The sequence below is a fragment of the Dendrobates tinctorius genome, unplaced genomic scaffold (assembly GCF_039654945.1).
Source record: "Dendrobates tinctorius isolate UK_male_01 unplaced genomic scaffold, ASM3965494v1 ptg000243l, whole genome shotgun sequence".
Lineage (NCBI taxonomy): Eukaryota > Metazoa > Chordata > Amphibia > Anura > Dendrobatidae > Dendrobates > Dendrobates tinctorius.
In genome coordinates this window covers 858702-1435417 of record NW_027361910.1, presented here as the reverse complement: position 1 = coordinate 1435417, position 576716 = coordinate 858702, and the positions used below count along the sequence as shown (strand labels likewise).

General features: G+C 44.0%; 1 protein-coding gene across 3 annotated transcripts; it reads left to right on the top strand.

Moving 5' to 3' along the window:
- The first annotated feature begins 209243 nt into the window (after window positions 1-209243).
- MMP17 (matrix metallopeptidase 17) lies at window positions 209244-462862 on the top strand. Of its 3 annotated transcripts, none has more exons than XM_073557034.1 (10): window positions 209244-209780; window positions 353844-353976; window positions 377783-377912; window positions 386671-386954; window positions 388778-388954; window positions 414911-415052; window positions 428941-429023; window positions 452448-452600; window positions 458727-459019; window positions 461622-461720. In XM_073557034.1, exons 1-9 carry the CDS (start codon window positions 209655-209657, stop codon window positions 459017-459019), a joined length of 1521 nt encoding a protein of 506 aa, XP_073413135.1. In that variant the 5' UTR covers window positions 209244-209654; the 3' UTR covers window positions 461622-461720. The 3 variants fall into 3 exon arrangements, with proteins under 3 accessions (XP_073413135.1, XP_073413133.1, XP_073413134.1); XM_073557032.1 differs by having other exon boundaries at window positions 209248-209780; window positions 458727-458984; window positions 461622-462862; XM_073557033.1 differs by having other exon boundaries at window positions 209251-209780; window positions 414953-415052; window positions 458727-458984; window positions 461622-462862.
- Window positions 462863-576716: the final 113854 nt, after the last annotated feature.

Sequence of the window (576716 nt, the reverse complement as noted above, 5' to 3'; positions counted from 1 at the left end):
GCGTGTGGCTATGAAGTCACTTCAGCAGACTAGCAAGTTCCACATGAATATGGACACGGCATATTTATTGTGCACACTTGTTATTCAATGTTACACATGCCAAACATGAAATAAAACATTTAAGGCCGTCTGGCCACTAGCTAACAGTAGCAGGCTAACTACAAAATAAACCTATATAACAGCAAACAAGTCCATGTAATCTTACTGTGTCCGCTCCCAGCACAGCAGACCAGAGATAGACTGAGAGATCCCAGCTCCTCCTGATTATATCAGCTGGACCAGTCAGGAAACCAAAACCTGGATTGAATAAGTGGAGGGGGAACTACCAGTCCTTTCCATGCTGATTACTAAGGAAACCAGGACTGGATTACAGTGAAATAAACTGGCTTCATCATCAGTACAGGGAGACATATGAAAGGAAACGGGGAGAAATATACCTGTTTTCTAGTACCTCTCCCCTTGGCACCTCACAATGGGTTCTCTAATTTTTATGTTCCTTCTCGGTTTTTCCTTCCCTTCTTCCCTATCCTAAAATTCTTTAAAATTAATAAAAACTATTTGAAACAAAAAGTGAAACTAAACTAAACATTGTGCCCTAAAGACACTGCTAGACTCCTCAATCTGGAAGACCAGTGTGTGTGGGATATGGGCAGAAAATGCAGGAAGCCCTTCCACATCATTAACCCCAGCTTCTTCGAGATCAGGCAGCATCCAAAGATACTTAACAGACAAGCCAGGCTCTGCCAAAGATGAAAAGATTCTAAAATGGCATTTGATGCTCCCTCTCGTACTGCTACCCCTTCCTCACAAGAGGATATCTCCAGAGAAAATATGCAAGAAGACGCAGGAAGGAGAGACACCTACTCCAACACCTCTTCTATACTTTCACCAAGATCTGCTAATGTCCCTGAGGTGACACAGTCTCAGAATCTGGCATTGATGGAAGAAATCTCTGTTCTCAAATGGGGACTATTCTGACCAAAACAGATATGGAAGATTATATTACCTGCTTAGAAAATCTATGTAAGTCTGAGATACAAGGCTTGAATGCCTCAATCTCATAAGTTGCTGATAGAGTGACCCAGTTGGAATCTTCCTCAGCCATAGCTGCCAAAGAACAAAAGGTGCAAAGTCAAAAAATAGAACGCTATTCTACACAGCTTGACTGACTCATTATTTGATATGAGAGAGGATCTCGAGAATCGAAACCGCTGCAATAATATTCACATACGGGGACTACCTGAAGCAACTGGTACAGCAACAATGACTGTACCAGTTGCTTCAGGTAACAATGACCCCGCAACAATGACTCAGACATCCCCAGAGATGTAATTTGCCGAGTTCATTATTTCAAAACCAAAGATGGATTTTGATGAAGCCCATTTACATTTTAAAGCAGACTTATCTAGGTCAACCTTAGCAAAATGTAGGGCTCTGCGCCCACTGTTGGAAGTTTTCAGAGAAAGAAATGTCCCCTACTTGTGGGGTTTTCCCTTCCAATTACAAGAGCGCAACCAGCATGGAACTTTCCTTCTGAGGAACCCACATAGATTGCGGTCATTCCTAGAGGACCTGGATCTGCCAGAAATGAATATCTCTGATTGGCTCACAAACCCATTGACTTCAGACTCCTACGTGAATTGCCGACAAGTACAACAATCCCAAAGACCCAGAAGACGAACATCCTCTCATTCTGGTCCAGTTGAACATTGATATCTCTGTTTTTTTCTGTTTCATTCTAGGAGATTCAATGGAAGCATGTCTATTGAATTTTATATATTACTCACTAAGTTCCTTTTTTAATGTTTATATTGTGGACTTAGGTGTAATTGGACCTGTTAGATTCATAAGACACTTTATTTTATTTTATATAATGTGATCTATATTGTGGATATCCGAGGGTGATGTCATTCGATATACCTTGCCTTTGAAGGATATTCTAATGAGTCCTTAGAGTAGTAACTTAGACACAATTATGCGATCTACATCGTGTGAATGTGAGAAGATTTATGAATAGAGTTGAGCGACTTTTGGTTTTTTAGGGTCGCGTTTCGTTTCGTGAAACCCGACTTTTCCAAAAGTCGGGTCGAGCAAGATCGTCCGATTATAGGGAAAAGTCGGGGTCGTCCCGAAACACGAAACCCAATGTAAGTCAATGGGGAATAAAAGTCGGCAGTGAGAGGAGGACAGGAAACACACCTACAGTGCCCATTTGAATGCCAAAAGCATCAATTCTTCTTTCTTAAGCTTGTCAACCTTAATTAACTTCATAATACAAGTTTCGCACTAAAAAATGGGGGTTATTTGGCTAAAGTTGTGGGGGGGGAGGGCTGGCTGCAGGTTTTCATGTGCCCTGGGCGAAAGAGCGCCCCTTTAACACATACCACAACTCATCATGCTCCGATACGGCAGAGAAATAGCGGTATAGTACAATGAAAAATACCTCACTTTTTACATCTCATGACGAGGCCCATCTATTTCTCCATACAGAATCATTGGTCCCATATAATGTTTGAAACAGTATATGATGAGCTCCACATAATGCTACAGTATATGTTGGTCCCCATGGATGAAGCTCCACTGTCTTATGGGCCCAAATAATGCTCCAAACATAATGGGCCCCATTTCTAATGCTCTAGTGTATAATGGGCCCTGTAAATGCTGCTCCAGTGTCTGATGTCCACCTTTGGAATGTTCCAGTGTATGGTGGGCCCCATCTATCATTCTCCAGAGTATAGTGCTCCCCAAAAATTGCTGTCCCAACATTGAAAACAATCAAATAAGTCTCCTCGCTAAGGAATCCCTGTACTTGTCTGGACAGGTGCTGTAGCTTGCTTAACAGCTCGCCAGCCGTTCTCACGCCCAGTATGGATTACACGTGATTGCACAAAGGTGAGAAAGGGTACCGTATCCCCAGATAACATGTATGGATAGCGTACACATTCAAAATATATGTCTCAGGAGGCAGGCTCAGACGGTGTTAGGCCCAGTATGGATTGCACGTGATTGCACAAAGGTTAGAAAGGGTACCGTATCCCTGGATAACATGTATGGATAGCGTACACATTCAAAATATATGTCTATACAGCATGAGGCAGGCTCAGACGGTGTTAGGCCCAGTATGGATTGCACGTGATTGCACAAAGGTTAGAAAGGGTACCGTATCCCTGGATAACATGTATGGATAGCGTACACATTCAAAATATATGTCTATACAGCAGGAGGCAGGCTCAGACGGTGTCAGGCACAGTATGGATTTGACGGCCCAGATTACACAGCGGAGGAGCAGGGAGAGGTAAAGATTGCAAATGCTGGGGCCCTGCCCAAGCAAGGGGGCCCACTCGTGGGCGTCGGTACTGGCACTGGGCCCCTCATAGTACAGCGGTGTGTCTGACGGCGGGTGTGCACCACCACCGTCAGAGACACTTGATTGCACTATGAGGGACCCTGTGCCAGTGCCCGCGCCCAAGAGTCGGCCTACCCACCTGTCCAGGGCAACGGCACTCGCACGGTGTCGTGCGGTAGGTGGTGACCCCGGCCATGGGGGGGGAGGCAGCACAGTTAGGGAGTTTTAGAAAGTGGCATATGTTGATGTTTGACATTCAGCTGATGCAAAAGGCAAAATAGGTGAAGTACCAGGAAGAGGTGGACCAAAGCAAGCCATTTTTCTGTCACCCTATGTGTCATCAGGGGAAGGTGGGACAAAATCCTTGGAAACCCATGCGTGGTTCATTTTAATGAAGGTTAGATCATCCACATTTTGGGTTGACAGACGGGTCCTTTTTTCTGTCAGGATTGATCCAGCTGCACTGAAGACTCTTTCCGATAGCACACTTGCAGCTGGGCAAGCGAGCTCCTGTAAGGCATATTGGGCCAATTCAGGCCAGGTGTCCAGTTTAGCGGCCCAATAGTCAAAGGGGAATGACCTGTGTGGGAGAACATCGATATGGGAGGAAAAGTAGTTTGTAACCATAGTTGACAACTGCTGTCTCCTGTCACTTTTCATCGATGCAGTATTACCAGTTGTGTGAGCGGTATTTGAAAAATCAGTCCACAACATTGTCATGAAACCCCTGTCTCCAACGCCACTTCTGCTGTGTGCACCACGAACACCTCTGCCAAGCTGCCCCCGGCCCGTACGGCTCGTGTGAGAACCATCACCGCTGCTGTGTGCTGGGAATGCCTCAAGCAACCGATTTACCAGAGTTGCTTGTTTATTAGCCAATATTAGGTCAAGGTTCTCCTGTGGCATGATGTTTTGTAATTTGCCTTTATAGCGTGGATCCAGGATGCTGGCCAACCAGTAGTCGTCATCGTTCATCATTTTGGAAATGCGGGGGTCCCTTTTTAGGATCGGCAAGGCATAATCTGACATGTGGGCCAATGTTCCCGGTGTCAATGATGCACTGCGAGTGCTGGGTCGAGGAGCACTTTCTGGCAAATCCACATCCCTCCAGTCACGCACAAACCCTGTACCAGACCTTGCCACGCCAACATTTTCACTTGCCCCACGAGATGCATCCTCCTCCCCTAAGTAATCATCCCCATCATCATCCTCCTCCTCCTCTTCTTCCTCCACCTCATCCAGGAGAGGTCCCTGAGCAGACAATGGCTGAATGTCATCAAGGATTCCTTCCTCCTCTTCCTCCTCATCAACATTGGCTGCAGACGCCTGCTCCTTAAGGTGCGTCAAAGTTTGCATGAGCAGACGCATAAGTGGGATGCTCATGCTTAGGATGGCGTCGTCTGCGCTTACCAGCCGTGTGCATTCCTCAAAACACTGAAGGACTTTACAAAGGTCTTTCAGCTTCGACCACTGCACACCTGTCAACTCCATGTCTGCTCTCAAAGTGCCTGGCCGTGTATCCTCCCACAAATGCATTATGGCCTGCCTCTGCTCGCACAACCGCTCCACCATGTGCAGGGTGGAGTTCCACCTTGTTGCAATGTCGATAATGAGGCGGTGGTTGGGAAGGTGGAGCAATCGCTGCAGCTTCTGCATACGAACGGAGTGTACAGGCGACCGGCGGATGTGCGCGCACAGTCTTCGCACCTTCTGGAGCAGGGCTGTTAACTCCGGATAATTTTTGAGGAAGCACTGCACCACCAGGTTCAAGGTGTGAGCCAAGCAAGGTATGTGGCTGAGTTTTGAAAGGGCTATGGCTGCCACAAAATTACGGCCGTTATCACTAACTACCTTGCCTGCCTCAAGATGTACACTGCCCAGCCATGACTCAGTTTGTCGCTTCAAGTACTCGGCCAGCACCTCGGCGGTGTGTCTGTCGCCCAAACACATCATCTGCAACACAGCCTGCTGACGCTTTCCACTAGCTGCTCGATAGGGGGACACATCGTGTGCAACAGTGGCAGCTGCAGATGGAGTGCTCGTATGACTGCGCTCTGTGGACGAGCTTTCGCTTCTGGAGGAGGAGGAGGAGGGTCGAACGCCTACAGCCAACTGTTTCCTATACCGTGGGCAAGGCAGCACTGTCCCACCACCGCTGTCCCCTGTGGACCCTGCATCCACCACATTAACCCAGTGCGCAGTGATGGACACGTAACGGCCCTGGCCATGCCGACTGGACCATGCATCAGTTGTGAGGTGCACCTTTCCGCTCACTGACTGCTTGAGTGCATGGACAATGCGGTCTTTCACATGATGGTGGAGGGCTGGGATGGCTTTGCGAGAGAAGAAGTGGCGACTGGGTAGGTCATAGCGTGGTACTGCATAGGCCATGAGTTCGCGGAAAGCTGTGCTTTCCACCAACCGAAAGGGCATCATCTCAAACGAGATTAGTTTGGCAATGTGGGCGTTCAAACCCAGTGTACGCGGATGAGAGACTGAGTACTTTCTTGACCTACTCATAGTGTCTGGGAGGGTGAGCTGGACTTGAGAGCTGCATATGGTGGAAGTAGCGGTGGACAGGGCGGACTGAGAGAGGGTTGATGATGGTGATGGAGTTGGTGTTCTTTCTGATGGCCTAGAATCAGTCTTTCGTTGATATAACAGTGGGATTCCCTGACTGCTGTGGTCTTGCAACGACACCTCAACATTTGCTGCTGTGCTAACCGGTGGGCTTACAGTGGGGGAAACAATGTAGCGTTGCTGACTACCTTCGTTGTGATCAGTTGCACATGTGGCACTTGAGGTTTGGTGTTGTGTCCACGCTTGCAAGTGCATGCTGGTTAAATGTCTAAGCATGCAACTGGTATTCAAATTTTTCAGATTTTTCCCTCGGCTAAAGGTCTTTGCGCACTTCTTACAGATAACCTTGGCCTGATCATGAGGATTTTGGTCAAAAAAGTGCCACACTGCACTCTTCCTACTTTGGCAGACATTTTGCGGCCTAGCACGCTGTGATCTTTTGACCCTCTGGACAAGCTGTCCAGCAACTCTTTTGATGTTTGGAACCTGTCTTTGGAGTGCTCCGGGCCTGCCAGATAACAGCTGTTGCGATGTCGATGTCTGCTGTGGATGCTCCTCATCTGAGCTATTGGAAGCAGCACCCTCTTCCCCCAATGGATGCCAATCTGGGTCAACAACTGGGTCATCCATCACCTCCTCTTCTATGTCATGTGCACCTTCCTCTGTGTCACCGTGTATGGTGGTATAGTGTGCGGGAAGGGGCACCTGAGTCTCATCAGGGTCAGAATCTGGCTTTGTACACTGCGAGGACAATGTAGTGCTCTGAGTGAATGTACCAGCAGAATCATCCATCAGCGGCTGTGCATCAGTGCACTCCATGTCAGATTCATCTTGGCCTGGGTAATTCACCATTTGACTTGATAATCCAGGCATGGTATGTGAAAACAGCTCCATGGAGTAATCAGTAGTATGGCCTGCGTCATCCTTCAATCTTGGTTGGGGTGAAGGACACAAGGAAAGGTGTGGTTCATGAACATGAGCCTCCAATGACGACTCAGTGCTTTTACTTTTTACAACTGAAGAAGAGGAGGCGATAGAGCTGGAGGCTGAGTCAGCAATGTAAGACAAAACTTTTTCCTGATGCTCTGGCTTTAAAAGCGGTTTGCCAACTCCTAGAAAACTAAGCGTTCGAGGCCTTATGTAGCCAGACGATGACGCAGGGTCAGCACCTCCTGCATTCGGTCCTATTTTGCTCTTGCCACTACCATCAGATCCACCACCAACACCATCATTACCAGCTGCCAACCCCCGCCCAATTCCACGGCCTCTTCCACCAGCCTTCCTCATTTTTGGTAGAAATGTAGACAAAATCCAACAAACTATATAGTAATGTAAAACAAGGTACAAGGTGTCTATAGGACAGGGGAGATTTTGAATTTCTGCAGACACTTGTGGACACTGGACACTTTTGGATTGTGTGAGGCCCACTGATATCTGAGCGCTATGTGACAGGCTCGATGGCACAGCTGTGACAAAAGTGACTAGAGGATAAGGGAGATTTTGAATTTCTGCACACACTTGTGGACAGTGGACACTTTTGGATTGTGTGAGGCCCACTGATATCTGAGCGCTATGTGACAGGCTCGATGGCACAGCTGTGACCAAAGTGACTAGAGGATAAGGGAGATTTTGAATCTCTGCACACACTTTTGGACACTGGACACTTTTGGATTGTGTGAGGCCCACTGATATCTGAGCGCTATGTGACAGGCTCGATGGCACAGCTGTGACAAAAGTGACTAGAGGATAAGGGAGATTTTGAATCTATGCACCCACTTTGGACACTGGACACTTTTGGATTGTGTGAGGCCCACTGATATCTGAGCGCTATGTGACAGGCTCGATGGCACAGCTGTGACAAAAGTGACTAGAGGATAAGGGAGATTTTGAATTTCTGCACACACTTGTGGACAGTGGACACTTTTGGATTGTGTGAGGCCCACTGATATCTGAGCGCTATGTGACAGGCTCGATGGCACAGCTGTGACAAAAGTGACTAGAGGATAAGGGAGATTTTGAATCTCTGCACACACTTTTGGACACTGGACACTTTTGGATTGTGTGAGGCCCAATGAATATCTGAGCGCTATGTGACAGGCTCGATGGCACAGCTGTGACAAAAGTGACTAGAGGATAAGGGAGATTTTGAATCTCTGCACACACTTTTGGACACTGGACACTTTTGGATTGTGTGAGGCCCACTGATATCTGAGCGCTATGTGACAGGCTCGATGGCACAGCTGTGACAAAAGTGACTAGAGGATAAGGGAGATTTTGAATCTCTGCACACACTTTTGGACACTGGACACTTTTGGATTGTGTGAGGCCCACTGATATCTGAGCACTATGTGACAGGCTCGATGGCACAGCTGTGGCAAAAGTGACTAGAGGATAAGGGAGATTGGATTGCTTTTAAAAAAGCAGTTTACGGAGCAGTGGGTAAACAGCAATGCAGGAATGTCAGGAAGCCTTAGAAGGCAGCCCAACAACCAACACCACTGATACACCACTATATAGCCTCCCCTTGCACTGCACACACAGTGACTGGTGTGTTGTGCAGGCCAAATTGCTAGCAGCAGAAGCAGTTTTTTTTTCTTCTCAGCAGGACAAAAAAAAAAATTGGGATTGTTTTTAAAAAAGCAGTTTGCGGAGCAGTGGGTAAACAGCAATGTAGAAATGTCAGGAAGCCTTAGAAGGCAGCCCAACAACCAACACCACTGATACACCACTATATAGCCTCCCCTTGCACTGCACACACAGTGACTGGTGTGTTGTGCAGGCCAAATCGCTAGCAGCAGAAGCAGTTTTTTTGTCTTCTTCCCTGCCTAACGCTCTCCCTACAGAATCAGCAGCAACCTCTCCCTATACTAAGATCGGCAGAAGTAAAATGGCGGTCGGCGTGCACGCCCTTTTATACCCCCTGTGACGCCCACCAAAGCAAGCCAATCACTTGCATGCCCTTCTGAAATATGGTGGTGACCCGTGCCTATGTCATCACGTTGCCCACAGTGTCCGTGGATCCTGATTGGCTGAAAAAGAGCACAAAACAAACTTTTGAAACGCGACTTTGGCGCCTAAGTCGCCGACCTCGTGGCCGACCTCATCCTAGGGTCGGGTTTCATTTCATGAAACCCGACTTTGCCAAAAGTCGGCGACTTTTGAATTTTTTCGACCCGTTTCGCTCAACTCTATTTATGAACATACAAGTAGATACCTGTAGTTAGTATTATAGATTAACAAAACTTTTAGAAACACCTAACTGTCTAGAATGAACACTGTGATTTGCTCTAATAGGGTTAATCACTGCATTTTCCTTTCCTTATAGGTTGCCTATTCTTATGTATCTTTAAATGGGCATGATCCTTGTGATAGTTGGAACATAGGGTTCTTGTTTTTGTTAGCGTTTTTATATGCTTCTTACAGTCTTTATTTTGTCTGGGCCAAGATCCCTGGGAGTTATTCAATGTTGCCTTGAAAGACACTTCCCAATTAGGATGTCTTGTTTGATACAAGTTTATTTGGGGAGGACTTCGCTATTGCAGGGTTTCCTTCTCCCTTCTTTACATCCTCGGCCTAGGATCAAGGATTTGGCCGCCTATTCTATAGGCTTATTTCAACCTCTTCTATCTTTATTCTTTACCTATATCTTCTCTATATCTGTCCTTTCTTCTTTGCCCATCCATCAAGACTAAATTGAAATATGTAATATCAGACATGGCATCAATTAAGGTAGCTTCTCTAAATGTTAGAGGGTTTAATGTCCCGCAAAAACGTTCTCAAATTCTATATGGGATGCATAAAATGGGAGTGCAAATTCTTTTCTTACAAGGGACCCATATTAAAAGTAATCACTTCTCAGAAATGAAGAACCGTTACTACACAACCTTGTATCATAGTTCGAATCCGATGGCCAAATCTAAAGGAGTCAGCATTGCTATTCACAAAAATTTCCCCTTCACCCTACTAGGGCTTGAAACTGATGATAACGGACATTTTCTCTTATTGAAGATCTCTTTTTTGAATCAGATCTACACACTAGCTAACTCTTATCTTTCAAACAAAAAGCAGGTGAGAGACCTTCGGCGATTGGAGGGTTTTATGGAGGGCCTTTTGATTTTGGGGGGGAGACCTAAACCTGATGATGGATAAGATGTGGGACTCTGCAGTGGGTAACTCTACGATTCCCCCTACGCAATTCTCCTCCTGGCAAAACAATCTCTTCAAATTGCAGGCAATGGATGTGTGGCATGTCTTACATCCTAAAGATAGAGATTACACCCACTACTGATCAGTTCACAACTCATATAGTGGAATCGACTACTTTCTGGTTAGTCATCATTTGCTTAGCATTGGTCCCTCTGCTTCTGTGGGCACTATAACCTGGTCAGACCATGCTCCCATCTTGTTTTACTTTCCAGCCACCCACCTCTGTACCACTCCCATGGCATCGGTGTTTAAACCCAAACCTTCTTGAAGACATTAACATCAAACATGCTGTGGAACAAGCAATCTGAGTTTTTGCTTCATCACGGAACAGATGATACCTCCTCCCCATCCAATAGGAAGCTCTAAAATGCGTAATTAGGGGTGTCCTAATCAAAGAAGGCACTAGACTTAAGAAAGGAAAAGCCCATATGTAGAAAACCTTTTGAAGCAAATACATTCCCTGTAACAATCCCATAAAAAATCCATCTGCTGATATCTTGTTTAATTTGAACAAGCAAAAAAATGTGGTGGCTCCCTAGCTAAAAGTATGCATCCTAAAGCCCCAAGGACACTTATCCAATTGATACAGGATGCTACAGGATCCTTAAGCAATGAATTCAAACAAATTGCTGAGGCATTCAAAGTATATTATGTTCAATATTGAGGGCCAATATGTCTACGTCACCAACCCAACTTCATTTGAAAATTGATCAATACATGAAAGACATTGCCCTGACCTCAATATCGAATGACACAAAGGCATCCCTAGAGCAATCATTTGAAGAAGAGGAGGTACTTCAGGTCATCAAAAACTCCCCATCTAATAAATGTCCAGGTCCAGATGGTTACTCTGCCAAATTTTATAAAACATTTGCTACGCAATTAACACTATTCTTAGCCAAAGTATTTAAATCAGTTTCGACTTCAAACCCTTTTCCTAGACAAACTCTGGAAGCCCATATTTCAGTGATACCAAAACCTGGGAAAGACCAAACATTATGGTCAAGTTACAGGCCAATATCTTAATAACCATTAATGTTTAACTTTTCTCTAAAATCATTGCAACCAGATTAGCCCCGCTGATGCCTCATGTCATGCACAGCGATCAAGTAGAAGGGGAGGCAAGAGACAACACGATTAAAACGATACTGCTTATGTCCAATATAAAACTAAAAAAGATCCCAGCATGCATTCTATCGGTTGATGTTGAAAAAGCATTTGACTTGGTTAGCTGGCCATTTCTATATAGTGCTCTTAAACAAATCAATTTAGGTCCTAACATTCTCAACAAAATAATGGCTTTATATCAAGACCCCTCTGCCAAGGTCCGTTGCAATGGCACCTACTCAGAATCTTTTGGAGTGTCGAATGGAACAAGACAGGGGTGTCTCCCTGTTATTGTACATTATTGTGATGGAACATCTGACAATGGCCCTCAGGAAAAACTCCAATATTCAAGGAATCCCATTCAGGCACGAATCTCATAAATTGGCACTATACGTAGATGACCTTCTATTGTACATCACTAATCCTAAAACATCACTGCCCTCTATTCTGAAAGAATTTGAGACATATAGTCAGCAGAGTAATTTTTGTCATGATTCAAGGTGGATCTGACAGTTTAAATGCACAAAGTGAACTTTTTTTCCTTTGGCTTGGTGCCAAAGTGGTGTGATTGCCCCCGGTGGCCATTAGAATTATTACACGTGGTGTCATTCATTCTAAGTTGCCCCGGTGGTGGTGAGTGGTAGTGCACTTTAGTTTCTTTGGTTTAGTGCACGTAATTATAAACCAGGTGTGAGGCTCTATAAAAGAGTTCAGGTGTGTCTGATGACTGTTGGTGATATTGTGTGTTAGTCATCCACAAGGAAGCCTGGGTGAAAGAAGGAGCTGAACATGAGTCCTGCGCAGACCAGCCAGAGGGGACGAGTGGCAGCTATGTCGTCTGCAGGAAGGGCTGGCATGGCGTGGTGGAGTCGCAGTTTATGGTGTCAGCAGGAGGTGCTTGCATGGCTTGGTGGAATGGCGACTATGGTGAGAGTTGCACTCAGTATGCTGGACTTGGTTGCTGAAAACTGGACTCAAGCATGCTGGACTTTTTGGCAGAAGCTGGACTCATCTTTGGGACTTTGTTTACTGGGCAGCTGCAACTGGTGGTGGACTCTGCTCCAAGGCTGCTCTATGGTGAAGGATCCAGTTATGGTGATGGATCCGGGAGGAGGACAAGATGCACACAGGTGGTGGGCTCTGTTGCTAGGAGGGTACGCAACAGAGCAAAGCTAAGTGGTGTTTCCCCTGTATTATCATTTTCCCTCATGTGTGTTTAGTGCAGTGGTGGGATTAGTTTCCGCACCGACCAATTCCCTAGTGAGGGTTTAGGGTCAGGGCGAGCTAGGGTTTTTAGGTTTCTGTGCGTCGCCTGGTGCGGAACCGGCATAGGAAACGTTAGGAGTGCAGGGACACTGACTCAGGGGAGTACAGGAGGTCTCCAATTCCCTATTGCAGGGCCCACCATTGTTAATGTTACCCAGGTTCCCCCTTTATTATTTAAATTCGCCTTACTGGAAGCGGGGTTTCCAGACTATTGTATGTATAACGTGTAATACCTAAATTCGCCAGTTGGAGGCGGCGTATCCAGCTGCACGTTTTATTATTTAAATTCACCCCACTGGAGGCGCTGTATCCAGGGTCACGGGTGTCTTATGGGTTCGCCCTGCGGTACTCGCTGCGTCCAGACACACGTGACCGTGACAATTTTAAGGTAAATCTTCCTAAGTCAGAGATTTTCAACTTTATCATGATGTGGCTGTGCTGGGGCAGATGGTGGACTGGTTTCATGGTGTGAATTAGAAGCGTTGGGTCACACCAGAGTCATTGCTATCGTGCCTAGACTTAACTTCTCTACCCTGGATTTCTAAGCACTTTCTTTCATCAAAAGGATCACTCCCCCATTAACAGTTCATCTTCTCAGAGTTTGGGACCAATTGGTAAAGAAACTTAAGATTTCTAAGATTCCAGGACCTATCACACCGATCATTGACAATCCAAAGTTTTCCTTTGGAGTTGGAGTGAGTAAATTCCTGGTTTTCAACTATAAAACTAGACGTCATCAGGTCCTTGCAAATTTCATTAATATACCATCGCTAAATGAGCTTAAAGCTCTCTACTCCAATCAAACCATACCTTGGTTTTCATACCTCCAGTTCCGTTCATTCATTGATTTCTTTCAGCCATTCTCGGTGCTCAAGTCTGACCCTTCTCAGTTTGATAGTGTAATGTCATGAGTGACTGGATACACCGCCTCCAGCAGGGTGAATTTCTATAACACACGTGAACCTGGATACACCGCCTCCAGCAGGGCAAATTTAAACAGAGTTAAGGGAAACACCGGGGAAACCGTTACAATGGAGGGCCCTGCAATAGGGAATGGGGATGTGGAGAACTCCTGCACTCCCCTGAGTCAGTGTCCCTACACTCCTGATGATCCTTAGGCAGGTTCCACACCTGGCGATGAGCTGGACATCTCAAATCCTTAGCTCGCCCTGCACCTATCCCTTTCTAGTGAATTGGACGGTGCAGAAACTAATCCCACCACTGCACTAATACACACACAAGGAAAGTAACAAACAGGGAAAAACACCACTTAGCTTAGCTCTGTTACTATTGCTCCCAGCAACAGAGTACGACACCAAAGTTCAGCTTCACCCCTGAAGCTCGACACCTGAATTCAGCTTCCGCTTGAAGCTATTACACCAGAGCTCCCCTGAGATGCAAGGAACTCCTCTCTGTCGTTCCTTCCTTCACCAGACTTGGTTGGAAATGAGCAATATCACCAACAGTGAGTGAGACCACCTGCTACTCCTTTATAGGTAGCAGCCAGGGAATCACACCTGCTTCATTATCACATGCAATAACACTAGCGGCCACCAGGGGCAACTAAACTAAAGTATCAGAGTGCAATGACCCTAACGGCCCCCGGGGGCAAAACTAACTTTAAGCAAGTAGCTTAAAGGAAAAAAAAGATTACTTGTGCAAAATCTGTCATAATCCAACCTGGATCATGACAGTACCCTCCCTCAATGAGGGGCCTCTGGACCCTCAAGACCGCTCTTCACAAAAAAAAACCACCTAAAGTGGGGATGCCCAGATCCAGAGTTCACCACAGCTACTACCTGCGCTTCAGGTGTATGACAAACGAGCACTGCTGGTATTGGCAATGTATGTTCTGGAGGCACCACACATCTCCAAAGCGCCGACCTGGGGAACGAGTTGTGTATGTGCATGTTTGGGGGTAACTCCAGCTGGTAAGTCTCCGGACCGAGGATGGCTGACACCAGATATGGCCCAATCACCTGAGAATTCCAGACCCCCGCAACACACTTCCACTGGATGCTTTTGGTGGCCACCCATACAAGCTCGTTCACACACAGGTCTGGACCTGAACGTTTATTGCCATACATTTGTTTGTCACAAGGCGGTGAACTCTTTCTGGAACTGACAACAGAGGCATCCCCCTGTGTCACCACACTCACACCCCCGCAATCCACCAAGGGAAACACCACCCTCCAACCCTTCCCACTACGAGGTCTGCGCCTCTCAGGGTTGGCTAATGGCGAGGGTTGAACCTTGCCCCTACTCTCCTGCAGCACCTCCGCTGCTCTCACTGGAGAGGAAGGGGATGTTTGTAGAGAGACGGCAGAGACAGTAGCCCCTAGGCAGCAGCCCTCAAACGACTGCTCCCAACTGACTACTTCCCTAGTCCGCCAATCTAAGACTGGGTTGTGTTTTTTAGACCAAGGGGGGCCCACAATGATAGGTGCTGAATTTCCCTCCAAGACGTAGTATGACTGGGACTCATCATGATGTCCACTATGCAGCACAATGTCTTCTATGACAGGGCGAATTTCTATAACACCCATGAACCTGGATACACCACCCACAGCAGGGCGAACTTAAACAGTTAAGGGAAACACCGGGGAATCCGTTACAATGGAGGGCCCTTTGTAGTTATATTCCGCGCTGCCGCAAGAAAGTATTCCAGGAGATCAATGTCAAAGATTCACAGTGGTTTATTCTACGCGTTTCGGGGGTCTCATGCCCCCTTCATCAGGAAATACCACATTGTGGTATTTCCTGATGAAGGGGGCATGAGACCCCCGAAATGCGTAGAATAAACCACTGTGAATCTTTGACATTGATCTCCTGGAATACTTTCTTGCAGCAGCGCGGAATATAACTACAAATTCCCCTGAATACGTTATTTCTTCTGGTCGCTGAGGACCTGTGGATCTGCAGCAGCCGCCAGACTATATGCTTTCTCTTACCCTAATCAGGTGAGCAAATTTCTTAAGTGGAATCTCTCTTTGTAACACGGATAAGACCCTATTGTGCTTTTGTGTCTCCCTTTCTCTGCAATAATGGAGGGCCCTGCAATCCCACCACTGCACTAATACACACAAGGAAAGTAACAAACAGGGAAAAACACCACTTAGCTTAGCTCTGTTACTATTGCTCCCAGCAACAGAGTACGACACCAAAGTTCAGCTTCACCCCTGAAGCTCGACACCTGAATTCAGCTTCCGCCTGAAGCTATTACACCAGAGCTCCCCTGAGCAGCAAGGAACTCCTCTCTGTCGCTCCTTCCTTCACCAGACTTGGTTGGAAATGAGCAATATCACCAACAGTGAGTGAGACCACCTGCTACTCCTTTATAGGTAGCATCCAGGGAATCACACCTGCTTCATTATCACGTGCAATAACACTAGCGGCCACCGGAGGCAACTAAACTAAAGTAACCAGAGTGCAATGACCGTAATGGCCACCGGGGGCAAAACTAACTTTAAGCAAACAGCTTAAAGGAAAAAAAAAGGTTACTTGTGCAAAATCTGTCATAATCCAACCTGGATCATGACAGATTCATTGCTGATCGGAGAAGTTGCACCCAAGCATACAATCTCCCAAATATACAGTATTATATTTTGGCTCCTATGGTTCAATATATATAAAAATGAATGTATGTATGTGTGTATCACCAACCAATCACGAAGCAGCAGAGTGGGACACCAACCAATCACGAAGCATCAGAGTGGGATGCGGATGGAGAGCAGGGCTGAGGATGGATACAGCTACAGCAGGACAGTGCATGGAGAGCAGGGCTGTGGCGGAAGACAGTCTTCAGGACAGGGGCCTCCCAGCCCTGTCCTGGCTCAGTCGGCATTCCCCGTCGCCAACTGCGCTATCCCCCTTTCCCCTGCAGCTTCCTAAATTTAGTCCCCAGCTTCTAATGTGGCCTACTACAGGACCAGGTCACGCCCCCCGCAGGCCGTCCAATCACATGCGCTGCAGTTTTGATCTAGCTCCGCCCACTACCCTGTGGGGTACCACAGGGCTCTGTCCTGGGCCCTGTATTGTTCAACATCTTTATCAACGATTTAGAGGAAGGAATTGAGGGTAAACTGATTAAATTTGCTGATGACACAAAGCTAGGAGGGATAGCTAATACTAGAGAAGAGAGAGAGAGGATTCAAAAAGATATAAATAAACTGGAGAAGTGGGCAGCAACTAACAGAATGGTTTTTAACAGGGAAAAATGCAAAGTACTACATCTGGGCAATAAAAATGAAAAAAGCATATACAGAATGGGAGGAATAGGGCTAAGCAACAGCACGTGAAAAGACTTGGGTATACTAATAGATCACAGACTGAATATGAGTCAACAGTGTGATGCAGCAGCAAAAAAGGCAAATGCAATTCTAGGATGTATTAACAGAAGCATACAGTCTAGATCACGTGAAGTCATTATTTCCCTCTACTCCTCTTTGGTCAGACCTCATCTGGAATATTGTGTCCAGTTTTGGGCACCACATTTTAAAAAAGACATTAACAAACTGGAGCAAGTTCAGAAAAGAGCGACCAGAACGGTGACCGGTCTGCAAAACTTGGCTTATGAGGAAAGGTTGCAGGATTTGGGAATGTTTAGTTTGCAAAAGAGAAGACTGAGAGGAGACTTAATAGCTGTCTACAAATATCTAAAGGGCTGTCACATTGTAGAAGGATCAACTTTATTCTCATTTGCACAAGGAAAGACTAGAAGCAATGGGATGAAACTGAATGGGAGGAGACACAGATTAGATATTAGAAAAAACTTTTTGACAGTTAGAGTGATCAATGAGTGGAACAAGCTGCCACGAGAAGTAGTGAGTTCTCCTTCAATGGAAGTCTTCAAACAGAGGCTGGACAAACATCTGGCTGGGATGATTTAGCAAATCCTGCTTTGAGCAGGGGGTTGGACCAGATGGCCCAGGAAGTCCCTTCCAACTCTACGATTCTATGATTCTATGACTCCGGCCGAACAATCTGCGCAACTCTCTCTCCTGGTCCCGGAGTCACCACACGTGGTGCATGGAGAGCCGGGCTGACACTGTGGATGGAGAGAGCGGGAGAGCAGGGCTGTGGAGGAAGACAGCGGGGCAGTGGAGGGAGAGAGTGGGAGAGCAGGGCTGTGGAGGGAGAAATCGGGAGAGCAGGGCTGTGGAGGAAGACAGTGAGGCTGTGGAGGGAGAGAGCGGGAGAGCAGGGCTGTGGAGAAAGACAGCGGGGCTATGGAGGGAGAGAGCAGGAGAGCGGGGCTGTGAAGGAAGAGAGCGGAGCTGTGGAGGGAGAGAGTGGGAGAGTGGGGCTGTGAAGGAAGAGAGCAGGGCTGTGGAGGGAGAGAGCGGGAGAGCAGGGCTGTGGAGGAAGACAGCAGGGCTGTGGATGGGGAGAACAGGGCTGTGGAGGAAGACAGCGGGGCTGTGGAGGGAGAGAGCAGGGCTGTGGAGGGAGAGAGCGGGGCTGTGATGGAAGAGAGCGGGGCTGTGATGGAAGAGAGCAGGAGAGCAGGGATATGAAGGAAGAGAGCGGAGCTGTGGAGAGAGGCAGCGGGATAGCAGGGCTGTGAAGGAAGAGAGCTGGGCTGTGGAGGGCTGCAGAGGGATAGAACGGGATGGCGGGTGGAGAGCGGGGCTGTGGAAGGAGAGAGTGTGATGGCGGGTGCAGAGCGGGGCTGTTAAGGAAGAGAGCGGGACCCACAGTTAGGTACTTTGCCCGAGCAGCGCCGGGCTCTTCAGCTAGTGGTTCAATAAAGAGTGGGAGAGAGAGATTGGGATGACCTTCACAGTGGAGCAATGGAACAAAACTTTTCTTTTACACACACAGACTTCCATTGGCTTGCAGAGCTCAAGAAAAAAATAACAAAATCATGACTAGATGTATTGTTGCCCAGCAGATCTTCATAATGCCCTCAAATATGTGGCCCCTGGAGCAAAGTCTTTGATGTTTACAAACACTTTACAGGGGAATCATCATCTAGATCTCCCCAGATCGGACTTTCTATGATACAAGGGTCTTTTAAATTTGTCAAAAGAGGATTGCTGAGACACTATTTATCCACCACTAGAACAGTCATTCCCAGACACTGGCGTTCTAGAATCACTCCATCTATCCAAGAATAGTCTCTTGAAATGGATATTTGTGTAGAATGGAAAGACTCTCTGCTCATAATAAAATTAGCTGAGATAACTTTTTCCGTACTTGGCAAGGATGGATTTTATTCAAAGATTCCCCGGTGTACTCCTCAATTCTTTTGACGTGATGAAGACACTATATATTTTACTACTTGTACATACCTGAATCTGGGTGGATCCATTAACCTTGCTCATCTTTTCCTCTCCCCTTAGGATCTCTTTTTGACTTTTCTATTTTGTTATAATTTTCTACTAAAAGTTCTTTTCTTTCCTTTGTCAGGCTTGACAAAGTCCAACTTGATTGCAAGAAGTTAATGAACAATTTGTTAATATGTCATACTTTTCTTAAAAAAGGGGTATTCTGATATGTGATTTGATATCAACATATTATCTTGATATTTTTGAAACTATTTGACAGTATCACTATGGTATGTACCACTGTAATGAAAACTACCTTTTGGTTGTATTTAGAAATGTTGTAACTATATGCTGTTCTCAATTAATAAATAAACTAGTTTATGAAAAAACTAGACATGTACAGTATATCCTATTTTTCTTTAAGAGGACTATAAAAAGGACCTGTGAATTAAGCACTATGTATTGAGAAAGAAAGAGGCAAAAATTATTTGAATATCTGAACCAGAAATTATACAGTCATTAAAAGTGCCTGTAGAGTTAAACAAAAATGTGTCTGGTCAGGAAGGAGGGTAAATGGCTGCTCATAAACTGGCTATGGACACACAGCACCAATTCCCTCAAGTTTGGAGTATGGAATTTTAAATCTTTATGTAATTATGGGCTTTTATTAGAAGCTATCAAAACATGGAGTAAACGGGCACCATCCTAAATATCATAAGATATGGGATCACCTAATGCATACGAAGATAGATAGGAACACACAAGAAAAAGTATATGCACCAACCATAGGGATCACCACAAATCAATATAGTACAAAAAAGTAAGTTTAATTTATTTTAGCAAACACCACAAACAAGCACTTAGTTAAAATCAATTAAAAGTCTGAACTAAGGCAGACATAAGACAAAAATGGGTCATGGTCATGTAAAGTATAATACTTAAAGTCCTATATACCCAGACAATAAGTGTGCTTGAACAAATACAAATGCTTTCTGACTAATAAAGTCCCTATTTATAGGAGTGTGAATAACTACACATCAATTACCAACTGTATGCATGCTGTTTACATATATGCCCAAGCCATGGAATAATACATACAATATAAGCATAGTGGAGAGATTGTTATTTTATAGATGGTGCTAGAAAGCTGTACTCCCACTGGAAGAGGGACACTCAGATAAATTAGACCAAAATTGGTTCAGGTCAGAATAATGAAGCATACTACCAACAAGGAAGCCATGGAGGCATTGACAGAATCTCTGCTACCCCCACCGGTAACACCAAGTGGCCCCCAGGTAGACACACACAACTGGGTTACATGGGCACTAGGACCCACGCGTATCGACACAATAGTGTGTCTTCCTCAATGTCAGTGAATTGCTGTAGAGCAGCGACGTTTAATATATATGTTAAAAAATAATCATCAAGTCTTACCAACTGAAAGGTGGCAGGGAGGAAGTCTAAGACATAATAAGACAGCGTCCTATCAACGCCACTGCGCAGGTGCAAGGCAGCATCAACAAGAGTGCTTGGGCACTAATCTTAGAGAAGCACTGCTCAAAGCGCGCATGTGTGGGAGCTCTGATGATGTTTTCAAGCATACCATGCACACGCAGAGCACATGTTTCTATGGAGATTTTAGAACACACCTCTTAGTTTGCCAGAAAGGCATTTGAGCGCTATGGCAGGTAATATGCAGGCACGGGCCCCACAAATGACATGTTACCTTCACCAAACTAGTGCAGAGCTAACTAAAGAGGGGACTCATATATATAGTCAATTACAGACCGGCGCTAACATTATAGATATTTAGTTATTCAACCTTAGTCAAAGGTTCCACAGTAACTCACAAAAGGCGCATAGTCAGTGGAAAAAAGGCATACATACAGAGCACCAGAAAATACCTATGTGAATGTAAATATATACGATCTCTTTACTCAAAAAGTGTCATATAAGTGCTCAATAATATAGATATTCAAAATTGGAAGTAATAAATGCCTCAAGCATAAGCCCCTTATGGTTTACAAACAAGGACAACAGTCCAAGATCTATTGGTGATGAAAGCCCTAAGAAAAGAAAAAAATCACTTGTAGGAAAAGGTCGCAAATAATTTTACCAAAGGGACAACATGAATTTAACCCTATACCAAAAAAGGGGGGGAAGGGGGGAGAAGGAGAGAGGTGATCCTTACGATGTCAAGTGGTCTATCAGCCATATATTTACCCCTAGTTACATAGGCTCAGCTTGTAATATATAACCTTGCCTGAGTATAGCATCCAATGTAAACGGCATGCATACATGCATGACAATATATATAAAATCACTAGAATGATTATCAACAAGGTTGTCCAAACAGATACCAATAATAAAGGCACAGATAAAAATTGTTATAACAAACATATGTAAATTCTAATATACATGATGGCAGATGATAAACAAAGGTCAGTAGAAAACCAGGCATCTCAGGTGCTCTACGGGTACAGTAGACATATACAAGGGTTAAAGCCAACTCCTTCAACATTGATGTCTCCAGGGTTAATACACAATGGATGTCTGTAAGGTTAGTATACAGGAGGGAACTTAAGAATCCATAAATTGAGCCTGAATAGACCTTCAGAATCCATAAACTGAGCCTAAGATGGAGAAAAAAGGAGGCAAATGAGACAATGCACACACCAAACATCTGCACACAGGTCACCAAAAGGGAAAAAACAATGTTAAACCACTTTGTAGAACCCCGTGTACAGCAGATCCACCTGGCCTCACGTCTCAAGAGCTTCTCCGTAACTCTGCCTCCCCTAATACTGGTTTGCACACCCTCGAGTCCATGACCCGAAGGCCCCTAGAGCTACCATTGTGACAATCCAAGAAATGGGCTGCAAAAGATGTGATTTGTTTGTCCTTGGATATGTCACACCTGGCTGTGGAAGGAGGTGGAATAAGATTCTGCACGTGAACAACTGGCTACGTCGATGGTGCCGTCAGCAAGGATTTGGATTTTTGGATCATGGAGCGAATTACCTACATGATGGACTACTTGGTAGAGATGGGGTGAACCTTGCGAAGACTGGAAAACATGTATTTGGAAGTCGCCTTGCTACACTCATCAGGAGAGCTTTAAACTAGAACAATGTGGGAAGGGCAGCAAAATACCAGAAAAAGCCATACACCTGACAAATACCATTGAGAACTCTGCTATTAGAAGTGAAAAGGATGAACAAAGACAAAGAAAATCTAAATAATAAAAATATTGGAGAAAGAGAAACCAATCACAAACTAAAATGTTTCTATACAAATGCACAAACCATGGGCAACAAACAGGGAGAACTGGAACTACTAATGCAGGAAAAGAAATATGATGTCATTGGAATCACTGAAACTTTGTGGGACGATACACATGACTGGAATACAAGGCTAGAAGGATACAACTTATTTGTGAGAAACAGACTTGATAAATGAGGAGGCGGTGTTGCACTGTATGTTAGAAAAGCGTATATCTGCACAGAGATCCAAGCTTCAGAGACTGGGAGTTCTGTGGAAACTGTTTGGGTAGGAATACAAGGAGAGAACAAAGGAAAGGACACCATTGTATGCATATACTACAGGCTGCCTGTGCAAGCTGAAGATATGGATGAACTCTTCATGCATCAAATGGCCAAGTTCTCCAAAAAATATGATATAGTGGTCATGGGAGATTTCAACTATCAGGACATTTGTTAGGATTCTCTCTCAGGCAAAATTAATAGGTCAAGCAAATTCTTATCCTCTCTTGCTGCCAACTTTATCTTCCAAAAGGTAAAGGAGAAAACAAGGGAATCTGCTACCTTGGATGTAATCCTTATAAACAGGGAGGAATTGGTTGAGGAGGTAAGAGTGGCTGGGACCCTAGAAGGTAGTGACCATGCTATTTTAGATTTTTGGATAACTAAAGGAAGAAGACCTGTGAAGACTCAAACTTCAAGGTTAGATTTCAGAAAGGCAGATTTTAAGGGACTCAGAAAGAGAATCGGAGGGATCCAATGGCTCGATATTCTTTGGGAGAAAACTGTCCAGGAAGGATGGGAAATTTAGAAAAAATGAGATCAAAGCACAATCGTTAACAATTCCAAAAAGAGGGAAGAATAGGAAGCATTTAAGGAAACAAGGATGGATGAACAAAGAACATAAACACTTGCTAAAAAGGAAAAACAGGTTGATCAAATGGAAAGAGGGAGGCATATCTAAAGAAGAATATAATGCTGTCTGCAGAACCTGCAGGGGATGCATCAGATTAACTAAAGCTGACAATGAATTAAGGTTTGAAAGAGATTTCAAAAGCAATAAAAAAAGGATTTTAGGGATATATCAAAAGTAAAAGAAAAGTCAATGATGCTAAAGGATTTTTACAAGATGAAAATGATAAAATGGTAAGAAACGATGTTGAGAAGGCCGAACTTTTAAATTCCTATTTTGCATCTGTTTTCTGTCAGAAAGGAAATGTAACATCAACTGATCTTCACTGTCCTACTAAAGGAATAGAAGAATCCAGGCTATCTATAAACAAAAAGATAGTGAGGGAACACTTAGCTAGCATAAATGAATTCAAGTCTCTAGGTCCAGATGAATTACACCCCAAAGTACTGATGGAGATAGCAGAAAAAATTTTTTAACCACTCTCCATAATCTTTGAAAATTCTTGGAGATCAGGAGAAGTCCCAGAAGACTGGAGAAGAGCAAATGTTGTTCCTATCTTCAAAAGGGGAAGAAGGTGGACCCAGAGAACTATAGGCCGGTGAGCCTGACTTCTATACCAGGAAAGATCTTTGAACACATTATTAAACAACATGTATGTACATACCTGGATAAGAATGAAGTGCTTAACCAGAGTCAGAATGGGTTTGTAACTGATAAGTCATGTTGGACTAACTTAATTTCCATCTATGACAGAATCACTGACTGGGTGGATCATGGAAATGCTGTAGATATAGTATATCTTGACTTCAGCAAAGCATTTGATAAAGTATCTCACACCATCCTTATTGAAAAAATGACTAAGTATGAAATGGACAAGGCAGCTGTTAGGTGGATTCATAACTGGCTTAGTGATTGGACCCAAAGAGTGGTCATAATGGCTGCACATCCAGTTGGAAGAATGTCTCAAGTGGGGTATCACAGGGCTCTGTTTTGGGCCCTGTATTGTTCAACATCTTTATCAATGATTTTGATGAAGGAATTGAGGGTACACTGATTAAATTTGCTGATGACACAAAGTTAGGAGGGATAGCTAATACTAGAGGAGAGAGAGGATTCAAAAAGCTATAAATAAACTGGAGAGGTGGGCAGCAACTAACAGAATCATTTTTCCCTGTTAAAAACCAAAGTACTACATCTAGGCAATAAAAATGAAAAAAAGCATATACAGAATGGGAGGAATAGTGCTAAGCAACAGCACAGGTGAAAAAGACTCGAGTATACTAAAAGATCACAAACTAAACATGAGTCAACAGTGTAATGCAGCAGCAAAAATGGCAAATACAATTCTGGGATGTATTAACAGAAGCATACAGTCTAGATCACGTGAAGTCATTATCCCCCTCTTCTCCTCTTTGGTCAGACCTCATCTGGACTACTGTGTCCAGTTTTGGGCACCACATTTTAAAAAAGACATCATCAAACTGGAGCAAGTCAGAGAAGAGCGACCAGAATGGTGACCAGTGTGCAAACCATGTACCATGAGGAATGGTTAAAAGATTTGGGAATGTTTAGCTTGCAAAAAAAGGAGACTGAGAGGAGACTTAATAACTGTCTACAAATATCTCAAGGGCTGCCACATTATAGAAGGATCATCTTTATTCTCATTTGCACAAGGAAAGACTGGAAGCAATGGGATGAAATTGAATGGGAGTAGACACAGATTAGATATTAGAAAAAACTTTTTGACAGTGAGGGTAATCAATGAGTGGAGCAGGCTGCCATGAGAGGTGGTGATTTCTTCTTCAATGGAAGCCTTCAAACAGAGGCTGGACAGACATCTGTCTGCTATGATTTAGTGAATCCTGCTTTGAGCAAGGGGTTGGACCAGATGACCCAGGAGGTCCCTTCCAACTCTACCTTTCTGTGATTCTATGATAATGAACATACAAAGAATACACTCATAACACAGTGATCGCAAAAATGGACACATTAACGGTACACTGATGACACACTGGTGGTAAAAAACAGACTTAGGGGCACACTGACTGTATACTGATGACACACTGATGGTAACAATTAACACACGGCAGTAAACAGATGACACCCTGATGGTAAAAATGGACTTATGGACCAAATACACTGGTGGCACGCTAATAGTAACAGTGGACCCATGGCCAGAAACAGATGACATGCTGATGGTAAAAATGGTCACACAGACCATACACACTGATCCAAAACACTGATGACACTATTTTTTCATGTACATGTTTAATCATTGACATGTGAATGAGGCCTTACTTAAATTCATGAATTTTTGGGTAAAAATCATTTTTGCTATTGGGTTTAATTAAAAATGCTGCTCTGTTTTACTTTTACATCCTCTGTGTTGTACTTTATTTTGCTCATTACCAAAGACAAGCACTATATCCGTAACATAGCATGTATTTGCATTCCATTTCATCCAATACAAATCCACAGACCAAGGGGACTTTTTCTTATTTTAGCATAGTGGCAAAGCCATTTCCATAATTCTTCCTAATCCGTTTGTCTATCCATTTGAATTTAGTCACAGCTGTTTGGCGCACAAATACAGCCTAACATTATACAGCCCTTTTTTCCAATATACATATTCTTGCATACATAGAAATAGAGTAAAGTCATCCCTCCACCAGTAAACTGGCATCGATCCTTACACAAATATAATGCAGGACCAATATAGTCCACAATGTAGAAAATATAGAAGATCCAGCAATGTAGGGATTACCAATAAAACTTCACTTTTATCCCATGTTGCAGTAAAACCATAAAACCAGATCAGGAGCCTTTGATCATGCCAACAAATTTTCATTATGAATCCCTTAATAACGTACATTGTCATCATAGAATTCTACTAGGAAGATGCCAGCTGTGTTACGTAGTTACATCTGCTTCAAATTGCAGCATCTTCTAGAGCATAATTCAATTTATGCAATTTAAACATTCAAATGCTGCTTTCAATCGCTGACAATTTCTTTTATATGATGTCATTGCTGGTGAACTCAATTTAAGTCATCCTTTACCACCTTCAAAACAAAGAAATTAAACAATGTTAAAAAGAAACATACCGTATATACTTGTGTATAAGCCGACCTGAGTATAAGCCTAGGCACCTAATTTTGCCACAAAAAACTGGGAAAATGTATTGACACGCATATAAGCCGGGTATGCATTGTCCCCTCATCCCTATTCTGGCCTGCATGGTTCCTCATCCCCATCTTTGTATGCATGGCCCCTTCATCCCCATCATTGTCTGCATGACTCATTATTCCCATCCTTATCTGCAAGGCCCCTTATTCTCATTCTTGTCTGTATGGGTCCTTGTACCCGTCCTTGTCTGTATGGCTCCTTATCCCCATCCTTTCCTACATGGCTCCTTATTCCCATCCTTGTCTGCATGGCTCCTCATCCCTATCCTTGTCTGCATGGCTCCTTATTTCCATCCTTGTATGCATGGCTCCTTATCCCTATCCTTGTCTGCATGGCTCCTTATTTCCATCCTTGTATGCATGACTCCTTATCACCATCCTTATATGCATGGTTCCTTATCCCCATCCTGGTATGCATGGCTCCTTGTTCCCATCCTTGTCTGTGTGGCTCCTTATCCCCATCCTTTTCTGCATCACTCCTTATTCCCTTCCTTGTCTGCATGGCTCCTCATCCCTATCCTTGTCTGCATGGCTCCTTTTTCCCATCCTTGTATGCATGGTTCCTTTTCACCATCCTTATATGCATCTTTCCTCATCCCTGTCCTGGTATGCATGGCTCCTCATCCCTGTCCTGTTATGCATGGTTCCTCATCCTTATCCTTCTATGCATGGTCCCCATGAGAAAAGCATAAAAAAACAAACATCCTACTTACCTTCCCAGTGCGCCCTCGCAGCATCTTGTTCTGATGTTGGCAGCTCCTGCGGCCGAGTGATCATGTGTCCCCGCTCATTAAGGGAATGAATATTCACCTCTCTGCATGCCTATGGAATTGAAGAGAGGTGTAAATTCATTACCTTAATGAGTGTGCACCCATGATAGCCCGACCACTGCTGGAAGCCTGCGACTGCTGCTGACACTGTGCGCGCTATAAGAGAAATGAATATTCATTGCCAGTGCAGTGAATATTCATCTCTCTTTAGCAGTGGGCACAGTTACAGCTGCACCTGCCGGCTTCTGCCACCTGTGACCTGCTGCTGCGCCGCTCTACCTCCCCCCCTGGCTTCTGGGACAATGATTCGTGTATAATTTGAGGGGGGTGTTTTCAGCACAAAAAAGTTCTGAAAAACTCGGCTTATACACGAGTATATATGGTATCACAAATCATCATAAATTAGTTGATCTATCAAGATATAAAATAGTTTAATTTTATATTAAACACCAAAATGTTTTCTTGGGTAAAGCACTTTCAAATTTCCCCAAAATGTTGCACCTTTAGGTTTTTTTTATGCTAGTCCCATTTATCTTTGCCAAAATGGGCATGGCGAAGCCTGCCTAGCTAACTAATAAAAATGTATGCCACTTTTTTTTAACCATTGACTCTTAACAATGTATAAGTGAAAAGTGAAAAACAGATGAAACTCGAAGCTCTGACATAGAAAGTCTGTCTTCAGTGTGTCACCAGTTTTACGTGGATCTGCATAGGCTTAATGGCAGAGTCTGGTCTGAAAAACATAAGGGAATAGGAAATGCTCTGAGTTTCACGACTCAGGGACATAGATTCATTTTTAAAATGATGTGCTTAATTAATGAAACGCTGTAGATCCATGCACTGTTTGAGAAAAAATGGACAAGGATGTGTCACACAGATGTGTGAACATAGCCTGAATGTAGCTTAAGTTCAAATTTCTCATGATAGCATTATGAAGGAGCCTGTGTATTGGTAGTAGACAAATTGTGTTAGGCAGCATAAAGAATGTGTACTAGAATTCTGTCCCAATTTGAACCAGGATTAGGGCACATGGAGGTATGCCAATAATTGTGAATGCTCATTCATCAGGTGATATTAATCATCAAAGTTAATTGCAATCATATTATTTAGCACTGTGTACTTACAATTGCTCATTTTGCCCTTCTACCCAGTTATTTATTCTCTGTTCTCTGCTCAATGTAGTAGCAGGAACTCTTTTGTTCCTGCATTTACCATTCCCCTCTTTAACTCCTGACCCAGCTGCTCCTCTCCTCCCTGCGTGGGACTTTTGCAGTGACTGATGAGTCATACAGGGATACTGTTTCTACACAGAGATTATAAGGATTCAGCTAGTCAGTTTTAATCACGTGATGTCACAGACCTTCTAGGCAGCACATTATATCATGCAAACAGGACATGTGCTGACGATAATATGAACATCTATGCACATATAACAATCTATTAATGATAATTTTGTGAACATGAAGGTTCAGTCAGCCTGCCAAAACAGGATATTACTCAACCGCTGATTGGTCAGCCTGTTTAAATGCAGCCTTAAGAAATGCAGCTTAATGAAAGCCGTCTGCACTTATTTGCGCACAGGATAATCTCAGTACCACATGTCACGTTACATAGCACAATGTGTTGCTGAGAACCCTTTTTAGCTTACTCAAACACCATCTCAGCAGATGAGCAAATATTTTGGTTGTTTGACTGGTGATTACCGACCTGTTTAGACAATTTGAAAATTGGGAATGAAGCTTTCCTTGGAATATTTGTTCCTGATTATCATCCTGTCTAAATTGACTCATAGTAAATCTGTCCCATTATTCTGAATCGCATTTGATACGCACAATGTGTATCAACTCAGGATATCTGCCCTTATGGTACCCATACTGATGATGATCAGATGAAGTAGTGCCGCTAAATCCACTTACAGAGCAGATTGATGGATGTGATATAATGTAAAAAACTGTTAGCACCGCACACAGCAAGGCGGAATTCCCTGGAGTGGACCCTCTGGGCCGTGGCACCGAGGGGCCCCGGACGAGCAACCAGGTGTGGCCGACCCCTATACAGGGACCGTTTGGCGCAAGTCCAGAGACTCGAATGCCACGGCAGCCGGAACCAAGAGGGGCGGCTCGGAATGGATCAGAGAGCTGCAGATGGGAAGAAGGACTGCGTAAGGATGGCTGGAACAGACAACGGTAGCCTAGACTAGAACAGGACAGCAGGTTGAGGCCCGTGTAGGCAAAGCTTGAGGCTCACAGCAGGTACGGACTCGGGTAGGCAGAGCTGGAGCAGGTACGAGACAGGACTGGAACAGGCTCGGACACAGGACTGGAGCAGGTACGGACACAGGACTTGGAGCAGGTACGGACACAGGGACTGGAGCAGGCACGGACACAGGGACTGGAGCAGTCACGGACACAAGGAGCAGAGCTGGAAGGAAACACAGAGATTAGGCAGGGAGCCTGATGCCAGGCGAGAACACAGGGCCTAAGGTGCTGCAAGAAACAACCACGGTCAGGCGCCTCCACTAGGGGAGGGCGGCCTGATATAGCTGCCGCTGTGCCCTCATTGGTCCAGCGGTGCAATCGGGGCAGGGCACCGCCGGAGACCAGCTCAGCTGTGGAGAGCCGGCCGCGGCCTACGGCACATGCTCGAGGCCTGCGGTGACGTCACCAACCGCGGGCCGGACGGAGAGAGACGCCGATGCCGTGGCTGGAGGGAGCAGGGCTGCCAGGTGAGGTAAGTATAGCCGCGCGCACTGGGACGCTGGGCTGGGAGCGTGACAGGGGGACCGGGGGCCGTGATGACAAGGCCAGGGGCCGTGACAGTACCCTCCCCCTTAAGCCGCCCCCTGCTGCGGTTGGCAAAAAATTTCCTGAGAATGTGGGGGGCGTTGATGTTCTCCCGGGGCTCCCAGGATCTCTCCTCAGGACCAAAACCCTCCCAGTCAACAAGGAAAAAGGTCTTCCCTCTAACTCTCCTCATGGCGAGAATATCCCTTACCTCGAAAGTGTCATCCGAGCCCACCGGCTGAGGGGCTGGAGTAGGTGAAGGATGGAACTGATTCAGGACCACAGGTTTCAGGAGAGAGACGTGGAAGGTGTTCGGGATACGGAGCGAAGCAGGCAACCTCAACTTGTAGGCGACTTCGTTGACTCGTTCCAGGATGTCAAAAGGACCTATGTACCAGGGGCCCAGCTTGTAAGAGGGTAGTTTTAGTCGGATGTACTTGGATGAAAGCCAGACCTTATCCCCAATGTGAAACGGTGGAGGATCCAGCCTTCTCTTGTCTGCGTGGTTCTTCATTCGCTCGCTGGCCCTTTTGAGGGCGGAGTTGGTCTCGGACCAGATTTCAGAGAATTCCTGGAACAGGGAGTTGGCTGCCGGTACTTCGGAGGTTGGGGGTGACAGGAAGAGGTATGTTAGGATGTTTGCCGAATACCACAAAAAAGGGCGATTTAGTAGAGGGTTCGCCGGCATGATTGTTATAGGCGAACTCCGCCCAAGGAAGCAGATCAACCCAGTTATCCTGGTGGGCGTTGGAAAAATGCCGAAGGTATGCAGTCAGGGTCTGGTTAGTTCGTTCCACTTGCCCATTGGTCTGCGGATGATGGGCAGATGAAAAATCCAAGGAAATATCCAGAAGTTTGCAAAGCGCTCTCCAAAATTTAGCCGTAAACTGTACTCCACGATCAGAGACAATTCGTTGAGGTAGACCGTGTAGTCTGAAAATCTGATGGACGAAGATCTTGGCTAATCCGGGTGCGGAAGGAAGGCCGCTTAATGGAATGAAATGCGCCATTTTAGAAAAGCGGTCCACCACCACAAGAATCACCGTACAGCCAGACGAGCGGGGCAGATCCGTGATAAAGTCCATGGCGATATTCTCCCAAGGTGACTTCGGTACCGGCAAGGGAAGCAGCAGGCCAAATGGAGGACAACGAGGTGTCTTATTCCTAGCACAGGAGAAACAGGAGGCGACGAAGTCTGCCACATCTTGACGAAGAGTGGGCCACCAGTAATACCGCGTTATGAGAGCCAGGGTCTTCCCAATTCCGGCATGACCAGCCACTTTGGAGGAATGCCCCCACAGAAGAACTCTCCTCTTGACGTTCTCTGGCACGAGAGTCTTGCCCGGAGGTGGAGAAAGCAGAGGCAACGGGGCCACTGTGATTATCCTCGTAGGCTCGATAACATGGGAAGGTTCCTCCCCAGACTCAGTTGGTTGAAAGACTCTGGATAGAGCATCGACTTTAGCGTTCCTGTCTCCAGGGCGGAAGTGCAGCTCGAAATCAAAGCGAGCAAAAAATAGGGACCATCTAGCCTGTCGTGGATTGAGTCTCTGGGCGGTCTGGATGGAGGCTAGATTTTTGTGGTCAGAGTAAACAAATGGGTGACCGGCTCCTTCCAGAAGGTGACGCCACTCCAATGCCAATTTGATGGCCAAAAGCTCGCGGTCGCCAATCGAATAGTTACACTCAGCAGGGGAGAAGGCTCTGGAGAAGAATCCACAGGGGCGTAGGCGGCCCAAACCGGTCCTCTGGGATAAGACAGCCCCGGCGCCAGTCGAGGAAGCGTCCACCTCCAGCACGAAAGGCTTGCTGCTCTCAGGACGGATCAACACAGGAGCCGTGGAAAAAGCCTGTTTTAGCGACTGGAAGGCCTCTTTGGCTTCGGGTGTCCAAGAGTTAGCAGAGATCCTCTTTCGGGTAAGGACCAAGATCGGCTTGGAGAGTGAGGAAAAATGCGGAATGAACTGCCGATAGTAGTTCGCGAACCCCAGAAAACGTTGAATGGCTCTTAAGCCAACGGGGCGAGGCCACTTGAGAATGGTGGACAGTTTCTCGGGATCCATCTGCAGCCCGGCATCGGAGATGATGTAGCCCAGAAAAGGCAGTGAGGTCTGCTCGAACAGGCACTTCTCCATCTTGGCATATAAACGATTCTCTCGAAGACGCCGAAGAACAAGGCGGACAGTCCTCCTGTGGGATGGAAGATCTGAGGAGAAGACCAGGATGTCATCCAGGTATACTACGACACAGGAGTACAGGAGATCCCGAAAGATTTCATTGACGAACTCCTGGAACACCGCCGGGGCATTGCACAGACCAAATGGCATCACTAAGTACTCATAATGACCGACACGGGTGTTAAAGGCGGTCTTCCATTCATCGCCGGCACGGATGCGGATGAAGTTGTACGCCCCCCTGAGGTCCAATTTGGAGAAGATGCGTGCCCCTCTGAGACGGTCAAACAACTCCGGGATAAGAGGGAGTGGGTACCGGTTTTTGATAGTGATGTTGTTCAATCCTCTATAATCGATACATGGGCGCAGCGAACCGTCCTTCTTTTTAACAAAGAAGAACCCGGCGCCTGCAGGAGACGAAGACTTCCGAATTAATCCCTTGGCGAGGTTCTCCATGACGTATTCAGACATGGCTGTGGATTCTGCAGGGGACAGCGGGTAGATCCTGCCCCTGGGAGGAGTAGAACCTGGGATTAGCTCGATCGGGCAGTCGAAGGGCCGATGTGGTGGAAGGACCTCCGACTCCTTCTTGTCGAAAACGTCTGCATAAGCCCAATAGGCTGAGGGAAGCCCAGAGAGCTCCTGAGGTGGGCGGACGGGAACCACTGGATGAATGGGGTTCAGACAGCGACCAAGACACGGATCTCCCCAGCACAAGACCTCCCCGGTCGACCAGTTGAGTACCGGCTGGTGTGTCCGTAACCACGGGAGACCAAGTAGAATGGCATGAGACAAGTCGGGCAACACGTAGAAGGCCACTTTTTCACGGTGGAGAGCGCCGACTTGCAAGACAACCTCCTCTGTGACCGCGGTGATGGATTCCAGTAGCGGTCGGCCGTCAACGGAAGCGATAATCCGGGGGTTCTTCAGGGTGACCACGGGAATACGATATTTGTCCACAACTTCACGCCGGATGAAGTTGCCTGCTGAGCCCGAATCCACATAGGCCACCTCGGACCCACGCCTCTCCCCTGAAAGTAGAAGAACAGAAAGTGTGAGGGCCTGAGAGGAATCATAATCACCTAGGAAGGCCTCTCTTACCTGGCCTAGGTGGAAGAGTTTCCCGGTCTCTCAGGACAAGAGCGGATGAAGTGGGATGCTCCCCCACAATAAAGACAAAGACCTTGCTCCCGTATCTCCCTCTGACGTCTCTCAGCCATCCGGACCCGATCCACCTGCATGGGCTCAGGAGGTGGAGTATGTACAGGACCAGGCGAGCGTGGATTAAAGGACCGACTAGCAGTCGGGGCAGGCCTAATGGGCCTCCTGTCTCTCGCCGATTCTCGGGCGCGCTCATGGAACAGGAGGTCTATTCGAGTGGCCAGGGAGATGAGGTCCTCGAGGGTGGTTGGAGTATCCCGCCCCACCAACTCATCCTTAATTCTGCCCGACAACCCACGCCAAAAGGCCCCGACCAATGCCGCATTATTCCAATCCAATTTGGAGGACATGGTGCGGAACCGAATGGCGTATTAACCAACTGTCAGGGTGCCCTGGTGGAGGTTGAAAAGTGATTCAGTAAGCGAGGCTACCCGTCCGGGCTCATCGAACACCTTACGAAAGGTGTCCAGGAAAACCGGGATGTTAGAGACTATGGGATTGTCCCTCTCCCAGAGTGGATTTAACCAGGATAAGGCCTCTCCCTCCAGATGGGACATGATAAAGGCCACCTTGGCCCTATCGGAGGGATACTGGTGAGGCTAAAGCTCGAAATGCAAGCCACACTGGTTTAGGAACCCTCTACACTGTTTGGGGTCCCCACTGTATCGGGATGGTTTGGCAAGGCGAGGAGAGGGAAACCAGCGGGACTGGGAATGGCGGCCGAGACCGCGGCGGCGGACTGGAGATCTGTTGTGAGTTCATTTTCCCCTCCGTCACTGAGGCCTGGTGAACTCCCTATTCTAGTGAAGGAAGGTAGTGAGCCTGATTATCAGGCACCTGGGACTAATGAAGACGATTGGCTGAGTGGAGTCACTGACTGGATTTAAGGCAGCCTACGCCCTTTCTGCCCTGCGGGTGATTTCTCTGTGGACTCTTGGACACCAGTCTGATTCCTGCTCTCCTAAAGCTAAGTTTTCTGTTTTGCCTTTTTGCATTTAAGATTTGTTTTTGTTTTTCTTGCTTTTTGGATTCTGCCACTCCCTGCTGGAGTGTGCAGTGTTCCGTTAGCTCTGTCTTCTGAAAGTACCTGAGTGCTGATTTAGTTTTTGAAGCTTAGTTGCTTCAGGGCCATTTTTATATCAGCTTGTTGGCTTTTGTCTCTGATAGGGTTTTGGCAGATTGCAGACAGCAGCCTTCCTATCCGTTCCTATCTAGGTAGTTTTTGGGCCCCGTCTTTGCTCAGCCTGTCTTTCTGTCTGTGTAAGTGCTTTCATCTTGCTTCACCGTCATTATATGTGGGGGCTGCCTTTTGCTTTGGAGTCTGCTCTGGGGCAGTTAGATTTCCCCTTTCCTTCTTTAGGCCTATGTATCTCTCCGGCTGTGATCGAGGGGTCTAGGTCATCGTAGGAACCCCCCACGGCTACTGCTAGTTGTGTTGATAGGTTCAGGGGTCTGCAATCTGATAGTTGCCAACTTCTCTGGTTTTCTGGACTTAGCTAGCATTTCTGTTTTTGCCTCCTACGGTGACTCAATCATAACAAAATCACCCGCCCAACCGCAGATCCTTGGGTACTCAATAGCAGGAAAGAATTGTGTTAAAAAAAAAAAAAAAAAAGAAGAGTGTGTATATTCTTTCCTCTATATCTCTGAGGCCGTAGGGGGAATTTTTTTTCTCTCAATGGAGATAAAGCAAGTGTCTGATCGTGTGGAGCAGCTCGCTGCTGAAGTGCGAGGAATTTCCGCCTATCTTGCTCGTTCACATGCTGTTGAACCAAAGATCCCCACACCTGATGTATTTTTTGGGGATCGATCTAAATTTTTAAGTTTCAAAAATAATTGTAAATTATTTTTTGCTTTGAAGCCTAACTCGTCAGGGAGCCCCGCGCAGCAGGTTAAAATTGTCATCTCTTTGCTGCGCGGCGATCCCCAGGATTGGGCGTTTTATTTGAAACCAGATGATCCTATTCTGACTAATGTGAACGCATTTTTTCAAGCCTTGGGGTTGCTGTACGACGAACCTAATGCTATTGATCAGGCTGAAAAGACCCTGTTAGCATTGAACCAGGGTCGAGAATCTGCAGAGTTGTACTGTCAAAAGTTCCGAAAGTGGGCGGTCCTTACTACCTGGAATGATAGTGCCTTGGCTGCTCTCTTTCGGAAGGGTTTGTCAGAAGCCGTAAAAGATACTATGGTGGGATTTCCTGTTCCCTCTGGTCTGGACAATTCTATGTCTTTAGCCATTCAGGTTGATCGGCGTTTACGTGAACGCAGGATTACACGAGAGGTGTTGCCACCGGTTGAACAGACGTCTGAACCTATGCAATGTGATAGAGTTTTGTCTAAGGTGCAACATCAGGAATTCAGAAGGCGTAATAAGCTGTGTTTTTTCTGTGGAGATGCCTCACATATTATTTCTGTTTGTCCTAAACGTGAGAAACGCTTTGCACACACGTTTTCTGTTGGTGGGGTTCAGCCTAAGTTTCTTTTGGCGATTACTCTGATCTGTTCCCTGTCCACATTTTCCGCCAAGGCTTTTGTGGATTCGGGAGCAGCGCTAAACCTAATGGACTTGGATTTTGCTAAATGTTGTGGATTTCCGTTGACACCTCTGCAGACGCCTATCCCTTTGAGGGGGATTGATGCTACCCCTCTGGCTAAAAATAAACCTCAGTTTTGGACCCAGTTGGTCATGCGGGTCACCCCAGACCACCAAGAAAATTGCAGATTTTTGGTGTTGCATGGTCTGCATGATGCCGTTGTTCTGGGGTTTCCCTGGTTGCAGATTCATAATCCAGTTTTGGATTGGAAGTCTGTGTCTGTGGTGAGTTGGGGTTGCCGGTGTACCTTTAGTGAGGCTCCGGTTTTTTCCACCTTTCCTCAGTCGCATGAGGTTCCTGACTATTTGGCGGACTTCTATGATGTATTTAGTGAGAATGAGTCTGCGTCCTTGCCTCCTCATAGGAGTTATGACTGTGCAATTGAACTAAGCCCGGGGTGTAAATTTCCTAAGGGTCGGCTCTTCAATTTATCTGTACCCGAGCACGAGGCTATGCGGTCCTATATTAAGGAGGCGTTGGAGAAGGGTCATATTAGACCATCCTCTTCACCCTTAGGTGCCGGGTTTTTTTTTGTGGCCAAGAAGGATGGTTCTTTAAGGCCTTGTACTGATTATCGTGCCCTCAATAAAATTACTATTAAATATCAGTATCCGTTACCCCTGATTTCGGATCTATTCTCTAGAGTCAGAGGTGCCTGCTGGTTTACCAAGCTTGACCTCAGGGGGGCGTATAATCTTATCCGCATTAAGCAGGGGGATGAATGGAAGACGGCGTTTAATACTCCGGAGGTACATTTTGAGTACCTGGTGATGCCTTTTGGGCTCACTAATGCCCCTTCTGTCTTCCAGTGCTTCATGAACGATATTTTCCGAGACTTTGTTGATAAATTTTTGATTATCTATCTGGACGATATTTTGATCTTCTCCAAGGATTGGGATGCTCATGTGGAACATATTCGGACTGTGTTCCGGATCTTGAGAGAGAATTCTCTGTATGTCAAAGGATCAAAATGCCTTTTTGGAGTACAGAGGATTTCTTTTTTGGGATTTATTTTGTCTCCGTCAACTATTGAAATGGACCCGGCCAAGGTACAGGCCATTTATGATTGGGTTCAGCCCACTTCTTTGAAGGCCCTCCAGAAGTTTTTGGGTTTTGCTAATTTTTATCGGAAATTTATAGCAAAATTTTCTAGTATTGCCAAACCATTGACTGACCTGACCAGGAAGGGTGCGGATGTGTTGAATTGGTCTCCGGAGGCGGTTGCTTCCTTTCAGGAGCTGAAGCGTAGATTTACCTCCGCCCCGGTTCTGCAGCAACCTGATGTCTCACTCCCGTTTCAGGTAGAGGTGGATGCTTCTGAGATTGGTGCAGGAGCAGTGTTGTCCCAAAAGGATCCGGTAACATCTAAAATGAATCCCTGTGCTTTCTCCCTGCTGGAGTGTGCAGTGTTCCGTTAGCTCTGTCTTCTGAAAGTACCTGAGTGCTGATTTAGTTTTTGAAGCTTAGTTGCTTCAGGGCCATTTTTATATCAGCTTGTTGGCTTTTGTCTCTGATAGGGTTTTGGCAGATTGCAGACAGCAGCCTTCCTATCCGTTCCTATCTAGGTAGTTTTTGGGCCCCGTCTTTGCTCAGCCTGTCTTTCTGTCTGTGTAAGTGTTTTCATCTTGCTTCACCGTCATTATATGTGGGGGGCTGCCTTTTGCTTTGGGGTCTGCTCTGGGGCAGTTAGATTTCCCCTTTCCTTCTTTAGGCCTTTGTATCTCTCCGGCTGTGATCGAGGGGTCTAGGTCATCATAGGAACCCCCCACGGCTACTGCTAGTTGTGTTGATAGGTTCAGGGGTCTGCAATCTGATAGTTGCCAACTTCTCTGGTTTTCTGGACTTAGCTAGCATTTCTGTTTTTGCCTCCTACGGTGACTCAATCATAACAGAGATCTCCCAGACGGCTGTCTACCGAGGCCATATAAGACAAAATATGGGTCTGAGCGTCCTGCTGCTGGCTCAACTCCTGCTGGAGGCCGGCCAGCTGAGCGGCATTCCCCGGATCGGCCGCCTGAAGAGCGGACAGGCGGGACTCCTTCATGACCGACATGATGCGCCCCTGGTTCTCCCGTAAAAAGAGGAACTACTTTTGACCGGGAGCTGAAACACCAGCGGGATCCATGGCCTGACCGTACTGTTAGCACCGCACACGGCAAGGCGGAATTCCCTGGAGTGGACCCTCTGGGCCGTGGCACCGAGGGGCCCCGGACGAGCAACCAGGTGTGGCCGACCCCTATACAGGGACCATTTGGCGCAAGTCCAGAGACTCGAATGCCACGGCAGCCGGAACCAAGAGGGGCGGCTCGGAATGGATCACAGAGCTGCAGACGGGAAGAAGGACTGCGTAAAGACGGCTGGAACAGACAACGGTAGCCTAGACTAGAACAGGACAGCAGGTTGAGGCCCATGTAGGCAAGGCTTGAGGCTGACAGCAGGTACGGACTCAGGTAGGCAGAGCTGGAGCAGGTACGGAGACAGGACTGGAACAGGCTTGGACACAGGACTTGGAGCAGGTACGGACACAGGACTTGGAGCAGGTACGGACACAGGACTTGGAGCAGGTACGGACACAGGACTTGGAGCAGGTACGGACACCGGTAGGCAAGACTGGAACAGGTACGGACACAGGACAGGAGCAGGCACGGACACAGGACTTGGAGCAGGCACGGACACAAGGACTGGAGCAGGCACGGACACAGGGACTGGAGCATGCACGGACACAGGGACTGGAGCAGGCACGGAAACAAGGAGCAGAGCTGGAAGGAAACACAGAGATTAGGCAGGGAGCCTGATGCCAGGCGAGAACACAGGGCCTAAGGTGCTGCAAGAAACAACCACGGTCAGGCGCCTCCACTAGGGGAGGGTGGCCTGATATAGCTGCCGCTGTGCCCTCATTGGTCCGGCGGTGCAATCGGAGCAGGGCACCGCCGGAGACCAGCTCAGCTGTGGAGAGCCGGCCGCGGCCTACGGCGCATGCGCGAGGCTTGCGGTGACATCACCAGCCGCGGGCCGGACGGAGAGAGACGCCGACGCCGGGGCTGGAGGGAGCGCGGCTGCCGGGCGAGGTAAGTATAGCCGCGCGCAAATGGGACGCCGGGCTGGGAGAGTGACAGGGGGACCGGGGGCCGTGATGGCAAGGCCGGGAGCTGTGACAAAAACACAGTGAATGACCATGGGTCCTCTCAAAGAAGATGGTCAGAATCTCGTGAAAATGTGAACAGGGAATTTGGTCTGGACACAGGAGTGGTCTCCTTAAAGAGGTGGTATTTTGGAGAGATTTAAGTGTCAATTGTTTGTTAAGTTTATTCCATGATCCTTTTAATGCATTCAGGGGTCACTTTCAATATAATTTTTCCCTATTGTTTATGTCCTTCCCATCAGGAATTACTTGTATAGTATAAACCTATGATTAAATTGGAACAAAGAAGCTAAATGTTCACCCAAAGAGACCTGTATATCACGAAAGTCACTTTCCTACAGGAGCTGAAGTCCCAAATCATCCGGCATTTGAAAGTGTTGAAAGAAAAAAGATTTATGCATCTTGGAAAGTACACATGATTAATGTGTTTACTTCTCTTGGTCCCAACATGAGAAATTATATAATTCACTTCTGAGCATTGAAATACCTTAAAAAGATCTTTGCAGAAAGTTTATCAGAACTTGAAGGTATTTGTCTTCTAATGAAGTCTGTTTCATGAACCAGCAATAAAACCTGTCAGATTTTCTATGTGGTAAATGTAATTCAAAAACAAAGGTTCATGGTAAGCTGGCCAAAAAGTAGGCAAAATGTATTTTACTTATTGTTAATGGATGTGCTATACCTCTATGCAAATACAGCTTTAGACGTTTAGATTCTGTTAAAAATAGACTCCAGTTTCTCCTTATAATTTTGATGGGTTGATACTGAATCTTTGCTATTATAAAAGTCACACATGGAGAGAGGGGACACATTACATTCTTTGGCTATATGATTTTATAGACAAAAAATGTTATACTCTCCAAAACGTTAGACTGAGCCTCCGTACAGTTGGAGTGGTTACCTAGACGTAACATGTGCTATACTATATTTCAATCAACAGGCAACAGGCAACCCTGGCTGACCAGCCTGACCAAAGAACTGAGACAGACTGGAACAACTTGTCCATCTTGAACTGTCCTCCCACCTCTCCTCCTGCTCCCAATTTACAATCAGGCTTCTAACCACATCACTCAACTGAAACCGCCCTAACTAAAGTCACCAATGACCTACTAACCGCCAAGAACAAGCGACACTACTCTGTCTTCCTCCTCCTGGACCTGTCTTCTGCCTTTGACACTTTAGACCATTCCCTCTTGTTACAGATTCTCTCATCTCTTGGCATCACAGATTTGGCCCTATTCTGGATCTCCTCATATCTAACAGACCGGACATTCAGTGTCTCCCTCTCCCACACCACCTCCGCAACTCTCCCCCTGTCTGTCGGTTTTCCCCAAGGCTCAGTTCTAGGACCTCTACTCTTCACCATCTACACCTTTGGCCTGGGACAGCTTATAAAATAGCATGGTTTGCAGTATCATCTCTACGCCGATGACACGCAGATCTACCTATCTGGACCTGACATCACCTCCGTAATGACCAAAATCCCACAATGTCTGACTGCTATTTCATCTTTCCTTTCTGCTCGCTTTCTGAAACTGAACATGGACAAAACAGAATTCACCATCTTTCCACATCTCACTCTACCCCTCCACCAGACCTTTTCTATCAACGTCAATGGGTGCTCACTTTCCCCAGTCCCTCATGCTCGGTGCCTCAGGGTGATCCTCGACTCCGCCCTCTCTTTCAAGCCACATATCCAAGCCCTTGTCTCCTCCTGCCGACTCAAACTCAAAAATATTTCCCGGATCCGTACATTGCTTGACCAAGAAACTGTAAAAACACTTGTGCAAGCCCTCATCATCTCTCACCTCGACTCTTGCAACCTCCTACAATCTGGCTTCCCCTCTAGCACTCTTGCACCACTCCAATCTATCCTAAGCTCTGCTGCCCGACTAATCCACCTGCCTCCCCATTATTCCCAGCCTCTCCTCTCTGCCAAGCCCTTCAGTGGCTTCCTATTGTCCAGAGGCTCCAGTTCAAAACCCTAACTATGACATACAAAGCCATCCACAACATGTCTCTTCCATACATCTGTGACATGGTCTCCCAGTATTTACCTACACGCAACCTTCGATCCTCTCAAGATCTCCTTCTCTACTCCCCTCTTATCTCTTCTTCCCTCAACCGCATACAAGACTTCCCCCATACTGTGGAACTCTCTACCCCAACACATCAGACTTTTGCCTACCATGGAAACCTTCAAAATGAACCTGAAAACCCACAACTTCCAGAAAGCTTACAACCTGCAGTGATCCTCAGTCTACTGAACCGCTGCACGACCAGCTCTACCCTCTCCTAATGTATCCTCACCCATCCCCTGTAGACTGTGAGCCCTCGCGGGCAGGGTAATCTCTCCTTTTGTACTTGGTTGTGCCTTGTATTGCTCATGTATATTGTACTTGTCTTTGTATGCCCCTTTTGGAATGTAAAGCACCAAGGAATAAATGGAGCTATAAAAATGAATAATAATAACAATAATAATTTCAACAACATGCCTACAAAAGACAATCCATGTAGTTTTATGTGGCAAATGGATAAGTGGCCCCACTCGGTTTGTTCTCATTGTTTTTGATGGATTAGTGATGATTACCTCCACCAAGAGTCCTACTCTTTTGGAATGGAATAGTAGTGGCAAGAAAACATGAATTGGGAATATCATGCCAAACCCTACTACATTATTCATATAGCGTAATCCCGTTGAAAATATTGTTCATGCGGCTATACAAAAAAATTGGAAACTCCTACAAGGAGATAGACTTACAAAAAATGAGCTTTGCTAAACCTACAGTATGTTTTTATATTGTAGAACACGCAATCTAGGTGATATATACTGCTCAAAAAAATAAAGGGAACACTTAAACAACAAAATGTAACTCCAAGTCAGTCACACTCTGTGAAATCAATACTGATTGTGATTCAATTTCTCCTGCTGTTGTGCCAATGGAATAAACAACAGGTAGAAATGATAGGAAGGTCACTAACATCCATGTGTCTGCTCAGTAAGAGTGTCTAGTGTTCCCTTTATTTTTTTGAGCAGTATATTTGTTCACAGTCATCTGTTACTCTGTGATCACAATTGGTTAAAGACAAATAAACTAAAGGGCAAATTTAAATGTGGGAACTATATAAGCTGTCACTTGCATGACATCCAGAATCCTCATCGCATCGGTTCAATTACCCACAAGGTGTCCCATTTCATTTCTTGCAAAACTACTTTCGTAGTTTATATTATTTTTTGTCCCTGTCACTTCTTTTTTGTAGGGAAGACAATTAGACCATTATCCACCAGGTTTTGTGAGCATTATCGCTCCATAAAATCAGAGAAAAGGTCATTAAGGCTGATACGCCACATACAGGAAAAACATGATTCAAACCCAGAAATGTTAAGATTTGCAGGTTTAGAAGTTGTACAATATCCTCCACAAGCCAGAAACCATAATAATTTTTTTTTAAGACATGAAGAACATTGGATATTAAAAACCAATGCACAGGGACCGCTTGGTCTAAATGATAGGACTGATTTATCGGTCTTCCTCTAAAAATAAATTTGATAAATTATTGCTACCTGCTATTAGATAGCAATTACTGAGTTTGATGATCTACGGTATATCACAGTTTTTTTATTATCACTGTAAGTTTTTGTTTGCTAAAATGATTGTTTTCATTGGTCTACCCTATAAAAAGGGAATGACCTCATGTAATTTCTCACCTGGACCCGTTGAAGCGTTCAGTCACCAAAGAGCCATAGTCCACTCTTCCTCCCCTGCATTCCTCACCTGCATGTCCACATGTCACTTGAACACACCGTGAAGGGTATAACAAAGGACTGAATATTTGTTTTCAAACCGGTGGGTGCCACTGTTATTCTTCTTTCTCATCAATCTCAAATATCATGACAAACCCCATTATATTATTCATATAGCGTACATAGCATAAGAACGCCACATATGGCATCGTACTTTTCACCAACTCTGGAGATGTTGAATTAATGGGGCAAGTAATAAGACTGAGTAATAACTAAAATCTATAAGCTTCTCCTGCTAGTAGTGGAGAGGGAGGGAAAGTGTGAGTTGGTAAATGAATGGCTTATGGTGCACGTAATGCTCCACTGATCTACTTGAAACTGAGTTTTTCTTTTACATTGACAAAGAAAAACTAATAATGACATAAATGAATTATCATTTTCTGCCATGTTGGTACCCCTGTGAAGGCCAGCTGAATAAGGGACTGTGATTTTAGATATACAGTATATTGCAATACAGTTGTACTTCATTATATAAAACGTCCGTAAAATGACAAAAAAAAAGAAAAATACTAAATAAAAACTTGAATTGCACCATATTTCCTCTTTTAAAAAATAAAGTATTGAAAAAAAACCATTCAGTATTGCTGACTATGTAAAAGTCATTTGACATCACATTAAAATCTAAAATTTAACTTTTTTTTACAGTACCTGACCCTAAAGATGTAATAAGAAACTATCACAACATCGTATGCATCCCCAAAATTAAATAAAATAGTCAGCTTGAGATACAAATATCAAGCCCTCATACAGATCCATAGACACAAGAAAAAATGTCACAAGTTTCAGAAAATGACAAGACAAATGAAATCTTTTTTATTACAAGTTTCTAAAAAATGCTTCATCATTAAAAAAAAACATAAAAGTTTGATATGACCAAAATTATACTGACCTGAAGAACCATGCTGCCAATTCTTTTTTTACAACACAATGAATTCTGGAAAAGCAAAACAAAAAAAAAGTGGAGGAAATGAAAGTTTTTCTGTCCATTTCACAGCAGTTAAATAATATATACACAACTACTTAAAGAAAATAATTAAAAACACCCCATAGAACACAGAATAAATAGGTAGTGTGTTCAATCAATAAAATGTATAATACAACAATCAAGCAGTAAGGATACAATAGATACGTAAATACAATAAAGAGCAATATAATAAAAAAAATCTCAAATCATGATTATAAAAATAAGTGACATAAGTATAATACAAAACCTTGAGTTCAAAGATGATCCCTCAAAAATTGCTCCTAGCAAAATTCAGCAGTGCAAAATTAGCAATACCCACCACACACAATAATTAATGGACTGAAGACAGACCACACTGTCACTACCCTGATGCGCGTTTTGCGTATGGTTTCGTCAGGGGGTGATGTGGAGCATATGGCAATTTTGATGAAAAGATATAAACAAAAGTTTTGACTTGTAAAAGAAAGGCAGGAAAAAAGGAAGTGCAAAAATGAAAATTGCTGTAGCCAGAAGCAGTTAATTTACTAAAAGATGAATGACGAAATGTTTTTTAAAACTCAAACAACTTTGCATGTTTAAAAAAATAAAAAAGCTACTACCATGGCATTTTTGTACAGGTAGTCAGTAGCTCTATGGCAAATACAAATGTTAGTTGACTAATGTAATTTTTCTTTTTTTTCCTCCCAAACCTTGACTTTCTAACCTCGGGGGGCACTACAAAGCTATTGAGCAACCTGGAGCCCAGCTTCCTGTGGTACAGTGTATTAAAAGAGTCTTCCTCTGCATTGTCCAATGCCTTTATCTCTGCCTGTGGCAACGTACTACTTAATGCAGCTTCTCATTGTATAAGTAAGAAAAGTGTATCTGAGGCCACAGCGTTGTTTTATTATAGTCGCCGCTCTTCAGAATAATTCTTTTGTCGAGATGCAGAGAGCATTTGCATCTCCTGTCAGTGGACTATGTTTGATTAAATCCCTGAAATTTAACCCTTTCACTGGTAAAGGAACACTGCCTAATAGCCTTGTTTTCCTACACTCCGGAATACGCTTTGCCTTTGAAGGAAATGCTTTTTCTGAGATTGCCTGAAATGTGATTTGTTAGAGATCAGTAGTTTCCTTGTTTATATTAAGACATCTGAAATGAGATTCTGTCAATTTTTAAAGTATTCTTTGCTGTACTAAATTTGGGTGAATTGTTCTCTATAGCACTCATCTGGTAAGAAAATGACTACAACGGACCTGGGAATAAATACAATCCACGTTGTAAGGTTTAAGATTAAATGGAGGGAAATTATTTCTATCTGTCATACTGCTTTCATTTCAATACTTTTTTTTTTTTTTTACTTCATAGCACCTTAATGACAGATAGGTTTGCAGTCGATATCAGGCAAATGTTGTTTATTCCTAAACTGAAAATGTAGGGAAAGTAGTTTGACTGTTCATGTAATGGCATTTTGAAGGGGTTGTCCACAAGGTAGTAACAGGGGTCTGGTTGTTGTGATCCCCAGTATGTTGAGTTCATCTGCAGTCCTACCACAAAGGAAATGTAGAATTTTAATTAATGGGCTGTGATACACAAGTATCCCAGACCCTCCAGAGAGATGGTCTGAATGGGGGACTCACCTTTTTTAAAATCAGTGTCTTCAAATTATAGTTTTATAAAGGTTTATCAAAACCTGACTCCTCCATCTAAGCTTTATTATTTCTGACATCTAACATATCAGCATGATCCTGCAATATGGGAATTTTCTGGATAATTTTTGGGAAGTCAAAAAAATCATGTGCCATAAACAGTCATATTACTACTTTGTGGAAGGGTCCACAGAGTGATGATTAGTGTTGAGCATTCCGATACTGCAAATATCGGGTATCGGCCGATATTCGCTGTATCGGAATTCTGATACCGAGTACCGATATTTTTTCAATATCGGATATCGGATTCGGAAGTTCCCATAATGTAATGAGCCACTGTTGTGGCTCTGATTGGCTGCCGAAATGACGTCATCATGATGCGCGATCTGTGCGCATCATGATGCGCCGTCAGTTCGGGCCTTCCGGGGGGTCTGTACCGGCCTGCTGGGGGTCTGTGCCGACTGCCTGGGGGTCTGTGTGGACTGCCGGGGGTCTGTACCGGCCTGCCGGTGGTCTGTGCCAACTGTCCGGGGGTCTGTGCCGACTGCCCGGGCGGCTGTGCCGGCCTGCCGGTGGTCTGTGCCAACTGTCCGGGGCTCTGTGCAGGCTGCGGGGGTCTGTGCAGGCATCGTCCGATGGGACTAGAAGTCCGATCGGGCGATGCCTGCTACCATGACGGTGATTGACACATTAGCCAATGATGGGACAGTAGTAGTCCCATCATCCAGCTAATGTGTTAAATGTAAAAAAAAAAATACATACTACATACATACTACATGCTACATACATACTACATACATACTACATGCAACATGCATACTACAAATATACTACATGCATGCAACATGCATACTACATATATACTACATACATGCTACATGCTACATACACACTACATATATACTACATGCAACATGCATACTACATATATACCACATATATACTACATGCATGCAACATACATACAACATATATACTACATGCATGCAACATGCATACTACATATATACCACATATATACTACATGCATGCAACATACATATATACTACATGCAACATGCATACTACATATATACCACATGCATGCAACATGCATACTACATATATACCACATATATACTACATGCATACTACATATATACCACATGCATGCAACATACATATATACAACATATATACTACATGCATGCAACATGCATACTGCATGCATGCAACATACATACTACATACATACTACATATATACTACATGCATGCAACATACACACATACAACATATATACTACATGCATGCAACATGCATACTACATACATACCACATATATACTACATGCATGCAACATACATACAGTGGGGAAAAAAAGTATTTAGTCAGTCAGCAATAGTGCAAGTTCCACCACTTAAAAAGATGAGAGGCGTCTGTAATTTACATCATAGGTAGACCTCAACTATGGGAGACAAACTGAGAAAAAAAAATCCAGAAAAACACATTGTCTGTTTTTTTTTTCATTTTATTTGCATATTATGGTGGAAAATAAGTATTTGGTCAGAAACAAAATTTGATCTCAATACTTTGTGATATATCCTTTGTTGGCAATGACAGAGGTCAAACGTTTTCTGTAAGTCTTCACAAGGTTGCCACACACTGTTGTTGGTATGTTGGCCCATTCCTCCATGCAGATCTCCTCTAGAGCAGTGATGTTTTTGGCTTTTCGCTTGGCAACACGGACTTTCAACTCCCTCCAAAGGTTTTCTATAGGGTTGAGATCTGGAGACTGGCTAGGCCACTCCAGGACCTTGAAATGCTTCTTAACGAAGCCACTCCTTCGTTGCCCTGGCGGTGTGCTTTGGATCATTGTCATGTTGAAAGACCCAGCCACGTTTCATCTTCAATGTCCTTGCTGATGGAAGGAGGTTTGCACTCAAAATCTCACGATACATGGCCCCATTCATTCTTTCATGTACCCGGATCAGTCGTCCTGGCCCCTTTGCAGAGAAACAGCCCCAAAGCATGATGTTTCCACCACCATGCTTTACAGTAGGTATGGTGTTTTATGGATGCAACTCAGTATTCTTTTTCCTCCAAACACGACAAGTTGTGTTTCTACCAAACAGTTCCAGTTTGGTTTCATCAGACCATAGGACATTCTCCCAAAACTCCTCTGGATCATCCAAATGCTCGCTAGCAAACTTCAGACGGGCCCGGACATGTACAGGCTTAAGCAGTGGGACACGTCTGGCACTGCAGGATCTGAGTCCATGGTGGCGTAGTGTGTTACTTATGGTAGGCCTTGTTACATTGGTCCCAGCTCTCTGCAGTTCATTCACTAGGTCCCCCCGCGTGGTTCTGGGATTTTTGCTCACCGTTCTTGTGATCATTCTGACCCCACGGGGTGGGATTTTGCGTGGAGCACCAGATCGAGGGAGATTATCAGTGGTCTTGTATGTCTTCCATTTTCTAATTATTGCTCCCACAGTTGATTTCTTCACTCCAAGCTGGTTGGCTATTGCAGATTCAGTCTTCCCAGCCTGGTGCAGGGCTACAATTTTGTTTCTGGTGTCCTTTGACAGCTCTTTGGTCTTCACCATAGTGGAGTTTGGAGTCAGACTGTTTGAGGGTGTGCACAGGTGTCTTTTTATACTGATAACAAGTTTAAACAGGTGCCATTACTACAGGTAATGAGTGGAGGAAAGAGGAGACTCTTAAAGAAGAAGTTACAGGTCTGTGAGAGCCAGAAATCTTGATTGCTTGTTTCTGACCAAATACTTATTTTCCACCATAATATGCAAATAAAATGAAAAAAAAACAGACAATGTGATTTTCTGGATTTTTTTTTCTCAGTTTGTCTCCCATAGTTGAGGTCTACCTATGATGTAAATTACAGACGCCTCTCATCTTTTTAAGTGGTGGAACTTGCACTATTGCTGACTGACTAAATACTTTTTTTCCCCACTGTATATACTACATGCATGCAACATACATACCTACTACATATATACCACATGCATGCAACATACATACTACATATATACTACATATATACTACATGCATGCAACATACATATATACTACATGCATGCAACATACATACTACATATATACCACATGCATGCAACATGCATACTGCATATATACCACATATATACTACATGCATGCAACATACATATATACTACATGCATGCAACATACATACATACTACATATATACCACATGCATGCAACATGCATACTACATATATACTACATATATACTACATGCATGCAACATACATATATACTACATACAATACATTCATACAATACATACATATAGACATACAGTACATATAACATAGAGTACATACTCACCATCACTTGTCACTTTGATCCCCAAAGCCATTGTCATCTGTGGAATAAATATTAAAATAACAAACCACCAATAAACTTACCCCTGATCCGCAGAAGTCCACGAGTGTCCCACGACGATCTTGCGTAGAGAACAGCAGCATCAGCTGATGCTACCATTCTCTACAGGCTCCAGGAATCCAATGACGGGAGGTAGGTATCCTTCCGCACTGTATTCCTCCGCCACTGTAAAAAAATAAAGTCCCTAATCTAACTTTATGGCAAAAGCTGCGACGGGAAATTTCTCACACAGCAATGCCATAAAGTGAGACTAGGGACTTTTTTTCACAGTGGCGGAGGAATACAGTGAGGAAGGATACCTACCTCCCGTCATTGGTTTCCTGGAGCCCGTAGAGAACGGTAGCATCAGCTGAAGCTGCTGTTCTCCACGCAAGATCGTCATGGGACACTCATGGACTTCTGCAGATCAGGGGTAAGTATATTGGTGGTTTGTTATTTTAATATTTATTCCACAGATGACAATGGCTTCGAGAATCAAAGTAACAAGTGATGGTAAGTATGTACTCTATGTTATATGTACTGTATGTCTATATGTATGTATTGTATGAATGTATTGTATGTAGTATATATGTATGTTGCATGCATGTAGTATATATGTAGTATGCATGTTGCATGCATGTGGTATATATGTAGTATGTATGTATGTTGCATGCATTTAGTATATATGTATGTTGCATGCATGTAGTATATATGTAGTATGCATGTTGCATGCATGTGGTATATACTGTATGTAGTATGTATATAGTATGTATGTTGCATGTAGTATATATGTAGTATATATGTGGTATATATGTAGTATGCATGTTGCATGCATGTAGTATATATATGTTGTATACATGTATGTTACATGCATGTAGTATATATGTTGTATATATGTATGTTGCATGCATGTGGTATATATGTAGTATGCATGTAGTATATATGTAGTATATATGTAGTATGTATGTATGTTGCATGCATGTAGTATATATGTAGTATGCATGTTGCATGCATGTAGTATATATGTAGTATATATGTAGTATGTATGTTGCATGTGGTATATATGTAGTATATATGTATGTTGCATGTAGTATATATGTGGTATATATGAAGTATGCATGTTGCATGCATGTAGTATATATGTTGTATACATGTATGTTACATGCATAGTATATATGTTGTATATATGTATGTTGCATGCATGTGGTATATATGTAGTAAGCATGTAGTATATATGTGGTATATATGTAGTATGTATGTATGTATGTTGCATGCATGTAGTATATATGTAGTATGCATGTTGCATGCATGTAGTATATATGTAGTATGTATGTTGCATGTGGTATATGTAGTATATATGTATGTTGCATGCATGTAGTATATATGTGGTATATATGTAGTATGCATGTTGCATGCATGTAGTATATATGTTGTATATATGTATGTTGCATGCATGTGGTATATATGTAGTATGCATGTAGTATATATGTAGTATGTATGTTGCATGTATGTTCATGCATGTGGTATATATGTAGTATGTATGTAGTATATATGTAGTATGTACTGTATGTAGTATGCATGTATGTTGCATGCATGTAGTATATATGTAGTATGTATGTTGCATGTAGTATATATGTATGTTACATGCATGTAGTATATATGTAGTATGTATGTTGCATGTAGTATATATGTTGTATATATGTATGTTGCATGCATGTAGTATATATGTAGTATGTATGTTGAATGTAGTATATACAGTATGTTGTATATATGTATGTTGCATGCATGTAGTATATATGTTGTATATATGTAGTATGCATGTTGCATGCATGTAGTATATATGTTGTATGTTGCATGCATGTAGTATATATGTGGTATATATGTAGTATGCATGTTGCATGCATGTGGTATATATGTAGTATGTATGTATGTTGCATGCATGTAGTATATATGTAGTATATATGTAGTATGCATGTTGCATGCATGTAGTATATATGTTGTATGTTGCATGCATGTAGTATATATGTGGTATATATGTAGTATGCATGTTGCATGCATGTAGTATATATGTTGTATGTATGTTGCATGCATGTAGTATATATGTGGTATATATGTAGTATGCATGTTGCATGTAGTATATACAGTATGTTGTATATATGTACGTTGCATGCATGTAGTATATATGTTGCATATATGTAGTATGCATGTTGCATGCATGTAGTATATATGTTGTATGTTGCATGCATGTAGTATATATGTGGTATATATGTAGTATGCATGTTGCATGCATGTGGTATATATGTAGTATGTATGTATGTTGCATGCATGTAGTATATATGTAGTATGCATGTTGCATGTAGTATATATGTATGTTGCATGCATGTAGTATATATGTGGTATATATGTAGTATGCATGTTGCATGCATGTAGTATATATGTATGTTGCATGCATGTGGTATATATGTAGTATGCATGTAGCATGTATGTAGTATGTATGTTGCATGCATGTAGTATATATGTAGTATGTATGTTGCATGTAGTATATATGTAGTATATATGTATGTTGCATGCATGTAGTATATATATGTTGTATACATGTATGTTGCATGAATGTGGTATATATGTAGTATGCATGTAGTATATATGTGGTATATATGTAGTATGTATGTATGTTGCATGCATGTAGTATATATGTAGTATGCATGTTGCATGCATGTAGTATATATGTAGTATATATGTAGTATGTATGTTGCATGTGGTATATATGTAGTATATATGTATGTTGCATGTAGTATATATGTGGTATATATGAAGTATGCATGTTGCATGCATGTAGTATATATGTTGTATACATGTATGTTACATGCATGTAGTATATATGTTGTATATATGTATGTTGCATGCATGTGGTATATATGTAGTAAGCATGTAGTATATATGTGGTATATATGTAGTATGTATGTATGTATGTATGTTGCATGCATGTAGTATATATGTAGTATGCATGTTGCATCCATGTAGTATATATGTAGTATGTATGTTGCATGTGGTATATATGTAGTATATATGTATGTTGCATGCATGTAGTATATATGTGGTATATATGTAGTATGCATGTTGCATGCATGTAGTATATATGTTGTATATATGTATGTTGCATGCATGTGGTATATATGTAGTATGCATGTAGTATATATGTTGTATGTATGTATGTTGCATGTATGTCCATGCATGTGGTATATATGTAGTATGCATGTAGTATATATGTAGTATGTACTGTATGTAGTATGCATGTATGTTGCATGCATGTAGTATATATGTAGTATGTATGTTGCATGTAGTATATATGTATGTTACATGCATGTAGTATATATGTAGTATGTATGTTGCATGTAGTATATATGTTGTATATATGTATGTTGCATGCATGTAGTATATATGTAGTATGTATGTTGCATGTAGTATATACAGTATGCTGTATATATGTATGTTGCATGCATGTAGTATATATGTAGTATGCATGTTGCATGCATGTAGTATATATGTTGCATGCATGTAGTATATATGTGGTATATATGTAGTATGCATGTTGCATGCATGTGGTATATATGTAGTATGTATGTATGTTGCATGCATGTAGTATATATGTAGTATGCATGTTGCATGTAGTATATATGTAGTATATATGTATGTTGCATGCATGTAGTATATATGTGGTATATATGTAGTATGCATGTTGCATGCATGTAGTATATATGTTGTACGTATGTATGTTGCATGCATGTAGTATATATGTGGTATATATGTAGTATGCATGTTGCATGCATGTAGTATATATGTATGTTGCATGCATGTGGTATATATGTAGTATGCATGTAGCATGTATGTAGTATGTATGTTGCATGCATGTAGTATATATGTAGTATGTATGTTGCATGTAGTATATATGTAGTATATATGTATGTTGCATGCATGTAGTATATATGTGGTATATATGTAGTATGCATGTAGTATATATGTATGTTGCATGCATGTGGTATATATGTAGTATGCATGTAGTATATATGTGGTATATATGTTGCATGCATGTAGTATATATGTAATATGCATGTTGCATGTAGTATATATGTAGTATATATGTTGCATGCATGTAGTATATACTGTATGTGGTATATATGTAGTATGCATGTGATAAATATGTAGTATGCATGTTGCATGTAGTATATATGTAGTGTATATGTTTGTTGCATGCATGTAGTATATATGTGGTATATCTGTACTATGCATGTAGTATATATGTTGTATATATGTATGTTGCATGCATGTGGTATATATGTAGTATGCATGTAGTATATATGTAGTATATATGTTGCATGCATGTAGTATACATGTAGTATGTATGTTGCATGTAGTATATATGTAGTATATATGTATGTTGCATGCATGTAGTATATATGTAGTATATATTTAGTATGTATGTTGATATATGTAGTATATATGTAGTATGTGTGTTGCATGTAGTATATATGTTGTATATATGCATGTTGCATGCATGTAGTATATATGTAGTATATATGTGGTATATATGTAGTATGCATGTTGCATGTGGTATATATGTAGTATGTATGTAGCATGTATGTAGTATGTATGTAGCATGTATGTAGTATGTATGTAGCATGTAGTATCTATGGAGTATGTATTTTTTCTTTGTACATTCAACACATTAGCCGGATGATGGGACTACTACTGTCCCATCATTGGCTAATGTGTCAATCACCATCATGGTAGCAGGCATAGCCCGATGGGACTTGTAGTCCCATCGGACGATCCTGCACAGACCCCCGCAGCCTGCACAGACCCCCAGACAGTCGGTGCAGACCACCGGCAGGCCGGCACAGCCCCCCGGCAGGCCGGTACAGACCCCCGAGAGGCTGTACAAGGACAGAAAAGGGTTTTTCTTATTCCAATACCGGGAGTCCCATAGACTTGAATGGGACTTCCGGTATCGGAATCGGCGATACCCGACACTTTTTTCGTATCGGGCCGATACCATCCGATCCGATATTTTAGAGTATCGGATGGTATCGCTCAACACTAGTGATGATCTATCGGTATAGTTTACATAAAGTCATTTTCAAAAGCTCATTGTATGTATGAAGTCTGTACAAATAAGCAGTAACAAAACTACACAGGGACAATGTATAGTAGATAAGTAGTAAGTTGTGTGTCATGGGCTAGATGCTCCTATCCAGGGTTCTCCAACTTTTCTTACCTTGAGAGCCACATTCAGTTCTGAGAAAGGGTCGCAAGCCACATCCAGTGCCCCCGGAGCAGTGACATCCAGCTACAACCTTCACTCCCACAGCAGAGACTCCCAATGTTCTCAATACCTGTTTAATGACAGTCAAAACATCCCCATAGAATTCACAAGATATATATTCTTTCCAATATATAAAAATTATTTTATGTCTTCATGTTAATTACATCTATATAGGCTTTGAGAGGAACATTCATTCAGTAGTTAAAGCTAACTAGGACATTGTGGGGCACTTCGGCTACATTTGACGATGCACCCCTGATCGCCAAGGCTGTTCTAAGCATGCTGGGGTTAACTCAATGCAGTGACGTGGTGTTCACGATGTGCATCCCCTTCCCAGTAAAGGACCCTTCCCTTCATTATAAAACTGCAGCAACTTGGCTTCCGGTCTCTCTCCTCATCTGAGATCCGGAGCAGGTTCTAAAGTGTTTATTAGTTTGCATAAGTTAAAAGTCACAGTGGGTTGATGATGCCAAGTATCCTTTCGAAGGCAATCTTGCCCCCGGGGGACCATGGCAAAGTGCTTCATGGCAAGTTTATAGGCCCCATGGGCCGTATGTTTAAAGCTGTGACTGACCCTTGCCAAAAAAGATAACTAAGTATGGTTTACTGATATTGAAGAAAATTAAAAGCGTTTCAAGTTTATGGTTGTGGTGTCAGTCATTGCATGGGAGCTTCTGGTGGTTGGTTCGGGTCTCGGCGGTCTTATATTCCCACAGGGAGTACATAATAAATGTGGATCTTATTGACTAGAAGAAGCAGCTAATTCAATCAGGGACCATTTTTACTACATCCTACTTCCTCCATCACCCAAGCTTCTGTTATTATTCTAATTACTGTGCCATGTAAAAGTTTGAGGACCTCAGGTCAATAATACTGTTATTGTGAACAGATACAGTGGGTACGGAAAGTATTCAGACCCCTTCAAATTTTTCACTCTTTGTTTCATTGCAGCCATTTGGTAAATTTAAAACATTTCATTTTTTTTCTCATTATTGTACACTCTGCACCCCAACTTGACTGAAAGAAAACAGAAATGTAGAAATGTTTGCAAATTTTTAAAAAAAAGCAAAACTGAAATATCACAAGTAGAGATGAGCGAATTTGCCTCCGGGAGCATCGAGTCGGGTTTCAGACGACCCGACTTTACCAAAAGTCGAGTCGAACGAAATCGGCAAAAGTCGGAGTTCTGACCGAAACCCGACCCCAATGCAAGTCAATGGGGAATAAAAGTCAGCAGTGAGTGGAGGACAGTAAACACACCTACAGTGCCCATTTCATTGGCAATGACATCAATTCTTATTACTTAAGCTTGTCAACCTTAATTTACTTTATAACAATAGTAACGCATTGAAAACTGGGGGTTAATTGGCTAAAGTTGTGGGGGGTACAGCCCAGTTAGGGAGGTGGAAAAAAACTGGCATATGTTGAGGTGTAGGCTGGACGTTCAGCAGCTGCAAATGGAGGAATTGGAGAAGTCGGAGGAAGAGGAGGACAAAGCAAGCCATTTTGCTGGCAACCTTTGTGTCATCAGGGGAAGGTGGTACAAAATCCTTTGAAACCCAGGCATGGATCATTTTAATGAAGTTAAGATCACCTACATTTTGGGTCGACAGCCGGGTCCTTCTTTCTGTCAGGATTGATCCAGCAGCACTGAAGACTCTTTCTGAGTCTACAAGCAGGGCAAGCGAGCTCCTGTAAGGCATATTGTGCCAATTCAGGCCAGGTGTCCAGTTTACAGGCCCAGTAGTCAAAGGGGAATGAACTGTGAGGGAGAACACCAATAGGGGAGGAGAGGTAGTTTTGAACCATAGTTGACAACTGCTGTCTCCTGTCTGTTGCAATCGATTCAGTATTACCAGTCGTGTGAGTGGTACTCGAGAAATCAGTCCACAACATGGTCATGAAACCCCTGTCTCCAACGCCACTTCGGCTGTGTGCACCATGAACACCTTTCCATGTTGCCTAGTACGACTCGTAGTAGAACCTGCACCGCTGCTGTGTGCTGGGAATGCTTCTAACAAGCGGTTTACCAGAGTTGCTTGTTTGTTCACCAATATTAGCTCTAGGTTCTCCTGTGGCATGATGTTCTGTAATTTGCCTTTATAGCGTGGATCGAGGATGCTGGCCAACCAGTAGTCGTCATCCTTCATAATTTTGACAATGCGGGGATCCCTCTTTAGCATCCGCAAGAGATAATCACACATGTGGGCCAATGTTCCAGGTGTCAATGATGCACTGCCAGTGGTGGGTGGAGGAGCACTTTCTGCCAAATCCACATCCCTCCAATCACGCACAAACTCTGTACCTGACCTTGGCAAGCCAACATTTTCTCTTGCCTCCTGAGAAGCATCCTCCTCCCCAAAATAATCATTCCCCTCATCCTCCTCCTCCTCTTCTTCCTCCACCTCGTCCAGGACAGTTCCCTGGGCAGACAATGCCTCACTGTCATCAAGGCTTCCCTCCTCCTCCTCCTCTGCTGCAGATGCCTGATCCTTAATGTGCATCAAAGTTTGCATAAGCAGATGCATAAGTGGGATGCTCATGCTTATGGTGGTGTTGTCTGCACTTACCAGCCGTGTGCATTCTTCAAAACACTGAAGGACTTTACAGAGGTCAGGGCTATGGCCGCCACAAAATTACGTCCGTTATCACTGACTACCTTGCCTGGCTCAAGATGTAGACTGCCCAGCCATGACTCAGTTTCTCGCTGCAAGTAGTCGGCCAGTACCTCCGCGGTGTGTCTGTTGTCGCCGAAAGACATCATCTTTAAAACAGCCTGCTGATGCCTACCACTAGCTGTTCGACAGTGGGACACCTCGTGTGCAACACGTGCAGCTGTGGATGGAGTGCTCGTGCGACTGTGCTCTGTCGACGAGCTTTCATTTCTGGAGGAGGAGGAGGCGGAGGGTCGAACGCCTACAGCCAACTGTTGCCTATACCGTGGGCTAAGCAGCACTGTCCCACCGCCACTGTTCCCTGTGGACCCTGAATCAACCACATTCACCCAGTGCGCAGTGATAGACACATAACGGCCCTGGCCATGCCTACTGGCCCATGCATCTGTTGTCAGGTGCACCTTTCGACTCAATGATTGTTTGAGTGCATGGACAATGCGGTCTTTCACATGCAGGTGGAGGGCAGGGATGACTTTTCTACAAAAGAAGTGCCAACTGGGTAGGTCATAGCGTAGGACAGTGTAGGCCATGAGCTCACGGAACGCTGCACTTTCAACCAAGCGGAAGGGCATCATCTCTAATGAGATCAGTTTGGCAATGTAGGCATTCAAAGACAGTGTATGCGGATGAGAGGATGAGTACTTTCTTGTCCTACTCAGAGTCTCTGGTAGGGTGAGCTGGACTTGAGAGCTGCACATGGTGGAACTAGTGGTGGACATGGCGGACTGAGAGGGGGTTGGTGATGGTGATGGTGGTGGTGATGGCCTAGATGCAGTCTTTCGTTGGAAAAACATTGTGATTCCCTGACTGCTTTGGCCTTGCGACGACACCTCAAAATTTCTTGCTGGTGGTGTGCTAACCGGTAGGCTTACAGTGGGGGAATCGATGTAGCGTGGCTGGCTACCTTCAGTTGGAGCAGGTGCACATGTGCTTCCTGAGGTTTTGTAGTCCGTCCATGCTTGCAAGTGCATGGTGTTTACATGTCTAAGCATGCAACTGGTATTCATATTTCGGAGATTTTTCCCTTGGCTAAAGGTCCTTCCGCACTTCTTACAGATAACCTTTGCCTCATCAATAGGATTTTGGTCAAAAAAGTTCCACACTGCACTCTTCCTACTATGGGAAAAATATTCAGGACTTGCACGCTGTGCTAATTTGACCATCTGGCCAAGCCGTCCTGCAACTCTTTTTGTTTTTTTAACACGTTTTTGGACTGCTACGGGCCTGCCAGATAACCGCAGCTGCGATGTCGATGCCTGCTGCGGATCCTCCTCCTCTTCTGAGCTATTGCCAGTGGCACCCTCTTCCCCCAATGGATGCCAATCCGGGTCAACAACTAGGTCATCCATCACCTCCTCTTCAATTTCATCTGCACCTTCCTCTGTGTTACCGTGTAAGGTAGTATAGTATGTGGCAAGGGGCACCTGAGTTTCATCAGGGTCAGAATCTGGATCAGTAGACTGCGAGGGCAATGCAGTGCTCTGGGTGACTGTACCAGCAGAATCATATACCACTGGCTGTGCATCAGTACACTCCATGTCATATACATCTTGGACTGGAGAATTCAGGATTTCACTTGATAACTTAGGCATGGTATATGAAAAGAGCTCCAGAGAGTAATCTGAAGTGTGGCCTGCCGCATCCTTCACTTTTGGTGGGGGTGAAGGACACAAGGAAAGGTGTTGATCCTGACCAGGAGCTTGCACTGACAACTCAGTGCTTGCAGTTTTTGAAACTTCAGAAGAGGAGGCGATAGAGCTGGAGGCTGTTTCGACAATGTACAGAACCTGTTCCTGATGCTCTGGCATTAAAAGTGGTTTACCTACTCCCAGAAAAGGGAGCCTTCCAGGCCTGCTGGAGCCAGACGATGACGCAGGCTCAACACCTCCTGCCTTAGGTGATATTGTGCTTTTGGCACTACCAGCAGATGCACCACCACCACCATCAGTACCAGCTAGCCCCCCCCCTCTCACGTCCGTGGCCTCTTCCACCATTCTTCCTCATATTTGGGAAAATGCACCAAAAATACCAGCAGATATATGGTACTGTATGAGGAGTGTACAGTTGTATACGGTGTAGGGAAAAATTTAAATCTCGGTATATATTTCCTGAGTCACACACAGACGCTCACTCAGTATGGATTTGACCGTAATACAAACAGCAGATATACGGTACTGTATGAGGAGCATACAGCTGTATACGATGTAGGGGAAAATATAAATCTCCGTATTTATTTCCGGAGTCACACACAGATGCTCTCAAAGTATGGATTTCACCGTAATACAAACAGCAGATATACGGTACTGTATCAGAAGCATACAACTGTATACGGTGTAGGGAAAAATTTAAATCTCCGTATATATTTCCGGAGTCACACACAGAAGCTCACTCAGTATGTATTTGACCGTAATACAAACAGTAGATATACGGTACTGTATGAGGAGCGTACAGCTGTATACGCTGTAGGGGAAAATTTAAATCTCATATATTTATTTCCGGAGTCACACACAGATAGTCAGCATGTATTTGTCCGTGATACCAGCCGGTACACGGTAGTGTGTGAGGAACGTACAGCTCGATACAGTGTGGGAAAAAATGATCGGTCAGTAACTGTGCAGAAAAAAAGAATAAAAGTATTAGTGCTGTGTAAAAAGCAGTCTGCACAGCAGTGTACACACAGCAATACAGCTATCAGGCAGCCCAATAACCAGCGCTGCTGCACACAAGAAAATCCTCCCCTGTCACCGCACACTAACTGTACAGCACAATCGCTATCAGCACAAGCACATAAGAACTTCTTATATCTTTACAGCCCTAACTCTCTCCCTACTGATAAACAGCAACCTCTCCCTACTGTTAAGATCAGCAGAAGTAAAATGGAGGTCGGCGGTCAGGGCTTTTATAGACACTATAACGCCCCCCAAAGCAAGTCAATCACTGCAATGCCCTTCTCTACGATGGTGGACGCTGCACATGTCATCTCGTTGCCCACAGTGTACGTCCTTGCTCTTTGGCTGAAAAAAAGGCACCTGCAAGCATTCTTGGAAATCTGACTTTGGCGCTCGTTTTGCTGACCGCATGGCCGATTTCACGCTATGGTCGGGTTTTGGTCGACGAAACCTAACTTTGGCATAAGTTGGCGACTTATGAATCTGGCCGACCTGTTTCGCTCAACTCTAGTCATATGTATTCAGAACCTTTGCTCAGTATTGAGATAAAGCACCCCTTTGAGCTAGTACAGCCATGAGTTTTCTTGGGAATGATGCAACAAGTTTGCACACATGGATTTAGGGATCCTCTGCCATTCTTCCTTGCAGATCCTCTCCAGTTCCCGCAGGTTAGATGGTGAACATTTGTGGACAACCATTATCAGGTCTCTCCAGAGATGCTCAATTAGGTTTAGGTCAGGGCCCTGGCTGGGCCAGTCAAGAATGGTCACAGAGCTGTTCTGAAGTCACTCCTTTGTTATTTTAGCTGTTTGCTTAGGGTCATTGTCTTGTTGGAAGGTGAACCTTTGGCCAAGTCTGAAGTCCAGAGCATCTGGAAGAGGTTTTCATCCAGGATCTCTGTACTTGACCACAATTGTTTCCTTCAATTGCAACCAGTCCTGTCCCTGCAGCTGAAAAACACCCCCAAGGCATGATTCTGCCACCACGTTTCACTGTTGGGATTGTATTGGGCAGGTGATGAGCAGTTCCTGGTTGTCTCCATATATACCTCTTAGAATTATCAGCAAAAAGTTCTATCTTTGTCACATCAGACTAGAGAAACTTATTTCTCATAGTCTGGGAGTCCTTCATGTGTTTTTTAGCAAACTCTATGAGGGCTTTCATATGTATTGCACTGAGGAGAGGTTTCCATTGGGCCACTCTGCCATAAAGGCCTGACTGGTGGAGGGCTGCAGTAATAGTTGACTTTCTGGAACTTTCTCTCATCTCGCTACTACATCTGTGAAGCTCAGCCACAGTGATCTTGGGTTCTTCTTTAGCTCTGTCACCAAGGCTCTTCTTCCACGACAGCTCAGTTTGGCTAGACTGCCAGGTCTAGGAAGACATCTAGTGGTCCCAATCTTCTTCCTTTTAAGGATTATAGAGGCCACTGTGCTCTTAAGAACCTGGAGTACTGCAGAAATTCTTATGTAACCTCGGCCAGATCTGTGGCTTGCCACAATTCTGTCTCTGAGCTCCTTGGCCAGTTCCTTTGACCTCATGATTCTCATTTGGTCTGTCATGCGCTGTAAGCTGTGAGGTCTTATATAGACAGGTGTGTGTCTTTACAAATCAAGTCCTATCAGTTTAATTAATCACCGCTGGACTCCAATGAAGGAGTAGAAACATCTCAAGGAGGATCACAAGGAAATGGCAGCATGTGACTTAAATATTAGTGTCTGAGCAAAGGGTATGAATACTTATGACCATGTGATGTTTCAGTTTTTCGTTTTAAAAAAATTTGCAAACATTTCAAAATTTCTGCTTTTTTCAGTCAAGATGGGGTACAGAGTGTACATAAATGAGAAAAAAACTTTTTTTGAATTTACCAAATGGCTACAATAAAACAAAGAGGGAAAAATTTCCGTACCCACTGAAAGAAAGTTAAAGATTAAATGATCTGTAAAAGGTCTAAAGTTAAAAGTTAAACATTTCCTTTGTATTTTTGGCAAAATAAATATATATTTTCCTCTTTTACATTTTAAAAATTACAAAAAGGAAAATGGGCAGATGCAAAAGTTTGAGCACCATGCATGGAGGCTCTTCCATGAAAGCCATATTTGTGGAGGTGTCTCTGAACAGTGGAACAATGTACCACAACTCCAGAGTTTGCTGAAGCTTTCTTAAAGGTCTTTTGCAGGCAATCCTACGAACAGCTCTCACTGAAATTGTGCTTGGTCTCCCAGACCTTATCTTGACCTTCACTGTTCCTGTTAACTGCCATTTCTTAATTACATTTCAAACTGAGGAACAGGCAACTTGAAAACGCTTTGCTATCTTCTTATAGCCATCTCCTGCTTTGTGGACCTCTACCATTTTCATTTTTAGAGTGCTAAATAGCTGCTTAGAAGAACCCATGGCTCTGATCACAGATGCACGCTCAAGCTGTCATTTGATGTCATGGGAACTTCGGCTGTCTCACCGACTGTGATGATTTTACGCCGATCAAAAGCAGTGTTTGCCGCACTGTCATACACATTTCAGCACAACAAGCACCCGGTGTTCAGGGTGCCTGAACAGTAACACAGACTTCCTGGTGAAGTCTGTTTTCGGTGTCCGTGTTCAGGTTCACCCATCTCTAACTATGAATAATTAACTGAAATTTATATTTAAGAAATAACAATACAAGGGTGCAGCCATACTTAGTGGCTTGATGGACATTCAAAGCTGCACCTACCCACTATAGGAAAGTGGCTGCAAGACTGTGGAAAAAAAACAATAGTGGTAGTTTTCCAACGTGGTGGGTGGAGTATTGGCAGAATCCTGACCACTCACCAGTGGTGTCACTGTGCCACTCCGGGCAGGCCACTGGCATCACTGTACTGGTACACGGCGGTCTGAGTGCTGGTATGGTCCAACCAATGGTGCCTGCCAGTCTTTGTCAGTTTTGTGGGTTAATAATAAAATAATAAAATGGTTTGTGACGCCAGTTGGGATGTTCGGCCTGGTATGGCTGGGCACTGATGACGATCCCTGGGAGTTAAGTGGCGACAGTGCCAGATAATTAACCCCTTCCCAACTAGGGCTGGCTCCTAGGGGAGTTGGAGCAGGAATGGTGCAGCAGAGAATAATCAGCATTAAACGGGGCAATGATCAGTTTGTTCCTTTTTACTGAAGTTCTGCAAACAGTTCCAGAAGCTTCCATACAATTCATATACAGGGTGTTGGTCAGACCTGCCTGGTGAGGGTTTAGTTTCTCTGCTGTGAGGTTATGTAGCTTTCCTGCTGCCAATTATACCTCTGGTAAATGATTCTTTGGATCCCCAGGGGTACAAGATAAACAGTTAATGGATCCGTAATCCCTTCCAGTGAGCAGGCCCTGTCAGAGGACCTACTAATTACAACAGTGTCCCTGATTCCATGCATTTGCTGAGCTCCTGGGCAAAAGCTTTTTTCTGCTAGTTATATAAAGAGTGAGAAGACTCACAGTTTAGCACAGACTCTGGAAGTCTCTGCTCCAGGGACTGGAACCCTGCCTTATGAGCTGTCGTTGCAGAGATCATGCTGCTTCTCTCTACATGCAGGACCTCGATCATGCTAGTCCTTCCTCCTCCAAACTACAACTTCAACCCCTCCTCCCCTCTGAGGGATCTTGCACATTTCCTGGTTTAGGCAAAGGTGTACAATCTGCCAGTAAGGGATCGGGTAACAATGTGTGGATGCCATTATAACAACAGAGAACTTAACCCTCACCATAGCTGGCAATAGAGATTACACAAGCAGGCATTTTGTGGTGCTACAGGCTAGGGTGCCACATTACACTAAATCTACATTAACCCCTTTCTGACATCCGACGTACAATCCCATCCACGGTACCCGGGCCGGTATGACCGTGGACGGGATAGTACGTCGAGCCCTTTAATGCGATACCGCGACCGCGGTGATCTCATTAAAATTCCGACGCCATCTCACCTTACAGAAGATGGTGTCGGCCTCCTGGGCTGCGATCCCGCCCCCCCGGCATCCAGAGTGCTGTGATTGGCTGTTCAAATCTGAACAGCCAATCGCAGCGTTTCTCATTGTTTCAGCCAATGAGCTTGGCTGAAACAATGATGTCCTAGGCTAGGATCGCCAAGCCATAGTTCATCACAAGATTCAACATCCATTGGACCCAGGTAAGGGGCATCTTTCAGAAGCACTGGGGAATCCTAACCATGGATCTTCAGACTTCTTCCATTATTAGTGATAAACCTCTTCTTACAGCTAGACGGGCGCCTAACTTAAAAGATCGACTTACCAGAAGCCACTGTATGAGACAGGTGACAAGCTTGAATCGTGGCATTTCCTTGAAAGGATCCTTTGCATGCGGTAATTGCAGTATTTGCCCCCCATATGCATCCAACTAGGGGGGGTGTTCAGAAATGCAGGATTCAGAAGCATCTTTCCACCATTAACCTGGCCCACTCTGATGCCTCTAAAGGAAAAACTCTCACATCTGTGGAAGTGCATTGAGCAGCAAGGTGGTGTGCTGGTAAAAGGGGAAAAAAAAACTCTTTTAAATTCTCTGCCTGAGCGAGTGTGAACGAGCTGAGTGTGACCTGAGCGTAAGTGCGAACTGTGGTAAGTGTGTGACTTGAGATTCAGTGACTTTGGATTCAGGGAGTTTCCAAGGGAGGTGTTACTGAATTGCTGTTATGTTTTATTAATACTTTTTATTTATTTTTGCTTGTCTTATTGTCTGGTGCAATCCCCATTAGGATGTGCTTCACTATTGCCAATGCCATCCAGTGTACATCTTGCCGCATGTATGAAATCCTTGAACAGCCGGTCGAGGGTGCACACTGCTGTGCGAGATGTGAGCACGTTGTGCATTTGGAAGCCCAGATACTGGATCTAAATGTGCAGCTGGCAACACTGAGATCCATAGACAATATGGAAAGGAGTCTTCTGCTCACTGAGCAGATGCTCAATGGGATAGATGAGGGGGGGATGCTAGGTTGGAGCTGCAGGACAATGAAGCAGCTAGCTGGGTGACAGTTAGAAGGTGGAGTAGAGGGAAGAGCACCAGGGAGGCTAGTCCTGATCTGGCACACCCCAATAAGTTTGCTAAGTTGGCAAATGAGGGGAGTGTTAGTGCAGGAGTAGCACTGCTGCAGCAAGGCATGTCCTCTGAAAGCCGGAGGAGTGTCTACTTCAGTAAGGGGGGAAATAGGAGAGCAGGGCAGGCCAGACAGGTTCTGGTAGTGGGAGACTCAATTATTAGGGGAACAGATAGGGCAATCTGTCACAAAGACAGGGATCGTCGAACGGTGTGCTGCCTACCTGGCGCTCGAGTCCAACACATCGCTGATCGGGTTGACAGATTACTGGGAGGGGCTGGTGAGGATCCAGCGGTCATGGTGCACATTGGCACAAATGACAAAGTTAGAGGTAGGTGGAAGGTCCTTAAAGATGATTTCAGGGAATTAGGCTGTTTGCTTAAAGCAAGGACCTCCAAGGTGGTATTTTCAGAAATACTTCCTGTACCACGTGCCACGCCAGAGAGGCAACGGGAGATTAGGGAGGTTAATAAGTGGCTCAGGAATTGGTGTAGGAAGGAAGGGTTTGGGTTCCTGCAGAACTGGGCCGACTTCTACAGGTTCTACGCTAGGGACGGGCTTCACCTCAATGGGGAGGGTACAGCTGTGCTGGGGGAGAAAATGGCTAGAACTTTGGAGGAGTGTTTAAACTAGGGACGGGGGGGGAGTATTCCTTTTATAGGAGGGGAAGACAGTGCAGATAGAGACCTGGGCACAAATAATGACATTTGGGGTGGGGGTAGCATTTGGGGTGGGGTTAGAACAGTTAATAATTTAAGAAAGAATAGAGGTACAGAGAGATACATAAAGTGCATGTTGTAAGGTACACCTGGGGTGGACCCGCTAGACCATGGCAACGAACCTCCCGGGGGCGAGCTGACCAGGTGGACCACCCCCTATACAGGGAGCGTTTGGGGCAAGCCCGCGGGTAACTATTACCACGGCAGCTGGTACCCAGGGGAAGTATCGTCAGACAGACAGCTAGAACCGAGTTGGGGACACAGGACTGACGGTACCGGCTTGGAGCCACAGGACAGACGGGCACGGCTTGGAGACACGAGACAGGTGGGCACGGCCTGGAGACACAGGACAGGTAGGCACGGCTTGGAGACACAGGGCAGAAAGACACGGCTTGGAGACACAGGACAGGTGGGCACGGCTAGGAGACACAGGACAGGTGGGCACGGCTAGGAGACACAGGACAGGTGGGCACGGCTTGGACCTCCCGAACCTAGGAGAGAGGATAAAGGAAGAGGCGAATGAGCAACTGACGGACAGGACGCGGAAGCGTGCATAGAGAGCGGCCAGAATCACTAGGGAAGAGCAGTGATACTCAGGCACCGCCAGCAGGAAGAGGCAGCCAGATATAGGGGAAGTAGGAGGCCTTCCGGGTCGTGACCTCCCAGTGGAGGAGGGGCAGGCGCGCGTCCTCAGGAGGAGGAGGAGGAGGCGCGCGCGTGCTCAGGCACAGTGTGTGTGCGCGCCCGCCGAGCAGGAGGGGCGGGAGCGCGCACCCAGCGCGGTCCAGAAGACCGGACGGAGGCGGTCGCCGGACGGGGGAGAGGAGCCGGGAGAGACCGCGGAGAAGCCCGCGGCAGCCGGCGCCGAGGCGAGGAGGACACCGGCGAGCGGGTAAGCTGCGGCCGGGGGGAGGCAAAGAGAGGTGTGCGCGGCAGCCGCCGCGTGACACATGTATACTAATGCCAGAAGCCTCACCAACAAAATGGAGGAATTGGAGTTAATGTTGTTGGAACATAATTATGACATGGTGGGGATATCTGAGACATGGCTGGACGAGAGCCATGACTGGGCGGTTAATTTACAGGGCTATAGTCTGTTCAGAAATGACCGTACAAATAAACGAGGGGGAGGCGTGTGTTTATATGTAAAATCATCCTGAAAACCCATCCTTCGTGATCATATATATGAATCTAATGAAAATGTAGAGTCCCTGTGGGAAGAGATAAGGGGAGGGGGGAAAAATAATAAATTACTGATAGGGGTTTGTTATAAGTTTCCAAAAATAATGGAAGCAACAGAGAATATCCTCATAAAGCAAATAGATGAAGCAGCGACTCAAGGAGAAGTCATTATTATGGGGGACTTCAACTACCCTGAAATACATTGGGGAACCGAAACCTGCAGTTCCAGCAAAGGTAATAGGTTTTTGACAACTTTGAGAGACAATTACCTTTCACAACTGGTTCAGGACCCAACAAGAGGGGGGGCACTGCTAGACCTAATATTAACCAACAGGCCAGACCGCATATCAAATGTAAGGGTTGGGGGTCACTTGGGTAATAGTGATCACAAATCAATAAGTTTTCATGTATCCTTTAGTAAGATGTGTAGTAGAGGGGTTACAAGGACACTAAACTTCAGGAAGGCAAATTTCCAACGGATGAGAGATGATCTTGGTGCAATTAACTGGGACGATATCCTGAGACATAAAAATACACAAAGAAAATGGGAGACGCTTATTAGCATCCTGAATAGGACCTGTGCACAATATATACCGTATGGGAATAAACATGCGAGAAATAGGGGGAAACCACTATGGCTAAATAGAGCTGTAAGGGGTGCAATAAGAGATAAAAAATAAAGCATTTAGAGAATTAAAGCAAGTAGGTAGTGATGAGGCATTAAATAAATACAGAAGATTAAATAAATTCTGTAAAAAGAAAATCAAAACAGCAAAGAATGAGACAGAGAGACTCATTGCCAGAGAATGTAAAAATAATCCCAAAATATTCTTTAACTACATAAATAGTAAGAAACTAAAAAATGATAGTGTTGGCCCCCTTAAAAATAGTCTGGGTGTAATGGTGGATGAGGATGAGGAAAAAGCCAATATGCTAAATGACTTTTTTTCAACAGTATTTACACAAGAAAATTCCATGACAGATAACATGATCAGGGATAAAATTCTCCATTAAATGTCGCCTGCTTAACCCAGCAGGAAGTACGGCGGCGTCTAAAAATCACTAAAATTGACAAATCCCCAGGCCCGGATGGGATACACCCCCGAGTACTGCAGGAATTAAGCACAGTCATAGATAGACCATTATTTTTAATCTTTAAAGATTCCATAATAACAGGGTCTGTACCACAGGACTGGCGTATAGCAAATGTGGTGCCAATATTCAAAAAGGGGACAAAAACTGAACTTGGAAATTATAGGCCAGTAAGTTTAACCTCAACTGTGGGTAAAATCCTGGAGGGTTTTCTAAGAGATACTATACTGGAGTATCTGGAGAAGAATAACCTTATGACCCAATATCAACATGGGTTTACAAGGGGACCGTTCCTGTCAGACTAATCTGATAAGCTTTTATGAAGAGGTGAGTTCCGGACTGGACCAAGGGAATGCAGTGAACGTGGTGTACATGGATTTTTCAAAAGCTTTTGATACGGTGCCACACAAAAGGTTGATACATAAAATGAGAACAATGGGGATAGGGGTAAATATGTGTAGGTGGGTTAAGAGCTGGCTCAGGGATAGGAAACAAAGGGTGGTTATTAATGGAGCACACTCAGACTGGGTCATGGTTAGCAGTGGGGTACCACAGGGGTCAGTTTTTTGGCCCGCTTCTTTTTAACATATTTATTAATGACCTTGTAGGGGGCATAGAGAGTAGAATTTCAATATTTGCAGATGACACTAAACTCTGCAGGGTAATCAATACAGAGGAGGACAATTTTATATTACAGGAGGATTTATGTAAACTAGAAGCTTGGGCTGATAAATGGCAAATGAGCTTTAATGGGGATAAATGTAAGGTCATGCATTTGGGTAGAACGAACAAGATGTATAATTATGTGCTTAAATGTAAAACACTGGGCAAAACAGTCACTGAAAAAGACTTGGGTGTATGGGTGGACAACAAACTCACATTTAGTGGCCAGTGTCAGGCAGCTGCTGCAAAGGCAAATAAAATAATGGGATGCATTAAAAGAGGCATAGCTGCTCATGAGGAGAACATAATTTTACCTCTATATAAGTCACTAGTGCGACCACACTTAGAATACTGTGTACAGTTCTGGTCTCCGGTGTATAAGAAAGACATAGCTGAACTGGATCGGGTGCAGAGAAGAGCAACCAAGGTTATTAGGGAACTAGGGGGTCTGCAATACTAAGACAGGTTATTACACTTGGGGTTATTTAGTTTGGAGAATCGAAGGCTTAGGGGTGATCTTATTACAATGTATAAATATATGCGGGGACAGTACAAAGACCTTTCTAATGATCTTTTTACTCTTAGACCTGTGACGGGGACAAGGGGGCATCCTCTACGTCTGGAGGAAAGAAGGTTTAAGCATACTCACGGAGGCGGATTCTTTACTGTAAGAGCAGTGAGACTATGGAACTCTCTGCCATATGATGTTGTAATGAGTGATTCCCTAATAAAATTTAAGAAGGGACTGGATGCCTTTCTTGAAAAGTATAATATTACAGGGTATATACACTAGTTTCCTTAATATTGCGCTGATCCAGGGAGCTAGTCTGATTGCCAATGTGAAGCTTACTGTTTGCCACATGGGTTTTTTTTGCCTTCCTCTGGATCAACATGTTAGGGCAAGTTAGGATAGGATATGGGTTGAACTAGATGGACTATGTTACACTTCCTCACCCATCATTCGGGTAGGGTGGCTAATGTTCAGGTGGTGGGGTTGGAGAGAGTCAAGATCTCTAATAGGGGTGGCTGTCCTAAGCGGCAGCTTTTACAAATGGAATTCCGGTGGATTTTTAATTGAATTCTGTTGTTCCCACAGGTTTGAATGAAGAACTTCTTTTTACTGGATTTTTCGGTTGAGGACTGGTCCTTTTTTATTTATCATTAAATGTACCTTAATAAATACTTCTCTGAAGATGATCTGAGGCTGAAGACTCTTAGTCCACTCGTTTGACCCTGGATTTGGGATCCATGACCATTGAGATGGATATTAGAAAGGGATTTCCATAATTGTTATTTTGACATGACACTGAATAGTATTTTTCGCCTATATGGCGTTATCCAGAATTTCGTTCTGGGGAAAATATATACAAAAAAAGGAAAAAAAAATTTTTGTTGTTTTTGATGTAACCGCTGTTCCTGATATGTTCTTGTACTTTTGTATTTAAGTGATTCTATCCGATAGTTGGATTCAGGATCAGAAGTTTGATATATGTGACTTTTATACCACCGCCCTTCGGTGCGGTCAGCTTATTTTCAATATATAGATTGACACGGGTTATCTCTATATGGTTTTCATGTTGTTTATTCCATTTGGTCTGCTGCTTTTCCATATGGTCATGTTCTCATGTGGTGCCATTTTCAGGCCCTTGGTTCAAGCTGGGTTATCCTGGATTGGAGCCTAGGGTAGATAGGCTTCTGTTATCTATGTGAGCATTATTCAAGCTCTTTTAGCTTAACTGTTTTAAATCTTGTTGGATTTTTCTTATTACATGAACCCATTACTTTAAAAAGTCTTTTTCTTATAACTGCTGGGCTGCAACAGGTTTGTTGTGGTTTGTATTTGTATCCAGCGTCGGACTGGAACACCTTGGGCCCACCAGAGAAAATCATTCTTGGGGCCCACTATGTAGCTGCATAGAGTTAAATACCAGACCACCAATTGTGCGGTAAAACGCGCTAATATCCGGGTATAATATAAGGCAGTACAGGTCTTAGTTATGTAGCAGGAGTTGGGGTAGCCCCCTCATAGAATATAAAGCAGCCCCCTCATAGAATATAATGTAGACCCCTCATAGAATATAATGCAGCCATCTCATAGAATATAATACTGCCCCCCTCATAGGGTATAATGCACCCCCTCATAGGGTATAATGCACCCCCTCATAGGGTATAATACTGCCCCCTCATATGGTATAATACTGCCCCCTCATAGGGTATAATACTGCCCCCCTCATAGGGTATAATACTGCCCCCCTCATAGGGTATAATGCACCCCCTCATAGGGTATAATACTGCCCCCCTCATAGGGAATAATGCACCCCCTCATAGCGTATAATACTGCCCCCCTCATAGGTTATAATACTGCCCCCCTCATAGGGTATAATACTGCCCCCCTCATAGGGTATAATACTGCCCCCCTCATAGGGTATAATGCACCCCCTCATAGGGTATAATACTGCCCCCCTCATAGGGAATAATGCACCCCCTCATAGGGTATAATACTGCCCCCCTCATAGGGTATAATACTGCCCCCCTCATAGGGTATAATACTGCCCCCCTCATAGGGTATAATGCACCCCCTCATAGGGTATAATGCACCCCCTCATAGGGTATAATACTGCCCCCCTCATAGGGTATAATACTGCCCCCCTCATAGGGAATAATGCACCCCCTCATAGGGAATAATACTGCCCCCCTCATAGGGAATACTGCTATATAGATATATAGATATAGAGTTAGATAGATATAGATAGAAAGATAGATGTAGAAATAGATATAGAGATAGATAGTAGATAATGGATAGAAAGTAGATAATGGATAGATATAGATAGAAAGATTCATAGAGATAGATAGAGATAGATAGAGATAGATATAAAGATAGATATAGAAAGAAATATAGATAGATCGATAGGTAGATAGATATAGAGATAGATAGAAAATAGATAATGGATAGATAGATATAGAGATAGATAGCTATAGATAGAAAGATATAGAGATAGATAGATATATAGATAGAGATAGATAATAGATAGAGATAGATAATAGATAGAGATATACAGATATAATAATAATAATAATATAGACATATATAGATAGATATAGAGATAAATATATATAGATGGCTATAAATAAAAATAGATATAGAGATATATATAGAGATAGATATAGAGATAAGATATAGAGATAGATAGATAGATATAGAGACAGATAGATATAGAGAGATAGATATAGAGATAATAGCTAGATATAGAGATATGTATAGAGATAGATAGGTATAGAGTTAGAAAGATAGATAGATATAGAGAGAGATATAGAGATAGATAGAGATAGCTAGATAGATAGATAGATGGATAGATAGATATAGATGATAGATATAATAGATAGATATAGAGATAGATATAGAGATAGATGGATAGATCAATAGATAGATAGATAAAGAGAGATAGAGATAGATAGATAATGAGATATAGAGATAGATATAGAGATATAGTGTTAGATAGAAAGATAGATATAGAGATAGATAGATAGATATGGATATAGAGATAACAGATAGATATAGAGATAGATAGATAGATAGATATAGAGATAGATAGATAGATATAGAGATAATATATAGATAGCTATAGAGAGAGAGATATAGAGATAGATATAGAGAGAAACAGATATAGATATAGAGATAGATATAGAGATACAGTAGGTAGATAGATATAGAGATAATAGATATAGAGATAGATAGATATAGATATAAAGATAGATAGAGAGCGGTAGATAGAGAGATAGATATAGAGAGAGATAGATACAGAGATCGATAAATAGATAGAGAGATAGATATAGATAATAGATAGAGATAGATAGATAAAGATAGATAATAAATATAGAGATAACAGATAGATATAGAGATAGGTAGATATAGATAATAGAGATAGCTAGATAGATAGACATAATAGATAGATATAGATATAGATAGATATAGAGATAGATAGAAAGATAGATATAGAGATAGAGCGATAGATAGATAGAGATAGAGAAAGATAGATAGATATAGAGATAGATATAGAGATAGATAGAAAAACAGAGAGATAGATATAGAGATAGAGATAAATAGATAGATATAGAGAGAGATATAGAGAGAAATAGATATAGATATAGAGATAATAGATATATATAGAGATAGATAGATATAGATATAGAGAGAGATAGATACAGAGAAAAGATATAGAGATAAATAGATAGAGAAAGATAGATATATAGATATAGAGATAGAAAGATAGATATAGAGATAGAGCGATAGATAGATATACAGAGAGAGATATAGAGATAGATATAGAGAGAAATAGATATAGATATAGAGATAGATATAGGGATAGATAGAGATAGATATATAGATATAGAGATAGATATAGAGATAGAGCGATAGATAGCGAGAGATATAGATATAGAGATAGATAGATACAGAGAAAAGATATAGAGATAGATAACGGATAGATAGATAGGTATAGAGATAGATATAGATATTAGATAGAGATATATATATAGATAAAGATAGATAGATATAGATGGTAGCTAGATAGATAATAAATATAGAGATAATAGATATAGAGATAGAGTAAGATAGATAGATATAGAGATAGATAGATAGACATAATAGATAGATATAGAGATAGATAGACATAATAGATAGATATAGAGATATATATAGAAAGATATAGAGATAGATAGATATAGAGATAGATGTAGAGATAGAAAGATAGATATAAAGAGAGCGATAGATAGAGATAGATATAGAAATAGATAGATATAGATAATAGATAGAGATAGATATAGAGATAGATATAGATAATAGATAGAGATAGAAAGATAGATAGATATAAGAGAGATAGAAAGATAGATAGATAGATAGATAGATAGATAGATACAGATAGAGAGAGCGAGAGAGATGTATAAAAAAAAAAAAAAACAATACTGCCCTCTCCTCCTCGCTCCCACGCTGATCCTGGCTTCAGTGTCAGGAGCTGCCCCCTCTGCCAGACACACAGCGGGTGCGCGATGTAGTGACGTCATCGCGCACTGGCTGTGAGCCAGGAGCAGAGAGGACTGAGGGCGGTGCCGGCCCTGATTTACAGCTGTAGTCTGCAGAGCGGCTTACTGGGCTGGGGGCGGGGCCTCTGGGGGTGGAGACCTGAAATGATATTCACTGCTTCGCAGTGAATATTCATTTCTCTTTAGCAGCGGGGACAGGGGCTCCTGCCTCCTGACACCCGCTGCTGCTCCGCTGGCAGGGGCACCCATAGCAGCTGCATGGTGTGCGACACACCACTGGCTGGGGGCCCCTGGAGCAGCGGGGGCCCTAGGCAACTGCTGGCCCTGTATGCCAGCAGGTGCCAGGACCCAACAGATGCCAGGGCCCACCGGAGAATCCACCGGTTCTCCGGTGGGCCAGTCCGACGCTGTTTGTATCTACACACGTTATTCCATGTTTTTACCTTTCCCCCCCTCCCCTTTTCTTTTTCCATTTTCTCATTCCATTTGGGTTGTATTGATGAGGTTTACACTTTACTTCATCGATACATACCCTTTTCCAACAATTGCATTTCAGTGGTATATTTGCAATGCATTTTCAAAAATATATGATCTTTTTTTATGATCTTATTCCCAAATACCACCTTTTTTATCTCTTGATACATCTAATGCTATCGGGTGTGAACTGGTCCCTGTTCACATTAGGATTAAAGGCTACGTGCACACGCTGTGGATTGGGGTGCGGATTTGGCCGCGCGGATTTGGTAAAATCCGCAGGTAAATCTGCAGGTCAAAAGACCTGCGGTTTTACCTGCGGATTGCTCTGCGGTTTTGCCCTGCGGTTTTTCATCTCCACAATGGAGGAGATGGCAAACCGCTGCGGAATCCGCAGAATGAATTGACATGTCAATTCTTTCTGCGGTTTCAAAACCGCAGGAAAACTGCGCTGGAAAATCTGCACCGTCTGCACTGCAGTTTTTTATTCCCATAGGGAATAATGGTACTGTACACCGCAGCAAAAACTGCTGCGGACCCGCAGCGGCTAAATCCGCTGCAGAACAGCAGCAGAATCCGCAGCGTGTGCACACACCCAAATGCGGACAATTGAACTGGGGTGAACTGGTCCCTGTTCACATTAGGATAAAATGCTGATAATTTTTAAATTGTATTCATTATAATAAAAATAATATATTTAATAACTATTATAAAAATAAATGAATTCCTTATATTAATGACTCATGATTGTATCTCGTACATTTTTTTTTTTTTTTGTTGCTGATTGGCTGGGGTGTGTTTGTTCCCTCATGTTCGTCAAGTATGCAATTGCGATACGTGCCCTTGTTTGGTGTTTGTGCTTATTTTCATACTGTGTTTCATGTATACACCGTATCCGACTGTTTTTTGTTTTGTGTTTTTTTATATATGTGGATGACAGGTATCCTTGTATTGTGTCTTCCCTTATTCTGCCATATGTGTTTGCATAACTTCTTGTCTCTGGTGCAGCCCTCTGCCTGATACAGGCTTTTTTCACTGTGCCAATGGCAACATACTTCCATGAGGGATCCCTCTTCTACTCTTTTGCTTTCCAGGGCATGCTACATGCGTCCCACTGGACGCATGCACCCTGTATATGGTGATGCAGAGACGTCTGCTCACCGCACCTTGGGCTTCATGCCTACTTCCACCTCCCCCCGCTGACTTCTTTTTCTAGCCCCGCCCACATCGCGGCCACTGCCTTCTCACACCTGTGCCTCCTGTAGCTGATTTTTTTAAGGTATTTATCAGCGGTTTGGTCACACCACCAGTACTTCCCCTGACAAAGCCGTACCTACTACGGCGATACGCGTGGGGCCACCGTTCGGGTCCCCAGGACGGGTCCTGCCGTTCCTTGTGCATGTATGATTTTGGTCTGGCAATCATTTTGCCTTTTATGCTCTCACCATGAATCATTTATTGTGGCTACTGCTCCCAGGTCTATTGTGACCGCTGCTCTGTGGCTATACTTAGCCCACATGCTAAGCATGTGGGCTAAGCATTCATCTCTGTATGCTCATTTGTGGGATTGACCATATCTACACTATTATTGTGAACCTTTATTATTATATATATGACTTGCAATCTTCTGGTTCCTACTCCTGAAGCAGCCTGGCAGTTCAGCAGCTAGTACCATTATGTATTATGCTACTCTGATGGATTTTTTCCCTTTGCCTTAGCCTAAGCAAGCATTGTTCTTTGCATTGCATATTTGCTCATTGGGTCTCCAGCATGATTTTTTGTATTGTATTATATTATGCGACATGTCTGCACATTGGCAGGTACCCGGTTCTGGGTCCTTGTTTTTAATTGTGTTATATCATGCACTTTTCTATTGTGTGTGTACCAATAAAGCCTTGTTTTCAATACTTTGTTTATTAATTGGTGTAGTGTGCATGTTATGGTAGTGCTTTCTTTTCTCTTTTTCGCCGATCTAATTGATCGCGCCAATTGCAGCGCACAGCGGCGCTATATCTCCGCTGTGCCCTGCCAGTACCGGCCCGGATTGGTGCTTTATTAGCACCGATCCTAGGCTGGAGCCTTGCGCAGGCCCAGCAGGAGCTGATTGACACGATCGATTAGATAGGCGATCACGCCAACCACAGGGCACAGCTGCGGTCACGATGTGACCGCTCTGTGTCCTGCTGGTGACCTGGGCATGACCTGCCTAGGAATTGGAGCTGTGAGCTCCGATCCTAGGCAGTTGCCATGGTCACCAGGCAGAACAGGGATTGGTGGATCGATGTAGTCATTCGATCCCACCAATGACAGGTCACAGCAGCGATGTGACCTGCCCCTGACCTGCCTCTGACCTGTCTGCAGGGGTCCTCACTCTAGCTGAGGATTCCTGCAGAGAGGTCAGATGCAGCAAGAGCTCCTGTGCTGGGTATTGTGGTGCCACAACTTGTACAGTTGTGGCCAAAAGTATTGACACCCTTGCAATTCTGTCAGATAATACTCAGTTTCTTCCTGAAAATGATTGCAAACACAAATTCTTTGGTATTATTATCTTCATTTAATTTGTCTTAAATGAAAAAACACAAAAAAGAATTGTCCTAAAGCCAAATTGGATATAATTCCACACCAAACATAAAAAAGAGGGTGGACAAAAGTATTGGCACTGTTCGAAAAATCATGTGATGTTTCTCTAATTTGTGTAATTAACAGCACCTGTAACTTACCTGTGGCACCTAACAGGTGTTGGCAATAACTAAATCACACGTGCAGCCAGTTGACATGGATTAAAGTTGACTCAACCTCTGTCCTGTGTCCTTGTGTGTACCACATTGAGCATGGAGAAAAGAAAGAAGACCAAAAAACTGTCTGAGGACTTTAGAAACCAAATTGTGAGGAAGCATGAGCAATCTCAAGGCTACATGTCCATCTCCAAAGACCTGAATGTTCCTGTGTCTACCGTGCGCAGTGTCATCAAGAAGTTTAAAGCCCTTGGCACTGTGGCTAACCTCCCTAGATGTGGACGGAAAAGAAAAACTGACAAGAGATTTCAACGCAAGATTGTGCGGCTGTTGGATAAAGAACCTCGACTAACATCCAAACAAGTTCAAGCTGACCTGCAGTCCGAGGGTACAACAGTGTCAACCCGTACTATCCGTCGGCATCTGAATGAAAAGGGACTGTATGGTAGGAGACCCAGGAAGACCCCACTTCTTACCCCGAGACATAAAAAAGCCAGGCTGGAGTTTGCCAAAACTTACCTGAAAAAGCCTAAAACGTTTTGGAAGAATGTTCTCTGGTCAGATGAGACAAAAGTAGAGCTTTTTGGGCAAAGGCATCAACATAGAGTTTACAGGAGAAAAAAAAGAGGCATTCAAAAAAAAGAACATGGTCCCTACAGTCAAACATGGCGGAGGTTCCCTGAAGTTTTGGGGTTGCTTTGATGCCTCTGGCACTGGACTGCTTGACTGTGTGCATGGCATATGAAGTCTGAAGACTACCAACAAATTTTGCAGCATAATGTAGTGCCCAGTGTGAGAAAGCTGGGTCTCCCTCAGAGGTCATGGGGCTTCCAGCAGGACAATGATCCAAAACACACTTCAAAAAGCACTAGAAAATGGTTTGAGAGAAAGCACTGGAGACTTCTAAGGTGGCCAGCAATGAGTCCATACCTGAATCCCATAGAACACCAGTGGAGAGCTCTAAAAATGGCAGTTTGGAGAAGGCACCCTTCAAATATCAGGGACCTGGAGCAGTTTGCCAAAGAAGAATGGTCCAGCAGAGCATTGTAAGAAACTCATTGATGGTTACCGGAAGCGGTTGGTCGCAGTTATTTTGGCTAAAGGTTGTGGAAACAAGTAGGCTGAGGGTGCCAATACTTTTGTTTGGCCTATTGTTGGAGTTTTGTATGAAATGATCAATGTTTTGCTTTTTGCTTCATTCTCTTTTGTGTTTTTTCATTTAAGACAAATTAAATGAAGATAATAATACCAAAGAATTTGTGTTTGCAATCATTTTCAGGAAGAAACTGAGTATTATCAGACAGAATTGCAAGGGTGTCAATACTTTTGGCCACAACTGTAGCATCACAATCCCTGCAGAGAAGAAAGAAAAAACCGCCAACCGTATGTGTTCCTAATCCTTGATCCCCTGCCCAATCTATCTTCACCCCCCCAACTATCTTCATCCCCCATCCCTCCTTCCCCTTCTTTTTACCCCCCTCCACCCCCCTTTAGCACCTACGTGCGCAGCCGCCGAGCGTTGATCGGTGACGCAGTTCACCGATCAACACTCGTGCTCGCTTTTTTTTTCTTAGCCCCCACTCATCAAAGCTTGTACCTGCCGTTTTTCATTTTTTCCATCCCCCTTTGTGCCACCTAACTACAACCCTAACTGATCTCTGCCCAATCTCTCTTCATCCACCCTAATCCCCCATCCCCCTTCCCCCTATTTTTCCCCCCTCCACCCCACTTTTGCGCCGCCTCCGTGCGCAGCTGCCGAGCATTGATCGGTGACGCAGTTCACTGATCAACACTCGTGCTCGCTTTTTTTCCTTAGCCCCCTTGGTGCCACCTCCATACACACATCCCGCAGCCGCAATATTTGGATAAGTGACACACGTCACTTATCAAAGCTTGTGCCTGCCGTTTTTCATTTTTTTCACCCCCCTTTGTGCCACCTAGCTACAACCCTAACTGTTGATCCCTGCCCAATCTCTCTTCATCCACCCCAATCCCCCATCCCCCTTTTTTGTACCCCCCTCCACCCACCTTTGCGCAGGCGCCGAGCGTTGATTGGTGACGCAGTTCATCGAGCAACACTCGTGCTCCCTTTTTTTTCTCAGCCCTCTTAGCGCCAACTCCGCACACACATCCCCAGCTGCCAAACTTTGATAAGTGACACAGTTCACTTATCAGAGTTTGTGCCTGCCGTTTTCCTTTTTTTTTTTTTCACCCCCCCCTTGCGCCACCCCATGCACACATCCAGCAGCCTAATTTTGATAAGTGATACTTATCAGCTAGGGCCTGCTGTTTTAGACTTTTTTCCACAGCTTTTTCTTTACAGAAAGTTTACACCAATCGCTTCCCCCCCCACACGTACACATACAGTTTTTAATAAAGTGTACACCCAAGCACCATATTTACACAAAAATGTCATCAAATTCATCCCAACAGCACTATTCAATGGAGGAGGCATATGCTATACTTGCCTCGGACACGGATAGTGAGGATGGCGATCCCACTTTTCTTTATTTTTTGGATTCTTCATCCTCTTCCTCTTCCCCCACCTCATCTTCCTCCTCGGGTCCTGCGGAACCGCTCCAGGACAGAAGATGAGGCAGCGACCCAGTGCTCCCCGTATGGACCTCGCCCCCCAAAAATTACGAGCCACTGATTCCTGATTTTGTGGCAGAATCAGGAATCAAGTTTGACACCACCAGCCTCACAGAAATTGACTTTTTCAAAGTCTTTTTCTCTGAGGATTTTGTTAACCTCATGGTGGAGCAAACTAATTTGTATGCTCGTGAATTTTTGGAGCAAAACCCGCGTTCATCATTTTCAAACTGGTCTCCTGTAGACGCAGTTGAAATGACGCAGTTTTGGGGCCTGGTCCTCCATATAGGGATACTGAAGAAGTCGGAAATTCGACAATATTGGAGTGTTGATATTTTATACAACACTCCAGTGTTCCGAATGGTCATGGCCTGGACGCGTTTTGAGGCCATCCACAAGTTTCTGCATTATACTGATAATGCACAGTATCCCGCATGAGATGACCCCAACTTTGACCAACTTTTCAAAGTTCGGCCGATCATCGAACACTTCAACGAAAAGTTTGCTGAAGTGTACGTGCCCCAAAGGGACATCTGCGTGGATGAGTCCTTGGTTCACTTCAATGGAAGGCTGCGATTCCGTCAATACCTGCCCAGTAAGAGGGCCAGGTACGGAATCACACTCTATAAGCTGTGTGAGAGTACCTCAGGGTACATCCACAGGCTTAGAGTTTACGAAGGGAAGGACACCCGTATTGAACCCCCTGAGTGTCCTCCTTTCCTGGGAGTGAGTGGGAAAATTGTGTGGGATTTGGTGCACCCACTGCTGGATAAAGGTTATCACCTCTACACTGATAACTTTTATACCAGCATCCCACTCTACAAATCCCTCTCTGAGTGACGTACCACAGCCTGCGGAACTGTCCGCAAAAATCAGAGAGGCCTCCCAAAGACGCTACTTGGGCAGATTCTCCGAAAAGGTGAGAGCAAAGCCCAATGTAGCGACCACCTGCTGGTGGTCAAGTACAAGGACAAGAGAGATGTCCATCTCTTGACCACCATACACGGTGATGGCAGTACCCTCTGCACTGTACGGGGTACCTCTACACAGGTCCGCAACCCGACATGTGTAGTGGGGTACAACAAAAACATGGGGAGCGTTGATCTCTCCGATCAACTCCTCCAACCGTACAATGCATTGAGAAAGGCCAAGGTGTGGTTTAAAAAGCTGGCCGTGCACATCGTCCAAATGGCAATGCTCAACGCATTCCTGCTGTCACAATGTGCATGTCCCAGTGATACGTCATACCTTCAGTTCCAAGAGGTAGTAGTTAAGGCCCTGATGTTTGGCGCTCAGGAAAGAGCGGGCCCCAGTACTTCTGGAACTGAAGGTGCTCGTATTGTACCAGATCAGCATTTTCTGGGGGTGGTCCCGCCAACCCCAAGAAAAGGTAAGCCGCAAAAAAGGTGTCGAGTGTGTTACAAAAAAGGTATACGCAGGGACACCACTTATCAATGCGACATCTGCCCTGACAAACCTGGCCTGTGTATGAAGGATTGCTTCAAATTGTACCACACCTCCATGCACTTCTAATTTGCATTAGATTAGTTGGGGGCACATCTAGATTTGTTCTTTGGGGGTCTAGTATCCAAAATGATGTCACATGTGGGTTTTTTTTCCTGTTTAGGCACATCAGGGGCTCTGCAAACGGAAGATGACGCCAGCAGACCATCAAAGTCTGCATTCCAAAATGACACTACTTCCCTTTCGAGCCCTGACGTGTGCCCAAAAAGTAGTTTTCTCCCACATGTGGGGTATCAGCGTACTCAGGACAAATTGGACAACGACTTTTGGGGTCCAATTTCTCCTGTTACTCTTGGGAAAATTAAAAATTGGGGACTAAATGATCATTTATGTGGGAACAAAACAGGATTTTATATTTTCACGCCCGGGCATTATAATCTTTAGTGAAACACTTGGGGGTTCAAAGTGCTCACCACACATCTAGATAAGTTCCTTAGGGGGTCTAGTTTCCAAAATGGGGTCACTTGTGGGGGGTTTCCACTGTTTAGACATATCAGACGCTCGTCAAACGCGACATGGCGTCCGATCTCAATTCCAGCCAATTTTAGGTTGAAAAAGTTAAATGGGGCTCCTTCCCTTCTGAGCCCTGCCATGTGCCCAAACAGTGGTCCCCCCCACATATTGGGTATCAGCGTACTCAGGACAAATTGGACAACAACTTTTGGGGTCCAATTTCTCCTGTTACCCTTGGGAAAACAAAATATTGGGGACTAAATGACCATGTTTGTGGAAAAAATATGATTTTTTTTATTTTCATGCCCGGGCGTTATAAACTTCTGTGAAGCCCTTGGGGGTTCAAAGTGCTGACCAAACATCTAGATAAGTTCCTTAGGGGGTCTAGTTTGCAAAATGGGGACACTTGTGGGGGATTTCCACTGTTTAGGCACATCAGGCGCTCGTCAAACGCGACATGGCTTCCGATCTCAATTCCAGACAATTTTAGGTTGAAAAAGTCAGAGAATGCCCCCTTGTGACCGTCACCTTCCTTGGTATAAACAGATCCTCAGAGAGATATTTGTATTGTCCCCTTATATACTTATACATGGTTATTAGATCGCCCCTCAGTCATCTTTTTTCTAGACTAAATAATCCTAATTTTTCTAATCTCTCTGGGTATTGTAGTTCCCCCATCCCCTTTATTAATTTTGTTGCCCTCCTTTGTAACCGCTCTAGTTCCATTATAGCCTTCCTGAGCACTGGTGCCCAAAACTGTACACAGTACTCCATGTGCGGTCTAACCAGAGATTTGTACAGAGGCAGTATAATGCTCTCATCATGTGTTTCCAGACCTCTTTTAATGCACTCCATGATCCTCTTTGCCTTGGCAGCCGCTGCCTGGCACTGGCTGCTCCAGGTAAGTTTATCATTAACTAGGATCCCCAAGTCCTTCTCCATGTCAGATTTACCCAGTGGTTTACCGTTGTTAAACTGCATTTGCCACCTTTCGGCCCAAGTTCCCAACTTATCCAGATCTATCTGTAGCAGAATACTATCTTCTCTTGTATTGACTGCTTTACATAGTTTTGTATCATCTGCAAATATCGATATTTTACTGTGCAAACCTTCTACCAGATCGTTAATAAATATGTTGAAGAGAATAGGTCCCAACACCGACCCCTGCGGTACCCCACTGTTCACAGCGACCAAGTTAGAGAATATACCATTTATAACCACCCTCTACTTTCTATCACTAAGCCAGTTACTTACCCATTTACACACAATTTCTCCCAGACCCAGAATTCTCATTTTGTGTACCACCCTCTTGTGTGGCACGGTATCAAACGCTTTGGAAAAATCAAGATATACCACATCCAATGACTCACCTTGGTCCAGTCTATAGCTTACCTCTTCATAAAAACTGATTAGATTGGTTTGACAGGAGCGATTCCTCATAAACCCATGCTGATATGGCGTTAAACAGTTATTCTCATTGAGATAATCCAGAATAACATCCCTCAGAAACCATTCAAATATTTTACCAAGAATAGAGGTTAGACTTACTGGCCTATAATTTCCAGGTTCACTTTTAGAGCTCTTTTTGAATATTGGTACCACATTTGCTATGCGCCAGTCCTATGGAACAGACCCCGTCGCTATAGAGTCTCTAAATATAAGAAATAATGGTTTGTCTATTGCATTACTTAGTTCTCTTAGTACTTGTGGGTGTATGCCATCCGGACCCGGAGATTTATCTATTTTAATCTTATTTAGCCGGATTTGCACCTCTTCTTGGGTTAGATTGGTGACCCTTAATATAGGGTTTCCTTTGTCTCTCGGCATTTCACCTAGCATTTAATTTTCCAACGTGAATACCGTGGAGAAGAAGGTGTTTAATATATTAGCTTTTTCCTCATCATCTACATCCATACTTCCCTCACAATTTTTTAATGGGCCTACACTTTCAATTTTGATTCTTTTACTATTGATATAGTTGAAGAACAGCTTTGGATTAGTTTTACTCTCCTTAGCAATGTGCTTCTCTTTTTCCTTTTTGGCAGCTTTAATTATTTTTTTAGATAAAGAATTTTTCTCCTTATAGTTTTTTAGAGCTTCAACGGTGCCATCCTGCTTTAGTAGTTTAAATGTTTTCTTTTTACTGTTAATTGCCCCTCTTACTTTTTTGTTTAGCCACATTGGGTTTTTCCTATTTCTTGTCCTTTTATTCCCACAAGGTTTAAACCGCTTACAGTGCCTATTAAGGATGTTCTTAAACATTTCCCATTTATTTTCTGTATTCTTGTTTCTGAGAACATTGTCCCAGTCAACCAGATTAAGGGCACCTCTAAGCTGGTCAAACTTTGCCTTCCTAAAGTTCAGTGTTTTTGTGACTCCCTGACATGTCCCCCTAGCGAAAGACAAGTGAAACTGTACAATATTGTGGTCGCTATTTCCTAGATGCCCAACAACCTTCAGATTTGCTATTCTGTCAGGTCTGTTAGATAGTATTTGGTCTAAAAGTGCTGCTCCTCTGGTTGGATTCTGCACCAATTGTGAAAGATAATTATTCTTGGTTATTAGCAGAAACCTGCTGCCTTTATGGGTTTCGCAGGTCTCTGCTTCCCAGTTAATATCCAGGTAGTTAAAGTCTCCCATAACAAGAACCTCATTATGGGTTGCAGCTTCATCTATCTGCCTTAGTAGTAAACTTTCCAAGACAAGAAACATGCAACCCAATAAAGAGAAAAACAGTCAAGAAAACAGTCATGAAAGTCAGTAAATCTGTAAAATTAAACGAAACGTAAAGACGATGCAAAACTAGGAGGAATCGCTAACACTAGAGAAGACAGAGAAATGACTCAGAAGGATCTAGATAAGCTTGAACAATGAGCAGCAACTAACAGAATGGTATTTAACAGGGAGAAATGCAAGATTCTACAGCTGGGCAAGAAAAACAAAAATTACATCTATAGAATGGAAGGAATAGAACTAAGCAACAGCACATGTGGTAAAGACTTGGGTATACCAATAGATCACAGACTGCACAACAGTATGATGCAGCAGCAAAAAAAGGCAAACAAGTTCTAGGATGTATTAAGAGAAGCATAGAGTCTAGATCAGGTGAAGTAATTATCCCTCTCTACTCCTCCTTGGTCAGGCCTCACCTGGAATACTGTGACCAGTTGTGGGCACCACATTTTAAAAAAGACTTTGAAAAACAGGAGTAAGTTCAGAGAAGAGCTGCAAGGATGGTAAGCAGACTGCAAAGTATGTCCTATGAGGAACAGTTAAATGATCTTGGAATGTTTAGCTTGCAAAAAAGAAGGCTAAGACTTAATAGCTGTCTACAAATATCCAAAAGAATGTCAGTGCAGAGGGATCATCATTATTCTCATTTGCACATGGAAACACGAGAAGCAATGCAATGAAACTGAAAGGGAGGAGATACGGATTAGATATTAGAAAAAACTTTTGGACAGTGAATGTGATCAATGAGTTGAACAGGCTGCCATGAGAGGTGGTGCGTTCTCCTTCAACAGAAGTCTTCAAAGAGAGGCTGGACAGATATCCTTGTCAGATGGTTTATTGAATCCTGCATTGAGCAGTGGGTTGGACTCAATAAGCCTGGAGGTCCCTTCCAACTCTAACATTCTATGATTCTATGTATCCTCAAGTGCAGTCATGAATACCATCAATAGCTATGACCACAGCAGGTGTAGAAGACCATCTATGTTGCCAGAGTCAAAAACTGCAAATTGATAGAATCTCAGATAACAGCCTTTATAAGTACAGTAATGCATTAAATGTTCACGGAAGACTGCAAGAAGCAGGTCTTTATGATCATATTGCAACATAGAAACCACTACTGAGCACCACAAACAAGAAGAGACTTTTTAAGTTCAAATAATACAAGGGCTGGACATAAGAGTTATGGAACTCTGTACTTTGGTCCTGTCAGTCAAAATGTGAGGTTTTTTTTCCCACCCGCATGGAAGTTAAATGAGAAGGTAAGCAGATGGTATCTATATAGGCACACTTACCCACAGCATTCTATAATGACATGCCATCTCATTTGGTTTGCATACGGTGGGTCATGATTTCAACAGGACAATAGCAGAAAAAAACTGGATATTTAATTACTAAGTTACCAAATTACCAAGGAGCAGAGTTATGGAGTGCTGTTTCAGATGACAAGACTTCCACGATCAGCCGATCTCAACCCAATTGAGATGGTTTGACAAGAATTGGACTGCAGAGTGAAGGCAAAGAAGTCTACAAGTCCTCAGCACCTCTCCATGCTTCTTTAAGACTGTTGCAAAGTCATTCTACTGTAGACTACCTGATAAACATGTTTGAGAAAATGCCAAGGGTGTGTAAAGCTGTCATCAGAGTAATAAGGGGTACTTTGAGGAATTTGAGGCTAAACATACATTCTAGTTTGTTTCACGTTTTTTTACTCCTTGTTTCCATATGTGTCACTTTGTAGTATTGCTGTCTTCAGTGTAAATCTACATTGTGCACAGTCCAATAAAGTAGAAGTAAACCATTACATTAACAGTTGTGTCCAAACTTCTGACTAGTACTGTAGCTGTCAGTCATGCAACTGACATCTGTTGTTTGTGTAAAGCCACCATTATCTATATGCCCTGAAATTATACCCACCCTTGTGTGTTTCTACATCTCCCGTTATTCTATGAATTGCATTCTATATTGTTTTTACTAGGTATATATATATCTCTATATATAAAAATGTATGTGTGTGTATGTGTATCACCAACCAATCATGAAGCATCTTTCATTTCACCAGAACTGTTCAAAAGAAGCTGAGCTGTGATTGCTATGAGCAACAGTTTTTCTTGCAACCAATCACTAAGCATCTCTCATTTCACCAGAGCTGGTTAAAAGTAGCTGAGCTGTGATTGGTTGCTATGAGCAAGTTTTCCCACTTGACAACACCTCAGCAGACACTGACATGGGGGGAGAAATCTAGCATCACTGGGAACATTAGCTCCCTGCCATTGTCTGCCCCCCTGAAAGGAGCAGAGAGCACGGCAGAAATGAATCCCCCCTCCCTGCCCATATCCCCATCACACATCCTCCATCCCATAGGCACATCTTCCCTCTTAACGGGATCATTGGTATGGAAGTCAGGGCAAATAATAATAATAATAATTTTATTTCTATAGCGCCAACATATTCCGCAGCACTTTACATTTTAGAGGGGACTTGTACAGACGATAGACATAACAGCATAACAATAACCACATAGATCATAGCAGATACCAAGAGGAATGAGGGCCCTGCTCACAAGCTTACAATCTATGAGGAAAAAAGGGAGACACGAAAGGTGGGTGGTAACAGTTGCCCTGATTGTTTGGACCAGACATAATGTTAAGTATGTAACAGTATAGACACAGAGGGCTAATAGATGCATAAAGCATGTGGGAACATGATGAGGGGAACCTGGTTATGGTAAAACTTTTGACTTGGCCACACAGTGATAGTTAGGTTAATGTGTTGAGGTGGTAGGCCAGTCTGAATAAATGCGTTTTTAGGGCACGCTGAAAATTGTAGAGAATCCACCCTGCACTTTGGTACTGACCCCAGGCCCCTCTTAAAGTGATCTCTGGTATGGAAGTTAGGGCAAATCCACTCTGCGCTTTGGTACTGACCCCAGGCCCCTCTTAAAGGGATCTCTGGTATGGAAGTCAAGGCAAATCCATCCAGTGCTTTGGTTCTGCCCCTAGGCCTCTCTTAAAGGGATCCATGGTATGGAAGTCAGGGCAATTGCCTTAAAATGACCCCAGGCTCTCTTAAAGGGATCTCCGGTATGGAAGTTAGGGCAAATCCCTCAGCGCTCTGATTCTGACCCAGGGTTCTATTAAAGGGATCATTGGTATGGAAGTCAGGGCAAATCCAATCAGCGCTCTGGTTCTGATGCCAGGCTCTCTTAAAGGGATCCCCGGGATGGAAGATAGGGCAAATCCACTCAGTGCTCTGGTTCTGACCCAAGGCCCCTTTTAAAGGAATCCCCGGTATGGAAGTGAGGGCAAATCCACTCTGCTCTTTGGTACTGACCCCATGCCTCTCTTAAAGGGATCTCCACTATGGAAGTTAGGGTAAATCCCTCAGCACTCTGATTCTCACTCCCAGGCTTCTATTAAAGGGATCCTTCGTATGGAAGTCAGGGCAAATCCACTCAGCGCTCTGGTTCTGACGCCAGGCCTCACTTAAAGGGATCCCCAGTATGGAAGTTAGGACTGTTACACTCAGCGCTCTGGTTCTGACCCCAGGCTGACGGGATGATGTGGGATATTAGGGGTAGTAGTCCGGTGTCTTTGGCTGACGGGACAATGTGGAATATTAGGGGTAGTAGTCCGGCGGCTGTGACGGGATGATGTGGGATATTAGTGGTAGTTGTCCGGTGGCTAAGGCTGACGGAATGATGTGGGATATTAGGGTTAGTAGTCTGGTGGCTTTGACAGGATGATGTGAGATATTAGTAGTCTAGTATCTCTGGCTGATGGGATGTTGTGGGATATTATAGTGAATGTGGCTATGCGGAGTGGGCGGGGCTATACACTCAGCTCTATATATATAGATATAATCATTATAATTTGTTATAACTAACCGTAGTTAGTTACTATGCCCAGGCAGCGCCGGGCTCTTCAGCTAGTGTGTATATATATATATATATATATATATATATATATATATATATATCATGAATTAAAAAATAACTAGAGTGATAAAATGGACATCCTTGACAGTTATTTTCTGGCAGTTGGAAATAATAAATATGTTAATATTTGTACTCAATTTACATTCAGTGAAGGAATTATACAGTTTTAATAGCTAACAAAAGGTTGCGTTTCAGCAGAAGACTGATCCTTTCTTCTTATTATATTCAAATACATTAAAAATATCTCATCATTTCACTGAGCTGGACACAATCCTCCAGTATCACTGAGCAATAGTAAAACTTAACTGTCCTACCTGTGGTTAATTAACCTCTGGGCTTCTCTCCGCTCTCGGGAAAGTGTATGCTTGCAGATGGTTCATAAAGTGTTATTAATGACTCATGAAAGATTGGAGAGGCTAGATAAAAGACACAGCACGCCTGAGACGCAAAACTAGAATGGTTTTCTAGAGTATCCTTAACTCTTAAAGAAAAAGGTTGTAGGCAAAAAAAATTATTTATTAGTATGGTTTAGGATAGCAGACCATTTCACAATAAGTACCATATATGAGGTCAAAGGTCTTTTATACTAAGCTAAAGGTCATTTGTCTAAGTTAAAAGCATTAGAAAAATTATTGGTAATTTATTGATCCAGGTCCCGAAGGTCAGCAGTTGAAATCTAGTCTAAGTGGTAAGAAACTCCGAATCAATGCCATTTGTTAAATTAAATCACTGTATTGCCTCTCCCAGGGGTCTTTTCAGTATAGATCAGGGCCTGTGCCCTTCATATTGGATTGAGAGACAAGGCTTTTAATGTGCCAGCTATAACTCAGACTATTTCCTGCTGATGTACATTCCTGTTTCTTGTGAGATTGACAGCTCTAAAATGTGCCTTGTTAATGATAAGTAATGGAAAAGTAAGAGTACTGACAGACCCTCACTGCCAAAAAGAGACCCTTTGTTTTCCAAGTGGCTGCACTGTGATATTGCTGTGTCCATTATCATTACATTGCTTCATTACATCTTTACACTACGATGTAACTTCACTGTGTTCTTTATACTACTACAGTGACATCACTGTGTGCATTCTCCTAGTAGTGTGACATCACTGTGTGCATTCTCCTAGTACTGTAACATCACTGTGTTCATTCTCATAGTAGTGTGACATCACTGTGTGCATTCTCCTAGTAGTGTGACATCACTGTGTGCATTCTCCTAGTACTGTAACATCACTGTGTTCATTCTCCTAGTACTGTGATATCACTGAGAGCATTCTCCTAGTATTGTAGCATCACTGTTCATTATTCCTGAGCATAATAAAAGGGAATCTGTCACCCCTTTTTTGAGATATCATATAGTGATATCATTCAATTGTGTGTCACATATGGATTCTCTTAGTACTTTTGCTTCCCCCTGACCCCGCACCTTTCATGCATAAATACCTTTTTTATATCGGTTCAGATGCATGTAAACTGCCGCTGTCCGGTCCAATGGGCGGGGCTTATTCAACTGCTCCCCCCTCCCTGTATTGCTCTACACAAGAAGAAATGTGTAGAGCAAGACAGGGAGGGGGGAGCAGGTGAATAAGCCCCGCCCAGCGGACCGGACAGCGGCAGTTTACATACATCTGAACCGATATAAAAAAGGTATTTATGCATGAAAGGTGCGGGGTCAGGGGGAAGCAAAAGTACTAAGAGAATCCTTATGTGACACACAATTGAATGATATCACTATATGATATCTCAAAAAAGGGGTGACAGATTCCCTTTGAAAGCTTACCTTTCTGTTGAAGGTGGTCATAGTCATGTACTGTGGTCAAATGTTGTAATACAAAATACTATATGTAGTGATAGTAAAGTATTAAAGCAACATTGAAATTAATAGACAAAAAGTTATTATTTAATCTAACTTTTAAGGGAGAATATATCATGGCTTTTCTCCAAGTTTTTATTGCCAAAAAGTCAAACATTTCATCTTGCGTCTTTGACATAAAAATTGCAACTTTTTCCTATATTTGGCAATCTAGTAACATTTAAAAAGAATTTGTATTCGGAGTGTTAAATTGCGATGCAAATAATGTTTAAGGCTACTTTCACACATCAGGTTTTCGGCGTCAGGCGCGATCCGGCGTTGTGCCGGAATGCCGGATCCGGCAAATGTTTTGTAAGACCTGATGTGCCGGATCCGGTTTTCTGCCGGATCCGTCTTGCTCTTGACAGACAAAACCGGATCCGTCTCATCCGGTTCATCAGTTTTTCTATCCGTTTTTCGACGGATTACGCCGGATCTGGTTTTTAAAATTGACCCTTGTGGCCTTCCGAACGGGATTGGCTACTGGAAAACTATATATAGCATGTTCCTACAGCCCTTCTTTGACAGGTTGTAGAGGAGAAAGTGCAGGTTGGAGAGAAGAGCAAGTTACTGGCGAAGATGGATGTTGTCATTGGAAATATTACCACTAGAAGTTCTGTGACAGTTTCAGTAATGAGGGACAATTTTGCACTATACTTTATGTCACCTCAAGGCAGAGTACACTGGCAGGATGACAGAGTGTGAAAGATTTGTGCCCTAACCAAACTTGTGTACCTTCTGGACCAACAGTATATACCTTTGCCAACCAAAGTTGGCTATCTTGTCATGGTCTTACTATTTTTAGCTTTAGGCCACAGGTGTGTACCTGGTTGTGTTTTATGCAAAGTATTTCACCTTTTAACAAAAGTTGTGTACATTGTTAGGAAATCACCAACAATAAACACAACTTTTCAGGTGAAATACTTTGCTTCAAACACAACCAGGAACACAACTGTGGCAAAAAGCTAAAATTTACCCACAGTTATATACCTGGTTTTGAATACCTTTTTACCTTTTAAATACCCTGTATTTAACCTTTTTTTTAAACATATTTCGCCGCAGAAAGAAATGACAGACAACCAGTGTAAACAATAATTTAACTTTTATTTAAAATATTTTTTTTTGTGTAAACTGTTTTTAAAGTTAAAAAAACTTTTTTAATAAAGGTTTGAAACCAACCAAATCGGCATTTTTATTACAAAAAAACATTATAACTCGGTGTAGTGTGGGGTGGAAATACTGCTGGAGGGGCTGCGGGACACTTCGACAATGGGAGTGTGGAGAGAGGACTGGGATCGTGGTGGGGAAGGAACAGTTAGAGGTGATGGTGTGGAAAAAGCTACAGAATGGGTGGACATGTGGGAGGCAGAAGAGGTGGTGGGCGGTGGAGTGGAGGGTTGGGCAGGGACTGTAGGAGCAGATGATGTTGATGGAAAGTTGTATGGGGAAGGAGTTTGGTACGGGGAAGGAGTTTGGTACGGGGAAGGAGTTTGGTACGGGGCAGGTTGCTGGAAGTGGGGAGATGTCTGGTACTGGGGAGGTTGCTGGTACTGGGAAGGTTGCTGGTACTGGTGAGGTTGCTGGTATGTAATAGGAGGGGGAGGATGGAAAGTGGCTGGAGGGGGTGCAGATGTAATAGGAGGGGGAGGATGGAAAGTGGCTGGAGGGGGTGCAGATGTAATAGGAGGGGGAGGATGGAAAGTGGCTGGAGGGGGTGCAGGTGGAGGAACTACAGTGGTGGGAGGTGGAGGTTGGGAGGTAACCTGCTGTAGAGCACCGTGGCACGAATGCATTACATGCATCTGCTGGGTAGGAGATAGTGTTGCCATGCGCTCCACAACAGACCTGAAAAAGGTGTGGTTTGGCGAAGATCTTGCTTCTGAATGCATGGTTTGCAGAAGTGTCTTCACCTCCAGAATGCTGGAGTTGATCTGCTGAAAGCCTGCGGAGATTTGCTCTGACAAGACTTTTAGACAGTTCTGGAAAGATGCATTCAGATGCAAGAACTCTGGCGCATAACTCTTTTCCTGACCCCTCTGCCGCTGCCGCCCAGTACCCGCAGGTGTACTAGAGGTGGCAGGGGCAGAAGGGTGGGGTAAAGGGAAAGAGATCTCCTCACCAGCAGCTTCATGTAATGTAGGCGGCCACGATGCTCCTGTGCTGGTGGATGGGACAGATGGGTCGAATGTGTGGGAAGGCTGGGAAGGTGCAGATGTACCGGGGCGGTCGAAGTGTCCCTCGGTGCCGGTCTCCTCAGGGATCGCCTCAAAAGGGTCCAATCGTGCAGGCTCCCGAGTGCTGCTCACCGTGCTGTGGAATAAAGAGAAAAAAAAACAATTAAAATACTGACATGGTATGGCCCTGGCTGAAAAAAAAAAGTTACATCTAACATTTTTTTTCACATGTGGTGTGTAATATTTACCTTCTAGTGACCATTGTTTCCCGGAGGAATGACAGGGCTTGTGCGTACTTGTACTTGCGCCTGCGTCCTCCAGATCCACTCGGGGCCCACATCTCTTTATTGAACTCCTTCTTGAAACGATCCCTCACAGACCGCCACCGATTCACAATTCTGTTCCCTGAAACGAGAAAGGAGTGGTTAGTATACAACATCAGTGTTTCACAAACTCCAGTCCTCATGGTCCCCAGGGGTCATGTTTTCAGGATTTCCATAGTAAATAGAAATCCTGAACACATGATCCGTGGGGACCACGAGGACTGGAGTTCGGGAAACACTGGTTTACATCAAGCAACCGGTACTGTATATACTTACGCTCTTTAATCTGGGCCCGAACATCGAGGTCCTCCCAGCGGCCCACAAGGAGCGAACAGATTTCCTCCCAGAGTCGTCGGGTAACGATAAGGTCAGCGTGGCGGCGGTCAGCCATATTCCAGAGCGGCTCCCTTTCTCTGACGAGATCGATGAGGTGGTCCACATCGAGTCCTCCATCCTCACCGTCAGAGTCGGGAGCACGCTGTGAAGGCTGTTAAAGAAAAAGACAAAAATAACATAATTAGACTCCACAAAAGAAATTAAATAAAAAGTGCAAAAAAACAAAGCAAAAATATTTATACTTACACGCTGGTGACCGCCGCGTTGCTGTCGCCGACGACCCTGGGAGGCACTGCGAGGACCTCTTGGCCGAGCACCAGATTGGGAAGACTAGAGAAGAAAACAAAAAATGTTATGTCTTTGGATGTAGGCATTTGTTTGCTGTGTGTGGTCTGCAGAACATTGTTTTCTATGTGTTGTGTGTAGTGTGATGTTGTGTTTCTGCGTTTGATGCAAAAAACTTACCAATTGTGAGCCCACTCCAAGTGTCTGTCCACCCCTTCCTTCTTCTTCTGGGAGCTCCTCTTCATCTTGTGAATCCTGTTTTGAAATAAAAGGCAATGAATAGACATATATTACAGAGATGATGGATTTTGGAAATAAAAACTTACCTGTCAAACGCTGACGATGCGAGGGAGGGCTCCCAGAAGATGATGTGCTGTCTTCCTGGTGGCCACACTCCATGCCTGTGGGTGGTGTTCCAGCTGCTGCCATTGCTGCTGCTGCTGCTGCTGCATCTATTGGGCGGCTGTTGAATAAAGAGAAACAAAGGGCCAATGAATATCTTGATATTCAATAGCCCTAGTTTGGAGGAATGGGGGATTTGATAATTACCGTCTCTCATCTGCTGCTGGCCTCCCCTCCTCAGCATGTTCCATTTGCTGCTCCATTTGGGGTGGTGGTGGTGCTGATGGTGCTGCAGTGGTCTCCTGCCTTCTCCTGCTGCGCTTGGTTGCTTTCTTGGGTGGCATGTTGGGTGTGGCTGTGGGTCCCACTGTCTTGCTTTTATATATGTCTTGTGGGCAGAGCTACTGAGCATGCTCAGACCAAAAAAACCGGATCCGGCCACCAGATCCGGCTTTCGCCGGATCAGGCGCATTGCGGCGCTCATAGGCTTTCATTGTGTGAAAAAGCCGGACGCGCCGGATCCGGCGTGTCCGGCTTTATTCGCCGGAGACAAAAAACGTTACAGTAGCCGATTTTTCCAGACGCCGGATCGCGACACATTGCCGGATCCGGCGAAAACCGGATGAAACGCATGGCCATCCGGCGCGATCCGGCGCAAATGCAAGTCAATGGGGGGGAAACCGGATCCGGCATTGCATTTCGCCGGATCCGGTTTCTGTCAAAAGCGCCGGATCGCGCCTGACGGCGAAAACCTGATGTGTGAAAGAGGCCTAAGCAATTCATAAATTACGATTTAAAAAAAAGTTAAATTCTCACACCAGTGGGGGGGTTGGAGTAAAAATGTAGAAAATAAGCTCTACAAAGAAGGGCATAAAACCTCATCTCTGGTTGGTATAACACCCTGGAATTTGTAAGCAAAATTAAACCCTTCGTATTCACCTATATGTTGGAGAGGTGAAAATTAGTAGAGAAGCTATGACATATTTTGATAAAATGTCATTTCATTAAACCCTTTTGAGATGACATAAGAAAAACAATTGGTACTAACTTTTCTAGATAAACTAAATCGGCGCCATAGTTAATTCTACGAAATCTTTTTTGATGTTCATAACACAGGCATTAAGCATCTGGTTATGCCATACTTCAATTACACAGCAAAGATCCTGATTTCTAGGTACTCGTAGTAAGCAGGTATAAAAACATGAGGGACCTGAATATCTTAAAATCTCAAATCAGAAAGGAATTCTCAAAGGATTATGAAATGCAAGGGTATGTGCACACAATGCTTTTTTCAGGCGATCAAAAAAGTCCATTTTGTAAGCAGAAGACATTTTAAGAATCTCTTCTTTTACCTGGCGTTTTGTTATCCTGGAGCGTCTTATTTTAGTAATTTTCTGTAAGTTTCCTTGGCGCTTTTTTTGCATTTCCTTCCCACCAGTGTTTTTTTTATTTTTTTTACCACTTTTTCACCTTTTCTTCAGCTTCTTTTTACTGATGTTTTCTGGACAGTTTAGAAATCCAGTAAACAATGAAAATGTTCTAACATTTTTTGAAGCAAAAACACTGAAAAAATTCTCAAAAAGGATGTCCAAGGCATTTTCAGGAATGGTAGAATCATCGTCTCTCTACTTTTATCCAATTGCCATTTTTGAAACCCTGAAGCTTTTAAAGAGCCTGAATATACGCACCGCAAGGCTTTTTTTCATAGAAATGAATAGGAAGATTCTGGTCAGTGTTTTCTGAACACTTTTTCGGGCTGGTTTTTGCAAGGTTCTTTCCATACCCGACAAAAAGAAACCATGGTGTGAACATGCGCTAATTCACCACTTTCCTGACATGTAAAAGTCCTTTTCAGCTCACTTTTGTTGTGCTGATATGACTCAATAAATCTGGATGAGGAAGACCCATGTACGTTACAGAAGGCACTATATATTCTTTATGCCACCACAGATGTATTCCTCGTGAATGCTAAGTTGATATTCCTTACCTTAAATGAAAAAAAAAAAAACACTAAACAGAAAAGGATTTAATGTTGCCCTAAATGTAAAATGGCAAATAGGAACCTTCAGGAATTTCCATTTTTATTAAACTAGCAAATGGACTTGCAAGCTGAGCTATGTGCTCATTATAGCCAGCACGTTACATTCTGAAAATTGCATCCCCCCAGGCGACAGGGACCCAGCTTTTTGGTTGGACCCTTTTTAACTATTTAGTTGCTGCAATAACTTTGGTTTGTGGAAGATACGTTGCTAATTCACGCCACCAATAATATCCTGAGGATATGGCTTTGCAATCACAATTTCAATTTGTATATATTTTTTTATTATTCATTTAGTAAGAAAGAGCAGCCAGTAGAATATCAATCTCTTATCAAATACTATAATTGGATATGTGCGACTCATGAACAAAAACCTTGTTTTCTTTCCTTACAGAAAATAAATACTTCAAGGCAGGGACTGGTGGTATTCACTTACCAAAGTCATTATAAAGCATTGCTGGCATCAGTCATGCTGATAGCACAGTTATGTCATTATACTGTAGCACATGAATATGAAAAGGGACAGAAAAGAACATGAAATGTCATATAGCTACAATGTAATGTGCTTTACGCACCTCAGTCAAATATTTACCTACATACTATATAGTATTGATTCTCTAGAGAGTTAGATAGATCTATATATAGATAGATATGAGATAGATAGATAGATAGATAGAAACTGTAGATAGATAGATATGGGATAGAGAGATAGATAGATAGATAGATATGGGAAAGATAGATATGGAATAGATAGATAGATAGATAGATAGATAGATAGATAGATAGATAGATAGATAGATAGATAGATATGTAAAAAAAAAAAGTGAAAAAGCAGCTTGAAAAAGGTCCATATCCTTGGGACCGAAACGTCTCCAGATGGGCACTTTAACTGAATCTACCATGGTGTTCTGCTTTCATCTTTGAAGGACTAGATAGATAGATAGATAGATAGATATGAGATAGATCGATATGAGATAGCTACATAGATAGATAGAGAGATAGGTGATATAGTATTAAAAAAGATCACAAAATATAAATAATATATTATGTCTGTTGTTTTCTAGCAACAATTCATATATGTTTAGGTTCTTGCTTAGCAATCGTGATCATCAGTAGGAAATTAGCAAATTGATTCTACGTGAATGAAGTTCAGGACAATTCTTTTCAAGCTTGTAATTCCAAATAATTTGCAATTCATTTCAGCTTAATCACCCATATTTTCCACTACTATGCTACAGATACCATAAGAAAGAGAAGAAAGATCACATATTCTTGTATGCTGCCCGAGCGGGCATACCCAAAGTGCTTTACATTTACCCCACCCATACCACAGTCAGTCATCTGGGACTACAAGTCAGAGGCCATTATGACTCATATAAAAGTATAAAAGCCCAATCAGGAAATTCTGCTCCATTTTGTAGGGAATATGGATATGAGAGTGGAACTCACAGCTCAGTCAGAGAAACATAGTCTTTATTGTGAGGATACGGGCCCATTCACACTGGCTGATAATCGGGAACAAATGTATTTAGTTTTACCTGTTCCTGATTAACGACCTATGTAGCCAGGCTGACAGTCACCCAACAATCAAACAAAATGCTTGTTCATTAGGTAAAATGATTACATAGAACATTTTATGTTAAATGGAGGTAACAAAAAACAAAAGGTATGATTTTGTAGGGACAATGTCCTCTATGAGGCAACATGTCTGGTTTAAACTTTCATATTGGGCTTCCTCTGTTGCTCTGCTGCAGGGGATATTTATATAATCCACAATGACCTCTCATCTTTGGTGGCAACACCTACAGGGTGGGAGACAACCTCTCAGTTTCTTTAGTTGCTGCCGTTGTAATGGCCATGAGAACTAAAGTGACTGACTCAAGACCTCTCTTCAGCTTGCTCCTTGGCAGGAGCACACCTTTTTTTGCAGGCTTTCACCAGACACTTTGAGGCAGTCTCCAAATTGGTCCTATCCTGCACAAACTCCAAGATAGTAGGTGATCGCATCCCCACTCATGACACAAAATGGCTGACACTCCCTTCAGCTTCTCCTGCTTCTGCTCAATTGTGGAGCTACATCAAGCAACTCAACTATGCCACCGCAAGGCAGTGCTCTTTATTACCTCAGTGACTGTACCAAATTGGGAGCATCATGCAAGCCAATATGGAAGTGTTTGCACCCCTTTCAATGTCACAATAGTATGGTGTGGAAGAGTAGCTATTGCATCCTTTATGACACTGGGGCCTACACCAAGCTTGCCTTTCTGGCCCCTCTATAGTTCGGGTCTTCTGGTGGTATTATGTTGGAGGTATTAACTTTCCATGTAGTATTATACCCAACCATGAAAGTTATCATCCATTCCCAACAAATTTCAATAGTGCAAATGACTTTTTAAGTAATCAATTTCCTCCGGCATGTCATTAGCATGAGTGCTTATAAAGTGTTACATTTTGGGGTGTAGGCTAGCTCCGAATGACATAAGAGTACATCACATAAGACATACTGTCTCACCTCTTTTTTGTTTTAACGTGATGTAAAGCACTTTGGTTGGCCTTGTCCTATAGAGTACATTTGGACATTTGTTCAGGTCTAGGTTTTCAGGAGATGGGCCAAGATGAGTGCAGTATAGGGGGAATATATAGTGTGTCTTGTATTGAGCAGATGTGAGCAGCGCAGCTGATGATTAGCTATTCAGGAACGCATCTCACACAAATTAACAATTCTGCTTTGAGTAGGCAGAAAATGAATGCAATACACAACACAGGACAATGGCCGGGCAGCTGTATTGTAATATACATTCATTCTTCTGGGCTGAGAAATCGGAGGTGCTGTAAAATACATAGATAGGAATGTGAACGTATGCTGACGTGTGCAAAGTTCATTGTAAAACTTTCCCATCTCCATACTAGGAATGTAAAACAGGCTCCTTCCCGATGACAAACAGCGTTCACAATACGTACATGTATATTTTATTTCCATCTCCTCATTCATGGTGCTGTTCTTTGTGTTTCATGTCCACATTTTCATATGGATTCATCAACATGGCATATTGAAATAAGATGATGCCTATGGATGAGCTAGGCAATACTCCACAACATAGACAGAAAGCGGCCCATATCTGCTCCCAGTCTCTTGGGAGGTCTTTCCATTAGATTTTGAAATTTAGCTGCAGGCGTTCTCATCCATTCAGCAACAAAAGCACTAATGACGTCAAGTATTGATGTTGACTAATAAGGTCTGACTTACAGCTCACATTCCCATCTACATAAAAGGTATTTCATTTAAAATCTACAAACACTTTGTGTTGTGGATATGGCCAACATAAAGGGTATGTGTCATCAGAAAATAAATTATTGTCCTACTGTTAAAGGCGTATGGTTACGACCACTCATGTAGTGACAGTTAAGGCCCCGTCTCACTAAGCGACTTACCAGCGATCCCGACACCGATATCAAGGTGTCAGGATCGCTAGTAAGTCGCTATGTGATCGCTGGTGAGCTGTCACACAGACAGCTTCACCAGCGATCAGCACAGCGATGCCGAGCGCCCGGCATCGCTGGCCATCCTGTAAAAAATAGAATCAAAATAAAAAATATAGTTATTCTCACCTTCCGACGTCGCGTTCAGTCATCCCGCCTCTCTCCACGCTCCGGTCCCAGTGATCCTTTGCATGAATGACTGCGAGATGTCACGGTCTCGCGGGATAACAAAGTCTCGCGGTCATTCGTGCAAAGGATCACTGGGACCGGAGCGTGGAGAGAGGCGGGATGGCTGAACGGGACGTCGGAAGGTGAGAATAACTATATTTTTTATTTTTTTTATTATTTTTTACACCTGATCGCTGGTCTCCCGCTGTCACACACAGCGATGCGTGCTGGCCAGCGGGAGACCAGCGACCAAAGAAATGTCCAGAGGTTTCTTGCAGCGATCAGCGATACCGGCAGGGGGGCCGCTCGCTGATCGCTGTCACACACAGCGATCTCGCTGGTGAGATCGCTGTTACGTCACAAAAGTTGTGACTCAGCAGCGATCTCGCTACCGAGATTGCTTAGTGAGACGGGGCCTTTAGCTGTTAGTGGTCGTAACTATGGATACCTAAGCTATTGCAATTCCTGCACATGGGGAAAGCAACATAGTGAATCAGAAGAACCATACTTCATTTCTAATTGGTGGAATTTGCTAATATCATTACACCTACTACATATTGGGATAGGATATTGGAGATGGAAATAACCATTTACGTCAATAAGTCAAGCTTTGAATTGTTAAATGTTGAATTAGTTTCCATATATCACATCACATGGTCTAGAGCAGCCAACCATAGGAAGTATAAAAGATAAGGGAAGGGAAGTAGAGGACATTTTAGGATTTTTCAGTCATAGGATAGGAAGTCAAAGTGCACAGCTCATTACAGAGGTGGATAGAAAGGCCTAAATCTGATTGTGTTGTATTACTGCAGTGCGGAGGAAAAGTAGTTACAGAGTAATAAGCCAAAGATTCAAGTGATAGGGAGGTGCTGGACCCGCAGACTCAGTATGTCTGTGAGTTGATTGCTCTGTTATATACTGCAGTACAACTTCTTCATAACACAATTTATCTATTTTTTATTTGTAAATCACTGCAAACAAAAAGGCCAGAGAATTGATACAAACAAAAACATAATGTCTAGTGAAGGGATACATAATTCCCCAAGAGCATTAGGTGTGGAATACACAAAATGAATACTTACTGTATATACTTGAGTATAAGCCGAGATTTTCAGCCCATTTTTTTAGGCTGAAAGTGCCCCCTCTCGGCTTATAGTCGAGTCATTGTCCCAGGGGGTAGGTGGCGAGCACGAGCTGGCGGCTGTCAGATGATACTCACCCCCTCCTGGCGTGGTCTCTACGCTTCCCTGCTTCTCAGATTGTGTCTGGCGCCGCAGCTCTACCTGTGTTCAGCGGTCACGTAGTACCGCTCATTAAATTAATGAATATGCACACCACTCCACTCCCATAAGCATGGAGGGCATATTCATTACTTTAATGAGAGGTACCATGTGACCGCTGAACAATGGAAGGAGCTGCCGTAGCCAGAGACCATCGATGAAGCAGAAGTGCAGAGACGACACCAGGAGGGAGTGAGGAGGACAGGGGAGCCATGCGATATTTACCTGTCCTCGTTCCACCGCCGCGCACCGCTCTGTCTTCCGCATCCTCTGGCTGTGATGTTCAGGTAAGAGGGCGCAATAATGTGGTTACTGCGCGCCCTCTGCCTGAACAGTCACTGCAGAGACCCGGAAGACAGAGCGGCGCACGGTGGTGGAAAGGGGACAGGTGAATATCACAGGTATTGGGGCCCTGAGCCAGCGGTGACACTGGCACCTGGCCCCCATAGAGCTCCAGTGTCCCTGCCTGATCAGGACACCGGCACCTGGCCCCCAGCGATGAAAGGTGAGTAATAGTACATTTGTTTTTAATCACAGCAGCAGCATATGGGGCATATATATCTATGGAGCATCTTATAGGGCCATCAACCTTTGTGCAGCATTATATGGGGCATCTTATCTGGCTATCAAACTTTATGGAGCAGAATATGGGGCATATATATCAATGGAGCATCTTATGGGGCCATCAACCTTTATGGAGCAGCATATGGGGCATATTATTCTATGGAGCATCTTATGGGGCCATCAACCTTTATGGAGCAGCATATGGGGCATATTATTCTATGGAGCATCTTATGGGGCCATTATTAACCTTTGTGCAGCATTATATGGGGCATATTTTTTGTATGGAGCATCTTATGGGGCTCATCATGAACTGTAAGGAGCATTATATGGGGCTCCTGATTCAGTATGGATATTCAAAAACATTTAACCTACTGATGTCTCAATTAATTTTACTTTTATTGGTATCTATTTTTATTTTTGAAATTTACCAGTAGCTGCTGCATTTTCCACTCTAGGCTTTTACTTAAGTCAATACGTTTTCCCAGTTTTTTGTGGCAAAATTAGGGGCCTCAGCTTATACTCGGGTCGACTTATACTCGAGTATATACGATACATATGGAATGGCGTGTCTCAACTACAAAAAAAGTTGACAAGGAGAGTATATAAAAAAAATTATAATTTTTATTATAGGTGCAACTGACTTCCAGAACAGATTCAATGAGAGGATGTGAGAAAACTGTTATCATACTATCCCCTTTATTAAATACCCCATGTGGTCACACAACAAACAGAATATGATAAAAACGTAACTTAGAATCCTACTAATTTATATAGGATTCTAACTCCACTGGGGAGTCAAAGTACCTGTATAGGTCCTATAGGTGGGCCTCTCCCTATTACCTAAGCCCTGCCTATGTTGGAGGTTGGCACCCTAGGGTCACGACAGTGGCACCCCTGCTCAACGTCGGCTGTCCTCATCTATCCCTTTCCTGTCTAGTGTCATAACCAGGATGAAGTAGTCTAATCCAGTGTCATTACGGGCTCACGTATTTTGGCCAAAATATCAGCTAATAGCTCACTAATTTTGTACTTTTTGCACTACATTTTTCGAGGTGCAGCCGAGCCCAGACACGTCTGGTCTCGTATGAGGGGTGTTCACACTGGTATGCATTGAGGGTGTGCTAGCCAGCCCGCCTAATCGAATAGTAGGGGCGTGACTAATAGGCTGTGAACCAGACACTATGCAGTTCCCTTGTGTGAACAACACCCTATGCGGGCCTTTATTGTGCAACTGTATACTGGGCAGTCACCCCCTCCAGGAATGGGTAGGTGAAGAATGGCTGTTAATCTAATATTTTGCACCTGTCTTGCTAACATCTTGCTTTATGGGCTGGCTGCACCCTGCAGTGCATTTGTTCCTAGATCTGGGCAGGTTAGTATTGCTGCCTTTTTGTCTGCTGTTTAAAAGTAATCATATGTTACAATTCACTGAAAAGTAAAACTCTATGCCCCGGAAGTGTGTCCTGCATGTGAAGACTTCTGGGGCATAGACCGCGCTGGAAAATACCGGCGCATGCGCAGTAGCGATTATATGCTTCGCCCACAGTTGGGCAAAGCACACTGCACAGGCGCCGGAGGCTTTAAAATGTGCAAGCGCGGAAACCAACATTATCTGTGATATTCACAGATGAAGATTACGTGCAGCAAGCCAAGGAGGGGGGAAAGAAGGCGACTAAACCACGCCCATCGGACCGGACCACGGTGATTTGCATACATCCCCAACAAGATAAAAAAAGGTATTTATGCCTCAAAGGTGCGGGGTCGGGGGAGTCAAAAGCCCTAATAGAATCCTTATGGGACGCACAATTGGGTGATATCTTTAAATGATATCACTAAATATGGGTGATAGATTCCCTTTAAAGCACTGCAAACAAAGAGGGCAATTCAATACAGCTGTGTCCTAATTTTGTGGTTATTTTCTTTATCCTCTTCATGACATTTGGCATACCTTTACATTATTGTCGACTAGGGGTTCCTGTCCAATGACATATAGATACAAATCAGCTTGACACCGCAATTGAAATCGATCGCAAAAGTCAGGAGGCTAGTAGAGGGAGGGGCTTGTTCTCCATTCCAATCGACGCCCCCTTGCAAGTGCCAATGGTCATTATGGGGACCCAAGTTTGTCTTGATGACCTACGGGTCTGCCAGCGGTGGTCTGCTTAGACCATGCCAGATGCAGAAAAGAGGAAAAACGTGGATATAAACTGCGCTGCTGTAAAATTCACAATCCAGCTGGATTGTGCATTTTACAGCAGCGTGGTTTATATCCACATTTTTCCTCTTTTCTGTAACTGTGAATTGGTCAGATGATCTGTGGATCTGCGGCAGCTGTTGACTCTGAGGAGTCCTAAATGCATGTTTAATATGGATGACTAGGTGAGTGCAAATTCATTTTTATTTGTGAAATTATCATTGGATAAGACCCTATTTGCGCCTTTCTCTCCTAGAGGTGTTTGTAGACCATGCCAGAAGCATGGTCTAAGAGGCTTGTGTCAGTGTAATACTGACATGTATAATGCATTGCATTTCTAAAAAAAAATCACAAAATAATTAAAAAAATGAAAACAATATTATACCCATAAAGAAGTATATTTATGTAAAAAGAAAAAATAAACAAAAAAGTACACATATTTGGTTTCACTGCATCCGAAATGACCTGAAATAAAGAAGTGTCCCATTAGCTAACCCCTTTAGTGAACACCGTAAAAAAAAATGTAAAAAATAACTAGGCTTTTTTCATCGCATTGTTGAACAAAAAGTGAAGTAAAATGTGATCAAAAAGTCAATTGTAAATAAAAACAGTATAACTGAAAATGGCATTTTGCCCCTCAGAAAACAAGCCACCACACAGCTCCGTCAGCAGAGAAATAAAGCAATGCAAAAACAATTCTTATTTCTATTACAGTGGAAAAGTGTCAAAACATAAAAAAAAGATAAAAATATGGAATCTCTGTAATCTTTCTGACCTGAGGAATATAGCTGTCTTATCAATTTTACAAGATGGTGAATGGCATAAAAAAGAGAGAAAAAAAATATTCCTGAATTGCTGTTTTTTTGTTCATTCTGCCTCCCAAAATCAGAACAGAAAGCCTTCAAACAATGTTATGTGCCCGAAAATGATACCAACAATAACGTCAACTCATCCCACAAAAAACAAGCCCTTACTTGACTCTGTAGGCAGAAATATGGAAAAATTATAGCTCTCAAAATATGGCATCTTTTAGTGTGTGATAGTAGTCAAATATAAAACACCGATATAAATCTGCTATTACTGTAATCGCACAGACCCGAATAATAAAGTCGTATAATCTCTTATATCGCACAAGTAATGGAGTAAAAAATAAATAAAGCCAATTCTTATCCTTTGTTCATTCTGCCTCCCAAAGATCACAGTAAGGCTAGGTTCATATTTATCCTGCACTCTAAGCTGAGCGCTTACACCAGCGTTTTCATCTAAATCACTGAAAAATGTGATTCAGATGGAACACCCAGCGGAAGATGCTCTATAATGAGGCAGATAGAGGCACCATGCATGCCATATGGCCTATGATCCGGTGGTATCCGTCTTTTTAAGCGTGCATAAAAGCGCGGTTGAGCCACAGTTCTGTGCACTTCTGAAAAGAAGGACATCGCTGAACAGAAGCCAGACGGAGTCCAGAGTAACTCATTATGGTGATTGGATCCATCGAGGGTTTCATCTGAATCATGTCAATTGGAGATTTAGATGGAAAAATGATCACTACACCTGGAGATAAATTCCCAGAGAGGTGTTATTTTCAAAATGGGGTCACTTTCAGGGGGATTGTGTGCTTCTGGCACTTAGGGGCACTGTATATGAAGTCTGCAAACTATTCTAGAAAAATCTGTGCTCCAAGAGTCAAATAGCACTGCGTCCCTTCCGAGTCTCACAGTGTGGCTAAGCAGAACTGTAAAGCCACATATGAGGTATTTCCACTTTCAGCAGAAATTGTGTGACAAACTTATGTCATTTTCATCCATTTTCCCATGTGAAAATATGAAATCTGGGACTAAGGCTGGTTTCACATTTGCGTTTTTTAGCGCTGGAAAAAAACGCATATGTGCGCATGCGTTTTTTCCCCTATATTTAACATGGGTGCGCATACCTGCGCGTTTGTAAGCGCATGTATGCGATTTTCATGCGCTGCGTTTTTTTGGGGTGTGCGTTTGTATTTTCCAGACGCAGCATGTTGCATTTTTTGGCCCTGCAAAAAAGCGCATGCGCACAAATGCGCACGTTTTGCGCTAAAAATGGCCATTATAGCCTATGGATGCGCATATGTGCGCACTGGCATGCTCATGTATGCGTTTTTTTGCATATGCGTTTTTTTTTTTAACCATGGAATTTAGGGGTTTGGGTTAGAGTTAGGGTTAGTTAAGGGGGTTTAGGGTTAGGGTTAGGGTCAGGGTCAGGGTTAGGGTTGGGGTTTGGGTCAGGGTTAGGGTTAAGTATGGTTTGGTTAAGGGTTAGGGTCAGGGTTAGGGTCAGGATTAGGGTTAAGTATGGTTTGGTTAAGGGTTAGGGTCAGGGTTAGGGTTAGGGTTAGGGTCAGGGTTAGGGTTAGGGTTAGGGTTAGGGTTAGGGTCAGGGTTAGGGTTAAGTATGGTTTTGTTAAGGGTTAGGGTCAGGGTTAGGGTCAGGATTAGGGTTAAGTATGGTTTGGTTAAGGGTTAGGGTCAGGGTTAGGGTTAGGGTCAGGGTTAGGGTTAGGGTTAGGGTTAGGGTCAGGGTTAGGGTTAAGTATGGTTTTGTTAAGTGTTAGGGTCAGGGTTAGGGTCAGGATTAGGGTTAAGTATGGTTTGGTTAAGGGTTAGGGTCAGGGTTAGGGTTAGGGTTAGGGTTAGGGTCAGGGTTAGGGTTAGGGTTAGGGTCAGGGTTAGGGTTAAGTATGGTTTTGTTAAGGGTTAGGGTCAGGGTTAGGGTTAGGGTTAGGGTCAGGGTTAGGGTTAGGGTTAGGGTTAGGGTCAGGGTTAGGGTTAGGGTTAGTTAGGGTTTAGGGTTTGGGTTAGGGTTAAGTATGATTTGGTTAAGGGTTAGGGTCAGGGTTAGGGTTAGGGTTAGGGTCAGGGTTAGGGTTAGTAAAGTCATGGTTTGGGTTAGTGTGAGGGGCCACCTAATGTTGGAAAAAAACGCAAACGCGGTAAAAACGCACTAAAAACGCATACAAACGCATAAAAACGCTGCGTTTTTTTCATGCATGCTCATAAAAATGCTTGAAAAAAACGCAGCAGTTGTATGCTTTTGTATGCGTTTTTTCAATGCGTTTTTTTGCGGGAAAAACGCGCTGCAAAAAAAAGCAAGTGTGAAACTAGCCTAAGGCTGGTTTCACATTAGCGCTTTTTAAGCGCACGCATGGCCGGGGGTAGCTCCGCCCCCGAGCCGGCTCTCTGCCCGGCGTGCCCGCCCCTTGCTTGTAGCGCCGCCTCCTAGCGCACAGCGGCGCCTGCGATCGGCGCACCCTATCTTTAGCATAGGGTGCGCAGATCGTGCGCAGGCCGTGCACTAGTTGCGCTTTGACCTGCGCTGCGCACTTTTGACGGTGCGCCGTGCGCGCCAAAATCAAACTTTTCAGATTTTGGCGCGCACGGCGCACCGTCAAGATTGCGCAGCGCAGGTCAAAGCGCAACTAGCGCACGGCCTGCGCACGATCTGCGCACCCTATGCTAAAGATAGGGTGTGCCGATCGCAGGCGCCGCTGTGCGCTAGGAGGCGGTGCTACAAGCAAGGGGCAGGCACGCCGGGCAGAGAGGCGGCTCGGGGGCGGAGCTACCCCCGGCCGTGCGTGCGCTTAAAAAGCGCTAATGTGAAACCAGCCTAAAACAACATTTTTGTATTAAAAATGTAATTATTTTTTCTTAACTGCGCAATGGTATAAAATTCTGTGACACACCAGTGCTGTCAATATGATCACTGCACCCTTAGATGAATTCATTGAGGGGTGTAGTTTGTAAAATGGGGGTCCCTTTTTGAGATTCTGCACTACATGGCACTCGCAAACCAAAACAGCAAAATCTGCACTATAATATGATGCTCCTTCCCTTCTGAGGTTCACACTGTGCCTGAAAAGTAGCTCCCAATTAGATGTAGGGTATTACTGCACTCAAGAAAAATTGCACAACAAACTGAGAGGTCCATTTTTTCCTATTATCCCTTATAAAAATTAAAAATTTAAACATTTTAGTGGTAAAAATTTAACTATTCTTTCTTCACCGCCCAATGGTATGAAATGCTGTGAGGCACATGGGGTGTCAACATGCTCACTGCACTCCTAGATGAATTCATTGGGGGGTGTAATTTGTAAAACTGGATAACTTATGGTGGGTTAAACTGTTCTGGTACCTCAGGAGATCTGCCAATGTGACATGGAGCCCTCAAACTATTCCAGCAAAATCTAAACTCTAAAATAGCGCTTCTTCACTTCTGTACTGTACTGTGCCTTCAAAGTAGGTTTCCACCACATATGCGGTATTAGTGTTCTCATAAAAAAATGCCTAACAAATTGTACTGTTATTTTTCTCCTATCATCCTTCTTGAAAATCAGAAACTTGGGGCCAAAGCAACATTTTAGTGGAAAAAATGATAATTTTCCATTGACTCAGCCCAATGTTATACAATTCTGTGTATCAAATGAGGGTTAAAAATTCTCACTACACCTCTAGATGGATTCCTCAAGAGGTGTGGTTTCTAAAATCAGGTCACTTGTGTGGGTTTCTGCTGTTTTGGCATGTCAGGGGCTCTCCAAATGTGGCAATTGAAATTTTGAAACTTTGCTCCAGAATTCAATTAGCGCTTCTTCCCTTTCAAGCCCTGCCGTGGGCTCATAAAGTAGTTTTCTGCGACATATCGGGTAGCGGTCTACTCAGGAGAAATTGCACAACACAGTATATGGTCAGTTTTCTCCTGTTAGCCTTGTGACACATTAGGGAAAAAAACATTTTTGTGAGAAATTTATTTTTAAATTTTCACAGCTCAACGATATAATATTCTGTGAAGCACCTGTGTGTGCTCACCACACCTAAGTAAATACCTTGAGGTGTGCAGTTTCCAAAATAGGGTCACTTTTGGGGGGAGCCCACTGGTTAGGCACACTAGGGGCTCTGCAAACACAACATGGTGTCCTCTATCGATTCCAGACAATTAATTTTGCACGTCAAAAGCCTAATGGTATTCCTTCCCTTCCAAGCCCTTCTGTGAGCCCAAACAGTAGTTTTCCACCACATATTGTTAGGGCTGGTGGAACGCACCAAATAATAAAATAATAGTAAGGTTCGTTCGCAGCCTGGGGTCCACCGTGCAGGGGTGGTAAACTCCTGCTTAGTAATGGCGGAAGTATAAAGCGATGTAGATAAGGTCACACGTGGGTTAACGTCACCCAGTGTGAACAGACTCACAGAGCCGCGCTACCGCAGAACATAAATGCCGGTGCCCGTTTAGCTTACAGAGCCCGGCCACGGAGTGCACAGAAAGCGGTCACAGAACTCTTCCCCTAGGACACGGGGTCATAGTCTCTCTAGACCTTCTGAGCTCGCGGCGTCGCACCTGCGGACGCCACTATAGACGCTGACTATGGAGTATCGAGCACGTGCACCGTGGTGTGCCGAGCCAACGGTGGACACTGGTGCCTGTCTCAGACTCTGTCCTACCTACACCTAAGCCTGGGCGCTTAACAGACTAGGCTGCACAACACATGCGTACCAAGGGTAGGGGTTTCCAATGAGTCATTCACCAGAGACATTCATACATGCATAACAACACTCACTCCTCATAGTCTGATAATGCAGTCTATACTAGCGCATGGCCGAGTGGCCATGTGAACCTTTTATAGCAGTGTCCTTCCGGGACCTTCCTGACCTTTCTGATGGTCCAATCTGAGCTGGAGAAGGGCCTGAGCATGTGACCTCCGATCTCCAATGAGAGATGGTCCCACAGGCATGCTCAGTGCACCAAAAGGAGGACTTAGTCCCTGGAGTGGCTCGCAGCAGACCAGCATGCATTGCTATAGCTGGAGCAGAGGTGGCAGCAGCAACCAAGCCCACAGAGCTGGTCTGAGCAGAGCTCCGGGATCGACGAGTCTGCTGAGCAGGATCCTCTGCGGCCGAAGGGGAATGGGAGACCGCCGATTGCAAGGCTCGGGATTCCTGCTGTGCAGCGGCAGGAACCCGACACCTAACATTACCCCCCCTCCTAGAGTGCCCTCCCCTCTGAGCCTCGCTATGCTCAAATGCCGCAATAAGGAGCGAAGTGTGGATGTTCTCCACTGGCTCCCAGGTACAAGCCTCTGGACCATGACCCTTCCAGTCCACCAAATAAAACTTTTTACCATGCACCACCCTGCATCCCACAATGGCATTGACCTCAAACTCGTCTGAAGAGAGGTCTGATGTCCCAGCAGATGACTCGGAGAACCGGGACATGTGAACAGGTTTATGGAGGGACACGTGGAAGGTGTCAGAGATAGCCAAGTGTGGTGGAAGGGCCAGACGATAGACCACAGAGCCGATCTGTTCGAGAACCTTAAAGGGACCAATGTAGCGAGGAGCGAACTTAGTGGATTCGACTCGCAGCCTGATGTTACGGGCGGAGAGCCACACTAAGTCGCCAGGGGAGAAGGTTGGAGCAGGACGCCGACGCCAACCTGGGTGCGGTCCCAAATATCACGCGCCTCCACCGCCCAGTCTGCCACCCTAGAGTCGGTGGATGACACAGACATGGGCACATTGACACAAGGATGTTGGCCGTAGTTAAGGAGGAATGGGCTCTGGCCGGTGGAATCGGCCACAGGGTTGTTCAAGGTGAACTCTGCCCACAGCAACAAGGGTGCCCAGTCATCCTGCCTGGCCAAGACAAAATGTCAGAGATATGTGACCAGCGTCTGGTTGGCCCTCTCTACCAACCCATTTGTCTTTGGATGTTAGGCCGAGGAAAGAATCAGCTCAATACTGAGCAAGCGACAGAGCTCTCTCCAGAACAGAGATGCAAACTGGGGACCCCGGTCACTGACAATCTTGTCTTGCATGCCGTGTAACCGGAAAACATGTTTGATCAACAACACTGCTAGGCCCCGTGCGGAAGGTAGCCGATATAGAGGCACCAAGTGCACCATTTTAGAAAAATGGTTGGTGACGACCCAAATAACTGTGCTGCCACTGGACTTGGGTAGACCCACCACAAATTCCATGCCAACCATCTCCCAGGGCCTCAGCGGTAAGGGGTAAAGTAACCCAGCAGGTCATTGCCGGGAAGGCTTATTCTTGGCGCAGGAGACGCACACCTGAATATAGTCTTTGACGTCACGAGCCATATGCGGCCACCAGTAGGTCCTCACCAAAAGCTCCACTGTCCGCTTAGTACCAAAGTGTCCACCCATCCTGGATGCGTGTGCCCAAGAGAGGACCTGCAGATGCAAACGGGCAGGGACAAAAGTCTTGCCCGGGGGTACAGACTCACGGGTGACCGGAGCCACTGTCCTCAGGCTCTCAGATGGTACAATTAACCGAGGTTCTTCCTCCGCTGACACCACAGAGCGAGAGAGCGCATCGGCCCAGACATTCTTCTCACCAGAAAGGAAATGTAGGGTGAAGTGGAACCGGGAGAAGAAGAGAGACCATCAGGCTTGGCGAGAATTTAACCGCTGAGCGGTTTGGAGATAGACCAAGTTTTTGTGGTCAGTGTAAACTTGGAAGGGATAGCGAGCCCCCTCCAGGAGGTGTCTCCATTCAGAAAAGGCCAACTTCATGGCTAGCAACTCCCTGTCCCCAATGGAATAGTTCCTCTCCGCTGGCGAGAAGGTCTTGGAAAAGAAGAAGCAAGGATGCTTCTGACCTTGAGCATCCTTTTGGAACAGGACTGCTCCAGCACCGACAGACGAGGCATCCACCTCTAAAATAAATGGGTTATCCACATTGGAGCGATGCAAAAATGGGAGCACTAGCGAAGTGGGACTTGATTGGAGAGGAAGGCCTTGGAGACCTCCTCTGACCACAATTTAGGATTCGCTCCCTTCTTGGTGAGGGCAACCAAGGGAGCTACCAAAGTCGAGAAGTGCGGAATGAATTGGCGGTAATAGTTAATAAATCATAGAATTGTAGAGTTGGAAGGGACCTCCTGGGCCATCTGGTCCAACCCCCTGCTCAAAGCAGGATTCGCTAAATCACCCCAGTCAGATGTCTGTCCAGCCTCTGTTTGAAGACTTCCATTGAAGGAGAACTCACCACTTCTCATGGCAGCCTGTTCCACTCATTGATCACTCTAACTGTCAAAAAGTTTTTTCTATTATCTAATCTGTGTCTCCTCCCATTCAGTTTCATCCCATTGCTTCTAGTCTTTCCTTGTGCAAATGAGAATAAAGATGATCCTTCTACAATGTGACAGCCCTTTAGATATTTGTAGACAGCTATTAAGTCTCCTCTCAGTCTTCTCTTTTGCAAACTAAACATTCCCAAATCCTGCAACCTTTCCTCATAAGACACGGTTTGCAGACCGGTCACCATTCTGGTCGCTGTTTTCTGAACTTGCTCCAGTTTGTTAATGTCTTTTTTAAAATATGGTGCCCAAAACTGGACACAATATTCAAGATGAGGTCTGACCAAAGAGGAGTAGAGGGAAATAATGACTTCACGTGATCTAGACTGTATGCTTCTGTTAATACATCCTAGAATTGCATTTGCCTTTTTTGCTGCTGCATCACACTGTTGACTCATATTCAGTCTGTGATCTATTAGTATACCCAAGTCTTTTTCACATGTGCTGTTGCTTAGCCCTATTCCTCCCATTCTGTATATGCTTTTTTCATTTTTATTGCCCAGATGTAGTACTTTGCATTTTTCCCTGTTAAAAACCATTCTGTTAGTTTCTGCCCACTGCTCCAGTTTATTTATATCTTTTTGAATCCTCTCTCTCTCTTCTCTAGTATTAGCTATCCCTCCTAGCTTTGTGTCATCAGCAAATTTAATCAGTTTACCCTCAATTCCTTCATCTAAATCGTTGATAAAGATGTTAAACAATACAGGGCCCAGGACAGAGCCCTGTGGTACCCCACTTGAGACATTCTTCCAACTGGATGTGCAGCCATTTACGACCACTCTTTGGGTCCGATCACTAAGCCAGTTATGAATCCACCTAACAGTTGCCTTGTCCATTCCATACTTAGTCATTTTTTCAATAAGGATTGTATGAGATACTTTGTCAAATGCTTTGCTGAAGTCAAGATATACTATATCTACAGCATTTCCTTGATCCACCCAATCAGTGATTCCGTCATAGAAGGAAATTAAGTTAGTCTAACATGACTTATTAGTTATAAACCCATGCTGACTCTGTTTAATCACTTCATTCTTATCCAGGTACTGACATACATGTTGTTTAATAATTTGTTCAAAGATCTTTCCTAGTATAGAAGTCAGACTCACCGGCCTATAGTTGCCTGGGTCCACCATCTTCCACTTTTTGAAGATAGGAACAACATTTGCTCTTCTCCAGTCTTCTGGGACTTCTCCGGTTCTCCATGAATTTTCAAAGATTATGGAGAGGGGTTCAAAAATGTCTTCTGCTTTCTCCTTCAGCACTCTGGGGTGTAATTCATCTGGACCTGGAGACTTGAATTCATTTAGGTTAGCTAAGTGTTTCCCAACTATCTTTCTGTGTATAGATATCCTGGATTATTCTATTCCCTTAATAGGACAGTGAAGAACAGTTGATGTTACATTTCCTTTCTGAGAGAAAACAGATGCAAAATAGGAATTTAAAAGTTCGGCCTTCTCAACATCCTGTCTTACCATTTCATCATTTTCATCCTGTAAAAATCCTATAGCATCTTTGACTTTTCTTTTACTTTTGACATATCCCCAAAATCCTTTATTACTGCTTTTGACATCTCTTGCAACCCTCAATTCATTGTCAGCTTTAGTAATCTGATTCGTGCCCTGCAGGTTCTGCAGACAGCATTATATTCTTCTTTAGATATGCCTCCCTCTTTCCATTTTATAAACATTTTTTTCTTCCTTTTTAGCATGTGCTTAAGTTCTGTGTTCATCCATCCTGGTTTCCTTAAATGCTTCCTATTCTTCCCTCTTTTCGGAATTGTTAACAATTGTGCTTTGAGAATTTCATTTTTCAAGATTTCCCATCCTTCCTGGACATTTTTGTCTTAAGGATATCCAGTCATTGGATCCCTTCAATTCTCTTTCTGAATCCCTTAAAATCTGCCTTTCTGAAATCTAACCTTGACGTCTGAGTCTTCACTGGTCTTCCTCCTCTAGTTATCCAAATTTCTAAAATAGCATGGTCGCTACCTCCTAGGGTCCCAGCCACTTTTACCTTCTCAACCATTTCCTCCCTGTTTATAAGGATTAAATTGGGCCCTTAGTTTTGCCTGAGAGAGATTCCCAACAAATGTCTGGAAAGTTGAAATCTCCCATGACAACTATGTCATATTTTTTGGAGAACTTGGCCATTTGATGCATAAAGAGTTCATCCATATCTTCAGCTTACACAGGCGTCCTGTAGTAAATGCCTACAATGGTGTCCTTTCCATTGTTCTGTCCTTGTATTCTTACCCAAACAGTTTCCACAGAACTCCCAGTCTCTGAAGCTTCAATCTATGTGCAGATATACGCGTTTCTAACATACAATGCGACACCTCCTCCTCGTTTATCTAGTCCGTTTCTTGCAAATAAGTTGTATCCTTCTAGCCTTGTATTCTAATCATGTGTATCGTCCCACCAAGTTTCAGTGTTTCCAATGACATCATATTTCTTTTCCTGTGTTAGTAGTTCCAATTCTCCTTGTTTGTTGCCCATGCTTTGTGCATTAGTATAAAAACATTTTAGTTTGTGATTGGTTTCTCTTTTTCCAATATTTGTATTAATTAGATTCTTTTGTCTTTGTTCTTCCTTTCCACTTCTAATAGCAGAGTTCTCAATAGCATTTGTCAGGTGTATGGCTTTTTCTGGTCTTTTGCTTCCCTTCCCATCTTGTTCTAGTTTAAAGCTCTCCTTAATCCCAGAAGGCACTGGGAATATGCAAATGATCTCCTCAGGACTCTTCCCCTGGTTTTCTGATTTCCTCTTTTCAGCTGCAACGGCAAAAACCCAGTGATCGTTGAGCTTGCGGAGACTCTTCACTTATCCCAGAAGGCACTGGGAATATGCAAATGATCTCCTCAGGACTCTTCCCCTCGACTCTTCCCTGCACCGCTTTGAGGGAGTGAGGCTCCTGCCAATCCATCACCGCCTGTAGTTTGGCAGGATCCTTGGCCAACCCCTGGGCCGAGATGATATAGCCCAGGAAAGGCAAAGACTCCTGCTCAAACACACACTTCTCCAACTTGGCATAGAGGGAGTTTGCCCACAGGAGGTCAAAAACTTTGCAAACATCTCTCCGGTGGGAGTCAATATCTGGAGAGTAGATGAGAATATCATCCAGATAGACTACTACTGAGGTGGTAAGCATATCCTGGAAGATATCGTTCCCAAAGTCTTGGAAGACGGCCGGAGCATTACAGAGCCTGAAGGGCATCACCAGGTATTCACAATGCCCATCCCTGGTGTTAAATGCAGTCTTCCATTCATCCCCCTCGCGGATGCCAATCAGGTTGTAAGGCCCCCGCAGATCGAGTTTGGTAAACACTCTTGCTCCCCGTAGCCTATGAAACAGTTCCAATATCAGGGGCAAAGGGTACTTATTCTTACGGTGATGGCGTTAAGACTCCGGTAATTGATGCAGTTCTCCGTTCTTCTTCTGGACGAAGAAGAATCCTGTCCCAGTTGGTGACACCGACTTCCTAATGAATCCTCTTGCCAGATTCTCCCTGATGTACTTAGACATGGCTTCTGTCTCCGGGAGAGAAAGGGGGTAGGCTCGACCCCGAGGAGGCTCAGCACCAGGCAAGAGGTCAATATGACAGTCGTAGGGGCGATGGGGCAGAAGGGTCTCCGCCGCCCTCTTGGAGAACACGTCTACATACTGTTGATAGTGTTTGAGGAGAGAGGAAAGATCTGCGGGGACTTTGGTGGAAGCAACCTGAACGCACTCCCTCTGACATCTACCCTCACAGGCTTTACCCCAACCGAAAATCCTCCCCGAGGACCACACTATATGGGGAGAGTGGAACCGTAACCAGGGAACCCCTAAAAGGACCTGATCGGTACCCTCGGGCATGACAAGGATATCGTCTCCTGATGATACGGAGACACTGAGAGTATCAACGGGGCGGTCTGGTGGGTAATTTGAGAGGGTAGAGTGGCTCCATTCACCACTCTGATGGTGACTGGCTGGGGTAGTAAAACTAGAGGAATTGCGTGCCGTTGGGCGAAGGCAGACTACATGAAATTGCCCTCCGCCCTGGAGTCCACGCAAACCTCCACCGCCAGAGTGGAGGAGCCAAACTCAAGCGACCCTTCAAAGGTCAGCTTGGAGGAAAACATTGCAATGTCTAGTAGGCCTCCTCCAATAGCCACTAGATGCGAGCGTTTTCCTAGCTGCTGTGGGCACCTGTTGGCTGGGTGACCCGACTGCTGGCTACTGTGACAGACCACGAGTACTCACACGGACCGGGACCTGGATCCCGTGCGGGAATCCCCCATGGCCTCTTGGAGCTCGGATGCCTGATCGGGAGGTTCCAGAGGTTTAACAAAACTGGGTGCCAACCTAGACCTCTGCCTACACTGGGACCGCTCCAACCTTCGCTCCTAAAAATGAAGGTCTATGCGGGTGGAGATGGTGATAAACTCCTCCAGTGTGGTGGGAATCTCCCTGGTGGCCAGAGCGTCTTTTACATGGCCAGCCAGACCCCTCCAGAACACCGGAATGAGGGTCTTATCTCACCACTCCAGTTCTGAAGCCAGCATCCGGAACTGGATGGCATAATGACTAACCAGAGATGAGCCCTGCAATAATGCCAGCAGCTGGAGCATGGTATCATGGGTGACTCGCGGTCCCAAGAAGACCTGCTTCAGAGTGCCCAAGAACTGCGAGGCACTCTGCACCACAAGATCACCACGTTCCCACAGCGGTTTGGCCCACTCCAGAGCCCTGCCAGTTAGGAGGGAAATAACAAATCCCACTTTAGCCCACCCAGAGGGGAATCGTGCAGCCAGCAGCTCTAGCTGTATAGCGCACTGGCTCACGAAACCCCTACAAGAGGGGCAGCGGGACTTCTCGGGCAGCGGGAGGTGGGACAGAGTCGGGGCAGGGCTGGCAGTGGTCACACGGGAGACAGCCTCTGTGGCTGCCTGGAGCGCGACCGCGGTAACATCCGCAGCTGAGGCTGGACGCTCAAGAGCCGCCAACCTGCCCTCCAGCTGCCGGATGTACGCAAGGAGTCGCTGCTCGTCCACCATTACTAGCCAGACCCTGGCGCTAGTATAATGTTAAGGCTGGCGGAACACACCAAATAATAAAATAATAGTAAGGTACGTTCGCAGCCCGGGGTCCACCGTGCACGGGTGGTAAACTGCTGCTTAGTAATGGCGGAAGCATAAAGCGGTGTAGAAAAGGTCACACGTGGGTTAACGTCACCCAGTGTGAACAGATGCGAACTCTGTTAGCTCACAGAGCCGCGCTACCGGAGAACATAAATGCTGGTGCCTGTTTAGCTCACAGAGCCCGGCCACGGAGTGCACAGAAAGTAGTCATAGAACTCTGCCCCTAGGACACGGGGTCAGAGTCCCTTTAGACCTTCTGATTACGCAGCGTCGCACCTGCGTACGCCACTATAGACGCTGACTATGGAGTATCGAGCACATGCACTATGGCGTGCTGAGCCACTAGTGGACACTGGTGCCTGTCTCAGACTCTGTTCTACCTACAGCTAAGCCTGGGCGCTTAACAGGCTAGGCTGCACAACACATGCGTACCAAGGGTAGGGGTTTCCAATGAGTCATTCACCAGAGACATTCATACATGCATAACAACACTCTCTCCTCATAGTTTGATAATGCAGTCTATACTAACATATGGCCGAGCTGCCATGCAAACCTTTTATAGCAGCATCCTTCTAGGACCTTCCTGACCTTTCTGATGGTTGGTCCAATCCGAGCTGGAGAAAGACCTGAGCATGTGACCTCTGATCTCCAATGAGAGATCGTCCCACGGGCATGCTCAGTATACCGAATGGAGGACTTAGTCCCTGGAGTGGCTCGCTGCTGACCAGCATCCGTTGCTATAGCTGGACCAGAGGTGGCAGCAGCAACCAAGCCCACAGAGCTGGTCTGAGCAGAGCACCGGGATCGACGCGTCTGCTGAGCAGGATCCTCTGCGGCCGAAGGGGAATGGGAGACAGCCGAATGCAAGGCTCGGGATTCCTGCTGTGCAGCAGCAGGAACCCGATGCCTAACACATATGGGTTGTTGGCATTGTTCTGTCTCCGACATCTAATTTGTAATCTCTGATTATCTGTTTGTTAATATTTGCAGTAATTTACTAGTAAGAATTTAGAGAAACTTACATTTTCATAGACTCTATTTGTTTGCAGTGTTTGGGCTCCCTCTAGTGGCCAGAGTCATATTCACAGTCTTGTCTTCCATTTTTAATGTCTGAATCTCATCCCTTCTTTTGCAATGCTTTATGGTAGCTTTCCCTCCACTTTCCTCCATTTTCCTTCAGCCTGTATCTGAGAAGGAGCTCACCCATTGCTGTCCCTTGCGAATGCATTGCCGGTATGTGTTTATGTTCTTTATAGTAATTCCTGTCCTAATATTAGCCTGGTTTTTTTTAGTCCTGCTCCCTGGTCAATTCTAGTTTGTAACCTTCATGCACATGTATAATAGGTATTTCTCCTGTACCCTGTACTGATTATGTGTATTATGATTGTTTTCAGTTTTACCGCATCAATATACCATCAATTTCAATAAACGCACAGACTCAACCACAGTCTCCTTATTGGACACCAGTATAGCGGTTTAGCGGTCTGTATAAGCTGCAATGAAGTCTGCCTCATTCAGTGAGGACAGAACAGGCATAGTCAGGAGAAATTGAGCAACAAATTTTGGGGTTCATTTTCTCCTGTTACCTTTGTAAAAATGCAAAACATGGTGCTAAAGCAATATTTTTGTGGGAAAAATTAGATTTTTTATTTTCATGATTCAACATTATAACATTTTTTGAAGCACCTGTGGGTTCAAGATGCTCATTGCACATCAAGATTAGTTGCTTGAGGGTTATAGTTTCCAAATAGCAGTCACTTGTAGGTGGTTTCCATTGTTTAGGCACATCAAAGGCTCAGCAAAAGCGACATGGTGTCTGCAATGTATTCCAGCCAATTTTGTGTTCCAAAGGTCAAATGCGCTTCTTCCCTTCTGATCCCTGCCATGTCCCCAAATAGTAGGTTTCCACCACATATGGTGTACTCAAGAGAAATTGCACAACAAATTGTATGGTCAATTTTCTCCTGTTACCTTTGTGAAAATGAAGCTAAAATGCTAAGGCTAAAGCAACAGTTTTCTGCAAATAAGTTTTCATTTTTTTCTTCCACATTGCTTTATTTACTGTGAAGCACCTGAAGAGTTAAAAAACTTATTGAATGTGGTTTTAAGCACTTTCAGGGGTGCAGATTTTAAAATGGTTTCAAATAATAAGCTGAGGGTGCCAACAATTTTGTCCAGCCCACTTTTGGGATTTTGTGTGAAATGATGTTCAAATTGGCTTTTTTTTCTTTATTGTTTTTGTTTTGTTTTGTTTCAAATCATAGAAAATAAACATGTATAACAAAGCATACGTAATTGAAATAATTTTCGGAGAGAAATACTTAACTTTCTGGAACAATATCAAGGGTGCCAACAATTGTGGCCATGATTGTATGTGAAACTACTGTGAAGATTTAAAAGGCAGTTGTTGGGCAGGTTATTGCAAGCAACCTTGTGAACTTTCAATATATTTGATGCATCTGTCTCTCCAAGCAATTCCCAAATAGAATCACTGACATCCATATAATTTCTCTGCTATTTCTGGTGATATTCCTATATTTGTCTTGTTGTAGAATTCAAGTGGGGAAAATTTGAAGTCATAGGCATATACAGTAGAAAAACAACTCAGACCTTGTGCAAGGCCATATTACATACAGTGGGGCAAAAAAGTATTTAGTCAGTCAGCAATAGTGCAAGTTCCACCACTTAAAAAGATGAGAGGCGTCTGTAATTTACATCATAGGTAGACCTCAACTATGGGAGACAAACTGAGAAAAAAAAATCCAGAAAATCACATTGTCTGTTTTTTTTTCATTTTATTTACATATTATGGTGGAAAATAAGTATTTGGTCAGAAACAAGCAATCAAGATTTCTGGCTCTCACAGACCTGTAACTTCTTCTTTAACCCCTTCACTACCAAGGGTGGTTTGCACGTTAACTACCGGGCCAATTTTTACAATTCTGACCACTGTCCCTTTATGAGGTCATAACTCTGGAATGCTTCCATGGATCCCGGTGATTCTGACATTGTTTTCTCGTGACATATTGTACTTCATGTTAGTGGTAAAATTGCATTCAAATAACTTGCGTTTATTTGTGAAAAAAACGGAAATTTGGCGAAAATTTTGAAAATTTCGCAATTTTCCAACTTTGAATTTTTATGCCCTTAAATCACAGTGATACGGCACACAAAAAACTTAATACATAACATTTTCCACATGTTTACTTTACATGAGCACAATTTTGGAACCAAAATTTTTTTTTGTTAGGAAGTTATAAGGGTTAAAAATTGACCAGCGATTTCTCATTTTTGCAACACCATTTTATTTTTAGGGACCACTTCACATTTGAAGCCACTTTGAGGGGTCTATATGATAGAAAATACCCAAAAGTGACACCATTCTAAAAAATGCACCCCTTAAGGTGCTTAAAACCACATTCAAGAAGTTTATTAACCCTTTAGGTGCGTCACAGGAATTTTTTGAATATTAAAAAAAAAAATTGAACATTTAACTTTTTTTCACAAAAAAAATACTTCAGGTTCAATTTTCTTTATTTTACCAAGGGTAACAGGAGAAATTGGACTGCAAAAGTTATTGTGCAATTTGTCCTGAGTACGCTGATACCTGATATGTGGGGGGGAACCACTGTTTCGGCGCATGGCAGACCTCAGTAGGGAAGGAGCGCCGTTTGACTTTTTCAATGCAAAATTGGCTGGAATTCAGATCGGACGCCATGCCGCGTTTGGAGAGCCCCTGATGTACCTAAACAGTGGAAACCCCCCAAGTGACCCCATTTTGGAAATTAGACCCCCCAAGGAACTTATCTAGATATGTGGTGAGAACTTTGAACCCACAAGGGCTTCACAGAAGTTTATAACGTACAGCGGTACAATTAAAAAATCATATTTTTTCCACAAAAATGATCTTTTCACCCCCAATTTTTATTTTTCCAAGGGTAACAGGACCCTAAAAGTTATTGTGCAATTTGTCCTGAGTACGCTGATACCCCATATGTGGGTGTAAATGACTATTTGGGCGCATAGCAGAGCTCGGAAGGGAAGCAGCGCCATTTGACGTTTTTGGCTAGAATTGACATCGGACACCATGTCGCGATTGGAAAACCCCTGATGTACCAAAACACTAGAAACCCCCCACAAATGACACCATTTTGGAAACTAGACCCCCCAAGGAACTTATCTAGATGTGTGGTGAGCACTTTGAACCCCCCAGTGCTTCACTGAAGTTTATAACGTACAGCAGTACAATTAAAAAATCATATTTTTTCCACAAAAATGATCTTTTCACCCTCAATTCTTATTTTTCCAAAAGTAACAGGACCCTAAAAGATATTGTGCAATTTATCCTGAGTACGCTGATACCCCATATGTGGGTGTAAATGACTATTTGGGCGCACAGCAGAGCTCGGAAGGGAAGCAGCGCCATTTGACGTTTTTGGCTAGAATTGACATCGGACACCATGTCGCGATTAGAAAACCCCTGATGTACCAAAACACTAGAAACCCCACACAAATGACACCATTTTGGAAACTAGACCCCCCAAGGAACTTATCTAGATGTGTGGTGAGCACTTTGAACCCCCCAGTGCTTCACTGAAGTTTATAACGTACAGCAGTACAATTAAAAAATCATATTTTTTCCACAAAAATGATCTTTTCACCCTCAATTCTTATTTTTCCAAAAGTAACAGGACCCTAAAAGATATTGTGCAATTTATCCTGAGTACGCTGATACCCCACATGTGGGTGTAAACCACTATTTGGGCGCACAGCAGAGCTCGGAAGGGAAGCAGCGCCATTTGACGTTTTTGGCTGGAATTGAGATCGGACACCATGTCGCGTTAGGAAAGCCCCTGATGTACCAAAACAGTAGAAACCCCCCACAAATGACACCATTTTGGAAACTAGACCCCCCAAGGAACTTATCTAGATGTGTGGTGAGCACTTTGAACCCCCCCAGTGCTTCACTGAAGTTTATAACGTCCAGGCGTGAAAATAAAAAAATCGTATTTTTTCCACAAACATCATCTTTTAGTCCCCATTTTTTTATTTTCCCAAGGGTAACAGGAGAAATTGGACCCCAAAAGTTGTTGTCCAATTTGTCCTGAGTACGCTGACACCCCATATGTGGGAGAACACTACTGTATGGACACACGTCAGGGCTCGGAAGGGAAGTAGTGATGTTTTGGAATGCAGACTTTGATGGAATGGTCTGTGGGTGTCATGTTGCCTTTGGAGAGCCCCTAATGTACCTAAACAGTGAAAACCCCCCACAAATGATCCCATTTTGGAAACTAGACCCCCTGAGGAACTTATCTAGATGTGTGGTGAGCACTTTGAACCCCCAAGGGCTTCACAGAAGTTTATAATGCCCAGGCATGAAAATAAAAAAATCGTATTTTTTCCACAAACATGATCAATTAGTCCCCAATTTTTTTATTTTCCCAAGGGTAACAGGAGAAATTGGACCCCAAAAGTTGTTGTCCAATTTGTCCTGAGTACGCTGATACCTCATATGTGGGAGAAAACTACTGTATGGGCACACATCAGGGCTCGGAAGGGAAGTAGTGACGTTTTGGAATGCAGACTTTGATGGCATGGTCTGCGGGTGTCATGTTGCTTTTGGAGAGCCCCTGATGTACCTAAACAGTGGAAACTCCCCACAAGTGACCCCATTTTGGAAACTAGACCCCCTAATGAACTTATCTAGATGTGTGGTGAGCACTTTGAACCCCCCAGTGCTTCACTGAAGTTTATAACGACCGGGCGTGAAAATAAAAATATCGTATTTTTTCAACAAACATCATCTTTTAGTCCCCAATTTTTTTATTTTCCCAAGGGTAACAGGAGAAATTGGACCCCAAAAGTTGTTGTTCAATTTGTCCTGAGTACGCTGATACCTCATATGTGGGAGAAAACTACTGTATGGGCACACGTCGGGGCTCGGAAGGGAAGTAGTGACGTTTTGGAATGCAGACTTTGATGGATTGGTCTGCGGGTGTCATGTGCATTTGGAGAGCCCCTGATGTACCTAAACTATTGAAACTCCCCACAAGTGACCCCATTTTGGAAACTAGACCCCCCATGGAGCTTATCTAGATGTGTGGAGAGCACTTTGAACCCCCAAGTGCTTCACAGAAGTTTATAACGCCTGGGCGTGAAAATAAAAAAAACATTTTTTTCCGCAAAATTATATTTTTGCCCCCAATTTTTTATTTTCCTAAGGGTAACAGTAGAAATTGGACCCCAAAAGTTGTTTTGTAATTTGTCCTGAGTAGGCTGATACCCTACATGTGGGGGTAAAACACTGTTTGGGCGCATGGCAGAGCTTGGAAGGGAAGGAGCACCATTTGACTTTTTCAACGCAGAATTGGCTGGAATTGAGATCAGACGCCATGTTGCCTTTGGAGAGCACCTGATGTGCCCAAACAGTGGAAACCCCCCAATTATAACTCCAACCCTAACCTCAACACACCCCTAGCCCTAACCCTAACCCTAACCCTAACCCTAGCCCTAGCCCTAACCCTAACCCTAACCCTACCCTAACCCTAACCCTAGCGGGAAAATGGAAATAAACACATTTTCTTTTAGTTTTATTATTTTTCCCTAACTAAGGGGGTGATAACGGGGGGTTTGATTTACTATTTATGGCGGTTTTTATGTTTGGCGGCTGTCACACGCTAAAAGACGCTTTTTATTGTAAAAGTAGTTTTTGCATCACCACATATTGAGAGCTATAATTTTTCCGTATTTTGACCCACCGAGTCATGTGAGGTCTTATTTTTTGCGGGACGAGTTGACGTTTTTATTGGTACCATTTTCGGGCACATGACATTTTTTGATCGCTTTTTATTCCGATTTTTGGGATGCAGAATTAACAAAAACCAGCATTTCATGAATTTCTTTTGAGGGGGTGCGTTTACACCGTTCCGCGTGCGGTAAAATTGATAAAGCGGTTTTATTCTTCGGGTCAGTACGGTTACAGCGATACCTCATTTAGGTCGTTTTTTTATGTTTTGTCGGTTTTTTGCAATGAAAACAATTTTATATAAAAAATAATTATTTTTGTATCGCTTTATTCTGCGAGCTATAACTTTTTTATTTTTTTGCGGATGACGCTGTATGGCAGCTCGTTTTTTGCGGGACAAGATGACATTTTCAGTGATACCATGGATAATTATATTTGTCTTTTTGATCGCGCGTTATTGCACTTTTTGTTCGATGGTATGATAATAAATCATTATTTTTTGCTTCGTTTTTTATTTTTATTTTTTAAGGGGTTCGCTAAAGGGGTTAACTAATGGGACAGTTTTATAGGGCAGGTCATTACAGACGCGGCGATACCAAATATGTGTACTTTTATTGTTTTTGGTTTTTTTTATTTTGAAAAAATGGATTTATTGGGGAATATTTTTTTTTTTTTTTACTAATTTATTTAGCGATTTATTTTTTTTTTTTTTTACTTTATTACCTTGTCCCAGGTGGGACATCACTGTCCTGTGACAGATCGCTGATCTGTCACATCACAGATCACTGTGACAGATCAGCGATCTGTCACAGGCACTGCTGCAGACTTCCTCATGCCTGCGCTTTGCAGGCACTGAGGAAGCCAGCTTCCTCAGGCCCCCGAAGGCCCCCGTCGCCATCTTGGATTCAGGGGCCTGGAGGAAAGGAGCCCCCTGCAGCAGCGCTGCACATTGCGCTGCTGTGGGGGGCTCAGGGAAGCACGGAGGGAGCCCCCTCCCTGCTGATGCTTCCCTTTAACCCCCGGTACACCGCGATCGCGTTTGATCGCGGTGTGCAAGGGGTTAACGTGTCGGGGGCGGTCCGTGACCGCCCCTGACACATTGTGCCGGGTGTCAGCTATGATAATTAGCTGACACCCGGCCGCGATCAGCGGCGCTCACCACGTGGGCGCCGCTGATCATGGTGACGTAATATTCCATCCATGGTAATTAGGTCCATGGTCACATGGACGGAATATTACGTCAATTGTAGGTAAGGGGTTAAGAGTCTCCTCTTTCCTCCACTCATTATCTGTAGTAATGGCACCTGTTTAAACTTTTTATCAGTATAAAAAGACACCTGTGCACACCCTCAAACAGTCTGACTCCAAACTCCACTATGGTGAAGACCAAAGAGCTGTCAAAGGACACCAGAAACAAAATTGTAGCCCTGCACCAGGCTGGGAAGACTGAATCTGCAATAGCCAACCAGCTTGGAGTGAAGAAATCAACTGTGGGAGCAATAATTAGAAAATGGAAGACATACAAGACCACTGATAATCTCCCTCGATCTGGTGCTCCACGCAAAATCCCACCCCGTGGGGTCAGAATGATCACAAGAACGGTGAGCAAAAATCCCAGAACCACGCGGGGGGACCTAGTGAATGAACTGCAGAGAGCTGGGACCAATGTAACAAGGCCTACCATAAGTAACACACTACGCCACCATGGACTCAGATCCTGCAGTGCCAGACGTGTCCCACTGCTTAAGCCTGTACATGTCTGGGCCCGTCTGAAGTTTGCTAGAGAGCATTTGGATGATCCAGAGGAGTTTTGGGAGAATGTCCTATGGTCTGATGAAACCAAACTGGAACTGTTTGGTAGAAACACAACTTGTCGTGTTTGGAGGAAAAAGAATACTGAGTTGCATCCATCAAACACCATACCTACTGTAAAGCATGGTGGTGGAAACATCATGCTTTGGGGCTGTTTCTCTGCAAAGGGGCCAGGACGACTGATCCGGGTACATGAAAGAATGAATGGGGCCATGTATCGTGAGATTTTGAGTGCAAACCTCCTTCCATCAGCAAGGGCATTGATGATGAAACGTGGCTGGGTCTTTCAACATGACAATGATCCAAAGCACACCGCCAGGGCAACGAAGGAGTGGCTTCGTAAGAAGCATTTCAAGGTCCTGGAGTGGCCTAGCCAGTCTCCAGATCTCAACCCTATAGAAAACCTTTGGAGGGAGTTGAAAGTCCGTGTTGCCAAGCGAAAAGCCAAAAACATCACTGCTCTAGAGGAGATCTGCATGGAGGAATGGGCCAACATACCAACAACAGTCTGTGGCAACCTTGTGAAGACTTACAGAAAACGTTTGACCTCTGTCATTGCCAACAAAGGATATATCACAAAGTATTGAGATTAAATTTTGTTTCTGACCAAATACTTATTTTCCACCATAATATGCAAATAAAATGAAAAAAAAACAGACAATGTGATTTTCTGGATTTTTTTTTCTCAGTTTGTCTCCCATAGTTGAGGTCTACCTATGATGTAAATTACAGACGCCTCTCATCTTTTTAAGTGGTGGAACTTGCACTATTGCTGACTGACTAAATACTTTTTTGCCCCACTGTATATGTACAGTATATGAGCCCATAAGCAGGACATACCCATCAGGTAGCTGTGAGTCAAACACTAGTTTAGAAAAAACATAAACGGTACTCCAGAGTAAATGGATGAGATGCGTGAGTAGGGTTCCAATCCGTAATATTAGTAGTAGTAGTAGTAAAACTCCGCACTCACACAGATGTGTTGCAAAGCAAGGTGAATTTATTTACTTTGAATCAGTTGTAAGATCGACAGCTAGTGGATAATGTTTCAGTCCGCATGGACCTTCATCAGATAGATGCTGTGTAGCTGAAGTGGAATGACAGTAGTCAAATGCACAATGGGATTGACAGTTATATGGACTGACTATGGTAAGGAGTAAGTCTTCGCTGAGGTATGATGGCTGGAAGCTACTACTACTATTACTTCAAACACTAGTTTAGCCATCTTCTATCTCTCCCAATCTCCCATATACATGCACACTTTGTTTGGAGGAGCTCGTGTTTGGATGTGGACAATAGGGGAAAAAAATACTGTGCATTTAATGGGAACCTGTCATGTAAAAAATGCTATTAACCTGCAGATATGGGTTTAATCTGCAGGTTAATAGTGTTCTACTGTTGCCAGACTGATGCACTGGAAGTCTGGATACCGGCCAACAGCCTGTGGCTTTCAGTCATGGAGGTGTCGCTGGTGCGGCTTCAGTCACTGCTCAGTACATAGTGATCAGCGGCTGAACCATACCACCAGCACTGACTAACAGCCACCTCAGCAGTGTATCAGAGCTGAGCCAGCTGTCAGTATGTAGTGGGTCATGGTTATAGCCGCCGCTCACTGGTGACTGAATTTGAGCTGGATGTACCTCCATGACTGAAAACCTGAGGCTGCCACCAGGAATAAAGTTCATTTTCTCCTGGGAGTCAGGATTCCAGAGCGGCAACTGCACAGCTTTATTAACCTGCAGATTAACACCATATATGCACTTTAATAGTATTTTGGGACATGACAGGTTCCCTTTAAATTCAAATTGCTCTATCCTTTTCTTCTCAAATAATCAGCTAGGAGTCCCTAACATACTTTGAAGTCCAGTCCCGCCAGAATCACAAACACTTGAATACTTGCCTACACCAAGTTTGTACTGTATATGAGAGATAGCTGTCGGACAAACAAGTGTTATGACCAGCAGCCATCTGATGTCTGTGGCCAGCCTAAGAGCTCATACACGTGGCCATAACATGACTAAACTGTATAGAGCTCAGTTACCCTTGTGACAGAGCAATCTGTTCCCCCTTCTGTGATTGCCACCAAAAATGGGAATGTATCCCAGAGTAAAGGAAATCCTTCCCAGGAGAAACGTTTAGGAATGTTAATTTTATGTGAAGGTTGAGCACTAAACACTAAAAATAAATAAGAATAAATGTGTCTCTTGCCAATTATGCATCTTACTGGTGCTCTGGATGAAACTAGCAATAAATGTTTTAGTGTTATGATGTTCCAGGGTCAAACAATAGCAGAGAGACGGTTATATTCATTATTCACTGTCATTTAAAAGAAAAGGAACTTTAACTAATTGCTGTCAGCACATTAAGTTGTCACTTATTTTAATCAGGATGATATAGTGAATATTTAAAATAGCCAGATCTCTGCATTACAGAGTTATTTAAATCTCAAATAATAGACACCAAAATTGGAAAATGTAGGTGTCTCTAATCGCATAGCCTTTTCATTTAAACATATTCTGCTATGCCAGTCATTATTAGAACAGCCTTCATTATAGCTTATGATAAAAACAGTCAATTCCCATCGCTAACAGAATACTCAGCATTATGGCTTTTTGACAGGCAGAAGCGCCACTAATGGGGATGCCGAGTTATGTTCCCAACCAAATAGACCCTCATTGTGTCTGCTGACAATATAACAACATTTTGAGTGTGGCCAAGTCTAGTAATGATATCTAATAAGGAAAAAAACACAGAAATATGATTGATAAACACTTGTATTTGGCCACAAATTGTAAAAAAGTAAGGCATAGAATCATTTGTTTTGGGTTTTTTTGTTTCTTACTAAATGCATCATTTTTAGTTTAATATCTGTACAATGGGGTCAATATTGATATGTGAAATTCTGGCGATTTTTATTTAAAGCGCATATATCATGTACTTTTAACTATGGACATTCATAAGATGCTATTCTGTGACGCTATACACTACTCACAGACAAGCTGTAAGGCAGGTTAATCAAAAGTTCCAAGGTTAGATACCAAGCGAGCACGTTGTAAACTAAAGGGGAAAGATAAATGTGTAGTCAGGTTATAGTCCGAGATCAGAATACCTAGAAGATAGAGGATCAGAGCACAGGGGCTATGGAAATGGATGGTCAGAACAAGGTCCACGGTCAGGCAGCAATATATCAACAGAGCACAGGAACACAAGGCAAACATGCACCCCCGAGCAAATGCTACGACTGGCAGAGATCTGGGACTGACAGTTTAACTAAGTAGCTGGATAATCACTTAGAACAGGGAACACCTGACGGGAGCTCAGCACCTCCCAGTTTCAGATTGGATGACTGAGCTGTCTATCACAATACTGACAGCTTAGCAGACACTGTACTACACTGAACAACTGAGCTATCACTCACTGCGTCCAAGACACACTGAGTAGTGAAATCTTTACACATTCAGAATACAGTCCAATTACTTAACAAAGAGCTGCATACATCAGAACTATACAATAGTGACTGTGGATTTCATACAGCTGCCCCAGCAACTCGACCACTCTGAATAATGTTGCTTTTCCTTCAGACTGTAAATCTCATAAGTGTTGCGGTTATCTGTTCCAGCTCAAGCGACAGGCCTCGTTTCCCTCATTTATGCTTTGGCCAGCTCCCTCTGTGCAATTCCTCACTGGGTTATCATTGTAAAATGGCAAACACTCTTGACATTATCACCCAAGGTGTTTAAAGGCCTGCTCAAGAAGCCACATGCTATTTGACTGTTCAAGAAATATAGTTTTCAGCTTCCACAGTATTTAGTCAAAAGTCTGCAGATTGTTGAATATCAGGCAGTGAAGTGGATGATGAGGCAACTACTTCCTTGCTCAGTTATGTGAATCCTTGTACTACAACACTCTAAAATCTTCTGTTGCAGGTACTGGTGGTTGGATTAATCTCAGCAAATACTAGGCATATACTGTATATCTGCTATTAACCATCTATCTGCTTCAAGTCCCAGATAGTCTTTAAATCTACTGATACGGTGAGCTTCGGCACACCTGTTTCTACACACCTGGTACAATTTCTGTTTATCTGTCTTCCCTCCTGCTGTTCTGGTCAGTGCTGACCACATGCATCAAAACCCATTCTGGTTCCCTATTGCTTCTGGTCCAGGCTGCTCACAATGACCCATGGCTTAGATAATCCGCCACACCAGGTGAGCACATAACAATTATCTATAACAAATATCTATAGATTAAACTGTGTAAAGATGGACGGTGCTGTTTTGTTCCTGTCGCTGAAGACATCAATCGGGTCATGTGTATTGTGCATTGTATATAGCTTCTTGTGATTTGTGTTGTAATGTATAATGTACAGTGTGTAGTAATGTTATAAGTAATGCACAGTGTAGAACTTGTTATAGATATAGATAGTTGACAGTAGTAGGTAATAACATTAGGATAAGTTAGGACACCATTAATGTTTGGAACAAGCCGATAGTGGGAGTGGTTATTGTTAGGGAAGTGACTGGTTTCCTGGTAGGTGGTTAGATAGGGTTTGGAGAGTGAAGAGAGCAGATCTACAGTACATGGAGAGGTGACCCTCAGTTCACAGGAGACTTAGGAGATGTGACTGACAAGACGAAGTGGCCATGCATGAAGTTTTCTCAGATAGGACACAGTCACAAACACTGAAGCTTGCAAGGCATGGATCTAAGTTTGACTGAGTACAACAAATTAGTGGGGGCTCCAGTAGTGGAAAAATAGGACACAGAAACAAAGAGCAATTAAGGAGAATTGCTGATCAGGACTGTAGCATTAGAGATAGGTTGTGGCAGAGCAGAAAGAAATAATGTGCCTCGTTAGCCCTTGGAATACAACTGCAGAGGAAGGGCATTGGCTGTGAGAATGCTTTATACTGTGAAGTAAACGTGCATAAGACTTTGTACTCACTATCCCTTGTCTATGACCGTTGTCAAGTTATTGTTCAGTAAAGACTCAGTGTTTGAATGACAGTCTCTTTTATTGAACTGTGGAACCTATGATCCTGGCCAGCCCACACCATCAGCTGCATGGCTACATGCAGGCTGCATTGGCGTGATGCCCTAACAGCTCAAGTTCACACACCCAGCCAGATCCCAGGCTTTCATAAGATGAATGCCTCATCTGTGGCTATTGCTCTGCCCTGCATTACACTTGTCGTAGTTGGTGGAATCACATCTTGCATCTGAGAAAGTAATGCAGTGCAAAGAAGATTCGAGTGATGAGCAAAATGGTGACCCTGAAGTGGTCTAAAGGGCATGTCACACTAAGAGATATCGCTAGCAATATCGCTATAACTAGTGACGTTATAGCGATATTGCTAGCGATATCGCTGTGTCTGATACTTACCTACGACCGGCTCTCCCGCTGGTTATCGCTGATCACGCAAGAACGTCCAGGACTGTTTCTCGTCGTCAGTTTCCTGCAGCTCTTCCTGCTGTGACGACGAGCGACGCGTGGAGCCGGGTGGGAGGACGCAGGATCGCCTGGTGTGACAGGTAAGTAGCGACCCCCGTCCCCAGCGATGTCGCTAGTGAGATCTGCCTGTGTGGCAGCTCACTAGCGACCACTTAGCGATGTACCAGCAATCCTGACCGCATTATATCGCTGGTCGGGATTGCTGGTTCATCGCTAAGTGTGACAGTACCTTAAGATGGCGCTGGCAGTTGGCAGTCAGTGGCATGTCACGTCGAGAAGGATCCACCTATCATGGGTGTGAGAGAGAAACAAAAGCATGAAGCGGAATCTAGCCCTTTATCAGGAGCACCTATAGAGGGGAATGCAGGGAGTGACCATCGTCACAGAGTAAGGTGGAAAGAAAGGACCCGCCCAGTAAGGTGTAACCACAAGAATCGGGCAGAGACATTCGACAAATGAGATGGTGGGTCAGGATGGATTCCACCCAGCGATTAGCCAGGGCCATGATGGGCCTCAGGAGGCGGCAGAGACTATGCCATTCAAGGCAAGTAAGTCGGCAATAAAACAGAGCTAAGATGGTGGAGTCAAGGGAGGTCATTGAGGATGTGTTGCAAGACATGGAATGATCAGAGCAGGTTGGCTCATCGTAATACAGAGCTGGGGCCTGCGGCCCATTACCGAGCAGTTACATGGGGCAACCAGGGCCTGAAGGAAGGTCACAGCCAGCACCTACTGGGTTTCTGAGGACCAAGCAGGGGAGAGCCAGAATTCAGCAGCTGGTAAGTGACTTGCGAGACCTTGGCTGGATAGAAGAGAGGAAGAGACGGGCCAGTACCCGGGCCAGAAATATGCTGGTGGGTCCACTAGCCGAGATGTACCGAGGACTGGCTTCCCGGGGAGAAGTCGTCAGTTATAACCCACAGCACAGACAGGGGTTCATAGAGCTATTTGGGACCCGCCACAATAATCTTTTTGACCAGGGGGCAGTCGAGAGGGAGCATCTGTCCCGAAGGCTGCAGGAACTTACAGTCAGTACAAGGTGTTATGATTGAGTCACCATAGGAGGCAAAAACAGAAATGCTAGCTAAGTCCAGAAAACCAGAGAAGTTGGCAGCTATCGGATTGCAGACCCCTGAACCTATCAACACAACTAGCAGTAGCCGTGGGGAGTTCCTACGATGCCCGAGACCCCTCAATCACAGCCGGAGAATTAAATAGGCCTAAAGAAAGAAAGGGGAAATCTAAACTGCCCCAGAGCAGACCCCAAAGCAATAGGCAGCCCCCAACATATAATGACGGTGAAGCAAGATGAAAATACTAACACAGACAGAAAGATAGACTGAGCAAAGAGGGGCCCAAGCTAACTAAATAGAAAAGGACAGGAAGGCTGCTGTCTGCAATCCGTGAAAAACCCTATGAAAATAAGAGCCAACAGACTGACAGTGAAAAAGGCCCTGAAGACGCTAGGCTTCAAAAAAGCTATGTCAGTACTCAGGAATATACTGAAGACAGAGCTACAGGCAAAAGGAGATTCTGCTCACCCCAGCAGGGAATGGAAGAATACTGAAGAGCAAGGAAAACAAAAAACAAAACATAAAGCTAACAGGCAAAACAGAAACTTAGCTTTAGAGGAGCAGGAATCAGACTGGTGTCCTAGAAGTCCACAGAGAAATCACCCGCAGGGCAGAAGGGCGTCGGCAGCCTTATATCCAGTCCGTGACTCCACTCAGCCAGTCATCCTCATTAGACTCAGGTGCCTGATAATCAGGCTCATTACCTTCCTTCACCAGAATAGGGAGTTCACCAGACCCCAGTGACGAAGGGGAAAATGAACTCACAACAGTACCTCCCTCTTGAGGAGGGGTCACCGAACCCTCAACCACGCCACCAGGGCGATCAGGGTGAGCCCGATGAAATACACGCACCAATCTTTTGGCATGAATATCAGAGGCAGAGACCCAGGAATTATCCTCCTGACCATAACCCATCCACTTAACCAAATACTGGAGTCTCCGTCTAGCCACACGGGAATCCAGTATTTTCTCTACCTCATATTCCATGTTACCTTCACCCAATACAGGGTCTGGAGGTGCCACCCCAGGAACAACTGGTTCAACAAACCTCTTCAACAAGGACTTATGGAACACATTATGGATTTTAAATGTGACAGGAAGAGCCAAACGAAAAGAGACCGGATTAATAATCTCCAAAATCTTGTAAGGTCCAATAAATCTAGGCTTAAACTTAGGAGAAGCCACCTTCATAGCAATATTTTTTGATGATAACCACACCATATCACCAATCTTAAACTGGGGACCAATGGTCCTATGTCGATTGGAAAACCGCTGGGCCTTTTCCTGGGAGAGAGATAACTTATCCACCACTTGGTCCCAGATCTGGTGCATTCTCTCCACTACAGTGTCAACACCTGGGCAGGCAGAAGGCTCCACCTGCCCTGAAGAAAATCGAGGATGAAACCCAAAGTTACAAAAAAAAGGTGACATCAACGTGGCAGAACTAGCTCTATTATTTAAAGCAAATTCGGCCAAGGGCAAAAACGAAACCCAATCATCCTGATCAGCGGAAATAAAACATCTCAAATACGACTCCAAGGTGTGGTTTGTTCTCTCTGTCTGTCCATTGGTCTGAGGGTGAAAAGCAGAGGAGAAGGACAACTGAATTCCCAGCTTGGAACAGAAAGTCCTCCAAAATCTAGACACAAACTGAACTCCTGTGTCAGACACAATGTTCTCAGGAATCCCGTGCAAGCGAACCACCTGTTGCAAAAACAGGGGCACCAACTCAGAGGAAGATGGCAACTTAGGGAGTGGTACAAAATGAACCATCTTAGAGAACCTATCACAAATCACCCAAATAACAGTCATTCTTTGAGAGACCAGCATATCAGAGATGAAATCCATTGAAATATGGGTCCATGGCTTCCTCGGGACCGGCAAGGCATCAACAACCCACTAGAGCGAGAACAAGATTTAGACTGGGAGCAAGTCCCACAGGACTGCACAAAATTCCTGACATCATGAGACAAGGTGGGCCACCAAAAAGAGCGACTCACCAGATCTCTAGTACCAAAAGTACCTGGATGACCAGCCAATGCAGAGCAATGAACTTCAGACATCACTCTCTTCTTCCACTGGTCAGGAAAATACAACTTTCCACTGGGACAACGCTCAGGTTTGTCCTCCTGGAACTCTTGCAGAGCAAGTCTCAAATCGGGCGAGATGGCAGAAAGAACTACCCCCTCGCCTAAGATGGTAGCAGGCTTGGTCACCACAGGAGAATCAGCAAAGAAACTCCTAGAGAGGGCGTCTGCCTTGACATTCTTAGTTCCAGGAAGAAAAGAGACCACAAAATCAAAATGCGTAAAAATCAAGGCCCACCTAGCCTGTCTAGGGTTCAAGCGTTTAGCCGACTCTAGGTAAATCAAATTCTTGTGGTCAGTGAGGACCACAACTTGATGTTTAGCTCCCTCCAACCAATGTCTCCACTCCTCAAATGCCCATTTCATGGCCAACAGTTCCCGATTCCCCACATCATAGTTACGTTCAGATGGAGAGAACTTTCGGGAAAAGAAAGCACAGGGATTCATTTTAGATGTTACAGGATCCTTTTGGGACAAAACAGCTCCTGCACCAATCTCAGAAGCATCCACCTCCACGGGAGTGAGACATCAGGTTGCCGCAAAACTGGGGCGGAGGTAAATCTTCGCTTCAGCTCCTGAAAGGAAGCAACAGCCTCAGGAGACCAATTCAACACATCAGCACCCTTCTTAGTCAGATCAGTCAATGGCTTGGCAATACTAGAAAATTTTGCTATAAATTTCCGATAAAAATTAGCAAAACCCAAAAACTTCTGGAGGGCCTTCAAAGAAGTGGGCTGAACCCAATCATAAATGGCCTGTACCTTGGCCGGGTCCATTTCAATAGTTGACGGAGACAAAATAAATCCCAAAAATGAAATCCTCTGTACTCCAAAAAGGCATTTCGATCCTTTGACATACAGGGAATTCTCCCTCAAGATCCGGAACACAGTCCGAATATGTTCCACATGAGAATCCCAATCCTTGGAGAAGATCAAAATATCATCCAGATAGATAATCAAAAATTTATCGACAAAGTCTCAGAAAATATTGTTCATGAAGCACTGGAAGACAGAAGGGGCATTAGTGAGCCCAAAAGGCATCACCAGGTACTCAAAATGTCCCTCCGGAGTATTAAACGCCGTCTTCCATTCATCCCCCTGCTTAATGCGGATAAGATTATACGCCCCCCTAAGGTCAAGCTTGGTAAACCAGCAAGCACCTCTAACTCTAGAGAATAGATCCGAAATCAGGGGTAACGGACACTGATATTTAATAGTAATTTTATTGAGGGCACGATAATCAATACAAGGCCTTAAAGAACCATCCTTTTTGGCCACAAAAAAAAAAACGGCACCTAAGGGTGAAGAGGATGGTCTAATATGACCCTTCTCCAACGCCTCCTTAATATAGGACCGCATAGCCTCGTGCTCGGGTACAGATAAATTGAAGAGCCGACCCTTGGGAAATTTACACCCCGAGCTTAGTTCAATTGCACAGTCATAACTCCTATGAGGAGGCAAGGACGCAGACTCATTCTCACTAAATACATCATAAAAGTCCGCCAAATAGTCAGGAACATCATGCGACTGAGGAGAGGTGGAAAAAACTGGAGCCTCACTAAAGGCACACCGACAACCCCAACTCACCACAGACACAGATTTCCAATCCAAAACTGGATTATGAATTTGCAACCAGGGAAACCCCAGAACAACGGCATCATGCAGACCATGCAATACCAAAAATCTGCAATTTTCTTGATGGTCTGGGGCGACCCGCATGACCACCTGGGTCCAAAACTGAGGTTTATTTTTAGCCAAAGGAGTAGCATCAATCCCCCTCAAAGGGATAGGCGTCTGCAGAGGTGTCATCGGAAATCCACAACGTTTAGCAAAATCCAAGTCCATTAGGTTTAGCGCTGCTCCCGAATCCACAAAAGCCTTGGCGGAAAATGTGGACAGGGAGCAGATCAGAGTAATTGCCAGAAGAAACTTAGGTTGAACACCACCAACAGAAAACGTGTGTGCAAAGCATTTCTCTCGTTTAGGACAAACAGAAATAATATGCGAGGCATCTCCACAGAAAAAACACAGCTTATTACGCCTTCTGAACTCCTGACGTTGCGCCTTAGACAAAACTCTATCACATTGCATAGGTTCAGACGTCTGTTCAACCGGTGGCAACACCTCTCGTGCAATCCTGTGTTCACGTAAACGCCGATCAACCTGAATGGCTAATGACATAGAATCGTTCAGACCAGAGGGAACAGGAAATCCCACCATAGTATCTTTTACGGCTTCTGACAAACCCTTCCGAAAGAGAGCAGCCAAGGCATTATCATTTCAGGTAGTAAGGACCGCCCACTTTCGGAACTTTTGACAGTACAACTCTGCAGAATCTCGACCCTGGTTCAATGCCAACAGGGTCTTTTCAGCCTGATCAATAACATTAGGTTCGTCATACAACAACCCCAAAGCTTGAAAGAATGCGTTCACATTAGTCAGAATAGGATCATCTGGTTTCAAAGAAAACGCCCAATCCTGGGGATCGCCACGTAGCAAAGAGATGACAATTTTAACCTGCTGCGCGGAGCTCCCTGACGAGTTAGGCTTCAAGGCAAAAAATAATTTACAATTATTTTTGAAACTCAAAAATTTAGATCGATCCCCAAAAAATACATCAGGTGTAGGGATCTTTGGTTCAACAGCATGCGAACGAGCAAGGTAGGCGGAAATTCCCCGCACTTCCGCAGCGAGCTGCTCCACATGATCAGACAATTGCCTTATCTCCATTGAGGGAGAAAAAAAAAATTCCCCCTACGGCCTCAGAGATATAGAGGAAAGAATATACACACACCTTTTTTTTTTTTTTTTAAAACACAATTCTTTCCTGCTATTGAGTACCCTAGGATCTGCGGTATGGCGGGTGATTCTGTTATGATTGAGTCACCGTAGGAGGCAAAAACAGAAATGCTAGCTAAGTCCAGAAAGCCAGAGAAGTTGGCAGCTATCGGATTGCAGACCCTTGAACCTATCAACACAACTAGCAGTAGCCGTGGGGGGTTCCTACGATGCCCTAGACCCCTCGATCACAGCCGGAGAATTAAATAGGCCTAAAGAAAGAAAGGGGAAATCTAAACTGCCCCAGAGCAGACCCCAAAGCAATAGGCAGCCCCCAACATATAATGATGGTGAAGCAAGATGAAAATACTAACACAGACAGAAAGATAGAATGAGCAAAGAGGGGCCCAAGCTAACTAAATAGAAAAGGACAGGAAGGCTGCTGTCTGCAATCCGTGAAAAACCCTATGAAAATAAGAGCCAACAGACTGACAGTGAAAAAGGCCCTGAAGACGCTAGGCTTCAAAAAAGCTATGTCAGTACTCAGGAATATACTGAAGACAGAGCTAAAGGCAATAGGAGATTCTGCTCACCCCAGCAGGGAATGGCAGAATACTGAAAAGCAAGGAAAACAAAAAACAAAACAAAAAGCTAACAGGCAAAACAGAAACTTAGCTTTAGAGGAGCAGGAATCAGACTGGTGTCCTAGAAGTCCACAGAGAAATCACCCGCAGGGCAGAAGGGCGTCGGCAGCCTTATATCCAGTCCGTGACTCCACTCAGCCAGTCATCCTCATTAGACTCAGGTGCCTGATAATCAGGCTCATTACCTTCCTTCACCTGAATAGGGAGTTCACCAGACCCCAGTGACGAAGGGAAAATGAACTCACAACAACAAGGGTTACCTTCCTAAATATGGAAGGACACTATCGATGGTATGCCATTGGCATGATCCGTAAAGGCAGAGGGCAAGGTGAGCCCTTATTTTGAAATAAGAGGTCATAACGGCAGCCTGAATCTGGGCTACCCCCTCCTGGGCATCAGAAGGTCCCTGGGGGCCCATTTCTCCCAAATGAGAGCCAAAAGTGGTTCAGGTGATGCAGAGGGTGATGGCTCACTTCTATATGTTGGGAGCTCCATCCGAGGCCAGTCCAATCACTTGTACCGTTATCAAGTTATCGCTCAATAAAGACTCAGTGTTTGACTGACAGTCTCCCTTATTGAACTGTAGACTCTATGGTTCTGGTTAGCCCACACCACCAGCTACATGCTGCCTGCATGGGCATGATGCCCTCACAGCCCAAGTTCAAACACAGCTAGGACCCACACTTTCATATAGCGCTCCAGACGTAAAGGCAGACAAGTGCCTCACCCACGGCTACCACACCATGCCACAGTACACCTGTCTCAACCAATTTAATAATCTTTCCCATAGTGTATGTGGAGGGTGCTGAATATCACCATCACAATTGTCTGATTTCTGATTAATCTCTTTAAAGGCATAAAATGCATGCAGCTGTCTTATTTACTTGTTGCTAAATTAAACTATATAAACTTCTTTGGGGTTGCTTGCTTAACACTGTGCATTCTTGTCTTCCTTTGAAAAGCTGAAAAAACCCTCACACATATATTTTACACATGATTAATATTTCCAACGTAGTGTATAATTAACTCAAATGTATCCTATTGTACCAAGAGGTGGTGGGAAATGGAGGAACAAGGGCAATGTGACACCACAGTAAAGACAGTGTTGTGTTGTGATCATCGGCCAGTAAACATGCACTTTTCTGTGTTGCTAGATAAGTGGAGAATAATTACACGGACATAGATAGCCTGAGCAACAACATACTGTATTTATACAAAAGAAGTTCAGCACAGCGCAGATAATGAAGGATCATACTTTTCTTAAGATACAGTAAAGTAAATCATCAGGCATATAGACCTTCAGGAAATATAGTGATTAACTTGTGTACTGTCGTGACTTTTGTGACGCTGTGCAGTATAATGGCGATTGCTGCTAAAGAAGAAGAAGAACACATCTGTACGGGTATGCTCACGTGTCAGATACATTTCTTCAAATGAAAATCTGATCCATGTTTGCGAATAGGGATATTTCTACATCATGCATATGCATCTCTACAACACCCCATCCCCACAGAAATATCTGCAAAAAATTTCACAAATATGAATATAATACGGAATCTAATGGAGCAAAGCTTAATTTGATTTGCAATAACAAGCATGCAGGGAAAATAGGGCACCATGGAATTCAATGAGTTCCCCATTATAGCTCAACTGTATACTAGAGATGAGATGACCGTTCAGATTCGTTGGATTAAGCCTAACTATAGTTCAAAAAAAAGTTGAAAAATCCCAATCAAAACCCCCTGTGGAGAAACGTTTTTATCTATGTCTTCCATATCATCTTCTGGGGAACTATCAGACTCATCTCAATACAGCATGCCTACCAGATTAACAAGTTTTTTCTGTCCTTGAATTGTCTCTATTGTCTAGCGTTTTATCTTTTACACCCTCAACACATTTTGATCAATTCACAGCAATAAAGGATCTTAATATCTTTGCCTGCTCACTAATCTTCAAAAAATGGTTTCACAATGATGAAAATCGACAAAAATTACAAATCTACAAATTTTGGAGGAGCTTCATGATGAAATTAACTCTAGATCTTTGGGTAAGGTTCCACTATCATTAAAGAAAAAATCTCCCTCTCACTCTGTGCTAATGTGGATATTTTTGTGCAGGTAGTATCAGTGAATTTGAAAAAGTACCACCTAAGATATATCAGGATAATTTAACTTACTGAAGAACGTGAGGTACTTAATTTATTTTAAAAAAAGGAAGGATATAGTGTACAAACCTGCTGACAAGGGTGATAATCTTGTAGTATGGCCCTCCCTGATGTATAAGAATGAGGTAAAAGATCGACAATGCTATAAAACATTAACTTTTAACCCGTTGAATTCATACAGATTTGAACTTCTATCCTTACTCCAATCTGCTCGTGATTCCAATCTCATTACTAAAGAGGTTCAAGACATTTTGATTATAAAGGAGCCAACAATACCCACAATTTATCTGCTTCCAAAGATACACAAAGATCTTCTCTGTCCACCAGGTAGGCCAATTATTTCAGGTGTGGGTGGACTAATGGAAAATATTTGACGATTTATTGACTCACATCTGAAGCCCTTGGTTGAGACCATACCATCCTACTTGAGAGATACTACTGATCTACTTAAAAAATGATTCTATGTCAATTGATGATGACATGATTCTCATCACTTGTGACGTAGAGTCTCTTTACACAAACATAAGGCATGAGGATTGTCATAAAGCTTCCACATAGTTTTTAAGCATGTCCCAATTGAATTTTGAGGAGGTTAATTTTATTCAGTGTCTTTTAAAATTTGCATTAACTCACTTTTTTTTACTTGTAACGGTTCCTTTTTACTGCAGCTCCAGGGAACAGCCATGGGTGCGGCCTCTACGCTGTCCTATGCTAATCTGCTACTGGGACAGTGGGAGAGGTAACTATTTTCTACCGATGCCATGGATTGGGTCATTTTTTGGACCCACTATATTGATGATATCTTTTTTATTTGGGGTGGCAGTTACATTGAATTAGAGAATTTTATTGTTTTTTTTAAATTCTAACCAACTCAATATTAAATTGACACATCATTATGACAAGCACAAAATTGATTTTTTTAGATGTCACCATCAAAAGGGACAACTTTGGAGTTTTAAAATGAGATATATTTCGAAAAGAGACTTCTGTTAATTCCCTACTCCATGCTTCCTCTGCTCATCCTAGGCATGTGATTAAGGCATTTCCCACTGGACAGTTTTTATGACACCATTGGATATGTTCTTCCCTGGATGATTTCAAAATTTGTGCAAAAGAAATGAGGCAAAGATTCTTGGAACGTGGCTATAGCCACAGATGCATTAAAAAAGCTTATAGCCAGGCCTTGAGTAAGGATCGACAAAGTCTTATTTTTTAGAATCAGGAATGCAAGGGAGATGACAAGCTAAGAATGATAACCCAATATCATTCACGGTGGCAGCTAATGCGGGATATCATTTCTAAACACTGGCCTATTCTCACTAATGATACAGTTTTAAAACAGTATCTTCCCACACAACCAGTTATTACTGCCCGCCATGCACCAAATTTGCAAGACCATTTGGTAAAAAGTTTTTACCCAGTAAATAATCAATCCACCTTATTTCCCACTCTTATTGCCAAACCCATCTCACGTTACTGCTGCTCTCCCTGTGACAACTGTATTGTTTGTCCAAACGTGCGACAAGCTACTGCGTTTCGCGCATCTGATAATAGACTATTTAAAATCACTGAATCTATCACTTGCACAACTAAAGCAGTGATTTCTCACGCTACCTGTCCTTGTTCCAAAATCTATATTGTTTTGACAACAAGACCTTTTAAATTACGGGTACATGAACATGTAAGGAATATTATTGCTGCAGAGAAAGAAATAGTTATTGAACATCTTAAACCTATTCCCAGACACTTTAAAATGTTCCATAATTGTGATCCATCTGTGTGAGGGAGAATCCATTTTGGATTATAGGTTCAGGACATCTCCATCCACTCATGGAATGTGCCCCCACGCTTGCGTTTCCCCAGGCCATAAAAAGCCATGCAATGTTTTCTTTTAATTAAAACGCCAGGAAGAAGCTCTTTGAAGCTCTTAACAGAAGGGTGTGAAATCTCATGCAGCTACAGCTAGATGGGTCCCTTTGTCTGACCAAGCACATGGAGACACTGTGGCACAACAAGTCACAGCAAGGCTCTGAGAAATTAAACTTGGAAAATGACCGATAATAGCAGAATGCAATATCTCTGAAACTAGCCGAGCACATAATCAGAATCGGCGTTCCTTCCCCCATAGACCTATGCCCGGCAGCCACCTGTAGCACTCTGTGTTATTGAGTTATAAAGCATAGATAACAGGAATTATATACTGTAGGCATATTTAGTCTCTATGCGCAGATAAAATCCAGCGGAACCCAGTGGTGGCACCGCCCATTCATTCAGAGCTTCTGGTGGAAAGTTATGGGCCATCCACAATTCTGGACAGAAAATCATATTCTCAGACATGGGAGAAGGAAGGCAGCCCAGCCGAGAGGTTGCAGCAGAGTGTGGGAGGGAACAGCCTAGAAGATATAAGGCAGCCCCTCATTTTGGACTTAGTTTTCTACTGGCAGCCTGTGATCCATCAGTGCCTCCCTGTGGTAACATGCTACATAACATGGTAATTGCAACCTATCTATACCCTGCCTTTGTACTGCACTCCTGACTGTATACTTGTATATTGTTCTGTGTTGTGAATTCCCTTGCTCGGACTTCTGAGCCAAAGCTCCCTCTGCTCCCTCTGGTGGTTACTGGGAGTAGTGCAGCTGGCCAGGTTGATGGAAGTTTCCCACCTGACGATGATAATTGGGAATCTGGGATTACTGGCTGGGAGCATATAATTGAGCTGGCTGCTCTTGGTGGTTGCTGGTGATTTCCTCCTTGTGCATTTGGAGTTCTTTTGTCTCCTGCTTGATCTGCATGGTTCAGTTAAGTGATTATTTTTCTAATCCTTTGCATCTAATCTGGTTGTGCCTTTTTTTTGCTTTCTGCTTTGTTGCTAGGGTTCAGCGTACTCCCTGCTGGGGGCAGCGCTGGGCCCCGCTCCATATGTTACAGCTTGTGTCAGTTTGTTCAGTCCCCTGTTATGTTAGTATCTTTTGCTTTGCTATCAGTTCATACCAGAGTGCTGATTTAGTGGGGGTGAGGTCGTGTGGCCTCAGGTTTTTTGCATATCTGATGTGTTGTATTTTTTTAGGGTTTTGTGCGTAATTGCAGAGAGTATCTTTTCTGTCCTGTCCTGTCTAGACAGCTTGGGCCCCACCGTTTGCTCAGTCTGTTTTCTGCCTGTGTTTGTGTCTCATCTTGTCTCACCGACAATATATGTTTGGGGGCTGTCTATTCCTTTGGGGATCTGCTCCAGGGCAGTTTAGATTTCACCTTTCTGGCTTTAGGCTTAGTTAGTCCTCCAGCTGTGCCGAAGCGTCTAGGGTATTGTAGGAATGCTCCATGGCTACTGCTAGTTGTATTGATAGGATCAGGGGTCTACAATCCGCTTATCCACTTAGTTACCAACCTCTCTGGTTTTCTGGTTGCTTAGCCTGTTCCTGGCAACCTCCTCGGTGACCCATTCATTGCAGTTCTGTATATATATGCCTGTACATTTCTAGTGCGCCTTTTCAGCAATTAAATATAAAATTAATCTTGAGATGCTCTTTTATCTCAATTCATGAATCCCTACGTCAGCATGCTCGGTGGTTTATATTATACGCTAATACCCGGGTTGGTTTCTGACCTGATATAAGCCTGTTGTCGGATGGGGCTTATGTCGTACGAGGAACTTATGGCAGAAATCCGTACTGTGTTAGTGAGGAACTCTGGCAGTGGTGGCCGGGAGGTTTATATATTTATCCTCTGCCTGGACTGGTGATATCTATCCCCCCTCACTGGGAGCGCCTTAATAACTCGTACAAACAAGGGAAGCCTTTCCGGCAACTATTTGCCCTCGGCGCAGTTCCCTGACTTACCTGGAGCAAGTGGTGGTGCAAGAGAGCTGACCCCTGCTAGGTCCTTTTCTCCCCTCCCCGAGGTGAGCAAAGTTGAAACCTCCTTCCCCTGTGCGATTCATCACAAATTGTTGGCATAGCTGTGGGATCAAGATAATAGTGTGCGTGGGATCCCTACTCCCAGACACTAAGGTCTAACAGTAGTAGCTTTTGCTGCTGGGGCCTTAGGATCAGCTCAGCACTAGACAGTCTGAGTGCAAAGTACTGTAGGTGTGTGGGTGCTCGGATTGCCATTGTGTCCATGACCGAGGGCTGAAAAGACTAGCTGCAAGCACTCAAAGCCGGACAAGATTGATGGCCGCGGAGCTAGCCCGTAATGTGGAGAATGACTGTACTGGTTTCGAAGAAGGGGTGAACCAGAGGGGGTCCCGCATGGGCTCCCCAAGCATCTTGCTGCCAGTGCACTACCCTGCTGCAGGAGAATGCCTACTGCCCTTCTTCCTGGACAGCTCAGATCGGAGGACATCTTTCAAGCTGCCCTGGCGAGTCTCAAGGCAGGGCGCGAGGAAGCCTACACAGCCCTCCTGAATGCGTCAGAGTGCCAGGCAGATCGAGAGGTGGCACGAGGCGGTAGAACGCCAAACAGAGTGGGAGTGCTAGGTGGCAGAATGCCAAGCAGAGCAATAGCATCAGCTGGAGTTGGCTCAGCAGGGTCTCCTACCGCCCACCACAGCACCTCTGGAACCCAAGACAGCCAAGGTCTTAGCCAAAGACTTGCTGGAGAAGGACGCAGACCTAGACTTCTTTCTGAAGGCCTTTGAGAGGACCTGCCAACAGCACCATCTGGCCTCAGATCATTGGTCCAAGTACCTGACCCCCAATTTGAGGGGTTAGTCTCTGGAAGCTTCAGGGGACTTGCCTGCCGGGTGCAGAAAAGGACTGTGAGAGCATCCCATTTTTTTGCACTTCCTTTTTTTATGATCCGTATTTATGTGTGCTTGACCTTTAATTTTTTTATACAAATTGTTCTCTCTTTGATATTGTTCTATTTGAGGATGAGTAGGTGGAAGGGGTAGTGCAAATGGTCAGTGGACCACTGCAGCATGCCTTAGATAATGATGACCATACACAGGTGCCAACTGGTGCAGCTTTTTGCTGTGAACAGACCAGCAAGGAGGACAGGGCTGAGGACTGGATGGAAGATCATGTAAGAAGGTGAGACAAGACGGAGTCAGCGGTGTGTGGTGCCCATTAGGGCCGGAACTATTGGGGCTGTCACCACTGTTGGTGGGGGGAGTTGTCCTCTGAGAGGGAGAGACCTTTCTGTCAGACAGCAGGGGGCGCGAGGTACAAAAGGAGACCTGAATGTGGGAACAGGGCAGACTTGGCGGGACGGCGACAGGAAACAGTTGACTCCCTCTCCGCTGCCCTTACTGATGACTCCTCTGCTTCCAGACCTTGGTGTGCTGACTGAGATTTCTCTTGATGCTATTCAGTTACTGTCTGTACCCGCACCGTTAAATACGCCTGCTTCACCTGAGATACTGGTACAACTGCTTAGAGACTACTCCGAAAGACCGCGGACTGTTGCGGCTTGTGCACGTACTTGCAACCTGTGCCCGGCGCCGTTTCTGAGGCATTCACACAAAGGACTGTTTCTACGTTTCAGCGTACCCAAGTCAAAGAGAACTGAATCCTTCAGCACTGTAGGGTGGCAGTGTTACTCATTTCTATGTAGCAGAGCCAGACTTTGTGCATCGTTTGAGACGCCGCCGGAAGATATTCCAGTCTTCCCCTTGCCAGAACTACAACCGATAAGTGTCCCGTTTATCTTGTATATTCTTTTGCTTTTGCCTTTACCTCTCTGCGTGGAGTATTACTGTTATTGATTGTTCAGTAAATTCTTGCTAACCTCTTCTTTGTCTCCGGTTACTAACTGCATCCAACGAACTATTCCTTCGTTACATTTTGGCATAGTCAGCAGGATGCAGTCTGGTAGCGCGGAGACAGCAGAACAGGTGGTAGGGCCCAGAACTAGTATCTCTTTGGGGGCCACGCTGAGAATTTACCAAAGTTTACGGGGTCTAATACCATGTTGTGGAGTTGGACGTAACGTATGAGGGGTATGATGAGGGTGCACCCGATGAACCCCGCACTCGAGGCTGAGGTGACCATCATGACTTTAGATGGAGAGGCCCGAGATTGTGATGTTGCGTACCCCCGGGACCGAGACACGTTTGCTAAAGTACTCCAAATCTTAGAGGCAACTCATGAGGATCCCACTAACAAAGGGGAACTTAGGACACGCCTGTTTAGCCATATGCAAAGAGCCTGCATATAGTCCCACAGCCAGCTAAACAGATGGACGCTGGAAAAATGGCAGAAGGTGGTTTTCTCTGATGAATCTTCAGTAGAATTACACCACAGCCGGCGCAAATACTGCAGGCGACTTACTGGAGCCCATATCGATCCAAAAGACATCCAGAAAACAGTTAAATTTGGTGGTGGAAAGCTCATGGTCTGGGGTTACATTCAGTAAGGGGGTGTGCAAAACATTTGCAAGGTGGAAGGCAATATCAATAGCCTAAAATATCAAGAAGTATTAGCTACCTCTTATATTCCAAATCATAAAAGGGGTCAAATTCTGCAGCAGGATGGTGCTCCATCTCATACATCCATCTCTACAACAAAGTTCCTCCAGGCAAAAAAGATGAAGGTGCTCAAGGACTGGCCAGCCCAGTCACCAGACATGAACATCATTGAGCATGTTTGGGGTAGTATGAAAGAGGAAGCTTGGAAGACAAAACCAAAGAATCTAGATGAACTCTGGGAGGCATGTAAGACTGCATTCTTTGCTATTCCTGATGACTTCATTAATAAATTGTATGAATCATTGTTGAACCGCATGGATGCAGTCCTTCAAGCTCATGGAAGTCACACAAAATATTAAATATGAGTCTAATAGCACCACAACTTTATTCACCAATGTTATGCAGCATATATTTGTATTTGAAGTTAATTATTTGTTTGAATATCACATTATTTTCTGTGGCCGACAAAACTTTTGTCCTGCCAAAATCTGACCATTCTGTGTCCATTAAATGATCAATATTTCTGCATTGATGACAATTTATCTTCTTAACCTAAACCACATTTCAGAGGGTTTCAGCTTTAAAAAGAATAATTTATGCAACCAATGGATGAATTTAACATCAGGTTATAAGCTTTTATTTACATAACATGGATATGGATAAGCTACATAACTTCTGTCAGGGAGTGTAGTTACATTATTTTAAAGACCACAAAATGAACTGCTCAGGCGCAGTATTTGAAACATGGGGCAGGTCACTGAAGGGTCAGTGACCTGTCATTTAAGGTCATAAGACTGAATATGAGAACAGATCACCACAAAAAACCCCTCCAACAGGCCACCCTGGAGCATGAGAATCTCATTATCTGAGAACTGCAAACACAGATTAAACAACAACCATGAGACGGATTTCATCAACCCAGGTATCATTTTAATCAGTGTAAAGGCACCAACCTGTCAATGTTTTTAGTTTACTTAGCAAAATCCTGATGACAGGTTCGCTTTAAAGATATATATTACGAGAATACTGTTGAAAACCTATTGTGGAGACACAAGGGTCAGCAGGTGCTTTAGTCCACTGGCTAGAGGCCACATGGACCAGAAATCATCCAACTGAATGCCAGCTCTCCTTTTACCATGGGCATAATACTACTCAGACAACACAGGGTGAGTTTACAACAGTGTGGCAATACTTTATTGAACCAAAAAACAGACAATAACACATAGAACATCCCCAGCAAAATACCCAAGATGGTGACTCTCCAGGATTAAAGCAGCTACAACTTCCAGGGTGGACTACCCCACCTGTAGCACTCATGGAGAGGGGGTAACAACATCTTAGGAAGCTAATAGTCCAATGAGGTACGAGGCCAGGTGACTGGAGGGTCACTAACCTGCCATCTCTGAACATCTCCGTAAAGCCAGCTGACTTGTGGGTCCCATTCCTGGCTTTCCCAAAGGTATCCATGCGTTCATCTCTCCAAAGTGTTGGGAGGCTAGTTTTAGGTGGAATCTGTATTTTTAAAAAAGTAGACGTTAATGGATATTTACATTACAATAGTGCACACTATACTAAATGGAAGAATAATATTCCATTTAGTCAATATTTAAAAATAAGGAAAAATAATAGTAGAGAACAGGATTATATAGTACAAAGCAAAATTTTGACCTATAGGTTCCGGGAAAAAAAGTATCCAAAAACCCTAATACAACAAGCTTATAAGGTTAATCTAGCAAAAACCCAGGCAGAATGTTTGAAAAAAAATGCTTGAAAACAGCATGGAAAAAAGCATTAAGAAAACTGTGAGGGAAAATGCTGTTATAGATACAACTAAACCTCACCTGAAACCTGATAATGAAAAATGGCAGTTTAACTTTATTACAGCCTACAATAAAGACAACGAAAAAATCCGTGAAGTTTTGAAAAAACATTGGTATGTCCTGAAACAAGATCCTCTGATGCGAAATGTATTACCACAAGCCCCGAACATTACATTTAGAAGGGGAAAAACAATAAGGAATATGGTAGCTCCCAGCCGACTGAAAAGCTCTTCAAAAAACAAAATTCCTTAAAAAACTTTACAAAAATCCATGGAATCATACACCAAAAGAATGTTAATAAAATTGGGGTATACAAATGCAAACAGAGAAAATGTCAGTGTTGCTACAATATAGCAGATAAACAACAACAAATAGTCTCCAATAGTACAGGTGAAATATTTCAAATAGAACAATTTCTGACATGTACGAGCGACTTTGTAATATATGTCATCAATTGTGACTGTGGCCTTCAATATGTGGGGAGGACCACAAAAATGGTCCGAACCCGATTGAATGGCCACAGGCACAATGCCAAAGTTGGTCTCCTTACTCACAGTCTATCAAGACACCTTCTGCTATCACATAAAAAAGATTTTAATGTGACCCTGACACTGGTTGAACAGATTCCTGGAGATGTTTCGAACCGGATGCAACAGTTAAATAAGTAAGAGGCCTTCTGGATATACAGATTGAGGACTCTGTATCCAAATGGCCTCAATGATAAGCTAGAAAATTTATAGTACTGTTGTCTTAAGTCTAAAAGATTCTTTGATATATTCACTACCGGTTTCTTGTTGGTTCCCTTTGAATCCCCCTTAAGAATGTGATCATATGTCTTTTTTGACGAGATGTTTCCTCTAGTATATAATAAGGATTTGTGTGGAACACAAATATCCCCGGCTAGAAATCAATGGCTAAAAATCCGATTGAAAGAAACTAAGCACCCAGAGACCATACATGTGGGTGGCTCTGTAGAGTAAATATGTACATATGATAAAGATATAGGGAATATGAGTGCATGAGTTGTAGTCCCGACAGATACTAGTTAATCTGATGGTCCTTAGTGATGAAATTAATAAAAAGAAATTATCTACGGGTTGGAAAAATGGTTTTGTCTCACCAGAGATATTTACAAAATCTTTAATATTGATGCTAAAAGATAAATAACTTTATTAATTTTATTAATTTTAAACATGGAGGAAGTTATCTTTTATAATCATTTCCGTGTTTTGAGCATGGGGATTTTGCAATCTCCTTAAAGAAATGAGAATTATAAGAACAATTTTACCTGATAAAATAAAAGGGAGAAAAAGGGGGAGGAGGGGAAGGGGAGAAAAAAGGGGAAAAAAAAAACCCACATAGAAAATGAGGTTTTTTATTAGATTCCATGTAATACAGATTCCACCTAAAACTAGCCTCCCAACACTTTGGAGAGGTGTGCATGTGTTTTTAATCGATGATAATTAATTGAAGGATGGAACTTTTTTTTTCTTCCCCTATATAAATGTGTCTCTTAGGCCTGTTTCACACTTCAGTTTTTTCAAATCAGTCAAAATCCGCCAAAAAGTGAAAATGGCGGGTCCGCAAAAATCGTGTAAAAACGGATGCCAGCTGATGGTACGGATCCGTTTTTTTACTGATCCGCTATACTGATTTTTGTACCGATCCGTCAAAAAACAGATCTGTTCCATCCGCTGGCATCCGTTTTTACCATCCGTTGGATCCGTTTTCTGGCGGATCCGTTTTTCCACTCCTCCAAAATGGGATGCTCCCAAATATGATTGGCTCTTGGAAAATGCTCCCAAATGTGATTGGATACTGGAAACTAGGGACAACTATATCTAGGGTGTTATTATACAAAATCTTTGAAAGGTTTTAGAGCTAGTGGCAGCGATGGAAGGAGTTAGTGCGAGTATGGAAGGAGTTATTGCGAGTATTGACAGCTTCTGTGTGGAATTTGATCTTCACTGCAATCGTTTGGCAATTATTGCTCTCCAGAGGGAGAAAAGAAGACTGCAAATCCTGCGTCAGAGGAGACGACGGAAGTGGATTCATCCAATTAATGGGCAGAGGTTTACCCGTGGTGTGTTTTGTACACTATACCTGGAATTGAAGGATAAACCGGACAAGTTCTTCAACTACGTGCGCATGAGGCAGGACTTGTTTGAGCTATTGGTGGAGCGTGTTGGAGAACAAATCCGGAGAAGGGACACCTACATGCGGTTTTCTATATCACCGGCGGAGCGTTTGATGGTGACCCTTTGGTAAGTTATCTACTTTTTAAAATGTTTCAGATTCTGCATGCTTTTATTGTTATGTTATGGCTTGTAGTTTGTATTAATTTTACTTTTTTCCCTTTTTTTACCAGATTCCTGGCAACTGGAAAATCATTCACCTCCCTCCATTACCAGTTCCGGATTGGGATTTCAACTATTTCTGGAATTATCCAACAGACCTGCCGGGCATTGTGGGATTCTCTACACGAGGAATACATCCCAGAGCCAACACAGGAGAGGTGGCTGGAGATTGCCGACAAGTTTCAACAAATCTGCCAGTTTCCAAATTGCGTTGGTGCCGTGGATGGGAAGCATATCAGGATTGTGAAACCCATCGGATCTGGATCTGAATTTTACAATTACAAGAAATTCTTCTCCGTTGTACTTATGGCCATTGCAGATGCCAACTGCAAATTTATTGCCGTGGACATTGGTGCGTATGGGCGTTCAAATGACTCTCAGGTCTTCAAGATGTCCGCAATGGGCTGTCACTTGTATGGAGACAATTTTGACTTCCCACCTCCAAGACCACTCTCTGGAACAACAGGCCCACCATTGCCATTTGTGTGCGTTGGTGACGACGCTTTTCAGCTTTCCAAACACCTACTCAAGCCATATGGTAGTCGTGGATTGACACACTGCAAAAAAATATATAACTATCGATTGACCAGAGCGCGAAGAGTAGTGGAGTGCGCTTTTGGCATTTTAACTGCCAAATGGAGAGTCTTGTTAACGGCCATAAAAATGAAAACAGAGACTGTGGATGAGGTGGTGAAGGCGTGTGTCATCCTGCACAACTTTGTACTTTCAAAGGAACCTGTTTCCATAGAAGAAAATCTTTCTGAACCACCTTGTGGGATTATCAGCAGCCAACTGTTAGGAGTTAGAAAATAATCTGCAAAAGTGTCCCTCATTCTTGACCCAGTGGCAAGAATGAGGGACACTTTTGCAGATTATTTTCTAACACCAGAGGGAAAACTTGACTGGCAAGATGAAATGGTCTAATTTTTTTTTTAAAATACCAATTGTGGGTACTAAGTGTTGTGTTTTCTTTACCTTTTACAACACCGGTGTACTGTGAAACGTTACCAAGTGTTGGGTTATACCAAGCGTTGTGTTACCAAGTGTTTTTTTTTCAACTTTTACATTTTGAAATGTTACCAAGCATTGTGTTACCAAGTGTTGGGTTTTTTTTTTAACTTTTACACTGTGAAATGATACCAAGTGTTGGGTTTTACCAAGCATTGTGTTACCAAGTGTTGTGTTACCAAGTGTTGTTTTTTTTTAAACTTTTACACTGTGAAATGATATCAAGTGTTGGGTTTTACCAAGCATTGTGTTACCAAGTGTTGTGTTACCAAGTGTTGTTTTTTTTTTACCTTGTACACCACCAGTGTACTGTGAAATGTTACCAAGTGTTGTGTTACCAAATGTTGTGATTTGTTTACCTTTTACACCACCGGTGTACTTTGAACCTTTCCCAAGAAATAAAGAACAAAAAAGAAACTAAACAAAAAAGTTCTTTGAAAAAGAAACATTGTTTATTAGTGAATTTTTCAAAGTTATTTTTTTTTTTAAACTTTGTTTTTTTTTGTATATATTTAACTTTTTTTTGTTAAATTTTGTAAAACTTTTTTTTTGTATATATTTTACACTCTTTTTTTTTTTTTTTTTTTTAGAAAAAAAACAAAATTTAAAACATTATAAATGCTGGTACTGTTGGGTGGAGATAGTATCGGAGGGGTTAACAGGGTTGACCACATCGAGGGGGGGGTAGAGGACTGGGAAGAGAGTTGGTGAGGATCAGAAGTGGAAGGGGGGTTGAAAACATGTGGTTGGAATGGGAGTAGATGGACAGAAGAGGTTTGTGGGTACATTGAAGGTGTATGTTGGGGTGGGGTCATTGGGGTATAATGCAATGGGGAAGGAAGGTACTGGGAAGAATGGAATGGGGAACTAGAGAAAGGAGAGGGAGTGGTAGGAGGAGGGATGGTTGTATGATGGATGGTGGTGGAAGGATGGACGGGGGAAGGATGGACGGTGGAAGGATAGACAGGGGAAGAATGGACAGATGGAGGATGGACAGGGGGAGGTTGGGATGCTTCGGACAATACTTCTACTAGAGCATTGTGACAGGCTTGCATCACACTCATCTGTTGGTGAGTACTTAAACCTTCCATTTGCCGGACAACGGATTGAAAAAAAATATGTCTCGGAGTCTGGTTTGATTCTAAATTCATCTGTTCCATGTATCTTCTGAGTTCCATGATACTTTGATTGATCATGGTCAACCCAGAAGATAACTGTTGTCCAAAAGTCTGGAAACCATGCTGGACAGATGAGTTCAGACTCAAACAGTCAGACAAGGTCATCCTTTCCTGACTCCTCAGACGCTGCCGACCAGAACCAAAAGTTGGTTGAGATGTTGTGGCAGTGTCTGAGGGGTGGGGAACAAGGTACAAGTTGTCACCAGCAGCTTCATGTGATGAAGTCTGCCCTGCTGCTCCAGTGCTGGTGGAGGGGATAGAGGGACGAGACAAGAGGGAAGGTAGAGAGGGGTCGGATACCTCAAATGTGGTCACCGGGGGCGGTCTCACAAGGGATCACTCCAGAGGGAGGCAACTCTGATGCAGGCTCCCGAGTGCTGCAGATGGTGCTAAAAAAAGAGAAAAAAAATATATATATTAAAGATATTGATATTTAATGTAACTGTGCTGAAAAAAAAATTGGTTAAACATGTAAACATTTGTACAACAGAAATGGTTTGTGGAATATTTACCTTCTGGACACCATAGTCGACCGGAGGAATCCCAGGGCTCTGTAGTTCTTATACTGGGTTCCCCGGCGTCCTCCCGATCTACTCGAGGCCTGCATCTCCTTGTTGAAGTCCCTCTTGAAGCGATCCCTGAGCGACCGCCACCGTGTGATAACCCTGTCACCTGTGAAGAAAAAAAAAGTGTTTAGTATTCAACACTTCACATGCTGGAATATAAGTTACCAAATTTGAAATATGGATGAGGTCGTCCATCTTGAATATGAGACCCTCCTCAACTGGTCTCCAGGGAGCACGCTGTGAAACCTGTGAAGAAAAAAAATTCCAAAAAAAAAAAAATTACATTCGATTCAAACACATGATGTTCATTACTCAAATAACCAAATAGGGTTACTTACCGTTTGCCGACCACCAGAGGCATCACCTCGATGACACTGGGATGTCCTGGGAGTCGCTCTAGTGCGGGCACCAGATTGTGAAGACTGTAAAAAAAAAAAAAAATTGGTTTGGATGGATGCGTAGTTATTGTGTGTGCACTGTGATGAATGTTTGTGTTGGGTGTAGCATTATGTATGTATGTCTGTATGTGCTAAACTTACACTCTGCGCGCCCCCTCCTTGTGTCCCTCCACCCTGCATGTCTCCTCCTGGAAGCTCCTCTGAATCAGCTTCCTGTGAAAACATAATACATGGATATAGGGTTTAAAAAAAAAGTAAATAAGAGTTAAAAGAAAAAAAATTATTTACCTCAGTTCGCTGATGATGTGAGGGGGAACTTTCAGGAGAAGACATTCCTGCGGTTTGGCTTGCGGGTCAGCTGCGGTGTGGCTGCTGCTGCGGATCTGCGGTCCTTCCTGAAGTGATCAGCAAGTATAAAGACACTTGTTAAGCTACTATACAAAGGATATCACAAGCTTTCAAGCCTTTATACTTACTGAGAAAATTCCACTCTTCTGTGTGGGTCTGCTGCGGCCTGGTGGGTTGGATGCAGCCTGGTGGGTATCCTGCGGACTGGCGGGTGTGAAGGCCTTCCTAAAGTGATCTGCAATTATAAAGACACTTGTTAAGCTACTATACAAAGGATATCACAAGCTTTCAAGCCTTTATACTTACTGAGAAAATTCCACTCTTCTGTGTGGGTCTGCTGCGGCCTGGTGGGTTAGATGCAGCCTGGTGGGTTTCCTGCAGACTGGCGGGTGTGCGGTCCTTCCTGAAATGATATGAATGTGAAAAAAAAATTTAAATAGCATAAAAAAATAAATCTTCATTGGTATGTAATGTGTGTAATTCCCTGAAACTCAGTATACACACAGTTTTAAGTGTTTGCATGTGTAAATTCCCTTACAATCTCTCACTGAGAGTGTAACTACACTGATTGCAGGTGTGTAATTCCTGTGTATACCCACACTGTGTTTGCATGTGTTTGAATTCCCTGAAAAACTCTCACCGAAAGTGTAACCACAGTGATTGAAGGTGTGTAATTGCTGTGTATACCCACACTTTGTGTTTGCATGTGTTTGAATTCCCTGAAAAACTCTCACCGAGAGTGTATCCTGTTGTGAGTTCATTTTCCCCTTCGTCACTGAGGTCTGGTGAACTCCCTATTCTGGTAAAGGAAGGTAATGAGCCTGATTATCAGGCACCTGAGCCTAATGAGGATGACTGGCTGAGTGGAGTCACTGACTGGATATAAGGCTGCCGACGCCCTTCTGCCCTGCGGGTGATTTCTCTGTGGACTTCTAGGACACCAGTCTGATTCCTGCTCCTCTAAAGCTAAGTTTTCTGCTCTGCCTGTTAGCATTTGTGTTTTGTTTTTGTTTTCCTTGCTTTTCTGGATTCTGCCATTCCCTGCTGGGATGAGCTGAATCTCCTTTTGCCGGTTGCTCTGTCTTCAGAATATTCCTGAGTACTGACATAGCTTTTTTGAAGCCTAGCGTCTTCAGGGCCTTTTTCACTGTCAGTCTGTTGGCTCTTATTTTCATAGAGTTTTTCACGGATTGCAGACAGCAGCCTTCCTGTCCTTTCCTATCTAGCTAGCTTGGGCCCCGTCTTTGCTCAGTCTATCTTTCTGTCTGTGTTAGTGTTTTCATCTTGCTTCACCGTCATTATATGTTGGGGGCTGCCTATTGCTTTGGGGTCTGCTCTGGGGCAGTTTAGATTTCCCCTTTCTTTCTTTAGGCCTATTTAATTCTCCGACTGTGATCGAGGGGTCTAGGGCATCATAGGAACCCCCCACGGCTACTGTTAGTTGTTGTGATAGGATCAGGGGTCTGCAATCCGATAGCTGCCAACCTCTCTGGTTTTCTGGACTTAGCTAGCATTTCTGTTTTTGCCTCCTACGGTGACGCAATCATAACAGTATACACAGTGATTGAAGGTGTGTAATTGCTGTGTATACCCACACTTTGTGTTTGCATGTTTTTGATTTCCTTGAAAAACTCTCACTGAGAGTGTAGCCACAGTGATTTAAGGTGTGTAATTACTGTGTATACCCACTTTGTGTTTGCATGTGTTTGAATTCCCTGAAAAACTCTCACCGAGAGTAAACACAAGTGTATGAATGTATAAATTGCAATCTCTCACTTGAGAGTATAACCACACTTGTATACCAGAACCCAAAAATGAATGTAACTTTATGGTACATAACCATACTTAATTTTACCTGGTTTTAAAATGATACTACAGAGATTTTTTTCAAAAGTTTTTATAATTTTTTTTTTAGTTTATAATTTTTTTTTTACATAAATAGGAGCTACTCCGCTCTTTATTTTAAATACCACAATAAATGAAAAATAAGAAAACACTAATATACAACAGATACACCACATACATTAATCACACCACAATTGCAAATATGAAAATAAAATACAATACACATGCAGCAGAAAAACAATTAAAGTATGAAAAAAAAACACACACACAAACACGCATGACACACACACAGACAGGCCATACACACACACACACAGACATGCTCCAGGGTCTTGCAGGTGGAAGACTTGCAGCTGGGCAGGCAGGTTTTATAGCTCTAGCTCGGTCTTCTTCTATCAGTCTGGCTGGTGTCGGATGTCTGGCTCTGTGTTTTCAGTGTGGCTGGTGCCGGATATCTGGGACCAAGTACACCACATACAATACCAGCTACACCAAATACAATGCACACAGAACACAAGCCAAGTATACTTGCAAATATTAAAATAAAATTACAGTAGTATGAAAATAAAATTCTGTACACATGTAACAGAAAAACAATTAAAGTATGAAAAAAAAAAAACACGCATGACACACACACACACACACAGACAAGCCATGGACACACACAGACATGCCCCACACAAATAGTTTTAATACTCACACAATTGCAGGATTTTGGTGGCTTGGTAGCAAGCAGGCCTCTCTCTGTCCTGGCTTGTAGCTGGGCAGCTGGCCAGGTGCTGGCAGGCCTCTTGCAGCTGGGGTGTGGCAGGCTGGAAGTCTCTCTCTCTTCTGGGCAGGTGCTGTCTATCTGTCTGGCTCTGGCTCTGACTCTTCAGTCTGGCTGGTGCCGGATGTCTGGGCCCAATGATTAATTAGCCCACCTTATATAGTTTTGGGACTGTCTGGAAAAGTATCTTTCTTTTGAGCATGCTCAGTGCAATTTAGCGGATTCCGCCGGCGGATTCCGCAAAATAGCGGATCCCGGCGGATCCGCCGCCCATAGGCGCCCATTCTACCGCTTGGCAGACGACGGCGGATCCGCCGTTGTCCGCTATTTTGACGGCGCCAAAAAAGTTGCAAGCTCCATCCACCTCATACAGAATCCGCCAGGAATATAGCGGATATGCCGAATAGCGGACGTAACGGACGACCATCCGCCACAATCCGCCACTAATGTATCTCAATGGGAAAAAATGGCGGATCCGCCACAAGAAAAGCGGATGCGCCACTTTCACTTTTTGGCGGATTTTGACTGATTTGAAAAAACTGAAGTGTGAAACAGGCCTTAAAGATATATATGATTTTACCTGCCGAAACGCGTTGTGTTTTTATGTCTAATAATAAACTGGATATTCCTTGAAATATTCGGAGTAATTAATGAATCAGCCGGAAGCGCTCCTTGACAAACTGGAAATCCTTTTCTTCATTCTCTGGCGAATCTCCTACAAGGTAGTTCATTCCACCTGTTTTGAGCTGCAGGCCAGCAGATCCAGACGATTACTCCAGTACCCAAACACAGGGTTATACGCTGAGCAACAAGACACCAAAAAGGTGAGAAGAATTTTTTATTTCTATCTGACATAATTAAAACTCTGCACTTATATCTGCGCCCCTTCTTTTTATGGATATTCCTTGAAATACTCGGAGTAATTAATGAATCAGCCAGAAGCGCTCCTTGACAAACTGGAAATCTTTTTCTCCAAAGGTATCCATGGGGCTCAGGTGAACGGTGGATCCCAATCCTGGCTTCCCAAAACGTATTCATGGGTTCAGTGATGATTAATAGAGCAGATCTATATTCTTTCAGCTGGGGCCTTGGTTCCCTAAGCTGGCATCAGATAGAATGTCAAATCTGTGTCTCTCATGATGGAACTATGATGTCCTGGCTTCTGTCATGTAGAATGTTCCTGGCTGTGGTTTTGTAAAGAGTCTCTGGTTCTTTTGGATCTCTCGATCTCTTCTTACAGAGTCATATCCACTTTATATAGTTCACAACTGTCATCCTTCTAGGCATCATCCAGAGGTCAAGTGGAAAATGAGATGAGATTAAGGCTGAGTTCACACGTGGCGTTTTTTCGCGTTTCCGCGGCGGTTTTAACCGCGCGATTTTGCCGCGAAAACGCGAAAAATAAGCATCCCATGCATTCCTATGGGATTCCGCAATGCTGTGCTAATGCTGCGTTTTTTACCGCGGCGGAATCGCTTTGCGGTAAAAAACGCAGCATGCTCATTAATTTGCGGAATCGCGGCGATCCCGCACCCATAGGAATGCATTGTTCCGCTTACTTTCCGCATGTGGCTGTGCACACCATGCGGAAAGTAAGCAGAACAATTGCGGATGGTACCCACGGTCCGGAGGAGAGGAGACTGTCCTCCGGGCTTTGGGTACCATATCCCTGTAAAAAATAGAATTTTAAAATAAAAAATATTGTTATTCTCACCCTCCGACGTCCCGCGCAGTCTTCCCGCCTCTCTCCACGCTCCCGTTCCCAGTAATCCTTTGCGAAAATGCCCGCGATGGCGTCCGTTCTCGCGGGATCGCGAAATCTCGCGGTCATTCGCGCGACGTCATCGCGAATCACCGCGAGACGTCGCGATCCCGCGAGAACTGATGTCATCGCGGGCATTTTCGCAAAGGATTACTGGGAACGGATGCGCGGGACGTCGGAAGGTAAGAATAACACCATTTTTTATTTTTTTTTTACATTCTATCTTTTACTACTGATGCCGCATAGGCAGCCTCAGTAGTAAAAAGTTGGTCACACTCGTCAAACACTATGTTTGACGAGTGTGACCAACCTGTCAATCAGTTCTCCAAGCGATGCTCCAGATCGCTTGGAAAACGCTAGCATTCTGCAAGCTAAATACGCTTGCAAAATGCTAGTTTTTCCGTGGGAAAATCGCGGGAATTTAAAATGCGATTTTCCCGCGGAATGGAATTCCGGAATTCTCGCGGGAATTTCCGCGAGAGTTCCGGTACATGTGCACATAGCCTAATTCGCATTGTTTGAGTATTTAATCACTCTGCATAGTTTTTCATCCTCTGGTCTGCGGGTCAACAAGCCACAGGGTCCAACACAATGGTCGATCAATATATTAATCAAACAAATATTGTTCAATTACCCTGTGTCTCTGTAATCCAGGATAACAACACAATATGTTAAAACAAGCAACAATGCAACTCCAGTCACATTCAGGTTAATATGAACAATAGTCTATGGTTCTTGACCAACCAAAAAAGACACATAAATTCAATAAGCAATAAAAAGATAATAATGTATGCATCCTGGACTACTGAATTACCGCTGGATAATTAACATTATATGCTGTATTGTCACACCTATACCCTCTGCTAATAAAGTATCCAAGAATAAAAAGAAACCATTATGGATAAATATGGCAGTAGAAAGTATAAAAAGCAAAAAACAAAGGACATTAAAACCTTAAAGATCAAGAAGTCAAAAATAAAATTACAGGAGTATAAACATTTCAATAGGAAATGTAAAAAAGAACTCAAGCTATCAAAGTTATCTACAGAGAAAAATATCGCCAACATTAAAATAAGTCCAAACATTTTTTATAAAGACATTATTGCTAGAAAGAAAAAAAAATCTGATAGTATCAGCTCCTTAAAAGATAATCTTTGCGAAATAACTAAGAGGACAAACAGAAGGCTGCAATATTAAACATGCACTTTTCATTCATGTTCAGCAATGCACCAAGTATCATTCAGAAGGCATGTACTGTATATAGCAAAATTAACACAAGGAGAAGTACAGCTGCATCTGAGCAAATTTAATTTTGACAAAACCCCTGGCCCAAATAGCATTCATCCACGAATATTGAGGGAGTTGAGCTCAGTAATTTACAGACCGCTCTATCTCATGTTCGTTGACTCACATGTAACATAGTTGGTGTCACAAAGTTGAAGTATGGCTGACTTGGTACCAATATTTAAGAAAGGTAAAAAGGTTGATCCAGACAACTAACTGACCAGTAAGTTTGTGGAAAAAATTTTAAGCCATTATAAATGTTAAGCGATGACATACAAAAATATATTACAGAAAATAATATAAATAGCTAACAACCAGTATGGATTTATGAAAGATATGTTGTGTCTAACCAAGATGTTGGGCTTCTATGTGAAGATTAATGTAAATCTTGATATTGATAATGCGGTTGATGTGATATATCTAAACTTTGCAAATACATTTTATGCTGTACCACAAAGCAGCCTTGTATTGAAGCTTCAGTCATAGGGTAAAAAAACTTGTTAAGGGACAGGAAACAAAGAGTCGTTGAAAATGAAATTCTCTCTAAATGGAATAATATCATTAGTGGGGATCACAAGGATCTTTAACCCCTACCTGACATCCGATGTACTATCCCGTCCACGGTACCCGGGCCCCTATGACCGTGGGCGGGACAGTATGTCTAACGCGATCAGCGGCGCTCACGGGGTGAGCCCTGCTGATCGCGGCCGGGTGTCAGCTGATTATCACAGCTGACACCCCGCACTAAGCATCGGCAGGGAGGGGGCTCCCTACATGCTTCCCTGAGACCCCCACAGCAGCGCAATGTGCAGCGCTGCTGTGGGGGCCTCCTTCCCTGCAGGTCCCCGGATCCAATATGGCGGCGGGGACCTTCGACGGCCTGCAGGGAGCTGGCTTCCTCCCTGCCTGCAAAGCGCCAGCATGAGGAAGCCTCCAGCACTGCCTGTGACAGATCGCTGATCTGTCACAGCGATCTGTGATGTGACAGATCAGCGATCTGTCACATGACAGTTATGTCCCCCCTGGGACAATGTAATAAAGTTAAGAAAAAAAGTGTAAAGAAGATCATTTATAAAAAAAAATCGCTAAATAAGTTAAAAAAAAGATATTCCCTAATAAATTCATTTTTTGGAAATAAAAAAAGAGAAATACAATAAAAGTACACATATTTAGTATTGCCGCGTCCGTAACGACCCGCCCTATAAAACTGTCCCATTAGTTAACCCCTTTAGCGAACCCCTTAAAAAATAAAAATAAAAAACAAAGCAAAAAATAATTCTTTATTATCACACCGCCGAACAAAAAGTGCAATAACGCGCGATAAAAAAGATGGATATAAATAAGCATGGTACCGCTGAAAACATCACCTTGTCCCACAAAAAATGAGCCACCACACAGCATCATCAGCAAAAAAATAAAAAAGCTATAGCTCGCAGAATAAAGCGATGCAAAAATAATTATTTTTTATATAAAATTGTTTTCATTGCATAAGAGCATGGGATGGAGGCCTCTCCTATAATGATAGATTAAAAAAGGTTTAATTTAGAAAAAAGATGCCTCAGAGGTGATCTCATTTAAATGTATAAACACATGTTTGGTCAATACAAAGATTTGGAACTTGATTTATTCCTTCCAAAACTCTTACAAAGGACCTGGGGGCACTCACTACGTGGGGAGGAATTGTGCATCTAAATAGGAAGGTGTTCTTTACTGTTACATCAATCAGACTGGGGAATGCCTTATCACAGTGGTCCCCAACCTTTCTGACCTTGAGAGCCACATCCAGCTCTGAGAGAGGGTCATGAGCCACATCCAGCTCTGAGAGATGGTCACGAGCCACATCCAGCTCTCTGAGACGGTCACGAGCCACATCCAGCTCTGAGAGATGGTCGCAAGCCACATCCAGCTCTGAGAGAGGGTCGCAAGCCACATCCAGCTCTGAGAGATGGTTGCGAGCCACATCCGGCTCCCACACTCCCTCAGATTAGTGGCAACCAAAGCCCCTATCATGGGTATAATGACAGCCAAAGCTTTTCCACAGAAGCAGTATACCAAGATCCAAGGGTTCCCACAATCCCCCCTTCAGTAATCTCCCATCAAGCGCTCCCACCACACTGTCATATCTAGCTTCAAGCACCTCCTCTGACAGGTAGTATCATCCTGTCTCCAGCACCCCTTACTTAAATTAACTCTAAACCCCTAAGACCAGTATATGTGCATCCAGCTCTGCTCTTCTGTGCAGGGCTACTCACAAAATTCATCATTTTAAGATGTGCTCCTCATACCTGTTACTAGACCTGGAGCTAATGCACCAAGCTGGCAAACAGCCATGAGACACAATTCATGAGCTCGCGAGCCACATGTGGCTCCCGAGCTACAGGTTGGGGATTCCTGCCTTACCACAAGAGGTAGTAATGGCAGACACTGTAACAGCATTTAAAAAAGCTGTATGCTTCTCTTACACTAAATGGCATTGTGGCTTATAAATAATCTAGTGATAGAGAATATATAACTGGTGGTGAAAGTTTGAACTTGATGGACCTGTGTCTTTTTTTCCAACCTATTTAACTATATAACTATCTAACATCTAAGCATCTAAAGGTCTCTCTCACATTAACTAATGTTAATGTTCATGAGTCCACCATCAGGAAGACACTGAACAACAATGGTGTGCACTGCAGGACTACAAAGAGAAAACTACTGTCTGCACTTTGCTAAAGATCACATTGACAAGCCAGAACGCTATTAGAACAATGTTTTGTGGAAGGATGAGATCATAATTTGGTTTAAATGAGAATCTTTATGTTTATAAAAGGAAAAACACTGCATTACAACATAAAAATCTCATACCATCTGTGAAACATGGTGGTAGTATTATGGTTTGGGTCTGTTTTAATTCATCTGGGCTTGGAATGCTTGCTATCAGTGATGAAACAATGAATTCTGAATTACACCAGTAAATTCTGTCGATGAGCTGAATCTCAAGAGAAAATGGGTCATGCAAGAAAACAACGACCCAAAGCACCCAAGTTGTTCTACAACATAATGGATAAAGAAAAATAAAGTTAAAGTTTTAGCAAGGCTGAGTCAAAGTCCTGACCTTAATCATGTAGATTAATTATATAGAAATGTTGTAGAAGCACCTGCATTGAGCAGTTTATTGGAGAAATCTCATACATACCGTGGCAGAATTGTTGCTTTTCTTGGCCTTTTTTCAGAGAATATAAATGATAACACCAACACTTTTTCTCCTCTCATGGTTAGTGGTTGGGTAAAGCCATTTATTGTCAAACTACTGTGTTTTCTCTTTTTAAATCATAATGACAACCCAAAACATCCAAATGACCCTGATCAGAAGTTTGCATACTCTGTTGATTTTAGCCTGATAACATGCACAGAAGTTGACACAAGTGTGTTTGAATAGCTAATAAAGGTAACATCCTCACCTGTGTCCTGTTTGCTTGTAATCAGTGTGTGTGCATAAAAGCTGAGGGATCCAGACAGACTCTTGTATCTTTCATCCAGCCACTGACGTTTCTGGATTGTGAGTCATGGGGAAAGCCAAAGAATTGTCAACGGATCTACAGGTAAAGGTAGTTGAACTGTATAAAACAGGAAAGGGATACAAAATGATATCCAAGGAATTGATAATGCCAGTCGGCAGCGTTCAAACTGTGATTAACAAACGGAAAATCAGGGGCTCTGTAAAAACAAAGCCACGGTCAGTTAGACCAACAAAAATTTCGTCCACAACTGCCAGGAAAATTGTTTGGGATGCAAAGAAAAACCCACAAATAACATCAGCTGAAATACTGGACTCTCTGAAAACTAGTGTTGTGGCTGTTTCAAGATGCACAATAAGGAGGCACTTGAAGAAAAATGGGTTGCTTGGTTGAGTTGCCAGAAGAAAGCCATTACTGCGCAAATGCCACAAGGTATCTCACCTACAGTAGACAAAACAACACAGAGACAAGCCTCAAAACTTCTGGAACAAGGTAATTTGGAGTGAGACCAAAATTGAAGTTTTTGGCCACAACCATAAACGTTACATTTGGAGATAGGTCAACAAGGCCTATGATGAAAGGAACACCATTCCTACTATAAAGCATGGAGTTGATCACTGATGGTTTGGGGATGTGTGAGCTACAAAGGCACAGGAAAGTTGGTCAAAGTTTAAGGAAAGATGAATGCATCACGCCATCAGTAAATACTGGAGGCAAATTTGCAATCATCAGCCCGGAAGCTGCACATGGAGCGCATTTGGACGTTCCAACATGCCAATGTTCTAAAATACAAGGCCAAGCCAACCTGTCCTTGGCTACAGCAGAGCAAAGTGAAGGTTCTGAAGTGGCCATCTCAGTCTCCTGACCTCAATATCATTAATCCACTCTGGGGGAGATCTCAAGGGCGTACTTCATGCTAGACAGCCCAGGAATTTACAGAAACTGGAGGCTTTTTGCCAAGACAAATGGGCAGCTTTACCATCTGAGAAAATAAAGAACCTCATCCAAAACTACCACAAAGAACTTCAAGCCGTCATTAATGTTGGAGTGGGCATTACACGGTATTGAGAAATGGGGTATGTAAACTTTTGATCAGGGTCATTTGGATGTTTTGGGTTGTCATTATGATTTAAAAAGAGAAAACACAGTAGTTTGACAATAAATGGCTTCACCCAATCACTATCCATGAATGGAGAAAAAGTTTTGGTGTTATCATTCATATTTTCTGAAAAAAGGCCAAGAAAGCAAAAATTCTGCCAGAGTATGTAAACTTTTGAGCACAACTGTAACAAAGTTGAAGCTGTTCCTTAAGTGAATAGGCTAAGATTCCAAGTTGATGTACAACCGGAAGTGTTTAGATGCAGTTATTGCTACACAAGGGAGTCACACCAGATACTGAAATTGTATTTATTGCATAAAATGACAACATGTTTCAGAACTGATCTGATTCTTTCCTCAGGTACTATAAACGTAAAGGGGTATTTGAGTTGGATCAGTAGGGTTCCAACTGTAAGATTCCAAGCAATCACTTGAACAGGGGACTTGTTTCCCTCATTTCAGTGGAAAGGAAGTTGTACATGTGCAGTGTCACTCCGGTAAACATGGATCTGCTGTAGGAAGTCAAGCGCTGTCGTTCTCTCCAGCTGTCCCATAGAGACTGAATGCAGCAGCGGCACACATGTGCAATGCCCCCCATCGACCTACAGCTGTAACTATCACTGAACATTACTCAGAGGCATTACCTTTTTCTTTTAAATTTGGTTTATGCTGTACAGACCACGTCAGTTTACAACCAACGCTTTACAGTTTTACCTTTTTCACAAATCCAGAGTTCATTTTATGAACTGTGTTCAAAACTGATTATCAAACGAACTTCACGCCTGGGAATGTTAAATTATTTAAACACATTTTATGCCAATTGAAATGCACTCTGTCTTATAAATGACTCTCAGTGCTCAACCATTGAAGGACATTGAGTAGAAAATATAGAAGAATCATTTATATCTATTGAGACCAAGACTAGTCTCTCAACTGATATTATCAGATCTGCACTAGAAACTTTAGTTTGAAGAAGGAACTTTTAAAACTGTGCACATAAAAATATGTTTAATTTGTTTCCATTCATAACCTTTTCTGTAATGACCTAGTACACAGTAGCCATGGTGTTTCTGCATGTTCATGTACATTCATTAAAGATTCTGTTATGGTTTGTGGCATTACTCTTGCACTGTGTACGATTCATTGTTGTCACACCTTGTGTCATTTATTGCACTGTTTGCCCATCCTATATTGAATACAATACTGTATAAGTTTATCAATTTCACTCACAAAGCTCTGCACAGTTCTGAACTGCAGTACATATCCTTCCCCATCTCTGTCTACCACTCTACCCAGGCTCTCCATTCTGATAGCACTAACATCCTCAATAATCTGCGCCTCCCAATCCTTTTTACAATAGTTTTCTCATGCTGCACCAGATCTCTAGAATGCACTACCCCAGGCAATCAGGATAATTCCCAGTGACCACAGTTTAGCATGTCAACTAGTCTTTTTCATGATTTCCTCACATGCATCATGCTCTTAATAGCATTTTATATTGGTATATTTACAGGTACTGGCTGGTGACTAGCTCTATGATAGTTCTTCCTGATTGTCTGTGCTATACCATGTGATATGATAGCTGCAAAGCACAATGGGGAAGCCCACCCAAGGTCATGTGATCATGTGTATGACTGATACAATCTTCTGGAATGTATAAATGTTTAATTCCATTTTAGTTGTTTTGCAAGAAGCAATCACAATAGATAACACAACATAGCATATTATAGAATATGTAAGTACACTATAATATATGGTTCCCAATGTTTTACACCTTTGTAATATAGCTTGTATTTAGGCAATGCAAGTAGTAGGGATTGGGACCACCTTTCAAGGGAAATTAGCGGTTTCTAACTAATCAAAGAGCAATTCGTCTGTAAAGATAAATTTTGGCAATTGTAGATCATAATTTAAAGAATCTGTGATTTTGATATATATCTTTCGTTAACACTTTATCTACAGTGCTTTAGTAGGTACAGTGCTTCATGAATACTGTAGGCTTTTCAATGTATGCACTGTGTACCAGTATGGCGCTCCATAGTCCTATACGTGACATGCCAATACATATCACTTTACGGGTATACATAAACCCTTCAAAATAAACTGTCACTTACAGCGTAATCACATAGAAAGCTATTCAACAGCAATTGGTCAAGAACAATAAGTCACTGACAAGGCTGATTCATAAAAGCCATTTTATGGACACCTTGAAGAACACAAATCTAATCGACTGATTGAATTATTTTAAAAAATTAAATAGTTATGATCTCATAGCCTTGTAAGAGAGGCAACCGAACATTTACAGAAAAACCTACAAATCTGTAGGGTTTGACCAATTGGATATTCACATTTAAGAACCTGTTTGCTCCTCATTCTCATAAATTTGTTGAATCTCATACCCAACAAAAATCTACTAATGGAAATTGGTCGCCCTCCCAGGGCTGTGGGATACTAGGTGCTGGGCCGGTGTCGGCGGGATGTGTCACAGCGGCGGGGACCCGGTCCGTGGCCCTGGGTGCCCAATTAATAGGGGGGAGTTTGAATGGTAGAATGTAGTGCATGGAATAGTTCGTGACGCCACCTGTGGTGTTCGGCAAGTGAGATGTTAAGCCGACGCTGCTTGCAGATCCTCTGGGGCTGGTGGTATGTTGCAGCCAAGATGGTGAAGCTCCCCACAGGTGAAGCTATAACCCCAGGGCAGTGTGGATGTGGAGTTAGAGGAGAGGCACAAGCAGTGTTGAAGCTGGTACCCAGATGTAGCAGTGCTGGGTCTGTTGACGCAAGAATCAATGGAGGACACAAGGGCTTGTAGTTCCAAAGCTTTACGCACAGTCTGTAGTACACACAGGTGCCTGCCTCCGTACTGTGTCCTCTGGGTCAGAGGCTCAATCAACCTCCAGGTCAGATGGAATGCTCCCTTCCAACGCTCCACCAACATGTACCTTTCTGAACGTCTCCTCTTATAGCGCCATTAAGTGTCAAGATCTCCTAGTACTGAGATACACTGGAGTTCCTCCTGACAGATGTTCCCAAGAACGCTACTTGTATGGCAGACAGCTGTAGCCTGCTTTGGGGACTCATCACTCCTGAGTTCCGGCTCACTATCCAAGTTGCTGTTGTGCCCCCAAGTCTTAGATGGGAGTAGTGCATTTACAGCCCACTACTCCACCGGTGTCTGCTGCAGGACCATTAGCATCCATACAACCTCAAGGACCGGGCCCCGGCCTTGAGCTTAGAACTTCAAGGCAGGGTTCTCTCCTAACCCACGTCCTCTGTTCCCTTTTCTCCTTCGTTCCGTACCAATCTCTCTCTCTTATGGAAGATCAGGTTTCAGTTCAATGTCTTTCTCCTTCTTTCCTTTCCCGTGCCAGCAGACCAAGGTCACTGAGGTCTGCTGCAGCACCTCCTTCCTCCATCCCTCTCTCAGGGATCTTCTTTCCTCACTCCTCTCTGAGTGACTTCCTCTCCCAGACTGACCTGTAATCCTAAACATTCCCGCTCTTTTATGTATTCTCAACTCCACCCGCCTCCCAGCACGTTTCGTGTTCCAAGCAGGGAGCCACCAAAGGTGCTCTGCTACACTCCAAGCAGGGAGCCGCAATGTGACTTTGCTGAACTACTGTGTTGTGTGTGGTGCGAGTGTTGGAGCGTTGTCAGGAACCTCCAACCTACCAGGATGGTGGGGCACCACACCTCAGGAGGAGGTGCAGTACCTCTGTGGCGACTGAGCCTCAGGGGTGCCACAGAAACATAATCTCAAACCAATTTGCAAATCACTAAGATTCGATAAATCACCAAAATCGGCCCATCCCTTCATAAAAAGGGTAGAAGAAACAATTATTTTTGATTGATCACTGGATACTATTTTTTTTCAACAGACCTAGAAGGATACAAATTATATGAAAATTTTCTGCTGTTTCTTCATTTTCATTCATTTCAATATTCCTTACCTTGTGTATATTTCAGGTGGAAAATATAGCTGTGAGTGTTCAGAAATTCACCAGTGCTGTGCTTTGTTTTTCCCAATTTCCTAGAGACTAGACCTGTTGTCGGAAGGATGTAAGAATAAAAGCATGAAAGTGAACTTCAGGGTTTGGAGTAGCTTTTCTTGTATTGTCTGTGCTGTATTTGCTTCCATAGCGCTCTCTCCACATGGGACTTCTAGGTAAAGAAATTGCCAACCAGATACAGTACAAGTTCCTTATGGTAGACTCGTATATGCAGCCAAGATTCAGTTGTTGGCTGGGGCCACATGGGGCTGTTATAAGCAATATTTCCATTTGTTTGTTTTTTTTTGTTTAGGAGCCAAGGACATACCGCTAATTTTCCAGGTAGAAAGCCACAGCCATTCAGGCTTTTACAGGTTTTTTTTTATTGAAAAATATTTTTCAATATAAATTCCATTTCTGTGAATATAAATATAATATGTCTTTCTAACTCAGTAGAACAATGGATTGAAATGGATGAAGTGTTGACAGCAAATATGAAATAACGTTTTATCTCCTGTTCCACTGACCTTATATGCTTTTCCATTTTTATATAACTAAAGCAGTTATTGTATATGGTGAAGTTCAGCAAATTGCTGATGGCTTTTAAAATCTGTGTTGTTAGAGAAAGGAAACATTCTATGTTAACAAATTGAAAACATGATGTCCATACACTTTATGCAAGGCAAGGCTCCGATAAAAAGGACCTTTCACCAAATTTACATGTTGAACTGGACACTGGGTGTGATAGTTGCAGAGCAGAATAAAATGTTCTTGTTTTATGTTTATTTTGCCTCTCTGATGTGGAGATATTAGCAAAGTACTTGGCACCTAATGATATAACTTCAGGTAAAGCCCCCGTTACACATAGCGATATCGCTAGCAATATGGCTGTAACATCACCGATTTTGTGACATAGCAGCGATATTGCTAGCGATATCGCTGCATGTGATACTTACCTCCGACCGCTCCCCCGCTGGTTATCGCTGATCGCGCGAGAAGGTCCTGGAGCGACGTGTGGAGGCGGGCGAAGGACATCAGGATCGCCGCGTCTGACAGGTAAGTAGCGACCCCCGACCCCTGCTATGTCGCTGGTGAGATCTGCCTGTGTGGCAGCTCACTAGCGACCACTTAGCGATGCACCAGCGATCCATATCGTTGTCAGGATCACTGGTGCATCGCTAAGTGTAACGGTACCCTCAGACTAAGGGTGCTTTAAGGGGGAACATGTACTTTTCAGCACTGTATGAGTTGCTATCGGATAACATCCACTTGTACATAACAAAAGTTAACTCATTAGGTGGCAAATACTTTGCTAATATCTCTGCAATAGAGAGGTGAAATAAAAGTAAAACTAACACTTTTATTCCGTTCTTCATCCACTATTACATCCTGTGTCCAGCTCAACATGAAAAATTTGGTGAAAGGTCTTCTTTAAAGGGAGTCTGTCACCCCCAAAACACTAACTAACCACTTATATAGATACGACACTAGCTAAGCATGGCTGAAGTGTCCATACAGAGTAACTGATAGAGTGTAGCGCTGCCAATGAAGATATGACATTGAATTTCGCACTATCAATCAAGATATGACAGTCAGCATCTCTGTATATCACATAGTGCCATTACCAGCTCTCAATTCTGGCTCCTGCCTTCAGTGCAGCACTGAGCGCAGACACAGACTGGAGCCAATGTTTAGAGACGGCAATGACACTATGCAAGCGCGGCTGTCATTGACAGGTAATGAAGCACTGTCAATCAAGAGATGACAAAGTATACAATTTGAGGGGGAATAATTCTGTACTGAGCCTTTACCAACTGTGCAACAAAGCCTCCTCATTTTGTCCCTTTATACCTTTATGAGTGGTTTACTTAGCATTTTCGGGGTGACCGGTTCCTTCTAAAGGGAATCTTTCAGTAGAATCAAATGTCCAAGACTGTCTACATAGGCAGGTAGGTCATAGGACACTGAATAAAATGACATCTTGATATCTGCGATCTGATGTGTTATTCCAGAGAAATTCACGTTTTTCTTAATATGTAAATGACCTGTTAAGATCTATGGGCCGGACAAAGATCTCTCTGAGAATTGGCCCCTAGAGATTATTTTAAATGAAAGGGGGAGTTACCAGTGTGAGACATGCAGATCGGGAGAGCAGACAATCGGTATTACTTGGTTCACATTAGTAACTCCCCCTTTCAGTTTAAATAAGCTCTGGAGCACGATTCTCAGGGAGATCAGTGCCCACAGATAGATCTTAGCAGCTCATTTACATATTAAGAAAAATGAAGATGTATCTGGAATAAGACTTCAGATCGCAAATATAAAAGTATCATTTTATTCAACTTCCCATGACCTACATGCCCATCTAGTTGGCTTGTGGGGGTTGCGCCTACTACGAGATTGCCTTTAACAAGCCTTCCAGTGGATGATCAAGACAGTTTTTCATCTTTCCATCATAAATAAGAATCCTTCTGTTCACTGACAGCAAATAGAAAATGTTATGCAATTGAAAGCATATTATAAAGTTGGACATTTTTTCTCTTCTATTATTAATAACCTTTATTTATGTAATGTTAGAATTCCCTTTTTTGTACGTTTTTAATTTTTTTATTTAATATTAAATGGTACACATATAATCACACATCTATATGTTGGACACATTTTATTAGATGTACAGCAAAGTCACAAAAAAATTTTGTCTGTGCAAACACCAATTCAAGTGCAAATTGCAATAAAATTAGACGCCTACATTATGCGCACATGTTAGATTCCAAATCACAGCTGCACATCCGAGATCTCTTGAAATTCTACTTCACTGCTCTAGGATCACCATAGGAGGTCCAAGTGTTGGAGCCGCAATACAATACCACATATACAGTATTTACCGTATATAATTCCTTCTACATTTTATAACATTGTGTTGTTTTTTTCTGACCATATACCATATTCAGTATTGTTCTGGTCATTCTAAGGAGAATAAAAACTCATTCACTAGTCCATAAAGTGTTTTATTTTGAAAGGATGCCCTAATCCCGTCCTTTAATGAACAAAAAAAAAAGTTGCATTCATCTAAGAAGGAAAATTGCTCCTTTAATCTTCTTGGGTTTTTTTCTTGGATACATGAAATGTGCAGCACATCTGAAGGTGAACAGGGAGTTAAAGCAACAAAGAGAGTAATTATATGAAGAGAATTTCAGGTTAATTGAACTTATAGATATTCATTTATTATGTTTTATGGTGAACTCATAAAAGGGTTCAAAGCTTTATGTGACTGCCAATTGTGATATATAGGAAGGCTGCACGTACATATCTAATGCTTAGTATCAAACTTCGGCTCTTTTGTGCATAATGCAGGGATTAGCATAGTAAAAAAAATTAGACACCGCATCTTATTATCCTCAAATAGACATTTTAAAGAGATATTTTTGGAAAGGCAAATGTACGGGCAATTATAAAGTGAGCATTCTATAAATTTCAGAAAAGGAGACATGAATAGTGTAGAAAAGGCAACATTTATAATATGACAAAGCTCCAGAACAGTAGCTTTTACTATACAAGGGTGTTGATGTGGGACTGTATTCATTTATTATTGCACTTTTTCATACTGAATTTGTAGTGTACTGTCAACATATGTGCAGGGAAAGGCTCACGAGACATCTACTGAAAGTGGTCATAAAGACAAATGCACGACCAATTCCAAATAAGAGTTATTTTATCATCCACCAAGCCAATGTATGTTGATATACTAATTGTTTTAGTCATTTAGTAAAGTGAAGCCAAACAGCCATGAAGATGTATTTACAACTTTGGTTTATGGATGATGGACCCAACTAAATGACACGATGTTGCAGCTACAAAAGGTGTCCAATGTTGGTATATTTCAGGAACATTTCACGTCTAGAGATTGTTAGGCATCGGGTTCGTGGTGCTGCACAGCGGGAATCCCGAGCCCTGCTCCCGGCGGTCTCCCATTCCTCCCCAGCCGCAGAGGAGGTTGCTCAGCAAACTCGTCGGTCCCAGCACTCTGCCCAGACCACCTCCGTGGGTTTGCTTGCTGCTGCCACCTCTGGCACAGCTATGGTAATGCAGGCTGCTCAGCAGCGAGATTCTCCAGGGACTAAGTCCTCATGTCGGGCCACTGAGCATGCCCATGGAGCGATCTCCCATTGGAGATCGAAGGTCACGTGCTCAGGTCCTGCTCCTGTTCGGATTGGCCCATCCGAGAAGCAAGGAAGGTCCCCGACGCTCGCGGCTATAAAAGATTCGCATGGCCGCTCGGCCATGCGCTAGGATACTCTGTCTTTTCAGACCATGAGGAGTGAGTGATGTATGCACGTATGAATGTCTCTGGTGACTGACTCATTATGAAACTCCTACCCTTGGTATGCATGTGTTGTGCAGCCTAGCCTGCTAGCGCCCAGGCTTAGGTGTAGGTAGGGCAGAGTCGGAGTCAGGCATTAGTCTCCATCAGTGACTCGGCACGCCACAGTGCACGTTCTCCACACTCCGTAGCCAGCGTCTATAGCGGCGTTCGTGGCAGTGACGCCGTGCGCTCAGAGGGCCTAGAGGAACTCTAACCCTGTGTCCTTGGGGTAGAGTTCTGTGGCCGCTTTCTGTGCACTTTTTGGCTGGGCTCTGTGAGCTAAACAGGCTCCGGTATTTGCGTTCAGCGGCTGTGCAGCTCTGTGAGTCAACAGAGTTTGCTCCTGTTCACACTGGGTGACGTAACCCACGTGTGACTGTTTTCACGCCACTCTATTCTTCCGCCATTACCTAGCAGCAGTGTACCACCTCTGCACGGTGGACCCCGGGCTGCGAACGCACCTACTATTGTTTATAATTTGGTGCGTTCCGCCAGCCCTAACAGAGATGAGCAAACCCGAACTTAAAAGTTTGGACTTCTTCCGAAAGCAAAGTTCGGAGTTTCAGGGGAAGTCTGTTGCAGAGAGAGAGAGAAAATTTTTTCCCAGATCCAAAGTTCGGGTCCCCATTATTTTCAATGGAGTTTGGGTTCTGGTTCAAGTTCAGGTACAGTTTTGTCACCCAAACCGAACTTTGGACTAAAGTTTGGGTCGGGTACCAGAACTTGAACTTCCCTGGGTCTGGTCATCCCCATTCAAGTCATATCTGTCAGACATATACCCTAAACACTTAACTAAGCAGAGAGTCTTAACTAGATCAGGGTTACAAAACTCATGTTTTTAGTCAGGCAAAGCAGCTGTTATTGGCCAAGCAAGTAGGAGAGTCCGTGTCCACTGAGGGATGAAGTGTAGTTAGTTATGACTAAGAAGGATGATATAGGAAGGAGCAAAACTAAATAAAATATAAAAAAAAACTCTTGAATCCAATTCAGAAGAGTGAGTTGCTGACCCACAGTATCCATGCTGCAAGGCAAATCTGCAATGGTTCCACTCCATAGGCCCAGAAAAACATCAACAATAGCCACTACACAATACTAAGTGAATAGATTTAAAAATCTCACCTTCTACATCAGAGGAATTTTTTTTGCCAATGGCCATTTAAATATTTATACCATCTACTGCTAATTCAAAACATGAAAATGTGTTTGGGTCCCAATTACTCTTGACATCCCACAGCCTGACACATTGGACATCACAAATGGGATTTCTGAACATATTCAATATAGAATTTGTAGTTAAAATGAGAAAACCAAGACTTTCAGATTTTAAGTCCAGTTACACTTTAAAACAGGATGCCGGCCAGGTCTCTCTCCTTCTCTTACTGCTGAGAAACTTTTCAAAAGGACAAACCTGTGTCAGTTACAGATGAGAGACTGAAAGGCCACTCAGTGCACAGCACCAGCTTAATGAAGGGCTCAGCTATTAAAGCCTGAAACATTACTGTATTGATTATGTTTGGTGCTTAAAGGATTTCACTTTCACATTGAATAAATTAATGTTATACTTTATTGGATGAAATTGAATAGCCATACCTCTTGACAGGGAAGGATGTTATGACAACATGCTGGTGTGATGTTCTGGTACCATCAAGTCAGAGTTTGCTATTACAGGGAATCTGTCAGCAGCTTTTTGTCACCTCTTCTGAGAGCAGCCTGATGTAGGTAAAGAGAAGCTAAATCAAATGACATATCACTTAGGATACTGGGTGCAGCCATTCTGACACAATCAGAACTTTTAGATTTAGCAATACAGCAGAGCTGAGAAAGCTAGCCCCGCCCACACCAGGATCTCTATATACACTGTCTATGGACAGTGAGGTGCTTATCACAGAAGGGGCGGAGTCGGACTTGCAAGCATGGGCCAGCTGATCACAGCAATGTTAATCACAAGGTGACATCCCTGAGTTCAGTGTTTTAATTCCTACCTCATGCTGTCCTCAGATTAAATAGCAAAAACCTGCTGACAGTTTGCCTTTAAAAAGTGGATAAGTGACCAGGAAATTCCCCTTACAAAGTCTGTTTTCCTTGTCTATACTATCCTTACTCCCCATTTTGATTCACACCCAACTTAACCCTTGCACTATTTCTAATAGGACAAAATGTGATAGGCTTTATGGGTTTTTTTTAGCCACATTGAGGCACTGAGATAGTAGTAGTAAGTACAGTTTCTAAAAAATACACTGTGTCAGTGATGAACTGAATAAAATATAACAATTACTGGCAAATTCTAGGGATATAAGTTAATCTCTATTAAATTGTACATAGATTGCAAGGATGTTATTAAAAGGATCTAATAAACCAACACAGATAATCAGGGTTTATTTAATGCTTACATTGTGGTAGGTGCATGTGAATAATTACACTCCGTCATACAGGACTGAATTAATTCATTTCCCTATTTTTGAAATGTGTGTATTTGCTTTCATGCGTGTGAGTGGAGACGTGTGCGTGATATGCGAGACATGACGGCACTTAGTGCACATGTTGCTGAAGATCTGACAAGAATGACAAAATAGAGAACATCCTTAAACACTGGATAATTGTGATGGAAATATTCTAAATGGCAAAACTTCCACACAATAAACATCTGGACTCAGAAAGAATTTACATTCAATAATTTGCCATCTGTCTGAATGTTTTGTTTTTTTGTTTTTTTCTTGAGTTTGTTGTTTGATTGTGCTGTACAAACTGTTTTCTCCTATTATAACTGTTTCAGGTTTAATTAGCATGTATTTCATGGCATTGTGTCAAAGTGAGATTCAGCCGACTGACTCCTATGCATAGTGAGGTGACCATTTTGCCAATATATGTATTGGAAGCCAACATTAATGAGAACAATTCGCATGGTCTACATATTGCAAGGGCGTGATATATCAAATGGCAATTTAAGGAATGTCTGGACTTTACTTACCAGTACCCATGAAAGATTTGGTAGACTTTGTGAATTAATCAGGTACAGGCGCAATTAATAAATTAGTAATATAAGCAGTGGTGTAAGTAGAGTCCATTGGGCCATCGTACAATATTTGGACCTGGCCCCTTTTTCCCCCCTCATGTTTGTCAGATGTATGGTCCCTTGTAGCGTTCTATACCCTATAAAGACATACAAGATGCACCTCCTCCACCATTATGTAGTAATGTCCCCGATCTTGGGCTCCTTACTGATATGTGTGTCCTTCATCCTAGGCCCATCCTAGTATATATGTTCCTCATCCTGGCCCCATCCTGGTATATATATCTATGTCCTCCATCCTGGTATATTTGTTCCTCTTCCTGGCCCCATGCAGGAATATATACATCCCTCATCCTGGTAGATATGCCTTATACTGAGCCCCATTCTGATATATACATCCCTACTCCTGGACGCACATCCAGTTGAATTTTGAGCTGGCGTCGGCAGGCCCTTCACTCGCATGGGACTCGCAAGGGACCCTGTCACTACCTCTGTGACTGCGATCGTAATACCCTTAAATATAAGCACTAGGAGACTGAATTATGGCATTAAAGAACTTACTATTTAGCCAAATAGTGATGTACGTTTTGGAACAAACTGGAAGTAATTACTTTTGTGATGTCTAAAGCAACAGTGTAGAAAACTTAGTAGTGCTAGTGTTCCATACTATAACTGAGACAAACCATGTTTGTTTATTTAAAATCAAAAATCAAACCTATTTTTTTCATGGCATATACAGTAAATGAAGTTGCTCAAATCAGTGATCCCTCAATTTATTTAGAAAACTGCAATTAGAGAAGGTCCAGTACTCAAGAATTTGACAATTAGATGCATCTAATATTATAACTACAAAAAAGAAGAAGAAAGAGGAAGGGTGTAAATTAGCAAGGCCAATTCCTAAGGACCACAGAAGAGTGCAGCCTCTCCATTAAATTTGTCGCTAGGACAAATTCTTCCTACTTATGAATTAGTCTGTATGACAAAAAACTGTATTTAAAAGTGAAATGTTGTATGTAGATTTTGCACTTGATGATTCAGAAAAACTGAGATAATAACAGGAGAAAGGAACTTGGTAACAGATGACAAGAGCTGTGTAGTCATCATCACTACCTGTGATTCTTTCTGCTCATCCCTGCAGAGAACTTCTGTAGTCCAGTTCATGCAGTTTCATCATACTGACAATTCATTTCACTGAGATGTTGATCCACTTCACAGGAAATACAGGCAGGTAATTCCCATGGTGGTCACCACATTACACAAATAAGTAGAGGGAATCTAGGCATTTTCAGATAGAATGGACCAGCTAAATAAGGTAATATTAGCAGAATTATGCATATATGGGAAATTGGCTGCAGAATTAGAAATCACTGGACTGCTACTTCAAAGCAATATTTGCTTATGACATGCTGGTCTATGAGTTAAGGGTTCCCTTCATCAGGTGGATTCTATAATCCAGTGGTGGGGAACCTTTTTTCTGTTAAGGGCTGTTTGGATATTTATGCTATCACTCAGTTTCGGAATTACCCAGCTACATTTAGTTAAACATTTAATTAACTCACTCCTAATATGATGGATGGAACTGCTTCTCTTTGGTGAGGCTGTGATATTAGGTGACATGGATGATGTTTCTACTCGTAACTGCTTTTGCAGATTTGTGTAGATCTAGAGTGAAGGTGACTCTTTGTGATGATAAGTTTTGCAAAGAATTTGCAGCAGTAAGTTGTACTGAACTCAAATGTGTATTTCACTATATGTTTCCTCATTGTGGTAAATTCATCACTGCTCAAGTTACATTTATAGAACTCAAGCAGTGGTAGGTCTTCTATATATATCACACAAGAGACACCGAGGCTGCTGTATACACATCAAATAGAAGACAACAAGACTGCTGTGTACACATCACACAGGAGTACATAGAGACTGACATGTACATAACATAGGATACACCGAGAATGCTATACATACAACACATAGGATATACTTAGATTGCTGTCAATAATCACACAGGAGATCCCAAGACTGCTGTATGCACATCACATAGGAGTACACAGAGACTGCCATATACATAACATAGGAGACATCGAGAATGCTGTACATACATCACACAGGAGACACTGAGACTACTGTATACACATCACACAGGAGTACACAGAGACTGCCATATACATAAAATAGGAGACTCCGAGAATGCTGTACATACAACACATAGGAGAGATCGAAATTGTTGTATATACATCACATAGGAGACATGGGGCTGGATTATGTACATCACATAGGATTCACTAGGGTTCGAGTATATACATCACATAAAACATGGGGCAGCAGACATGGAGCTGTGGTATATACATCACAGGGAACATGGGGCTGTGATATATACATCACAGGAGAACACATGGTTCTGTGGTATACACATCACAGTAGGAGACACGGGCACTGTGGTTTATACATCGCAGGAGGACACATAGGGCTGCAGTGTATACATCACAGAAGACACAGGCGCTGCAGTATATTCATTTCATCACAGGTGTAGACACAAGGAATGCGGTATATAAATCCAAGGAGGAGAAATGGGGACTGCAGTATCTACATCATAGGAGGAGACTCAGGAGTTGGGGTAAATACATCACAGGAGGAGACACTGGGGCTGCGGTATATACAACACTGTTGGAGACATGAGGCTGCTGTAAATACATCACAGGAGGAGACATGTGGCTGGGGCATATACGGTACATCACAGGAGGAGACATGGGGCTGAAGTATATATATCACATTAGTAGACATGGGACTGTGGTATATACATCACAGGAGGACAAATTGGACTGAAGCATATACATCACAGGAGACACGGGTGCTGCGATATATACATCACAGGAGGAGACACGTGGCTGCAATACATACATCACAGGAGGAGACATGGGAGCTACGATATATAGATCACAAGATGAGACATGATGGCTGACGCCGCTCTTCTGTAGGATGGGAGTGCATCATGTGGTAACTTCACCCAGAAAGTACATCCTGGAACTGCCCAGCATCAAGATGTAATCATTCATTGCATGTGTGCTTGTACTCACAGAGCAAGAAGAAATTAAAATGCCAGCAGCTGTCAAAATGCAGCTGCTGGCCCAAGCACTGCAGTCTTTGGGAATCTGACCGGGGGCCAAAGAAAAGGTATCCGCTGGCAGTAAGTGGCCCACTGGCCTAAGGTTACCTGGGCATGCAAATTGGGACTTGCAGAAAGGACATGGTTATCCGCAGAAAAGCAGTCAAGTACAGGCAAATGCAAATTAATTTGAAGGGATGCATTGCTTTCATTAAAGATACTAGGTGTGAAAAGCACTGAGAACAGTTGTGAGAAGTTGAGAATTTGCTATATTGATCAGAATTGCTACGTGTGAACAGCACTGAGACAGGTTGCGAGAACTGGGTAACTTTCTCACTGAGAGGTATGTGTGGAAAGCCTCCGTAATGAGCTGGACCGAGCTTGGAAATAACGCTAGTTGTAGCATGGAGGACAGCAGTTTTAGAGGGGATAACTAGACACTTGGCTGGAGCCGAGTCAAGTGAAGTAGAAGCAACTCCTGACAAAATTGTGTTACCTATGGACAATGTTACTTAAACCCTTAGGCTGAGTTCACACGTGGCGTTTTTTTCGCGTTTCCGCGGCGGTTTTAACCGCGCGATTTTGCCGCGAAAATGCGAAAAATAAGCATCCCATGCATTCCTATGGGATTCCGCAATGCTGTGCTAATGCTGCGGTTTTCTACCGTGGCGGAATCGCTTCGCGGTAAAAAAACGCAGCATGCTCATTAATTTGCGGAATCGCGGCGATCCCGCACCCATAGGAATGCATTGTTCCGCTTACTTCCCGCATGTGGCTGTGCACACCATGTGGAAAGTAAGCAGAACAATTGCGGATGGTACCCACGGTCCGGAGGAGGGGAGACTGTCCTCCAGGCTTTGGGTACCATACCCCTGTAAAAAATAGAATTTAAAATAAAAAATATTGTTATTCTCATCTTCCGATGTCCCGCGCAGCCTTCCCGCCTCTCTCCACGCTCCCGGTCCCAGTAAGCCTTTGCGAAAATGCCCGCGATGACGTCCAGTCTCGCGGGATCGCAAAGTCTCGCGGTCATTGCGAATGACCGCGAGACATCGCGATACCGCGAGAACGGACGTCATCGCGGGCATTTTCGCAAAGGATTACTGGGAACGGATGCGTGGGACGTCGGAAGGTAAGAATAACACCATTTTTTTTTTTTTTTTGCATTCTATCTTTTACTACTGATGCTGCATAGGCGGCCTCAGTAGTAAAAAGTTGGTCACACTTGTCAAACACTGTGTTTGACGAGTGTGACCAACCTGCCAATCAGTTCTCCAAGCGATGCTACAGATCGCTTGGAAAACGCTAGCATTCTGCAAGCTAAATACACTTGCAAAATGCTAGTTTTTCCGTGGGAAAATCGCGGGAATTTAAAATACAATTTTCCCGCGGAATGGAATTCCGGAATTCTCGCGGTAATTTCCGCGAGAGTTACGGTACGTGTGCACTTAGCCTTAATGTCTATGGATGTGCACAGTCCGTCATGGCAGGAGGTAACTTCCAGCACCAGGACGGACTGTGTACGTCTTGCCTTTAAACTGTCATTGCGTGTAAACATGACAGCTGTCAGGCACGGCAAGGGGTGCAGGGACCCTTGCAGTGGGTCCCTGCACCCCAAGCGCTGTGATTGGTCAGTCAATCTGACCGACCAAACACAGCAGTGATGGAGCAGGAGAGGCTGCAGTGGCTGAGCTTCTGCACTGACAGCTAGCAGCGGCACCCTCGCCGCCCCTGGCTGTTAACCCCCTGAGTGCCGCTATCGAGCGTGATCGCAGCGTTCAGGGAAGGAGGCAGAGGGTAGGGGGCTCCTTCTGCCTCAGGTCGGCGTCCCCACAATGTAATTGCGGGGCATGACCTGTGCCATGATGACCTGGAGGTGTCATGACAACCTCCGGGTCATCCAGCTATGGAAAGCTGTTGAGACCATGCTCACAGCATGGTGTCAGCAGCTTTCAGCATAGGTATAATGCATTATAATACTGGAGCATTGTAATGTATTATACCGAAAGTGAAAGTCCCATGAAGAGACAAGGTAAAAAAAAACTTTTAAAAAAATATGTAAAAAAAATATTTAAAAATAATTTTAAAAAATCCCGTAAAAAATCCCCTAAAATACATATTTTTATGTAAACAAAAAAAAATAAAATAAACAAAAAAATACACGTTTTGGTATCGCCGCATCCATAAAAATCCCATCTATAAAAGCGTCTCCCTAGTTAACCCCTTCAGTGAACTCCGTAAAAAAAAAACACAAAAAAGTAGCACATTATACTTTTTCCAAGTGGTATCATCAATCAAAAAGACGGATATAAATAAACATGGTAACGCTGAAAACGGCACCTTGTCCCGCAAAAAACGACCTGCCTTACAGCTCCATCACCAGAAAAATAAAAAAGTTATAGCTCGCAGAATAAAGTGATGCAAAAATAATCATTTTTTCTATAAAAGTTTTTATTGTGTAAAAATCACCAAAACATAAAAAAGATATAAATGAGGTATCGCTGTAATCGTAGTGACCCGAAGAATAAAGCTGCCAAACTAATTTTACCAAATGCTGAACAGAGGAAGAAAAAAAAAACAATTCCTGAATTTTTTAGTTTTTGTTCATTCTGCCTCCACAAAATCGGAATAGAAAGCGATCAAAAAACGTTATGTGCCCGAAAATGGTACCAATAAAAACATCAGCTCGTCCCGCAAAAAACAAGCCCACACATGACTTTGTTGGCTGGAATACAGAAAAATGATAGCTCTCAAAATACGGCGATGCAAAAATTTCTTACAAAAAATTCTTCCAAAAAAAAAAGCCTTTTAGTGTGTGACAGATGCTGAACATGAAAAAAGGATATAAATCTGGTATCGCTGTAATCGCACCGACCCAAAGAATAAAGTCGCCATATCACTATTTCCGCACGAAGAACGGCTTAAAAAATAAAACCAATTCTTCACCTTTTGTGGATTTGTGCCTTCTGCCTCCCAAGGATCACAGTACTCAGGACAAATTGCACAACAACTTTTGGGGTCTAATTTCTCCTGTTACCCTTGTGAAAATAAAAATTTGGGGGCAAAAAGATAATTTTTGTGGAAAAAATATGATTTTTTTATTTTCACGGCTCTAAGTTATAAACTTCTGTGAAGCACTTAGCGGTTCAAAGTGCTCACCACACATCTACATAAGCTTCTTGGGGGGTCTAGTTTCCAAAATGGGGTCATTTGTGGGGGTTTCCACTGTTTAGGTACATCAGGGGCTCTGCAAATGCAACACGACGCCCGCAGACCATTCCATCGAAGTCTGCATTCCAAAACAGTGTTCCTTCCCTTCTGAGCTCTGCCATGCGCCCAAACAGTGGGTCCAAACCACGTATGGGGTATCAGAGTACTCAGAACAAATTGCACAACAACTTTTGGGGTCCTATTTCTCCTGTTACCCTTGTAAAAATAAAAATTTGTGGGCAAAAAGATCATTTTTGTGGAAAAAAATATGATTATTTTATTTTCACGGCTCTACTTTATAAACTTCTGTGAAGCACTTGGGGGTTCAAAGTGCTCACCACACATCTAGACAAGCTCATTGGGGGGTCTTGTTTCCCAAATGGGGTCACTTGTGGGGGGTTTCCATTGTTTAGGCACATCAGGGTCTCTCCAAACATGACATGGCGTCCAAATCTCAATTCCAGCCAATTTTGCATTGAAAAAGTCAAACGGCGCTACTTCCCCTCTGAGCTCTGCCATTAACCCACACAGTGGTTTACCCCCACATATGAGGTATCTACGTACTCAGGACAAACTGCACAACAACTTTTGGGGTCCTTTTACCCTTGGGAAAATAAAAATTGGGGATGAAAAGATCATTTTTGTGGAAAAAATATGATTTTTTAATTTTACGGCTCTATGTTATAAACTTCTGTGAAGTCCTTGAGGGTTCAGAGCTCTCATCACACATCTATATAAGTTCCTTGGGGGGTCTAGTCTCCAAAATGGGGTCACTTATGGGGGATTTCCACTGTTTAGGTACATCAGGGCTTCTGCAAACGCGACATGGCGTCCGCTCTCGATTCCAGTCAATTTGACATTCAAAATCTCTAATGATGCACCTTCCCTTCTGACCACTGCCATGCGCCTAAAGATTGGTCTTCCTCCACACATGGGGTATCAGTCTACTCAGGAGAAATTGCACAACAAATATTGTGATTCATTTTCTCCTGAAACCCTTGACACAATAAAAAAAATTGTGTCCAAAGAAAAATTTTTGGAAAAAAAGTTAAATGTTAATTTTTTCCTTCCACGTTGCTTCAATTCTTGTAAAGCACCTGAAGGGTTAATAAACTTCTTGAATGTGGTTTTGCGCACCTTGAGGGGTGCAGTTTTTAGAATGGTGTCACGTTTGGGTATTTTCTGTCATATTGACCCCTCAATGTGACTTCAAATGTGAGGTGGTCCCCAGGAAAAATATTTTTGTAAATTTTGTTGGAAAAATGAGAAATCACTGGTCAACTTTTAACCCTTATAACTTCCTAACAAAAAAACATTTTGGTTCCAAAATTGTGCTGATGTAAAGTAGACATGTGGGAAATGTCATTTATTAACTATTTTTTGTGACATATCTCTCTGATTTAAGGGCATAAAAATTAAAAGTTTGAAAATTGCAAAATTTTAAAAATTTTCGCCATATTTCCATTTTTTTCATTAATAAACGCAAGTCATATTGAAGAAATTTTACCACTAACATGAAGTACAATATGTCACGAAAAAGCATTGTCAGAATCAGCGGGATCCGTTGAAGCGTTCCAGAGTTATAAGCACAGAAAGTGACAGTGGTCTGATTTCAAAATTAAGGCCTGGTCATTACCCTACAAAATGGCTTGGTCATAAAGGGGTTAATGCCTAAGCACGTGGTCGCTGCCTCAGCCAACTTTAAATGGCCTAGGATGAAGATGTCAGAGGATCTTGCATGGATACTTGAGAAACGTGGCATGAATTACTGCAGACAGAGGTAGCCATAGGAGAAGGGAGCAAGTCCTGGCGCCTTGATAAAGCCTTAATAGAATGGTTGATCACTGTAAGAAGCCATCTGTTAACCTGATTTAAGTGTTCTGCTTTACTGAAAAGAATGTTTTTTTAATTTGCATTTGGTGTACCTTGAACAGAAGAGAGGCACTGATGCACTGCTCAGATGGCGTGCCCATGTATACAAATATATCCTTTTATAGTTAAGTCTTGTTTCAATAGAATAGACACAAATATAGACAGTTTCCAGCCTTTGAGTGCTTTTAGATAAAAGTATTCTGGGGTCAATTAATTAGATTGAGCCTTAGTCCTAACCACTTCCTCTCTGAATACACTTTATTACTATGACTCTACAGAAAATCAATCCAGACAATAAAGGCTTGAGCTTTGTGTTTTGTAAGATGCCAACTGGGTGTCAAATCTTAAGTGAGCATTCTGCATTCCAGGAAGTAATATATATGACACTTACTTTAAGGGAAGTATGGGCAGAATGATAGCTTTGTCAATACCTCATAGCTGGAAGACATAACAACATTCACTTCCTCACCTATTTGCCTGTTTCCAACCTGCTGCCAAGTATTATTTCTGGACTTAGTCTGGTCTAGCTCTGAGGATGAGGAGACGTATGCATAGGAAAGACAGAATCCTGGGGTGCAGATGGATCTATTTACAGATGGGTACAATACTCTGATGCACGAAATCAGACCTAGCAGGCTGCACATATCTGTGGATCACAGGGATCAAAGATGCTGTCATCTGAAAACAACTCAGCACCCTTATTCTAGCAAAGATCAGTGGATGGAAGCTTAACATGATCAGTATGCCACTGACTGATTGCACATTTTGATGGTAGAGGAGGCAATAATAATAAGAGGCAACACAACCACAAGTCAATAGAAATTACTTTAGATTAATGAGAAAAAGTGACACTAAATCAAGTCTTTGACAGAACATTTAATTGATGTAATATAGAATAATTATGTGGAGAAAGGATCATTAGGCATTGGACTTAATGGAAATAATAGTTCATACAATGTTCAAACCAATGGATCAAAAGATTAGTGGAAATTAAGGTTTAGAATACTGGATGTTTTTGTTTGCCAAGAAATATACATTTTGCCTTTTTGTACCCATATGTATTGTACTATCTCTGGGTAATTAAGTTAAAATGTATCATTTGCATTTCATGTATAGCACATTACCTGCAATTTTTCAGTTCTTATTATATTCAAATCTTAGACAATATAATTATCCCTTCCCAAATGGCCTACTGAGTCATTAACATTATAGCAATAGATCTCCAACCTGGGACCCCCTTTTTTTGAGGCAGAACAAAGAGCAAACACAGAGCGGGCTAGCCCAGCAATGCAATACATGGTTAGCCATTTATTGAATCTCCATTAGGCTAGGTTCCTATTGCGCTAGTGGCATCCGTTTAATGCATCCATTACTAAGTGGCACTAACGCTATGTAACGGATGCGTTAAGGCACCCATTGCCAGCCATTATAGTAACGCATCCTAACGCATGTCAAATTCGGCATGCGTTAGCGATGTTCAGTTACTTTGTGGCGCACTCTCAAACGCGGTCTGCCGCATTTTTTGGTGCATTAGGTCTAATGCACAGCGAATGGACGCGTTCGCTGTGCATAGACGTCCATTGCTAACGCTTGCCGACGGAAGAGTACCTTGCGTTAGCGCATGCGTTAGCGTGATTAACGAAAAGAGTCAATTTTGCCCATCGGCATTAGCGCATCCATTCAACGGATGCATTAAACAGATGCCACTAACGCATTGGGAACCTAGCCTTATAAAACGTGACTTAAATGGCTAACGTGTGGAGGATCAACTGCGTATCCTCTTTTCACAGTGGACGGCTGGAGAATGTGTGCTGTATTTGTAAGATACTGAAAATAACTGACTACCTTGCTATGCGACTCCTATTTCATTTCCTCATTACCCTTTCTCAAGGGGTACCCCACCTTGGCTACACGGTTCATACAAGCACACGTGGGTATTCTTTCATATTGTGAATTTACATACTATGAGTTTCCACTCTATTTCCACCTGCGCAGTGCAGTGGTCATGTATTATTTCATTATGTGTGTAAGCACATCGTGATGTGAAATGCACTACCCAAGACAATCCAATTAATCCCTAGCCTCCACGCTTTAAAAACACTTCACTTTAGACAGCACTATCCCCACATTTCTCTAATCTAACTTTCTCCTGTTCCCGCTTTCTAAATTTTTCTCAGAATCTGGTCCCTCTTATTCTTCTGTCTCCACATCTTCAATGCACCCAATAGCACTTGGTAACTGCACTTTGAGATATCCTAGCTGATGACCGGATCATGCGCTTTATATCATAACCTCTATTTATTATAATGATGGCTGGACCACATATGACAAGCACGTTCTATGCCCCCCCCCCCCCATTTTCTTGGGGGGGAACTTGCAAGAAACTTGTATTACTTTATTTTGTCTTTGTTGTCTGTACATAACCCCGCTAAATTGTAAAGTGCTGCAGAATATAAATAAAAAGATTATTATATGTGTTATTATATGTGTTGTTCTGCGTGCAGCAGTGGGGATCATTAGTGGTCGCTTTGCATGCATACATATTGATAGTATTTTTATTTTTAAAAGAGAATGCCTGTTTCTTTTAATCCCTTAGCATCATCACAATTTTGAGGACTGGGAGTGGGACTTTGTTTTTTATCCCCACCTTCTAAAAGCTGTAACTTTTTTTTCCATAACTGCATGAGGGTATGTTTTTGCAGGACAAGTCGTATTCTATGACATTTATAACACCATTTAATATACTAAGTGGCTTTCCTGTTTAGCATCGGAGGTTGGTTGGGAGAGGCTTGGTTAGTTCAGTGGTGAAGTGACACAGACTGAATTGCCATTGAAAGGGGTAGTTTGATAACAGTGCTAAAGAAATATTCTATAGATAAAGTGGAACAGGGTCTTTAAATTTAGGGACATAGCCTTTGGAGCTTTTGAGAGCAAGGCTAGGGTTAGGAGGAATGATACTGTCACGACTGTTGTCGGGTATCCCAAGACCAGGAGCTCCTTACCTGTCCCTAACGCTAGGGGCATGGTAACTTGCCCTGTTCCTTCGAGTACTTCTGATGGTGAAGATGCTGGGGCCACCTTGTCTTAGCTCTTGAATCTGCCTTCAGTCTGTGAATCCAGGGAAGAGGGGAGTAGTAGTGTACCGTAATATTCCAACTGGACTAACAAAGTAATAAAACAAGGATAAAGGAAAATACCAATCATGCAAATATGCTCACACAAACAACAGAGGTATATACCAGGGAGTAAAGGATGGGGGAAAACCAAAAGTAGGAAAAGAAGGGGATTAGCACACACCCAAAACTTCTCAGTCTCAGATAATTCCTCCAAACGCCTTCTCAATCAACCACCACAAACCACCATCTCAAACTATGCAACATAAGCTAGCACTGACAATGAGTGCTTGCTAGGTCCCAGATTATATAGGAGATTGGAGTGGCCAACAGTGCACAGCTGAGAGCCTTGCTAAAAGAAACCTGTACCTTTTAATATGAATGTGAAGTGCTTCTAATCAGTGCAGGAGTAGGAGAAATCAAACGCTGTGGTCTTCTGGCTCCTCTCTGTCACGGTAAACCTGTGACAGATACTTTTAGGAGCAGACCCTGGATTGGAAAGATCAGGACTCAGGAGAATAGGGCCTGGGCTAAGAAATAGCCACGTGAAAATCAATGGGAAGTGCATTGCTAATTGAGGCCTGTGTGAAGTTACACAATCTCAGTGTTACACAATTGCTTTTTCAGTGAACACCAAAAAAAAGGAGGCAAAGAAACATGATTTCTCATCATATCACTGAACAAAAAGTGAAATAATTACAATCAAAAAGACAAATGTAAATAAAAATGGTATCTCTGAAAACGTCATCTTGTCCCGCAAAAAACAAGCCACCATACAGCTCAGTCAATAGAAAAATCAAAAAATGATAGCTCTCAGAATAAAGTGATGCAGAAATAATTATTTTTTCTAGCAAATAGTTTTTATTGTGTAAAAGTGCCAATACATAAAAAAGATATAAATGTGATATTACTGTAATAATCATGCTGACCCAAAGATTAAAGCTGATTATCAATTTTACCACACACAGAACAGCATTTAAAAAAAAATACCTGAATTGCTGGTTTTTGTTCATTCTGCCATCTCTCAAAAATTGGAATAAAAAGCGATCAAAAAATGTCATGTGCCCAAAAATAATACCAATAAAAACATCAGTTCTTCTTCTTCCAAAAAACAAGCTCTCACACGACTCTGTCAGCCAAAATTATAGCTGTCCAAATATGGGGATGTAAAAACTTGTTTATACAATAAAAAGCATCTTTTAGTGTGTGACACCAGCCAAACAGAAAAATAGATATAAATGTAGTATCGCTGTAATCACACTAACCTGAAAAATAAAGTCATCTAGTCACTTATACCGCATGAGGAATGGTGTAAAAAATAAATAAAACCAATTCTTCACCAGCTGTTGATTGTTGACTCACATTTATCCTGCGCTCTACACTGAGCGCTTACACCAAGGTTTCCGTGTAAATCTCTTAAATACGTAATTCAGATGGAACCCCCAGCAAAAGATTCTCTTTAGTGAGGTAGATGGAGGCACTGTGGACTCTGTCTGGCCTGTGATCTGGTGGTGTCCATCTCTTTAGGCGTGCATAAAATACATTTTTATGGGAAAAATGTGACTTATTTTTACAGCTTAACATTCTAAAATGCTGTGAAGCACCTGGGGGTTAAAGTCTCTCACCACACATCTACATAAATTCCTTAAAGGGTCTAGTTTCCAAAATTGAGTCATTTGTGGGGGTTTCCACCCTTTAGGCACATCAGGGGTTTTCCAAATGTAATCTGGGGTCCCATTAATGATTCCAGCAATTTTGCATTCAAAAAGTCACATGGCGCTCCTTTCCTTTTGAGCCCTGTCATGCGCTAAAACTGCGCTGGTGCAGTTTTTTTTAGCATGGTGTCACTTTTGGGTATTTTCGTTGGAAAAATGAGAAATTGCAGGTCAACTTTTAACCCTTCTAACTTCGTAACAAAAAAATGATGTTATTTTTAACTCTTTTATGTGAAATAATTCTCCTATTAAAAGGAATAAAACTAAAATTTTGAAAATTGTGAAATTTTCTCAATTTTTGCAAAATGTCCAAAATTTTCACAAATAAATGTAAGTCGTTTCAAACAAATTTTACCACTATCATGAAGTACAATATGTCAAGAGAAAACAGTCTCAGAATCACTGAGATCCGTTGAAGTGTTCCAGAGTTATTACCTCATAAAGTGACACTGGTCAGAATTGTAAAATTTGGCCTGGTCAGCAAGGTGAAAACAGGTTTCTGGGTGAAGGAGTTAAAATTTCGGTGCTTCATTTAAGTATTCCAAGCATCAAGAATATTGTACCTCCAAAAAGGGACTGCAACCATTATGCTTTTTGTGTCATGAAAAATTTTGTAAGTAAAGCTGAACTGTTTCAGTTGACATTGGGATGCAATTGTCTTATTTTTAAAAGGGGGACCCCTCCAGGGATAACCCAAGCTACAAGTTCCGTCTGAGAACCCAGACCAATAGCAATTAGTGTTCATTAGGCAACTCTCTTAATGCACAACTCAATGACTTCTGTACCAGAACATTACTGCTTTTTATTGTGAAATATTGTAGTAGTAAAAGAGAAAAAGAGCAAAAACTTACTGGAGTGACAGTGAAGCATTAGTGCTTCAGTATAACTTAGATATGTACACAAAATTATGTCCTGATTTTCCCACCATGGTGACCCACACACAGAGTGAAATCTAACCAGATAGATAATTCTTTTCTTTTCTGTTACACAACCTGATGGAAAAGCGCATCTCTTTCGTTAATTCTTCGTCAGTTCTATCTTAATTTGTTCTTTTTACATGATTCCTCAGGATGATTTTTTCATTATCAGGCTGTAAAAGCATGCAGGAATGAGTAGTATGAGCAAAGATGATGACATCGTCTAGGTAAATCAGAATGGCTTTGAAGTTCAAGTCTCCTAGACATCTCTCCATGAGACGCTGAAATGTTCCCGGGGCGTTGGCTAGCCTGAAAGGCATGCGATCGAATTCATATAATCCCATCGGAAGAATGAAAGCTGTCTTGGTTCGATCTTGTTCAGACATGGGTACTTGCCAGTACCTGCTGGCCAGGTCCAGTGTAGAAAAATACCGGGCATATCCCAACACCGACAGGGACTCCTCTATCCGTGGCAGTGGATATGAATCTTGCACCGTACAAGCGTTGAGCCGGCGGTAATCTACACAGAAGAGTAAAGTTCCATCCTTCTTCCGCACCAAGACGATGGGGGCAGCCCACGGGCTCTGGCTCTCAGGGATCACTTCCTTCTTCAGCATCTGTGACAGCATTCCCTTTACCTCTTGATACATTTGTGGGGGTATCTGGCAATATCTCTCCCTTATCGGTGTCGCATCCCCAGTGGGTATCTCGTGGGTGATGGCCGTCGTGCGCCCAAAATCATCTTCATCTTTTGCGAACACTTCCTGGTACTTTCCTAACAAGGCCTCCACCTGAGGAACTTGATGAGAAGACAGTTCTGAGAGTTCTGCCCGCATTTGTTCTAGAATCCGTCAGCCTTCTTGTAGCAACCTGGGATCTGGGGTGGTCTCTGCCTTTACAGTCACCAACTATGGGTCTTCTGGCTTTGCAGTCAGCTGTACTGTTTTGGAGGGCACCAGCTCATCTGGTACACCTAGGATGTGGGCCACTTCTCTGGGGCCAGGGTCACGTCAGTCTCTCTCAAATTCACACAGCGCATGAGTACGGTGCCGATTCGCACAGTGGCCAAGGTCCATGCGACCACTATCCCGGACGGCAATTGATCAGCTGGGCTGGGCTCCACTTGTACCTCCACTCCTTCTAGAGGGACACGTGCCCGCACAGGTAGGGGAAGCATGGTCTGTCCAGGGGGCAACACTCGATTCAAAGAAGCGGGGACGATGATCTTGCTTAGTTCTTTTCCGCTGCTGCATATTTCACGGACCTGTCTGAATCAGCTGTTGAAAGACCCTCTTCTGTGGGGTCTGGTCACTCCACTGTCGTAGGAATTGGTCTGAGGTCTCATTGAGAAATATACTTCCGAGGTCTTTAAGCACGCTCATTCCCAGGGTTATGGTATGATCCCTAGCGGCTTCTCCATCTACCAACACTACTCCTTTTCTCCCCACATCTTTTCCACAGACTTCTATGTTCAGCCATACCACCCCTGCGACCGGGAAAGGTAGGTGATTGGCTGCCATAAGCCTAATGACTGGGCCCCATTCAGGCCGCAGCGCCTCTGTGAAGTGTCTACGAAAAAATTTTTTGGGCATGGTGGTCACTTGCGAACCGGCGTCTACCAGACACCGCACAGCTTTCCCAATGATTTTGGCCCAGACCAGGGGGCACATGGAGACAAGGCTGGTGGGACTCTTTTCACTGCTCCTCTGCTCTTCATGCTCCGTGCGGTGTCCCTCGTGCTCGGAGCCACCTTGTTTAATGGGAGCCGCGGGGATGGTCGGCTCCGCTGGGGACACCGCCGGGCAATATGACTGGGCTCTCCACAAGTATAGCATGTGAGGGGACATCTTCTCTGGGTAGCTGCAACTTCTCTTCGGGGAACAGCTCCTCTTCCTCGCACCAGCGAACCAGGCCTCTCTGCCTGGGTCCTCCTGGAAGTCGCCATTTCTTTGCGGAACTGACTGATCTCCATTCTCAGGTCTTCTACCCATCGGGGGACTTTGTCTTCAGTGATGGTTGCCTCCCTGCTCCACACCTTTCCCACTGACCCTGTCACATCCTGTTCTTGCTCGCGCATGCGTGCCTTACTACCTACTTCAGAGAAGGTCATGTCTGGCTTTACCCGCAGGCGCTCTTGCATAGCCTGCTTCATCATTCCGTCACGTAGCCCTATCACCATCTGATCTCTGCGCACCACGTCCACTGACCCTATGCCTACCCAGTCCTTCCGTTTAATAGCAGTGTGGAGCTCTTGTACGGCGTTCATAAACGATCTCCCCCTCTCTTTGCACCCGATGGAACAGTCGCATACGGAGTTCCCCTACGTCAGTGGGGTCCCCATGTGTCTCCTCTAGAATACACAGAACCTTGTCCAAAGTATTTCTTTCCCGGAGGGGGTCGATGCATGACAGTTTCCCATGCCTCCCCCTCTAAGGCCATCAATGCTATCTCTGCCTCTAGTGCTGGTGCGAAGTGATGCATCTGCAGTAACCCCTGAATTCTCTCAGTCCAGTTCCACAACATCACATTGTTCCCCGTAAACCTCGGCATATTATTCAACATGGCTCCCAGGGAAATGCTAGTCTTGGGGCCTTCCCTGACTGCTTGGTCCGCTCCGTCTGCACCTTCGTGTGACATCCTGCCGACTACGCCAAAAGTAAAACCGTGCAGGGATGAGTAGTATGTCACCACGGAGCAGACGGACCAACAGTTAAAGGGGAGGTTTATTTACAGGGGATAATACTGGTAAAGTAAACAGTATAGGAATGAATATGATATGAGCAGGTTAAACCAACAGCAGAAAAGCATAAACGGAATTCAAACAGTATAAAAGTTATTTTCCTTTGGAGAAAACTTATCAGTCCTCAGGAGTCTTGATTGAAGGGATCACTCTTGTCCAACGTTGGCACCGACGCACCAGCGGCACTTGCAGTCCTCTGTCTCCTGGGCCTTTATCGTCGTCCAGCCAGGGTATGAGGGGTTAACGCAGGAGCCAGAGGGGTATGAGACTGATATTCCCCTTTGCTCCAAGTCCTTCTCTCTTACTCTGCAGCAGTGTTCTCTCACCGGAATCAGGGGCTCTACGTTAACACACAAGTCACCGCAACCATGTACGTGGCTCAGTCTCTCTGTACAGGTCACAGCCCCATTACTGAATGCCACTTCGTTACAGGGGAGCATCTCACCACATAACATGGTCTCTCTGCGGGGGAGCGTCTGGTCACAGAACACAGTCTCTTTGTGGGGCAGCGTCTTATCAAAGAGGGGAGTCAGCAACCTTCCTGACAGTGCAGTCCCAGGCTTCACGTACTCACTGTCCGCAGTCTTTGTCCGCGGTCTCTCTGGCGGCTGTCCCCGAGTTCTCTCCCCTCCTGTGTCAGCATCCTCCCCTGTCAGATCTCTGCGCTGCTTGAGGAAAAAGGGTGCAGTTTTCCCCCTCTCAGTCCTCCCCTCTTTCTGTTCCTGGCTGCAGAACACTCTCCTAAAGTGTCCCCCGGGGAACCTAACGCCAGGCTCAATTCTTCCGGGCACGGAGCTGAGAATGCAACCCCCCATCGGCTCCTTCTGTGCTTCACCCCCTTACAAGGCCATAGTCACACTGGCAACAAAAACGGACGATTGCAATGCAATAAAAAAAAAAAGAATTTTTTTTGCATTGCACTCGTCCCAATGTTAATCTATGGGGCAGCTCCCATCATCCGATTTTTCCTCGGCCGTTTTAATCGGGCCGAGACAATCGCAGCATGCTGCGATTGTCACCGATTATCAGATCGGACTCGCTAATGCAAGTCTATGGATGCGAGAAAAAAAATTGGATTACAAACGGACCACAAGTGTGACTTGCGAGAAAATCACACCCGGTGTCCTTTAACAAAAGCCGGCAATTCATTTTGCTTGACAGTAAAATCACACTGACATATTTATATATATATATATATATATATATATATATATATATATATATATATATATGTGTGTGTTTCATAATGACAGTTTTATATACAGTATATATATATATGTATTCTATGTGTATACATCTATTCTTTCGTTTCTATTTTAACCTGTGATTGGGATCCATTATATGTCCATTTTGCAAGCCTCTAACAAAATCTCTCCAGACGGATGTCAAACGGATGCATAGATGAGACAAAATCGCTTCCTCGCATGAAAATCGGATGACAGATGGATCACTGTTCATGAAACATTTGTGCGATGATGGTCCGTCAAAAATCGGACCGATTTTTTTAGACGTTGTGTGTGCCTCCAGCCTCACTGTGGTAAATGACTGAAAAAAAACTCTTAAAATCTCTTGCAAAGCTTTTGTGCAAAAGTTCATAGTCCAATGTGTTGTAATTACAGCCAGAATGCAAACCACTAGAGCAACCCGCATAATAACATGTTGCAAGCAGGGAATGATAGATTAGACCTAAAGTCTGCAGACACCTGGATGTAGCATGAGAATGAACTATGACATATGACCAATGCAGGAAAAGTAAAGCAGTGTCTAAGGGTATATTTCCACGGTCAGGAAACGCTGCAGATTTGACACTGCATACATCCGCAGCATCAAACCCGCAGAGTCCAGATGTTACAGCATAGTGGAGGGGAATTCATGAAATCCTGTCTCCACTATGCGTTAAAAGATGCAGGCGGCAGACCTGCGTAAACGGACATGTGGCGCGTCTTTCAGAACGCAGCATGTCTGTTTACAATGCGGCGACTCATCTAATTATTAGTCACATGCGTAGTAACTGCGTAAACGCAGCTTACTATGCATGTCTACTAATTTAAATAAATTTCTTAGCAGCCGTGCTATCACGAGAAGCGCCGTGTACCTGACCGGGGATTATCACACAGCGAAATGCTTCCGGGACATAGTTAACCAGCACATGCGCAGTAATGCTTTTAGGCTTTGCCTGCAGTTGGGCAAAGCATACTGCGCGTGCGCGAGGCAAGATTACATTGCACACGCGCGGACTATGGTGGACACCTACTCCAATTCCAGAAAATATTGCGGACGGCGGCTAAGGATGGGGAGGAGAAATGGATAGGAAACACCGCCCATCGGACCGGACTGAAGTCATTTAAATAGCCCGCCAAATTCAGGTGACAGATTCCCTTTAATAGGTTGATAGATATATTAATAAAGCACCTGGGCTTGCTATACATAAATCAAGTGTACATTCATATAGTGGAGCACAGTGGCACATAAGCCTTCAATAGGCTATCAGATGGATATTTTAGACCATATATAGTGCAAATAAGCAATTTAAATGTGCATATATATCATGGAGCCATATGGTTTAAATCCTCTATGGGTTAATTAGATAGATTATTTAAACAGGATACAATGGTCAAACCTTCAATAGGCTATGAGATAAAAAAAACAAAGCCACAATGGCCTAACCTCCAATACGTTATTAGATAAATTGCGTTAATGAAAGAACTATAGATATGCAAATATAGTGAGGCATAATGGCCAAACCTCCAATAGGCTATCATATGTATATTAAGGTTCCTAGAATGTATAGAGAAGTCAGGTTCAATATGCACATATGCATGCCAAAGGTAGATAAAGTGTACACAGTGCATTAGGTTAAATGAAGCATGATACCTGGCAAGACAGCGCTGAGCCCTGATGTGCATTTCACGTGCTTGCTTCTTCCTAGAGGGGTTAGCTGTTCCCCCAGGAAGAAGCAAGCACACGAAACGCGCATCAGGGCTAAGCGCTGTCTTGCCGTGTAACATGCTTCATGGGGCGCGTGTACTACAGATGGACATTAATATGAATGAGAGATATTTTTGACACTTTTGGTCCCCCAATCTGTTTGTAGTGAGTCCCATGTGAGTGGTCACTGACCAGTTGACTGGGAGAAATCTCCATGCTAGCTTAGCATTATTTACCTATATGGCACTTTAGATTTAACCGTCCCCGTAACTCTTTGAGAGTATGCACTGGCACTTTATTTTGGATGGATTATGACATTAGGGACCTGTCTTGATGTATTGTGTATTACCTGGCCCTATTAATATGTCTTGTTTGTGGTACCTTGCTGTATACTAGGCATCTGTGGTCTTATTCGGATAACTGTTTTATTCAGTTGAGTGATTGCTTTTTAATTATTATGTCATTAAAGAATTTGATATTTTATTTTATGTGAGAAATTTTGGTGCTTGTGTTTTTGCTCTATGTTCTGGTGTCTGTTTCATATTTTGGGAGCTTCACAGGGGTATGACCCTTACTTGGGTTTTTGAGACCCTGAATTTTGATTATGATATCTGTATTTGAGATTTTGTTATTCAGAAATATGGGAGCAGAACAGAGCTTACTCCAAAGATTTGGGAGCAGAACAGAGCTTACTTCAGAGATATGGGAGCAGAACGGAGCTTACTCCAGAGATATGGGAGCAGAACCGAGCTTACTCCAGAGATATGGGAGCAGAGCCGAACTTACTCCAGAGATATGGGAGCAGAACCGAGCTTACTCCAGAGATATGGGAGCAGAACCGAGCTTACTCCAGAGATTTGGGAGCAGAACGGAGCTTATTTCAGAGATTTGGGAGCAGAATGGAGCTTACTCCAGAGATTTGGGAGCAGAACGGAGCTTACTCCAGAGATATGGGAGCAGAACTGAGCTTATTACAGAGATATGAGAGCAGAACCAAGCTTACTAGAGCGGTATGGTAGCAGAACCAAGCTTATTACAGAGATTTGGAGCAGAACTGATCTTACTCCAGAAATATGGGAGCAGAACAGAGCTTACCACAGAGATATGGGAGCAGAACCGAGCTTACTATAGAGATATGTGATATATATAGTATATATAATGTCATGGCCCCAGTTCCCACCATAAATATAGTGCAATGGACCCAGTTGCCCATATATACACTCACTGGCCACTTTATTAGGTACACCATGCTAGTAAGGGGTTGGACCCCCTTTTGCCTTCAGAACTGCCTCAATTCTTCGTGGCAGAGATTCAACAAGGTGCTGGAAGCATTCCTCAGAGATTTTGGACCATATTGACATGATGGCATCACACAGTTGGCGCAGATTTGTCGGCTGCACATCCCTGATGCGAATCTCCCGTTCCACCACATCCCAAAGATGCTTATTGGATTGAGATCTGGTGACTGAGGAGGCCATTTGAGTACAGTAAACTCATTGTCATGTTCAAGAAACCAATCTGAGATGATTCGAGCTTTATGATATGGCGCATTATCCTGCTGAAAGTAGCCATCAGATGTTGGGTACATTGTGGTCATAAAGGGATGGACATGGTCAGCAACAATACTCAGGTAGGCTGTGGCGTTTGCAACGATGCTCAATTGGTACCAAGGGGCCCAAAGAGTGCCCAGAAAAAATTCCCCACACCATGACACCACCACCACCAGCCTGAACCGTTGATACAAGGCAGGATGGATCCATGCTTTCATGTTGTTTACGCCAAATTCTGACCCTACCATCCGAATGTCGCAGCAGAAATCGAGACTCATCAGACCAGGCAACGTTTTTCCAATCTTCTACTGTCCAATTTCGATGAGCTTGTGCAAATTGTAGCCTCAGTTTCCTGTTCTTAGCTGAGAGGAGTGGTACCCAGTGTGGTCTTCTGCTGCTGTAGCCCATCTGCCTCAAAGTTCGACGCACTGTGCATTCAGAGATGCTCTTCTGCCTACCTTGGTTGTAACGGGTGGCAATTTGAGTCACTGTTGCCTTTCTATCAGCTCGAACCAGTCTGCCCATTCTCCTCTGACCTCTGGCATCAACATGGCATTTCCGGCCACAGAACTGCCGCTCACTGGATTTTTTTTCTTTTTCGGACCATTCTCTGTAAACCCTAGAGATGGTTGTGCGTGAAAATCCCAGTAGATCAGCAGTTTCTGAAATTCTCAGACCAGCCCTTCTGGCACCAACAATCATGCCACGTTCAAAGGCACTCAAATCACCTTTCTTCCCCATACTGATGCTCGGTTTGAACTGCAGGAGATTGTCTTGACCATGTCTACATGCCTAAATGCACTGAGTTGCCGCCATGTGATTGGCTGATTAAAAATTAAGTCTTAACACACAGTTGGACAGGTGTACCTAATAAAGTGGCCAGTGAGTGTATATAAAATGATGGCCCCAGTTCTCCCAACATATCTATTATGATGGCCCCAGTTCTCCCCACATATCTAGTGTGATGGACCCAGTTCTCCTCAAATATATATAGTATGACGGCCCCAGTTATCCCCATATATATAGAATGACAGCCCCAGTAATCCCTATATATATATATATATATATATATATATATATATAAATACATAGGGATTACTGGGGCTGTCATTCTATATATATGGGGATAACTGGGGCTGTCATATAATTTATAATTGCCTTGTAATGTTTTCATTTCCTGCTCTGTCCAGATGTCACTGTATCCCAGATTTCCAAGCGGAGGAAGTTCACTGACCGCCATATTGGGACACCCAAGTGATGGGTGTTTCAATATGGAAACTGCTGCTGGTACCAACCTATTGCGTTACCACCAGCGGAACACTGTCGCACCACACACACACTCTGTACGCCGTACGCAACACACACACAATCTCACACTCAGCTTCTTGTGTGGTACCACCAGCAGAACACAGTCGCACTGCGCCTGTGTGAATTTCGCGCAGGCGCAGTGAATCATTCAGCTGATCCTGGCAGAAGATGCGCGACTTGTCTACGGGCAGAGGAAGCTGGTCACATTAAAGGGGTTTCCCATAAACGAAAATTCATTTTTAAAACTGTCTGTGTCTGACAGTGTATGGAGCATACCACATTTCCTGGGCAGGGGAGGAAGCAAAAGACAATACTGACATTACAGCAGGGGATCACAGAGGATTCATTTTGCAAGGTAAAATATTTCACTTACTGTTTTTAAACAATATTTTACCTCACAAAATGTATCCTCTGAGATCTCCTGCTGTAATGTCAGTATTGTCTTTTGCTTCCTCCCCTGCCCAGGAGCTGTGGTATGTTCTGTACACAGTCAGACACAGCGGTGAAAAAGAGCACAGGGGGAGACAGCTCAAACGGGATAGCACATGAAGGGAGAACACAGCACAGGAAGGAGAGAGATGGCAGACTAGGGGAATAGCACATGGGGTAGACAGGTCAAAGAATTGAGCACAGATGGGAGAAGTCAGCACATGGGGAAAGAGAGAGTGGATAGGTGGGTGAGCACATGAGCACATGGGGGAGAGATTCTCAAGGCTGCAAAGCCTTCCCCCATCATGACATTACCTTCTCCCGATGCGATAGCATCGAGCCTCCATCTAGTATATAGTATGATAGCCCCAGTTCTCCCATATATATAGTAGGATGGCCCCAGTTCTCCTCATTAAAAATAATGAAGTTTATACTCACTTCATCCTGATTCTCGGCACTGCAGCCTCCATTTTCTCTTCCGGGCTGCAGAGCGGCATGAGACAATAATGTCATCACGCCGCCTGCATGAGCACACTGAAGTCTCAGGAAGCTGAGGTCTTCATCTTATGAGACAGACTAGGGTTTCCACTAGGAATTTCGGGGCCCCATACTGGCAAAATTTTCAGGTTCCCTTGAGACTCCGCCCAGGTTCCACACCAGCTCCGCCTCCACCATCCCACTGCCCACTCTTGGAAAAACTCAACTTCACCACCACATCCTCACCAATCAGATATTAACAGTTCCCATCAAAAACCTGATCACATTCATAACCAGCAGCTTTTGTCTGGCCAAAATAATTTTTACGCTGATACCATGACACGGTAGACTCTTTCGGCCAGGCCCTACTCCAAACTATTAAAAATAAATATATATTTATGTATTTTTCTTTAAGGGAATGAGTCACATACATTTAAATTTTTTTAAACAACCATTAATACCACATACAAGGAACAAATACAGCCACACCATGGCCAGACCACATATTACCACCACATAGTGACTGAACAATACCACATGCAAGGAACAAATAGTGCCATACCATGACCAGACCACATATGACCACCACATCGTGTCTGAATAGTACAATACTGATCATTCATTTAAAAAAAATACAATACTAAGTGCCATTGTATACATGAACTCTGTATTTACTGTCAGTGTACAGGTAATTCAGTGATCACTGGTGACATTATTCACAGGAGCTCTGTATATAGTGTCAGTGTACAGGTAATACAGTGATCACCAGTGACATTACACACAGGAGCTCTGTATATAGTGTCAGTGTACAGGTAATATAGGGATCACCAGTGACATTCATAGGAGCTGTTATGGCTGGCGGAACGCACAAATTTATAAAATAGTAGTAGGTGCGTTCGCAGCCCGGGGTCCACCGTGCAGAGGTGGTACACTGCTGCTAGATAATGGTGGAAGAATTAAGCGGTGTGAAAACAGTCACACGTGGGTTACGTCACCCAATGTGAACATGAACAAACTCTGTTAATTCACAGAGCTGCACAACAGCTGAACGTAGATGCCGGAGCCCGTTTAGCTCACAGAGCCCGGCCAAATGGGCGCACAGTGTATGGCCACAGAACTCTACCCCAAGGACACAGGGTTAGAGTCCCTCTAGACCCACTGAGCGCGCGGCGTCGCTGCTGCGAATGCCGCTATAGACGCTAGCTATGGAGTGTGGAGCACGTGCACTGAGGCGTGCCGGAGTCACTGATAATGACTAAAGCCTGACTCAAACTCTGGCCTACCTACGCCTAAGCCTGGGCGCTAGCAGGCTAGGCTGCACAACACATGCGTACCAAGGGTAGGGGTTTCATAATGAGTCAGTCACCAGAGACATGCATAAGTGCATACATCACTTACTCCATATAGTGTGCAAATACAGTCTATCCTAGCGCATGGCCGAGCGGCCATGCGAAACTTTTATAGCCCCAAGCATCCGGGACCTTCCTGGCTTCTCGGATAGGCCAATCCGAACAGGAGCAGGACCTGAGCACGTGACCTTCGATCTCCAATGGGACATCACTCCACGGGCATGCTCAGTGGCCCAACATGGGGACTTAGTCCCTGGAGAATCTTGCTGCTGAGCAGCATGTACTGCCATAGCTGTGCCAGAGGTGGCAGCAGCAAGCAAACCCACGGAGCTGGTCTGGGCAGAGTGCCGGGACCGTCGAGTTTGCTGAGCAACCTCCTCTGTGGCTGGAGAGGAATGGGAGACTGCCGGAAGCAAGGCTCGGGATTCTCTCTGTGCAGCGACAGAAATCTGACGCCTAACAGGAGTTCTGTATATAGTGTTAGTGTACAGGTAATACAGAGATCACCAGTGACATTATACACAGGAGCTCTGTATATAGTGTCAGTGTACAGGTAATACAGTAATCACTGATGATAATGTACACAGGAGTTCTGTATATAGTGTCAGTGTACAGGTAATGCAGTGATCACCACTGCCAGTGACATTATACACAGGAGCTCTGTGTATAGTGTCAGTGTACAGGTAACACACTGACTCACCAGTGACATCTCTAGCTGAAGTCCTTCATCTTTGCTTCTCCTTTTCATCCAGCACAGTCCGCCATCACTTCTACCTGCCAGGACTCATCTCTGCATAAAATAACAATTACCTAGAGCACATTGCCCACTTCTTCCCTTTCTTCTACACTACACATCTGAATACAGAGGTGCACCCACAATCAAAATATAATTGGTTAATATGCAACCCACCATTCCAAATATAAATTATAATCCGTCACTGTGCTCCCACTAACTATAAATAGCCACTTTCCCCATTTAATATATAAATTAATTAGCACTGTACTATTTCCCCCGATTCATCACCAGGCACTTCAACCTCAACGCCACCCACTATGTACCTCCTGCTCTAACCCTAACCCCAATTTATTATATTTACATGCCCCTCCCACCCCAATTCATTGTCATGTCTTTCTGTCCCACCCTCTATTCATTATCAACTGCTCTACCCCACATTCAATACATCATTTACACCCCCACCCTCAAAATTAATTATTTGTTCTCCCCATAGCTTATCATTTGCTCTCCTCAACCCGCACCTTCAATTAAATTGCTGTGCCCCACCACATACACTGAATTCATCATTTGCAGTCCCCTGTTCTCTCCCCACTTCATAATTTGCAGTCCCCCCACTTTAATTTGAAGTCACCTTACTTCATCCATTGCAGTCCCTTATCACCCCCTCACTTCTTCTGCAGCGCCCCTTCATTATTTTCAGCCCCCTAGTCCCCTTCCATTTCATCATGTGCAGCCCCCCCTCAGGCACACTTCATCATGTGCAGTCCCCTTCCCCCCACTTCATCATGTGCAGTCCCCCTTACCCACCTACTTCATCATATGCAGTCACCCATACCCCCACTTCATCATGTGCAGCCCAACTCCCACTTCATCATGTGCAGTCCCCCTTACCCCCCAGCCATCATGTGCAGTCTCCTTACCCCCACTTCATGTGCAGTCCCCCTTACCCACCAATTCATCATGTGCAGTCCCCCTTACCCCCCTATTCATCATGTGCAATTCCCCTTACCCCCAATTCATCATGTGCAGTCCCCCTTACGCCCCACTCCATCATGTGCAGCCCCACTCCATCAAGTGCAGCCCAACTCCATCATGTGTAGCCCCACTCCCCCCACTTCATCATATGCAGCCCCAGTCATCATGTGTAGCCCCACTCCATCATGTGCAGCCCCCTCCCCCCATTCCATCATGTGCAGCCCCACTCCATCATGTACAGCCCCACTCCATCATGTACAGCCCCACTCCATCATGTACAGCCTCACTCCCTTTACTTCATCATGTGCAGCCCCACTCCATCATGTACAGCCCCACTCCATCATGTGCAGTCTCCTTTATCCCCCAAACTCCATCGTGTGCAGTCCCCCTTACACCCCCCACTTCATCACTTGCAGTTACCCTCACCCGCTCACCCACTGAATTTATTTTATAAAGAAAAAAAAAGTTTTCCATACTTACCTCACAGTCGCTTCCCAGCATCGCCTCTCTGCATCCAGCGTCTGTTACATGTCGGCGCATGCGCGATGATGTCATCGCACACACCTGACACCTGACCCGGAAGTAGAGAGAACATGGAGCGAGCGGGAGCTGTGCAGCCATCAAGGTTAGACAGCTGCACTTCATCATGTGCAGCCCCCCTCCCCCCACTCCATCATGTGCAGCCCCACTCCATCATGTGCAGCCCCCCTCCCCCCACTCCATCATGTGCAGCCCCACTCCATCATGCACAGCCCCACTCCATCATGTGCAGCCCCCTCCCCCATTCCATCATGTGCAGCCCCACTCCATCATGTACAGCCTCACTCCCTTTACTTCATCATATGCAGCCCCACTCCATCATGTACAGCCCCACTCCATCATGTGCAGTCTCCTTTATCCCCCAAACTCCATCGTGTAAAGTCCCCCTTACACCCCCCACTTCATCACTTGCAGTTACCCTCACCCGCTCACCCACTGAATTTATTTTATAAAGAAAAAAAAAGTTTTCCATACTTACCTCACAGTCGCTTCCCAGCATTGCCTCTCTGCATCCAGCGTCTGTTACATGTCGGCGCATGCGCGATGACGTCATCGCGCACACCTGACACCTGACCCGGAAGTAGAAAGAACATGGAGCGAGCGGGAGCTGTGCAGCCGTCAAGGTTAGACAGCCGCACTCCATCATGTGCAGCCCCCCTCCCCCCACTCCATCATGTGCAGCCCCACTCCATCATGCACAGCCCCACTCCATCATGTGCAGCCCCCTCCCCCATTCCATCATGTGCAGCCCCACTCCATCATGTACAGCCTCACTCCCTTTACTTCATCATGTGCAGCCCCACTCCATCATGTACAGCCCCACTCCATCATGTGCAGTCTCCTTTATCCCCCAAACTCCATCGTGTGCAGTCCCCCTTACACCCCCCACTTCATCACTTGCAGTTACCCTCACCCCCTCACCCACTGAATTTATTTTATAAAGAAAAAAAAAGTTTTCCATACTTACCTCACAGTCGCTTCCCAGCATCGCCTCTCTGCATCCAGCGTCTGTTACATGTCGGCGCATGCGCGATGACGTCATCGCGCACACCTGACACCTGACCCGGAAGTAGAGAGAACATGGAGCGAGCGGGAGCTGTGCAGTCATCAAGGTTAGACAGCCGTGCACAGCTCTCGGCCCCAGAGTGATACACTGTGATGCGGGCGGCTGTGACTGCTGCCAGCCATGTCACAGTACAGCGGGCACGGCCGTGCACAATTTGCTGTGCGGCTGGCCCTGTAGAAGTGCTGGGAGAGCAGCCCGAGAGGCATTTGCTTCTCTGCCACCCCGCAGCGTTAAAAAGGCTACAATGAACAGGCCTGGTAGTCCTGGTCTTCACCCTTTACCTATACAGACATCTGGACTTAACAGGTGCCCCTGGACTTGGGCCAAGGAATAAGCTACTGTACAGTAGTGCAAGCTAGCAGGAAAGGCAATGTTGCCAGTGTAACAGGCCAGATTAACCCCCCAGCCCAGAATATACCCGGGGTTAAAGTGGCCTAGGCCAAATTATACTCCGGGTATATTCTGGCCTAGGCCAAACTATACCCCGGGGTATGAATTGGCCTAGGCCAGTTTATACCCCTCTGGGACAGAATATACCCCAGCTGCAGTAGATCAGATTTTTCACGCTTTTGAGAACCATTGAGTGATATACTGAATAACAGGGTGCCAGTCAGCACACAGGGGCCCCAGGCAGTGCACAGGGGCCCCAGGCAGCGCACAGGGGGCAGAGACAGTGCATGCCAACCCAAACAGCACAAGGGACCCCAGACATGGAACAGGGGCCCCAGACTTGGCACAGGGGCCCCAGACATCACACAGGATTGAGTGGTATACTCAAGAATGGGGCCCCAGGGAGAATACAGGGGGCAGAGACAGTGCACAGGGGGGCAGAGACAGCAAACAGAAGGGCAGAGACAGCACATAAGGGGGGAAGAGACAGCACGCAAGGGGGAAAGAGTCAGCACGCAGGGCTCCTGTAAGCTGTCTCTGCCCCCCTGTGCACTGTCTGGGACCCACCGTGTGCTGCCTGGGGCCCCATTTCCTGCCTGGGGCCCCATGTGCTGCCTGGGACCCCGTTCGCTGTCTCTGCCTCCCCGTGTGCTGCCTGGGACCCCATTCACTGTCTCTGCCCCCCCCATGTGCTGCCTGGGACCCCATTCACTGTCTCTGCCCCCCGTGTGCTGCCTGGGGCCCCGTTCTCTGTCTCTGCCCCCCGTGTGCTGCCTGGGGCCCCGTTCACTGTCTCTGCCCCCCTCCCATGTGCTGCCTGGAGCCCCGTGTGCTGTGGAACTCATTGCTATAGAAAGTCAATGAAATTGAGCACCATACTGACATTATTATCACAAAACTCTTTGCCCTACTTGGAGCTTCCAGTAAGTAGTGTTTCAGCACAAGAAGAGATAGCAAAGAGGGGAACAAAGGTTATTGTAGAGAACAAGAATGCTCTTTATATCGCAAAGAAGCTTGGAGCCTTTTGCCGTCATGCTCTTCCAATTCTATATACTCCTGATGCATCACAAAACACAGAACAAGGCAAGTGGTTTCCTCTAGCAAGCTGAGAGCAAGTGCTCTAGACCTTTAATTATGTAGGGGAAAGAAGGAATCAGTGCAGTTTCCAGGACTGAAAAGCAGAGGAACACTGGACAGGAAAGAACATAGTGTGTGCATGGATGGCCACCTTACAGACACAGCTTGCTGTATGGAACCATAAATTACAATGAAGCTGTCACAATGGATTTGGATGTGAATTTTTGCTTATACAGGGAGTTTCTGAAAATTGATTTTAATTGAATAAAAAAATCATCATTTTGGTGAGGAAAAAATCAGAACATGGATGTCTATTATAATTTCTTTAAAGAGTCTGTGTCCTGCTGAGAAAAATCTTAGATAAAATAGTTTGTTTCCACATACATCAACAGCTCTGATAGTTCTTCATTTTGATGACTTTTGTTTGATGTTTCATAATAAGAAGCACTACATGATGATGGTAACAACACGGGACTTGCCTCCTCCCATGAACGTAGCTTAAAGTCTAAAGCCCCCGTTACACACGGCGATATCGCTGAAGCGACAACGATTTTGTGACGCAACAGCGACATCGCTAGCGATCTCGCTAAGTGTGACACGTGGAAACGACCGGCTCCCTGCTGCGATGTCGCTGATCGTGCGCGAACATTCAGGATCATTTTTTGATCGCTGGCGTCACGCTGACCAGCATGCATCGCTGTGTTTGACGCCCCTTATCAACGACGAGCGACCTCGTTGGCGACTCCGAACTCATATAGATAGCGCTGAAGGACGCCTATTCAAAGTCTGAATCGCTATTATAGACAGTGTGTGGTACCGTTACCAACGATCGCCGTGGTCGTTAGTGACATCACTGATCGCTGATGCGTCGTTATGAAGATCGGCCTGTATGACTGCTTACTAGCGATGCACAAACGATCTTAGCCAGATCGTATCATTGTCGGAATCGTTGGAGCGTCGCTACGTGTAACGGTACCCTAACACTAGCAAAGACGGAAAGGTGTTCTGGCTCAGTACACTCCAGACAATGTTCCTTCGAATCTAAGCAATCTGCAAAGGAAAGACATCCTACTAAAGAGGACAAGAAGCCCAATTACCTACAGTATATACCTGTTTGAAAATTGTGGTATTTTTTAACTGTATGAATTCCAGAGCTCCCAGCTTAGAGGGAACAGTGATCCCTGGGGTAGGCCACTGCTGCCTGGCATACTACATAATCTCTCCACATTGCCTCTTCACAAGTTCTGGCATCCACTTGCACTAAATGCTGCACTGCTCCTCTGCCATGCTCACTGCTGCTTTCCAACTCTGATGCCCCCTCCACTCTGGAATTAGATTTGGCTGTCATCTCCTACAGACAGAAAGCCTGCACAGAAAAAAAAATTGCAAATATATAGATGAACAGGTAAAGGTCAAATAAGTCGATGAACGGAGACAAAAAATTTTACATGAGGGGATACACAGAACAGAAAGAATCGCACAAAAAGGTGATTGAGCACAGCCCTTTTTAGAGAAAAAGTACCAGCACCTGGATGAAAGAGTTCCCAAGAAAACAGAAGACACACAGACCTCAAATCAGCCCTGATATCATTGTCACTTTCCAGTCTTCAGAACATTTGGTGGAGCATAACAATGATATCTCTAGCACTGTCATTCCAGAAAGAAAGGATTGATTTTATTTATTGTGTTGCAGTTTAGCAAAATAGTATATATATTTAGCTAGTAAGTGCATTTATTTATTAAAACGACTGTCCACTAATTGACAACTATTTATTAAATGTGGCCATAATAAAATAAAAAACACGTACCTCCCGGACTCGTACCTCTTCTTCTGTGCTATCAATGCTCTCTTTCCTGGCGGGTCACTTGACATTGTTGGACCATGTGCTGTTGACTTCTGTACCTCTGCCTAGTCTCAACCTCTGATTTGGCCTGACAGCTCTGTTGATAAGAAATTGTAATTGACCCCTGAATTGCTGATGCGGACAGGTTCATCCTGTTAAACTGTCTGTGCCCAAGACTGTGGACCAATGATAAATTAAGTAGACTATGTGCCCTGGGCTGCTTCCCAAACTTGTTTCCCACCTTTTCCATCCATTTCTTGTTACTTGGTGTCTGTAGACATAACAACCTCAGACTGCATAGAGATATGTGCTTTTGACTAGAGTAATTGTGACACTTAGAGATGGGCAAAGCGATTTGCTAGACTCTGGTCAGTCAGCCAGATTAGTAGTCTCTCAATGTTAGACAGGAAATCTGCAAATATTTTACCTTCTGAAATCATGGGTGTGGCTTCTGATTAGCCAAGTTGTCACAGCATGATTGTGGTGTGACACAAGATGATATTCCTCTAGCCTAGATTCATGAAGGTAAGAGATTCATAGAGCTCCTGTCCAGCAGCCAAAGACTATCGACCAGGTTGATGGATAGAGTCCCGCAAATGGATCCACCTATCTCTAGTAAAAACCATTTTTCTCTTAGACCTGGGCCTCATGGAGGCTTGTATGTGTCTTGTGGAATAAAAGTATCTATTAAAACATACATATAAGCAGAGCTGACCATTACCTGATATGTTAAATTGTCTCTGATTGCAGTTGTTCTTCTACATCTGGCTATAAATGTCATAACAACTTCTCCCCAAATACTGGAGGGTTTGCTACAAAGCATCCTTGGTTTTTCATTTTTGCAGTCCTCCTCAACCTCTATGTCAACAGAAATAAGTTTAGACTGAAGATAAGATCTCAAAATTAATTCAAAACCTAGACTAATCACACAAATATGGACCCCAGAACAGATAGCTACAGACTTAGAGCAGAGACCAGAACCCAGTGTTAGGGTTTTACATGAGGAGATGGATTCTCTAAGCCATAGGTCAGGGGAGCAGCACAAGCCAGAAAGCACAAAGTGATACAGAGCAGTTGTGCAGATACATAAGGAAACAGTAGATATAAAGTCAATCTGGTAACTTGCTTGCAGAGATGCAGTTACATTCAGGAATAGCTCAGATGTCACTATGTGCAATCTGGTACCTTCTAGCAAGAATGTAGTGGCTCACAAGAATAACAGAGATGTATATGCAGTCTGGTATCTTCCAGAAGAAATTTTTGTAAACACAGGAACAGCGGAAATGCATTTGCAATATGAGATCTTCTAGCTGGTAGTCACAGGAATGCCATAGATATGTATGCAGCCTGATATCTTCCAGCAGGAATGAAGGTAAATAATCGAGCAGTAGTGTAATAGGTGTGAACAGCACAAGTATATCAGAGATGAGTTTGTTATTATTTACCTTGCTGTAGTATTGTAGATATGAATAGAGACAAGTTTGTAACTTGTATCTGGTTAGCAGACAAAAGTTCCAGGGAAGACTATGCCCACCTGGGGGAAGTATAATTGAAAATGAAGATAACTCCTTCAATAATACACGGTAACAAGGTAATATAATTCCTGAATACTCAAGCAGTAAACAGTTATCTAAGCCACACATAAAAGGCCTTGGTTGATGATGTCAGATGTGTTTTACCACAGTTACTTGGCACAGACTAGCACAGAGGGAAACAGCCATAGTAGAATGAAGCAATCCCCAGAGCTGAAACTGAGACACCTTAAAAAAATAATTGTACATCACAGAAAAAGTACAAACCAGCCCCCCTAAACCAACACAGACAGGCATTTCCCATTAATAAGGCCTCAACACATCTCCTAGTTACAGACCTTAATGTACATTATATATTAACATAAGTTAAGATCCTCTCAACGAGTAAAAAAAATATATATGTACAGAATGCTCAGTATCATTTTTGGTGTAGTTCTAAAATGGCCAAGAGCTGTTGTCCTGGTAAAGCTGCTGTTTGGGTATGCTCTGGCACTTTACAAGAAAACAGTGTCCCAGTTCCAGTGTGCTGTCAGATGTGGGATGCATCACACTCACTTGTAGGCGGCAGGCCTCCACTGTCTCCAGGCCTCTGTCTTTGGGAGCCGCCACACACAATTCAGGGGACACAAAGTTCATTGCAAGAAGCAAACTTTTACTGGTCTGTTGAAGTTCATCAGGGTGATACACGTGGGATAGGGCACAGCACTTCATGTTTCTTACTTCTTTAGTACAACATATCTTCAGCTCCACCACTCACTCATCCTGACAATCTCTAAACCCACTGACTCCGTCAGCCTCAGGAATTTCTTGTCCACTTCAGCATTGCACCCAGGACAGGCCACCTACCCTTCATGCCATTCCATGTCCACTGACATTGAGATGTCAGAAGACCAGGCACACTCCCTCATACCTGGACCGAGCCCTAGGCCCCGGCCATTGCAGGAATGTCCACAAGGAATAACAGTATGGCCTACCACTGCCTCAAATGATTGGCACATGCTGGCCCTAGCAGGCCACTGCACCTGAGCTTGACCTTGTCACGGTGGTTCCCTATCTGATCTACAGTCAGGAAGTGCTCCCTCTTCACTAACACTAGTCACCACCCACTGTGCTTGTTCTATCCATTAAATTTATCCTATAGACTAAACCTATTGTCCTTATCTTATGTCCTATACCATTGTTAAGCCACTTAACTATATGAACAGTACTATACTAGCCGAGATCTAATCCTGTGCTTACCCTACATTACTCACATTATGCAGTAACACTCTTATATGCTGTAAATTACCCTCATACAATGTAAACAGCACACACTAATGTTCACATTACATTTAAAACCGAATGACACTGTGCACATAGTTTGCGAAATTCAGCTGTCACCAAATCCTACCTGCCAAAAATGTTTGTAACCTGCTGGTTGCTACAGCTTCTCATTAGCTGAAGGGCCACAGATGAGTGCAGTAATGTATTATGCCACCATACTGTATTAGAGCTGGAGATGAAAATCCACTATCGTCCTTTGCTCTGTATAAACACAAGTGATATCTTAGCACTGAGAAGCCGACAGCCTAATTTCAGAAGAAAATATGATTTCAGTTCTCCTAACAGTAATCTGTTGGTGATGGAGCACAAGCCATTACATGGGCAGATTACACTTGTGCCCACAGTTCATGTCTGGCATCTTGTATTCAGTGAATGTGCTCAGTAACACCAGCACAGAGAATCTGCAATTCCCTTCAGCTTAGCAAGTAATTATCAGAAATAATTCTTTACAGACTACTTCAACAGCTTGGATCTTTTTTTAAAAACTCACAGGGAAGCCAAACACAGAAAATATCAAATAGTCAATAAAAAAAATATATTTTTTTATGCTAGATATTAACTCTAGAGATGCTGGATACATTCAGAGGAAGTCTTGTCATCTTGTTATAACAGAGAAAACATCTGATGTTAACTCACCTTCCAGAACAGTAAAACATTTCCCAGGCTATGCCCAGGGAGCTCAACTCAGGTCTGATTTTAAGAAGGAAATTTTCCTGCAGGGCTCAACTCAGCCCTCTGTCGTTCACTTGGATGGTAGCAGCTTAGAAGCTTCTTGCTTTGAATCCAGACCAAATATTAATTAGACCCCCTCCTTTCCTATAAGCCTCTCCCAGCTGCACTTATAGGTTGCAGAGGCTCCCTTCCCACACACAACTCCTCCTTCACCATCTCCAACTCCACACACTGGCAGCACAGATTCCTCTCTGAGCTCCAGAGCTGAGAAGGCTTGGATGTTGGTGATTCCTCTGCTGAGGACTCTCATCTGCCCCCACCAGTCATTTAGGAAGTCAGACTCTTCTTGGTACAAGGCAGCATCCTTCTCACTGTCCTAAGCCTGATCACTTGATTGGAGCTCTCCCAGGTGCTGAAAACAAGCACTTTGACCTGTTGTGCTGAATCTTGTAAACTTCCCTGGATGTGCCCAGAGGAGACCATGGATATGTTATGGCATAATACCCATGCAACAGCCTGGGATGTGGATGGGAGCTGCTGATGGTGCACTGGAGATGTGAAGAGGGCGCACATATGAATGTCTCCTTCATTCACTCAGGGCTGAGGAGGAAGACAAGGGATGTGGTGGATTTCCTCCAAAGAGTGTTCTTGTCCTCCGGAGATGTTTCTGATCGCTCTTTTGATTGCTTTGAGGGAATCTATGGCTGCACCAACCCCTACAGCTGAGGATATAAACCGAGGAGTTGTAAGTGATCTGCTGGAATATGCTCTGTACTGTAATGGCATGTGGCAGGGGAGACTGGGCAAACTGGGGTGTGAGGGATGGATAATGGATAGATAGATGATAGATAGAAAGATAGATAATAGATAGAGTTTCATGATTAACCTTCTGTATGCTGGAATCTTAATAAATCAGTTTCCATGAAGGTAGCTCAGAGGAAACAGGAGAAAATCCAACTTTGTAAAGCCATCAGCCTTCCAGTAAATAGGAGCAAATCATCTGAGATACTCTGTAACTGCTGTTGCTTGGTAATGGAGAGATCATTGTGCAATGGATTGATAAAAGATAGGAAATGGAAGCTGAGGACCAGGGGGTTAAAGTCATTTATCCAGCTGACTGGGAGAAGTCTTACAATGTAGAGCCACCGATTACTGCTATCTATCTATCTATCTATCTATCTACCTATCTATCCATCTATCTATCATCTATCTATCTACTGTATCTATCTATCTATCTATCTATCTATCATCTATCTATCTATCTATTGTATCTATCTATTTAGCTGAACAAGTATGAATTCATTAAACATAAATCTTAAAAGAAGCCCCATTTTGTCCAATTATGGGAGATAAACGCTAAAACTGCTGATATGCATTGCATGTATTATTCCCAGGAACAATATCTTTTAGATCAGAACATGTTGGGTTAACTCAAGATGGTCAGTATCATATTAGAGGAAAGTTCCAGCTGTCGCCCCGTGAAGATCAGACATAAGCTCTGGTATTGCCCATGGTTAATGTGCACAGAATCCACTACTTCCACACGTCTCTGTAATGAAATGAAGTGTTTTTAATGAGGATGCAGCGATTGTGGATCTAGATATAGTGAAGGGGTTAATCCCAAAGGTAGCTGATTAGATGAGAATGCCACCAGTCAGAAGCTACTCTTGGTAAGGTGCTTTGTGGATAAGGGCACTTTGAATTTAGGACATGTTTCTCCAACCACTACATTTATTAACATCAGGATGCCCTGACTTATTACCAAGTAATCCATCTTCTCCACATCACAGGGACAATTTATTGACAAAAGGTGACACATTGAAAGGTCAGAGATGGGATCACATCCCTAAATTGGGCAGCTGCCCTCAGGTCTCTCACTAAGGACAATGACTCTTTTATATCAGTCCTTAGATTACATTTTGGACCACAAGCTGACTTGTTTCATACTCAATACTCTATATATTTTTCAGAACATGTATACTGTCTACTATGATAAGTAACTAGGAGTAAAGACCAGTACTTGGTATTATTCCACGTAATGACCACTGTTATGTAGCGTAACATGTCCGCATGGCTATGTGCGCAGCATTACCTGTATGTAATTAATTACAGAGCTGCTGTCTATCCTCATGGGGCACACAGTATTCCTGTACTATACATGTGGAGATAGACTTGGAGTCTCTGCAGTAATGGAGGCTTTTTTTGTGTCATGGTACATTAGAATAAATACTTTCAGGAATATATTTCCATCTCCATGGGTAGTGGTTACACATTAGCACCCTGTAAGTGACATTGCCCTTAGCTCTCATTGATTATTCCTCCATGTAGTCTGGCCAGAACCATGTAATGTAGGTCATGACAAATGTCACTCAGACTGTGGACATATTCTAAGTCCTGGTGTTCATTAATCTTTTATCACCTAAGGGACCTATGTCACTGAATACTCTACTTTAGACCAGGCGCTGGCAATGCGTGACTTTGTTTGTCATGAAACTACAAGAAGCAACATGCCCAGAGAGCATCTGATGGATTGGGCATAATGTGAATGCTTGTTCGACTACATCTTCAAAACCACGACTGATCTCACCTAGATTCACCCTACTATAAATAAGAAACCTTCTCTGCTATCTTATAATACAGTAATAACCTGGAATTTAAAAAAAAAAAGATAATTTGGTCATTAACCCTCTACAGTTTTGCTCTGGCAACTATGGGTTAAGGCATTGTTGCCTATCTTCTTCGAGTATACATTATGTGTTAAAAGGACAGATAATAAAACAGAAAATTGTTGCCTGCCCTTTCATCGGCATGAAATTTTCTAAAGACTGTCATAAAACACGCTGGATCTTTATGAGAGCCCTTGACAGAAAGTATTTAAAGCTTAAAATTAGTTACTAAAGCTTAAAAGCCTGCAAATGGCTGGACTGAGTCTGAAGTGGGCAGAGGAGCATAGATAAGTGACACAAAGTCATGTTCTGGCGTATAGTGTGGTTATAATTATCATATTGGGAATATCACTGCTGGTAACATCAGACGCCCAATAAATTTGGATGGTGAGGAATAGTTTTGACAGGTTTTTGGGATCACATTGCTGGAGGCACCTGCCCGGTTTTGTCTGCCAGTGGTAAAAGGGCAGTATGACAAACATCTGTATTGTACTGCGTTGCTTCCTATGGACCTCCTGTGTCAAGCTGGTTCCATCAGTGCCATGCAGAGTTTCCATAATTTGCTGTTGAGTAACAGATGGAAGTTGATTTTAACACTTACGCAGATTAGTCCTGGTGAGTGTTTTCATCAAGAAGGAAGTAGAAGAAAGAAGAACTGTGCGAAAGATCCAATTTTCTAAATAAAATGTACCACTTTCCGTGATACTACTGTATTCAGATAAGTAATAAAAAACAAGAAGGACCATCCAAACGGACTCCATATATGATTGTGTCTTAGGAGAATAAACAAGGTAGCGGTGATGTTCCTTCCTATGGCAAGTGCTGGGGACACATCTGACTTGGTGCTATGTCCTCTACTTTCTTCTAGTGTTTTTTAGAAATGGAGCTGAAGAAGCTGTCGGGGATTTTCCTTAGATGTGTTTTTGTTTTCAAAGAAAATCCTGTCTTTCAGACAGTTGAGAAATTGGTTGTTTTATGTTGAGACGCACAGGGCATACATTATGAGCTGCCTGTGTCCACTGCTTCACCCATTCATCTTCTGATGTGACTGGATTAGGGTTTGGTTGGTAATTGACTAGCTAGACTTGGCATCGAATGGTAGGTGCCCTGCAGTTTCCATTAGAGAGACATGTTATAAAATCGGGGAGGCAAAAATCAAGCTTTGCACAGTTCTTTTCTAATCAGTATCCCATCATGTGCCTAGAAACAGCTGGTTAAAACCTCACAGCAGTCCTTCGTCTTCTAGCTCCTTCAGATATCAATCACAGTTCATTAAACTCCATCAAAGCCCAAGGGAATGGCGACACATTGGTATCTAAAGAAATGATGGTTCTTTCAGCGGCGAAGGGGTTAAATCATTATTATCATGCAGCTGGAATAATGAAAAAGAAGTCACCCACGCAGCCCATTCTTTATCATGTAATAAGGCAATAACGAGGGGAAAAAAACAAAATTTCAGCTATTTTCTGAAAAGCATGAAAAAAATGACCTTAAAAAAGAAGTGTTTTCATAGGCAAGGTTCTACCCAAATATTCCGAGCAAAATCACTATATTTCTATTTGCACATGCAGAGCGTGAGCATACAGATAAGGTGGTAAATCAGGTTAGATATTGTGTGGGGGGAGATTACATTATGGTACAAGAATGCCAGGTTCTGTGCTCGATAGTAATTGCAGGATCGGAGCTCTGTAGCCGAGAGCTCTTCAGGACTGAATGGGCTACAATGGATTTAGTTATTTATTGAGAAAGATCTGATCCTACAGCCTTTGTTCACAATGTGGCTATGAGAGTGTTGATCTGAACCCATCACATTGCAATAGACTATTTGGCCCTTCAAACTCTGGGTCTACCCAGAAATAGTCAGGTTAATGACTTCAGATAATGCGACTTAGCTTTTAGTGATCGTTGAAAGGGAAGAAGTGAAACTGTTGGGTTGGAAATCTTCCAGCTTTGCTGCCAATAGATTCTCCATGTAAGGAATACACAGCATGTGGTACTTCTTTATTTTTACAATCATACTTGGAAAAGACTAACTAGCAGCATGTCCCGTCTCCCATGCCTGGTCCAGAGCTGGCAAATTCGAGAAGGAATCCTCAACATAAGACATATACTAATACTGATTAAGCAGAAAGATAAGTTCTCAGTTTCATTTAGTCAATTATTATGACAAATCTGGGGCGTGGAAACATTAGAAAAAATTCTGATTGGCATCAGCAGGTAAAAGTGGAGTGACATCAAGTGGGATATGCTCTATGAAGGTCTATAAAGTGTGCTGAGAGTACAGATGAAACATAATGAAAGGACGTAGGCTTTACTCATTAAGTAATGCTGTGATTATGTGATGCATGATGCATATGCATCTATTATTCCTGTACATTGAAGGCTGTTCACATTTCTATTCTAATTTACAGAAACATCAGCTGTATATATAACTACTATACAACATGTAAAGCATACTGTATATAGATTTATGCGGCCATATTGTTTTCAGTGTAAGCATAGTCTTACTACACAAAGCTATATTATGCTGTATCATATCTACTACAACCCCAAATCCCAAAAAGTAGGAACATTATATAAAATGTAAATAAATCAAGAATGCAATGATTTGAAAATCTCTTATAGCCATATTTTATTTACAACAGAACGTAGAATACAGGTCAGAAGTTGACCGTTGGACATTTTTTAATTTCTCTTGAAAAAATCTACTCATTTAGAAAATTGGTGGCAACAACACATCTCAGAAAACTTGGGACAGGGTTACCAAGGCACTGGAAAAGTAAGTGGTACTAAAGAAAATAACAGCTAGAAGGTCTATTTTAAACCAAGTCACATGGCTGTGTATAAAAAGAGTATGATAGAGGCAGAGTCTCTCAGAAGCAAAGATGGTCGGATGTTCACCAATTTGTGAACAAATGCATCTAAAAATTGTAGAATAATTTTAGAAAAATGTTCCTCAACGTAAGCCTTTGAATATCTCACCATCTGCAGCACATAATATCATCAAAAGATTCCGAGATTTTGGTGAAATCCATGCGCACAAGGGACAAGGTCGACGATCAATATTGGATGCGTGTGATCTACTGGCCTTAATTCAGTACTGCATTAAAATCAGGGATGATTCTGTCATGCAAATCACTGCATGGGCTGTGAAATAGGTCCCAAAATCAATGTCAGTGAACACAGTTAGTTGTGGAATCCAAAATTGAAAGTTAAAGATCTGTGATGCAAAGAAGAAAAAGCTATGTATCAACACAATCCAGAAATGCTGATGTCTTCTCTTGGCCAAAGCTCATTTAAAATGGACTGAGATAAAATGGAAAACTGTTCAGTGCTCAGATGAACTAAAATTGAAAATTCTTTATGGAATCTGTGTCCTGCAAACTCAAGAGATGCAGGACCATCCAGTTAGTTATCTGCACACAGTTCAATAGCCTTCATCTCTAATGGTATGGATTTACAGTAGTGTCTATGGCAGGGACAGCTAACACATTTTGAAAGGTGCTTACATTGCTGAGCATTATGTAGAGGTTTTTGAACAATATATGCTCCCATCCAGATGTTTATAGGTGAAAGCCTTCTATACTTCTACAAGGACTCATGCAGGAGGCGAGACCAGAAGATCAGAGCTGTCTGATATTATACATCTCACACAATGACAAACCTGTTCTAAGCTATGGTCCTCCACTCAGATAACACCCACTGAGATATAAAAAAAGTTAACTCATTAGGTTCCAAATATTTTGATTGCTATTATCTTCGCAATGGAGAGTCAAAATTAAGAAAAAAAGTTTTATTCCTCTCTGCAGCCACCATTACATTGTGTGTCCAGTTCAGCATGAAAAATTTGGTGAAAGGTCCTGTTGAACTCCTATAAAAATGTAGCTTATAGTGTAGATTTTACTTATTGCGTTTTATACAAAAACTGTTTTATTAGCTAAGTAAATGAGAGGGTTTCAGTGCACCCATTGTATAGCCAAGAGATGGGTGCACTGTTCCGTAACCTCAATTACAATCGTCCGCACCTCAACCTTGTTTTGGAGCACTACCTGAATTGAATCCTCAGCTCTGCACACACTGACACTGCCTAGAATACACACAGTGTCAGTGTGCAGATGCATTCTCATTCCTTTTCTGGCTTCAGTGCTTGCTCACAGCACACTGCATCACACAGCAGCAGGTTGCCCAGGCGGACAGGAGAGAAGGATAAGAAGGCACACCCGCTGACACTGCACACTGCACTGCTGTCCTGTCAGCATCGGCCACCCGCTACTGTGTGATCCAGTGTGCAGTTAGTTGCCACTGCAGACAGTGAAGGGTTGAGAATACATCTGCACACTGATATTGTGTTCTCTTGGCTCCTACAGTATTAGGGTATGTGTCCACGGTCCGGTATCCCTGTGCTTTGGACGCAGCGGATAACCCGCTCGGCCCAAAGCGCTGCTCCCTGTTGTACGCGCAGTGATACCGCATTTGTTCATTGAACACATGCGGAATCACCACATCCTATTCATAGACTGTGTTATTTATCTTGCGGAGATATCCCCTGCACTATGCTGTAACATCTGGATGCTGCGGATTGGACGCTGCGGCTGTACGCAACATCCAATCCGCAGCAAATACTGAAGGAATCTGGACCATGGAAACATACCCTAAGTGTGTGCAGGGCAGAAAACTCAATTCAGTTTGCACCGCAAAGCAAGCACTGTGAATCAACATAAGGTGAGGTGTGGAGGATTATAATTGAGGAGGCAGAACGGTGCACAGAGGTTTAGCCACGCCGAGGGTGTTTTGAAGCCTCCTCATTTATATATCTAATAAAATGTCTTTTATATAAAATACAATAAAATCTGCACTACAAAATGTCATGGTCACGTGTGTCTGGACGCAAATGATACCGCAAGCCGGACCCATAACACACGTGACCCTGGATACAGCGCCTCCAGTGGCGAATTTAAATAATAAGGGGAACCTGGGAGACATTAACAATGGTGGGCCCTGCGATAGGGAATGAGGACGTGGAGACCTCCTAAGCTCCCCTGAACCAGTGTCCCTGCACTCCTTACGTTCCCTATACAGGCTCCGCACCTGTCGCCGCACGCGAACCTTAAACCCTTGCTCGCCCTGACCCTAAACCCTCACTAGGGAATTGGTCAGTGCGGAGACTAATCCCACCACTGCACTAACAACACACATGAGGAAAGAAGACAATACAGGGGAAACACCACTTAGCTTTAGGCTCTGTGCTTATGCTCCTGCAACAGAGCCCCACCACCTGCGTGCGTCTTCTCCTCCACCCGGATCCATCACCATCCTGGATCCTACACCATAGTGCAGCCTTGGAGCAGAGTTCATCTCCAGTTGCAGCAGTCCAATAACAAAGTCCCAAGGATGAGTCAGCCTCTACCAAAATTCTAAGCATGCTCGAGTCCAGCTCTCGGCCACCAAGTCGAGCATGCCGAGTGCAACTCTCTCCATAGTCGCCACTCCACAAAGCCATGCACGCACTTCCCGCCGACACCATAAACTGCGACTCCTCCACGCCATGCCAGCAATTCCTGCAGACACCATTAGCTGCCACTCGTCTCCTCTGGCTGACTGCGCAGGATTCCTCTTCAGCTCCATGTCCACCCAGGCTTCACAAACTCAGAATGAATCAATCAATCAATATCACCAGCAGTGATTGCACACCCTGAGACTCACTTATAGAGCCCCACACCTGATTCATAATTACGTGCACATTAAACCTAAAGTGCGATACCACTAACCACCACCGGGGACAGTCAAGTCACTTGGCACTTGCCAAAGTAAAAAAAGTTCACCCTGTGCAATTTAAAACTGTCAGATCAAATTCAGATCATGACAGAAATATGATTTTTATAGGGAATAAGTCTACCATATGAATGTATAAATGGTTTAGATGTGACTTTACAGATGCTCTTTAACCCCTTTTCAACTTTGGGTTTTTCCGTTTTCGTTTTTTTGATCCCTTCTTCCCAAAGCCATAACTTTTTTATTTTTCTGTTAATATGGCCATGTGAAGGCTTGTTTTTTGCGGGACAAGTTGTACTTTTGCATGACACCATTAGTTTTACCATATAGTGCATATGGAAAACAAACTCTACAATTATTTTTTACCATGTTCTCTAAATGCTAAAACTAACCTGACATTATGATTCTTTAGGTCATTACGAGTTCATAGACACCAAACATGTATACAGGGGCAGCTCACAAAATTAGAATATCATCAAAAAGTTAATTTATTCAGTTCTTCAATACAAAAAGTGAAACTCATATATTATTTAGAGTCTTTACAAACAGGGTGATCTATTTCAGGTGTTTATTTCTGATAATGTTGAGGATTATGGCTTACAGACCATGAAAACCCAAAAGTCATTATCTCAGTAAATTAGAATACTTTATCACACCAGCTTGAAAAATGATTTTAAAGTCGAAATGTTGGCCTACTGAAATTTATGTTCAGTAAATGCACTCAATACTTGGTCAGGGCTCCTTTTTCATCAATTACTGCATCAATGCGGCGTGGCATGGAGGCGACCAGCCTTTGGCACTGCTGAGGTGTTATGGAAGCCCAGATTGCTTTCACAGCAGCCTTCAGCTCATCTGCATTGTTGGGTCTGGCGTCTCTCATCTTCCTTTTGACAGTACCCCACAGATTCTCTATGGGGTTAAGGTCAGGTGAGTTTGCTGGCCAATCAAGCACAGTGATACTGTTGTTTTTAAACCAGGTATTGGCACTTTTGGCAGAGTGGACAGGTGCCAAGTCCTCCTGGAGAATGAAATTTCCAACTCCAAAAAGCTTGTCGGCAGAGGGAAGCATGAACAGCTCTGCAGCAGAAGTGAAGAACAATTACCATTCAGTTACCGATATTTACGCTTGTCATGTATGCTGAGGTCACTTTAAATATTACTAAGGCTGTATTTGGGTTAAAGACTTTGAAAGGTATTGGATGCAGTCCTAAGAGACCTCAAAGTGTAAATACCATCTTTATTTGGGCAGTTGAAGTACTTGAGATTCGCCATGAACCAAATTTTTTTTTTAATTAGCAAAAGCTGGTGAATTCAAATTGTAAAAGTTTTGCTCATCTCTAACCAGAAGTATTAAATATTAATAAAGGGTTTTTATTTTCTATGATTTAAAAAATGATTCTGCTCTTTTCTTCAACCAGCTTCATGTCTGCACCAAACATGGTGCTGTGTAGGAAAAAAATCAGTGTTATTTCTAATCCCGGAAAAAAATTTAATGTCTACATAGAGCTTTTTAAAATGATGTAATTATTGGCAATGTTTCAATCTTGTCTCTTGTGACGTATTGGAGGTACCGTACTTGAGCAGCAGAGTGGATAAGTCCTCTTTTAGGCAATGTTACGCCATGTCCGTGCATTTGAACTGGTCGATAATATGTTTGGCAGTTTGCAGCTTTTGTGTCCCTCCTAGTAACCCAAGGTCTTTCCACAATAGAAAAACAAGTACAAGTAGATGTTGTACATATGAGATAGAGAAATTATATTAAATGTATTTCTTGATACACAGTATATCAAACCTACGTAAGTAAAATCAAGTGCTTTGCATGACTGGAAACGTTCTAGTGCACAAAGAATCTGCCCTTACAATAAGAGGGGTATCATTTTCTTCTCAAAAACCATTTATATAATTGTTTTCTCTCTATTGGCTATAATGAAAAGTAGAAAGTAATTTGGCTAACTACATGCTGCATACTATGGAGAACAGCCCAGCTTTTGGTCATAGTGACAAAATCCCACTGGACGCTGTTCAAGAATCAGGAATTCAGTACCACAGAAGGGATTGTATTGCACTTAGGATATTTCAACATGACGTTGCAGTTACGGTGCTCATGTTGAATCTGACCTGTTGCCGTAAGATGACCAGTCAGTTGGTCCCTAAGTTGACTGATGAAGACACATAGAAGGTTAAATGTAGAGCAGATTTTCGTTAGGGGAGATGTATTGGTTTGTCATTTAAGAAACACAAAAGGATTTCTCCCCATGGCGCATCTGTCAGCCTTTAAGCACCACTAGCATCCCTGACCTGTGTTATCTATGGCAAGCCACATTCATTTATTATGCAGTCACGCTTACTTAGCTAAACACCCATTGTCCATCTGGGAGAAGATGCTCTTTCCAAACAGGTGCCAGATGTATTGGCTCGCTCTTTGTGTAATTAAATTCATCTGTCAGGCGTTAGTGATGTCTCCTACAGGAACCACTTCCAAGGCAGAAAATGAAGGCTGGAAATTTCATTGTTTCCAACAGCCAAGGTTGATTGTAGTCGTGTTGGCAACTTGCCCCAGGCACGAGAAGGGCAGGACCCAGGATGTGGTGGGTTTTACTAGCCTGTGGCTTGCCAAGCGTTCTGTTATGTGCAGAAGGTGCTTGTTCAAACACTGCTAATGGAAAACCACAAAACATTAGCATGTTGCGACAGCAGTATTCTGGCTTGTTTCGATCTCTGTCCAGTCAAAGCCTCTACATGTTCCAAGATTGACAGGAAACGAGTTTCTAAATAAAGCCAGTATTACGACTCAGTACCGACCTCTGGGCTACGGACTTTCGGGTGCAGTTGTGCTGTGGCTGTATAATCTGGACAAGCTAGTATATCCACTTCATGTCTGATTTAGCGAATCATTTATTTTCTGAAGCAAAATCCCTGTAATACTAGAAAGAGCAGATGGCTGATCCCGAAAGCAATGCCAGCTCTGTCATGGACCCCTTATGCCCGGAATAAAGATTCCTTGGACTAAGCATTTAGAAATACAGTCATCATATATTATGGTCAAGATAAGCCTTATCTGATGTTTGTGCAGAGGTAAGGCTCATTCACATGGAAGAATTTCTGTCAGGATTTTACATCAGGATTTGTACACCAAAACTAAATAAAAAATAAAGAGATATGGACCTCCTCTGTGTTTCTGACCCTCTGGTGGTTTTGGGTTACAAATAAAATGGTGATCAAATTTCTGCTATGTGAAAATGCCCTTTTGTTCTTCACACACACCAGGCTATACACCGGACAAGTGCTTTCCGATTTTTATTGGATAGTACTAGAACCAATGTTATTCAATGGGGCAGAATATGTCATTGATGCTGTGATTCGCTTTGAAAAAGGATGCCACTCACCCATTCAAGTCTTTGGGTGCGTAGAAACCATCAGACTGCACTCAGATGATATCCAAGAGTAATCCAATTTCTGCAGACTCACAGAATGGAGAAGATGGAGAGATGCTGTTCTCCATTTTCTCCTCACAGTGTGCTACGGTTCTCTCATCCGAGAAGATCGGATCACACTATGCTCACACTTTGAGCACGCGCTAGTCAGAGTTTGTTCAGTGTCATTTGCATAATCAACCCAATTCCCTCGGATGACAGAACTTACGGCCATCTGATCGCAGCCTCATAGACATATCTGAAGCTATAATTTCCGGTCATGAGACCAGCCGTGAGGAATTGCTGCTGTCATACAGATGATAACATGTGGCCATATATTATACCAGAGTCCTGTAAATGTACCTGTTTTCTCTGGGTGCACAGAAAAAGTGCTCCACCCATACACCGTTACACATCCAAATGAAGAGAGGTATCCAGCACTCCAGATTAAAGAATTCTTCATTCAATCATCAAATAGCCATAAAATCCATCAAAACGTGGCGTACAGACAGTCTGCCAACGCGTTTCAAGCAATGCATACTTAGTCATGGACGGAGTCATTGGCGGAGTGTCTGTACACCACGTTATTATGGATTTTATGGGTATTTGATGATTGAATAAAGAAGTTTTTAATCTGAAGTTCTGGACACGTCTCTCTTCATTTGGAAGCGTATTATAGTAGCAGCAAAGTGGATGAGATTTTACAAAATCTCCAAACAATACATGAAAAAAATCTGTGATGAAATTTGCTCAAAAATGTAACAGCAGCGCAGCATGTCAATATAAACTGCATATCTGCAATGTGGATACAACACAAACACTCACCGATTTACCGCATAAGAGAATGGGATTTTAGAAACCCAAATCACGTGTTGTGGGACAAAAAAAATCTGCATTCTGTGAATATTAAAATCTGACGTCTGCTCATCGTTGTGCGGATTCTATTCTATAACATGTGCTGTGAAATCCAGGACAAAATACCAGATCCGAGCCGTTGTATTTGTGGGGTTGCGGCTAAATCAACAGCGTAAATGTTCAAGGTGAAATCTGTGGAAAATCAGCAGCTAAATCCATGGCAAAATGTAACTCACATGGATTCTGCCCCAGATTATTTGGGGAATTCTTTTTCAGAATTTTAATAAAAAAGGATTTCATTAATTGAAATAAAGTAGGCAAATGCAAATTAGCTAAAAATATTACTAGGATAATATGGTTTCTAGAAATAAGCAGATGGTAATGATGAAACGCAGTGGTAGGAAGATGATTATAGTGCGGGAAAGGTGAGATAATTATAGCCCAAGATGCAATGTGTGGGCGGATGCTCATATAGAATAACATATGAATCATAATATCTAAAATAATTAAGTACACTGTGATCATCATGTTCATTGCAGAGAAAGATGGGCATGGTTCTTCATACCGTACATGCAGAGTGTAGACGATTATTTGTCAGATATTCCTTATTGTATGTCGTTGTCCTGGAACCACTACTTACTGTGTTCACACTTTTCTCAAAGATCTCGACTTGTTTTTGAAAACACATACACAGATAGAAACGTCCAAACATGGATTAGTGAATGAGCTCTCACTACGATAAATTAATGAAATAGTACTAAGGAAGATTATTTAAAAGGTATCTGTCACCATGTTTTTGCCACCTAATCTGAGAGCAGCATAATGTAGCAGCAAGGACTCTGAATCCAGTGATGTGTCACTTACTGGGCTGCTTGCTGTAGTTTTCATAAAATCACAGTTTCATCAGCAGGAGATTATCATTAGAAGGAGATTATCATTAGAAGACTGGCAGCTTTCTGTACTCACTTTTCATGGGCAAAAAGCTGTCAATCAGTGATGTGGGCAGGGTTATACAGAGCTAGGCATTCAGAGAAATGGTAGATCTGCAGCAGATAAAACAGTGATTTTATCAAAATGACAGCAAGCAGCCCAGTAAATGATACATCGCTGGAATCATGGACTCTGACTATTAGACTGCTCTCAGATTAGGTGTCAAAAACCTGGTGACGGAATCCCTTTAAGGAATCTTCCTTATTAATATTACATTGATACATTGATAGTAGTAAGGGCTTGCTGGAATCCGGATCTCTGCCTCTACATTGTGCTGCTCTCAGATAGGGTAGCAAAAATGTGATGACAGATTCCCTTTAGCTACATGCATGCTCGGCACGACAGCGCACTACTACGGTGGGTACATCCTGGTCAGTCCTGGTGAAGTAGGGGACATTATAGTATGTGAGCACACTATGGAGCTTTAGGACATGAATATAGAATGACTCTCGCTGGAGGACATAGATTGGTTAGGTTTGGCTGTTATTTCCTGCCATAGTCTCATCATTAATGCTTTTGAAATATGACTTGATCAAACCATTTGACCAAACTATGTAGAAAGCAATAGGACGCTCACTGCTTTCCAATGGTGCTCAGAAGTACAAAGCGTAGATAAGAAACAACACTCCACAGATATCTCTTGACAAAGGCCATGATGGGCCTAACTGATGAATCTACTATATCTGTATTCACTTGGATTTAATTTACCTGATTTCTGCCTGATTAATCATCACAATAAAAATTCAAAGACTATAATTCTTGTTTGCCAAACTTCACTATTTCTCTCATTTAATCGAACAGGCGCGTGAATGCAAATAGGTTTATCTCTTTGGAAACATCCAGTGACTTTGATAACACAGGTTCATGTCTTCTCTTATTATTCGGATTTCCTCAGCTTTTAAAATGCAATTAATCCTGGTTCCATCTACCGTATCCCATGCACCAATACGATGCTGCCTTTGACACCTCGATGATAGTGTCTGATCGCTTATATCACTGTCTGGAGCTATAGAGCGGCACCATTGTGTGGCTGATTGACACATACAGTCATGAGGAATAATTAGTATACTGTTCTGTGGTTCGGAATAGTCATAATGAAGCCGGGAGTTTCCAGAAAGAGCAGTCTAATGAAAGAAGGATTGTGATGGGTGGCGCGAAATAGTATTTCCAGATAACTACATATCTATAAATCACCAGTATCTTAGCGACCAACATCCTTGTGCTGAATGTGGTGGGTTACAGGGATCTCCTACATCTCACTAATTCCCCTAAAGTGACCGCATTAGCTCATCCTCCATGACCTTCATGCTAAGTTTAGACAGCTGTATCCAGAGAGTCACACAATAGGGAATGTGATCATATGAATAGAGATGGAGGAACATTACGGGTGGTGGTGGCTCATAGCTTGGCTTTGGCATTCTTCATAAAACTTGCTATTATTAGAGAAGGGTCTGAGACAAATATACTAAAAGAAAACCCATAAAAGATCCCCGCTGTCTGGATTTAGTATCAATTCAATAAGACATAATTAATTAGCTCCACAAATGTTTTGTCTTTCCTTCTCTCCAACATTCTTGACGTCGGAAACAGACTGTTTGGTATCTCGCCTCGCTGTGTTGCTGTCACATATCTGCGGTGATTAGTATTCAGCTAAACTTCACAGTCACTAGAAACATATTGTAATTATGTGGAATAATATCTTTACCCATATGCAGCAATTTCCTAAGCACTAACGTGAGGCACCAGAAGGATATTTCAATTTTGATGTGCCTAAAGGGTAACTTACAACTTGCCTTTGATTTCGAGTGACATCGCCACTCGCGCTCAGATATTCTTGTCTGTAGGAATCGTCCCTGGGTTTTATTGAGACCAACTACATAACATCATGTTTCTTGTTCTGTCAGATTCAATTCTCGCTATCTGCTTTTTACAATGTCTGATTTATACGTTAAGATTTACCGAGTAAGATTATTTAAAGTTCGGTCATGATCATGTCATGATGTGAAACGAAGAATTATACGTCTTTACAGTGCTCTGCCTGGCTGGCAGTAAATTGCCCTTGGAAGTTGTTTTCAAGCCTTATCCATCTAAGAATGAAAAAAGGTCTCTATAAAGAGTTCTTTTGTGGGAAACCTTGCAGTCAGAATGCCAATGTCCTATCTACCCTTCACCAATTCACACTGACACTGCTGTACAATCGAGGACTGCAGAAAATGCAGATCCGTGCTGCAGCTTGAACTGGCTCCAAATCTGCCATGCAGATGTATTAAACGGAGCTTAACGGTAACCTGTCCTGACACCAGACGTATACTGAATAGAAGGAATCAGGTCTTCGAAATGGCAAACGTTCAATACCAACCAGTGAGTGCCTCTAAAAATATAATTCCCCGGAAAGCTGCATTAGTATGTGTACATTATGTCTGTATTAGAGAAATATTATCATATGGACTCACATGAAATCACAAATTTGAATTCACCATTGCCATTTTTGGGTTTAATTTTTATGCCATTCTCAACAAAGTGGATGTCTCGACAAATAATAAGCTATAGTTACACCAGAAACTAGCGTAATTTATATCACAAATCAGCTCCAGCCCTTGGCTGAAGTAGTTGTGCTCTGCTGGAGCATGGACAAGCAAAAGTAAGTGTATCCGGCACAGCGGAGGTAAGCTTGTCACTATAACGCATTTCTGGTGCGTTAAGCATCCTTACTTTTGGTATGATTAAGGGGGCTTAACGTACCAGGCATGCATTGGTTTACATAGTAGATATGACATTTCGGCTGTAAATTGTGTTTAATGGCTATGAATAATTTCTGGAAATTTTACCCCTGCTGAGATGGATACACTTTTATACCATGCGTAAGGGTGCTCAACGAACTAGAAGCGGAGTGGTTTACATGGACAACCTGTAGATATGACTTTTAGGCTGTATAGTGTTGTAAATGGCTCTACGTAAATGCTGAAAGTTTTTCATCAGCTGAGCTGGATACTAGTGATGAGCGAACGTGCTGGAATAAGGTGTTATTCGAGCATGCTCATGTACTAACTGAGTGTCTTCAGCGTGCTCCAATAATATGTTAGAGTCTTCACGGCTGCATGCCTCGCAGCTGTTCAACAGGCGCAACACATGTGGGGATTGTCTGTTTGTCAGGAAACCTCTGCATGTATTGCTGCTATCCAACAGCCGCGAGACATGCAGGCGCAGAGACTCGAACATAGTATTCGAGCACGCTGAAGACACTCGGTTAGCACACAAGCGTCCTTGGATAACGCCTTATCCGAGCACATTAGCTCATCACTACTGGATATACTTTTTGGGTTCCTTCAAGTCTCGCCAAAGACAGAGGTGATTTTTTCAGCCTCTCATAGTTTATCAATTGGATTTTGGTCTACTGTTTCCTTTCCTATAATAAATTTTTGCCTTCACCTCCATTCCATTTCTCATAAAGACAGCAGCCTAAATGGGATTGTCTCACAATAAATATTTATGAAATATCCAGCTTTGGGACCTACACTCACCTCTCAATTAGGGGTTGCCCATTGTGCCTGGTGCTTGGCGTAAGCGTCGTTATCCCTTCACTTCTGTGGGAGTTCTGAATACAGCGGGGCACACTTTCATCAGCTGTTTTAGGAACTCCCACATTAGTGAATGGAAATAGTCACAAATGCATGTTGACCACCTCACCCTACTTGGGCGTCATCCCTCAATCCCCCATTCTGGAGCTAGATTTGAGACACAGAGATGGAACCCGCATTTATTACACATTTGTGGCATATCCATTGGATATGCTATAAATGTCTCTTGTGAATGGGCCCTCTTCTCTTAAGAAGTCCAGCAGTGACCTAATTTACATTGTTTGCTGTCATTTTCCCATAATCCTCATTTACTGTATTAATTTCTTCAATAGAGAAGATGTCCCCCTATTTTCTTGGTCATATGGATGATATAGATGGCAACGCCCACTCTGAGAGGTCCGGTCACCGTGTATGGTATATATTCCCTGAGGCCAAGCATGGCGATAACAGCTGATTGCCTGGGGATAGAGAAGTCAGAAAGATAGTAGTTTGTTTTTAAAAAAACACATTGGTCCTGATTCACTATTGCATTTGCTCCTATTTTTTATCTCGTTTTTTGTGTTTTTTTTTCTCCTGTTTTCCATTTGCACATCATTTTTTTTCTTTTAACTTTTTTTAAACTCTATTTTATGTGTATTCACCTGCGTTTCTTTTATGTTTGCTTATATGGGCGTCAGTCTTTTTGTGCTAAAAAAAAGTCACAAAATGGTTTCAGGACAAGAATAAAGAACATGTTTTACTTTGAGTAAAATTTATGCAGCATTTTGAAGAACTTGGCACAGAAAAGTCAATGAACACATGACTAAATCTTCAAGTGATGAATCAGGCCCCTTGCCTCCGTGAGAGTGTAGATGGGGGTTTTGGGGTGTTCTCTTTGGTACGCACTTGTTACACGCCTACACCCTGTTTTATATTTCTCAACCTTGCAGTTGTTCATTAAATCCACTATTCTAACTTGCAGAAGGCAAAGCAATGACAAGATTAAGCAATGCTCCAGTGATCCCAGACACCATGATTCCATCACAGCTGAGCAATTCAGTAAATCCAGTGTTAGGAAACTGGCAAGGGACACCATTCAGATTTGCCCTGTGGCATAGAGTGTTCATTAGTCTGATTTTTAACTCATTCCTGTCTAGACTCCGCTGTGTGTGCAGTATTTCAACCAAACCACCATCAAAATCAAAGAATCCAAGGCAAAAAAAGAACACAACACCAGGGAAATATTTGTCATGGGTGTTCTACTTTAAAGCGATACTATCACCAGGTTTTTTCTCCCTTATTTCAGAGCAGTGTGATGTAGGAAAAGAGACCCTGATCCCAGCGATGTATCACTTTGTTTACTGGGTGCATCAGTTGTGATACAATCAGAGTTTTTATATTTAGCATGTAGCAGAGCTGAGGAAGCTAGCCCGACCCACACCAAGCTCTATATGTATATTGACTGCAAGCTGCTAATCAATGCTCGGAGTGGAATTAGGCCAGGTCTCGCACATCCTCCAGTCCGGGCAGTGAAAATCTCGTGCTGATAAAACACTTATTGTATTGAAGCAACAGCACAGAGCTTAATAAGACACATCCCTGAAATCTGTGCTCCTACCTCATGCAGCCATCAGATTACACCCGGATTCCTTTTCAATATTCACCGCGTTCAGTTGTTCCCAAGATAATCAGATGTGTGACAGCACAAACTCTCTATGGTTCCATACATTTCCATCAGCAGCAGATACACTGTGATCAGCACATGTGGGCTGCTTGGAATGTCTCTCTGTTTCCTAAGAATTGACCTAGTGCTGGAATATTGTTACTAAGGGCTATTAAGTCTTGTAAAGTAATATTACTCAGTCAGCAGGGGCTGTTTAGAATGGTAAATTGCACCATGTGGTATTACATGGTATTCTCAGTTATATATGGTGCTATGGAAATTGGGAGAACCTCAAAAATAAAAAACAGTGTTAAAAATCATGGGCAAGGTATGAAACTTCCAGTTCTCTCATTTAATCACCCCTCAGCCCTTTTCCTTCTAACCCATTTAACCCCGAGTAAGCACTAAGATTTATATTAGATTCTCCACCCAAAGCTAGATAATCCTGATTAACAAAGGTGACGTGTTTGACTGCTGCCATGATACGGCTGTTTTCTGCTCAGTGCATCTACACTGGTTTTAAAGGAATAATCTGCTTTAAGCAATCCTTCTTTATTAGAAGAAGATAGAGCTGCTGTTCAGATCTCTAGTGATCAATGTAATCTGTGGGGAAACCTGATAACAAGTGTTTGGTTTTCATGCAGTGCCATCTCTGGATAAATGAATAATTACACAACTTCTATTTAAAATAATGTGGTGTCTGTGTAATGCCCATATCAAGGCTTCCAGAGAGAGAAGGCAGCTGTTCTCTGCGCTGGCTTATAGATTCCTTGATAGGGTATTTTACATTGTTTCATTTGTGTTTTTGGTTTGTTTTATTTGATAATATTTTGTTGTTTTTTTATTTCTTTTGCTCGACAATGTTTTGTTTGTTGGCATCTTAGTACAACTGCAACACACTTACCTGTCACCGTGCCTATGGTGGCTGCCACTATGCCTGACAGTAGGAGAGTATGAACTTCAGTTGCGGGCAGTGCTCCCACTGTCCAGCACACACTTCTTGTGACTTCCCTGGAGGGTGACTGTAGCCCCCTCATACTGCTCCGCATTTGTGCCAATCAAACATGGATATAATTGTTTTTAAACATGTAAAGTAGGGTGCTGCTGGCCGACCGACGGCTGGTGGCGGTCAGTAGACCAATGACACAATGGGTTTGCCTGCCAACGGGGGCCGAGAGTCACTATTTAAATCACTACATAACAACTATCCGTTGCCTGTTATTGTATTTTAGGCAGCTTTGGGGGGGAGGGGTTGGATTTCCCTTTTTTATCCTGACCATGCTTTACTCTCTTGACTTGATCATGCCTCTCCTCCAATGATTTTCTGACACCTCCGACACCTCTGATTTCCTGACACCTCTTTCGTTAATTTGTTCCAACAACCACCAGCTACTCCATAGATACAACCCAAGAGCCTCCAATATCACCAATGACTAGAGTTGAGCGAAACTGGTCGGTCAAATTCAAATGTTTTGCCGAGCGAAACCCGACCATAGCGTGAGGTCGGCCATGCGGTCACCGACCTGAGCGCCAGAGTCGGATTTCCCAGAATGCTTGCACTTGACTTTTTTCAGCCACTGAGCAAGGACGTACACTGTGGGCAACGAGATGACATGTGCAGCGTCCGGGGAGAGAGAGAGAGAGTTTTCGCGCACTTTAAAAAAGCGGTCCGGCATGTAGCTGTGTTTACTGTCCTCCACTCCCTGCCGACTTTGCTTCCCCATTGACTTGCAGTGGGTTTCGTGTTTCAGTCGGACTTTCGACTTTTCACGATAGTCGGACGATTTCGTTCGTCTCGACTTTTGAGAAAGTCGGGTTTCATGAAACCCGACTCGACCCTAAAAAAGGCAAAGTCGCTCATCTCTACCAATGACACCAGTGGTGTGCATGTATGGCAGTTTATCACTGCAGTAAAGTTAACAAAAACCAGGGGGACCACCAGAGTGCCCACCCAGAAGCAGTAAGGGATTGAACAGAGGAGCAACATTTATTTTTTTCACATTATCAGCTTTCCAGCTGTAAGCATATTTTCTTTTAAATCGTGGACAATACTTTAGGAGACATGTATGTGGCATTGTACGCTGCCCATAAATTTTCAAAGGGTATAGAAATGCATTGTTCAGATGAGACAAAGCTATTCTAAAATAAATTAGGCAGAATAGACATTTTTAACAATTAGTCAAGGAAAGCACTTGGAAATTGTTTCTCTCAGCAAGCAAAAGGTCTATGCAGATATGGAAAAGGAATTAGGCATGCCAACGATCCTTGAGAATGCACATTGTTGTAATCCAGTGTTAAATGTCGCTGTAGAATTCAGATTTTCTTGTGATTTAGAATCACACCTGTAGTCTGCATTTTCACAAGCAAATTCTGTATTCTTCCTAAATTATCTTTTGGTCCAATAATTTATGACCTTCTCTGACTAAACAATAGCTGTGAGTGCAGGCTTAATAAATATTACCACAGCTCCCTCTAGTGGATATAAAAAGATGATGTCACCAAACTCGTTTTTCTAGCATCAACCTGTTCTATATAAAATGATATTCCCAACACATCTGCCTTGAAGCTGGGATCTCTTATATTTGTCTCCCGAGCTGTCACTGTTACTCAGGGTGCTAAGCACAAGAAACTCTTTGTATAATAAGTGTTTAGCCTTTTGTTTGCTGAATTTCAAGTAGGTTTTTTTTCATCCAAAAAACGTGAGCGTGATATTCAGATGTACAATGCATGCCTTCTGGGTCTTTCAGCCATACGACCATACTTTTTTTTTCATGTGTTTTTACAATGTGAAATTCTATCCAAAACAAAGCGTGAGGAATAATTGATAGAATTCATAAGTGGATATGAAAACGTGGTCTGTTATGAATGGGTCACCGAGAAGGAAAACTAAACAAGCTAAGTCACAGAAAACCAGAGAGGTTGATAACTATGCAGATTGCAGACCCCTGATCCTAACCACACAACTAGCAGCAGCCGTGGAGCGTTCCTACGATGAATCTAGACGCCTTGTCACAGCCGGAGGACTAAATAAGCCTAAAGCAAGAAAAGGGGAAAACTATCTGCCCCAGAGCAGACCCCAAAGGAATAGACAGCCCCCACACATGTATTGATGGTGAAACAAGATGAAAACACAAACACAGGCAGGAAAATAGGCTGAGCAAACGATAGGGCCCAAACTAACTAGAAAGGACAGGAAAGGAAAGACACTGTCTGCAGTCTGCCCAAAAAACCCTACAAAAATAATGTCCAACACTTCTGATAAGAAAATTAACCCTGAAGTCACTAGACTTCTCCCACTATCAGCACTCTGAAATATTCTGAGACAGAGCAAAAAAGAGGATAATCTAATAAGGGACCAAAAGCAAATTGGCAAATACAGATAAATAAGAGTGGAAATTCAGCACAGCCCCAGCTGGGGCTTGCTGACCACACAAAAACTGAATAGACCAACAAAATCAAGTGTGAACGTTAGCAGAAACACTTAGCTTGAGATGACTGGAACAGAGCTGAAAACCAAGACCTGAAAAGCCAGAAGGAATCACCAGCACCAGAATTGGGCGTCGGCTGTCTTAAATCCAGCCTGAGATTCCAGAGATCCAATCGTTATCCTCATCATCAGGTGGCAGATCTCTACTAATTAAATCAACCTCACTACCTCCTGTTACCACCAGAGGGAGCCCGGAAGGAGAACTCACAACTGGTAGACCAGAAAATGAGTTCACGACAGTGGTCTGTATTTTACCAACCCTAGTCAAATGTGCAGTGTTTATTACGTATGTTAAAAGTTAGCAAAAAAAAAAAAACAGTGTTTATGTAAATGTGATAAATAAATCACTCAACGGTTTTAAGATTGATGTTGTCGGATAGTGCTTGTAAAAACAAAACCACTTTTATTTACGACTCATTGCCTTGGAGACCGACCGCTCCATCTGCCTAGCTTGTTAGCACTATGGTGAAGCTGGCAAGGATTAGGAAGTAACTCTGGCAAGTTCCAAAACAGCGCTTATAAGCTCAATAATAAAGAGCTTGTAAGTGCTGCACATGTTCTGTCTAGCAGGAGTGGTCGGTCTCCTAGGCAATGAGTTGCAATCAAAAGAAAACTATTAATGTCATTGCAAAAAAGACATCAGTATTTACCAGACACTATGCATTACCTATGTGTGACCAGCATCCTATACAAACCGCTTTCGTGCAATTTAATACTAAGCAATCACCCCTCCATGAATTGGTAGGTTGTGAGTGGTTGTCTCATCAGTATTTTGCACCTGTGTTGCCACCATCTTTAATTTATGGGTTTCCTGGATCCTGAGTTTATTAGTTCTGAGACATGGGCAGATAAATATAGCTGCCCCTTTTTTGTGGTGCTATTTATTGAATTTTTGCATTGATTTTTTATTCCTATTTTTGTGGCTTTTCTTTTAATTTTACTGTTAATATCACAGCTCAAAATTTTGCTAAGTGGTTGTTTTTGCAATAACTATCTAATAATATTAACCATTTAACCGTTTTGTTAGTGCTTTAAAGTGACTGTCCAGTCATGTGCTTCAAATTGCTGTGCAGCTCATTACATTCAGTCAATGATTACCTGTCATTTCTCCCGAGTTCTTGCTGCTTGGCTGCTTTATGTTGAGCTCCATTAGTGTAATCTGTCGCTACATTATAGCTACAGTGCCTACCAGGAGCCTGAGAAAGTCTGACACACGCCTCCTGTCTTACCATTGGTCCAAGTTGCTGCTTTGACCCTCCCCCTGCAGCTCTGCCTCCTCGGATTGGCTGCTGTGCATAGACACCTGTCTACTATAGGCTCACTAGGACGTCGGCTTAAGAAAAGCTGATTTCTATTCAGATTTCTGATGATTAAAACTTGTTTTCTTAATTGCTCTTGATTCCAAAGTATAGAAAATTGCTATTAATCACTCCAAACTTTGCTTTTATGATGAAAAAAAAATAATGTTCTGAAATGTCTCCTTTTTCGATAAGAAAGCGATAAAATGTTCTTCTTTTTACTCACATAAAGTCGGGTAAAAGTAATATATAAATTGAGTTTTAAAGTTATAGAAAAATGAACACAGAAGAATTACAAGCGAGTGGCTTCCTGAGAATTACAGCGCATTCACTAAGCGCTCCTAAAATGTTCCCAGTATCATTCTGCCCATGGTAGTGGTGGTCAGAGTAGAGTGTATCCTGGTGGAAGGGTTCCTCTTACAATGATATTTTGTATTCTGTTGAGAGTCCAGTATATTCTGGGGTCAGGGCTCGCCTTCATCAGTGTGTTCCCAATTTCCCCTTGAGGTTATGAAGATGAACATTAAGGATGTGGCCATGCCACCCATTGGCTTGTAGTTCTTCACCAGACTCTCAATATTTTTTTCACCTTTTCATTGTACAGAAAGCCTGAAATCACTCCACAAAGCTTTTTCTAAGCTGCTTCCTCCTTACCAGTGAGATTCTTCAGAAATTCATTACTCGGCAGAATCTTTTCTATTTGCGGTCTGATTAAGACATCCGCTTTGACCTTTCTCTGCCAACTTAGAGAAAAAAAGTTTTGAAAGTTATTAAATGTCCTTGACTCCTTTACTGAAAGCTGTGACTTATTGCTGCGTGAGGCCAAGTGCGATGTGTAGTGGTGGCCCAAGCATCTTCCAGGAACGGCTTCCACCTGCTGTGGTTGCCATTCTTCACACTTGGTCCACTCTGGACAGTTCTTTTTATGGTGGCGTGCCTATGTATCCCTTCTCTCCCACATACAGGGATAGTAACAGTACACCATCTTGTAGACCCATGAGGAAAGCCACTGTTTGAAAGTATTTTAGGATTTCCCAGCTTTACGTAAAGGGATTGTCATCAGGAAATTACATCCTGATTAAATCAAGTTTTTATTATAACTGTAATTTTACAAACTTTTGGCATTTTTTTTTCATATCACGATCTTAGTTGAAAATAAAAATTAGAAGTCTTGCAATTTTCACACTGGCACATTTTTTTTAGACTTTTACTGTTGTTTCATGAAATCTACATCAACTTTGATGGCAATAAACAGACCCAACCTTATTTTTTGTATTCAAGCATCTAATTACTGTTTGCTAAAGCCAATGTTGAAGGGAGAGGCTGTGACATTGCCTATTCTGAATGGTGGATCCTGTGTCATCAGCTGTCTATAAAGGCTTTAACTGTCATTGTAATCCTGCCTCTGACGATAAGAAACCTACTGAAAACTCTTCCTAGAAGGAGTTAAAAAAAGATATAAAAATTGTGTATAATAACATTTATGGACTGTAAAATCAAAATATCAAATAGCATATAAGATGTATAAAATCTATATGTAATATTATTTTAAGGTTTAATAAATAACATTAGAGATTTCATTGTGGCCTCACTGGGCTTTACAGATGTTAGGGCTTCCAGTTGGCCGAGTGAACCAGCTGTTAAAGTATTGCCCGCTCTCCAGGGTATTCCGCCAAGGCTTTTAAATTCCTTGAACAGTAGGCTCAGCCAACCTATGTAAAGCTTGGCAGTAGCACAAATGACTGTATAAGCCAATTCCCATCAGTAGGAACCATCCCGATTATATTCGTTCACTGCCGTTCCAGCTGTAGAACAATGAATCACTTAAAGGATCATCATGAAGAAATCCAAGGCAGAATTTGGGTCACTTAATGAAATCCTAAAATGTACAATGTTGCACAGTTATGGTGATAAAAGCCATATTTACCTGAAAACATATTCTAGAAGCCTCATTTATAGACACAACATCCCTGAATAAATTTTTTCTCATCAATTTATCAATGAATTTCAATTAATACCTACAGGTTCAAGGGGTAACTATATCTAAGAATGTGTGAAATGCATTGTTAATATTCAATTGCTATCATAATTACTGTAGCAGCAGGGGATGGGAATACTAAGTAGTTTGTCTGCGTTGGTGGTTCCAGTCAATTGTGCTAAGGCTGAAATTGTGAGAAATGATACCGCTACGTAAAATTGTATGTTCATTTCAAAAATTCATATTCTTTAGCTGGAGCAGGAGGCATAGGTAAATTAGTTTAATTTCCTCCGAGACCTTTGTACATAGCACCATCGATCTGAATTATGAGCTCACAGGAAGCCATAGTGCTTAAATGAGGCATTGGCTTCTGCCCCAGAATCGATGCTTCTAGAAGAGAATACATCTGTATTAGACATGGCCATCATTTCACAAATGCTTGGGCAAAACCTTTACACAGCCATTAACACCAAATAATGAAATCATGGACAGTATGGTTGTTAGGAATGGCGGAACGCACTAAATAAAAATAATAATAAAGTGCGTTCGCCGCTCGGGGTCCACCGTGCAGTAGGTGATATAACCTCTGCTAAGTGGTGGCAGGAGCAATATGGCAGAAATGCGCACATGGTTAAACTTCACCCAGGTGCACAAAGCAATCTCAGTTAACTCACAGAGATGCCAAAAAGTACAAACACAAATGGCTGAGCCTGTTGTAGTCACAGAACTGTGCGGAGTTGCAACTGCGAACGCAAAGAAGGCTGCTACTGCAGCGCGACGTGGACACTGCCACCAAACGACAAAGACAAGGCGAAAGCGCAATGTCGGACGCTAGCAGCTGTGGATGTTGCAGCAGAGGGGCGCTGATTCCAACTCAGTCCCTATCCACATGCGTAATATCAGAGGGAAGGGGTTTCAAATGAGTGTGTCACCAGAATCATGCATCCGTCCTCATACACACATGCGGCGGAGACATTCATTTCGCTGGTGGACCGTGAGGTCAAACTACTCTCTCATCAGGCACAACTCGGTCTCTTCCATACTCACTCTAATCTGTCACCTACTGAAAAACAAGCTCTCAATTCTATTCACAATAATAAGAACATCGTAATCAAACCGGCTGATAAAGGCGGTGCTTTAGTGGTTATGAACTACACTGATTATAATAAGGAAGTGAATAGGCAGTTATCTGACACTAATACCTATAGGATTATCCCTAGGGATCCGGTTTCCACCATTACTCACAAAATCAAGGAACTGACCAAAACTTATCTAGACAGTCATACAATTGACCAACAAACTGCCAATTTTCTGATTAACCCTCATCCGATTACACCGGTTTTTTATATACTACCCAAGATTAGAGTTGAGCGATACCGTCCGATACTTCAAAGTATCGTATCGGATGGTATCGGCCGATCTTTAAAAAAAGTATCGGTATCGCCGATTCCGATACCGGAAGTCCCATTCAAGTCTATGGGACTTCCGGTATCGGAATAAGAAAAACCCTTTCCTGCCCTTGTACAGCCTCTCTGGGGTCTGTACGGGCCTTTCGGGGGGCTGTGCCGGCCTGCCAGGGGGTCTGTGCAGGCTCCGGTGGTCTGTGCCGGCCTGCCGGTGGTCTGTGCAGGCTCCGGGGGGCTGTGCCGGCCTGCCGGGGGGCTGTGCAGGCTCCGGGGGGCTGTGCCGGCCTGCCGGGGGGCTGTGCCGGCCTGCCGGTGGTCTGTGCAGGCTCCGGGGGTCTGTGCAGGCTCCGGGGGTCTGTGCAGGCATCGTCCGATGGGACTACAAGTCCCATCGGGCGATGCCTGCTACCATGACAGTGATTGACACATTAGCCAATGATGGGACAGTAGTAGTCCCATCATCCGGCTAATGTGTTAAATGTAAAAAAAAAAAAAAAAATTACATGCTACATACATACAACATGCATACTACATACATGCTACATTCATACTACATGCAACATACATACTACATATATACTACATGCATGCTACATACATACTGCATGCTACATACATACTACATATATACTACATACATACTACATGCATGCTACATGCATCATACATAACACATATATACTACATGCATGCTACATACTACATGCTACATACATACTACATATATACTACATGCATGCTACATACATACTGCATGCTACATGCATGCTACATACATACTACATACATACTACATGCTACATACATACTACATATATACTACATACATACTACATACATGCTACATGCATGCTACATACATACTACATGCATGCTACATACATACCACATACATAACACATATATACTACATGCATGCTACATACATACTACATGCTACATACATACCATATACATACTACATGCATGCTACATACATACTACATGCATGCTACATATATACTACATGCATGCTACATACATACTACATGCTACATACATACTACATATATACTACATGCATGCTACATGCTACATACATACTACATATATACTACATGCATGCTACATACATACTACATATATACTACATGCATGCTACATACATACCACATATATACTACATACATACAATACATTCATACAATACATACATAGACATACAGTACATATAACATAGAGTAACATACTTACCAATACTTGTCACATTGTTCCCCGAAGCCATTGTCTTTCCGGAATAAATATTAACATAACAAACCACAAAAATACTCACCCACGATCCGAAGCAGTCCACGAGTGTGTCCCACGACGATCTTGGGTAGAGAACTGCAGCATCAGCTGTTGCTGCCGTTCTCTACTGGCTGCAGGAATCCAATGACGGAAGGTAGGTATCCTTCCGCACTGTATTCCTCCGCCACTTAAAAAAAAAAAAGTCCCTAGTCTCACTTTATGCCATTGCTGTGTGGGAAATTCCCACGCAGCAATGGCATAAAGTGAGACTAGGGACTTTTTTTTTTTTAAGTGGCGGAGGAATACAGTGCGGAAGGATACCTACCTTCCGTCATTGGATTCCTGCAGCCCGTAGAGAACGGCAGCAGCATCTGATGCTGCAGTTCTCTACCCAAGATCGTCGTGGGACACACTCGTGGACTGCTTCGGATCGTGGGTGAGTATTTTTGTGGTTTGTTATGTTAATATTTATTCCGGAAAGACAATGGCTTCGGGGAACAATGTGACAAGTATTGGTAAGTATGTTACTCTATGTTATATGTACTGTATGTCTATGTATGTATTGTATGTATGTAGTATGTATGTAGTATGTATGTAGTATGTATGTAGCATGTAGTATGTATGTAGTATGTATGTAGCATGCATGTAGTATATATGTAGTATGTATGTAGTATGTATGTAGTATGTATGTAGCATGTAGTATGTATGTAGCATGCATGTAGTATGTATGTAGTATGTATGTAGTATGTATGTAGCATGCAGTATGTATGTAGCATGTATGTAGTATGTATGTAGTATATATGTAGTATGTAGCATGCATGTAGTATGTATGTAGCATGTAGTATGTATGTAGCATGCATGTAGTATGTATGTAGCATGTATGTAGTATGTATGTAGTATATATGTAGTATGTATGTAGCATGTAGTATGTATGTAGCATGCATGTAGTATATATGTAGTATGTATGTAGCATGTAGTATGTATGTAGCATGCATGTAGTATGTATGTAGTATTTTTTTTTTTTTTTTTTAACATTTAACACATTAGCCGGATGATGGGACTACTACTGTCCCATCATTGGCTAATGTGTCAATCACTGTCATGGTAGCAGGCATCGCCCGATGGGACTTGTAGTCCCATCGGACGATGCTTGCACAGACCCCCGGACATCAGCACAGCCCCCCGGCAGGCCGGCACAGCCCCCCCGGCAGGCCGGTACAGACCCCCACAGGGTGCACAGACCACCGGCAGGCCGGCACAGCCCCCCGGCAGGCCGGTACAGACCCCCACAGGGTGCACAGACCACCGGCAGGCCGGCACAGCCCCCCGGCAGGCCGGCAGAGACCCCGGGCAGTCCACACAGCCCCCCGGCAGGCCGGCACAGCCCCCCGGCAGGCCCGAAATGACGGCGCATCATGATGCGCACACACCGCGCATCATGATGACGTCAGGCCGTCAATCAACTGAACTTCCGATTCCGATGCCGAATTCCGATATTGAAAAAATATCGGAAGTCGGTATCGGAATTCCGATACAGCAAGTATCGGCCGATACCCGATACTTGCGGTATCGGAATGCTCAACACTACCCAAGATACATAAGTCCTTACAAAATCCACCAGGCAGACCGATTGTAGCATCTACGGATTCAGTTCTATCTCCATTATCCATTTTCCTTGAGAAAATATTCACACCTCTAGTCAAACAGACAAAGTCTTTCCTCTTGGACACAGGGCATTTCTTGGAAGTCATTCAAAAATTGGGTAATGTACCACCAGGCAGTATCCTTACCACCCTAGATGTCAATAGCCTATACACATCGATCACCCACGATAAAGGAATAGAAGCCGCAAGATTCTTACTTAATTCTTCAGACCTGTCCACAGACTCCATGGAATTCTGTATAGACCTACTTAAACTAGTATTGCATGAAAACTACTTTCTATATGAGGACACCTACTATGTACAGAGGTGCGGGACTGCAATGGGCGCGAACATAGCGCCGGCTTACGCTAATGCCTACATGAACCTGTTCGAGATTAATCATGTTTTCTACAATAATCTTTTTTCACAATATGCTATAGAATATCATCGCTATATCGATGATATCTTCTTTGTCTGGACAGGTACGATATCATCCTTACAGGATTTCCATCTGTATCTCAACTCCATTTATCCAGAACTACAATTCACGCTACATTTCAGTATGGAATCAGTTCCTTTTTTGGACACGAGAGTTTTACAGGATAGTGAGGGTACTCTCTCAACGGACCTATATTGTAAACCTACCGATAGTAACAGTCTTTTACATTACTCGAGTTGTCACCCAAGAGCCACTAAGAACAGTCTACCACGTTCACAGTTCAACAGGGTAGCACGTATTGTATCGGATCAGGACGTCCGCAATGAGAGGCTCGACACAATGGCTAGGAAATTTAGGGACAGACGGTATCCATCCAAATTGCTGGAGATCGAAAAACAACGGGTACTAACACCCCCTTCCCCTCCACCTACAAGATATCCTAGAGAAAGGATCCCCTTTGTTCACACTTTTCATCCGCTGATGCCTAAAGTATACTCTATTATTAAGAAACACTGGCCTCTCCTTTATAAAGCTTACCCGGACATCGGTTCTTTTGAGGCCCCTGTATTGATCTGTACTAAACGTCCCACCAATGTCCGTGACAAGGTGGTAAGGGCTGACATAGGCAGTAAAGTTTCTACTACTACCCAGAGGTTACTTGCCCCTCGCCGTTGTGGCACATTTCCCTGCCTCAACTGTGCAGCCTGTTCGAATGTGATCAGGTCAGACAATATCACTCACCCTAGGACAGGCAAGTCTTTTCCGATACGTGGCTATTATACGTGCGATTCAAACTTCGTGGTTTATTTGGTGAAATGCCCATGTGGCCTCCTCTATGTAGGGGAAACAACCCAACACGTCAAAGACCGTATTGCCAGCCATAAGTCAACGATTAGATGTCAAAAAAACTGGTTACCCCTGCCTGAGCACTTTACTAAATACCGACACTCAGTTGCACAGTTGAAATATCAGGTAATTGAGCATGTACCCCGTCCGAGGAGGGGTGGTGACCATATCAAATTATTAAGAGAGAGGGAAACATACTGGATATATAAGCTTGACACTCTGACCCCTAGAGGGCTGAATAGAGAAATAGACTGGCTTATACACTCACTGGCCACTTTATTAGGTACACCTGTCCAACTGTGTGTTAAGACTTAATTTCTAATCAGCCAATCACATGGCGGCAACTCAGTGCATTTAGGCATGTAGACATGGTCAAGACAATCTCCTGCAGTTCAAACCGAGCATCAGTATGGGGAAGAAAGGTGATTTGAGTGCCTTTGAACGTGGCATGATTGTTGGTGCCAGAAGGGCTGGTCTGAGTATTTCAGAAACTGCTGATCTACTGGGATTTTCACGCACAACCATCTCTAGGGTTTACAGAGAATGGTCCGAAAAAGAAAAAAAATCCAGTGAGCGGCAGTTCTGTGGCCGGAAATGCCTTGTTGATGCCAGAGGTCAGAGGAGAATGGGCATACTGGTTCGAGCTGATAGAAAGGCAACAGTGACTCAAATTGCCACCCGTTACAACCAAGGTAGGCAGAAGAGCATCTCTGAACGCACAGTGCGTCGAACTTTGAGGCAGATGGGCTACAGCAGCAGAAGACCACACTGGGTACCACTCCTCTCAGCTAAGAACAGGAAACTGAGGCTACAATTTGCACAAGCTCATCGAAATTGGACAGTAGAAGATTGGAAAAACGTTGCCTGGTCTGATGAGTCTCGATTTCTGCTGCGACATTCGGATGGTAGGGTCAGAATTTGGCGTAAACAACATGAAAGCATGGATCCATCCAGCCTTGTATCAACGGTTCAGGCTGGTGGTGGTGGTGTCATGGTGTGGGGAATTTTTTCTTGGCACTCTTTGGGCCCCTTGGTACCAATTGAGCATCGTTGCAACGCCACAGCCTACCTGAGTATTGTTGCTGACCATGTTCATCCCTTTATGACCACAATGTACCCAACATCTGATGGCTACTTTCAGCAGGATAATGCGCCATGTCATAAAGCTCGAATCATCTCAGATTGGTTTCTTGAACATGACAATGAGTTCACTGTACTCAAATGGCCTCCTCAGTCACCAGATCTCAATCCAATAGAGCATCTTTGGGATGTGGTGGAACGGGAGATTCGCATCAGGGATGTGCAGCCGACAAATCTGCGCCAACTGTGTGATGCCATCATGTCAATATGGTCCAAAATCTCTGAGGAATGCTTCCAGCACCTTGTTGAATCTCTGCCACGAAGAATTGAGGCAGTTCTGAAGGCAAAAGGGGGTCCAACCCGTTACTAGCATGGTGTACCTAATAAAGTGGCCAGTGAGTGTATATACCATTTAAAAACTACATACAACTATGCCTGCTCCGTGCACAGTATATTGCGGTATTACGGACATCCTGAACACTATATTATCTGTCATAAGGAACACATCCACCTTTATATAACAGCAAAACATTATATTCCCCTTGTGTAGATGGCCTGCTTTATGACCTTATAGAGACATCATGGTGTCTACACATATGAATCTACTAACTACGATTTTGACAATTCCTTTCAGCCATCTTTCTTGGGCTATTCTCTTGGGAGTTCTGTTCTTCCTTATTCAAAGATCCGAATTTCAATTCAGGTAATCACCTTTTCTCCTATTGTACCTAAGATGGAGTTGGTTCACTGAACCTTCTTTGCTTGAATGTTCTACATGTATCATATTGTATATTTGTATATGCTCTGTATATATTGTTTTACTATTATTGTTTATTGGGATTATTTTTGTTTTTTTGTATGGTGTTGTAATTCTCTTGTGTTTATTTTCTCATTTTCTGATGTATCTCTCTTTATTTACAGCGATAAAAGTGATAAAGGCTCGGATTGAGCCGAAACGTCGTAATAAATTATATCGCTTCTACTTCGTGCTATATATACTTGTTTGGCTCCCACATGTTTTGTATATAATAAAAATAAGCACTTATTTGCATAAAAAAAACCCTCTGAGTGTGCGGTGAATTATATTATCACTCATACACACAGCAGCAAGTAAGTCTATACTAGCGCATGGCGGAACAGCCATGCGCGCCTTTTATAGCAGCCGGGACCTTCTGCACGCTTCCAGATCTCTGAGATGGACTAATGAGAACTATAGCGGGACCTGAGCACATGACTCCCGATCCCCAATGGGAGATCGTCCCATGAGCATGCCCAGTAAGAAGACAGAAGGACTTAGCCTCAGGAGAGATTTGCTGCAAGGCAATCTCCTCTGCAATCTCCTCTGCAGTGGAAAAATAGGAGGAGAGTGCAGAATATGAGGATCTGGATCCCTGGTGAGTAAAGGCAGAAATCCGACTCCTAACAATGGTCCGACACTCTATGGTGCCATCTACAAAAAATCAATCTATAAAATAGCAACGTTAGGCTAGTTTCACACTTGCTTTTTTTTGCAGCGCGTTTTTCCCGCAAAAAAACGCATTGAAAAAACGCATACATAAGCATACAACTGCTGCGTTTTTTTCAAGCATTTTTATGAGCATGCATGAAAAAAACGCAGCGTTTTTATGCGTTTGTATGCGTTTTTAGCGCGTTTTTACCGCGTTTGCGTTTTTTTCCAACATTTTTAGGTGGCCCCTCACACTACCCAAACCATGACTTTACTAACCCTAACCCTGACCCTAACCCTAACCCTAACCCTGACCCTAACCCTAACCCTAACCCTGACCCTAACCCTTAACCAAATCATACTTAACCCTAACCCAAACCCTAAACCCTAACTAACCCTAACCCTAACCCTAACCCTGACCCTAACCCTAACCCTAACCCTGACCCTAACCCTAACCCTAACCCTGACCCTAACCCTAACCCTAACCCTGACCCTAACCCTTAACAAAACCATACTTAACCCTAACCCTGACCCTAACCCTAACCCTAACCCTAACCCTGACCCTAACCCTTAACCAAACCATACTTAACCCTAATCCTGACCCTAACCCTGACCCTAACCCTAACCCTGACCCTAACCCTTAACAAAACCATACTTAACCCTAATCCTGACCCTAACCCTGACCCTAATCCTTAACAAAACCATACTTAACCCTAACCCTGACCCTAACCCTAACCCTGACCCTAACCCTAACCCTAACCCTGACCCTAACCCTAACCCTAACCCTGACCCTAACCCTTAACAAAACCATACTTAACCCTAATCCTGACCCTAACCCTGACCCTAATCCTTAACAAAACCATACTTAACCCTAATCCTGACCCTAACCCTGACCCTAACCCTAACCCTAACCCTAACCCTGACCCTAACCCTAACCCTAACCCTAACCCTGACCCTAACCCTTAACAAAACCATACTTAACCCTAATCCTGACCCTAACCATGACCCTAATCCTTAACAAAACCATACTTAACCCTAACCCTGACCCAAACCCCAACCCTAACCCTGACCCTGACCATAACCCTAACCCTAAACCCCCTTAACTAACCCTAACTCTAACCCAAACCCCTAAATTCCATGGTTTAAAAAAAAAAACGCATATGCAAAAAAACGCATACATGAGCATGCCAGTGCGCACATATACGCATCCATAGGCTATAATGGCCATTTTTAGCGCAAAACGTGCGCATATGTGCGCATGCGCTTTTTTGCAGGGCCAAAAAATGCAACATGCTGCGTCTGGAAAATCCCAACGCACACCCCAAAAAAACGCAGCGCATGAAAATCGCATACATGCGCTTACCAGTGCGCAGGTATGCGCACCCATGTTAAGTATAGGGGAAAAAACGCATGCGCAGGTGTGCGTTTTTTTCCAGCGCTAAAAAACGCAAATGTGAAACCAGCCTAAAACAGCTCTTAAGAGGACGTCACTAAGTCAAAAGTTTTTGCTCCTCTTTTTGTCCCATTGCGCCCTTCTATAATCCGTTTTGATTTGTTTTTCTTAACTCCTCCATACAGTTCGAGATAGAGGAGACTTTTCATCTAGTGCACACAATGCGCTTATTTTTATATTCTTCACCAAAGAGGTCATTACTCACAGGGTAATTTTATAAAGCTGCAAAGAGACACAACCCCAGAGCAACGGCCACTTGGAAAACAAAAATTAGCATATATGGTGCATTAAAGAGAACCCCATCCATGGACAGCATGTATCAGGTACTCGCTGTATTTACTCATCCGTGTATACTTTAATAGCCACAGGGAAACGAACCGTGCAGTTGACTAGTTGGACAGGTGGGTTCCTGACAGCATCTCCCCGCCCGCTGCCCTCGATTGACAGGTCTCTACCTAAGTGTACGTATATATAGAGACCTGTCAATCTAGGTCAGCGGACAGGGAAAATTCACTGAGCATCCATTGTACAAACATGTATTTATCTGCTCGAACCAACAGTAACAAAAAATTTATGTTATCCAGAATTCTCCAAAAAGTTGGAATGTTTTCTTATAAACTGGATTTGGAAGGAAAAAAGGAAATGAAAGCATCTTAACCCCTTTCCGATATCAGGTGTAAATTTACGCCGATGTCGGACTCCTTACCTTTGATGTGGGCTAAGGCACTGAAACCACATCTTTCCCAGTACATGTCAGCTGTTTTGAACAGCTGACATGTGGCCGGAACAGCCGCGAATGGAATCACGATCCACCGGTGGCTATTAACCCGTTAAATACCACTGTCAAACTCTGATAGCGGCATTTAACATGCGCTGCTGGCAATCGCGATGGAAATCCGCCCATCGGTAACTCCGTCACGTGATCGCGAGTCACCGAAGGGTTGGCATGACAACCAGAGGTCTCCTGCAGACCTCTATGGTTGTCAGTACTGGATTGCTATGAGCGCCGCTCGGTGGTTAGCGCTCATAGCAAGCGAGTAATTCTGCTACATACAGGCGATCTGATCATCGCCTGAATGTAGCAGAGCTGATCAGACAAGTGCAGCTTCTAGTCTCCCATGGAGACTATTGAAGCATACCAAAAGTTTAAAAAAAAGTTTTAAAAAATATTACAAAAATATAAAAGTTCAAATCACCCCCCCTTTCGCCCCATTCAAAATTAAACAATAAAAAAATCAAACGTACACATATTTGGTTTCACTGTGTTCAGATCCTCCCAATCTAACAATATAAAAAAAGAATTAATGCAATCGCTAAATTGCATAGCGAGAAAAAAATTAAAAATGCTTGAATTATTTTTTTGGTTGCCGTGACATTGCATTAAAATGCAATAACGGGCGATCAAAAGATCGTATCTACACCAAAATAGTATCACTAAAAATGACAGCACGGCACGCAAAAAATAAGCCCTTACCCAACCTGAGATCACGAAAAAGAGACGCTACGGCTATCGGAAAATGGCGCAATTTTATTTTTCAACAAACTTTGGAATTTTTTTTCTCCACTTACATATAAAAGAACCTAGACATGTTTGGTGTCTATGAACTAATGACCTGGATTATCATAATGGCCGGTCAGTTTTAGCATTTAGTGAACATGGTGAAAACAAAAACAAGTGTGGGTGGGATTGCACTTTTTTTTGCAATTTCACCGCACTTGGAATTTTTTTCCCGTTTTCGAGTAAACAACATGGTAAACCCAATGCTGTCATTCAAAAGTACAACACGTCCCGCAAAAAAACAAGCCCTCACATGGCCATTTTCACCAAAAATTATATAACATTTATGGCTTTGGGAAGAAGGGGAGCAAAACATGAAAATGCAAAACCATCAATACCCTTGGTCGTTAAGGGGTTAATGCCTGCAGTTCAATTGATGTCATCTTTTAATTTGTGCTGTTTTATTACTGTGTGACACTAGTTAATGATTTCTGCATTGGCTCGAGCTGTATATTAAGAGAAGAGACTTCCTTACTTCAGAGTCTTGTGAGTCTGGCTTGCCAGTCTTTAAAGTTAAGTGAATGTTATCATTGCCTGCAGCATGGACCGGCCCTCAGCTGGGAGCATCACCAGGGAGCGCCACATCTAGTAGCAAAGATTGCATCCGCCAATAAGTTCATTCATTATCAAAGGAGACCATTTTCATAATAAATAGGTTCAGATGCTCCAGCATTCTGACTGAGTAGGTAAAGAGAAGAGAGGAGAAGTCTGGATGACTTAAGTGACTTTGCCTGTGGAAAGATGCACTGAAATTGATGAGATATAATGTACTAAGAGGCGTTCGCTCCCTTGAAATGGCTTCAATCAGAAGAATGTTACATGAGCTTGTGTCATCTTCTGGCCCAAGACTTGTGCAGAATTAATAAGTGAGATTTACGTTTTCTTTTGCCGGAATTGTGTCCTAAATTAAACATCTATCCTCGGCCTTTTTTTCTATTCAGCGAAAAGCAAAAACTGTCAAGATACAGCGTTGTGTGACATTAATTAAAATGCAGTTTCAAAATGTATTTCACGAGATAAAATACATTCTTGCTAAATGCAGTAAATGTAACAGCAAATTAGTGTATGCAGTGGAACTTCAGTTTATAAAATCATTTCCTTTAACCATTTTTATTTTTTTTACTCATTTATCGCTGTTCCCATTGAGACTAAATTCCATCAGTATGTTCAGAGTGTGGGAGAAAACCGGAGTACCTGGAGGAAACCCACGCAAACACGGGGAGAACATACAAACTCCTTGCAGATGTTGTCCTTGGTGGGATTCGAACCCTGAGCCCCAGCAAGGCTACAGTGCTAACCAGGGAGCACCATGAACCCTTTCTTCCTGCATGACTTTTGGGCATTCATGTTGAGCAAAGTTGAACAGCACAATCTATTCAATGTGTAGCGACCATTGCCAAGAACTGCACATCAGCTCCTATACTCTGGACGATAACAAATGTGTTTGTTTTTTCTTACTGGGCACTTGACATGACCTACAACAAAAGGTTACCATTTTAGCCCAAGGATGACTCTTTCCAAAGCTTGTTTATAAGCACTATAATGTCTTTTCTGAAGCTATGTGATGTAAGATCATAAAAATACCCCTAAATTTACTGCCTACAAGTTATTTATTTATTATGCTTTGCATATAAAGGACCATCAAATTCCACAGTGCTTTACAGATATCATCATCACTGTCCCCACTGTGGCTCACAATCTACATTCCCTATCAGTATATCTTTGGAGAGTTGGAGGAAACCGGAGTACCCAGAGGAAACCCACACAGACATGGGGAGAACATACAATATTCTTGCATATCTTCTCCTTGGGGAGGAAATTGAACTCAGAACCCCAGCACTGCAAAGCAATAGTACTAACCACTGAGTGGCCGTGCTGCCATGTTATACATACTCACTCTTTGTAGATGGGTCATTGATCAAGTGACTCAATCTAATTGCTATATGTAATGTTGGGAAGCAATTTTCCTCCTAAAATGAGTTACTCCACAGGGGGGGTTTGCTGCATTCTTTTGGCTTCATACCAGGATGGTCGTTCTTGACATGTTTAGGCAAACCTCAGTCCTGATCCTAATTTTAAACCTAACCCTAACACTATGACTGTACAGACCTACAATTTATTAACATTTTTGTTACAATTAGCTCCATTTTTACATTACACTTTTTACTGCTCCTTCAGCAAGTTTTTGGGTCTCCTTTCACAAAATTACATGAGAGAAAAGAGGCAAGGAGCTGCAGGAGATCACAGCCAGCTTCTCAGGGTGCAATAATACTAGCCGATAATCGTTCCTAGGAACTTTTCATTTTCCATTATCGGACTGTCTAAACAAAGCTCACAAAAATGAATGAGCAAAACACTTGTTCTTTTGGTAAAATGATTTTTAACCTTGGTTAAAAATCATTATTCTCGGCAGCACCTCATCCCATGTAAACAGGAATGTGCTGCCAATGTGCTATGTACACAGAACAATTGTATTAATCACATGGAAGTATTGTCAGCCTGTTTAAACAAGCAGTGTAATGTAAATTGAAGAAAATACTTTTGTAATTTTTGCTGAAATTAGAGACTAAATTTAAATTTTTGCTTTTATTTTTTTTATTTAACAATTGTATTACCTTAGCCCTAGTCCTTATCATAGCCATAACTTTATCCCTTATCCGAGCCCTAACCCTAGCCATAAGCCTAACCTTAGCCCTGAGCCTAACTCTAGTCTTAAACCTAACCCTAACTCAATCCATAGCCCTAACCCTGGCTTGTACATATACATGTAAATGTAATAGCAGCAGTGCAAATTATTCAATATTGTTTGAATCCACTAGTTACTCATTTTCTGACATCTACTTATGCAGAATGCAGAAGTGAGATGCGTTTGTCATATGCTGCTGCGCCCTGTAAAGGCATCAACTGAGATGACAAAGCTCACTTAATTATACAGAACTCTGAAATTTCAGTCACTGCCTGTGCAGAGCGAAGCAACAGATGACAAATGCATCTCACCTGCTGTGCTCTGCATAAGCAGTGCTGGGCAGGCACTCACTGATCATTTGCTGGGTGAACTAGGGTGACATTTTGCACCCAGGACAACCACCCCTGTAGTCCTCCCTCTCTTGCCACTGCCTGACTGTATGCTAACAGCCGTGGCTTGGAGATAACTTATTCTTCAACTTTATATTATAGCAAGCTGTACATCAGATATGATCTGACCCTCAGCACCTTCCCAAATATAGAACAACAATAGCAGCATGGCTGGCAAATATTAAAACGTAACCTTTACTTAAACATAACGCTAGCTCCAATTCATGAATGGACAACAGTACAATAAATAAAGTGCAAGTGCTCAAAACAAACCGTGCTCAAGTAAAAAGACTGGTATGATCTCACCCCGAGGCAGGCTTTCCTTTATCTCAGTCATATAGACATCATTTCTCACAGGAATAAGGAACCCGTATTATCTCAAGCCATGCACTGGGGAACAAGCAAAGGACAAGGGTGGGAATCTATATCATAATTACCACTCCGTGTCGTGCCCCTGCATTGCTGCCGCCCTAACAAGGGCGGTACCCTAGTGTAAACATGTCAATAAGTTACCCCTAGGGTTATGCAGCCACCCCAGCGCGTTTCTCCCACCATTTGGCCTGGTTCATCAGGGGGTTCTAAAGTTAAGTAGCAATGCCTCATGAGGCTAACTGCATTGGGAAGTATGGCCTCAGAAACTGAGGGCAGCTGACACATACTTGTCAGTTTCAGAGGCCATACTTGCTTGGGATAAAGGAAAGCCTGTCTCGGGGTGAGATCATACCAGTTATTTACTTGAACACGGTTTATTTTGAGCACTTGCACTTTATTTATTGTACTGTTGTCTATTTATGCAATGGAGCTAGCATTATGTTTTAGTGTTTAAGTAAAGGTTATGTTTTAATATTTGCTGACCCTGCTGCTATTGTTATTCTTCTGTAATACCTTAAAAAGACAGAGCTGTTAATATCCACAATAAAAAAGGCATATCCTTGGTGATTATAGTATTAAAGATTCATTATGGAGACCTTTAAGGGCCCATCACACTAAGCGAGATCGCTAGCGATATCGCTTAAGCGTCACCGATTTTGTGACGCATCAGCGATATTGCTAGCGATATCGCTATGTGTGATACTTACCTCCGACCGGCTCCCCCGCTGTTTATCGCTGATCGCGCGAGAACGTCCTGGGCCGTTTCTCGTCGGCCGCTTCCTGATGGGCTTCCTGCTGGCGCCGACGAGCGATGTGTGGACGCGGGCGGGAGGACATCTTCATCGCCGCGTATGGCAGGTAAGGAATGACCGCCGAACGCTGCTATGTCACTGGTGAGATCTGCCTGTTTGGCAGCTCACTAGCGACCATTTGGCGATGTACCAGCGATCCTGACCGGGTCGTATCGTTGTTGGGATCGCTGGTGCATCGCTAAATGTGACGGTACCTTTAGACTGTCTATTGGGTATATTTTGATAATGTTTTATCTCCCTAATTCTGTAGGATACAGTAAAGATGCCTATATTGGCAATAGCTGGTGTGTGACCAGCCTGGATTCTTCATGGTACGGATAATTAAATTATCTCTTAATTAAACAAGATCTTTTTACACTCTTCCATTTCTTTGGTTCAATAGATCCCGATATTAGAAGCTTATTTTTATCTGAAGAATAAGCCCAAAACATCATTACAATATTAGAGACTTGATAGCACAGTATGTTTGCTGCTTGTAGACACAGTCTATGATGTCTAGCCCTGGTCCTTTCCAAGGCCACAACCCTATCTTATGCTCCCTATATACAGTATCCACTGTCTAATAACTTGCTAATTGTCTCTCAATAGCAAATATTAAGGAAGCAAAGATTGATTATGGATTTCAACTTTTCTGATCCTTCTGTTCGGCAGGGATCTAAGCCACAGATAAAAGGGTACATGCATAGTCTGGCTCAACTGAGCATGCATGTTTACAGTGAGTTTTCACAATGATGACTCATGGTTGTCTATAGCTATGAAACCCATTATGTCAGCATCTCAAGTGTCCAAGGAGTTGTCGCTATATAAAAATTAGGCACTAATCTGGTGAAAATAACACAATTCATGCTTTTTCCAGTCAATTAACTGATCCAGGCAATCCTGTGACAGAAGAAATGGTGAGGTTTGGAGACTATTGGAGCCAGGTACAGACCAGGGCTAAAATTCAGCCCTGGCATTTGAAATCACACAAGGCCCATGCTGTCTCCGTCCCCTAGCACCAGATGGGGATATATTACTAATAATACCCTGGATGGGGGAAAGCAAGATTTACTACAAGACCAATATTTATATTGATACCCGTGGCCTGCTGGGGTAAGTGAGAGAATCAGCGACTTTGTGCTCCGTCACAACTCTAAACAGTATGGGTGTCTTGAGAACACCGATTCTGCTAACAACGTAGCAAACAAGGCAGCCCATGACCAGACAGGCCCTTCTGGCAATTTGCCAGAATTGCCAGATGGCTAGTCTGGCCCTGACTGAAGCTGTTACAGAGTGACAGCAGGATAGCGTGCCCAATTTTGTTATTTTAACCTTAAGTATGCTTCTAGTTTTTTAAGCCATACAATTGTTTTAAACCTAGAAATTTTCTTTTTCCACCTTGTTACCACTAGCTATCATATGGCTTCACATGAGTGCCTGGCAAATGAGGGTGCACACATGACGCAGACGTATATGTGCCATGACAGGAAGAATGTAGTGCTAGATGTACACAAACTGGCATGTACATATACATGTATACTAGCACATTGACAAAGGTATTTGGCTAGTAACATTTCTTCAGTAAGGATACCAATTCTTTTGTTTCTTCAAGGCTAAGGAAACAAAAAGAAAACAGTTAATGGCTTACTACAGGATGATTCACTCATTATTTTACCAAAATAATTGCATGTAACTGCTAACAAAAACGAACTATCATATTGAAATTTGGACTGTACATACCCTGAATCATTAGAAACGGATGTTATAAAGCAGGTGCTGAAAACGGCCACTGTTCACATCCAAGCATGCCTGCACTGCACTTGCTGTTCCATATTGTTTAATGTATTCCGCAGGATGTCTGGGGTTATAGCCTGAATTTCTGGCTGTATGTTCTTGACGTGCCCCGGGGGCCTCGGGGTACTCGGAGCCGGGCCCGTCGGCTTCAATGAGAGACGGTGTCATGGCAGCTGGGACCCGGTCCGTGGCCCCAGGCGGTCAATGGCTATAATTTGTGGTTGGGGTAATTAAGGAGATGAGAATAAAGTTTATAGTTGAATACGTGACGCCACCTGTGGCAATCTGGTCAGAGGTGACCAGCGCTGCAGTGTTGCTTCTCTGGGATGGATGTTGGGCGCAGCTGTGATGTTGTAGCCCTCCACAGGTAGGGCTGTAGTCACAGGGCAGAATAGATGTAGTTGTTGGTAGATGTGGAGTGGAGTGAAGGAGTGGTGCAGGAGTAAAATGAAGGACACAGTCGCATGTAGTTCAATGGGCTTTACTCACTGTCTGGTGCACACAGACGCCCGCTTCGGTACTGAGTCCTCCAGGTCAGGGGTCCAGTAAACTTCCAGGTAGATGAGTACACCCCTCCAACACTCCCTTTCAGTATGTTCCTTTCTAGGCTGTCTCACTGTGCTGATTTTCTCTCCTTTCTCCCTTTCCAGCACCTTCACAGTCAGTGTCCCAGGCTAGCTGCCGCGGATCCTGTCAGAATTCGTCACTCAGGTGGTTCCTTGATCCTATATGGCTGCCTTTCTGGGAAGATAACTGTGGGATTCGCTGTGGCTCATACAGCAGCCACAGCAGTTAGCTTGCTAGTTAAGTTCATTGTTTACTTCGCTAGTCTAGGGACTGAGACCCTTCTGCGACCTATTTTTTTCTCCCACCTAATAGCAATCAGTGTGGGACTCTAGAAATTCCCTTCTTTCCTCCCGGGAGCTTCTCCTCCCAGCCAATCTATCCGGCAGTTCCTCCTGACAGGAGCTGCTCCAAGCGTATCCTTCCTCCTGCTCTTCCCCTGAGGGGACTCTCTCAATGGCCTTCAAATCTCCCAATCTTTCTCTAAGCTTCGTCCACTCGTTGTTCCCATTGCCTACTCTACATCACTCCACTTTCTAAGCTCCTCCCCATTACCTACCTTCCCCACTAGCTCCCAACACCTTTTCCTAACCAGTCTGGGATGAGGTCCTCCTCCCATAGGGTATGCCCAGGTGCCCTGACTAGCTAGTGTGTGTGTGTTGAATGCAGTGTTAAGAGTGTGGTGAGGTGCCCCCATCTTACCTGGTCGTGAGATACCACACGTCTGGATGAGATGCAGTACCTCTGTGGCGACTGGACTCGCAGGGGCGCCACATTCTCTCTGTTAGGAACGGCGGAACGCACTAAATAAAAATAATAATAAAGTGCTTTCGCCGCTCGGGGTCCACCGTGCAGTAGGTGTTACAACTGCTGCTGAGTAATGGCAGACGAGCAATATGGCGATATAATGCGCACTGGTTCAACTTCACCCGAAGTGCGCTGAGCGGGCTCTGTTCACACACAGAGGTGCCGCAACTAAAACATACAAAAAGGCTGAGTCTGTTAGAGTCACAGGCCTCAGGTAAATGCACACACGGTATAAGGTCACAGGATTGGGAACTAAGACAGAGGGGCTGCGTCCGTCTAAACCTACCGTGTGTGAGGCGTCACTACTGCAAACGCCAAGAAGGGCTGTAACTGCAGCGTGGCGCAGGACACTGCCGCTGGACGACACAGCTACAAAGCAGGCGCTATGTCGGACGCTACCGCAGAGGTGCGGTGTGCACAGTGGCCTAAGGCTTGCCACAGACTGGCGCAGACTACTGAACTAATTCCCTAACCTCATGCGTAATATCAGAGAGAAGGGGTTTCATAATAAGTCAGTCACCAGAATCATAAATCCATCACCATTCACACATAGCAGTATAGTCTATACTAGCGCATGGCGGAACGGCCATGCGCGCTTTTTATAGCAGCCGGGACCTTCCGGAAGCTTCCAGATCTCCGAGATGGACCAATGAGATCTGGAGCAGGACCTGAGCACAAGACTCCCGATCTCCAATGGGAAACCGTCTCATGAGCATGCTCAGTAGGAGGAAAGAGGGACTTAGCCCCTGGAGAGATTTGCTGCAAGGCAATGTCCTCTGCGGTAGATAAAGAGCAAGAGACAGCAGAGTGTAAGGGTACCGTTACACCTAGCGATGCACCAGCGATCCCGACCAGCGATTTGACGCGGTCAGGATCGCTGGTGCATCGCTAGGTGGTCGCTAGTGAGCTGCCACACAGGCAGATCTCACTAGCGACATCGCTGGGGTCGGGGGTCGCTACTTACCTGTCAGACGCGGCGATCCTGCGTCCTCCCACCCGGCTCCACGCGTCGCTCGTCGGCGCCACAGGAAGCGCAGCAGGAAGTGGCCGACGAGAAATGATCCAGGAGCTTCTCGCGCGATCAGCGATAATCAGCGGGGGAGCCGGTCGGAGGTAAGTATCACATGCAGCGATATCGCTAGCAATATCGCTGCAATGTCACAAAATCGGTGACTTTACAGCGATATTGCTAGCGATATCGGTGTGTAACGGGGGCTTAAGGGTCTGGATTCCTGCAGAGCAGATGCAGAAACCTGACTACTAACATTACCCCCCCTCCTAGGGCCCCCTCCTCTCTGAGCCTTCCAATCCACCACCCTGTGCCCATCAGAGGCATAGGCCTCAGACTCGTCCGAAGGAAAGTCTGATGTCCCGGTAGGTGACACGGAAAACCGGGACACGTGGAAGGTATCAGAGGAGGCAAGATTGTCAGGTTTAAGAAGGGACACGTGGGAGACAACGGGAGCGGCAAAACCGCCCGGAGCATAAGTTGAACAGGGACGCCGCTGTGTGTCGGCAAACGTCTCCACTCTCTATTTAAGGAAGCTTACCCGAGCACACGAAGCGCATGCCTGAATATATTTCTTAATGTCCTGAGCCCTGTGCGGCCACCAATACTACCCTGCCAGGAATTTTGTGGTCTGCATGTAGCCACAGTGACCACCCGCCCTGGACGCGTATGTCCACGCGAGGACCTTCGGCCGAAGGCGAGGGGGGACAAAGGTCTTGCCCGGCTGCACAGAGTTTGGCCATTGCGAGGCCCCGTTATCCTGATGAACAGAGTGCTGACAGTGGCAGCCGCAAGGGGAACTTAGTGTTGGATGCGCCTCGAGACTGGCACGAGACACCTCCATGGGCTCTGGGAGTGAACACTCTGGCTCGGGTGATTCCAGAGGTTCAAAGAGGTTTTGCGCTGGAGTAACCTTCCGTCTGGATTGAGCACGAACGGCATACTGACTAACCAAGAGGGATCCCTGGGTCAAAGCCAGTAGCTGTAGAGAGGTGTCGTGCGTGACCCATGGTCCCAGGAAGACCTGCTTAATAGCTGTTAAAAACTGAGCAGCGGTCCGAACCTCTGGGTCACCATGCTTCCATAGTGGCGTAGCCCACTCCAACACCTTGCCTGACAGGAAACCAAAAACCCCACCTTGGCCCGCTCCGTAGGGAATCGAGCAGCCAGTAACTCCAGCTGGATAGAGCACTGGCTGACGAAACCCCTACAGGAGGCACCATCGCCAGAAAATTTATCGGGCAACGGGAGGCGGGTAACTGTCGGCGCGTGGGAGGACGTGGATATATGAGAAACCGCCTCTGCGATCGCCTGTACAGCAGCCTCCGAAGACTTTGCCGCTGCGATAACACTCTCAAGAGTAGCCAACCGGCCCTATAGCTGGCGAATGCACTGAAGGCGTTGCTGATCTGCCATCACTAGCCAGACCCTGGCGCTAGTATAATGTTAGGAACGGCGGAACGCACTAAATAAAAATAATAATAAAGTGCTTTCGCCGCTCGGGGTCCACCGTGCAGTAGGTGTTACAACTGCTGCTGAGTAATGGCAGACGAACAATATGGCGATATAATGCGCATGGGTTCAACTTCACCCGAAGTGCGCAGAGCGGGCTCTGTTCACACACAGAGGCGCCGCAACAAAAACATACAAAAAGGCTGAGCCTGTTAGAGTCACAGGCCTCAGGTAAATGCACACACGGTATAAGGTCACAGGAGCGGGAACTAAGACAGAGGGGCTGCGTCCGTCTAAACCTACCATGTGCGCGGCGTCGCTACTGCGAAGGCCAAGTAGGGCTGCAACTGCAGGACACTGCCGCTGGACGACACAGCTACAAAGCAGGCACTATGTCGGACGCTAGCGCAGAGGTGCGGTGTGCACAGTGGCATAAGGCTTACCACAGACTGGCGCAGACTACTGAACTAATTCCCTAACCACATGCGTAATATCAGAGGGAAGGGGTTTCATAATAAGTCAGTCGCCAGAATCATAAATCCGTCACCATTCACACATAGCAGTATAGTCTATACTAGCGCATGGCGGAACGGCCATGCGCGCTTTTTATAGCAGCCGGGACCTTCCGGAAGCTTCCAGATCTCCGAGATGGACCAATGAGATCTGGAGCAGGACCTCAGCACATGACTCCCGATCTCCAATGGGAAACCGTCTCATGAGCATGCTCAGTAGGAGGACAGAGGGACTTAGCTCCTGGAGAGATTTGCTGCAAGGCAATCTCCTCTGCGGTAGATAAAGAGCAAGAGACCGCAGAATGTAAGGGTCTGGATTCCTGCTGAGCAGACGCAGGAACCTGACTCCTAACACTCTCAGAGTGTCTGTACTGTTCGTGACTTGTTATTGTACACCCGACTTTTCAAATGGCCCTTTCAAATGGAAAAGAAAAAATCCAGTGGTGTTAAATCAAGCCATTTTGGTGGCCACAGTTCCTTGGAGATTACTCTGTCATCATAGAAGGCTTCATTACACGTTTTGGCTGGCGGATTTCAACTTCCAAGCTTCTTTAGAAACTAACTTTGGCAGCTCTTTAGGGACAGAGATTTCCAATAAGTTCTCACAATCAAAACACTTTCTTCTGAACTGTATCTGTACATTGTTAACAAATGAAGAAGGAATTTGGCAGGAGTGAAATGCAAGCACCATACAAACTACTGACGTGCAGAAAGGCGTGCAGTAAGTCTATCTTGCAGTGGAAACAATCGGCGGGACAACAAGTCGGTGCCAGGATGTTTCTCATCAGTGAGGTTCATTATGCTCTGACTCTCATGAACCAAAGTATGTACAGTCCAAATTGCAATATGGTCGACGTCTCTTGAAAAAGTTACAGCAATTTTTCCGGGTAAAATAGCGCGTGAACTACCCAGTATAAGGGCTTGTGCAGAAGACTGTATTTTCAGTCCGAGTGCGATCCGACAAAACATTGGGTCTCATTCGGACCAATATTATCCTATTGGTACCATTTCCTATGGGGCCATTTTCTCACTGTCCGAGCAAAAAATCGCAGCATGCATGATTTGCATCTGTAAATTGGATCATACTCGGCTGTACAAGTCAATGTGTCTGTCAAAGAATCAGACGACACTCAGATGACAACTGATTTTCACACACTGGCAGAATGGAGAAAATGGAGATTTTTTTTTTCCATTTTCTCTACATCTGAGAAAATCAGATCAAACTTTGATCACACTCTGATCAGAGTGTGATCAGACTGTAATTAGCATAAATGGACCAATTTTCTTAGATAAGAGAAAATATGGTGGGTGGTGTGACTCTAGCCTAATAAAAACCACATATCAGATCCACATTTACAGTTTAAAGAACATTTCCTAACAAAGCTAACTAGAATAATTTTAATACTGGATTTTACTCTGAATATTAAAGACATTTTGATTTCTTTTTTGTAATAGTTTATATTTGAAGAGAAAGCATTCTTTACCTGTTCCTCAAGAGGATTCGCATAATTATTTTAAAAGTATGCCTGTCTATTTTTCCTTTTATCTGTAAAGGAATTGAGTGGATTGCACTTTAGTTAAGCCACTAGAACATGGAAAAATCAAGTATAATAATGCAAGAGGGAGAGAAGTTGCACTATAGATGATGGAGAAAACTTATATTCGCCTTTCAAGATTTTTATATGGAGCAGCTGATTTGTAAGGAAATCAACAAAACAGTGTCATTAGAAAGCCATTTTTCTGGCATAAAACACTTTCAAATGTCTTAAAATTGTACGTCTTTTGGCGTATTTATGCCAGTCCCGGCCAGCTCTACCAAATTGTCCAAACTGTCTAATTCATGAAAATTTGCACCACTTTGGTGGAATAAAATTTGCTGGTTACCTACAGTATTTTAGCCCTTGACTACAGTAACGTTTCTGGAAGTGGCACACTTGAGTTGTAAGGTATGACTAATTCAACTTTATTATATTCATACACATGGAAAATAAAGTACATAATAGTCCACAAATAAGTCTTGGCCACTAAGCGATATCACTCTCCACCTGCAGCTCTGAGCCTGGTGCCCAGCACTTTTAAATGAAACACAATCAGAAGGATGGCTCAGTGGGAAAGGGCACATTAACACTGTATGATGTGTGGCATTTAATAGGCTAGGCCAATCATGCTTCAGATGTACACATAAAGATCAATGCGCATAGGCTACTATTATTTTCAGCAGCAAAGGTCGCGTTTGCTTACAAAAATGTGCTGCTGAGGACACTGAGATATTGAGCAGTCCAAAAGATTATTTAACCAGACAAATAAGTATTTTGCTCATTGGTGGGATGACCAGCAGCCTCTTTAGACTGCACGATTATCCTGAATAAGCCTCCTTGGAATGCTCATAAGTAGTGTTGAGCATTCCGATACCGCAAGTATCGGGTATCGGCCGATACTTGCTGTATCGGAATTCCGATACCGACTTCCGATATTTTTTCAATATCGGAATTCGGCATCGGAATCGGAAGTTCAGTTGATTGACAGCCTGACGTCATCATGATGCGCGGTGTGTGCGCATCATGATGCGCCGTCATTTCGGGCCTTCCGGGGGTCTCTGCCGGCCTGCCGGGGGGCTGTGCCGGCCTGCCGGGGGGCTGTGTGGACTGCCCGGGGGGCTGTGTGGACTGCCCGGGGTCTGTACCGGCCTGCCGGGGGGCTGTGCCGGCCTGCCGGTGGTCTGTGCACCCTGTGGGGGTCTGTACCGGCCTGCCGGGGGGCTGTGCCGGCCTGCCGGGGGGCTGTGCACCCTGTGGGGGTCTGTACCGGCCTGCCGGGGGGCTGTGCCGGCCTGCCGGGGGGCTGTGCTGATGTCCGGGGGTCTGTGCAAGCATCGTCCGATGGGACTACAAGTCCCATCTGGCGATGCCTGCTACCATGACAGTGATTGACACATTAGCCAATGATGGGACAGTAGTAGTCCCATCATCCGGCTAATGTGTTAAATGTTAAAAAAAAAAAATACTACATACATACTACATGCATGCTACATACATACTACATGCTACATACATACTACATATATACTACATACATACTACATACATGCTACATACATGCTACATACATGCTGCATGCTACATACATACTACATACATACTACATACATACTACATGCATGCTACATGCATGCTACATACATACATGCATGCTACATACATACTACATGCATGCTACATACATACTACATGCATGCTACATACATACTACATGCTACATACATACCACATACATACTACATACATACTACATACTACATATATACTACATGCATGCTACATACATACTACATGCTACATACATACCACATACATGCTACATACATACTACATATATACTACATACATACTACATGCATACTACATACATACTACATGCATGCTACATACATACTACATGCATGCTACATACATACTACATGCTACATACATACCACATACATACTACATACATACTACATACTACATATATACTACATGCATGCTACATACATACTACATGCTACATACATACTACATGCTACATACATACCACATACATGCTACATACATACTACATATATACTACATACATACTACATACATACTACATACATACTACATACATACTACATGCATGCTACATACATACTACATGCTACATACATACCACATACATACTACATACATACTACATACATACTACATGCTACATACATACTACATATATACTACATGCATGCTACATACATACTACATGCTACATACATACCACATACATACTACATACATGCTACATACATACTACATATATACTACATGCATGCTACATACATACTACATATATACTACATGCATGCTACATACATACTGCATGCTACATGCATGCTACATACATACTACATACATACTACATGCTACTTACATACCACATATATACTACATACATACAATACATTCATACAATACATACATAGACATACAGTACATATAACATAGAGTAACATACTTACCAATACTTGTCACATTGTTCCCCGAAGCCATTGTCTTTTCCGGAATAAATATTAACATAACAAACCACAAAAATACTCACCCACGATCCGAAGCAGTCCACGAGTGTGTCCCACGACGATCTTGGGTAGAGAACTGCAGCATCAGATGATGCTGCCGTTCTCTACGGGCTGCAGGAATCCAATGACGGAAGGTAGGTATCCTTCCGCACTGTATTCCTCCGCCACTTAAAAAAAAAAAAGTCCCTAGTCTCACTTTATGCCATTGCTGTGTGGGAATTTCCCACACAGCAATGGCATAAAGTGAGACTAGGGACTTTTTTTTTTTTAAGTGGCGGAGGAATACAGTGCGGAAGGATAAGGTCACAGGAGCGGGAACTAAGACAGAGGGGCTGCGTCCGTCTAAACCTACCATGTGCGCGGCGTCGCTACTGCGAAGGCCAAGTAGGGCTGCAACTGCAGGACACTGCCGCTGGACGACACAGCTACAAAGCAGGCACTATGTCGGACGCTAGCGCAGAGGTGCGGTGTGCACAGTGGCATAAGGCTTACCACAGACTGGCGCAGACTACTGAACTAATTCCCTAACCACATGCGTAATATCAGAGGGAAGGGGTTTCATAATAAGTCAGTCGCCAGAATCATAAATCCGTCACCATTCACACATAGCAGTATAGTCTATACTAGCGCATGGCGGAACGGCCATGCGCGCTTTTTATAGCAGCCGGGACCTTCCGGAAGCTATAGGAAGGAATTTCCCACACAGCAATGGCATAAAGTGAGACTAGGGACTTTTTTTTTTTTTAAGTGGCGGAGGAATACAGTGCGGAAGGATACCTACCTTCCGTCATTGGATTCCTGCAGCCCGTAGAGAACGGCAGCATCAGCTGATGCTGCAGTTCTCTACCCAAGATCGTCGTGGGACACACTCGTGGACTGCTTCGGATCGTGGGTGAGTATTTTTGTGGTTTGTTATGTTAATATTTATTCCGGAAAAGACAATGGCTTCGGGGAACAATGTGACAAGTATTGGTAAGTATGTTACTCTATGTTATATGTACTGTATGTCTATGTATGTATTGTATGAATGTATTGTATGTATGTAGTATATATGTGGTATGTATGTAGCATGTAGTATGTATGTAGTATGTATGTAGCATGCATGTAGCATGCAGTATGTATGTAGCATGCATGTAGTATATATGTAGTATGTATGTAGCATGCATGTAGTATATATGTATGAATGTATGTAGCATGTAGTATGTATGTAGTATGTATGTGGTATGTATGTAGCATGTAGTATGTATGTAGTATGTATGTAGCATGCATGTAGTATGTATGTAGTATGTATGTAGTATATATGTAGTATGTATGTAGCATGTAGTATGTATGTAGCATGCATGTAGTATATATGTAGTATATATGTAGCATGTAGCATGTATGTAGTATGTATGTGGTATGTATGTAGCATGTAGTATATATGTAGTATGTATGTAGCATGTAGTATGTATGTAGTATGTATGTAGTATATATGTAGTATGTATGTAGCATGTAGTATGTATGTAGCATGCATGTAGTATATATGTAGTATATATGTAGCATGTAGCATGTATGTAGTATGTATGTGGTATGTATGTAGCATGTAGTATGTATGTAGCATGCATGTAGTATATACGTAGTATGTATGTAGCATGTAGTATGTATGTAGCATGCATGTAGTATATATGTAGTATGTATGTAGCATGTAGTATGTATGTAGCATGCATGTAGTATATATGTAGTATGTAGCATGTAGTATGTATGTAGCATGCATGTAGTATATATGTAGTATGTAGCATGTAGTATGTATGTAGCATGCATGTAGCATGTACTATGTATGTAGCATGCATGTAGTATATATGTGTTATGTATGTAGCATGTAGCATGCATGTAGCATGCATGTAGTATGTATGTAGTATGTATGTAGTATATATGTGGTATGTATGTAGCATGTAGTATGTATGTAGCATGTAGTATGTATGTAGCATGCAGTATGTATGTAGCATGCATGTAGTATATATGTAGTATGTATGTAGTATATATGTAGTATGTATGTTGCATGTAGTATTTATGTAGTATGAATGTAGCATGTATGTAGCATGTATGTAGTATGTAGTATGAATGTAGCATGTATGTAGTATGCATGTTGTATGTATGTAGCATGTAATTTTTTTTTTTTTTTTTTTTTTACATTCAACACATTAGCCGGATGATAGGACTATTACTGTCCCATCATTGGCTAATGTGTCAATCACTGTCATGGTAGCAGGCATCGCCAGATGGGACTTGTAGTCCCATCGGACGATGCCTGCACAGACCCCCGAAGCCTGCACAGACCACCGGCAGGCCGGCACAGCCCCCCGGAGCCTGCACAGACCACCGGCAGGCCGGCACAGCCCCCCGGCAGGCCGGCACAGCCCCCCGGAGCCTGCACAGCCCCCCGGCAGGCCGGCACAGCCCCCCGGCAGGCCGGCACAGCCCACCGGAGCCTGCACAGACCACCGGCAGGCCGGCACAGCCCCCCGGCAGGCCGGCACAGACCACCGGAGCCTGCACAGACCCCCTGGCAGGCCGGCACAGCCCCCCGAAAGGCCCGTACAGACCCCAGAGAGGCTGTACAAGGGCAGGAAAGGGTTTTTCTTATTCCGATACCGGAAGTCCCATAGACTTGAATGGGACTTCCGGTATCGGAATCGGCGATACCGATACTTTTTTTAAAGATCGGCCGATACCATCCGATACGATACTTTGAAGTATCGGACGGTATCGCTCAACTCTACTCATAAGCGATAATTGTGCAATGTAAATGTATCTTAATACTTTAAACGTGGAGTGCTGACTCTCAGGGTACAAATCCAAAAAGGAATAACATCTTTGTGGAGTTTATTTGTTCTTCTTGCGTATATTTGCGTTTCCTCCAATACTCCAAAGATATTCTGATAGGAAGTTTAGATTGCGAGTGTATGTCTGTAAAGTGCCATGAAATATATTGGCTCTGCAAGCAAGCCAAATCAGTAAGCACACCATTCCGCATGGTGACAGCCACGTAGGCTGGAAGTACCTACTCTTTAGGCAGGGAGCTGGTGACTGATTATGCTTGTTAGGGTTCGCTCACACCAGCGTTTATACCGGACGAGTGCTATCCAATGTTTTATCGGATAGCACTCGGACCAATGTTATTTAATGGAGCAGTGCTGATACCTAATTTTTTTTCACTGACTGATTCTGTCATGGAAATTAATTGCAGCATGCTGCAATTTCACTGGTTGCCACTCACACATTCAAGTCTATGACATCCGAGTGCAGTCCGAATTCCAGTATTCACAAAATGGAGACGTTGGAGGGCTCACTCACACGACCGGACTATAGATTCTCTCATCCGAGAAAATCGGATCACACTATGTTGAGAATCGGATCACACTGTGTTGAGAATTGGATCACACTATGTTGAGAATTGGATCATACTATGTTGACACTCTGATCAAAGTCTGATCAGAATTTGATATAAGTGTCATGAACATAATCGTCCCGATTCTCTTGGATGAGAGAATGTACAGTCATATGAGTGAGCCCTTAAAGGTATTTTCCTAATTCGATAAGAGGGCTCTGAAATGAACCAATGGAATGGAATCACGGATGGTCATGTATGGACACACCACTGCTCCTTTCTATCTGGCATTTCAGAACCCCATTCTCAGCAGCAGTAATGGGCCCTTTAGCTGGACCCCCAGTGATTTCCAAGTTATCATCTATCCTGTGGCTATGCACGCTGATGCAACAAAGCAGACAATTTGAAGACAGTGGTACTTTCATCCACTCAATGCCGACTTTTATTCCCCATTGACTTGCACTGGGGTCGGGTTTCGGATGAAACTCCGACTTTTTTTGCCCTAGTCGGACCAGTTTCATCTGAAACAAATTTTGTTTCATGAAACCCGATCCGACCAAAGTCACTCAGCTCTACTGGGCCCCCATCTTCATCACTCTGTAGGCAACACAAAACATAACACAGGCCCTAATGGGAGTTGGATAATACTCGCAAGTCACAGATTGATGAATTACTCGGTACACTCATCACACTGGCCACCTTCATTCCATGAAACACAGCCCCTGTCCCCACTTTGTACCGTATACACTAGTAGTGACGGCTCATACAAACATCCCTCTGCTGTGGCATAGTCGTCTCTCTCTCTGCCCTGGTTCTGCTCGCTCGGCTCAGCTCTCGTGACTCTGGTCACTCTCGGGTCTTTACTTGGATGTCGTCTCTCAACTAATTTTCCCGGATCTGGTCTCTCGTATAAGCTAGCTTGCTGTACTGCACATCTGTCCTGCTACAGGTTCAGGGGCCAACTTCTCCCCTCCACTGCCCTCTTGGCCCTTTTAGAATTAGTAACTGTGCCACAGATATCACCTGACCTGGTGTCTCCTCCAATCTGTTCCCAGAGGGAACATGCACTTCACTCTTGAGTTCCTACTAATGTTATTCTTTCTGCTTTTACTTTCTCTATCGTCTTTGACCAGCAGTTCTCTATCATCTTTGACCAGCAGATGGTGGTGTTAGCTTGCAGCCACTCTGTTAGGCATTAACTGTGTGCATCTTCTCAATTGTCCATCTCTTTACAGATTTATTGATTGTCTGGTCAACATAGTGAGTCCAGATGATTGTTTAATTCATCTCTATGAAACATATCAATAATATACAATGTTTCCTGTTGCTGAAATAACATGTTCCTGATCCATAAAGTGCCTGCATGAGCTCAAAAAATGATCAATGATCTCAATTTGTACAGCGGCTGAACAAGTAGAACAAAGGGTAGAAGTATTGTTAAATACCAGGGTTTAGTTAACCTAAGATTCATAATGATAAGAAAATCCATCACTTATTTTGGAAACACAGAGATATACGGATTATTGTAACTGATGTAGTTCTGTGGTTGGGTATGTCTTTTTTGCATTTCTACACTCATGCCCAGTACAAAAATATAGAATAGTGATGGCAAAAATATATCAAGAGCTGCAATCAGTCGTTCACTTTTTGCAGAGGAATTTTTTTTAATTTTATTGCTGAAAATAGCACACATTTAACAAAATGGCACATGTGGCATTATAATAATATCACCCTACGTCTGCCATACTGTTCCAGAGATATGGGCTTCTTCATTTAAAGTACATTTTTTGGTCTTTACAAAGCGATGTTGCTCACAGGATTATCTAGGGAGATGTCTTTAAGCTGATTTTCATTATTATCTTATAAGCCACACACCCTTAATAAAAACTATAGACGTTACTACTGAATAAAAACGTGTATATCTCTGAAACAGTAAGGTGGATTAAATAAAAAAAAAACCCTGAATATTCGTAGGAGCAGTGGCAATAAAATAAGATAAAAAAAAATCCATTTTTGATTTTGACCTGGTGACAGGTTTGCTTAAACCACATCTCTTTTGTAAAACTAAGTACCGTATTTTTCGGACTATAAGACGCACTTTTTCACCAAAAAATTTGGGAGGAAAATGTGGGGTGTGTTTTATAGTTGGAACACAGGCTTACCAGGGGGTTGCGGCAGTGGTATAGAAGTGTCCCTTCCTCAGGGAAGTGAGGCAATGCTGAAGCTCAGTGTTGGTGGTGAGCAGTGCAGAGTGCATCATGTGTTGGTGGTGAGCAGTGCAGAGTGCATCATTGGTTTCCCTGTTGCCATCTTCTTGAAGTCATGGGCTGCCAGAGGCGGCGTGTGCGCAGATTGAGATCTTGTCTGGGCCTCTCGCGCTCCATTTTCCTGAGGCTGTGGGCTTCAGGAAAATGGCCCCCAGAGGCCGCACGTGCACAGATTGAGATCTCAATGGATCTCGGCTTCAGGAAAATGGCCGCCGGAGGCCGCATGTGTGCAGATTGAGATCTCGGTGGCACTTGGCTTCAGGAAAATGGCAGCCGAGAAACCAATGATGCGCTCAGCTTTGCTCACCGTGGACACTGGGCCGCAGCATTGCCACATTTCTGTGGCCGGCATCCTGAGGAAGGGACCCTGCTCTATGCAATGCATTCTGCTCTGCTTCACTGCTGACACTGGACCCACAGCATCACACCACTGGGATACCCCGGGACTGCAGAATTGCCCCACTTTTGCCACCACCAACTTCCTGAGGAAGGGACCATGCCTCCTTTGACCCCACTCTACCACCATCGGCTCTCAAGTAAGATGCTTAAATTCCGACGATAAGATGGACCCCCATCTTATAAAAATCTTTTTTTTGCTATTTTCCTCCCCAAAATTTAGGGTGCGTCTTATGGTCTGGTGCGTCTTATAGTCCGAAAAATATGGAAGATAAAACATTATACATTTGGTGCAAACCATTTAAATTTTCATAAAATTTCCAATTTTGGGAATTCCAAAACTTCCACATGTAACTGAAGTTTTACTTTAACAAGCCAACATGTTCAGACTGCTGCATAATATTGTGACTGTGTGGAATGAAATAACTGAAATATTAATTCTAGTGTCATTTACTTTTCTCCCTTATGCTTCTTGCTTTTCAACAATCATTTCTCATCCATCACACTTAATTCTCTTCTGTATTGTATTAAAGATCTTAATATTCTATATTCGTATTTGCTCTGTCGCTTGTTTCCATCCCTCCTATAATTCCTATTATTCCTATTATAAAGAGTAGAATACCTGCAATTCCCCTCTCACCTCTGTCATCCCATCTCCTCCTTTCCCAGTCACTCTAGATATTAGTCAGAATTTCCTACCATGTTGGCTGGACCTTATTCTGTTTGAGATGATCAAAGAAATAAGACATAAGGAGAAACAATGGAAAGACTTTAATACTAGCAAGTGAGTAATCCCCCACCGTCTGTGTATGGCTGAACGTATTATGCACAGATATTTAAATCCAGATAATTCTTCAGTTTCCTGACTGATATGGATTATCCAGATCTGACAGCAATACCAAAGATCAAAATCGGAATGAGTTATCCAGTGTGAGAACAGGCTGTTAAATCTTCCCCTCACAGCCGGTCACCAACTGCTTTCATCTTGGACACTGATCCTTCAGCATTAGAATACTTTGTTCCTATTCTTAATTGAGAAATGTACAGAGACATAGAGACTCCATCAGTATTACAATAAACAAAATAAAAAAAAGCTATGTAAAATAGATTTATAAAAACAAGCTCAAAGGGTTAAAGGGAATCTGTCAGTAGGATCAACCCCCTTAAGTTGTCTATATGGACATGCAGGTCATGGAAATTTAAATAAAATGATACTTTGATATCTGTGATATGATATTTTATTCCAGAGAAATCCACCTTTTTCTTATATGTAAATGAGCTGTTAAGATCTATGGGCCGGGTACAGCTCTGCATGAGAATCTGCCCCGGGGATTATTATAAATGAAAGAGAACATTAACCATGTCAGACATATAATGACTGACAGTCTGCTCTCCTGGACTACATGTCTCACATTGGCAGCTTCCTCTTTCATATAAAATAATCTCTGGAGGCAGAGTCTCATGTCTGGCCCATTGATCTGAATAGCTAATTTACACATTAAGGAAAACACAGATTTCTTTGGAATAATACATTGAATCGCAGATATCAATTACCATTTTATTCAGCTGTCTATGACCTACTGTACATGTCCATATAGGCAGCATAGGAGGGTTGATCCTGCTGACAGATTCTCTTTAAAGTGAAGGTCAAGTTTGACGATTAGTGGAAGAACATGTCCATCTTTAAAAGCTTTGTTGGAGATTCTAGATTAAAATGACATAATCCGCTCCCAATGACAAACACAATGTAGTGAATGAGTTACATACTTTTGGCAAATGGTCTTATATGGGATAACGTATTGGAGTAAGTGTAATTAAAACTAATATACTTTAATATACGTTATTTTTTTTTAAATATATAACTACCTGGTTTATTGTGATTTGGCACTAACTAGTGTTATATGTCTACCTCACCCAAAGAATATTGCGACTTGGTACGCCTATAGGGTGCTTTTGGCGGCATATTGGTCCCTGGGTGATGACCAAAAGTTATTGGGCAGTATCTATGCTACTTTGTTTGTCTTTGCACATGCACTTTCTGTTGTTTTAAAAAGTTTGAATAAAGCTTTAATTACACTTACTCCAATACGCTATCCCTTACAGTTTAGATTGGAATACCATCCGCTATTTATTAAATGGTCTTATATACATACAGACAGTTCCTAAGTTACATGGATTATTAGACAAGAAAGGTATTGCTCTATAGTACTTTATAAAAGGGATGTGCCAGGTTGTAAAGTCACACACAAGCCGTTATAACATCACAAATAATTTTTACTTTTTATACCAAAGATAAAGTGGAAATTGTCATTCTGATTAAAGTCTGTAAGGCTTTATAGACATGATGAGGAGCCTATTAACGACTCAGGAGCATATCACTAGTGTTGTGCGCTGCTGTGCGACTTGCTACAAATCTTACTCCAGTCAAAGACTAAGGTAAGATTCATGATGCAAGGTATGCCACAACTCGGCATGAATTTGAGAAGCTGTGGCGTCACACCCCGTCGCACCCCTATCATGTCCCAGCTCCGCTTGCTTTGCAGGAGCAGGATGAAACTTAAATGATATCTGAGCTTTGATGAATTGGGGTGCAAAACTTTTTAACATTTGTTTCTTATTACAATATTATACATGTACATATTATATGCATTATATGGTATGAACATTTCTCAATATGCATTACATCATTACACCCAACTGCTTCCTATTGAAATAAAAAAAAAGGAAAAAGGAGAAGAAATTGGCATGGCACCCAAGGATATTAATTATGTCTTCAGCACATTAGTCATTCCTTAATATCGGCATAGCTCCTACAATTCCTAACAAGGTAAAACTGGCACGATTCTCAGAACCCTTCATATAATATTGCCATTTTCAGTTTGGCTATGTAATGTAGAACACTCCAATTCATACTGAAACAAAGACTTCTTTCAATTGTTAAAAAGACTTTTAGAATAAATTTTAGCCATTTTAAAGCTCTAGTACATTTCTAATTCATTGCTATGTACTGCCTAACTGCAATATAAATATGTCATACGTGCATCCTGTACGTATGTGTAAGGAATCTATCAGCCTATCTATCAGATTTAATAGTACTATTGTAGAATATTAATGTGGTTCTTTCTTTATATAATTGTAGCAAGGTATCAATCCACCCGTGGTTGTTAACTAGTTAAATGCCATTGTCACTCTCTGACAGCGGCATTTAAAGTACGCTTCCATCAAGCGTGCCGGAAATCCCGCCCATCGGTGACCCCGTCACGTGATAGCAGTTCACCGATGGGTTGGCATGACAACCAGAGGTCTCCAGCAGACCTTTATGGTTGTCACTGCAAAGGTTGCTATGAGCGCCACCTGGTGGTCGGCGCTCAGAGCAAGTGAGCAATTCTGCTACATACAGGTGATCTGATCATTGTCTGTATGTAGCATATCCGATCAGATTAAGGTAGCTTCTAGTCTTCCATGGAGACTATTGAAGAATGCAAAAAGTAAAAAAAAGTTTTTAAAAATATTAAAATAATAAAAAAAATATAAGTTGAAATCACCCCGCTTTTGCCCCATTCAAAATAAAACAATAAAAAAATCAAAAATACACATATTTGGTATCGCTGCATTCAGAATCGCCCTATCTATCAATATAAAAAAATTAACCCGATCGTTAAATGGCGTATCGAGAAAAACGGCAAAACGCCAGAATTACCCTTTTTTGGTCGCCGCAACGTTGGATTAAAATGCAATAATGGGCGATCAAAAGATCATATCTGCACAAAAATGATATTAAAAATGTCAGCTCGGCATGCAAAAAATAAGCCCTCACCCAACTTACTTTTTTTTACCACTTAAATAAAAAAGAACCTAGACATGTTTGGTGTCTATAAACGCAAAGACCTGGAGAATCATAATGGCAGGTCAGTTTTAGCATTTAGTGAACATGGTAAAATAAAAAAAACAAGTGTGGGATTGCACTTTTTTTGCAATTTCACCGCACTTGGAATTTTTTTCCGTTTTCAAGTACACAACATGGTAAAACCAATGGTGTCGTTCAAAAATACAACTCGTCCCGCAAAAAACAAGCTTTCACATGGACATTTTGACCAAAAAAATAAAAAGTTATGGCTCTGGGAAGAAGGGGAGTAAAAAATAAAAATGCAAAATCAAAAATATTTCTGGTCATTAAGGGGTTAATGAAATGAAAATAATGAATGCAAAATTTTTTAAATATCTCAATCCATTTACTATTGCGTATGAGAGCCATGTACATATATACTCGCACGTACATGCCTTGGCCTGTCATCAGTAAGGTTATTAATGGATGTCTGAGGAATGCTCAGCCACGCTGCATGTACTTTAGCATGCAAATCATTAAACTCTGCTGCTGGCAGCTCGTTTTGCAATTGTGGACCAATGAAGTCAAAGATGTGATTGATGAGAGACAAGTCTGGAGACGCTGCAGGCCATGGTATCACATTTAGGTCCCGCAGGCTGCTCACAGTTGCACAAGCAACATACAATCTAGTGTCGTTGTGTTGAAAAATGACTCCTGGGACACTTTGAAGAAATGTCCGTTTCAGTTTTAGTGTTCCTAAAATGAAGAATAGACTAGAGGAGTCTATCTATCGAACATTATGCCACACCTTAATCTTGGGTGATGTTCCCTCTTGCATGCTTCTTTATTACGTTGCTCACGTGTTGTCTAGATCAGTCTTCAGCTTTCATTGCATTGAAAAACAGGACTCATCACAGCAGATAATAGACCTCCAATCCACCCTCTATTGCCTTCTTGATCTGCCCCATGAAAGCATTTGAGAGCAATGGCATAAGGGCAATGGAACATCTGTAGCTGGAAGCCTGGCTCATAGCCAAATGTCACGCAAATGCTTTCTGATGGTCTGTGTAGACACTTTTTGATGCACCGTGCTAGGGAAGCATGATGGCTCACTTGTTAGCACTGCAGCCTTGCAGCGCTGGGGTCCTGGGTTCAAATTCCACCAAGGACAACATCTGCAAGGAGTTTGTAGTTTGTATGTTCTCCCCGTGTTGGTGTGGGTTTCCTCTGTGTACGCTGGTTTCCTCCCACATTCCAATGACCTACTGATAGGGAATTTAGATTGTGAGCCCCATCTAGGACAGTGATGCTAATGTGTGCAAAGTGTTGTGGAATATGTTAGCGATATATAAAAATAAAGATTATTATTAAGTTTGATATGTGATATCCAATTTCACTTTCAATACAGAATGGCTCAATCATGGAACCAGTGGTGGCAAGTTTTCCTTGCTCTGTCATGGCAAGGGTTAATCAGTTCAGTTGATCTCCTGGAGCTATTTATCTTGAATTCTCTCAGCTTTTCTGTATTGGCCACTCTCCTCTGGTATATGCTTATCACTGGCACTTTGGAGTTGAAAGTGATAGTACTTCCTGGTTTGGTGGTGATTAAGAGTTCAGTGTTTGGAGAGTTTTTCTGGATATTGCTGCGTTGCATTGGTTTGCATGTTTATCCTTATCCTCTGACATTTGTTTTCTTCTTCCTACACCTTCCCTATTTCCCGCTCTTTTGTTTTGTGACTGTATTTGTATGACAGTAGTTTTCTTTTATCCCTGTCTGTTTACACCTGTCAGTCTAGTTAGTGGTTTCCTATACACTTTGGCCCCTCACCTCCCTGGGTGGGGGAGAGATCAGATAAGGGTTAAGTTAGGAGCATAGGCAGGAGAGCCTGGTGTCTCCACCATCCTGTGTAATTTGGGGGACAAGGATAGGCTAGGGCACCCCAAGTACAAGGGATCGGGTAGGTGCAGACAGCAGAATATTCCTCAGACTACCAATAATAACTATTGATAGCATGTCAAGCTGGGTATTTGCCTGTATTTTTGCTCTCGGCGCTCATACTCACTTCTGAATGAAGGAAGATGTTTTGAAAATTTTGCTTCCATTTTTTCAGAAATTGCATATCAGTGATTTTCATAATTCCATGACTTATCTTACTTAGTCTTGCAAATTCAATATTGATAAATCTACAATGCACGTCATTAATGAGTACACCTCAACAGATTTATCAAAAAACCTTTAATTTCCCTTTAGAATCCACTTTTTCTTTGGGATATCATACTACAAAATACTACCACAAATGTTTGCCATTGATTTCAAGCAAAATTTGTTACTCTACACATCCAATAGGATAATTGTCTAACAAATTCATTCAAAACCACATTGCAAATCAGGACATTACAATGAAAGTTTTACGAATAAAGCTGAAGTTTAGATTGCAAAATTCTAATTAACAAGAATTCAACCACAGATAAGCTCAATAATTCATTAAACAGGTGTACAGCACACAGATGACTTTACAAGACCGTTATATAACAAAGAACACCACTTCCCAATTCACGCTGTCAGCAATGGCACCACATGGAAGAGAAATGTAACAAGACCGAAAAAGAAAATAATTTGTTTACCCAAGCAAGGTGAAGGTTACAAGATTTGCAAAACTTTACTTATCTGTCAGAATAATGCAGAACACGTGATACAAAAATCTAGCAAAAATGGAACTGCGACCATCTCACAGAAAAATCAAGGTTCATCTCGGACGTTAACACTTAAACAGAAGCATCTTGTGATGTGAAGGGCTGAAGAAAATCGACATGCAAGTTCACTGCAGTTAGCTAAAGAAGTAGAATGCCAAACCAGGGAAGGTGTTATCCATGGCACAATACAGCGTACATTGCACAAAAATGGCATGCATGGGTGTCGCCACGAAGGAAACAACTCCTAAAGCCCATACATTAAAAAGCCCACCTACAATTTGCCATGAATGCGCTTTTTAACTTGGCAGCAGCTGTCCCCTTTAAAGAAACCTTACTGCTCACAGTTACACATTGACTTTAATTAGTAGCTATGGCATTTACACTATCAGCCAAAAGAAAACATCAGTCCTAACAAGAACGCAGAGAAGAATCAGTGTATTAACATTTGAAAGAAAATGTAATTTATTGCAACTGTGTTCATGAGAGAAAAAAATGAACAGTCCGATCTCTCAATGACAACAGCGGCAGCTGAATGTTAAAATAATACTTGATGCTATACAAAAGATTTGTCTGAAATGTAAGGCATCCGTGGATTAGAAAAGAAAAGAATATCACAGTCTGGATTGTCTCCAAAATAGTAATGTTATGTGGATGGCAATTATTTGCATTGTATAAATGCACCGATGATGTATATGACACCTTGGAGATGCCTGCAATGCAATTCTAAAGTTCTCTCTATTGTGTTCTGCGTTTTTCTGACCAGTTCGCTGACACAGCTGACACGTTCTCCACTGCTCCGTCCTATAATCTTCTCCCCTACAGAGATCGCCCACTTGAATTCTCAGCACATGGAGCAGAGCTGTCACTCAAACATCTCCTGCCTTAGGGCTGCGCTTCTTCTCCTTTGTATCAACACAGCAGTGCCTGGAGCCACAAAAGACCCAGAGAGTTGATTATTGTGAAGCCAGATGACATAGGTGGGCAAGCAGGTTAAAAGGGTCTCATCTTCCCACCTGCCTCCATCCAATCTTTAGACAGAAGCGTTTTGGTCCCAGAATCTTTACATCTACAAAACATTGAGTATGTGTCTACATCTGATGGTACTTGCATTGCCTCTCTTTGCACATGTGGAATATGTTATGTATTTATCCAGGCTTATCTATTCATTCAGCACAAAATGCCTTTAGTTTGACAATTACCATCGTCTTTGCTATCTCGCACATCCTACCAAGCGTGGTAATTTCTCCGTCATTAACACACAGTTCACACCTGATTTTTCATTACAGCGTGAGGCTACTAAAATCTCCATTTGCCTTTTGAAGCCTGTTTATAAATGCACGGACGTAGAAGCAATCTCACTTTTATTATGGACTCATATTGTGTACATAAATTCCACTAAATGCCAATACTAGATTATGGCTGGGTTATTTAATTGTAAAAGAAATGTAGCTGACTTTCTCATTTCCTTCATTATTTTCTCTCGGATCATAAAAGAAATTGAGTTTGCCAGTCGGACTGTGCAAGAAAAATGCCACTAATGCCTTGTCTTTCGCGGGGCGGCTTAGTGGTGCAAAGTCCAAGCCTGCATCTACTTATTAAATACAAAAGTATTATTGTTATTTTTCATTTTCAGAAAACTTTATCTTATAAAGCTTTTTAATGCAAAGGGATTAGTGAAAATGGTGCTACTTGTGATTTGTGTATTTTGTCATTGGAAAGTCGGGGTTGGCAGAAAAAAACTGCTATCCTTTGGGAGTGCCATAAATGTGCACAAAAGTGCAGCAGAGACTAGAATTGGAATATTTTAAAGTTAATTTCCTTTTTTTTAGGAAAAAAAGGTTTAAGGTGTTAATGTTTTAATACGCTGGGACACTTAATACATTATCCAGCACTTCAATTTTTGGACACTTGACTTCTTCTCACATATACATTGCCAGTGCCCTGCCTATTACAGAAACAGTGCCAGTGGATTGCATTTCCCATAAGCAGCTCCAGTGGAGTGCCCCTCATATAAACAGTGCCAATACGATGCCCATCACATAAACAGTACCAGAAGACTGTCCTCACATAGACAGCTCCAGCAGACTGGCTTTCATATACAGGTGCTTCTCACAACTTTAGAATATCATCAAAAAGATCATTTCTTTCAGCTCTTCAATACAAAAAGTGAAACTCATATATTTTACTGAGAGAATGACTTTTGTGTTTTCATTGGCTGTAAGCCATAATCATCAACATTAACAGAAATAAGCACATGAAATAGATCACGCTGTGTGTATTGACTCTATATAATATACGAGTTTCACTTTTTGTATTGAAGAACTGAAATAAATTAACTTTTTGATGATATTCTAATTTTGTGAGAAGCACCTGTACACTGCTGTAGTGGATTCTCACATAAACAGTGCCAGTGGACTGCCCATAACATAAACAGTTTTGGAGAACTATCCTTCACATGAACAGTTCCACTGGACTATCCTTCACATAAACACTTCCAGTTGACTGCCCCTCAAATAAACACTTCCAGTTGACTGCCCCTCAAATAAACAGTTCCAGTGGACTGCCTCTCACACAAACAGTTCCAGAGGACTGCCCATCACATAAACATCACAGCACTCGCACTCAGACTGGTTAGCACAAACGTGGATTGTGGCCCCAATGTGCTATGGACCAGGAGAGCCTGGAGGTACCTCCCCAATACTGACACCGGATGCATGGCAACAGATGGTGCCGTGATCCGAGGAGATGAGACCAGATGCTACACCAGGACTGACCTCAATCACACGGCAGCTGAGCTCTCAATGAGATATGATGGTGCTGGCTGACAAGACTGATATATAGGCAGGCAGGTGTCGGTCCCAGTTCAGACTTGATGTGCAGGAACAGCTTCATGAAGAACTGGGTCACTAACAGGTACAACTGGAATACATTTATAGGCAGTACCCAGTTCAGACAGGACGGACAGGCACAGTTTCAGGAAGAACCTCGTCTCTGGCAAGGGGGTACTAGACCGCAAGGGTGGACAGACAGCGAACCACAGATACAGACAGACAGGGAACCATAGATGTGGACAGACAGGGAACCGCAGACGCGGACAGGCAGGGAAACGCAGACACGGACAGGCAAGACAGGATTCTGTTCTTCTGTTCACAAGGAGTAGACAGGGTCAGGTTCATACAGGACGCATACAATGATAGGTGCAGACAAGACAGACTGGGACGAGTTCACACAGTGTACTCACAATGAAGTAACAAGTGTACTCACTAATCACTAATTCACAGCAACAACAGATTAGAGAAAGGCACTCGTTCAGACACTTCAGGTTACAGAAATAGGCACAAGTTCAGACACTGCAGCTTTTAGAGATAGGTAAAGGTTCAAGCACTGCAGGTTTTAGGGATAGGAACAGGTTCAGACACTGCAGATTTTAAAGAAAAAGTTCTAACTCAGACAAGGACAGACACAAGTTCAGGGTACAGGCCTGAGTATTCAGCCCGCAGGGTGGCAGAAACAGGAAAGATAAAACACAGGTACAGATTCAGGGTTCAGGCCTGGGTATTCAGTCCCCAGGGCAGCAGAAACAGGAGAAAACCTGGCAACTTAGCAGCTGCACAAACACTCTAAAAGAGAATGTTGCACAGGCCCCTCCCAACATGTGGTGGTGCATTAAGTATCAAGTGCCTCTCAGCTATAGGCTGGGGACACGTTAGGAGGGCACACACTATCTCTTTAAGAATTGGAAGTTCCCACTTGTGCGCCTTAGCCATACAGCCAGGAAACTTACACAGCTGGTAAAGGACACAGAGCTTACAGTATACAAAAAGCAGAGGACAAAGCGCTCACTGCATGGCCTAAGATGGTGAGTATGTCAGTGTCCCTGCACTGGTGGTGGATGGGAAGCCATGCAGGGATACAGGCAGTGGTGTTACAAGTTCCAGTGAACTGACCCCACATGAGCGATTTCAGTGGACTGCCCCTCACATAAACAGTGCCAGTGGACTTCTGCTAACATAAACAGGTCCAGTCGACTGCCCCTTTCTTAAACAGTTCTTTTGGACTGCCCTTTACATGCACAGTTCCAGTGAACTGCCCCTTATATAAATAGTTCCAATGGACTGCCCCTCACATAAACAGTTCCAGTTGACTGACTCTCACTTAAAGGGAATCTGTCACCCCTTTTTTGAGATATCATATAATGATATCATTCAATTGTGTGTCACATAAGGATTCTCTCAGTACTTTTGCTTCCCCCTGACCCCGCACCTTTCATGCATAAATACCTTTTTTATATCGGTTCAGATGTATGTAAACTGCAACGGTCCGGTCCGCTGGGCAGGGCTTATTCACCTCCTCCCCCCCCTCCCTGTCTTGCTCTACACAAGAAGAAAAGCGTAGAGCAAGACAGGGAGGGGGGAGCAGGTGAATAAGCCCCGCCCAGCGGACCGGACAGCGGCAGTTTACATACATCTGAACCGATATAAAAAAGGTATGCATTCATGAAAGGTGCGGGGCCAGGGGGAAGCAAAAGTACTAAGAGAATCCTTATGTGACACACAATTGAATGATATCATTATATGATATCTCAAAAAAGGGGTGACAGATTCCCTTTAAACACTGCCAGTGGACTGCCTCTCACACAAACAGTCCCAGTAGATGTCTCTCGCATAATCATTTCCAGTAAACTGACCCTCACATAAAAAATGCCTATGGACTTCTGTTCACAAAGACAGTGCAAGTGGACTGCCCTTCACATAGACAGTGCCAGTGGAATGCTCCTCACATAAACAGTTTTGGTGGACCTCCCCTCACATAAACAGTTCTGGTAGACTGCCTCTCATATAATCAGTTCCAGTTGCCTACCCCTCACATAGTTCCAGTGGATTGCCCCTCACATAGACAGTACCAGTGGACTTTCTCCTCACATAAGCAATTTCAGTGGACTACCCCCTCATATAAACAGTGCCATTTGACTGCTCCTCACTCGTGATGAGCGAGTATACTCGTTACTCGGGTGGTCTCCGAGTATTTTGGCATGCTCGGAGATTTAGTTTTTTTCACCCCAGCTGCATGATTTGTGGCTGCTAGACAGCCTGAATACATGAGGGAATTTCCTAACAAACAGGCAACCCCTACATGTATTCAGCCTGTCTAGAAGCCGCAAATCATACAGCTGCGGCAACACAAACTAAATCTCCAAGCATGCCAAAATACTCGGAGACAACCCGAGCATGCTCAGGGAAACCCAAGTAACGAGTATACTCACTCATTACTACTCCTCACATAAATAATGTTGGTCGACTGCCCCTTATATAAACAGTTCCAGTGGACTTCTCATATAATGTCAGTGGACTACCCATCACATAAAAAGTGCTAGCTGTCCATCATATAAAAACTGCCAATAGAAGGCCCCCGTAAACAATGCAGCAAACTGCTCCCAAGACCACATTGCTACCTACTGTGACAGTTTTCTTAAATCTGCTCTCAGTAATTTGTACATTTTTTTATCCACATCAACAGTTTGAAAGACTGCACTCTCATCGACATGCTTGTCTAAAGTCAGTTTAGTCATATGAATCAGCCTCCAGTCCTTTCATATTGGAAAATTTGGTCATTATTTTGCATACATTTTTATCAGCTAAAACCAGAAATTGGTCAAAAAACACAAAACAGGAACAAATCTTTCCATTATATGGTATCTGTGCTTTGGACCCAATCCTGGATTTGACCTACAAATACTTATACAAAGTACCTCTGTGTGAAAGTTGCCATAGTTCACACTAGTTCAGTATTAACTTGATATAATGGAAAGATCATGTTGATTTGCTTTACCGTAAAGTATTCCAGGTTGAACTCAATGAATCTTCCTATGAGTGAGTCATCTGTTATTGTGGCCATGTGCATATACAGTACATTAGCGTCTCATTTTGCGCAAGAGAACATAAATAATATCTTACTCCTTGTGAATCTGTGGCTTATGTCTCCTAAGAAAATAGACAGGTATCTAATGAAAATGTACAGAACACAAATACATCACTAATCAAATGGACATAACTTACTAAAAGCTTTACTGATGCCAGAACATTGAGAAAGATTTATATCCACTTTACAGCTTTACGGCCAGTATTCAGGTTTTGGAGATATGCCCACTAAGCAATAACATCTAGTATACAAACTCAGGTAGAATGGTGGAAATGTAGTTAATGTGCATTATGCAGGATACAATAAAGAAGAACCATTACTCTTATATGCTGATTTATAATCCTGCAACCAAAGCAATACTTACACCATCATCAACTCCTTTCTAAGTTGATTGCTTTTGTGTTAAAAATGAAACTTTAATGTTGTGTTCACATCTAGAGGTGTTAACATAGACCACTAATGGTATCAGTCATTCAACAGGGCCATTGTAAAGGGCGATTATAAAAGAATCATCAGGTTTCAAAGAGGTATATTTAAAAAAGTATTACATGCCCAATAGTGAATGGCACGTGATAACGAACATAAACTTTCCAAGTTTAGCAGATAATGCTTACCACTGTTCTATGTGTCCTTCTTTTTGTTAGCATATGCAACAGAAATGGACTTATTGTTTATGTAAAAGGAGGACTTTACACTAGCCTGACAGCAGATGGCTATAGTGTGAACTTATACCGTATGTTTGCTGTATTGTGGGGAGGGAAAGCTCTCTTGTTGTTGTTTAGTTTTACTTTCGCTTTTGACTGTATTATGCCAGCAGCAGGGCTGTGTGCTTCTGAATTCTTATCTCATGTTTACCCATAAGAAACTTTAGCAAAAGTGGAAACTGAGAGACTCATTGCTAAGGAAAGTAAAACAAACCCCAAACTATTCTTTAATTATATAAACAGTAAAAGATTAAAATTGATGGTGTCGGCCCTTTAAAGAACAATGAGGGTGAAATCTTAGAGAGCGATGTGGGAAAAGCAAATGTTTTAAATACTCTTTTCTCAACAGTGTTCACACAGGAAAAGGATTTGCCAGGGGAAATGCAGAGTGATAATGTAAACTCCCCATTAAGTATTACCTGCCTAACCCAGGAAGAAGTGCAGAACCGCCTTAGTAAGATTAAAATTGACAAATCACCAGGCCCTGATGGCATTCACCCTCGGGTATTAAGGGAGTTAAGTATTGTGATAGACAGGCCTCTATTCCTTATATTTAAAGACTCTATAGAAACAGGGTCTGTTCCTTTTGATTGGCGGCAAGCAAATGTGGTACCAATATTCAAAAAGGGGTGTAAAAGGGAACCTGGAAACTATAGGCCGGTAAGCTTAACATCTGTTGTGGGTAAAATTTTTGAAGGGTTTCTAAGGAATACCATTATTGAATATCTCAATGTTAATAAATGTTTAACTCCATATCAACATGGATTTATGAAGGATCGCTATTGTCAAACTAACCTGATCAGCTTCTATGAGGATGTAAGCTCTCAAATGGACCAAGGAGAATCATTGGATGTCATTTATCTTGACTTCTCTAAAGCATTTGTCACTGTCCCACATAAAAGATTGGTAAGTAAGATGAGAAAGCTTGGGCTAGGGGAAAATGTGTGTAGATGGGTAGGTAGCTGGCTTAGTGATAGAAAACACAGAGTGGTTATTAATGGTGCATACTCAGATTGGGTCAAGGTTACTAGTGGGGTACCACAGGGTTCTGTATTTGGCCCCCTAATATTTAATATATTTATTAATGATCTAATGGATGGCTTACACAGTAAAATATCAGTATTTGCAGATGATATAAAACTACGTAAGGTAGTTAAAAATTCTTAATAAATATAATTCTGGATTAATTATTCAACGGCTCATATACAAAAAAATCAATCCTTAATCTACTTAAGGTAGTTAACACAAAGGAGGACAGTTTGCAACTACAGACAGATTTGAGTAAATTGGAGAATTGGACTGAAAAATGGCAAATGAGGTTTAACACAGATAAGTGTAAGGTTATGCACATGGGAAGGAGAAACAGATGCTATAATTACTTACTAAATGGGAAGCTGCTGGGGAAATCAGACATGGAAAAAAACTTAGGCATCTTAGTCCATAGGAAGCTAAATTGGAGTGCCCAGTGTCAGGCAGCTGCCACCAAAGCAAATAGGATGCATTAGAAGAGGTCTGGGGACACGAGATGAAAGCATAATTCTCCCTCTGTACAAATCACTCGTCAGACCACACTTGGAGTATTGTGTGCAATTTTGGATGCCGGTGCTCAAGAAAGACATTACTGAACTTGAAAGGGTTCAAAGGCGGGCTACTAAAATGATAAATGGAGTTGTTCACTACAATACCCAGAAAGGTTATCAAAATTAGGTCTATTTACTCTAGAAAAGAGAAGACTTAGGGGAGACTTAATATATATGTACAAGTGTATCAGAGGGCAATACAGAGATCTCTCTAATGAACTGTTTGTACCAAGGACTGTGACAAGAACAAGGGGGCATTCTCTTCGTTTGGAGGAAAGACAATTTCTGCACCAGCATAGAAGAGGGTTCTTCACGGTAAGAGCAGTGAGGCTCTGGAATTCTCTTCCTGAGGAAGTGGTGATGGCCAACTCACTGAATGAATTTAAGAAAGGAATGGATGCTTTTCTTGTAACAGTATAGAAGGTTACGAATAACAAAATATTATAGGTAGATGGTTGACCCAGCTTAGGGGAAGGAATTTTTTTCCCTATGGAGAAAATTGGCTTCTACTCTGTGGATTTTTTGCCTTCCCCAGGATCAACAATGCAGAACAGCTGCACTAAAAATAGGCTGAACTAGATGGACATAAGGTCTTCCTTCAGCCTTCAAAACTATGTTACTATGTTACTATGAAGTAAATGCTGTTTACTCAAGATAACTTGCTCAGTGAAGTTCTCCTGTGTACTGGTGAATTCTCAAACGATACACTCTGCTACAGGTTATGGGCCCACACACCCAGAACAGGAGATAGTCCCAGACACCTAGACACCCAGGACAGAGACACCCAGAAGATAACCTTAGACACCGGAGAAGCAGATAAGCTCTGTTAACAGAAGGAGATAAAACCCAGTGAATGGAGGCTGAAAAGAAAAAATCCAGATACAGAGGGACAAAGGAATTTATGACCCAGGAACTGGATGACTGCACACTGGAGATAATTACAGAGAATCACCACACACAGGATATACAGGAACTCAAGAAGAAAGAATAATATCTTCATAAAACAAGTAAGATTATATAAAAATGATGTGCAGCACTCAGGGCTGCCACTAGGAATTTCGGGGCCCCATACTGGCAAAATTTTCGGGGCCCCCTTGAGACTCCGCCCAGGCTCCACCCAGCCCCGCCTCCATCGCTCAAACTGTCCACAGGCCCACCGCTTTCTCTTGGAAAAACTCCACTTCTCACCTATCACACATTAACAGTTCCTATCACCAGATCACACATATAGCCGGCAGCTTTTGCTTTGGACAAAAGATTTTTTTTAAGCCACCACCATAACAGGGTAGACACTTTTGGCCGGGCTCTACTCTACTGTAACCTATTAAATATTTGTTAAAATATGTTTAGGTGTATTTTTATTTATTGTTCAATTTTTAAAGTGACCAATAATATCACATACAAGGAACAAATAACGCTACACCATGTCCAGACCACATATTACCACCACATAGTGACCTATAATACCACATACAAGGAACAAATTCTGCCATACCAGGACCAGACCACATATTACTACCATAGTGACCGAATAATATCACATACAAGGAACAAATACCACCGCACCATGACCAGACCACATATTACCACCACAAAGCGACCAAATAATAGCACATACAAGGGACAAATACCACCGCACCATGCGCAGACCACATATTACCACCACATGGTGACTGAATACTACAATACTGATCATATATAAAAAAAAACATAATACTATCACCATAAGTGGCATTATACACAGGAGATCTGTATTTTGTATCCAGTGTCTGTGTACAGGTAATATAGTGATCAATGACATTATACACAGGAGCTCTGTATATAATGTATATAATGTACAGGTAACACAGTGATCACTGGTGACATTATACACAGGACCTCTGTATATAGTATACAATGTATAGTGTCAGTGTCCAGGTAACACACTAACTCACCAGTGATGTCTCTCGGTAAAGTCCTTCATCCTTGCTTTTGATTCATCCAGCACAGATCACCATCACGTCTTCCAGCCAGGGCTCATCTCTGCAGGAAATAACACAGTTATCTAGAGCTCCGCTTGCAGAACACATTACTTATTTTTTCCCAACTTCTACATTACACCACATGAAGAAAAAAAGGCGACATAGTGTTGCTCTGCACAGTAACAGGACCGCCCCCCCATTTAAAACAGTATCCTCAAAAAATTAAATACATCACTGCAGTAATAATATCCCTTAATTAGCCCCTATGGTAATAATATCCCCCATCCTGACCCCCGTGTGTTTCATTCCTGTCTTCAGCCATATGTTCTCCCATCCCACCCTCATGAGTATCCATTCTTCCCCATATGATCTTCATCGTATCCATCCTGCCCCATGATCCTGTGCGATCTGTCTCCAACCTTGCCCCATCTGTCTCCAATCATGCCCCGTATCTCCATTCTACCCAGTGTCTCCAATCATGCCCCGTGTCTCGCATTCTGCCCCAGCATCCAGCATTCTGCCCCCAGCGTCTAGCATTCTGCCCCCAGCGTCCAGCATTCTGCCCCCAGTGTCCATCATTCTGCTCCCAGCGTCCAGCATTCTGCCCCATGTCCAGCATTCTGTCCCATGTCCAGCATTCTGCCCCATGTCCAGAATTCTGCCCCAGGTTCCAGCATTCTGCCCCAGTCTTCAGCATTCTGCCCCAGTCTCCAGCATTCTGCCCCATGTCCAGCATTCTGCCCCAGTCTCCAGCATTCTGCCCCATGTCCAGCATTCTACCCCAGTCTCCAGCATTCTGCCCCAGTCTCCAGCATTCTGCCCCAGTCTCCAGCATTCTGCCCCAGTCGCGAGCATTCTGCCCCATGTCCAGCATTCTGCCCCAGTCTCCAGCATTCTGCCCCAGTCCAGCATTCTGCCCCATGTCCAGCATTCTGCACCAGTCTCCAGCATTCTGCCCCAGTCTCCAGCATTTTGCCCCCATGTCCAGCATTCTGCCCCATGTCCAGCATTCTGCCCCAGTCTCCAGCATTCTGCCCCAGTCTCCAGTATTTTGCCCCATGTCCAGAATTCTGCCCCATGTCTGGCATTCTGCCCCAGTCTCCAGCATTCTGCCCCATGTCCAGCATTCTGCCCCAGTCTCCAGCATTCTGCCCCATGTCCAGCATTCTGCCCCAGTCCAGCATTCTGCCCCATGTCCAGCATTCTGCCCCAGTCCAGCATTCTGCCCCATGTCCAGCACTCTGCCCCATGTCCAGCATTCTGCCCCAGTCCAGCATTCTGCCCCATGTCCAGCATTCTGCCCCATGTCCAGCATTCTGCCCCAGTCCAGCATTCGGCCCCATGTCCAGCATTCTGCCCCAGTCCAGCATTCTGCCCCATGTCAAGCACTCTGCCCCATGTCCAGCACTCTGCCCTAGTCCAGCATTCTGCCCCATGTACAGCATTCTGCCCCAGTCCAGCATTCTGCCCTATGTACAGCATTCTGCCCCATGTACAGCATTCTGCCCCAGTCCAGAATTCTGCCCCATGTCCAGCATTCTGCCCCATGTCCAGCATTCTGCCCCAGTACAGCATTCTGCCCCATGTCCAGCATTCTGCCCCAATCCAGCATTCTGCCCCATGTCCAGCATTCTGCCCCAGTCCAGCATTCTTCCCCATGTCCAGCATTCTGCCCCAGTCCAGCATTCTGCCCCATGTCCAGCATTCTATCCCAGTCCAGCATTCTATCCCAGTCCAGCATTCCACCCCATGTCCAGCATTCTGCCCCAGTCCAGCATTCTGCCCCATGTCCAGCATTCTGCCCCAGTCCAGCATTCTACCCCATGTCCAGCACTCTGCCCCATGTCCAGCATTCTGCCCCAGTCCAGCATTCTGCTCCATGTCCAGCATTCCGTCCCGAGCCCACCGGATCGCTGCTGTAAAAAAAAAGCAAATAAAAACAAGTTCTCCTTACCTGGCCGTGCTCCATCGGCGGGCAAGGCTCCGTCTCTCCAAGCTGCTGAAGTGCGCTCTAGCCAGCAACTGACAGTGACATCAGATGCTGGCGATGTGCGCGCTGCAGCTGACGTCAGCTGCCAGCCTCCGATTGGCTGGCGGCTGTTAACTATTGACGTGCGGGCCAGCGGGCCCGCATGTCAATAGCGTTTAGCTGCCACCCGCAGCGCCGTGCTAAGGGCCCGGTTTACCTGCCGGTAGGGGCCCGTGAGCAGAGGAGACTGGGCCCGATGCGGGCCCCCTCTGCCCACCGGGCCCCATACGCCAGTCAGGGCAGTAATGCCCTGATGGCGGCCCTGGCAGCACTGAGCTGAAACTCACTGTAGCTAAGCTGAACAGTGAAAATTATCAGTTATGGAAATTCAAAGTAGAGATGTTATCTAAGGATGATTTATGGGAAGTAATTACTACAGATAAACCTGATGAAGATAATCAGATATGGGATAGAAAGAATACAGAAGCTAGAGCCACCATTAGCTTATCAGTGGATGATGCTAAATTAATACACATAAGGAATGAAGAAGCAACAAAAGGAATGTGGGACACATTGAAAAAAGCTATATGAAAGATCTAGTTTAAATTACCAGTTATTTCTATTAAGAAAGCTTTACAGTATGAGATTGAGTGCAAATGATGACATGCAGAAGCACATATTCTCAATGATGGAAGTAATATCACAGTTAAGGTCTATCGGTGAAGACATTAAAGAAAGTCATGTAGCAGCAATATTATTGTGCAGTTTACCAGATTCATATACAGCCTTGATAAATGCCCTAGAGACAAGACCAGAAAAAGACATCTCATTAGATTTTGTGAAAACCAGACTAATAGATGAATATCAGAGAAGAAAAGAACAAACAAATGTTTCTTCTACTGAAAAGGACAGTGGAAATGCTCTTAAAGCTACAGAATTTTTTAAAAAAACCTATAATAAAGAGACAAGAGAATGTTTCAGATGTAAGAAAAAAGGTCATTTAAAGAAAGACTGTACCATATGGCAAGCAGAACAACAAAAATTACAACATAAAGAGCATACACAGAAAGTGAAAAACACAATTTCCGATTAATGTGAGAATAATTGGAATAGCACATTTAAAGTAACAGACAAGAAATCATCACTTGGTTGGTTTATTGATTCAGCAACTAGTCATATGACAAGTGACAAGAATTTCTTCACTGATCTTGATTTAGATAAGAAAGAAGCCATTTATCTTGCAGATGGGAGCAAAATAACCGCAGAAGGTATAGGACAAGGTATGCTAAACTGTTCAAACAAGTTCGGCAAGATTCAAAGATACTTGTACAGAATGTGTTGTATGTTCCAAAATTGGAAGGCGGATTGTTATCTGTGAAGCGTTTAACAGCCAATGGACTCACTGTAAAATTCAAAGACAATGAGTGTGCAATTCTAGCAGGAAACAAGTTGATAACCAATGTCAAGGCAGATGAACAATTATATCATCTTGACACACCAAAGGAACAGATGAAGGTATGTACACATGATCACATGATCACAAGAACTGTATTCACGTCTGTGATGTCTAGGACACAGATACCCTGACAGTATAAGGGAAATGCAAAGAAAAGAATTGCCAAAAGATCTAAAGATATCAGATTGCTCAATTACCGTAAGATGTGAATGTTGTATAAAATCTAAAGCCACAAGAATATCTATTCCAAAAGAAAGTTAGATGAAAAGTAAAAGACCACTTGATTTGGTGCATATTGATGTATGTGGACCCATGCAAGTGACTACATCAGGAGGAAATAGATACATGGTGACTTTCATAGATGACTACTCAAGATACACAGTTACATACTTAATTAAGAACAAAAGTGAAGTTTTTGATAAACTTGTAAACTATGTAACAAGGTCGAGTAACAAATTTCAAAGGAAGCCAATTGTCATCAGAAGTGATAATTGTGGTGAATTTACAGGTCACGAAGTAGAAAACTACTTAAGACAGAAACCAGAAAACTGTTCTGTACACACCTGAACAAAATGGAGAATGATGAGATGCATGCTGACAGATTCCAAACTACTAGAGAAACATAGGTGTGAGGCAGCAATGACAGCTACATATCTACAGAACAGACTTTTTTCCAGAAAACTGAAGAAAACGCCATATGAACTGTGGCAAGGTATGAAACCAAGTGTCAATCACTTAAAAGTTTTTGGATGTAAAGTTTTTATATTCATTCCAACAGAAAAACGTTCCAAACTTCAAAACAGATCCATGGAGGGAATATTTGTTGGATATAGTGAAAATTGCAAGGGATACAGAAACCTAGATCCCAAAACAGAGTCACAGTGAGTAACAGTGTGACATTCATTGAGGATCTAAATGAAGACACTATGATTTCACTGGAAACAAAAAATGAGAAAAACAGCAGTGACATAGCTGAAGAAGTATTTGATGAGAAAGTAATTGAAATTGATGAAGAACAGCATACTGAAAATGAAGAAATACAACTACAAACAGACACAGAACCAAGACGTTCAATGAGAGAGAACAAAGGTAAACCACCAAAACGTCTCTCATACAAGACAAGCACAAGTAAAATCTATGAACCTACTTCTTGGGAAGACATATCTAAACTCCCTAAAGAAGATGGCACACCTGAAAGATACCGAGCAAGACTCGTAGCTAAAGGGTATTCTCAAAAATGTGGAGAAGACTATGATGAGACATTTGATCCACTTGTCAAACATACTACAATAAGAACTTTACTTACAGTTGCAGCAATGAAACAGATGGAACTGATACATCTGGATGTAAAGACAGCATTTTTGAACAGAGATTTAACAGAAGACATTTACATGGAACAACCTCCAGGATTCAAAGACAAAAGAAACCCAAACAAAGTTTGCAAACTACAGAAAAGCATATATGGTTTAAAGTAAGCAGCTAAAACATGGAATGCCAAAATCACAGAAGTGCTTACAAATGAAAAATTTCAAAGAAGCAAAGCTGATCCATGCTTGTACACAAAAAGGCTGATCAATAGATGGATCTATGTACTCATATTCATATATGTAGACGACATTTTGATTTGTTCTGAACAAGAAAGGGATAAAGAAAACATTTTAAAAGTCCTGAAGCAACATTTCGAAATCAAAGACTTGGGAAATGTGAAACAGTACCTATGAATACAGATAGAAAGAGAAGAAGACGGAAGTTTCCTACTGAATCAAAATCACATGATTCAAGACATAACAGAAAAATTTGGATTGAAGGATGCAAAAACAGTAAAGTCTCCAATGGAAACTAATTATCTTAAAGAGATGAATAGTGAGAAAAATATGTTACCAATTAATGAAGAGTACAGAACAGCAATAGAAAAACTACTTTATCTAGCGACTATAACAAGGCCAGACATCGCAGCAGTAGGAACCCTGAGCAGAAAGGTGTCAAAACCAAATAAAGCTGACTGGAATGCTGTAAAGAGAGTAATGCGTTATTTGAAAGGAACCAGCAACCTTAAGCCCAAACTACCCACAAGTGATATTTGCATTTTAACAAGATACGTTGATGCAGATTGGGCTGGAGATACAACTGACAGAAGATCTACCAGTGAACATATTTTTTTCCTCTCAGGTGCACCGATAAGTTGGACAAGTAAGAAACAGTCAATTGTGACACTGTCTTCAACAGAAGCAGAGTATGTTGCCGCAGCACATGCAAGTCAAGAAGTTCTGTGGTTAAAACAATTGTAGACAGACTTAGGACAACCACAGTTGGAACCGACAAAATTGAAAGAGGACAATCAAGGATGTCTTGCTCTTGCTCAGATGGAGAGTCAATCCAATAACCAAGCATATTGATGTGAAGTATAATTTTTTGAGAGATCATCAGGAACAAGGAGTCTTGAAGTTAGAATATTGTCCTACTGAAGAAATGACAGCAGACATCTTCATGAAGGCGTTGAATGCTGCTAAACACCAGAGACTAATAAAAAAAAGTTGGGTTTGACTGAATAAGTCCTTACTGTTGAGAAAGGGTGTTGGCATATGCAACAGAAATGGACTTATTGTTTATGTAGGAGGACTTTACACTAACCTGACAGCAGATGGCGATAGTGTGAACTTATATGTTTGCTGTATTGTGGGGAGGGAAGCTCTATTGTTGTTGTTTAGTTTTACTTTCGCTTTTGACTGTATTATGCCAGCAGCATGGCTGTGTGCTTCTGAATTCTTATCTCATGTTTACCCATAAGAAGTAAATGCTGTTTACTCAAGATAACTTGCTGAGCAAGTTCTCCTGTGTACCTGTGAATTCTCAAAAGATACACTCTGCTACACTTTTGTCACACAGCATACATCTACGTGATAATCCAGTACAACCCAAACTCACTGCAGCATGTCCCCGTCAATAAAACTCTGTGATGTTTGTATCTTTGTTATTTCAGCTACAAATGCACAGATATATGGAAAACTGAGTGCTACAGCTTCCATTGTCAACAGGGTACAACCTCTGACACTGTCCAGTAAGCGCTAACACTGGGAGATTGTACAGTGAAGCATTTAGCTAACAAAACCAAGGGGAACAGTAAAGGGGGTTTTACACATAGCGATATCGCTAGCGATATCGCTATAACGTCACCGATTTTGTGACGTTATACTTACCTCCGACCGGCTCCCCCGCTGTCCATCGCTGATCGTACGATAATGTCCTTCTCCATTTCTCGTCGTCAGCTTCCTGCTGAGGCCTCCTGCTGTGACGACGAGCAACGCATGGAGGCGGGCGGGAGGACGCCAGGATCGCTGTGTGTGAAAGGTGAGTATCGTGCGCTGCGTCACTGCTGCATCGCTGTGAGGTCTGCCTGTGTGACAGCTCACTAGCGATCATTTAGCGATGCACCAGCGATCCTGACCGGGTCAGATCGCTGGTCGGATCGCTGGTGCATCGCTAAATGTAAACGGCCCTTAACACCCAGTTGTCAGGTGAGTGCTGCATATGTATAATGAACAGTGCTAAGAAACTAAGTTCCAGAAGTGTTATATTATAGGAATATAAGTATTTCCTAAAATAGACAGGTCAGGAGAGCTGACAGATTAAATTATTATTATTATTATTTATATAGCGCCATTAATTCCATGGTGCTGTATATGAGAAGGGGGTTACATACAAAGCTATAGATATCATTCATTAACAGTAAACAAATTTACAATGACAGACTGGTACAGAGGGGAAAGGACCCTGTCCTTGCGGACTTACATTCTATGGGATAGTGGGGGAAGAGACAGAAGGTCGGGGGTGCAGCAGCTCTGGTGGTGAAGAGGCAGCAGCTCAGGCGGTGGTGAGGCGGTAGAATGGTTATAGTAGTTAAAAATGTGCCTGTCCTTTGTTTTAAAAAAAAAAACACGACAGAAAAAGTATAGCCTTGATGCATCAACTCCCACAATAAGATAAAACTCTACTTGTGCAAATAGAGAGCTGGTATGTCTAGGAACTGAGGGATTCTCATGTTCAGTAATTTGCCATCCACTCTTTTTGAATGTTTGGTTGCTCTTCACCAGCATTCTGAGAGCACTATAATTGCAGGAACTCATTTCCTTTCACTTCCCAGAATACATTGCTCTTGCCACTGTCCAATGGTGTGCCTGCACTTAGCTGGAGGTCCTCATCTGTTACGCCTATATTTAGTGTGACAGACATGAGATCAGGAGCAGAAAAACAGAGATTTGACAGCACATATTGTAATTCATATTAGCAGCTCTGCTGCAGAAGTGGATTACACTTCACAACAGGTAGAGGACAGCAAGTTAAAACAAAGGGATATACCTAATGGCCAGAAGTTCAGTTTGGAGTGATTTTTTTAGGTTTACCAAAAAAGCTGTCAGCTTTGAAAAGAATAAAGCAAGTGTGAACATTTGCAAGCTGCTATGACTGCATAATATACAAACAAAAGAATATAGCAGTGCCCTGTAAGCACCAAGATGTATGCAAACAGTGACTATATCAAAGTCAAACTGTATTACTGCTATATAGAATATAATTATGAAAATGATGGCACTTGGCATATAAATTGGCCAATTCTTTAGAGCCCATCAACCACGGCAAGGTGACCTTTTTTTTTGATGGGACTCGAAACCTAATATTTACAAACATGCCTCTCCGGGGCTAAAAGCCTACAAATTTAAAGGGCTGGTATGATACAGAATTATTTTTAAAAAGTCTTAGACTGATGAGAGGAGTGCACAGTCATAGGTAGTCATTGCAATTGTCATTGTGAATTTTTTAGATGCGAGAGAACACCATTTTTTAAAATATAGTGATTTGCAGACTGCCTGTTTATCACATTATCTATCAAATAAGCTCATGTTGAATGTACAGTGAATATATAAGTACAAAGCTAAACTAATATTGCATTTCTACACAAAACAGTACAATTAGTGCATATTGTCAAGTCTGTAATTTTGCATCGCTTTCACGACTTAAGGCCCCATCTCACATAGCGAGATCGCTAATGCGTCACCGATTTTGTGTGGCGCAACAGCGATCTCGCCTGCAATCTTGCTACATGTGACACATAGCGGTGACCGGGCCCCTGTTGTGATGTTGCTGATCGTGCTCGAATGTCCTGGGCCATTTTTTGATCTCTGGTGTCCTGCTGGCCAGCATGCATCGCTGTGTTTGACGCCTTTTCGTTGCTGCGTCATTGAAGAGATCTGCCTGTTTGACAACTTACTAGCGACCATTTGGCGACGCACCAGCGATCCTAATCAGGTCGAATCCTTGTCGGGATCGCTGGTGCGTCGCTTAGTGTAAAGGCCTCTTTACATTTAGCAATGCACCAGCGATCCTTGCCACGATATGACCCAGTCAGGATCGCTGGTGCATCGCTAAATGGTCGCTAGTGAGCTGCCAAACAGGCAGATCTCATCAGCGATGCAGCAGCGGTCGGCGGTCGCACTTACCTTTCAGACGCGGCGAGGGTGTCCGTCTTCCGCCTGCATCCATGGCTCGCTCATCAGCGCCAGCAGAAAGCCGACGACGAGAAATGGACCAGGCCGATCTCGCGCGATCAGCAATAGCCAGCGGGGTAGCCGGTCGGAGGTAAGTGTCACATGTAGTGATATCGCTAGCAATATCGCTGCTGTGTCACAAAATCGGTGATACTTTAGCGATATTGCTAATGATATCGCTATGTGTAAAGCCCCCTTAACGGTACCCTTAGCTTTGTAGATCCTCCAGTGAGGCCCATCTGTAACAGACTTAATGACCCCGTGTCAACAGGTATCAAGAGGACAAACTAATTTTTAGTTGAAAGTCATTTTATTTTTGGGGGTCTAAAATTTTTTAGCTTCTTTGACAAATAACCCAATAGTCCTCCCTGTTGATATGAGTTGTGTTTTCAAAGATAATTTAAGAAGCCACTTTGATGCTAATTTATTATTTTTCTGTAAGTTTTGCTGTCGTACATCATGTAGGTTATGTATAAAATGCAGCATGTGTTGGGCTTTCACAATGAAATCATTGGTGTGGATGTTACTAACTGCTTGACTGGTGCAATCAATCCTCCAGTTTCTGTAATATTTCTATACATGTATCTCAGGACGATAACTTACAGCATTCTTTCTACGTGACCATCACTTCTTGGAGTAGCATAAATTGCAAGACACTGTTGAGTGGAAACAGTTTATGTTCTTACAGGGAACCTGCTGTCGCCTGCTGTGTAAGTGAATAAATAAGGAACAAACAAACCTGTTAGCGATCACAGGCTTAAGCCTCTGTCCGTAATCTTCTGTAATGAAAATCAGATTTTTTTCAATTGGTTATTCCGTTTTCTTTGCCTGGATTGTCTTTAATAGACTTCATCATTTTACTAGGCTGATTTCATGGTTATTTTCCTGTCCTTGCCAAAGGCAAAATGAATTCTAATGCTCGTGCACGTTACACAAATGTTACCAAGCAAAGGATAATTATTAAAGGAGTAAGAACATGATTAAAAAAAGGATTAAAATTATTAAATAAAAATGAAAGAATTTGGGTCGTCAAAGAAAATGACTTTGTTGTGCCCCACTTTGCTCCAAAAAAATTGTAGGCAGTGAGGACCTATCAGCTGGACCTTTCTCCTTTTCTTCCAGTATTAGTGAGATCTTGGTGAAAACATGGAAATACCTCTTACTCAGCGAGCTAAAAATCAATAGTCCATGATAAGTCGAGAAAAAAAACAAGTTACGGTTTTGATGAAGTGGCAGCTCAAAATACAGTCAGACTCCTATTGCTTCAATTTATAGCATTGCTATTAATCTTACAATGCAATATGTCAACGCCATCATAACTTCACAAGGCAAAAGTAGCCAGTGGGAGCAACAATGGCAAAATAATAATGATATTCAGGATTAAAATTTGACTTCTGTGATATTTCTTCAAAAATTCTAATACTTTTCTACAAATTCTGGAAAATCTAGAGAAAACCTACATCAAAGTAGAGTACAATTTCGTTCCTACTAACCATATGAGCTCTGCATTATGTAAAGTATTTATGAAAAACAAGCATCATTGGTTTTACACTGACATTTTTCAGTTACATGTTGGTTTCTTTAGGACTAGAATTTGTGTTTTGTACCATTAATATGTATAGCAGGAGCCCTTTATGAAACTAAATTATGATTAGGATGTTAATGGGAGCATCTAATCCAGGTGTCGAAATGCGGATAAATGTAGCAAACCCAATGTCCCAGTTGGACCATTGTGGAAGATGATATTGTTCTCTGAACAACCTACCGGGACCTATTTACCTTTTGCTAGCTGTTCGGAAAGTTGTCTTCATTGATATGAATGTGTTAGGTACACGGCACAGTTGTCATATTTAGTGCATTTATGACATGGATATAAAATTCATTAGTTGCAGAGCTCAACTGTTGATGATATAAAGCATTCAGGCATCGTGAAGCCAATCAATAAGCTGTGCATCTCGTACTTGGCTCTGCTTATACCTCCAAGTGTCAGGATGAAATACTCATTTGATAAATAATAATAGCTGACTCCCTAGAGATGGTCAAATGCTGTTCACTGCCATTTCATAGCTATCATGTGAAGATGAAACATGCAAGCTCACATTGATCTCCGTATATCGTTTTTTAATCTGTCTTGGAATGGGGTATTGTTCACGTTGGCACAGTAGGGGTTACTATCATAGTTATGTGTCATTTGGAATCCTTTTAGTCAAGGTTGCTTTAGTAGATACACATGGATTCTGTCATAAAGTCTTTGATTGGTGTCTTAAGAATCGATTCGCCATCCGGCTAGGGATTCTTGAGCAATACATGTTCAATAAAGAATAAAGAATGTTGATATTACATCTTAGAGAGGTATTATCAGTTTGAACTGAAAATCTAGTGCAGATATGCCATTTACAGAGTTGTTTTGAGGATTTTTTTCTTCTGATTGATTATGGAGGATTTTTTTATGTCGATGATGCATTAAGCACTTGCCAGCCCTAAACTGTCAAGTCTGGAGAGCAGGAATAATATAAAGATAGTTTATGATAATATACTACCATTTCCAACAATTAGGAAGCTTGTCTAGCTACTATGTATGTACGAAACACAAAATACATTCAACATGATCCATTTCTCCACAATTACTGAGCAATTAATATCAATACACAGATGTCCTGTTCCAGGAGAGAATCTGGGCCAGTATACCTCTATGGATGCCATATTGTGAATCTGGACAACTGGGAGGTGTTAAATGCTCACCGGAAACACTTCATTAAACAGAGCCAGGTGTGAGGACACACACATAAAAACAGTAGATGTATAGACTATCTGGAAATACGTAGTAGCAGGCAAATGGTTAATTGCAGTGATGTAATGGCAACTGGTAATTTGCTTGCAGTTATGGTTTATAGCAAAGATGTATGCAAACAGTAAATTGTAGTAAGGAAATAGTTAACCACATGATAGTAGTGAAGTAATGTCAAACTTGGTTGCAGAGAAGCAATTCACACATAAATAGCAAAAAATATTCAAAAACTGGAAATCCGCTAGCAATGATGCAATACCCTTGAATGCAGAAGGTTGAGACGTGAAAGCTGCTGATAATTACAAGAAGCTGATAATCTGGAAACTTGATTGCAGAGATAGAAGTTAACCATGGGTGTACTGCCCACAGCGGCAGGCAACATGGCTGCCATAGAGCCTGTGAGCTGGGGAAGACTGATGCAGAGATGCACCACACCCCAAACCCATTTCTGGCGGGCATTCCAATTTCAACACTATCAGCATCCTCAGAATACCATTGAATACCATGATGAAACAACAAACTGCCATCAGTTCCATGTACCATCATTAAGCTTGTGCATCTGAGCTCTGAGTCTCAGAGGTGTTGGGAGCTGTGGTTTTCATTACAGCTGTTTTGGGTGGTTGCAGGGGCCATCATATATGGTGTGGGGGGATGTGGGTCCATCACACTATGAAGGAATTGTAGGGCCATCATACTGTATAAGGGACTGTGGTATCGGGTCTATCATACTGTATGGGGTCTCTGAACAATCATGCATCGGTTCAGGGCTGTAGGGACCATGGTACTGTATGTGTAGCTGAAGGGCCATCATACATGATGTGATGATTGTGATGCCATCTTACATGGAAGTTGTATGTGGTCCATCAAACTGTGTGAGAGAATTGTGAGGGTCATCATACTGTGGTTGTGTCACGAGGTTGTCACTTCCCCCTGGAAGACCTGGGGTTAGATGGTCACGTTGGGTAATGAACTGCAGTTCTTCTTTAGAGATGGTGTGATTCATGTCCTGTTTTAAATGGATTTCTATTCCTTCAGTCCTGAGAGGGTTAAGAACTCTGTCAATGCTGGCTGAGACCATGCAGCCTGCTTGTTCTCAGCTGCAACTGCTTATCATTTGCTCCATTTATATTTACTGGCTCTGGACGTTTAGTCTTTGCAGGTGAAAGATTTGTCTTCCTGTACTATGTGCTAAAGTTGAGTTGTAGTTGTACTGATCTATAGTTTGCTGAAGTACGTGTGTGTTTATCTCCTGGTACCTTTTCCCATTTGGTTTATTCCTCCCTGTCCCTATTCTGCTCCTTATTGTTGGTGAGTGTGTGTGGCGCCCCTGAGGGTTCAGTCGCCACAGAGGTACTGCACCTCACCCAGAGGTGTGGTATCCCACTTCCCAGGTAAGGGAGAGACACCCAACCACACTCAGAACACCTGTCAAGTACTCTGACACTCACACTTACACTAAGGCCAGACAGGGATTGACTTGCCCTGTTTGGATAGGAAAGGGTGCTGGGAGGTGGTCAGAGCTTGTAGGCTGAGCAGGAGAGCAGAAGGGGAAGTGAGGGAGATTCTCCTTAGGGGGAGGAAGTGAACGGACGTGCGGTCCAGCAGCTCCTATACTGGAGGAGCTGCTGGGGGAAGATAAGGATGGAAGGAAGGTTCCCTGGAAGAGGGAAGGGATTCTAGAGGCACGGGATAGGCAGAGGCCACCCGTGGGGCTCGTTCCACGCTGATAGCTATCAGGTGGAGGAATCAGGTCGCAGAAGGGACTCAGCCCCTTAGCCTAGTGGCGTGGAACTAAGGAGTTAACTAACAAAGCCGACAGCTGTGGTCACTTTAGGGGCCACAGGCACTATCCACAGTTATCTCGCCGGAAAGGCAGCAAGGAGTAGGATCAAGGAAGCAAATTGTGCACGTTATCCAACAGGATCCACAGCTGCTAGCCTGGGACACTGACTCTGAGGTGTTGCGTAGGACAAGGTGGGAAAAGCAACACAGTGAGACGGCCAGGAAAGGTACATATTGAGGGGAGTGCTGGAAAGGTGTACTCTATCCGTCTGAGAAGTTTGCTGGACTCCTGGCCTGAAGGACGCAGCACCAAGTGGGCATCTGCATGCAACTGAACTGTGAGTAAACTATCGGAACTGCACTCAGCTGTGTCATTGCCTTCTTCCAGCGCCAACCCACTCAGCACTGCTACATCTCTGTGCCTAACACTACACCATCTACCACAACTCCTACTATTACTGCCCTGGGACTACAGCTCTACCTGTGGGGAGCTATTACATCTCTGCTGCCTTATACCATCTGTCCCAGAGGATCTGCACTGCAGCGTCGGCTTAACACCTTCATTGCCGAGCACCACAGGTGGCGTCACGTATCATCCACCTATAAACTTTATTCAGCTACGCTTCACCCCTTTTACATGGACGCCCAGGGCCACCGTGACACATCCCTCTGAGACACCAGCTTGGTACCGAGTAACCCCACTGCCCTGGCAGGCGATCCAAGTGCTTTTGTATGATAGAGGTCTGCTGTTATCCCTGTTTTGTCTTTGTGTCTTGTTTACCTTATATTTCTGTCCCATGCCTCAAGGGGTGGGTGAGGGGACACAGTAGGGTGTAACAGGAGCATAATAAGGTTGGAGACCCAGGCCTCTCTATATTCAAGAGTACCCCCAGGACAGGGATAGTTAAGGTCCCAGCTTCCAGGGACAGTTTGAGGTCCCTCTTCCTTACTGAAGACCATCACAGCATGGTGGGCGGTAATATATGGTGTGGATGTGTTGTTGGGTCTATTATACTGGATAAAGGAATATAAGTAACTATGGGGTTCAACAGGGTTACTGTATCGTCATATATGGTGTGAGGGAGCTTTTGAGTTTATCATGCATGTGAGGACCATAATACTGTGCAAGGGGCCATCATACTGTATGTGGGGCTGTAGAACCATCATACATGGTGTGGGGGCTCTGGGGCCATCATACCTGGTGTGGGGGCTGTGTTGTCCATCACACTTTGTCAGGAAACTGTGGGAGCCATCATATGGTATGGTGTGATGTGGGACCATAATACTATGTGTGGGATGGGACTTTCAGAGCATAATACTGGTGGAGCTCGCTGTGGGTTCATCATACTATGCATGTTGGCTGTACAGTGAGAGCGCATTTTATGGGGGAATTCACTGTGAGGATGTAGTTTGGCTGATGTTTAAACTAAGTGTAAGGTGAAGCAACTCCTGACAAGCTTTTGGATGAAATGCTATTTCAGCACTCAGACAGTGTCGGACTGAGCAGTCAAGGTCCCACCAGTAACCAATTTAGGGCTCCCCTTTTAAGCTTAATGCAAATGCAACATTATCCTCAATCATAAATTTATATAACAACTAGCTGAAGAGCCCGGCGCTGCCCTGGCATAGTAACTAACTGTGGTTAGTTATAGCAAATTATAATTATCCTCCATCCCATAGTCTCGTGCCCATATACCCATCATACATATCCACGATCCCATAGGCCCATGCCCATATACCCATCATACATATCCTCCATCCCATAGTCGAGTGCCCATATACCCATCACACATCCTCCATCCCATAGTCCCATGCCCATATACCCATCACACATCCTCCATCCCATAGTCCCATGCCCATACACCCATCATACATATTCGCCATCCCATAGTCCCGTGCCCATATACCCATCATACATATCCGCCATCCCATATTCCCGTGCCCATATACCTGTCATACATATCCTCCATCCCATAGTCCAGTGCCCATATACCCATCACACATCCTCCATCCCATAGTCCCGTTCCCATATACCCATCATACATATCCTCCATCCCATAGTCCAGTGCCCATATACCCATCACACATCCTCCTTCCCATAGTCAACCATTATGACATCATAATGAGCGGCGGGGCTTGCAACCTATGATGACATCAGCGTCGCCATGGCAACCATTATGACATCATAATGAGGGGAGTGGCTTGATACACACACACACACTTTTTCCCCATTATGTAGATAGGGGCAAAATTGTTTGGTGAATTGGAACTCGCAGGGTTAAAATTTCGCATCACAACATAGCCTAGGACACTCTCGGGGTCAAGACGTGTGACTGTGCCAAATTTTGTGGCTGTAGCTGCGACGGTGCGGATGCCAATCCCGGACATACATACATACATACATACATACATACACACTTGAGCTTTATATATTAAATGAACTGGGTAGATTGTTGCATAAATAAGATGCTACCTTTGTCTGTACATAGAAATTCAAGTATATGGTGCCACGTACTGCTCATATAAGAGATTGGTGGCCCAATCTTCCACAGGGGCCCACCAGAAGATTCTCCAATACTCCTGTGGGCCAGTCCAAGCCTGCAGACAGCATATGGCTACTTGAGCCAGCCTTAAATGATGATATCAGAGGTGTTTGCTGGGTTACTACAGTTAACTAGAATAGCTACCATTTATTTGAACCACTGAAAAGATATATGATAAAAATAATAAGGACAGAGCAGAGGACCTAAAACAAATGGGCCTATTTTGTAGATGTGGAGATGATAATCAGGCACAGGCCTAGAGATGAATTATCAGCAATTCCGTAATATAATCAGAATATTGGTATTGCATTTCTATCAAGTGGCCGTGATTCCAATGTATAATGCATGCTCATCTCAGCATCCTTAGTGAAGAGTGCATTAGCATAATTCAGTCTACTGTAGACAGAGCCTGTATTCTGCTGATGGCGAAATAGTACAAAAATATAGAAACATGCATCAATGTTTCACCTTTCTACCCTAATAAATGTACACTTTGAGACGCCCGCATCAAATTGTATAAAGTCTTCTTCACTGTCTGAAGTTTTCTTGTTTGGAGGCAACATTCAGTTTTTGCCAGAGGCTTGTTTGCTGGAATGTGGCCCTGCAATGTAGTACTGCAGTAAAAAAATAGATTTAAATTCACAATTTATTATGTTGAGAATGAATAAATGTAATATATTACTCATTCAGTATTCCGGTTAGGGGTATGACCCATATTTCAGTAAAACAGAAAATTGGAGAGCCATTCTGAAAACCATTGCACTGGGCATAAAATTATAGGTTGGAAAAGGATACACATAAAATTATAGGAAAGAGAAAAACAATACAATATTAATTTAGAATATTCATCAAAAGATCACCAGTGACCAGATATAACGTAGCCGTTATTATTTTATGACATATGCCAACAGTTAAACAATATGCATAGAAAATCCATTCACACAATACGATATCCTATAATAAGAGAGGGCAGGATTTTATCAAAGAAAATCAAAGGAAGGTAGACTTATTTCAAGAAGACCTTTCACTTTCCTACCAAAGCTGAATAGTTGCCCAGAAACAGACAATCTACACCAGAACACACTCTACAACAACCCATGAATAGCATGTGTTGTCAAAGTAGAAAAGATACAATAATGTGCAAAAGATTTGAGGATGTGGAAAAAAATCTGAAAATTAAGTGTTAATAGATTATTTTTATGGATTATCAAAATGCAAAGTGAGAAAACAAAAGAGAAATCTACATTAAGCAAACATTTGGTGTGACCACTCTTTGCCTTCAAATACCATTAAAGCATTAAATTTTGTAGGTACAGTTGCTCACAGTTTATGAAGGAACTTGGCAGGGAGGTTGTTTCCAACATCATGGAGTATTAATCACTGACCTTCTATAGATGCAAACTTCCTCAAATCCTTCTGCCTCTTAATGTAAACCCACGTATACGTGATGCATGATGCGTGATGATGATGATGATGATGATGATGATGATGAAGCCAGTGATCTGTCCAGGTCATATCATATCATGGCCTTTTATTTTTGCTTTTTGTTTCAGGTCATTGTCCTGCTGCAGAATAAATTTGGAACTAATCACATGCCTGATAGTGTTGTATGATAGACCAGTATCTGCTTATATTTTTTGTCAATGAGAACACCATTAATCTTGACCAATGCAGCCCCAAACCTGCCAGGAACGTCCACCATGCTTGATTGTTGCCTGCAGACACTCATTATTGTACCCATCTCCAGCCTTTTGGCAAACAAACTGCCTTCTTGCAAGCAAATATTTAACATTTTGACTTATGAGTCCAGAGCACCTGATTCCATTTTTTGCTTCACTGGTCCTATGTTTTTGTGCATAGTTCAGTCACTGGACCTTATTTCCATATCAAAGTTATGATTTTTGGCTGCAATTCTTCAATGAAAACCACTTCTCCACAAACTTCTCCAAAGAGTAAATGAGTGCAGCTGGGTCCAACTGGTTGTTGCCAGTTCTGAGCTAATGGATCTGCTGGACATCTGGAAGGGAAATAAGTAAGATGAGTCATTCATCTGCTGCACTAAGTTACTGCGTCTATAGCCCACAGTGTTGCCCAATTCTTGGTGTCCTCAATGCTCAGAAATTCAGGCAGATACTATTCCATTATGGATTACCATCAGGGAAGCATCTGATTGCTCCACATTTATTCTGCAGAACAACTGCTCTGTAAAAAATAACAAAGAATAATAGAAATGATAACATAAAGTACAGCAAACGCGGTAAGCAAGTCGCAGACATAAAACTAACTGTTTCCAACGTTTTACAAATTGTTTGTAATGGTCATGGTATCTTGTGGAACGCAATGTGACTCTATGAACCTGAGCTCTGTTGCGATGTAGCAGCGATATAAATTGATCTTTGCATGCATAACTTGAGTCATGGAGAAAGAGCCATGTATGCTCAGCCTTAAGCACTGCTTTATAGTGAAGGAAGAAAGGAGTATGCAATATGATATGTAATTAAAACAAACAGATAAGCAGTGAGAACAAAGGAATGATGCCCTCCCCCACAGGAGCTCCTCCCATTAACTGTAATGGGAGGAGTGAAACATTTAAGTACATGGTGCTAATTTTGTACAAAAAAACAAAAAAGGATGAATTCGTCACATTAGCTCAGGGGTGGTTTTCAAATTCGTATTGAATCAAATATGACCCCAAGACAGCAAGCGATGCTGCATGGGAGTTATGGTAGAACCCCGTAAGGAAAATTAGAGTTTAGGTAGGTTAGTAGAGGTGAGAATCACAAGGAGTCCAGTTTTTGACAGATTCAGTGGCGTGCTTTCACCTTTGTGGGAACAGATTTGGGAAGGTCATTTTCTTTTCCAGCGCTACAGTGCCGAAATGCACAAAACAAAGTCCATAAAGGCATGGTTGGATGAGTTTGGTGTGGAAGAACATGACTCTCCATCATAGAGCCCTCACCTCAATATCATCAAGGACCTTTGCAAGGAATTAGAAAGGAAATTGCAAGCAAGGCTTTCTCATCCAACATTAGTTTCTGACCTCGCAAATGTTCTCCTGTGTGGATAGGCAAAAATTCCCAGACACATTCCAAAATGTTGTAAAAAGCGTTCCAAGAAGAGTGATAGTTGTTATAGCTGCAAAGAGGTGCGAAGGAGGGTAATTTCATATTAATGGATAAGGATATAGAATGAGTGAACATAAAAAGTCCTGTAGGTGGAATGTGTTAGCATCATAATACTTTTATCCATGTTGTGTTTGTGCATGACTTATCATTTTGAGGTAAAAATTATGAAGGTAATCGGTACTCAAAGTGATGAATATTTTATAAATAGTTTATTGTGAAGCAATCCCACATGGACAATATATACAGTGACATTTCGGTCCTAAGATATGGACCTTCATCAGACACTAAATGGTAAAAGAACATACAGTATGTACAGAGTAAGAATCATGTGAAGACAATTTGAAGAGAAAACTTATAATTATACTTAAAATTATAATCATAATTTTGACTTTTTATCGGTATTTTTTTACACAGTGGTAGTATGTACATCTTTTACGTCTTACTCCCTTCCCTCCCTTTCTTCTTTACCCCATCTTTTACACACTTATATCCTTATTGTTCCTCTATAAATAATATTTTAGACCACGCCCATTACTGCAAACCAGTTACACCCACTATGGCACTAATAAAATAAAAGTAACGGTAAACAAATTTAAAGAAACATTTTCCTACAGATAATATAGCTGATGCTCCCTGCAGTGTAATATAACACCACAAATAAAACAGAGAAATGCATGAATATAACCATCATCACCACAACCAATATCAGTACAGGAATATAGCACCAAAACTTCCATCAACACATAAATACAGCACCAACGTCAACATCAGTACAAGAGTGCAGCAACAAAAGCACCATCAGTACATGAATGCATCATCAAGACCAATTCAGGAACAAACTGGTTCACAAGTGGGATGTTATCTTTTTTATTGTTTTGCTTTATTTCTCTAATGATATCCACAATAAAAAGCAACTATAAGACATCCTATAGTACAAATGTACAATCACCAGAGTGCATTCCCATAACAATCATTTCAGCACATATTTCTTGAGTTCAAGAGTTAGCAGAGATGCTAGAGATGAGTACAAGTACACATAGCTGTAGAAATGTTTTAAGACACTTTCCTTTTTAAAGCTTGTGGTTCCTAGTTCTTGGTGGGTTTAAAACATGTAAATCACCTGACATCCTCCACCAATGAAAATGTTACAATGAGTCACTTATAATATATGTAAAAATTCTGTACTCTATACAATATATTGTAGGCAGCAATAGAAATACCTTTAGAGCAGCAACATAATATAATTAATTTAATTACGATATAAACTTATTTTATTTTTAATTTTTTTCTAACAATTTGTAAATATTATCTATTTTATTATTGTTATTCATTATATATAATATCTAACACTATTAGTAATTTACAGGAACACACCCATATTAATTTTTTTTATTTTTACATGTGATTAATTGTTCAGTATGATTTTAATAACTGAATCTCCGCTTTCTCTTAATCTCCTCCTATTATTTCTTCCAAAATCATCCATCTTAATTCACATACCATACCTTATGTTTGTGTTCAAAAAAAGTCTAGCTAACATTGTTACTCCATATTTTTCTGACTTTTCTAAGGAAGGGGGGAATTACTTTCTTGTTCTTTTTCCTTTTGTTCAAAAGTTTTAATGACCAAACGATGTTCAGTTAATCAAATTTTAATCATTTAGGATGTCTGTCCCATGTATGCCATCCCACATGGGTACTTTAAAAGTTAAATTACCTTCTAACTGTCACAGGGATAAAAAAAAAAATTTAAAAAACTTTTTTCCACATGTGGGATGAAGTACGTGGTGATTACCCTTAAAGGGGTTTTCCCACGAGTAAAGTACAATTGGAATAATAATAATTTCCACAATTGGATGTGTTTAAATAAAATGTTCCTGTGCTGAGATAATCTTATAAATGTGCCCCTGCTGTGTACTGTGTAATGACTGTGTCTGACCGTACAGGAACATGGTTTGATCATACCACAGCTCCTGGGCAGGGGAGGAAGCAAAAGAGAGGATACAGACAGGACAGCATGGGATCTCAGCTGATTCTTTTTGTAAGGTAAAACATTTCAATGCCTGTTTTTAAGTAATGTTTTACCTCAAAGAGAGAATCAGCTGTGACCCCTGGCTGTCCTGTCTGTGTAGTGAAATCTATTTTGCTCCCTCCCCCGCCCAGGAGCTGTGATATGATCAGATTATGTAAAGTGCAGTCAGACACAGTCATTGCACAGTACACAACAGGGGCAGATTTATAAGATTATCTATGACAGGAAAAAAAAGTAGACACATCCAGTTGTGGAAGTTATTATTATTCAAAGATTTATTAATTAAAATGTTGATTAAAATTATCTTTGTTTGTGGAAAAAACCCTTTAATTATGGAAGTACAATTCTGACAACTAAAGCACGGAAAAGTTTAGCGTTTAGGTGCTGAAAGAAAACGATTTTTTGGTTGTACTATACTGTACCTGCACAAATATGATCATTACCAAAGGATTGTACTTCCTAATATACACTGTTTGGACGTTCCCTAAAAATTTGTCATATTTTGCATCTCAATGTAGCAAATACCAATGCTTTAATATTTTGTGATGTATTAATCCTGCATGGTTATCTAAGGTTGTAAGATTGAAATGCATTGTAAATGTAAATCTAAAATGAAATATATGCAGCCCCATTGAGCAGTACATTAATCCTCTCAGTCCCTCTATACACAGTCCCTTTCTGCAGTGTATAACTCTGCTTAGCCCCTCTATTCACAGCCCAATCCTGCAGTACATAGCTCCTCTATATACAGTTCTATCTGGCAGTACTTTACTCCTCTTAGCCCTTCCATATTCAATCTCCTCCAATACATCACTGCTCTCTCTCTCTGTATGTAATCCATCCTTCATTACATCACTCTTCTAAGTCTTCTATACAGTTCCATCCTGCAATACATTGCTCCTCTCAGCTTTCTTCTGCAGCATATCATATTTCTTGTCCTCTGTATACAGCTCTTTCCTGTAGTACATCACTCCTCTCAGTCCCTCTATATACAGCCCCAATCTGCAGTATATTACTCCTCTCAGCCCTACAACATAGAGTCTCTTCTTGCAATAAAACATCATTACTCTTAGTTCCTTTATACACGCCCCTTCCTGCAGTGTACGAGTATTGCTACTTTAAATACAGCAATAGACAGCAACTGAAAGAGGACTAAAATCCTCCAAAAATTCAAAATACAGCAGAAAAAAAGGGGATAAACGTGGGATGCATCTTTATAGCGCTGGGCAGCCCGCCTGATCTAATAGAAGGGCATCACTAATAGGCTTGTAACCTGGATGCTGTGCATTACCACTGTGTGAACAGCGCTACATACAAGTCCTCATTGTGCAATCATATACTAAGTAGCCACCCACCCCATGGATTGGTAGGTAGTGAGTGGCTGTCTCATCAGTATTTTTGCACCTGTATTACTGCCATTTAACCACATGGGCCTGCTGCACCCTGAAGTGCATTTGGCTGGAGGCCTAAGCAGGTAAAAACCTTTTTTTCTGCTGTATTTCTACTTTAAATACAGCCCTATCCTTCAGTACCTCACTCCTATCAGCCCCTCTATATATAGCACCCTCTTGTAGAATATTGCTCCTCTGATCCCTTCTGTTAGGAGTGGCGGAAGGCACTAAAAAAAATAAATAATTAAAGTGAATTCGCCACTCGGGGTCCACCGTGCGGCAGGTGATATAACCGCTGCTAGAGAGGCAGAGCACTGTGGCGATAATGTGCACGGGGTTAACTGCACCCAGAGTGCACTAAAGCAAGCTCTGTTGAGGACACAGAGCTGCAAACTTAAAGCACACAAAAACACTGTGTCTGTTTAAGTCACAGAACAACAACGATAAAGACACGGTATTAAGGGTCACAGGTGTAGCCTTAACTCTCAGAACTACTCCTAACTAGACCTACCGTGAAAAGAGGTGCGAGGCATCGCAACTGCGAATGCTCGAGAAACTGCAATCGCAGCGCGGTGTGAACGGAGCCAAAGAGGAGACACCGCAATATCGCTGGCGTGATGCAGGATGCTAGCTGCTGAGACAGGAATAGCTGGAGCACGCTGGCGGCTGCCCAATCACTCACACAATCGTAATGTCAGAGGGAAGGGGTTTCTTAATAAGTCAGTCACAGTCCAAGCATCCATCACCATACATACAGCAGCAGTATGAAATTCTAGCGCATGACATAGCGGCCATGCACACTTTTTATAGCGTACGGGACCTGCCAGAAATCTCCAGAGCCCTGAGCTAAGCCAATGGAATCAGGAGCAGGACCTGTGCACCTGACTCCTGAACTCCAATGGGAGCTCGTCCCATGGGCATGCTCAGAAGTTGGAAAAAAGGACTTAGCCTCTGGAGACAAATGTGAGAATCTGGATTCCCGCATAGGCAGCATAGAACCCAGATTCCTAACACCTTCTATGTAGAGTCCCATTCTGCAGTTCATCACTACTCTCAGTCCCTCTGTATACAGCCGCATCCTGCAGTTCATCAGTCCTTCTACTTACAGTGTACTGTAGTGCATCATTCCTCTCATCCTCTTTATATGCGTCCCCATCCTACATTACATTGCTCCTCTCAGTGCACCTATAGACAGCCGATACTGCAGAACACGACACTATAAGTAGGATTGTCACATGACTGCATTGATACTTGTAGCAGCTCAGTACTCTGCGTCTCCTCTGTACTACACTATCCAGTGAGCGTCATTTCGATTATTTAGCGAGCAGACAGCGTACTCAAACTAAGCAGTTTACTCGCTGAATATTTAAAAAATAACCAGATTAGGGAACATTTTCTCCCCAGTTCAATCAATCTGCTCTGATATGCAAGCGGTTATGCTAAAACATGGAGAATCAGCTTAATCCCACCCCTACTCTAGCTGTATCTGAGCCGGAGAATACTAAGTGATGCAATAATGGTGGCTATTGATGAAAGTATGAAGTAGAGATATCCATAACTAGACCTCCTTGAAGAATTAAGTCTTCAAGATACAGTTAAAATCTGGTATATTTTGAACAAGTGTACCATACTGCTATGGGACCTTTCAGTCAGTAACAAATGATTAGGTGTCCTCACTTTATCCAAAGGACAGGATGGTAATACCTAAGATACAACTTTCTTTGAAAATATTCGAACCACAGTGGAAGGTAAAAGCTTTGTCTTCTGACTTATGGATATTGTAATATTGTTTCCCTCTGTGTATGATATAACACTTTAGTGGGGAGTTATTTGTAATAAACAGGTTGAGAGCTTTGCAGAACATTGAAATCCCAAACAGCAGATGTGCTATGATTCCTAATGACTATGTTCACTGACTCATTCATCCTCATGAAGGTAATGAAAGGAGAGGAGATTGCTGCTAATATAGAAACTAATGTCCGCGATTTACTCACAATTCAACAAACATTTACTTTGAATTACTGAAACACAATAAATATGAATATTATTTCTGGCTCAGATATTGCAGACATTCACCAATATGCTCTGAATGGTGCCAAACACTTAGATTAGCATTAGCCAGTGCAATAGAGGAATTCCCGGCGGTTTACCTGCTTGTTGTAACGAAGACAACGAATTGGACATAATGCACAGAATCTCAGAAGATTGACTGTCTGTGATCCGCCTGGCCAGTTCAGCTTCATTCCCTGGAAACTAAATGTGTGAAAATGGATTAGTAGTTAGTGTGTAAAGATATGAACTTCTACTCCACTCTTTTATGTGAACACTGAGGACTATTTGTTCATTAGATAAATGACTGTTATTATGTGTATTCCCCAAACTGAATGTTCTGGATATTGGAAGGCACAATCTTTTTGAAGAACCATTACGGATAGCCCATTACTGATAGCCCATTATGAGGCATTTCAAATGCTAGATTGTCCTAATGAAAGGTGTTCGGGTCTACCTTGTCTCTACACAACTAGACACTTTTTCAGGCTTTCCACAATACAAATTGTCTAACAAATACAGTTAATTTGAAGAATTCCAGCAAATTGTCTTACAAACAGAAAAAAACTTTTTAAAAATTCACAATTTCTTAATTATTATAATAGAGCCAAAAAAATCAACCACATATTAATTCAAAAGACAACTAATATAAAGGAACATGATTGGGACAATCATTGCAGTCATGTAAGGATATACTAAGGGAAGGCAGATGATTTAGGCAGATAAATAACAAAATAATAAACTGCACCCTCCCTTTAAGGCCCTATATAGGACCCTACTAGTTATGGGCAAGAGTGATCGGTACTGCTCAATACTCGATTGAGCATCGGGGGGGCTCGATGGAGTATCGAGCAGCATCGAGTATCGTGTTGTGCTTGAGTGCTCGAGTCGCCGTAAGAAACTAATTTGAATCATCAGAGCCGTGTGCCACACTGAAGCGGAGTATTATCCTGTTGGGAGTGTAGGGACTTCTCTGTCAACCAGACTCTTTGTGCACTATAGAACTCCAGGGACAGTGAGAGAGACACCGCTCTCTGAAAAAAGCTTGAGCTTCAAATTCTATTCCATTATGTTTGCTACTCGAGTTGAGCATCCAACATGCTCAATTCAAGTAACGAACACAATCGAATATTTCAGTGCTTGATCATCACTAGATCCTACCTAGCCGTGGAGGTTGGCACCCTAAAAAGCAAAACAAGATAGATGACCCTGCCCATCATCGTCTTACCATAGTAATACCTAGATATTCCCTATACACTTATAATATCTCTTTATCTAAAAACAGGTTTGAAGCAAGATAGAGAGGGCCACCACACTATGCAAAATTAATGTGTATTATCAAAAACGTGAACCATAGTGACCATTTGCGTAATATTGATCTTTTACCAATTACCAAATAGACAACACACAGGTCCATATCAATCAATTATCATTCACATTCCACAAATTACCCAAATTTATCAAATTCACAAATGATAAGGAAAAGAATGTGTGCCCCATAATTACCGATACATACAAATACCACCACCGCACATGTCCGCTTAGACACAACACTCCAGTGACCATGATCTTCATCATGCATGGGCAATATACTCAAACTCATGCATATCGCCAATTCTATATGTGGGTAGAAATACCTGTTGCATTTATTTTATTTTTATGATATATGTGTAATATGAAGTATTATATTGCTGTGAATAATGTATTTTAAGCAATTTCAAGTTACTATGTTGAAAAAAAAAGAAAGTAATCCATCAACTAAGATTAAGGCTAAGTGCACACATTCAGTATTTCCAGCAGAAAAATCAGCTACAAATACTGATTAGTTGGCAGGAAAAACATTGCATACAATACATCGGTTTCAACATATTTTTTTTGGGGTGGGTATGCGTTTTTTTCCAATTAAATGCTCCAAAAAGTTTGAAAGATTTGACATGCTTCAGACCTGAAACTGCTTCAATTCTGCAAAGAAAAAATAAGCAGCATGCAGACAAGATATCAGACATCTCATTCACTTTGCTGGGACAGTAAAGTGCTGCATTTTTTGCTCAAAATCACGACGTGTGAACATAGCCTAATAAATGAAAGATTTTATTGGTATATAGAAAAATAAAACCTAAAATTTCAATTGAATGCCTCCTAGAACAATGTTTCTGAGCAAGACTAAGCCAGAAACCCCATAATAACACAGTATTTACCCCCAAGTGTATTAATGCCACAGGCTGAGAACTTATGAGCTAAAAGACAATCTTTAGTGGCACTATGGCATAGAATGAATTTAGCAAAATTCAACAATATTGCTTTTGCAAGCTCAGATATTGATCTTGAGTAGAAGTATCATCATCCATTCTTCTGGGTAAATATGAAGTCATCCAATCAAAGTAATAGAAATACTATTTTAGGCTTGGTCTGAAAAGATTGGAAGGGACATAATTGAATAATATTATCCCAGTAGTAGACTTATTAATGTACAGTCTAGGAGCCAGACAGATAAATCTAGGAACCAGTACGATGATATTTCATTCAATATTAGCAGAAATTGCAGCTAAACCTTAGATTATTGTAGCTGGGCCTAAACACTAAATTGACTGCGTTAGCTCATGGGATTTGTTCAGGCCTGTGTTATGTCCTCAGGTCAATCAGATGTGACTTGTTCAGGCCTGTGTTATGTTCGAAGGTCAATCAGCATGTACAGATGTAATACTGCTTTCAGATATAAAGATGTTCCAATCAGCTGTACGAGAATATTCTCAATGATAGATTTACATTACGCAGAATTAAGATTTCATTTGCCAAGAGACAGTCCAATGGTACAGTAGTGCTATTAGTGCTGTAAGCAACTGAGGTTTATTTTAGTGGGTCACATTTGAAGAAATCTGGATGTGGGGAGCAGAGTGCACAATAGGGTGACATCCTATGGGGGACAGTGGGTAAGTGTTTGGTTAACGCTCACCTGGTGGAGTTGTGATAGGCGCAACTCCAATGTAGGCATGGAGAAAAACAGCTGCTGCCCGGCGGCTGGTGGATAAATCCGGCAAGAAATATTGGAGCCAGCTGGATGAAATATGTTAGGTGGGCTGCGCAATGCTCAATACTGCTTAACAATGCTCAACAATGATGATATTGAGGTCTTTTATATTCACAATGTGTTTACCGGCATCTTTACGAAGTGAAAGAAACAAATAACAAAGACGCCGATTCGGCTTTGACACGCATTGCGAATAAACAAAAGCTTATTATCATTATTGTTGAAGAATCAGTTTCCTCCACCGTCACAGCCCACCTAACGTCTTTCATCCAACTGGAACCAGTTGGCCACATATGACTCATTACTTGTTGACTTCTTTTCTCACTCTATTTTGTTATTGTTTTTATTTGGCTTGTTTTATTTGTCGAACATATGAAATGTATAACTCATGGGAATCAAAAGTTGTGCGAACATATAAATCCCCTAAAAACACAATTTAATTAAAGTACATTAAAAAACACCTATCCCAGTAAAAAATTGGCAAATACCATGAATGAACAGACCTAAACTGGGATGCTACATAGCCCTACAATGAGGCTTACGGATACTTTCCTAGCCGTGGAGGTTGGCACCCTAATAACGAGAGTTGGCGCCCCCACTCAACGAGGACTATCCCTCACTCCCCTACCAGTCCCTAATCAGACAGGAGGGAAAACAATAATCCGATAGTGTAGAAATGAATATTCAAAATGCCCTAAACTAGAGCAGAACCTCAAACAATTGGTAATACCGCATCCTGATCATTTATAGACTCATATATCAAACAAGCAACTAAGCCCCCCACACAGGGGTATATTATGAACCAATAAATTGCTTGTCATGTGCAGGTATGCCCCTCTAATAATACAGCAATGAATATTCAAATTGCCTTAGGCTAAAGTAGGACCCCAGAATAATATCACAGATATACAGTCATATGTAAAAGTTTGGGCACCCCTATTAATGTTAACCTTTTTTCTTTATAACAATTTTGGTTTTTGCAACAGGTATTTCAGTTTCATATATCTAATAACTGATGGACTCAGTTATATTTCTGGATTCAAATGAGGTTTATTGTACTAACAGAAAATGTGCAATCTGCATTTAAACAAAATTTGACCGGTGCAAAAGTATGGGCACCCTTATCATTTTCTTGATTTGAACACTCCTAACTACTTTTTACTGACTTCCTGAAGCACTAAATTGGTTTTGTAACCTCATTGAGCTTTGAACTTCATAGCCAGGTGTATCAAATCATGAGAAAAGGTATTTAAAGTAGCCACTTGCAAGTAGTTAGGAGTGTTCAATGATGACGTAGGACACCAATACTGACGCTGAGGACAGGTGGCTAATGATTAAGTTATCATGTGGATGTATTGGGGCTATCACTACCGTCTCTTATGTGATTTACTCACCGGATAGTGGGTGGGGCTGATTTGTGGCTTTGTTTCATGGGGGTTATTTAAATCCACCCTTTCTTGACCACCGGTACCATCATGCATCATCTGGGTATCGTACATGGATATAATGTTTTTTGATTGATCCTCCTGATGAACCGCTACAGGCGGGGAAACGCGTCGGGGTTGACCTGCACATGATAAGTGATATGATTCATAACATACCCCTGAGAGGGGTGAATCTGTATTATCTGTCTTTTTGACATATTAGTCTGTCACAAATGATCATGATGTTGAGATATTAGAATTTCTTATATATCTGTGATATTATTCTGGGGCCCTACTTTAGCCTAAGGCAATTTGAATATTCATTGCTGTATTATTAGAGGGGCATACCTGCACATGACAAGCAATTTATTGGTTCATAATATACCCCTGTGTGGGGGGCTTAACTGCTTGTTTGATATGAGTCTATAAATGATCAGGATGCGGTATTACCAATTGTTTGAGGTTCTGCTCCAGTTTAGGGCATTTTGAATATTCATTTCTGCACGGATTATTGTTTTCCCTCCTGTCTGATTAGGGACTGGTAGGGGAGTGCGGGATAGTCCTCGTTGAGTGGGGGCGCCAACTCTCGTTATTAGGGTGCGAACCTCCACGGCTAGGAAGGTATCAGTAAGCCTCATTGTAGGGCTATGTAGCATCCCAGTTTAGGTCTGTTCATTCATGGTATTTGCCATTTTTTCACTGGGATAGGTGCTTGTTTTATTTGACCAGATTACAACTCGGTAATTCTCTGGCCCTTACTATATTGTCATTAGCCTTTTATGTGGGAATTTTCACTGATATGGATCCATAAAAAAGGCAAATGTTAACGTATAGAAGCATAGAAGCATTTTAAGGAATGGATAATGATTTTGCCCTACAGAAAGTAATGGAGATTATATATGGTATTGATTGATCACTGGAAAATACAGTTTGTAAAATGTTATTTTCTCTGTTTTCATACTGCACCCAAGCAGTAACGATACTGAACACCACGTGAAATCAAACCTAAAAGATACAGAATCAAGAAGGAACTTTGGAGGTTCAACTTCTGCACCTATACTGAATGCCATATTGTACTGCAGTTTTCATATAGTAATGTGAATGAAGCCTTAAGAACTTTTCTGATCCATCCATGTCTGCTCATTATCTGGAACAATTATTCATTGCTCTCATCTATTACATATATATAAATATATACGCAAACTAATGGGTCGCCCTCCCAGGGCTGTAGGGTACTCGGTACCGGGCCCGATGAGCCTCAATGGGAGATGTCACGGCAGCTGGGACCCAGTCCGTGGCCCTGGGCGCCCATTGTAAAAGGGCTTGTTGCAGTGTGCTTATTGTGATGAAAGTTTATAAGTGATTCGTGACACCACCTGTGGTGTTCGGCAATGGAGATGTAAGCCAACGCTACAGACAGATCCTCTGGGACTGATGGTGTGGTGCAGCAATGATGTTATAGCCCTCCACAGGCAGGGCTGTAGTCCCAGGGCAGAGTAGGTGAAGTGACACGTAGATGGTGTAGTGTCAGGCGCAAGGGATGTAGCAGTGCTAGGCAGGTTGGCGCAGGAATGAGTGGAGGACACCAGGGCATGTAGTTCCAAAGCTTTACTTACAGTCTGTTGCACAAACAGGTGCCTGCCTCCGTGTCGTGTCCTCCGGGTCAGGGACTCAGTCAACCTCCAGGCCAGATGGAATACTCCTTTCCAACACTCTGCCAACATGTGCCTTTCTGAATGTCTCCTCTATAGCGCCTTTAGATGAAGTACTCCTAGTACTGAGTTACACTGGAGTTCCTCCTGTCCGTTGTTCTTATGAACTCTACTTGTACGCAGACAGCTGTAGCATGCTTCGGGGACTCCTTGCTACTAAGTCCCGGCTCACTATCCAGTTGCTGTTGAGCCCCCAAGTCTTGTGTGGGAATAAAGTATTTACAACTTCTATTCCTCCGGTGTCTGCTGCAGGACCATTAGTATCCATACAACCTCGGGGACCGGGCCCCGGCCTTGCGCTTAGAACTTCTAGGAAGGGTTCTCTTCTAACCCACATCCTCTGTTCTCTTTTACTCCTTACATTCCGTACTAATCTTCCTTTCTATGGAGAATCAGGCTTTCAGTCTATGTTGTTCTCTCTTCCTTTCCTGTGCCAGCAGACCCAGGTCACTGGGATCTGCTGCAGCACTTCCATCCATCTATCCCTCTCTCCGGGGATCTTCTTCTCTCCAACTCTCTAACCAACTGACCTCTCAATCCTCAACTCTTCACGCTCTTTGTAATGTAATCTAACTCCACCCACTTCCCAGCACGTTTCGTGTTCCAAGCAGGGAGCCTCCAATGGGTGCTTTGCTATACTCCAAGCAGGGAGCCGCCGAAGGTGCTTTGCTACACTACTTTGTGGTGTGGGGTGCAGGTGTGGGAGTATGGTCAGGTGTCTCCACCTCACCTCACCTCAGGAGGAGGTGCAGTACCGCTGTGGCGACTGAGCCTCAGGGGTGCCACACTAGTTTAGTGGAAAAGCAACATAATTCCTTCTAAATCTTATGTGACTTCAAAATGGATTTTTTTTTCCACTTCATTACCAAATGCTTGTGACTAATATTAGACCATGAAGCATCTTCCCAGGAATTATGACTTTTTCTTTATGTTAGTACTTACCAATTTGCTGAAAGTGGATAGATTGTGTAATTACATGTTTTTCTCCGCATATTGCTAGATTATCAAACAATAGTCGTCATTCTGTTTGTTTCTATTTTACAAGATTAAAACGATTTGCTAAAATTACTTCCACACTAATAACTTTTACAGTTAATTGCTCATTAGGGATAATTAGGGTGGTCTTTGTAGATTTCACTTCAAATGATCAGGTTTTTAAAAATGAATTTATAAGCCGCCATTGTGTCTGTGCACTAATGTCTTACTTCACTTTTAAAGTGCATCTGTACTTATATTAGTTGACTGATTGAAGATCATAGAGGCCATTGTTTAAAAAAGGCTTTCAGCAGAGTCCATTCATGTGTAACGAGGTTATCCCACTGGCTGTCTATTCAGAGTAGAGTGGGTCCTTATCGTCTTTGTTGCCTACAAAAAGAGTACAGAAATTATGTTCCAAAATTAAAAAATACTTGTTACTTTTGAGGAAATGCATTTACAAACAGTACTTAGTGAAACACAGAGCTTTTGTATGTTCGGAGCAGTCGCAAAAAAAAAAAAAAAAATGTGTTCCACTCTTGAAAATCTGCTTATTCAACCTTAGAATTGCACTTCATAATGTTCCATCTAAGCTGCACCTATTGGAGGCTATAAACAAGGATAACTACTCTTTGCATGTGAATGGAACAATAAGCGGTGTGATACAAACATTGGCTGATCAATGATTTCTAATATACTTATTTATTATGAATTTATTTTTCTCCGAAAGTACTCTATTGTGTAACAGTCCTTAGGATCATGTCAATAAAATAGCTAAGAGGTAAAAAGTCGGAATTTTGAATTGATTAAAAGTTATGTAAAGTAGAATTAAGAGTTAAAACTCATTGCAGACCTCTGTGCACAGACCTCGTATAGTAACGTACTGCCCTACTGGCTCCAATACTAAGAAAAAAACACAAAAATTGAGTTGGCTTGAGTTGGTATACATGCAGCACATAAACGCATGTTCACATTGGCCATAAAGCATACAAAACCTGCAAAAGACAAAACGCGAAAAACCCTGCGGTAATTAAATAAATAAAAAAAATAAAAATCAAAAGTGCATTAAATAATTCAGAGTTCTTAGTAATACTGTATTTGATCAAATATAGCGTAAAAGCCGTCCCACCGTCGACAAAGTGACTCTGTGGTCGGGGCGGTCCTATGCACATTTCCTTTTTATTTATTTAATTACAACAGGATTTTTCTTATTTTGTCTTTTGTAGGTTTTGTGGCTCCAATACTAGCAGATGGTACCTGCCTGACTGTAAAGTTTGGTAAAGAAGAGATAATTGCGTGGGGTTGTCTTACAGAGGTTGGCCTAGGTCCCATAGTTCCAGTGCATTAGCGTACCAAGACATTTGGATACTGGTATAATAATAATGATAATAATAATTTTAATTTTTATAATGCCAACATATTCCACAGCACTTTACATTATAGAGGGGACTTGCACAGACAATAACGATATTACAGAGTAACAGAGTTTAACACATACCAAGAAGAGTGAGGGTCCTGCTCACATGCTTACAATCTATGAGGGAATAGGGAGGATGCAAAAGGTAAAAATAAAATGGTTGTAGTGTAAGGTCCAGCTATCAATGTAATAAACAGGGACATATAATGTTACATGAACCAGTCACCAGGGGCTGCAGTGTGTTTGGTACACTAGGACCTATGCGGGTAAGATTTCCCCTTTTTGATATTACTATGGCACTTTATTGATTTGGAGTGATTTATACTGTTTATATATGGCAAATCTGCCCAATGGTGATTTCAACTGAATGTGTTGTACCCAATTGATGAATTGCTCCTTATTATGAGTTGCCATATTTATATTGGGACATTTTAGTGCAATATTTATCTATTTTTGGTTTTCCATTGGGGTTTGTAATATCCAGTCCACATATAAATTTTGTGTGCCATCCACTTTATACTGTTCATGTCTTTAAGTTGTGAACATTTTTTGGTCCATATTAATTTTATAATTATGTGTATGATTAATAATAAATTTAAATTTGTTGTAATACTTTAAACAGGCTTTTGTACTCTTTTTTTCTGTGGTATGCTATATTACGTTTGAGTATTCCCTTTACAGTGCCTTGCGAAAGAATTCAGCCCCCTGGAACTTTTCAACCTCTTCCCACATATCATGCTTCAAACATAAAGATACCAAATGTAAATTTTTGGTGAAGAATCAACAAGTGGAACACAATTGTGAAGTTGAACGAAATTTATTGGTTATTTTAAATTTTTGTGGAAAATCAAAAACTGAAAAGTGGGGCGTGCAATATTATTCGGCCCCTTTAACATAATACTTTGTTGCGCAACCTTTTGCTGCGATTACAGCTGCAAGTCGCTTGGGGTATGTCTCTATCAGTTTTGTACATCGAGAGACTGAAATTCTTGCCCATTCTTCCTTGGCAAACAGCTCGAGCTCAGTGAGGTTTGATGGAGATCGTTTGTGAACAGCAGTTTTCAGCTCTTTCCACAGATTCTCGATTGGATTCAGGTCTGGACTTTGACTTGGCCATTCTAACACCTGGATATGTTTATTTGTGAACCATTCCATTGTAGATTTTGCTTTATGTTTGGGATCATTGTCTTGTTGGAAGACAAATCTCCGTCCCAGTCTCTGGTCTTTTGCAGACTCCAACAGGTTTTCTTCAAGAATGGCTCTGTATTTGGCTCCATCCATCTTCCCATCAATTTTAACCATCTTCCCTCTCCCTGCTGAAGAAAAGCAGGCCCAAACCATGATGCTGCCACCACCATGTTTGACAGTGGGGATGGTGTGTTCAGGGTGATGAGCTGTGTTGCCTTTACGCCAAACATATCGTTTGGCATTGTTGCCAAAAAGTTTGATTTTGGTTTCATCTGACCAGAGCACCTTCTTCCACATGTTTGGTGTGTCTTCTAGGTGGCTTGTTGCAAACTTTAAAAGACACTTTTTATGGATATCTTTGCGAAATGGCTTTCTTCTTGCCACTTTTCCATAAAGGCCAGATTTGTGCAGTGTACGACTAATTGTTGTCCTATGGATAGACTGTCCCACCTCAGCTGTAGATCTCTGCAGTTCATCCAGAGTGATCATGGGCCTCTTGGTTGCATCTATGATCAATCTTCTCCTTGCTTGAGATGAAAGTTTAGAGGGACGGCCAGGTCTTGGTAGATTTGCAGTGGTATGATACTCCTTCCATTTCAATATGATCGCTTGCACAGTACTCCTTGGGATGTTTAAAGTTTCGGAAATCATTTTGTATCCAAATCCGGCTTTAAACTTCTCCACAACAGTATCACGGACCTGCCTGTTGTATTCCTTGGTCTTTATGATGCTCTCTGTGCTTCAAACAGAACACTGAGACTATCACAGAACAGGTGCATTTATACGGAAACTTGATTACACACAGGTGGATTACAATTATCATCATTAGTCATTAAGGACAACATTGGATCATTCAGAGAGCCACAATGAACCTCTGGAGTGAGTTTGCTGAACTGAAAGTAAAGGGGCCGAATAATATTGCACGCCCCACTTTTCAGTTTTTGACTTTCCACAACAATTTAAAATAACCAATAAATTTCATTCAACTTCACAATTGTGTCCCACTTGTTGTTGATTCTTCACCAAAAATTTAGATTTGGTATCTTTATGTTTGAAGCATAATATGTGGGAAAAGGTTGAAAAGTCCCAGGGGGCCAGATACTTTTGCAAGGCACTGTATATATTGTGGCACTACTGTGTAGAATTTGTTCTATTTTCTTGTTTCACCAGTCAGTATGTATACAAGTACACACACAAAGTTCTATTGAATGAATAGGTGGGAGAACAGGGAATTAGTTAGATCAGTGAGGTAAGGTGATAGGCCTGTCTAGAGAAATATTTTTTAGGGCATATTTGAAACTGTGGATACTGGGAATTAACGGGATTGTCTGGGATAGTGCATTCTGGAAAACTGATGCAGCACAAAAGAAGTCCTGGAGACAGGAGTGGTAAGTTCAGATTATACAGAATGTTAGTGTTAAGACTATATATAATACAAATTTTATTAAACACAGCAAACAGCAAAAATTCTTAAAAACATTAAAAATGGTCACAAATGTGACACATACACAAATAATACAATGCTCATAATATAGCAACCCACCTGCTACCAACTATCACCCTCACCGAGAATGATGCCTATATCCCTAGGTCCATGTAAACAGGATTCTCAATAGGAGAATTAGTAAGCCCACACATAGGTAAAATAGAGCATATGAGTCAGAAACACCAATAATATACAAATACAATGAAAAAATGATGCAATTCCAACCCAATAATTACAAAAAACAGTACAAGGGATAATGTAAACCCAAGAAAGTGCTAATCACTATGAGGTGTACAAAAAAGATAGAAATGCACACTAAATAAACCTCATATATGCATAGAGGTACCCCAGCCCAAGATCAGGCACAGGGAAAATCAAGGACCAGATAAGCCAGACCATTAGGGGCTAGAGAGGGTCTAAGTAGACAGAGAAAATTTCCACAACCACCCCAACTGATAACCACACATACAAATCAGCACAACACAAAACCCATGAGAAGTGAAGTGGGGCAGGTAGAGCCAGAGACCCGACGCATGTCGCCACTCTAGGTGGCTTCGTCGAGTCAGGGCAATTGCCTTCAAATGTTCTAGTACTGACCCCAGGCTCTCTTAAAGGGATCTCCTGTATGGAAGTTAGGGCAAATCCCTCAGAGCTCTAGTTCTGACCCCAGGCCTCTCTTAAAGGGATCCCCAGTATAGAAGTGAGGACAAATCCACTCTGTGCTTTGGTACTGACCCCAGGCCTCTCTTAAGGGATCTCCGGTATGGAAGTTAGGGTAAATCCCTCAGCGCTCTGATTCTCATCCCAGGCTCCTATTAAAGGGATCATTGGTATGGAAGTCAGGGCAAATCCACTCAGTGCTCTGGTTCTGACCCCACTGACCCCAGGCCCCTCTTAAAGGGATCTCCGATATGGAAGTTAGGGTAAATCCCTCAGCATTCTGATTCTCACCCCAGGCTTCTATTAAAGGGATCATTGGTATGGAAGTTAGGGCAATTCCACTCAGCGCTCTGGTTCTGACCCCAGGCTGATGGGATGATGTGGGATATTAGGGGTAGTAGTCCGGTGGCTCTGGCTGACGGGATGATGTGGGATATTAGGGGTAGTAGTCCGGTGGCTCTGGCTGACGGGATGATGTGGGATATTAGGGGTATTAGTCCAGTAGCTATGGATGACGGGATAATGTGGGATATTATAGCGAATGTGGCTATGCGGAGTGGGCAAGGCTATACACTCAGCTTTATATATATATATATATAAATATATATATATATATAGATATAATCATTATAATTTTTTATAACTAACCGTAGTTAGTTACTATGCCCGGGCAGCGCCGGGCTCTTCAGCTAGTGGATATTTAAATATAAACAGTCATTTACCTAGGTTGAATGAGGGTGCAACTTCCCCAACGCACGTTTTGGCTGGAGTGCCTTCTTCTACTCACTTTATTTAGTGCACTATGTAGATAATTTTTCACATTTGTCTATCAGTCAGTGTGATTGTTAGTATGTGATGCCATTAGCCTTACTCATTTCATATTTTTGTGTATGCTGTAAATACCTGTGTAGACCTGGTTGAGCTTTGGTGCCACCGTTTGTTTATTGCCATACACCCACCATTGCAATTGTTTTGTAATGTTCTTTGCATTTAATAATAGTGACTTTTTATATAGTTATTTGTGAGCATTTTTGTATATGATCTCAGAGTGAGAATCATGTGAAGACAATATGCAAAGACAATGTATAATTATACTTAAAATGATACTGATAATTTGACTTTATATCTGTATTTTTTACACAGTGCTCATCAGTGCATCTCTTACATCTCACTTCCTCTTTCTTCTTTACACCATCTTTTTCACACCTATATCCTTAATGTTCCTCTTTTAGTAAGGGTACCGTTACACATAACGATGTCCCAGCGATCCCACCCATGATCCAACATGGATGGGATCGCTGGGACATTGTTAGCTGATCACTGGTGAGCTGTCACATAGACAGCCCCTCCAGCGATCAGGACCAGCAAGCACGCTGGTTACCAACGTAAACATTGGTGTTCTAAGGGCTGCGGGGCCCTTAGAAACCCGATGTTTACCCAAGATACCAGCGTGCACTGCAGGCAGGGCGGGAGGTGGAGGCAGAGCGGCGCAGACAGCGGAGCTACTCCGGTCTGTGCGCCGCTCTGCCTCCACCTCCTGCCCTGCCTGCAGTGCACGCTGGTATCTAGGATAAACATTGGGTTTCTAAGGGCCCCGCAGCCCTTAGAAACCCGATGTTTACATTGGTAACCAGCATACAGCGTTGCTCATCGCTGGCTCCCACTGCCACACGCTACGATGCGCGCTGGCCAGCGGGAGACCAGCGATGAAAAAATGGCCCAGGACGATCCAGCTCGATAAGCGATATCCGGCAGGGGGGCCGATCGCTGCTGGATGTCACACACAGCGATCTCGCTGGAGAGATCGCTGATGTGTCACAAAATCAGTGATCTCGCCAGTGAGATCGCTGTGTGTAACGGGCCCTTAACATTTCCGTTAACGTCTGTTAATTACCAATTTAGTAAAGATTAAAAAGTGAAATGCATAAGACAGAGTGCCCAATTAGAGCTACAGTTGTGGCCAAAAGTATTGACACCCCTGCAATTTTGTCAGATAATACTCAGTTTCTTCCTGAAAATGATTGCAATCACAAATTCTTTGGTATTATTATCTTCATTTAATTTGTCTTAAATGAAAAAACACAAAAGAGAATGAAGCAAAAGCAAAACATTGATCATTTCACACAAAACTCCAAAAATGGGCCACACAAAAGTATTGGCACCCTCAGCCTAATACTTGGTTGCACAACCTTTAGCCAAAATAACTGCGACCAACCGCTTCCGGTAACCATCAATGAGTTTCTTACAATGCTCTGCTGGAATTTTAGACCATTATTCTTTGGCAAACTGCTTCAGGTCCCTGATATTAGAAGGATGCCTTCTCCAAACTGCCATTTTTAGATCTCTCCACAGGTGTTCTATGGGATTCAGGTCTGGACTCATTGCTGGCCACCTTAGAAGTCTCCAGTGCTTTCTCTCAAACCATTTTCTAGTGCTTTTTGAAGTGTTTTGGGTCATTGTCCTGCTGGAAGACCCATAACCTCTGAGGGAGACCCAGCTTTCTCACACTGGGCCCTACATTATGCTGCAAAATTTGTTGGTAGTCTTCAGACTTCATAATGCCATGCACACGGTCAAGCAGTCCAGTGCCAGAGGCAGCAAAGCAACCCCAAAACATCAGGGAACCTCCGCCATGTTTGACTGTAGGGACCGTGTTCTTTTCTTTGAATGCCTCTTTTTTTCTCCTGTAAACTCTATGTTGATGCCTTTTCCCAAAAAGCTCTACTTTTGTCTCATCTGACAAGAGAACATTCTTCCAAAACGTTTTAGGCTTTTTCAGGTAAGTTTTGGCAAACTCCATACTGGCTATTTTATGTCTTGGGGTAAGAAGTGGGGTCTTCCTGGGTCTCCTACCATACAGTCCCTTTTCATTCAGACACCAACGGATAGTACGGGTTGACACTGTTGTACCCTCGGACTGCAGGGCAGCTTGAACTTGTTTGGATGTTAGTCGAGGTTCTTTATCCAACATCCGCACAATCATGCGTTGAAATCACTTGTCAATTTTTCTTTTCCGTCCACATCTAGGGAGGTTACCACAGTGCCATGGGCTTTAAACTTCTTGATGACACTGCGCACGGTAGTCACAGGAAAATTCAGGTCTTTGGAGATGGACTTGTAGCTTTGAGATTGCTCATGCTTCTTCACAAGTTGGTTTCTCAAGTCCTCAGACAGTTCTTTGGTCTTCTTTCTTTTCTCCATGCTCAATGTGGTACACACAAGGACACAGGACAGAGGTTGAGTCAACTTTAATCCATGTCAACTGGCTGCAAGTGTGATTTAGTTATTGCCAACACCTGTTAGGTGTCACAGGTAAGTTACAGGTGCTGTTAATTACACAAATTAGAGAAGCATCACATGATTTTTCGAACAGTGCCAATACTTTTGTCCACCCTCTTTTTTATGTTTGGTGTGGAATTATATCCAATTTGGCTTTAGGACAATTCTTTTTGTGTTTTTTAATTTAAGACAAATTATAATGAAGATAATAATAACAAAGACTTTGTGTTTGCAATAATTTTCAAGAAGAAACTGAGTATTATCTGACAAAATTGCAGGGGTGTCAATACTTTTGGCCACAACTGTAGGTGTGAAATCATAAATAAGAACAAAAAAATATATTTTATATAGAAGGAAACTGATACATACAGTATCCAGAGCACTAATATAGTAAGTAATAAAGCAAAATTCTTAAGACTGATATTCCTAATCTGGTTTTAAGATTTTAATTATACAAGTCATCATCGTAGTGGATAGAAGGAACAGGTTATTTTTCACCCCATTTATAAAGATGATTCTTACATATATTTCTAAAATATGTCCTGTTTATGCTATTTCTATGTGTTTGCCATTATGTGGTGAGATAGTCAATGGAGCTATCGAGTCACCACTCTTCTGATTGTTTTTAGCCTTATTGACAAGGCTCATAATTAGTTGAGGAATATATTGCATGCTGCGCCGAGGAGAAGATTGTCTGTCCTCTCAGAGATGTCCTAGTAATGATAAATCTCTGCCATTGTGTGTAACTTTATACGACTGTCATACTCTGATAGAATACTGATTGGCTGCAGCGTTCATGTGACACAACAATGTCATGTGACCTGATAAGAATAGCAGCACCAATATTGTAGGAAATGTGCCACTGCTGGAGGTGATTATTGAATTTTTTTTTTATATATGGGGCACTAAAGTGATTAAGTTAGGGATATCCGCTACTGGCTGACCCCTTTCAACTACTTAGTTATTAATAAGAATATTAATCTGCATTGGGATTTTAGAGAAACAATTTCATGTGTGTTTTCTCTGTAGATTGTAATGTAAAGCATTTAGGTGCTGATTTCTGTTCCACACAACTTCTATGACCTAGTAGTTATGTCTGAAACACGTTATAAGAGAACTGAGAGCAAAATGGTAATAAATGGGATATGAATAACCTTACCATTGTGTTTTGCGAATGCTTAGGCTTCATTGACCCGGCTATATTATCTCCCGTGTGAGAGCTATATATTTTATGCCAAAAACAAGATTAAACCTAATCAGAGGAAAGCAGAGAAACCCTTTACAAAAGAAGGCTATGGAATGTTTTCCTGTTTTCCTTTGATTCATTTCCATTTTTTGACAATACATAATATATGCAGCATTGATACATAAAGGGTGATTCAGCAAAGCTTTTCTGCCAGAAAACTGGCATAAAATGCTTTGAAAAGTGGAAAAAAAAATGTTTGCAATGTGGAGTTACTTAAAATTTTTATAACATTTGGCAACTCCACGCCAGTTTGAAGCAATTTTGTAAAAATGGGCAGGGCTTGGGAGGAGCTATAGCAGAATGGGATGTGACTACACCCGTCCATCAAATTCTGCTAAATTGATGGCATTTTTTTACGCCAGAAGTGTGACTGGAGTAGGATTTCTAGAGAGGCATGTCACTGAGAAGATGCACTATGGCTCAGAATGAATTCAGCACATCATACTTCAGTGATCATTTTTTATAAAAAATTGGCGTATGAAATGCTAGTGTTAAAGAATCGGACCCTGAATGTTCACATTCATGTCCTAATACTTAAATTGGCATTTTATGGATGTTCTCTTTAAATGGACATGGTCAAGGCACTAAATTCTTCTATATGTGACTACACCATAATGTACTGTATATGATATATGTATATAAGCATAGATATGAGCTGATCGATTCATAATGACATCATAAAGGAGTAATGATGGCATTGTGCCTCTATATTGCCTACATGTAATGCTGTTGCCCTACTCCATGTAACATCAAGCGTTTTTTATCCCCCAAAGTAGCTTGAATATCCCTAGCGGTACTGCCTGACCTCTTTACTGCAAAAGTTGAAATATGTACTGATAGGTTATCTAGATATGACATTTTCCTTAGTGTATATATGTGATTGTAGTCCTGAGAAAGTGAAATAATATTGTGCTCCCTATTTGGAGAAGACGTTCATGGGATTGAATATTTTCTGTTCATTTCTCTTGAATGTCTCTATTAAAAAGTCCAAGAAATACATACATTTATTTGATAAAGTAAAGCCAGGTTCCATGACTGGCTTACAATGTTTTGGAGGACACTTGTCCTAAGGCCTGTTTCACACATCAGTTTTTTTGGTCAGTCAAAATCCGCTAAAATGGCGGATAGCGGATCCGTTCCTGTACTGACCACAATGTTTGGCACCAGACCGTTATTTTAACGGATCCGTCGAAGGAAGAATTTTAAAGGCACAACTGCTTGGGGAAGGAGAGAGAGAGAGAGAGAGAATTTTTCAGTCGCCAGAACAGAGTTTAGGGTTAAAGTTGCGGCTGAGTGAAGTTTTTCGGGCATGCGCAGTGAGAAATGCGGATCCGGCCGCCCGAAAAAACGTTGCATGGTCCGTCCGGGTATGTCGGCAGACGTCAAAATTTTGGCGGATCCGCAAAAAAACGGATCCAACGGATGGCCATCCGTCAAGATCCGCCGGTAATGCAACTCAATGGGAAAAAAATGGATCCGCCAAGCAAAATGGCGGATCCGTTTATTTTGCGAAACTGCGGATTTTGACTGATGGTGAAATACGAATGTGTGAAACAGGCCTAAGAAGACAATGATCCAAAGCGTTGTGTGTAATTAGCATCACAGGACTCTAAGTATGAGTAATGACTGGAAATGGCTGGAAAATCTTGTCACAGATGATTTGTATCTTCTCCAAACAGAACAGCAACACAAATGGCTTTATTATGTAGAATAAACAAATGAGAAGCAACAGGGAGTCAGACAATATCTTGGACCTACGTCCATTATAATTATCTTGTGGAAAAGAGGAAGAAAGCTATAAACAAGCGTTAGGCGAACATAGGGAGCCTAAAAGATATGGTGAATATTGTAAATTATACCACAAAATGCAAAAATAATCATGACACTGTAATATCTGTGCCTGCGTCTGTTTCGGAAAAATATAGGAAAAAGCCAAATGATAGAAAAAAAGAAAACATATGGTGAACTTATAAACTGTGTTCCAAATTATTATGCAAAAAGAGTTTAGGAGTGATAAGGTTAGAATTTTTTTGTTTGTCATTTAAACTCATTGATGGTGATGTGTGTCAGGGCTCTTTATATCACTGAAAGCAATTGCAGATACCTGTTCAAATTAGTTTGGCAGGTGTGTCCAAATAAAGGCAAGACTTAAGAAGGCTGTTCCACATTATTAAGCAGCCTACATTTTTTGCCAAAATGGGAAAGAAAAAGGATGTGTCGGCTGCTGAGAAGCAACAAATTGTGGAGTATTTAGGTCAAGGCATGACTACAATCAACATTGCCATGACACTTCATCGTGATCATCGCACAATCAAGAAGTATGTAGCTGATTCCCAGCACACACGTGTGCGTGCTGATAAGGAAAAATTGAGGACTCTTTCCAACAGGCAATTGCGTCAGGTTAAAAGAGCAGCTGCAAAAATGCCTTGTCATAGCAGCAGACAAGTTTTTGAAGCTGCTGGTGCCTCCAACGTCCCCCGAACAACAAGATGCAGGGTCCTTCAGAGGTTTGCAGCTGTGAGTAAGCCATCCTGTCGACCACCTCTATCCACTGCACACAAGCAGAAACAGCTCAAGTGGGCCAAACGATACATGAAGACTGACTTCCAAACTGTTTTGTTCACCAATGAGTGCCGTGCAACGCTCGATGGTCCAGATGGATGGAGTGGAGGATGGCTGGTTGATGGACACCCCACGAAAACACGGCTAAGGCACCAACAAGGAGGAGGTCGAGTAATGTTTTGGGCTGGAATCATGGGGAGAGAGATTGTCGGTCCCTTTAGGATCCCTGAAGGGGTAAAGATGAACTCCATAATCTTTGTGGAGTTTCTAAAACAGCACTTCCTGCCATGGTTCAAGAGGAAGAACCACGCTTTCCGCAGCAAGATCATTTTCATGCATGATAATGCATCGTCTCATGCTGCAAATAACACATCTGCATCTCTGGCTATGGGAGGACAAACTTATGGTGTGGCCACCATCTTCCCCTGACCTCAACCCCATTGAGAACCTCTGGAGCATCATCAAAAGGAGTGTCTATGATGGCGGGAGGCAGTTCACATCTAAGCAACAGCTCTGGGAGGGTATTCTGTCCACATGCAAAACAATTGAAGCACAAACCATCAAAAAACTGACAAATTCAATGGACGAGAGAGTTCAGAAGCTTCTTTCGAACAAGGGGGTCCTATGTGCAAATGTAACATCACCTAGAATAAAGTTTTGACTTGAAAACTGTTTGATTTCATTTTGTAATAAGCTGATAATGCTTATAATTTCGCAATTGACCATTTTTTTGTTCAAAATAAAAATAAAAAGGTTGAAAACTCTGCTGTGCATAATAATTTGGAACATGCATTTTGAGTGCTTCTTATTTTTAAAAATATACTGTTTTCATAGGCAGTTTGTTCAAAAACATTGCAATTATACTAGAATATTAGGTGACTGGAAAATAACAATGACTGCAATTCATATAGGTAATTTAGAGAAAATATGAGGAAATATTTTTTGCATAATAATTTATAACACAGTGTAGATTTATAGTCTCCGCAGTATTGTGTACTTTGTACTTTGTGTCTCCCCCACCTTATTGTAGATTGTAAGCTCTCACGAGCTGGGTCGTCTTATTTTGCTTTAATTATTGTATTATTGTTAACATTGTTACTTACAACTGTTGTGTTTGAAACTGTTAAACTGTAAAGCGCTGCGGAATATGTTGGCACTATATAAATAAAGATTATTATGATTATAGACAATATTCACTATATGTTATTGGCTTCTGAATGTGTGTTAGGGTGATAGTCAAAAAGTTTTTGTGCAAATTTTTAGATCTCACCCCTGGGGATAATTTCCTTTGGTGTGATTATAAAGGCCCCGTCTCACATAGCAAGATTGCTAATGTGTCACCGATTTTGTGACGCAACAGCGATCTCGCCTGCGATCTCGCTACATGTGACACGCAGCAGCGACCTGCCCCCCTGCTGGATATCGCTGATCATGCAGGAATGTCCGGGACATTTTTTCGTCATCGGCGTCCCGCTGGCCAGCATGCATCACTGTGTTTTATTGCTGGATCGTTGTTGTGTCGCTGAAGAGATCTGCTCGTTTGGCAGTTTACTAGTGACCATTTAGCGACTCACCAGCTATCCCTGCCAGGTCGTATCGTTGTCGGGATCGCTGGTGCGTCGCTAAGTGAAACGGGACCCCTACAAACACAACCTTTTTTTATCACTGCAACATTGTTTACCGGTGGCTCAATCATCACAAAACTAACAATTATTTGTAACAAATGTCTTAGAGCAAAGTAAATGTACAATTTTACAGTAATTTCACAGTTTCACTTCTTCCAGAAGTTTTATAAGTTTCATGGCATCAGCATGAGGGACATCAAGCAGATCATCAAGTTTATTAGCAAAGTCCTTCTCATTGTCTTCTTGTGTTTTGGTTCACCGTTTAGCATTCTTCTTGACACTCTTCCATTGACCAAACAGACTTTTCACAAGATATTGTTGCCTTGTCGGGATTCTCACTTTTTCCCAGAACTGAAGTACTTTGTTAGCTGTTATGGTAGTACTGGTACATATTGGTTGCAATTCTGCAAAGTGCAGGAAAATAAAACCTGGCCAACACCTGCCGATTCGACAGCAGCTTAGAACTGATATTACTGCCTGCTGTCCCTCCAATGAACCACATTCCTCTAACACTGGAATTTGAAGACGCCATTTTTTCTCACAACAGTGACTAAACCTGTGGGAGGCCTAAATAGCGAACATAAAACCACATTTCATTAAAGTTTGATACTTTGCTGCTAGGGATGAGTGAATCCCTGTGTATTTGTCTGTGCATCTTCTCCTTAGCCATTACCAATGCTATGACCGGAGCTGGACCGCAGAGTGAAGGCAAAAGGGCCAACAAGTGCTAAGCATCTCTGGGAACTCCTTCAAGACTGTTGGAAGACCATTTCTGGTGACTACCACTTGAAGCTCATCAAGAGAATGCCAAGAGTGTGCAAAGCAGTAATCAAAGCAAAAGGTGGCTACTTTGAAGAATCTAGAATATAAGACATATTTTCAGTTGTTTCACACTTTAATTATATAATTCCACATGTGGTAATTCATAGTTTTGATGCCTTCAGAGTGAATCTACAATTTTCATAGTCATGAAAATAAAGAAAACGCTTTGATTGAGAAGGTGTGTCCAAACTTTTGGTCTGTACTGTGTGTATATACAGTATATATATATATATATATATATATATATATATATATATACACACATACACACACTCTATGACTTATCTCAGCTAAGATAAAGCCTAGATCCTCAGGCTACATTCACACTATGGGCGTAGCCAGGATCAAACATAGGGGGGGGCAGAATCTCATACTGTTCCGCAGAATTTCATACTGCACACCTCAGCTGCTGCAGAACCTCATACTTCACACCCCTACATTTGAAAATAAAGCCTGCACCTTAAGAAGATGTGATGAATGCAGTCTATTTATTCCAACTATCAGTTGATGTTGATGTTACTGAAGATGAGCAATGCCTGTCCTGGGCGTACTTTTGGGCAGCTATGAGGTGTACCTGACTGGTGCTAAAAAAAGGAGTGTTAGTCTGTGTGCTATCCGGCTTTCATTCTTTTTGGTACAGATATGATATGGATAGACAGATATGGATAAATGGATATATAGATAGATAGAGCAGATTTCTAATCTGCTTTTGCTATTGAAAACATTATCTATGAGCTCAAAAACCTTTCAGGTGATGCGTTTTTTTTAAAAAGCTGATCTGCTTTTGCAACTGAAAAACGTATCCTCAAAAAACGCAGGAAAAACGCTGTGTGTGAATGTAGCCTTACATCAGGAATAGAACAGCCATTTATAAGACATTTCATAACTTTCCCAAATTCCTATGAAAAAATATTCTGCATATTCTGCATTGAACTACTGTACCCAATTTATTATATATTTTAGGAGTCGGAGTCGGTCCATTTTATACCAACTCCAACTCCGACTCCGACTCCACCAAAATGAGCACCGACTCCGACTCCATGACTCCGACTCCACAGCCCTGGCTATGACTGAGGAAGGGGCTTCAGCTGCAACGTTTGTTGATTGGTTGCACTGCACTCAGTCTTTCAACAAACTTTATTGTCCAGGATGGAAGCAGGGTCAGTGAATGGAGCATTAGTATGTGCTAGTGCGCATGCTTGCCCTCTGTTCCAATCACTTCCAGTGCGGGGAGGACATTGGCCGAAACCGAATACATAGGGATTCGCTCATCCCTAGTTGCTGCAAATCACCCTAATATCGCTCATCAACACTTGCAAATTACTATTATAAATTAAAGTAAGTGAATTTCAGGCAAAAATTTTATTAGACAGTAAAAAGACCCATTGGAGTGGTGTAGGGTGCTGCTTAAATATATAGAGATTAGACTTACTGAAAAAAGTGAATAATACTGGATGTTGTCTGTAATCTGGAAAGTTTACTTTGAAACAGGAAATATAAACTAATGTTAAATATTCTTTACAAATTACAGATAAGAAAATTGAAGAAAGTTTCAAGGAGCAGTGGGGTCCTTATTGCTGCTCTATATTAAAACTATGCATTCCTATTTTAACGGTTATTAGGTGTTGAAGGGCTGACCTTGAGCCACCTATTAAACACAACCAAATGGAAGGATTTTATTCAAGGACATTACAGATCATTATGTGTAAGAATTATAAGGGCTGAGGCTTTGAATAAAACTAATTTTTAATTTTTCGATAGAACACATTGACATCCTAATGTGCACCCACCTTTTTTTCTAACTTGGCTTTTTTAAGCACACGGGCAACACCCTGTTTTCAAACTGGGTGACGGCTCCCAATGTTCTGTAGCTTTAACCTTCATAATTATCTGTCTCATATCATTTATTTCCTAATGTTCCTAAACAGACATGCTAAGAATTCTACCCCGGAAATGTTTACTTGGCTCGTCGTAACTTTGGAGGTGAAGAAAAGCACTTTGTAAAGACTAAGAGGAAGCATAGATTATGGCCTGAAAAATTCTTAATGTAGTCTGCAAATTGCCTCTTCAGAAAGAAAGAGGACTTTTACTCTACAGCGCCACCTATTGGTAGTAGCGATCCTACTGTAGTCTGAACATTCTTGCCGGCAATAAAATCTTTTCTGATTTTTGGTTGAAGTTCATCTATTGTTTATTAGTTTGGAGAATTTGAAAGGAGCAAGTAGTTAAATATTTACGGTCAGTCCATCGCTGTCTTTAGGTCCCATTCCACTGCTGGTGCCGGTGCCAAGTTACTCACTTATTCTAGATGTTTATATTCTTAACACGTTTCTTTATTTTTCTTAGAGACAGTTTCTGGCATTCAGACCCATGTAAGAAAAATATATCTATTTATTATAATTTACTGACCAGTATTAAAGTCCGGCAACTGTCCTCCCTTGGGAAATCATGGGGGTTGAAGTGCTGTTGGCACCCCACCTGCTCTTCCATAAACTCGTGGTGACTGCAATCGCTCCCATAGGAGTATGGAGGTGCAATCACTGACAGTATGGCTGCAAGGCAATGGCACAAACATATCTGGGCTTAGCCTCTCACACATAGCACTGAAAAATAAATATCCATTAGGAATTTTGAAAGACTCATTGAAAAATTACAGGTTTGAAAGATGTCAATCATAATATTAATTAAAGGGGTATTCCCGCCTTGGAAATGTATGGCATATCCACAGGCTATGTTATAAAAGAAATGTTGATCCCACCTCTGGGACATGTGACATCAGGGGTTTCTGTGGATTTCACATATCAGTGCTAGAAATATCCATTAAATACATTATATATTTTAAGTGACTGCATTTTAAAGGCTTAATGTTTTCATTTCGCGTCTTAAAGAGTTTGTCCAATTTTTTTTTTACTTCTAAAATGGGGACCATTGTGGTTTAAAAAGAGAAAAAAGTATCATTACCTACCGTTTCTCCACCGGTCTTCTCTGTCAGTCTTCCAGCTGCATCTTCTTGTAGGGACAGAAAATCATGGACTGCAGTGGTGGCAAATGCCTCCCTACAGCAGTCACACGTCTCTATTGTCAGAACAGGATATACAGAACATCCTTTATTTTATTTTTACTCCCCACCTTTATTTTTAATCCCCATCTATCCTACTGCTGCTGTCGTAGCGGCAGGGTTTGTTGCAATGTAAGAAGTATCCAAATACAGGACATAGGTTTCTAGATCTACTGTTTTTTAGCTCATCTGTATAAAAGGGAATACATCAAGTTGGGTCTTCAGTCTCCGGATGTAACTGAATGTTTTTCACAGACAGGAAGCAGATACTTTGAAAATGTTTGATAGCTAAAATCCAACCACATGTGAGAACAATTCTACACCACTGCAAAGTCCCTAGGAGCCCAGCTTCACCCCCTCTTCACCTCATGACCCAGCTGCTCTGCTTCTCCCACCTCCTCGCCAGGGACTTTGCATTGATGTAGAATTGTAGTTCTAATGATGATTCATGCAGGGAACAGATACTTCCTGTTTCACATAACGCTTAGAAGGTAGTCTGTTTTTAATCATATGAAGTCGTAGACCTAATAGAATAGTGAAGAATTAACTGGGCAGAAGAGCAAAATGAGAAATTGTGAGTACACAGTGCTGTATAATATGATGATTGCAATATATTAAGAGGATAACAACTTTGATGATGGAGTGCTTCTTTATACAAGTGGGATCCTTTAATCGTTGTCAAGTTAGGGATGCAATTTCCCTTTTTTGTGCCACGATATCCCCGTGCTATCAAGCCAAGCTGACCTTTGCTAGATCTGTAATCTCTAGGTACTTACTAATTACCTGGTAAATTATCTCTAGTCATGATAGCAGTTCTGCTTTTTTTCAGAAGCAGCGCCCCTCCTGGCAATGGTTTATTTCTGGTATTGTAACTCAACCCTAAGTTGACATATCAGACACAGCCTAAGGACAGGAGTGGCACTATTTCTGAAAAAAAGAAGACCCCAAGATTTATTTCTTATACTGACCAATCCCTTTAAATGGTATGTATCTGTGTATGGGAGTCATTTTAGTTAAATATTGCTTGCAAACTTCACCTAATTACTTGGGCTTGATCACTGTTAAGGTTACCCCTGTATCATATAAATCTACATCTGAATTGATTTGACTTTTAAATGAAGCTTTATTGTCAGGCTTTCTTGCTGTCAGTAAGATAAACAGTGTGCTACAGAACTATTTTTCGTTAAACGATTCCCCCGAGATCGGTAGAACGGCATTACAGGCTGCTCATTAATCTGTGGTGAAGGGAGAATTATCAGCATTGCTGTAAGAGGATCCATGAGTGTCTCCAGCACAAGGACGGACCTTTCTTCCAAATTAGTTGCTTTACAGGACGCGCGGCAGCAAACTGTTTTCAGTTATTTAAAGTCGTGCAGATGTTAAATGCCTCCTGAATACAAATATTCCATGCCGGAAGGCTCGATATCTCATGTGCAGGTTGGTTCGATGTACTAATCCTCTGCAACCCAGTTCGTTTTCAATTATACAAGTCTGATAATGCTGCTCAAATCATCGAGTTTCTAATTTACCATTTAAGATAAAAGATATGAAATCTGAAGCTGTTATTGATGCAACCGGAGAACCACGTCAGTTCTTAAAATCTTTCAGATAATCATATGGTTTAAAGAAAAAAAAATTTCAGGGGAAGTGACATATGAAAAACTGAGAATGCGAAAAAAAGTACTCTGCATTTTTACAAAAACAGCGCCGTTCTTCACTTTTGCCAATATTTTGTATTGCACTAGAGAATGGAGCAGAGCTGCTTAACACCATGGCCAAGGGTGTTGTTTTGTCTAGAAAAAGAAGAGCCATTTTGTTTTGGCATCACAAAAATGATAGATCCAGTAATCAAAATACAGGTCAGAGCGGTTGGTCATCTCCCTGTACGTTCTCTCCTATTTACGGATGTGTCCCTTCTCTACTTGTATCTAATCCTGGCATAATACATCCCGAGATGTATCGCGCAAAATGGTTTTCCTAAATGGAAAAGAAAATTTAAAGATACCTAAATGGAAGCCATCTGTAAGTCAGGGGTCAAAAACTGGCTCCCATATTGAAATGTTTAAAGGAAACATGTCATCAGAATTTTATATCCAAAACTATTTATATGTGCATGTAGCTTTTTCACAAACAAGTCCAGCAATACCTTCATATGACCAGTCAATTCCTCTGTTACTGAGAAATTAGCATTAGAATTGATATGCAAATGAGGTTGAAGAATTGAATAGTAAAATTAAAGCCTTTGTCACTCCAGCTCTATTCCCTGCCCAGTGCCACCTCCACTGGCAAACAGGAAGCCAGGAGGCTAGAAAATGTTGCTGTCATGGGGTTACCGCGACAGTGTGGAGCCAATAGACTGCAGCATTTGAGTGCTCCTACTCCGGCGCTGAGAAGACGCACTTCTCCTTCATTTTAAATGTGTTTATTCCTTCTGGCAAAACAGTGGTTAATCGGCCATGTTGGAAATCCCTGCGTCCAGAGCTGAGCTCAGTTAGCCACTCCTTTTCTCTTTATAATCTGGGCTCTGATGCAAATCCTTGTCAGAGCTAGCTTTATTGCTGCGTGGCTAATGGAGGGAGAGGAGTTGGAATGAGAAGGAGTGTTGAAGGCGTTATCTGTGACTCTTGTTTGGTTTGTATATGTGGTAGTTCCTTATCCTTCTCAATTTTGGTTTAATCCCCTACCTTCACACCCTGCTGCATTCCTCTGTTATATGTGAGTGAATATTTTATATGCCTGGAGTTTTCTGTTAACCTTGTTTGTGTTGCCTTGTTTGTTGGTTTCGTGTACTACGGTGCACAGTAGCGCCCCTCTTCCCTGGGTTTGGGAAGAGAACAGACGGAGGGCTGACTTTGGAAATAAGGCAAGGGAGGCGGCCCCGGCCTATTCACCTTCAGAAGTATCCTGGGGAGTAGGGCGAGCTAGGGCGCCCCCTAGTATTAGGGACAGAGAAGGAGCCCCTAGTCCCGGACCACCCGAAGCTGTGTCATGACAGGTGCACTTCTGCGCACGTTAATCAATTCCTTTGATGTAATTCAAGAAAATCTAAGGGTGCACATATCTGTACATACAGTGACTGCCCTGACAAGAACGAACATATAAGACACTTACCATAATTGACCCTGTCATTATCTTTGCATGCTATTTTTATTGCCTAAGAAGTAAATTCCTTTCATCATGATTATATTGTCATTTTTCTTTCTGATACCCAGTACTATGCAAACGCTTTAGGTGGGTGTACAAAAATGCTGCTATGAGACTGCTTTCAGATATATAAATGTTAATAGTTTATTTTATCAATTAACAAAATGGAAACTAAATTAACAAAAAAATCAAAATCAAATCAATATTTTATGTGACTTTACTTTGCACTCAAAACAGCATCAAAGCATCAAGCATCAATTATTCTGGGTAAACTTCCACCCAGTTTTTGGAACTATTAGAGAACTAACCAAAGATCCTCTATGGATGTAGGCTTGCACAATTCTTTCTTTCTCTAAAGTCACATGCAGACAACTGTAGCTTCACTACTAGTGTGATCCGTCAAAACAATGGATTGCACTCAGACCAATATGAGGCGGTGCACATGTCCAACTCTTTCCTCAGACCAAGTAGTCCAAGGAAAAAAAAAATTGCAGCATGCACAATTTGCCTATGATAATCGGATGGCACTCGCCCATTCATGTCTATGGGTCTGCGATTGGATGACATTCGAGTGTGGTCCGATTTTCACAGATTGACTAAATGAAGATGATGGAGAAACTTTTTTTTCTCCACTCCCGAGAAGATCGTATCACACTCTGTTCAGAGTCTGATCAGAGTGTGATTAGCATAATCGGGCCGTTTTTCTCAGATGGAGAACATATGGTTGTCTGCATCTGCCTTAAATGTAATCTCAGATAGACAGGGTGATGTGGTGATCAGGACTGCGTGGGGGCCAAATTATCACTCCCACGGCTCCTTGTTCTCCTACATGCAGAATATAGTTCTGATTTCAACATCATCAAGTCTACCAGGGAATACTGTACATGAAGAGAGAGAAGGATCTGCGCAAGACGAATATCTTTGGTTAGTTCAAGATGTTTGGAACAACCTTCCTGCCAAGTTCCTTCCAAAACTGTGTGCAAGTCAACCTAGAAGAATTGATGCTTTGATGCTATTTTGAAGGCAATGAGTGGCTACACCAAGCAAATGTTTTATTTTTGTTCATTCACTTTTTATTTTTTTAATTGATCAAAATAAACTAGTAACATTTCTATTTTTGAAAGTAGTTTAACTTTGCAGCATTATTTAGAAACACACCTAAAACTTTTCTACAGTACCGAGTGTGGCGATGTAAAAAAACCTGGTCAATGTAGAATTGCTTGTTGGTGCCCCCTTCTGGCACTAGGCACACATGCGCCGCTAGTCCTCCTCAAGTTATACAGCATTAGTCCCAGAGTCTTTCACTTGCAAGGTTGTTATGGTAATTGTTTTATCTTTAAAGAAACTTTACAATGTTGTGTGAACTGCCCAAAAGGGAAAAGAAAATGGAATAAGATTTTTGTGCTATTTGTGTGCTTGAGTTAATTGGAAGAGAAAAACTTCAGTCTCTTCACTGTCGAGATATAAGCTTTGCTCTAATTCTAATGCCAGATTTATCTCTAGTCCAATTTAGGAACAAAACTAAAAACAAAAATCATTCAGACAGTTCTATTGTCAGAGACACCGCACTACACTCGCTCACAGGGCCAGTGCGCATGTCCTGAGTACAGAAACAGTGCTAAAAGATACCTGTGGAGCGGGCAGCAGAGGTGACAATGCATGCTTCAAACTATTGGTGTCATGGTCCAGTCAGCGCCGGAAAGTAAAGATGCACAGGACCTGAGGACGCAGAAGTTAGCAAGCTGGCACAGGACCTATGGTCATGTGACTGCAAGGGGGCGGGGCTTAGCGTCCTGTATTCAGATAGGACAGGACACCATACAACAACTCAGAGTCAGGCAAAACGGAGGTCACACACAGTACGGGCAAACGAGGCACTGGAGGGACAAACAGACGGGTGTTCAGACAAAGCCAAAGGTCATACACAAGAGGGCGACGTGGTACCAAGGGAATGAGCAGAGAGAAGTCGGGTCACAAGCAGAGAGTCATACACGAGAGGTAGCGCAGTACAAGAGGGACAGGCAGAACTCGTAACAGGGACAGAACCGGATCAAAACCACACAAGCAAGCAAGATATCAGGCACAAGGCACACGTACGCACAAGGTCAACTAACTCAGACGAGGGCAGGAGTATAACTGACACTGGACCCAGGTCCAGTGAGCATTAAATAGCCGCCCTCTGCCAGAGAGAGGAGGAACAATTAACCCCCAGTCTGATCAGGACGGGCCAAAGCGAAACCCTGTCCTGGATCATGACATCTATAGTCTGAAAACTGAGTCCAATTGACTAAAACTTTGGATTAGAAAATGAACATATCTAACTCTGGAGTGGAGGCTTCAATTTTAAGCTGAAAAAGAATACTATTAGTATTTTAGTCTGGAAATACTAAACTACTAAATTGATTAACATTATCTGCCGCATTTGGCAGTCGGGATCACCATGGAAACTGTCAAAGACCTGGGTATAACAGAGACTAAGTGAAAATAGCAACTTTCAATACTCCGACAACAGCAGGAACACTAGAGACAAGCGACATAAATACCACTGAAATCTAGTGGAAGGAAACAACTGCATTAAGATCCGGAAACAAACGACAAAACTTCTAAGATGAATAATTTTGGTGCAAAAAAAAAAGAGAAATCTGCTCTAATCAGAATAATTCCATGCAAAACAGAATATTGTTAACAGCTGGGGCCGGCCACAAGGGTTACATTTGACATTTCTCTAAGTAACTCAGTGAGCAATTGCCTTACTGTGAAATTAGAAAATAACGCAAAAAATTGGTATGAGTTAAATGAAACAAAGTTAGTGATTAGAAGAACAATTATATGAAGATGAAAGTGTGCGAGAAGGAAAAGGACCGCTAAGTTCTCATTGGAAATTATTTACTTGAATTACATTCTATATGAAAAGAAATGGTGTTCCAGAAACGAAATGATAATGAAAATGGCGGAGACAGACCCTGACAAATACTCGGTCATCCAGAGCAAGATTCAGTTGTGTGCTTCTTCCACACAAAGTAAGGCTTACAAGTTCTAGCATGGTCATGTATATCATGTATTTCAGAAGGCTAGTAAGTCTTACCTGTCAAATTTGCTCTACTACAACTGGATGGCAGTCTCATTCTCCTCCACCAAGTAAAGTACAGTCTACCGGTGGCATACTTGTTAGTACTGAAACTTTATTACAGAGATCTTATTCAGAAAGTAGACGCATTTTAGCATTCATTACACTAAGGCTGCACTCACACATCCATATGGCACGTGCTAGTGCTGTCCATTTTTTTTTGGGACAGCACACAGAGCCATAGAGTTTCATTGATACCCAATCCCCTGGAATTCCATGCCTCAACACGTCTGATTATCCACCACCCTCGGATCCTTCAAACGTAACCTGAAAACCCATCTTTTCAGGAAAGCTTACAGCCTGCAATAACCATTCTGCCGCCTCACCACTGCCCGAGCCGCCGCCTCAAAACCACCAGAGCTGCTGCACCCCCGACCTTCTGTCTCTTCCCCACTATCCCATAGAATGTAAGTCTGCAAAGAGAGGGTCCTCTCCCCTCTGTACCAGTCTGTTATTGTAAATTTGTTTACTGTAAACAATATCTATAACTTTGTATGTAACCCCTTCTCATGTACAGCACCATGGAATTAATGGCGCTATATAAATAATAATAATAATAATAATAATAATAATTGATCCATTCACAACATCCATTCTGAAGCCCCACTGTAGTGTTTTTTATTGCAGCGCTGGAGTGGTGCTACTAACGTAAGGCCCCTGCACTTAGTCTTATACTTACCGTCTTCTGCTGCTATGCGCACCACTTGGATTGGTCTCCAGCAGATGTCACTTTTAAAGGGAAGTCTATGAGAGCCTCATTGTGGCTCTCATAGACTTACATTAAGAGCTTGTGACCATTATCTCTGACTCGTGTTCACAAGATGGATGCACGGGACTGGAGCGGGAAAAGCTGAAGATGGTGAGTGCTGAGTATAACATTAGGTGCAAGGATTTTACATTAGTAGCACCACTCCAATACTGCAATAAAAAAGTGCTTTAAGAATGAATCTATGCCTTCAGTTCGTGAGACTCAGAACATATCCAATACTCATCTGTTTTGAGATCAGACTCGGCTATTAAAGTCTATGGGAATCCATGTAAAATGGATAAAACGCTGATGACATACCAAGTACTTCAAGTTCTATCCGAGTTTCATACGTTTTTAACTGATTTATTGCTGAGTCAATGGCTTAAAAGAGTTCAGTCTACCTGCTTCAGTGAAAAGAAAAGGATCAGAAAAAACGGATGCAACTGGAATGATGCCTAAGAAAAAAATTGTTCAGTTTCTATCGGATGGTAACAGGTAGACATATGAATGTGGCATCACAGCATTATAGATTGCCACAATGCTGTCAATTTAGGCCATAAAGCCACTAGTCAGGCTGGGATTTCCAGCAAAATGATCAAATACTCTTACATTACAAGATTGGGAACAATGTCTAAATGTTGCTGTTGCTCATCCTGCCCTTTGTCTCATGTCCTCACTCTTCCCTCCTTTCCACTCCTAATGTGGAAAGGTGTCAACCACATGAGGGCCTTGAAGGCTAGATCCCTTCTATCCCACATGAGGAGACCTCTGTTACAAATTGTGGACCCTTTTACAGATCATTTTTTGGAGCTCAGAATCTTCTACTTCTGCCCTAAGGTTATCCTTACATGTTACTGTGAATAAAGCAAGAGGAGAGCCCTAAGTAATAAAGGAAATACACCTATTCCATACATAGAGATGTTATTACTACTGCATTGGGCAAATCATGCGCAGACCCCGGGAAATTAGCGATATATCACAAGTGTAGTACTGACTATTACAGTAAATTTGAGAAATGTTTCCAATGGACATAACATTATGCTGAAGAATGGATTTAGTGTGTTCTAGATTGCAAAGTGGTTAGGTAAAAATATGGGTCATTAGATTCTTATTCGCCATCAAATGCAATGTTCCTGTTAGATGCGTTCGCAATTGGCTGTGCATCAGTCCGTTTACCAGAGCCCTTTGAATCAAACATATTATGCAAATGTGCAAACCATTGTGATGTATAATACATAGGTTTCCGTTTATTCCACGAATCGGCTGCTCAGAGACTTCTCAGGATGGAATAGCTACTTTAAATTGTATATTTTCTAACCTCATGTATTTTTTATTTTTTACTATGTAACTATAGAAAAATGCATCTAGATTCTTAAAACGTGCAGACCCATCAGCCATTCTGATTTGTGGTTTTCAGTTCTTCCTTTCACTCTATAGTTCTTCCAGTACTTTCATCTAAATGGACTTTCATCAACTAAATGGACCTAAAATGAACATGTCATTCCTCTGGATTAAGTCAAACTATGTGCTCACATCTTACAAATGTATGTTATTTCAGATGTGACATGACAGGTATGAGTTAAGGGTGATGCTATTCTATAGATGCCCAGACCTGTCGTGCGAAATTAAGGAAAATGGCCGCCCTGAATCCTGAAAGTCCTGTTTTAGGTCAGGTCTGAGTATTTACTGCAGTTACGCCCCTTATGTACCTTAGATGACTGTTGGCCAAATGATGGGTCGGCTGATCCTTTGGCTGACAGTTGTATTGGCCACTTCTACCATTCACAAGAGTGCTCACTCTATAAGAAAGCCACTGCCAGACATCTCCATTGGCATCTTATCTCAAGGAGAACAAACAATTAGTAGTCCAAAATTAGATATGTAAGTTCCTTATCTCTGTCTGGGGCTATAGGCACTAGACTGTCAGACTAAAGGCCCCGTCACACATAGTTTTGTGACACAACAGCGATCTCACCAGCGAGATCGCTATGTGTGATAGCGATCAGCGACCGGCCCCCCTGCCGGTATCGCTGATCGCTCTTGGAAACCTCTGGACATTTTTTTCGTCGCTGATCTCCCGCTGGCCAGCACGCATCGTTGTGTGTGACAGGCAGGAGACCAGCGATCAGCGATAAAATAACTAAAAAAAAATATATATATATTACTATTCTCACCTTCCGACGTCCTGCGCAGCATTCCCGCCTCTCTCCACGCTCCGGTCCCAGTGATCCTTTGCAAGAATGACCGCGAGACTTCGCGATCCTGCGAGAACGGAAGTCATCGCGGTAATTCTCGCAAAGGATTACTGGGACCGGAGCGTGGAGAGAGGCGGGAATGCTGCGCGGGACGTCGGAAGGTAAGAATAACAATATTTTTTATTTTAATTCTATTTTTGACATGAATCAGCGGTGAACACAGCGATGCCGCACGCGCGGCGTCGCTGTGCTAATCGCTGGTGAAGCTGTCTGTGTGACAGCTCACCAGCGATCACATAGCGATTCACCAGCAATCCTGACATGTTGATATCATTGTCGGGATCGCTGGTAAGTCGCTTAGTGTGATGGGGCCTTAACCCATCGATGTCGGCAGGTTCAGCCAACGATAGTCAAATGTGTATGGAGGGGGCTTTACACTTGACCCCAAACATCATTATATCTAAATCAGAAGCAGCTATCTGATGAGAAGAGAAACATCTTCTAAAGACAAATTACTCTTCATCAGGAAGACAGCAGTTCAGAAGCATTTTATGGTTACGTTACTGTATGAGATGCATACTCTACTATATACAATGTAAAGAGTATTCAGCAAAGAACCGCTAATTAACAGTTTAAGACTTAAGAGAAAAAATACCTTAATGACTGGATTGCTTCATCCAATTCTGATGTACCAACACAGAAAACACTTCAGGTGCTAGCTCAGTTGTGCCACCTCTCTGCAGCAATATGGTTCCATTTCCAAGTCCAAAATTCTCTGTCACTGAGAATGTCTAAATCTCAGTTATGTTAATCCATTAGTTGTTTGCTAATTAAATGCGATTCAAGATGGACTTTAAGCAAATGACATTATTTTTGTAAAACTGAGCAAGTGAGATCCAGGTTATTTGTATGGAAGCCTAGAAAATTGTATCTAATACACAGGATATTTGCTGTCCACATACTGTGGCTTTCTGCCTCCAATCCGTCTATTCAGGTTGTATAAGTATACAAGACAAGATGGCTGCTTTCCTGGTGAGTCTTTTCATTTGGCAGTGTGCGGCTGACAAATGAATGCAGACCAGAAACTATTTGAAGCTTATGGACATTATTGGCACAATTTAAGGAAAAAAACAGCCATTTTGTTTTCAGGAAGCCCATATACTATTCATTCATTGGACGCCAACAGAATTGCCTCTAATGCCCAGATACACAGGGTGTGGGCACCTTATACAACGTGTATGAGTTCAATGCCTTTGGATTAGATTTTTTTTAGAATACGCATTCGATTTTTCTCTTTATGTTGACAATAAGGGGGAGTGCGGAGGCTGTCTGCATTATTTTAAGTCTGAAATCTGTCAAAATAAATCATTTTGAGTGGGAAGAATGTTTGATCGAGTCGATAGAAGGACAGACTCAAGTGAATAAAGGGAACAACATATTTTATGTGAGATGAAAGATTATGCAAAACCTTTTTGTAATACAAATTTATGGTGAATTTATTATGGAAAGGATAGAATCAAAGAACCTCCAGGGATTGCAATGACTCCCATGTCAGATGTGCTGAAAATAAATCTGAAGATTGGGGTCTAACCGTAATAACATGAAATCTTCATCTGCTTGGTTATAACAACAATAGATTGGCATTACATAGTAGGTATCTGCAGTGTGAACGGTGTACCAACATCTGACTTCACCAGATTAAGATATTAACATTGTAGCTGTCGTACATATCCAATCACAGTTCTTACTACATGACTAAAGTTGTGTCTTTCATCCTAAAGAGAACCTGTCATCAGATTCATGCTGCCAGAACAATGGACAACATGAATCAGACAGTGGCTGTGCGTGCAGATACCCTGTACCAGCCTGTCTGACTAGTCCGAAGAAGATCCCCAACAGAATTCTCTCTGCCCTCCTTCAGTTCACTGACAGCTGTCTCCCAATATATGTTTATATACACTTAGTTGAAGAGTGATCCTCATGCACCACTGGTGGCTCCATGCTGACGCGTGCTTACTACCACAAGGTCCAAAGCAGTAGAAAATCCAAGATTCCGAGTTACCAGACAAAAATAGGGATAAAACATAACCTTTATTCCATCCTTAGAAGTCACATGGTTAAATAAAATTGAGGTAGATGAGTGAAGCAACATTTCATTTTAATCAGTATAACAGCGGCAACATGACAAAGTCTGTAGTTTACTGAACAAAATCCTGCTGACAGGTTCCCTTTAAGATTTACTCAACATCAGTACGACCCACCACATTCCTTTTAATGGACCCCACTTATCTACAAAGAAGAGTTGTTGACACCAGACAAAAAGTTGATAAGGGTAAGAACACTTAGGACTTAAGGCCCTTTTACATTTAGCGATGCACCAGCGATCCGACCAGCGATATGACCCGGTCAGGATCGCTGGTGCATCGCTAAATGATCGCTAGTGAGCTTTCATACAGAAAGATCTCACAGCGATGCAGCAGCGACGCAGCGCACGATACTCACCTTTCACACACAGCGATCCTGATGTCCTCCCGCCCGCGTCCAGCGTCGCTCGTCTCACACAGCAGGAAGTCTCAGCAGGAAGCGCCCGACGAGAAATGGAGCCGGGCATTTTCGCGCGATCAGCGATGGACAGCGGGGGAGCCGTCGTTGGTAAGTATCACACATAGCGATGTCGCTAGCAATATCGCTATAACGTCACAAAATCAGTGACGTTTTAGCGATATTGCTAGCGATATCGCTTAGTGTAAAACCCCCTTTACCCTAAGTTTAAGGGAAAGTGTTATGAATAGGTCACCGAGGAGGATGGCAGGAATAGGCTAGGCCACCAGGAAACCAGAAAAGTTGGTAACTTAGCGGATTGCAGACCGCTAATCCTAACAACACAACTAGCAGTAGCCGTGGGGCGTACCTACGATGCCCTAGACGCCTCGGCACAGCCGGAGAACTAACTAAACTTAAAGTGAGAAAGGTGAAATCTAAACTGCCCCAGAGTAGAACCCAAAAGAAATAGATAGCCCCCAAACATATATTGTCGGTGAGACAAGATGAGGCACAAACACAGGCAGAAAATAGACTGAGCAAATGATGGGGCCTAAACTGTCTAGATAGGATAGGAAAGGAAAGACGCTGTCTGCAATCACGCAAAAAACCTAAAAAAATCCAACACGTCTGATGTACAAAATACACTGAAGTCTCACGACCTCTCCCCCACTATATCAGCATTCTGGTGTGAACTGGCAGCAAAGCAAAAGAGACTAATATAACAGGGGACTGAACAAACTGACACAAGCTGTAACATATGGAGCGGGGTACAGCACTGCCCCAGCAGGGAGCACGCTGAACCCTCACAGCAAAGCAGAAAGAGGCAAAACCCGATCAGATGCAAAGGATTAGCAAATGAACAACTTAACTGAAAAATGCAGGATCAGGCAGGAGACAGCTGATCTCAAAATGCACAGGAAGAAACCAATCACCAGCAGCAACTGAGGGAAGCCTTCTCACTTATATCCTCCCAGTCAGTAAACCCTGATTTCCAATCATCGTTGTCAGGTGGCAGACTTCTATCAACCTGGCCAGCTCCACTACCCGCAGTAACCACCAGAGGGAGCCCTGACTCAGAAGTCAGATCAAGAGAATTCACAAAAGGAAAGCATGTGAAGCAAAACTTCAAATTGTTCATTAAAAAGTCCATTTCCTATCTTTACATTGGACCATCCACCTGTGCCTCTAAATTTATATTGTTAAAGCTGCAAACCTCCATGTACTCTGAAGACATTCCATCCCATTACATTTAAAATACTATCCCCTCCTGTCTTGCTTGCATAAATCCCCATCAAGCAATATAAACTCCATTATCTCTGAGCCATGCTTAGTAACAATCATGCTTCTGGGTCATATAAAACTAGGAAACTGTTAATACCTTTAAAGTGAATCTTACACCACATTTTGGCTATTTCACCTGAGAGCACCATAATGTAGGGGGACAGAGACACTGATCCCAGCGATGTGTCACTTACTGTACTGCTTGCTATCATTTTTATAAAATCCCTGTTTTATCTGTTGCAGATCTAGCATTTCTCTGAATGCTGAGCTTAGTATATCCCTGTCCACCTTACTAATTAACAGCTTTCTATGCACACTGTGTATAGGCAGAAAGCTGGCAATTAGTGGAGGGGGTGTGGTTATATCAAGCTCATGATTACGAGGACTTCATGGCAGAAGGTTTATTAGTCCTCTAGTTATAGTCTGCTGATAAAATGATTCATCAAAACTACAGCAAGTAGTGCAATAAGTGACAAATCACTGGGATCAATGTCTATGTCTCTACATTATGCTGTTCTCAGATTAGATGGCAAAAATCTGGTAACAAATTCCCTATAACTAATAAGTATGACCCTTACGTACTTTTACTAAGCACACTTGATCTGATTTGGGCTTGTACACTAGCAGGTTGGCTAACTGTGAATATTGCAAGTGATTCCAATGGTTGTACATGGAATAATGAACCACTAGAAAAGGCTTATATCAGCGTGGATGTGACGTCAGGCACGGATGCGTCTACAAATTATTGTTATCTCATCAGTATTAATGTAAATCAATGTTATGTTCTGCGTTTGCAGCCTGACAGGACATTTTACATTTCATTGTGAATTTTCCAGGCGTCATACTGGACAGGTTATAACAAATTAACAAATTCATATTATTAGACAGCATAATGGAAAGCTATTAAATAGATTTAATAGCACATTTTAGTCCTGCTAAAGTAAAAGGGTAACACAATAGCGATAGATTGATGCTTTCTTGTGTAACGTGTAGGAATGCTGGACTAATGCTGATGAATGTGCCCATGGTGTAGTATTTAAGATATTCAATAATGTAAAAGCGGAATATGGTTAAACAACCATGTACAAGGATGTAGAGGTTCACTTAGTACTATACATGCGATGCATTACTTATGTACAAGCATTCCCTATACATACATTATGCAGTCCCGTGAAACAGCTGAGCAGCGGGGGCATAAAGAGTCGGACCCCCACTAATCTAATATTGATGGCCTGTACTAAGGCTAGGTCATCAGTATCAAAGAACTCAAAACATTCCTATACTTTATTCACGTTGCAGTTACCAGTAACACCCGCACATCGAGAACATTATCATATACATTTAGTCTAGCAGGCACAAAAAGCGATAATGAATACTTGTTCACTCAATCTGTAACTTATTGGTTATATTGAATACGCCAATTTTAGATTCATGTCCATGATATACCGATCAAACTTAAATGTAACATAGTTTGGGAATCTGAATAATTATTCTTGTGTGTATTGTTAGTGTACAGAAGAAGAAATCAGCTTAAGAAATGTATTACAGTAAATTGACATATAATATTTTTCCTGGTCTGGTTGTAAAATCATCACTGACTAAAATTCCATATTTCCAATCATCTCACTGATCCCTTCAATCAATCAATCAAATTTATTATCGCCAAGTACATATTACATATATACAAGGAATTCTTTGTGGCAAAGAGGCAACATAATATATAACAACAGATACAACAAGTAACATCTAACAAGACAGATACAGTATATAGTCTACACATGACGATTTAATTGTTGAACAGAGAGTGGATAGAAGCTGTTCATATGGCGGTTGGTGCTGCATTTGGGGACTCTGAAGCGACGTCCTGAAGGGAGTAGTTGGAATGAGGAGTGTCCCGGGTGAGAGGGATCGGATGAAATTTTCAATGCGTGGGATCGAATACTCTTATCATAAAGATCCTGGATTTTAGGCAGGGGGGAACCTATAATTCTCTCTGCCATTCTGAAAGTCCTTTGTAAGCGGAGTTTGTCATGCGCAGTGGCTCCCCCATACCAGACTATCAGAGAGGAACAAATCACAGATCTGATGACAGCATTAAAGAATAAGATCAGCAGATTTTTAGAAAAACCATATCTTTTCAGCTGATGCAGGAAGAACATCCTCTGTTGTGCTTTTCTTATAACAGCATCCACGTTTTTCCCCCATTTAAGATCATGAGAGATGATAACACCAAGGAATTTGGTCTCTGTGACCCTAAGAACCACTTCGTCATGGATGTAGATTGGAAGTATCTCATGTTGATCTTTCCTAAAATCCACAACCATCTCAGCAGTTTTTTTAGTGTTGAGTACAAGATTATTGGCTTTACACCAGTCACATATTCTTTCCACCTCACTCCGATACAAGTCTTCAGCATTTCCCCTGATGAGACCAATCAGTGTCATATCATCGGCAAATTTCAAGATTTTTACTGAGTCTGCTGAAGAGATGCAATCATTCGTATAGAGAGAAAACAGTAACGGGGACAAAACACACCCCTGAGGTGCCCCGATGTTTGTGACCAAGGTGTCCGAAGTGAATGGTCCAACTTTTACACTCTGTATCCTGGCTGTCAGGAAGTTATAAATCCACAAGCATAAGTTGAGAGGGACTCCAAGAGCTACCATTTTCTTATGAAGTAAATTCGGATCAATGGTATTGAACGCTGAGTTAAAGTCCATGAAAAGAATCCGGACATATGAGTGCAGTTCATCTGTATGATCCAAAATGTACTTCAGTGCCAGATTGACAGTGTCGTTTGCCGAACGATTCTCCTTATTGGCAAACTGAAGCGGGTCCCATAGCTTCTGCGTGAATTTTATCAGGTGGGACATCATAATTCTTTCGAAGACTTTCATAGCTACAGATGTGAGTGCTACTGGTCTATAGTCGTTCAACTCAGAGGATCCCACTTTCTTGGGGACAGGGATAATTGTGGAATTTTTCCAACACTGAGGTACAACGCACTCTTTCAGTGACACATTGTATATATTTGTCAGTATAGGGGCAAGCTGGGTAGCACATACTTTCAGACACATTGGAGATACACCATCAGGGCCAGGTGCCTTTTTGACCTTAAGTCCCTTCAGGATGCGTATCACCTCTGCCTCGGAGATCACTACTTGGGTGTTGCACAATGAATGATCTTTACAGAGGCGTATCTAGGCTTTCTGGCACCCGGGGCAAGAATTCGGTTCGGCGCCCCCGCCCATATGCGACTTGAACACTTAGCCATGTACCTGCGAGCTGCTCCTCCTATTGCTCTCAATGTTCAGTAAAAAACTGAGAGAAGCTGCAAGAGAAGCTTGTTCTCACAGGACTATAGGTATGAAAATCTCATATGAGTGAAGTGTCCGTGTGATGACTACTGGAACCTGCAGAGCTGAATCCTGACATTGCAGCTTCTGAATTCTCACAACAAATGCACTGCACACTTTTAGGATTCTCCCTTGCTGATGTACAGTCATGTCAGCACAAGTATGTGATTTATATACTTCTGGCCACATTCCGACCAGACGTGCCCGGCCTCGCTCCGTTCATTTTCATTGAGTGAGGCCACACATGTCTAGTCAGCATGTGACCGCATGTATGTAATTTACCGGCACGAGAGAATCCTAACAGCATTCAGTGAGCACTGTGAGAATTCAGAAGTCTGCAGTCACATAGAATGACAGCAGACTCAGCACAAACCTGGACAACCCCTTTAATGTTCCTAACAAATAAAAACATGAGAACAAGTCAGTATCACAAATAACATTTACATCCAAGTACCTTATAGATGACGTCGTCTCTGCAGTCGTTCTCCTTTTCTTCTAGACCCCATGATGAGTTTTCTCATCCACATCTCGTCTCTGTAGATGTCCATCTTCTCCGGTCTTCTGCAGCAAATCTCCACACGACGCCCTTAAAGATAGAAGTGTCATTATAATGCTCCTAAATAAAAATATCTGCAATATACTGTCGCCTCACACTATTCCCCTCTAGCATCCCACCTGTTCACCATACTGTCTCCTCATATATTTACCCCCTCACTCTCTGTACTGTCTGCTCACACATATCCCTGACTCCCCATACTGTGTCCATCCACATACATTAACGCATTCGCACCCCATACTGTCTGCACCAATCCCCCATACTGTTTCCTCATACATAGTCTTTATTTTGTGTCCTCAAATCTCCCCACACATTAAATCCCCCCATCCCCAATCCCCCACATACATTAAGTACCCCCATCCCCATTCAAAATCCCCCCACACATTAACCCAATCCCCACTCATTAACCCCCATCAGCACTCCAAATACCCCCACACATTAACCCAATCCCCACTCATTAACCCCATCACATTAAATAACCCCCATCTCCACTCCAAATCCCCCCACACATTAACCCCATGGCATCCCCACTCATTAACCCCCACACACATTAACCCCCATCCCCACTCTAAATACCCCCACACATTAACCGCCATTCCCTCTACAAATCCCCCCACCCACACATTAAATAACCATCTGCACTCCAAATACCCCCACACATTAACCCCCATCCCCATTCATTAACCCCCGCACACATTAACCCCCATCACATTAAATAACCCCCATCTCCAGTCCAAATCCCCCCACACATTAACCCCATGGCATCCCCACTCATTAACCCCCCCACACATTAACCGCCATCCCCTCTACAAATCCCCCCACACATTAAATAACCATCTGCACTCCAAATACCCCCCACACATTAACCCCCATCCCCATTCATTAACCCCCACACACATTAACCCCCATCCCCATTCATTAACCCCCGCACACATTAACCCAATCCCCACTCATTAACCCCCATCACATTAAATAACCCCCATCTCCACTCCAAATCCCCCCACACATTAACCCCATGGCATCCCCACTCATTAACCCCCACACACATTAACCCCCATCCCCACTCTAAATACCCCCACACATTAACCGCCATCCCCTCTACAAATCCCCCCCATCTCCACTCATTAACACCCCCCATCTCCCATCTTCGGTGGTTCTTCAGCTCCACAGTGGAGCACACTTACCACCAGCGTTTGCTCTGGGCGCCGGGGAGTGACGTCAGCAGCGTGATCACATGACCTGATCACGCTGCTGACGTCGCTCTGGCCCGGCGGTCAGAGCTTCAATTGTACTGGCGTCTGTATAGACGCCAGTACAATTGTTCCATGGGAGCAGGCACGGCCTCCTTCTCTGCGCCGACTGTCAGCTTGACAGCTGACACAAAGAACCGCCGACTCTCAGGCTGGGGGGCGGCAGAACGCAGCCGCCAGGGAGGACACTGCGGACCGCTGCATTAGGCGGCCCGACTGCGCCCCCCTGCTGGCTGCGCCCGGGGCAACTGCCCCGGCTGCCCCCCCTAGATACACCACTGGATCTTTATATGAACAGACTGAGGAGCTTAGAGATGAATAGCCACTGTGTGTAGAGCTTGCCTCAAATCTGCAGTAGAATTCATTTAACTCTGCTGCCAGACTTCTGCTGGGGTTCACTATAGTGGGGTGGCTTTTATAATTGGTGACCTCTCTTAATCCTCTCCATGCAGATCTAGTATCTTTTGATGAGAACCTTTCCTCCAGAATCTTTGCATACTCGTGTTTGGCTAACTTGATCTCTTTAGATAGCGAGTTCCTAAGTTTCTTGAATTCAGTAATATCGCCTGCTTTATAAGCCTCCTCTTTTCTCTTACGGATCAACCTGACTTTATTTGTAAACCACGGCTTGTTGTTTCCCCGAAAGTGGACAGATTTGGATGGAATAAACGTGTCTTCACAAAAACGGAAATATGAGGACACTGCATCAACCCATTCATCCAGACCCGAGCATGTTTCCTGGAATACCTCCCAGTCCGTGCATTCAAAGCATGCTTGTAGTTGCAATTTTGCCTCCTCAGACCATGTCTTCTTTGTATTAACTGTAGGTTTGGATGTTTTCAACCTTTGCCTGTAGGCTGGAATTAAATGAATTAGACAATGATCTGAACAGCCCACTGCTGCTCTCCTCACTGCCCTGTAGGCCCCTTTTATGACTGTATAGCAGTGATCAAGCGTATTGTTCTCTCTCGTGAAGTAGTTTATATGTTGAGTAAATTTGGGGAGATCCAGGTTGAGTTTTCCTTTGTTAAAGTCCCCCATTACGATCACAAATGCTTCTGGAGATCCTTTCTCCCATTCTGATATTTTGCAAGCTAATTCACCAATAGCAGCTTTAACAGATGCTTGAGGGGGAATATATACTGCAACCAGAACCATAGATGAAAACTCTCTTGGAGAGTAAAATGGTCTACAATTGAGTGCAAGGTACTCTAGATCTGGAGAGCAACCTTTTCCCAGTATGTTAACATCACAGCACCAGCTAGTGTTGATGTAGAGACATACCCCACCCCCCTTTGTTTACCTGAAGCTACACAATCACGGTCAGCTTTGTAGATAACAAAACCAGGTAGATCCAGACTACAATCAGGGATGGTCTCATTCAACCAGGTCTCAGTAAAACAAAGAGCAGCTGAATTGGCCATATCAGATCTCATGTTACAAAGTAAGCTCACATCCTCCATTTTGTTAGATAAGGAACGGACATTAGCCAAGTGGAGTGAAGGAAGAGCTGTTCTGAACCCTCTCCTCCGAAGGCGTGCCAGGACGCCTCCTCTCCTACCTCTCTTGCAGTACACCTCCACATTTTTCACAGAAGTAATGGATTTTATGTACTCAATTGTTGAATTAGCAATCATGCTCCAAGAAAGGGAGTCCATGAGAAATTGCGGATGATTCCAGAATAATAAATTGTCCCTTGAAATCATGAGTAGGTTTACAGAGTGCAGTGGCCATGATTACACTCAGCTTGTAGCTATAAAGACTGAACAGTCACAGCTTAGCAGAGTTAAATGTACAACTTTCCATAAAGGGTGCTCCCAGCACTGCTGGGGGGGAGGGCATGGGTGCAACAAGACAGGGACATCAGAGGACACGCCAACAGTCAGTCCAAACCTGCCCAGCTCACCCCTTCAGCTCCACCTGGACCACAAGATCTCCAGAACATCTCCAGCACCGCACACTCCACCAGCTTTCCTATCCCGGGATCATCTGCATGCTGGAAATGGGTACAAGTTGTAGGAAAGTTGGCAGGCAGCCAGCAGCTTCACTCTCTCCCAGCTGAATCCAGGCACGGAGCTCCACGAGGACAGAAAGACACCGGTCCCAGCTGATCGCAGTCTCCACACTACTCCCAGCTCTGCCGAATCCTGTAGCTACGCAATGGTGACTGTACCATATTAGCAGGTCCACTGAAAGAGCAGACAATACAGAATATTCACCCCTGGACAAGTTAGTGTGAATCATTTCCCATTCACGTTATCTTATTATATTTAGTGATCCCACCTTTTTATCTGTCACCAGGTTTCCCTATGTTAGCTGTATCCACAGCCTTTCATATGTCTAGAGTAGTATTCCTGCAACCTCTTCATAAGATCGCTGCTGCCCATTCATACCTAAAAAATGCCTTTATAATTGTTCCTCTCCATATGCTACTCGGCTCTGAGCGGTGCGATGGGCATCACCACCAGTCTGTGCTCAGCACCTTCACTGTCCCACCAATCACCATCTCTCCGGCCTTGATTGACATGGCAGACATCCATGCAGCCTGTTCCTCCTGAATAGCTCTCCTCCCCTACTTTGCAGACACAGCAGTTGAATGGACTCTGGATGATGGCGGAGACATCAGCCACATCAATCAAGGCTGGAGAGACAGTGATGGTGGGGACAGAGGAGGAGCTGAGTACAGTCTGGAGATGCCCACTACTCAGTTCCAATTACCATATGGAAAGGAATAACTATAAAAGGCACCTTCTTAGGAGAGCTGTGAGCTTACAAAGAGGTTGCAGGAATATTATTCCAGACAGCTAAAAGTGGCACATATGGTTTATTAATGGAAAATCTCGTGAGTGGTACATAGTTGTGGCTCTATCAAAGTGAGACTCATGACGTTAGCAAAATGAAAATATGCTATGAAGAGGTGAAGACTCGAAATCTGATTTTCCAAATCTAATCTTCTTGTTTCCATCAGTAGAATCTAGGTACCACTTATGGTGCTTATTAGCCTGTATTTTGTCAATGGAGATAGGAAATGCAATCGCCTCCATCACTGCAATGACATACCACAGACACCAAAAATCTAATTCTGTTAACTCTGCTGGGAAGAGCAATTGTGGGGAATTGGATCTTCCCGCACGTGCTTTTTCCTTCAACAAAAATTACTTCACTGATAAAGGGAACAATTAGTTTCAGATAGATGAGAAGAAGATAGCTGTAAATGCAGTTTACTAATGTTGAGTCTTTGACTTAAATTCCATATATTATTTTATTTGTCCTTTATTGAGTAGTATTTTTCAGTGCATTGCTTATCTCCGGGGCAAGTCTCATAACTAGACACATATATTCTGTGTAATGTGTACAGAATTTATTAGAAATATTTCTTTTTCAGCTGCTTAGGCAATGATCGTTGATTGTGATAGCCGATTAATGTTTTCTCTTTGTTATCCATTATTTACAGAACTGGTTGACGAGATTTGGCTACTTGCCTCCACCAGATCCAGTTACAGGACAGTTGCAGACGCAGGAGGAGTTGTCGAAAGCAATAAAGGCAATGCAAGAATTTGGTGGACTAAAACCTACTGGAATACTCGGTGAGATTAGACTGTACAAGTATTAGTCCAAAGATGAAGTCTCCATACTTTGGGAATGCTCAATTTATTTCTAAATTGTGTTCTGTATGGTTACAATGCATTAGAAATGGATCCATCTCCCATGAAGGACAGGAAAAATATATATTCTTGTACCGTGTTAGCCAGTAGATAAAAAAATATTAAAATTTGAGAGTCCTCAGTGGTTGATACCTTTTAATGGCTAACTAAATCTGAAGAGTTACATATTTATGCACAAGAGAACACATCTTATCTATTGTATTATTCCTGTATCCTCTTGTGCATAAATATGTGACTTCAGATTTTGTGTTATTCTCTGCCTGATGAAGAGACCTGAATAGTCTCAAAAGTTTGCAATTTGTTACCATTTTTTCAGTTAGCCATTAAAAGGCACCATGAAGGCATGGGAGAAGGTTGTTGGTCAGGTGAGACCAAAATAGAACTTTTTGGTTTCACCTCCGCTCGCTGTATTTGGAGGAAGAAGAAGGATGAATACAAGCTCAAGAACACCATCCTAATAGTGAAGCATGTAAATCAACATGAAATCCAACTAATAATTTCTAGTGCCACAAAATATATCTAAACCCATCTGTTCCACTAGTAGTGCAAATTACCCAGAAACAGAAAACGCACTATACACATGAAAATTAAAACACATATTTTATTAAGACAATTAAAAATAACTGATGAAAACCTCTGTTGTCAGACACAAAACGCTGAATTCATCCAAATTCATAGACAATTTTAAAGAGTCAAGATAAAGCTTTGAGAATAATTAAATAAGTGATATCAAGCATAAGGTAACAATCAAATAAGCCAAACTAACTATTTTTTACATATAGCCTGAAAAAATCATGGCAAGAAAACAAAAAGAAGAAAGGCTTCTCTTGAAACTATTGCATGAATAACTCTCACTTACTCACTCTACAATTATCAGTGACCGCTGGGTAGTGATCATTGCAACCAAATATGCGGTGAATGCCCTGACTAAATCCATAGTCAATAAGCACTGCTTAATTAAAGCATATATGTGCCATAAGTATGAAAACCAGCGATCAAACAAAAAAATCACTTTTATGACTCACATGGATGTGTACAGCTACGTGTCTCACTCCCCGACGCGTGTTTTGTCCTCTTCCTCAGGGGGCATCAATTGGGTAATTTGCACTACTGGTTGAACATCAATTGGGTAATTTGCACTACTGGTTGAACAGACGGGTTTAGACTATTAGAGAAGCATGTTGGGGGAAACATCATACTTTGGGGGACTTTTCTGCAAAGGACGATTGCAGAAAAGTCCCCCAAAGTATGATGTTTCCCCCAACATGCTTCTCTATTAGTCTAAACCCGTCTGTTCAACCAGTAGTGCAAATTACCCAATTGATGTCCCCTGAGGAAGAGGACAAAACACGCGTCGGGGAGTGAGACACGTAGCTCTCTTCGGAGAGCACTGAAACTCAATGTTGCCCAGCGACAGCCCCAAAACCTGAAAGATCTGGTGAAGAGCTGTATGGAGGAGTGGGTCAAGATCCCTGCTGCAGTGTGTGCAAACTTGGTCAAGAGCAAGTGGACTACTGACCTCTGTAATTGCAAACAAAGGTTTCTGGACCAAATATTAAGTTCTGTTTTTTTTTATTATATCAAATACTTAATTCATGCAATAAAATGCAAACTAATTGTGAAAAATCATACAATGTGATTTTCTAGATTTTTTTTTAGATTCTGTCTCTCACAGTTGAAGTATACCTATGATAAAGTTTACAGACCTCTCCATTCTTTGCAAATGGGAAAACTTACAAAATCGGCAATGCATCAAATACTTATTTTCCCCACTGTAGATCGTGTAAAATGAAGGAATGGATAACCCTAAATAAAGCATATATATGTATAGAAAATACGTACATAGAAAATATCACATTTTATTTCATATTACACATAGTACACAAAGATACTCAATGACAAAACATAAAGGTAGGTCAATGGTGAAGACACAAAATGAACAGGAAGCACAAAGGGACAAATATGTAAGTATATGTAAGGGTAGCCAAAAATAGAGAAATTCTAGAATCCGTAATAACCATAAGGTATATGCAGATGAACACAGGGACACGCTGCTATATGGTTGAGCATTTCTAACATGAGTTTCATTGCCGAGCTTAACTGCTCTTGGGTTATGTATTATTCTGGATGAACCGTGAGCTATAGGATATTTCTGCCATAATTTTGGGTACATCTCTGGATGTATTTTTCTCAACCTTGAGCATATACCTTATGATTATTATTGATTCCAGCATTCCTCTAATTTTTGGCTACCCCTATTTGTCCCTTTGTGCTTCTTACATATTTTGTGTCTTCATCATTGACCTACCTTTATATTTTATCATTGAATATTTTTGTGTACTATGTGCAATATGAAACGAAATTTAATATTTTTTATATACGTATTTTTTATATATACACCGTATTTGCTTTTTTGGGGGTTATATACTTTTTAATTTTGTAGGATCTATCCTTTGTTGAATAAGTATACCTGAAATGAAGCAGCTTGCTATCTGACATATGATTTGCTATATTTTGTGCTGGCATAATTTTACAGTTGTTTTGTTGGACCCTGACTTTTTAAGAAACTGGCCACCTAGCATAGAATGACTAACCAGACTATCTTGTTATGATATACTGTATGTATTACAAGCCTTGCATTTTCTGCTTTGCCTTTATGTTGCAGGCATTGCACGATATACTTGGTGTGTTACCTGAATTACAAATTATCCCTTGTCCATAAGATTGGGGATATATTGCCGAATGTAAAGGACCAACAACTGGGACCCCCGCAATTCTGAGAGCAGGGCTCTGCAGAGTCACATCTTGAATAAAATGAAAGTGCGCAAGGTCATCCTCCGTTCCATTCATTATCTATGGAACCACCATAAATAGCCGAACAATTGTACTCGGCTTTCTCCAGCAGTACCACAGACAATGAAGGGAACAGAGGACGACCATGCGCACTTCCACTTCATTCATTGTGAAGTCCTACTCTCAGGGTTCTGGAGCCTCATTCTTTGGACTTCTGGGGTCCCTCATCAATCAGCAAATTAACTTGCGACTTTAGGAAATCCCCTTTAACCTGTCAGTGAGTATGTGATAGGGTGCAACACAGCCATAGCGCTCCTGTCTGTATCTTGAGTTGGGCCCACCAGACATAGGAGTGACAATGAAATCCAAAGTAGTGATTGTTGCCCAGCCCTCCTCTAGAACACTGTGTTTTGGGCCTACTGAAGAGTACGCTAAAAAGTAGAGGAGACCATGGATATTGCAACTTCAATAGTGTTTGTAAAATGGCCTAATCTATTTTATGCAATTTTTTTTTACAGTTTTTAATGCTAAAACTGTTAGGAGTGGCAGAAGACACTAAAATAAAAATATAAATAAAGTGCCTTCGCCACTCGGGGTCCACCGTGCGGTAGATGGAAAGACCGCTGCTAGGTGGTGGCAGAACTATATGGCGGTAGAGTGCACCGGTTTAAGTGCGTCACCAGGTGCACTGAACAAACTCTGTTGAGCTCACAGAGCTGTAACAATAAACTGCAACACAAAAGACGCTGAGTCTGTTCAGGACACAGAATCTCAGCGCAACACACGCGGTATGCGGTCACCGGAGAAGCACAAGGTGGCGGTACAAAATCCGTAGGGACCTACCGGGAAACGTGTGCAAGGCGTCGCAACCGCGAACGCACCAAGGAGCTGCAACTGCAGCGCGGTGATAACTGAGCCGCTGCAAAGACACTGCTAACTAGCAGGCACAATCCTGACGCTTAAACTGCTGTGGTATGGAGCAAAGCGCGCTGGCGCTTGGCACTGAGTACTGGCACTAACACAACACTCACATATGCGTAGTACCACCAGAGGGTAGGGGTTTCAAATGAGTCAGTCACCTGTCCATGCATCTATCAACAATCATGCAGCAGCAGTATGGCTATACTTGCGCATGGCGGAACGGCCATGCGCACTTTTTATAGCAAGCGGGACCTGCCGGAAATCTCCAGGTCTCCAAAAGGAGCCAATAGGATCCAGAGCAGGACCTGAGCACCAGACTCCCGAACTCCAATGGGAGCTCGTCCCGTGGGCATGCCCAGAAGCTGGAACAAAGGACTTAGCCTCTGGAGATAAATGTGAGAATCTGGATTCCTGCATAGGCATAGTAGAAACGAGATTCCTTACATTACCCCCCTCCTAAGACCCCCCCTCCCTGAGCCTTCCGACCCACCGGCCTGTGTACAATAGAGGCGTAGGTCTTAGGCTCGCTAGGAAGCGAGCCTGGTGTCCTGGGAGATGACATGGTAACCCGGGACACGTGGAAGGCCTCAGTGGAAGCAAGGTCGCCAGGTTTCAGAAGGGACACCTGGGAGACAGCAGGAGCGGGAGTTACAGTGGGACGCCGCCTTGTGTCGACGGTCGTCGCCACACTCTGCATAGGGTGGCTAAGCTGAGCCCATAAGGTGCAGGCCTGAATGAATCTCTTGACGTCCCAATAAGCACCAGCCAACAGTTTCGTGGTCTGCATGTAACCACGATGGTTGTGCGTATTAGACGCATGTGCCCACGCGAGAATCCTAGACCTCAAATGAGGAGGGACAAAGGTCTCGTCAACCGGCATGGAATCCGAGGATTGCGGGGCGCTGACCTCCGGAGAAGCAGCGTGTAACCGGTGGCAACCACAAACGGACTCCTGGGCCAGAGGTGTATTAGCAAAGGCATGAGACACCTCCATGGGCTCTGGGGGTAGAACCTCTGGTTCAGGCAGCTCCAGAGGCTCAAAGAATTCAGGAGCCAGAATACCTCTCCGTTTGGAGTGAGCACGCTCCAAACCACGCTCTGAAAAACGGAGGTCAATCCGCGAGGAGACAGATATTAACTCCTCCAGGCTGGTAGGAATTTCTCTCGTAGAGAGAGCATCCTTGACATGCTCCGCTAATCCTCTCCAGAATACAGGGATGAGGGCCTTGTCAGACCACTCTAACTCGGACGCCAATGTCCGAAAACGGACGGCATATTGGCTAACCGAGAGGGATCCCTGGGACAGAGCGAGCAGCTGTAGAGGTGTCATGTGTGACCCGTGGGCCGAGAAACATCTGCCTGATAGCTGTTAGCAGATGGGCTGCGGTCCGAATATCCGGATCACCACGCTCCCATAGCGGTGTAGCCCATTCCAGAGCCTTGCCCGACAGTAGGGATATGATAAATGCCACCTTGGCCCGTTCTGTGGGAAATTGTGCAGCCAGCAGCTCCAGATGGATTGAGCACTGGCTGATAAAACCTCTGCAGGAAGAGCCATCACCGGAAAATTTTTCAGGCAATGGGAGGCGGGTAACTGTCGGCGCGAGGGTAGACATGGACATACGCGCTACCGCATCGGTTAGGGCCTTGACAGCAGCATCAGTGGCCTGTGCAGCGGAGAGTGCCCTCTCAAGATTAACCAACAGGTTCTCAAGCTGCCGTATGCACTGTGTAAGTTGCTGCTGATCTACCATCCCTAGCCAGACCATGGCGAAAGTATAATGTTAGGAGTGGCGGAAGACACTAAAATAAAAATATAAATAAAGTGCCTTCGCCACTTGGGGTCCACCGTGCAGTAGATGGAAAGACCGCTGCTAGGTGGTGGCAGATCTATATAGCGGTAGAGTGCATCGGTTTAAGTGCATCACCAGGTGAACTGAACAAACTCTGTTGAGCTCACAGAGCTGTAATAATAAACGGTAACACAAAAGACGCTGAGTCTGTTCAGGACACAGAATCTCAGTGCAACACACGCGGTATGCGGTCACCGGAGAAGCACAAGGTGGTGGTACAAACTCCGTAGGGACCTAGCGGGAAACGTGTGCAAGGCGTCGCAACCACGAACGCACCAAGGAGCTGCAAATGAAGTGTGGCGATAACTGAGCCACTGCAAAGACACTGCTAACTAGCAGGCGCAATGCTGACGCTTAAGCTGCTGTGGTATGGAGCATAGCACGCTGGCACTTGGCGCTGAGTACTGGCACTAACACAAACACTCACACATGCGTAGTATCACAGGGTAGGGGTTTCAAATGAGTCAGTCACCAGTCCATGCATCCATCAACAATCATGCAGCAGCAGTATGGCTATACTAGCGCATGGCGGAACGGCCATGCGCACTTTTTATAGCAAGCGGGACCTGCCGGAAATCTCCAGGTCTCCAAAAGGAGCTAATAGGATTCGGAGCAGGACCTGAGCACCTGACTCCCGAACTCCAATGGGAGCTAGTCCTGTGGGCATGCCCAGAAGCTGGGACAAAGGACTTAGCCTCTGGAGATAAATGTGAGAATCTGGATTCCTGCATAGGCATAGTAGAAACTAGATTCCTAGCAAAAACTACAAGTGGATAGAATTTCCCTCACAAAACCTGCATCAAAGCAGCACATGCGAAAGCAGCACCCTTAGGAGACACTAAGGAAACCACTATTTAGGGGGCAATAAACAGTTTCATTCTTTCTCAGCTAAGCAGAGATGTGGACATAATGAGAGCTAACTAATAGCCGCACAAATCCTAATTGAGAGTAAAGATTCAGGAATTAGTAAGTAATTAACACGTGAATATGTACTTTGTGGATGAGAATGGCTTCTATGGTGAGTTTATTCCTGCCAATTTAGTCTCCGCATAAGTAATAACTAAATCTGGAAATGATTAACCACCTTATTAAAACCCTTCCCAGAAATAAATGAAGTAAATAGACACATCATTTAAAGCTTAAACAAGTAGCCAAGAATCCATTCATGACGAAGAGTTGGCTTAAATATTCTCTAAGGTACAGCGCTTGTTGTCTTATGTGCAGTGGCCCCTCTCACCTACCAGCTCCTTCTTCTTCCCTAGATTGTAAGCTCTTGGTAGCAGGATCCTCTCTCCAGTTACCATCATTAGTCATGTGTATGGAACTTTTCTACCATGTTTTCTACTTACAAAACTCCCTATAGCAAGTCATACTGTAGGTAACAGCAGGTTCGCAGGATGCAGTGATGAGACGCGAGACTGGTTGAAGTATGAAAAGCAAATTTTTATAATTTAACCCCTTCACCCCCAAGGGTGGTTTGCACGTTCATGACCGGGCCAATTTTTACAATTCTGACCACTGTACCTTTATGAGGTCATAACTCTGGAACGCTTCCATGGATCCCGGTGATTCTGACATTGTTTTCTCGTGACATATTGTACTTCATGTTAGTGGTAAAATTTCATTCAAATAACTTGCGTTTATTTGTGAAAAAAACGGAAATTTGGCAAAAATTTTGAAAATTTCGCAATTTTCCAACTTTGAATTTTTATGCCCTTAAATCACAGAGATACGGCACACAAAAAACTTGATAACTAACATTTCCCACATGTTTACTTTACATCAGCACAATTTTGGAACCAAAATTTTTTTTTGTTAGGAAGTTATAAGGGTTTAAAGTTGACCAGCGATTTCTCATTTTTACAACACCATTTTATTTTTAGGACCACATCACATTTGAAGCCACTTTGAGGGGTCTATATTATAGAAAATACCCAAAAGTGACACCATTCTAAAAACTGCACCCCTTAAGGTGCTCAAAACCACATTCAAGAAGTTTATTAACCCTTTAGGTGCGTCACAGGAATTTTTTTGAATATTTAAAAAAAATGAACATCTAACTTTTTTCACAAAAAAAATATTTCAGGTTCAATTTTTTTATTTTACCAAGGGTAACAGGAGAAATTGGACTGCAAAAGTTATTGTGCAATTTGTTCTGAGTATGCTGATACCTGATTTGTGGGGGGGAACGACTGTTTCGGCGCATGGCAGAGCTCAGAATGGAAGGAGCGCCGTTTGACTTTTTCAATGCAAAATTGGCTGGAATTCAGATCGGACGCCATGTCACGTTTGGAGAGTCCCTGATGTACCTAAACAGTGGAAACCCCCTACAAGTGACCCCATTTTGGAAACTAGACCCCCTAAGGAACTTATCTAGATATGTGGTGAGAACTTTGAGCCCACAAGGGCTTTACAGAAGTTTATAACGTACAGCGGTACAATTAAAAAATCATATTTTTTCCACAAAAATGATCTTTTCACCAGAATTATTACTTTCCCAAGGGTAACAGGACCCTAAAAGTTATTGTGCAATTTGTCCTGAGTACGCTGATACCCCACATGTGGGGGTAAACCACTATTTGGGCGCATGGCAGAGCTTGAAAGGGAAGCAACGCCATTTGACGTTTTTGGCTGGAATTGAGATCAGACATCATGTCGCGATTGGAAAACCCCTGATGTACCAAAACAGTGGAAACCCCCCACAAATGACACCATTTTGGAAACTAGACCCCCTAAGGAACTTATCTAGATGTGTGGTGAGAACTTTGAACCCCCAAGGGCTTCACAGAAGTTTATAACGCCCGGGCGTGAAAATAAAAAAATCATATTTTTTCCACAAACATGATCAATTAGTCCCCAATTTTTTTATTTTCCCAAGGGTAACAGGAGAAATTGAACTCCAAAAGTTGTTGTCCAATTTGTCCTGAGTACGCTGACACCCCATATGTGGGAGAAAACTACTGTATGGACACACGTCGGGGCTCGGAAGGGAAGTAGTGACGTTTTGGAATGCAGACTTTGATGGAATGGTCTGCGGGTGTCATGTGCGTTTGGAGAGCCCCTGATGTACCTAAACTATTGAAACTCCCCACAAGTGACCCCATTTTGGACACTAGACCCCCCACAGAACTTATCTAGATGTGTGGTGAGCACTTTGAACCCCCAAGTGCTTCACAGAAGTTTATAACGCTCGGACGTGAAAATAAAAAAATCATTTTTTTCCACAAAAATGATATTTTTGCCCCCAATTTTTTATTTTCCTAAGGGTAACAGGAGAAACTGGACCCCAAAAATTGTTTTGCAATTTGTCCTGAGTAGGCTGATACCCTACATGTGGGGGTAAAACACTGTTTGGGCGCATGGCAGAGCTTGGAAGGGAAGGAGCACCATTTGACTTTTTCAACTCAGAATTGGCTGGAATTGAGATCAGACGCAATGTTGCATTTGGAGATCCCCTGATGTGCCCAAACAGTGGAAACCCCCAATTCTAACTCCAACCCGAACCCCAACACACCCCTAACCCTAATCTCAGCCCTAACCCTAACCCTAGCCGTAACCCTAACCCTAGCCCTAACCCTAACCCTAGCCCTAACCCTAACCCTAGCCCTAACCCTAGCCCTAACCCTAATGGAAAAATGGAAATAAATACATTTTCTTTTAGTTTTATTATTTTTCCCTAACTAAGGGGGTGATAACGGGGGGTTTGATTTACTGTTTATGGCGGTTTTTATGTTTGGCAGCTATCGCATGCTAAAAGACGCTTTTTTTTGTAAAAATAGTTTTTGCATCACCACATATTGGGAGCTATAATTTTTCCGTATTTTGACCCACCGAGTCATGTGAGGTCTTGTTTTTTGCGGGACGAGTTGACGTTTTAATTGGTACCATTTTCGGACATGTGACTTTTTTTATCGCTTTTTATTCCGATTTTTGGGACGCAGAATGAACAAAAACCAGCGTTTCATGAATTTCTTTTGGGGGAGTGCGTTTACACCGTTCCGCGTGCGGTAAAATTGATAAAGCGGTTTTATTCTTCGGGTCAGTACGGTTACAGCGATACCTCATTTAGGTCGCTTTTTTATGTTTTGTCGGTTTTATGCAATGAAAACTATTTTATATAAAAAATAATTATTTTTGCATCGCTTTATTCTGCGAGCTATAACTTTTTTATTTTTTTGCTGATGATGCTGTGTGGAGGCTTGTTTATTGCGGGACAAGATGACGTTTACAGCGGTACCATGGATATTTATATGCGTCTTTTTGGTCGCGCGTTATTACACTTTTTGTTTGGCGGTATGATAATAAATCATTATTTTTTGCTTCGTTTTTTTATTTTTATTTTTTAAGGGGTTCGCTAAAGGGGTTAACTAATGGGACAGTTTTATAGGCGGGTCGTTACGGACGCGGCGATACCTAATATGTGTACTTTTATTGTTTTTTGTTTTTTTTTATTTCCAAAAAATGGATTTATTTGGGGGAATATTTTCTTTTTTTTTTTCTAATTTATTTGGCGATTTTTTTTTAATTATTTCTACACTTTTTTTTTGTTTTTTTTTACTTTATTACATATTACATCGCTGATCTGTCACATCACAGATCACTGTGACAGATCAGCAATCTGTAACAGGCATTGAAGAAGACTTGCCTGCGCTTTGCAGGCACTGAGGAAGCCAGCTTCCTGCAGCCCCCCGAAGGCCCCCGTCGCCATCTTGGATTCGGGGGCCTGCAGGAAAGGAGCCCCCCGCAGCAGCGCTGCACATTGCGCTGCCGTGGGGGGCTCAGGGAAGCACGGAGGGAGCCCCCTCCCTGCCGATGCTTCTCTTTAACCCCCGGTACACCGCGATCGCGTTTGATCGCGGTGTGCAAGGGGTAAACGTGTCGGGGGCGCCGCTGATCGCGGTAGACGTAGTATCCCGTCCATGGGCATAGAGTCCCGGGTCCCATGGACGGGATAGTAAGTCTGATGTCAGAAAGGGGTTAAAGCCGCTAGGGCTATACTAAGCAACCAAAAAGGGATAACAACAGTTGTCCTCGCAGGGACTCAGTACAATCAAACACTATTTGCAAAGAACACGACTAACCCGGGGGGAGGCCGGCTACTATGGGGCCACGGTATGGCCGTCTACGGGTCCTTATACTCTATAATGTCACTTATCCGTCCTGACGTCCCTCGGCGTCTCTGTGGAAGCTGCGTTGCTGGTGAAGCTGCTTTGGCGTCTTTGAGGAGGCTGCTGTGGCGTCTTTGATGAGGCTGCTGTGGCGTCGCAGCCACTGGGCCCAGCTGCTGAAGATTTGGAGTAGTCTTCGGGCGTTCCAGCGCCCAGGAGGAGTTGGGGCACAACAGGCCCTGATGGAGTCCTGAGATGAAGTAACCCCCTGTTGTAATAGCGGGGTTGCGCTTGTTAGCGAGTTCAATGGGACTCCTGTCCCCAAGCAGGGTTGTTTCGCAGTGCTGAAGAGTGGCGGTTTACTGGCCACGCGCACAGCCTGGGGTTGTGTGCAGAGTGTCTCTGTTGATGAGGAACAGGCCCCAACTGCCGACTGCAGCGGGGTGAAGGCAGCTGTGAGCGGTGATAGACAGGCCGCAACCACGGGCTGAAGTGAAACGGTCATCCAATTTATGCATCCTTCCTTTCCTCTTTAGGACTTGTTCTCCTGGTGACAAGGGAACTGCAGGTGCATGCTGATTGTAGTTCCTCTCTTGTTTTTGTCTTGCCTGAGCTAGACTCTTTTCCACACACTCTTGTACTCTTCTGTACTGTTGCTACCTCTCTGTATCCCAGTCAGCATCTGGTGATGTCACTTCAGGTGTCAGGACTCCCATATCCAAATCAGTAGGCAGCTTACCAGGCCTTGCTCTCATTAGGTAGGCTGGAGTGCAGTTGGTGGAATTCACAGGAGGTCAACCAGATATGGCAACATTTCTGGCCACAGATTCCTCTCTTCCAAGGGCAAGGTCTTCAGTAGGTCGATCACCACCTGGTTCATCTTTTCACACATGCCATTGGTCTGTGGATGGTACGGTGTTGTCCTGATCTTCTTACAACCATACAAGTTACAGAATTCCTGGAACACTTCCGCCTCAAAGGCTGGACCTTGATCTGTAAGCACTCGCTCGGGGTATCCGTGTGGTCTACAAAAGTGCTGTTGGAATGCTCTGGCTGCTGTCCTGGCTGTTTGATATTTGACAGGCACAACTACCAGGAATCTTGAGTAGTGGTCCACAATGGTAAGAGCATAGATGTAGCCTGACCAGCTTGGAACCAGCTTCACATGGTCCAGGGCTACCAACTCAAGTGGTTGTTTGGTTATGATGGGCTGCAAAGGAGCTCGCTGGCTCACTTCTTCCATCCGAAGTGTCCAGCTCCATTATGGTATGCTTCGAAGACCATTGATGCTTCTCTCTTTGGGACTACCACCTGCCAGACCAACTCATGAGTGCGGGCATTGATACTCCTCCGACACAGCTTCCTTCATAGATGAACAGTCTGCCTCTTTCCTTCCACAACTGCTGGGTTTCTTCAGGAGCATCTGAATCAGGGCGTGAGTCAGCTTGTGATAGTAGCTCCTTCACCAGGCGGACTGCAGGGTCGCTATCCTGCATTTCTGCCCAGTCATGATGAGGCAGTGGATTTAGGGTGGCCTCTTTCACGACAGACCGTCTGTTTCTCACTCCTTGGGCACATTGGGCCGCAATTGGCCGGTGGAAAGGAGGTAACTCTACTTCTTAGAGTGCCTCAGGGTCTTCTCCTGCATCTGGCAGATTAGGCATTCTGGACAGCGCATCAGCATTGGCATTCTTGTGCCCTGCTCGGTACTTGATGGTAAATTCATAGTTAGACAGCCGAGCCATCCATCGCTGCTCCAGTGCACCTAGCTTGGCAGTTTCCAAGTGAGTCAACGGGTTGTTGTCCGTGAAGATGGTATACTTGGCTGAAGCTAGGCAATGAATGAATCTCTCAGTCACAGCCCAGACTATGGTGAGGAACTCCAGCTTGAAGGAACTGTAGTTGTCAGAGTTCCTTTCAGTGGTACGGAGCTTCCTGCTGGCATAAGAGATCACTCTTTCTTTGCCATTTTGTACCTGTGACAGTACTGCTCCAAGTCCCACGTTGCTGGCATCAGTATGCAACACAAAGGGTTGGTCATAATCTGGGTAGGCCAGAACTTCATCTCCTGTGAGAGCCATCTTCAGTCGGGTGAAGGACCTCTCCAACTCCTCAGTCCATTCAAATGTGGAACTTTTCTGTTTGGCTTTCTTGGACTGCCCCACCAGAAGATTTTGCATAGGAGTGGCTATTTCAGTGAAGCCTTTGATGAACCTTCGGTAGTAGCCTACCAACCCGAGGAAATGGCATACTTCATGGAGGTTGCTGGGCTTTGGCCAGTCCCGGATGACCGTGACTTTGTCAAGATCTGGCGCCACACCTTGTGCGCTCACTACATTTCCGAGGTACTGAACCTTGGGCTTCAGGAGGTGGCATTTGGAAGGCTTCACCTTCAGGCCAAAGTTGGACAAGGCTTCAAACACCTCAGCCAGGTGCTTCAGATGGTCTTCATAAGTCTTGGAGAAAACAATGACATAATCAAGGTACAACAGGACCGTCTCGAAGTTCTTGTGTCCCAGGCAGCACTCCATCAGCCATTGAAATGTTCCTGGGGCGGTGCAGAGCCTGAATGGCATATAGTTGAACTCACAGAGACCCATTGGGGTGGTAAATGCTGTTTTCTCCTTGTCTGCCTCTGCCACAGGAACCTGCTAATACCCACTACTGAGATCTAAGGTGGAAAAAGAGTTAGCAGTTTTAAGTGCAGCCAATGATTCCTCAATTCTGGGTAATGGGTAGGCATCCTTATGTGTAATGCTGTTAATTTTCCTGTAATCAACACACATTCTCATGGTACCATCCTTTTTCTTTACAAAAACTATTAGTGCTGCCCAGGGGCTACAACTGTCTCTGATAACCCCCGCTTCCTTCATCTCTCTCAACATACCTTTGGCACATTGGTATTGTGTTGGGGGTATAGGCCGGTACCTTTCTTTTATGGGTGGATGATCTCCAGTGGGGATATGATGTTGAACCCCTTTTGCCTTCCCAAAATCTAGAGGGTGTTTGCTGAATACCCGCTCATACTCCTGGGTAACTCTGTAAACCCCATTCTTTTGGTATGAAGGGGTGGAGTCAGTTCCCACCTGCAGTTGCTAACACCACTCCTCCCGCTGCTTTACAGAGCCATTGTCCTCCACCTGGTCGGATGAGACCAAGGGCTCTGCTGCCTGCATTGCATTATTACTGACAGTGAGCAGCTTAGCTACTGTGGCATACCGAGGTATTGTGGCCTCCTCCTCCCCACAATTCAAAAGGCATACAGGTACTCTCCCTTTACGTACATCAACTACCCCTCTGGCTGTCAGGACAGTGGGCCTGCTATCAGAGTATACTGGCTCTACCAATGCCTGGTAATCTTTTCCTCGGAGGCCCATGGCTGCCCGACACCAAATCAACATTTCACATCTGGGGAGTATTGCAATGGGGAAAGCATCACTCACTCTGACGCTGCCAATTTCTCCGCCAGAGAGTTCTACCTGCTGTCTTTGCATCAGTGCCTTGTTCTCCTTCTGCATGACTCGTTGTTCACTGGAACCAGCAGTCTCAGCCACCTGTTGCAACAAGACAATAACCTCGGAAAGACAATTTTCAATTACATTTGTACCAAGAGTCATCATGGGATTACATTCTCGTCGATCAATATCCACAACTATCAGACCTTGAGATTTTAACTCTACTCTACCCACTTTAACAGTAATTTCTTTACATCCCACTTGCAGTAAAGACTGACCATTACTGGCAACTACTGTCAGTTCATCACTTGGGCCACGGGTAAGTTCAGAGTCAGCCCAATACCGCTTGTAGAGGATATAGGGCATAGTGGTCACCTGGGAGCCAGTGTCCAGCAAAGCGTTCATGGGAATGCCGTCAATCACCACTGGAAGGATCGGTCTCCCTCCAACATACTTGGCTCGCCAGTTCCTTGGGCCTTGTGGTCCTACTCCTGGGGGTTGGCCCTCTGCCCCAGGGGTTGCTTGTTTAAATAACAGAATCTTGCAAGGTGACCTGCTTTGCGGCAGTGACGACAGATGGGATGTCCGTCCTGGTCATAGCTATCGTCGTTCCTCCCTCGGAGTGGCGGGGTTCTCCTCTTCCGGAGCCATGGGACATCCTCTGGACTGGAAGCAAGCTGGACCTTCTCCTTGGAGGACACCTGCAGGGACTGCACGGTTTTAGTAAGTGCAGCCATCCCTTTGGTCAACTCCTGGACCTGAAGACGCAGCTCTTCTGTCAGATCTTTATCCAGAGTCTGTGCATCAGCCTCCACAGGGATGGAAGGGAAAGATGTTGCTTCCTGGTGGTAGGTGATCGCTTGGCGCCTAAGGGGCGCTGGACGGCTGACAGTTGGTTCCTGCAGCACCCGGATAGCCCTGTCCTTGAAATCAGCAAAGTCCAGATCAGGGTTCTGTAGGGCTATGATGCGCAGCTGTGCTCTGTGGGTGCTGGATAAGAGTCCTTCAATAAATTGCTCCTTTAGCAGTCCGTCTCCATCTTTCACACTGTCAGGGTCAATCTGCTTGACGGCTCGTAGCGCCTCCTGCAGGTTAAGAGCATAGTCCCTTATATTGTCCTGTGATTTCTGTTTACATCCAAGAACCTCATCTTGATTTCAGCTGCAGAGCGGGTGTCAAAGGTGCTTCTTAGCTTGGCCAAAATCTTTTTAACAGTCTCTTTGTCAGTGTCCTGCCAGGCTTTTACTTCTCTCTGTGCTGCACCTGTTAGCTGCCCAATAAGGATGTTCACCTTCTGACTTTCAGATAGAGGATACACCTCAAACAAACTGTACAGTCTCTTTTTAAACTCACTCAGGGTATGTGACTCCCCTGAATACTGCGGTAGTCATGCTGCTCCCAGTATGTAAGGCATAGACAGCGGCATTATGGGGACCGCTGCGGTGGGTGCTATTGGAGCCGCAGCCGCGTTGGGCACTGCATCTTGCGGCGCTGAGGGGCTGGCGGGGGCATCCACCGCTGCATCGGCATGTGCCTCAGACATTCTCCTTCCCCCCCTAGTTAACGGTTGCCAGGCCCCGGGGTTGAGCGGCTTACCGGCTGTAGGCCTCAGCTCCTCCCCTTCTTGCGTGCTGTCCTCTCTTCCCGTGCGGCACTTCACTTCCTTGCGCTCTTCGGCAGGCTCCGCCCATGATGGCCCGCCTCTCTCGTTTCCCGCACGCGCCAAGCAGCGGGATAATGGCAGCAATGGCACCAACAGTCCAGTGTACACAAAACAGTCTCTGGCACACAGGACCCGGGGGTACCGGGCTCCGTTATCCTGTTTGTGACGCCAAAATGGGTCACCCTCCCAGGGCTGTGGGGTACTCGGTACCGGGCCGGTCTCTCAGAGGGGAATGTCACAGCAGTGGTGACCCAGTCTGTGGCCCTGGGCACCCATGTAAAAAGGGGTTTGAGTGGTGAAAAACAGTTTATGAGTGATTCGTGACGCCACCTGTGGTGCTCGGCAAGGAAGGTGTTAAGCCGACACTGCAGACAGATCCTCTGGGACAAATGGTGTAGTGCAGCAAAGATGTTGTGGCCCTCCACAGGCAGGACTGTTGGTCCCAGGGCGGTGTAGATAGGTCTTGGGGAAGAGGGTGCAGTGTCTGGCACAGAGATGTTGCAGTGCTGAAGAAGTTGCAGGAAGAAGGCAAGGACACAGCGGAATGTAGTTTCTTTACCTTTACTTGTAAGTGCAGTCCAGGGTCCAGATTACAGATGGCACAGGAGCTGATTAGCCTGGAAGCAACTTAGGAATCTCTCTGTCAGATGGGTTGTGTAGTCTCCCCTCTAGCGCTTACTTGAGGTACATGCAGTACAGTGTTACACAAACGTTCCTCCTTCTTCTTCCCTTTTGGATCTACCTCGTATGGCAGACAGCTGTAGCCTTCTATCTCTCTTGGCTCACCGTTCGCTGTTGTGCCTCCGAGTCTTAGTTGGGAATAGAGCATTTACAGCTTCCTATTCCTCTGGTTTCTGTTGCAGGACCTTCAGTATCCATACAACCGTGGAGAACAGACTCCAGATCATGCGCTATCACTGGGAGGAAGCTCTCTATCCTCAGCTCAACCTCCAGCTTCTCTCCACACGTCTACACTCTTTGCCCTCCTCACACTAACTAACTAATTTCCCTTCCTGGCCCTCAGAGAGCACTCCTCCCGCAATTCTGGTTCAGAGCTCCCTCTGCTGGCCTGGAGTGGGAACTGTGTTGCATGACATGGTTAACTGTCAGAGAGACCCTTCTTTCCAAGCCTGACATCACCCTCCCTGGAGGAAGGCAATGCCAGTGTGGTGACCATACTCCTGGGGGCGCCATATTTGCCTAGTGTGAACTTCGCTTTAACCTGCAAATATTGGGTTAATCTGCAGGTTTACTAATTTTCTGGGTACATAGCCAAACGCTACAGGGAGAAAAAGAACTTAAGGGCAGAGTCACACTGCTGTATTTCTCGTGTAAGAATCGCATGGTACTGCATGGACTGGCCGGCACCTCTCCTGACCTGAGCATGACAGCGTGATGGATTACTATGCAGCTGTCACTCACAGGTCAGGAGAGCCGACAGCCGACATGCACGAGAAATACGGCCGTGTGTCTCTGCCCTTATTCTCCTAGGCAACATTCTGTGCAGAGCCAGTGTCAGTCAGCGCCGGGTGCGGTTACAGCCACCATTCTGTATTCTCAGAGCGAAAATGTCTCCCCTTGACTGAAGCCGAACGCTGCCGGGAAAATAAAGTTCATTATCTCACGGCGTTGAGCTACACGCAGGTGCCGGGCAGGCTAGTAACAATACTAACCTCATATCTGCAGGTTAAAGGGAATCTGTCACCTCATTTTTGGCCTATGAGATGCGGCCACTGCCATCATGGGCTTATCTACAGCATTCTGTAATGGTGTAGATAAGCCCCCGCTGTAACTTGAAAGATAAGAAAAACGAGTTAGATTATACTCACCAGGGAGCGTGGTCCAGTGTGGTGAGTGTTGCGGTCCGGTCCGGTGCCTCCCATCTTCTAGAGATGACGTCCTCCTTCTTACTTCTGCCACGGATCCTGCGCAGGCGTACTGATCTGCCCTGTTGAGGGCAGAGTAAAGTACTGCAGTGCGCAGGCGCCGGACCTCTCTGACCTTTCCCGATGCCTGCAGTACTTAAGTTGCAGTACTTTCCCCTCATCCCTGTCCTACTTTACATATCAGGACAGGGATGAGGGGAAAATGCATACCCGGCTTATACTCCAGTCAATAAGCATACCCAGTTTTCTGTGGCAAAATCAGGTGCCACGGCTTATAATTGGGTCGGCTTATACTCGAGTATATACGGTACTCTGATTGTTAAATGGTGTAATGAGAAGCATCAGAATTACATTTTTTGAGGCTCTGCAAGGAGAAGTGATCAAAACAATGTATCCACCTCAAAATATTATCAGTAAAAACATCAGCTCATGGCACAAAAATTAAATTCCCATACAGCTCCAGATCATGAACATTGAAAGCGTTACGGGTCTCGAAAAATGACACCACAAAAAATGTTTCATTTTCTACAAATTTCCACATTTTTTTTACACCTAGATAAAAAAAAATAATACATTTGGCATCTGGATAATCGTTCTGGCCTGAAGAATTACCAGGTCAGTTTTACTATATAGTGAACATGGTAAATATATAGCCCAATAAACATTTATGGAATTGCACTTTTTTACAATTTCAACACACTTTTTTCCCACTTTTCAGTGCATGACATGATCAAATAAATGGTGTTGTTCAAAAGTACAATTGGTCCTGCAAAAACACGTCCTCAAATGGCTATGTGGGCAGAAAAAAAAAGTTATGGCTCTTGGAAGAAGGGAAGGAGAAAACGAAAATTGGCTATGGCGTGAAGGTGTTAAAGGGAATCTGACAGCAGCTTTTGGCTGTTTAATCTGAGTTCAGCATAATATAGAGCAAGTGATTCCGATTCTAACGATGTGTCACTTAGTTTACTGGGTGCAGCATTGACAGAGCTCTTAGATGTAGCATGTAGTAGAGCTAAAAAGTTAACCCCACCCACCCTATAGCTTTCTGTGTACATTGTATGTTGACAGTGAGCTACATTACTTATCAAAGGAGGGGTGTGAACGGGCCAGGGCTCACTGTGGAAATGATAATATCCTAGTGATAAAATCATTGTGAATAAGCAACATACAGCCAAATAAGTGACCCGTCACTGAATTCAGTGTCACAGCCCCTATCTCATGCTGTCTGCAGATTACATAGCAAAAAACCTGCTAAAAGATTCCCTTTAAAGGTAATCCACCAGATTTCACAATGCAAAAGGGCAGCATGGTGGCTCAGTGGTTAGCACTGCAGCCTTGTAGTGATGGGGTCCTGGGTTTGAATCCCACCAAGGACTATATCTGCATTTCCTCCCACATTCCAAAGACATACTGATAGGGAATTTAGATTGTGAGCCCCATTGGGGACAGTACCAATAATGTCTGTAAAGCACTGTGGAATTAATGGTGCTATATGAATTAGTAAAATAAATAAAAAATATACAGAATTATTAGTTCAATCTTTTAGACCTGATGAGACTGATATAGTTACTGTGAAATTTGTTGGAATAGCTATTTAGATGAGATTTTAGGAGTTCCATCATAGAATGAAGTAGCTCATGTCATGAGTCCAAGTATACTGAATATCTGCTCACCTGACCTGTACGCAGTTTGCAGTGTGCAATCTGGTGACACATTTGTTTTAATGAAGAGCTCTGCCTCTGTAATGTGTCAGACATTTCGAGAGCATAATCCTACGTGTATGATGAATACTCGGTGACCCGGCGCTGTGTACACCTCAAGAGATGTTTCCTTTTCTGAAATACTTGGTGGAAGGATTAGACAGCAGCTGCTCCACAAAGTTTCTTTTCTGCTCAGTTCCCTTAAGAGCGAAACTCTCAATTATTAATAGCAAATTTACAATTGTCTGGTTGTTCCGCTTTGATGTCTGATGGAGAATCCAGCCACTGCCTGACTCGCTTGGCCATTCCTAATCAGAGTTAGCATGAGACAATGCGGCACATCTACTATTTCATGTCTGAGGGCAGAGTCACACTGGCGTATTTCTCCTGCGATAATCGCATCGCACTGAACGGACTGGCCGGCATCTCTCCTGACCTGAGCATCACAGCATGATGGATTACTATGCATATGTCAAGCCCAGGTCAGGAGAGCCGACAGCCAGTGCAAGTTTTATGACGCGATTCTCGGATGAGAAATATGGCAGTGTGACTCCAGCCTGACAGTATAAGCTGCATGGAGATGGGCCGGAACCTTTTTTATTCATCATCACCTAAGCAGCAGTTCAGTTTATTGAGTTGAAAAAGGTTGGTGACAATGCTGAGTCCGGTATATAGCACAGTCGTTACAAGTCAGCTAGGGCTGATGGCTAACCACATGTTCTCCTTCCATTTCATCACATATTTTGGTAGTTGGTAACTCACGGCCATGATTTTGAAAACTTCTAGTACCTAGAAGTTGAACTTACAGGGATACAGGGAATCTGTCAGCAGGACTTCAGCCCCCAAACTGCTTACATGCATGTCCATCTTTACCTTTAGCTAGCCAGTCCGTTCTTCCATTACCGAGAAATCACTGTTTGAATCAGTATCTAAGTGAGGCTGAAGTCCTTTTGATGAATGGAAGTTCTCCCCAAGCCTTTGTCACTCCGGATCTAACCTCTGCCCAATACTGCTGCCTTCTTCTGCTTGACCGACCAGTCCTTTGCTTGAAGGCACACAGCAATGGAGATGTCAATCAAGTAGAATTTCTCTTCTGTAGGCCGACACTTGTCTAAAGGCCATCCTCAATATCAACAGGAGAGGAGCCCCTTTCCACACTCTTTGTACCTCCTTTGCCCTGGGGTATCTTGGCTGCAGAAGTTCTCCTGTCCTACTATGGCTTCTTGACTGCTTCGATCCCCAGGAGCTCTTTACTTTGGAAACCCAGGGCAAACACACTCAGGGGACAAGATACCAAAGTTCTGGCAAATGCCACTATCTACACGTCTACTGTCCAGTATATATCACCTCACAGATAATGTCGGTACATGCCGCTGCACGTTCTTTGTAGGATGTTACAGCATCAGAGGAGCTGTCGATCTAGTATGATGGACGTGTCCCTATAGAGAACAGCAGTGTAAATCTGGGTCTTCCCAGGCAATTTATTAAATGGCAAACTGCAGGAGGAAACTTCTTGTGCCAGCAATACGCGTGAGTTCGGTCCCCAGGCCCTTGGGCGTCTCCATTGCCATCTTCGCCCCTCTCCTTTTCCCCCACGGCTTCATATCCATGTGAACTCTTGAGGCATCCTTCTCTTCATGTGCCAGGCACATGTAGGTAATCCTTGTCTTGATATCTTTTTGGGCATATTATGAAGTTTTACCTCATTGGGCATATTCTTCATTGTCATTTTATCTTTTATTTCTCAATCTGGCTAGTTTTCTTTATTGTGGCTGGATCACATATACGTAACTTATGCCCATCTATGTCCTATATTATGTATTAAGGGCAACCATGCTGCCTTTGTCATTTTCTGTCGCATGAATGATCATATGCTATTCTTGGGTCACACATATCCTTTGTGTTGACTGGTAGATCTCTGGAGTTCATGTCTTGAGGCTCTATATTTCTACCATATTTACGGGAACGTGATTCTGTGCGATTATCCACACCATATATATAATTATAATTTTGAATTATTTCCAGCTTTACGTTGTAATATGATCCTGTGGATATGATATTTTATGCACTTATATAATTGGCTATTGTGGGGCATTTTTGGTCTGGGTTACCCTGGCTCTACATTTTTAATTTTTTTTATATTTCTTTGCTTGTCATGTTTGTGTTCAATAAAATTGCATATTTTTATTTATATTTGTGATTGTGCACATGATTACAGGTAGCTTTTTTCTTCCCTTTTTTCCATTGTTCAAATCTACCTGATGTGGCACCTCCCTCATAAAGATATTGTTATTTCAGTCACCATTTTTGCATTGTGGTGCACCCTACTTTATACATATACCATGTAACTGTTATAGGAGAACTTGCAACAGAATTTCTGCATCTAGCTCCGCCCTCCTCCTCCATAGAATCTTATAATCACCAACTGTTATCTCCTATCTAAGAAAGGGGAAAATCTGTGTTCACTGAATACAGATTTTACCAATAAATTGAGAGTGAAAGAACTGTCCTGGAGGAGAAACCTGCAGATTTATATGATAAGATATATTACAAAGTTGCTTATTTTCATGTGTATTATTGATTTATGAAATAAAAATGAAAATGACGGTTACATTTTAAATGGAACCTGTCACCAGTTTTTTCCCTTTATATACTCTGCTCATCACCTTTAAAAATCATGTAAATTTGGTTCCTACAATCCCTCTATATACTCTCATAGGTGTCCCTGCATATCTCAGAAAAAGTGCTTTTATCATGCAGATTGTGTGGTCTGTCCTTTCAATTGCCGCCTCTTCTATTTGGATAGAAGTGGATGACATCTCCTACGTCATCCACACAGAGCTTGAAATTTCGTGCCTCAACAGTGGAATCAGAGACCGTGTTCTGCCTTCTTACATCTGGGGCTATGTGGATTCCAGCATACAGCTAAACCTCCTTCATATCCCAAATAAACAGACTGTGAGGTTCAGTAGTCTATGGTTTATTGGTGCGATGATATGAAGATGAATATGTGTGGTAAAACTATAGAAATACAAAAAGTATCAGTCAATACTGGGCACATCACAGAAACCAGCAGCAATGATAATACAATACAGAAGTGTACACTGAATACATTAATCATAAACAGCTCTGACAATATTCTTTGCAGAAAGCACAATTCTACACAGAGGTATATATGTAAAACAAGCAGCCTAGAGGGTGTACAATGCAGGAAATACTATGGAGGATTACAGAGCACAATACACCTCTACTAACACAATACTAATACAGTGACTGCAAGATGACTTACATAAACAGACTCTAACATAAGCATAAAGTCAAGACTACACTTCTCACCAGATTAGCTGAAGGAAGGGGATAGTAGTAAGAAGTGAGCAGAAGCGAGAGACACTTGTCTTGTCTGCATAGAGTCCCAATGAACTTAAAGGGGAAGACACCTGCATCTGTATCAATGCTGCCAGATTGTGCTAAACTTTTATAAACATCATAAAAGGATAACATATCACCTCTTACGGGTTGTAACAAGTATCAAACTACCAATACCTTCTCTTACTGAGCATAAATGAGCAGAACAGACCGGCTGCGCGAAGTCATGTAATACACATGTGTCGGTTTTACTTTCTTGTCACCACCTCCCTGGTTGTTCAATAGGGCAGAGTGAAGCATGCCTGCGCTGGTCTCCACTGCGCAAACATGAGACTTCAATCACCATGTGGATGACGTAGGAGACGTCAGCCACTTCCATCCAAATAGAAGAGGCGACATTTGAAGGGACCGGCGCGGTGCTGAGTGCGATGTGGATTCTCATGTCGAACCCGACCACACAATTTGCATGCAGCAAAGTACATGAATAAAACACTTTTTCTGAGGTATGCAGGGGCACCTATGAGGTTGCAGAGGCATTGAAGGAACCCCATTGACATGATATTACAGGTGAAGGGCAGAGTTTATAAGGCACAAAACTGGTGGCAGGTTCCCTTTAAGTTCCAATATCCCATTCGACACTGCTGTAATTGTGTGTACTACACGCTAACACAATGTACCATGGAAGTCTTGTAGTCCAAGTTCATTGACTGGAATGTTTCTGTACCAATGAATGATGTTAACAAGCTTCTATTGTTTATAAATCAATAACTTATGTAAAATGGGCCAATTCTATAACTACCCTAAGAGCATTACTATTTGATTCATTAGATCTCGGTAGGAGTCTACAAATCCCACAGGAAGTCCATTCATTTCTTTTAAACTTGAGTGCTGTTCAATAAGTACTCTGTCTAACAAAAGGATTAATGATGAATAATGAAAGACAATTACTTTACTAAGAGACAGCTTTGTCCTCTAACATACAGATGAGGCCACCTTGGAATTAATGAAAACCCCTCGCTGTTCTCTGCCTGACCTGTCCCAATCAGCGCCTACGAGGAGGAAGCGGAATGTGCAGCCGGTGACAAAGTGGAGCAAGAGAAATTTATCTTGGAGGTAAAGGTGGCTTTCATTTCTATTATATCCCATTGTGATGTGCGAAGAAAAGTAACATTACGGCTGTTTTTCCATCTGGCATAAATGAAACAAAAATCTCACAAAATATGCACATTTCATATTCTGATTTTGTTGTGGATTCTCTGTGGATTTTATCACATGCATTGTAAAGACTAAAATCTACTGTGAAAATTTGCAGCATAAATTTAAAATCCTCACCACAAGTCAATTTCAGCTGCAGATTTTTTTCAGCTTTTATATATTGTCAGGACTCAAATGTCAGGACCCTGTCAGCGTTGGCAAACTGCCACGCCAAGCAGGGTGACTTACCCCCACTATGGGAGAGCACGGGGTCCAATACAGTAGTGACGGTTCAAGCAGACAGGACCTGCGGCACTGAAATTAGTAAGGAGTCCCAGGACCTAGATCATGTGACTGCAAGGGGCGGGGCTCAGTGTCCTACTGCTGCAGATGATATAATGTACCTACTGCAGGGAAACTGTAGTGGACGAAAACGCAGGTCAGACAAGCGAGGGTTCGTACACGGAGAGGGCTGTGCGGTACCAGAGGGACGAGCAGAGAATAGTCAAGTCACAGGCAGAGGACCATACACAGAGAGATAGCGCAGTACAAGAGGGGCAGGCAGAACTCGTAACAGGGACAGAACCGGATCAAAACCAAACAAGCAAGCAAGATATCAGGTACAAGGCACACGTACGCACGAGGTCAACTAACTCAGCCGAGGGCAGGAGTATAACTGACACCGGACCTAGGTCCAGTGAGCATTAAATAGCCGCCCTCTGCCAGAGAGAGGCAGAAACAATTAACCCCTGTCTGACCAGGACGGGCCAAAGACAAAGCCCATCCTGGATCATGATATATATTTTTTACTTTTATTGTAATACATGGTAGAAAATCTGCATCATATCTTCTACATGTAAACATACCCTAAGGGTTCAGAGACCTGAAAACCCTAAAGAACTGATCCTTCTCAAAATTCGTGATCACAGGTAAAATCTGTCTTCAGTGAATACAGATATTCCAATTACTGAGCTATGACATGACAGTTGGTTCTCATAAAGTTCTATGGAACTTGCAGCAGGATGTCTGTCTGCCTCTAGCTCCTCCCTTCTCCATAACATTTTATAAGCACAAACTGCCATCTCTTATCTCCTATCTCAGTAATGGAAAAATCTGTCTTCATTGAATTCAGATTTTATAGATTCTAGTATTGAATAGAGAGTGAAATATCAGTGCAGGAGGAGAAAAAAGTAAGTTTCTCTGATAAGACATACAGTGGGGAAAAGTAGTCAGCCTCCAATTGTGCAAGTTCTCCCACTTAAAAAGATTAGAGTGGCCAGTAATTGACATCATAGGTAGACCACAACTATGAGAGTCAAAATGGGAAAACAAATCCAGAAAATCACCTTGTCTTATGTGACAAGATTTATTTTTCAAATTCTGGTGGAAAAAAAGTATTTGGTCACCTAAAAACATGCAAAATTTCTGGCTCTCACAGACCTGTAACTAAAGCCCCCGTCACACACAGCGATCTCATTTGCGAGATCGCTGCTGAGTCACAAGTTTTGTGACGCAACAGCGATCTCACCAGCGAGATCGCTGTGTGTGACACTTACCAGCGACCGGCCCCACTGCCGGGTATCGCTGATCGTCCTGGAATGGCCAGGACATTTTTTTGATCGCTGGTCTCCCGCTGGCCAGCACGCATCACTGCATGTGACAAGCGGGAGACCAGCGATCAGCGAGCTGGTGCTGGTAACTAAGGTACACATCGGGTTTCTAAGTGGCACGCGGCGCTTAGAAACCCGATGTGTACCTTAGTTACCAGCGCGCTGGTGCAGGGAGCTGGTAACCAAAGTACACATCGGGTTTCTAAGTGCCATGCGCCACTTAGAAACCTGCTGTGTACCTTGGTTACTAGCTCCCTGTACCAGCGCGCTGGTAGCTAAGGTACACAGTGGGTAACTAAGCGATGTGCGTCGCTTGTTACCCTCGTGTCGCTGGTGCTGATCGCTGGTGAAGCTGCCTGTTTGGCAGCTCACCAGCGATCATGTAGTGACACACCAGTGATACTGACAAGGTCATATCGTTGTCGGGATTGCTGGTGCATCGCTATGTGTGACGGGGCCCTTATTCTTTAAGAGGCTACTCTGTCCTCCACTCATTACCTGTAGTAATGGCTCCTGTTTGAACTTGTTATCAGTATAAAAGACACCTGTCCATTACCTTAAACAGTCAAACTCCAAACTCCACTATGGTGAAGACCAAAGAGCTGTTGAAGGACACCAGAAATAAAATTGTAGCCCTGCACCAGGCTGAGAAGACTGAACCTGCAATAGGCAAGCGGCTTGGTGTGATTAAATCAAGTGTGGGAGCAATAATAAGAAAATGGAAGAGATACAAGACCACTGATAATCTCCCTCGATCTGGGGCTCCACGCAGGATCTCACCCCGTGGGGTCAAAATGATCACAAGAATGGTGAGCAAAAATCCTAGAACCACACAGGGGGACCTAATGAATGACCTGCATAGAGCTGAGACCATCGTAACAAAGGCTACCATCAGTAACACACTACAATGTCATATGGTCTGATGAAACCAAAGTAGAACTGCTTGGTAGAAACAAAACTCTTTGTGTTTGGAGGAGACAGAATGCTGAGTTGCATCCAAAGAACACCATACCTACTGTGAAGCATGGGGTGGCAACATGTTTGTCTGCAAAGGGACCAGGACGACTGATCCGTGTACATGAAAGAATTAATTGGACAATGTATCATAAGATTTTGAGTGCAAACCTCCTTCCATCAGCAAGGGCATTTAAGATGAAACTTGGATGGGTCTTTCAGCATGATAATGATCCCAAGCACACCACCAGGGCAATGAAGGAGTGGCTTCTTAAGAAGCATATGAAGGTCCTGGAGTGGCCTAGCCAGTCTTCATCTCTCAACCCCATAGAAAACCTTTGGAGGGATTTGAAAGTCCGTGTTGCCCGGCGACTAGTCCAAAACATCACTGCTCTAGAGGAGATCTGCATGAAGGAATAGGCCAACATACCACCAACAGTGTGTGCCAACCTTGTGAAGACTTACAGAAAACGTTTGACCTCTGTCATTGCCAACAAAGGGTATAAAACAAAATATTGAGATGAACTTTTCTTAATGACCAAATAATTATTTTCCACCATAGTTTGCAAAATAAATTATGCCAAATCAGACAAGATGATTTTCTGGATTTGTTTTCCCATTTTGACTCTCATAGTTGTGGTCTACCTATGATGTCAATTACAGGCCTCTCTCATCTTTTTAAGTGGGAGAACTTGCACAATTGGTGGCTGACTAAATACTCTTTTCCCCACTGTATTACAAAGTTTCTTATAGATTTTTGGAATAAAAATTAAAAAAAATTAAAATGATGGTTACTCTTTAAAAAAATATAATATTTATTGGACTTTCTGGCCCTAATTCATTTAGCAGAAATGGGAGCATCTCTGAATATTTGTTAGTTTTTCTGGTGATTTTCGGTCCCAAAGCAAGTGGTTTCTGATGTAGCCATTATAATAATAACAACAGTAGTAGTAATAATACTAGAAAATTGGAAGGATACTATAATTCTAAGAATCCATTTGACTTGTTAACCCAAATGTTTGTCACCTCCATCACACCACCACTCCAGCTAATTCCATTTTCCGTAAAACATATTATTGCTGTGATTTAATCTGCCCTATTACAGAAGCAAGGGCTTCTCCATGAATATAAAACACTGGCCTCAGTGGTGATGCTTGCATGAAACTATGTTCTAATAGCATTATAGCACATATTCAATGGCTCCGTTAGGGCTTTGGTCTGAAGCCTCACAAAAGGGAATTGGGTATATGCCCTGATGGGGCCACTGGCTATAGCGTAGTCACAGTGCGCTCTGTCATACATCATTTTTGACTGTACATGCCTAGTTGAGATGGGCAGCAAGACGTAGCTGACTACGTCCATCCAGATGACCAGGAGATGGAAGGAGAACTAGTCTGCCTAGAGGTTCTGTCCTCTGCTCCCTTCTGTTGCTGGCATGTGACAGCTCTACACGAGAAGTAAGCATGTGTGATATGTATGTATGCATGTGTCTGTGTGTGTGTGTGAAATGTGTATCTGTAGGTGTGTAATGTGTATGATACTGTATATGTGCAACAGAATCCCAGGTACAGAATGCATCATCTACAACAGTTTCACATTCATCACAACCAGGATGATTTGGGAGAATCCCCTATGGAGCTCCTAACGAATAGTTAACACCAGAAAAATTGGAGCAAACACCATAATATCAGCAATTCTCAATGTTAAAGAAGTCTTTAATTTAATCATATAAATGTTAAAATACAGACATAAAGTATATCAAAACATTATATAATAGATATGAAACACAGAAGTATTTGTTCACAGGCCAGCAATGCCAGATCACAAACAGCCCTGCACATGGGGCAGACATACGTAGGGCAGGAAATCTAATATATAAAGCTCAATGTGGGTGTGTGTATGTATGTATGTATGTATGCCCGAGGTTGGCATCCGCACCGTCGCAGCTACAGCCACAAAATTTTGCACAGTCACACGTCTGGACCCCGAGAGCGTCATAGGCTATGTTGTGAGGCGAAATTTTAACCCCGCGCATTCCAATTCACCAAACAATTTTGCCCCTATCTACATAATGGGGAAAAAGTGAAAGGAAAAGTGTTGGAGGCAAATTGACAGCTGCCAGATGTGAACAAGGGGGATTAAAGAATGAGAGCGATGGCACCAAGGAGTATATACCGTACAGTTGCTAAGGTGGGGCCCTGACATGGGATACTCACCACACACGGGGATATGAACACACACACAAAATGCGCCACACACTACCACGTGCTTCACCACATATACCACCCTCAGCACACATTTCACCACACATACACCAACCTCGCCACATAGAAGTCGAAACACAAAAGTCGCCACGCTGTCCCAGAGCTGTTAAAAGATGAAAAATGAGCTGTGATTGGTTGCTATCAGCAACAGTTTTCTTTGTAGACAGTTGTGGTAATTATTATTATCATTTCTATGGTGTTATCGTCTATTAGCTACACGGCTCAGCAGAAAGTATCACACAGGAGAGGATACTTGGGTAATCGTTTAGTTAATTTGTGTTGCAAATCTGTAGTGTTGAATATATGATGTGAAATGTTTTTATGTGCAATATAATCATTATAATTTGTTATAACTAACCACAGTTGGTTACTATGCCCAGGCAACGCCGGGCTCTTCAGCTAGTATATAGTATAAACAAACTCCCAGAAAAAAGGAGTCTATATCCTCAAATAAAATCAGCTCATTATTTTATCTTTTTGCAAATCAACTACTGAGGACTCTCAATCCTGAATATTTTTCTCATTATTTTATTGTTACTCATAGAACAAACATTTAAAAATAGACAAGTAGTTACAACCAAGTATGGCAGAGTGTCACAAAACGAGACCAAGGTGCAATATAAGTGCGGCGTCACTAACAGCGAGAAATCTTAGCATGTAAATAGCCAGTACATTTAAATGTAAAAGGCCCCATAGATCCAGATTAGCGCAGGCAAAGTGATCCCCCAGTGAGGTGTATACTTCTATATAATCCCTCGCCAATAAGTCCGTAGGTTATAACCCTATGTTTGCGGCTTACCCGTAGCTGTCAGGTACACCGCATGTCACTCCCCGAAGCACGTTTCACGCGGGCTTCCTCCCGCTATGTGAAATGGGACCCTTAGGACATAGTGCCATGGGGAAATCCCCTAAAGTCTCCTGATAATAAAACAATACACCATACTGTATATATGTGTAATGTGTATCCATAGGTGTGTAATGTGTATCCATAGGTGTGTAATGTGTATGATACTGTACATGTGTGTAATGTGTATCCATAGGTGTGTAATGTGTATGATACTGTACATGTGTGTAATGTGTATCCATAGGTGTGGAATGTGTATGATACTGTATATGTGTGTAATGTGTATCCATAGGTGTGTAATGTGTATGATACTGTATATGTGTGTAATGTGTATCCATAGGTGTGGAATGTGTATGATATTGTATATGTGTGTAATGTGTATCCATAGGTGTGGAATGTGTATCCATAGGTGTGTAATGTGTATGATACTGTATATGTGTGTAATGTGTATCCATAGGTGTGTAATGTGTATGATACTGTATATGTGTGTAATGTGTATCCATAGGTGTGTAATGTGTATGATATTGTATATGTGTGTAATGTGTATCCATAGGTGTGGAATGTGTATCCATAGGTGTGTAATGTGTATGATACTGTATATGTGTGTAATGTGTATCCATAGATGTGTAATGTGTATGATACTGTACATGTGTGTAATGTGTATCCATAGGTGTGTAATGTGTATGATACTGTATATGTGTGTAATGTGTATCCATAGATGTGTAATGTGTATGATACTGTACATGTGTGTAATGTGTATCCATAGGTGTGTAATGTGTATGATACTGTATATGTGTGTAATGTGTATCCATAGGTGTGTAATGTGTATGATACTGTATATGTGTGTAATGTGTATCCATAGGTGTGTAATGTGTATGATATTGTATATGTGTGTAATGTGTATCCATAGGTGTGGAATGTGTATCCATAGGTGTGTAATGTGTATGATACTGTATATGTGTGTAATGTGTATCCATAGGTGTGTAATGTGTATGATACTGTACATGTGTGTAATGTGTATCCATAGGTGTGTAATGTGTATGATACTGTATATGTGTGTAATGTGTATCCATAGGTGTGTAATGTGTATGATACTGTATATGTGTGTAATGTGTATCCATAGGTGTGTAATGTGTATGATACTGTATATGTGTGTAATGTGTATGATACTGTACATGTGTGTAATGTGTATCCATAGGTGTGTAATGTGTATGATACTGTACATGTGTGTAATGTGTATCCATAGGTGTGTAATGTGTATGATACTGTATATGTGTGTAATGTGTATCCATAGGTGTGTAATGTGTATCCATAGGTGTGGAATGTGATATGTATATGTGTGTGGAATGTGTAAGGATACAGTACCTATGTAATATGTTTGTATGTTTCATGTGTGTAGTTTGTGTCTAATGAGTGCTGTGTAGTACGTGCTGTGTATGTTGCATGTTACATTTTATGGGATGGGGTGAAGGTGGATTTGTGAGCTTAGCTACACTTTGCTGAAAGAAGTAAGATTGCTTGTTACATCTTTCAGGGATAATATATGATGTAAACATGCATGAATTCCTTATGTGTCCACTGGACCCGGACTGCCATATATAAGACTCCTCTCATTGTACACTGGATGCCGCACACACCACCCACCACATGACACGATTCTGTGCAGGATTTAGCTCAGGATATGACTTTAGCTACATAAGATTTTAATAACTAAATTTATAGCACAATTAAACAGTACCTAAAAAATAAGGGTTTAATTAGATATCTTGTGATGCATTGGGCGATAGATTCCCATTTACTACATTACAGGCTGCTCACTGTTCCGCACTTTATAGAGCATCGGAGGTACCCTTTGCCTTTAACGTAAAATTGGAAAGTACATTCATGTGAACTTCAATTCTGCTTTCAAGTCCTTAACCTTAATCATTCTCTTGCATTTGACATCTATCCCTTCACAGGGTCTTCTTTGTATTTTCAAATTGTATTATTTATATGCCAAAGAAAGCAGCCCTTTTAATTGATTCGTCAAGGCATTCATATAGCAAGAGCGCCCCCTAGTGCTACTTATCCAGTATAGCAAACAGAATGAAAAGAGGCTTACTTGTAAGGCTTGCTAAAATAACAAAGTAGGAACTAATTTATCTAATGTATTTTTTTTAAATAACATAAGTATAAGCTAATTAGTAATGAATCATGATAAACATTCAGATCAGAGACACATTGCTCCGATTACGGGAAAGCATGCGGATGTTTTATTAGCATTCAAACAAGTCAGAATCCAAATTTTCCTGTGTGGGTCAGTTCTATTCTAGTATGCTTTGTGTAGCATATATAGTATACTATTTTTAAAGGGAATCTGTCAGTACTTTTCTGCTATTTATTCTAACATCAGCATGATGTTGGGGCATGGACCCCAATTCCAGCGCTGTACGACTTACTGATCTGAGTGCTGTAGTTTCAATAAAATCTGTGTTTTATCAGCAGCAGATTATCACTAAAGGACTAGTTGTCTTGTGCCTTCTAGTCCTCCTGCTCTGAGTAACCCCGCCCCAATCACTGATTGGTAGATTACCGCCAATGTGCAGTGTACACAGAAAGCTGCCAACAGGGATGTGGGACGGGGTTACACAGAGCTCAGCATTATGAGAACTGGAAGATCTGCAGCAGAGAAAACAGGAATTTTAGCAAAATTGCAGCATCCAGCCTGTTAAGTGATACATCACTGGAATCAGGGTATCTTGCCTCAACATCATGCAGCTCTCAGATTCCGGTGACAGATTCTCTTTAAGAATGGAAACAGTGAGATTGGATTAGATCAGGTTATTGCATTACATGAAGTGATATAAATATGAGCGCATGGCATCCATTATGGAAGGTCCAGACCACAGTGGTAGATAAGAACATTAGATTTGGTGTGACACCTAAATGCTGCTTTCATAAGATTCTTTACTGTTTATGCTACTTTGAAATTTCACAGTTTTGTCTCATTTTCTTGCTTCGTGCAGGGTTAGAACATTCCCTAAGGAGTCATCACTGGGCCATGACACTGTGAGAGCCCTTATGTACTATGCCCTTAAGGTTTGGAGTGATATCACGCCTCTGAATTTCCATGAAGTGGCTGGGAATAATGCAGACATTCAAATCGACTTCTCCAGAGCTGACCACAATGATGGATACCCATTTGATGGACCAGGTGGCACTGTAGCTCATGCTTTTTTCCCCGGTGAACAGCACACCTCCGGTGACACTCATTTCGATGATGAAGAGTCCTGGACATTCCGATCATCAGGTATGTCAGGGTAAGAGAAACAATAGTTATGCATCTGAGCTGTAGGGATATAGACGGAATGGAAGGCCACATTCTATTCCCACCATATTGCCGTGATATTACTGCATTATCCACTAAAAGTAATTTCATTTACTCCAACCATGAACTGGTTAAAAGTCAATCACCTTGTGCATAAGAAATAGAACATGTGTCACATTTGTTAGGTACTAGCAGGAACGCGGGATGCAGTGACGAGCAGGAGGCAAACCAAGAGTTAACAGGTGTTTTATGCAAGAATAAGGGTAGCAGTTTATGCGGGGTTAACAAGGGTAAAACAGTACACAGTGCACGGAATATGTGCAATAAACACTTTGCAGAGAGAAGAGTCAACAAATAAAACGGGTAAACTTATCAGTTTGTAGCTTCTAGATTGAGGGAGGTTGGAAGAGTCCTCGATGGCAGTGAAGGTGTCACAAGATAGCGTTGAAATGATCCCAGATGAAGTTACCGTACAGTCTCTGTCCTGAAACGGTGCTCCTTGCCTTTTCCCGGCGAAGACTCTCCGTCCTGGTACACGATGGAGAACGGCTGAAGCACTCTGGCGTGAGATCCCAATGCGCAGACCACCAATGCGCCCTCACGTACAGGGTGGTGACGAGGCTCAACAGTGGTGTGCGTGTTGGACCTAGTCAAGGACACCGGTCTGCGAGGGCAGCTATAGACCTCGGTCTCAGGTAATGGGCGGTCAGGTAACGCACAATCAGTGTGCGTGGCGGAGGAAAGGCAGTTGACCTGGCTGTAAGCTTTGTCATGCAGTGTGGAGACGGAGTCAACCTTCTCCTTCCGGTCAGCTCTCCTCCCGCCAAAAGCCCCGAAAGCGCGTGCTCCCTTCCTTTTATAACTGACCCGCCCATTAAAGTCAGATGCTCTGGTCTCTCCAGGTTAGAAAAGTTTCCCCCAGCAACGATAGTGACAGACCCAACAGTTCCAGCCCAGAGATGCATAAAGCAGGCCTAGCCCGGTCCCATCCCCCTACACATTGAGGAATAGTAATGTTCAGTGACATAACCTGAAATTTGTGGGTCCAGATGCAAATTCTGCATCGAGGCCTCAGCTATCAAGGGTCTTTAATAGTATTGGTCTCACACGGGCCCTCCTAGGCTTCTTGGCCCGTAGGGCACCCACAGTAGTTAGGCTGGTTTCACACTTGTGTTTTTTTGCGCTGCTTTTTAGCGCAAAAAAGCGCATGTGTTTTTTCCCCTATACTTTAACATGGGTGCGCATACATATGTGCACGTACGCATTTGTATGCGTTTTTTTGTAGTGTGCGCTCGGGGGAACAAAATGCTTCCTGTTGCATTTTTTGTGCGTCCGACTTGCCCCAAAAAAACGCATGCGCACGCAATGCGTTTTTTTTACAGCAAAACACCCATTAAAGTCTATGGGTGCGCATACGTGCGATTGGTAATGCACACGTATGCGCAAAAAAAGCATGTGTTTTTTTAAAAAAATGCACCAAAAAAACGCACACAAACGCATGATGCATTTTTTTCGTGCGTTTGTGTGTGCAAAAAAAGCGCAGCAAAAAAAACGCAAGTGTGAAAGTAGCCTTACACCCCTTGTAATCAGTCTATTTTAGCTCAATTAGGCTTTAAAAAATTAAAAATGATAAATTCTACCAGTATTTATAATTTTTTTTTTACAGTGACCCTTTTGCTCCAGGGACCACATTAAACATGTGATGGTACCTAAGGAGCAAAAATACGTAATGTCTTATTTTTGGCTTTGCTCTGTTGCCATTTTCAGGTGCCTTCTAAAAGGCTGTCATTTCCCTTCCTTTCCAGACGTACACGGCATGGACCTGTTTGCTGTCGCAGTACATGAATTTGGTCACGCCATTGGACTGACTCATATTTCTGATATGGAATCTATAATGAGACCATATTATCAAGGGCCAGTGGGCGACCCCCTAAAATATAACCTACCTTACGATGATAAAGTCAGGATCTGGCAGCTATATGGTAAGCTTGTGTGTGTGCTTAGATAACACATTAACGCTTTGACCGTGATTCATAATTTATTTTGTATCTGTCTTCAGTGTGTTTTTTAGGCATTTTTATGTGTGCCCCAAATTCTTTATAGCTTTTGTACCGTTTTCATTCCTTTTAGTCCTGATAAATTTTTAGGTTTGCTTGACAATGTGAATGTGGTTTTCATTATCCAGATGCTTTGGCTAATTCTTCATTTGAGACTTTTCAAAAAGGCACCAAATTATTGCACAGTTGTTATTGCGGTAACCTAGCGGAGTACAAAACCTGACAATTTAGTTTTGTGCAGTTGAAGACAAACACGTGACATTTTAATAATTATTTGAAAGGTTCCTGCAACATTTTTAATAAAAAAAAAAAGAAATACAGCAAAAGAGAAAAATAAAAATGCGTCTTTGCAAATTTTTCAAACATTGTGCTCCATTATGATTAATTTTGTGCACCATTTTTATTCATTAACATTTCCCAGAAAAAAAAGCCAAAACACAAAATTAGTTAAAAGAAAAACACAAAGGATGGATCAGGAACAACATTTTCAACGCTGCAGAAAAGTGAAAGCACTTTGCAACAATAAATAAATCATCATACAGCCCACTTTCCACTTTCACATAAAAGGGTGCCAAATGATTGCATAGTGGAAAAACAACACATACATATAGTATTACACGTCCCCGGCTCCAGCGCTAGTTCTCCACCAACGCTCCAGTCTGTGTTTTGGCTGCATTGGTGATATTACGACGACAGTGCCGCCGCTGATTTCTGAGTTCAGCAGCCTTACAGAAGGAGACGGAATGAGCTGATGATTGGCTGCAGCAGAGATAAAAAATAAAAAAAAGGGCCCCTTAAATATTGAATTAATATGCAGGTGCACAAATATGCTGTCATGTATCTGCACACTGTGACTAATAAATTCATAAATTCCACTATTGCTATACTTACGGTGTGCTGTCCCTTTTTTGTAGTTTGTAATGGAGGTGTAGCCCCCTCTTGGGCTTATCCATTAATCTTTCCCAATAAAAGGTTTCATTATGGGCTCCTCTCTTTTCTCCATTTCATTTGGGGCCTGTCAGAGCACATGGAGAGGTGACTCACTAGAGGTCACCTTGTGGTGGTTGAATGGCTTTTACGCTTTTTGATTAAAAAAAAAATGTTAACTAAGTACCTCATGTTTTTATGTGTATAATCATAGATCATAGAATCATAGAATCGTAGAGTTGGAAGGGACCTCCTGGGCCATCTGGTCCAACCCCCTGCTCAAAGCAGGATTCGCTAAATCATCCCAGTCAGATGTCTGTCCAGCCTCTGTTTGAAGACTTCCATTGAAGGAGAACTCACCACTTCTCGTGGCAGCCTGTTCCACTCATTGATCACTCTAACTGTCAAAAAGTTTTTTCTAATATCTAATCTGTGTCTCCTCCCATTCAGTTTCATCCCATTGCTTCTAGTCTTTCCTTGGGCAAATGAGAATAAAGTTGATCCTTCTACAATGTGACAGCCCTTTAGATATTTGTAGACACCAATTAAGTCTCCTCTCAGTCTTCTCTTTTGCAAACTAAACATTCCCAAATCCTGCAACCTTTCCTCATAAGACAGGGTTTGCAGACCGGTCACCATTCTGGTCGCTCTTTTCTGAACTTGCTCCAGTTTGTTGATGTCTTTTTTAAAATGTGGTGCCCAAAACTGGACACAATATTCCAGATTAGGTCTGACCAAAGAGGAGTAGAGGGAAATAATGACTTCACGTGATCTAGACTGTATGCTTCTGTTAATACATCCTAGAACTGCATTTGCCTTTTTTGCTGCTGCATCACACTGTTGACTCATATTCAGTCTGTGATCTATTAGTATACCCAAGTCTTTTTCACATGTGCTGTCACTTAGCCCTATTCCTCCCATTCTATATATGCTTTTTTCATTTTTATTGCCCAGATGTAGTACTTTGCATTTCTCCCTGTTAAAAACCATTCTGTTAGTTACTGCCCACTTCTCCAGTTTATTTAAATCTTTTTGAATCCGCTCTCTCTCTTCTCTAGTATTAGCTATCCCTCCTAACTTTGTGTCATCAGCAAATTTAATCAGTTTACCCTCAATTCCTTCATCTAAATCGTTGATAAAGATGTTGAACAATACAGGGCCCAGGACAGAGCCCTGTGGTACCCCACTTGAGACATTCTTCCAACTGGATGTGCAGCCATTTACGACCACTCTTTGGGTCCGATCACTAAGCCAGCTATGAATCCACCTAACAGTTGCCTTGTCCATTCCATACTTAGTCATTTTTTCAATAAGGATTGTATGAGAGACTTTGTCAAATGCTTTGCTGAAGTCAAGATATACTATATCTACAGCATTTCCTTGATCCACCCAATCAGTGATACCGTCATAGAAGGAAATTAAGTTAGTCTGACATGACTTATTAGTTACAAACCCATGCTGACTCTGTTTGATCACTTCATTCTTATCCAGGTATTGACTTAGATGTTGTTTAATAATTTGTTCAAAGATCTTTCCTGGTATAGAAGTCAGACTCACCGGCCTATAGTTGCCTGGGTCCACCTTCTTCCCCTTTTTGAAGATAGGAACAACATTTGCTCTTCTCCAGTCTTCTGGCACTTCTCCTGTTCTCCAAGAATTTTCAAAGATTATGGAGAGTGGTTCAGAAATTTCTTCTGCTATCTCCTTCAGTACTCTGGGGTGTAATTCATCTGGACCTGGAGACTTGAATTCATTTAGGTTAGCTAAGTGTTTCCTCACTATCTTTCTGTTTATAGATATCCTGGATTCTTCTATTCCCTTAATAGGACAGTGAATAACAGTTGGTGTTACATTTCCTTTCTGAGAGAAAACAGATGCAAAATAGGAATTTAAAAGTTCAGCCTTCTCAACATCCTGTCTTACCATTTCATCATTTTCATCCTGTAAAAATCCTATAGCATCTTTGACTTTTCTTTTACTTTTGACATATCCCCAAAATCCTTTATTATTGCTTTTGACATCTCTTGCAAGCCTCAATTCATTTTCAGCTTTAGCTAATCTGATTTGTGCCCTGCAGATTCTGCAGACAGCATTATATTCTTCTTTAGATATGCCTCCCTCTTTCCATTTTATAAACATTTTTTTCTTCCTTTTTAGCATGTGCTTAAGTTCTGTGTTCACCCATCCTGGTTTCCTTAAATGCTTCCTATTCTTCCCTCTTTTCGGAATTGTTAACAACTGTGCTTTGAGAATTTCATTTTTCAAGATTTCCCATCCTTCCTGGACATTTTTGTCTTTAAGGATATCCAGCCATTGGATCCCTCCAATTATCTTTCTGAATCCCTTAAAATCTGCCTTTCTGAAATCTAACCTTGACGTCTGAGTCTTCACAGGTCTTCCGCCTCTAGTTATCCAAAATTCTAAAATAGCATGGTCGCTACCTCCTAGGGTCCCAGCCACTTTTACCTCCTCAACCATTTCCTCCCTGTTTATAAGGATTAGATCCAAGGTAGCAGTTCCCCTTGTTTTCTCCCCTACCTTTTGGAAGATAAAGTTGTCAGCAAGAGAGGATAAAAATTTCCTTGACCTGTTAGTTTTGCCTGAGAGAGATTCCCAACAAATGTCTGGATAGTTGAAATCTCCCATGACAACTATGTCATATTTTTTGGAGAACTTGGCCATTTGATGCATAAAGAGTTCATCCATATCTTCAGCTTGCACAGGCGGCCTGTAGTAAATGCCTACAATGGTGTCCTTTCCATTGTTCTGTCCTTGTATTCTGTCCTTGTATAGCAATAGTGATGTCAATAATCGCAGTTCATGTATATATGGCTGCAGCGGTGATATCTGCTGTAGTTATGACGTCACCACTAGAGTTGAGCGATACCGTCCGATACTTCAAAGTATCGTATCGGATGGTATCGGCCGATCTTTAAAAAAAGTATCGGTATCGCCGATTCCGATACCGGAAGTCCCATTCAAGTCTATGGGACTTCCGGTATCGGAATAAGAAAAACCCTTTCCTGCCCTTGTACAGCCTCTCTGGGGTCTGTACGGGCCTTTCGGGGGGCTGTGCCGGCCTGCCAGGGGGTCTGTGCAGGCTCCGGTGGTCTGTACCGGCCTGCCGGTGGTCTGTGCAGGCTCCGGGGGGCTGTGCCGGCCTGCCGGGGGGCTGTGCCGGCCTGCCGGGGGGCTGTGCCGGCCTGCCGGGGGGCTGTGCAGGCTCCGGGGGGCTGTGCCGGCCTGCCGGGGGGCTGTGCAGGCTCCGGGGGTCTGTGCAGGCATCGTCCGATGGGACTACAAGTCCCATCGGGCGATGCCTGCTACCATGACAGTGATTGACACATTAGCCAATGATGGGACAGTAGTAGTCCCATCATCCGGCTAATGTGTTAAATGTAAAAAAAAAAAAAAAAAAATTACATGCTACATACATACAACATGCATACTACATACATGCTACATTCATACTACATACTACATACATGCTACATTCATACTACATGCAACATACATACTACATATATACTACATGCATGCTACATACATACTGCATGCTACATGCATGCTACATACATACTACATACATACTACATGCTACATACATACTACATATATACTACATACATACTACATACATACTACATGCATGCTACATACATACTACATGCATGCTACATACATACCACATACATAACACATATATACTACATGCATGCTACATACATACTACATGCTACATACATACCATATACATACTACATGCATGCTACATACATACTACATGCTACATACATACTACATGCATGCTACATGCTACATACATACTACATGCATGCTACATACTACATGCTACATACATACTACATACATACTACATGCTACATACATACTACATGCATGCTACATACATACTACATACAATACATTCATACAATACATACATAGACATACAGTACATATAACATAGAGTAACATACTTACCAATACTTGTCACATTGTTCCCCGAAGCCATTGTCTTTCCGGAATAAATATTAACATAACAAACCACAAAAATACTCACCCACGATCCGAAGCAGTCCACGAGTGTGTCCCACGACGATCTTGGGTAGAGAACTGCAGCATCAGCTGTTGCTGCCGTTCTCTACTGGCTGCAGGAATCCAATGACGGAAGGTAGGTATCCTTCCGCACTGTATTCCTCCGCCACTTAAAAAAAAAAAAAGTCCCTAGTCTCACTTTATGCCATTGCTGTGTGGGAAATTCCCACGCAGCAATGGCATAAAGTGAGACTAGGGACTTTTTTTTTTTTAAGTGGCGGAGGAATACAGTGCGGAAGGATACCTACCTTCCGTCATTGGATTCCTGCAGCCTGTAGAGAACGGCAGCATCATCTGATGCTGCAGTTCTCTACCCAAGATCGTCGTGGGACACACTCGTGGACTGCTTCGGATCGTGGGTGAGTATTTTTGTGGTTTGTTATGTTAATATTTATTCCGGAAAGACAATGGCTTCGGGGAACAATGTGACAAGTATTGGTAAGTATGTTACTCTATGTTATATGTACTGTATGTCTATGTATGTATTGTATGTATGTAGTATATATGTGGTATGTATGTAGTATGTATGTAGCATGCATGTAGTATATATGTAGCATGTATGTAGTATGTATGTGGTATGTATGTAGCATGTAGTATGTATGTAGCATGCATGTAGCATGCATGTAGTATGTATGTGGTATGTATGTAGCATGTAGTATGTATGTAGCATGCATGTAGTATGTATGTAGTATGTATGTAGTATGTATGTAGCATGCAGTATGTATGTAGCATGTATGTAGTATGTATGTAGTATATATGTAGTATGTATGTAGCATGTAGTATGTATGTAGTATGTATGTAGCATGTAGTATGTATGTAGTATATATGTAGTATGTATGTAGCATGCATGTAGTATGTATGTAGCATGTATGTAGTATGTATGTAGTATATATGTAGTATGTATGTAGCATGCATGTAGTATGTATGTAGCATGTAGTATGTATGTAGCATGCATGTAGTATGTATGTAGCATGTATGTAGTATGTATGTAGTATATATGTAGTATGTATGTAGCATGTAGTATGTATGTAGCATGCATGTAGTATGTATGTAGTATTTTTTTTTTTTTTTTTTAACATTTAACACATTAGCCGGATGATGGGACTACTACTGTCCCATCATTGGCTAATGTGTCAATCACTGTCATGGTAGCAGGCATCGCCCGATGGGACTTGTAGTCCCATCGGACGATGCTTGCACAGACCCCCGGACATCAGCACAGCCCCCCGGCAGGCCGGCACAGCCCCCCGGCAGGCCGGTACAGACCACCGGCAGGCCGGCACAGCCCCCCGGCAGGCCGGCAGAGACCCCGGGCAGTCCACACAGCCCCCCGGCAGGCCGGCACAGCCCCCCGGCAGGCCGGCAGAGACCCCCGGAAGGCCCGAAATGACGGCGCATCATGATGCGCACACACCGCGCATCATGATGACGTCAGGCCGTCAATCAACTGAACTTCCGATTCCGATGCCGAATTCCGATATTGAAAAAATATCGGAAGTCGGTATCGGAATTCCGATACAGCAAGTATCGGCCGATACCCGATACTTGCGGTATCGGAATGCTCAACACTAGTCACCACTGCAGCCAAAAAACAAGACCAGAGCTGAGGCCGAGAACTATCTGTTTGATGTTTTACAACTATACAATGGTTTGGGCACCAATTTGGAGAAATTGGAAAAACCCTTTAACATTATCTAGATCAAATATGTATAGCAAAGATATCATCTAGAAACATCCCTATTATTGAATTTACCTAATTTTAACCAATGCAATACTGTACTGAATGGATGAATGATTAATGCCTGACAAACAGCAATATGGCTCAGTCACTGGAGAACAGACTTAGGGTATGTGTACACGCTGCGGTTTTTGCTGCGGTTCCGCTGCGGTTTTGGCCCTGCGGAACCGCAGCAGTTCCGCAGACATGGTACTTTACCATGCAACCCTATGGGTTTTCAAAATCGCAGTGCTCACGCTGCGGTTTTTTCCGTGCGGTTTTGCTGCGGTTTTTTTTCCGCAGCATGTCAATTATTTCTGCGGATTCTGCTGCGGTTTCACACCTTTAACATAGTAGAGGTGTGAAACCGCAGGGCAAAACCGCAGGCCAAAACGCAGCAAAACCGCAGGTCACTTTACCTGCGGTTTTACCTGCGTTTCCGCGTGGAAAAAACCGCAGCGGAATCCGCAGCGTGTGCACATAGCCTTAAAGGGGCTGTCTGATAAAAAAAAAAATTAAGAAATGAATACACGCCACTTTTTTACTTTGTGAAAATTCCTCAGCTCCCCTGATTCTGCTGTTCTTTTTCTTTTTGCTCAATTCTTCTCTATTCTACTTCAATGCAGAGATATTCCCATTTGTTTCTTCTGGAGTGCATTATGTGAAATTTTTGCTTTAGGCCACGGGCACACTATCAGTATTTGGTCAACATTTCACATCAGTATTTGGAAGCCAAAACCAGGAGAGGGTGAAAAATACAGAAGTGGTGAAGGGTTCTAATATTGTACTTTTCCCCTGGTTGTTCCACTCCTTGTTTTGGCTTACAAATACTTAGGCAAAATACTGATTGTGTGGAGCTGGCCACGGACTAAAGGCTATTTGACCAATGGACGTAGAGCAGAGTCCACGACTCTAAGGGATACAGACTCTTTCCGTCACGGAGCACCGATACGTCGATCTAATTGCTATGTTTTATTAGAGATTTGCTTGCTTGTCAGTTTAAGGTGCACAAATCTCTCCTGGAAAGTGTTCTGCCTGCTGTAAGACCATGGACGTAAGGAATAAAAAATAGTTGCATCGTTAACCTGCCTAGGTGATTATTACAACCCACAACCTCAGATCTTCACACTGACCAAATACTGATCTTGTGACTGTAGCCATATAGTCCAACTAGGCTTTTCTTCAGAGTCTTCTCTGGGAACGTGCATTTTTCAGATACTGCCAATCACAACACTAGCAGTACAATGGTCTCAGATACTGCTAATCTGTGAGTGGCAGAGTATGGAAAGGTGGGATTAAAGAGTACGCCCTAAAAGAGGATTCTAAAGAAGTGTCCAGTTGGATTGCAGGCAGAAATTTCACAAACTGCTCTCCAAAAGCAAGAATGATATGTCTGCAATGGATTGACAGGGCGCATAAAGTAAAAGAACAGCGGAATCGGGGGGGGGGGGGTCAGAGATTTTTAGGCTATGTGCACACAACATGTTTTAGATAACGATGCAGCTGGGGTAATAGCAGGTACGCAGGATGCAGTGACGAGACACGAGACAGATATGACTTTAAATATTAACTTTTAAAGATAAATGCCGTTAGGGCTATTGATGCGCAACCAACAGAATAACAGTAGTTGTCCTCGCAGGGAGCCAAAACACATAAACAAGGATTGGGAGAACACGACTAATCCGGCAAAGACTGCTCACTATATGGCCGCGGAATGGCCGACTACGGGTCCTTAGTCACTATGTATCACTTATCCGTCCTGACGTCCCTCGGCGTTTGGTTCCACAGGGTGTCTGCGTCGCAGCCACTGGGCCCAGCCACTGAAGATCTGGCGTAGTCTTCGCGCGTTCCGATGCCCAGGAGGAGCAGGGGCACAACAGGCCCGTGGAGAGTTCCTTAGCGGGATGTCCCCCAGCGGAGGCAGCAGGATACCGCCTGGGAGTAGGAGAGTGGAGGCTGCAACTCACTGACAGGGACTGGCAGCGGCAGTGATAAGTGGCGGTTGATAGGCCACAGGCCCAGTCTGAGGCCGCACTGGAGGAACCGCAGCGGGCACAGGCCGAGTCTCTACCGCAAACTGGAGCAGGGCGGTGGCAGCTGCGTTCAGCAAAGGAGGAGTCACCGCCGTGGTCGGAAGTGAAGCGGCGATGGCTGCGTGCAGCAGCGAGGAGGCCGCAGCCGCGAGCTGGAGTGAGGCGGCGTCGGCCGCGGACGGCTGCGAGTAGGCCGCAGCCAAGAGCGGGAGTGAGGCAGCAGTCTTCTTTTGTCGGTAAGCTCGGCGGCGTCTCCCTGTGGTCCACCGAGAGTCTCCCTCCTGTCGCAGTCCCCCTCTCAGGTCGCTGCTCGTGGCTCTCACTCTCTGGCCCTCCCCAAGTCTCCACCTCCTTCTCCCTCGTTCTGCTGACTCACCCAGTCTGGCCCTCTCTGCCCCTCTTCTCTGGACTCCTCCCCCAACTGCCCAGTCAGTCTCAGCAGTCCATCCCCTATTTCTGCTCCCTGGAAACAGATACCCCAGGAACCTGGAAGATGGTCCCCTCAGTTCCGGCCCGGGTACTCGGCCTGCTCTCCTACACTCCCCCATCCTGTATGCTCGCCAGTCCTCTGGCGAGGGTCTTGGTAGGCTCGGGTTGGCCTTTTGAGACAAAAGTTCCTGTTGTCATTCGAACTGATGGTGTTTGTAGCGTTCGGGGGGTTTGCCGGCTGTTGACCGCTCGGAGCGTCCTGGTTCGACTGTGGTGGAGCTTTCTGGGGTGGTGGCCGGTGGTGGATTGGCCGATTCTGGTGGGCTGGCGTGACTTGCTGAGATTCTGTTCCTTGGATGGCCCGCTTGTACTGCTGGGCTATCTTCTTCATCATCTAGGTCCCAGACCGTGAGCATTGGTTCGGGGGCCTGAGGAGTGGGTTCGGGTTGCACGGGATCGTTGGATGTACAGGGCTGCAACATATTATGGTGCACAGTACGAGTGGGAAGTTCCCCATCCCTTTCAGGTCGTATCTCGTACACAGGCCTATCGGGGCTTATTCGGCGCAATACTCGGTAAGGACTCTCTTCCCACCGGGGTTCTAGCTTGTTCTGGGGGCACTGGTCTAGTACGAGTACTCGATCCCCAGTCTGAAAGTCGGTGGGTGGAGGTAGAGTCCCTCCTGGGTCCTATAGGTCCAGGAGTTTTGTCTGGACGATGCGGTGAAGGGTCTGTAGCCGGTGTCAGTGGTTTCGGACCCATGATGACACTCCAGACCAGGGTTGGGGTTCCTCCGGGTTTAGTTCTACCTCCGTGATTCCTTTGCCTTCTCACCCGAATAGCAGTGAGTAGGGGATATAGCCGGTAACCCGGTGCACCTGGTTGTTATAGACCCACACTAGTTCAGGGACATACTCAGGTCAGTGGGCCTTCCGGTCACTCTCCATTTGAATTAGTGTCCGATTAAAGCGCTCGCAGGCCCCGTTTCCCTGTGGGTGGTATGGTGTGGTCCGAGACTTATTGCTACCATAGAGACGATGTAGCTCTTCCATGACCTTCCCCAGGAAGCATGCTCCCTGATCTGAATGTATCCGTTGAGGGCAGCCGTACACTTGGATAAAGTTCTTGCAGATTGCATAGGCGGCTGACTCTGCAGTTTGATCTCGGGTTGGGGTTACCACGGCAAATTTGGTGAAGTGATCCACCATGATGAGACAATGCTCATACCCCTGGTATGCAGGGCCAATGGTCACATAGTCCACCGTCAAGAGCTCGAGGGGTGCTGATGTCACTATCATTTGCACCGGGGCCCGTTGTGTGGGTGGTTTAGCTAGTTCGCATAGGCGGCAGGCCCGGCAAGTTTTTTCCACAGCAGCGTGCAAGCGCGAATGGTAAACTATCTGCTGCAACCATTGCAAGGTTTTCTGGCATCCAAAATGAGCCCCCTTTTCATGGGCTTCCCGTGCCAGTTCACTGAGTTGGGCTCTGGGCATGACTACCTGCCAAGTTGTTGCAGATGTCGACCGTGATACTGTCTTACAATACAACAGTCCTTTCTTGATGACTAGTTTCTCCCACTGGCGTAACATCAGCAACATATCCTGAGACGAAGCCTGTCTCTGGGCGTCGGTGGGTAGTCTGCGGGTGGTCACCCATCGGCGTTGGAGCCCAATTTCTTCATCTTCTTGCTGCTGTTGGATCCATCTGTCACATGATTGCTCCAGCACACCCCTTGGGGGTCCTTCTTGCGTGGGAGCTGTGAGCACGGCGGCGTTGAGGGCATGCGGTGTCTCTTCTCCTTCCAATTCGTCGTCTCGACTTTTCCCTGGCGTTGTGTCCGGATCCTGGAGAGAGCATCCACATGCACATTTTCTGCTCCTCTTTTGTAGATGATCTTGTAGTTGAACTTGGCTATCCAGGCCACCCATCGCTGCTCCAGAGCCCCCAATTTGGCATTTTCCAAGTGGGCCAGCGGGTTGTTGTCGGTCCACACCACCACTTCGGAGCCCGCCAGGTACTCTGCAAACCGCTCCGTCATGGCCCACACTACCGCGAGGAGCTCGAGCTTAAAGGAGCTGTAATTGTCAGGGTTTCGCTCGGAGTCATGAAGTGATCGGCTACCATGCGCGATCACTCTCTCCCGGCCGTCCTGAACTTGTGACAATACAGCCCCTAGCCCGTGGAGGCTCCCGTCGGTGTGTAGTATGAACGGTTGCGAGAAATCCGCATAAGCTAACACTGGGGCACCCGAAAGCGCAGCCTTAAGGTCTTGGAAGGCCTCTTCTTGTGGTTGTTGCCACTGGATTTTCCGTCCATTCACCCCAGCAGGAGCCCCCTTTAGCAGGTCCTGCAGGGCTCAGGCCCGGCATGCCAAATTCTTTACGAAATGACGGTAGTATCCAGCCAGCCCCAGGAAGGCCCGCACGTCTTTTATCATCTTGAGGGTAGGCCATCCCTGAAAGGCAGCAACCTTTTCCAGAGACGGTCTAACACCCTCGGCAGAGACGACATGCCCCAGATATTCAATCTGGTTGCGAAACAGGTGGCATTTCTGGGGCTTCACCTTCAACCCGTACTTCTGCAGCCAGCCGAGCACCTGCCCCAACTGCCGCAGGTGGGCCTCAAACGTGGCGGCATACAGTCATGGCCAAAAGTATTGACACCCCTGCAATTCTGTCAGATAATATTCAGTTTCTTCCTGAAAATGATTGCAAACACAAATTCTTTGGTATTATTATCTTCATTTAATTTGTCTTAAATGAAAAAACTCAAAAGAGAATGAAGCAAAAAGCAAAACATTGATCATTTCACACAAAACTCCAAAAATGGGCCGGACAAAAGTATTGGCACCCTCAGCCTAATACTTGGTTGCACAACCTTTAGCCAAAATAACTGCGACCAACCGCTTCCGGTAACCATCAATGAGTTTCTTACAATGCTCTACTGGAATTTTAGACCATTCTTCTTTGGCAAACTACTCCAGGTCCCTGATATTTGAAGGGTGCCTTCTTCAAACTGCCATTTTTAGATCTCTCCAAAGGTGTTCTATGGGATTCAGGTCTGGACTCATTGCCGGCCACCTTAGAAGTCTCCAGTGCTTTCTCTCAAACCATTTTCTAGTGCTTTTTGAAGTGTGTTTTGGGTTATTGTCCTGCTGGAAGACCCATGACCTCTGAGGTAGACCCAGCTTTCTCACACTGGGCCCTAAATTATGCTGCAAAATTTGTTGGTAGTCTTCAGACTTCATAAGCCATGCACACGGTCAAGCAGTCCAGTGCCAGAGGTAGCAAAGCAACCCCAAAACATCAGGGAACCTCCGCCATGTTTGACTGTAGGGACCATGTACTTTTCTTTGAATGCCTCTTTTTTCTCCTGTAAACTCTATGTTGATGCTTTTGCCCTAAAAGCTCTACTTTTGTCTCATCTGACCAAAGAACATTCTTCCTAAATGTTTTAGGCTTTTTCAGGTAAGTTTTGGCAAACTCCAGCCTGGCTTTTTTATGTCTCGGGGTAAGAAGTGGAGTCTTCCTGGGTCTCCTATCATACAGTCCCTTTTCATTAAGATGCCGACGGATAGTACGGGTTGACACCGTTGTGCCCTCGGACTGCAGGGCAGCTTGAACTTGTTTGGATGTTAGTGGAGGTTCTTTATCCAACATCCGCACAATCTTGCATTGAAATCTCTTGTCAATTTTTCTTTTCCGTCCACATCTAGGGAGGTTAGCCACAGTGCCATGGGCTTTAAACTTCTTGATGACACTGCGCACGGTAGACACAGGAACATTCAGGTCTTTGGAGATGGACTTGTAGCCTTGAGATTGCTCATGCTTCCTCACAATTTGGTTTCTCAAGTCCTCAGACAGTTCTTTGGTCTTCTTTCTTTTCTCCATGCTCAATGTGGTACACACAAGGACACAAGACAGAGGTTGAGTCAACTTTAATCCATGTCAACTGGCTGCAAGTGTGATTTAGTTATTGCCAACACCTGTTAGGTGCCACAGGTAAGTTACAGGTGCTGTTAATTACACAAATTAGAGAAGCATCACATGATTTTTTGAACAGTGCCAATACTTTTGTCCACCCTCTTTGTTATGTTTGGTGTGGAATTATATCCAATTTGGCTTTAGGACAATTCTTTTTGTGTTTTTTCATTTAAGACAAATTAAATGAAGATAATAATACCAAAGAATTTGTGTTTGCAATCATTTTCAGGAAGAAACTGAGTATTATCTGACAGAATTGCAGGGGTGTCAATACTTTTGGCCATGACTGTAGATGATTATGTCATCCAGGTATATCAGCGTGGCCTCGAAGTTGAGATCCCCCAGACACCGCTCCATCAGCCGCTGAAAGGTCCCCGGGGCATTGGCCAGCCCGAACGGCATTCGATTGAACTCGAACAGTCCCATAGGAAGAATGAATGCCGTCTTAGCTCTGTCTTCTTCCAACATCGGCACCTGCCAATACCCGCTGGCCAGATCTAGCATTGAAAAGTACTTTGCCTTCCCCAAGGCGGACAGGGATTCTTCTATACAAGGCAACGGGTACGAGTCTGTGATGGTACAGGCATTCAGCTTTCTATAGTCCACGCAGAACAGCAGGGTGCCATCCTTTTTGTGGACCAACATGATGGGAGCCGCCCAGGGGCTCTGGCTCTCTCGTATGACCCCCCTTCCGCAGCATTTGGGCCAGTAAAGTTTTTACCTCCTGGTATAGTTGTGGGGGAATTTGTCTGTATCGTTCCCGTATGGGGGCTCTTCCTGCCGTGGGAATTCCGTGCGTGATGGCTGTGGTGCATGTAAAATCATCCTCGTGGCTAGTGAATACCCTGTGATACTGTCCTAGTAATGTTTCTACCTGGAGAAGTTGGGCAGGAGCCAGGCCAGAGAGTTGAGCCCGCAGGATGTTTCAGCCCTTTTCCTGAGTCAAGAACTCGGCAGCCTGCAGAGTTCAAATAGTCACTGCCCAAGGGTCCTCGGGTTGCACCTTCAATTGGACCAAAGGGGCTGGCAGCACCTCTTCCAACGGCCTCACCAGCTTGGCCATCTTGACCTGGGGCCTTAAGACGATGTCTTGGTCTTCTAGGTTGACACAGCGCACCAGAACGGTCCCTCTCCGCACAGTGGCCAGGGAGCGGGCTACCATTATGCCAGGAGGCAGGCGTTCCGAGTAGCATGGCTCCACCTGCATCTCCACGCCCTCCAAAGGCACCAGGGCCCGGATGGGCAGGGCCACCACTGTCTGCCCGGGGGGCAGTATAAGCAGGGGAGCCGCTGTCGCAATGACTTTTCCCAGTGCCTCGCCCTCCTGGCAGCCTGGAGAACTCGCTCCTCCTGCACCAACTGCTGGAAGACCTGCCCTTGGGGCGTGCGGGAACCCCACTGGTTCAGAGTCTCTTGCATGGGGTCATTGAGGAATAAATTGCCAAACTCCTGCAGGATGTTCATGCCCAGGATAACTGGATGTTTGTCATTGGTTTCTCCATGAGTCAGGACCACTCCCCGGCGTCCGAGGGATTTGCCACACAGAGTTATGTGCACCCAAACCACCCCTGCGACAGGGACCGGTAATTGATTGGCAGCTACCAGTTTTATCATGGGTCCCCACTGGTCTCACTGCCTCAGGGAAATGCTGCCGAAAGTAAGTTGCAGGCATGGTCATTACTTGCAACCCCATGTCAACTAGGCACCGTACGGCACGGCCCTCGACATCTGCCCATACCACTGGACACTTTGCGACCAGATCTTCGGGACTTCCACCACCCCATGTCGTGGCTTCTGGCTCTGAGCGGCGTCCCCCCAGCCCGGAGCCCTCTAGTTTAATGACGGCCGGGGTGGGCACCTCCCCATGCCGCGGACACTCTCGTGTGAAGTGGCCCATCTCTCCGTACTCATAGCACTGGGGCTGTGAGGGCCAGCCGCTTCAAGCATTGCGAGGCCCCCAGGGCCCGGGATTGAAACTAGGCCGCCCAGACGTGACCTCGTTTCTTCTCTTCACTTCGGCCAACTCACCCCTGATGTTCTTAAGCTCTTGTTTCATCTCTTCTATCCATTGGGGCTCTCCGACAGCAGTCACAGCGGCCTCCACACTCCGGACCTTCCACACGGGGACAGTCATTCCCTGCCCCTGCTCTCGTGCACGCGCCTGACTCCCCACCTCAGAGAAAGCTAAATGTGGGTTCACTCGGACCTGCTCCCGTAGCGCCTGCTTTATCAACGGGTCTCGGAGTCCAGTCACTAACAAGTCGCGTAGGGTAATGTCGATGGGTCCTACCCCTACGCTGTCCTTCCGCTCGATGACCGTGTATAACTCTTGGAGGACATTCATATACTGGGTGATAGTCTACCCCTGCATTTGACTGAACAACCGGGTCCTCAACTCTCCCACATCTGTCGGATCCCCATGGGTCTCTTCCAGTATCCGCAAGACCCTAGCAAAGGTGTTGCGGTGTCCCGGGGGCCTCAACATTACTGAATCCCGGGCCTCCCCTTCTAATGCCGTAAGAGCTACCTCTGCTTCCAGGTCAGAGGTCATCGGATGCATTCGGAAGAGGCCTCGCATTCGCCCTGCCCAGCTCCACAGTGTGACGACTCCTGGAGTGGACCCTCTGGGTCGTGGCACCAACCTTCTCAGGGCGAGCTGACCTAGTTGTCAGGGTCCTGACAGCGCCGGCGAGCAGCCTCTGCTAAGCAGGGACTCACCCGCACGGCAGGGACCCCCGGGGACAAGAATAGCCGGAAAATGCACTAAGAAGACTAGAAAGCAGGCACAGGACCTTCGGTCATGTGAACGGTCATGTGGCTGCAAGGGGGCGGGGCTTAGCATCAGAGAAGCCAGAGAACTCAGATTATGGCAAAGCAGAAGTCATGTACAGTACAGACCAGCGAGGTACAGGAGGGATAAACAGACGGGAGGTCAGACAAAGCCAAAGGTCATACACAGGATCACAGTACAGTACCAGGGATGAGACAGAGCGGATAATCAGGGCCAAGCAGAGATCAAAACCAAACAGACATATAAGGTACCTGGCAGAATCCAAAGCAATATCCAGAGAACAGACCGAGTCATACACAGATAATCAAGTAACCAGAACACAGCACAAACACACTCAGGGGTCACCACACAATGCCAAGGGTGAAAGTATAACTGACAGGGATGGGAGCGTCCTGAGGCTATAAGAAGCCTCCCCCAGGACCAGGGATCATAGCCCCAGGTGTGCAGGTAAGCCTGCATCGGGATCACAACCTTTAACCCCAGAAATGCCAGTCATCAGCACTGGTTCCAGACATTAACCCCACCTGTGAGAGTCAAACCCGCACTGAGATCATGACAGTACCCCCCTCTCAACGGGGGGCCTCTGGACCCCCAGGCTTGCCCGGGTACTTAGCATGGAAAGCCCACACCAGGCGATCAGCATGCATCAACCGGGCCGGTACCCAGGACCTGTCCTCCGATCCATACCCCTTCCAATGAACCAGGTACTGTACCGACCGCCGTACCAACCTGGAATCTACGATATGACCAACCTTGTACTCCACCTGCCCCTCGACCAAAACAGGAGGAGCAGCAGACTCGGAGTCTCCCCGGACTGCTTCAAAAGGTTTCAGTAGAGATTTGTGGAAGACGTTAGGGATCTTGAAAGAGGGTGGACGACACAGCCTATACGCCACTGGATTGATTTTTTCCACAATCTTGTACGGGCCAATGAATTTGGGTCCTAACTTGGCTGACGGAATCTTTAACTTAATGTTTCGCGTGGAGAGCCAAACTTTCTCTCCCACCCGAAACATGGGACCAGTTGTTCGTTTCCTGTCCACGAAAAACTTATACCTGCCTTGAGACCTGGATATACGCCGCTGGACTTCTGCCCATGTATCTTTTAACCGCTGAACAGAGTCCTCAGCCCCGGGACACCCCGAATCCAGACGAGAAAACTCACCAAAATGAGGACTGAACCCATAGTTAATCAAGAAAGGGGACCTACCAGTGGATTGACTCACCCGACTATTGAAGGCAAATTCAGCCAACGGCATTGCATCGCACCAGTCATTCTGTCTAGCAGAGGTTAGACACCTGAGGATCTGTTCCAGGGACTGGTAAGTGCGCTCCGTCTGCCCATTGCTCTCAGGATGGTATGCAGACGAAAAGGACAGAGACATACCTAATTTTTTGCAGAAAGCATGCCAAAACTTAGCCACAAACTGCACACCACGATCAGACACCACATTCAGGGGTACCCCATGCAGCCGGATCACATGCTGCACAAACAACCTGGACAAAGTCTCAGCTGACGGTAGTGCGGACAGGGGTACGAAATGAGCCTGCTTAGAAAACCTGTCCACCACTACCCATACCACTGTATTACCCTTAGATGGAGGGAGATTGGTAACAAAATCCATGGATAAGTGAGTCCATGGCCTTTCGGGCACTGCCAAGGGTATCAGCTCCCCTGCCGGCCGGCTATGAGAGCTTTTAGAACGAGCGCAGACCCCACAACCAGCAATGAATTTTTTTATGTCTGAACCAAGGGTAGGCCACCAAAAGATCCTAGCCACCGCCAGACGTGTGGCTGAAATACCAGGGTGAGCACTCAGCTTGGATTCATGGAACTCCTGCAAGAGTTTCAGGCGAAGTTGCTCTGGGACAAACAACTTCCCCTCCGGCTTGGCCGCCGAGGCCTGCGACTGGGCCCCCTGAATCTCCCGTTCCAATTCAGATGAGACCTCTGCTATCACAACCCCAGGGTGAAGAATGGAGGACGGTGGCTCAGGGGGCGACACCGGCTGAAAACTGCGTGATAAGGCGTCAGCCTTGACATTCTTAGACCCTGGACGAAATGTAATCGTAAACTGAAAACGGGAAAACAAAGTGACCAACGGGCCTGTCTGGGCGTTAGTCTTTTAGCAGACTCAATGTACGACAAATTTTTGTGATCCGTGACCACCGTAACCGGGTGACTGGCCCCCTCCAAAAAGTGCCTCCATTCTTCAAACGCCAATTTGACCGCAAGAAGCTCTCTATTGCCTACGTCGTAATTTCTTTCCGCAGCAGAGAACTTCTTGGAAAAGAAAGCACATGGCCTGAGGTTGGTTAGAGTGGCAGGCCCTTGGGACAACACCGCCCCCACCTCAGAGGTGTCCACTTCCACGACGAATGGTTTGGACGGATCTGGCTGCACTAACACAGGAGCAGACATAAAACATTTTTTCAGCGTCGCAAAGGCCTCTTTTGCGAGCGAGGACCAATTTCTCACATCCGCACCTTTGCATGTTAGATCCGTGAGAGGTTTGACCACTTGCGAAAACCCCCGGATAAATTTGCGGGAATAATTGGCGAACCCCAAAAAGCGCTGAAGACCCTTAAGATCTCGGGGTTGCACCCAATCCGAAATGGCCTGCCCCTTCTTGGGGTCCATGCGAAAACCCTCACCGGAGACAATTAACCCCAAAAAGGACAACTCTTGTACACAGAATACACATTTCTCCAATTTGGCATACAAATGATTTTCTCTCAGCCTTTGGAGCACAGTTCGTACATGTTCCAAATGAGAATACTTGTCGGGGGAATATATCAAAATATCATCTAAGTAGATAACGACAAAACGACCAATGAGATCCGAGAATACCACGTTGATGAAATTCTGAAATATGGCAGGGGCGTTGGTAAGACCAAACGGCATGACTAAATTTACAAATAGTCCCTCGGTCGTGAGGAACGCGGTTTTCCATTCATCCCCCTCTCGGACCCTTATCAAATTATATGCCCCCCGAAGGTCCAGTTTAGAAAACCACTTTGCCCCTGATAGTTGGTTACATAAATCGGGAATCAACGGAAGGGGGTACGTATTCCGTACAGTAATTTGATTAAGCTCCCGGAAGTCGAGACAGGGACGTAACCCGCCATCTTTTTTCTTTACAAAAAAGAAACCTGCCGCCACAGGTGAGACTGAAGGACGTATGTGTCCTTTGCGCAGACTTTCAGTAATGTACTCCTTCATAGCCAAGCACTCAGGACCGGACAAATTAAACAGACGGGCTTTGGGTAATTTAGCCCCCGGGACCAGCTCAATAGCGCAGTCAAAGGGTCTATTTGGCGGTAACGTCTCGGCCTCGCTTTCGGAGAATACATCTTCGAAGTCCTTCAGGCATTCCGGAATACCTTCCAGCTCGACAGATGATACAGACACAGATTTAACAGGTTCAACCAGCAGTGCGGATTTATCACATAACTCAAAATCATTAAACCCCCATTGTACAGTCTCCCCCATTTTCCAGTTAATAACTGGGTTATGGTGTTGTAACCAGGGCATGCACAACACCAACCCTGCAGGTAGATTGTCCAGCACAAAACAACTTATGTTTTCCACATGAGTAGCGCCCACTCTGAGCGAAAACACATCAGACATAAAGCGAATTCCCTCCTTAGTGAGGGGAGATGAGTCAATGGCCATCACCTTGATCGGAACCTTGAGCCTAACTGTCCCTATCTTGCAGTGTGTGACCAATTGGAAGTCAATAAGATTAATAGATGATCCGCAGTCCACGAAGGCTGTAGAGGAAAAAGAACTACCATCCACAAACAGTTCCACAGGCAGTACTACTTTAGAAAACGAGGAAAATGGTACCTGAGGGTCTGAGCAGCCTCCCCGTTGACTACCCAGACCTAGTCGTTTCCCGCCGACCGGGTTTGAAGACGGGCAATTCGGGCACTCCCTTTTCCAATGTCCCGTTTTACCGCAATAAGAACATAACTGCTTGTCCTTCCGGCGTTTCCTCTCTGTATCCTTCAGGGAGAGGGCGCCTACATCCATGGGCTCAGGGGCAGTCTCTTTTCCACTGGGGAATAATGGAGTATCCACCTGCATCACCCCTCTGGCCCGCAGCCTGCGGTCCATCCGGATGGCCTGGGTCATGGCGTCCTCGAGAGAGTTAGGTGGGGGATGTAACGCCAAGGCATCCTGCAGCCGCTCGGACAAGCCTCTGCGAAACAGTCCTCGGAGTGCGGCGTCGCTCCAAGAGACCTCTGCCGCCCAGCGGCGGAACTCAGAACAAAACCACTCAGCTGAGTGTTTCCCCTGACAGACACTCATCAACATGTCCTCTGCCAATCGCACTCAGTCAGGTTCATCATAAATGTGCCCGAGGGCCTCAAAGAATGCGTTCACTGACATACGTTCAGGAGCAGAGGAAGACAGAGAGAAAGCCCATGCTTGCGGAGCCCCCCGAAGTAGGGAAATAATGACCCCCACCCTCTGGAACTCATCCCCGGAGGAGCGGGGCCTTAGAGAAAAAAAAAGCTTGCATCCTTCTCTGAAAGACCTGAACTCCTTTTTATCCCCTGAGAAAAGGTCTGGTAATTTGACCGGAGATTCGGGGGACGCTAATGACACATCCCTACCCCAGAACCAGAAGCCCCTGCATCGACAGCCCCCTGCACAGTAACCACCAACTGTTGCTGGGTCTGGGCCATCGTGCGTTGTTCCACATTGAGCTTATGGAACATTTGGGTCAGGTGCTTGACCCGATCAGGCAAGGCTTGTATGGGATCCATGAGGATAACACACACTTTTTTTTTTTTTTTTTTTTCCTTCAGAAAAAAAAAAAAAACTGTTAGTTATAATGTCAGGGTCCTGACAGCGCTGGCGAGCAGCCTCTGCTAAGCAGGGACTCACCCGCACCGCAGGGACCCCCGGGGACAAGAATAGCCGGAAAATGCACTAAGAAGACTAGAAAGCAGGCACAGGACCTTCGGTCATGTGAACGGTCATGTGGCTGCAAGGGGGCGGAGCTTAGCATCAGAGAAGCCAGAGAACTCAGATTATGGCAAAGCAGAAGTCATGTACAGTACAGACCAGCGAGGTACAGGAGGGATAAACAGACGGGAGGTCAGACAAAGCCAAAGGTCATACACAGGATCACAGTACAGTACCAGGGATGAGGCAGAGCGGATAATCAGGGCCAAGCAGAGATCAAAACCAAACAGACATATAAGGTACCTGGCAGAATCCAAAGCAATATCCAGAGAACAGACCGAGTCATCTATAATAATAAATGCCCTAAGCAACTTCCGGTTGTAACAACTTCTGTCCAGTTGTAACCGGTGACGTCACCGCACACCTCTTTCCATGTTAACCCTCAACACACACACTCCACTCACCTTTCACCATCTCCACTCACGTCCACTCACTCTTTCACTCCACATACGACCCTTTCTCTCACTCCGTCTCTCATACTCACGCCGTCATCGCCGCTGATCCACGATCTCCAACATCAGCTTCCGCCGGCGCCATCCTGGATCCAGACGTCCTCCACGCCGGCGACATGTTCTTGCGGCGACGCCATTTTGGATCGGCGAAATCCCGCGATAGTCAAGATGGCGTCGCCGCAAGAACATGTCGCCGGCTAGGACGACGTCGGGATCCAAAATGGCGTCGGTGAAAACTCGCGAGATTTCGCCGACGCCATTTTGGATCCCAACGTCGTCCACGCCGGCGACATGTTCTTGCGGCGACGCCATTTTGGATCGGCGAAATCCCGCGATAGTCAAGATGGCGTCACCGCAAGAACATGTCGCCGGCGAGGACAACGTCGGGATCCAAAATGGCATCGGCGAAAACTCGCGAGATTTCGTCGACGCCATTTTGGATCCCGACGTCGTCCACGCCGGCGACATGTTCTTCCGGCGACGCCATCTTGACTATCGCGGGATTTCACGATACTCAAGATGGCGTCGCCGCAAGAACATGTCGCCGGCGTGGACAACGTCTGGATCCAGGATGGCGCCGGCGGAAGAAGATGTCGGGGATCGTGGAGCAGCGGCGATGACGGCGTGAGTATGAGAGACGGAGTGAGAGAAGGGGTCGTATGTGGAGTGAAAGAGTGAGTGGAGATGGTGAAAGGTGAGAGGAGTGTGTGTTGAGGAGTGTGTGTGTTGAGGGTTAACATGGCAAGAGGTGTGATGCTATCGCATCCTCCCGATGCGATAGCATCGGGCCATAATCTAGTACACAGATAATCAAGTAACCAGAACACAGCACAAACACACTCAGGGGTCACCACACAATGCCAAGGGCGAAAGTATAACTGACGGAGATGGGAGCGTCCTGAGGCTATAAGAAGCCTCCCCCAGAACCAGGGAGAGGCCACAATCATAGCCCCAGGTGTGCAGGTAAGCCTGCATCGGGATCACAACCTTTAACCCCAGAAATGCCAGTCATCAGCACTGGTTCCAGACATTAACCCCACGTGTGCGAGTCAAACCCGCACTGAGATCATGACACTAGTGAGGACCACCCCCTATATAGGGAGTGTCAGGGGCAAGCCCAAGGGGGTAAGGTACCACGACTGCTGGCACCAGGTGGCCGGCTCACAGGAGAAACGAGTGAGTGTGTCTGCAGGAACGTGTAAAGCGTGGACACAGGGACACATGGTGTACAGGGTGTACTCGGGAACACAAGGCGTGTACACGGGAGTGCGCTAGATACAGGATAGTGCAAGACGGGTACATGAGAGCACGTATGGCGTGCAGCGACTAGTACGTCCGGGTGTGAGCAAAGCAGGACGCGTGCAAAGGAGCACATCAGAGTACTGAGTTAGGCAACAGGTGTGCCAGGAGGTGCAACAGAGTACAGGAACAGAGTGTGTGCCAGCAGGCACAACTGAGCATAAGACAGAGCACAGGATCAGAGCGTGTGCCAGGAGGCACAACTGAGTATAAGACAGAGCGCAGGATCAGAGTGTGTGCCAGGAGGCACAACTGAGCATAAGGCAGAGTGCAGGTTCAGAGCATGTGCCAAGAGGCACAGCAGAGTACAAGGCAGAGTGCAGGTTCAGAGCGTGTGCCAAGAGGCACAATAGAGTACAAGGCAGAGTACAGATTCAGAGCGTGTGCCAAGAGGCACAATAGAGTACAAGGCAGAGTACAGGTTCAGAGCGTGTGCCAAGAGGCACAATAGAGTACAAGGCAGAGTACAGGTTCAGAATGTGTGCCAAGAGGCACAATAGAGTACAAGGCAGAGGACCTGAATACAGCGCACAGCCAGGCAGCAGGTCAAGTCCTCCTTTACCATAGGGAGGACAGGCCTGGAGACAGAGCTGAGAAGAGCACGCGTGCGCACACAGAACATAGTGCACACAAGAACCTTAGCACGAGAGGTGCGTGTGGCCACCCGACGGGACCCCCGGAGCGGCCGCGGCTCCGGAAGAGGTGGTGCCGGGACCGAGGTCCCGCCCCCAGGTGAGCGCGGCGTGACAGGCGGCGTGACACACAGCATGGTGTTGGAGCCTGAGAACCTGGGCAGGTTGTTTAGCATAGCCCCCAGAGAAATGCTGGACCGGGGTCCCTGGCTGCTTGCTGTGTCTATGGCCCCGCTCTGGCCTGAGGTGCCACTGTCCACACTCGGAGACTGCATCCTGCCGACTACGCCAAATGTGGTAATTGCAGGTACGCAGGATGCAGTGACGAGGCGCGAGACAGATATGACTTTAAACGTTAACTTTTATAGATAAATGCCGTTAGGGCTATTGTTACGCAACCAACAGAATAACAGTAGTTGTCCTCGCAGGGAGCCAAAACACATAAACAAGGATTGGGAGAACACGACTAATCCGGCAAAGACCGGTCACTATATGGCCGCGGAATGGCCGACTACGGGTCCTTAGTCACTATGTATCACTTATCCGTCCTGACGTCCCTCGGCGTTCGGTTCCACGGGGTGTCTGCGTCACAGCCACTGGGCCCAGCCACTGAAGATCTGGCGTAGTCTTCGGGCGTTCCGACGCCCAGGAGGAGCAGGGGCACAACAGGCCCGCGGAGAGTTTTTTGGCGGGATGTCCCCCAGTGGAAGCAGCGGGATACCCCCTGGGAGTGGGAGAGTGGAGGCCGCAACTCACTTATAGGAACTGGCAGCGGCGGTGATAAGTGGCGGTTGATAGGCCAAAGGCGCAGTCTGAGGCCGCACTGGAAGATTCGCAGCGGGCACAGGCCCAGTCTCTATCGCAGACTGGAGCGGGGCGGTGGCAGCTGCGGGTGGCAAAGGAGGAGTCACCACCGTGGTCAGAAGTGAAGCGGCGATGGCTGCGGGCAGCAGCGAGGAGGCTGCAACCGCGAGCTGGAGTGAGACGGCATCGGCCGCAGATGGCTGCGAGTAGGCCGCAGCCGAGAGCGGGAGTGAGGCAGCATGTCTTTTTTTGTCAGTAGGCTCGGCGCCATCTCCCTGTGGTCCACCGAGAGTCTTCCTCCTGTCGCAGTCCTCCTCTCGGTTCACTGCTTGTGGCTCTCACTCTCTGGCCCTCCCCAAGTCTCCACCTCCTTATCCCTCGTTCTGCTGACTCACCCAGTCTGGTCCTCTCTGCCCCTCTTCTCTGGACTCCTCCCCCAACTGCCCAGTCAGTCTCAGCAGTCCATCCCCTATTTCTGCTCCCTGGAAACAGATACCCCAGGAACCTGGAAGATGGTCCCCTCAGTTCCGGCCCGGGTACTCATTGGAGGCCTCCCCTCCTACACAGCTGTCAAGTTTTCCCAAGCAAAACTCAAGTAAACACCAGAGGTCATTTTCCTGAACAGACATCGCCAGTGATTATGTTTCCGCTGGCGTATTTTACATTATACTGTGAAGTATAGAGAGCATGTGGCTTCACAGAGAAAGCCGTTTGAATAATAATTGAGTCACTTCTTATAACTGCTTCAGGGTTTCCTTTTGTCGTGCATTTTTCATACGGATTCCAAGCGGAATCCATCTGAAAACGATGCCAGGTGCACATAGCTTGACAGGGTGTTTAACTCAATTTATTGAGGAAGGTACAAGTCCTCTTTAAAATAAAAAAAATGGTGTAATAATCACTTTCCAAAGCCCTGCCACATCCAGCACAGGAGGCTCTTGAGGTCTGCGCTGGCTTTGGAAATGATGCAGCCAGAGGTGATTGGCTACAGAGGTCATGTGACTAAAAGAGCATGTTATCTAAGAAACATCTGCAGTAGTCACCTGACTACCAGATGAAGCAGCCATAACTTCTGGACCCAACGCAGACCTCTGAAGTGGTCCCCACAGGGTTATAGGAAGGTGAGTTTGCCACCATTTGTTATTTTAAGCATAATCATGCCCTATTTGTTTCTACATCAGACACCCCTTTACCTAAACCTCTTCTATTACATTCATAATGCTCAGTATGCATTACATATCAAATAGATTGGAGGATTGCGGTTCCAGTTTAATTTCATGCTAAATACAATCAAAGTTCTATATAATTTTTTGCCATAAATATAATGAAATAGGGGATAATGGAAACCGAACCTTCTAATAATTTGGGCCCAACCTTTGATTTACTGTGTATTGACGCAAAATTATTCATTAAAAGATTACACATGAGACTTGTCCTCCTTGTATTCTTCCTATTTTATGTGACCATTTTATAGTTGATGCAGACCATTTTTGAAGGAATTCAAAGTAATAATACATTGATATGATATATTTGGTGCTACAGATATAAATATGCTGCTTCACCCGCTCGCAAGTCGTGTGCACATTAAATTCAGTTGCATGTAGGGTCAGCACTAGAGAACACCGCTCTGGGAAATTCAATTATTATGCTGCATTATCAGCTCATCATTTCATATCTGGGTGCACTGTTTGTGAAATTAGTTTTTGAGTTATATGCTGTGTCTTATTTTCTGTTCCAGTTTCCCACTTGGCCTCTAATCCTTCACCCTCTCTCACCCCAGGAGTTCGTGAGTCCGTGTCCCCAACAGCAAAGCCTGAAGTGTCCGAAGCTGAAGAACATCCCTTTCTACCTGACCTGCCAGAGAACCGTTCTACTATCCAGTAAGACATCACTACTTCCAGACAGATGGCCTTGTAGTTTCTATTCATTCAGCTGGGTTGCTTTATTTTTGGCAGACTGCAATGATTTGTTTTCCATGTTAAGCAAAGTTCACAGTCAGCTCTCTCTAGTTACGCGGGAAATTGTCCATAGGTGATAATCCCCATCAATGTGCTGCAATTTTATGTTCGATTAGAGCTGGGAGCCTTTCTAAACATAATAATGGCAGATGAGTGCTGGAAGATTGAGCTAGACACATCCATAATGACCAGGGAAGTTAGCACAGTAGTGCTCTGTCTCTAGCGGTGCTCAACTGCACTGTAAAGAAATCCTTAGGCTATGTCCACACTATGGTTCATGCCGTCAGGTGGAGGTGGAAGTCAGCAGTATTTCCTGACGTACACCACTCACTTAAGGATTTGATGTATGCCCATATAAATGCAAACAGTGTTTTAAATCAAGCATAGGAGGCCTCTTGTAAGAAAAACAACCATGTATATTCATACATTTTGCTTTACAGAGAAAAGAAAAAGAATACTAATAGTGTTTTGGTACAAGCCAGGTCTATGGAGCCTATGGATAGATTTGGCATATGCATCTGGGTCGCCCTCCCAGGGCTGTGGGGTACTCGGTACCGGGCCGGTATCAGTGGGATGTGTCACAGCAGCGGTGACCCGGACCGTGGCCCTGGGCGCCCAAGTAATAGGAAGATGTGAATGGTGGAATGTAGCTAGATGAATAGTTTGTGACGCCACCTGTGGTGCTTGGCAAGGGAGGTGTTAAGCCGACGCTGCATGCAGATCCGCTGGGACTGATGGTATGGTGCAGCAAAGATGTAAAAGCTCCCCACAGGTGAAGCTATAGTCCCAGGGCAGTGTAGATGATGTTGGCACGAGGATGTAGCGGTGCCGGAAAGGTAGGAAGCACACAAGACACAGCGGGGTGCAATTTCTGTACCGTTACTTGGTAACTGCAGTCCAGGGTCCTGATTGCAGATGGTATTGGAGCAGGCTAGCCTGGAAGCAATTCAGGGATTCTCTCTCAGCAGATGGGTTGTGCAGTCTCCTTACTAGCGCTTATTTGCAGGATCTCCAGTACCAAGTTACACTGAAGTGCCTCCTGTCAGATGTTCTCAAGAACCTCACTTGCACGGCAGACAGCTGTAGCCTCTCTCGGGGACTCCTCTCTCCTGAGTCCTGGCTCACTATCCAAGCTGCTGTTGTGCTCTCAAGTCTTAGATGGGAGTAGGGCATTTACAGCCTCCTACTCCTCTGGTGTCTGTTGCAGGACCGTTAGTATCCATACAACCGTGGAGACCAGGCTCCAGTTCATGCGCTCTTCTCCAGAGATGAGCTCTTCCTCTCAGCTCTATCTCAGTGCTCCTTCCACACGTCTGCACACTTCACCCTCCGCAGACTAACTAACCACTCCTTCCTCTTGGCCCTCTGAGAGCACTCCTCCCCTTAATCCCGGTTCAGAGTTCCCCCTGCTGGCCTGGAGTGGAACTGTGTTGCATGCATAGATTGACTGTGAGAGAGACCCATCATTGCCTCCAAGCCTGGCATTACCCTCCCCTGGAGGAAGGCAAAGTCACTGTGGCGACCATACTCCTGGGGGCGCCACATTCCCCCCTAGTGCAAGTCAGCACTCCTGGGCTGAACAAAAAAAACTTGAAACATATAAACAGTTAGACAATAATAATTGTACAAAAGTTAAAAATTAAAAAGTTACAAACACCAAGAGCTTCAAAAATGGTCCTATGATGATAAGTCCAAGCATCAATGTCCATGGTTCATTCCTGGGCAAATGGTGAACTATATACAGGAAAGTTTTTGACCACACAAGTCCTGTGGTACAATGTCCATAAAATAAAACTGGCAATTCCAAAGGAAACTCTTACAGGTTACCTGTAGGCACAAAACTTGAAAAACAGTTACATATATACACATGCAATTTCAACATTTACATTTATCTATACACAATATCTGATGGGTGGTATCCCTTGAGTAATGCGGGAAGACCTGCATAATACTGGTGTAGTGGGTAATGTACTAGATACACTACTGGGGGTTCTGCATGGCACAGGGATCCTAGATTGTCTGTGAACTGTTATGAATGAGTCACCGAGGAGGAAAAACAAAAACAAGCTAAGCCCCAGAAAACCAGAGAGGTTGGTAACTAAGCAGATTGCAAACCCCTGATCCTATCCACACAACTAGCAGTAACCATGGAGCGTACCTACGATGATCCTAGATGCCTCATCACAGCCGGAGAACTAAAAAAGCCTAAAGCAAGAAAAGGGGTAATCTAAACTGCCCCACAGCAGACCCCAAAGCAATAGACAGCTGTTGTGAGTTCATTTTCCCCTTCACCGTTGATGTCTAATGAACTCCCTCTGCTGGTGAAGAGAGGTAGTGAAATTGACTGGGTTGGGAAGAACCTGTCATCTGAACAGGTGGAGCCTGATTGGACACCCAGAATCACTGAGTGGATATAAGGCAGCCGACGCCCTACAGGGGTGCTGGTGATCCTTTCTGCTCTAAGCTCTTGCAAACCAGTTCAGTACCTGTCTTCTGAAAGCTAAGTATTTGCTCTCTTATTTTTCCATGAGATATTGTCTGTTTACTTAGTGTTTGTGTTCTGCCTGTCCTTGTTGGTTCAGGCTGAGCTCCATTTTTGTCTCCGGTCAAGTTGATCTTTTGCTCAGTCTTCAGAATATACCTGAGTGCTGATATAGTGTTTTTGAAGTCTAGTGACTTCAGGGCCTTTTTTCTATCAGACGTGTTGGACATCATTTTGGCAGAATTTTTGCGGATTGCAGCCAGCATCTTTTCTGTCCTTTCCTATTTAGTTAGTTGGGCCCCATTGTTTGCTCAACCTGTCTTTCTGTCTGTGTTTGTGTTTTCATCTGCTTTTCACCGACAATACATGTTGGGGGCTGTCTATTGCTTTGGGGTCTGCTCTGGGCAGTTTAGATTTCCCCTTTCTTTCTTTAGGCTTATTTCATTCTCGGGCTGTGAACGAGGGGTCTAGGGCACCGTAGGAACCCCCCACAGCTACTGTTAGTTGTGTGAATAGGATCAGGGGTCTGCAATCCGATAGCTACCAACCTCTCCGGTTTTCTGGACTTAGCTTGTATTTTTGTTTTTTCCTCCTTCGGTGACTCATTCATAACAGACAGCCCCCAAACATGTATTGTCGGTGAGACAAGATGAAAACACAAACACAGATAGAAAAATAGGCTGAACAAACGATGGGGCCCACACTAACTAGAAAGGTCAGGAAAGGAAAGATGCTGTCTGCAATCACGCACAAAACCCTGCCAAAAAAATGTCCAACACTTTCTGATAACTAAAACCCTGAAGTCACTAGACTTCAATTCCCTATATCAGCACTCTGGTATATTCTGAAGACAGAGCAAAAAGAGACCAGTCTGATCAGGGACAAAAAGCAAACTGGCATAAACAGAGACATAAGAATGGAAATTCAGCACAGCCCGAGCAGGGGCTGGCTGACCACAAAAACTGAGTAAACCAGACCAAATCTCATGTGAAAAAATAGCAGAGCACTTAGCTTGAGAAGGCAGGAACAGAACTGGAAACCAGAACCTCAGGGCAGGAAAAAATCACCAGCACAAAATCAGGGAGTCGGCTGTCTTAAATCCAGTCAGAGACTCCTGATGTCCAATCACAGTCCTCCTCAGGTGGCAGGTCTCTGCCATTTAGATCAGCTTCATTACCTGCTGTCACCACCAGAGGGAGCCCGGATGGAGAACTGACGACTCCTCTGTCAAAACAGCCAGCTCCACCACCCTCACCAGAAGCCAGAGGTAAACCAGAAAATTAGTTCACAACAGTGAACTCTTAGACTCACCAGGGGCATAACAGGTTCAACACTGGCAGGGCGAGGGTTCTCTGGCTCCACTGCTGGTGTGGCATCTGCTGCCTGATTTTCCTGATCCTCAGGATTTCCTTGAGTCACGTCTTCCTGTGCTACCAATTGGGGAAATGTCAACACCGGCACCACTATAGCATCATTTACTTTAGTCCAGTTCCCAGGGAACTCCCCAAGTATTGTGCTGACCTTCTCCTCTTCCTCTATGGGTTGGATGTTATCCGGTTCTTCCACTCTTTCCTTCAGCAGGTCAGGACATAGTTTCAGGTGATCTCTTGATATTGCTGCTGAGGTTTCTCCTCCATCTTTGCTAATAAGGCATACCTTGGTGTTATCAAAGTTTGAGGGCAGAATGGTATAAGGTTCAGCTTCCCATTGATCATCCAATTTGTGCAATCTTCTCTTTTTAAGACTTGTTCTCCCGGCGACAAAGGAACGGCAGGTGCATTTTGATTGTAAAGCTTTTCCTGCTTTTGTCTTGCCTGGGCCAGACTCTTTTCCACGCATTCTTGAACTCTTCTGTACTGTTGTTGTCTTTCTGTATCCCAGTCAGCATCTGGTGACGTTACTTCGGGCGTAAGGACTCCCATGTCCAAATCAATAGGCAGTTTACCAGGTCTTGCTCTCATTAAGTAGGCTGGGGTACAGTTTGTGGAATTCACTGGAATATGGTTGTAGAGGTCCACCAGATCTGGCAACTTCTCTGGCCACAGATTCCTCTCCTCCAAGGGCAAAGTCTTCAGGAGGTCAATCATTACCTGGTTCATCTTCTCACACATGCCATTGGTCTGTGAGTGGTACGGTGCTGTCCGGATCTTCTTACAACAATACAAGTTACAGAATTCTTGGAACACTTCTGCCTCGAAAGCTGGACCTTGATCTGTAAGCACTCTTTCAGGATATCCATGTGGTCTACAGAAGTGCTGTTGGAATGCTCTGGCTGCTGTCCTGGCTGTCTGATCTTTGACAGGCAGGCACAACTACCAGGAATCTTGAGTAGTGGTCCACAATGGTAAGAGCATAGATGTAGCCTGACCGGCTTGGAACCAGCTTCCCATGGTCCAGGGCTACCAACTCAAGGGGCTGTTTGGTGATGATTGGCTGTAGAGGAGCTCTCTGGCTGTTTCGATCCTTTCTGCTCAGGTTACATTGTCCACACTCCCGGCACCACCTCTCAATGGCTTTCCTCATACCAGCCCAGTAGAACCTCTCCCGGAGCAATGCTTCCAACTTCTTCCATCCGAAGCTCCATTGCGGCATGCTTCCAGGACCATTGATGCCTCTCTCTTTGGGACTATCACCTGCCAAACCAGCTCGTGAGTACGGGCATTGATACTCCTCCGACACAGTTTTCCTTCATAGATGAACAGCCGGCCTCTCTCCTTCCACAACTGCTGGGTTTCTTCAGGAGCATCCGACTCTGGGCGTGAGTCAGCTTGTGACAGTAGCTCCTTCACCAGGCGGACTGCAGGGTCACTATCTTGCATTTCTGCCCAGTCATGATGGGGCAATGGATTCAGGGTGACCTCCTTCAAGCCAGACCGTCTGTTTCTCACTCCTTGAGCACGCTGGTCCGCAAGTGGCCGGTGGAAGGGAGGTAACTATTTCCTCAAGAGCCTCAGGGTCTTCTCCTGCATCTGGTAGGTTAGGCATTCTGGACAGCGCATCAGCATTGGCATTCTTGTGCCCTGCCTGGTACTTGATGGTAAACTCATAGTTAGATAGCCGAACCATCCATCGCTGTTCCAGTGCACCTAGTTTTGCAGTGTCCAAGTGCGTCAGCGGGTTGTTGTCCATGAAGATAGTGAACTTGGTGGAGGCTAGGTAATGTTTGAACCTTTCAGTGACAGCCCAGACTATGGCAAGGAACTCCAGCTTGAAAGAACTGTAGTTGTCAGGGTTCCTTTCAGTGGGGCGCAGCTTCCTGCTGGTGTAGGAGATCACTCTTTCTTTCCCATTCTGTACCTGTGATAGTACTGCTCCTAGTCCCACGTTGCTGTATCAGTGTGCAGCACAAAGGGTTTGTCATAATCTGGGTAGGCCAGAACTTCATCTCCTGTGAGAGCCATCTTCAATCTGGTGAAGGACCTTTCCAACTCTTCAGTCCATTCAAAGGTGGAATTTTTCTGTTTGGTCTTCTTGGACTGCCCCACCAGAAGATTTTGCATATGGGTGGCTATTTCAGTAAAGCTTTTGATGAATCTTCGGTAGTAGCCTACCAGTCCAAGGAATTGGCGTACTTCATGAAGGTTGCTGGGCTTCGGCCAATCCCGGATGACTGTGACCTTATCAGGATCTGGTGCCACACCTTCTGCACTGACCATATGACCAAGGTACTGCACCTTGAGCTTCAGGAGGTGGCACTTGGAGGGCTTCACCTTCAGGCCAAAATTGGACAAAGCTTCAAACACTTCAGCCACGTGTTCCAGATGATCTTCATAGGTTTTGGAGAAAACAATGACATCATCCAGGTACAACAGGACCGTTGCAAAGTTCATGTGTCCCAGGCAGCACTCCATCAGCCGTTAAAATGTTCCTGGGGCTGTGCAGAGCCCGAATGGCATATAATTGAACTCACAGAGACCCATTGGAGTGGTAAATGCTGTTTTCTCCTTGCCTGCCTCTGCCACAGGAGCCTGCCAATACCCACTAGTGAGATCCAAGGTGGAAAAGTAGTTAGCAGTTTTAAGTGCAGCTAATGATTCCTCAATTTTAGGTAGTGGGTAGGCGTCTTTATGTGTAATGCTGTTAATTTTCCTGTAATCAACACACATTCTCATGGTACCATCATTTTTCTTTACAAAAACTATGGAAGCTGCCCATGGGCTACAACTGTCTCTGATAACACCTGCTTCCTTCATCTCCCTCAACATACTCTTAGCACATTGGTATTGTTTTGGGGGTATAGGTCGGTACCTCTCCTTTATGTGTGGATGGTCTCCAGTGGGGATATGATGTTGAACCCCTTTTGCCTGCCCAAAATCTAGTGGGTGTTTGCTGAATACCCGCTCATACTCTTGTGTCACTCTGTAAACCCCATTTTTCTGGTAGGAGGGCGTAGAGTCAGTTCCCACCTGCAGTTGCTGGCACCACTCCTCCACCTGCTTCTCAGAGCCATTGTTCTCCACCTGATCGGATGAGACCAAGGGCTCTGCTGCCTGCAAAGAGTTGTTATTGACAGTGAGCAGCTTAGCAACTGTGGCGTACCGAGGTACCGTGGCCTCCTCTTCCCCACAATTCACAAGGTGTACAGGTACTCTCCCCTTTCGTGCATCAACCACCCCTCTGGCTGTCAGGACAGTGGGCCTGCTATTGGAGTATACTGGTTCTACCAATGCCTGGTAATCTCTCCCTCTAAGACCTATAGCTGCCCGACACCAAACCAACATTTCACATCTGGGGGGTATTGCAATGGGGAAGGGATCACTCACTCTGACACTGTCAATTTCTCCGCCAGAGAGTTCTACCTGTTGTCTTTGCATCAGGGCTCTGATCTCCTTTTGCAGGACAGTTTTCAATTACATTTGTACCAAGAGTCATCATAGGATTACATTCACGTCGATCAATATCAACAACTATCAGACCTTGAGATTTTAGCTCTACCCGACCCACTTTAACAGTAATCTCTTTACATCCTATCTGCGGCAAAGACTGACCATTACTGGCAACTACTGTCAGTTCATCAGTTGGGCCACGGGTAAGTTCTGAATCAGCCCAATACCTCTTGTAAAGAATGTACGGCATAGTGGTCACCTGGGAGCCAGTGTCCAGCAAAGCGTTCATGGGGATGCCGTCAATCACCGCAGGAAGGATCGGTCTCTCTCCCACATACTTGGCTCGCCAGTTCCTTGGGCCTTGTGGTCCTACTCCAGGGGGTTGGCCCTCTGCCCCAGGGGTTGCTCGTTTAAAGGACAAAATCTTGCAAGATGACCAGCCTTGTAGCAGCGACGACAGATGGGACGTCTGTCCTGGTCATAGCGATCGTTGTTCCTCCCTCGAAGTGGCGGGGTTCTCCTCCTCCGGAGCCACGGGACATCCTCTGGACAGGAACCAAGCTGGATCTTTTCCTTGGAGGACACCTGCAGGGACTGCACGGTTTTGGTAAGTGCAGCCATCCCTTTGGTCAACTCCTGGACCTGAAGGCGCAGCTCCTCAGTTGGATCTTTATCCAGAGTCTGTGCATCAGCCTCTACAGGGATGGAAGGGAAAGATGTTGCTTCCTGGTGGTAAGTGATCGCTGGGCGCCTAGGGGGCGCTGGATGGCTGTCAGTTGATTCCTGCAGTACCCGAATAGCCCTGTTCTTAAAATCAGCAAAGTCCAGATCAGGGTTTTGCAGGGTTATGATACGCAACTGTCCTCTGTGGGTACTGGATAGGAGTCCCTCAATGAACTGCTCCTTTAACAGTTTATCCTCCTCCTTCACACTGTCAGGATCAACTTGCTTAACTGCTCGCAGCGCCTCCTGCAGGTTGAGAGCATAGTCCCTTATACTGTCCTGCGCCTTCTGTTTACAGCCAAAGAACCTCATCTTGATTTCAGCTGCAGTGCGGGTGTCAAAGGTGCTTCTCAGCTTGGCCAGGATCTTTGCAACAGTCTCTTTATCAGTGTCCTGCCAGGCTTTCACTTCTCTCTGCGCTGCACCCGTTAGCTGTCTGATCAGGATATTCACTTTCTGGTTCTCAGACAGAGGGTAGACTTTAAACAAACTGCACAGTCTCTCTTTAAATTCACTCAGGTTATGTGACTCACCCGAGTACTGCGGTAGCCAGGCCGCTCCCGGTATGTAGGGCATAGACAGCAGCATTATGGGGACCGCTGCAGCGGGCACTCCTCCTTGCGGTGCTGCGGGGTTGGCGGCGGCATCCGCCGCTGCATTGTCGTGTGGCGCCGACATTCTCTTCCCCCCTAGTTAACGTTAGCCAGGGCCGGGGGTTGCGTGAGCTCACCGGCGGCCGTTTCGCAGGCCCGACGCTCCGGGCTGTAGGCCTCAGCTCCTCCTCTTCTCGCGCACTGTCCTCTCTTCCCGCGCGGCACTTCACTTCTTCATGCTCTGTGGCAGGCTCCGCCCATGAAGGCTTGCCCCTTCTTCTTCCCGCTCGCGCCAAACAGCGCAGCAATGGCGGCAATTGGCGCCAATATCACACACTGTCTTTTACACACAGTCTCTGGCACACAGGACGTGGGGATACTGGGCTTCGTAATCCTGTTCGTGACGCCAAATTGGGTCGCTCTCCCAGGGCTGTGGGGTACTCGGTACCGGGACGGTATCAGTGGGATGTGTTACAGCAGCGGTGACCCGGACCATGGCCCTGGGCGCCCAAGTAATAGGAAGATGTGAATGGTGGAATGTAGCTAGATGAATAGTTTGTGACGCCACTGTGGTGCTCAGCAAGGGAGGTGTTAAGCCAATGCTGCATGCAGATCCGCTGGGACTGATGGTATGGTGCAGCAAAGATGTAAAAGCTCCCCACAGGTGAAGCTATAGTCCCAGGGCAGTGTAGATGTGGTTGGCACGAGGATGTAGCAGTGCCGGAAAGGTAGGAAGCACACAAGACACAGCGGGGTGCAATTTCTGTACCTTTACTTGGTAACTGCAGTCCAGGGTCCTGAGTACAGATGGTATTTAAGCAGGCTAGCCTGGAAGCAATTCAGGGATTCTCTCTCAGCAGATGGGTTGTGCAGTCTCCTTACTAGTGCTTATTTGCGGGATCTCCAGTACCGAGTTACACTGAAGTTCCTCCTGTCAGATGTTCTCAAGAACCTCACTTGCACGGCAGACAGCTGTAGCCTCTCTCGGGGACTCCTCTCTCCTGAGTCCTGGCTCACTATCAAAGCTGCTGTTGTGCCCTCAAGTCTTAGATGGGAGTAGGGCATTTACAGCCTCCTACTCCTCTGGTGTCTGTTGCAGGACCGTTAGTATCCGTACAACCGAGACTAGGCTCCAGTTCATGAGCTCTCTCCAGAGATGAGCTCTTCCTCTCAGCTCTATCTCAGCGCTCCTTCCACACGTCAGCACACTTCACCCTCTGCAGACTAACTAACCACTCCTTCCTCTTGGCCCTCAGAGAGCACTCCTCCCCTTAATCCCGGTTCAGAGTTCCCCCTGCTGGCCTGGAGTGGAACTGTGTTGCATGCATAGATTGACTGCGAGAGAGACCCATCATTGCCTCCAAGCCTGGCATTACCCTCCTCTGGAGGAAGGCAAAGCCACTGTGGCGACCATACTCCTGGGGGCGCCACACATCGCTGAACACCGACCAACACATATCTCTCCCAAATTCCCGTGTGTTTCAATTGGTGATATGTCTGGTGTTGTCAGACTGGCGGCAGCCTATCTCCTGAAAGAACAAATGGATGCAACATTTGAATTCAGACTGCCAGATTGTCTCTCCCTGACATCATCTGTAGAGGGAGAGTCAGGAGGACCCTTTACATATTATGTAGTCGTATTGTCCTGCTGAAATCAATGGGATCAGCAAATAAATTTAAAGGGAACCTGTCATGTTGAAAATGATGTCTGATCTGCAATCAGTATGTTATAGATCAGGAGGAAATTATCAGATTGCTATATATGTTTGTGGAAAAAGATTCAGTATAATTTGTTCTTTATTCATTGAGATCCCTGGAGTTTGTATGTATACGAGTCCAGTAGGCGGTCATATTCAGAGATTGACTGTCTTACCTGTATGACTGTACAGGCAGAGATAGCTGTTAATCACTGAGTAGGACCACCCATTGGATCTCTTGGTGTTTGTGTAGGAGGGTGGACCAAATGCGTGGACTCAGACAAATGTAAATAGTTAGAACATTACTGTATAATACTGTATGTGTCATGTATAAATGTATGCTAGCTGTATAAAAAGTTAAGTAGGAAAGTTGCAGTTAGGGCTAGGGGGAGATATAATACCAGGGAAGGTCTGGGAACAGTCTGGAAGGTGGGAGAAGCAACTAAGGGATTTCCAGACGCAGGGGATAAAAGGGGAGGTTCCCAGACCTAGAGAGCTGAGAGAGATGGGGTGGCCCAGGAAGACAGCGGAAGGAAAGGAGAGCCTGGGGTACCAAAGGGTTGGAGAGCTGCACACTGAAGAGAAGTAGGTGTGGCAGCGGGTGGACGGGCCGAGTAGGTGATCGCTGTGCCCGTGGCAGGCACAGTAAAACAGGCTGAAACGACGTCGCACCGGGAGAGCATAGGAGGGAAGGAGGAAACGTGTAACAGGTACTCAGGCAGGCGTATGGAAGCTGTCTGAATGGTTGTTGTGTTTTAAAGAAGAATAAAGTAAATTTTAAGTAAAGTGCCTTTTAACCTACGGTATTTTGGATTGAGCAGGACAAAGCCCATCTCCTTTTTCCCATTTCAGTTTAAGGATTATCAGATATAATTTCAACATGACGTCAGAAAATATTAGTGGTGATCTGTGAGCATTCAGAGATCTCACTCAATGGCCAGGTTCACACAAGCATATTTACGGTCTGAGTGCAGAGAAATATAGACAGCACTCAGACCAAAGTTCTTCAATGGGGCAATGCAGATTAGTGATTTTTTTTCATGGACTGAACATCACGTGAAAAATATTGCCGCATTTATTAGTTTTTATCGCGTGCCAGATGAGATTTGCCCATTCAAGTCTATGGGTTCGCTTAAACAATCGAATCCCATACGGATCAACCATATAGCAACAGATTTTTATATTGAATTAAATATTGAAATTCTATAATATAGGGAACGGTGTTTGTCTTGTAAGTTTTTTCTAACTGCTGATGTGTAAAACCGGATTCCAAATGGATGCTATGTGGGTGGCATATGGATGACAAATGGGAAAAAAATATCAAAGTTTTCTGGAAGAAACTGAGACATTTTTTTTTAACTTGGCAAATTTGAAACTTTATATTTATTTATTGAATTTATGAAAAGAAAAAGGAATACAAACATAAGGCACTACCGTGCCGATATATAATTGACACAATTCAATCACAGAGGGGTGGGATATAGCTATTCATCAGGACAATTTGCGGCCAAAGGGTTCATACTCACTAGCGAGAGACTCACGTGATTCTGGTGTGAGTCTTTCGCATGAAAACCTGGCACTGCCGCCGGCACTCAGACCGGAGCGTGCGGTTACATGTATTTCTATGCAGCCACACGCTCCAGTCCCAGTGCCGGCGGCAGTGCCAGGTTTTCATGCGAGAGACTCGCACGAGAGTCTCGCAAGTGGGTATGAGCCCAAAGGGGTTTGTCCATTTTCCAAAGTCGGAATACTTTTCCCCAAGCTCTGTTTTTTTTCTCACTATCCCATTTTTGAGGATATTACTGGGTATATTATAAATTATATTTGATATAAATGTAATTTCTATTTATCAAATAATTCAGTACTATAATATAAAATACAATACCATTTTTGTAGAGGTTTGAGGATGCCCTTACACATAGTGGTTTGTACCATGTGCCTGCGAGGAAGATCTTCTCTGCAATTGCCGTGGCACAAATACAATTCACTATTTTATCAACTTTGCAAATATTTTCATTCTTAATGTGAGGTTTTATACCAATAATGATCTGTACTTTTGAGCTCTGGACATCACTGAAATAATAAATAGAGGATGCTCGAAGCCTGCAATTGAAAATAAGAGTCTGCAATGAGAATCTCTTATGAAATGCCATAAGGGCTCCATTCTATTAGTATGTATGATTACACCCAGATACTCAGCTGTCACAGCTGAAAAAGTCATTGCAAGGCTTTTAAGGAAATATTCCAACTCTGTAATAAATGTCATTTTATACTTATGCATTTTATAGTGCTGCAAAGTATTTGTTCTTTTCTGATTTCCCCTTTTATTTTAGACGTGTCAGATTAAATATTTTTTGATTTTTAAGCAGAAAGAAAGCCGTTGAAACTAGTTATCTGGTATAAAGACTATATTCACTTTTCAACATCATTTTCCAGCTTACATATGGGATAATGGAGCTCCCACCATCAAATTATAGGAATTGCAGAAAGATCTCACCGCAGGCTAAGTGCTTTTGTGCATGTCATACAACTCAGAGGCGACTTTTAATATTTTGAATAATAAGTGGCTAGTAAGGGAAATATTATCTCTTTATCGGAGGAAATATAAGTGTCACGTCAGTGGTTTATTTATTCAGCCTGAACTGTCTTCTAACTCATCAAAAGGGGGTCTGTAATATAAACAGCGGTGGTCTCATAATAGTAATATCCACATTGACACCAGTGTAGTGCAAGCCATACGCCCCCGAATACAGTCACAGTGCCCCCAATGTCAGCCACAGTGTCCGCTACAATAGCATCAGCCAAAGATGGACCAGTCCCAGTTACAAATGTCCAATAAGTCTCAGTCACTATACCTACACATATAGGGCCTTCCACAGTGACACGCAAAATGCCAGGTTTAGTGCGCCAAAAAGTGCCAGTTTCATCTACCTACCATACATTGCCAGCTACAAATGTCGCTCATACTGAGCTATCCTACTTACACTTACACTGCCTCAACACTGACCTCCTCGTGTAAGTAGGCACTAATTGGCCAAAGCTTGACACACTAGGAGTAAAGGCCCCAATAAACATTAGACTAATATGAACTGTCCGATATCGGTGGGATAGGCGAATATCTAATGTGTATGGAAGCACCCCAAATTTCCCCTGACAATTGACGGAGGATTCAGCATGTCCGATATCGGACTGCCGATCATTTTGTTCTCCTGAGATCGGATGAAGGCAGGGGAGCCTGAGTTGGGAACTGGCGTGTGTTGGAAGTCGAGAGATATAGATATCGGATGAATGATAGGACGAACCACCATTCGCCTGCCAGCTGTTTATTGTATATGGGGGCTTGACTTCCAGCAGATGTAATCTGCAATCTGTAACAATGCGGCAAGATTTCTGCATTGGAAGTTACTGGACTGTGATTTCAGCAGTTCTTTTCTCCCATGCTTTATATTGGGGTTGGCTAACCCTCTTCCTTACATATTTTTCTATTAGGCTAAGAAAAGATGAACCTGACCGATGTAACACACACTTTGATGCAGTAGCTCAGATACGTGGAGAAGCATTCTTTTTCAAAGGTAAGAAAAATTCTATGACTACAAATACATGTACAACTCATTTTTTTCAATTTTCTAAGCATACATGATCTACAATTGTGGCCAAAAGTATTGACACCCCTGCAATTCTGTCAGATAATACTCAGTTTCTTCCTGAAAATGATTGCAAACACAAATTCTTTGGTATTATTATCTTCATTTAATTTGTCTTAAATGAAAAAACACAAAAAGAATTGTCCTAATGCCAAATTGGATATAATTCCACACCAAACATAAAAAAGAGGGTGGACAAAAGTATTGGCACTGTTCGAAAAATCAGGTGATGCTTCTCTAATTTGTGTAATTAACAGCACCTGTAACTTACCTGTGGCACCTAACAGGTGTTGGCAATAACTAAATCACACTTGCAGCCAGTTGACATGGATTAAAGTTGACTCAACCTCTGTCCTGTGTCCTTGTGTGTACCACATTGAGCATGGAGAAAAGAAGACCATGTTGGTCTACTAGGCATTGCTCCCACCTAGCCAGAATCCTACTCCACACTGATGAGGGGCAACACCTCGAAACAGCTGTCTGTGGATGGATACCTGGCCTTGGTATTTCCCTTGTCATATCTGTAAACTCGTAAAGAGCTGGATATTGACTTAGCCCCTTCACCCCCAAGGGTGGTTTGCACGTTCATGACCGGGCCAATTTTTACAATTCTGACCACTGTACCTTTATGAGGTCATAACTCTCGAACGCTTCCATGGATCCCGGTGATTCTGACATTGTTTTCTTGTGACATATTGTACTTCAGTGGTAAAATTTAATTCAAATAACTTGCGTTTATTTGTGAGAAAAATGGAAATTTGGGGAAAATTTTGAAAATTTCGCAATTTTCCAACTTTGAATTTTTATGCCCTTAAATCACAGAGATACGGCACACAAAAAACTTGATAACTAACATTTCCCACATGTTTACTTTACATCAGCACAATTTTGGAACCAAAATTTTTTTTTGTTAGGAAGTTATAAGGGTTAAAAGTTGACCAGCGATTTCTCATTTTTACAACACCATTTTATTTTTAGGACCACATCACATTTGAAGCCACTTTGAGGGGTCTATATGATAGAAAATACCCAAAAGTGACACCATTCTAAAAACTGCACCCCTTAAGGTGCTCAAAACCACATTCAAGAAGTTTATTAACCCTTTAGGTGCGTCACAGGAATTTTTTTAAATATCTAAAAAAAATGAACATCTAACTTTTTTTCACAAAAAAATACTTCAGGTTCAATTTTTTTTTATTTTACCAAGGGTAACAGGAGAAATTGGACTGCAAAAGTTATTGTGCAATTTGTCCTGAGTACGCTGATACCTGATATGTGGGGGGGAACGACTGTTTCGGCGCATGGCAGAGCTCAGAATGGAAGGAGCGCCGTTTGACTTTTTCAATGCAAAATTGGCTGGAATTCAGATCGGACGCCATGTCACGTTTGGAGAGTCCCTGATGTACCTAAACAGTGGAAACCCCCTACAAGTGACCCCATTTTGGAAAGTAGACCCCCCAAGGAACTTATCTAGATATGTGGTGAGAACTTTGAACCCACAAGGGCTTTACAGAAGTTTATAACGTACAGCGGTACAATTAAAAAATCATATTTTTTCCACAAAAATGATCTTTTCACCCCAATTTTTATTTTCCCAAGGGTAACAGGACCATTAAAGTTATTGTGCAATTTGTCCTGAGTATGCTGATATCCCACATGTGGGGGTAAACCACTATTTGGGCGCATGGCAGAGCTCGGAAGGGAAGCAGCGCCATTTGACGTTTTTGGCTGGAATTGAGATCGGACATCATGTCGCGATTGGAAAACCCCTGATGTACCAAAACAGTGGAAACCCCCCAGTTTGGTGAGCACTTTGAACCCCCCCAGTGCTTCACAGAAGTTTATAACGCCCGGGCGTGAAAATAAAAAATTTGTATTTTTTCCACAAACATGATCTTTTAGTCACCATTTTTTTATTTTCCCAAGGGTACCAGGAGAAATTGGACCCCAAAAGTTGTTGTCCAATTTGTCCTCAGTATGCTGATACCCCATATGTGGGAGAAAACTACTGTATGGGCACACGTCGGGGCTCAGAAGGGAAGTAATGCAGACTTTGATGGAATGGTCTGCGGGTGTCATGTTGCCTTTGGAGAGCCCCTAATGTACCTAAACAGTGGAAACCCCCGACAAATGACCCCATTTTGAAAACTAGACCCCCTAAGGAACTTATCTAGATGTGAGGTGAGCACTTTGAACACCCAAAGGCTTCACAGAAGTTTATAATGCCAGGGCATGAAAATAAAAAAATCGTATTTTTTCCACAAACATGATCAATTAGTCCCCAATTTTTTTATTTTCCCAAGGGTAACAGGAGAAATTGGACCCCAAAAGTTGTTGTCCAATTTGTCTTGAGTACGCTGACACCCCATATGTGGGAGAAAACTACTGTATGGACACACGTCAGGGCTCGGAAGGGAAGTAGTGACGTTTTGGAATGCAGACTTTGATGGAATGGTCTGCGGGTGTCATGTTGCCTTTGGAGAGCCCCTAATGTACCTAAACAGTGGAAACCCCCACAAATGACCCCATTTTGGAAACGAGACCCCCTAAGGAACTTATCTAGATGTGTGGTGAGCACTTTGAACCCCCAAGGGCTTCACAGAAGTTTATAATGCCCGGGCATGAAAATAAAAAAATCGTATTTTTTCCACAAACATGATCAATTAGTCCCCAATTTTTTTATTTTCCCAAGGGTAACAGGAGAAATTGAACCCCAAAAGTTGTTGTCCAATTTGTCCTGAGTACGCTGACGCCCCATATGTGGGAGAAAACTACTGTATGAACACACGTCGGGGCTCGGAAGGGAAGTAGTGACGTTTTGGAATGCAGACTTTGAGGGAATGTTCTGCGAGTGTCATGTGCGTTTGGAGAGCACCTGATGTACCTAAACTATTGAAACTCCCCACAAGTGACCCCATTTTGGACACTAGACCCCCCACGGAACTTATCTAGATGTGTGGTGAGCACTTTGGACCCCCAAGTGCTTCACAGAAGTTTATAACGCCTGGGCGTGAAAATAAAAAAATCATTTTTTTCCATAAAAATGATATTTTTGCCCCCAATTTTTTATTTTCCTAAGGGTAACAGGAGAAATTGGACCCCAAAAATTGTTTTGCAATTTGACCTGAGTAGGCTGATACCCTACATGTGGGGGTAGAACACTGTTTGGGCGCATGGCAGAGCTTGGAAGGGAAGGAGCACCATTTGACTTTTTCAACTCAGAATTGGCTGGAATTGAGATCAGACGCCATGTTGCATTTGGAGAGCCCCTGATGTGCCCAAACAGTGGAAACCCCCAATTCTAACTCCAACCCGAACCCCAACACACCCCTAACCCTAATCTCAGCCCTAACCCTAACCCTAGCCCTAACCCTAGCCCTAGCCCTAACCCTACCCTAACCCTAACCCTAGCCCTAACGGAAAAATGGAAATAAATACATTTTTTTAATTTTATTATTTTTCCCTAACTAAGGGGGTGATAACGGGGGGTTTGATTTACTATTTATGGCGGTTTTTATATTTGGTAGCTGTCGCACGCTAAAAGACGCTTTTTATTGTAAAAATAGTTTTTGCATCACCACATATTGAGAGCTATAATTTTTCCGTATTTTGACCCACTGAGTCATGTGAGGTCTTTTTTTTTGCGGGACGAGTTGACGTTTTCATTGGTACCATTTTCGGGCACGTGACAATTTTAGATCGCTTTTTATTCCGATTTTTGGGACGCAGAATGAACAAAAACCAGCGTTTCATGAATTTCTTTTGGGGGGGTGAGTTTACACCGTTCCGCGTGCGGTAAAATTGATAAAGCGGTTTTATTCTTTGGGTCAGTACAATTACAGCGATACCTCATTTAGGTCGTTTTTTTATGTTTTGGCGCTTTTATGCAATGAAAACTATTTTATATAAAAAATAATTATTTTTGCATCGCTTTATTCTGCGAGCTATAACTTTTATATTTTTCCGCTGATGATGCTGTGTGGTGGCTCGTTTTTTGCGGGACAAGATGACGTTTTTTATTTCCAAAAAATGGATTTATTTGGGGGAATTTTTTTTTTTTTTTCTAATTTATTTGGCGATTTTTTTTAATTTATTTTAACACTTTTTTTTATTTTTTTTTAACTTTATTAAATAGTCCCAGGTGGGACATCACTGTCCTGTGACAGATCACTGATCTGTCACATCACAGATCACTGTGACAGATCAGCGATCTGTCACAGGCAGTGCAGAAGGCTTCCTCATGCCTGCGCTTTGCAGGCACTGAGGAAGCCAGCTTCCTGCAGGCCCCCGAAGGCCCCCGTCGCCATCTTGGATTCGGGGACCTGCAGGAAAGGAGCCCCCCGCAGCAGCGCTGCACATTGCGCTGCCGTGGGGGGCTCAGGGAAGCACGGAGGGAGCCCCCTCCCTGCCGATGCTTCCCTTTAACCCCCGGTACACCGCGATCATGTTTGATCGCGGTGTGCAAGGGGTTAACGTGTCGGGGGCGGTCCGTGACCGCCCCTGACACATTGTTCCGGGTGGGCGCCGCTAATAGCGGTAGACGTACTATCCCGTCCATGGGCATAGGGGCCCGGGTCCCATGGATGGGATAGTACGTCTGATGTCAGGAAGGGGTTAAAGGGCCACTTAATATGGTGGTAATGGTGGTTTCCGAAAGGAGCCACCCCTTGGCTGGGTCCTTCCCTGGAGGAAGATCTGGCTAGTCTCGTGTTTGAGACGCTTAAATGAGGCTCCGCAGACTTTATTTGTATATTAGCCTGGTTATTGACACCAGTTTGCTGTAAAAAAACTACAGCCAGATATTTGAAAGTGGGGTATCTCCGTCACAGGCCTCACATATCAGTGCACTCAAAATTGTGCCATTTCAGTCCTCCAATGCATTTTGTTTGCGTGTCTTAGCCTAGTTATTGACACCAGTTCGCTGTAGAAAAAAAACTACAGGCCAGATATTTGAAAGTGGGGTATCTCCATCACAGGCATCACATATAAGTGCGTTCAAAATTGTGCCATTTCAGGCCTCCACTGCATTTTTTTGCTGTGTCTTAGCCTAGTTATTGACACTCGTTTGCTGCAAAAAAAATACAGGCCAGATATTTGAAAGTAGGGTATCTTAGTCACAGGCATCACATATCAGTGAGCTCAAAATTGTGCCATTTCAGGCCTCCATTGCAATTTGTTTGCTGTGTCTTAGGCTACTTTCACACTTGCGTTTTTTTGTGGTGCGTTTTTTGCACACACAAACGCGTGAAAAAACACATACAAACGCTGCGTTTTTTCAAGCATTTTTATGCACATGCAGGAAAAAAAACGCAGCGTTTGTATGCGTTTTTAGTGCGCTTGTGTTTTTTGTACATTGTTTGTCCTCACCTAGAAAAAAATTTAGATAACAATCTTGCAACACACACGACCAATGGGACGTCAGTGGAGGTGTGGTATGTAAATATATAGACCCTGTCTACAGTATTCTTCACATTTGCTTGATTTTTCTCGTGTCAACATGGATCTGCGCTGGAAGAGTTTTCACTTCAACTTGGATTTGGACATCGCGATGGCTAGGGCATATGCAGTTGCTTGCCATGAACAAAGGAAGAGAGAGAGACAGCGAAGACGGCAGCGGCGGCGTATGTGGATACATCCGATTGTTGAACTCCGGGAGAGCCGTGGGGCGTACCACACCCTCTACAGTGAGCTACAGGCAAACCCGGAGAAATTTACAGATTATATCCGGATGTCCCAAGAAAGCTTCAGGGATTTGCTTGCTCGTGTCCAAGAATCCATCCGGAGACAGGACACACAGCTCCGTCGTGCGATTCCTCCTGAGGAACGGCTCCTGGTGACATTACGGTACGTAATATTTAAAAACCAAGGGGTGGGGTAATGTTTTTTTTTTTTACATATACAATTCAAAACCTGGGCTAATTATTTTTTGTGAATGTACTTATTTTTTATTTTATAGTTTTTAAAAACCATATACAGAAATATTAATTTTACTTCTTTATCTGTTTCACAGATTCCTGGCGACTGGAGAGACCCTATCTTCACTACACTTCCAGTACCGTATTGGAATCTCTACCTTGTCTGGAATTGTTGCGGACACCTGCCGGGCTCTCTGGAACATTCTTTGTCCCGAATTTATGCTCCTGCCCACCGCTGAAAAGTGGATGGAAATTGCTGACAAATTCAGGACAGTCTGCAATTTCCCCAACTGTTTGGGAGCTGTTGATGGTAAACACATACGGATGATCAAACCCAAAAGAACTGGATCTGAGTACTATAATTACAAAAAGTATTTTTCAATAGTACTCATGGCCATTGCGGATGCCGGATGTATGTTTGCAGCAGTGGACATTGGAGCATTTGGCCGTGGTAATGACTGACAGGCTTTTAAAAACTCAGACATGGGCCGGAGGTTGTATGGTCACCAATTTAATTTCCCTATGCCACGGCCTCTTCCCCACACCGAAGCTCCGCCACTGCCCTTTGTAATAGTTAGGGATGAGGCTTTTCAAATGTGCGCAAACCTACTGAAACCCTACTCCAGCCCTGACTTGGACCACACCAAAAAAATCTTTAATTACAGGCTGACCAGGGCCAGAAGAACTGTAGAGCGTGCTTTTGGGATTCTTGTCTCCAGATGGCGAATTCTCGGCACAGCCATTAATCTTAAACTTGAAACAGTGGATGAGGTGGTGAAGGCGTTTGTGGTTCTACATAATTTTATGATGGCTAAAGAGCACCCGACCTTTGAACTCGATGATGCTGCTCCTAACCCATTGCCTGAATTCACTCAGCACCCTCTCAGGTCATCCGTTGAAGTTGGCCAAATGAGGGACCAATTTGCGGCCTACTTTATCTCTGATGTAGGACGGGTGCACTGGCAAGATGAAATGGTGTAAAAATGTTTTCATGTGTGTATGTTAATAAAAAACCTGTTTTGATACCAGTACCGAGTGCACTATGTTTTTTACACTCCAATAAAATAAAAAACTTCCCATGTATACCTGTGAATTCATGATGTTCTCACACCTGGGCAGGTAAATACACATATGAGTTAAACTGCAGCATCGCTAGTCTGCGTGAAATATATTGGTACGTAAGCAACGCTGCAGGTTAAATATGATATGTATATTAACCTGGCCATGATTGATAAATAGTTATGATAAGAGTTGAGTGACTGTGGTAGAATCGGGTTTCATGAAAGCAAATTCGTTTTAAATGAAACTGGTCCGACTAGTGGAAAAAAAGTCAGAGTTTCGTTGAAAACCCGACCATAATGCAAGTCAATGGGGAATAAAAGTCTGCATTGAGTGGATGAATGTAATTCGCTCAATGTCGACTTTTATTTCCCATTAACTAACATTGTGGTAGGGTTTCGCACGAAACTCGACTTTCTTTTGCCCGAGTTTCACCAGTTTGTGTTTCATGAAACCAGATCCTAGTCGGTCAACTCTAGTTAGTATACTAGGCCTTGGTATTTAACATATGACGTGTATTTTACCCATCAGTGGATTCAACACACGCGTAATAAGAGTATGTTGTTAATTACAGGATATATCTATAATCCCCCTTGCCTAGTATCACAATAAGTGAAATGAGGATGGTAAAAACAGCCAATCCTCAAAACACTTTTTATGACACCTTGCAAAGTTTAAGGCTCATTGTGTGTACGGCGCAGTGTGTGTAGGCGGCGCCAAAAACAGTAATCAAACTTTGTTATGGTGAACCAGAAATATAAATTTATTTTTAACCAAAAAAATTATAAAAAAACTTTATTTTTTTCTGCGTTTGAGGTCAGATGATTGCAAGTTGGGGGTGTGCAGTGAAGATGAACAGCTTATAGTCGATGAAGGTGTTCTAGGGGAAGTGGCAACAAAACTTGTGGGGGAAGGGAGTCCAGTTATGGGAATGGAACTAGATACACTAGAAGGAGAGGACAGAGGTTCAGCTACAGTGGTCCTAACTATTTGTCTCCTTAAACTGGCCTGCCTGAACCTACTTGGGCCCAATGCCCGCCTTGATTGTTGGCGCCACCTGGAACTTTGGGCAAATAAGGAATGTGGGTCCCCCGTCTGCTGCTGTGGCTGGTGCTGTGCCTGCTGCTGTGCATGCTGCTGCTGCTGTGGCTGCTGCTGCTGTGGCTGCTGCTGATCCTCTGTGGTGGCGGTGGCAGTGCTCGTCCTTGCAGGAGGACTGGTGGCGGCAGTGATAGTCCAGGTTTGCGGAGTGGTGGTGGCAGGGCTACTACATGTTGTAGTGTTTGCGGCAGGGCTGTTCCACGTTTGAGGAGTGGTTACTGTGGCTGTGCTCCAAGCATGCATGGGGGTGGCGGTGGTGCTCTAGACAGGAGCAGCGCTTGCCATGGTGGTGTCGGTGAAGTGACCAGCAGCACTCAGACTTGTGGTGGTGTAATGGTGGGTGTCCTGGCTTTGAATAGAGGTGTCCGTGCAGTGGTATGCAGCACAAGTCGGTAGTGAGGTGAAGCGAGTCAATGGTGGCACAGTTGGAAATGACACCACTGACTGTTACCCGTACCGATTATGCTGCATAGCCTGCAAGAAAGCATTGTTGCAGGCCTGCAGCACACTCAGCTGTTGCTCAGGACTAAGGTGTTCCGCCATGCCCTTTTCAATCTTACTAAAAAAATGGTGCGCTGGTCTGTTGAGGTCGGCCTCCAGACGGTCAAGGCGCTGTTCAACAGAATGGAAGCGGTGTTCCATGTGGTTAAAACCACGTTCCATGAGTGAAAAACCACTTTCCACTCTGTCTGACAGCGACTTGAGGCTGGCATTAAAGGCCTCGCTCAAGTGCATAAACTCGGGCAAGACATTCCTGTCCAAGGCCCTCTGCCGCTGGCGGGTAGTGCCCGCATAACCAGTGGCAGAGACCTGGGACAGGGGAACACCTGATGGACCAGCTTCCTGGTCACCAGCTGTCTGTGTGGCTGACCTGCAAGGTGCTTCCTGGCTGTCGGATGGCTGGGACGGGTCAGAGGACGTCCGATGAAGGACCGCTCCAGGGCCAGGTTGCAGGGAGCTGCTCCAGGTGCTGTGGAAGAAAGGAAAATCATTACTATCTTGCCTTTACAAGAAGCATCAGCTGTGGATTAGAAAAACACAGATTAATAAAAATAAAAACCAAAAAATTATAATACTTACGATCTGGTGGCAAGGACCGGTCTTAGGAACTGCAACGCTTGATAGTACCGGTATCTTGTTCTTGTCCTTAACGCTAAACCACTGCGAACCTGGCCCTCAGCACAAACATCACTGTTGAAGCGGTCTTTGATCGAGCGCCAACGTGTTCGGTCTTTGTCCACTGTTGGAAAAACAAACAGACAACATTTAACAATTGTGTTTGGTACACGACATATGCTATCTCTAAACCCAACAGTGCTATCACGAACAAGAGTCAATGCGGCACAAGACAGCAATACAATACCCAAAGCAGTCACTGCTGAGCCAGATGACACTGTTGGGTTTCCTGCTAGAATATATCTAGCACGAAACCCAACAGTGCCATCAAGGACAATAGTCACTGCGGCACAAGACAGCAATACAATACCCAAAGCAGTCACTGTTGAGCCAGATGACACTGTTGGGTTTCCTGCTAGAATATATCTAGCAGGAAACCCAACAGTGCCATCAAGGACAATAGTCACTGCGGCACAAGACAGCAATACAATACCCAAAGCAGTCACTGTTGAGCCAGATGACACTGTTGGGTTTCCTGATAGAATATATCTAGCAGGAAACCCAACAGTGCCATCAAGGACAATAGTCACTGCGGCATAACAGAGCACGGAAATACTTACTAAACGCCTTTTTGGAGGATGCAGTGGCGCTGTCCCAGCCATCCATCAACGCTGCGGCCACCTCATTCCATAGCCTCCGGTTCACCACATTGTCCTTGTACAGCCGGTCACGGCTGTCCCACAACGGCACACGCTCCTGGACTAGGCGGATAAGGTGCTCATTATCCAGGTAGACGTCTTCATCCCGTTGTGGAACCTAGACAAAACACATTCATTAGAATATTCTAATTTTGTGTGACTAAAAAGTTACAAAAAAGATCCAGAAAAGAGGAAATATAGAAGATAAAAAATAAAGAACATTACAAATCGTTTGATATTTACATTCCGTATCACCACTGGGACTTGGCTTGGCTGCTCATGCCATTCGCCCTCACTAGTCGCGTCCGCTGAAGATGACGATGTCTGAAAAAAACCCAACAAACGTTAGAGATTTTCAGAAGCAGCAGATATACTTACCAAACGCACAAAAATCATCACCTCACGGTCTGCTTGCGCCAGTTCCTGCCAGGATGGTGAATATTCCGATTCCGAAGACATACTGCATGTAAAAATAATACAAAGCATTAGTACATATACAATTTAAAAGGACAGGCATACATTTTTTAGATGTAATAATACTCACATTCTTGCCGCTGAAGCTGGAATTGAAAATGGGGTCTTCTTTTCCAGTCTTTTTGCTCTCCAGGTTGTCTCTATAGTTATGGTACAGTGCTGGCAGACGGCTCCTTTTATATAGACATGAAGTTTTTTTAGGTGGGAATTTTTATAACTAGTCTAACCAATGGACACCAAAAAAACGCATACGCAAAAAAAAGCATACATGCGCATGCCAATGCGCACGTATGTGCACCCATAGACCATAATGGTAATTTTGCGCAAAACGTGCGCATACGTTTCTTTTAAGCGGTTGAGCGGACCAAAAAATGCAACATGTAGCGTCTGGAAAGTAAGGACGCACACCATAAAAAAACGCAGCGCACGAAAAACGCATACGTGCGCATGCCAACACGCACGTATGCGCACCCATGGTAAATATAGGGGGAAAAACGCATGCGCACGTATGCGCAAAAACGCAGCACAAAAAAACGCAAATGTGAAACCAACCTTAGCCTAGTTATTGACACGAGTTTGCTGTAAAAAAAAAACCTACAGACCAGATATTTGAAAGTGGGGTATCTCCGTCACAGGCCTCACAGATCAGTGCTTAATTACCGACCAGATATTTTAAACTGTGGTTTTCCCGCACATGGATCACATATAAGTTCACTACAAATTCAGTCATGTGTACTGAACGTGAAAAATGTTGTACTCCATTTAAAATGTGCAAGGCAAGGGACGGGGAAGTGGATGTGATGGTGCATGGAGAGGCCGAGGCCGTGGGCAAGCTGAAATTGTGCCACAACAAACACCCACATCTTCTTGCCCGACCTTCCTGTCCCAATTACTAGGGGACCGCAGCACACCACTATTGAACCCAGAGCAGTGTCAAAAGGTTGTTGGTTGGATAGTGGATAATGCTTCCAGTAACTTTGCCAACACCAACACTACCACTCTGTCTTCCACACGGTCAAGTCTGAGTAGCCGTGAGTCTGGACCGCATATTCCTCACCCTGATCCTCCTTCCTCCCACCATGCCGAGCACCCGGAGACAACTGATCCCACACTTGGACACTGTGAAGAGCTGTTCACTTTTCCATTTATGGATTCTGGCCTCTCGCCCGGTCCACTTGAAGCGGGGCAAGAGGAGATCGCATGTAGCGATGCCCAAATATTTGAGCAGCCATGGTCAGATGAAGGAGATGGTGAAAACGTGTCACAAGAGGTGGATGATGATGAGACACAGCTGACAAAGTCAGAAGAAGGACCAGGGTGTGGAAGTGGAGGATGAGGTTGTGGATGATATAGTAACTGACTCAAGCTGGCAGGGGGACATGCAGAGGGAGGACAGCAGCACACGGGGGCAGGTGGAGGGAGGTATAGCACCCCAACAGGCAGGAAGCAGTGTTGTGGCCGCAGACAGAAGGCGGGCAACTGTTCCTCGTAACATCAACACGACGGAAGTTGCCAGTCCAACTGTTAGGTCTTCCCGAGTCTGGTTGCTTTTTAAAGACTGCCGATAACCCCAAAAAGGCCATTTGCACCACCTGCCATGCCAGCATCAGCAGGGGTAGCAAAACTATCTGCCTCACCACCACTGGCATGATCAGGAACTTGCCAGCAAAGCACCCGACTTTGTGGGTGACACCTCTGCTTCTTCCGCAGTTGTGTGTGAAAGCCAATCCCCTGTCTGTGGTGCATGCAAAGATGCCTTCTACCCTGCACCTGTTGTTACATACACTCAACTAGCACCATCATCAAGCACGTCTTTGTCCCAGTGCAGCGTTCAGTTGTCCATACCCCAGTCATTGGAATGCAAGCGCAAGAAGGAAGCTTTCCGCAACCTGATAGCGGCGGCCATCCCTCGGTACTCGGTTCGCAGCTGCCACTATTTCTCCCGCCTTACACAAGCACGTGTCCCACAACATTAGCCGTACCCTCAACAATGCAGTTACTGGGAAAGTTCACCTAACCACGGACACGTGGACAAGTGCTTGTCGGCAGGGACGGTACATCTCGCTGACAGCACACTGGGTTAATATAGTGGAAGCCGGCACCCAGTCGGACCTTGGGATGGCACACATCCTCCCGATGCCGAGGATTGCGGGCTCTATGTCAATCAGGGCTTACCCCACAGTCTACAGCTCCTGCACCTCCTCTTCAGCCTCCATCTCCGAAATGACCACATTAGTCACAAGCAGGAAGCACTGCAGCACTGCCTCAGTCAAGCGGCAACAGGCTGTGCTGAAGCTAATATGCTTAGGGGACAAACTGCACAATGCTAAAGAATTGTGGTCAGCTCTGAAAGAGCAGGCAGATCAGTGGCTGACACCTCTGAACCTACAGCCAGGCATGGTCATGTGTAACAATGGCCAGAACCTTGTGGTGGCTTTGAAGTGAGGCAAGCTCACACACATACAATGCCTGGCCCATGTGCTTAACCTTGTTGTTCAACGGTTTCTCAAAAGCTACCCGGAGCTTCCAGATCTGCTTGTGAAAGTACGCCGCCTGTGTGCCCATTTTAGAAAGCTACAGCTTCCGCCACCCTTGCTATGCTTCAGCAGCGTTTGCAGCTTCCAGCTCACCGACTGCTGTCCCCACGCATTGGAACTCTACACTGCATATGTTGGAAAGGATTTGTGAGCAGAAGAAGGCAGTTGTTGACTACCAGCATCAACAAGGCCATCAATATTCAGTTCAGACTCCTCACATAAGACCTCAGTAGTGGACATGGATGTCAAACATATGTACCATCCCCCAAAACTTTGAGGACTCCACCAAGATGGTGAGCGGTGATGACGCCATAGTTAGCGTCACCATCCTACTTCATTGTTTTCTGAAACGCTCTCTGCTCACAATCAAAGCAAGGAACCATACAGGGTGATTACATACAGCCCAGCCTCATCTCATCCCAACGTGGATTAGGTGACAGTGAGGAAGAGGAGGAGGAAGAACACGAGCTAGTTTCATGCACTATAGATGGTACTACAAGCACAACTGTCATACTTTCTGTTCAGCGTGGATGGCCAGAGGACAGGGAGGAGGAGGAGGAGGAGAGCATGGTCAGTCGTTCAATTGGTGAGGACATGGAAGTCTTGCCTGTTAGCAGTCTGGCACACATGGCTGAGTTTATGTTATGCTGCCTTTCCCGTGAGCCTTTGGTTTCTCAAAATTTTGGGTGACAGTCATTACTGGTTGGTAATGACACTTCTAGACCCATGCTACAAGGAGAACTTTCTATCTCTTATTCCAGAAGCAGACAGGTGTACTAAAATGGTGCAGTACCAGAGGGGCCTTGTTGTGGAATTATTTAAAAAATTCCCATCTGAAAACGCTGGCAGCAGAGGTGACACTTTGTGGGAAAACCAAGGAGTACAGGCGAAAGAGTCAACTCCAATCCAGCAGAAGCAGGGGAACACTGGCAAAGTTCTGAGAGACTTTTCTCAGACCCTTCCATCGCACTGACCCTGAGGCGCGGGGTACTCTCACAAGGAGTGCAAAGTTTTGGAAGATGCTGAGGGAGTACCTTGCTGACCGTACCAACGTCCTCCATGATTCCTCTGTGCCTTATAATTATTGGGTATCCAAGCTGGACACATGGCATGAAATGGTTCTCTATGCCTTGGATGTCCTGAACTATGCCTTGGATGTCCTGAACTACCCTGCCGCTAGCATTTTGTCAGAGCGGGTTTTTAGTGCCGCTGGTGGAATTATAACTGATAAGCGCATCCACCTGTCAACTGAAAATGCGACTTCTCTACACCACCGAATGATAGCAGCGTAACATAAAGTCAAATCCAGTGTCTTTTTTTTGGGAGGTCTATTCCCATGCACCTATTCACACCCACACATGGGTATACGCTTCCTGATTTTGGCTATTTGCTGTTGTCCTCCTCCTTTTCCTCATTCTTATCATCCACCTCCACTAGATCACCATGGTGACCATGCTCTGTGATGCAACACCCCCATTATTGTTGTAAAGGGTGTTTATGATGCCCGTAAACAAATTTTTGAGACAGTGTGTTGATGTATACACCCAGGGGAAAATGTTTGTCAGCCCATACACTTACTGCATGGGCATTACAAGTATAGGAGACCTGCTCCTTTGTAATGGGAACAGATTTTTAAGAGTCCCTCCTCCACGTCTCTTCCAAAGGGTATTGGGGTGCGTTCAACTTTTGGGCAGGCCTTGCATTCACTGCATAGGCAAACAGTGTGGGAGACCCACTTCCTAATAATGGGAACTGTATGGGTTGGTCAGCTTCAAAAATGCAATTCTCCAATGCAGGTTCTTCAGGCTCAACACTGAAATGCTCCAATGCTGGTTCCTTAGGCTCAACACTGCAATTCTCCAATGCAGGTTCTTCAGCTTCAACATTGCAATTCTCCACTGCAGGTTCTTCAGCCTCAACACTGAAATTCTCCACTGCAGGTATTTCAGCCTCAACACTGACATTCTCCACTGCCAGGTCCTCAACCTCAACAATGCAATTCTCCAATGTAGGTTCTTCAGCCTCAACACTGCAATGCTCCACTGCCCGGTGTTCAGCCTCAACACTGCAATGCTCCACTGCCATGTCTTCAGCCTCAATACTGCAATTGTCCACTGCAGGTTCTTTAGGCTCACCACTGCAATTCACCAATGCAGGTTCTTCAGCCTCAACACTGGAATCTTCCACTGCAGTTTCTTCAACCTCAACACTGCAATGCTCCAATACAGGTTCTTCAGCCTCAATGCTTCAATTGTCCACTGCAGGTTCTTCAGGCTCACCACTGCAATTCACCAATGCAGTTTATTCAGCCTTAGCACTGCAATGCTCCAATGCAGGTTCTTGAGCCCTCAACACTGCAAAACACTGCATAGGCAATCAGTATGGGAGTACCAAATGAATAATAATGGGAACTTTGGTTTCATGTGGTCATCAAGGGCATCTGTTGAAAGGGTTATTGGGATGCGTCCAAATTTGAAGCAGGCCTTACATTCACTTCATGGGAACTTTGGTTTCATGTGGCTATCCAGGACGTGTGTTCAAATAGTTATTGGAGTGCATGTAACTTTGGAGCAGGGCTGGCCTTGCATTCAATGCATAGGCAAACAGTAAGGGAGTACCAAATAAGTAATAATGGGAACTTTGGTTTCGTGTGGCCATCCAGGATGTCTGTACAATGGGTTATTGGGGTGCGTCCAAATTTGGAGCAGGCCTTGCATTCACTTCATCGGCAAACAGTATGGGAGTACCAAATTAATAATAAAGGGAACTTTGGTTTAATGTGGCCATCTAGGATGTCTGTTCAATGAGTTATTGGGGTGCATCCAAATTTGGGGCAGGCCTTGCATTCACTTCATGGGCAAACAGTATGGGAGTACCAAATGAATAATAATGGGAACTTTGGTTTCATGTGGCCATCCAGAACGACTGTTCAATGGGTTATTGGGTTGCGTCCAAATTTGGAACAGGCCTTGCATTCACTTCATGGGCAAACAGTATGGGAGTACCAAATAAATAATAATGGGAACTTTGGTTTCATATGCCCATCCAGGACGTCTGTTCAAAAGGTTATTGGGGTGCGTGTAACTTTTGGTGCAGGGCAGGCCTTGCATTCAATGCATAGGCAAACAGTATGGGAGTACCAAATAAGTAATAATGGGAACTTTGGTTTGATGTGGCCATCCAGGACGTCTGTTCAAAGGGTTATTGGGGTGCGTGTAACTTTGGGGTAGGGCAGGCATTGCATTCAATGCATAGGCAAACAGTATGGGAGTACCAAATGAGTAATAATGGGAAATTAATTTTAATTGGTGCGTCCAAATTTGGGGCAGGCTTTGCATTCAATGCACAGGCAATAACAGTATAGGAGACCCACTGTTTAATAAGGGGAACAACAAAGCATAACCGGCTGAAGGCTCTCCAAGAATAGTGAGGACCAACTGCTGGATCTTTAAGAATAGTAAAGGCCGCCTGATGGCCCTATAAAAATAGGCTTTATGACTTTCAGAGTCCCTCCTTCATAAATGAAACAGGATATGTCTGATGATGTGTCACACACCACATGGCCAGATAAGGTTGTAAAATGTTAAAAAGACATTTCCCAGTGAATGCATTTGTCTTGGTTGAAAGCAATGCTAAAGTTAAAAAAGCATCAAAAACGCTACATGTGAACATAGCCCAAGTGGTGGAGGAACATTTTTGTTTTCGGTTATTTATTTTGCCTTACATACAAATCATTACCCTGGAAAGGATGTTCCTTAACATATTTCCCAGGAAAATTCATTTTGGTTTCGTTTTTGTATGTTTTATTGTGCGCCTGTAAAAGTGGCGTAAGACTCTGACAGCATTGTTCACAGTAGTGACCTGGGAGTCAGAAATGCTTCCAGGGGTCTTCACCATGATATTCCCATGTCATTTGAGCAAAAAGGCTTGCGTTTCCCATAGACTAACATTGGGCTCGTCACTATTAATTACACATAACTTAATTTATGGATATCTATGGTTTGATTTCTTTGCCTGTGTAGCTTGGATGGGTTGTTACCGAAATCTTGTGAGAGTTTCATGTCAATAGAACCTTTAGAAATGCATTTTCTTAGAAAATTGGTACCGTGTTCAATACTGATTTAACCGGCTGTATGCATATGTAATTGTATATATTATTTATTTATTTCTTTACAGGTTCTATTGTGCAAGCCATTAATTTTGAGTATGACATCAGACTTCTGATGTCTCATTCTCTGTAACATGCACTTCTACTAGCCAGGTTTCTATTCTTATTTTAAGGATTTATTTCACTATATAATTCTTCTTGTGTCCATATAAATGCAAAGCAGCTGCATTGTGATAACTACACTATATCATAATGGCCCATCACTGCCTGAAGACATAGAGCCAAATTGTCACAATTTACCAGTAAGGTCACTTTACTCTACACACTATGTTCAATCATTAAACATCCCTAAGCTATAGAACTAATTACCGTATCTGTTTGTTATATGTTTTCAGCTTATGTAGCACTGTAATTGCAGCACTGGCAGGCACTGACAGAAGAGGCCCCCTGTGCAAGAACAGTATTTTAACCCTTTGCAGTCCAATAGCGCATCAAAATGTACAATTCCACCTTCTTTGGAAATAGTAAATGAACCCCCTTACCTCTTGGGCCCCTGTGTGGCTGCACATGTTGAACCAATTATATGTGCGTCCCTGAATTGTAGTTTCTCCTTATGAAGCAGCTCTGGGAGTATTTCTAGGAACTGTTTCTTTAAAGGGAATCTGTCAGATCAACCCTCCTAAGCCATCTACTGTATATGGGCTAGTAGGTTATAAGAAGCTGAATGAAATTATAGATTGATATCTGTGATCTGAAGTCTTATTCCAGAGACGTCCATGTTTTTCTTATATGTAAATGATCTTTCCAGGCTATGGGGTGGACACTGATCTCCCAGAGAATCTGCCTCCAGAGATTATTTTACATGAAAGAGGGGTTCCAGTGTGAGACATGTAACCAACACAGAACATGAGAAATGAACTTTGTTTTCTTACAACACATATTCGCTGCAGCTCTCACAGCTCTGCTGTATTGTAACAATATTGAAGCCCTGTCTGCCTGTAAGAGGGAAGCTGAGTGGAGCCTGCAGATGTGTCAGGTATAATCACACACAGCTCTGCAGTGAGATCAGGGGAGCAGAGAGCGGCCATTATACATCACAATGGTAACCATTACACATCACACTGGTAACCATTATACATCACACTGGTAACTATTACACATCACACTGGTAACTATTAAACATCACACTGGTAACCATTATACATCACACTGGTAACTATTACACATCACACTGGTAACTATTACACATCACACTGGTAACCATTATCCATCACACTGGTAACCATTATCCATCACACTGGTAACTATTACACATCACATGGGTACGACCCCTTCTATTTAAAATAATCTCTGGAGGCAGATTCTCATGCAGATCAGTGTCTGGGCCATAACTCTTATCAGCTCATTTACATATAATAAAAATGTGGAATAAGACATCAGATTACAGATATCAAAGTATCATTCTCTTCCATTTCCTATGACCTACATGTCCATATAGCGAGCTTAGAAGGGTTAATCATAATGACAGATTCCCCCTAAAAAGTTACCAGTTTGAATTCTTATTTGATAAATGATTAGTACACATGAAAATAAGCAACTTTGTAATATATCTAATCAGAGAAATCTGCAGCTTTCTCCTCCAGATCTGATCGATCATTATAAAAATTGTCAATTCACAGGTAAAATCTGTATTCAGTGAAGACAGATTTTTACATGATATCGGAGATGGCAGCTGCTACTGATAAGATTCTATGCAGTAATGTAAAAATCTGTCTTTACTGAATAGATTTTACCCATTAGTTGAGAATTTTGACTACAAATGATCAGTCCTGGCAGAGATAGAAGCAGATTTCTATGATTTACATATTACAAAATTTCCTATTTTTAAATGTATTATTAATTTATGAAATGAAAATTAAAACGAGTTACTCTTTAATGAAAAAAGTATACAGTAAAACTTAGTTTCTTACATTTGTTGTATAAGATGGGATTCATATGGTATTTCCGATGTAATTTTGAAAAGTAATACTTTTTTTCTCTTGGGAAATTTGGGATTGTCAACAGGTTTTTGCTACATAATTAGACAGCAGCATAATGTAGGGACATAGACCTTATTCCAGTGATGTATCACTTACATTAGGATCCGTTTTCTTTGCTGCAGATGTATCAGTTCTCTGTATGCTGAGCCCTCTATAACCCCACCCATACCACTGATTGGCAGCTTTCTGTATACATTATAAATTGCCAGAAAGATGCTAATCTGTTGTTGGGGCGGGGGTTAGACTAGGAGTTAGAGTACAAGCCACCTAGTCCTCTAGTGATAATCTCCTGCTGATAAAACACTGATTTTATTGAAACAAAAACACATCCCAGCAAATGACGTATTACTGAAATCAGGGTTTCTGCCCGTACACCATACTGATCTTGGATTATATTGCAAACACCTACTGAGAAATTCTCTTTAACCCCTTAACGACCGCCGATTCACCTTTTAATGGCGGTATTTAAGGGTACTTAAACCACAGCGCCATTAATTAACGGCGCTGTGGGAAAAGTGTAAAGCGCCCACCCAGTCGAATTTTCTCTGGGGTCTCAGCTGCCGGGGGTAGCCGAGACCCCAGAGAACATGATTTGGGTTGGTTTTTACCGACCCCGCTTTTGCGATCGCCGTTATTAACCGTATAACGGCGACCACAAAAAAAACGCGATTTTGCTTTCACTTTCTCTCTCCTCTGATGGGATCGCAGAAATAGAGAGAAATAGGGTCCCTGATCCCCCCCCGGTACCTCCTGGTGGTCCTCGGGCCCTCCTGCCTCCTCTGGTGGGCACCTGTTATGATTGAGTCACCGTAGGAGGCAAAAATAGAAATGCTAGCTAAGTCCAGAAAACCAGAGAACTTGGCAGCTATCGGATTGCAGACCCCTGAACCTATCAACACAACTAGCAGTAGCCGTGGGGGGCTCCTACGATACCCTAGGCCCCACAATCACAGCCGGAGGACTACATAGCCTAAAGACAGAAAGGGAAATCTAAACTGCCCCAGAGCAGACCCCAAAGTAAAAGGCAGCCCCCCACATATAATGACAGTGAAGCAAGAAGAAAGAACAAAACACAGACAGAAAGATAGACTGAGCAAAGATGGGGCCCAAGCTAGCTTAGATAGGAAAGGACAGGAAGGCTGCTGTCTGCAATCCGTGAAAAAACCTATGAAAATAAGAGCCAACAGACTGACAGTAAAAAAGGCCCTGAAGACGCTAGGTTTCAAAAACGGCTATGTCAGTACTCAGGAAAATTCTGAAGACAGAGCAACAGGCAAAAGGAGATTCAGCTCACCCCAGCAGGGAATGGCAGAATCCAGAAAAGCAAGGAAAACAAAACACTAATGCAAAAAGGCAAAGCAGAAATCTTAGCTTTAGATGAGCAGGAATCAGACTGGTTTCCAAGTCCACAGAGAAATCACCCGCAGGCCAGAAGGGCGTCGGCAGCCTTATATCCAGTCATTAACTCCACTCAGCCAGTCATCATCATCAGCCCCAGGTGTTTGACAATCAGGCTCACTACCTTTCTTCACCAGAAGAGGGAGTTCCTCGGGCCTCAGTAGTGAAGGGGAAAATGAACTCACAACAGGCACCGCCATCTTGGTCCGGGAAGAAAATGGCGGGCGCATGTGCAGTGCGCCTGCCGAATCTGCCGGCTGGCAGATTCCATTCATTCAATCAATGTAGATTTTGATCACTGTGATAAATCCTATCACAGTATACAAAATAAAATAAATAGTAAATAAGTAAACACCCCCCCCTTTATCACCCCCTTAGTTAGGGAAATATAATGAAATAAAGAAAAAATATTTATTTTCATTTTTCCATTAGGGTCAGGGTTGGAATTAGGGTTAGGGTTAGAATTAGGGTTAGGATAAGAATTAGGGTTGGGATTAGGGTTAGGGGTGTGTTGGGGTTAGGGTTGGAGCTAGAATTGAGGGGTTTCCACTATTTAGGCACATCAGGGGGTCTACAAGCGCGACATGGCGCCACCATTGATTCCAGCCAATTTTGCGTTCAAAAAGTCAAATGGTGCTCCCTCCCTTCCGAGCCCAGATGTGTGCCCAAACAGTGGTTTACCCCAACATATGGGGCATCAGCATACTCAGGACAAATTGCACACCAACTATGGGGGTCTACTTTCTCCTGTTACCCTTGGGAAAACAAAAAAACTGGGGGCTAAAAAATCACTTTTGTGGAAAAAAAAAAAAAATTTTATTTTCACGGCTCTGCGCTATAAACTTCTGTGAAGCACTTGGGGGTTCAAAGTGCTCAACACACATCTAGATAAGCTCCTTGGAGGGTCTAGTTTCCAAAATGGGGTCACTTGTAGGGGTTTCTACTGTTTAGGCACATCAGGGGCTCTGCAAACGCAACATGACGCCCGCAGAACATTCCATCAAAGTCTGCATTTCAAAACGGCACTCCTTCCCTTCCGAGCTCTCCCATGCACCCAAACAGTGGTTCACTCCCACATATAGGGTATCAGCGTACTCAGGACAAATTGCACAACAACTTTTGTTGGCCTGTTTCTCCTGTTACCCTTGTGAAAATAAAAAACAGTGGTCTAAGAAATCATTTTTGAGGAAAAAAAAGATTTTTTATTTTCACTGCTCTGTGTTTATAAACTTCTGTGAAGCACTTGGGGGTTCAAAATGCTCATCACACATAAGCTCCTTGGGGGGGTCTAGTTTCCAAAATTGGGTCACTTGTGGGGGGTTTCTACTGTTTAGGCACATCAGGGGCTCTGCAAATGCAACATGATGCCAGCAGAACATTCCATCAAGGTCTGCATTCCAAAATGGTGCTCCTTCCCTTCCAAACTCTCCCATGCGCCCAAACAGTCATTCCCCCCCACATATGGAGTATCGTGTACTCAGGACAAATTGCACAATAACTTTTGTGGTCCAATTTTTCCTGTTAGCCTTGTGAAAATAAAAAATAGCGGGCTAAAAAATCGTTTTTGAGGAAAAAAATGATTTTTTACTTTCACTGCTCTGCATTTATAAACTTCTGTGAAGCACTTGGGGGATCAAAGTGCTCACCACACATCTAGATAAGTTCCTTAAGGGGTCTAGTTTCCAAAATGGGGACACTTGTTGGGGGTTTCCGCTGTTTAGGCATATCAGGGGCTCTCCAAACGCAACATGGTGTCCGATCTCAATTCCAGCCAATTCTGCGTTGAAAAAGTCAAACGGCGCTCCTTCCCTTGTGAGCTCTGCCATGAACCCAAAAAGTGGTTTACCCCCAAATATGGGGTATCGGCGTATTCAGGAGAAAATGCACTACAAATTTTGTGGTTCATTTTCTCTTTTAACACTTGTGAAAATAAAAAAATTGGTTCAGAAGTAAATTTTTTGCAAAAAAAAGTTAAATGTTAATTTTTTTCCTTCCACATTGCTTCAGTTCCTGTGAAGCACGCCCAGTTTTTAGAATGGAGTCACTTTTGGGTATTTTCTGTAATGTACACCCCTCAATATGACTTTAAATATCATGTGGTCCCTAAAAAAATGGTTTTGTAAATTTTGTTGTAAAATGAGAAATCGCTTGTCAAATGTTAACCCTTATAACTTCCTAACAAAAACAACTGTTTACAAAATTGTGCTGATGTAAAGTAGACATATGGGAAATGTTATTTATTAAGAAATTTGTGTGACATATCTCTCTGATTTAAGGGCATAAAGGTTTAAAGTTTGAAAACTGCAAAATTTTCAAAATTTTCGCCATATTTCCGTTTTTTTCATAAATAAACACAAGTCATATAGAAGACATTTTACTACTAACATGAAGTAAAATATGTCACCAATAAACAATCTCAGAATCAGCGGGATCAGAATTGTAAAAATTGGCCTGGTCATTGAGCTGCAAATTGGCTCGGTCACTAAGGGGTTAATAATGTAGGACTAGCTCTAAAAATGTTCAAAAAGTAGACTTACTATTAAGCAGAAATAAGGTTTTATTCACTGTTATTTTTCTTTTTCCATTGGATTCGCCATTGATTTTTGACAGTGAGAATAGGTTATACTTGATGTTGTAATTCAGTGAGATCCATCAGGGGGTTAAAAAATCATCATATCTGTCAAAGTTGAGTTATAATGGTATCATTAGGGATGAAGCTATAGTGGGCTCATAGTTAACAGTCTCACCCCAAACATGGAGCTTGAGATTCTTTAAAGTCCCTACTGTTACATAGAAAGATACCAGTTTTATAAATTGGTAGGTGGGGGCCCTATTACTGGTACATATATGATATTCATGGTGAATATATTTTCCTGTTATCACTTATATATATTTTCATCTTTGTAGGCAAGTATTTCTGGAGACTCACCCGCAATAAACATTTAGTTTCCCTCCAGCCGGCTCAAATTCATCGATTCTGGAAAGGACTGCCACTAAACATGGACAGTGTGGATGCAATTTATGAGAGAACCACTGATCACAAAATTGTCTTCTTTAAGGGTAAGTGTAAAAAAATATGAAAACAATGTAGTGAGATTGAAGAGTTAGGAAATCACTAAAACGCCAAGACTATAATTCTACATCACTGCAAAGACGCTGGCAGGGGGAAGAGCGGAGTAGCTGGGTCAGAAGTTGAAGAGGGGGTGGTGCTGGGCTGCCAGGGACTTTGCAGTGATGTAAAATATACTATATAATTGTCTAATTCTGTCTGTCTGCCTGTAATGGAAATCCCACCTCGCTGATTGGTCACAGCAGTTTATTGTACAGGCACATTACAGCCGTTAAAGGCATCACTGCTGCATTGCTCATTATACAGGCACAGTCCTGTACATATTCTGGAGTACAATACATTAGGTAATTAGGTAACAGTAGAACAGTGACTGCAGCTCTGGGTGTAATTTGAGTACAATACATTAGGTGACATCAGAAAAGTGAATGCAGCTCTGGGTGTAGCTGGAGTACAATACATTAGATAAGATCCGAACAGTGACTGCAGCTCTGGGTGTAACTGGAGTACAATACATTAGGTAAGATCTGAACAGTGACTGCAGCTCTGGCTGTAACAGGAGTATAATACATTAGGTAAGAGAAGAACGGTGACTGCAGATCTGGGTGTAACTGGACTACAATACATTAGGTAAAAGCAGAACAGTGACTGCAGCTCTGGGATTAACTGGAGTACAATATATTAGATAACAGCAGAACAGTGACAGAAGCTCTGGGTGTAACTAGAGTACAATACATTAGATAACAGCAGAACAGTGACTGCAGCTCTGGCTGTAACTGGAGTACAATACATTAGATAACAGCAGAATAGTGACAGCAGCTCCGGGTGTAACAGGCATATAATACACTAGATGGTGGCCCGATTCTATCGCATCGGGTATTCTAGAGTCTCTGTTAAAATAAAAAATAGTTATATACTCACCTTCCGACGACCCTCGGACTCTGTCCCTCCTCTAACTACGCTCCTGGCATCTTCCGGTCCCAGTAATGCTTAGCGAGAAGGGCCAGAGATGATGTCACTCTCGCGAGAGCGCAACGTCATCAGCGGTGTTTCGCGCTAAGCATTACTGGGACCGGAAGATGTCGGGAGTGTGGTGAGAGGAGAGAAAGAGTCCGGGGGCCGTTGGGAGATGAGTATATCACTATTTTTTTATTTTAACAGAGACTCTAGAATACCCAATGCAATAGAATCGGGCCACCATCTAGTTGTATATAATGATGACTCAAGCAGGAAAACTGGGTAGAAAGGGCAAATGAGCAATTGTAAGGCTGTGCACCTATTTTGCGGATTGTATGCGCTTTTGCCGTGTTTTTCGCTGCGAAAATGCTGTGAAAACACATACAGAACGCACCCCATGCATTTCTATGGTATTCCGCACATGCTGTGCTAATGCTGCATTTTTTTCCACGGCGGAATCGCATAGCAGAAAAAAACGCAGCAGGCTCATTATTTTTGCGGAATCGCCGCAATTGCGCACCAATAGGAATGCATTGATCTGCTTACTTTGCATGTGGCTGTGCTCACCATGCGAAAAGTAAGCAGAACATTTGCAGATGGTACCCACGGTCCGGAGGAGAGGAGACTGTCCTCCAGGCCCTGGGTACCATATACCTGTAAAAAAAAGAATTGAAATAAAAGATCGGGCTATGCTCACCTTCCAGCGTCCCGGGCAGCCTTACCGATGCTCCCACCAACGCCCGTTCCCAGTAATGCCTTGCGGCAAGGACCAGTGATGACGTAGCAGTCTCGCGAGACCACTACAGTATCGTGAGACCGCTACATCATCAAAGGTCTTAATCGCAAGGCATCGCTGGGAACGGGAGCATCACTGAGGCCTGGGGACGCAGGAAGGTGAGAATATCACGATTTTTTATTTTTTTATTATTATTTTTAGCATCCTATCTTTACTATTGATGCTGCATAGGCGGCCTCAATAGTAAAAAGCTGGTCACACTAGTCAAGCACTATGTTTGACAAGTGTGACCAACCTGTCAATCACATTCCAAGCGATGCTTCAAATCTCTTGGAATGCGCTTGAATTCCGCAAGCGAAAATTGCGTGAAAAATGCTTGTTTTCCGCGGGAAAAATGCATGCGTTTTTCCCATGGCGGGAGTTGCGGAAATGATGTGGAAATTTCCGCAGCATCTTTGCAACGTGGGTACATAGCCTAAGTACACAGTGGTATATATGATGACTAAAATATATTAAGAGGATAAAAACCGTGATGGGAGTGCTTCTTTAACAAAAATAATAAAACATAACATTTATGGATTCTACAAGCTGAAAACAAGAAGAAGAACCTAACTCTCTGTTGGTGTAAGATTTTTCAGCACATTTGCTACGCTATCAATATTATGTATTATTCAATTTGACAACACTGTGAAAAAATGTGACATTCACTGCACGGTTGTCAGTCCTACAGAGTCACTAATGTGTGATCGTACCACATTTCAGCTCACTGGCTATTGTTTCACTGGCATCCTCAGGGGACTGTAAGCAAATCTGATCGACAAAACATGTTATTTAAGCCACCCATCCAAGGATCTCAAAAAAAGTCTCCAGTTGGGAAAAGTAACAGACAAACCCACTGTGATATCAGAGATCACACTAATGACTGTTTAAAGATCAAAACAACAGAACTTTCCTTTTTCAGTCACCCCACTTCCACAAAATAAGGCACTCAAAGAAAATCCGGTATCCAGATCCCAATGAGTATGAAATCTGCTCATTTATTACAAAACATTCAAACCACCTTGGTACAAACCAGAAAAGTATATAAAAATTAGCAAACTCTTTCTATAAGAAATGAGACAGATTTTATACTCCGTGAGATCCGGATGCTGGACGTACTTCTATGGCACCGACGGCCAAGTTTCAATGCACCGGACCTGATTAAATCTGTGTGTCTGATTCGGAATACAGGCGAACGTACTGTTCTCCCTATTTTGTCCACAAAATAATGCAATAAAAAAATCAAAACATCTTATGTAACCCACAATGGAATAAATAAAAACATCAGCTTTCCATGCGAAAAAACAAGTCCTCACAGAGTTAATTCGAAGGAAAAATGAAAAAGTTATGGCTCTCAGAAAATGGCATCACAAACCAATAGCTGCCAGGATAATTTTACTACACAATCGAAGCTTAGAAAAACAACCAAAAAAATACATAATGGCAATATTGTGGGGTTTTTTTCACGAATTAACCATAGACAAAATTTTTCCCATTGTCCTGAACATTATATGGTAAAATAAATTATGTAATTCAACACTACAACTCATCTCACAAAAAATAAAGTACTTAGGCTGCTATGTCAACAGGAAAATTAAAAAGTTATTATTCTTTGATAAGGGGGAGGAAAAAGCTAAAGTTCAAGTGTCGGGAAAGGTTTAAAAGCACATTATAAATGGACTGAGGGATGTGGGAAAAAAACTAAAAAATCTATACCTGGTGGGGTATAGTGGGGTCAGCAGTGCACCACTTCTTTATATGCTGTACTGTATTCTCTAGCAGTCACCTGGTCTCTTCTTCCAGCGGGAGCATCACATGACTTCTGCAGCCAATCAGCGGCCCTTTTCAGCTGTAGCAGGCTTATTAAGTCCGCCAGTGGAAAAATCCAGGAGACCAGTGTACAGGGGAGCGGCACTGGCCTGGTAGGTAGATTTTGTACCCACCACTCAGGACCCATTGAGAATATGTTTTAAAGAAGTGGAGAAGTGGACAACCCTATAAGGTACCATTACACATCAGTCAGTATGTAGGAGAACCACAGCGCACGGCATAGCCAGTTTATATGGTGTCCGAGCAGATGATAATATTGATAGAGTCACAAAATAAAGAACTGTGATTACTGTCTTATACCAATGGAGACATAGGGGTTTTTTTAACTCTTTCCTCAATTTTAGAAGAAGTAATTAAAGGTATATTTGAATATTTTTGCAAATTGGTATTGAACATATGGAGTTTCTGTTGCCTTTATGTGATGTATTCTGTAATTTACCCTGAACCTACCAAAGCGGCAATTATAATGGGGAAAATGTCAAAAAACAACTAAAAGTCTGTTTTAAAGACGTTTTAAGGAATTGTCTGAAAGTTTCAGTTGATGGTCTCTTAGAATAACTCATGAACTTCCTGGAGTGCCGTCATCACTTCATTCGATATATAGGCACAGCGCCATGAATATGGGGGCCGCTGTGCCACTTACCGCAGGGCAGACAGGGGTGGGCTGCAGTACCAGGCCCTTATGCTTCGCTGACCTGTAGAGGTGACAGGGCTGGATCTCCAATCAATCATATTTTTATCAAAGGCCATTAATTGAAAGCCCTGAACCACCCCGTATTATGACTGGATGGTTTGATGGTTTTTTCAAGCAGGACATTATGGCAGCACACATATTAGCCTCATAATGATAATGATAAGATCTAGCTAACTAGACGGTTTCAGACATTTAAGTTGTTTCTGACTTTTGACTCCCCCTATATTTAATTGCATCATATACTGTATTTATATGCATAGATACATCTCACACATATTACTTATTCTGTCCTACACTTTGCCCTGGACCATGAAAATATGACATCTCTGCTCAAGGGTAATGTTTTTATTGCTGGCCGTGTCCCACAAGGACTAATACCTTCGTAACGCATTATTCTTATTTAAAATGTACATTGATTTAAGATATACACTAAATGCCAGATAATATATGCCTCGGCAATTAATGCAGACAGCAATGGCACTCACCATAACCTTCCGATCGCCCTTTATACTAATAAATAACCGATGAAAAGTGCAATAAAACATTAATAAGATGACAATTTTGGACTTGCGATATACGAATGAACTTTGTAAATATCTTAAAGGTAACCTGTCAGGTCCCCTGATGCTTTTAAACTGCCTGTTACTTATTTATTAAAGTCATTTTTTTTATTTTATCATTTTATACAATGGCATATATTTGAGTAAAATGACATTATATACAGCAGTACCCCACTGTATGCTAATGAACCCCAACTAGTCCGGTGAGGCATTTACTCACTGACACTAATCCAGGTTCAATAACTGCAATCATGCCCCCTGGATGTGACTGACAGTCGCTGCACTGCTCAGCTCCTCCCAGTATCTCACTATGTCTGACATAGCTCTTTAAAGGGAAGCTGTCAGTAGGTTTTTGCTATGTAATCTGAGAGCAGATAGGGGAAGAAATTCGGATTCCAGCAATGTATCACTTACTGGACTGCTTGGTGCAGTTTTAATAGAATCCCTGGTTTCTCTTTTGTAGATGTAGCAGTGGTCAGAATGTTAAGCCCTATGTAACCCCACCCACAGCCCTGATTGGCAGATTCCTGTGTACGCTGTGCATTGTCAGCAAACTGCCAATCAATAGTGTGGTTAAGATTACACAGATTAGCATGACTGCCTTGCACATGAGTTCTAGTCTAGCAGTGATAATCTCCTGCTGATAAAATGCTGATTGTATTGAAACTACACTACACAGTCTAATAAGTGGCACATCCCTGGAATCAGGCTCTCCTACCTACCTCATGTTGCTCTCAGATTAAATAGCAAACACCTGCTGACAGATTCCCTTTAATAGCCTATTGCAGAGCATAGCTATGACAGGGGGAATCGAGCTGTGAATCATGTACAGGGGTAGTGACTGCAGCTACTGAACCAGGATTAGTGTCAGTTTGTAAATGCCTCACCGGACTAGTCCTGGTTCATAAGCACACAGCAAGCTGATGTTTATAAGTATGTGTTCATTGTATTCAAATACAGTATGCACAGTTACATAAAATAGTAATAACTTTACTAGAATATCTTAATAAAGAACTATAAGTTCATGGATGTAATTTAACAGTGCAGGGGACCTAAAAGGTTACCTTTAAAAGTATGTGGCAAACTGTTAAAGATAATGAAGTTGCATACTGTTACCATACATGCTGTAAGTAAGTCGTATAATGGGCAGCCAAGGTGGCCAAGGTGCTGTCGCATGATCACTGAAACTTATAGCCATGGCAGATCCATACACCAATCTGTAGGAAGTACAGAGTAATAGTTTTATTGTCTTATCTTTTTGAAATGACACCGATTTCCCAATTCCTCTTACCAACTCTTTTAGGAGATCGTTACTGGGTTTTCAGAGATAATAATGTGGAAGAAGGATACCCCCGACCCATCACAGATTTTGGATTGCCCCTGGGGGGTGTGGATGCTGCCTTTCCTTGGCCTCCCAATGATAAGACATATTTCTTTAAGGACAGCCTCTGCTGGTGTTACAATGAACGGGAGCACAGAATGGATGATGGCTTCCCTATAGAGACTGCCCTTTGGAAAGGGATCCCCGCTACGCTGGATGATGCAATGGGATGGTCAGATGGTGGGTACAAACAACCTAGTCAAACACCAAGCTAAGTAATTTTACTTTTTTTAGCTTCTAATATCAACTCCGTTCCGCAACTACCTCATAGGGATTGCTACAGACAGGACAGTATGGGATCGCAGCTGATTATTTTTGAAAGGTAAAACATTTCACTGCCTGTTTTTAAACAATGTTTTACCTCAAAGAATCAATTGCAATCCCATGCTGAAATGTCTATATCCTCTCTTTTGCATCCTCCCCTGCCCAGGAGCTGTGGTATGATCAGACCATGTCACTGCACGGTCAGACACAGCCATTGCACAGTACACAGCAGGGGCACATTTATAAGATTATCTCAACACAGGAACATTTTTTTAAACACATGTAATTGTGGAACTTGTTATTCCAAGATGTATTGATTAACATGAACTTTGTTCATGGACCTATGGCAGTATGATGGATGCCACACAAATATTTACATTGTATAATTTCTTGCATACAGTATAATGGCACCCACATAGCCCTCTATAAAGTATAAAGGCTCCCACATAGCCCTCCAAGTATAATGCTCCACATAGCCCGCCATATAGTATAATGGACCCCATAGTCCTCCATATATCACACTGCACCCATAATCCTCCATATAGTATACTGCACCCACTAGTACTCCATACAGTATAATGCTTCCAATAGTCCTCCATAAAGTATAAAGCACCCCATAGTCTTCCATATAGTATAATGCACTTCCCATAGTCCTCCATATAGTGTAATGCACTCCCCATAATCCTCCATATAGTATACTGCATCCCATACAGTATAATGCTCTTCTCTTAGTCCTCTATGTAGCATCATGCACCCCAGTCCTCCATATAGTGTAATGCACTCTACATAGTTCTCCATAAAGTACAATGCACCCGTTAGTCCTACATAAAATGTAATGCACCACATAGTCCTCCATACAATATAATGCAGTTCCCATAGTCCTCCATATAGTATAATGCACTCCCCATAGTCCTCCATATAATATAATGTACTCCCCATATGCCTCCATATAGTATAATGCACTCCCCATAGTCCTCCATATAATATAATGCATTCCCCATAGTCCTCCATACAGTAAAATGCACTCCATAACCCTCCATATAGTATAATTCATTCCATATTCCTCCATATAGTATAATGCACTCCCCTTAGTCCTCCATACAGTATAATATGCTCCCCTTAGTTCTCCATGTAGTATAATGCCATTCTCAAAGTCCTCTTTATAGTATAATGCATTCCCTATAGTCCTCCATACAGTATATTGCACCCCATAGTCCTCCATAGTACAATGCACTGCCCATAGTTCTCCATATAGTGTAATGCTCTCCCCAAAGCCCTCCATATAGTATTATGGCCACCACAATGTACTCATTGATTTAAAAAATATTAAACAATACTCATCTTTTCTCCTCATTCCCTCTGCTACTCCAATCTTTGTAGCACATCTTAGCGCAGCAGGCACTATGTAGTGACATCATCACGCCTGCTGTGCTGAGACATCAGACGCGGAGGAAGAATGATGGAAGAGAATGATGGAGGGAATGTCAGATGACGCTCACTCTTTCATCATTACTTTCAAATCTATCTGAATCCAGGATGCCAATACAGTTGAATGTGCGATGACGGGTAGGGAGGCCTGGTGCCAGTGCTGACACTGTTTTCCCCCGGCTCACGAGCCCCATAGCAGCCATGTGACTTGCCGCCACTGGCGGTGCACCACTGGTGGCAACTCCATATTAATGCCTATGGATTTAGAATGGGATGTTATTAAAACTCTTTTAAGTGTATTATGTAGATATCACAATATTTTGTCCATATAGTATGGATTGTCAGCTTTTCAACCTCCCTACACATGATTATCTGACTCTATATTAAAAAACCTCTAAAGTTTTTGAATTACAGTTTAAATTCTAAAATATAATCTTACCTGATTTCGCTAGCTTTTTACTCCGAAACAGCCTTAGATTATTCACCTAACATACTGAACCAGAGAAAAAAACATAGAGCTTTTACATAGAGGTGGTGACCCAATGACCATACAATAGCTCCACAGAGATTAAAAATGGTGGCTGTAAATTCTACCTCTATGATTCTGCTACGAAAAGAAATCATCAGGAACATAACTGAAGTCGAAAAGCACAGCAAGTAATGGCAGGAAAAAGATGAGTTGCCATTCTTGGAAGACATAAGATTTGGCACAATTGCACCAAACACCTAATGCCTTGTGTAGCTAAGCATCACATGCACTACCATAAAAAGGAGCGCGAAGCATGTAAAAACTATTTTGTTAGGCTTGTCACTTCTCTCCTTCTCATTTTCACTAATTCTCCATTGAAGTACTTTTTTTTTTCCTGCTGACATAATTTGATAAAATTCCCTTTAGCAATTGAATTCGCTAGCATTTATGACGCAAGTGTATGGCTCTTAATATTGACGTACGTTAAAGTGATGAGTGAGCAAAATTAGGCACCATAAATATAATAAAAATGCTAAGCAGACATTAGGGGCGTCGAAGAGTGTGTTCACCGTACCCATAGCTGTATCTGCACAGCTCATTACACTATTGCCATGTGATGGGAAAAATATGGCTAACGATGATGTCTTTCTTCTTAGGTGCAACATATTTCTTCAAAGGAAAAGAATATTGGAAAGTGCTCGACAATAAAATGGAGGCAGAGCAAGGATACCCACAGTCCACTGCACGGGACTGGCTTGTGTGCAGTGATATGCAGTCAGATGGACCAAGTTCAGAAAGCAGTCGGACTGGTGCCCATTCCAGCCAGGGTCAGAAAGACGAGAACAGATCAGAGAATGGTTACGAGGTGTGTTCTTGTACATCCTCAGCAGCGTCCTTCTGGACCAGCTTGTCTATTGACATTTCATTCGTCCTGGTACACCTCTTCACAGCAGCCTTGATCTCATTCTTATGATGCGTCTTTCTTAATGGATTCTACCATTAACGTGAAAAGGACTAAGGGGGGACATCAGTGAGACCCTCACAGTGCTACGCCGCACTACAGGCCAAACATTCCGAGGAGCTTGGAAGTGAAAGATACCAAATTCTCCATGAGAAATGAACTTTATAAGATATTACTCTGTAAAGTGGTGCTCACATTATTGGAAAGCATAGGACATAAAAGCTTGGCAATGTGTGAAAAAGATGGCTTTGGCACCTCGGTAAAAGAAATTTTCATGTAAAAGACAGAAGATTCTATCAAGACATATAAGTTCTGCCAAAGTCTGTAAGAAGCTAGTGCAGATACCTGCAGTCAAGGTGTCGCTTACATTATGACAATGCATCAATTTTGCGGTTTAGGAAGACTTAAAGGGAAACTATCATCCAAATATATGCATATATATATATTTTTTATTATGTTATTTAAAAAATAATAAGAAATCATTAAAGATGTAACTTTTTGTTTTCTCCACTAATGTTAATTTCTATATAGGATAGTGTCATTTTCATTGCCTGCAAGCATCACAGCTGCTATTGTTGAGTACATATGTCTGCTCAGTGTCAATCACAATAGCAACAGTGGCATCTGCAGTCTGTATGAATATATCACAATCCTTCACATTAAATATTTAGCACTGCCTACATAACATCTGAATGATGTATCACTGAGCTTGTCAATAGCACTAAGTTGTGTAGGATAATCTGGGGACTGATAGATTCCACCCTTTAAGTTTTTCACAAGTGTGGAGGAGCCACTTTTTTACTTTTTGCTGTTCTGTTATCAAGTCGTCTGTAAAGATCCAGTAATTGAGCACTGCCACAAGTGAATTCTGTAATTCTGCTTCTTTGATTTTCTGACAAGCAGTTGTACAATAAAGAGGCACATCTTGTTTACACCATGAAAGAGATAATGAATGTATTATGTTACCACTACAATTCACTTAAGGGTTGAGAAGAATGGACATACTTGTATAGGATCTTGATAGGCAAGGTGACTCCAGCAGAGGTAGAAATATTAGTGGTGCAGCCTGTGGGGCCGCACAGGGGCCCAAGATGTAAGAAGAGCCATTTCTACCTCCAAAACAGGTACAATTTTGCATTTTTAGGAGCTCTTAGGTTGCAAAGGGCCCTTTTTATTTTTCTTGCACAGGGGATGTCATGATTCAGGCCGTGTTTTGTATCCTATCTCCCTTTCCCGGTCTGATTATGTCAAGGGTTAACTTTTCTCTGCCTCATTCTGGCACCCGGCTGGCTATTTCTTTTCACTGCATCCTGCAGGCAGTGTCATAGTTTCTGCCTACGGCGTGAGGAGCTGGCTCCGTGTATACCCTGATTTGTCCTTCTGCTGTTGCTGACCTTGCTCGTGTCTATTTTGTTCCCCTCTTCCTGTCCCCACTCAGTGTTCCCCCTTTCATGTTTTGGACTCTCTGGTATTTGACTTGGCTTGGACCCTGACCTGCTGTTTGTCTCTTGTCTTTGGCATATCTACTTCTGACTGGTACTGACCCATTTGGCTTGTTTCTGACTCAGAGTTTGTTTATTCCTTTGGTACTACGCTGCAGACTAATATCGACCCGGCTTGTTTAACTAATCTGCTGCCACCTACTGGTAGCCTCGCTGCTGCATTGCAGATTTGCTCTTGCTGTGTGCAGTTCTCCCTCCACTCTATTGCCATCTAGTGGAGCTTACATCTACCTGCATAGCAGCAGCGTGACAGTGGCCCTTTTCTGCCTTTGTCTGCCAGTGGACTTCAGGTTCCTTAAAGTGGTATTCTCAAGTTCTCTTGAGTAGTTCACAGCTCTATTGCCATCTAGTGGAGCTTACATCTACCTGCATAGCAGCAGCGTGACAGGGGCCCTTTTCTGTCTTTGTCCGCCAGTGGACTCCAGGTTCCTTAAAGTGGTATTTTCAAGTTCTCTTGAGAAGTTCACAACTCTGTAATTTTCTTACTTCCTGTTTGCTTGGGGGAAGGTGTTCCTCATTGATTGACAGTTCTTGTGAGTAGCTACGTTTTGTTACTACACAATAATGGTCTGTCAGTGGTTGTTCTGAGTATCTGAGTATACACTGTGACATATAGAGATGCATATAGAGATATACATATAGAGATAATCGGAACTTTGAACAAGCATGCAGTTCAGGAAAGTGAGAGTCGTGATTAGGAGACCTGCTCTGAAAACTGACAATGCTCGATGCTGGGAAACAGGGGATTGTGATTCTACAGGACAAATAAGAGCCCTACCAGGAGCTGAGAGGGAGGTGAACAGTTATCTGCTGTACAGAAATAAGTGGGACACCGAGATCTGCCTGGGATGTTAGGCGTTAACTACTTTCCTGGAATGTACCTACTGTACATGCTTGACCAGGCATTATTGACCAAGTTCTATGGAAATAGCTGTAAACTTTCAAAGAAAAAAGCTTTCATTACAGGAGTATGAAAGCAAATAGAAAAAGCATGTCAATTAAAAAGAGTACTGACATTACTCTGATTGCTGGTATAATGCATTGTAAAAAGTTTTTCAATATTGTAAAAAAAAATCAGAAAATTTTAATATATTATACCAATAAATACGTATATTTATATAAAAAAGTACACGTATTTGGTATCATCGCATCCATAATGACCCAAACTATAAAACTGTCACGCTAGTTAAACTCTTCAGTGAACACTGTAAAAAAAAAAAAAGAGGCAAGCTATATGCTTTTTCATCATACCACAGAACACAAAGAGGAATAAAAGTCAATGAAACATTTGAATGTGAATAAAAATGGTATAGCTGAATACAACATCTTGTGCCCCTAAAACAAGCCGCCATACAGCTCCATCAGCGGAAAATAAAAAAGTTAGAGATCTCAGAATAAAGCAAGGCAAATACAATTCTTTTTCTAAAATATAGTATGAATTGTGTAAAAGCAGCAAAACATAAAACACTTGTATAAATGTGGTATCGCAGTAATCGTATTGACCAGAAGAATAAAGAAGCCTTATCATTATCAATTTTATCACACGGAGAATGGCATAAAAACAAAAAAAAAAATTCTTCAAATGCTAGTTTTTGCTCATTCTGCCTCCTAAAAATCGTAAAATATATATATAAATGGGGCATCGCTGTAATCGTACACAAAGAATAAAGCTACCTAATCAATTTTACCACACGCGGAACAGTATATAAAAAAAACTAACAAAAAACAATTCCTGAATTGCTGTTTTTTGTTTATTCTGCCTACCAAAAATTAGAATAGAAAGTGATAAAAAATGTCATTGTACCACTTAAAAATGTAATCTTGTCCTGCAAAAAATAGAGTCATATCAGGGCGTATCAACAGAAATATAGAAAAATTATAGCTCTCAGAATGTGGTCATGCAAAAACTTTTTTTTTTTAAGCGTGCAAAAGCAGCCAAACATAAAAACTATATAAATCTGGCATCGCAGTAATCGCATCGACCTGCGTAAAAAACAAGATAACAGTGATTCAAATTGTTACGTAAAATGTTCCCAATAAAAGCTTCAACTCAATCCACAAAAAAAGCAAGCACTCACTCAGGTCTGTCATCTGTCAAAGGAAATATAGGAACTTCCATGTTACTGGTAGTACAAAGGCTCTGGAAAAGCAAAAAGGCTCCTCACCCGCCAAAAGAAATTCAGCGAATTCTGCACTCCCAAGTCCAAATGACCCCTCCCTTCTGAGCCCCAGTGTATCTAAATTGCACTTAGCATCCACTTTTGGCATTTCTGTAGTGATGAGAGCCCACTTAATTTATGGGGTCCATGTCTCAAGAAGCATGAGCTGGGCATAACGTACTGGTCACTACAACGACAGATTTGCAATTTTCAATCTGCAACATGCTGCTTGTTTCTGGAAAAAACAAGGAGTCAAAATTGTCACTATACCTGTAGATAAATTCCCAGAGGATTGTAATTTCCAAAATGGGGTCACTTGAGGGGGGATTCCGCTCTTCTGGCACTTAGGGAATCTGTATATAGGGTCTGCAAACTTTTCTACAACAATTTATTCTTTGAGAGTCAAATAGCGCTACTTCCCTTTCGGGTCTTGCCATAAACGAGTACTGTACAGCCACATAAAGAGTATTGTCATGTTCAGCAGAAATTGTGTGACAAATTATGATGCAATTTTTATCCATTTCCCTGTGCGAAAATGTAATATCTGGAGTCAAAAGAAAATTTTTGTGGTAAAAATGTAATTATTTTTTCTTCACCGCCCAATGGTATAAAAAATACCCACCAGTGGTATCAATATGATCACTGCACCCCTAGATGAGTTCATTGAGAGGTGTTGTAAAATGGGATCACTTATGGAGTTTCTGCTGTTATTGCACGTCAGGGACTCTGCCAATGTGACATGGCATGCACAAACCATAACAACAAAATCTGTACTATAAAATGCCGCACCTTCCCTTCTGAGCTGTCCACTGTGCCTGAAAAGTAGTTCCTGATTACATATATATCCATTTTTCCCTATCAGCCCTTATAAATATTTAAAACTTTGGGCTAAAACAACATTTTAGTGGTAAAAATGTATTCTTTCCTCACCGCCTAATTGTTTAAAATTCTGTGACACACCTGTGGTGTCAATATGCTGAATGCACCCCTAGATGAATTAACTGAGAGGTGTAGTTTATAAAGTGGGGTAAGATCAGCTAAGCATTTAGCAACACCTTATTTCTTGATCTCACAAAGTAGGGTTCTTAGCATTAAAGTGAACCTGTCATCAGGATTGTGCTCAGTAACCTACACACAGTGTCAGGTTGATGCTGTTATAATAATTAAAATAAAACGAAAAAAGTGGTTTGGTACCGTGTTAGCCAGTAGAAAAAAATATATAAAGTGCTCTCAGTGAGAGAAACAAAATAGCAATCTTGTGGGTATGATACCTTTTAATGGCTAACAAATAACAGTGAATGATGTTACAAAGCAAGCTTTCGAGACAACTTACATCTCTTCATCAGGCTGATATAACAAAATATTTGAAGAAACCTTATTTATATACAGTGGAGAGAACAGGCATGGTGTGATACATGGACATTTCAATAAACAAACAATGAGCTTGAAGAGAGAATCCTTAATTAGATAAGATTAGATAAGTGGTGTGAAAGTTCTGTGAGATCAAAGGGCTATTTGGAGGAAATAGCCCAGATATGGTAATGGAACATAAAATCTCCTGACAAATTGAGTCCTGTGTGAATAGAATCAAAGATTACAATGAATTTGTGTTCCCACACCCTGTGATGTTTCTGTGATTAAAAATTGCCTTTTAAAATGACAACTTTCATAATGTCTATGTTGTGTCCTGGACCACAGAAATGTTTGGCCACAGGTAAATGGGTTTTTTTGTCTGTAATTGTATGATGATGAGACCTCATCCTTGCTCTCAGTCTCTGTCCTGTTTCTCCAACATAGAGGCCACCCACACCACATATATTGCCTAGAATTAAATACACCACATTGGAAGAGGAACATGTGAATGTCCCAGGGATCTTAAAGTCCTGCTGTGTATTGAGGATTTGGATTTTGTCTTTGGTCTCTATATGAATGCAGGTTTTTCATCTTCTCCCAATTCAAGGATATGTTCCTCTTGGTGAATCTGAGGGCATTGAACTTTGGATAATGATGTTTCTTAGATTGGGAGGTTGCCTGTAACATAGCAAGGGGGGGTCTTTGAATAGTATTTTTAACCGGTCATCCTTGTGTAGGATATGGTGAAGTTTCTTAGCCATTTTCCTCAGTATTTCAAGCTGTGGGTTGTAGGTCACTACCAGAGGTACATGATGATTTTCCTCTTTTTTTCTGTATTGAAGTACTTGACTTCTAGTGATCCTTGTGGCCCTAACGATCTGATCATCAATGGAGGTGGGATGGTAACCTTGATTTAAAAATGACATTTTAAGCTGGGTTAGGTGTTCATCCCTATCCTTAGGACTGGAACAGATACGGTTATATCTGAGGGCCTGGCTGTAGACAATGGACTTTTTAATGTGTTTAGTATGGAAGCTGTCCTATTTGAGGTACGTGGGAAGGTCAATTGGTTTCCGATACACTGATGTTTGGAATGAACCATTTTGGATTTTTATGGTGGTGTCTTGGAAGCTGATTTTTGTTTTTGAGTGGTCCAATGTCAAGTTTATGGTTGCATGAAATTTGTTGAATTTGTCATGGAAATTTAGAAGTTCTTGTTCAGACTCAGTCCAGATTATAAAGATGTCATCGATGTAATGGAAATAGGCAAAGGGTTTGATAGAGCAGGATGTTAAAAAGTCATTTTCCAGTTTAGCCATGAAGAGGTTAGCGTACTGGGGTGCCATTTTACTTCCCATAGTGGTGATGGTGCATTGTAGTTATAGCTCCTCACCAAAAGAGAAAAAGTTGTGTGTGAGGATGAATCTGGTAAGTGTGATTACAGACTCGGAGGGGATCCCATTAGCCTCAAGAAACATTCAGCAGGCGGTTAGTCCATCTTCGTGTGGGATGTTGGAATATAAGGATTCGATGTCCATGGTGGCTAAGATGGTGCTGTCGGGGAGGGGACCTATCGTGGATAACTTATTCGGCAGGTCTGTAGTGTCCTGATATAGCTGGCTGTCTTCCTTACCAGCGGCTTGAGGATGTTCTCTACCCACCCTGAGATTTTTTCAGTGAGTGTTCCCACCCCTTAGATGATTGACCTCCCTGGGTTGCCTGGCTTATGAATCTTGGGAAGCATATAGAAAGTTCCCATCCTTGGATTCTCGGGTATTAAGTCCAAAAGGTTTATGGGGTCTGTACATAGACATTTGATGACTCTTTTCAACTCCCTCAGATATTTTGGGGTTAAGTCATCATCCATTTTGGTGTAGTACTGTATATCCATCAGTTGTCTGTGTGCCTCTTTGATGTAGTCGGTTGTATTAAGGAGAACTATGGCACCACCTTTATCCGCAGGCTTAATAGTGATCTGCCTGTTGTTCTTAAGGCCGTGAATTGCCTTTTTCTCCTGCAAACTGATATTAGATGTTTCCTTTGCTTTTTTATCCAATATCCTGGACTGCATTGAATGTCTAAATGAGTCAATATATTGGTCCAAAATGGTGTTGCAGCCAGAGGAAGGTGACCAGTCAGAGTTTTTCTTATTCTCTAGTCTGACTTGAGTTTGGCTGCCCAGAAACCCCAAGTCCTCTTTGACTGAGAAGTATTCCTTCAGTCTAAGTCTCCTGAAGTATTGTTCCATGTCTCTACAAAGTTCTCTTTTGTCTAGAGGTTTTGTAGGACAGAATGTGAGACCTCTGGAAAGTACATTGAGTTCTAGATTACTGGGTTTGTGAGATAACAGATTAATAACACAGCTGACTGTACCTGTGTCCTTCTGGTGGTTTTACCCCATGCTGTAGTGTTTAGGAGGGTCTTGACTGATGCTGGAATGTAATCCTGCTTTCAGTCGAAGCCTGTGGAGTTTTTTTTCTTGTTGTATATTAGGTACAACTGCAAGATTGTATAGTAAAGCTGCATTTTCTGCTGTATGTCACCAGCAATTGTACTCCTTAAAGTTTGTATTTTCATTTGGACCTTTTTCTTGGTGCTGTAGAAAACATGAATAAGGTGGTTCCTGTAGCAGAGGTGTTGTGACTAATGAGTATTGTAGGTATTCCGAATGGGATTCTTTAAGCTTAGTCCTTTGGGTATTAAGTGCTCCTTCTTGCATCTTGTTAAAAAGAAGATGTCACTATCCAGTTGTGCCAGTTTCTTCAGCCGATTTTTCAGTTCCATAGATGTACGGTACATTCTGGTATCCTCCATTTAGTAAAACGAAAAAAGTGGTTTGGTACCGTGTTAGCCTGTAGAAAAAAATATATAAAGTGCTCTCAGAGAGAGCAACAAAATAGGAATCTTGTGGGTATGATGCCTTTTAATGGCTAACAAATAAAAGTGAATGATGGTACAAAGCAAGCATTCGAGACAACTTACGTCTCTTCATCAGGCTGATATAACAAAATATTTGAAGAAACCTTATTTATATACAGTGGAGAGCACAGGCATGGTGTGATACATAGACATTTCAATAAACAAACACTGAGCTTAAAGAGAGAATCCTTAATTAGGTAAGATTAGACAAGTGGTGTGAAAGTTCTGTGAGATCAAAGGGCTATTTGCAGGAAATAGCTCAGATATGGTAATGGGCTATAAAACCTCCTGACAAATTGAGTCCTGTGTGAATAGAATCAAAGATTGTAGAGAATTTGTGTTCCCACACCCTGCGATGTTTCTGTGATTTAAAATTGCCTTTTAAAATTACAACTTTCATATTGTCTATGTTGTGTCCTGGACCATAAAAATGTTTGGCCACAGGTAAATGGGTTTTTTTGTCTGTAATTGTATGACGATGAGACCTCATCCTTGCTCTCAGTCTCTGTCCTGTTTCTGCAACATAGAGGCCACCCACAGGACATCCTTCTCTATGACCTTCTTCAACATGGCCTTCAAGGTTTTATTAAATTTTTTCCACCAAGCCATCAGTCTGTGGATGGTGGAAGTCATGAGGTGTGTTATTTGCAGGGTTTTGCACAACTCGCTCTTCACTTTTGACAGACAGGGTCCCTTGGTCTGTTAAAATCTCATTAGACAACCACGTTCTGGAAAAGATATGGACCAACTCCCAATCTATATACTTGGCAGAGGAATTTCATAGCATAGTCGAGTACCATCAAGATATACTGATGCCCTCTGGCATACTTGACCAGGAGTCCCACTAAATCCATGGCTATGCGATGAAATGGAACCCCAATGATGGGCAACAGCACTAAAGGGCTACGGAAGTGGACCAACAGGGAAGTCAGCTGGCAGATGGGACAGGACCTACAAAAACTCTTGATTTCTCAGTGACAACTGGGCCAGTAGAACCTCTGGAGGATCCCTTCCTGGGTTTTTCTACCCCCAGATGACCACCTAACTCATGTGTATGGGCCATATCTAACGCCTTGCATCTGTACGGTCCTGGCACTAGTAACTGCTCTATTACCCCCCCACTCAGCTTGGTGACCCAATATAGTAACTCCCCATTCACGGCAAAATATGGGTATCGGGTGTCAGCCCCCTGCTCTTGAGCAACACCATTAAGTATGTCACATTATAAAACTCCCCTTTTAGAATTAAATCCCTGAGTTGGGCAGTTCCAAAGTGTCCCCGGACACCTCCATCTCAGACATGTTGGCCTCCGGAGATGCTGCCTCATCCTCATTGCCAACAAGCACACAAAAGGGGAACCCGTCAGCTGTGGCCTGAGACGAGGTTTCTTTAGGAGCGACCTGGCTGTTGTCCGGCCAACCAGATGTCCTATCTTTCCTCCACAAGTCCCAACACAATGCAAAGACCCACCCTATTATAACCAGGTGCATCAGGTCCTTGACTACGCCCACATCGTGGTACTCGGTGCCACAGTTTGTGTTTATGACTACTTGGGCCACAGGGTAGTCTGTAGCATCGTCATGGATACAGCGGATGCCCACCATCTTCCCCGGAATCAGCCAATGAGGAATTATGACCCCCACTAGGGTAACCAAACTCTCTGAGTCCAACAGACCAGTCATTTTCACTCTGTTCACTGATACAGGGCATTTCTTGCCCGGTTGAGGAACATTACTGCAGGCAGGATATGGAAAATACGAGCAGCGTCGTCCCATACTGCAGTTCATTGGATCGGTGGTCATGGGGCAACAAGCGGCTATGTGACCTATGGTATGACACCTCCAACAAATTATGTTATTAGATGGGGCCTTTGGCAACAACTCAGATGCCTTCTGGGCTCTTGGACACTCCCCAGATGTGGGTCTAGTTCCCCTCTTTTGGGTGCCAGACCCCTTTTGGCACCCCAGTACAGAGATGCTATGACCTTTGGCTTGCCCAAGAAACTCTCAACTGCCTGGTAGCTTCCCACCATGCCCACCAGGTCATTGGCATTACGAGTATCTCCCTGGGCAACCCAGGATTGCACCGACCTCGGAAGGGAGTATATGAACCTGTCCATGACGACTCTCTTCATCATCTGCGCTGGCAAGGAAGATTCAGATTTCAACAAATTTTGGACCAGGTGTAGGAGGTCGAATATTTGGGACCGGGGAAATTTGTTACTACAACATTTGACCTCTGTCTTACATTACTACCATCGGTACCTCATGATCACGTCACAAGGGTGTCGATGGGGTGCGAGAAGGAGTCCCTGCTTCTCACAACCTTTTAAAGGTTGCGATCGCTATTGATTGCAGCATTTAGAGGATTAAAAAGCCACGAATGGTACTGGCAATAATTAAACCTAGCCCTCAGTAGAAGATTATATGGGCACAGCTCATGTGTCCGCATAATCACCAATATGTACAGGTGTAGCAGAAATTAGTTGCAAAACAAGACATAGAGTTATGTCCAATGTCAGGAAGGGGATAAATAAATTCAAAAAGTGACCTCCGCTCCACACACAGACACTGCTTCAGCACTAAAAATGGCAGAACATGGCTATCGGTGAGTATGTTTCTGCACTTAGGGGTGTAACTGCTGTGGTCGCAGTGGTCGCCGCTGTTACTGGGCCCGGCGGACGAGGGGCCAGCCGCCACCAGCAAATGCTTCAGCTGGATATGTGTCCTTGGAAGCACATTCAGCTCAAGTGTTTTATGGCGTACAAACCCATCGGATCCGTGCACGACAATACACACTGCTCGCCAAATAGAGACCAGCAGCTGATGTTGGCGTGCACGTGACCGGGGGTGCATGGCAGTGACTTCTTGTGCTACCATCGCTTGCACACTGAAGTCAGAATGGATGTCTATGGGCTTTGCATTATACTACATGGATGACTGTGGGCTGTGCATACAGTGCATTGTATTATATGAAGGATATGGGCTATGCATTACACTAATATGGAGGTGCATTTTTCTATATGAAAGACTATGAACTGTGCAGTATACTATATGGAGGACTATGGACTGTGCATTATACTAAAAGGAGGATTAAGGGCTATGCATTATATATGGAGGACTATGGAGGGTGGATTATGCTATATGGAGGACTATGGGGTGCATTATACCATATGGAGGACTAAGGGATGCATTATACTATATCAGGGACTATTTTGGGCCCATTATACTATTTGGAGGACTATGGGGGGCGCATTACATTACATGCAGGACTATGGGGGCCATTTTACTATATGGGGGACTTTTTTAGGGGCGCATTATACTGTATGTCGAACTACAGTATATATCGAGAACTATGGTGGGCGCATTATATTATATAGAGGAAAATGAGAGTTGCATTATACTTCTGCTATGGAGCCTCATGACTTGTATGTATGTCCCTGGTGAGTATAATGATTTATTTTTTCTATACATTAAAGAATAGCGGCAAAACGGAGGCTATATAGCAGGATGAGGATATATATTTACCAGGATAAGGGACACATACCAGGATGGGGCCAGGATGAGGGACATATATACACACGGATGAGGGACAAAAATACCAGGATGAAGGGCATATATACAGATGCTTCTCACAAAATTAGAATATCATCAAAAAGTTAATTTTTTTCAGTTCTTCAATACAAAAAGTGAAACTCATATATTATAGAGTCAGAGTGATCTATTTCAAGTGTTAATTTCTGTTAACGTTGATGATTGTTTTACAGCCAATAAAAACCCAAAAGTTATCTCAGTAAATTATTTTAATTAACAAAAAAAAACCCTGCAAAGGCTTCTTCAGCATTTAAAAAGGTCCCTTAGTTTGTTTCAGTAGGCTCCACAATCATGAGGAAGACTGCTTGTTATGGTTAGGACATGGTTAATGTCCTGTTCTCACAGGGTTAACTTTTGCCGGCCTCTCTTTGGATCTGGGAGGGGTATTTATACTCACTCCAGACTAGCATTCTCTGTCAGCTATACTGTTATTCTGGCTGTGTGTCTGACCGACCCCCCTGGTGTGCGTGGACTGCATTGCTTGTTTGATTCCCGTGTATGACCCGGCCTGTCCCCTCACTCTGAACTCCATCTCATGTTTTAGGTACTATTGTCTTCTCTGGTTCTGACCTCCTGGCTTGGCTATTGTTACTCCGCTACCGTTTGCCCCTATTGTACCGTCTATTGCCCGTTCTGCTTTTCTGATCTATTGCTACGTCCTGACTATCCGCTCTGCCTGAACCCTTTGGTACTGTCCTGCTATCTCGTGCATTGACCCCGGCTTGATCTGGTTTCCGCCCCTGTCTATGCCCCTTGGTAACTTGTCCCGTAGTTACCTTTCTAGGAGTTTCCCTGCAGCTCCTAGCTCTGTGGAGCTTAGGCCACGCCCCCAGCAGTCACGTGCTTCAGGTCCTGATAGTTTGAAGCATGCATCGTCACCGCTGCTGCCCTGCTCCACAGGTATCTTTGAGCACGGTTTTTTGTACTCAGGACATGCGCACTGGCTCAGTGAGCGAGTGTAGTGCGGTGTTCCTGACAACTGAGGGGCTGTTTGAAAACCTGGTTATACCCTTCGGCCTCACTAACGCTCCTGCGGTTTTTCTGAACTTTATTAATGTTGTTTTTTCTGACTTGATTGGACGTTACGTAGTCATTTACGTGGATGACATCTTGATTTACTCTGAGGACAGTCAGTCACACTTGCACCATCTGCGTATGGTTCTTATGAGACTCCGGGAGAACCATTTGTATGCTAAGCTGGAGAAGTGCTCATTTTTTATGCAAGAACTATCTTTTCTGGGTGTTATTGTATCCGGGGAGGGATTCCGCATGGATCCAGAGAAGGTTGAGGCCATTACAGATTGGGTGCAACCTCATGACCTGAAGGGGTTGCAACGATTTCTGGGCTTCGCTAATTATTATAGGAAGTTCATTAAAGGGTTCTCGAAGGTGGTGAAACCCTTGACGGACCTCACTTTTAAAGGGGCAGATGTAAAAATTGGTCCGTGGCCGCAAAAAATTCCTTCCTGGCATTAAAGAAGTGTTTTACTACAGCCCCTGTGTCGGTACAACCCGATTCGTCAAGACCTTTTATCGTCGAGGTCAACGCTTCGGAGGTGGGGGTGGGGTCAGTATTGTCACAGGGCCCCTCTACCCTGACTAACCTTAAACCCTGTGCCTTTTTCTCTAAGAAATTCTCTTTGGCCGAGAGAAACAATGATGTCTTTAACAGGGAATTGTTAGCAGTTAAATTGGCCTCCGAAGAATGGAGACATTTTTTGAAGGGGGCCGCTCATCCCATTACGGTCATCACTGATCATAAAAACCTGGCCTATATCGAGTCTGCTAAGAGATTGACCCCCAGACAGGCTCGGTGGGCACTTTTTTTTCTCAATTTCATTTTACCATTACGTTGTGACCAGGGTCTAAAAATGTAGAGGCGGATGCCTTATCCCGAAGTTTTGATTCTGTGTCCCCTCCAGAACCTCCTTCCTCCATTCTTCAACCGGGAGTGGTTGAAGCCGAAATCTCCTCTGAGTTACAGAGAGAGATTCTGGAAGCACAAGCACAAGCTCCCAGGAATAAACCCCCAGGTAAATTGTTTGTACCCGAACAATTCCATCCCACACTCCTTCAAGAATTTCATGATTCTGTGTTAAGTGCACACCCTGGTATTGCAGCTACCCGGGGGGCAGTAGCTAGGGGTTTTTGGTGGCCCTTTATGGGTACTGATATAAAAAGGTTTGTGAATACTTGTGGGCTGTGCGCGCGCTCTAAAAGCTCTCAGGTCCGGCAGGCCGGGAAATTGGTGCCTTTGCCAATTTCGGATAAACCATGGACACACCTGTCCATGGACTTTATCACTTATCTTCCACCTTCCAAGGGCAACTCAGTGGTATGGGTAGTGGTTGATAGATTTTCTACGCAAGCCCACTTTGTGCCATTACCTGCATTACCATCTGCTGAAACCTTGGCCCGCTTGTTTATGCAGCACATTGTTCGACTGCATGGAGTGCCTGTGAACGTGGTGTCAGACAGGGGTATGCAATTTGTGGCCAGGTTTTGGAGAGCGTTTTTTATGAAGTTGGGGGTCACGTTGTCATTCTCCTCTGCCTATCACCCGGAATCCAACGGACAAACTGAACGCACCAACCAGTCATTGGAGCAGATTCTGAGATGCCTGGCCTCCTCCAGACAGTAAGACTGGTGTGAGGTATTACCCATGGCAGAATTTGTATTCAACTGTCGGATTAATCAGTCTACTGGAAAGTCTCCCTTTCAGGTCAATAATGGGTTTGTTCAGCAGTTTGGGGAATTTTCCTGTATGGATTCGGATTGCCCTGGTGCCGAGGGGATGGTACAGCAATTAAAAACCCTCTGGAAGGAGGTGCAGGGGAACATCTCCAAAGCCCAGAAGAAGTTCAAACATTTTGCAGACAGGAGGAGGGGGGTGGTTCCTGCGTTGACAGTGGGGGAAAAATCTGGTTGTCCACCCGTAACATCAAACTTAAAATACCCTCTATGAAGTTGGGCCCCAAATTTATTGGCCCATACAAGATTGTAGAGGTGATCAACCCAGTGGCATACAGATTACAGTTGCCCACCTCCTTCAAAATCTCTAACGTCTTCCACAGGTCCCTATTAAAACCTGTGGGGACAGTTAGAGAAGATCCTTCATCTGTGGCTCCACCAGTGTTGGTAGAGGGTCAACTGGAGTACGAGGTAGGAGGGGGGTACTGTCATGGTTAGGACATGGTTAATGTCCTGCTCTCACAGGGTTAACTTTTGCCTCTCTTTGGATCTGGGAGGGGTATTTATACTCACTCCAGACTAGCATTCTCTGTCAGCTATACTGTTATTCTGGCTGTGTGTCTGACCGACCCCCCTGGTGTGCGTGGACTGCATTGCTTGTTTGATTCCCGTGTATGACCCGGCCTGTCCCCTCACTCTGAACTCCGTCTCACGTTTAAGGTACTATTGTCTTCTCTGGTTCTGACCTCCTGGCTTGGCTATTTTTACTCCGCTACCGTTTGCCTCTATTGTACCGTCTATTGCCCATTCTGGTTTTCTGATCTATTGCTACGTCCTGACAAGCTGATCTGTCTGAACCCTTTGGTACTGTCCTGCTATCTCGTGCATTGACCCCGGCTTGATCTGGTTTCCGCCCCTGTCTATGCCCCTTGGTAACTTGTCCCGTAGTTACCTTTCTAGGAGTTTCCCTGCAGCTCCTAGCTCTGTGGAGCTTAGGCCATGCCCCCAGCAGTCACGTGCTTCAGGTCCTGATAGTTTGAAGCACGCATCGTCACCGCTGCTGCCCTGCTCCACAGGTATCTTTGAGCATGGTTTTTGTACTCAGGACATGTGCACTGGTTCAGTGAGTGAGTGTAGTGCGTGTTCCTGACATTGCTGACTTGACAGATGTCCAGAAGTCAGTCATTGAAACACTCCACAAGGAGGGTAAGTCACAAAAGGTCATTGCTAAAGAAGCTGGCTGTTCACAGAGCGCTGTATCCAAGCATATTAATGGAAAGTTGAGTGGAAGGAAAAAGTATGGTAAAAAAATGTCCACAAGCAACCAAGATAACTGCAGCCTTGAAAGGATTGTTAAGAAAAGGCCATTCAAAAATTCGCGGGAGATTCACAAGGATTCGACTGCTGCTGGTGTCATTGCTTCAAGAGCCACCACACACAGACATATCCAGAACATGGGCTACAAGTGTTGCATTTAGAGTTGAGCGACTTTGGTCGGATGGGGTTTCATGAAACAAAATTTGAGTCGGATGAAACTGGTCCGACTAGGGCAAAAAAAGTCGGAGTTTCGTCCGAAACCTGACCCCCAATGCAAGTCAATGGGGAATAAAAGTCGGCATTGAGTGGTTGAATGTCATCCGCTCAATGCCGACCTGTATTTCCCATTGACTTGCATTGGGGTCGGGTTTCGGACGAAACTCCGACTTTTTTTGCCCTAGTCGGACCAATTTCATCCGACTCAAATTTTGTTTCATGAAACCCGATCCGACCAAAGTCGCTCAACTCTAGTTGCATTCCTTTTTTCAAGCCACTCATGACCAATAGACAACGCCAGAAGTGTCTTACCTGGGCCATGGAGAAAAAGAACAGGACTGTTGCTCAGTGGTCCAAGGTGTCGTTTTCAGATAAAGGTAAATTTTACATTTCATTTGGAAATCAGGTCCCAGAGTCTGGAGGAAGAGTGGAGAGGCATACAATCCAAGCTGCTTGAGGTCTAGCTTTTTTAAGATGGAAATTTCATTCTCCAGCAGGACTTGGCACCTGTCCACACTACCAATAGTACCAATACCTGGTTTAAAAAACAGTATCACTGTGCTTGATTGGCGAGCAAACTCACCTGACCTTAACCTCATAGAGAATCTATGGTGTATTGTCAAGAGGAAGATGAGAGACACCAGACCCAACAATGCAAACGAGCCGAAGGCTCCTATCAAAGCAATCTGGGCTTCCATGACACCTCAGCAGTGCCACAGGCTGATCGCCTCCATGCCAAGCTGCATTGATGCAGTAATTGATGCAAAAGGAGCCCTGACCAAGTATTGAGCGCATTTACTGAACATACATTTCAGTAGGCCAATATTTCGGATTTTAAAATAATTTTTCATGCTGGTGTTATAAAGAATTCTAATTTACTGAGATAATGACTTTTGTGTTTTCATTGGCTGTAAGCCATAATCCTCAACATTAACAGAAATAAACACTTGAAATAGATCACTCTGTTTGTAATGCACTCTACATATGAGTTTCACTTTTTGTATTGAAGAACTGAAAGAAATTTAATTTTTTGATGATATTCTAATTTTGTGAGAAGCACCTGTATTTACCAGGATGAGGAACCTATAAACCTATATACTGTATAATCAGGATGGGGGGGGGCTGTCCTAATCTTGCACTAGGGCCCATCAGACTCTAGTTACGCCACTGGCTGCACTTATTGCAGATACACACGATTGCTAACAAAGGGGTGGGGGGCACAGAGAGGTCCTTAACAATTTTTCCACTTAATACAGTGTATGTTAAGCAGGGTCGGACTGGGGTGCCTAGGGCCCACCTAGGGAATTGACTCTAGGGGCCCACCCTATGGCTACCATAAAGGGTTTTTTTACGTTTTCTTTTTTTGGGCTCTCCCACTAAAACTTGTGCCATTTAGCAAGATGTACAGTGTGCAAAAGAGAACGCTCTCAGCCTCCTATATATCGTACACACTGCACTCTTGGCATCCTATAGCACATACAGACCGCACTCTCAGCCTCCTATATATCGTACACACTGAACTCTTGGCATCCTATATCACATACAGACCGCACTCTCGGTCTCCTATAACAGATACTTTCTATAAGAGGCTGAGTGTTTGGTATGTACAGTATATAGGATGCCGATATTGCGGTATGTATGGCATATTGGCCTCGTATATGACATGCAGACTGTTACGCCCCCTATAAGACAGAGTGTCGGCCTCCTATTAGGCCCCCTATAAGACATACAGACTGTCGGCCTCCTATTAAGCCTCCTATGAAACATGCAGACTGTTTGCCTCCTATTAGGCCCCCTATAAGACATACAGAGTGTCGGCCTCCTATAAGACATACAGACTGTCGGCCTCCTATTAGGCCCCCTATAAGACATACTGAGTGCCGGCCTCCTATTAGGCCCCCTATAAGACATACTGAGTGTCAGCCTCCTATTAGGCCCCCTATAAGACATACTGAGCTTCGACCTCTTAGATACTGTACAGATCGCACTCTCTGCCTATGTACGGCATACAGGAGGATGATAGTGTGGTCTGTACAGTCGGTATACAGGCCTCATATGACATACTCTATTAGGCCATATAAGAGTGTGGTGTGTGTGTTTATCTTATATAGGAGGCCCTGGCAGAGATTGTGATCTGTGATGCTGCATCATGTCATGTGAATGAGCAGGGCCAGTTTTAGGCAAAGTGGGGCCCTAGGCCAATTTTAAAATGGGGCCCCAAATTCTAACATATTGCACATCACACAGAAGCATTTCGATTGTAGTTACATGCGCTGAGTTCAGGATGCTAAATGAGTGTGATCGACAATATTGAAGTCGTTCAACACTTGTTTCCCGGCCTCTTTCCACCGACTGAGAAAGAATGATGGGGACAGAACAATCACTAATGGATCAATCTGTCTCCATACAGTATCATGTTATCAGCAGCACATCTACAGTTTACACCCCATAGTCCTCCATATAATATAATGTCCCCCATAGTCCTCCATATAATATAATCTGCCCCATAGTCCTCCATATAGTATAATACACTCCTCAGTCCTTCATATATTAAAATACACTGCTCAGTCCTCCATATAGTATAATACACTCCTCATAGTCCTCCATATATTAAAATACACTGCTCAGTCCTCCATATAGTTTAATACACTCCTCATAGTGCTCCATATAGTATAATACACAGCCAGTCATCCATGTAGTACAATTCACTTCCCATAGTATAATGCACCCCATAGTTCTTCATATAGTATAATGTATTCCCCATAGTCCTCGATACAGTATAATGCAGCCCACATATAATATAATGCAGCCACCCCATAGAGCATAATGCAGCCACCCCACACAGTATATTGCAGCCCTGCCATACAATATAATGTAACCCCCATAGAATATAATGCAGCCCCCCTCTTATAGTATAATGCAGCCACCCCTTAGAGCAGAATGTAGCCACCCCACAGAATACAATGTAACCCCCCATAGAATCTAATGCAGCCCCCTCATATAATATAATGCAGCCCCTCCATAGAATATATGGCAGACCCTTATATAGTGTAATGTAGCCCCTCCATAGAATACAATGTAGCCCTCCTCATATAGTATAATGCAGCCCCAATAGAATATAATGTAGCCCCCTCATAAAGTATAATAAAGCCCCCCCACAATATAATCTAGCCCCCCATAAAATATAATGCAGCCCCCGTAGAATACAATGTAGCCTCCTCATACAGTATAATGTAGCCCCTTCATAGAGTATGATGCGATCACCACCATAAAATATAATAAAGATAATACAGCCCCCATAAAATATAATGTAGCCCCGAACAGAATATAATACAGCCCAACTCCCCATAGAATATAATGTAGCCCCTCATATTATATAACACAGCCTCCCCATAGAATATAATGTATAATGTACCCCCATGGTATATAACACAGCCACATAGTATATAACACAGCCCCACATAGTATATAGCACAGCCCCACATGGTATACAGCACAGCACCACGGTATACAGCACAGCCCCCCATTGGTATACAGCACAGCTCTCCATTGGCATACAGCACAGCCCCCATTGGTATACAGCACAGTCCCCCATTGGTATACAGCACAGCCCCCCATTAGTATACAGCACAGCCCCCCATTGGTATACAGCACAGCACCATGGTATAAAGCACAGCCCCACATGATATAAAGCACAGGCTCACATGGTATAAAGCACAGGCCCACATGGTATAATGCACAGCCCTACATGGTATATAGCACAGCATCACATGGTATACAGCACAGCCCCCATTGGTATACAGCACAGCCCCCATTGGTATATAGCACTGTGCCATGGTATACAGCACAGCCCCACATGGTATAAAGCACAGGCCCACATGGTATATATCACAGCATCACATGGTATATATCACAGCATCACATGGTATACAGCACAGCCCCCCATTGGTATACAGCACAGCCCCCATTGGTATATAGCACTGCACCATGGTATACAGCACAGCCCCACATGGTATAAAGCACAGGCCCAGATGGTTTAAAGCACAGCCCCACATGGTATATATATCACAGCATCACATGGTATACAGCACAGTCCCCATTGGTATACAGCACAGCCCCCCATTGGTATACAGCACAGCCCCAACTGGTATATAGCACGGCACCATGGTATACAGCACAGCCTCACATGGTATAAAGCACAGGCCCACATGGTATAAAGCACAGCCCCACATAGTATATATCACAGCATCACATGGTATACAGCACAGCCCCCCATTGGTATACAGCACAGCCCCCTTTGGTATATAGCACTGCGCCATGGTATAAAGCACAGCCCCACATGATATAAAGCACAGGCCCACATGGTATAAAGCACAGGCCCACATGGTATAAAGCACAGCCCTACATGGTATATAGCACAGCATCACATGGTATACAGCACAGCCCCCATTGGCATACAGCACAGCCCCCCATTGGTATACAGAACAGCCCCACATGGTATAAAGCACAGCCCTACATGGTATATAGCACAGCATCACATGGTATACATCACAGCCCCCATTGGTATACAGCACAGCCCCATTGGTATATAGCACTGTACCATGGTATACAGCACAGCCCCACATGGTATAAAGCACAGCCCCACATGGTATATATCACAGCATCACATGGTATACAGCACAGTCCCCCATTAGTATACAGCACAGCCCCCATTGGTATACAGCACAGCCCCCATTGGTATATAGCACTGCGCCATGGTATACAGCACAGCCCCACATGGTATAAAGCACAGGCACACATGGTATAAAGCACAGCTCCATATGGTATACAGCACAGCACCACATGGTATACAGCACAGCCCCACATGATATACACAGCACAGGCCTCTTCCTCCTCCGGACCCCTCTGGCCTCCTCTTCCTCCTCTGGACCCCTCTGGCCTCCTCTTCCTCCTCCAGACCCCTCTGGCCTCCTTTTCCTCCTCCGGACCCCTCTGGCCTCCTCTTCCTCCTCCGGACCCCTCTGGCCTACTCCGGACCCCTCTGGCCTCCTCTTCCTCCTCCGGACCCCTCTGGCCTCCTCCGGACCCCTCTGGCCTCCTCTTCCTCCTCCGGACCCCTCTGGCCTCCTCTTCCTCCTCCGGACCCCTCTGGCCTCCTCTGGACCCCTATGGCCTTCTCTTCCTCCTCTGGACCCTTCTGGCCTCCTCTTCCTCCTCCGGACCACTCTGGCCTCCTCCGAACCCCTCTGGCCTCCTCTTCCTCCTCCGGACCCCTCTGGCCTCCTCTTTCTCCTCCGGACCCTTCTGGTCTCCTCTTTCTCCTCCGGACCCCTCTGGTCTCATCTTCATCCTCTGGACCCCTTTGGCCTCCTCTTCCTCCTCCGGACCCCTCTGGCCTCCTCTCCTTCCTCCGGACCCCTCTTCCCTCCTCTTCCTCCGGACCCCTCTGGCCTCTTCCATGGAGACTTTTTGTTCCCCCTCCTCTCCAGTGACACAGAACACTCATCACCCACTCTCTAGACTCTACTCACCGGACCGGAGCAGAGTAGGAGCGGGAGCAGCAGCAGGGAGAGCAGAGCTCGGCGGCGTCCTTGTCTCCCACGCTGGCAGCCGGAAAGCAGCCATCAAGATCAGCGCTGTCGTACTGACGTCACAACTCACGCGGCACGGTCCTGGGGCTGTGTGAGTCATCAGAGAGAGCCGGAGCCAGAGCCAGCGAGGGGGTCGCCTGACGCCACCTCAGCGCGCGCGTTTAATGGTATGTGCACGCACGCGTTTAAAGGGCCCACGCACTAAAAGGGGCAGCATTTTTAAAGGGCCCCCAGTGACCCCCGGGGCCCACCGGGCATTTACCCGGTACCCCGCCAGGCCAGACCGAGCCTGATGTTAAGTACTGTGCATTACCTTCATTAATCAGTAGCTATTTACATGCCATAAATTACAGTCAGGTTCGAACTGACACACAAAAGAACTTGTGAATACCCAAGTGGGTCCCCACCCCATATGTGAGCAATAGTTGGCAGAATACACCTGATTCTCTATGTACAGACAAAAGCAGCATCTCCTCATTCATTTAACAAACTACCAAGTTTATTATTACTGTATATAGAAGCATAGATAAATCTGTTCATGAGGATAATGTAATAATTGTATGTAGGTGAACAATGGGCCCTCAGAGTCAATGTTACCGGTGGGTCCTTGGTACCCCAATACTATATTACTAATCCCAGAAACAAGCGGATTACTTCTCAAATAACAATGCCGTGCAATTCAAACCTTTTCACCCCTGAGGCCAACTGTGCATCCAGAACTGCTGCTGTATACTGCTCTATAGCCCAGATAAAACCTAAAATGATAGCGCCATTTATTGAATGCGCACGCAGCTGTTTCTTGCTGCTCCCTAAGCCCTACTTCATACAGCTATGGCTTCCATATTTCTCAGTGAAGAGGACTTACAGGATTCAAACAGCTACATTCAATTTGGAACAAATGGCTCAGTTATTTTTCACATCAGTGAAGAGAAGCAATGATCTGCAAATACTGTCTGTTTTTAAAGGGTACTAACGCTCCACCCTTTATATGTCTTTGACAGTATGTCCAACACTTTGTAATAATATTGTGTGATATTATGCCAGCTATCATCAGGGATCAGAGGACGGAGTAGAATTCAGAGAAGGCTCCAAACACTAAACACGGGTTTGAAATGTCTACACGCTGTTCGTTATTAATTTTCTTTCCTGGTTTGAAAGATCTAAACTAAAATCCACAGATCACCAGCAGAGGGAGTACTTGTTTCTACAAATATGCTTATAATAGTGCCATCAACTGCTTGCAGCAACCACAGAGAGCAATAGCTGTGATATTACAGGGAACCTGACAACTTACCCAGGCCCCCAAACTTCCCCATGTACTTATTGCAATCTTTATACTCTTCCTAAGAAGCCATTTGTATTGTTTTATTGTTTGCTGCATATACCAAAAAACTATTATACAGTGGCCAACATTTTTCATATAATGCCAAGCCTGAGAACAGACTAGATAGACGTGTTGGACTACTCCTTTCAACAAAACGTACTTTTCAGGTTATCCCCCCAGTACCCTCACTTATCTTCCCTTCTTTTGAGGTCCACACAGTCAGACTTATCCTTCCCTTCTCCCTTTGAGTGGCGGTTGTATATCGTCCTCCGGGCTCCTCCCGGCAGTTCCCAGGTCACTTTGCCACTTAGTTTCTCCACTTTCAATCTTGTGACATCGCCACTCACATCATAGTGGACTTTAACATCCCTATTAATAATTCCTTCTCCACATCTGCCAACCATGTTTTATCTCCAATCCCCTTTCTTGCCCTTTCAGAACTTACTAACTCTCCTACTCATGAAGACGGGAATACGCTCGATCTGATCTCCTGACTCTGCTCAGTGCATAATTCTAACTCCCCTCTCCTGCTCTCTGACCACAACCTTCTTTCATTCTCTGTCAATACCTGTCACCCCACTCAAGACACCCCCACTTAGCACAACCCAGTAAATTTTGGCCATGGCTATATACCATATCTTTCTACCCTGGCAGGAGGAGTTGTCAGAAGCGCACTGATAGTGAGCAGGGCCGGCGTCAGCACCTGGGCAAGTGCCGGGGCCCTGAGCAGGCAGGGGACCCACTCACTGTGGGGGACACCAGTGCACTGAGAGCCCGGTGCCAGCACCCCCCCCCACTTGTTCAGGGCCCTGGTACTTGCAAGACTGACCTCTCCCCATGCGGTGTCTTCTGACGTTTCAGGTCACAGAGCACAATGACGTTAATACAGCTCGCTCTCTGCTCTGAACAGTCACAGTGCAGAGAGCCGGAAGATGGCGGAGCTGATGAGTCCGGACCTGCAGCCAGCGAGGAGAGGTATTTTATTTCCATGGGCCCATTCTGTATGTAGCACATTATTGGGCACATCCTGTATGGAGCATTATATGGGGCATCTTACATATGGAGCAATATATGGGGCCCATTATATACTGTATTGAGCATTATATGGGGCTCATTATCTATGGATCATTATATGAGGCCCATTATATACTGTATTGAGCATTATATGGGGCCCATCATATACTGTATGGATGATTATATGAGGCCCATTATGTATGGAGCAATATATGGGGCTCATTATACTGTTTGGAGCATTATATGGGGCTCATTATATTGTATGGAGCAATATGTGGAGCTCATTATTCTTTATGGAGCATTGTATGGGGCTCATTATACTGTATGGAGCAATACATGGTGCTCATTATTCTGTATGGAGCAATATATGGGGTCCATTATACCGTATGGAGCAATATATGAGGCTTATTATACTGTATGGAGCATTATGTGGAGTCCATAATACTGTATGGAGCAATATATGGGGCTCATTATTCTGTATGGAGCACTAAAGTATGTGGTGCCCATAATACTGTCTGGAGGACAATACTGTTCAGTTTCTGAGCTATTGTGGAATTTACAATAGATATCACTCATGTAATGGAAGAAGTAAGTGAAATTTTTGACATTGTGCTATACCTATATTTCTTTACCGTATCTGAGCATTATGAATCGTGATATGTGTTAAAGGGGTCCACAAAGACTCTTTTGCCCGGGGCCCATGAAAACCTGGAGCTGGCCCTGTCAGTGAGTGACATTCACCAGACAACTGAGCAGGTACGGACTGGGGGGTGAAATTCCATCCTGGCATTTGAAATCACACAGGCCCATGCTGTACCCATCCCCATGAACCAGATGGGATATATTACTAATATTGCCCTGGATGGAGGAAAGGAAGATTTTCTACAAGGCCAGTATTTCTAATGATACTCGTGGCTGCTGAGGTAAGTAACGGAGTCAGCGACATTGTGCTCCGTCACAACTCTTAACAGAATGGGTGTCTCGAGAACAGCGATTATGTTAACAACGTAGCAGACAAGGCAGCCCACTACCAGACAAGTCCTTCTGGCATTTGCCAGAATTGCCAGATGGCCAGTCCGGCCCTGCACCTGATACTGCAGGGTGCAGACCCAAATCGGAGACTGTCCACTATATTCGGGATTTTTCGGAGGAGAGATGAGCAGATCAATTCAATGGACTCCAGTCCAGCGTCCAGGCAGCAGGAGAGAGACCCGTGAATTTCTTACATGGACTAGCAAAAGGGTAACAATGTTTTGAACTTTTGACTTTCATGCTCCATATCTCTCCATCCAATACTGCTTCAAACGTGAGACTACCGTAATTTTATAGACAATCATCTTGGCTATCTCATACATAACTTTGACTTGCAACTATTCAAATATTCAAGTTCAAAGCAGGAGTGGATGGTGAAATATGGAGCTTGAAAGTCAAAAGTTCAAAACATTGTTACCCTTTTGCTCGTTAGTGTGTACCTTCCGGCGTCCCCAGAGCAGCTTTTGATTAGTCAGGGTTGGCGCAACGTCACCAGTGGGTCCTGCTAATCTGTAGTTGGGACCTGTGGATTTATTTTTTGTTCATCCATTCACAGTCATAACAGCCAGAACGTTCTCATCTTTATGTAGCTCCACTATAAGACATACTGTATAACTTCTTGTTGTCTGTAAAGCCGTATTCACACGTTGCATAAATACTGTGTTTTTTATTTTCTTCAGGTGTCAAACTGTGGTGTTTGCAGGTACGCAGGATGCAGTGATGAGTCGCGAGATGGTTTGGTGCTTTTGGTAATAACGTTTATAGGCCTAGAGGTGACTTTCCTCTGGCTCGGCCTGACCGACCAAAATGGGTAACAAGGGTTGCCCTCGCAGGGGCTCAATACCAGTAAACACAAACAGAGTAGAACACGACTACATCCGGCGAGAGCCGGTCACTATAGGGCCGCGGTATGGCCAACTATGGGTCCTTATCTATATAGTCAACTTAGCCGTCCTGACGTCCCACGGCGTTCTGGACGGTGGTTCTTCGGCTGAGCAGCCGCTGGGCCCAGCTGCTGAAGAGTTGGCATAGTCTTCGAACGTTCCGCCGCTTCTGTGGTGCTGGGGCACCTCCGGCCCCAGAGAAGTACTTGGACGAGTAGGCCACAGCCCCTGGACGGGGCAAGCGCAGCGATGCGGGGTGACGGGTGACAGGCCACCTGTGCAGCTAGCAGCTGCGACGGAGAATTCGCGGCAAGCAGAGGCTCGGCCTGCCGCGGATCGGAGCAGGACAGTGGTGGCCGCCGACGGCACTGGGCTTGCCGCGACCACGGGTGAGGGCAGAGCGGCTGTGGGCAGCGGGAGTCAGGCCGCAGCCGCGGGTTGGAGTGAGGTGGCAGCGGCCTCTGGTGTCCGCGGGTAGGCCGCAGCCGCGGGCAGGAGCGAGGCAGCAGCGGCCGCTGGTCGACGCGGGGCAGCGGTTCTCGGTGGGTCGTCTCGGCGCCGTCCCACTGATGTCCAGGGGAAGTATCTCTCCTGTCTCTGGCCTCCTTCCTGGCTCTGGTGAGTCGCTCTGGCTCTCAGTCGCTCCCACGATCTCCTGCTCCTTCTGTCTCGTTCTGCTGACTCATCGTCCCGGGAATTCCCCTCTGCCCTTATACTGGACCCTCCCCCAGCCCATCTGTCTGTCACAACGGTCCATCCCCGAACTCTGACCCCCAGAAACAGTTTCCCCCGGAACCCAGGTGACGGTCCCCTTGGTTCCGACCAGGACACTCGACGGGGACCCTCTCTCCCACACTCCCCCACCATGTATGCTCGCTAGTCCTCGGACGAGGGCTTTAGTAGAATAGAGTTAGTCTTTGGAGACGACAGTTCTTGTCATCATATGAACTGGTCCTGTTCGTAACGTTCAGGGGGTTTGCCAGCTGTTGACCGCTCGGAGCGTCTAAGTTCGACCGGGGTGGAGCTTTCTGGGGTGGTGGATGGTGGTGGATTGGTCGATTCTGGCAGGCTGACTGGGTCTGCTGTACTGTCATTACTTGGAGGGCCTGCGGATGTGGCTGGGAAGTCTTCTTCGTCATCCAGATCCCAGACCGTTGACGGGGGATCGGGGACCTGAGTGATCGGCTCAGTTCGCATGGGATCAGTGGACGCACAGGGGCGCAACATATTTCGGTGCACAGTACGAGTGATAGGTGCACCGTCTCTTTCCGATTGTATTTCATACACAGGCCTGTCGGGGCTTATCAGGCGCAACACTCAGTACGGGTTCTCCTCCCACCGTGGTTCTAACTTGTTTTGCGGGCGCTGATCTAGTACGAGTACCCGATCCCCAGCCTGGAAGTCAATTGGTAGGGGCAGCGCTCCCAATTCTCCACAATCGTAACAGGCAAATGGTCGTGGGGACCGACTTGGGTGGGGGCCGCAATGGTTCATGCCTCCTTTACCCGGCCCTGGCCGACTCCTTGTGGCCGCTTTCTTGGCTTCGGCCAGTTCACCCTTAATACTCTGTATCTCTTGCTTCACCTCTTGTACCCAGTGGGGTTCGCTCAGGGTGCTTACGGATGCTTCGATACTCCGAGCCATCCCCACGGGGACCGTCACCTCTTGCTCCTGCTCCCGAAAATGTGCCTCCTTCCCTATCTCTGAAAAGGTCAGATGTGGGTCCACTCACACCCGCTCTCGCAAAGCCTGTCTTGTCAGGGTGTCTCATAACCCGGTCACTAACAGGTCGCGTAATGTTACGTCCACGGTCCCCACGCCGACTCCATCCTTCCTTTCAATGGCTAAAAACAGTTCCTGCAAAACATTCATATACTGGGTCACTGTTTCCCCCTCTTTCTGCATGCGCCTAAACATCTTGGTTCTCAGTTCCCCCACATCGGTCGGGTCTCCATAGGCCTCTTCTAAGATCTGTAACACCCTGACAAAGGTGTTTGGCTGCCCCGGGGGCCTCAACATTACAGTATCCCGGGCTTCCCCGTCCAACTCCATCAGGGCCACTTCTGCCTCTAGGTCAGGGGTAAGCGGATGCATCCAGAATAACCCACGCATTCGCTCCTTCCAATTCCACAGCATAGTATTGCTGCTGGAGAACCTGGGTAGATTGCTTAGCATGGCCTCCAAAGAAATGCTGGGCCAGGGGCCCTCACTGTAACCGCTCGGAGACTGCATCCTGCAGACTACGCCAAATGTGGTGTTTGCAGGTACGCAGGATGCAGTGACGAGTCGCAAAACGGTTTGGTGCTTTTGGTAATAACGTTATAGGCCTAGAGGTGACTTTCCTCAGGCTCGGCCTGACCAACCAAAAGGGGTAACAAGGGTTGCCCTCACAGGGGTTCAATACCAGTAAACACAAACATAGTAGAACACGACTATATCCGGCAAGAGCCAGTCACTATAGGGCCGTGGTATGGCCGACTACGGGTCCTTAACTATATAGTCAACCTAGCCGTCCTGACGTCCCTCGGCGTTCTGGACAGTGGATTCTCGGCGGAGCAGCCGCTGGGCCCAGCTGCTGAAGAGTTGGCGTAGTCTTCGAGCGTTCCGCCGCTCCTGTGGCGCTGGGGCACCTCCGGCCCCGGAGGAGTCCTTGGACGAGTAGGCTGCAGCCCCTGGATGGGGGCAAGCGGCAGCGATGCAGGGTGGCGGGTGACAGGCCACCTGTGCAGCTAGCAGCTGCGACGGGGAATCCGCGGCAAGCAGAGGCTCGGCCCCTGCCGCAGATCGGAGCGGGACAGTGGTGGCCGCCGACGGCACTGGGCTTGCCGCGACCACGGGTGAGGGCAGAGCGGTTGCGGGCAGCGGGAGACAGGCCGCAGACGCGGGTTGGAGTGAGGCGGCAGAGGCCGCTGGTGTCCGCGAGTAGGCCGCAGCCACAGGCAGCAGTGAGGCGGCAGCGGCCGCTGGTGGCCACGGGCAGGCCGCAGCCGTGGGCAGGAGTGAGGCGGCAACAGCCGCTGGTGGCCGCGGGCAAGCCGCAGCCACGGGTTGGAGGAAGGCGGCGGCCGCTGGTCGACGCGGGGCAGCGGTTCTCGGACAGTCGTCTCGGCGCCGTCCCACTGATGTCCAGGAGAAGTATCTCTCCTGTCTCTGGCCTCCTTCCTGGCTCTAGTGAGTCGCTCTGGCTCTCTGTCGCTCCCACGATCTCCTGCTCCTTCTGTCTCGTTCGGCTGACTCATCGTCCCGGGAATTCCCCGCCTCCTTTATACTGGTCCCTCCCCCAGCCCATCTGTCTGTCACAACGGTCCATCCCCGAACTCTGTCCCCCGGAAACAGTTTCCCCCGGAACCCAGGTGACGGTCCCCTTGGTTCCGACCCGGACACTCGATGGGGACCCTCTCTCCCCCAAAACTAGTGTACGCAATAACATTCTTCTCTGGTTACTGCATTTGTGCTGCATTTGTTATGCCTTTTCCTCCTTATTTGATGCGTTTTTGGTGCAGATGTGAAGCCGCATTTTTAATGTTTTTTTTACAGTACAGAAAATTTTGATTCTGGCCTTAAAGGGAATCTGTCACCCCTTTTTTGAGATATAATATAATGATATCATTTAATTGTGTGTCACATAAGGATTCTCTTAGTACTTTTGCTTCCCCCTGACCCCGCACCTTTCATACATAAATACTTTTTTTCTATCGGTTCAGATGCATGTAAACTGCCGCTGTCCGGTCTGCTGGGCGGGGCTTATTCAATTTCTCCCCCCTCCGTGTCTTGCTCTACGCATTTCTTCTTGTGTAGAGCAAGACAGGGAGGGGGGGAGCAGTAGAATAAGCCCCGCCCATTGGACCAGACCGTGTTAGTTTACATACATCTGAACCGATATAAAAAAGGTATTTATGCATGAAAGGTGCGGGGTCAGGGGGAAGCAAAAGTACTAAGAGAATCCTTATGTGACACACAATTGAATGATACCATTATATGTTATCTCAAAAAAGGGGTGACAGATTCCCTTTAAAAAAGTATCTGCAGTATTTTACTATGTGTTTTTTTAGGCTCCACATAGAAGCATCCACAGAAAAAACACCCAAAATGACACAGTTCAGCAAGTTTATGTGCACAGGGGGCACAATTTTCATGAAATCAAATCCACTTTGCTTGAACATTTCAACACAGCAGAATTTTTGTGCAAAAAAAAATCAGCAATTCTCAACAGAATATACGCAGTATTTACCCTACATGTGAACATGGTCTAAATGTTAAAGCAAAGTGAATGTGATTTCTTGAAATCTCTGCCCTCGTGCATCTAAACTCGGCGCTTTTGTTTTGGTTCTTTTTTTTTCTCTATAGGCTACAATATGGAGCATGAAAAAAGGGCATGTAAGAAAAAAACGCTGTTGCTTTTTTAAGTGTAGAACCAATGTTTTTCTGTACTATTAATCCCTTTACCCCAAGGGTGGTTTGCATGTTAATGACCAGGCCAATTTTTCCAATTCTGACCACTGTCCCTTTATGAGTTAATAACTGTGGAACGCTTCCATGGAGCCCGGTGATTCTGACATCGTTTTCTCGTGACATATTGTACTTCATAATAGTGGTAAAATTTCTATGATATGACTTGCGTTTATTTGTGGGAAAAAAATGGAAATTTGGCGAAAATTTTGAAAATTTCGCTATTTTCCAACTTTGAATTTTCATGCCCTTAAATCACAGAGATATGTCACATAAAATACTTAATAAGTAACATTTTCCACATGTTCAGCTTACATCAGGACAATTTTGGAACCAAAATTTTTTTTTTGTTAGGGAGTTATAAGGGTTAAAAGTTAAACAGCGATTTCTCATTTTTACACCATTTTTTTAGGGACCACATCACATTTGAAGTCACGTTGAGGGGTCTATATGATAGAAAATACCCAAAAGTGACACCTCTTATGATTGGGTCACCGAGGAGGAAAACAAGACCAAGCTAAGCCACAGAAAACCAGAGAGGTTGGTAACTAAGCGGATTGCAGACCCCTGATCCTACCCACACAACTAGCAGTAGCCGTGGAGCGTACCTGCGATGATTCTAGATGCCTCGACACAGCCGGAGAACTAAATAAGCCTAAAGCAAAAAAAGGGAAAATCTAAACTGCCCCAGAGCAGACCCCAAAGGAATAGATAGCCCCCAAACATATATTGTCGGTGAGACAAGATGAAAACACAAACACAGGTAGGAAAATAGGCTGAGCAAACAATGGGGCCCACACTAACTAGAAAGGACAGGGAAGGAAAGACACTGTCTGCAATCACGCAAAAAAAAACCTGCAAAAATGTCCAACACTTCTGATAGCAAAAAACTCTGAAGTCACTAGACTTCACTCACTATATCAGCACTCTGGCATATTCTGAAAGCAGAGCAAAAAGAGGCCAATCTAATAAGGGACAAAAAACAAACTGGTACAAACAGTAACATAAGGATGAAAATTCAGCACAGCCCCAACCGGGGCTGGCTGACCACACAAAACTGATTAGACAAAACCAAATCAAATGTGAACAATAGCAAAGAACACTTAGCTTGAGCATGCAGGGACTGAACTGGAAACTAAGACCTCAGGAGGCAGGAAAAATCACCAGCAGGGACAGAGGGAGTCGGCTGTCTTAAATCCAGTCAGAGACTCCAGATGTCCAATCGTCGTCCTCATTATCAGGTGGCAGGCCTCTGTCAATTAGATCAGCTCCATTACCTCCTGTAACCACTAGAGGGAGCCCGGAAAGAGAACTTGCGACTCCTCTGTCAATACAACCAGCTCGACTACCTACACTAGCAACCAGAGGTAGGCCAGAAAGTGAATTCACAACAGACACCATTCTAAAAACTGCACCCCTGAAGGTGCTCAAAACCACATTCAAGAAGTTTATTAACCCTTGAGGTGCTTCACAGGAATTTTTGGAATGTTTAAAAAAATGATCATTTAATTTGTTTTCACAAAAAAAGTTGTTGTACAATTTGTCCTGAATACGCTGATACCCCATATATGCAGGTAAACCACTGTTTGGGCACAAGGCAGAGCTCGGAAGGGAGCCTCTGATGTGCCTAAACAGTGGAAACCCCCCACAAGTGACCCCGTTTTGGAAACTAGACCACCCAAGGAACTTACCTAGATGTGTGGTGAGAACTTTCAACCCCCAGGTGTTTCACTAAAGTTTATAACGCAACGGGTGTGAAAGTAAAAAATCATATTTTTTCCACAAACATGATCTTTTAATCCCCAATTTTTTATTTTGCCAAAGGTAACAGGAGAAATTGGACCCAAAAGTTGTTGTCCAATTTATCCTGAGTATGCTAATATCCCATATGTGGGGGGTAAGCACTGTTTGGGCGCACGGCAGGGCTAGGAAGGGAAGGAGCGCCGTTTGACTTTTTCAAACCAAAATTGGCTGGAATTGAGATAGGACGCCATGTCACGTTTGGAGAGTCCCTGATGTGTCTAAACAGTGAAAACCCCCCACAAGTGACCCCATTTTGGCAACTAGACCCCCTAAGGAACTTATATAGATGTGTGGTGAGCATTTTGAACCCCCAAGTGCTTCACAGAAGTTTATAACGTAGAGCCGTAAAAATAAAAAATCATATTTGTTTCACAAAAATGATCTCCTCGTCCCCAATTTTTCATTTTCACAAGGGTAACAGGAGAAATTCGACCCCAAAAGTTGTCCAATTTGACCTGGGTACGCTGATACCCCTTATGTGGGGGTAAATTAATGTTTGAGTGCACAGCATAGCTTGGAAGGGAAGGAGCACCATTTGACTTTTTCAACACAGAATTGGTTGGAATTGAGATCGGACACCATGTCGTGTTTGGAGAGCCCCTGATGTGCCTAAACAGTGGAAACCCCCCCAATTCTCACTTCAACCATAATCCCAACACACCCCTAACCCTAATCCCAACCCTAACCATAACCCTAACCACAAACCTAAGCCTAAGGCCGGTTTCACATTTGCGCTCCCTGCCCGCCCCATCCGGTCATCGCCGCCTACTAGCGCACATGAACGCTTGCGATCTGCGCACCCTATCTTTAGCCTAGTGTGCGCAGATCGTGCGCTGGCCGTGATCTAGCAGGATTTTGCCATGCGCTGTGCACTTTTGAAGGTGCGCCCGTGTGCACCGAACGCAGCATGTTGCATTTCGGCTCGCACGGCGCACCTTCAAAAGTGCGCAGCGCACGGCAAAATCCTGCTAGCGCACGGCCAGCGCACGATCTGCGCACCCTGTGCTAAAGATAGGGTGCACAGATCGCAAGCGTCCATGTGTGCTAGTAGGCGGCAATGACCGGATGGGGCGGGCAGGGAGCTGGCAGGGGGCGGGGCTTAGCGGTGGCCGTGCGCAGGCCGTCGCTGCGCTATAAAGCGCAAATGTGAAACCGGCCTTACATACCCCTAACCCTAATCCCAATCCCAACCCTAACCCATCTCAAGCTTCAACCCTACCTTCAGCCCCAACCCTAACCCTAAATTTAGCCCCAACCCTAACCCTAACTTTAGCCCCAACCCTATCCCTAATTTTAGCCCCACCCTTAACCTTAACTTTAGCCCAACTCTAAGCCTAATGGGTAAATGGAAATAATTTTTTTTCTATTTTATTACTTTTCCCTTACTAAGAGGATGATAAAGGGGAGGTTTGATTTACTATTTTTTTTATTTTGATCACTGTGATAGAGTCTATCACAGTGATCAAAATGAACCAATAGGAAAAAATCTCCCATTGTTGCCAGGTGCCGGCTGGCAGATCTCGGCGGGCGCACTGCGCATGTGCCCACCATTTTCTCCCAGAAGAAGCAGGCAGCCCGGGGGACTTCAGGGGGCCTGCAGGGACAACGGAGGTAACGGGGGTGATCGGGGGACCCTTTTTCTCTCTCCTCTGATGTGCGATCACATCAGAGGAGAGAGAAATTAAATGGAAAAATCTGCTTTTTTTGCGGTCGCCCCATTATACCGTTAATATCGATGATCGCAACCGACCCGAATCATGTTCTCTGGGGTCTCGGTTACTCCTGGCAGCTGAGACCCCGAAGAAATTCTGACGCTATAACTCTAAACTCAGCGATGTTAAAAAGCAGCCCAGTGGTTTAAGTACCCTTAACTGCCGTCGTTAAAAGGCGTATAGATGGACGTTAAGGGGTTAAATGTAACTCTCTTATTTCTCCCCTGCTCGCGCCAATCGCCGGCAGAGCAGGGGAGAATGATAAGAGTCGCGTTCAGCATCCGGCACCGGGGAACAGCGCTTACTGCAACGCTTCTTCCCTGGTGCCTGTCCGTGTGGTACTGATGTGTCACAAACATGCCACATGTGTGCCGCAAGTATTACACACATGGACACTGACATCTTCGGTACCAGAAAAATCAGGATGTATGAAAGAGGCGTTATAGCGAGTTTTTATGTTTGGCAGCTGTCACATGCTAAAAGACGCTTTTTATTGCAACAAAATAATTTTTGCATCACCACATTTTGAGAGCAATAATTTTTCCATATTTTGGCCCACAGAGTCATGTGAGGTCTTTTGCGGGATGGTATAATTTTCGGGCACATGACATTTTTTTTATCTCTTTCTATTCCGATCTTTGGGAGACAGAACGAGCAAAAACCAGCAATTCATGAATTTCGTTGAGGGGGGTGTTTACACCGTTCCGCATGTGGTAAAATTGATAAGGCAGCTTTATTTTTCGGGTCAGTACGATTACAGCCATACCTCATTTATATCTTTTTTTTATGTTTTGGAGCTTTTATACTTTATAAACTATTTTGTAGAAAAAATAATTGTTTTTGCATCACTTTATTCTGACAGCTATGACTTTTTTATTTTTTTGCTGATGATGCTGTCTGGCAGCTCATTTTTTGCAGGACAAGATGACGTTTTCAGCGGTACCATGTTTATTTATATCCATCTTTTTCATAGCGTGTTATTCCACTTTTTGTTCGGCAGTATGATGATAAAGCTTTGTTTTTTGCCTTGGTGTTTTTTTAGTGGTGTTCACTAAAGGGGTTAACTAGTGGGACAGTTTTCAGTTTAGGTCGGGTCATTACGGACACAGCGATACAAAATATATGTACTTTTATTGTTGAGATTTTTTTTCATTCAAATATTTATTGATAGAATAAATATTGATTTTTTTATTATTATTTTTAAAAAAAATTACAATTATTTTTTTTCTTTTACTTCTTTCTATGTTTTACACTTTGTCCCACTATGGGACAATCATTATGTGCAGGCTGATCGCTTCTATAGCATACAGATGAAGCAGCATCTGCATGCTATAGAAGCTGTCAGCGCTGCATGTAATTTACACAGACCTAAGAGACTTCCTGACATGCACTGCGCAGGACAGGAACTTTATCAGCTCTGGAGACCTGGATGTCATGTGGGGAAGAAATTGTCATGTCGTTCTAGGCCAGATGGAAAAGACGGGAAAAGTGAACAACTCCATCAGAAACAATGTTAGCTGTAAAGGTACTGTCACACTTAGCGATGCACCAGCGATATGACGTGGTCAGGATCGCTGGTACATCGCTAAGTGGTCGCTAGTGAGCTGCCACACAGGTAGATCTCACTAGCGACATCGCTGGGGACGGGGATCGCTACTTGCCTTTCACACCAGGCGATCCTGCGTCCTCCCGCCCGGCTCCACGCGTCGCTCGTCGCAACAGCAGGAAGCGTCGCAGGAAGCTGACGACGAGAAACAGTCCAACCTGTTCTCGCGTGATCAGCGATAACCAGCGGGGGAGCGGGTTGTAAGTAAGTATCACACACAGCGATATCACTAGCAATATCGCTATAACGTCACAAGTTATAGCGATATTGCTAGCAATATCTCTTAGTGTGACATGCCCTTAAGTCACTATCTGTAACTGTACTGTGATCTCTTATATGTTCTACCACTATATGGTTACCATATGACAGTAATATCAGTGTTGGTCTTTGTATAGTGAGTTATTTTCAGTAACAGCATTATCTGCTGAGTTTCCCTATACCCACAATTAGGGAGCACCATCGTATTTGTAATCAGGATTATCGGTTAGGGGCCCACTCAGATGTTTTGCTCCCCACTGAGCTGAACCTATAGCTACACCTCTGACTCTACTGAAATTGCCCTTACTAAAGTCTTTAATGATCTACTAACAACTTAACCTAATGGTCACTATTCCCTGCTGATTCTCCTGGATCTCCCACTGCACTGTGGATTTCCAATTCATCCTCGCTATGCTCTGCTCTATAAGGCTCAAGGATAATGCTCTCCCTTGGTTCTCCTCCTACCTTTACAGAGTCTTTTACTGGCTCCTCTTCCTCTCCTCTTTCCCTTACTATTGAGATTCCTCATAGTTCAGTCCTAGCCCCCTCCTCTTCTCCCTATATACTGACCTTATTGGACAAACAGTCAGAAGATTTGGTTTTCAGTACCTTCTCTATGCTGATGAAACCCAATTATACACATTGTCTCCTGGCATCACCCCTGAATTACTACAAAATACCAGTGATTGTCTTTGCACATCTAGTATCATGTCCTCCCTCTATCTAAAATTGAATTTGTCAAAAACTGAACTCCTTGTGTTTCCTCCCAGGGGCGGACACTGACAGCTTGGGGCCCCTGTGCAAGAACTGTGTCTGGGCCCCTTTCATGGCGTCAAAGCTATATGTGTGTGTGTGTGTATATATATATATTTATATATATATTATATAGCCACACACACATACTTGTATATATATTACATAGTCTCTTTTATTATGTATATTGCCATCCCCTATTATACAGTGCCCTCTCTTGTCATGTACAGTACCGTCCCTTACATATTGGACTATATAGAGCCCTGTTTTTTATTACATACCGTCCTGTCTTGTTAGCTGTATAATGCAGTGATGGCTAATGGAATATGGGAAAGCGTCCTTTCTAATGGAGGAGCTGAGGGACTGGTAGTTTGGTCACGGCTCCTCGATCAGCAATCATTTTGATACCTAAAAGGAGAGGGGACTATGTAATAAAAGAGGGTGCTGTGAATAACAAAATTAACAAGAATGCACTATGTAAGAGACAGCACTATACATAACAGCAGAGGAAGCTATATAATAAGGGACAGCACCATATATAACTAGAGAGGATGGTATGTAATAAGGGATGGAGTTATACATAATAAAAGAGGAAACTATGTAACTAAAGATGGTGTTATACAGAATTAGTGAGTACACTATATACTAAGGGACTTTGTTATATATAATAAGTATGTACACTATATACTAAGGGACTGTGTTAGACATAATAAGCGATAATAATGTCTTCCTCCACCTCCCCCTATTCCTAAGGTCATTATAAGTCCCCCTTCCTCCCATCCCAATCCCCTTGTAACAGACCTCTCTCCACTGAGGATTAGTAACTCTGCATACAGCACAAATCCACCCGGCAGGATCATAGGGTGGGGGATGCTTTGGTAGTCCAGGATATATTGGTGCCTTGGGGTTAAGGGGCACAGAGCTTACAGTCGGGAGGAGAGGCTTGATTTCCTGGGGAGGGACCTTATCATCTAGCAGGGAGACCTCTTCTTTCACACCCCTCATTGTCCTCCTCCCCTCGCATCCCATTACTGTCCTCTCCCCCACCCCATCATTGCCCTCTTCACCACCTCCATCATTTTCTTCTCCCCCACCACTATCTTTGCTTTCTCCCCCACCACCCCATCATTGCCCATTACACCACCTCCATCATTTCCTCCTCCTCCACCACCCCCATTACTGCCCTTTCCACCACCACCATCATTGCATTCTCCCCCACCCCATCATTTCTTTTTCCCCACCACCCCATCATTGCCCTCTCCATCACCCCCATCATTGCCTTCTCCCCATCATGGCCTTCTCCCATCACCCCAACATGGCCTTCTTCCCATCACCCCATCATGGCCTCTTCCCCATCACCCCATCATGGCCTCCTCCCCAACACCCCCTCATGGCCTTCTCCCCATCACCCCATCATGGCCTCCTCCCCATCACCCCATCATGGCCTCCTCCCCATCATGGCCTTCTCCCATAACCCCATCATGTTCTTCTCCCCAACACTCCCATCATTGCATTCTCCAAATCATTCCCATTATTGCCTTCTCCATCACCCCATCATTAGCCCTCTCCCCATCACCCCATCATGGCCTTCTCCATCATTCCCATCATTGCCTTCTCACCATCACTCCCATGATCCCATTAATGTCTTCTCTCCATCACCCCCATCATGGCCTTCTCCCATCACCCCATCATGGCCTTCTCCCCATCACTCCCATCATGGCCTTCTCCCATCACCCCAGTGCCCAGGCATCATGGCCTTCTCTCCCCATCACTGCCTTCTCCTCATGCCCCCATCATTGACGGTTGACCTCCTCCAGGGCCAGGCAGGGGGGGGCTAGGGAAGGTAGATAACTTCCTGAATAGAGCTGAGGCAGTGAGAAGTTGGAGAGCAACAAATGTACAGTGCTGCCAAAGTGTAACACCTGTGCCCGCACTTCTGCGGGGTCCATGCTCCCATGCTGCAGCCCCCGCACCTGTACCTCCAGGGGGCCCCTGCACTCTATCTATGCTCCTGCTTCCTGGTGCGCGGCCAGCACTTAAAGAGACTGCGTGCATTTTTTGAAAATTACTATTAAACCCATCCCTTGAAGATTGTGAGCCCTCGCGGGCAGGGTCCTCTCTCCTCCTGTACCAGTTATGACTTGTATTGTTTAAGATTATTGTACTTGTTTTTATGTATACCCCTCCTCACATGTAAAGCGCCATGGAATAAATGGCGCTATAACAATAAATAATAATAATAATAATTAAACAATGATTTCTTTGTGTGTGGTATTTCTGGCCCTCCTTTTACCTGTGTGAGAGTGTGTGAGTGTGGTGCATACGGCGTATAGAGTGTGTGTGTGTGTGTGTGGTGCGACGGTGTTCCACTGGTGGTACCGCACAATAGGTTGGTACCAGCAGCAGTTTCCATATTGAAACACCCATCACTTGGTGTGACGGACTCAGCTCCTGCTGAGCCCATTTTTTGAGTGGACCCTCTGGGTCGTGGCACCCACCCACTGAGGGCGAGCTAACCTTGTGAGAATCCACCCCCTATACAGGGAGTGTCAGGAGCAAGACCAAGGGGGTGAGCCACCACGACTGCTGGGACCAGACGGCTGGTTCAGGGGACACTAGACGAGTGTCTGACGACAAGGACGAGCAGGAAGCAAGACGAGACAAGACGTAGGTGCAAGGTATCTTCATTAGAATAACTCAGGATCACATACAGTGTAAACAAGCAAAACGTGCAAGGTGCACGCGTGGGCACGCCAAGGTCCATAACATGGTACGTGCCAGGTGGCACGCCTAGGTACAGGTAATGGCATCGGACTCCGGACTGCTGGCAACGATCGACATCATCAAGGCATCAGGCTGCGGACATCAGGCCGCAGTCATCCAGCTCATGATCTCTGGCAGCGATCGGCAGGTTCCGGGCACCCGGAAGGCACACCAGGTTTCAGGCAAGGAGGCACGACAGATATCCAGGCATGGTGCGTGTTAGGGAACACGCCGAGGTCCGAGGCTAGGTGCGTGTGTAGGGGACACGCCAAGGTTCAAGGCTAGGTGCGTGTGTAGGGGACACGCCAGGGTTCAAAGCGAGGTGCGTGTGTAGGGGACACGCCAAAGTTCACAAACGAGACAGGGTGCGTGTGTAGAGCCACGCCAAAGCATAGGATAAGACAGAGTGCGTGTAGAGACACGCCAAGGCACAAGACAGAGTGCGTGTAGAGACACGCCAAGGCACAAGACAGAGTGCGTGTAGAGACACGCCAAGGCACGAGGTACAAGACAGAGTGCGTGTAGAGACACGCCAGGGTCCAAGGTACAAGACAGTGCGTGTAGAGACACGCCAAGGTTCAAGGCAGGGTGCGTGCTAGGAGCGATGCCAGGGATCAAGGCAGGGTGCGTGCTAGGAGCCACGCCAGGGCACAAGGAAGGGCTGCGTGCTAGGAGCGACGCCAGGGATCAAGGCAGGGTGCATGCTAGGAGCCACGCCAGGGCACAAGGAAGGGCTGCGTGCTAGGAGCCACGCAGGGGGCATGCCACACTGGCCAGTGCACATGGCTGTACACAAACACGTGGCACTTACCACTGCACAGGAGACGGCCAAGGGGAACCCACGCCGGGGTTCAATGCAAGGACAAGGCAGGGAACAAGGCAAGGAACAAGCAGAAACAGAGCCAGGTCAGAGCGAGGACAGAGTCTAGCAGCGGAGCGTAGGCAGAAGCCCAGAGCCGGGCCAAGGGAAGACCTTGGGACTAGACATAGAAACGAGCACTAAGGAGAGGAGAAATGGTGCGTGTGCCAGGGAGCACTACAGAGCACCATAGGAGAGAGCGAGACAGAGCAAGCAAAGACTGAGACCATAGGGAGGAACACAAAGCAAGGAATAGCAAGGCAGAGAACACAGGGAGGACTACAAGTCAAAGCATAGCAAAAGCAAGACATGGCAAACAGGCGAGGCAGGGAACACAGGAAGGACTACAAGTCAAAGCATAGCTAAGGCGAGACATAGCAAAACAGACTAAGACAGAGAACAGCAGAAGGACTACAAGGCAAAGCAAGGCAAAGACAAACATGGCACGAGAGACAACACAAGACATGGCACAAGACAAGAGGCGGAATACGAGCACGGAGCGTGTGCAGAGACGCACTACAGAGCAAAGTGCAAGGGCACAGAATAGAGGGAGCAACCCCACAGACCCAGAGCCTTGCAGGGAAGCAACACAATAATCAGGCCCTGAGCATAGGAAGAGGCGGCCTGATATAGGGCATAGCACCTCCTCCTCCAGGTCAGGACCAGGGGAGCACTTCCGGGATTCTAGACATGACGAGATGATAGCAGAACCAGACAGTGCAGGATCTTAGGAAACGTCACATGATCAGGGTTTCAGACATGACGAGATGATCACCGAACCAACCAGTGCAGGATCCTAGGAAGAACACATGATCCGGGATTCTGGACATGACGAGATGATTGCAGAACCAGACAGTGCAGGATCTTAAGAAATGTCACATGATCAAGGACTCCAGACATGACGAGAAGATCACAGAAGGCAGAGCAGAAACGCAGGCATCCTGCAGCTCAGACATGAGGTGAGTGTGCACACTGCTCTAGGGAACATGCAGGACAGCAGACAAAACATGCGCATGCACATCGCTCCAGGAGTTCTTGAGACAAACAGACATGGCGGACGTGACACTTGGGTGTCCAAATATGGTGGTCGGTGAACTTCCTCCGCTTCGAATTCTGGGATACTGTGACATCTGGACAGAACAGGAAATGAAAACATTACAAGGCAATTATATAAATAGATGTCATGAAGGGGTTAATATTAACCCCTTACCTACAATTGACGTAATATTCCGTCCATGTGACCCTGGACCTAATTACCATGGACGGAATATTACGTCACCGCGATCAGCGGCGCCCACGTGGTGAGCGCCGTTGATCGCGGCCGAGTGTCAGCTAATTATCATAGCTGACACCCGGCACAATGTGTCAGGGGCGGTCACGGACCGCCCCCGACACGTTAACCCCTTGCACACCGCGATCAAACACGATCACGGTGTACCGGGGGTTAAAGGGAAGCATCGGCAGGGAGGGGGCTCCCTCCTTGCTTCCCTGAGCCCCCCACAGCAGCGCAATGTGCAGCGCTGCTGCGGGGGACTTCTTTCCTGCAGGTCCCCGGATCCAATATGGCGACGGGGACCTCCGGGGACCTGCAGGAAGCTGTGATGTGACAGATCAGCGATCTGTCACAGGACAGTTATGTCCCTCCTGGGACATTGTAATAAAGTAAAAAAAAAAAAAAAGTGTAAAAATAATTTTAAAAAAATCGCTAAATAAATTAAAAAAAAAAAAATATTCCCCAATAAATTCATTTTTTGGAAATAAAAAATAAAAATAAAAAACTAAGCAAAAAATAATGATTTATTATCATATCGCCGAACAAAAAGTGCAATAACGCGCAATCAAAAAGACCCATATAAATATCCATGGTACCACTGAAAACGTCATCTTGTCCCGCAAAAAACGAGCCACCATACAGCATCATCAGCGAAAAAATAAAAAGTTATAGCTCACAGAATAAAGTGATGCAAAAATAATTATTTTTTATATAAAATTGTTTTCATTGCATAAAAGCGCCAAAACATAAAAAAACTACCTAATGAGGTATCGCTGTAACCGTACTGACCCAAAGAATAAAACCGCCTTATAAATTTTACCGCACCCGGAACGGCGTAAACGCACCACCCAAAAGAAATTCATGAAACGCTGGTTTTTGTAAATTCTGCGTCCCCAAAAACGAAATAAAAAGCGATCAAAAAATGTCACGTGCCCAAACATGATACCAATAAAAGCGTCAACTCGTCCCGCAAAAAATAAGACCTCACATGACTCGGTGGGTCAAAATATGGAAAAATTATAGCTCTCAATATGTGGTGATGCAAAAACTATTTTTACAATAAAAAGCGTCTTTTAGCGTGTGACAGCCGCCAAACATAAAAACCGCCATAAATAGTAAATCAAACCCCCCGTTATCACCCCCTTAGTTAGGGAAAAATAATAAAATTAAAAAAATGTATTTATTTCCATTTTCCCATTAGGGTTAGGGCTAGGGTTAGGGCTAGGGTTAGGGCTAGGGCTAGGGTTAGGGTTAGAATTGGGGGTTTCCACTATTTGCGCACATCAGGTGCTCTCCAAACGCAACATGGCGTCTGATCTCAATTCCAGCCAATTCTGCGTTGAAAAAGTCAAATGGTGCTCCTTCCCTTCCAAGCTCTGCCATGCACCCAAACAGTGTTTTACCCCCTCATGTGGGGTATCAGCCTACTCAGGACAATTTGCAAAACAACTTTTGGGGTCCTATTTCTCCTGTTGCCCTTAGGAAAATAAAAATTTGGGGGCAAAAATATCATTTTTGTGGAAAAAAAATATTTTTTTATTTTCACGCCTGGGCGTTATAAACTTCTGTGAAGCACTTGGGGGTTCAAAGTTCTCACCACACATCTAGATAAGTTCCTTAGGGGGTCTAGTTTCCAAAATGGTGTCATTTGTGGAGGGTTTCCACTGTTTTGGTACATCAGGGGTTTTCCAATCGCGACATGATGTCCGATCTCAATTCCAGCCAAAAACGTCAAATGGCGCTGCTTTCCTTCCGAGCTCTGCCATGCGCCCAAATAGTGGTTTACCCCCACATGTGGGGTATCAGCGTACTCAGGACAAATTGCACAATAACTTTTAGGGTCCTGTTACCCTTGGGAAAATAAAAATTGGGGTGAAAAGATCATTTTTGTGGAAAAAATATGATTTTTTAATTGTACCGCTGTCTGTTATAAACTTCTGTAAAGCCCTTGTGGGTTCAAAGTTCTCACCACATATCTAGATAAGTTCCTTGGGGGGTCTAGTTTCCAAAATGGGGTCACTTGTAGGGGGTTTCCACTGTTTAGGTACATCAGGGGCTCTCCAAACGTGACATGGCGTCCGATCTGAATTCCAGCCAATTTTGCATTGAAAAAGTCAAACGGCGCTCCTTCCATTCTGAGCTCTGCCATGCGCCGAAACAGTCGTTCCCCCCCACATATCAGGTATCTGCGTACTCAGGACAAATTGCACAATAACTTTTGCAATCCAATTTCTCCTGTTACCCTTGGTAAAATAAAAAAAATTGAACCTGAAGTATTTTTTTTGTGAAAAAAAGTTAGATGTTCATTTTTTTTAACTATTCAAAAAAATTCCTGTGACGCACCTAAAGGGTTAATAAACTTCTTGAATGTGGTTTTGAGCACCTTAAGGGGTGCAGTTTTTAGAATGGTGTCACTTTTGGGTATTTTCTATCATATAGACCCCTCAAAGTGGCTTCAAATGTGATGTGGTCCTAAAAATAAAATGGTGTTGTAAAAATGAGAAATCGCTGGTCAACTTTTAACCCTTATAACTTCCTAACAAAAAAAAATTTTGGTTCCAAAATTGTGCTGATGTAAAGTAAACATGTGGGAAATGTTAGTTATCAAGTTTTTTGTGTGCCGTATCTCTGTGATTTAAGGGCATAAAAATTCAAAGTTGGAAAATTGCGAAATTTTCAAAATTTTCGCCAAATTTCCGTTTTTCTCACAAATAAACGCAAGTTATTTGAATGAAATTTTACCACTAACATGAAGTACAATATGTCACGAGAAAACAATGTCAGAATCACCAGGATCCATGGAAGCGTTTCAGAGTTATTACCTCATAAAGGGACAGTGGTCAGAATTGTAAAAATTGGCCCGGGAGTTAACGTGCAAACCACCCTTGGTAGTGAAGGGGTTAATTATGTAAATGACATCGCTTTTTTTTTTCATCCATCTGTTCTGTGACCTATGCACTAACCAAACAGGCTCTGTAGGCACCCACTTGTTTGCAAACCTAACTAAAATTCAAACTGCAGTAGATTATTTTCTCTCAGGCTTTAGTTTAGTCACACATAACACATTTGTCATCCATAAACTGTCCTTTTCTTGTAACTGACACATTAAATTCAGTAAGTTTTTCAGATGTATCTTTTTTGCAGATTGCTAGTCTCCACAAAATTACAGAAGTACAGTTGAAAGCTGAAGTTTACAGACACTATATAAAAAGACACATATGCATGTTTTTCTCAATATCTGACATGAAATTAAAATAAAACTTCCCCGTTTTAGGTTAATTCTGGTCTGATTTGACAAGCAAACTTGCCCATTTAAAGGGAATCTGTGTAGAGTCGGTGGGCCGGACTGGGGGGTGGTCCCTCTGTATACCGCGCAGTAACGTACAGACACAGGCTGGAGGCAGCTTCGGGTGCAACAGGTTCAAGTTTATTCGCTTTCTCGCCGTCCACCAGACGGCCTCTCACCACACCGCACTTCTCTGCACAACTCGCCGGTTACAGAACACCTTGTGACACATACTTTCTCCAGGGACGTATATGTACGTACCGTCCCTTTTACACTCTGCGACATTTCTGACAGCTCCGTCACTGTGGCCGCCGTAGGCCTATGCACCAACGGTAATTTTACTGGTCAAACGTCGTTCCTAATACGGTGTCCCACACCCGGAGCCTCATCTGTACTGCGGTACTTTATGTCAGGACCACCCCCCTGATTTTCTCTCTCCTCAGTCCCCCTGGTTGGGTTTTCCTCACAGTGCCACAACTGTCACAGTGTCCTTATCACTTGAGCTCCCCCTGGGGACTGGAACTTTCTGGAACCCTCCTTCAAATTTATATCTTTCCCAGTTCCCTATAACTCCGCCCCCCATGACCAACGGTTTCTTAAGCCCTAAGCTAATGTCAAGTCCTATGCTCACACTCTTCCCTGCCCTCTAATGGTCAACCCAAGGTACTGCACATCCACTAAACTTTCCTAGCTGTTTCCCCACTGTAATAACTGACACCTGTCTAAACTGTGTAAACCTTCCTTTCTCTATTCTGACAAGTCTGTCCATCCGTCAGGTCACCTTACCTACACTCCTCCTTCCTTTGTCTATTGTCGTCCTCGACAATCATAATCCCTGCCTTCGTCGTTCTGAAGCTTACCCTACCTTCAGTTGTCGGACCAGCCGTTGGGCCAAACCCACTACCCGTGGGGGCCAAACCAAACCGGAAGCACCATGCTCCGAGCAACCTATTGCTACTCGCCATCGCGCACGCCACATGACAACGTCTTTCAAATTGGGCTACGTACACCTGGATTCTCTTTCCAGCGTATACCTTCCCCTATTCTCCCCTTCTGTCGCCTTCCACTATCCGGTACGCCATGATCGAGGCCTTACACCTACCAGATCATTGTCGGTGTCCGCCCTCTGCCTTCAAGGGTGTCCGTGGTGTTAGGAACCTGACCTAGGATGACTGTCTTTCTCACATCTTCCATCTCTTTGCCTTCCTTTGGGTTACACGTCATGGTCGGCGTCCCGGTCTCCCAGACCTCCTCAACACATAGACCCCTTTGGAACTCACACTTCCCTTTGGTCGCTCAGACCCTCTCTTACCCGGACCTGTTGCATTTTCTTGCGCATATTATACATCAAATAACTTTACAATATCACAAGTACCCCATTTTTACATTTTTTTTTCTTTTTACTAATGCTTTAAAACCAACATATTATAACAATACATCACATGTCTTTTTCCCCCCTTCCTTGGACATGGACACTCTCTCTCTTCTGCGTATCCCCGCTCTGTCAGGCCACATCTTTACGTATACTTTCCTATAAAAGGAACTTAGAAAGAAGAAAGAAAGAGGAGATAGTCGCAACAGTTAAACAACAAATACGAAACAAAAAGAAAATCTTCACTCAAAATGCAACTGTCCTTATAACCCGCACAACGGTGCAACAAACTCTTGATAGTTCAATCCACCTTCTGGTGGTCAGTAGTAAGGGCCCCACAGCCGTGGAGTACCCGGGATACCGAGAGTGTCCGCAACAGTTCTCTTTTCGGGGGCTTGTGTTCTTCGGATTCTGCGAGCACGGCTAAGGCATAGTAACCGCGAGGACAATACTCCTTATAATAGGATACTAAGTCCCCCTCCTGCAAGGCCTGGCCATAACGGACAAAGGCAACGTTGATATAAACCTTCTGGCCTGTCACAAGATCTCGTATGAACCCATATCCTCTTGGTATGTTCGTATACACAAGCCGTCCCTGGGATCGTGTGTGTTATGAGCTCATTTTCTCCTTCACCTTTGATGTCCGATGAACTCCCTCCGCTGGTGAAAGGAGGTAGTGAAATTGATTTGGATGGGAAAAACCCGTCATCTGAACAGGTGGAGTGTGATTGGACATCTGGAATCTCTGAGTGGATATAAGGCCGCCGACACCCTGCTGGGTTGCTGGTGATCCTCTCTGCTCTGAGCTCCAGTTTAGTCCTGTCTACTAAAGCTAAGTTTTTGCTCTGCTATTGTTCCATAAGATTTTGTCTGGTTTACTTAGTATTTGTGTTCAGCCAGCCCTGGTTGGGACTGGCTGAACTCCATTTTGTGATTTTGAAGTCTAGTGACTTCAGGGCCTTTTCTATCAGACGTGTTGGACATTATTTTTGGCAGGGTTTTTGCGTGATTGTAGACAGTTGCTTTTCTTTCCTGTCCTATCTAGTTAGTGAGGGCCCCATCGTTTGCTCAGCCTGTCTTTCTGTCTGTGTTTGTGTTTTCATCTGCTTTCACTGTCAATACATGTGGGGGGCTGTCTATTGCTCTGGGGCAGTTTAGATTTCCCCTTTCTTTCTTTAATAATAATAATCTTTATTTTTATATAGCGCTAACATATTCCGCAGCGCTTTACAGTTTGCACACACATTATCATCACTGTCCCCGATGGGGCTCACAATCTAAATTCCCTATTAGTATGTCTTTAGAATGTGGGAGGAAACCGGAGTAACCGGAGGAAACCCACGCAAACACGGGGAGAACATACAAACTCCTTGCAGATGTTGTCCTTGGTGGGATTCGAACCACTGAGCCACCGTGCCGCCCTATTTCTTTAGGTTTATTTAGTTCTCCGGCTGTGAGCGAGGTGTCTAGGACCACCGTAGGAACACCCCACGGCTACTGTTAGTTGTTGTAAATAGGATCAGGGGTCTGCAATCCGCTAGCTACCAACCTCTCCGGTTTTCTGGACTTAGCTTGTATTTTTGTTTTTTCCTCCTCCGGTGACTCATTCATAACAGTGTGGCTGCCATGCCAGCCTCTCCTTTTTCATGAAGAAGCCCCCAAATCTCCCGCTCTCTGGCCTTCATTCCTTTGATGACGTCCGTGACCCAAACGGAGGGTCCGGTATGAGCCCGGGAGTCCAGTGGGCGGGACTTAGCCGGGAATGAGAGCAGGGCAGAGGCGGCTGATGATGTCTGCGGCCCAGCAGCCACTGGGACCGGGTGGCAAGCAGGGACAGCCGTATTTCTCGCAGATTGGGCCACAGGAACCAACACATCGGCTGCAGACGGCTCCAACACTGGCATAGCCGCGGCCGCAAGATGGACCACATCCAGAGTTTCAGCCGGAGCCAGTATAGTAGTAGTAACGGATGGCTTCGGGGAAGATGTCACGTCTGGCAGGGGGGGATGCAACAGCGTCTTCCAGCGACAGGTTCCGCACCGGCGACACCGGGCGTGGCATCACTGGACTGGGTGGCTCGGGGTTAGGAGCGGAAGCCCCGCTCAGCTCCACGTAGACAGTAGGGCCTTCCCTGATCAGACTCTCAGGGACACAGGATGCCGTGGGCTGCGGCTGAATGGTAGGGACCGCTTGCGGGGCCACTGGTGGGACCGGGGGAACTCTCACCTTCCCCGACACCGTGGCCTCCGTCACGTTATCACGCGGCTCCTCCCACAGTCTCCGCTCTTCACCCCGCCATCCGGCGGGGCTAGCCTCCAGGCTCAGGAGCTCCGTGGGCAGGTCCCCTGCTGGTATCTTCAGTGGCTGCTCCCGCTGGCTCCGCAAAGGCTCCACTTCTCCGCTCATTATCCAGCTTCCTGCCCGGATCTCTGAGGAAGACGTTTTCTTGCGTGACTCGACCTCCCGGCGCCTCCGCCACTCCAGGCGCCCAATGCCCCGACATCCACAGCGTCGCATATCATCCAATGAGCAGCACTCGAATGGCGCCAGACAACTGCAGCCAAACTTTTCCTCTGTGCCACTCCCTCTGCTGGGTGGGGCGTCCGATGGCCTTTCCACCCACTTGTCAGGGTCCAGTATGTGGGAGTGTCGGCCTCCTGGTACATATTGCTGTCCCCAGTGATACGTAGGAGGGGGCCCCAGTCCATTGGGGACAACGGCAAACACCTGGATCTCTCCTCTGCACTGAAATAGCACCGCCATCTTGCTCCAGATCTGGTACTGCCCCGGATCCTCTGCTGGCAACGCAGATGCGCCACAGCGCTCCCAATTTATAATCCACAGGTGGGTGATTTGTATTCCACAGGTGCTTATAATCCACACAGAGCAGTCTGAGTCTTTTTCCATCCCTTGGGGCAGGCCTGCCGCAGAAGATATTGTATTAGCGGCGTTGATCCTGCCGACTACGCCAAGTGTAGAGTTGGTGGGCCGAACTGGGGGGTGGTCCCTCTGTATACCGCGCAGTAACGTACAGACACAGGCTGGAGGCAGCTTCGGGTGCAACAGGTCCAAGTTTATTCGCTTTATCGCCGTCCACCAGACTGCCTCTCACCACACCGCACTTCTCTGCACAACTCGCCGGTTACAGAATACCTTGTGACACGTACTTTCTCCAGGGACGTATATGTACGTACCGTCCCTTTTACACTCTGCGATGTTTCTGACAGCTCCGTCACTGTGGCCGCCGTAGGCCTATGCACCAACAGTAATTTTACTGGTCAAACGTCGTTCCAAATACGGTGTCCCACACAAGGAGCCTCGTCTATACTGCGGTACTTTATGTCAGGACCACCCCCCTGACTTTCTCTCTCCACAGTCCCCCTGGTTGGGTTTTCCTCACAGTGCCACAACTGTCACAGTGTCCTTATCACTTGAGCTCCCACTGGGGACTCGAACTTTCTGGAACCCTCCTTCAAATTTATATCTTTCCCTGTTCCCTATAACTCCGCCCCCCATGACCAACGGTTTCTTAAGCTCTAAGCTGATGTCAAGTCCTATGCTCACACATCTCCCTGCCCTCTAATGGTCAACCCAAGGTACTGCACATCCACTACACTTTCCTAGCTGTTTCTCCACTGTAATAACTGACACCTGTCTAAACTGTGCAAACCTTCCTTTCTCTATTCTGACAAGTCCGTCCATCAGGTCACCTTCCCTACATCTGTCTTCAGATTTTTACTATGTAATCTGAGAGCTGTATGATAAAGGGACAGAAACCCTGGTTCCAGAGACTTATCACTTACTGGGCTGCTTGGTGTAGTTTGAATAGAATCCCTGGTTTCTGTGCTGTAGACATAGCAATGGTCAGAATGCTGAGATGTGTATAACACCGCCCACAACCCTGATTAGGATCTTCCTGTGTACACTATACATTATTGTCAAGCTTCCAATCAGTGGGGGTAACAAAGTTACACAAATTAGCCTGACTGGTTGGCACCTGAGACCTAGTCCTGCAGTGATAATCTCCTACTGATAAAACACTGATTGCAGTGAAACTACTGTAAACAGACTAATAAGTAACACATCCCTGCAATCAGTTTCGCTGCCTCTATATTATGCTGCTCTCAAACTAAATAGCAAAATCCCGTGACAGAGTCCTTTTACGTGATTGGTGACTAAATGGACAACACACTGATGCCATCCATGTTGCATTTGTGTGCTGTAAGTTTTTCACTGACTGGTTGCTGGCAGAAGTTTGGGAAACCTCCATCAGTTTTATTTTGTAGAAGAGAAAAATGAATGATAAAAATGTATCACTACCATTATTTAACCAGGTGCTCTTTCCACCGCATAGCCACTATGTCATTTGTACCTGTCCCCTCTACTCCTGCTTTGCTCATCAGCAGACACAGAATAGCCATTCATTAGTAGTAGAAGCAATGGGGTTAAATTCTGTGAGGTTGTATTTTTTCTGCAGTCAGTACTACATGGGTCTGGCCACTACTTGAACTGAATAATCAGTTCCCACTGCCAGTCAATATTTGAATGTCATTCAGCAACCACAGGATGACATCAAGTGACCTACAAAAGGAATGGCAAATGGCAGCTGAGGTGAAGTGCACAGCAAGAACAGTTCATAACAGGTTCCTAGAGGCAGGGCTCAAGTCATGTAAAGCTAGAAAAAAGCCTTTCATCAATGAGAAGCAAAGGAGAGCCAGGCTGAAGTTTGCCAAAGACCATAAGTATTGGACCATAGAGGACTGGAGTAAGGTAATCTTTTCTGATGAGTGTAATTTTCAGCTTTGCCCAACACCTGGTCATCTAATGGTTAGATGGAGACCTGGAGAGGCGTACAAGCCACAGTGTCTTGCACCCACTGTGAAATTTGGTGGAGGATCAGTGATGATCTGGAATTGCTTCAGCAAGGCTGGAATTGGGCAGGTTTGTCTTTGTGAAGGACGTATGAATCAAGCCGCACACAAGGTTAACCTGGAAAAACATTTTTTTGTTATTTTGAACATTTCTCATTTTCTGAAAATAAATACAAAATTTAGTGCTTGGAAATTTAAAGACATGTCAGTAGTTTATAGAATGAAAGAGCAATTTACACTTTACTCAAAAATATACCTATAAAGAAAAAAATCAGACAAACTGAAAATTTTGCAGTGGTCTCTTAATTTTTGCCAGAGCTGTATATTCATCCCTTGAGGCCGGGGTCACACTAGCGAGAAATACGGACGAGTGCGAGGCGCTAAAAGCACACATTAGACACGGACCAATGATTCTCTATGGGGTACCTCGCACCAGCCGTATATTTCTCATCCGTATTCTACGGTCCGTGCCAATCGCAGCATGCTGCGATTGTCAGCGTACTACGGCCGTAGTACGCCAATGCAAGTCTATGGGTGCGCAAAAAATACGGACTACACACGGACCACACGTGTGACCTGCGAGAAATACGCAGGTCTTTTGGCTGGTGACAGGAAATGGGCCAATCCATCATCAGGAAGCCTAGACGTGCAAATGAGCTCAAAAAGCGCTCCAGACATCCAGGAAGTACGCCTCCATGGAGTACAGCAGCATCACGGCGTCCACTTACCTTAATGTGGAAATGTTTATAGTCCTGGTGCAGGAGCGTCCCGAACTATGGGACCAACGTGATGCCCATTATGCTAACCGGGCAAGAAAGGAGGCGTCATGGAGGCGTATATGTAGGCAGATGTTCCATGACTTTGGTGATCGGCCACGTGAGGAGCAGAAGAAAATTAGTAAGTACAAGCCAAAAAATGAGCAAAATTACCGCACAACAAAAAATGAATATAGAATCAGCACCCCCCTTCCTGTGCTTGTACTTTTTTCCTCATGAGCCCATTAGATTTTGATGTGACACGTGGTTTCACACAGCCATAATTTGGGTTAGGCCACAAGCTCCTCATCCTCCTAGACAAACAAATTATTAAGTGTAGCTACTTGATACATCAACTAAAAAGACCCTGTGTATCTGCCCTGTATGGCCCAATTAGATATGCCACCATGGGTAGAAAGCACACCCCAGAAGGCCCCATGCCTAGACTACTGGTAGCAAATGTGACCTATCAAATATGTGAATTTGACAATATTTCCTGTCACATTGCAGTGGATGATGTGATGAGATGATGGCGAAGCATCCGGGACCAATACCGCCGGGAACGTCAGCAGCGGTCCAGGAGTGGGGATGCGGGATACGTAAAAAGAAAATATGTATATTATGACCGCCTCTCTACTTCCTCGCCCCAATTCTTGATCTCAGACCGTAAGTAGATACCTCACACCACATTATACAGATACTTTACAGGGCCAAAATAGGTATTTATTATTGGCTCTGTTCTATTTCTTCACGGAACTCAGTCCAACCTTACGGACAGAGGCACTGGCTCGGAAACCGACCCCATCATTGATCCTGGGTCTGCAGGTGAAGAGGTGGCTGGCCCATCTTCTCCCCCTACTAGGAGCAGGGGTGAGGAATCAAGTCAGGATGTTCCATTGCCTGCGCCCCAAAGCCCACCACCAGGACCATCTGGTGTTGCTGCTGCATCAGCAACAGCAGAGGATCAGGGCAATATCAGCAGCAGCCCAACTGGCCACATCCGGGGCTCCCCTCAGCCTGCTGCCACATCCCGGTGAGGAAGAAGCCAAAGACGGCAAATACCTGCCCTTGATACCCGCACTAATGTGGACACTGGGGTCCTCAATTATTTAGCCAGAGTAAACACTGATGATGGGGAGGAAGCATACTCTCGCAGCCTGGCCAAATATCTCCGTTCCCTTTCCCGTGAGGTCAGGCTCCGTATTAAAGGATGCTTTCAGATCCTGCTTGATGCCTGCACATACCCCAATACACCCTACGAATTATTTGAATATATTGAGAGGTGGCAGCTTTCACCAAGAAATCTCATGCGCCTTAGGCACCCCCCACAAATGCTAGCTCAAGCAGGATCTGAGGATCCTCAAATACGTGGGCCTACACCTCATCTCCTTCCTCCCACTACCCAACCTTCAATTCAGCAGCCACAAATGTCAGCCTCTAGCCAACCCCACCAATATGGCCACTTGTACCCACCCAGTGTTGGAGGCTGGTCCCAACCTGGTTGGGGATGATATGGCTATCTTGGTGGGTATGAGCCACGTGTCTACCACAGCCAACAAGATGCCCCTCCCCATTATTACTCTGGCCAGTACCCCCAACATTCCCAGGAGGCAGGACAATTCCCACATCATGGGCATCAGTATGGCCCCACACAGGGCGATGTTGGGCACAGTATCCAGCAGCAACCACAGGCTGCTCTTCCACGTTCTCCTTCCCCAACGTATGATAATTTATAAGTATGTGGCCACAATCAGTCTGATGGCCGGAGATGTCCAGTGCGGTTTCACTGGTGCTCCAAATACAAATCCAAAGGAAAAAACAGGTGGTCTCCACCACAAAACTTTGTTTAACAATTGAACGTTCACATTTTTGCCCAATGTTTTCCAATCATCTTAATAATCCATCATGACAGGCAAGGCTACCTCATGCCTTTCAGATATTACATGTCTGTACAAAAGAGATAATTTAACCGCGCTATACTGTAAAGTCAAAGGATGAAAATACACTACTCCCTTGCTAATGCCTAGGAAAGGCGTGCTGGCCTTAGTGAAGTAGTCACTTTTTTGCAAGCTATCTATAGTAACAAATCAAGGCGACCATCCTTCATAATATCACGCTTTCTCTATGTCTTAACAAGTGAGTATTGTATTTTCATCCTTTCACTTGATCAGTATAGCATGGTTAAATTTTCTCTGTTTTACAGACATCTAATATCTGTCTGAAAGGCGTAAGGTAGCCTTGCCTGTCATGGTGGAATATTAATATGATTGGAAAACATTCAGAAGAAATGTGAGTGTTATCTTTTAGCAATAATTTTGGTGCTGGAGACCACCTCTTTTTTCCTTTGTATTGAAATATTCACATGCAGCAATGTTGTTATTGCCTAATGTTTTTTTGTGTTATGTTTGATAATGTTACTTTGCAAAAAAGTATTATTATGCAAAAAGGGCAATTTGGCCCATTGCCAAACTTTTCATATGGCAATATTATGTTTGGCTTTAAGAAAAAAAAAAGAAAAACGCAAAACTAAAAATTTGTCTACTACAGTTAACGTCTCTGTGTGATTTCTCAAAAACCCTGTCAACATACTAACATACGCTAACCAATGCAATGAAACAGTCATAGAATTAGAAGGGGTAGAGATATATATATTTAGACACACTTAAAAAAAAAAATTATAACATAGACACAGCATGCTGTTGCCAAGAAGTTTCCCCCTCAGGTGAGATAAAGTAATTAGTGAAAATATCACGCACTTTGAGGCCAGAAAGCGGTCTACGTTGAGGGTTGATAGGTGGTCTCACCCTGCGCACATTGTCCGGCCTACGCACAACACCAGCAGAGGAGGAACAATCATGTATCCTGGTGACGTTATGAAGAACCACACAGGCTTTCACAACTTCATTCACATTTTGTTCACTCAACTGAATGGCAGACTGGAGTACCCGGCATTTGGCACAAAGAATGCCAAAGGAACACTCCACCAGTCACCTAGCACGTGATAGGTGCAAGTTAAAAATTCTGCGCCTGTGGTCAAGGTTGCACCGGGGATATGGCCTCATGACATTGCACGATAACTGAAACGCCTCATCTGCCACAAGGACATAAGGGACTGATTCTTCAGTGGAGCCTGGTAGCTGGCGTGGTGGTGGTAGATCCAACTGGTTGGTGCGTAGCCGCCGAGCCATTATGAAAGTATTGAAGACTCTAGAGTCTCCCGTCCTTCCATAGGCCCCAATGTCAACAATTATAAACTTGTATTGAGGGTCTGCCAGAGCCAACAATACAACAGAAAAGTATTGTTTATAATTGAAGAATTGGGAGCCAGAGTTCGGCGGCTTACGCACCCGGATATGTTTGCCATCCAGGGCCCCAATACAATTAGGAAACTGGCATTCCTCCTCAAAGTCCCTTGATATCCTCAACCAGTCTTCCATTCTGGGCTCGGGCATGACGACTTGATGGAGTCTTGTCCAGATTTGACTACATGTTGACCTCACTATGCCAGAAATGGTAGATCTTCCAATGAGAAACTCATGGTGGAGGGCGGCATAAGACAGGCCAGTGGACAGGAAGCTGAAGAACAACAGAAATGGATAATTTTAGAATGCATAAAGTCCAAAAACATCAGTTACATGCCGACCAAACGTGGTAGGAATTGAGATAGAATCAAGGTACTGTCACACTTAGTGATGTACCAGCGATCCCGACCAGCGATATGACGCGGTCAGGATCGCTGGTACATCGCTAAGTGGTCGCTAGTGAGCTGCCACATAGGCAGATCTCACCAGCGACATCGCTGGGGACGGGGATCGCTACTTACCTGTCAGACCAGGCGATCCTGCGTCCTCCCGCCCGGCTCCACGCGTCGCTCGTCCTCACAGCAGGAAGCGCCGCAGGAAGCTGACGACGAGAAACAGTCCTGAACGTTCTCGCGCGATCAGCGATAACCAGCGGGGGAGCCGGTCGTAGGTAAGTATCAGACACAGAGATATCGCTAGCAATATCGCTATAACGTCACTAGTTATAGCGATATTGCTAGCGATATCTCTTAGTGTGACATGCCCTTAACACACACATACACTCACTGGCCACTTTATTAGGTACACCATGCTAGTAACGGGTTGGACCCCCTTTTGCCTTCAGAACTGCCTCAATTCTTCGTGGCAGAGATTCAACAAGGTGCTGGAAGCATTCCTCAGAGATTTTGGACCATATTGACATGATGGCATCACACAGTTGGCGCAGATTTGTCGGCTGCACATCCCTGATGCGAATCTCCCGTTCCACCACATCCCAAAGATGCTCTATTGGATTGAGATCTGGTGACTGAGGAGGCCATTTGAGTACAGTGAACTCATTGTCATGTTCAAGAAACCAATCTGAGATGATTCGAGCTTTATGACATGGCGCATTATCCTGCTGAAAGTAGCCATCAGATGTTGGGTACATTGTGGTCATAAAGGGATGGACATGGTCAGCAACAATACTCAGGTAGGCTGTGGCGTTGCAACGATGCTCAATTGGTACCAAGGGGCCCAAAGAGTGCCAAGAAAAAATTCCCCACACCATGACACCACCACCACCAGCCTGAACCGTTGATACAAGGCAGGATGGATCCATGCTTTCATGTTGTTTACGCCAAATTCTGACCCTACCATCCGAATGTCGCAGCAGAAATCGAGACTCATCAGACCAGGCAACGTTTTTCCAATCTTCTACTGTCCAATTTCGATGAGCTTGTGCAAATTGTAGCCTCAGTTTCCTGTTCATAGCTGAGAGGAGTGGTACCCAGTGTGGTCTTCTGCTGCTGTAGCCCATCTGCCTCAAAGTTCGACGCACTGTGCATTCAGAGATGCTCTTCTGCCTACCTTGGTTGTAACGGGTGGCAATTTGAGTCACTGTTGCCTTTCTATCAGCTCGAACCAGTCTGCCCATTCTCCTCTGAACTCTGGCATCAACAAGGCATTTCCGGCCACAGAACTGCCGCTCACTGGATTTTTTTTCTTTTTCGGACCATTCTCTGTAAACCCTAGAGATGGTTGTGCGTGAAAATCCCAGGAGATCAGCAGTTTCTGAAATACTCAGACCAGCCCTTCTGGCACCAACAATCTTGCCACGTTCAAAGGCACTCAAATCACCTTTCTTCCCCATACTGATGCTCGGTTTGAACTGCAGGAGATTGTCTTGACCATGTCTACATGCCTAAATGCACTGAGTTGCCGCCATGTGATTGGCTGATTAGAAATTAAGTCTTAACACACAGTTGGACAGGTGTACCTAATAAAGTGGCCAGTGAGTGTATTTGGTTGCACAATGACTAAGTGATATGCAGTACACCTAACATTCTGGTGTGTAAGTTGAACCATATTTGGACTAAGATGAGGGCATTAAACTTAGTCCAAGAAGGCAAAAAAACATACTTTAGCCATCACATTATGAACACAGAGAATGTGGTTGTGTAGTACATACCGTATTGTGAGTAGAAGTCGCTCCTCTGCAGATATAGCTTTGCGCATCCTTGTGTCCTGAAAGGTTATCCCAGAGCGCACTGTCTCCAAGAGTCGATCAAATGTGGAAATGCTCATGCGACAGTATTGGAAAAATTTCACTGGATGCTCCCGCAGAGAAGAATAGAGGCGGTGAAAATGACCTCTTATGAGTCGTTGCCTCAAAAGTGGATGGACCCACATGCGTCTCCTCCTCCGCGGATCCAATATCACTGGGTATGGTTGCCCAAAGCGCCGTGACAAAAGCCAGTTGAAGAGAACCTGCTCAGTTGTATTGAAACTCAGACCCTCTGCCATGTTGCACATACAACACCAACACACCTAGTGAAGGCAAGGTCACAAATGGACAGAATTGAGGCAGCCACCTGTTCCTGAGCCAATAAATAGGGTGCAGGCTAATGATTTAAATAGTTTGCAGGCCTCAAAACCGTTAAATGTCCATTTTGCAAGGCTGCGAGAAAATCTCGCCATACGGATGCCATACGGAGTACATACGGATGCTGACATGCACTAAATACGCGACCGCACCTTGCTTACGGATGACCTACGGAGCACTATTTAGGGGTCATTCATCCATATTATGCCTGTAAACTATGGACCGAATTTTGCGTAGTTTAGTGTGACCCCGGCCTAATGCTGCTATACTGCTAAGGCTACTTTCACACTAGCGTCGTGCGACGGGCGTCACTCTGCGTCGGGGAGACGTACCGTCGCACGTTGTAAAAGTTTTGCACAACGGGGGCAGCGGATGCAGTTTTTCAACGCATCTGCTGCCCCATTGTAATGTTCGGGGAGGAGGGGGCGGAGTTTCGGCCGCGCATGTGCGGTCAAAAATGGCGGACACGACGCACAAAAAAAGTTACATGTAACGTTTTTGTGTGCGTCGCGACCGCCAAAATACGACACATCCGTCGCACGACGGATGCGACGTGTGCCCATACGTCGCAATGCGTCGCTAGCGCAAGTCTATGGAGAAAAAACGCATCCTGCGGGCAACTTTGCAGGATGCGTTTTTTCTCCAAAACGACGCATTGCGACGTACGTCGCACGACGCTAGTGTGAAAGTAGCCTAAGACCCGAAGTTCCACAAGCGATCACCACTAACAATACTGGCACAAGCATCACTTAAATAACAATCCAAACAAAGAGCATCTATTTGTATTTTGTTTTTTTTTATTAAAGCACAGAATGACTATTCATACCAAGTACAAGTGCTCAGTGCATCATGGAGTGGTCAAACAGTGCACTGCACCTTCCCACCTACCAGCTTTCCATCACACTTTATATTCAGAATGGTTTACATGTATACAGCTGTTGAAGATTGTTTAGTCCTTCGAAGTGTTAGAACCATAGGCATAACTCCTAGGGATAACACATTTTCATATGTTTATCCATGCACAGATAGATTGAAGGAAAAAAATTCACAATTTTTGTAGGTGTATGCAATCCAATATTTTAGCTAACATTTTGATCGATAAAGACCTTTATCAAACATTCCCCCTGTAGAGAAGCTAAACATAGAATATTGACCATTGGAGAATGATTGGACAATGGCCTAGACATACCTCAGAGCATAGAAAGGTCTCCATGACCATTGGTGGGTCTTCCAGTTTGGAAGACTAGTAAAGAGGTTGGGTCTGTTGCTCGTTTTCATAGAGCTTGCAATGGGCTACATGTGAGTTCGCACAACACACGTTTTGTGGCATTGCGGTGAAATAAAAACAAATTCCACTGAGCTAGCCTTGTAAATACTCTATTGTGAGGCAGCGAGGGGGATCATATGCGAGGGTTGATATGTATCCCCTAGGATGCGCATGGAAGCGTATTGAGGCCGCTGGAGTGCATTACAGTCACAGGCATAGCTGTGATTGCAGTGCAAAATAAAAGTAAGTGTGGACCTGGTCAAGTTATTTGGCCAAGGCAATGTTTAGGAAAACCCATTAAGGGATTTTATTTTTGGAGTGTACTACAGGATGGTAGTGGGGTGGTTCACTCTCTCCAGTCGGGTCTTTCAAGTGGCCTATGGCCAAAGAATACATTTAAAAACCCTGCAGTAAAGGATTGGGCGTTTCAGTCTTAGTTTGCAAACGGCAGAGCTGGCGGCTCTGCAAGATCCAGCTTGTGTGAAGCATCATGGAGCCAAGCGAAGCCAAAATGCCTGGCACCCCTCAGTGAGACACAGTGGTGCAGTCGCCCACGGGAACTGGTCTCGGATACGGACTGGCTTGACGCCCCGGCTGTGATCTGGAGGAAACCTTTTTTTTCCATTTGTGAGTTACATTGGATATTAAAGACACTTTGTTTTGAACTTTCCTGTGGTCACTGTCTATCTTTCGCACTGCAACAACCACGCTGCACTGCATTATGTTAAAGCGAACCTATCAGTAGGATTTTACTAAGTAAACTACAGGCATTGCCAGGTCGGCGCTGTTATACTGATTAAAATGACACCTGGGGTGAAGAAATCTGTCTCATGGTTCTTGTGTAATCAGTGTTAAAAGTTTTCAGTTAATGAGATGCCTGTTCTCTATGGTGGGACTGTAGGCAGAGTCTTATCTTCCTACTCTAAAGGTACCGTTACACTTAGGGTACCGTTACACTTAGCGATGCACCAGCGATCCCGACAACGATATGGATCTCTGGTGCATCGCTAAGTGGTCGCTAGTGAGCTGCCACACAGGCAGATCTCACCAGCGACATCGCTGGGGTCGGGGGTCGCTACTTACCTGTCAGACGTGGCGATCCTGACGTCCTCCGGCCCGCGTCCACGCGTCGGCGCCACAGGAAGCCCAGCAGGAAGAGCCCGACGAGAAATGGTCCAGGACGCTCTCGCGCGACCAGCGATGAGCAGCGGGGGAGCCGGTCGGAGGTAAGTATCAGACATAGCGATATCGCTAGCAATATCGCTGCTACATCACAAAATCGGTGACGTTACAGCGATATTGCTAGCGATATCGTTATGTGTAACGGGGGCTTTAAAGATGCACCAGCAATCCCGACAACGATACGACCTTGTCAGGATCGCTGATGCATCGCTAAATGATCCCTGGTGAGCTGCCAAACAGGCAGCTTCACCAGCGATCAGCACCAGCGAGGACGCTGGTATCTAATGTGTACCTTAGAAACCTGCGTGCTCGGGCCGGGAGCTGCGAGCACGCAGGTTTCTAAGGTACACGTCGGGTAACTAAGTGACGCGCGCCGCTTAGTAACCCGATATTTACCTTAGATACCAGCGCTGGCGAGATCGCTGTGGCGTCACAAAATCAGCGATCTCGCTAGGGAGATCGCTGTGTGTGACTGGGCCTTAAGGCAGAGGAACCAAAGAAAGACCTGCCCACAGGCCTCCCCCAAGCACAAACATGTTCCTCATGATAGTGAGACAGACTGTGCTTTGGTGTGGCTTGTGGGAAGGTCTCTTCTTGATTCCTCTGGCTTACAGCAGGAAGATAAGTCTCTGCCTACAGTTCTGCCCCTGCGCACGGGCATATCATTAACTCAAAACTTCTAGCAATGATTACTCAAGAACCACAAGTTGGATTTCTTCATCCCAGGTATCATTTTAATCAGTATTACAGCGCCAACCTGAGAATGCTGCAGTTTACTTAGGAAAATCCTGCTGACAGGTTCGTTTTTAAGAAGGCTTTGTGGTGTTGAGGTAGATGATTTTCATTCTGTCAATGATTGACTGATGTGTTTTTAGTGTTGTCATCAGGCACTTGAAATATTTTGAGCGTAGAAGTGCAATGAAAGTAAAAACTGAATGAGTAAAACACAGATGTCAAAACATAGTCTGCGAAATCTCACTGCCAGCCAGAAATTATTTTAAGCTTACTGCATGTAATTCTGATGTTCTTTGGTCTACAAAGTCATCTTTAGATGTGGCGAGTTAAATTATGCTTATGAAGTCAGAATTTTAACATTGGTAACTTTATTTTCCTTCTCATCAGGTCAGAAACGAGATGGAAATCCACCAATAATTAAGAAAAGTGGAAAATGTAGATTTACTTCACTTCCTGTAATATTTCCCAGAAAAGTGTAATTCGTGTGATCAGAGACGAATATTCTCATCTAGTTTTAAATAGTAGGGAACTAATTAGGAGCAAAGTGAAATGTTTGGCAGGAGTGCATAGGAACACATTTTAGGGAAGCCTAGTTAGGAAACTTCTTTGAGAACTATCACAACCACAAAGGAGTCTTTGAAACTACAGGAATTAAGTTGCAGAGGAATCAGTGCAAGAAATCCTCCCAGACTTATTTACTGTGTTCTCATAAGGCCATGGGCACACGTTGAGTATATGGTAAGTTTTTTAACAGCAGCATGTGTAAGCCACAACCAGTGGTGGGTAAAAAATAAAGAAGTGGTGACATGTTTCTATTATACTTTTCCTCTGATTGCTCCTCTCCTAATTTTGGCTTACAAATACTGATGTAAAAAACACACCAAATACTCAACACGTGCACATGGCCTAAGGCTGGTTTCACACTTGCGTTTTTTTTTCCGCTGTATTTTAGCGCTAAATAGCGCATGCGGTTTTTTTTCCTATACTTTGCATGGGATGCGCTTATGTGCGCATACACATGCGTTTGTACGCGTTTTTCCGCGCATGCGTTTTTTTGCGGTATGCGCTCGGGCGCACAAAATGCAACCTGTTGCATTTTTTGGGAGTCCGACTTGCCTCAAAAAAACGCATGCGCGCGCAATGCGTTTTTTTACAGCAAGACACCCATTATAAGTCTATGGTGAGCATATGTGCGCATTGGCATGCTTATGTATGCGTTTTTTTGCACATGCTTTTTTTTTTTTACCATTAGTTTAGACAATGGAATTTAGGGGTTTGGGTTAGAGTTAGGGTTAGTTAAGGGGGTTTAGGGTTAGGGTTAGGGTTAGGGTCAGGGTTAGGATCAGGGTATGGTTTGGTTAAGGGTTAGGGTTAGGGTCAGGGTCAGGGTTAGGGTTAGGGTCAGGGTTAGGGTTAGGGTCAGGGTATGGTTTGGTTAAGGGTTAGGGTTAGGGTCAGGGTTAGGGTTAGGGTTAGGGTCAGGGTTAGGGTTAGGGTCAGGGTTAGGGTCAGGGTTAGGGTTAGGGTCAGGGTCAGGGTTAGGGTTAGGATCAGGGTATGGTTTGGTTAAGGGTTAGGGTCAGGGTTAGGGTTAGGGTCAGGGTTAGGGTCAGGGTTAGGGTTAGGGTTAGGGTCAGGGTTAGGGTTAGGATCAGGGTATGGTTTGGTTAAGGGTTAGGGTTAGGGTCAGGGTTAGGGTTAGGGTCAGGGTTAGGGTCAGGGTTAGGGTTAGGGTCAGGGTATGGTTTGGTTAAGGGTTAGGGTTAGGGTTAGGGTCAGGGTTAGGGTTAGGGTCAGGGTTAGGGTTAGGGTCAGGGTATGGTTTGGTTAAGGGTTAGGGTTAGGGTCAGGGTTAGGGTTAGGGTCAGGGTATGGTTTGGTTAAGGGTTAGGGTTAGGGTCAGGGTTAGGGTCAGGGTCAGGGTTAGGGTTAGGGTCAGGGTTAGGGTTAGGGTCAGGGTCAGGGTTAGGGTTAGGATCAGGGTATGGTTTGGTTAAGGGTTAGGGTTAGGGTCAGGGTTAGGGTTAGGGTCAGGGTTAGGGTTAGGGTCAGGGTCAGGGTTAGGGTTAGGATCAGGGTATGGTTTGGTTAAGGGTTAGGGTTAGGGTTAGGGTTAGTAAAGTCATGGTTTGGGTTAGTGTGAGGGGCCACCTAATGTTGGAAAAAAACGCAAACGCGGTAAAAACGCATTAAAAACGCATACAAACGCATAAAAACGCTGCGTTTTTTTCATGCATGCTCATAAAAATGCTTGAAAAAAACGCAGCATCTGTATGCGTTTGTAAGCGTTTTTTCAATGCGTTTTTTTGCGGGAAAAAGTGTGAAACTAGCCTAAGAGAAATAGTGTTTAGATGAGAAGTATCCAGAAGGAAAAGTTTCCAAAAACCTAAAAACAGATAAAAACCTCAATAATCTTTCAAACACAACTAAAACATTTAAGTGGCCTTTACTCATAATTGTTATGTTCAGATTCTTATTATACACATTGAATTTTCAACCTTCACCCCTAAGGTGGCTATACATATTACATGAATTTAATACAAATGACCATCCAAACTGTGTGTAGGGGTCTCAATATCCCCCTTATGGTAATCCTTTGTTCTCAAAAGAAATAAGCCACTGCAAACACCTCTTACATCATTGCCCACAGCCTTTTAAGGCCAGCTCAGGCTGTCATGTGCTGTGTGAGTGCTGAAAAGCATTGCTTTGTTATCATGTGTTTGTAAGGCCGGGTTCACATTTCGTTTTAGCAGTCCGATAGACGGACTGCGTTAAACCGTGGCATAACGCGGTGTAATGCAGTCCGTTAACGCTGCCATTGCCCTCCATTGTCAGGCGCATAGCGACACATGCAATAATGCGGCACGCATTCACGATGTGCCGTCATTCAGTGACAGAGTCTCGGACGTGAGCTGCAGCGTCTGAGGCTCCGTCACCGCTAGCGCAAATGGGGCATCTGCGCTAGCGGTATAGCATATCGCGTTATGCTATAGCGTTAACACAGCCCGTCAACGCTATGCATTTAACAGGCTGTGTTAACGCAATGTGAACCTAGCCTAAGGATTTGCTTCACGTTCCACTTGGCTCAGGCTCCAACCATGTACCTCCTGGTACTCCTAATTTCCATTTAACTAGCAGCAATCATTTCCAAACTTATTTTAACGTACATAAAGTAGGTGCAATCCACACCTTTCTCTGCAATCAAGATTCCAGATCACCAACGTTTTATTGATGCTATTCACATCTCAGTCTTTGCAATCAATGTAATTCATCAATACAAAACTGGTAACTAACTTGCTTCTACATCATTGCTGTCCTACAGTTAACCATCTGTAAAGCCGAAAGGCAGCTGCCAAAATACTCAATGCTCTGCATGCCAGGACAAGCATTAAGCAGCTGCTGGCATCGGAGCACGACACTGCGAGGGAGCGCCAGGAAGGTAAGTGTAATGTTTTTTTTTAATGTTTTCTGATGGGGCCATGCATACCAGGAAGGGCATGGGGGTCAATCATACCAGGATAAGGAAAGGATGGGACCATGCATACCAGGACAGGGATGGGGGCCAATCATACCAGGATGCCATTAAAGAGAAATGAAGGAGCTAAGTATACCCGGTCAGCAGAAGCGCAAAGACAAGGGATAATGTATTTAAAATTCTTCATTTATTGCATAATCCACAACTCGCTTCGACAGAATCATCTGTCTTCCTCAGGTGGCAGTATACAAGATTACAAAGGGGGCAGGTATTTAAAGGGGCAGTGACCAATAGGAAATGATAGGTGATTAATACATCATGAACAATTAAAAACATAGTGAAATAAGATAGTAAAATTGTAAACATGGTTACATGACAGATAAAAAAACAAGCAATCACAATATAATTAAAAACTTAGCTTAGTTTACTTAGCTCCTTAATTACCCTCCTCTTCTGAGGCACCCGGCTGAAGCTGCATTGAACTGCCCTAATCACGCACGGCTGGCGCTCCTCTATGACTGTCTTCATCTTTATCTGAATTAAAGAGAAATGAATATTCATTGCCCTCCACACCCATCCGGCAGTGACAGCCATATAGTTATCCAGGAGTCATGCCAACCCACCGGTGACCCGCGATCACGTGACGGGGTTACCGGTGGGCGGATTTACGGCCCGATGGCCGGAAGTGCGCGTTAAATGCTGCTGTCAGCATTTGACAGAGGCATTTAATGGGTTAATAGCCGCGGGTGGATCGTGATTCCACCCGCGGCTGTTCCGGGCACATGTCAGCTGTTCAAAACCAGGAAATATGTGGGCTCAGCGCTGGAGCCCACATCAAAAAAGGAGACACGACATGTACTAGTACGGCGCATGTCGCGAAGGGGTTAATAGTTTAGATAGGTCAAATGTGGTGAGTGATTCCCTTTAACCATTTGTCTGATGCAAGAACTGGATCTAACGCTATAGTATAGTATAATACGTAGTAGATACTACAATGTAGCAGACTACTGTGTGTCACATGACTTAGTGTTATAGACTCATCAGATGAGGCATAACGTCCAAGTGATAGATCAGTGAAAAAAACATGGACCACAAGCGATGATGCAGCAGAGCCTGAATGTGGATCAGGACAGCAGGATATACAGGAGGATAGATGGACAAGTAAAGCAGAAAACGCTAACTCAAGCATACTCAAGAGTGTGGATTCACACTGGAATGGTAGATGTATAGATAATTGTCTATACATGTACTGTTCCAGTGTGTCTCCATACACTTCAGTCCGCTTCAATTAGCCTTTCCTGCTCTACTTGTCTGTCTATCCTCCTGTATATCCTGCTGTTCTGATCCTTGCTGATTCACATTCTGATCATCAAGGCAAGTTCTGCTGCATCATTGTTTGTGGTCTGTGATTTTTTTCACTGATCTATGACTTATAGGCTCACCGAATGAGGTATATTCTTTAACACAAAGTCAAGTGACACAAAGTAGTCTTCTACACAGTAGTATCTACTAAGGACTATAGAGTTAGAAAGTACAATTTCCCAAATGATTACATAATTAAAGAGAATGTTACCGCTTATAGACATTAGCTACATGACTTCAGCCATACTGTGGCTCAGAGGTTAGCACTGCAGCCTTGCAGCGCTGGGGTCCTGGGTTCAAATCCCACCAAGAACAACATCTGCAAGGAGATGCAGTGTGGGTTTCTTCCGGGTACTGCGGTTTCCTCCCACATTCCAAAGACATACTGATAGGGAATTTGGATTGTGAGCTCCATTGGGGACAGTGTCAATAATGTCTGTGAAGCGCCTGTGGAATTAATGGCGCTATATAAATGAGTAAAATAAATACTGTACATGGTTAACAATGAAACACTGTGGTGTTTCATAGAAAAGCATAGTTTACTAGTCACCAGGGATCGGGCCACACAAGAGACTAGGCAGACAGATGTGCCCCTGATGGCTTCTCTCTGTCCACTGCCCTTCAGTGAGGTCTCTTCGTGCATGCATGTATAGTCACGGATAGAGTTGAGCGAAACGGGTCGAAAAAATTCAAAAGTCACCGACTTTCGCCAAAGTGTGAGGTCGGCCACGAGGTCGGAGACCATCGCGCCAAAGTCGCGTTTCAAAAGATGCTTTAGCGCCCTTTTTCAGCCAATCAGGAAGAAAGGACACTATGGGCAACGTGATGACATAGGCAGCGGTCACCACCATCTTTGAGAAGGGCATGCAAATGATTGGCTTGCTTTGTGTGGCGTCACAGGGGGTATAAAAGGGCGTGCACGCCGACCGCCATGTTACTTATGCTGATCTCAGAATAGGGATAGCTGCTGCTGCTAGGGAGAGCGTTAGGAAGGTCAAAAGAAAAAAAAAACGCTTCTGCTGATAGCGCTTTTCACTGTAGTTAGTGTGCAGTGAAAGGTGAAGATTTTTGCTTTTGTGCAGCAGCGCTGGTGGTGATTAGGCTGCATTTTAAGGCTACCTGCATTGCTGTGTGCACACTGGTGTTCAAACTGCTTTTTTAAAAGCAATCCAAATTTTATTGTTTTGTCCTTCCTGGTGAGGTACTGAGCGTTCATTTTTTCACACACCGTACACCGGTGTACGCTCCTCACACAGTACCATGTACCGGCTGTTATCACAGCCAAATTGAAGCTGTGTGTGACTCTGTAAGGAAAAGCCGAGGAGTTTGTCCGTTCTTACAGACCTACACCTTAGAGTTTTGTCCGTTTTTCAAACAGTTTCGTATATCTGCTGTTTGATTATATTCAAAACTAGAGAGAGACAGCGTGTGTCTGTCCGTATACAAAAACATGGAGCTTGACAATCTGTGTGTGACTCTGTAAGGAAAAGCAGAGGAGTTTGTCCGTTCTTACAGACCTACACCTTAGAGTTTTGTCCGTTTTTCAAACCGTTTCGTATATATGCTGTTTGATTACAAAGCTCGAGAGAGCGTGTGTCAGTCCGTATACAAAAACACGGAGCTTGGCAATTTTACATACACACACCGTACAGCGGGGTACGAGTACGCTCCTCACACAGTACCGTGTACCAGCTGTTATCACGACCAAATTGAAGCTGTGTGTGACTCTGTAAGGAAAAGCCGAGGAGTTTGTCCGTTCTTACAGACCTAAACTCTAGGGAGATTCCAATTCTGCCCAATTCTATATACACCTTGTAGTTTGTCATACACTAGGCAATTTCTGCCTGTTACATTGCGGTGTAATATACACAGGGCCTGACAGAATACAACTGTGTCCTGAAGTCTGTAGAGAGATTCCTTTTCTCCCCAGTCCTCTATACACCTCTTTTACACCATCCAGATTCAGCCTGTTACTTTGAGGTGTAAAATACACAGGGCCTGACAGAATACAACTGTGTCCTGAAGTCTGTAGAGAGATTCCATTTCTCCCCAGTCCTCTAAAAACCTTTTTTACACCATCCAGAATCAGCCTGTTACTTTGAGGTGTAAAATACACAGGGCCTGACAGAATACAACTGTGTCCTGAAGTCTGTAGAGAGATTCCATTTCTCCCCAGTCCTCTAAAAACCTTTTTTACACCATCCAGAATCAGCCTGTTACTTTGAGGTGTAAAATACACAGGGCCTGACAGAATACAACTGTGTCCTGAAGTCTGTAGAGAGATTCCATTTCTCCCCAGTCCTCTATACACCTCTTTTACACCATCCAGATTCAGCCTGTTACTTTGAGGTGTAAAATACACAGGGCCTGACAGAATACAACTGTGTCCTGAAGTCTGTAGAGAGATTCCATTTCTCCCAAGTCCTCTAAAAACCTTTTTTACACCATCCAGAATCAGCCTGTTACTTTGAGGTGTAAAATACACAGGGCCTGACAGAATACAACTGTGTCCTGAAGTCTGTAGAGAGATTCCATTTCTCCCCAGTCCTCTATACACCTCTTTTACACCATCCAGAATCAGCCTGTTACTTTGAGGTGTAAAATACACAGGGCCTGACAGAATACAACTGTGTCCTGAAGTCTGTAGAGAGATTCCATTTATCCCCAGTCCTCTAAAAACCTTTTTTACACCATCCAGAATCAGCCTGTTACTTTGAGGTGTAAAATACACAGGGCCTGACAGAATACAACTGTGTCCTGAAGTCTGTAGAGAGATTCCATTTCTCCCCAGTCCTCTATACACCTATTTTTACACCATCCAGAATCAGCCTGTTACTTTGAGGTGTAAAATACACAGGGCCTGACAGAATACAGCTGTGTCCTGAAGTCTGTAGAAAGATTCCATTTCTCCCCAGTCCTCTATAAACCTTTTTTACACCATCCAGAATCAGCCTGTTACTTTAAGGTGTAAAATACACAGGGCCTGACAGAATACAACTGTGTCCTGAAGTCTGCAGAGAGATTCCATTTCTCCCCAGTCCTCTATAAACCTTTTTTACACCATCCAGAATCAGCCTGTTACTTTGAGGTGTAAAATACACAGGGCCTGACAGAATACAACTGTGTCCTGAAGTCTGTAGAGAGATTCCATTTCTCCCCAGTCCTCTATAAACCTTTTTTACACCATCCAGAATCAGCCTGTTACTTTGAGATGTAAAATACACAGGGCCTGACAGAATACAACTGTATCTTGAAGTCTGTAGAGAGATTCCATTTCTCCCCAGTCCTCTATACACCTCTTTTACACCATCCAGATTCAGCCTGTTACTTTGAGGTGTAAAATACACAGGGCCTGACAGAATACAACTGTGTCATGAAGTCTGTAGAGAGATTCCATTCCTCCCCAGTCCTCTATAAACCTTTTTTACACCATCCAGAATCAGCCTGTTACTTTGAGGTGTAAAATACACAGGGCCTGACAGAAAACAACTGTGTCCTGAAGTCTGTAGAGAGATTCCATTTCTCCCCAGTCCTCTATAAACCTTTTTTACACCATCCAGAATCAGCCTGTTACTTTGAGGTGTAAAATACACAGGGCCTGACAGAAAACAACTGTGTCCTGAAGTCTGTAGAGAGATTCCATTTCTCCCCAGTCCTCTATAAACCTTTTTTACACCATCCAGAATCAGCCTGTTACTTTGAGATGTAAAATACACAGGGCCTGACAGAATACAACTGTATCCTGAAGTCTGTAGAGAGATTCCATTTCTCCCCAGTCCTCTATACACCTCTTTTACACCATCCAGATTCAGCCTGTTACTTTGAGGTGTAAAATACACAGGGCCTGACAGAATACAACTGTGTCCTGAAGTCTGTAGAGAGATTCCATTCCTCCCCAGTCCTCTATAAACCTTTTTTACACCATCCAGAATCAGCCTGTTACTTTGAGGTGTAAAATACACAGGGCCTGACAGAATACAACTGTGTCCTGAAGTCTGTAGAGAGATTCCATTTCTCCCCAGTCCTCTATAAACCTTTTTTACACCATCCAGAATCAGCCTGTTACTTTGAGATGTAAAATACACAGGGCCTGACAGAATACAACTGTATCCTGAAGTCTGTAGAGAGATTCCATTTCTCCCCAGTCCTCTATACACCTCTTTTACACCATCCAGATTCAGCCTGTTACTTTGAGGTGTAAAATACACAGGGCCTGACAGAATACAACTGTGTCCTGAAGTCTGTAGAGAGATTCCATTTATCCCCAGTCCTCTAAAAACCTTTTTTACACCATCCAGAATCAGCCTGTTACTTTGAGGTGTAAAATACACAGGGCCTGACAGAATACAACTGTGTCCTGAAGTCTGTAGAGAGATTCCATTTCTCCCCAGTCCTCTATACACCTCTTTTTACACCATCCAGAATCAGCCTGTTACTTTGAGGTGTAAAATACACAGGGCCTGACAGAATACAACTGTGTCCTGAAGTCTGTAGAAAGATTCCATTTCTCCCCAGTCCTCTATAAACCTTTTTTACACCATCCAGAATCAGCCTGTTACTTTGAGGTGTAAAATACACAGGGCCTGACAGAATACAACTGTGTCCTGAAGTCTGCAGAGAGATTCCATTTCTCCCCAGTCCTCTATAAACCTTTTTTACACCATCCAGAATCAGCCTGTTACTTTGAGGTGTAAAATACACAGGGCCTGACAGAATACAACTGTGTCCTGAAGTCTGTAGAGAGATTCCATTTCTCCCCAGTCCTCTATAAACCTTTTTTACACCATCCAGAATCAGCCTGTTACTTTGAGGTGTAAAATACACAGGGCCTGACAGAATACAGCTGTGTCCTGAAGTCTGTAGAGAGATTCAAATACTCCCCACTACTATGTACACCTTGTACCTTGTTTTACAGTACCATATAGTTGGTGGTATTTTGGGTACATTTTCCCCATAAATGAAGAAGTGTGGTGGAAGAGTCCATGGAAGTGGGAGGGGGTTGGCAGCTGGTAATGATGGTGTTGGTGGTGGATCTGCTGGTAGTGGAAAAAGCAAAATAGCACCAAATGCAGGAGGTGTTGAGCCTGCGTCATCGTCTGGCTCCACAAGGCCTCGAAGGCTCCCTTTTCTGGGAGTAGGTAAACCGCTTTTAAAGCTGGAGCTTCAGGAACAAGTTTTGGCTTACATTGTTGACTCAGCCTCCAGCTCTATCGTCTCCTCTTCTGAAGTTTTAAAAAATAAACGCACTGAGTCGTCATTGGAGGCTCATGGTCATGAACCACACATTTCCTTGTGTCCTTCACCCCAACCAAAATTGAAGGATGCGGCAGGCCACACTACAGATTACTCCATGGAGCTGTTTTCACATACCATGCCTGGGTTATCAAGTCAAATCGTGAATTACCCAGGCCAAGATGAATTTGTAATGGAGTGCATTGATGCACAGCCACTGCTAGATTTATCTGCTGGTACATTCACTCAGAGCACTACATTGTCCTCGCAGTGTACTGAGCCAGAATCTGACCCTGTTGAAACTCAGGTGCCCCCTCCCGCATACTATACCACCATACACGGTGACACAGAGGAAGGTGCACATGACATTGAAGAGGAGGTGATGGATGACCCAGTTGTTGACCCAGATTGGCATCCATTGGGGGAAGAGGGTGCCGCTGCCAATAGCTCAGAAGAGGATGAGGAGCATCCGCAGCAGGCATCGACATCGCAACAGCTGTTATCTGGCAGGCCCGGAGCAGTCCAAAAACGGGTTACAAAAACCAAAAGAGTTGCAGGACAGCTTGGCCAGACGGTCAAAAGAGCACAGCATGCAAGGCCTCAAAATGTCTTCCATAGTAGGAAGAGTGCAGTGTGGCACTTTTTTGAACAAAATCCTAATGATCAGGCAAAGGTTATCTGTAAGAAGTGCGCAAAGACCTTTAGCCGAGGGAAAACTCTGAGAAATTTGAATACCATTTGTATGCTTAGACATTTAACCACCATGCACTTGCAAGCGTGGACGGACTACCAAACCTCACGTACCACATGTGCACCTGCTCACAAAGAAGGTAGTCAGCAATGCTACATTGTTTCCCCCACTGTAAGCCCACTGGTTAGCACACCACCAGCAGCAAATGTTGAGGTGTCATCGCAAGGCCAAAGCAGTCAGGGAATTACAATGTTATATCAACGAAAGACTGAATCTAGGCCATCAGAAAGAACACCAACTCCATCACCATCATCAACCCTCTCTCAGTCCACCATGTCCACCGCTAGTTCCACCATATGTAGCTCTCAAGTCCAGCTCACCCTACCAGAGACTATGAGTAGGACAAGAAAGTACTCATCCTCTCATCTGCGTACACTGGATTTGAACGCCCACATTGCCAAACTAATCTCGTTAGAGATGATGCCCTATTGGTTGGTTGAAAGCGCAGCTTTCCGCGAACTCATGGCCTACGCAGTACCACGCTATGACCTACCCAGTCGCCACTTCTTTTCTCGCAAAGCCATCCCAGCCCTCCACCTTCATGTGAAAGACCGCATTGTCCATGCACTCAAGCAATCAGTGAGTGGAAAGGTGCACCTCACAACTGATGCATGGTCCAGTAGGCATGGCCAGGGCCGTTACGTGTCCATCACTGCGCACTGGGATAATGTGGTGGATGCAGGGTCCACAAGGGACAGCGGTGGTGGGACAGTGCTGCCTAGACCACGGTATAGGAAACAGTTGGCTGTAGGCGTTCGACCCTCCGCCTCCTCCTCCTCCTCCAGAAGCGAAAGCTCGTCCACAGAGCGCAGTCGCACGAGCACTCCATCCACAGCTGCCAATGTTGCACACAAGTTGTCCCCCTATCGATCAGCTAGAGGAAAGCGTCAGCATGCTGTGTTGAAGATTATGTGTTTTGGCGACAGACACACCGCGGAGGTACTGGCCGACTACTTTCAGCGACAAACTGAGTCATGGCTGGGCAGTCTACATCTTGAGGCAGGCAAGATAGTTAGTGATAATGGCCGGAATTTTGTGGCAGCCATAGCCCTTTCAAAACTTACACACATACCTTGCCTGGCTCACACCTTGAACCTGGTGGTGCAGTGCTTCCTCAATAATTATCCGGAGTTAACAGGCCTGCTCCATAAGGTTCGAAGACTGTGCTAGCACATCCACCGGTCGCCGGTACACTCCAGTCGTATGCAGAAGCTGCAGCGATTGCTCCACCTTCCCAAGCACCGCCTAATTATCGACGTTGCAACAAGGTGGAACTCCACCCTGCACATGGTTGAGCGGCTGTGCGAACAGAGGCAGGCCGTAATGCATTTGTGGGAGGATACATGGGCAGGCACTTTGAGGGCAGACATGGAGTTGACAGGTGTGCAGTGGTCGAAGCTGAAAGACCTCTGTAAAGTCCATCAGTGTTTTGAGGAATGCACACGGCTGGTAAGTGCAGACGATGCCATCATAAGCATGAGCATCCCACTTATGCGTCTGCTCATGCAAACTTTGACGCACATTAAGAAGCAGGCGTCTGCAGCCGAGGAGGAAGAGGAGGAGGGAAGCCTTGATGACAGTCCGCCATTGTCTGGTCAGGGAAGTCTCGTGGACGAGGTGGAGGAAGAAGAGGAGGAGGAGGAGGATGATGAGGATGATATTTAGGGGAGGAGGATGCTTCTCGTGGGGCTAGAGAAAATGTTGGCATGGCAAGGTCTGGTACAGGGTTTGTGCGTGACTGGAGGGATGTGGATTTGCCAGAAAGTGCTCCTCCACCCAGCACTCGCAGTGCATCATTGACACCGTGAACATTGGCCCACATTTCAGATTATGCCTTGCAGATCCTAAAAAGGGACCCCCGCATTGCCAAAATGATGAATGATGACGACTACTGGTTGGCCAGCATCCTGGATCCAGGCTATAAAGGCAAATTCCAAAACATAATGCCACAGGAGAACCTTGACCTAATATTGGCTAACAAACAAGCAACTCTGGTAAACCGGTTGGTTGAGGCATTCCCAGCACAAAGCAGCTGTGATGGTTCTCACACGAGCCGTAGGGGCCGGGGGCAGCTTGGAATAGGTGTTTGTGGTGCACACAGCAGAAGTGGCGTTGGAGACAGGGGTTTCATGACCATGTTGTGCACTGATTTTTCAAGTCCCGCTCACACGACTGGTAATATTGCATCGATTGAAAGTGACAGGAGACAGCAGTTGTCAACTATAGTTACAAACTACTTCTCATCCCATATCGATGTTCTCCCTCACAGGTCATTCCCATTTGACTATTGGGCCGCTAAACTGGACACCTGGCCAGAATTAGACAGGTGCTCGCTTGCCCAGCTGCAAGTGTGCTATCGGAAAGAGTCTTCAGTGCAGCTGGATCAATCCTGAGAGAATAAAGGACCCGTCTGTAGACCGAAAATGTGGATGATCTAACCTTCATTAAAATGAACCATGCATGGGTTTCCAAAGATTTTGTCCCACCTTACCCTGATGACACATATGTTGCCAGAAAAATGGCTTGCTTTTGTCCTCCTCTTCCTCGGACTTGACCAATTTCGCCTTTAGCAGCAGCTGAATGTCCCACATCAACATATGCCATTTTGTAAACCTCCCTAACTGGGCTGCCTCCCCAACCATGGCCGGGGTCACCACCTAGCGCACGCAACCGTGCGAGTGCCGTTGCCCTGGAGAGGTGGGGTAGGCCGACTCTTGGGCGCGGGCGCTGGCACAGGGTCCCTCATAGTGCAATCAAGTGTCTCTGACGGTGGGGGTGTACACCCGCCGTCAGACACACCGCCGTTCTATGAGGGGCCCAGTGCCAGTACCGACGCCCACGAGTGTGTCCCCCTTGCTTGGGCAGGGCCACAGCATTTGTAATGTTTACCTCTCCCTGCTTCTCCGCTGTGTAGTCTGGGCTGTCAAATCCTTCACTGGGACTGCCACTACAAATTTGTTGAACTGATAGATGATGGTTAAGACGTAACTATGCCCTGTCCCGCTGGCCGGGCTCTAGCTTCAGATGATCAATGGCTTCCTTTTCTTATGGACATCGACTCACAGTGACATGCAGTGGTGGTTTATCATCAGCTTTCACAGTTTTCCTACTCACAGACGTGTGACATTCCAGCGCACATTTTTAAATGTGCCCTCTCATGCCAATCCCATAGAATCGACTTCAGCCTGTGGCTTCTGTCTTTTGCACTCCAAAGTTACGTGACAGATCATGATAGGCAGTAAGGCACCATGTTTACATCTCTCACTGTGATAAAAATTTGATGGAGATGAGTAACGCTGATGAGATCAACGGTACTGCAATACAGCAACACTTTCTTCACAAAGAAATGTTTTCGCTGTCTCCACACACAAATTAATTGAGGGTCAGCATCGCCTCTGAGAATTGTGATGGAAGTTTTTCCCGTGATTCTTAATTCCTAGATTTCTGCAATCACTAGACTTTATGTCAGTAATTGTATGCATCTCATTTCCTATTGCGGAGAGGCTGGACTGTCTTACTGAGACAGAAATCTATATGAATATTTAAAAATACCACCAAAAGTGTATACTGGTGTAAGCTTCAAATACATTTCTTCTACTTTTTAGATTGTTGTCTAATCCATACTGAGAACACCGGAGATTTTAAATGTTTAAACTATGCTATATATACCTGCTATCATGTGATAATGTACCCTTTCTCAACTTTGTACAATCTGGTCAAATCCATACTGGGCCTGAGACTGTCTGAGCCTGCCTCCTGATCTATAGACATAGGTTTTTAATGTGTAAACTATGCTATACATACCTGTAATCCGGTGATACGTTACCCTTTATCAACTTTCTACAATGTTGTCGAATCCATACTGGGCCTAAGAACGGCTGCCGAGCTGTTAAGCAAGCTACAGCACCTGTGATTTGGACACGTCATTTTTTCAGGAATGCCGGTTAGGCCTAATTCCATAATTGCGGTTGACCTGCACTTACTGGGAAATCATCGTTCACAGGGAATAATTGGAATCCCAGATCTCTATCACTAACGGTGTTCAGCAGGTTATCAGCACCTGTAAGCGACAAAAGCTGGTTCTTTCAGTGTAGCGCGCATTCAGCCCCGGACATGTAAGGGCATGATAGACCTGTTATTGCTCGATCTCGCGTGCCAGAGCCTCGCGTATCCCTCTAGTAAGCTTGACGCGTACCGCGGGGGCATGCCGGAGTCTCGGTCGTTAACGGAATAAAGCTGAGAAATCGCTAGCACAACTACAAACGGACATATCACACCACACACAGAATCGACAAAGTTTACAATCTGTCCATCTTTTCTGTAGCTTGTATGGTTGTGGTTTCCCGGGTGGAATCCAATTAAGCCACAGGCGCCACTCCTGGTGGTGCCCTTTTGGATATTCCTTTAAGGTTCAGCTTTGCAATCATACAGCCCCCGGAAACCAAACACTTTTCCTTCATGGATGCTGTTTGGAGGTTCGTGGGAATAACGCCGCCCCATCGGCAGTTGGAATAATTTATTGGTATTGGTGGGAAGTCCGAAGGTATATGATCATGTTCGATTTCAGAATTTTTTTTTTTTTTTTGGTTTGTATTTTACATTTTTATTCCAGCCTTTCTGGACTTCATAAGGGCATGACAAGCCTATATCTGTGTCTCCTCCACCTCCTCCTTTTACTCCTCCACCTCTTTTCTAAATGTAGTTGCCCTTTTCCATATGTTATTTTTGTCTTCTGAGCATTTTGTCTGCTTTGGGACACCTTTAAAGGTGTTTTGTAATTGTTCTCTATGTGTTTGTATGTGTTTCTGTTTGCCTGCCATTGCTTTCAATGGGGTTCGATGGTGTTCTTCGAACGTTCGACGAACATTCAACGAACTTGCCTCCTGTGCGACGAACCAAAACACTAGCGGGGTGGCTCAACACTACTCCTGATATATAGACGTACATTAATTAATGTTAATGTTTAAAGTATGCTATATATACCTGGTATCTGGTGATACTGTACCCTTTCTGCCAGGAAGTCCTCCTCCAACCAACACTCAGTGTATCATTGACACCTGTAACATTGTCCCACATGTGATTATTTCTTGCGGATCTTCTTGTTATATTGTGGTGTGATCCATCCTGAGCGTGTGAGTGTCTATGGGTTACTCCTGCAATTTAGATGTACATTTAAAAATTACCCCAACACTGTATACAGCTCTACGCTTGTGATACATTAGCCATTTACTGCTTGTTATATTCTGGTCTAATCCAAACTGACCAAGTGAGAGTTATTTTCTGACTGTCGAAATAAAGACTGAGATTGACAACAATGACACCTACACTGTGTACAGCTGTACTCTTGAGATCCATTACCGTTTTATGGCTTTTTAGATTGTGTTGTAATCCAATACTGAGCCTGAGAGTGTCTCTGTGTGCCTTCTCAAATATCTACAGAGATTTAGAATGTTTAAACTATACTATATATACCGGCTATCTGATGATACTGTACACTCTGTCTAATTTTTATATTCTCGTCTAATCCATACTGTGCCTGTGAGCGTCTCTGTGTGACTGATGGAATATATAGGGAGATTGACAATTATCCTTTGACTGAATAGAGCTGTACGCTGCTGATACAGTGCCATATATCTGATGTTATTTTGGGTCTATGTTCTGCAAAATTTTGAAGTTTGGTGTAAGAGGCCGCGGACGTGGGCGTGGGGGGGCCAGCTGGTGCTGATGGTGGTGGTGCATCTGCTGGTAGTGGCAAAAGCACAATAGCAACTAAGGCAGGAGGTTTTGAGCCTGCGTCATGGTCTGGCTCTGGAACGCCTGGAAGGCTACCTTTTCTGGAAGTAGGTTAACCGCTTTTAAAGCTGGAGCATGAGGAACTGGTTTTGGCTTACATTGCCGAAACAGACGCCAGAAAATATGCCCTCCTCTTCTGAAGTTTCAAAAAATGCAAGCACTGAGTCATCAGGTGTTCTCTCCTGGTCAGGAAGAACCCCTTTCCTTGTGTCCTTCACCCCCACCAAAAGTGAATGATGCAGCAGGCCACACTTCACATTAGTCCATGTTGCTCTTTCTATCATACCATGCCTGGGTTATCAAGTCAAATCGTGAATTCCCAAGTCCAAGATGAATCTGACATGGAGTGTGGGTGGCCAGCCAGGGCAGTGGGGTTAATCGGTACCGGGCCGGTGTCTCACAGGGATGTGTCACGGTGGTGGTGACCCGTTCCGTGGCCCTGAGCGTCCATGCAAAGGGGTGAATTACATTTATAGGTGAATGATACGTGACGCCACCAGTGGTTTCTGATTAGATTGACCAGCGCTGCAGTGTCGCTTCTCTGGGACAGATGTTATGGTGCAGCTAAGATGTAGAAGCCGTGCCCAGGTAGGGCCGTAGTCGCAGGGCAGATGAAAGAGTTGGTAGATGGTGTGCAGTGCAGGATGTAGCAGAGCCGTGCGCCAGGCGCAGGAGAAAGATGACAGACACAGTCGTGCAGTTCCTTTACCTGTACTTGGTAAGTGCCGTCCAGGACCCAGAGTACAGATGGAGAAGGAGTTGGTCAGCCTGGAAGCCAATTTCGAATTCTCTCTCTGCAGATAGGTAGTGTGGCCTCCGTTCTAGCGCTTATCTGAGGTACTCACAGTGCTGAGTTCAATGAAGTTCCCCCTGTTGACTCTCTTTTGGAACTTTCTCGTATGGCAGGCAGCCGTAGCCTTTTCCTTCTGGCTCCCACACATCGATGCTGGGGCCTCCGAGCCTTAGTTGGGTACAGAGCATTTACAGCTGCTACTTCCTCCGGTTTCTGCTGCAGGAACGTCAGTGTCCCTACAAACTCGGAGACCGGAATCCGGACCATGCGCTCCAGCTAGGAGTGAGCCTTAACTCTGCTCATCCTCCAGCTCCCCTTCTCACGTCCACACACTTCCCCTTCCCTGCACAGAGTGCCCTAACTTACCTCCTCCCGACCACAGAGAGCAGCTCCTCAGCAGTCAGGTTCAGAGGTCTCCCTCCTGGCCTGGAGTGGGAAATGTGTTGTGTGTTGGTTTAACTGCTTGAGAGATCCTTCGTTGCTCCCAAGCATGACATCACACTCCCTAGGAGGAAGGTAATGCCACTGTGGCGACCGTACTCCTGGGGACGCCACAAGTGCACTGATGCCCAGCCACTGCTAGATGATTCTGCTGGTACATTGACCCAGATTACTACATTCCCCTCACACTCTACACAGCCAGAATCTGACCCTGAGGAAACTCAGGTTCCCCTTCCCACATACTATACCACCTTACACGGTGACAAAGAGGAAGGTGCAGATGAAAGTGCAGGTTCCTTGAGCAGGTGGGGGGCATACTCATGGGCGACGGCACTGGCACTGGGCCCCTCATAGTACGCAAAAGTGTCTCTGCCGGTGGGAGGGCCCTCCACCCGCCGTCAGACACAACGCCACACACCGCCGTACTATGAAGGGCCCTGTGCCAGTGCCGTCACCAACGAGTGGCCCCCCCGCTTGCTCAGTATCACAGCACTTGCAAAGTTGAAATACTTACCTCTCCCTGCTCCACCGCCATGACGTCTTCCGCGTGTCCTGACAGTGATATTCTGATCAGAGAGCGCAATGACATCACGTTTGTACGCCCTCTGCCTAAACAGCCAAGTGCAGTGAGATGGAAGATGGGGACAACGAGGAGTCCAGACTAGTACAGGGATTCCCTAGCGAGGAGACTTATTTAATTGTTTTCAATGTTGGGACAGCAATTTTTGGGGAGCACTATACTCTGGAGCATGATATTTGGGACCCACAAAAACACTGGAGCATTCCAAAGGTGGACATCAGACACTGGAGCAGCATTTACAGGGCCCATTATACACTAGAGCATTAGAAATGGGGCCCATTATATATGGAGCATTATTTGGGCCCATAAGACAGTGGAGCTTCATCCATGGGGACCAACATATACTGTAGCATTATGTGGAGCTCATCATATACTGTTTCAAACATTATATAGGACCAATGATTCTGTATGGAGAAATATATGGGTCTCATTACTCTGTATAGCGCACCAAGTGGTGCCCATAATACTGTATGGAGTTATATACTGTCCGTTTTTGGAGCTATTGGAGAATTTAAAATGGATATCAGTCATGAGATGTAAAAAGTGAAGTATTTTTCATTGTACTATACTGCTATTTCTCTGCTATATCGGAGCATCATGAGTTGTGGTATGTGTTAAAGGGGCGCTCTTTGGCCCAGGGCACATAAAAACCTGGAGCCAGCCCTACCCCCCCACAACTTTAGCCAAATAACCCCCAGTTTTCAGTGCGTAGCTATTATTATGAAGTAAATTAAGGTTGACAAGCTTCGGTAATAAAAATTGATGTTTTTGCCAATCAAATGGGCACTGTAGGTGTGTTTAATGTCCTCCACTCCCTGCCGACTTTGCTTCCCCATTGACTTGCATTGGGTTTCGTGTTTCAGTCGGCCTTCGACTTTTCACGATAATCGGCCGATTTCGTTTGACCCGACTTTTGAGAAAGTCTGGTTTCATGAAACCCGACTCGACCCGAAAAAAGGCAAAGTCGCTCATCTCTAGTCACGGAGACTTGTCACTCAATGGCAGTGAGCGGGAAAAAGCTGCCAGGGATCTGCCTCAATCCCTGAAATGCTGTGGTGTTTCAGAGTTAAACATATATGCCTTACATGATGTTGCCCAGCATCTTCTACATGCTGCCTGTAGATCGCACAGCATGTATCGGCTGTCTGGTTGCTTTTAAGAGGACTATGGTCTCTTCATATGGTCTGTTCTAAACCTCTTGGCTAATGCACAATTCGATTTATGCAGAGTCCTGGATAACCTTTCAATATTTCTCCTTACTACCTTATAGCATTATTGAGGCAATCTAAAGAGATTTGAGAAAAATTTCTCATTGATGTATAGACCTTCTTTGGAATGGTTGAGGGGTCAATTGTTAGCCAATATAACCAGAATTTTAGTCAAATGTACCATCAATTGAAGTCTGTTACATTATAACAGTGTGACTGTCCATTTTCCATCTTCAAAATAAATACGAATGTGCTTAATAAACCTTAAAACTGACCAATGTGCCTCAAGAAGTCGGGCACTAAGATGACTGTAGGTGCTGCATATGGTGGTACCAAAACATCGCAAATGATCCCCAAACTGGGGTCATAGTGCTAACCATAAATTATTAAAGAATGTGTCCAATCAGTAGTGCACACTTAAAAGGAAAGCCCCCGGTTACTGTATCAGCTACAGGTAAGTTACTTTAAATATCATTGTTGTTTTAAAATAAAATAAAACATATTTAGGTAATATCTGCTGCTTTAACCTATATGTTCATTAATAAGTGTTCAACATAATATAAAGTTTACTGTTTCTACTAAGAATATAATAGAAAAATATAGAAAATGTAATAAATACTTTGTCAACAATCAAAAGGCTAGACAAAAAAACTCATGTTCAGCATGATAAAAAGCTTCATTAGTTGTTTAAATTTCAGCATCAGATTGAGCAAAATGTATTTAAAGGACTTGGTGTACTTTGTTAAAAGTGCAGACTCAGTTTTTCTTTCCTTTTTTTTTTAACATGTTCTGGAAGAGGAACTTCCCAAAAGCAAAAGGTTGCATACATTTAAAAGGGTGTTCCACTACAATTATGTTGATGACCTAAAGTCAGGATAAGTCATCAGTATCAGATTGCAAATTCAATAAGGGATTATACAGTATACAACCATATTTTCGTATTTTCAGTATTAAAAAGTGAATGCACTGGTACATACCATGAGTAAGGCGTCTAGCTGAAACGTATCAGTTATGTATTTTGGATTTCTCATTGTGACCAGTCCATTCACATTTTAACACTGGATTAACCCCTTTACTCCCAAGGGTGGTTTGCACGTTAATGACCGGGTCAATTTTTACAATTCTGACCACTGTCCCTTTATGAGGTAAAAACTCTGGATCCCGGTGATTCTGACAATGTTTTTTCATGACATATTGTACTTCATGTTAGTGGTAAAATTTCATTGATATACCTTGCGTCTAATTTCGCAATTTTCCAACTTTGAATTTTTATGCCCTTAGCCCCTTCCTGACATCAGACATACTATCCCGTCCATGGGACCCGGGCCCCTATGCCCATGGACGGGATAGTACGTCATAGCGATCAGCGGCGCTCGCGGGGGGAGCGCCGCTGATCGCGGCCGGGTGTCAGCTGATTATCACAGCTGACACCCAGCACTATGTGTCAGGGGCGGTCACGGACCGCCCCCGGCACGGTAACCCCTGGCACACTGCGATCAAACACGATCGCAGTGTACCGGGGGTTTAGGGAAGCATCGGCAGGGAGGGGGCTCCCTCTGTGCTTCCCTGAAACCCCCGCAGCAGCGCAATGTGCAGCGCTGCTGCGGGGGCCTCCTTCCCTGCAGGTCCCTGGATCCAATATGGCGGCGGGGACCTTCGGGGGCCTGCAGGGAGGCGGCTTCCTCACTGCCTGCAGAGCGCAGGCATGAGGAAGCCTGCTGCAGTGCCTGTGTCAGATCGCTGATCTGTCACAGCGCTGTGTGATGTATCAGATCAGCGATCTGACACGACAGTGATGTCCCCCCTGGGACAATGTAATAAAGTTTTAAAAAAAGTGTAAAAATAATTTGTATTTATAATAATTTATAATTTTAATTATTGTATTGCTAACTTTGTTACTTATGACTTGTGTTGTGAAACTGTTAACTGTAAAGCGCTGCGGAATATGTTGGCGCTATATAAAGGTTATTATTATTATTTATAAAAAAATCGCTAAATAAATTTAAAAAAAAAATTATATTCCCTAATAAATTCATTTTTTGGAAATAAAAAAAAAAAAACAAGTACATATATTTAGTATCGCCGCGTCTGTAACAACCCACCCTATAAAACTGTCCCATTAGTTAACCCCTTTAGTGAACCCCTTAAAAAATAAAAATAAAAACAAAGCAAAAAATAATGCTTTATTATCATGCCGCCGAACAAAAAGTGCAATAACGCGCGATCAAAGAGACGGATATAAATAACCATGGTACCGCTGAAAACGTCATCTTGTCCCGCAAAAAACGAGCTGCCACACAGTGGCATCAGCGAAAAAATAAAAAAGTTATAGCTCGCAGAATAAAGCGATGCAAAAATAATTATTTTTTATATAAAATTGTTTTCATTGCATAAAAGCGCCAAAACATAAAAAAAGTCCTAAATGAGGTATCGCTGTAATCGTACTGACCCGAAGAATAAAACCGCTGTATCAATTTTACCGCACGCAGAATGGTGTAAATGCACCCCCCCAAAAGAAATTCTTGAAATGCTGGTTTTTGTTCATTCTGATCAAAAAAGTCACGTGCCCGAAAATGGTACCAATAAAAACATCAACTAGTCCCGCAAAAAATAAGACCTCACATGACTCGGTGGGTCAAAATATGGAAAAATTATAGCTCTGAAAATGTGGTGATGCAAAAACTATTTTTACAATAAAAAGCGTCTTTTAGCGTGTGACAGCTGCCAAATATAAAAACCCGCCATAGATCGTAAATGAAACCCCCCTTTATCACTCCCTCAGGCTAGTTTCACACTTGCGCCTTTTTGCGCAGCGTTGCAAGCGCACATGATACGCATGCAAAAAACGCTTGTAAACGCTGCAATTTTTCGTTGCATCATCGAGCACATTACGACAAAAAAACGCTGCATTTTTCCATGCGTTTGCATTTTTTATGCGCATGGTGTCACAATCACAGGAGGAAAATCCTTGAAAAATTCTTGCAACAGACTCCACCAATGGGACAGCAGTGGGCTTGCGTTATGGAAATTCTTTATATAGACCCAGTTTACAGCTGAATTCTTCACATTTGCTTTCATTTTCTCTTGACAACATGGATCTGCGCTGGAAGAGTTTTCACTTCAACTTGGATCTGGACATCAGGATGGCTCAGGCTTATGCAGTTGCTTGCCATCAACAAAGGGAGAGAGAGAGGCAGCGAAGACGGCAGAGGTGGCGTTTGTGGACACATCCGATTATTGAACTCCGGGAGATCCGTGGAGCGTACCACACCCTCTACAGCGAGCTCCAGGCAAACCCGGATACATTTACTGATTACACACGGATGTCCCAACAAAGCTTCAGGTATTTGCTTGGTCGTGTCAAAGATGCCATCCGGAGACAGGACACACAGCTTCGTCGTGCGATATCTCCTGAGGAACGGCTCCTGGTCACATTGCGGTACGTAGTATTGCAAAAACAATGCCTGCATAATTTTCTTTGTTCTCACATGGACTATTCGAAAGCCTTGTCAGAATTATTGTTCTGCCATGTAGTTAACCAAAGGCTGTAGTATTTTTTTTATGCCATGTAGTAAAGAAAAGGCTGCATATATATTTGTATGCCTTTTTTTTTCTTGTTTAAATTTTTTTTTTTTTGTGTTGTAAAAATACATATACACAAATATTAATTTTTGTTGTTTCTCAGTTTCACAGATTCCTGGCTACTGGCGAGAGCCTGTCTTCACTGCATTTCCAGTACCAGATTGGAATATCAACCTTGTCTGGAATAGTTGCGGACACCTGCCGGACTTTGTGGGACATTCTCTGTCCCGAATTTATGCCCCTGCCCACCGTGGAAAAGTGGTTTGAAATTGCTGAAAGATTCTGGACAGTCTGCAATTTCCCAAACTGTAGGGTGCCATTGATGGGAAACACATCCGTATTATAAAACCAAAAAGAACAGGCTCTGAGTACTATAACTATAAAAAGTACTTTTCTACAGTACTCATGGCCATGTTGGATGCAGACTGTATGTTTGTTGCAGTTGACATTGGTGCATTTGGCCGTGTGAAAGACTCCCAGGCTTTTAAGAACTCTGACATTGGCCGGAGGTTGTATGGCAACCAGTTCAATTTCCCCATGCCACAGCCTCTTCCCAACACCGAAGGTCCACCACAGCCCTTTGTAATGGTTTGGGATGAGGCATTCCAGATGTGCCAAAACCTGCTCAAGCCCTACTCCAGCCGGGACTTGGACCACGCCAAAAGAATTTTTAATTACAGGCTGACCAGGGCCAGAAGAACTGTTGAGTGTGCCTTTGGTATACTTGTCTCCAGATGGGACATTCTCAGCACAGCCATTAATCTGAAACTGGAAACAGTGGATGAGGTGGTGAAGGCCTGTGTGGTTCTAGATAATTTTGTGATGGTTAGAGAGCATCCGAACTTTAAACTCGATGAAGCAGCTCCTAACCCATTGCCTGAATTTACTCAGCACCCTCTCAGGTCATCCATTGAAGTTGGCCAAATGAGGGACCAATTTGCGGCCTACTCCATCTCAGATGTGGGACGGGTGGAATGGCAAGCGCAAATGGTGTAACAAAGCTTTCTTTTGTGTGTATGTTAATAAAAAACCTGTGTTGATACCTGTACCGAGTGCACTCTGTCTTTTTACACTTCAATACAATAATCAACTGGTCAGGTGTACCAGTGAATTAATGATGCTGTGTTGTGTGCATCATGAATTTACTAGTACTCCTGACTATACATACACAAAAGTTGTATGATCTTTATCATCTCTACACTTTGAGTTCAATTTGCTGCGACGGTGGAGATAATACAAATAATTTTTGTGTCACCTGGCCTGATGTTAACAATAGTGATTTAGGAATGCAGCAGCATCCCTCACGATTTATGACACCTAACGCTGTGATTATAAATATTATTGTAGTATCATCACTGTGACTTCAGTTTGAACGCAGACTGCAGACATAATAAAGTTTATACAACTAATACAATACCCAGGCCTGGTTTCATGCTGAAGTGAGGACGCCAAAAGTAACGCATCCAGACTTAAGCCCCCGTCACACACAGCGATCTCGCTAGCAAGATCGCTGCTGAGTCACAAGTTTTGTGACGCAACAGTGATCTCACCAGCGAGATCGCTGTGTGTGACACTTACCAGCGACCGGTCCCCCTGCCGGTTATCGCTGATTGTCCTGGAATGGCCAAGACATTTTTTTGATCGCTGGTCTCCCGCTGGCCAGCACGCATCGCTGCGTGTGACAGGTGGGAGACCAGTGATCAGCAAGCAGGAGCTGGTAACTAAGGTAAACGTCGGGTTTCCAAGCTGTGCGCAGCGCTTAGAAACCTGATGTGTACCTTAGTTACCAGCGCGCTGGTGCAGGGAGCTGGTAACCAAGGTACACATCGGATTTCTAAGTGCCGCGCGCAGCTTAGAAACCCAATGTGTACCTTAGTTACCAGCTCCCTGCACCAGCGATGCTGCAGGTTCAAACTCTTGTGTATTCACCTGCCCAGGTGTGATAGTTATGATACAAGGGCAGGGTATTGTACATATGGCATGTATTTTCCCCATCATCTCCTCAGTTTCTCAACACACACTGAATAGAGGATGTGGTTAATTACAAGGCATATCTGGAATCACTTTGCCTTGTATCACAAAAAGTTAAATGATGATGGTAAAAAAACACACCATAGTCAATTAACTTTTGATGATACCTGGCAAGGTAACAATAGATACGCCTTGCACTCAACACCATCCTCTACTTTATTGAGTCTGTGTAATATTAGCTGACTGAAGAGACTGGTGGGGAAAATACAAGTCATATAGATTTGTGTTTTTGACTACACATATCTCCAAGACTGACACAAGAAACTTGTGTCAGTAATGGAGCTATGTGTTGGAAAAAACGCAAAGTGTACGGCGCAGTGTGTGTAGGCAGCGAAAGACACATTAATGAAACAGTATTTTGTGAAAGCAGAATTGCACATATATTTATTTAAAAAAGTAAAATAAATACATTTTATTTTGAAGGACGTTTGGGGAAGAGTGGGATACTTTGGGGTGTGGAGAGACGAGGAATGAGGAGAAGTTGAGGAAGGGGTTCTAGGTGAAGGGGTGACTAAAGTAGTGGGGGAAGGGAGCTCAGGGATGGAAATGGAGGCAGGTTGAGAACCATTAGAAGGAGAGGGGGAGTGACAAACAAAGTCTTTTGTTTCTTGTGCTTCTTTGGTGCAGGAGTCACCTGCCTGTACCGACTACCACCGTGTGACCGCCTTACATTGCTTGACCGCCTGGAGATGGTGGACCGTGTCCGTGATGAGAAAAAGAGGGAATGTGGGTCACCCCTCTGCTGCTCGGTGGTGGCGGTGCTCCTTGATGGAGAATATATGGTGTCGGTGCTCCTAGAAGGAGAAGTGTTCTCGGTGCTTCTTGTGGGAGAATTGGTGGCGGTGCTCCTACGAGGAGAAGTGGTGGCGTTGCTCCTAGTAGGAGAAGTGGTGGTGGTGCTCCTAGGAGGCGAAGTGGTGGCGGTGCTTCTATGATGAGGAGTGGTGGCGGTGCTCCTAGGAGGTGAAGTGGTGGCGGTGCTCCCATGATGAGGAGTGGTGGTGGTGCTCCTAGGAGGCGAAGTGGTGGCGGTGCTCCTATGATGAGGAGTCGTGGCGGTGCTCCTGGACTGATGAGGAGTGGTGGCGGAGCTCCCATACTGATGCTGAGTGGTGGCGGTGCTCCTAGACGGAGATGTTGTGTCAGTGCTCCGAACAGGAGAATAGCTGGTGGTGGCCCAAGCTGGTTGTGCGGTGGCGGTGCGCCAAGATGGTGGAACGGTGGCGGCAGTGGTGCTCCAGACAGGAGCAGCGCTTGCCATGGTGGTGGCGGGGGTGGAGTGTCCAGCAGCACTCGGCATTGGTGTGGTGTATTGTTGTGCGGCTTGGCTAGGAATGCAGGTGGCTGTGCAGTGGTATGCAGCAGAAGTCGGTACTGTGGTGAAGCGAGTCATTGGTGGCATAGGTGGGAATGACACCACTGAGTGCTGCATGAACTGATTCTGCTGCATAGCCTGTAAGAAAGCAGTGTTGCAGGCCTGTAACACATTCAGCTGTTGTTCAAGACTAAGGTGTTCCGCCATGCCCTGTCCAATTTTACTAAAGAAATGGTGCGCTGGTCTGTTGAGGTCGGCCTCCAGCCGGTCAAGGCGCTGGTCGACAGAGTGGAAGCGGTGTTCCATGTGGGTAAAACCGCGTTCCATGAGTGAAAAACTGCTTTCCACTATGTCTGACAGCGACCTGAGGCTGGCATGAAAGGCCTCGCTCAAGTGCATGAACTCGGGCAAGACAGGCCTGTCCAAGGCCCTCTGCCGCTGGCAGGTAGTGCCCGCATAACCAGTGGCAGAGACCTAGGACAGGGGAACACCTGATTGACCAGCTTCCTGGTCACCAGCTGTCCGTGTTGCTGACCTGCAAAATGCTTCCTGCAGGGTTCTGCTCCAGGTGCTGTGGAAAGAAAAGTAAAACATTACTATAATGCATTTACAAGAAGTATCAGCTGTGGAATAGAAAAGCACAGGTTATTAAAAAAAAATACTTACGCTCTGGTGGCAAGGACCGGTCTTGGGAATGCCAACTCGCGATGATAGCGGTACTTTGTTCTGGTCCTTGCCGCTGAACCACTGCGAACCTGTCCCTCAGCACGAACATCAGTGTTGAAGCGGTCCTTCATCGAGCGCCAACGTGTGCGGACTTTGTTCACTGTTGAAAAACAAAGAAAAAACGTTATACAATGCACTGATGGCAACATCTGTATCATCACAAACACCTGAGAGAACTTGGCAAACATTCAATGCGGCATCACAAAAGAATTCAATACACAATGCATTCATTGTTGATCCTGAGGACACTGGTGTGTTTACTGCAAGAATTTATCTTGCAAGAAACACACCAGTATCAACAGGATCAAAAGTTAAAGCATGATCAATGCAGCATTACAATACACAATGTATTCACTGTTGATCCTGAGGACACTGGTGTGTTTACTGCAAGAATATATCTTGCAAGAAACACACCAGTATCATCAGCAGCAAGAGTTAAAGCATGATCAATGCAGCATTACAATACACAATGCATTCACTGTTGATCCTGAGGACACTGGTGTGTTTACTGCAAGAATTTATCTTGCAAGAAACACACCAGAATCAACAGGATCAAAAGTTAAAGCATGATCAATACAGCATTACAATACAAAATGCATTCACTGTTGATCCTGAGGACACTGGTGTTTTTACTGCAAGAATTTATCTTGCAAGAAACACACCAGTATCAACAGGATCAAAAGTTAAAGCATGATCAATGCAGCATTACAATACACAATGCATTCACTGTTGATCCTGAAGACACTTCTGTATTTACTGCAAGAATATATCTTGCACGAAACACACCAGTATCATCAGCAGCAAGCGTTAAAGCATGATCAATGCAGCATTACAATACACAATGCATTCACTGTTGATCCTGAGGACACTAGTGTGTTTACTGCAAGAATATATCTTGTAAGAAACACACCAGTATCATCAGCAGCAAGAGTTAAAGCATGATCAATGCAGCATTACAATACACAATGCATTCACTGTTGATCCTGAGGACACTGGTGTGTTTACTGCAAGAATATTTCATGCAAGAAACACACCAGTATCACCAGCAGCAAGCATTAAAGCATGATCAATACAGCATTACAATACACAATGCATTCACTGTTGTTCCTGATGACACTGATATGTTTCCTGATAGAATATATCTATCAAGAAACATAACAGTATCCTCATGAACAAGATTCAAGGCATGATCAATACAGCAGTAAAAAACACAAAGCAGTCACTGTTGATCCTGAGGACACTGGTGTGTTTACTGCAAGAATATATCTTGCAAGAAACACACCAGAATCAACAGGATCAAAAGTTAAAGCATGATCAATACAGCATTACAATACACAATGCATTCACTGTTGATCCTGAGGACAATGGTGCGCTTACTGCAAGAATTTATCTTGCAAGAAACACACCAGTATCAACAGGATCAAGAGGTAAATCATGATCAATACAGCATTACAATACACAATGCATTCACTGTTGATCCTGAGGACACTGGTGTGTTTACTGCAAGTATTTATCTTGCAAGAAACACACCAGTATCAACAGGATCGAAATTTAAAGCATGATCAATGCAGCATTACGATACACAATGCATTCACTGTTGATCCTGAGGACACTTATGTATTTACTGCAAGAAGATATCTTGCAAGAAACACCAGTATCATCAGCAGCAAGAGTTAAAGCATGATCAATGCAGCATTACAATACACAATGCATTCACTGTTGATCCTGAGGACACTTGTGTGTTTACTGCAAGAATATATCTTGCAAGAAACACACCAGTATCATCAGCAGCAAGAGTTAAAACATGATCAATGCAGCATTACAATACACAATGCATTCACTGTTGATCCTGAGGACACTGGTGTGTTTACTGCAAGATTATTTCATGCAAGAAACACACCAGTATCACCAGCAGCAAGAGTTAAAGCATGATCAATACAGCATTATAATACACAATGCATTCACTGTTGTTCCTGAGGACACTGATATGTTTCCTGATAGAATATATCTATCAAGAAACACAACAGTATCCTCATGAACAAAATTCAAGGCATGATCAATACAGCAGTAAAAAACACAAAGCAGTCACTGTTGATCCTGAGGACACTGTTATGTTCCCTGATAGAATATATCTATCAGGGAACACAACAGTATCCTCAGGAACAAGAGTCAATGCGGCATAACACAGCAGGGAAATACTTACTAAGCGCCTTTTTTGAAGCTGCAGAGGTGCAGTCCCAGCCCTCCATCAACGCTGCGGCCACCTCATTCCAGAGCTGCCGGGTCACCACAATGTCTTTGTACTGCTGGTCACGGCTTTCCCACAATGGGACACTGTCCTTGACAAGGCGGATAAGGTGCTCGTTGTCGAGATAGATGTCTTCATCCTGTTGTGGAACCTAGAACAAAATATATAATAACAGAAATACGAAAGATATAGAAGATGAAAAACAGGACAGAAAAAGAGGAATAGAAAATTTTTTTTTTTTAAAAAAGGGAGCTTCAAAGACTGGATACTTACATTGCGTCTCCTTGTCGTGACTTGGCTAGGCTGCTCCCACTGTTCTGCCTCACTTGCCGGGTCCGATGCTGAGGTCTGTAAAAGAACACAAATTATTACCCATTTGTAGAGGCAGCTATACTTACACAAAGGCAGCAAAATTCTCACCTCCCGGTCTACTTGGGCCAGTTCTTCTTGGGATGGCGAATATTCGGATTCAGAAGACATGCTGGAATAAAAAAAACAAAAAAAAAACATTAGTACATAATATATTTTAAAGGACAGGCACACATACATAGATTTTATAATACTCACATTTAGCTGCTGAAGCTGTTAGCCAAAGTTGTGTCTTGTCTCTTGCTGGGTGGGTGTATTCTCTTTTCCAGGGCTTCTTATCTCTTGCATACTGTCTGTAGAGCAAGTGGTCTGGCACTACAGACCCCTTCTTTTATGTACACTCCTCCAAAACAATGTTGCTTGCTTAGGGGGTGGATTAAACAAGTGTCTAGACATTGTTTACTCTGAAATCACGCGCACTCACAAAGCGCTGACATGCGCACTTCACAGCGCACGTCAGCGACCCCATAGACTATAATGCTATTTTTTTGTGCATTGCGTGCGCCCACGCGCGCATGCGATTTTTTAACGATGCTGGGCGGAACAAAAAATGCAACATGTAGCGTCCGGCGCGTCTGGTCGCACACCTGGAAAATGCGCAGGGCATGAAAATGCTGAGGCACGCGTGCAATCGCTAGACACTGCGCCCTCCATTTTAAAGATAAGGGACAATTGCGCGTGCGACCGATAGCGCACGATGCGCTGCGCGATAAAACGGTAGTGTGAAACCAGCCTTAGTTAGGGAAAAATAATAAAATTAAAAAAAAATGTATTTATTTCCATTTTCCCATTAGGGTTAGGGCTAGGGTTAGAATTAGGGCTAGGGTTAGCGCTAGGGATAGGTCTGAGATTAGGGTTAGGGGTGTGTTGGGGTTATGGTTGGAGTTAGAATTGGGGGGTTTCCACTGTTTAGGCACATCAGGTGCTCTCCAAACGCAACATGGCGTCTGATCTCAATTCCAGCCAATTCTGCGTTGAAAAAGTCAAATGGTGCTCCTTCCCTTCCAAGCTCTGCCATGCGCCCAAACAGTGGTTTACCCCCACATATGGGGTATCAGCCTACTCAGGACAAATTGCAAAACAACTTTTTGGGTCCAATTTCTCCTGTTACCCTTAGGAAAATAAAAAATTGGGGGCAAAAATATAATTTTTGTGGAAAAAAATATTTTTTTTATTTTCACGCCCGGGCGTTATAAACCTCTGTGAAGCACTTGGGGGTCCAAAGTGCTCACCACACCTCTAGATAAGTTCCGTGGGGGTCTAGTTTCTAAAATGGGGACACTTGTGCGGGTTCCGAGCCCCGACGTGTGCCCATACAGTAGTTTTCTCGCACATATGGGGTATCAGCGTACTCAGGACAAATTGGACAACAACTTTTGGGGTCCAATTTCTCCTGTTACCCTTGGGAAAATAAAAAATTGGGGCAAAAATATAATTTTTGTGGAAAAAAATATTTTTTTTATTTTCACGCCCGGGCGTTATAAACCTCTGTGAAGCACTTGGGGGTCCAAAGTGCTCACCACACCTCTAGATAGGTTCCGTGGGGGTCTAGTTTCTAAAATGGGGTCACTTGTGCGGGTTCCGAGCCCCAACGTGTGCCCATACAGTAGTTTTCTCCCACATATGGGGTATCAGCGTACTCAGGACAAATTGGACAACAACTTTTGGGGTCCAATTTCTCCTGTTACCCTTGGGAAAATAAAAAAATTGGGGACTAAAAGATCATGTTTGTGGAAAAAATATGATTTTTTTATTTTCACGCCCGGGTGTTATAAACTTCTGTCAAGCCCTTGGGGGTTTAAAGTGCTCACCACACATCTATATAAGTTCTTTGGGGGGTCTAGTTTCCAAAAATGGTGTCATTTGTGGGGGGTTTCAGCTGTTTTGGTACATTAGGGGCTTTCCAAACGCGACATGGTGTCCGATCTCAATTGCAGCCAAAAAAGTCAAATGGCGCTGCTTTCCTTCCGAGCTCTGCCATGAGCCCAAATAGTGGTTTACCCCCACATGTGGGGTATCAGCGTACTCAGGACAAATTGCACAATAACTTTTGGGGTCCTGTTACCCTTGCAAAAATAAAAATTGAGGGTGAAAAGATCATTTTTGTGGAAAAAATATGATTTTTACGGCTGTAAGTTATAAACTTCTGTGAAGCCCTTGGGGGTTCAAAGTTCTCACCACACATCTAGATAAGTTCCTTGGGGGTGTAGTTTCCAAAATAGTGTAATTTGTAGGGTGTTTCCACTGTTTTGGCACACCAGGGGCTTTCCAAACGCGAAATGTAGAGATGAGCGACTTTGCCTTTTTTCGGGTCGAGTCGGGATTCATGAAACCTGACTTTCTTAAAAGTCTGGTCAAACGAAATCGGCCGACTATATGGAAAAGTCAGGGTCTGACTGAAACACTAAACCCAATGCAAGTCAATGGGGAAGCAAAGTCGGCAGGGAGTGGAGGACAGTAAACACACCTACAGTGCCCATTTCAATGCCAACGACATCAATTCTTATAACTTAAGCTTGTCAACCTTAATTTACTTTATAATAATAGTTACGCATTGAAAACTCGGGGTTATTTGGCTAAAGTTGTGGGGGGGTAGGGCTGGGGCCAGGTTTTCGTGTGCCCTGGACCAAAGAGTGTCAGTGCGCCCTTTTAACACATACCACAATTCATAATGCTCCGATACGGCACAGAAATATAGGTATAGTACAATGAAAAATACTTCACTGCTTACATGACATGACTGATATCTATTTTAAATTCTACAATAGCTCAAAAAATGGACAGTATATTACTCCATACAGTATTATGGCCACCACCTAGTGCGCCATACAGAATAATGAGCCCCATATATTTCTCCACACAGAATAATTGGTCCCATATAATGTTCCATACAGTATATGATGAGCTCCACATAATGCTACAGTATATGATGTTCTCCATGGATGATGCTCCAGTGTGTTATGGGCTCAAATAATGCTCCATATATATAATGGGCCCCATTTCTAATGCTCCAGTGTATAATAGGCCCATAGATGCTGCTCCAGTGTCTGATCTGCCCCATTTAGAATGCTCCAGTATATGATGGGCCTCATGGATGATGCTCCAGTGTATGATGGGCCCAAATAATGCTCCATATATAATGAGCCCCATTTCTAATGCTCCAGTGTATAATAGACCCCGTAAATGCTGCTCCAGTGTCTGAAGTCCCCCATTTGGAATGCTCCAGTATATGATGGGGCAAATGGATGATGCTCCAGTGTATGATGGGCCCCATATATAATTCTCCAGTGTATATTGCTCCCCAAAAAATGCTCCCAACATTTAAAAAAATTAAATACCTCTCCTTGCTGGGCACTGCTCTACTCTGGACTCCTCAGCATTGCAATCTTCAAGCTCTCTGCACTTGTACTGTTTCGGTAGAGGGCATACAGACGTGATGTCATCGCGCTCTCTAACCTGAATGTCACTGTCAGGAAAGGCGGAAGACGTCACGGCGGTGGAGCAGGGAGAGGTAAGTATTGCAAGTGCTGTGGCCCTGAGCAAGCATGGGGGGCCCTCTTGTGGGCGACGGCACTGGCACAGGGCCCCTCATAGTATGACAGTATGTCTGACGGCAAATGGGCCGTCCCACCGGCAGAGACACTTTATTGTACTATGAGAGGCCCTGTGCCAGTGCCGTCGCCCAAGGGTGGGGCCACACACCTGTTCAGGGCAACAGCACTTGCCCGGGTGCGCCAGGTAGTGACCCCGGTCCTGGGGGGGGCACCCCAGTTAGGGAGGTTTAAAAAATGTTGATGTGTAGGCTGGACTTTCAGCAGCTGCAAATGGAGGAATTGGAGAAGTCCGAGGAAGAGGAGGACAAAAGAGAGCCTTTTTTCTGGCAAATGATGTGTTATCAGGGGAAGGTGGGACAAAATCCTTTGAAACTCATGCATGGTTCATTTTAATGAAGGTTAGATCATCAACATTTTGGGTCGACAGACGGGTCCTTTTTTCTGTCAGGATTGATCCAGCAGCACTGAAGACTCTCAGATAGCACACTACCAGCAGGGCAAGCGAGCTCCTGTAAGGCATATTGTGCCAATTCAGGCCATGTGTCAAGTTTAGAGGTGCAATAATCAAAGGGGAATGACCTGTGAGGGAGAACCTCGATATGGGAGAAGTAGTTTGTAACCATAGTTGACAACTGCTGTCTCCTGTCACTTGCAATCGATTCTGTATTAGCTGTCATGTGCGCGGTACTTGAGAAATCAGACCACAACATGGTCAGGAAACCCGTCTCCAACGCCAGTTCGGCTGTGTGCAGCATGAACACCTCTTCCATTTTGCCCACTACGGCTCGTGGGAGAACCAGCTCCGCTGCTGTGTGCTGGGAATGCCTCAAACAAACGATTTACCAGAGTTGCTTGTTTGTTAGCCAATATTAGCTCTAGGTTCTCCTGTGGCATGATGTTGTGTAATTTGCCTTTATAGCGTGGATCGGGGATGCTGGCCAACCAGTAGTCGTCATCCCTCATCATTTTGGCAATGCGGGGGTCCCGTTTTAGGATCCGCAAGGCATAATCACACATGTGGGCCAATGTTCCAGGTGTCAATGCTGCACTGCCAGTGGTGAGTGGAGGAGCACTTTCTGGCAAATCCACATCCCTCCAGTCACGCACAAACCCTGTATCTGACCTTGGCACACCCACATTTTCTCTTGCCCCCTGAGAAGCCTCCTCCTCCCCAAAATAATCATCCCCCTCATCCTCTTCCTCATCTTCCTCTACCTTGTCCACGACAGTTCCCTGACCTGACAATGGCTGACTGTCATCAAGGCTTCCCTCCTCCTCCTCCTGTTGCTTCTCAGCTGCAGATGCCTGATCCTTAATGTGCGTCAATGTTTGCATGAGCAGACACATAAGTGGTATGCTCATGTGTTATGAATGGGTCACCGAGGAGGAAAAAACCTAAACATGCTAAGCCCAGAAAAAACAGAGAGGTTGGTAACTATGCAGATTGTAGATCCCTGATCATAACCACACAACTAGCAGCAGCCGTGGAGCGCACCTACGATGAACCTAGACGCCACATCACGCCCGGAGGACTAAATAAGCCTAAAGCAAGAAAAGGGGAAAACTAACTGCACCAGAGCAGACCCCAAAGGAATAGACAGCCCCCACACCGTATTGACGGTGAAACAAGATGAAAACACAAACACAGACAGGAAAATAGGCTGAGCAAATGATGGGGCTCAAACTAACTAGAAAGGAGAGGAAAGGAAAGACACTGTCTGCAATCTGCCCAAAACCCTACAAAATAAAGTCCAACACTTCTGATAACAAAATTAACCCTGAAGTCTCTAGACTTCTCCCACTATATCAGCACTCTGAAATATTCTGAGACAGAGCAAAAAGAGGCCAATCTAATAAGGGACAAAAAGCAAATTGGCAAATACAGATAAATAAGAGTGGAAATTCAGCACAGCCTCAGCCGGGGCTGGCTGATGACACAAAAAACTGAATAGACCAACAAAATCAAGTGTGAACATTAGCAGAGAAACTTAGCTTGAGCTGACTGGAACAGAGCTGAGAACCAAGACCTGACAAGCAGAAGGAATCACCAGCACCAGAGTAGGGCGTCGGCTGTCTTAAATCCAATCTGAGATTCCTGAGGTCCAAACGTCATCGTCATTATCAGGTGGCAGATCTCTACTGATTAAATCAGCCTCACTACCTCCTGTTACCACCAGAGGGAGCCTGGAAGAACTCACAACTGGTAGACCAGAAAATGAACTCACAACACTCATGCTTATGATGGCATCATCTGCGCTTACAAGCCGTGTGCATTCCTCAAAACACTGAAGGACTTTACAGAGGTCTTTCAGGTTTGACCACTGCACACCCGACAACTCCGTGTCTGCCCTCAAACTGCCTGCCCGTGTATCCTCCCACAAATGCATTACAGCCTGCCTCTGTTCGCACAGCCTCTCAACCATGTGCATGGTGGAGTTCCATCTTATAGCAACGGCTATGATTAAGTGGTGCTTGGGGAAGTGGAGTGATCGCTGCAGCTTCTGCATATGACTGGGGTGTATGGGCGAGTAACGGATATGCGAGCACAGTCTTCGCACCTTACGGAGCAGGGCTGTTAACTCCGAATAATTATTTAGGAAGCACTGCACCACCAGGTTCAAGGTGTGAGCCAGGCAAGGTATGTGTGTGAGTTTTGCAAGAGCTATGGCTGCTACAAAATTCCGCCCATTATCACTGACTACCTTGCCTGGCTCAAGATGTAGACTGCCCAGCCATAAATCAGTTTGTCGATGCAAGTAGTCGGCCAGTAACTTTGCGGTGTGTCTGCTGTCGCCCAAAGACATCATTTTTAAAACAGCCTGCTGCCGCTTAGCACTAGCTGTTCGACAGTGGGACAACTCGTGTACAACACTGAAGGATGTGGATGGAGTGCTCATGCAACTGCGCTCTGTCAACGAGCTTTCGATTCTGGAGGAGGAGGGTCGAACACCTACAGCCACCTGTTTCCTATACAGTGGGCTAGGCAGCATTGTTCCACCGCCACTGTCCCCTGTGGAGCTTGCATCCACCACATTAACCCAGTGCGCAGTGATGGACACGTAACGGCCCTGGCCATGCCTACTGGCCCATGCATCTGTTGTGAGGTGCACATGTCCACCAATCAGGACTGGAAGGACGAGAATTTGGACACCACCCAGGAGAACCAGCGATTCCTTATTTTATTTTTGGTAAACATATCTGAGGTCAGAAGGAGCTCGTATTGGTAATGTTTATTGATTTTTTGGATAATTTCCAATTTAGAGGGGATAGTTACTTCTCTCCAGTAGTCTGCCAGACACATACGTGTTGCTATTGGAATGTGTGATACAATTGGTCTCAAATCGCCAGGGAATATGTGTAAACCGATCCCCAAAACCGCTAGCGGGCCGCTCAAACTTGCAGCCAGGCCTGTAACTGAGGTAATAATGTTAGACACTTCTTCCCAAAAAGGCCGGATGAGCGGGCAATCCCACCACACGTGCCCTAGGGAGCCAACACCCGAGCAGCCCTTCCAGCAGGATCGGGGATAGGAACCACAGAATTTGGAAATCTTCAGCGGGGTGTAATACCAGTCAAAGTGAACTTTCTTAAGCTGCTCAAGATGATTGATACAGGAGGAATATTTCTGCAAGTCGCCAGAAGCGGACCACCATTGGTCCGGGGTTGAGGAGAAAGCTAGAGCCCCTTCCCAGCGCCTCATATACGCTTGTTTAGGACCATTACCGGGGGGGGAATTAAACACTTTATATACTACTGAGAGGCCATGTTTTTGAGAGGAGGAAGAACTAAAAAGCCGCTGTATTGGCGAGCAAACAGCATTATGGCAGGATAAGGGAAATACACATGAATTTAAAAAATGCCGAATTTGCAGGTACTGGTAGAAGTTATTTCTGTGAAGGCCAAATTCATCCATTAGGACAGAGAAAGGTTTCAACTCCTGAATTAAGAGGATATCTTTCATGACCACAATACCATTCTTCACCCAATTGCCTAACGTGAGGCCATCCACATGAAGCTCCGAGGCTCTAATAGAGAGAGACTCAAATTTAATCACCTGATGAGAAGAGACCAGATCAGACCAGTAAGAAAATGCCACTTTCATTGTCTGCAAGGGAAGAGAAGGGGGCAAAGGAACCAAGCACTCGGGCCTCCAGTAGAAATCTCAAAGTCCTACGCGGGGCCAAGTATTTCTCCACAGGCACCCATTTGTGAGTACTAGAATCATCATACCACTCCCTTAACGCCTCTAGAACTGCTGCTTTATGGTACAAATAAAAATTCGGGACCCCCAGACCACCATGTGAATAACTATAAAATAAGGTAGACATACCAACCCTAGGTTTCTTTCCTGCCCAAATATATCTGCTCACAACTGCCTGCAGAAGAGAAAGAAACCTCTTGGGAACCTCAAGGGAAGACAATGGAATAAATAATTTTTGGTAGGAACATCATCTTAACTATCTGAATGCGCGCCATCCAGGAAAGGGGTAAATATATTTGATTGTCTATGTCCTTTCGAATGGAATCAAGCAGAGTATTAAAATTCTGTTTGACAATACTGGAAAGTTTACAAATCCTTAGTCCTAGGTACGAGAAGCCGTCCCGGGCCCAAGTATATGGGACAAGTGAGGAGATTCTATTTCAAACAGATGGTGGAACATTAACCGAGAAGAGAACCGATTTTCCTTCGTTTAGCTTGTAATATGAAATCTTAGAAAATTCAAGGAGAGCGTTTTTGATCCCTATCAATGATCTTTCACTATCAGTGCAAGAGAGAATTACATCGTCTGCATATAGACGGATCTTATGCTCTACAGGGCCTATTTTAACTCCAGAGATTTCCGGGTTGAGCCTAATGGACTCCGCCAGGGGCTCCATGACTAAAGCAAAAATTATAGGGGAAAGGGGGCAACCCTGGCGGGTTCCATTAGTCAGGTCAAATTTATCAGAATAGAAGCCAGCTGCACAGACCGAAGCATTTGGTTCTTTGTATAAGGCCATAATAGTACCCTTTATATTACCAGAGAAACCAAATGCGTCCAAAACGGCGTCCACATAGCCCCAGTGTACCCTGTCAAACGCTTTTTCCGCATCTAGAGACAGGAATACACTGGGGGTACCACTGGACTCAAGGAAATCCATCAAATCAATCACTCTTCTAGTGCCATCTCTAGCCTGCCTCCCTGGGACAAATCCCACTTGGTCAGGGGAGACCAGGGCCGGCAAAACTGAGAGGAGTCTATTAGCCCAGACTTTTGCATATAACTTCACATCACAATTCAAAAGAGACATAGGTCTGAAGTTACCAGGAGAGGTTGGAGGCTTCCCCGGTTTAGGAATAGTAGTGATTGTCGCAGCCAAGCTTTCAGATTGGATATCAGATGAGTCCCTCCATAGTGAGAACGTTCTAACCAAAAATGGAGCCAAGATGTGCGCAAACTGGCGGTAGTAAGAATTAGAAAAACCATCTGGCCCGGGGGCAGAAAGTCTCTTAGAGGAATTAATAACCCAAACTACTTCCTCCTCAGTAAGGGGGGCATTAAGAGCAGCCAGAGCCGTGGGGGAAAGTTTGGGCAAATTTAGTTTAGCAAGGAAAGAAGAAATTTCACCCTTCGTGGGCTGGTGTGTTTTAGGATCTGACTTGAGATTATATAGTTGGGAATAGTATTCTTTAAACTCACTAGCTATATGAGTAGGGTTTAAAACTTTGGACCCGTTGTGCTTAATCAAAAAGGGAATGGCCATCCGAGCCTCCCTTTTCTTCACTCGACTTGCTAGGACCCTACCGGCTCTATCACCCAAGCTATAGAATTTGGATTTAAGCTTTTTTAGATTTTTTTCATAGGAATACAGCATAATTGATCTCAGCCAATCTCTCAGACCTCTAATAGAGTCAAGGAAAATGTCAGAGGGGTGGGCCTTGTTTGCCCTTTCCAGGAGCTGGAGTTTAGACAAAATATCATTAAATGTTTTTAACCTTTCCCTTTTCTCCATTGCTGCAATTTTGATGAGGACACCTCTAGCAAAGGCCTTATGGGCCGCCCAAAGAGTTTAATCCGAGACCATTTGATTATCATTAATGGCAAAAAATTATTTTAATTGCCGAGCGATTTCATCGCTGGTATCTTGGTTAGTGAGGATATAATCATTCAGTTTCCATTTGGAAGGAGACCGGGTAGGACCCCCGTCTGAAATTGTTAACATAACGGGCGCGTGGTCCGACTACGTAATGGGGCCAATGTTAATGTGGTCACAACCCAACAGTAACAAATCATCTACTAAGATATAATCTATTCTAGAGTAGGTATTAAACCTTAGGGAGTGAAAAGAGTAGTCTCTCTCTCCTGCATGAGCATATCGCCATATATCATGAAAACGAAACTCACGGATCAGGTGGCCCATCTCTTTTCTGGCCGGGGCTTGGTGGGAACAATCTAGGAATTTACACATAGGGACATTAAAGTCTCCGCATATCACCGAGGAACCCTTTGCTATTCCCCTAAAAGTCTCCAAAAATTTACGTATGAATCTCAACTGGCCCACATTGGGAGCATACACTGAAGCAATAGTAAATTGCACAGTTTAGTAGACCAATTAAAATGACATATTTCCCCTCAATGTCCCCCACCACCGTTTCAAGCTGGAAGGCTACGAGCTTTTAATGAGGATTCCCACACCCGACCATTTGTGGACATTATTGGCAAAAAACTGATGAGGATAATTAACATTTTTCATTCTACCATTATCCTGGGCTAATAAATGTGATTCTTGAATGCACAAAACATCACTACTCGCCTTCCCTGCCTCCTTCCAGACCCATGACCTTTTATGCGGAGAATTTAATCCCTTTACATTTAGAGACAATACCTTTAAACCCATGGTATGTAAGGCCAGAAGTGGCTGTGATAGCCGAGAATCTGCTTCCTTTGGAGTAGTAACCCTGCAGAAAGAAACGGTACAAACAGGCAAGACCTATCAACAAATAACATGACATAACAATTAAAGAAAAACTGAGAAACAAGTTGCTCCTCACATAACATGACGGAGCTACACAAGGACTGACAAGCAGTCAAATCAGTAAGAGCAAAAAAAAGACGCTCGTGGGGCAGGAACTGCAGGTGGGCTGGATGCGGTCACAGAATTTAATAGCCAGCACCCTCTGCAGAAACAAAAAAAAATCCAGAAAAATGGAGACCACAACCTCAAAAGGCGAAAGTTATGGGAACTTCAAGCTTTAAACCATTCAGGGTTAATTCTCCTGTTTTGGGGTGAACCTTTATCCAAGGAAGATGGCGGAGGGGGTGGAATATCCCAGGCCTCAAACACTTTCCCAAGTTGCGCAGTAGAGAAGCAGACCAGAGTGTTACCATTTTTACTGACAATGAGCTTGATAGGGAAACCCCAACGATATATAATGCCTTTATCCCGTAGAATCTTTGTAAAAGGGGTGAATTCTCTCCTCCTCGCCAGCGTGCCAGCTGAGCGGTCTGGGAATACCAAAAGGTGAGCAAATCTGTCTGGCAGGGAAGGTTTCTTCTTTAATCCAAGCAGGAAGGCCTCCTTTGTTTTATAGAAGTGAATGCGGGCAATAGTATCTCTGGGAATCGAAGGGTTAAGTCCTCGAGGCTTAGGGATTCTGTGAATCCGGTCCACTAAGATATCTCTCCCTTCTGTTTCAGGCACAACATCTTGAATAAAGTCCTGTAACAGGGGGAGCTAATCTTTATCATGTACTTCTTCTGGTATTCCTCTTATTTTAACATTGTTTCTCCTGGATCTGTCCTCCAGGTCCAGCATTTTAGGTGTTAGCTTGCGGACTTCAGCTTTAAGCTCCTCATGCTCATCTATCAGTGCATTGTGGGACCCTGTTAACTCCTCCATTTTGTTCTCTAAATGATCTGTGCAGTTCCCTATAGCTCCTACTTCCCCCTTCAGCTCTGCCAACATGCTCTTTATATCATTTTGCATAGATTTCCTGAAAGCTGCAAAGAGGGATTTCATCTCCTCCTTTGTGACAGGCTGGTTGTCAGGGCTTGCCATTTCCACAGTGCCCGCAGTCTCCATGAAGCCTTCTCTGCTTGAGGCAGAGGAAGTAGCAGAACGTGCTGATCCTGCAGACTTTGCAGCATGAGGGGAGGCAGCAGCCATCTTAGAACTCCTCTCCAGCCTGCAGCCTCTGGCAAAGAAGTCAGATACCTTTCTGGGGGAGCTCCGGAGCCCGGTTTTGGACCACCTCATCTGATCCCAGGGTGACACTAAGTGCCTGGAGAAAGATTCACCGCTGAAGGAACTGCCGGCAAGATGTGTGAGCCGCTTCACCGCCTGAAGTCGTCAGAGCTCCTGGATTATATGACCTGCACCATGCTCTGCTAGGCCACGCCCCCACTCACTGATTGTTTTATTGCATGGACAATGCAGTCTTTCACATGCCGGTGGAGGGCAGGGATGGCTTTTCGAGAAAAGAAGTGCTGACTGGGTAGGTCATAGCGTGGGACAGAGTAGGCCATGAGCTCTCGGAAAGCTGCGCTTTCAACCAAACGGAAGGGCATCATCTCTAATGAAATCAGTTTGGCAATGTAGGCGTTCAAAGCCAGTGTACGCGGATAAGAGGATAAGAGTACTTTCTAGTCCTACTGAGAGTGTCTGGCAGAGTGAGCTGGACTTGAGAGCTGCATATGGGGGAACTAGCCTTGGACATGGCGGACTGAGAAGGGGTTAGTGATGGTGAGGGTGTTGATGGCCTAGATTCAGTGTTTTCTCACGAAAATATTGTGATTCCCTGACTGCTTTGGCCTAGCGACGTCACCTCAACATTTCTTGATGGTTTCTTAGCGGTGACCTTAGGCCGGGGTCACACTAGAGAGGAATACGGACGAGTGAGAGGCGTTAAAAGCACGCATTACACACGGACAAATGATTCTCTATGGGGCAGCTCCCTACAGCCGTATAATTCTCGCCCGTACTCTACGGTCCGTGCCGATCACAACATGCTGCGATTGTCAGTGTACTACGCCCGTAGTACACCAATGCAAGTCTATGGGTGCGCAAAAAAAACGAATTACACACGGACCACACGTGTGACTTGCGAGAAATACGCAGGTCTTTTGGCAGGTGACAGGAAATGGGCCAATCCATCATCAGGAAGCTTAGACATGCAAATGAGCTCAAAAAACGCTCCAGACATCCAGGAAGTACGCCTCCACGGAGTCCTGCAGCGTCATGGCTCCATATTTTCACAATGTGGAGATGCTGATTGTCTTAGTGCAGGAGCGGCCAGAAATCTGGGACCAACATGATGCCCATTATGCCAACCGGGCAAGAAAGGAGGCGTCATGGAGGTGCATATGTCGCCAGATGTTCCACGATTTTGGTGATCAGCCACGTGAGGAGCAGCAGCAACTGAGTAAGTACAACCCAAAAACTGTTTAAAATTACCTCACTTCAAAAAATGCATTTAGAATCAGCCCCCCCTTCCTGTGCTTGTCCTTTTTGCCTCATGAGGCGGGTAGATTTTGATGTGAACCATGGTTTTACACTGCCATAATTTGGCCCAGCCCACAAGCTCCTCATCCTTCTAGCCAACCAAGTTATTAAGTGTAGTTACTTGATACATGAACTATTGTGCCCCTGTGTATCTGGCCTGGATGCCCCAATTATATATGCCACCCTGGGTAGAAAGCACACCCCAGAATGCCACATGCCTAGGCTACTGGTAGCAAATTTGACCTATCAAATATGTGAAATTGAGAATATTTCCTGTCACATTGCAGTGGAAGATGTGATGAGACGCTGGCGCAGCATCCGCGACCAATACAGGTGGGAACATCAGCAGCGGTCCAGGAGTGGTGATGTGGGCCACATAAAGAGGAAATAAATATATTATGACCACCTCTCCTTCCTCGCTCCTATTCTGGATCTGAGACCGTAAGTAGATACCTCACACCACATTACACAGATACTTTACAGGGCCAAAAAAATTGATTTCTTTTTGGCTCTGTTCTATTTCATAACAGAACTCAGTCCAACCTTACGGAGAGAGGAACTGGCTCAGATACCGAGCCCATCATAGATCCTGGGTCTGTAGGGGATGAGGTGGCTGGCCCATCTTTTCCCCCTCCAAGAAGCATGGGTGAAGATTCCTCTCAGGAAAACCCAGTGCCTGCGCCACAAACCCCACCACCAGGAACACATCCACAAGCAGGACCGTCTGCTGCTGCACCATCAGCCATACAGGAGGAGCAGGGAAACATGAGCAGCAGCCCAACTGGCCAGATCCAGGGCTCCCCACAGCCTGCTGGACCAACCCGGCGAGGAAGAAGGCGCAATATCCCTGCCCAAGATACCCGTACAAATGTGGACACAGGGGTACTGAACTATCTGGCTAGAGTCAATAATGATGATGGCATTCTCTGACTGTTTAATTGCATTGGTAAGCGTATGTTAGTATGCTGACACTGTTTTTTTGAATTGAGACAGAGACGTAAAATGTAGTAGACAAATGTTTATTTTTGCCTTTTTTTTCTTTTTGAACTAAAACATATTATTGCCATATGAGAAATGTGGCAATGGGCGAGGAGGCATACTCACGCAGCCTGGCCCTTTATCTTCGTGCCCTTTCCCGTGATGTGAGGCTCTGTATTCGAGGATGTTTTCAGATCCTGCTTGATGCAAGCACACTCCCCAATACCCCATATGAGTTATTTGAATATCTGGAGAGGTGGCAGCTTTCACCCAGAAATTTAATGCGCCTTAGACACCCCACACACATGCTTGCTCAAGCAGGCTCTGAGGATCCTCAAATACGTGGGCCTACACCTCACCCCCTTCCTCCCCCTACCCAACCTTTCCAACAGCAGCCACATATGTCTGGCTCTAGCCAACCTCACCAAAATGGCCACTTGTTCCCACCCAGTGTTGGAGTCTGGTTCCAACCTGGTTGGGGACGACATGGCTATATTGGTGGGTATGAGACACGGGCCTACCAGACCCAACAAGAGGCCCCTCTCCAGTACCACTCTGGCCAGTACCAAGCTCAATCCCAGGAGGCAGTACACTACCCACATCATGGGCAACAGTATGCCCCCACACAGGGCGATGGCCAAGTTGGGCAAAGTAGCCAGCAGCAAATACAGGCTGGTTTTCCGTCTTCTCCTCCCCCGAAGTACCAAAATTTATAATATTGCCATTTTGTTATTGCCTAATAGTATTTTGCTTGTTTTATATGTCCGAAAATGTTAATTGTACCCAATTTTAACATCTGCACAAAGGCCAATTTGGCCCATTGCCACATTTCTCTTATGGCAATAATATGTTTTGGTTCAAAAAGAAAAAAAAGGCAAAAATAAACATTTGTCTACTACATTTTACGTCTCTGTCTCAATTCAAAAAAACGGTGTCAGCATACTAACATACGCTTACCAATGCAATTAAACAGTCAGAGAATCATAAGGGGTTTAAATATATATATTTAGACAGACATAAACCAAAAAATTATAACATAGACACAGCATGCTCTTGCCAAGAAGTTTCCCCCTCAGGTGACATAAAGTAATTTGTGAAAATATCACGCACTTTGAGCCCAGAGAGCGGTCTACGTTGAGGGTTGATAGGTGGTCTCTCCCTACGCACACTGTCCGACCCACGCACAACACCAGCAGAGGAGGAACAATCATGTATCCTGGTGAAGTTATGAAGAACCACACAGGCTTTAACAACTTCATTAACATTTTGTTCACTCAGCTGAATGGCAGACTGGAGTACCCGCCATTTGGCACAAAGAATGCCAAAGGAACACTCCACCAGTCGCTGAGCACGTGATAGGCGCAAGTTAAAAATTCTGCACCGGTGGTCCAGGTTGCGCCGGGGATATGGCCTCATGACATTGCGCATTAACTGAAATGCCTCATCTACCACAAGGACATAAGGGAATGATTCTTGAGTGGAGCCTGGTAGCTGGCGTGGTAGATCCAACTGGTTGGTGCGTAGCCGCCGACCCATAATGGAAGTATTGAAGACTCTAGAGTCTCCCGTCCTTCCATAGGCCCCAATGTCAACAATTATAAACTTGTATTGAGGGTCGGCCAGAGCCAACAATACAACAGAAAAGTATTGTTTATAATTGAAGAATTAGGAGCCAGAGTTCGGCGGCTTACGCACCCGGATATGTTTGCCATCAAGGGTCCCAATACAATTAGGAAACTGGCATTCCTCCTCAAAGTCCCTTGATATCCTTAACCAGTCTTCCATCCTGGGCTGGGGCATGATGAGTTGATGTAGTCTTGACCATATTTCACTACATGTCGACCTGACTGTGCCAGAAATGGTAGATCTTCCAATGAGAAACTCATGGTGGAGGGCGGCATAGACAGGCCAGTGGACAGGAAGCTGAAGAACAACAGAAATGTAACATTTTAGAATGCACAAATTAACTAAAAACCAGGTACATACATACCAAACTTGTTAATAATTCAGATCTACTAACACATATATATTTGGTCGCACAATGACTAAGTGATATTCAGTACATATTACACATAACATTCTGGTCTGTAAGTTTAAATATATCTGGAATAAGATGAGGGTATTAAACTTAGTCCAAGAAGCAAAAAATACATACTTTGGGCAATACATCATGAACATAGAGAATGTGGTTGTGTAGTACATACCGTAATGTGAGTAGAAGTCGCTCCTCTGCAGATATACCTTTGCGCATCCTTGTGTCCTGAAAGGTTATCCCAGGGCACACTGTCTCCAAGAGTAGATCAAATGTTGCAAAGCTCATGCGACAGTATTGGTAGAATTTTTCCGGATGCTCCCGCAGAGAAGAATAGAGGCGGTGAAAATCACCTCTTGTGAGTCGTTGCCTCAAAAGTGGATGGACCCACATGCGTCTCCTTCTCCGCGGATCCACTATCACTGGGTATGGTAAACCAAAGCGGCGCAACAAAAGCCAGTTGAAGAGAACCTGCTCAGTTGTTTTGAAACTCAGACTGTCTGCCATGTTGCACATACAACAGCAACACACCGAGTCAAGGCAAGGTCACAAATGGACAGAACGGAGGCAGCCACCTGTTCCTGAGCCAATAAATAAGGTGCAGGCTAATGATTTAAATAGTTAGCAGGCCTTAAAACCGTTAAATGTCTATTTTGCAAGCCTGCGAGAAAATCTCGCCATACGGATTACATACGGATGCTGACATGCGCAAAATACGAGACCACACCTTGCTTACGGATGACATACGGAGCACTATTTAGGGGTCATTCATCCGTATTACGCATATAAAATACGGACCATATTTTGCGTCGGTTAGTGTGACCCCGGCCTTACAGTGGGGGAAGCGATGGAGCGTTGCCGGCTAACTTCAGTCGGAGCAGGTGCACATGTGCTACCTGAGCTTTTGCAGTCCGTCCACTCTTGCAGACCACATCTCAGTACCAATGCTTTCTGACTGATGTTTTGGTCACTTTTGAATTTTGGTTGTGCTTTCACACTCATGGTAGCATGAGACGGACTCTACAACCCACACAAGTGGCTCAGGTAGTGCAGGTCATCCAGGATGGCACATCAATGCGAGATGTGGCAAGGTTTGCTGTATCTGTCAGTGTAGTGTCCAGAGGCTGGAGGCGCTACCAGGAGACAGACCAGTACATCGGGAGACATAAGAGGGCAACAACCCAGCAGCAGGACCGCAACCTCCGCCTTTGTGCAAGGAGGAACAGGAGAAGCACCGCCAGAGCCCTGCAAAATGACCTCCAGCAGGCCACAAATGTGCATGTGTCTGCACAACCAGTTAGAAACTAACTCCATGAGGATGGTCTGAGTGCCCGACGTCCACAGATGGGGGTTGTGCTCACAGTCCAACACCGTGCAGGATGATTGGCATTTGCCAGAGAACACAGTGTCTGTGTAACAACCCTGCTGGCATCACTGCATGGCCTCCCTTCCCCCGCACACCAACTTACTCACTGCTCCGGGTCATGCTGTGAATTCTGTTTGCTGCCAGTCCTATGCTCTGTGCTCTGTGTCTCTGTTCTCCTGTATGCTTCCTGACTATGTGTGAATAGGGGGGCGGCGTCAGAACTCTCTGGTTCTCATGCAGTCAGGGTGCACCTGTTCAATCTGTCCCTGACCAATTACCTAGAGCCCTCGACTATTTAGATCCGCCACACCCACTGAACATGGCCTGTGCAATGTCTATACTCAGTTAGTATCTTGCTGCTGAGGAAGCCAGGCCCTGTTCTATGTATCTCCTTCTCTGTAGGAATACTCTTAGCCTTGCTTTGTGTTCTTTGTCTGCCCTCCAGGAGGCTGCATATCCTGGTCTCTGTGTCTTGGTCCTAGCTTTGTGTTTACTTGTCCTTCCGCCTGCCTGGAGGCAGAATATCCTGGTCCTTGAGACTTTGACCCTGTACCTTGTCTGAACTCTGTCCTACCCCTGCTTCCTTGTCTTTGGCTTCCTTCCCTGCTGTGTCTTTCCTTGTGTCCTCCCTGTCTGAGCCTCTGCACCCTTGCAGCTCTGTCTGTGCCGCTGCACCCTTGCAGCTCTGCCTGCTCCTCTCCTGCTGCTGCAGAACCTCTTGTTGCAGCTTCTCTCCACAGACCTTGTGGTTCAGCTTTCCTCTGCTGCTGCAGAACCTCTTGCTGCAGCTTCTCTCCACAGACCTTGTGGTTCAGCTTTGCTCTGCTCCTGCTGCCGCTGCAGAACCCCTTGCTGCAGCTTCTCTCCACAGACCTTGTGGTTCAGCTTTGCTCTGCTGCTGCAGAACCTCTTGCTGCAGCTTCTCTCCATAGACCTTGTGGTTCTGCTTTGCTCTGCTGCTGCAGAACCTCTTGCTGCAGCTTCTCTCCACTGACCTTGTGGTTCAGCTTTGCTCCGCTCTTGCTGCCACTGCAGAACCTCTTACTGCAGCTTCTCTCTGCAGACCTTGTGGTTCAGCTTACTCCGCACTCCTGCGGCTCCACCTATTCCATTCCTTCCTGCCTGTATCCATACCTGCACCTCCTGTGTGAACAGGTCCAAACCTGTTCCTTCATATTCCACTCCTTCCTGCCTGTATCCATACCTGCACCTCCTGTGTGAACAGGTCCAAAGCTGTTCCTTCATATTTCACTCCTTCCTGCCTTTATCAGTACTGGTACCCGCTGTGTGAACAGGTCTCTACCTGTTCCCTCATATACCGTGCCTGCTTGCCCTGTGTCTCCAAGCCATGCCTGCTTGCCTTGTGTCTCCAAGCTGTGCCTGCTTGCCCTGTCTCCAAGCCTTGCCTGCTTGCCCTGTGTCTCCAAGCCGTGCCTGCTTGCCCTGTGTCTCCAAGCTGTGCCTGCTTGCCCTGTGTCTCCAAGCCATGACTGCTTGCCCTGTGTCTCCAAGCCGTGCCTGCTTGCCCTGTGTCTCCAAGCCGTGCCTGCTTGCCCCGTGTCTCCAAGCTGTGCCTGCTTGCCCTGTGTCTCCAAGCCATGCCTGCCTGTGTATCAAGCCGTGCCTGCTTGCCCTGTGTCTCAGCTGTGCCTGCTTGCCCTGTGTCTCAGCCTGCCTGTTAGTCATACCTGTCCAAGTGACTTGTCCCCGAGTGGGATCAGCAGCCACAGCCAGACACCCCCCTTGAGTGGCACCCGACAGCTATCTGCCGCACAAGCCTGACCTCACCATCAGAGGCTCCAGCGAAGACCGAGGTAGCTGTCGTAGTCACGCCCCTTCCAGGGTAGTCTGGTTTGTGGCACAGTGGAGCCACAACCCCCCGGCTCGCGCCATTCAGCCAAAGCACGAGCGTGACAGTTTGGCAGATTTGACATTGACGCCCTGTGCTCTTCACAGATGAGAGCAGGTTCACACTGAGCACTTGTGATAGACATGACAGAGTCTGAAGACACCGCGGAGAATGTTCTGCTGCCTGCAACATCCTCCGGCATGACTGGTTTGGCAGTGGGTCAGTAATGGTGTGAGAAGGCATTTCTTTGAAGGGCACCACAGCTCTCCATGTGCTAGCCAGAGGTACCCTGGCTGTATTAGGTACAAGGATGAGATCCTCAGACCCATTTTGAAACCACATGCAGGTGCACTGGGCTTTGGGTTCCTTCTGATACATGACAATGCTAAACCTCATGTGGCTGAAGTGTGTCAGCAGTTCCTGTATGATGAAGCCATTGATGCTATGGACTGGCCTGCCCTTTCCCCTGACCTGAATTCAATCGAGCACATCTGGAACATCATGACTCGTTCCATCCATCAACGCCACTATGTACCACAGACTGTCCAGGAGTTGTCTGTTGCTTTAATCCAGGTCTGGGAGGAGATCTCTCAGGAGAACATCCGCTGCCTCATCAGGACCATGCCCAGTCATTGAAAGGAGTTCGTACAGGCTTGTCGAGGCCACACACACTACTGAGCATCATTTGCTTGTCTTGAGGCATTTCCACTGACGTTGGATCAGCCTGTAATTTGATTTTCCACTTTGATTTTGAGTATCATTCCAAATCCAGACCTCCATGGAATATTAATTTTGATTTACATTGATCATTTTTATGTTTTATCATTCTCAATGCATTCCACTACGTAATGAATATTTATAACTGGAATATTTCATTCAGTGACATCTAGGATGTGGTATTTTAGTGTTTCCTTTATTTTTTTGAGCAGTGTATTTTTTATTTCATAGAGTTCTACATAGCATAAAAGCCGCTAAATCAATTGCCCCTAATCCGTACACCAAGTAAGGAACTGTTCATCTCTTCTTCAATCCTCCCATCCATCTCACCTCCTCCTCAGAACTGTTCCTCAACATACAATCCTGTCTCCAAACACAGACAGCCCCCTCATGCTCTTTCCTGCTCCCACCTGCTAACACTTTCTCTGCTCCTTCTCAATGCAGGTGATATCTCTCCAAATCCTGGTCCTCCTCACCACATCACCACAGTCATTTCTACCTCCCATCCACGCTCTATCACAACTTTCCGTAACCTCTCTAACCTTATACCCATTTGCCCGGCCCCCGCTTTCCCGGTCCCACTAACAGGAGCTCTATGGAACGCTCGCTCTGTCTGCAACAAACTTTCCTACATCCATGATCTTTTTATTACTAACAAACTCTCCTTCCTCGCCATCATCGAAACCTGGCTCACCCCCTCTGACACAGCCTCTCCTGCTGCACTTTCATATGGTGGATTCCACCTTTCCCACACACCCCACCCCAGCAGCAAGCATGGCGGAGAAGTTGTTTTTCTCCTGTCAGATAACTGCTCCTTCACCCCAATCCAACTACCACCCTCTCTTACCCTCCCTTCCTTTGAGGTGCACTCTGTGCGCATCTACTCCCCCTCCAACTGGCTGTCATTTACTGCCCCCCAGGGACAGCCGCCACCTTCTTTGACCACTTCACCACCTGGCTACTTCATTTCCTCTCCGCTGACATTCCCACAATCATCTTGGGTGACTTCAACATCCCCATGACACTTCCCTCTCAGCTGCCACTAAGTTTCTATCTCTCACTTCCTCCTTCGGCCTCACTCAACGGTCTTCTGCAGCCACTTACAAAGGCCACACACTGGACCACATCTTCACCCGCCTCTGCTCCCTATCTAACCTTTCTAACTCACCTCTTCCTCTTTCTGACCACAACCTACTTACATTCTCTTCCCTATCCTCTCCAGGTCCAGAATCCCCACCCCACAAACTTACACACCCTCGCAGAAATCTTAAACACCTCGATCTGCACTCACTGTCTGAATACCTTCTCCCTCTTGTAGACATAAGTTCCCTACACAATGCAGATGCCGCTACCACTCTATATAATACCACAATAGCTGCAGCTTTGGAATCAGTTGCCCCTCTCACACATACCAAAGCTCGCAAAATGAACAGACAGCCCTGGCACACCAGCCTGACCAAAGAACTGAGACGGGCTTCCAGGGCTGCTGAGTGGAGATGGAAAAGATCCCACTCCAACAAGGACTTCATCGCATTCAAACAGTCCCTCACTACTTTCAAGGCCGCACTCGCCACAGCTAAACAAACCTATTTCTCATCTCTCATATCCTCCCTGTCTCACAACCCTAAACAGCTATTCAACACCATCAATTCTCTCCTCTGTCCCCCAGTACCTCCTCCATCTCCCCTCATCTCAGCTGAAGACTTTGCCTCATTTTTCAAGCAGAAGATTGATAACATCAGAGAAAGTTTTGGTCGACAACCCCCAGAGCCCTTCCTCCTAACTAACCAGCCCTACTCCTACAAAACCAACTTCTCCACCATTACAGAAAATCGACTCTACACTCTCTCAAGATCACATCTCTCCACCTGTGCACTTGCCTCGATCCCATTCCACTTCATCCCAAACCTCACCACAGTCGTCATCCCAACCCTAACCCATCTCTTCAACCTATCACTAACAACTGGTGTTTTCCCCTTAAGCTTTAAACATGCCTCAATCACACCTATCCTCAAAAAGCCCTCTCTTGACCCATCTTCTTTATCTAGCTATTGCTCCATAACAATTCTCCCCTATGCCTTAAAACAACTACTGGAACAACACATCCATCTTGAACTGTCCTCTCACCTCTCTTGCTTCCTTTTCGACTGCTTACAATCTGGCTTCCGGCCGCATCACTCCACTGAAACTTCCCTAACTAAGGTCACCAATGACCTATTAACCGCCAAGGCCAAGCGAAAATACTCTGTCCTCATCCTCCTGGACCTGTCCTCTGCGTTTGACACATTGGACCATTCCCTATTACTACAGACCCTCTCATCTCTTGGCATCACAGACTTGGCCCTGTCTTGGATCGTATTATACCTAACAGACCGGACATTCAGTGTCTTCCACTCGCACACCACCTCCTCACCTCGCCTCCCATCTGTCGGAGTCCTGCAAGGTTCAGTCCTAGGGCCCCTGCTCTTCTCCATTTAGACCTTCGGCCTGGGACAGCTCATAGAATCTCACGGCTTTCAGTATCACCTCTATGCTGATGACACACAGATCTACATCTCTGGACCAGATATCACCACCCTACTAACCAGAATCCCTCAAAGTCTGTCCGCTATTTCATCCATCTTCTCCATAGGTTTCTAAAACTTAATATGAACAAAACAGAACTCATCACCTTTCCCCCAATCTCATTCGACCCCCCCAACGGACCTATCCATTAAAGTAAATGGCTGCCCACTCTCCTCAGTCCCACAAGCACGCTGCTTCGGGGTTATCCTTGACACTGATCTCTCTTTCAAACCACATATACAAGCCCTTTCCACTTCCTGCCGACTTCAACTCAAAAATATTTCCCAGATCCGTACATTCCTCAACCAAGAATCTGCAAAATCCCTAGTCCATGCTGCTACGGCTGCGACCGCTGCCGAGCCGGCGCCTCCATATCGACCAACCACGACGACGTTGGGAAAGCGTCCCAGGTGGGGACGGAATGTGGACCCACTGGACCACAGAGAAACCTGGACCTACCCAGACTAGGGAAGGGCAGCAAGCAGGGTATGTGGGAGCTGAGCAGGTGGACAAGGTGGCAGAACTACATGACACCTTACAACTTCAGGTTTGAAGAACATAAAGTTTACTCAAATGAAATCAAAGTACATAGACAGAACATAACAATGCCAGGCTCCCTATTCCGCACATCAGGGAAAGGTACACGTCTCAGGATAACAGACGAAGGCATGAGGACATCACGGGTTGATGCAGTCCAGGGTCATTTGGCACGGGCGTACTAGGATGGCCTCTGTCTCAGACCTCAGGCGTAGCACAGGCTCAGCAGGAGAACATCAGACACTAACCCTGGACAGACGTCATCACAGGGTGGACCCAGGTAACCGGTGGAACATCAGGACACAGGCAGGACAGGAATAGAAAGACCAGCATGGCAACCCAGGTCATCGGCTGGTCAGGTCCAGGCAGAGCCATCACCGGGAAACAAGGATGGAGACTCCCCAGGAACACGAAGGAGGAGTCCATCCAGGAACACAGGTGGGACCGACGCCTTACGGAGGCTGGATCACCAACTAGACATTTGGACACAGGAAGGACAACCAGGACCACGGGCAGGACATCAGGACATGGGCTGGACATCAGGACACGGGCTGGACATCAGGACCTCAAGTCATCAGGTAGGACATCTAGACATCAGTACATCAAGGCACCAGGTGGCCATCATGTCTCAGACAGGACATCTGGACATCAGGCGGACATCAGATCACAGGCAGGACATCAATACTCGGTTCCCGGATAGAACATCAGAACACTGGCATCGGACTCCGGACATCTGGCAACGATCGACAGGCTCCGGAAATCAGGCTGCGGACATCAGGCTCCGGACATGAGGCCGCAGTCATCAGGCTCCGGACATCTGGCAGCGTTCGGCATCAGGACATCAGGCACAGCACACCTGGAAGTGGTCATCAGACACCGGACCGCGGTCATCAGGCTCCGGAAGAGAGGCCACGGTCATCGGGCTCTGGACATCTAGCAGCGACCTAAAAAGGAACCCAAGCGGTCTGGTGCAAGCCCCACCGGGTTGGACTGGAACCGGCCGTGGATTGCATTGAATAAAAAGCTGATCACAGAGTAGGAGAAACTCAGCGGACACACCAGACTCCTACTTCTAAGATGAACCCAGGTTAGATCACAGAAAGTCAGTTAGCAAAGAGTCACAGTCACTGGGCACAGGGTTCAAGACAAAGAAGGACCTCAGAAACATAACACAGAGGACACAGTATAGACAGGGTCAGTTACAGATCCAGGATCAAGGATTCGGGAACAAGACATAACAGGGACGGGCCTGGATATGCAGCCTCCAGGAAAAGCGATCTGGGTATTCTGCCCCCAGAGCATGCAGAAAAGCAAGACAGGATAAAGGGCAACAGCTCTCCCAGAACTGATAGCAATCAGAGCAGGAGCTGAACACACA

Excerpts from the sequence above, each read along its gene's own strand:
- MMP17 (XM_073557032.1), top strand. The coding sequence starts at position 209,655 with ATGTGGTGGATTTCCTCCAAAGAGTGTTCTTGTCCTCCGGAGATGTTT. Across the intron at positions 388,955-414,910 it reads CAGGATCTGGCAGCTATATG|TTTCCCACTTGGCCTCTAAT; the intron begins GTAAGCTTGTGT and ends TTTCTGTTCCAG. Across the intron at positions 415,053-428,940 it reads GAGAACCGTTCTACTATCCA|GCTAAGAAAAGATGAACCTG; the intron begins GTAAGACATCAC and ends TTTTTCTATTAG.